This window comes from Bufo bufo, chromosome 3 (genome assembly GCF_905171765.1).
Source record: "Bufo bufo chromosome 3, aBufBuf1.1, whole genome shotgun sequence".
Taxonomy (NCBI): domain Eukaryota; kingdom Metazoa; phylum Chordata; class Amphibia; order Anura; family Bufonidae; genus Bufo; species Bufo bufo.
In genome coordinates this window covers 68,964,041-69,540,756 of record NC_053391.1, presented here as the reverse complement: position 1 = coordinate 69,540,756, position 576,716 = coordinate 68,964,041, and the positions used below count along the sequence as shown (strand labels likewise).

Genomic DNA, 576,716 nt, shown 5'->3' with positions numbered 1-576,716 from the left:
CAGCTCACGATACCTGGATGCGTTGCGCGGGAAGCGGCAATCCCCAAACACCTGGTAATGAGAGAATCCCAGCAACTTTTTTCTTCTGAATTGATATGATTTTATTTCATCCACAAATGATATGGTACAAGAAGCGCTTCGGCCCGTCCATGCAGTTAAGAAAGGCTGGACGGGCCGAAACGCTTCCTGTACCATCTAATTTGTGGATGAAATAAAAGCATATCAATTCAGAAGAAAAAAGTTGCTGGGATTCTCTCATTACCGCAATGATAGTAAGGGCATGTTCACATGGGAAAATCCAACATGCATTTGCCCCAAAATCTGAAGCAGAAATCTAAGGGAACATGCACACGCCAGTTGGTTACGCAAATGCACCAAATCCTCACCAAATGTGCACCAAATAGTTACAAAAACAACTGACATGCCACAGATTTCAAAATCTGCACCATAGGTCAACTTCTGCACTTAAAATTGTTGCACAGATGGCCAATGAGCCACATTCTGACAGATTTGTCTCGTGTGTAAGACCAGCTTGAATGGGTTCTTTAGGACTGAAGTATTAGTAGCCTCCCCTTAGGATACAGCACAGGGTAGCTCACAGTTCAAGTGTATAGGAGCAGCGCTGCAGTAACCAGCCCCTGCCACTACACAGTGAACAGAGCTGTGTAGTTCCAGTGCCTGTTTCTTGTGCCAGACCTCCTGAATAAAACTGATTGATGAGAGTGCCTGGAAGTTGGACCTCCGCCTATCTCATATGAATGACATATAGTAAAGATAGGTCATCACAACTTCATTCCCAGAGAACCCCTTTAAGACTATTTGTTTGCAGAAACGTGTAGACCATCAAACGTTGCATCATTCCCAACTTCTGGAAGATTATATTGTTGGCCAGAGATCACATTTTTGGTAGACCCAATAACAATCTGGAGTCTGTGGGCTCATCCCAACTGTCCCCTGGTTTCTTCTATTAAGGCCTCATGCACACGACCGTTGTGTGCATCCATGGCCGTTGTGCCGTTTTCCGTTTTTTTTCGCGGACCCATTGACTTTCAATGGGTCCGTGGAAAAATCGGAAAATGCACCGTTTTGCAGCCGAGACCGTGATCCGTGTATCCTGTCTGTCAAAAAAATATGACCTGTCCTATTTTTTTGACGGACAACGGTTCACAGACCCATTCAAGTCAATGAGTCCGTGAAAGAACACGGATGCACACAAGATTGGCATCCGTGTCCGTGATCTGTGGCCATAGGTTACTTTAATACAGACGGATCCGAAGATCCGTCTGCATAAAAGCTTTTTCAGAGCTGAGTTTTCACTTCGTGAAAACTCAAATCCGACAGTATATTCTAACACATAGGCGTTCCCATGGTGATGGGGACACTTCAGGTTAGAATATACTAAAAGAACTGAGTACATGACTGCCCCCTGCTGCCTGGCAGGTGCTGCCAGGCAGCAGGGGGCAGCCCCCCCCCTGTAGTTAACACATTGGTGGCCAGTGTGGCCGCCCCCCCCTCCCTCCCCTGTAGTTAACTCATTGGTGGCCAGTGCGGCCGGCCCCCCTTCCTCCCCTGTAGTTAACTCGTTGGTGGCCAGTGCGGCCGGCCCCCCTCCCTCCCCTGTAGTTAACTCATTGGTGGCCAATGGGCCCCCCCCCTCCCCTGTAGTTAACTCGTTGGTGGCCAGTGGGCCCCCCCTCCCTCCCCTGTAGTTAAATCGTTGGTGGCCAGTGGGCCCCCCCTCCCTCCCCTGTAGTTAACTCGTTGGTGGCCAGTGGGCCCTCTCCCCTCCCTCCCCCTCCTAATTAAAATCTCCCCCCCCTATCATTGGTGGCAGTGGAGAGTACCGATCGGAGTCCCAGTTTAATCGCTGGGGCTCCGATCGGTAACCATGGTCGATAACCTCCGAGTTAACTACAGGGGAGGGAGGGGGGGCCCACTGGCCACCAATGAGTTAACTACAGGGGAGGGAGGGGGGCCGGCCGCACTGGCCACCAACGAGTTAACTACAGGGGAGGGAGGGGGGCCCACTGGCCACCAATGAGTTAACTACAGGGGGGGAGGGGGGCCGGCTGCACTGGCCACCAATGTGTTAACTACAGGGGGGGGCTGCCCCTTGCTGCCTGGCAGCACCTGCCAGGCAGCAGGGGCAGTCATGTACACAGTTCTTTTAGTATATTCTAACCTGAAGCGTCCCCATCACCATGGGAACGCCTCTGTGTTAGAATATACTGTCAGATTTGAGTTTCACGATGTAACTCAAATCCGACGGTATATTTTAACATAGAGGCGTTCCCATGGTGATGGGGACGCTTCAAGTTAAAATATACCATCGGATTGGAGAAAACTCCGATCCTATGGTATATTAACTCCTGACTTTACATTGAAAGTCAATGGGGGACGGATCCGTTTGAAATTGCACCATATTGTGTCAACGTCAAACGGATCCGTCCCTATTGACTTGCATTGTAATTCAGGACGGATCCGTTTGGCTCCGCATAGCCAGGCGGACACCAAAACGACTTTTTTTTCATGTCCGTGGATCCTCCAAAAATCAAGGAAGGCCCACGGACGAAAAAACGGTCACGGATCACGGAAAAACGGAACCCGTTTTTGCGGACTGCAAAAAAATACGGTTGTGTGCATGAGGCCTAAGGAAGGCAAGGAGCAAAAAGGATGACACACCAGAAATAATTCTGTATAGAAAGAACAAGCTGTGTGGGCAAGTTAATTGGACATCATTGTCTGAAAATGAAGGAATTCAGCTACATATGTTTTTTATGTTGTTTCTTACCATTTTGAGTCATTTTCTACTCAGTGTCTTCTGCTTATACTGAATATCAGTTGAAAAGGGAACTCAGGCAGTCATAGCTTGTATTTTACAAGAGAATAATCCAAACTTCGCCTGCCATTTTGACTGCAGTGATCACAGCAAACAGGCGGAAGTTCTGGCCACATTACACCGAGCAGAAGGGATTGTTATAAAGCACTTTTCATTGTCCACAGGAAGCTGGAATTCACAGATCCAAGTCTGAGGTATAGAAAAAAGGGACACGAAAGGCTGTAGGCTGTACCTTATGCAGCAACATGCATGTCACAGGCTGTGTGCCAACTCTGTCCCAATGCAGGGAGAGGCAGAGATGCCTAGTTGGCAATAGTCTTACTTCATCTACAGTAAACTGCCATAAGGAAATTCCGAGGCTAAAGTCAAATTTGCAAGGCTCTAAAAATTATCACCCAGTCAGTTTCTGGGTTGTGCTTTGTTCATCTATGGCTTTCACTGGTGTTTGCTTGGGGACTTCTTTTGGTGTCACCTCCACAAGATTATATTAAGGGTACTTTCACACTCGTGGCAGAGGATTCCGGACGCAAACTGATGCCATTTGTCAGATGGATCCGGATGTGGATCAGTCTGACAAATGCATTGAAATAACAGATCCGGTATTCATTTTTTTTTACATTTTTAAAAGGTCTGCGCATGCCGGATTCGTTTTGCCGGAACACTTAATGCCGGATCCGGCACTAATACACTTCAATGTAAATTAATGCCGGACGGCATTCCGGCAAGTGTTCAGTATTTTTGGCCGTAGAGAAAACTGCAGCATGCTGCGGTATTTTCTCCATCCAAAAAAGGGACTGAATTGATGCATGCTGAACGGAATGCTCTTCATTCAGAATGCATTAGGATAAAACGGATCAGTTTTTTTCCGGTATCGAGCTCCTGTGATGGAACTCAGTACCGGAAAACAAAAACACTAGTGTGAAAGTACCCTAATGAAGCATATTTCTGTGGTTATCCAATAAATGTGAAACAATATCATATTGGAAGACTTGTTTGACTTTCTGACATTTCAGTCCTGAGCGGATTCTCGCTATGATGTGGTCCAGCTGTAATAACAAGGACATTGTTCATTATGTGGCCAGCCTCCTTTATCGAAGATCTATAAAGGAGGACATGAAAAATGTCTTCTGTTTAAAATGCCTGTGGATGGATTTGTTGATGCCACAAAACTGTGGGCTTATTATAACAGGCAGTCGACACAAAGTATTGATGTGTGTCAGAGCTGATGTTAATCTATACAATGTCTCAAGTCATCAATAACGTCGCTGGTCATCTGTATCAGTGTGTTTGCCTGGCATGCAGTGGAATAATGTTGTTAAAGCTGAGTTCACATCATATTTTCGCCTTACGTATATGTTAAGTGGATGCCTCTGACCGATGTCATACAATGGCATCTGTCACCATAGTAAAAAAAAACATATACAATGTATGTTTTTAGTGTACTACGCTTTTGTATCTGTTTTCCCCCCAACATATACATTAAATGTAGGGTGAAGACTTGATGTGAACCTAGACTTAGTCTAATGTATTAGGTCTGTAAGAAAAATTGGATCAAATTAATTTCTTATCCTAAAATCTAACATTTCCATTTGTTGAATTTACACTACCTAAAGGCTATGAACACATTCCGGCCAATTTTTTTTTATCCTTTAATTTTACTCATTTTGGGCAAAAAATCTTTTTTTCCTTTAGCCTTTACTTTCAGTTTATTCACAGACTATTGCTTTCTGCTTTACACTGAATCTGAGAGCTGCTCTGATGGCTCGATGTGCAGCCCTTATCTCTGAACTCCTGACAGCTCATAAATACTATTTATAGTTAATTGTTATGAAAATGATCACTGTAGGTCCAGTGGGGACCAGAGCAGTGGGGTCCAGAATGATTAAAGAAGAACTCCCGCAAAAAAATGTATTCTCTGACCTGCTAGAAAGGTACATGATGTAATCTGTGGTGAATGTAATTTTCTCATCAGTGACTGTATTTGTGAGTTATAACCTGCCTTCTGATATGACCAGCACTCTGATCTCCAACTGACACAGGACAGAAAGGAAGTTATTTCTTTATCCATTCCTATGAGACTGACATTAAGGAATACATAGAGAAACTGACTTCCTATCCACACATAAAATGATGTGTTATTTGGAAAGTCTACTGGTCACATGACACAGCTGAGAAGCAGAAGGGAGGTTATAACTCACAATTACAGACACTGGAAAGACGATTACCTTCACTACAGATTACATTGTGTACCTTTCATGCAGGTCAGAGAATAACATTTTTTGCAGGAGTTCTTCTTTAAGGGTTTTTCTATTTATTTTATACACATCCTTGCTCTGTGACCAATGTTTTTTTAAATCTTGGGACTTGGGAAACCTCTTTAAAAAATGAGCAATTTTGCTTTGTTTTTTTTATGGCCACATTCAAAGGGCCATCATTTTTTATTTTTCATTGATATAGTTGCATGAGGCTTTCAAGCCCTCATCTTCTATCAGACTCCTTAGGTACCATGGTAGCAATAGGTTAAGCTTCTGGCATGGTAGCTTTATATGATGCTGGCTATCATCTCAGGAGCATGACTGTCAATCACAACCCAGTTCCCTCGATTAAGCCCTCATATACGTCAAAATACCTTAACCGACGATCTAAAAGGAGTTTTTGTTGAAGAGAGAACCCTTTTAATAAAGAATGTGCAATTATGGCGATTGTCTCTTCTCAAGTTAGCCGTTTGAATTCTCCATATTATGACATAAGAACGTCGCAGAGGGTTCCTCTGCTCAGGACCCCTCTTATGGGGGAGCCAAAGCAGAGAGTATGTAACAATCAGTGCCTCTTAGTCCGATCCTTCTGTGTATTACAAGGATGACCCTTGATTTGATTAGCTGCATGTAATCCTCAATAATTTCTCATCAGAAGCTCTCATAGGGGTTGTCTACAATAAGGATTAGGATTAGAAATAGGATTAATTGAAAATGAAAGAGCAGCTTCATTATTGCGACTGTACACTAAGTACAGGAAGATCCCAGGTTACATAGCATTTCATGAGGATCAATAATCCTTAAACCAAAGCAACTTCCTACAGATTTATCAATCACTAGCCTCAGGTTGGCCATACCTAGTAAAATCAATAATTTGTAAAAACATTTTTGCTTCGCCAAACCCCATTGTGCCTCCAGCATGACAGCACTGCAGGAGTATGATCCCATCATTGTTCTATATGTTTGAAAACCTCCTTGGGTCATATGTAGTGCTTCATGTCATCAGAGTCACTCTATAGGGACCCCATAAATATTGCTATTTTAGTGCTATTACTCTTATATGATCAGCTTTACCATCAGAGTAGGGCAAACTACTCAATTAGTAATGGTTAATGATAGCGTGAATATAACACTGAGCACTTCTTCTAAGATTTATCTCAAAGGAAAACGTGTTAATGATTCCTACTGAGAGCTAATAACTTTCGTGAAAATCACGAGCCTTTTCTGTAGGCAAATTATAAATTCAAACAAAATTTGTTATGTTCCTACATATTGAGTGTAGAATATTGATCATATATGACATGGTGTAGTAGCCCTTACATAATGTTGTATCAAATATTTATATATATACATATATATATATATATATATATATAACTTTACTAAGGAGGATCCTACAAACGTGCTTTAAAATGCAAACAAAAAAAGCTGGTTGGTAGGTGCCTACTACCCCTGTGGGAGACATAGCTAACATGATATATAGCAGGGATCAGCAACCTTCGGCACTCCAGCTGTTGTGAAACTACAATTCCCAGCATGCTTCATTCATTTCTGATATATAGGATCAAACTGTGTTGGGTAGTACGTTTCTGTAGAACAAAACCTATAGAACATTGATCTGTATCATGACAAATTAATATAACGGCATTTAAAAAAAAAAACATTTTTCAAAATGCATTATATATAGCCACATCATTTTGGAATTTTTTTTACGCACAGGGTCCTAAGATTCAGCATGTAAACAAAGCGGTGGTCTTTGACTCCTTCTGGTCTGCCGACTGTCCTGTTCTGCAGACAAACAAGACCAGCATGCCTTGTGCTGATCTCTGCCCCTGATACAGTTCAGTCCCAAACCCTTCCCAGCTTTATTTTAGCCATCATCAACTCTGCAAAGACACCCACGAGTATCCTGAGTCCAACTCTGGTGTGCCCACTATACCTCCCAGTGCCACTGCAATCACTGATCCGCATAGTCTGTCTTTACAGGCACCAAATCTGCCTGTAGGCAGCGAAAATAGGCTCATCACACCATGACCACGGCACACGCTCAGTAATCACATTAACTGTAATGATGAAGCTGACCAGCGCTGCAAGCACAGACAAACTACCAGAAGATGAAGGATCCAATCCAAATTCTGAACACTCCTACAAGCCACCCACAAATCGTCCATGCTGATGTTTTTGGCACTCCCTTAAAAGTGAATTGAGTGTGGTTGCGCTTGCGCAGTGCATCCCCGTCCACTTTGGGGGCCCTGATCTAGAGATAAGTGTGGGTCCCAGAGGTGAGACCTTTGAATTGAGTGTGGTTGCGCTTGCGCAGTGCATCCCCGTCTACTTTGGGGGCCCTGATCTAGAGATAAGTGTGGGTCCCAGAGGTGAGACCTTCACCTATCTGCCATTGGTGGTACGGTATATCCTAGCAATTTGCCACCAACATCTCGGATGAGACAATCCCTTTATCTCAATAATAATGAAAAAATAAATAAAACTTAATACAATAACAAGCTGATAAACTGATGTGCAGTTCAGCGCATTGATAAGAATTATAGAGTAATTATTAATCTGTAAGTACACAGATGGAGTAAAATCCAGTCAACCAGGGTCTATATGATCTGACGTTTACATGTAGAGTTCTTTTTTTTTTTTTTTTAAATATTTTATTGTTATAATACAAAAATTTAAATCCATATTACATACTTGATATTATAAATTCCATAGATCCGCCAATTCTAATCTATAAACATAATTGACACTAATTTCATGCAGATATCCATAATAATGTCAGTATTTGAAAATCAAAGGGAGGTCTCCTACTGGGGAGGGTGACAGGGCTCACCCGACATCCTAGGCTTGATAATGCAAATGGAAAAAGCAACCCACTTAGCCCAGGTTCTCCATTCGCTACAGGGATAGGGGCCCGAAATCCAGACAGCCGCCCGGCAGCGAGCGCCGCTCGCGCACGCCCTCCCCCAGACACGGGCAAGTACGAGCGGAAGGACTGGCACTCATGTGGCCGATCGCTTTATGCTCACATGCTGCCTAAAGGCGAGCTTGCAGCGATCTTTAATCGCAGGCATTTGATAAAGCAAAAACCAGAGAGGGGGGTCCAGCAGTCTTTTACCACAGTGGTAGAAACCCACTCGTATATTTTACTGCCTCATCCCCATGTGATTAAGTCAGCTATCAGTTGCATGGTTCGCCATACTTTGCGTTTATTCGCATTGATATTTCATGCGGCAGAGAACTCGAAACGAGTGTCACTCAGCAATTAAAAAGGATATAAGCAAAAAACAGAGCCAGATACCTGCTCTGTCTCTTTAAATGAGCACATAGTAGCGCGCCCACCGCGTGTGTCACCTCCCTGCCCGCAATCGAGCCTCATGTCTGACGGGAAGAGCCTACATGTAGAGTTCTTAATATAACATCGTCCATAGTTCTCTGATTTATTCATTTCCCTATGGTGGGAGAATCAATGAATGTGGCCAAATTTGACCCCAAAGTTTCCTGCAGTAGCACTTGTGGTAAAATGAAGCATTTCACAATTCTTATAGAAATCAATAGGCTTTACATGTAATGTATGGCCAAGCTGGGTCCTCCAGAACGAGATACACGTTTCTGCAGTTACTTCCTACCCTGGCTAATAGACGAGAGTCCTCAAACGGACTCAATTAAGGGTGGGATCACATTGGTGTTACGGTTATAACAGAGTTATAATGGAATATAATGGAATTCTAGGATGAAATGCAAAGGTGGAAACCTTTAAGAGGCATTCCGTTTTGCTCCATGCTATTACACAGGGGTGGATTGGCCATAGACCTTACAGGGAAATTTTCATGTGGGCCGATGCCTCAGAAGGCCACCCAAGCTCCCTTCTCTGCCGCTGGCTGGGTACATAATGAGCTCTCAGCAGTGATTAATGCAGTGATAATCAAGTACTCATGTACCCATCCAGCGACCACAGATTTCCTCCTGAATTCAACTATGGCCCGCATCTTACTTCCTAAGCCCCCTGCTCCATATCCTAATCAGAGACAACAGGACAGAAAATGGCATCTATTGATGGCCAACACAGAGGGAAAGCTTTTAGGGCAATATATTGTGCTGCACTCTGGTATATGGTATTTTGCGCTATGGTAGAACTGTAAAGAACCAACAAACATATTCTTCACTATATTTTCTATTGCTAAAAAAATACCGGTATGAATATTAAATGGGTAATTAAACTTTCCACATACATTATTGCCTAATCCACGTTATCTGTATAATCAATGCCTATTAAAATAAAACAAATAATGTTTTACAAATAACTTTATGAGAAGATTATTTCAGTAATTACTTCACTGCTGTTTGATTTTTCTCCTATAAAACCTTCCTTTCATAAGCAATTTTGCAAGACCAGCACTATGCTATGCTAACAATTAAGTGATGCTCAGTCATGCACTCTTAATTAAAATTTCCTGATTAGAAAATTGGAAGAATAACATTAGGAATCAATAAGTTCAGTGAAGAGGGGGACGGTTTTGCACAAATACCCTCTGAATTGCAGCTGTAGGACTATGACAAATTACCCTGAACAAAATAAGCATGCAAAAATCTATAGTCACGTAAAACATGTTTATGTACGTCTCAGATCTATTCATGAGTATACAGTGCATTGTTTTTATATGTATGTCCTAGATAGATATAAGATAGATGAGTTTATAAATAAGCAATTTAAGAATAGGCAAATATGAGACAGATAGATAGATAGATAGATAGATAGATAGATAGATAGATAGATAGATAGATAGATAGATAGATTTATAAATAAGCAATTTAAGAATAGATAGATATGAGATAGAAGATAGATAAATAGATAGATATTAGATAGATTCATAGATAGATAGATCATAGATAGATAGAATGGACAGAGACAGACAGACACAGATAGATAGATAAATAGATATGAGATTGATGATAGATAGATCCTTTCTTTTTTTACATTAATTTTGTAATGTTGCAGTTTTGTGCTAAAATAAAAAATATAAAGTTTCTCCCCATCAATCTACACTCAATATCCCGTAATGAGAAAGTGAAAACAGAATTTTAGAAATGTTTGCATATTTATTAAAAAGGAAAAACTAAAACTTGGCATGGGCATAAGTATTCAGAGTTCAGACCTTTTGCTATGACACTTCAAATTTAGCTCTGGGGCTTCCCATTTCTCTTGATCATCTATGAGATATTTCAATGCCTTGACTGGAGTTCACCTGTGGTAAATTCAGATTATTTGAAAAGACACAGGCCTGTCTATATAATGTGTCACAGCTGACAATGCATATCATAGCAAAAACCCAGCCAAGAGGAGGAAAGAACTGTCTGTAAAGTTTGTGTGGAGGCACAGATCTGGAGATGGGTACAAAAAATGTTTGCAGCACTAAAAGTTCCCAAGAGCACAGTAGCTTTCATAATTCTTAGATGGAAGAGGTTTGGAACAACCAGGACTCTTCCTAGAGCTGACTGCCCCACCAAAGTAAGCTATCAGGGGAGAAGGGCCTTGTAAGAAAGGTGACCAAGAACCTAGCTTAGAGAGGCTATTAATGTCACTAACTGGGACAATGTCCTAAAAATAAAAATACAGTCACAAAGTGGGATAATTTTAAACACATCCTAAACACTCATTGTGAGAGGCTTATACCTTATGGGAAAAAGGGTTAGGAACAAGAAAAACAACAACATGTGAATGAATAGAAATGTAAATAAATAAATAAATAAAAATAAAGCATATAAATGGCAAAAAGTTTAAACGTGAAATTGGGGCCAAGAGTGATGAGGGAGGAGTTGTAGAGAGCGAAGAAGAGAAAGCAAATTTCTTAAATATTTTTTTTCTACACTGTATTCACTGAGGAAAATTAACTGTCAGATAAAATGCAGAATGTAAAAGTAAATTCCCTATTAAAAGTGCCCTGTCTTACCCAAGAAGAAGTACAGCGGTGTCTTAAAAAGATTAAAATTGACAAATCGTCAGGACCAGATGGCATACACCACCCGTATCCTAAGTAAATTAAGTAATGTCATAGCCAGACCCTTATTTCTGATATTTAAGGACTCTATACTGACAGGGAGTGTTCCACAGGATTGGTGCATAGCAAATGTGGTGCCAATATTCAAAAAGAGTCCAAAAACAGAGCCCAGAAACTATAGGCCGGTAAGTTTAACATCTGTCCTGGGAAAACTGAAGGTTTTCTAAGAGATGCTATCCTGGAGTATCTTAATGAAAATAAGACCGTATCAACATGGCTTCATGAGGGATCGGTCATGTCAAACTAATTTGATTAGTTTCTATGAGGAGGTAAGTTCTAGACTTGACAGCGGCGAATCAATGGATGTCATATATCTTGACTTCTCCAAAGCATTTGACACTGTACCGCATAAAAGGTTAGTATATAAAATGAGAATGCTTGAACTGGGAGAAAACGTCTGTATGTGGGTAAGTAACTGGCTCAGTAATGGAAAACAGAGGGTGGTTATTAACGGTACACACTCAGATTGGGTCACTGTCACTAGTGGAGTACCTTAGGGGTCAGTATTGGGCCCTATTCTCTTCAATATATTTATTAATGATTTTTGTAGAAGGCTTGCACAGTAAAATATTAATTATTGCTGATGACACTAAACTGTGTAAAGTAATTAACACGGAAGAGGACAGTATACTACTACAGAGGGATCTGGATAGATTGGAGGCTTGGGCAGAGAAGTGACAGATGAGGTTTAACACTGACAAATGTAAGGTTATGCCCATGGGAAGGAATAATGCAAGTCACCCGTACATACTAAATGGTAAAATACTGGATAAAACTAACATGGAAAAGGACTTAGGAATTTTTGTGAACAGCAAACTAAACTGTAGAAACCACTGTCTGGCAGCTGCTGCCAAGGCCAATAAGATAATGGTTTGCATCAAAAGGGGCATAGATGCCGCTGATGAGAACATATTCCTACTACTTTACAAATCGCTAGTCAGACCACACATGGAGTACTGTGTACAGTTCTGGGCTCCTGTGAACAAGGCAGACATAGCAGAGCTGGAGAGGGTTCAGAGGAGGGCAACTAAGGTAATAACTGGAATGGGTGGACTACAGTACCCTGAAAGATTATCAGAATTGGGGTTATTCACTTTAGAAAAAAGACGACTGAGGGGAGATCTAATTACTATGTATAAATATATCAGGGGTCAGTACAGAGATCTATCCCATCATCTATTTATCCCCAGGACTGTGACTGAGACAAGGGGACATCCTCTGCGTCTGGAGGAAAGCAGGTTTGTACACAAACATTTTCACTCAGTTTTCACTCAGCCATTATAGGGTGTTATATGTATATATATTTTTTTATTTAATTTTAGCACAAGGCCGCAACATAACACAATTTGGAAAAAGTGAAATTGTCTGAGAAATTTACAAATGCACTGTATAGATAGATAGATAGATCGATAGTCAGTATGTCTCTTTCACATTCTAAACACCTCCCCCTAGTGGACATTCTACAGTTGCACTGCTTTAGTAGTTCACTTTACTGTATTTAAATCCCTCAGGATAGAAGGAACTACTGCAGCAGTATACGGTATATTCTGCATTCGTAATCGCTATTGTCAGTTTTTCCATTTTCAAATTATATGCAGTTTAGAAAGATTGATGATTATTCAGCTTTCTTTCATTCTCTTCTGCAAAACCAGATTGAGTGCAGCCACCATTAGTGTTGGTTTACAAAGAGAGCAGGCGCTCATTTTAGTTTTCAATGCATCAATTACATATCAAAGTGAAAGTCTGCAGCAGAAAATCATGTACATAATTCACTCTCCAATGTGCATGCTGAGACTTACTGAAATGCACAGTTATGAGGCTGTAATGGAAACATGGGCTATTTACACATATGTATGACATTACTCTTAGGAAGGAAGTGTTTCAGACACATGTGCTTTGGCTTGGAATCTTATTTTTTATGAATTTGGCAGAAAGAAAAAAAAAATGCAGCTGACTGCCCAACGTAAGCCTCAGCCCTTTTATGCTGAAAAGATTCGGACTACTTTGTAACATCAATCTCCATCATGTAATAAAACCATGTACTGAAAGATTAGACTGCGAAAGAAAAATAAAAGTTTTTTTTATTAAACTTTTTTTTTAAACCCATTTCGCAGGATAGTTATGCCAGGCTCTAAAGAAATGTTTCTAAGAAAATAAAGGGGAGAATTTATCATTTGCCGTGGTTTTCGTGGCAGTTTTCAGTCTGTCTTTGCTTTGTGAGGTTGCGCCAAATTTATAAACTGGCGCACAGTAATAATAATATACATTGGTCCCTCAAGTCACAATATTAAGTGGATTTGGGTTGACCATTGTAACTCGAGACTAGTGTAACTTGAGTCCCTTACTTAATGGAAAGCTAATAGTTGATCCTAAAGCCCCAAAATGTTATCTCAAGAAAATAGAAAATAAGATGAAGATTAAAGAAAAATAAGCAGATAACTATGACAGATAAAGCAAGTCTGTGCATATAATAGCCAGTATTAGATGCTGGAAGCTATAAATCACTTTGTACGAGGAGGACAGGGGATTCTTCAGTAAAGCACACAGTGTACCAGAAAGATAAAATGTAGGCACCCTCACCTGACATCCAAGGGAGCAGCTCATCCTGGCACAGATAGAGGGCAGTAGAGAACAAGTAGTACTGCTATGTACTGTAAGGAGGAGCTACTAGACAGCCCGTACAGGTGTCTTACCAAAGAAATGGCCACGTTAATTGGTATGATTGAGGCATTGCATGTTAAGTCTGGTTTCAACTTACGATGGCCCTGAAAAGACCATTTTAAGGGTTCATGCACACCACTGTATGTCGTTTGCGGTCCACAAAAACGGATCCGCAAAAAATACTGATGACACCTGTGTGCATTCCAGAACGGAACAGCTGGCCCCTAATAGAATAGTTTTATCCTTGTCCGTAATGCGGACAATAATAGGACATGTTCCTTTTTTTTTTTTTTGCGGAGCGGATATACGGAAACGGAATTCACATAGAGTAATTTCTGTGTTTTTTTGGGGGGAAACCCATTGATATAAATGGTTCCGCATACGGTCCGCAAAAAAAATGGAACGGATGCGGAAAGAAAATAAGTTTGTGTGCATGAGCCCTTATATTGTATCCTGAAGCCATTGTATCTTGAGAGATTACTGTATTTGGCACAGGTGCAATGTGGTGTAGGCCCATGTCTGTAAAAGTACAACAGGGGGGCGCCAGGCACGGAGATGCAACTTTTTAAAAAGTTGCACATCAGAAATGAAACTTAAAGGAGATTTTATCTGAAATCCTGACGTACTTTTCACTTCATTTCTAACAGTGGCGAGGCTCACCAAATGTCACAAAAATATGCACCAAATGTTGAAGGTGGGCATCACTTGTGACATTTATATACCACAAATCAGGCATAGCATAGTCCCTCATAAAGCCTAACAGAGTACCATAAAATAGTTTTTTTTTAAAGCTAGTAATGTCATGCCACTTATCTTGGGAAATGCAATATAAAAGGTAAATAAGGACACATCTATAAACTGTGGCTGATCCGCCAACTTTAAACTGGTTGCCCCAACTTTTATTGCATATAGCTAGTAGTGTTGAGCGAATCGAAGTCCACAAAGTGGACTTCAATCCGAATTTCAGGGAAAGCCGAATTTCCTCGTGCTTCGTGGTGGCGAAGTGATTTTCCCTGAATGGCAGTAAAAAAAAAAAATCATATTTACCTCATCCATTTGATTGTGAAGAGCCAGCCGCCGCCATCTTGATTGAAGATCTCGCACAAAATCCGTTGCACGGTGACTTATGATGTAACCATGCTGGCCGACACGATGACGTCATCACGGGCCACGCAAGATATTGTGTTCTTCAATCAAGATGGCGGCGGCCGGCTCTTTGCAATCAAATGGAGTAGGTGAGTATGATTTTTATTATTATTTTTTTTTTATATCAGATACCGTGATCAGCTATGAATGCGGCATCGGAGGGGTACAATGATTGGGGACAGGGCAATCACCTCTCCCTGTCATTGCACCCCCTACTTGTGCGTAGTGCCGAAAGTGATTTTTTTTGTCGAATTTGGCGAAGCAGCCAAATAAAATTTTTGAATACTTCACTCATCACTAATTGCTAGGATATACCACAAATGACAGGTGTAGGTGTAGGTCCTCCCTCTAGGACTTGCTTCTATCTCCAGAATGGGTTCCCCAGAGTGAACGAGAGCACCCTGTAAATGTACGGCATCCTCTCCATTCACTGCTATGGGACTTCTAAAAATAGCAAAGCAGAAGCTGCTGCTGTCCCTTATATTCGAGTGCCCTGTTCTGGAGATGGAAACAGGATCCAGAGGAGGAACCAGCTCGTATCTTACATTTGTGACATATCCTAGCAATAGCCCATAAATGTTGAGATGGGACAACCTCTTTCACCTAATGAATATGGACAGCTTAAAGTGTATCTATCATATTTTTTTTATTTGCTAGTTTATTAGAGCTAGACATGTATACCTGGGTTAGGCTGTCAATGATTGTCAAAATATCTGTAATTACCTTATAATAACAGCTTTCATTAATGTCCCCTGTCCCTTTCCACTGGTCCCTTAAAAGACCATTGCTATGGCTTGTCTGTCTTCCCTTTAGTATAAACAGAAGACAGAGGGGCGGTCCTCCACACTGCATGGCTGCATTAGGCTTCAGAGCGAGGAGGCATGTCTCTCAGTAATCTAATCTGATTGGCTGGCAGGGAGCTGCTGGCTACAGCAAGTGTGTATGGGAAGTGAGGGAAAATAATTTTGGCCTCAGAGAACTGGTAGAGGAGCCATCTTGAGAAGGTCCTCATATTGTAAATGTTTAAACAGCCGTAACTAAGGGAAAAACTCAAGGAAAACTGTTGCATGTGAAGAAACTAAAGATTGCTTTATGCATAATGCTGCAGCATTATTAACATAGGGTAAAAGAGATAATTTTTTATTTTTACAGCTACCCTTTAAGTCATCACCTTGCACCAATTTTCCTATCCAACACCTCTGTATTAGAGGCTCGATTATGGCGTACTGTACTTGTATATCCTTCCCATGAAGTCTCAAATTACAGTCCAGCACTACTCTAAATTTGTTCAGAGTCCCTACACTCATACAGCTGCCTCCATCCCTATATGCATTGACATGTGGTTCGTCCATTGCTAGTTGACCATATTTATTGTCACTAATGTGCACACAATTCTGTTGAAAAAACACATCATTTAACTAATGTCCATAAATACATTTTCTAAATTTGAATTCTTGACTTGATTTAATTTGCCCTTAAATAAACTTGCTTCCCGTTTCTGCCAAGCGAATGATTCTTCAAATGCAAGGTGAATATGATTTTAGCTCAATAACATTAAGTTATTCAGCCTGTCATTCCCTGTATATGGCTGAAGGTTCTGTTCTGACTTTCTAGAACGTGTACTCTTTCATTGTGAACCCAGGGGATATTCAAAACCAAAGTCCGCTTACAAGACCTTGAAATGACTGGAACAGGTTTAGCATGATTAAATATTTCAGACGTACTTGTCAGCAGCTGAGTGTACATTAGAATTGCAAAACCATTCATATTACAAAAGAGGAGAGATTTATAAACAGGAATATTTCACCGGCTGCTGTGCGGCTTCAGTATCTACACCGCTTTAAGATGTACAAAAAAATACAAAAATTTATTTTTTTTTTTTTTAAATGATTGTCAGAACGATGTTAAGGAAATGGAAAAGAAAATTACAATTTTGAAAGGGGCTGTGTTACTTGTTTATTTTCATATATGTATTATTGCTTTTCATCTTGGGAGGTATTTTATTTCTTATTTCTGTTGGTTTTTCTGTTGGATTTTATAAAGTTCTTTGAATTTTTGTGTTTACTTTATTTTCTTGTTTTATTTGTCTTTTTTTTACGTTTTGTTTATTTTTCTGCAATGTTTTTAGACCAAGTCTATAAATGCATTATTGTTTCTTCATACGTCTTATCTGTTCTATAACACAGTTTTGTAGCAGGCTATTTTATCTTGTGTGTTGTTTACAATTGTACGTAGTTGCTTTCATTTTGAGGCTTTAGGCTACAGTCGGGGGAATCGGGAATCTTGAGGAATTTAACGCAAAATCCACAAGAGTCAAAAGTGTAGTAAAAATCTGGAAAACATATAAACATTTTATTGGACCTAAAGAATGCAGTAGAATCCAGAACAAGCACTGCAATCCAGAGATTTTGGGAGATTTTTACATTGCACTTGCATTGTACTATACTTTGTTGCATATTTCTGCTGAACATGGCCATATAGCTCTTTGTACTGATATGCAAGGAGAAGCTGTAGGAGATACAAAGGTTGCAATGACACTCAGGTCCTAGAACTTCAATGTGCCAAAAAGTTCCCTTTCCCACAATAAAGGCTACCAGTATTATAAATGGCACACGGAAGGTGGGGGCCCTATGATTTTTCATAGGGACTCAGGAGATCCAGTTTTCACTTCTTAATACATCTTATCACTTCTTGCTGCTTCCAGGGCCGGTGCAAGGATTTTTGCCAACACAAGCGAAGCTACATTTTGGCGCCCCCCTCCCCTTCCTCGCAGCTCACCTGGCCCTGGTCCCGTCTGCAGCAGCTGGCTTCTCCTCTGTGTAGTCCTGGTATCTTCTCTCTGCTTCAGACAATTGCTGGTTTGAGGACCGTATTTTTCGCCCTAGAGGAGGATAATAAGAAAAAAATATTTTCCATTACACCTCAGGTCAGACCAGCAATCAGACCCCCCAATGTTAATCAGACCTCAGCTCACAGCCCCAATCAGACCCCCAATGTTAATCAGACCTCAGATCAGACCCCCAATGCTTTAGATCAGCCCTCCATGTCAGACATCAGCCCCCCATGTCAGACATCAGCCCCCATCCATCAGCCTCCCATGTCAGCCATCTTGCCCCCCATGTCAGCCATCATGCCCCCCCATGTCAGCCATCATCGCAAATAAAAGAAAAAAAATTAACTTACCTCTCCTGCTCCTGGACGCCGCCGCTTCTCACCACCAGCGCTCTCTCTCTTCTTCCTGGTTCTCGGCTGTCAGCTGTGAAGGCTGCGCACAGCGTGAGGTCACATGGTGCGCAGCCCTGCACAGCAGACAGCCGAGCGGAGGACCAGGAAGCGGTGAGTACAGATCCTTCACTGCTTTCCGGATCTCCAAAATGGAAGCGCTTCATTAGTATTTGTCCCATAAGATGCAGGGGCATTCCCCCCCCTCACTTTGGGGGGGAAGAACTGCATCTTATGGGGCGAAAAATACAGGGTATTTAAAAAAAAAAGTTTCATTTTTCCTCCCCCCCCGTCTCTGCACCCTAAGGCAGCCGCTTGGTCTGCCTTATTATAGCACCGGGCCTGGCTGCTTCCAGCACAGCTGCTCCCAGGGGCGTAGCTAAAGGCTCATAGGCCCTGGTGTAAGAGTTCAGTTTGCCCCCCCCCCCCTTACCTCAGTGCTTTGTGGTCAGGGGCAGGGAAGCACATAGCCTTCATGCCCCCTGAGGCAAAATTGAAATAGCACCCCTCCCCCCATTCTAAATTCTTGACATGACCCCTCCCTCCTGCCAGAGGTGTAAGTTGACCAGCATTCACTTTCTATAATACTGGTGTCTTCTTGTGTGGCATAAGGGTCTTTGGGCCCCCTCAGGCTCCTGGGCCCAGTAGCGACTGCTACCTCTGCACCCACTATAGCTACGCCCCTTGCTGTTCCAGTCCTTCCCACTGGAGGAATAAACTCAGGAGTAAAGTTTTTTTTTTTTTCATTTTAGCAGAAGTTCTCATTTGTTCTGCTTTTTGAGTAACTCGCACAACCCCTTTACAGCTATCCTCATAGAGATAGTTTATAGATGGGAGCTCTGTTACAGGTTTATGCTATAGGGTATGGTATATGGCTTTTCCTTCTGTGGTTTCAATACAAATCAATGAATAAATAAAAAGATGTATGGCGATAAAGCTTATCAGTTCCCTAGCACAGGTCTAGAGAAGAACATTTCATTTAGCAAAGTATTGACGGTAAGGTTATAAAATGAGGGTCTAATAAAATTCTTTCTATAAAATGAAGCAGGGATTTGGCTTTGTGTGTAAATGCTGAGCAATAAATTAAAAGCACAAAAGGCCAGCGTTAATACCTAATAAACAACCCTGTGTTAGTTGGAAAGTGGAGCAGAATTATGGATTAATGGCTGACTTTTCACCTTTCAGATCTGAAATTCATCCATTTTTCGGTGGTGACAGTAATGAATCATTTGAATCAATGTGTTGTGGAGATGCTTTAGGCAGATTACTGTGACGACTCTAGCGGGGTGGCCGGTATACTGTGGAAGACTAAATGTCCTATACAGTGCTAACAAAATGTGAAAGAATGCACTTCTGTTTCTAAACCTACAAAATATAGATGACTGCAAATTGCTATTGACATATACAGTAGGTGGTGTAGGGGATCAGCTCTCTTTCGGGGGTCATTCTCACAGATATCTTCAGGACACCAAGTTTAAGATCCAAACACGGTGCTTTATTGCGGCACATTCGCGTGAACATAATCAATAATACAAAATAATAAACACTCGCCCGTCCAGGCTCTAACTAAACAAACAGATCCCTGACTCACCTAAGTCCCTGTTCACACCCTGTGAACACATGTGGCTTTCCGAGCCAATGTCCCACAGCCTCCTGGCTGTACAGAGCACAGTACGCCCACTGTCACCAGTCCAGTGTCTCTTGGGGAATCGTGGTCTCTCAGCCCTCCTGGCTTGGACCACACTGACAGAGCCTCCAGGCCTCTGTCCACAGGTAACACACTCCCCCCTTGCTGACACCCTGGGAGGTGCTTTGTGCCAGCCTGATTACCTCCAGCTGGTCTCGCCTGTGGTGGAATAGGGGTGTGGACTGAACTATCCACCCCTTCCTTGCCTCTAACCTGCGTGAGACCTGTCACTGTCTCACAGTGGGTAGAAGAGAGAAAGAGAGAGATAGAGGGAAAAAAAAGAAAGAAAGAAATGATACGGGATGATACAGCAGGCGATTGTTGGAAAGGAAGCTTTCCTTCCCAGAAATCGTCTGCTCGTCAGTGGAGGAGACCGCTACATTTACCGGCAGCAGTACGTGCTATGTAAACAGCATCCACTGCTGGCAAACGAGTCAGTATGCAATCTCCTCCACAGTATAGGCTGGAAAGATCGCTAATGCCATCGCTCATCCACATACTGACTTGTTTGCCAGCAGTGGATGCTGTTTACATAGCACGATCTGCTGCCGGCAAACAACAATTTTTGTGACCTCATGAATAGAGTTGAGCGGACACCTGGATGCTCGGGTTCGGCAGGTTCGGCCGAACTTGGAAAAAAAAGTTCAGGTTCGGGACCCGAACTTGACCCCGAACCCGAACCCCATTCAAGTCAATGGGGACCCGAACTTTTGGGCACTAAAATGGCTCTAAAATAGTCCTGGAAAGGGCTAGAGGGCTGCAAAAGGCATCAAAATGTGCTTAAGAGCATGACAACTGTTCTGCAAACAAATGTGGATAGGGAAATGACTTAAAATAACATAAAATACCGAAAAATTTAAAATAACAATCTGGATCTAGGAGTAGGAGGTTGAGGAGGCGGTGGATGGGTGTATGTGGCGGTGTAGGTTTACGTGGCGGTGTAGGTGGAAGCGGCGGTGAAGGAGGAATAGGTAGCCAACACTGATTTGTGTTATTATTTTTTAATTGGGGTATCCCCCAAAATATTGGCACATATAACAAAATAAAACTAAGAATAAGTGCACTTGAGTACAAGAATGGATGGTTGAGGCTGGTATAAATGTCTATTCTACACAAGGTACGGACAAGTCCTGGGGGATCCATGCCTGGTTCATTTTAATAAACGTAAGCTTGTCCACATTGGCTGCGGCCTGTGATAATGCTCTCTGCCGTGCTAAACACACGTTCACACTATACACTGGCTGCAGGGCAGGTCAGCACCTCCAAGGCTGACAAAGCTTTTCCACATTTTGGCCATGCTAACCCTGCCTTCTCAGGTGCTGGCGGTGCCCCAGCTGCGTTGGGGACCTCTTCCTCCTCCTCTGCCTTCGCCTTGTGCTTCCACTGTGCCCCCGCTGTCTGGTGGGAATGCCATCAGCAGCGTGCGCTTATAGTCGCGCATCTTCCGATCAGTAACAGATGTTTTCACTAAATTTAGACCCCTGTCAGCAATGCAGAGCAGGGGTTCATTCATGGCAAAAGGGGGTTCATGTCACCCAGCAATAGAACAGAGGATTTTGAGAGATTTAGGCCCCTGTCACCCAGGCACAGCAGGGGTTCTTTTACGGCAAAAGGGGGTTCATGTCACCCAGCAATAGAACAGAGGATTTTGAGAGATTTTGGCCCCTGTCACCAAGGCACAGCAGGGGTTCGCTCACGGCAAAAGGGGGTTCATGTCACCCAGCAATACAACAGAGGATTTTGAGAGATTTAGGCCCCTGTCACCCAGGCACAGCAGGCGTTTGTATACGCCAAAAATGCAAAAATGTCACCCGACAATTGAAAATAAGAATTTTTTCAATTTAGGGCACTAAAATTGCCACTTTTTTAAAATTAAAATGGCTCTAAAATAGTCCTTGAAAAGGCTAGGGATGTAAAAGGCAGTAAAATGTGCTTAAGAGCATGGCAACTGCTCTGCAAACAAATTTGGATAGGGAAATAACTTAAAATGAAATAAAATAACTAAAAATTACAAATTAATAACCTGCAACTCAGAGAAGGAGGTGGATATGGAGTCGGAGGTTGAGGAGGCCCGAAACAATGCCAGAACAGGTCAGAAGCACAGAGGTTAAGAAATGATAAGCTCAGAGTCCTGTCTACAAATGCTCGCAGTTTAGGTATAAAAATTAATGAACTTGGGTCAATAATGGCATCTGAGAATATAGATTTAGTGGCTGTTACGGAGACATGGTTTAATGAAAGAAATGACTGGGACATAACCATACCAGGGTACTCTTTATACAGAAGAGACAGAGAAGGCAAGAAAGGAGGAGGAGTGGCCCTGTATGTGAAAGATAGCATTAAATCTAACCTAATACAAGTTGGTGAGGCCAACATAGAGTCAGTTTAGGTTACGTTGCAGTTTGCTAACCATGCAGTAACTCGTGTAGGTGTGATATATAGACCACCTGGTCAAGTTAAAGAACTAGATGATCTACTAGTTGAAGAAATAGCTAAAATGACAATGAAAGGAGAAGTTATCATTATGGGAGATTTCAATCTTCCAGATATAAACTGGAAAACCAAAATAGCAAGTTCTACCAGGAGTACAGATATTCTAAATTCCCTACTGGGGTTATCTCTACAACAAGTGGTTGAGGAGCCAACCCGGAGGGAGGCCATTTTGGATTTGGTATTCACAAATGGGGATTCGGTATATGATGTCATTGTAGGCGAAACCTTGGGATCTAGTGATCACCAGTCAGTGTGGTTTAATATAAGAACTGTGAAAGAGTCCCACCACACAAAAACAAAAGTTTTAGATTTTAGAAAAACAGACTTTTCAAAAATGAAATTAGTCATAAATGAGTCCTTATCAGACTGGAACGGATTACATGGAGTCCAGGAGAAATGGGACTACTTAAAAGGTGCATTATTGAAGGCAACAGAAAATTGCATTAGACTTGTCAGTAAAAGCAAAAAAAGGAAGAGACCACTGTGGTACTCAGCAGAAGTGGCCCAAATCATTAAAAATAAAAAGCTAGCATTTTGTAATTATAAAAAAACCCAGAGCAATGAAGATAAGGAAATCTACAAGATTAGGCAGAGAGAGGCCAAGCAAGTTATAAGAACTTCTAAAGCGCAGGCAGAAGAAAAACTAGCTCAGTCTATGAAAAAAGGGGATAAGACATTCTTCAGATATATAAATGAAAAAAGGAAATTAAAACAGGGAAACACTAAATTAAAAACAAAGGACGGAAGGTATGTAGAAGAGAATAAAGGGCTAGCCGACTGCCTTAATGAATACTTCTGTTCAGTTTTTACAAAAGAAAAAGAAGGAGAAGGACCTCCACTAGAAAGGATGACTAATAAATCATTTGATGCATGTATCTTTACAGAGGAAGATGTTCTAAGTTTGCTGTCTAAGGTGAAGACAAATAAGTCACAGGGACCTGATGAGATACACCCAAAATTATTAAAGGAGCTTAGTGGTGAGCTGGCAAAACCACTAACAGATTTATTTAACCAATCATTAGTAACAGGAGTCGTCCCGGAAGATTGGAAATTGCCAAATGTCGTGCCCATTCACAAGAAAGGTAGTAGGGAGGAATCGAGCAACTATAGACCAGTGAGTCTGACATCAATAGTAGGCAAATTAATGGAAACCCTATTAAAGGATAGGATTGTGGAACATCTAAAATCCCATGGATTGCAAGATGAAAAACAACATGGGTTTACTTCAGGGAGATCATGTCAAACAAATCTTATAGATTTTTTTGACTGGGTGACTAAAATAATAGACGGTGGAGGTGCAGTAGACATCGCATATCTAGATTTTAGTAAGGCTTTTGACACTGTCCCACATAGAAGACTTATCAATAAACTGCAGTCATTGAGCATGGACTCCCATATTGTTGAGTGGATTAGGCAGTGGCTGAGTGACAGACAGCAGAGGGTTGTAGTCAATGGAGAACATTCAAAACAAGGTCATGTTACCAGTGGGGTTCCACAGGGATCTGTACTGGGACCAATTTTGTTTAATATCTTCATAAGTGATATTGCAAAAGGCCTCGATGGTAAGGTTTGTCTTTTTGCTGATGACACAAAGATATGTAACAGGGTTGATGTTCCTGGAGGGAAACGCCAAATGGAAAAGGATTTAGGAAAACTAGAAGAATGGTCAGAACTCTGGCAACTGAAATTTAATGTGGATAAGTGCAAGATAATGCACCTGGGGCGTAAAAACCCAAGGGCAGAATATAGAATATTTGACACAGTCCTGACCTCAGTATCTGAGGAAAGGGATTTAGGAGTAATTATTTCAGAAAACTTAAAGGTGGGAAGACAATGTAATAGAGCAGCACGAAATGCCAGCAGAATGCTTGGATGTATAGGGAGAGGTATAAGCAGTAGAAAGAGTGAAGTGCTTATGCCGCTGTACAGAACACTGGTGAGACCTCACTTGGAGTATTGTGCGCAGTACTGGAGGCCATATCTCCAGAAGGATATAGATACTCTAGAGAGAGTTCAGAGAAGAGCTACTAAACTAGTACATGGATTGCAGGATAAAACTTACCAGGAAAGGTTAAAGGACCTTAACATGTATAGCTTGGAAGAAAGAAGTGACAGAGGGGATATGATAGAAACTTTTAAATACATAAAGGGAATCAACTCGGTAAAGGAGGAGAGCATATTTAAAAGAAGAAAAACTACCACAAGAGGACACGGTTTTAAATTAGAGGGGCAAAGGTTTAAAAGTAATATAAGGAAGTATTACTTTACTGAGAGAGTAGTGGATGCATGGAATAGCCTTCCTGCAGAAGTGGTAGCTGCAAATACAGTGAAGGGGTTTAAGCATGCATGAGATAGGCATAAGGCTATCCTTCATATAAGATAGGGCCAGGGACTATTATTAATAGGATTCAGATATATTGGGCAGACTAGATGGGCCAAATGGTTCTTATCTGCCGACACATTCTATGTTTCTATGTTTCTATGAATGTGGTGTTGTAGGTGGAGGAGGAACAGGTAGCCAACAATGTTTTTTTTAATTCTTTTATTGGGTAGGTAGCCCCCAAAATATTGGGACAAATAAAAAAAAAAGAAAACAAAGAATCATTGCACTTGACTTGAGTACAAGAATGTATGTTTGATGGTGGTATAAATGTCTATTCTGCACAAGGTACAGACAAGTCTTGTGGGATCCAAGCCAGGTTCATTTTAATGAACGTGAGCTTGTCCACGTTGGCTGTGGACAGGCGGCTGCGTCTGTCTGTAATGACGCCTCCTGCCGTGCTAAATACACGTTCAGAGAGTACACTGGCTGTAGGGCAGGCCAGCACCTCTAAGGCATACAGGGCAAGCTCTGGCCATGTGGACAATTTGGAGACCCAGAAGGGGCAGAACCATCAGTCAGTACGTGTAATCATGTGCACAGGTACTGTTCCACCATGTTGTTCAAATGCTGCCTCCTGCTAACACAATCCATATCAGCAGTTGGGGCCGGTTGTTGCGGCAAGGTGACAAAGCTTTTCCACATGTCGGCCATGCTAACCCTGCCTTCTGAGGTGCTGGCACTGACACAACTGCGTTGGCGACCTCTTCCTCCTCCCCTGCCTTCACCTTGTGCTTCCTCTTGTCCCCCGGCGTCAGTCGGGAATGCTCTCAGGAGCGCGTCTACCAGTGTGTGCCTGTAGTCGCGCATCTTCCGATCACGCTCCAGTGAGGGAATTAAGGACGGCACATTGTCTTTGTAACGGGGATCCAGCAGGATGGCCACCCAGTAGTCAGCACACGTTAAAATGTGGGCAACTCTGCAGTCGTTGCACAGACACTGCAGCATGTTGTCAATCTTGTGTGCAAGGCTGCCCAGAGGTAAGGACAAGATGTCCTCTGTGGGAGGTGTATCGTCTGCATCCTCCGTATCCCCCCAGCCACGCACCAGTGATAGGCCCTAGCTGCGTTGGATGCCACCCCGCTGTGAACATGCTTCATCCCCATCCTCCACCTCCTCCTCGTCCTCCAGTAGTGGGCCCTGGCTGGCCAAATTTGTACTTGGCCTCTGCTGTTGCAAAAATCTTCTTTCTGAGCCACTTCTAAAAGACTGGCCTGAAAGTGTTAGAGATGACCCCTTTTCCTCCTCCTCGTCCTGGGCCACATCCTCTTCCCTCATCGCCCTAAGTGTTTTCTCAAGGAGACATATAAGTGGTATTGTAACGCTGATAACGGAGTCATCGCCACTGGCCATGTTGGTGGAGTACTCGAAACAGCGCAACAGGGCACACAGGTCTCGCATGGAGGCCCAGTCATTGGTGGTGAAGTGGTGCTGTTCCGCAGTGCGACTCACCCGTGCGTGCTGCAGCTGAAACTCCACTATGGCCTGCTGCTGCTCGCACAGTCTCTCCAGCATGTGCAAGGTGGAGTTCCACCTGGTGGGCATGTCGCATATGAGGCGGTGGGCGGGAAGGCCGAAGTTACGCTGCAGCGCTGACAGTCTAGCAGCAGCAGGGTGAGTACGCCGAAAGCGCGCACAGACGGCCCGCACTTTATGCAGCAGCTCAGACATGTCGGGGTAGTTGTGAATGAATTTCTGCACCACCAAATTCAGCACATGCGCCAGGCAAGGGATGTGCATCAAACTGGCTAGTCCCAGAGCTGCAATGAGATTTCGCCCATTATCGCACACCACCAGGCCGGGCTTGAGGCCCACTGGCAGCAACCACTCGTCGGTCTGTTGTTCTATACCCCGCCACATCTCCTGCGCAGTGTGGGGCCTGTCCCCCAAACACATGTTTCAGAACGGCCTGCTGACGTTTACCCCTGGCTGTGCTGAAGTTAGTGGTGAAGGTCTGTCGCTGACTGGATGAGGCGGTGGAAGAAGAGGTGGAGGAAGCCGAGTAGAAAGAGGAGGCAACAGGAGGCAAAGAATGATGCCCTGCGAGCCTTGACGGCGGAAGGACGTGTGCCAAACAGCTCTCCGCCTGGGGCCCAGCCGCCACTACATTTAACCAGTGTGCAGTTAGGGAGATATAGCGTCCCTGGCCGTGCTTACTGGTCCACGTATCTGTGGTTAGGTGGACCTTGCCACAGATGGCGTTGTGCAGTGCACACTTGATTTTATCTAATACTTGGTTGTGCCGGGAGGGCACGGCTCTCCTGGAGAAGTAGTGGCGGCTGGGAATGACGTACTGTGGGACAGCAAGCGACAAGAGCTGTTTGAAGCTGTCCGTCTCCACCAGCCTGAATGACAGTATTTCAAAGGCCAGCAGTTTAGAAATGCTGGCATTCAGGGCCAGGGATCGAGGGTGGCGAGGTGGGAATTTACGCTTTCTCTCAAAGGTTTGTGAGATGGAGAGCTGAACGCTTCCGTGTGACATGGTAGAGATGCTTGGTGACGGAGGTGGTGTTGTTGGTGGCACATCCTCTGTTTGCCGGGCGGCAGGTGCCAATGTTCCTCCAGAGGCGGCGGAAGAGGCCGAGGCAGCAGCAGAAGAGGGAGCAGGAGGGGCCTGAGCCCTTTCTTGGTTTTGAAGGTGCTTACTCCACTGCAGCCCGTGTCTCGCATGTAGATGCCTGGTCATGCAGGTTGTGCTAAAGTTCAGAACGTTAATGCCTCGCTTCAGGCTCTGATAGCACAGCGTGTCGTCAGCACATTGTGTGAAGAAGTGCCATGCCAGGGAACTTCTTGAAGCTGCCTTTGGTGTGCTCGGTCCCTGTTGACGGTGGCCAGTAGCAGGCGAACTGTTTTTGCTACGGCTGCTCTGCTTTTGCACCCTGCTTCCGCTTTTGCTACGCTGTTTGCTCGGTCTCACCTCTGCCTCTTCCTCCGAACTCTGAAAGTCAGTGGCATGACCTTCATTCCATGTGGGGTCTAGGACCTCATCATCCCCTGCATCGTCTTCCACCCAGTCTTCCTCCCTGACCTCCTTTTCGGTCTGCACACTGCAGAAAGACACAGCAGTTGGCAACTGTGTTTCGTCATCATCAGAGAGGTGCTGAGGTGGTATTCCCATTTCCTCATCAGGAAACATAAGTGGTTGTGCGTCAGTGCATTCTATGTCTTCCACCCCTGGGGAAGGGCTAGGTGGATGCCCTTGGGAAACCCTGCCAGCAGAGTCTTCAAACAGCATAAGAGACTGCTGCATGACTTGAGGCTCAGAAAGGTTCACCAATATGCACGGGGGTGATGCGACAGACTGATGGGCATGGGTTTCAGGTGCCACCTGTGCGCTTTCTGCAGAAGACTGGGTGGGAGATAATGTGAACGTGCTGGATCCACTGTCGGCCACCGAATTGACTAGCGCCTGTACTTACTCAGGCCAAACCATCCTTAGAACGGCATTAGGCCCGACCAAATATCGCTGTAGATTCTGGCGGCTACTGGGACCTGAGGTAGTAGGTTCAGTAGGTCTTGTAGCTGTGGCACTAAAAAGTGGTTAAGTATGTTAAAAATAATTAACTGCCAATATAAACCCTGATGTAGGGTTTTGCACTCTATTTTTTTTTTAAACTCTATATGACAGCGGTATTTGTGGCCTAAATGTAACACTCACTTATGCACGTCTTATCCCAGATGTGCAGTATATCAGAGGCTTTTTTCACCCCAGTAACCAAAAAGCCGTATTTCTGGCCTAATTGTGACAGTAACTTATGCACGTCTAATCCTAGATGAGCAAAATATCAGAGGCTTTTTTCACCCCAGTAACCAAAAAGCCATATTTATGGCCTAAATGTGACAGTCACTTATGCTTGTCTAATCCCAGATGTGCAGTATATTAGAGGGTTTTTTCACCCTAACCAAAAAGCTGTATTTCTGTCCTAAATGTGACAGTGACTTATGCACTTGTAATCACAGATGTGCAGTATATGAGAGGCTTTTTTCACCCCAGTATGCCAAAGCCGTATTTATGGCCTAAATGTGACAGTCACTTATGCACGTGTAATCCCAGATGTGCAGTATATTAGAGGGTTTTTTCACCCTAACCAAAAAGCTGTATTTCTGTCCTAAATGTGACAGTCACTTATGCTTGTCTAATCCCAGATGTGCAGTATATTAGAGGGTTTTTTCACCCTAACCAAAAAGCTGTATTTCTGGCCTTAATGTGACAGTGACTTATGCACGTGTAATCCCAGATGTGCAGTATATTAGAGGTTTTTTTCACCCTAACCAAAAAGCTGTATTTCTGTCCTAAATGTGACAGTGACTTATGCACGTGTAATCACAGATGTGCAGTATATGAGAGGCTTTTTTCACCCTAGTATGCCAAAGCCGTATTTATGGCCTAAATGTGACAGTCACTTATGCACGTGTAATCCCAGATGTGCAGTATATTAGAGGGTTTTTTCACCCTAACCAAAAAGCTGTATTTCTGTCCTAAATGTGACAGTGACTTATGCACGTGTAATCCCAGATGTGCAGTATATCAGAGGGTTTTTTCACTTCAGTAAGAAAAAAGCTGTATTTCTGTCCTAAATGTGACAGTGACTTATGCACGTGTAATCACAGATGTGCAGTATATGAGAGGCTTTTTTCACCCCAGTATGCCAAAGCCGTATTTATGGCCTAAATGTGACAGTCACTTATGCACGTGTAATCCCAGATGTGCAGTATATTAGAGGTTTTTTTCACCCTAACCAAAAAGCTGTATTTCTGTCCTAAATGTGACAGTGACTTATGCACGTGTAATCCCAGATGTGCAGTATATCAGAGGGTTTTTTCACTTCAGTAAGAAAAAAGCTGTATTTCTGTCCTAAATGTGACAGTGACTTATGCACGTGTAATCACAGATGTGCAGTATATGAGAGGCTTTTTTCACCCCAGTATGCCAAAGCCGTATTTATGGCCTAAATGTGACAGTCACTTATGCACGTGTAATCCCAGATGTGCAGTATATTAGAGGGTTTTTTCACCCTAACCAAAAAGCTGTATTTCTGTCCTAAATGTGACAGTGACTTATGCACGTGTAATCCCAGATGTGCAGTATATCAGAGGGTTTTTTCACTTCAGTAAGAAAAAAGCTGTATTTCTGTCCTAAATGTGACAGTGACTTATGCACGTGTAATCCCAGATGTGCAGTATATTAGAGGCTTTTTTCACCCTAACCAAAAAGCTGTATTTCTGTCCTAAATGTGACAGTCACTTATGCTTGTCTAATCCCAGATGTGCAGTATATTAGAGGGTTTTTTCACCCCAGTATGCCAAAGCTGTATTTCTGGACTTGCAGATAGCCTATGCTGGTGCACTATCGTTGCATAAAATGGCTGCCGATCAGGTATTGATATTGATGAAATGAAGAAAAAAAAGTTTGTTTTCAGCAGTAGTTGGCTCAGGGCAGGCTTAAAAAAATTGTCCACTGCACCCACAAAACACTTTTTCTGTAGATCGCTGAGTACATAAACCAGTTCTTGATAAGATCGCTCCCTGATCTCTCCCTCACAGCAGCTGCAGCCTCTCCCTACACTAATCCGAGCAGAGTGACAGGCGGCGCTACGTGACTCCAGCTTAAATAGAGGCTGGGTCACATACTGCAGTTGGCCAATCACAGCCATGCCAATATTAAGGACAAGAAAGAAAGAAAGCTAGTCACTAGATAGATAGAGAGATAGATAGATAGATAACAGATAGATAGATATCTGTAGATAGATATGAGATAGATAGATAGATAGATAGATAGATAGATAGATAGATAGATAGATAGATAGATATAAATAAAGGGATGTGGGCAGCGCCACTGTCTGTAAGGTACAATCGGAGTGCCAGCGGCTGAGGAGGCGATCCACCTCCAAAATATAAAAATAAAGAATTCCGCAGCACATCCAGGTAGTAAAGAAGTAGAAAAAAGGCTTTATTAACCAGGCATGCGACGTTTCAATCCTCTCAATGGGATTTTTCTCAAGCAGTGACCACTGCTTGAGAAAAAACCCATTGAGAGGATTGAAACGTTGCATGCCTGGTGAATAAAGCCTTTTTTCTACTTCTTTACTACCTGGATGTGCTGCGGAATTCTTTATTTTTAGATAGATAAATAGATAGATAGATAGATAGATAGATAGATAACAGATAGCTAGATAGATAGACAAATAAATAGATAGATAGACAGACAGATAGATAATAGATAGATAGATAGATAGATAGATAGATAGATAGATAGATAGATAGATAGACAGACAGATAGATAATAGATAGATAGCCATAGAAAGCTATTTACATTTATATTTAATCAAACTGTTATTTCCATTTTCCATCTAATACCTTAAGATATCCAGTAGATACAGATACAGCAAATGCTAACTTGACATGTAACATGTTAAATTCAGACTTTAACTTGATTTTCCTTAATGGCCTCTGTTGTGTAAAGTAACTGTGTATTTAAGTCATTATTTATTTATGTCATAAGGATTTTATTAGTAGATAGGTCGCTGTAAGGACTCCCAGAATCCAGGGAACGGGGAAACCATTCCTGATGAGACACTTCCTATCAGACATTTATGGCATTTAAGTCATTTTTATGTCTGGACTATGGAGAAAATTATGGTGGTCAGCGGTGGAATATTGATCCTCATAGATGCACAAAACCATGGCACTACAATTCATGCAGAAGAGTATCTTTTAATTTTAAGATCAACTGAAATTGGTTCTAGTCACGTTCAGTGCCATAGACTGCAGATGTACCATAAATGAGATGAGAAAACCCTTTCAAGCTTTGTGCTTTGCTTACGTAAGACCAGAAGATGATTTGGATTGTTCAGAAAACAGATGGCAGCTGAAGATTTTTTGTTTTTGTGTTTTAGTTTTTCCTCCCTACCTTCCTGGACCCATTCATATAGCCATATGAGGGCTTGTTTTTTGCAGGACAAGTTGTACTTTCTCATGGCACCACTTATAGGGAAGTCGGAAAAAAATGCAGTTAAGCCACAATTTTACGTGTTTGTCCCTTCGACATTCCCTATGCTATAAAACTGCCGTGTGCCCTTCATTCTCTGTATCAGTATCATTACAGCGATCCCATATTTATATAGTTTTTCTTGTGTTTTAACACTGACAAAAAATTAATTGCCATCTGACCTCCATAACCTTTTTTTATAGATGTGTCTACTGAGCTACTGTTTGTAGGAGCTACATTTTTGCAGGATAATCTGTAGTTTTTATTGACACCATTTTGGAGTGTTTGACTTTTTGATCACATTTTATAAAACATATTTGGGTAAGTGAAGCAATGAAAAAATTGCGAATCTGCCTTTTAGATTTTTTTTTTCGGTTAGTTATTTGCCATAAGGCATTTGGGATGTGACAGTGCACATGATCTTTATGTTTTTAATTTTTTATTTTATTTCTGGGGGAAAGGGCATGATTAAAAGTTTCATATTTTTTATATTTTCGGAACCTTTCAAACTTTTTCTCCTTTCTTTTTTTTTTTTTGTCCCCTTAGGGGACTAGAATTTACTATCTTCTGATTGCTTTGGAACTACAATCTAAGCTGCATTTGCGGTTATCCTATGTAGGCCTGCCACCTGCATACCTCCTCGTGCCCCAGGACATCAGAGAGAAACAGGTCCCTCAATGGCCACACGGGGGAGCCGTTCCTGATCTAGAAGAGAGCGCTTCCGCTTTTTGGGGATTTTGATGCCATGCATTATTGATCTGCTGTGTGAAGCAGGAAAGATCCGGCAGCTATGGCGCCCGCTATAGGGCTCATTAAAACCAGCGTCTAAAATCTTAATAAATGCACCCCTATGTTTCTATGTGGTCTTTCGAGTCTTCTATAGATCCAATCCTATATTTGCCCAAAAATTCTACAAGTGCAATGCACCAATAGTAAAATTCTGACGACAAAAAACTAGGATTCTAGGAACATTGTAAATCTTTGGCAAGTTAAATCTGTTCCTCAATATTTCAGCTGTCACTTCTAAGGACTCATGGCAAAGGAGTGAAAATGTTCTTTGTTTGAAAAATGTGTTCAGTGAGAGAAAATAGAATTCTTTGTACTGTGCTTCAGGGTAAAGATGCCAAAAGGTCTTTGCAATTCTTTTCCTTATGCAAATGAACATGGTGGATTCTTTAATGTAAAACAGTAGTCGTCTGTGCCCTTGTGTGATATGTGTCTACTGATCTCCAAAGGTAAACCCAATGTAATATTGATACTTGTGGAAGATGAGGAATCCAGGTGCAGAATTTGGAGTTTTTGTACTGTATATATCATAGATATATAGATGGCATCTATTTAATAATATACATGTATTTATGTATGTCCATATTAAATGGGTGGAAGATGATGAGTTTTGTAACTCAACATGGAGATGTTAAGGGGGTTATTCATAATCCATATAAAAAATTATATCAGACATCATATAGTACAGGAAAATCTCTTTCTAACAAAGCTATAACCAGCCCTGTACCTCACATGGATCCAGAGATCTCCCCATTCATCGATTCAATTGCTCTACTAGAGGTATTTCAGGTTGGCAGCTTAGGGAGTGTGTCCTTTCTGCTTCAGCTCTCTTCCTATCACATCTCAGGGAGTGCATCCTCCCTGCTGCAGCTCTCTGCCTATTACAGATCAGGGGATGTGTCCTTTCTGCTAAAGTTCTCTCCCTGTAATGTTCACAGCTCAGGGAATGTGTCCTTTCTGCTGCAGCTCTCTTCCTATAACAGCTCAGGGGGTTCATCCTCTCTGCTGCAGCTCTCTCACTGTAACTGTCACAGATTCACAGCTGGTGGCTGTTACAGTATGGAGTTGAGCATGTGTGACCACCTCAAAAATCCTAGGTGAACAGAGAAATAATGAAAAGAACAGCAGGTGGCGCTATACAGACAGATTTTATAACTCAGTGGCTGTGCTAAATTCCTAATTACATGCAATGACAAAAGTATTCAGATTCAGGTGCTGGTTTGGAAAATGTTGAATGTTTTTCATGGGACAACCCCTCTAAGCATCCCAGGTGGATATATAAAGCCGGGTGATAACAATATGAATATTTTGGGTTTATCAAGTTTATGACTATAGGACTGTTACTTGTTATAGTCTTACTATGCTTGATATAAAACGCCATCAGTTGATCATATGCTCTTCAGTGTACATAACATTTACACATCCTAAATATCAGTGACATTCAGTTTAATTTATTTGCGCATACACTTAAAAAACCTGCGCTACTGTATGTGTGACATACTTGCAAGCATATATACCATTTAATATGCAGAAGGAGAGCAGTAAGGGACGGGGAAGTGGCCGTGCTGCTGATGGTGCACCCCGTGGCCCTGGGCGCGGTGAAACTGTGCCTGCTGCCAGAGCACAAGAAACACACTCATCCACGATACCTAGCTTCATGTCCCAGTTTGCAGGGCGGCACAGGACACCACTCTCGAAGTCAGACCAGTGCGACCAGGTGGTCGGTTGGATTGCAGCAGATAATGCTTCCAGTCGGTTAAGCATCACCCTGTCTTCCACAAAGTCCAGTCTCAGTAGCCAAGAGTCTGGTCAACAAAGTCCTCACCCTGATCCTCCTTCCTCCCACCATGGAGAGTCTTGGCAAACAAGTGATCCCACAATCGGATATTCCGAGGAGCTCTTTTCATTGCCATTCCTTGATTTGGGCCTCTTGCCAAGCCCGCTTGAAGAGGGACATGAGGAGATCGTGTGCACTGATGCCCAAACTCTTGAGCATCGACAGTCACTAAAAGATGATGGTGGGGAACGGCAATTAGTTTCTCAAGAGGTTGATGATGAGGATGAGACACAGTTGTCAATAAGTGAGGTTGTTGCTCGATCAACAAATCAGGAGGATGACCAGAGTGAGGAAGTGGAAGAGGAGGTGGCAAGCTGGGCGAGGACAGCAGTACAGAGGGGGAGGGATCTGCAGCATCGCAACAGGCTGGAAGAGGCAGTGGGGTGGCAAAAGGGAGTGTAGCACTGCAGTGGGGAAGCGGAAACAGGCCGTGCTTAAACTAATATGCTTAGGTGACAAACAGCACACCGGCGCAGAGCTGTGGCAGGGTATAAGGAACCAGACTGAGCTGTGGCTCTCGCCATTCAACCTACAACCAGGCATGGTTGTGTCTGATAATGGCAGTAACTTGGTGGCGGCTTTTGAGCTCGGCAAGCTCACACACATACCATGCCTAGCCCACGTGTTCAAAATAGTGGTTCAGCGGTTTCTCAAAACCTACCCCAATTTGCCTGAGCTAATAGTGAAGGTGCGCCACATGTGTGCAATTTCCAAAAGTCATCTACAGCTGCCGCCGGTCTGTCAACGCTTCAGCAGCGCTTGCAATTGCCAGCTCACCGACTGTTGTGCGACTTGAGCACGAGCTGGAACTCCATGTTCCACATGTTGGGCAGGCTTTGTGAGCAGCAGAGGGCAGTAGTGGAATACCAGCTGCAACATGGTCGTCGCCTTTCCAGTCAGCTTCCACTCTGCACAAGTGACGAGTGGGCATGGATGTCTGACATCTGTGAGGTTTTTAGAAACTTAGAGGATCCAACACAGATGGTGAGCGGCGATGCCGCTATTTTCAGAGTAACCATCCCACTTCTGTGCCTACTGAAACGTTCGCTACTCATATGAAGGAGGACACTTTGCATGTGGAAGAGGTGGAAATGGGAAATGGGGGAAGACAGTACACAGGGTGATAGCCAGACCACCCTCTGTTCGTCTTCTCAGCGCAAATTGGATGATGAGGAGGAGGAGGAGGAGCAGGAGACGGTTGCCTATGCTACAGAGGGTAGTACCCACAGCAGGTTAATTCCTTCTGTTCAGCATGGTTGGGCCGAAGAGGAGGAAGAGGATGAGGAGATTGAGAGTCATCCTCCTGATGAGGACAGCAAAGTCTTGTCTGTTGGTACTCTGGTACACATGGCTGACTTTATGTTATGCTGCGTATCCCGTGACCCCTGCACAATATGCATTTTGGCCAACACCGATTACTGGTTATTCACCCTTCTCGAGCCCCGCTACAAAGAGAACTTCTCATCTCTCATTCCAGTGGTAGAGGACTAGCAAAATGGTGCAATACCAGAAGGTCCTTGTGGAAAAATTTCTCCAAAAATTTCCAGCTGACAATGCTGGCAGCAGAGTACGTAGTTCCTTAGGCAACCAAGGAGACGAGACGAGGGGAACACACAGCAGTTCCAACAGAGGCAAGGCAACACTCGCCAAAGCCTGGGACAGTTTTATGACACCTCGCCAGCACCCTCACCCTGATGTGCGGCCTAGTGTCACAATAAGAGAAAAGCTTTGGAAGATGGTGAAGGAGTACGTAGCAGACCGTGTCAGCATCCTCAATGATCCCTCTGTGCCTTACAACTATTGGGTGTCCAAGCTGGACATGTGGCACGAACTGGCACTCTACGCCTTGGAGGTGTTGGCCTGCCCCGACGCCAGCGTTTTGTCAGAGTGGGTATTTAGTGCTGCTGGGGGCATAATAACTGATAAGCGCATCCGACTGTCAACTCAAAATGCTGACAGGTTGACTCTTATCAAAATGAACAAGGCCTGGATTGCCCCTGACTTCTCTACTCCACCAGAGGAAAGCGGCTGAACATAAAGGCACTTTAAATGTGGCTTTTATGGTGTATTGAATACACTGTATTCCCATGCACTCCTTCCACCACAAAAAAGGGTATATGGTTCAATCTTCCTTTTCTCGTCCTCCTCCTCCTCCTCCATCATATCAACAACCTTATTTGGCTGCCCTCGCTCCTAATATTTTAGAGGGTCAGCTCAGCAGCAGGCCCTCAACCATGATTTTTTCGATGATCAGCTCACAAGCAGGCCCTCAACCATAATTTTTTAGATGGTCAGCTCAGCAGCAGACACTCGCCCCAAATATTTTAGAGAGCCAGCTCAGCAGCAGGCCCTCTCCCATAATGCTTTAGATGGTCAGATCAGCAGCAGGCACTTGTCGCTAATGTTTTAGAGAGTCAGCTCAGCAGCAGACCCTCACCCCTAATCTTTTAGATGGCCAGCTTAGCAGCAGACCCTCACCCCTAATGTTTTAGATGGTCAGATCAGCAGAAGGCCCTCGCCCATAATGTTTTAGATGGTGAGCTTAGCAGCAGGCCCTCATCCATAATTTTTTCCATGGTCACCCCTAATGTTTTATATGGTCAGCTCAGCAGCAGACCCTCACCCCTAATTTTTTTAGATGGTCAGATCAGCAGCAGGTCCTCGCCCCTAATGTTTTAGAGGGTCACCAGCAGGTTCTTGCTCATAATGTTTTTGAGGGTCACCAGCAGGCCATCAATCATAATTTTTCAAGGGTGAGTATGATGCCCTCCTTTATGTGATATACAGGTTGTATCGGAGTGCCTCTTCCTTGTAATTTTTGGCAGCACTTGCCCTTTATATACAAGTAAATATACAGGAAAGAATGTTTCCTAACAATTTTTCTTCTAAAATCGATTTGATCTTCGGTTTTGTGTGTATTATTGTCAGTCTGTAAAATTGGCATACTACTCGGACAACATCGTTCCCAGCAGTGATCTGGGAGTCCAAGATGCATCCAGACCTCCTCCTCATGCTGTTACTGAACCATTTCAGTGGTGTTTCCATCAATTTCTGACCTTTTAATGTGAACCAGACACCCTTTCCTCTTCAGAGCAGGGGGTGCCTGGTTTAATGCTTGGGTTCTCCCATTGACTTCCATTGTGCTCGGGTGCTCAGTAGAGCACCCGAGCATCCCAAGGTGTTCTACTCGAGCACCAGAGCACTTTGGTGCTTGATCAACACTAGTAATCATCTCTGATTAGTTAAAAAGGTTATCTGGTCAAGAGAACCTCCTTTGAGATATACTGTAAGTGAAGAGAGGGTCCCATGTTCAGGATTATCATCTATTAGCCATAGTGTTGACTGTAATGATGTCAATGAGAACTATGTAATACTTAAATTCCCCTGTGGAGGCACTGCAGAGAAACTGAACACTTCCTCTACATCTAACTGCTGGATGCACCAGCATCGGGACATCCTTTGGTCAACCTATTTTCTATGGACCCTTGTAACAAAATGAGTGGGATAAGTGGACAACCACTTTAAAGTAACATCTGAATGTTCTGCTAGGAAACATAGAGAGTAGAACCACCTAGTGGATACAAACCTCTAACCTTAGCTACTGGAGAATCAAAAATATTTAATTGCTCCATGTAGGCTCGTTAGACCTATTTTTTGAGCTGTCAATACTCACAGCTTTGGAGTTTGCACAGACTTGCCTTGAAAAAGTTGTTACAATCTATAGTCTGAAGCTTACAGGTTTTTTTTAAAGGACACATTAAAATAGTTAAAATCCCCAAGGCAAAAGGGGAGATTAAGTAGCCTTCTCCCTGAACAGAGACCCTGACAGACAAAGCCTACTATTGTGTATTCAGTACACTATCTCTTTCCAACACTAGACTTTACTTTTAAGCTTGGAGATTCTGGTTCACAAAGTGTTTGGGGGCTCCTTGCATAATGCGTTCTTGGCTCACTACATTGAAGAGCGATAGGAGTGTGGGAAAATGTTTAGAAAAAGGTATCCTGCTTTTAGTTATCATCTTTACGTTCTATAGGAACGTTCCACAACCACCTCGCTCATAGTGCAAGTGGAAAATGTCTATTAACTTCCCCCGCCATGTAAATAGATACCAGGGTATACCTAAATGCTTTAACATTACCAACAGACAAATGGCATTCAGTATTTATTGTCTAGCTGAAAGAAAGAAAAAAGGTTTAAAGTATTTCTTGGATCTCTGTTACGTATCCCAAGGGGAAGATTTATCACAAGATGGAAAGCAATCTTGTATAGGTAGAAACTGGTCAAAGATTTTACAGTAGTTTTAACTGTACATCAAGTCAAATGCCTTTAAACCAGACTTACAATTCCAATGTTCTGCCATCTGATGCCAGATAATCCTGACGGTCATACGAAGAGGGAAACAGGCACACTTCCTTTCTAGTTTTACGGTTTTTAAACACAACTGTATGGCCATGGTTATATTATATTTTTTGTGAGTGTGTGGTGGTAATAGCAAGGGTAAAACATGGAAATTAGCGGGTGCCAATGCAGACTGTCCCCAGCCCCTTTCCCCAATGGGGCAAGCAAAGGGTCCAGTCTGAGCTTTTCTTTGCAACAAGGAACAGGAAAAGGAAGTACAGTTATAGTAAATGGTACCTCAGGTACCAATATGGAGTTGTAATGTGGCTGTGTGGTATAGTGAGTAACACTAGAAGGGTAATCTATGTAGGCCTCCCTTAACCTTTATTATTAGTGTTGAGCAAATCCTTGCATTCTAAGCAGACTTCGGTCCGAAGTTTATGAAAACTTCGATTCACAACAAATCCAAATTTCCTCGCACTTCATAGTAACGAATCAGGTTTTCCTAAAATAGTGTCTGCACGTGTTACAAAGTGAAATTAGGAAGCGCAGGAAAGTGAGATCACCTATAACGACGTGCAGCCAGTCAATCCACAGCCATCCCCTTTGACCTCAGAGCCCTATAAAACCCTCATCCTGCGCGGTATACGCCATTGTCCTGTGAGCTGAGCATAGGGAGAGATGTGGCAAGCGCTCATGCGCTAGGGACAGTGTTGCTAAAAATGACTAATAAAAGAATATTTGAGAGGGAAAGGGAGCGTGCAGGGATACTGCAGGGAGAAGTTAGGGGGAGTGCAGGGAGATAGTAGGGAGAGTGCAGGGAGATAGTAGGGAGGGTGCAGGGAGATAGTAGGGAGGGTGCAGGGAGATCGTAGGGAGACTGTAGGGAGAGTACAAGAAGACTGCAGGGAGTCTTATTCTGTGTCAGTTTTATTTATTTATTTCTACATCAGTAGTAAACTAAGATATGTAATTCAATACCAATAAGATGGAAGCCTTTATTATTCCGGTGCCAGAATGCCAACCAATACTATCCAGTCTGCACCCATTAAAGAAGAACTCCAGCAAAATATTCTATTCTCTGACCTGCTAGAAAGGTACATGATGCAATCTGTATTGAAGATAATCTTCTTACCAGTGTCTGTATTTGTGAGTTATCCCCTCCATCCTGTTTCTCGGCTGTGTCATGTGACCAGCAATCAGACTTTCCAAATAACACAGCATCTTATGTGTGGACAGGAAGCCAGTTTCTCTATGTATTCCTATGGGAGCTTCAATGTTAGTCTCATGGGAATGAATAGAGAAGTAACTGACTTCCTGTCCTGATTCAGTTAAAAATTAGAAGAGAGGGGATAACACACAAATACAGTCACTGATGACAAGATTACATTCACTTTCTAGCAGGTCAGAGAATACAAATTTTGTGGGAGTTCTTCTTTATTGATGAACATCCTCATATTTTCCTGGCTTTACTTCTTCCAAATCACTCTTCTTGGTCTCCATGTCCTAGAAAAGTAAGAAAGATGCAGAGAGAGGAGGAGCTGGATTTTCCTGATGACATATTCTCATCGATATTAGATGATGTGGAAAAGGAGGAAAAGCAGATGGCAGAAGAAGGGCTCCCACCTGTAGGACAGGAGAGCGCTGGGATTGGAGAAGTGGGTATGCCAGAGCTGATTAATATTCTGTGTTTACTGTCAAAAAAGCTGCAGGAGATTGCAGACAAGAACAGCAATAATATCATATTGTGCCCCCACCTAACTAGCCAAACCCCATACCAGCAACAGCCCCTGTTTAAAGGTGCAGCGCAGCCATTAACAATGAAGAAAGACAATACATTCTTAAATGGAGGTCAGCTGCGGGCTAATAGGCTGAACTGTTCTTCACTGCAGCGTGTAGCCGTACGCTAAGGTACAGTTGACTGGGTATAGCCGATTTATAGTGATTCATGATGAATTAATTCGTAACAAATAAAATTTCATGGCTAACTTCTGCGAAGTTGCCGAATCTCATTTTTCAAAACTTTGTTCATCTCATGATACAATTTCAAGATAACATTATGACATGCTAATAAAGACCTTGGTGGGTGAAAATTAATGTCCCAAATACTGTATGGAGAAACATAGACAAATATAGCATATACATCTCTTGAGAGAGTATCTACATATCTAGAGATATGTTACTCCAAGAGGAAAGGTAAGGAAGGACACATCTGCACCTTAATTTCAATAACTGGTAATGACCCTTGTGGAAGCAGAGTAATTGTAGTTCATCCAGCTCAGAAACCTCTCCCTAAATCTAGAAACCCTATGTTATAGTTTGTATACTTTTCATATTAACTCTTTAGTGTATTTTTTCATGTATGGACAGAGCTGGGAGATCCCAAAAATATTATAGGGACATATGGATCAAGTGTTCCAGCCTGATGATCCCAGTGAAGTTGCTTACAAAGGCCCACATATTTTTGCCTTTTGTTCTCCCCAAAGATACTTTTTCGACTGAACTGAACATGTATGTGTATGGGGGAGTCAATTCCGTTGTTGGCCAAACAATTTAAGACCTACATACTGTATCTGGAGTCATTGACCAGTTTATACTTCATCAATCAGCTCAATCGCATTAAGTTTTTCATGTTTTCTTTTTTTTATTTTCGGAAAGATAAAATGAAATGCTAATCCTACTAGAGATCCCTAAAAACAATATATGATGCAGAACAGTGTTATATTTACCTTACCAGCCTTACTTCCACCGATCCCATGTGATGTGTCAAATTATAACATGAGATTGTAGTAAGAATAAGATGAGGTTGAGGGTGTATTATCTATGATATGCTGCATCGTTTCCACACGCAATAAAAGTATGAAACACATCATATTGCATTATTGATGCGGTGGTGGCAGGGTCTCTGCTTTCTTCTATAACACTATGGACTCAGTCTGACAAAATAAATGGTTTGCAATAATGTAAGTGTAAACTGTAAGCCATATACATTCCTCAGGCAAGTTCTCCTTTAGGTGTTCAATCAGTAGAATAATGCGGAGTGTGAGGGAGTCAGGTCATCCGATCTCTCCTAAGACTTCCACTGGATTTCTCTCGCACTCTGTTTGGGTTACCAGTTGTGGGACTGAAAAGACTCTGACCCTGGATGACCTCCATGTCTTTGCAATGATTTGTTTTGTAAAATAAAAGTCTCCATTTACGCAAAAATATATTTTTGCCTGATATAGACTAAAATGTACTTGTTTAACCCCTTCCAGGCTCTAAGAGGCCGAAAACCAAGACAATATATTACGGTATTGTACCATACATATGTTTTATAATTTTATTAAAATTAAATCACAAATGTATAATATAAATCATCTTGGTCATTTGGATGCCCTGGATCTTGATGCAAAAGGTATAATAAATTTGATGGTATCCTAAGATAGAACCATGTAGTATGTGACAGCAAGTTTTATATCCCTTTCCTATGATCCTTATTTCATATATAGACGAACGGACTATGGGCTCCCAAGATGTTGGGGCTAGGAGATGATCACTGAAACATGTTCAAATGTGCCATTGATATTAATATAGACTGTGAGAATTAGCTCTGTAGTGGTAGGCCAAATGGGATGAAATTCAGTCAGAGACAGTGACACAGAAGTTCATTTCAAACAGGGCTTTGCCTGCTCTTTATTTTGTTCCACAAAATAATTGTATTGTACCAGACTAATAAGCACCTATCAACCACTGCTCTGCTGAGCACTAACTAAACATAGAATTTCCCCTGACTATACAAGTGACTTACTACCAACCAATCAAACAAACTTACATTAACATGTGCTACCTAACACCAAGATAAACGAACACTTCGAGCCTAGCAAGTGCAACCTTATTCAGAGTCTCCCCAGATAGGTTCTGCCCCCTCAGATGGCTATCTCTCTCTAGTGCACACATTTCACCTTAATAGCCCAGTAATGAGCTAGACTGTGTTACAAGGAAAACTTGTACAGGCCAGGAAGGCAATGATAGTCCCCCTATACCAGGGATCAGCAACCTGCGGCTCTCCAGATGTTGTGAAACTACAATTCCCAAAATGCCTACTTGCTGTTTTCTTCTCAGAACTCCCATAGAAATAAATGGAGCATGCTGGGAATTGTAGTTTCACAACAGCTAGAGAGCCGCAGGTTGCTGATCCCTGCCCTATACCAACCCACCCATCATTCCATAAAAATAGAGGATCAAAAGACTTACCAAAGCCCATAGCAAACTTTTTGCTGGGGATACTCAGCTTTCCTGGATTCCTTATATCTCATCCAGCTTTCCCTGGATGAGATATACACGTCCTAGATCTTAATACATATGTGAGAAGAATCTCAGGAAAATATAATGATCCCTGATCCCTTTTCCTGTCACTTTCTCACAATGCATTTACAGTATTACAATTTAATACAATCATACCAATATGTATGAATATAAATCCATGGTTCTGATAGGATCCATTAGGTTGTTTTCTAGTAATCGAATTTATTAATAGCCAAGAGGAACATGAGTTTTGGAAAACCAAACAACCCTTATCTAATTTACACTCACCTAAAGAATTATTAGGAACACCATACTAATACGGTGTTGGACCCCCTTTTGCCTTCAGAACTGCCTTCATTCTACGTGGCATTGATTCAACAAGGTGCTGAAAGCATTCTTTAGAAATGTTGGCCCATATTGATAGGATAGCATCTTGCAGTTGATGGAGATTTGAGGGATGCACATCAAGGGCACGAAGCTCCCGTTCCACCACATCCCAAAGATGCTCTATTGGGTTGAGATCTGGTGACTGTGGGGGCCATTTTAGTACAGTGAACTCATTGTCATGTTCAAGAAACCAATTTGAAATGATTCGAGCTTTGTGACATGGTGCATTATCCTGCTGGAAGTAGCCATCAGAGGATGGATACATGTTCTCATTCTGTTTACGCCAAATTCGGACTCTACCATTTGAATGTCTCAACAGAAATCGAGACTCATCAGACCAGGCAACATTTTTCCAGTCTTCAACAGTCCAATTTTGGTGAGCTCGTGCAAATTGTAGCCTCTTTTTCCTATTTGTAGTGGAGATGAGTGGTACCCGGTGGGGTCTTCTGCTGTTGTAGCCCATCCGCCTCAAGGTTGTGTGTGTTGTGGCTTCACAAATGCTTTGCTGCATACCTCGGTTGTAACGAGTGGTTATTTCAGTCAACGTTGCTCTTCTATCAGCTTGAATCAGTCGGCCCATTCTCCTCTGACCTCTAGCATCCACAAGGCATTTTTGCCCACAGGACTGCCGCATACTGGATGTTTTTCCCTTTTCACACCATTCTTTGTAAACCCTAGAAATGGTTGTGCGTGAAAATCCCAGTAACTGAGCAGATTGTGAAATACTCAGACCGGCCCGTCTGGCACCAACAACCATGCCACGCTCAAAATTGCTTAAATCACCTTTCTTTCCCATTCTGACATTCAGTTTGGAGTTCAGGAGATTGTCTTGACCAGGACCACACCCCTAAATGCATTGAAGCAACTGCCATGTGATTGGTTGACTAGATAATTGCATTATTGAGAAATAGAACAGGTGTTCCTAATAATTCTTTAGGTGAGTGTATAAAGCAGAGTGTATGTGTGTGTGTGTATGTCTGCAAAAGGAATCCGCACCATCGCATTTACAATCACGAAATTTGGCACACAGGTACATCAGGTGTCCGGGAAGGTTTTACAACAGGTCTCAGCTCTCTAGGGCGTACCGTTCCTGAGATATTCCCAAAAAATGCATTAGCCAATAGAAGCTTGGTCACATGACCCTTATCAGCCAATAGAAACTCGCAGGTCCTCCAGCCTCTACATACAGTTTTACTCCAGGTTTCCATAACAACCCAGCCATTTATTTTTACTGCTGTAGGAGAGCTTTAAAGGAAATCTGTCACCAGGATAATCGCTATTGAAGTAAAGCCATGGCCTAATAGCACTTAGTACCTTATTTCTAGATGTGCCTTTGTTCCAGCAATAGATGTTTTTATCCTCTGAAAATCCAGATTATTTGGTATGCAAATGAGCCAGTAAGGTGCTCAGAGGTACATCACTCTTGCAGGAAGGAGCCCAGACACGCCCCCTGCCGCAATGTGCCCACCCTCAAAAAACTTAAAACCCCGCCACCAGGTCCAGATAAGCCACGCCCTGATCCAGTAAGCCACACCCACTCCCACTCCTGAGACGACGGGGATTGAAAAAATGAAATTAAAAATCAACTTCTGTCAGCTGCAGTGGTGGGAGGGAGGGTGACTTTCTTCCTGCAGCTCACACTCAGACAGCACAGTGCTGCTTTATGAGAGTTAGCTGTTCAAAACGACATTCTTGTGTCCATCCAGGCCCTACACCAGATGAAGGACAGGGAGTCTGAAAGCTGGACTGTCTGGCCTAAAACTGGACCTCTGGCCACCCTAGGGGCAGAGTGCTGTGGAGGTCACAGTTAAGGGGATGGTCCGCTATGGAGATCAGTGTTAAGGGACAGATTGCTGTAAAGGCCACTGCTAAGGGGGTGGGACCAGGGGAGGTCACTGTCAAGGAGTTGTTATGCTATGAAAGTCACTGTTAAAGGGAAGGCTGCTGTAAAGATCAAAGTTAAAGGGGGTGGGCTGCTGTGGAGGTCCAATTTTAAGGGATAGGGCACTGTGGGGGGAGAGCAGTGTTAAGGGGCAGGGTGCTGTAGAGGGCACTGTTATGGGGAATACTGTCGATATCTTTTAACCACACACAAAGATTAACTGATATACAGTAGATTAAATATACCCGAGCGAAGCCGGGTCCTTCAGCTAGTCTAATATATAAAGTTGAGTGTATGTGTGTATGTCCGCTAAAGGAATCCGCTCTCCTTCATATTTGTAATCACAAAATTTGGCACACAGGAACATCAGGTGTCCGTGAAGGTTTTTGACTGGTTCTCAGCTCTCTAGCACGTACCTACCGTTCCTGAGATATGCCCAAAAAATTCAAATATGGTACATCACATGACCTATATTAGCCAATAGAAACCTGCAGGTCTTTCTCTTCATAGATCACTGCAAATGGTGCACCACAATAGTATGCAACTGATAATACAAGGCTAAACCCTCACACTGATGTTAAAAAAATTAGATTTTAGCCAATATATTCCTGTCAGGAACATATCGGAGCCTGCGCACCCCGCCAAGGTATCTCAGTGTAGCGCGGGACCTACCGCTAACCTACCTACAGTATGTAAACACTGTCCGATAGGTGCTAAGGTCCGAATCACAGCCAAACACCCACTTACCTCCTAAGTAAGATCAGTAATACAATGGGAAGAGGGAGGAGGTTGCGAGCCCCATCTACTGTATAGCAGGCCATGTGACACAGGCTACCAGGTGCACTAGAATGTTACCAACGATAAGCATCCGCACATTCAATACATATCAAGAAAAATCACAGACTAGAGTGCCTAACTGGGAGGAAATGCGCAAAACCCAAATACTGTAGCGTATTGCTAACCGGGTGAGCAGATCCTCCACATGTGATCCGTTGCTAACGGCAATTCCCAGCAAAAATGCATACAATGGAGGATGCTGGCAGCGGACCATATGTACCACAAAAACATCCTACACAAGATGAAATAATGTGTGCATGAAAATTTGTGTTGGGCGAGCATGCTCGGCCGAAAACGAATTTTATTCGAGCATCGCGATGCTCGGCACATCGCGGTGTTCGGCCGAATACCATGAGTGCTCGAGCGCGATGCTCGAGTCTCCTCCCCGCACATTTGTTGGCTGCTACGCAGCCAATCAACGTGCAGGTGAGTACTGAAATTCACTGTAATGCCGTAGCCATGTTGGTTACTGGCATTACAACAATTGGCTGTCCGGAACGCATATAGCACCCGATGACACGTATTCGACTCAGTCTTAGTCAGGGAGAGCTGGAGAGCAGAAGAGAGAGATAGTGTAGGGTGTAAAATAGGAATATTTTAGCTTTTATACTTGTTATAGACCCAAAAGTCCTTTAAGGACTATTGTGTGCAGCAATATATATTTTTAGCGCAACCTGCGCTAAATTGCTAAAACTTGTTAGAGACCCAAAAGTCCTTTTAAGGACTATTGTGTGTGGCAGCAATATATATTTTTTGTGCAACCTGTGCTAAATAGCTTGCAATTGCTTGTCCGCCGCAGACAGCGACATTATCTGCGCTACATCTCCTGTGTAAAGTGTGGGCAGCCTAAAAATAACTGTGAAATCCAGTGTACTTTTTCCGTAGACGGTGTCCGCTGCGGACAGTTACATTACCTGCGCTACATCTCCTGTATAACGTTTGTGTATCCGAAATATCAGTGACATTCAGTCGAATTTTTTTGCTGCTGGTGGCAGCGACATTACCTGCGCTACATCTCCTGTATAAGGTTAGCGCATCCGAAATATTAGTAACATTCAGTGTCATTTTTTTCGCCGCTGGTGACAGCCACATTATCTACACTACATCTCCTGTGTAACGTGTGTGCAGCCTAAAAATATCTGTGACATCCAGTGTACTTTTTCCTTAGACGGTGTCCGCTGCGGACAGTTACATTACCTGCGCTACATCTACTGTATAACGTTTGCATATCCGAAATATCTGTGACATTAATTCAGCGTAATTTTTTATTAGCCACTGGTGACAGCGACATTACTTGCGCTATACCTCCTGTTTAACATGTGCGCATCCTAAATATCAGTGACATTAATTCAGTGTAATTTTTTATTAGGCGGCGGTGACAGCGACATTACTTGTGCTATACCTCCTGTTTAACATGTGCACATCCTAAAAATATCTGTGATATTCTGTGTCCTTTATTTGCACATACACTTACAAAACCTGCGCTACTGTACGTGTGACATACTTGCAAGCATATATACCATTTAATATGCGCAAGGAGCAGTAAGGGATGGGGAAGTGGCCGTGCTGCTGATGGTGCACGCAGAGGCTGTGGCCCTGGGCGCGGTGAAACTGTGCCTGCTGCCAGAGCACAAGAAACACACTCATCCACGATACCTAGCTTCATGTCCCAGTTTGAAGGGCAGCGCAGGACACAACTCTCGAAGTCAGACCAGTGCGACCAGGTAGTCAGTTGGATTGCAGCATATAATGCTTCCAGTCGGTTAAGCACCACCCTGTCTTCCACCAAGTCCAGTCTCAGTAGCGAAGAGTCTGGTCAACAGAATCCTCACCCTGATCCACCTTCCACGAACCATGGAGAGTCTGGCCAAACAAGTGATCCCACACTCTAATATTCCGAGGGCCACTTTTCATCGCCATTACTTGATTTGGCCCTCTCGCCAAATAAAGTAATGGCGAGGATGAGACACAGTTGTCAATAACTGAGGTTGTGCTTAGGACAACAAATCAGGAGAATGATCAGAGTGAAGAAGTGGAAGAGGAGGTGTTGGTCGATGAGGTCACTGATCCAACCTAGGAAGGTGGAAACCCGAGTGAGGACAGCAGTAAAGAGAAGGAGGGATCTGCAGCACAGCAACAGGCTGGAAGAGGCAGTGGGGTGGCAAAAGGGAGAAGGTGGGCCACACCAAACAGGCCCGCAACTGTTCCACGGAGCACCCCCTTGCAGAAATCTCCCTTGCCAAGGGTAGATGTTCCGCAGTATGGCGCTTTTTTGAGGAAAGTGCGGAGGACACTTTTACACTCTGCATTATAACCCCGTCGAGTCCAGCCATTGGACAACATCCGCCTGAGAAGAAAAAAATTTGACAGAATCATTGTATACCACCCTCAATTTGGCTGGAAAAATCATTGAATACTTGATATTGGCAGCAGCTAATCTCTTTTTAACGTCAAGGAAAGATCTCCTTTTGATTTGGGTCTCTCGTGAAAAATCTGGATATATCGATATCAGATTACCGTCGAAATATATATCTGGTACTTCTCTGTTATGCCTAAGTACCCAGTCCCGATCCTTTGAACAGACCAATCTCACCAGAATTGACCTAGGGGGAGCCCCTTGGGGAGGTTTTTTGAAGGGGATTCTGTGGGGCCTTTTCACACAGAAGGTAGTTGCATCATGGTCTGGCCCTAGATTTTCCACTAGCCATTTTTGGATAAAATTTGCAGGATTATCCTGTTCTACCCCTTCTGAGAAACCCACCAATCTCAGATTGTACCTACGAGACCTATCTTCCAGATCTATCACTTTCCTTCTAAGCCAAAGACGATCTTGATCTACCTCTTCTAATCTCTTTTTTAACACACTATTCTCTGATGTAATAGAGATAACTGCTGATTCCAACTCCTTAACCTTCTGTCTTAATTTTGTCATTTCATGTCTAATTATCGTAACATATCCTTGTTCTACTGAAAGGGAGGAGGCCAGTTCTGCAACTGAACTGCTGGTAGAATTAACTACTCCCAGTATATCTGAATGTTTTTTATTGATGCTGTCCAAACCTTCACTCTGGGGTGTACTAGATTTTAAAGTACCCAATTCCAGGTGGTCCATATTCACATCTCCCAGCTCAGCGTGTGGAGCAGATCTTTGCACACCTCCCCTAGTTTTGGGTGGTGGTGACTTCAAAAATCTATCCAATCGAGCCTGGGGGCTACCCCCTATCCCTCCTTTCGGCGAAGGCACCCCTCCAGATTTACGATACTTAGGCGCCATTTTGGGAGACCCCACAAGTATGCACTAAATGTGAAATTCCCCAGTATCAAATCTAGTATTGTTGCAGTCTGGCAGACTAAGTTAGTTCCTATAAATCTACGATAGCTCATTTGGATGATAAATGTAGGAAAATTGGAAAATAATACAGTAATCAAATCCAAGCTACCCGCTTAGTCTACCCTAACGTTTGACTTCAGTTCATATAATTCTTAGTAAGCTTAAACAATAGCTTTAGTGAATATTATATTTTTCTTTCTAATCCAGAAAATTCTTGGGCTTCAAAAAAGTAAAATATAGAATGTCTGGGCTCAATACTTTCTATCTAGAATATCACGGAACCCAAGACGGTGTTGACAGATGTATTACGTTTTAACTTTCAAATACAAGAGCAGAGGAAGAGTGTTTCCTTACCTCCTGTTTCCTGAAACGCTCATAAGACAACATTTATGTTTTCTTAGCTCCTCAAGGCGTTATCATGACTTCTCTGAGAAAGTCATCACGTTTCTGTTCTTTCTTACTTTTCGGCACAATTCTTTTAAGGACTTCTTTGGTATTTCGTTCTTAAACAGAAAAACAAGACCCTTATAAGATATCATGTCTGTAATGAAATCATATATATCACATTACAACCGCATGCCCAACGTGGACCCACATCTAAGACAACAACTGAGTAGCGGCTCCCCTGTTTAGTGTATTATTAGCACATTGCTTACACTAAACCATGACCACTAGAAACAGCACAAATAATATTTTAGCGAGTTTGGTAAATTTTCTTCCAAATGTTTTTTGTCATTTTTTATTTTTATTTTTTTAATTTCTTTTCAACATTCTAACATTCTGGCCACTAAACCTATCATTTTGGTAATAACAATATATTGGGCAAACTGACTGCACATTACATATTCAGCCTCCAATAAAATAAAGTACATATTCAAATTCAGTAATGGAGGGGGGGGGGGGGAAGCTATTTACTATGCACCTCACATAAAAGAGGATATTTACTGAGCTGAATGTAGCAGAATTCTACCTCCATTAGTGCCAAAAATGGGTACATGTGATGTACCCCATTGATTATGAGTTTCAGACACATTCTGTGCCTGAACAGCTAGAAAATGTTAACTGACTTTTCAATGGATTTAAATGGCTTTAGTCATGAGATAACACTGTGCCACATGTTTCAGAGTCAATTCTAGCTTGGCTACATCTGTAAAATTAGTAAACCTTTCTCAATATGTTGTCCAGGGAACAGGATCTAGTCATCATTATAAACCATGGAACACAATAAAGTAACCTTCATCCATTTACAGTAATCATTTCATATTGGACAAAGCTAAGAAGTAAATAATTTTTTTCGACTTGTGCCTTTTTGTAACAAAGAGATTGACAAGTGTCGATCAAATCCCGTGCCACAGTTTTGGCACATGCACAGTAAGCCTCCATTCTTCAGGGCTACCAGAAGAAGGTGTACTGCGCATGAGGGCAACTTGTGACCACACTGCAAGTGCATTATTACAGGGCCAGGAGTGAGGACAAAGATGACACCTGGCCCTTTCGGTCGAGGGAAGACAGAGGTGACAATTCTTGAAAGTGGAGAAGCTAGGCTACACTGCGGGGCTATGACCCATCCCTTAGGCTGGGTTCACACTTGAGCGTTTTACAGCGCGTTCAAACGCGCTGTAAAACGCTCAACACATGAAAACCAATGCTTCCCTATGGCCCTGGTTCTCACTTGAGCGTTTTACAGCGCTGAAAAACACGCTGTAAAACGCCCTACGCTCAAACAAGTACTTGAGCTTCTTTGGGGCGTTTTGACGCGCGTTTGTGGCCATAGGACATTGCAGTCAATCACACAAACGCGCGTCAAACGCGCGTTTACTATTGCAAAAAACGTGCGTCAAAAACGCGCGTTAAACGCGCATATCAAAGACGCTCAGGTCTGAACCCAGCCTTAATGTACTAGAGCCCTTATTTATATTAGGCTCAATTCACACCTGAGCGTTCTGAAAGGAGCGCTCTGTATGCGCGATTGTACGGACGTTTACAAGCGCGCATACAGAGACAAGTGTGCACACAGTGTCGCGCGTTCCCGAAAGTCTATGTACGGGAACGCGCGACAAGCGCCCAAAAAAACGCTCCTGTACTTGTGTGAGCGTCGGGCGTTTTACAGCGCGATCGTACGCGCTGTAAAACGCCCAGGTGAGAACCATTCCCATAGGGAAGCATTGGTTTCTCCTTGTTGAGCGTTTTACAGCGCGTAGGAACGCGCTGTAAAACGCTCAGGTGTGAATTGAGCCTTAACATAAAAACAACCTTCTTCTGAATGGTCCAACAGATTTACACAATAGAGGTATGCTTTTAGCCAGCAGATCAGCCCGGCCAGGCATTATGCCTAGTTTGGATCCTATTGTCAGATGCAATTTAATAATTAAAAAAAAAAAATCAAATATCAAAAAAGCCTATATAAATGTTTATCTCAAAGCTTTTCATTTGAAGCATTTGTTTAGCCTTAAATCCCCCACATGTCTAACTGTGAAAATGTTCACATAACCATAAGGAACACAATAGTAATAGCAGTACATAGAAGACATTTACTAATGGAAAGGAAAGGCTTAGTATAAATAAAGGCTGGCTCTGTATATAACTAGTGGCTTGATGAATTTGACATTCGCTGCCACTGGAATGAGGACTAGCTGGATGAAATGTATGAACATTGTTAAACATTTTGGCTTTGTATCGGTATGTAGGAGCGTAGTGGTGAAATGCGAGACTTTGTAAGCCTTAAATCAAGGCAATGCCTGCTATCCAATAACTAAAACATATATTATGAATTTCCTAAAAATCTCGCTAATTGAGCACTAGTGATGGACGAACATCTGCCGGGACGGTTCGCAAACGCGGGAACGCGATCAAATGTTCGCGAACCGCAATTTCGCAGCGGGTCCCTTTCATTTTAATGGCAGGCGAACCTGAAAAACCTTCAGCTCATATTTGCAGCCAAGAAATAATTACTAGCAGTGCACAAATAGTCCCACAACATAGACAGTGACATACCAGATGTATTATTCGAATTTGCGATCTCCATTCATTATTTTTATAAATGCGAAATATCTGCAATATAATTTTCGCGTACGCGTATGCGCGCACCAGTTCTAATTATTTTTTCCAATACCGTTTGTCACTGTGTGTAGCAGAAGGAACACAGCAAAACAGCAAACAAATGCTGCAGTACCCAAATGCATTATATAGAAAGTATATTATTGATATATAACAACCCGCTTCTATCAGTTTTTTGGGGGGGCAACTGGTATATCACACCAGTTATAATTATTTTTTCCAATACTGTTTGTGACTGTGTGTAGCAGAGGGAACGCAGCAAAACCGCTAAGAAATGCTGCTGTACCCAAATGCACTATATAGAAAGTATATTATTGGTATATAACAGTTATATATCAGTTTTTTGGGGGGGGGACTGGTATATCACACCAGTTATAATTATTTTTTCTAATTGCGTTTGTCACTCTGTGTAGCTGCAGTATTTCTGCAGAACCGCTCACCAGTCACAATGCTGCACAATACAAATCCACTATAATATGCTTTCTATGTTAGAAAGTATATAAGTGTATTACACCTCTCTGTACTGCACACCTATCAATAGCACACCTATACCAGTCTTAAAAAAGGACTTTTGTGGACCAATTTGATAGCTTTTGTCCCTAACAGCCTGTCCCTGCTCCACACAGCAACCTTTCCCTACACTGACAAAACACTGAATGTAAAATGGCGGCCAGATCGGGTCTATTTATAAGGTAGGGGGTATGTCCATGTGCTGAAACGTCTCAATTGGCTATCCTGTACCACCTGATGGATGGGTCAAAGTTCTTCACAATGTAAAATAATATGGCGGGTGCGAATATCGCCATATGTTCGCATGTTCGGCGAATCGCGAACAAGCAAAGTTCGCCGCGAACCGACCGCCGGGCGAACAACAAGGCCATCACTATTGAGGACATTCCAGTTCACATCACTTGAACGTTTTTATTGTTATTATGAGCACAATTTGCCTTTATTTTTTATAAATGTACATTATGCTAAGATTTTCAAATATAGTCTATTTTACTGTACTTGGTTATGCTGGAAACATTTCAAGTTAAGCTTTTTTCCCATTATCTGTGTTTTAAGAGTATTTGATAAGCAATTATTGCCAATTATAAATTGCCAATTGTGATTGTGCATGGTTACGAGCTTGAATGATTTGTCATTTGATAATTTGGCTAGAATGGGGCCATGTATGGATGTGATCATTGGTACACCAATAGTCAGAAGTCATGCCATTGTATATGAATTTGTTTCATTGCTTTTGAAAATCTGTATGTCTCAGATTCAGTCCGTCTTTCATGTACCGCTGGTAACAGCTAAATTATTCTTAAGAAAGTATAATTGATCTGAGACAGTTTTGGGTAGATACATGCCCATTAGACATAAGCAAATTGATTCTACACAATTTCTCAAAAGATTCAAATTTTGAAAAAAATCTGATGTGTGTTATTAAACAAACTGCTTGTTACCACCAGCTACCATCCGTTTAACCATAGCAATATACACTCACCTAAAGAATTATTAGGAACACCTGTTCTATTTCTCATTAATGCAATTATCTAGTCAACCAATCACATGGCAGTTGCTTCAATGCATTTAGGGGGGTGGTCCTGGTCAAGACAATCTCCTGAACTCCAAACTGAATATCAGAATGGGAAAGAAAGGTGATTTAAGCAATTTTGAGCATGGCATGGTTGTTGGTGCCAGACGGGCCGGTCTGAGTATTTCACAATCTGCTCAGTTACTGGGATTTTCAAGCACAACCATTTCTAGGGTTTACAAAGAATGGTGTGAAAAGGGAAAAACATCCAGTATGCGGCAGTCCTGTGGGCAAAAATGCCTTGTGGATGCTAGAGGTCAGAGGAGAATGGGCCGACTGATTCAAGCTGATAGAAGAGCAACGTTGGCTGAAATAACCACTCGTTACAACCGAGGTATGCAGCAAAGCATTTGTGAAGCCACAACACGCACAACCTTGAGGCGGATGGGCTACAACAGCAGAAGACCCCACCGGGTACCACTCATCTCTACTACAAATAGGAAAAAGAGGCTACAATTTGCACGAGCTCGCCAAAATTGGACTGTTGAAGACTGGAAAAATGTTGCCTGGTCTGATGAGTCTCGATTTCTGTTGAGACATTCAAATGGTAGAGTCCGAATTTGGCGTAAACAGAATGAGAACATGTATCCATCCTCTGATGGCTACTTCCAGCCCCCACAGTCACCTAAAATGGCTCCCACAGTCACTAGATCTCAACCCAATAGAGCATCTTTGGGATGTGGTGGAACGGGAGCTTCGTGCCCTGGATGTGCATCCCTCAAATCTCCATCAACTGCAAGATGCTATCCTATCAATATGGGCCAACATTTCTAAAGAATGCTATCAGCACCTTGTGGAATCAATGCCACGTAGAATTAAGGCAGTTCTGAAGGCAAAAGGGGGTCCAACACCGTATTAGTATGGTGTTCCTAATAATTCTTTAGGTGAGTGTATGTGACTGTCGCTTTGTCATTACTAATGCTGTCTTAGCATTAAACAGTTTCAAAGGGGTTAGATACAGGCAAAGGATAGTGTCCTAAATTACTTTTTCAGAGCAATTGGGGCACTTGCAATTCTGGTTGAATTAATATACCAAAGATTTCTATTAAACTGAACAAAAATATAAATTCGGTTTTGCTCCCATTTTGCATGAGCTGAACTCAAAGATCTGAAACATTTTCTACATACACTAAAGACCCATTACTCTCAAATATTGTTCACAAATCTGTCTAAATCTGTGTTAGTGAGCACTTCTCCTTTGCCGAGATAATCCATCCCACCTCACAGGTGTGGCATATCAAGGTGCTGATTAGACAGCATGAATATTGCACAGGTGTGCCTTAGACTGCCCACAATAAAAGTACACTTTGAAATGTGCACAGTTTTGCCTTATGGGGGGGGGGGGGGGGAAAAAAACTGTCAGTATCTGGTGTGGCCACCATTTGCCTCACGCAGTGCAACACATCTCCGTCGCATAGAGTTGATCAGGTTGTTGATTGTGGCCTGTGGAATGTTGGCCCACTCCTCTACAATAGCTGTGCGAAGTTGCAGAATATTGACAGGAACTGGAACACGCTGTCGTATACACCGATCCAGAGAATCCCAAACATGCTCAATGGGTGACATGTCCGGTAAGTATGCTGGCCATGCAAGAACTGGGATGTTTTCAGCTTCCAGGAATTGTGTAGAGATCCTTGCAATATGGGGCCGTGCATTATCATGCTGCAACATAAGGTGATGGTCGTGGATGAATGGCACAACAATGGGCCTCAGTAGGATCTCGTCACGGTATCTCTGTGCATTCAAAATGCCATCTATAAAAAGCACCTGTGTTCATTGTCCATAACATACGCCTGCCCATACCATAACCCCACCGCCACCATGGGCCAATCGATCCACAACGTTGACGTCACCAAACCGCTCACCTACACGAAGCCACACACGCTGTCTGCCATCTGCCCTGAACAGTGAAAACCGGGACTCATCCGTGAACAGAACACCTCTCCAACATGCCAGATGCCATCAAATATGAGCATTTGCCCACTCAAGTCGGTTACGACGACAAACTGAAGTCAGGTCCAGACCCCGATTAGGATGACGAGCATGCAGATGAGCTTCACTGAGACGGTTTCTGACAGTTTATGCAGAAATTCTTTGGTTATGCAAACCGATTGTTGCTGAAGCTGTCTGGGTGGCTAGTTTCAGACGATCATGGAGGTGAACATGCTGGATGTGGAGGTCCTGGGCTGTTGTGGTTACACGTGGTCTGTGGTTGTGAGGCCGGTTGGATGTACTGCCAAATTCTCTGAAACGCCTTTGGAGACAGCTTATGGTAGAGAAATGAACATTCATTACACGGGCAACAGCTCTGGTAGACATTCCTGCAGTCAGCATGCCAATTGCACGCTCCGTCAAACGTTGCGACATCTGTGGCATTGTGCTGTGTGATCAAATTGCACATTTAAGAGTGGCTTTATCTTCCCAAAGGAGAAGTGCTCACTAACACAGCTTTAAACAGATTTGTGAGCAATATTTGAGAGTAATGGGTCTTTTGTGTATGTAGAAAATGTTTCAGATCTTTGAGTTCAACTCATGCAAATGGGAGCAAAACCAAAAGTGTTGCGTTTATATTTTTGTTCAGTGTAGATAGGATTTTCATACCGGGGACCTACTGTATTGGGAAAACAGACCCTTAAAGTGTCTACCAGTTGACTTGGATTCAGTGGAGAGTTGCTTACAGTGTAACTCCTATATATTTCAATGGACATAGTAATGCACATTTGTAGCCACCTTGCAAAAAGCAAGTGTTGGTGGACTCTATCAGTAAACAGTCATTATAGAGGTATAGATATGGCAGTAGATTTGTTATAAATGCTTGACATTGGAATACTTCTTCAATGACTGAGCACCAGTTAGTTTGAGCCGTCATTGTACACTTGGTTAAGCTTAGAAGCAGCCATACATATTCAGTCATCATCTATCGGGGGAAGAGTCGGTAGCTTCACATACACATTAAACTGTTGGCCGAGCCTGCTGTTGATGGCGGATTCAACCAACAACACACTTATGTGTATGGGGCCTTTAGATCAAGGGGAAATATAGTTCTAGGAACAAAAGCAACCACATAATAACTGATTGGTATTGCAAATTTATAAAACTGCAATGCAATGTATATAACAATTATAAAATGGTTTCTCCATGGTAGCATTGAAACATTTTCACTTAACTATAATGTACAATGAATGCAGATCTTACCATCTTAATTCCCACACATACTACAACAATCATCCCAAAAAAAGGAATTTAATGCAGTCCTTTATTTTGGCGAAGCCTATCTAAGACTATATACAGGATTTTATGACCGTACTGCTTTATCATTTTACCTTGGGATATTCACATGCCAGAGGCAAATATTCTAGGATGCAAGAGAATAATAAATACTTTCATAATAAAATACATTATACCTCACACTGAAGCTTAAAATAAATCACACGTGGATGACGCCACCCTTGAAAAGTAACCTGAACTAGATGCTGGGGATTATTTGTCTACTTTCATCTGAGCATTGCATTGTGCCGATGGTTCTTACTTACATCTGAGTAAAAGTGTTGACAACAGTGGGAGCTATCAGGAGATATCAGCAAGATCTCTTTTTAATCTCTATAACCAGAGTAGGAGCTTAATGCACTAGAGTCCACTGAGAACCTCCACTAACTACAACTAGGCTGGCAATTTCAATTATCTCCGAGAAGGGTATCAGTGTCGACAGCGTCAGTGCTGTATATAATATAACAAAGATGTGTTCATTATATGAGAGAAATGTAAGTGAGAGGGAAAGAAACAGCAAGAGACTGAGCGAGGGAAAAGAGTAAGAAGGTGGCCATTCTGAACTGACTACACAAACCTGAGATTGGTTTTCTCTTCTATGGTTTCTCCATAAAAAAATATTTTACTAAGATGGCTTCCGCAAAAATAATCCTCATTTTAACAATGTTTTACTACAGGGGAGAAAAATAGTAATTTAGGTTAGATACTAATCAAGACTTTTACCTTTGTTTGGATCCATCCAGAGGAACGTAGCACTTTTATGCGGTAGCTCTTGTCGAACAAATGTCATCAGTCCCATTTACATTAACCCCATGTATTTCAATAGGGTCCATTGGGTTTTCAACTATCTTTGGTGTCGTGAATAGCATTTCTCTATTCTATCCATTAAAAATAATGAACAGCAAGCAGACTCTATTAACATAAGTATGAACAAAGTCTTAAGGTCTGCATACACATTGTTTTGGCTGACCATCTAATTTATGTGGGGATTGCCCAACCCTGCCAATCCAGAGGTGTCTGGCAGGGACTTTCTCCCCTTGCCCAACTGAATACACTGACATACTTGGCTGAACCAAACGTGGATGTGTATGGGGGAGTGGGAAGAGATAGCTGTCGGCATAAGAGTGTATGACCACCTTTACTGTCTTGAACATGCCCCAGGACAGAAGTTTGGACCCACTATGTCACTATTGGGTTTGGATAATCAGGTAGGTGGAATGAAAGGGATTTTGAAATTTCCACCTTAAAAAATATGACAGCATATATAAGAGTATAACCTTATTCACACATTATTTTTTTATTCTATCTTCTGCCCATGATTGCTGCCATCTTGCCAGAGCTGCTGTAGACAGCATTTAGAGAAATGCTTTACAGAAGCCACGTGGTCCATAAGCACAACAGAGAAATTTTAAGTGCCATGTATGACAACGTTTTCTAGACATGCTCAGTAACCTGTGGCAAGATCATTGTGCAGAGAAGGGGAGTAGATAAGTTGCAATATCACCTATTGTGAATGGTAGATCCTGTGTTATCTACACAGAGGTGCTATTTTTTTCCCTGTAACCATCCCTGTGTTAATGTGATGACTTCTGAGTAGAGTTGAGCGAACACCTGGATGTTCGGGTTCGAGAAGTTCGGCCGAACTTCCCGGAAATGTTCGGGTTCGGGATCCGAACCCGAACCGAACTTCGTCCCGAACCCCATTGAAGTCAATGGGGACCCGAACTTTTGGGCACTAAAAAGGCTGTAAAACAGCCTAGGAAAGAGCTAGAGGGCTGCAAAAGGCAGCAACATGTAGGTAAATCCCCTGCAAACAAATGTGGATAGGGAAATGAATTAAAATAAAAATAAAAAAAATAAAAATGAACCAATATCAATTGGACAGAGGTCCCATAGCAGAGAATCTGGCTTCACTTCAGCAGAGAATCAGTCTCTTCATGCCATAGCAAAGAATATGGCTTCATGTCAGCAGAGAATCAGTCTCTTCATGCCATAGCAGAGAATCTGGCTTCATGTCAGCGCAGAATCAGTCTTCATGTCATAGCAGAGAATCAGGCTTCACGTCACCCACCACTGGAACAGGCCACTGTCACACATTTAGGCCCCGGCACCCAGGCAGAGGAGAGAGGTCCCGTAACAGAGAATCTGGCCTGATGTCAGCACAGAATCTGTCTTCATGTCATAGCAGAGAATCAGGCTTCACGTCACCCACCACTGGAACAGGCCACTGTCACACATCTAGGCCCCGGCACCCAGACAGAGGAGAGCGGTCCCGTAACAGAGAATCTGGCCTTATGTCAGCGCAGAATCTGTCTTCATGTCATAGCAGAGAATCAGGCTTCACGTCACCCACCACTGGAACAGGCCACTGTCACACATTTAGGCCCCGGCACCCAGACAGAGGAGAGCGGTCCCGTAACAGAGAATCTGGCCTTATGTCAGCGCAGAATCTGTCTTCATGTCATAGCAGAGAATCAGGCTTCACGTCACCCACCACTGGAACAGGCCACTGTCAAACATTTAGGCCCCGGCACTCAGACAGAGGAGAGCGGTCCCGTAACAGAGAATCTGGCCTTATGTCAGCGCAGAATCTGTCTTCATGTCATAGCAGAGAATCAGGCTTCACGTCACCCACCACTGGAACAGGCCACTGTCAAACATTTAGGCCCCGGCACCCAGGCAGAAGAGAGAGGTCCCGTAACAGAGAATCTGGCCTGATGTCAGCACAGAATCTGTCTTCATGTCATAGCAGAGAATCAGGCTTCACGTCACCCACCACTGGAACAGGCCACTGTCACACATTTAGGCCCCGGCACCCAGACAGAGGAGAGCGGTCCCGTAACAGAGAATCTGGCCTTATGTCAGCGCAGAATCTGTATTCATGTCATAGCAGAGAATCAGGCTTCACGTCACCCACCACTGGAACAGGCCACTGTCAAACATTTAGGCCCAGGCACCCAGGCAGAGGAGAGAGGTCCCGTAACAGAGAATCTGGCCTTATGTCAGCGCAGATTCTGTCTTCATGTCATAGCAGAGAATCAGACTTCACGTCACCCACCACTGGAACAGGCCACTGTCACACATTTAGGCCCAGGCACCCAGGCAGAGGAGAGAGGTCCCGTAACAGAGAATCTGGCCTTATGTCAGCGCAGAATCTGTCTTCATGTCATAGCAGAGAATCAGGCTTCACGTCACCCACCACTGGAACAGGCCACTGTCACACATTTAGGCCCAGGCACCCAGGCAGAGGAGAGAGGTCCCGTAACAGAGAATCTGGCCTTATGTCAGCGCAGAATCTGTCTTCATGTCATAGCAGAGAATCAGGCTTCACGTCACCCACCACTGGAACAGGCCACTGTCACACATTTAGGCCCTGGCACCCAGACAGAGGAGAGGTTCATTCAACTTTGGGTTGCCCCGCAATATAATGGTAAAATGAAATTAAAAATAGTATTGAATGAGGAAGTGCCCTGGAGTAGAATAATATATTGTTAAGGGGAGGTAGTTAATATCTAATCTGCACAAGGGATGGACAGGTCCTGTGGGATCCATGCCTGGTTCATTTTTATGAACGTCAGCTTGTCCACATTGGCTGTAGACAGGCGGCTGCGTTTGTCTGTAATGACGCCCCCTGCCGTGCTGAATACACGTTCAGACAAAACGCTGGCCGCCGGGCAGGCCAGCACCTCCAAGGCATAAAAGGCTAGCTCTGGCCACGTGGACAATTTGGAGACCCAGAAGTTGAATGGGGCCGAACCATCAGTCAGTACGTGGAGGGGTGTGCACAGGTACTGTTCCACCATGTTAGTGAAATGTTGCCTCCTGCTAACACGTTCCGTATCAGGTGGTGGTGCACTTAGCTGTGGCGTGGTGACAAAACTTTTCCACATCTCTGCCATGCTAACCCTGCCCTCAGAGGAGCTGGCCGTGACACAGCTGCGTTGGCGACCTCTTGCTCCTCCTCTGCCTTCGCCTTGGGCTTCCACTGGTTCCCCTGTGACATTTGGGAATGCTCTCAGTAGCGCGTGCGCTTGTAGTCGCGCATCTTCCTATCACGCTCCAGTGTGGGAAGTAAGGTGGGCATATTGTCTTTGTACCGGGGATCCAGCAGGGTGGCAACCCAGTAGTCCGCACACGTTAAAATGTGGGCAACTCTGCTGTCGTTGCATGTAGTCGCTCATGTGTGCCAGGCTGCCCAGAGGTAAGGACAAGCTGTCCTCTGTGGGAGGCGTATCGTCATCGTCCTGTGTTTCCCCCCAGCCACGCACCAGTGATGGGCCCGAGCTGCTTTGGGTGCCACCCCGCTGTGAACATGCTTCATCCTCATCCTCCTCCACCTCCTCCTCATCCTCGTCCTCCTCGTCCTCCAGTAGTGGGTCCTGTCTGGCCACATTTGTACCTGGCCTCTGGTGTTGCAAAAAACCTCCCTCTGAGTCACTTCGAAGAGACTGGCCTGAAAGTGCTAAAAATGACCCCTCTTCCTCCTCTTCCTCCTGGGCCACCTCCTCTTCCATCATCGCCCTAAGTGTTTTCTCAAGGAGACATAGAAGTGGTATTGTAACGCTGATAACGGCGTCATCGCCACTGGCCATGTTGGTGGAGTACTCGAAACAGCGCAACAGGGCACACAGGTCTCGCATGGAGGCCCAGTCATTGGTGGTGAAGTGTGTCTGATCCGCAGTGCGACTGACCCGTGCGTGCTGCAGCTGAAACTCCACTATGGCCTGCTGCTGCTCGCACAGTCTGTCCAGCATATGCAAGGTGGAGTTCCACCTGGTGGGTACGTCGCATATGAGGCGGTGAGCGGGAAGGCCAAAGTTACGCTGTAGCGCAGACAGGCGAGCGGCGGCAGGGTGTGAACGCCGGAAGCGCGAACAAACGGCCGGCACTTTATGCAGCAGCTCTGACATGTCGGGGTAGTTGCGAATGAACTTCTGCACCACCAAATTCAGCACATGCGCCAGGCAAGGGATGTGCGTCAAACCGGCTAGTCCCAGAGCTGCAACGAGATTTCGCCCATTGTCGCACACCACCAGGCCGGGCTTGAGGCTCACCGGCAGCAACCACTCGTCGGTCTGTTGTTCTATACCCCGCCACAACTCCTGTGCGGTGTGGGGCCTGTCCCCCAAACATATGAGTTTCAGAATGGCCTGCTGACGTTTACCCCGTGCTGTGCTGAAGTTGGTGGTGAAGGTGTGTGGCTGACTGGATGAGCAGGTGGAAGAAGAGGAGGAGGAAGCTGAGTAGGAGGAGGAGGAGACAGGAGGCAAAGAATGTTGCCCTGCGATCCTTGGCGGCGGAAGGACGTGCGCCAAACAGCTCTCCGCCTGGGGCCCAGCCGCCACTACATTTACCCAGTGTTCAGTTAGGGAGATATAGCGTCCCTGGCCGTGCTTACTGGTCCACCTATCTGTGGTTAGGTGGACCTTGCCACAGATGGCGTTGCGCAGTGCACACTTGATTTTATCGGACACTTGTTTGTGCAGGGAAGGCACGGCTCTCTTGGAGAAGTAGTGGCGCTGGGAACAACATACTGTGGGACAGCAAGTGACATGAGCTGTTTGAAGCTGTGTGTGTCCACCAGCCTAAATGACAGCATTTCATAGGCCAGTAGTTTAGAAATGCTGGCATTCAGGGCCAGGGATCGAGGGTGGCTAGGTGGGAATTTACGCTTTCTCTCAAATGTTTGTGAGATGGAGAGCTGAAAGCTGCCGTGTGACATGGTTGAGATGCTTGGTGACGCAGGTGGTGGTGTTGGTGGTACATCCCATGTTTGCTGGGCGGCAGGTGCCAACGTTCCTCCAGAGGCAGAGGAAGAGGCCGAGGCGGCGGCAGCAGCAGAAGAGGCCGAGGTGGCAGCAGCAGGGGGAGCCTGAGTGACTTCCTTGTTTTTAAGGTGTTTACTCCACTGCAGTTCATGCTTTGCATGCAGGTGCCTGGTCATGCAGGTTGTGCTAAGGTTCAGAATGTTAATGCCTCGCTTCAGGCTCTGATGGCACAGCGTGCAAACCACTCGGGTCTTGTCGTCAGCACATTGTTTGAAGAAGTGCCATGCCAGGGAACTCCTTGAAGCTGACTTTGGGGTGCTCGGTCCCAGATGGCGGCGGTCAGTAGCAGGCGGAGTCTCTTGGCGGCGGGTGTTCTGATTTTGCCCACTGCTATCCTCTTTTGCTACGCTGTTGGCTCGGTCTCACCACTGCCTCTTCCTCCGAACTCTGAAAGTCAGTGGCACGACCTTCATTCCATGTGGGGTCTAGGACCTCATCGTCCCCTGCATCGTCTTCCACCCAGTCTTGACCCCTGACCTCCTGTTCAGTCTGCACACTGCAGAAAGACGCAGCAGTTGGCACCTGTGTTTCGTCATCATCAGAGACGTGCTGAGGTGGTATTCCCATGTCCTCATCATCAGGAAACATAAGTGGTTGTGCGTTAGTGCATTCTATCTCTTCCACCCCTGGGGAAGGGCTAGGTGGATGCCCTTGGGAAACCCTGGCAGCAGAGTCTTCAAACAGCATAAGAGACTGCTGCATAACTTGAGGCTCAGACAGTTTCCCTGATATGCATGGGGGTGATGTGACAGACCGATGGGCTTGGTTTTCATGCGCCATCTGTGCGCTTTCTGCAGAAGACTGGGTGGGAGATAATGTGAACGTGCTGGATCCACTGTCGGCCACCCAATTGACTAATGCCTGTACCTGCTCAGGCCTTACCATCCTTAGAACGGCATTGGGCCCCACCAAATATCGCTGTAAATTCTGCTGGCTACTGGGACCTGAGGTAGTTGGTTCACTAGGACGTGTGGCTGTGGCAGAACGGCCACGTCCTCTCCCAGCACCAGAGGGTCCACTAACACCACCACGACCATGTCCACGTCCGCGTCCGCGTCCCTTATTAGATGTTTTCCTCATTGTTCCCGTTCACCACAATTTTGAGAATGGCAAATTTGGGAATAGTTTTTCAACCCAGAAAAAAAAGTGTGCTTTTACGGTCACTACAAATGACTTGACCAGCTAAAACAGTACAGATTTGGTTAAATAGAGATGTGAGGCCTGTTTTTTTTTGCGCTGTGTGACAGGTATAGGTTTAATCACAGAATCAGACTTCTATCAGCACGCTAGCGTGTGTCTTAGGTTTTTCTGAATGACACTATCAGTACCTTCAATGTAAGATATTCTTTTTGGGATAGATTTCAAGTAGGCCTCAAATACCAGAAACTAGTTATTTTGAGAATGGCAAATTTGGGAATGGTTTTTCAACCCAGAAAAAAAAGTGTGCTTTTACGGTCACTACAAATAACTTGACCAGCTAAAACAGTACAGATTTGGTTAAATAGAGATGTGAGGCCTGTTTTTTTTTTCGCTGTGTGACAGGTATAGGTTTAATCACAGAATCAGACTTCTATCAGCACGCTAGCGTGTGTCTTAGGTTTTTCTGAATGACACTATCAGTACCTTCAATGTAAGATATTCTTTTTGGGATAGATTTCAAGTAGGCCTCAAATACCAGAAACTAGTTATTTTAAGAATGGCAAATTTGGGAATGGTTTTTCAACCCAGAAAAAAAAGTGTGCTTTTACGGTCACTACAAATAACTTGACCAGCTAAAACAGTACAGATTTGGTTAAATAGAGATGTGAGGCCTGTTTTTTTTTGCGCTGTGTGACAGGTATAGGTTTAATCACAGAATCAGACTTCTATCAGCACGCTAGCGTGTGTCTTAGGTTTTTCTGAATGACACTATCAGTACCTTCAATGTAAGATATTCTTTTTGGGATAGATTTCAAGTAGGCCTCAAATACCAGAAACTAGTTATTTTGAGAATGGCAAATTTGGGAATGGTTTTTCAACCCAGAAAAAAAAGTGTGCTTTTACGGTCACTACAAATAACTTGACCAGCTAAAACAGTACAGATTTGGTTGAATAGAGATGTGAGACCTGTTTTTTTTTGCGCTGTGTGACAGGTATAGGTTTAATCACAGAATCAGACTTCTATCAGCACGCTAGCGTGTGTCTTAGGTTTTTCTGAATGACACTATCAGTACCTTCAATGTAAGATATTCTTTTTGGGATAGATTTCAAGTAGGCCTCAAATACCAGAAACTAGTTATTTTGAGAATGGCAAATTTGGGAATGATTTTTCAACCCAGAAAAAAAAGTGTGCTTTTACGGTCACTACAAATAACTTGACCAGCTAAAACAGTACAGATTTGGTTAAATAGAGATGTGAGGCCTGTTTTTTTTTTGCGCTGTGTGACAGGTATAGGTTTAATCACAGAATCAGAATTCTATCAGCACGCTAGCGTGTGTCTTAGGTTTTTCTGAATGACACTATCAGTACCTTCAATGTAAGATATTCTTTTTGGGATAGATTTCAAGTAGGCCTCAAATACCAGAAACTAGTTATTTTGAGAATGGCAAATTTGGGAATGGTTTTTCAACCCAGAAAAAAAAGTGTGCTTTTACGGTCACTACAAATAACTTGACCAGCTAAAACAGTGCAGTGTTGGTTGAATAGAGATGTGAGACCTGTTTTTTTTTGCGCTGTGTGACAGGTATAGGTTTAATCACAGAATCAGACTTCTATCAGCACGCTAGCGTGTGTCTTAGGTTTTTCTGAATGACACTATCAGCACCTTCAATGTAAGATATTCTTTTTGGGATAGATTTCAAGTAGGCCTCAAATACCAGAAACTAGTTATTTTGAGAATGGCAAATTTGGGAATAGTTTTTCAACCCAGAAAAAAAAGTGTGCTTTTACGGTCACTACAAATAACTTGACCAGCTAAAACAGTACAGATTTGGTTGAATAGAAATGTCAGGTCTATTTTTTAGGCGCTGGGTGACAGGCTCAACTTGCCCCTGATGTAATATATGGCCAAAAAATAACCACACTGTTGATGGTTAAATGCACTTGGGTGACACAGGCTCAGCCTGCACCAGATGTAGTATATGGCCAAAAAATAATCAGACTGTTGATGGTTAAATGCGCTTGGGTGACACAGGCTCTGCAGCTGATGTAGTATATGGCCAAAAAATAACCAGACTGTTGATGGTTAAATGCACTTCGGTGACACAGGCTCAGCTGATGTAGGATATAGCACAAAATAACCACACTATCGATGGTTAAATACACTTGGTAAAAGCTTGTGCTGGCGCACCACAAGTCACAAAATGGCCGCCGATCACCCCAGAAAAAAAGTGATCTAAAAACGCTCTGGGCAGCCTCAAAAAAGTGAGCAAGTCAATAATAGCACTCCAATGATCCACAGCTGCAGATCGATCACAGAATTAAGTCTTTTGGAGGAGTTAATCTGCCTAATCTCGCCCTAACGTCGCAGCTGCAACCTCTCCCTACACTGATCATAGCAGAGTGACGTGCGGCGCTACGTGACTCCAGCTTAAATAGAGGCTGGGTCACATGCTGCACTGGCCAATCACAGCCATGCCAATAGTAGGCATGGCTGTGATGGCCTCTTGGGCCAAGTAGTATGACGCTTGTTGATTGGCTGCTTTGCAGCCTTTCAAAAAGCGCCATGAAAGCGCCGAACACCGAACCCGAACACGGACTTTTACGAAAATGTTCGGGTCCGTGTCACGGACACCCCAAAATTCGGTACGAACCCGAACTATACAGTTCGGGTTCGCTCATCCCTACTTCTGAGAAGTGATCTCTATAGAACAGGAAATATCAGTCTGTTATTAGGCTTATATTTTTTTTATAATATAATAATTAAAAATCACTAACATTTAGGACAAAAACAGAAACTTACACATAATGTAACAGAGGGGTATTACATAGAAAGTGCAAACCAGAATGAGCATATTTCATATCACCTTCAAAATAGATTATGAAGCAACACCTACAGTTTCTCAGTAAATCAGAAAATGACAAATATATTGAAATTTAAGGATGGTGCCTGTTCAGGCTCTTGAAGAGAACTGTAACGGGGTTCCGAAGGTGCACTCGGTCCCCCATTACCCACAGACCTGTTGCTTAGCTTTGGGAATGAGGATCTGTGTTTGACCTCATTCCCAGGGTGGCGTTACTAGCTGGGTGGCTCCTTGCTCCTAAGTCTGCCTTGAGCGCCGAGCTGATCACTCGGTGCTCGACTGGTTGGTCTGTCGGTCATGTGACGCTGGCCACGTCACATGACCCTCACTCCCCACTATAAATACAGGCAGCCTGCTGGCCACAGGTTGCCTGTTAATTTAGGTTCCACCTGTGATTTGGTCTTTCCTGGCGTACTTACCTCCTGCTGAATTCCTGCTGATCCTCTGCCTGCTCCTTGTGTACTTTGCTGCTCTCCTAGTATTTATGACCCCGGCTTCTCCTGACAATTCTCTGCTTGCTCCCTTTGTACTTTGTAGCTTTCCTGGTATTGACTCGGTCCGTTCACGTCCTGTTGTTTGTCTGTCTGTCATCCCTGCACTTATTCTAAGTTAGGGATTGCCGTCCAGTTGTCCCCTGTCATTAGGACTCGCGAGGCAAGTAGGCAGAGCCAGGGGTAAGGGTGGAGCGCAGTGGTCACTTCCCTTCCCCCTGTGTGTGTGTGTACGCGACCGTTACAAGAACCTTTGCATGGGGTTTCTCCTTTCATTTGATTGTGCAGAGTGGCTGCAGAATTGGAACTTTGCAATCACCTACTGAATCACCGCTGTGACCTAAATGTACAGATTTTTTTGTTGCCAGCATGATTTTCTAATATCTCCTGCTGCCCTCTTCCACATAAAACGTTCCAAATATTTCAGTTCAAAAAATGCAATTAACATAAGAATCAAAAATGTTGTGTCTGTTCTTGATCTTGATTCTTGAAGTTTTTTAGAAAATTTGTAGGGACATGACCGTTTGCTCACCTTGTCCCATAGCTTTGGTGCTTGCTACTGGCATGTTAAGCTTATAAAGAGGGTTTCCCCTTGCAGGGTCCTCTTAAAACTGTTAAAATCAAAATCTACAAGCATGGATTCAGACTTTGGAGTACCACTGATGTCCATCAAACATTATTGGACACCTATTGATTCCAAAGGACATTGAGTAATGCTTAGTTTTTCCTACAATGACACAGTATGACAAATAAGCAATTAAACATCTATTTCCAGTAGCAGTTGATCATAAGGGAGTCGGGTGACCCATGCTCAGCTCATCTGAGGACTTACAACAAGAAAAGGGGTTTGTTTTCTGCTTATATGACTTCCAAACCTCAAATTTATGATATATTTTAGATAAAATTAATTATAAGTATAAAGAAAACTCACCAGTCACACCCATTGAGCAATATTCAGTTTAAAGATGAGATCTCTCTAATGGAATGGTGGATAATATAATAAATGAGGTTGATCATAGTTCTGTTGGCTTGTAGGTTTCCCTCTGCACCTCATCATCTGTTAATCTTGACAAGAGAACCATAAATGAAAGTAAATAGACATCCAGCCAGTATGTGTCGGTGGACTAGTACATTATAGGCCTAGTGCTAATTCTAACATTCTGATGCAGATCTCACACCTATTTTTTGGGGAAATTGTGCAATTTGCTATTGCAAATTAGAGTGTGTATGCTACTACTATAATGCTCACATGAAAAACTATACCAAAGCCAGAAGATCTTAAACCATGAGACACCAGCCATAGTAAAACTAGCAATGGCACCAATGCTTCCTCCTGGTTGAAGGACTAGATTAATGTTGACCGAATCAAAGTATCCAAAGTGGACTTCGATTCAAATTTCAGAAAAACGTTCCTCGAGTTTTGTGGTAATGAATCAATTTTTCCTAAAATGGTGGATAAAAGTAAAAAAAAAAAAATTATATATAAGCTTGAGAAAGGCTCATACTGAGCTGAAACGTTGCCTTGTCACATGGGTGAATAAAGTCTTGCATATTTTTTCGCCTTTATCTTGGAATGCTTCCTGCTTTTTGGATTTTTCATATTGGGTAAGCTGTATCCCGTTTGGGCTGTGCACCCACTTTTTAGTTTTTTTGTTTTACTTTCCGGGTGCTGCCCTCTTTTCATTATATATATATATATACAGTATATATACTCATCTTATCCACTTGCCCATGGCCGTCTGATTCATCACGTTACCGAGCGCGGCCATCATGATCACGTGGTAACTTCATCGCCGCAGGTCCTTTGGTGGGTTTTCTTCAATCAAGACGGGAGCAGAAGACCTCACTTTGAGCAAGTGGATAAGGTGAGTAAAAGAGTAAAAAAAAAAAGTTTAACCCCTGAGCAGCTGAATAAGAGTCACGGATGCCAAGATCAGCGTTCAGCGTGGCAGCTGAGCGGTTAAATGACAAAGGGCAGCACGATCAATACAGTAGAAAGTGATTCACGAAGAAGTAATTTGTGACAAATCTAATTTGACAAATCTGCCAAATCTAATTTTTCTAAACTTTGCTTATCTCCAGACTAGATCCAAGATGGTTTGATGCTGATGGACACATCCATTTTGTCAACCTATGTAAAAATAGCCATGTAAACTACCATATCTGTATAATATGTAGTGTTGATCGAGCACCAAAGTGCTCGGGTGGAACACCTCGGGATGCTCGGGTGCTTGGAGCATTAAACCAGGCAACCCCTGATCTAAAGAGGGGAGGTCGTCTGGTTCATAGGAAAAGGTCAGAAATTGATGGAAACACCAGCGAAATGGCTCGGGAACAGCATGGGAAGGATGTCTGGATGCATCTTGGACTCCCAGGTCGCTGCTGGGAACGATGTTGTCCGAGTAGTACGCCACTTTTACAGACTGACAATAATACGCACAAAACTGAAGATAAAATCAATTTTAGAGGAAAAATTGTTCGGAAACATTGTTTCCTGTATATTTACTTGAATAAAAAGTGCAATTTCTGCCAAAAATTACAAGGAAGAGGCACTCTGATACAACCTGTATATCGCATAATGGAGGGCCTCATTAACATTGTGGTACAATTGTTCAGGTAGTGGGACTCTTACACTCATAAAGCCTATGCACTAGGTGAAAGAGCTGCCAAAAATTACAAGGAACCGGCACTTCAATACACCCTTTATTGCACATAAAGGAGGACATCATACACCCTTGAAAAATTGTGATTGATGGTCTGCTGGTGACACTCAAAAACATTAGAAGCTGATGACCCTCTAAAACATTATGGGTGAGGGCCGGTTGCTGAGCTGACCATCTAAAACATTAGGGGTGAGGGTCTGCTGCAGAACTGACTCTCTAAAACATTAGGGGTGAGTGCCTGCTGCTGATCTGAGCATCAAAAAAATTATGGTTGAGGGTCTTCTGGTGAGCTGACCCTCTAAAAGATTGTAGGCGAGGGCCTGCTGGTGAGATGACCCTGTAAAACATTATGGTTGAGGGCCTGCTGGTGAGCTGACCTTCAGAAACATTATATGTGAGGGCCTGCAAGTGAGCTGACCCTCCAAAAGATTGTAGGGGAGGGCCTGCTGGTGAGCTTACCCTCTAAAACATTACATGCGAGGGCCGGCAGGTGAGCTGACCCTCTAAAAGATTGTAGGTGAGGGCCTGCTGGTAATCTAACCCTCTAAACATTATATGCAAGGGCCTGCAGGTGACCTGACCCTCTAAAAGATTTTAGGTGAGGGCCTGCTGGTGAGCTGACCCTCTAAAACATTATATGCAAGGACCTGCAAGTGAGCTGGCCCTCTAAAAGTTTGTAGGTGAGGGCCAGCTGGTGAGCTGACCATTTAAAACATTATCTGCGATGGCCTGTAGGTGAGCTGACCCTCTACAATATTAGCAGCGGGGGCAGACTAATTAGCATGTTGATATGATGGATGATGAGGAGGAGGAGGACAAGAAAAGGAAGATTGAACCATATCCCCTTTTTTGTGGTGGAAGGGGTGTTGTGGAAGGGGTGCATGGGAATACAGTGTATTCAGTACATTATAAAAAACACATTTAAAGTGCCTTTATGTTTAGCCGCTTTCCTCTGGTGGAGTAGAGAAGTCAGAAAATGCTGACAGGTTGACTCTTATAAAAATGAACAAGGCCTGGATATTTATAAGAGTCAACCTGTCAGCATCTTCGGTTCACAGGCGGATGCGCTTATCAGTTATTATGCCCCCAGCAGCACTAAATACCCGCTCTGACAAAACGCTGGCAGCAGTGCAGGCAAGCACCTCCAAGGCATAGAGCGCCAGTTCGTGCCACGTGTCCAGCTTGGAACCCCAGTAGTTGTAAGGCACAGAGGGATCATTGAGGACGCTGGCATGGTCTGCTACGTACTCCTTCACCATCTTCCAAAATTTTTCCCTCCTTGTGACACTAGGCCACGCATCAGGGTGAGGGTGCTGGCAGGGTGTCAGGAAACTGTCCCAGGCTCTGGAGAGTGTTGCCCTGCCTTTTTTGGAACTGCTGTGTGTTCCCCTCGTCTCGTCTCCTCAGTTGCCCAAGGAACTACAGACTCTGCCGCCAGCGTTGTCAGATGGAAATTTTTGGAGCAATTTTTCCACAAGGACTTTCTGGTATTGCACCATCTTACTCTCTTCTCCACCACAGGAATGAGAGATGATTAGTTTTCTTTGTAGCGGGGGTCGAACAACCAGTAATCAGTGTTGTTCAAAGTGCGTAAAATGCGTGGGTCACAGGAAAGGCAGTCGTACATAAAGTCAGCCATGTGTGCTAGATTCCCAACAGGCAAGACTTCACTGTCATCATCAGGAGGATCACTCTCAATCTCATCATTCTCTTCCTCCTCTTCTGCCCATCCACGCTAAACAGATGGAATTAAACTTCCATGGGTACTACCCTCTGTAGCGAAGGCAACCGTCTCCTGCTCCTCCTCCTCCTTATCATCATCCAATTTGCGCTGAGAAGACGAACTGAGGGTGGTCTGGCTATCACCCTGAGTAATATCTTCCCCCATTTCCTCCTCTTCCACATGCAAAGCGTCGGCCTTTATTGTGAGCAGCGAGCGTTTTAGTAGACACAGAAGTGGGATGGTGACGCTGATAATAGCGTTATCGCAGCTCACCATCTGTCTTGATTCCTCAAAGTTTCTTAAAACATCAGAGGTCAGATATCCATGCCCACTCCTCACTTGTGAAGAGCGGAAGCTGACTGGAAAGGTGACGACCATGTTGCAGCTATTATTCCACTACTGCCCTCTGCTGCTCGCAAAGCCTGGCCAACATGTGGAACGTGGAGTTCCAGCACGTGCTCACATCGCTCAACAGTCGGTGAGCTGGCAATTTCAAGCGCTTCTGCAGCTTTGGCAGACCGGCGGAAGCTGTCGAAGACTTGTGGAAAATGGGCACACACGCGGTGCACCTTCACCAGTAGCTCAGGCAAATTGGGGTAGGTTTTTAGAAACCGCTGAACCACTTAGTTGAAGATATGGGCAAGGCATAGTATGTGTGTGAGCTTGCTGAGCTCCAAAGCCATCACCAAGTTACGGCCATTATCCAACACAACCATGCCTGGTTCTAGGTTGAGTGGTGAGAGCCACAGCTCAGTCTGGTCTCTTACCCCTTGTCACAGCTTTGCGGCAGTGTGCTGTTTGTCACCTAAGCAGATCAGTTTAAGCACAACCTGTTGACGCTTCCCTACTGCAGTGCTACACTGCTTCTAGCTACCGACTGATGACTGACTGGTGGTGCAAGAGGATAATTCTTAGGTGGAAGTGGAGGAGGAGGCAAAGAAGTGGGTGTTGGAGCCACTAACGTAGATGGTGGCGGAAACCCTGATGGAACAAAGGCCCGCAATCCTTGGCATCGGTAGCACCTGTGCCATCCCAGGGTACACCTCCACAACGTTCACCCAGTGTGCCATCAGGGAAATGTAGCGTCCCTGGCTTAAAGCACTTGTCCATGTGTCCGTGGTTAAGTGGACATTCCCAGTAACTGCGTTGGTCAGGGCTCGGGTGATGTTACGGGACACATGCTGGTGTAAGGCGTGCATGGCACACCGTGAAAAATAGTGGAGACTGCATAACGAGGGACGGCTGCCGATATCAGGCTGAGGAAGGCCTCGGTGTCCACAAGCCTAAATGGCAACATTTCCAGGGCCAGCAATTTGGAAAGTTGCGCATTTAGTGCTATGGCCTGTGGGTGGGTGGCTGGGTATTTGCTCTTGTGGTCAAATGCCTGGGGTAAGGACATTTGTACGCTGTGCTTGGACACGGAAGTGGATGTGGTCGCTGATGGTGCTTGCAAAGGTCTAGGTGCAGGGCTGGAGGCATCCGGGCCTGCACCTTCGACAGGGGATTGGCCAGTACGTAACACAGGGGAAGAGGAGGCAGTGGTGTGACCCACAGACACAGATTGTGGACCCAGGCGTTCAGCCCACCTATTACAGTGCTTTAATGCCATGTGGCGGATCATGCTGGTGGTGGTGAGGTTTCTAGTGTTCACGCCCCTACTCATTTTTGTATGCCACAGGTTGCAAATTACAATGCTTTTGTCGTCAGCACTTTTCTCAAAAAAGCGCCAGACTGTGGAACACCTACCCCTTGACAAGGGAGATTTCTGCAAGGCTGTGCTCCGGGGAACAGTTTGCGGGCCTGTTTGGTGTGGCCCTCCTTCTCCCTTTTGTCACCCCACTGCTTCTTCCAGCCTGTTGCGGTGCTGTGGATCCCTCCCCTTCTGTACTGCTGTCCTCGCTCGGCTTGCCACCTTCCCAGGTTGGGTCAGTGACTTCATCGTCCACCACCTACTCTTCCACCTCCTGACTTGTTGACCTAACAACAACCTCAGTTATTGACAACTGTGTCTCATCCTCATCATCAACCTCTTGAGACACTAATTGCCGTTGACTTATTGGCAACTGTGTCTCATCATCATCCACCTCGTAAACACTAATTGCCATTCCCCAACCGTCATCTTCTTGTGACTGTGGATGCTAAAGAGTTTGGGAATCAGGGCACAAGATATCAGGTCCTTCTTCAAGCGGGCTTGTCAAGAGGCCCAAATTAAAGAATGGCGCTGAAAAGAGCTCCTCTGAATATCCGAGTGTGGGATCACTTGTTTGGCAAGACTCTCCATGGTGGGAGGAAGGAGGATCAGGGTGAGGATTGTGTTGACCAGACTCTTGGCTACTGAGACTGGACATGGTGGAAGACAGGGTGGTGCTTAACCGACTGGAAGCATTATCTGCTGCAATCCAACCCACCACCTGGTCGCACTGGTCTGACTTCGAGAGCGTTGTCCTGCGCCGCCCTGCAAACTGGGACATGAATCTAGGTATCGTGGGTGATTGTTTTTCTTCTGCTCTGGCAGCAGGAACAGTTTCACCGCGCCCATGGCCACGGCCTCTGTGTGCACCATCAGCATCAGGGCCACTTCCCTGTCCCTTACTGCTCGCCTTCTTTATATTAAATATGCAGTATTTCACACGTGCAGTAGTGTAGGATTTGTAAGTGTATGCGCAAAATTTTTTTAAAAGGTATTTGTTACAGTATGTGATGAAACACTTTGGATGAGAACATGACCAGGAGATTTGATAAGCATTTAGGTTGCCATATATCATAAAAGGTTGTCACCAGTGTCATGCCTGACCAGAAAAGTACATATATAAGCACAAACCCCAATCTTGTAGTTGATTTAATTAGAAACAGTAGAGCTAATTTACTAATGAAAATACTACTGAAAAATTCTGATGAACAGTTGAGCCAGAATTGTGCCTCACATGCTACACATTATATTGATTGTGTCCACAGCCGACAAGGATTAAATTGAATACCACATGCCAAAATTGTGTAAGCAATTCTGTTAAAAATTCTGGAGTAAAATACACCAACTAATAATGGGCATAGACTTAAAGGGGTTTTCCTAGATTTTTTTTATTTTTCTGGATAGGTCATCAGTATCTGATCAGTTGGGGTCCGACACCTAGGAACCCCGCCGATCAGCTATTTGAGAAGGCACCGGGACTCCTGTGAGTCTCTCTGCTTTTCCTAGGCCAGTGATGACATGCTCATCTGTCATGTGGCCTAAGAGCAGCTCAGCCCCATTCATGTGAATGGAGATGAGCGTGATACCAAGCACAGCCGCTATACAATGTAAAGTTCTGTGCTTGGTAAGCTGCAAGAAGGCAGCGATGCTGACAAGAGCGCCAGTACCTTCTCAAAACAGCTTATCGGTGGGGGTCACAGGTGTCTGATCCCCACTAATCAGATACTGATGACCTACATCAGTATAAAAATCTCAGAGAACCCTTTTAAGGTTGAGATACACTTTAAACAGAAGCTGTTTAACAAACGATTGTCCAGTGAATGACCATTTTGCAGGTACAGCCATACACATTTTAGTCCATTTTAGTCATTTTAGTCATGCAAACTTGTCACACATGTTTAGTGACACCGGAAGATGAACAAACAATCTTTCTTAGAGTGTTTTTTCCAAGAAAGATCTTTAGTCCGACTCTCAGATGAAAAATTCCAATACGGCTATCTTCTTTTCAGATGATGACTGTCTGTCTGTCAATTCATAAATGTCACCCAATAAACAATTGTTTTGTTTGAAATTGTCCATTTACATCAAGTTTAGAGTTGATCTAAATGGATCTATATTAGACTGCACTATTGAGGGCCAGTTATCGGGGATACAAATGCTTGTTCCTGATAACTGGGTCGTATAATCGAGCAGCTGATCAGCCGATGAATGAGAAAACTCTTGTTCATCGGCTGATTCGCATCTTTCATTAGGTTGAAAGATGCAGGTAATCGGCAGCACATCTCCATGTGTAATCAGAGATGTGCTGCCGATCATCTATGGAAGAGAATGAGGAGGATGACTGCAGTAGTAATCATTCTTCTCTAATTCAAAGTATGCATCAACCTGTGTAATCCGGCCAGTGCAAATTAGCACCGATGGGTGAATATCATCCATCAGAGCTCTAACTGCTCGAAGATTGGGCAGTGTAATACCACTCTAAGGGTAGCTTCAGACCAGACAGGCTAAAGATCCGCCAAAATTATCATCCAGCATTAGCCTGGTAAATCTGGTGCACCTTTTAGACTGTCTAGTCTACATTTACACAAAGTATTAGACAGGATTAGTAAATCTCCCCCATTGAGTCTACTCATGAAGAATATGTCATTCTCTGCTTAACTAAAATAAAAAATAAAAACTGTGCTCTGATAATTGAAAACCACAGCTCGTCACATTTCAATGTGGATATAGAAATGTCAAACTATTAAAGTTGAAATTGACCTAAAGCAACTTCTCAGTTCCTTAATTGTTATTACAAACTCTATGTGTCAGTAACTTTTTTGCAGTATCTCATAAATCTGTCAACAACCCTAGGAAAGATTTTATCACATTCCTTTTGTCTTTTCCAGTGTTCCCACCTTTCCCCTATATAATTGAACATTTTCTACAAAAAAAAAAGAGAAAAACACTCATCACGTTTGATGTATCAAAAGTGTTTTAGGTAGACCAAATGCATCACCATACAGTGCACTTATCTTTATATGTGACTAAATAGAGAAACAATGCCCCAGCGTGCTATATTCCTGCATGGTTGTATAGTATAGACTCTGAAAGGAACATTTCTTGCTGCTATAACACAGAGAATGTTTTTCCCAGTAGGGTGGGCCTTTGGGTGAGAAAGACACAGAAGTGAAGTTTTTCAAGAAATCCAGCACAAGGAACTTGAGAGGCAGCTAAAGAAATATAAATCAGTTTTTCTTTCTTTCTCTTAAAATATATAAAAGTCAACAGCAGCTTTAGAGAAGAATGTACAGAGATTAAGGTTCGGATGGTGCACGCCTTTTAAGATTGATATTGCTGGCATCAACTACGAACAAGGGTTGATCTGTACAAGCATTTGGAGACGTCATGCCAGCTTTATTCTCTTTATTCTAGTGATTTTTTATAACTGGAACAAAATTGGATTCTTGGATTTTAGTGTTTAGAGAAGCGATATACACTGCTCAAAATTGAAAATACAACATCAAGAAGGAAAAGTCAGGGGATTATAAAAATCACAGGATGTATAAGCATGTTAATGATATGCAAATGATAAAAAAAATGGATACAAAATATTGAAAACATTTTGATTTATTCAGAATCGAGTATACGCACCACGCAAATAAATATATACAGTTACAGGCCTTGGCATGCTATCAGTGAGTTCTTAATAGCTGTCTAAGAAATGTTCTGCCACACCGAATGAACTTGGGCACAGAAATCATCAAGATCTGCTGCTAGAAGTTCTCTTTCCTGACCAATAACTTCCTAGATGTGCACGATGGCAGACAAGTCTGGAGATGCTCCAGGCCATGGTAGCACATTCAGTTCACTAGCTTGCTCACAGCAGCACAAGCAATATGTAGCCTGGTGTTGTCCTGTTGAAAAATTACTCCTGAGACACTTTGGAGAAATGACTGCACCACTGATTCCACAACCAAATTAATATAATGCTGAGTTGTTAGTGTACCTGAAATGAAGACTTCAGGGGTATAGTTATTGTACATTATGCCACCCCATACCATAATCTTGGGAGTAGGACCAGTCTGACATTCCCTTTTCATGACATTGCCCACATGGTCTCCAGACCAATCTACACACATCACTGCATCTGAGACAAAAGCGAGACTCATCCCTGAAGAAGAAAAACCTCCATTCCAGCCTCCACTGCCATCTTTCTGTGCACCATAATAGCCTTTAAGAGCAGTGGCATGAGGTCAATGGAACAACTGTAACTGGACTGGACAATGTTGTGCAAATGACTTATGATGGTTTGTGTAGATAGTAGGCTTGGGATGTGACATTCATTTTAACTTGCCATACAGAATGGATCACTACGGGCCATTCTTCTAATCAGACAATTCATTGTTCTACCAACCAGCAGGACACGCAACATTGACCAGTGCTGACATCTCAGGCCTTGGCACATAGCTATCTGTTGGAGTGATAAACCAAATTTTTCATCAGTTTAAGGATTCTGTCTCTTTCTGTAACAAGTGGCAATAACTGACATGCCAATGAACAGGAGAACACAATCATCCCACATAACTTCATTGATTTTTTTGGTTTCATGTGGATAAAAAACTTTTCTTTCAATGTGGTATTTATGCCCCTCCCATATGCCACAGATTGTAGATGGGGGTTTGAATATAAGACCATCTGTAGATTATAGTGACACCTGCTAATATTTCAATTTGCATAACATTAACGGTTGTCCTTCTAAGTTTTGCAGTTTCAATGTTGAGAAGTATACAGTCATCAATTTAACAATTCTACATACGCAAATACTTACGTTCAAGGGTGGATAGACGTTGCCCTGGAGTAAACACACTTTCTGTAAAGCACTTAGTCTATGAGCTACACAATGTTAAAAGTTGAGGAAAGCAGTCCATTCCACTATGAACTTGAAGCATAGTCTAACTCTGCACTCTACTGCCTGGATGGTACTAAAAGAGGGCAACAGTCCCCGTCATTTTGTAGGTACTTCAATTTCCCAAACTTTTACTCTACCTCTTCTTGAGACTTACATCTGTCCATCTTATCCTGTATAGCCATTATCCATATGACCCCAAGGAGCTATCAAAATTATATAGATGTAGCCATCTGAGTACAGAAAAATAATTATTGCAAAAATATGGCTTGTATACCAGTTTTCATTATGGTGAGACCAATGCTACAAAGATTTCATTTTAAAAAGCATATTATGGAATGTCAGGGACTACACAGCAGCCTTGACAAAATGATAAAATACTAGCCTTTTCAGATTTTGCATATTATAAAGCTTCACAAAAGAATTTAATTGTGGATGATCTGACTATTGTATGTTTACATACTGCTGACGTCAAAATTGTGTTACCTATGTGAGTTTTCAGATTGCTTTATTGGCTCATTTAGAAAACATGTTTTCAGTATGTCCACTGGAACTATGAGAAAATCTCTATTGAGGTTATTTCATCTTAAAGAGGACCTTTCACCACTCCTTACATTCCTGTTTTAATAGCTCCATACATTCCCCACGTACTAACAATTCTGGAGCATCTATTCTTATGTCTGTATGTTGTGCCATTCCTTTATTACTTGCACTAGAAGTTATGAATGAGATGCTATTAGCCTTCAGTAAGGGTACAGAGGAGTGGTAACCAGTTTGGGGTGTGTACCTGCACAGACTCACTCTATCCAATCAGTGCTCCTAGTTTTAGACTGTGCAGGTACACACCCCCAACTGGTTACCGCCCGTCTGCACCCTTACTGAAGGCTAATAGCAATTCATTCATAACTTCTAGTAGAAATAATGTACATAACTTAATAGGGAGTTAAAGATGTGCCAGAATCTTTTTTTAAAAGATGTTTTAGTGAATATACAGTAACGCTTTTACTTGACAAAACCTACTTATTTTATAAATGACTCAGGTTTCTGGTGGCTCCAGTGGCACTAATTTTATAGTCAAACTCATTGGAAAGAAACATTTAGGTGATCCTTAAATTAATATCTGTATTATTATAATGATCATTTCTCTATTGTGAGGCCAAGTTGAGCTAAAAAATTTTTTTTCCAGATATCAAGAGTGCTAACATCTAGATAGAGATATATTATTGCCACGTTACAAAGCCTTGGGAGAGCCTCATATGAAGTTTGTAGCTCAATTCTGAGCACCAGTCTATTAAAAAAATGCCCTGGAGCTAGAGAAAGTACAAAGAAGAGCAACTAAGCTGATAAAGGGCATGGAAGACTTTATTTAAGAGGAATGATTAATATAACTAAATGTATTTAGTATTAAGAAGAGACATCTAAAGGGGGCACATGATTAATTTATATAAGTATGTCAAATGCCCTCAAAAGATAAGGGGTCACTGCCTCCGTCTGGAGAAGAAAAGGTTGACTCTCCTGAGCCAACAAGTCTTCTTCACCATAGGAACTATGAATCTGTGGAATAGTCACCCCAGGAGGTGGTCACAGTAGGAATGGTTGATGCCTTCAAAAAATTTTTTAGAACAAGAAAAACATTAACACCTATGTAAATGTATAAAATTATTGTATGAATCCTAATTCAGTAAGGGGAATAAGGGGAAACAAAACCCTAAATTTTAGCCTACTCTTCCATTGGCTGCTCTTGATAGATGGATGTTTGTTTGTTTTTTCCAATTTATTTTTATCTATTTTATGCACTTATATAGTGCTGACATATTCCGCAGTGCTTTACAGACATTAGTATCAAGATTTCCTCAATGGGGCTCACTCACAATCTAAGTTCCCTATCAGCATGGGGTATGGTAGGAAACTGGAGTACCAGGAAGAAATCAACACACACACACACACACAGAGAACATACAAACTTCATTCAGATGTTGTCCTTGGTAGGATTCAAACCCAGGACCCCAATGCTGCAAGGAACCAGTGCTAACCATTGAGCCACTGTGCTGCCCAGAAGTAACAGTTAAAGAAGTTGTCCGAGTTGTTTTTTTGTTTTTTTTTAAACTGCTGGGACCCTGATAAAAGAACAAATTGCTCTGTCCTTTCGACTGGACTTAAAAAATATTTGGATAACCTTTTTAATGGTCAAATACCTATAACTCTATAATCATAAATGTTGATAAAGATATCTAAGATAGAAGGTTCATCTACACGATTTCATTTTTATGCATGTATTGTACTCACAATTCAACCACTGAGGAACCCCTAAGAACAGTATAAACCGCATAAGCCGTAGTATCAGCGAGAAAGAGCTGATTAGTTGACAAAATCAATTTTTTGCTTCCAGGGATTGGAAACCATAAAATGATGGATTTAGATAAAGTCTGATGTCTCATTTGTTCTTGTCAGAGAGTGAAGAAGCCAGGAAGGAGACAGTAACCGCCAGGAAGGCTTTTGATAACAGTCTAATCCTTCAGAATTCTTATCAGCTCTTTGGGATTTTTAGTATTGGTATTTTTTTGCAGCTAGCTGGATGTGAATGACTTTTTAAGGGGTCCATATGTTATTTTAGAGGGGGGGGGTTAAATACTGTCAGAGTGTATACCAGTCATTCTAAAGTGTATTATGCTTTAATATTTGCTGAGATGGCTGTTGGTGAGCCTTTGAGGTATTACAGATTGCCTAATTTATAAAATATTTTATGCAGTATCCAGTGATCGTATAGGCCTCATATGGTCACAATAGCAGTATGTTCACATGCGGCAGATTTGATGACTGTGCCAATTACCTTAATGGAATTTGCAGATATCTATGCAACTGTTGCAAAAAACAACTTAAAGGGGTTATCCGAGGCTGAAAATGGCCCCCCATACGCCCGGGCCCCTCACACTGATTCTACGTACCTGGCTCACCGCTTCCTTCACCGCCCCTGGTCCCCGCACTGCTGCAGCTGCTTCTCCCTGTGAGTGTATGAAAACATCCGGTGTTGGGGGGAGCAGCCAATTTCAGTCGGTGACCGGTACGAGCCTCTCTAGCGTCACCACCTGCCATTGGTCCCCCCCCCCCCCCCCGACACTAGATGTTTTCATCCGCGCATGGCGAGAAGCAGCTGTGGCAGTTCGGGGACCAGGAGCGGCGCAGGGAGTAGGGAGCCAAGTAAGTAGAATCAGTGTGAGGGGCCCAGGCAAATGGGGGACCATTTCCAGCCTTTGATAACCCCTTTAATTCATGGTGTATGGGAGTATCCCGACTTTCCCGTTAATTTGAAATGTTGGATTTCAACATTTCCCAGCCTTTGCTTTCATGGTAGATAAGCCATTGCTTCAGGTGTCTGGTGTTCTCTTCTCTTTCAGAACACAGACAAGCTTGCCTATGCTGAGGGGTGTCAGTGGAATATCTATTGGGCAAATGATAGGGCCATCTAATTTAAAGCTCCTTCACTAATAAAGTAATTGGTCATCATCACACTTACAGTCTGTGACATAGAATTATACATCATCGATTGAAGACCAAGCTGCTGTGGTGGGTAATGGGTGGAGTTGCTTGCAGGGTGTAGAGAGTAGAGCAAACTTTGGAAACAAGTAAGTCATTTTTTAAACTGAACACAATATAATATCTATTATATACTCTGAACAAAAATATAAACACAACATTTTCAGTTTTGCTCCCATTTTGCATAAGCTGAACTCAAAGATCTGAAACATTTTCTACATACACAAAAGACCCATTACTCTCAAATATTGTTCACAAATCTTAGTGAGCACTTCTTGCCGAGATAATCCATCCCACCTCACAGGTGTGGCATATCAAGGTGCTGATTATACCGCATGAATATTGCACAAGCATGTCTTAGACTGCCCACAATAAAAGACCACTCTGAAATGTGCAGTTTGCTCACACAGCACAATGCCACAGATGTCGCAACGTTTGAGGGAGTGTGCGATTGGCATGCTGACTGCAGGAATGTCTACCAGAGCTGTTGCCCATGCAATGAATGTTCATTTCTCTACCATAAGCCGTCTCTAAAGGTGTTTCAGATAATTTGGCAGTACATCCAACCGGCCTCACAACCGCAGACCACATGTAACCACACCAGCACAGAACCTGCACATCCAGCATGTTCACCTCCATGATCGTCTGAGACCAGCCACCCGGACAGCAGCAGCAACAATCGGTTTGCACAACCAAAGAATTTCTGCACAAACTGTCAGAAACCTTCTCAGGGAAGCTCATCTGCATGCTCGTCTTCCTCATCGGGGTCTGGACCTGACTGCAGTTCGTCATCGTAACCGACTTGAGTGGGCAAATGCTCACATTCAATGACGTCTGGCACTTTGGAGAGGCATTCTGATCATGGATGAGTCCCAGTTTTCACTATTCAGGGCAAATGGCAGACAGCGTGTGTGGCATCGTGTGGGTTAGCAGTTTGCTGATGTCAACGTTGTGGATCGAGTGGCCCATGGTGGCGGTGGGGTTATGGTATGGGCAGGCGTATGTTGTGAACAACGAACACAGGTGCATTTTATTGATGGCATTTTGAATGCACAGAGATACCGTGACGAGATCCTGAGGCCCCTTGTTGTTCCATTCATCCACGACGATCACCTTATGTTGCAGCATGATAATGCACGGCCCCATATTGCGAGGATCTGTACACAATTCCTGGAAGCTGAAAACATCCCAGTTCTTGCATGGCCAGCATACTCACCGGACATGTCACCCATTGAGCATGTTTGGGATGTTTTGGATCGGCGTATACGACGGCTTGTTCCAGTTCCTGCCAATATTCTGCAACTTCGCACAGCTATTGAAGAGGAGTGGACCAACAATCCACAGGCCACAATCAACAACCTGATCAACTCTATGTGACAGAGATGTGTTGAACTGCGTGAGGCAAATGGTGGCTGGCCAGACCAGATACTGACTGGTTTTCTGCCCCCCCCCCCCCTCTTCCAGTAAGGCATAATTGTGCACATTTCAGAATGCTCTTTTATTGTGGGCAGCAAATTTCTTGAAATTCTATTCAAATTCAATTTGGCTAAATTGGCAGGGGTCTGAATAAATTTAACCTGAATTGAAAGTGTTCCAATTGCCATAACAAGTCATGGATGACATTCTGGTATCTTCTAGGACTGTATGCAACTCATTTCAAGCTTGTTAATAGCTTTTTAGCAGCAAATGTGTGGCGGTGTGTATACAGATACTCTTCCTGAGGTCATTTGATCTTCCTTTTTCATCCTTCCTGTCTTCTGATCTGAAATATGGCTGTTGCCATTTTGAGAAATTATCTGCAGTCTAATGGTCTAAAATCAAGATTCAAAATTGACCAGAATTTTTTTTAAACATTTTTGTGATCAAATTCAATAATTTAGAATCGATTTGCTCATCTTTAATCCTGTATATATGTATAAAATATCTCAGCACAATCTTTGAGACTAAATTTGCAGGAAAGATTAGATTATCTTCTTGAAAGTAATGCTGAATTATGGACAACACTTTTTTTCACATCTTTCTGTAGCTAACTCTGAGTGTATTGGCGCTGTGCCTGTCTGCAGTACAGTATTATTCTGAACCTTTGCTTGTAAATTCCCTTGTTACAATGCTGATCACATACTTTGTTGTGAAAACCATAATCCATTTTCTGTTTTTAAGAAATCCGTTTAAACATATGGGTGTTTTGTGCCTATTAAGAGATTTGAAAATGAATACTGAAATGTACAGCAAACTACAACTGCATCACTAAGGGCTCTTTCACACTTGCGTTCTTTTCTTCCGGCATAGAGTTCCGTCGTCGGGGCTCTATGCCGGAAGAATCCTGATCAGTTTTATCCTAATGCATTCTGAATGGAGAGAAATCCGTTCAGGATGCATCAGGATGTCTTCAGTTCCGGACCGGAACGTTTTTTGGCCGGAGAAAATACCGCAGCATGCTGCGCTTTTTGCTCCGGTCAAAAATCCTGAACACTTGCCGCAAGGCCGGATCCGGAATTAATGCCCATTGAAAGGCATTGATCCGGATCCGGCCTTAAGCTAAACGTCGTTTCGGCGCATTGCCGGATCCGACGTTTAGCTTTTTCAGAGTGGTTACCATGGCTGCCGGGACGCTAAAGTCCTGGCAGCCATGGTAAAGTGTAGTGGGGAGCGGGGGAGCAGCATACTTACCGTCGGTGCGGCTCCCGGGGCGCTCCAGAGTGACGTCAGGGCGCCCCACGTGCATGGATGACGTGTCGCATGGATCACGTCATCCATGCGCATGGGGCGCTCTGACGTCATTCTGGAGCGCCCGTGGAGCCGCACGGACTGTAAGTATACTGCTCCCCCGCTCCCCACTACTACTATGGCAACCAGGACTTTAATAGCGTCCTGGCTGCCATAGTAACACTGAAAGCATTTTGAAGACGGTTCCGTCTTCAAATGCTTTCAGTACACTTGCGTTTTTCCGGATCCGGCGGGCAGCTCCGGCAAATGGAGTACACGACGGATCCGGACAACGCAAGTGTGAAAGGGCCCTAAGGGTAGTGATGTCGCGAACATAAAATTTTCAGTTCGCGAACAGCGAACGCGAACTTCCGCAAATGTTCGCGAACTGGCGAACCGGGCGAACCGCCATAGACTTCAATAGACAGGCGAATTTTAAAACCCACAGGGACTCTTTCTGGCCACAATAGTGATGAGAAAGTTGTTTCAAGGGGTCTAACACCTGGACTGTGGCATGCCGGAGGGGGATCTATGGCAAAACTCCCATGGAAAATTACGTAGTGGACGCAGAGTCGGGTTTTAATCCATAAAGGGCATAAATCAACTAACATTCCTAAATTGTTTGGAATAACGTGCTTTAAAACATCCAGTGTGTGTATACGATCAGGTATGATGTTGTATCGATCAGGTAGTGTAAGGGTTACGCCCGCATCACAGACATTGACAGACCAAACTCCCCTTTTAATGCACCGCAAACAGTTCATTTGCACAACCGCAAACTCCCCATTTGCACAAGGTTGGATACCAAGCTAGCCACGTCCCGGTGATGTCATTGAAGGTTTCTTCCTCCACCCAGCCACGTACAACACCAAGGGTCCCCGAAAGGTCAATTGAATTGATTTTTCGAACGGGGAGATGGTTAAAAAAACGCTGGCTCCCTCCCCTTTGTTTTTATCCACGGTGACTGCGTCTGCGCCGTGCAATTTACTGTCACACCCGATATGAGTGGTATTTTCTGTAGTACTATTCTCATCAGTTTAATCCCTCTAACGTCCCCGACTCCCCAATCTGGGGGCCATTTATTAAACAGATTTTTCGGACGGGGAGATGGTTAAAAAAACGCTGGCTCCCTCCACTCTGTTTTAATCCACGGTGACTGCGTCTGCGCCGTGCAATTTACTGTCACACCCGATATGAGTGGTATTTTCTGTAGTACTATTCTCATCAGTTTAATCCCTCTAACGTCCCCAATCTGGGTGCCATTTATTGAATAGATTTTTCGAACGGGGAGATGGTTAAAAAAAACCTGGCTCCCTCCACTCTGTTTTAAACCACGGTGACTGCGTCTGCGCCGTGCAATTTACTGTCACACCCGATATGAGTGGTATTTTCTGTAGTACTATTCTCATCAGTTTAATCCCTCTAACGTCCCCAATCTGGGTGCCATTTATTGAATAGATTTTTCGAACGGGGAGATGGTTAAAAAAACGCTGGCTCCCTCCACTCTGTTTTAAACCACGGTGACTGCATCTGCGCCGTGCAATTTACTGTCACACCCGATATGAGTGGTATTTTCTGTAGTACTATTCTCATCAGTTTAATCCCTCTAACATCCCCAATCTGGGGGCCATTTATTAAATAGATTTTTTGAACGGGGAGATGGTTAAAAAAACGCTGGCTCCCTCCACCGATATGAGTGGTATTTTCTGTAGTATTATTCTCATCAGTTTAATCCCTGTTACGTCCCATATCAGGAATTGCCTTTTATGAAAAAAAATTTAGGCCGGGTACCTTCGACTGCCTTCACAGTGACAGACCAAACTCTCATACACTAAACTGAATTGATTTCAGGAACCGGGAGATGGAAAAAGCAGCTTGGTCGGTCCTCTTACTCCCAAATTGGGGCACTGCGCGTGCACAGAGCAATGTGCTGTGACACCCTATATGAGTGGTGTCTTAACTAGTACTATTGCTATCAGTTTAATCCCTGTTACGGACCCTATCCGGTCGAATTGATTAACCATTGTCGAATCCCCCATTGACATCCCCCTTATAAGCTGTGTAAAGCATATTTTTTAGTTTGGTTTTGAACTGCTGCATCCTTTCCGACTTTTGGTAATTTGGTAACATTTCTGCCACTTTCTGCTTATACCGGGGGTCTAGTAGCGTGGCCACCCGATCGCTTTTGGTCTGACCATAATGAAGCAACGGCCTTATCATCTGGGGTGTGGCAACATTGCCAACACACTTTTATAGAGGTGATGATGATTGCTTCATTGTGATACGCAAGCCCCTTCACCACAACAAGGTAACGATCACGAAGGGGAATTGACACTTGTATGTGCCTTTTTTTTTTGGTTTGTTTTTGCAGCCACAGTGCTGCACCATAGGACAGAAAAATTAGGCATGTACACATGCCTGAAAAATAATGGCACTGTTGCAGACGCTATTGTAGCAGCGGCCGGAAAAATTTATGTTTTCCAGGCAGAAAAGTGACTAAAACATTACGGCTTGAACCCTAGTTGGTGGTGGAGAATTCACGAAAGTCATCCGGTATGCAGACATTAAATACAGCAGCGTGGGGACCATTTTGAGGCCAAGGCATGTAATCAGGCCTTTTGTTAGTCAAACGTATCCCCCACTGTCAGTCCCTTCGGGATCCATGCCTCATTCATCTTTATGAAGGTGAGGTAATCAACACTTTTTTGACCGAGGCGACTTCTCTTGTCAGTGACAATGCCTCCTGCTGCACTGAAGCTCCTTTCTGACAGGACACTTGAAGCAGGGCAGGCCAGAAGTTCTATCGCAAACTGGGATAGCTCAGGCCACAGGTCAAGCCTGCACACCCAGTAGTGAAGGGGTTCATTGCTCCTCAGAGTGTCGATATCTGCTGTTAAGGCGAGGTAGTCTGCTACCTGTCGGTCGAGTCGTTCTCTAAGGCTGGATCCCGAAGGGCTGTGGCGATGAGTAGGACTGAAAAAGCTCCGCATGTCCTCCATCAACAACACATCTGTAAATCGTCCAGTCCTTGCCGCCGTGGTAGGAGGAGGATTACACTCACCTCTTCCCCTGTTAGATTCCCGTTGTGCTGTGACATCTCCCTTATAAGCTGTGTAAAGCATATTTTTTAGTTTGGTTTTGAACTGCTGCATCCTTTCCGACTTTCGGTAATTTTGTAACATTTCTGCCACTTTCTGCTTATACCGGGGGTCTAGTAGCGTGGTCACCCAGTACAGATCGTTCTCCTTTATCCTTTTTATACGTGGGTCCCTCAACAGACATGACAGCATGAAAGACCCCATTTGAACAAGGTTGGATGCAGAGCTTCTCATTTCCCGTTCCTCGTCCTCACTGATGTCATTGACGGTCTGTTCTTCCCCCCAGCCACGTACAACACCATGGGTCCCAGATAGGTGACAACAACGAGCACCCTGGGGTGCCTGCTGTGGTTGGTCTTCCTCCTCCTCAAAGCCGCCACATTCCTCCTCTGACTCCTCTTCCTCATACTCCTCTTCCAGCGTTGCTGCAGGTCCGGCAAGCGATGATGACAAGGCTGTTTCTGGTGGTGATGGTGACCACAACTCTTCCTCTTCCTCTTCACGCTCATCTACAGCCTGATCCAGAACTCTTCGCAGGGCACGCTCCAGGAAGAAAACAAATGGGATGAGGTCGCTGATGGTGGCTTCGGTGCGACTGACTAGGTTTGTCACCTCCTCAAAAGGACGCATAAGCCTACAGGCATTGCGCATGAGTGTCCAGTAACGTGGCAAAAAGATTCCCAGCTCCGCAGAGGCTGTCCTAGCACCCCGGTCATACAAATACTCGTTGACGGCTTTTTCTTGTTGGAGCAGGCGGTCGAACATTAGGAGTGTTGAATTCCAACGTGTCGGGCTGTCGCATATCAAGCGCCTCACTGGCATGTTGTTTCGCCACTGAATATCGGAAAAGTGCGCCATGGCCGTGTAGGAACGCCTGAAATGGCCACACACCTTCCTGGCCTGCTTGAGGACGTCCTGTAAGCCTGGGTACTTAGACACAAAACGTTGTACGATGAGATTCAACACATGTGCCATGCACGGCACATGTGACAACTTGCCCAAATTTAATGCCGCCAACAGATTGCTTCCATTGTCACACACCACTTTGCCGATCTCCAGTTGGTGCGGGGTCAGCCACTGATCCACCTGTGCGTTCAGGGCGGACAGGAGTGCTGGTCCTGTGTGGCTCTCTGCTTTCAGGCAAGTCAACCCCAAGATAGCGTTACACTGTCGTATCCGGGATGTGGAATAGCCCCTGGGGAGCTGGGGGGAATCAGTTGATGTGCAGCCAGACGCCGCAGCAGAAGAGGACTCAGCCGAGGAGGAAATTAAAGAGGATGGAGTAGGAGTAGAGGAGGTGGCAGTAGGTCTGCCTGCAAGTCGTGGTGGTGTCACCAACTCCGCTGCAGAGCCACGCATTCCATGCTTGTCAGCCGTCAGCAGGTTGACCCAATGCGCAGTATACGTGATATACCTGCCCTGACCGTGCTTTGCAGACCAGGTATCAGTGGTCAGATGGACCCTTGCCCCAACACTGTATGCCAGAGATGCCATGACTTCCTTTTCAATGACATGGTAGAGGTTTGGGATTGCCTTTTTTGAAAAAAAAATTCGTCCGGGTACCTTCCACTGTGGTGTCCCAATAGCGACAAATTTTTTGAAGGCCTCAGACTCTACCAGCTGGTATGGTAAAAGCTGGCGGGCTAAGAGTTCCGTCAAGCCAGCTGTCAGTCGCCGGGCAAGGGGGTGACTTTGTGACATTGGCTTCTTATGCTCAAACATGTCCTTGACAGACACCTGACTGTGGGCAGATGAGCAGGAACTGCTGAAGGTGAGAGATGGAGTGGCGGGTGGTTGAGAGGGGGCAGGGAGGACAGCAGTGGTTGACGTGGCTGAAGATGCAGGACCAGGAGGAGCATGGTGGCTTTGAGTTTGTGTGCTGCTTGTACTCATGTGTTGATCCCATAGGCGTTTGTGATGTGAGATCATGTGCCTTCGCAAAGCAGTTGTACCAAGGTGGGTGTTGGACTTCCCACGACTCAGTTTCTTTTGGCACAGGTTGCAACTGGCATTGCTTTTATCAGAGGCAGACACACAAAAAAAATGCCACACTGCTGAGCTTTGCAATGACGGCATTCTAGTGGTGGCAACAGCATGCGTTGACTGGCGTGCTGTCTGGCTGACCCCAGGTGCCGATACATGCTGTCTGACTGTGCCACTAACTCCTTGCGACGACCTCCCCCTGCTTCCAACTCGTCTCCTCATTCTCTCTGTCTCCCCTTCAGAACTTTCCCCCTCTTCTTCTCTTCGAGCAGGCACCCACGTGGCATCCGTGGACACATCGTCATCATCAACCGCTTCACTTGTATCTGACACCTCAGCAAAGGAAGCAGCAGCGGGTACAACATCATCATCATCACACTGTACGTCCATGTGTGTAATCCTGCCTGACTGAGACATATCCCCGTAATCTACATCATCTGGCAATAATGGTTGCGCATCACTAATTGCATCCAACTGATGTGTAAATAACTCCTCTGACGGATCAAGTGAAGCGGCTGTGGTGGCTGTGGTGGTAGTGGCGACGGGCGGGTGCGTGGTAACTTGAGAGCAGGTGACCGAAGCTGAGTTGGAGGAGGATGGTGCGTCAAGGTTCTTAGCGGAAGCTGTTGAAGATTGGGTGTCCTGTCTAAGCCAGTCAACTACGTCCTCTGAATTTTTCGGGTTCAGGGTACGTGGCCTCTGAAAACTGGGCATTATTCCAGGGACAGTGGAAATCACAGCACCACGACCACGACGGCCCCTGCGGGGTGGCCTGCCTCTGCCTGTCATTTTTTTTTTAGATAAGTGGTACTACGCGTGCTAGGTACTGTGCCACCCGGTATGAGTGGTTGGCACTGGCAGTGGGCACACTACAGTCTGTGGAAGTGGGCCTGACACACACTGGCAGCAGGCAAGCAACTGAATTTAGACTACTGTCTAAAAATTAAATGCCTTATTTATCGGCAAGCTACTGTGCCACCCGGTATCAGTGGTTGGCACTGGCAGTGGGCACACTACAGTCAGTGGAAGAGGGCCTGACACACACTGGCAGCAGGCAAGCAACTGAAATTACACTAAAGTGTAAAAATTAAATGCCTTATTTATCGGCAAGCTACTGTGCCACCCGGTATGAATGGTTGGCACTGGCAGTGGGCACACTACAGTCAGTGGAAGAGGGCCTGACACACACTGGCAGCAGGCAAGCAACTGAATTTAGACTACTGTCTAAAAATTAAATGCCTTATTTATCGGCAAGCTACTGTGCCACCCGGTATCAGTGGTTGGCACTGGCAGTGGGCACACTACAGTCAGTGGAAGCGGGCCTGACACACACTGGCAGCAGGCAAGCAACTGAAATTACACTAAAGTGTAAAAATTAAATGCCTTATTTATCGACAAGCTACTGTGCCACCCGGTATCAGTGGTTGGCACTGGCAGTGGGCACACTACAGTCAGTGGAAGCGGGCCTGACACACACTGCCAGCAGGCAAGCAACTGAATTTAGACTACTGTCTAAAAATTAAATGCCTTATTTATCGGCAAGCTACTGTGCCACCCGGTATCAGTGGTTGGCACTGGCAGTGGGCACACTACAGTCAGTAGAAGCGGGCCTGACACACACTGGCAGCAGGCAAGCAACTGAAATTACACTAAAGTGTAAAAATTAAATGCCTTATTTATCGGCAAGCTACTGTGCCACCCGGTATGAGTGGTTGGCACTGGCAGTGGGCACACTACAGTCAGTAGAAGCGGGCCTGACACACACTGGCAGCAGGCAAGCAACTGAAATTACACTAAAGTGTAAAAATTAAATGCCTTATTTATCGGCAAGCTACTGTGCCACCCGGTATGAGTGGTTGGCACTGGCAGTGGGCACACTACAGTCAGTGGAAGAGGGCCTGACACACTGACTGGCAGCAGGCAAGCAACTGAATTTAGACTACTGTCTAAAAATTAAATGCCTTATTTATCGGCAAGCTACTGTGCCACCCGGTATCAGTGGTTGGCACTGGCAGTGGGCACACTACAGTCAGTGGAAGCGGGCCTGACACACACTGGCAGCAGGCAAGCAACTGAAATTACACTAAAGTGTAAAAATTAAATGCCTTATTTATCGGCAAGCTACTGTGCCACCCGGTATCAGTGGTTGGCACTGGCAGTGGGCACACTACAGTCAGTAGAAGCGGGCCTGACACACACTGGCAGCAGGCAAGCAACTGAAATTACACTAAAGTGTAAAAATTAAATGCCTTATTTATCGGCAAGCTACTGTGCCACCCGGTATGAGTGGTTGGCACTGGCAGTGGGCACACTACAGTCAGTAGAAGCGGGCCTGACACACACTGGCAGCAGGCAAGCAACTGAAATTACACTAAAGTGTAAAAATTAAATGCCTTATTTATCGGCAAGCTACTGTGCCACCCGGTATGAGTGGTTGGCACTGGCAGTGGGCACACTACAGTCAGTGGAAGAGGGCCTGACACACTGACTGGCAGCAGGCAAGCAACTGAATTTAGACTACTGTCTAAAAATTAAATGCCTTATTTATCGGCAAGCTACTGTGCCACCCGGTATCAGTGGTTGGCACTGGCAGTGGGCACACTACAGTCAGTGGAAGCGGGCCTGACACACACTGGCAGCAGGCAAGCAACTGAAATTACACTAAAGTGTAAAAATTAAATGCCTTATTTATCGGCAAGCTACTGTGCCACCCGGTATCAGTGGTTGGCACTGGCAGTGGGCACACTACAGTCAGTAGAAGCGGGCCTGACACACACTGGCAGCAGGCAAGCAACTGAAATTACACTAAAGTGTAAAAATTAAATGCCTTATTTATCGGCAAGCTACTGTGCCACCCGGTATGAGTGGTTGGCACTGGCAGTGGGCACACTACAGTCAGTGGAAGAGGGCCTGACACACTGACTGGCAGCAGGCAAGCAACTGAATTTAGACTACTGTCTAAAAATTAAATGCCTTATTTATCGGCAAGCTACTGTGCCACCCGGTATCAGTGGTTGGCACTGGCAGTGGGCACACTACAGTCAGTGGAAGCGGGCCTGACACACACTGGCAGCAGGCAAGCAACTGAAATTACACTAAAGTGTAAAAATTAAATGCCTTATTTATCGGCAAGCTACTGTGCCACCCGGTATCAGTGGTTGGCACTGGCAGTGGGCACACTACAGTCAGTGGAAGAGGGCCTGACACACACTGGCAGCAGGCAAGCAACTGAATTTAGACTACTGTCTAAAAATTAAATGCCTTATTTATCGGCAAGCTACTGTGCCACCCGGTATGAGTGGTTGGCACTGGCAGTGGGCACACTACAGTCAGTGGAAGCGGGCCTGACACACACTGGCAGCAGGCAAGCAACTGAATTTAGACTACTGTCTAAAAATTAAATGCCTTATTTATCGGCAAGCTACTGTGCCACCCGGTATCAGTGGTTGGCACTGGCAGTGGGCACACTACAGTCAGTTGAAGTCGGCCTGACACACACTAGCAGCAGGCAAGCAGCTGAAATTACACTAAAGTGTAAAAATTAAATGCCTTTTTTATGCAAAGTCCTGTGCCAGCCGGTATGAGTGGTGGGCACTGGCAGTGGGCACACTACAGTCAGTGGAAGTCAGCCTGACACACACTGGCAGGCAACTAACCTTAGATTAAAGTGTAAAAATTAAGTGCCTATTTTTTAAGCAAAGTCCTGTGCCACTCGGTATGACAGGGGTGGGCACTGGCAGTGGGCACACTACAGTCAGTTGAAGTCGGCCTGACACACACTAGCAGCAGGCAAGCAGCTGAAATTACATTAAAGTGTAAAAATTAAATGCCTTTTTTAAGCAAAGTCCTGTGCCAGCCGGTATGAGTGGTGGGCACTGGCAGTGGGCACACTACAGTCAGTGGAAGTCAGCCTGACACACACTGGCAGGCAACTAACCTTAGATTAAAGTGTAAAAATTAAGTGCCTATTTTTTAAGCAAAGTCCTGTGCCACTCGGTATGACAGGGGTGGGCACTGGCAGTGGGCACACTACAGTCAGTTGAAGTCGGCCTGACACACACTAGCAGCAGGCAAGCAGCTGAAATTACACTAAAGTGTAAAAATTAAATGCCTTTTTTATGCAAAGTCCTGTGCCAGCCGGTATGAGTGGTGGGCACTGGCAGTGGGCACACTACAGTCAGTGGAAGTCAGCCTGACACACACTGGCAGGCAACTAACCTTAGATTAAAGTGTAAAAATTAAGTGCCTATTTTTTAAGCAAAGTCCTGTGCCACTCGGTATGACAGGGGTGGGCACTGGCAGTGGGCACACTACAGTCAGTTGAAGTCGGCCTGACACACACTAGCAGCAGGCAAGCAGCTGAAATTACATTAAAGTGTAAAAATTAAATGCCTTTTTTAAGCAAAGTCCTGTGCCAGCCGGTATGAGTGGTGGGCACTGGCAGTGGGCACACTACAGTCAGTGGAAGTCAGCCTGACACACACTGGCAGGCAACTAACCTTAGATTAAAGTGTAAAAATTAAGTGCCTATTTTTTAAGCAAAGTCCTGTGCCACTCGGTATGACAGGGGTGGGCACTGGCAGTGGGCACACTACAGTCAGTTGAAGTCGGCCTGACACACACTAGCAGCAGGCAAGCAGCTGAAATTACATTAAAGTGTAAAAATTAAATGCCTTTTTTAAGCAAAGTCCTGTGCCAGCCGGTATGAGTGGTGGGCACTGGCAGTGGGCACACTACAGTCAGTGGAAGTCAGCCTGACACACACTGGCAGGCAACTAACCTTAGATTAAAGTGTAAAAATTAAGTGCCTATTTTTTAAGCAAAGTCCTGTGCCACTCGGGATGACAGGGGTGGGCACTGGCAGTGGGCACACTACAGTCAGTTGAAGTCGGCCTGACACACACTGGCAGGCAACTAACCTTAGATTAAAGTGTAAAAATGAAGTGCCTTTTTTTTAAGCAAAGTCCTGTGCCACACGGGATGACAGGGGTGGGCACTGGCAGTGGGCACACTACAGTCAGTTGAAGTCGGCCTGACACACACTAGCAGCAGGCAAGCAGCTGAAATTACACTAAAGTGTAAAAATTAAATGCCTTTTTTATGCAAAGTCCTGTGCCAGCCGGTATGAGTGGTGGGCACTGGCAGTGGGCACACTACAGTCAGTGGAAGTCAGCCTGACACACACTGGCAGGCAACTAACCTTAGATTAAAGTGTAAAAATTAAGTGCCTTTTTTTAAGCAAAGTCCTGTGCCACACGGAATGACAGGGGTGAGCACTGGCAGTGGGCACACTACAGTCTGTGGGCCTGCAGCTCCTCACACACAGGCAGGCCAGGCAACTGCAATATGTATATAAAGGGAAAAAAAAAAGCAGACTAATGTTGCAGCCCTAAAAAGGGCTTTTTGGGGTGCTGTCAGGACGCTGTCCTTACAGCAGAGATCAGATGAGTCTTTCAGGACTGGAGTGGACACTGAATTCACTAGCCTAGCTATCGATTTCCCAATTAAATCAGCAGCAGTTACAGTCTCCCTCCTCTCACTAAGACTGCAGCTTCAGAATGAATCTAAAATGGATGCTGTGCAGGAGGTGGGAGGGTCTGGGAGGGAGGGTATGCTGCTGATTGGCTGGAATGTGTCTGCTGACTGTGAGGTACAGGGTCAAAGTTTGCTCAATGATGATGTATAGGGGGCGGACCGAACATCGCATGTGTTCGCCCGGCAGAGGCGAACGCGAACAAGCTATGTTCGCCGGGAACTGTTCGCCGTCGGATAGTTCGGGCCATCTCTACCTAAGGGTACTTTCACACACTAGGAAAAGAACTGATCAGGCATATCCCCATGCATTCTGAATGGAGAGTAATCCGTTCAGGATGCATCAGGATGTTTTCAGTTCAGTCATTTTGACTGATCGGGCAAAAGATAAAACCGCAGCATGCTACGGTTTTATCTCCAGCGAAAAAAACTGAAGGCTTGCATGAATGCAAGACGGATCCGTCTGTCCGCATGACAAGCAGAGAGACGGATCCGTTCTTGCAATGCATTTGTGAGACGGATCGGCATCCGGATGCGTCTCACAAATGCTTTCAGTCACATCCAGATCGGCGGATCCGGCGGGCAGTTCCGACGATGGAACTGCTTGCCGGATCACACTGCCGCAAGTGTGAAGATAGCCTAAGACAATTCTTACTAATACGATTACATGTGCAGAAACATACACAAATGTGACTCTGCCAACACATCTACTGGTGACTATCAAATTACAGATATGTTAGCTATACTTTATGTTTTTTACTTCAAAATATGCAGGGCTATGTTAGTTAAATACATCATTTTTATCAGTCATATTTCTAAAACTCCTTATGGACATGTCCTTCAGGGTACAATATTAAGGCTATGTTCACATCAGCGTTCAGCCTTTCCGTTCTCCTGCTCCGTTATAGGAGCAGGAAAACGGAAAGGACGGATTCGGCTCATAACTGAGCCGAACTGAGCCTACGGACCTCATAGACCCCCATAGACTATAATGGGGTCCGTTAGGTTTCCGCTCAGAAGATGATTTTGGAGCGGAGACAAAAGTCCTGCATGCATCATACAATGTGGGGGCAACTTAAAAGGACATTATACTGTGTTAAAGCCACTTAAATGGGCATAACTTTGTGAGAGGGATTCAAGGGGATATAGTACTGTGTGAGGGAAGAACTTAGAGGACATCACTTTGTGTTGGTACCTGAAAGACCTGCTATATTATAGTCAGACACAGAGTTGTCCATCTTTGGTGAGGTGATGAGCTGGAGGATGCAGCAGCCTCTTTGTTGCAAGAGAGGTGATAAGAAAAAAAACATAGTTAAAAGGAGCCTCTGAAGATGTTGTATAGTGGGTCACCAATGAACCCATTTCGGGAGACCCATTTGTGAGAGGTTTTATTATGATATAGCCTAGTAAAGCTTGGCGAATGTCACTGGAAAGGTCTAGACTAGTACCTAAATAGGGCATTAACTGGGGCCATGAGTCAGTAGGTCCATAAAAACCTTCCTTTCACTGATTACTTAAGTTTTTACTTTAAAGGGGTTGTCTGGTCTCATGATGTTGATGACCTATCCTCAGGATAGGTCACGAATATCAGATGTTTGAAGGGATTACGGCACTCGTGGATGTAGTGTGTTCTGTTCAATATCTATTTGAATGGGAGAAGCAGTTGTAATTACACTTCAACACCACTGCTACAAGGGAGACGGCATACAAGTGAATACTGAAGAGGACACAGTGCTCACACATGCAACGCAGCCTCTTCATACAGCTGATCGGCAGGGGTGTCAGGAGTCAGACCCCTGCCAATCTGATATTGATGACCTATCCTAAGAATAGATCATCAGGCTCATGCAACCAGACAACCCCTTTAAGATCAAATTGGTTCCAAGCTAAGAACCAAGAAAGAGAAAGGAGGCTCAGTATCACTAAATTCACTATTTTACTGTATGTTTGCAACAACATTCAGACTTTGTAACATTAATATAACTGAGGAACTTCTTTAATAAGAAAATGTATATCCTGTTCAGTCAACTGCTTCCTACACTCTTGGAACGCTTTACATTTTCACTTGTTAGTATTAAGAATAACAATAAGATTAAGCCCTGGAATATTCAGCTGAATAACACCTGGAATGTTGAAACTTCCCTACTTCTGGGCTATGATATTTGAGCCTCTAGTCCCAAAAAAATAAAACACGTTACTATCCCAGATGTGGCTTAAAGAGTATCATTTTTTTTTCAATGCTACCTATTCCTTAAATTTTAATTGTACCCTGATGTGTCTTGAAAAGTAAAGAAGGTTTCCTTTGCTCTCCGGTTTAATGAGCCAGCTGTTGTTTTAAAATGGAACTTCCTGTACAGGCAGGTGGTACTTTGTTTCCAGCTATAAACCAATGTAATGTTTTGATAAATGCATTATTGAAGTACGCTTCGCTGGAAATTCGGATACTCCTAGAGCTCCTTGACTTTCTAAGTGTCAGAGGATGAAATTTTTCTAAAAATAAACTTAATAGTTTCCGTAAGAAAATGTAATTCACATGACATGCCTTTTATGAAACACTTATGAAATATGTGCTTATGCTATCTCAGATATGTTTGCTTTGTATCTGAGCCTCAAGGTTTTAAATACATTATAATCTGTGGAATTACATTTTTGAAGGGCAACTACCATGGTGGTTGAAAAGTGCTAACAATATAATTAAAATCAAAACGTTCTCACCATTACCGCTAGGTTTCTGATGTTTTACACATTTAACCTCTCAGATGACGTGGTCAAATGCGATCTGGGAGCGCTAAAACCAGGAGCTGCCCACTTCCTGTACTAGCGATAGACCATTTACTGGTATATTCCAATGAAAGCCTGTAGGTGGCAGCACTGCATTGGAATATGCTGAATTCAGCATCCTGTATTGCATTAATATGCATTGCAGAATACAAAATGCAATCGAATGATTGCATGTTGAAGTCACCTAGGGTGACTTGAACAAAAAAAAATTAAAAAATGTAAAAGTTTTCAAAAATATATAAAAAATATTAAAATTAAAATTAAAATCATCCCCTTTTCCTAGAATAAAAAAAATACATTAAAAACTAAACGTCATGGGCATTACAGTGTCTGAAAACTCCTGTACTATTAAAATATAAAAATATTTATCCCAAACAGCAAACAATATAAGAGGGGGGAAAAAAGGCTGATTTGCCAATTTTTTTGGTCATTTCACCTCCAAAAAAGATTGAAGAAAAAGTGATCAAAAATTGATACACACTCCAAAATGGTATCAATAAAAACTACAGATCATCTCTCAAAATATCCCTTACACAGCTCCATACACATAACAAAAAAAATATACGGTATATATAAATGTGGTATCACCTTAATCATACTGACCTACAGAATGAAGGGAACAGATCACTTTTACCACATATGTAATGTAACAAGAAACCCCATTAAAACTGTAGCAGAGTTGAGTTTTTTTTCCAATACAACCCATTTGGATTTTTTTTACAGCTTCCCACTACATGGTATGCAATAGTTGGTGCCACTGAAAAATTATAACTTTTTTCCACATATGGCTAGGTGAACGGAAAAAAATTCAAAGATATGTGAGGGAGTTAAAAAGGAAAAAATAAATAAAAATAAAAAAACGCAGGGTTTTGAAGGGGTTAACATGGCAAAGAGAATGCTTATTGTGACCATGAGGTCCTCAAGATGAGGAAAGCCAGTTTTAGGAGGTGGCAAACTGAACAATTGTCCCGGATTTTCATCTCCTAGAGTTCCCCATGTGAATGGGGCCCAGAGGAGCAATCTGAATTTCCCATTGATCTCCTTGCTACCCCAAAACCCATGTATGTACTGAAGAGTAACATTATCTGTCCCTAATTTAACAAAACTAAGGTAACCTATATATTTCCTTTGTGCAGAATCACTGTGTGCACTATTATATTGGTGAACCCGATAGTTTGGCCACTGGACAAAATGGCTTTCACAAATGAAGGAAAAGTAATAGACGACAGCAAATACTATATCAACCTACTAAGGGCAACTGCAAGCCACCAGCTATTGGAGAGTTTTAAAGGGGTTATCCCATGACTAATGTAAAAAATGAAAATCAGACATCATATAGTACATTACAACCTTTTTCTAACAAAGCTAGGATCAGCCATGTATCTCATATGGATACAGAGATCTCCACATTTATTGCTCTGCCAGACTTATATCAAGCTGACAGCTCAAGGGGAGTGTCTGTTTTGCTGCAGCTCAAGAGGCGTGTCCATGTTCTCCCTATCACAGGAGACAGTTGAAGGATGAAACTGAGCATGTGCGACCATCTCAGTGAGCAGGTCAAAGAAATAAGAAAAAAACAAAGCAGGTGGCGCTATACAGATACATATTATTGAATTACTCGATGGCCTTGCTAAATTTTGAATTACATGCAATTACAAAAGTGTTCAGAACCAGGTGCTGGTTTGAAAACTTTAGAATATAATTCACGGGACAACCCCTTTAAGGGGGCCATACACTTTTAATAGGTGTTATGCAGCTATTCATCTTGACCTCCCCATAGCTATGAACGCTCGGTGTGGCCAAGCACGCAACTATTCTTAAGTGGGACAGGGAAATAGGTCACTTATTGACTGATGCTTTTTTTTAATATCTGATGAAAAAAACATTGGCTAATCATAAAATAAACATTTGATGGTTGGACAGTGCCATTAAAGTTGGGAGGTCAGACGACATTAGTCTAATGCACAACCTGCGGCCTGGAGGCCACAAGTGGCCCACAATGCCATTCTATATGGCCCCCAAACAGTGTATTAATCAGGTGAACTACAGCTATGTGTCTATGCAAACAGCTGGGTAGAGAGGTCCCTGGTGACAGATTCTCTTTAAATATTTTCTTACAGTCTTTTTTTTGTGTCTACTAAAATGTTTCCATATTTAAAAGGTTGTTCCTGATTTGAACAGGAAAGAGAATCAAGAAAGAACATTTGAGAAGCGCAATGTGATCTCTCCTTGTCTCTTAAAGTTTAGCCAGAATAGATCATCTGAACAAAAGAATTTTACATGGATTGTGTTTTGATTAATAAGCAGATCATTTGTCATCCGTGGTGATGGTCTGCTGAAATATTTAATAAAATTTTCTTTCAAGTTTAATATAACTTGCAATTTCCAATTTTCTATCATTTCATATATAATTACACAGATCGTGATTTCCATTATTTTAATAAAACTTTTTTTGGAAAGTGGTCAACAGAATTTCTGTAAAAATAATATAAGCGCAGATTTGTTTCTCACCCAGAATGACAACCATGTCTAGCCAGATATCAGATAATTATGTGGACTTTTCACTTATCTTATTTTATACCGTACTTTCTTTGCGCTGTAACTAGAATGAGCAAAGTTAATCAAGAACCTATAAGAATGCCTTCCATGTTAAGACTCGTGCAGATCTACGGTGACTACTTTCATGCCTTACACAAGGCTGCCTTCACTACCAACATGTGCAAGGAACAGTAGAAAAGCCACTAATGGGATACAAGCACTCAACATTGTGGCCCTCAAGAGATTTTGATCTTACATCCTGAGGAAGTGCTACCAGTGGAGCAGAAATTTTCAGACGTCCTATACACATTATAGCAATACCAAACATAGCTTAAAACAAATTTCCTCTCAACTTACTGCACCATAAATGGACAGAGAAGAGCTTCCCTTAATGCTCCCCATCATCTTCGACTGGCAATTTACTAACCTCATCTCTAATACTCTTAAAAGAGGTTGCCTGGTTTAGAAAATCCATTTTAAAACATACAGTGAGTGTATCCTGAAGGCTGGTATGACATATGGGGACCCCATGTCTTAGCCAGAGTAGAGAGTCACTACAAAGAGCAGCTCATGGTCTGTAGGACCCAACACATCCATGCAGGGGCGTAACTACAGTAAAGGACCCTGGTGCAAGAGTTCAACCTGGGACCCCCTTCCGTCAGTGCTTTGTGGTCAGGGGCAGGGAAGCGACATAGACTTCATGCTGCCTGAGACAAAAATAGAAACAGCCCCCACCCCCCCAATGCCAAATTTTTGATCTAACCCCTTCTCTCCAGCCAGAGGTTTCTTGACCAGCATGCACTTTCTATAATACTGGTGTTTTCTAATTCGGCCCAAGGGTCTTTGGGCCCCCTCAGGCTCATGAAGCCGGTAGCGACTGCTACTTCTGCACCCCCTATATCTACGCTCCTTCATCCATGCATTATGGGGATAAAGCATTAATTTCAATAGTAATTATATAATACTTCAATGTGATTGTACTATAGGGAAATGGAGCATTTTCTACAGTGTTCACTGTGGAAACAAAATAGTGGGTCCAGCACTCGGGTCTTGCATAAAACCAAACATTTTTTTATTTAGAATATCTTTAAAAACAAAGTGGCACACAGCAGGACATCTCCCCACACCAGTGGATTTGCTTCTCCTAAGAATCCGTGCACCTCAGACTGCCAAAGGCGGTGAGCTGATTGCATTTATTGTTTAAACTTGGTACAATGTTCCCCTACTGGAGATCTATTAGAGGTCCCAATGGAACACCCTATAATCAGCTTATCATGGAGGTGACTATTTTAACAAAAAAAAAAATCTAGATATATTTATTTTATTTTCTATTTATTTCTCATGCTTATATAGTGCCAACGTATTCTTTGAGACATTGTCATGACTCACTGTCCCCAGTGGAGCTCACGATCGGGATTCTCTATTATTAAAGGGAACCTGTCATCAACTTTATGCTGAACTCACCGAGGACTGCATAAAGTAGTGACAGACGCGCTCATTTCAGCGGTGTGTCACTCATAAGCTAAAAGTAAGTGGTTGCCGTGAACCAGCTTCATAATCATTGCAGCCCAGGCCTTCAAAAGATTGAAATCTACCTGAGAAGAGGCAGAGTTGTTCATAAGCTCCTGCTTACCCCACCAATCTTCTGATGATTGACAGTCTTCTGCCTACTTTTCTCCCTAGAAGAGAACTGTCAATCATCAGCAGATGGGTGGGGAGAGCAAGAGTTTATGAATAACTCTGACTTTTCTCAGGTAGATTTGACTAGAAGTGAATAAACCAGTTATTACTTTAGTTGCCCTCCTCTGAACCCTCTCCAGCTCTGCTATGTCTGCCTTGTTCACAGGAGTCCAGAACTGTACACAGTACTCCATGTGTGGTCTGACTAATGATTTGTAAAGTGGCAGGACTATGTTCTCATCACGGGCATCTATGCCCCTTTTGATGCAACCCATTATCTTATTGGCCTTGACAGCAGCTGCCTGACACTGGTTTCTACAGCTTAGTTTGCGGTTCACCAAAATTCCTAGATCCTTTTCCATGTCAGTGTTACCGAGTGTTTTACCATTTAGTATGTACTGATGACTTGCATTATTCCTTCCCATGTGCATAACTTTACATTTGTCAGTGTTAAACCTTTATCTTCCACTTCTCTGACCAAGCCTCTAGCAGTTAAAACTCTGCACTGAAAGGGTCTGCAACAAAGTTAGATAATGTGCCAGAGCATTATGATACTAAATACAAGCCTTCATAAAAAAAAACAACTTAGAGGGGTTTTCCAGTCTCCATGTATTGATGAGCTTCCCACAGGATAGGTTATCAATACAAGATCAATAGAGGCCGACATCTGACATTACCATTCACTTGAATAGGAGCAGAGTTCAGTGCCCTAACATAGCCACTACACTTTTTTGATAAACTGTATGTTCTTACATTATGGATAAAACTGTTATAATTATGCACAATATGCTAATTACCCCCAATAGCCACCTGGGCAGAGCCATTCCTGTGAGAAGCCAGGCGCTCTTGGCAATAATCATGCCCATTGTGGCTGGATTGATAAATCATAGAGGGTTCTACCTTACTAAAAGCTACACTGAAATCCGTTGAGTTTAGGTTCCTGGGCAGTGAAGCAAGGTAGACTTGTGCTGGCTTCATCATTGAACTGTCCATGCCCCAAATCTTCTTTAGGGTCCATTCACGCGTCCGTAAGTGCTTTGCGGAACGCACATGGCCGGCCCTATGATAGAAAGCCCTATTCTTGTCTGCAATTTCAGCCAAAAATAGGACATGTTCTATATTTTTGCAGGGGCGCAAAACGGAACTACGGATGCATATAGCACAGGATGTGCCCCATTGAAATGAACTATGGATGTGGGAATAGACCCTTATTTAGTCTCATAGTTCTTGACATTTGTGCAGCGCACACAAAAATAAAAAAAATTAAAAATAAAATAACCCAGCAATGGTGGTTTAGTGGAGAAAAACCTAGTGGCAGGTTCCCTAACCCTAAAACAATTATAGAAACTACTCCCAACGAAAACAATACAAAATTCAAGGAGGGGGGGTTACATATTTTATCAATATTAATATTCTTTCAAATTCTGTCCTGGGATTACATGATGAATAAAACCTAATTCACACTACCATATTTTCAGTCCACGTCCGATCCACATTTTTTGTGGAATGCACGCTGCCCCATTCATTTCTATGGGGCCACAAAAGACGCAGACATCGCACTGATGTCATCCATGTGCTGTCTGTATCCATGCAGCAAATTCTAGAACATGTCCTATTCTAAAAGAGGCATTTTGACAATGAGGCCTGTGAAAAGTTTGAGACGCACACAGCCAGTATCCGCATTTCGCAGATCCACAGTTTGAAGACTGCAAAACAGATACGGCCATGTAAACGTAGCCTTAGGACATGGGATGTATCGTAGAAACCTGAACCAATAAACTGTTTCTATTGTATGGATTCAAAATAGAAATGTGGTCGCTTGTAAAAGTTTATGGACCCAAGAAAAACATTCTATAAGGAAATCTGGTTTTGTTTCTTGACAGCGGCATTTTTTTCTTTCTGCTCCAGTTGAACCGTATAGCTTTAGCTGTTTTTTATGTCAAAATGGTTGCCAAAAGAAATAAAGTAGCAATGAAGCTGTTATCTACATGGTTTTGCATTTGCTATACGCTCCTTTACTTTTCTGTATAATTCTGCATTTTTGGGGGTTGACATATGAGATTTTATTTGATGCATAAATGTCTGAAGCCTTGACATATCACAATACGACTGTTTAAATATTTTTGGTGCCCCCTTCAAACGACAGGAGAATTTCATATATTATGTCCTGAGTCTAATTGCATTAAAGTATTATTATTCCAAACCCTGGGTAAACATTTCCAAGCTGTAAAAACAAGGTGAGGGCTTGGCGTTACTCTCCGAGTGTCGTTACCATCTGCAAAGTGATTAGGACTTTTCAAATGAGTCTGAATCTAGGATCTACTTCATGTATTAGACTCTGTTCACATCTGCACCAGAGGCTTTCTTAGGAACCACCATTGCGGTTTCTATTATGTTTGATGAGAAATGTAATATTTTCCCGCTCAAATGTCCAACATCATGCTGGAACCCATTAGTAGGCGGCATTCAGAAGATAAAACTCACTGGTGTTCTGTTTGTTAAAAGTTGACCAGATTCCATCGATCAGGCATTCATTTGTCCATTTTACCATCTCTATGTCATCTGTTTTTCACATCTGTCAAAAAAAATATTGAAGAATGTCCACCCATTTATGCCTAGCAACCAACCGTGAAATACGGTCCTCACGTCTACAGCATGTGCATCTCTTTTCATTGACCCATTGACTTGAACGGTCTAACACAAAATAGTGCACATTGCAATTTTCTCTGAATGGGCTGATAATCCTCAACGAAAATCACACATGGGAATAGCCCTATTGATTTTAATGTTTTGGATGTGAAAGTCACTCATCTGAAAGAGCCCTGAGTCAATGGAATCAGGCAGCGGTGGTATCATGTTGTCTTTTGTTGATCACATCACCCACATTTGGAAGTTCACTACTTCTTAAAGTGTTCCTGTACTTTAAGATAAACTTCTGATCTTTTATAGGGACATACCAAAGGTTTTGACCGGTGGAGGTCCGGGTTCTGAGACCCTCACAATCACTAAAAAGAGGAGAAATGATTTCTCACAAAGAGAGCTCTCTCTACTTGCTGCAGAAGGTGGACTCTGAAGAAGGTCTATGATCCCTTCTTGATTCCATATCTTGCAGCGAGGATGGGCTCTGAATGCTTTTTTCTCCTCGTTCTAGTGATCGGTGGGGGTCTCAGCACTTTGATCAAAACCTTTGATATGTCACTTTGGCAGTAAAGGTACACTTAAAATCTTTACTGTCGATGAAGGATACATTTTTGATGACTTTTGAGACGCTCACAACTACTAGAACATAAGGCCCAACAACTGCGATGAAGAGGAATTTGTATGAAATATTGGTCAAGTTTGCATGTCTCCACCCTATGCAGCTCAATAGGGGAGATTTATCAAAACTGGTATATAGGAAAATGGGCTTAGTTGTCCATAGCAGCCAATCAGATTTCACCTTTCATTTTTCAGAGCTCCTTTGGAAAATAATAGGTGGAATCTGATTGGTTGCTCTTGCCAACTAAGCCAGTTTTAATTTACACCAATTTTGCTAAATCTCCATCAATGGGTGCAACCCCTACAACAGCAATGGGGGGGCTCCAAAGACCAAACATCTACTGTATCTCCTATCCCTGGGATAAGTTTAAGAGCTCATGGTGTATGGTCACCATGCCCGTGCTGTGGACCGCACCAGACACCGACTGTTTGAACCCCGTATTGCGGATACGGACCTATTGACTTGAATGTGTCCACGATCTGAAAAATATGGCAAAAGATAGGACATGTGCTATATTTTGCGGTGCGGAGGCATGGACCCGAAAGCCCGTGGAAGCGCTTCTATGTGTTTCCATGAGTTTCCGATCTCTGCCTCCAATCTGCAAATATAGGACATTTCCTATCTTTTGCAGTATCTTGCGGATCGTGGACCCACTCAAGTCAACAGTTCCACATCCGTAGCACGGAGTGCACGCGGCCGGTGCCCGTGTATTGCGGACCCGCTGTTTACGGTCCGCAATACGGGCACAGACGCCTTACGTTTGTGTGAATAGGGCTTAAATGTGTTTTATTGGAAACTCATCTTAATCAAAGCTCCATTAATGTGCTGCCCAGGTTTACCCACTATAGGTTCCACAACTCTAAATATGGAAAGTTACATTTCTGGTAGCCCAGAATTTCAGATTCTCTAGCACCATGGTAACTCCATGAAATGGCTATACTTGTTATGAGATCTGAGTACTTGGAGGGTGGTGAGTCAGGGTGTCATTTATAAATATCAGATTTTCCATTGAAAAAGACTAAATTCAGAGCATTTGACCTGCGGACTGGTTGGTCCATCTGTAATGTGATTCAGAGAGCACACGTAGAAATGTTTATGGTCTGCAGGGGGTGGAATAGGGCAGAGTTTCACTTGTGGGGAAGGAAACAGAATGGCTCTGCATGGTTCCAATTTAAGCATAATCTCGACCCATTTGTAAGCACAGTAGGGTTTAAATATCACATTTTCAGAGAAACAATTTGAACAGTGTTCTCTTAAACGGCACCTACATATGGTGACTGCAGCTTTGATATGCTGGTGGCTATAGGAATTCAGTCTATTGATATAATGACCAATAGAGACATACCGTTGGTTCTGTAAATGAAGAATGCATGAGAAAAATGCCCGGAAATAAGAGTAAGGCCTCTTGCACATGAACGTATGCTGCCCTGTGGCCGTACTGTGGCCCGCATACGGCGGGTCCACAATACACGGGACACTGGCTGTGTGCATCACGGATGCGGAGCCATTCACTTGAATGGGTCTGCAAATCCGGAGATGTGCTGCGGAACGGAACGGAAGCACTATGGAGTGCTTGTCCTATCTTTTTGCGGAACGGACGGATCGCGGACTCCATTCAAGTGAATGGGGTAGCAATCCGCATGCGGCTGGCCCCTCTGAAAGAGGACACGCCCTCTAAACTGATGTCTTGAAATAAATCTAGCAGAACAATTGAAGCAATGAATGGGGAGATCTCTGGATCCATGTGAGGTCCAGGGCTGGTTCTAGGTTTGTCGCCATGTACTAGATTATGTATCATTTCAATTTTTTACATTAATCATGGGATTATTTTAGCCAGAAAACAGTTTAAAAGTATCATTTACAGCGATTTAATAAAAATTTAGAAAAGTGACTTTCCTTGTCATGTTCACAAAATATGCGTCTACTTAGGCTACTTTCACACTTGCGGCAGAGAGATCCGGCAAGCAGTTCCGTCGCCGGAACTGCCTGCCGGATCAGGCAAAATGTATGCTAACTGATGGCATTAGTAAGACTGATCAGGATCCTGATCAGTCTTAAAAATGCCTGATCAGTCGAAAAAATGCATTGAAATGCCGGATCCGTCTTTCCGGTGTCATCCGGCAAAAACGGATCCGGCATTTATTTTTTCACCTTTTTTTCAGTCTGCGCATGCGCATACCGGAAGGACGGATCCGGCATTCCGGTATTCTGAATGCCGGATCCGGCACTAAGGCCTCTTTCACACTTGCGTTGTCCGGATCCGGCGTGCACTCCACTTGCCGGAATTACACTCCGGATCCGGAAAAACGCAAGTGTACTGAAAGCATTTGAAGACGGAACCGTCTTCCAAATGCTTTCAGTGTTACTATGGCACCCAGGACGCTATTAAAGTCCTGGTTGCCATAGTAGTAGTGGGGAGCGGGGGAGCGGTATACTTACAGTCCGTGCGGCTCCCCGGGCGCTCCAGAATGACGTCAGAGCGCCCCATGCGCATGGATGACGTGATCCATGTGATCACATGATCCATGCGCTTGGGGCGCCCTGACGTCACTCTGGAGCGCCCGGGGAGCCGCACGGACGGTAAGTACACTGCTCCCCGCTCCCCACTACACTTTACCATGGCTGCCAGGACTTTAGCGTCCCGGCAGCCATGGTAACCACTCTGAAAAAGCTAAATGTCGGATGCGGCAATGCGCCGAAACGACGTTTAGCTTAAGGCCGGATCCGGATCAATGCCTTTCAATGGGCATTAATTCCGGATCCGGCCTTGCGGCAAGTGTTCCGGATTTTTGGCCGGAGCAAAAAGCGCAGCATGCTGCGGTATTTTCTCCGGCCAAAAAACGTTCCGTTCCGGAACTGAAGACATCCTGATGCATCCTGAACGGATTTCTCTCCATTCAGAATGCATTAGGATAATCCTGATCAGGATTCTTCCGGCATAGAGCCCCGACGACGGAACTCTATGCCGGAAGACAACAACGCAGGTGTGAAAGAGCCCTAATACATTCCTATGGGAAAAAATGCCTTATCCGGCATTCAGGCAAGTCTTCAGTTTTTTTAGCCGGAGATAGAACCGTAGCATGCTACAGTTTTCTCTTTTGCCTGATCAGTCAAAACGACTGAACTGAAGACATCCTGATGCAAACTGAACGGATTACTCTCCATTCAGAATGCATGGGGACATACCTGATCAGTTCTTTTCCGGTATAGAGCCCCTGTGACGGAACTCTATGCCGGAAAAGAACAACGCAAGTGTGAAAGTAGCCTTAAAGGGGTCGTCTCACTTTAGCAAATGGCATTTATCATATAGAGAAAGTTAATACAAGGCACTTACTAATGTATTGTGATTGTCCATATTGCCTCCTTTGCTGGCCGGATTCATTTTTCCATCACATTAAACACTGCTCATTTCCAGGGGTTACGACCACCCTGCAATCCAACAGTGGTGGTCGTGCTTGCACACTACAGGAAAATGTGCAGTGCACTCTAGTGGCCGTGACCATGGGAGCACGCATAAGTACGCCTGCGCAGCTCCCGTCCCAGCCACCTTGTATCTGCACCACAGGGTGGTCGTAACCATGGAATTGAGCCGTGTACAATGTGCTGGAAAAATGAAAGGAGGCAATCGCAATACTTTAGTAAGTGCCTTGTATTAATGTTCTCTACATGATAAATTCCATTGGCTGAAGTGAGACAACCCCTTTAAGTGCCGCCTGCCATGCAGTGAGATACGTGAACCTTACACAGAACATATGTCGCTACAGCTTTCGTTTCTTTGTAGCTTATACAGTAGAACACCATATGGCTCAGTATTCGTAAAGCACGGAGAAGCACCCTGCTTAATTTGTCTAGGATAGACCAGGCTTCGTGGTAGACAAGTGCGGTAAGATCACTCCGAACGCCTCGATCATCAGTGACACTCCAGACTGATATGTATAAAAAGCAATGTCTAGAATGCATCTTCTTAATAGGCTGTGGCTTCTCTGTAGATCCATAAATGCTGGAGAAAATCAAAGGGCCAAGCCTCTGAGAAACGACGTGTCATATGATCTGACGTGAAGCTCTTCCATTTGCATTACTGCTTGCTGTGGAATGACTGGTTATGTTACATAGATCAAGAAAAATGTGGGATTTTCAGCTGCTTGCAGACTCCAAACCGCAAACTTTAAAGAGCGCCTACGCCCTTCAGGAAATAACATTTTGTAAGTGAGCATTTGAAAAAAAAAGAGGACAAGGGAAGGATCCTATCTCACAAGGCGACGATCAGCTGGAAGGCGCAGTGGATCTTTCTGATCAGACTCCTTTAGCAGAGCGGTGTGGAGCTCCCTGTGAATAACATACAGCAGTGGGAGAGCGCAGTCTCCGTACAGCCGGATAGGTGCGCAGAGAATTAAAGTAATGAAAAGTGATATCCCCCATTATGAAATGTGCGGTGTACAGGAGACTACGAAGGTACGGCCACACAGTCAGGTTTTCTGATGCAGGTTTTTGGAAGCCAAAACCAGGAGTGAATTCCAAAAAAGAGTAGAAGTCGTGTCTGTCCTTTATACGTTCTCTCCTTTTATAAGCAGCAATACCCCAGGTGGGGCATCTGCAATTGTTCATTCTATATTGTAATGTCACATTATGCTTTATGTATCTGCTGTAGGCTTCAGGAATGATCAGCATTAGGAATGGAACTTACCATTTTATTCCTCCCCTCTAGTCTACAGTCTAGAACAGGGGTGCACAACCTTTTTTGGTTGGGGGCCACATTGGCAGCCTGAACCAATTCCAAGGTCCAAAAATAAAACTTAAAGGGGTATTACCAACTGAAATGCTATATTTATGGCATATCATTAATGTCTGGTTACACTTCTAGTACTCCCATCTAATGGGAGAATACATGAAAGATACATGTGAGCAGCCACAAGACATAGACCACTGGTCTAGACAGTTTGCTGAAAAGGTCTGGAGTGAGGGAGTACTCCCAGGGTCGGCAAACTGAGCAATGATCGTTTAAGGGGCCCCCTGCTTCAGTCCCGCCCGGCAGATCCCAGAAGGTTGAACAGTTGTGACTCCAGAGGGCCACTCCCTGCTCTGACTCCATGCATATGTCCATATACCAAGTCAGTGTTATGAACCTTCTTCATTAAAGGCAAGAACCTTAACCACTGGGCTATAGAACTCAATGCTCAATGCTAAGTCAGTGCTGAAAAACCTCATATAAGTTTCTCTTGTATAATACAAGAGACACTTTTTTTTTTTCTTTTTGTTAATTCCCCAAGTGGACCACAACTTACAATCATCAGATGTAAATTGCTCCATTATTCTGTGTAGAAATCACTTTATCACAGTTCAGTGCTGCCATCTAGTGGCCTGAACTGGGATATACTAACAATGAGCCTGGAAGCCTAGTACAGGCTGCAACTCATTTTTAGAACAGGGTGCTTTCCCTGATCTCCTGTGGGGAAAAGAGCACCTGGAGAGAAACCCCGCGCTTCCGGTTTTTAACACTCTCAGATGCCGTGAGTAAGGGGAACTAATTGCTGTGAGGGGAAGGGGCATGTGGCGTATTCTGGGGCCATGAGGGTGAAGAACTGTGTGAGGAGCTTCACGGGGTGTAAACCTGTGAGGGAGCGACGGAATAGTCAGAATGTAACTGTGTTGTTAGTACATTATGACAAGATATGGGGCCTCACTTTTGATTTTTCCAAGGACCACATTTTGTCTAAAACCGGCACTGGCCACTCCTAGCGTCTTAGGGGCTGAAGATACAGCTCGACTGTGAGGAACGCTACTCCAAGGAGACTGCAGGGTAGGAGGTCACAGAAGATCTGCGAGCTACAGTGTTTACAGTCAGCAGAGTGATCAGCACTACTGCTATGCAGACTCTGCTGCAGGTGAGGGGATAGCAAGTTAAGACACCCAGTTCAGGACCAGCACATTCAAAAGCCTGCATTTCAAAAGTGGCCACAAGTGCCAGCTTATTGCTGTTAGTGAAGGTAAATCAGAAGAGAGAGAAAGACTACTCTAGAGTGCTATTGTCTGCCATCTTGCCTGCCACCATATTGCATCTGATGGGGATAGAGACATTGCAGCTTATACAGACCACAGCTGGGTGTACTGTAACTCATCCTTTGCACTCACTAAAGAAAAGAGTTTGTTGTTCTACATCTGCCTGATTCCTTATACTACCTTTTCACTGCACCGAACACCAGGAAGCAACGGCCTGATAAAGGAAACTGTGACATAACATCTTATCAGGGCCACTATAACTCCCATCCTCTGTACCGGCTCCTCAGGGGCTCGCTGAAGATCCACTCCTGATTTTGGTTTCTAAAACTGCACCAGGAAACCTGACCAAATGGCCATACCCTAAGTACCTGATAATTACTTGTGATGCATGGATGGATGGTATCACACATATATATTTTTTTTGCATACAGAAATTAGGCTATGTCACCAGAAAGTCTATGGAAATTAATAGGCTCAGTAGAAACATGCATTTTTTTGTGGCAGCGTTTTTTTTTACTTGACTTGTGATGTGTTTTTTGGGTCAGTAATGTTTTTTTTTCTTAAAATCATAGCATGCCCTGTGTGTAGTGTTCTTCCCCTCTGCTGGTGTTTTTGTTCTATAAACATCCATTGTTAGTTCGGCCCTGCTTGAAAAAATCCAAGTTGCGTTGTGTTTTTTAATGGCATTTTTTATGAAGTTAGTGCATGCTGGTTTTTTATTACCAACCTTACAAGAGAGTACTGTGGGGTTTCGCTCTGGTAGATAGGGTAAGCGGGCGCAGTACAGAGGCAAAATACAAGTTCTTAACTCAAAACGTCAGGTTTTTTTTTCACACTTGAGGCAATTGCACAAAACAGCAAGTAACTTTGCAGTCTTGGTGTTAACTCACACACAAGGAAAAGTTCATATAACACAAGTCACCTTGCTGGAAGTTCTGCCTCCAGTAGTCCACAGCAGGCTTTAGGGGGCCTGTTTCCCCAGCATGCGGCTCTCAGCCCTCCAGCAAGGCACAAAGCCTCAGATCCCAAAAACAGAGACCTCTGCTGAGCCCAGCTGCCTATTCAAGGACAGCCAGGTGCTGCCAAAACCCGGACCAGCACTTAAACTCTGGTCCGGTATTTGACCTCACCTGGCTGGAAACCAGCCCAGCCGCACATGCTGGGAGGAAAATACCTGCCTTGCCAGACACAACCACTCACTGTTGTTCAACCCTGAGGAGGTGGACACATGCCAGACAATGCACCCGGGACTGGGCATCCGCGTTCCCCTGCAATCTGCCTGCTCTGTGTTCTACCGAGAACTTAAAGTTCTGCAGAGACAAAAGCCATCTGCTGACCTGGGCATTCCTGTCTTAGGCCTGACTCATCCACTTGAGAGGAGAGTGGTCGGTCACCAGGCGGAACTTTCTCCCCAATAAATAATAGCAGAGAGACTTGAGTGCCCATTTGATAGCCAGGCACTCTCTCTCCACTATACTGTACCTGGTTTTGGCTGGGGTGAGCTTGCAGCTTAGGAAGACAATGGGATGCTCCTCCCCGTTGACTTCCTGAGACAGTACAGCCCCGAGGCCTACTTCAGAGGCATCCGTTTGTACCACGAACTCCCTCTTGAAGTCGGGCGTCACCAAAACAGATGACCCACATAGGGCCGACTTCAAACCGGCAAAAGCCTCTTTCACCCGATCATCCCAGCGAACCATCACAGATTTTCGTCCCTTCAAGAGCCCTGTCAAGGGCGCGGCTAGAGTAGCAAAGTGGGGAACAAACCTCATGTAATAGCCCACCATTAGAGATGTCGCAAAAATAAAATTTTCCGTTCGCGAACGGCGAACGCGAATTTCCGCAAATGTTCACGAACGGGCGAACCGGCCGAACCGCCATAGACTTCAATAGGCAGGCGAATTTTAAAACCCACAGGGACTCTTTCTGGCCACAATAGTGATGGAAAAGTTGTTTCAAGGGGACTAACACCTGGACTGTGGCATGCCGGAGGGGGATCCATGCCAAAACTCCCATGGAAAATTACGTAGTTGAAGCAGAGTCGGGTTTTAATCCATAAAGGGCATAAATCACCTAACATTCCTAAATTGTTTGAAATAACGTGCTTTAAAACATCCAGTGTGTGTATACGATCAGGTATGATGTTGTATCGATCAGGTAGTGTAAGGGTTACGCCCGCTTCACAGTGACAGACCAAACTCCCCGATTAATGCACCGCAAACAACCGCAAACAGTCCATTTGCACAAGTGCAAACTCCCCATTTGCACAAGGTTGGATACCAAGCTAGCCATGTCCCGTCCTTGTCCTCACTGACGTCATTGAAGGTCTCTTCCTCCACCCAGCCACGTACAACACCAAGGGTCCCCGAAAGGTGACAACAAGTCCCCTGGGACGCCTGCTGTGGTTGGTCTTCCACCTCCTCAAAGCCACCTTCTTCCTCTGACTCCTCTTCTTCAGACTCCTCTCTCTGCGTTGCCGTAGGTCCAGCAATCGACGACGACAAGGCTGCTTCTGGTGGTGATGGTGACCATAACTCTTCCTCTGCATGCTCATCTACAGCCTGATCCAGCACTCTTCGCAGGGCACGCTCCAGAACAAACGCATATGGGATGAGGTCGATGATGTTGCCTTGAGTTTGACTGACCAGGTTTGTCACCTCCGCAAAAGGACGCATGAGCCTACACAGGGCCGGTGCAAGGATTTTTGCCGCCCTAGGCAAGATAAAAATTGACGCCCCCCCCCCTTATCATATGATCTGCCCATATCATGTTCCACCCCTTTCTCAGCTTTTAAATGAAAAGAACTGCTATGTTTCCCTTAGGCCCCTTTCACACGGGCGAGTATTCCGCGCGGATGCGATGCGTGAGGTGAACGCATTGCACCCGCACTGAATACCGACCCATTCATTTCTATGGGGCTGTTCACATGAGCGGTGATTTTCATGCATCACTTATGCGTGAAAATCGCAGCATGCTCTATATTCTGCGTTTTTCACGCAACGCAGGCCCCATAGAAGTGAATGGGGTTGCGTGAAAATCGCAAGCATCCGCAAGCAAGTGCGGATGCGGTGCGATTTTCACGCATGGTTGCTAGGAGACGATCGGGCTAGAGACCCGATCATTATTATTTTCCCTTTTAACATGGTTATAAGGGAAAATAATAGAATTCTGAATACAGAATGCATAGTAAAACAGCGCTGGAGGGGTTAAAAAAATAAAAAATCATTTAACTCACCTTAATCCACTTGATCGCGGCCCGGCATCTGCTTCTTTTGTCAAGGACAAATCTGTATTTCTCTCCCAGGTGAGGGAGAAAAAAATAGAGAAGAAGCGCACAATAGGGTAATATTGTTAAAACAACAGATAAAATAGTGGGAATTTATCCACACTCACCTTGTAGGGTTGCGCTTAAATAGGCACAACTCTACTGTAAACTTAGTAGTAATGGAGTCTTCTTGCCAGGATTGCAGCCGCAGATTAGTTTGTTCTTTTTGGAAAGGTGTCCAATCCCCCAAAAAAGAAATAAATTGTAGTAGAAAAACGGAAAAAGAAAAGGTTTCTGCCTCGGCGCAAAATCACTGTCGTAGACGATCTTAATGCAAAAGTTATTCTTGTTTTAATAGAAACAACGCGTTTCGGGGATTAAAAACTCCCCTTCATCAGGTTTCATAATGATACAATACAAAGACAGAAAGGTACATATTTATAGATACAGCATATCAAAAAAAACGCCAAAAAGATGCACCTGGGTGACGCCCCCTAAGGGGAGGGGCCACCCCCAGGTGTCATCCGATGTGCAGCTGTAGTTACTGTATATGCAAACAGTATTGTGGGTGTATGGAGATTCCTAGGGGGTAAGGGCTAAAACCGCTGGTGTATTTATAAAGATCGCTTCTGTCCCCTTTACTGACTAGGACCTGTGGTGAGCATTAATTATAGTTCAAGGACCTGTGGTGAGCATTAATTATAGTTCAAGGACCTGTGATGACGTCACTCCGGTCATCACATGGTAAGTCACATGATCTTTTACCATGGTGAATCACCATGGTAAAAGATCATGTGATGTACCATGTGATGAGCGGAGTGACGTCATCAAAGGTCCTGTTGCTGCACAGAGATCAGATGAAGCCAGAAGGAGATGCCGGGTACGCGATCAAGTGGATTAAGGTGAGTTAAATGATTTTTATTTATTTTTTTAACCCCTCCAGCGCTGTTTTACTATGCATTCTGTATTCAGAATGCCATTATTTTCCCTTATAACCATGTTATAAGGGAAAATAATAATACAATCTACAGAACACCGATCCCAAACCCGAACTTCTGTGAAGAAGTTCGGGTTTGGGTACCAAACACGCGCGATTTTTCTCACGCGAGTGCAAAACGCATTACAATGTTTTGCACTCGTGCGGAAAAATCGCGGGTGTTCCCGCAACGCACCCGCACATTTTCCCGCAACGCCCGTGTGAAAGAGGCCTAAGGGTTAATCCAGCTTCTTGTAGCCGTCTCTTTTTGCGGAACGGAATTGCGGACCCATACATTTCTATCGGATCCGCAATTCCGATCCTGAAAAAAATAGAACATGTCCTATTCTTGTCCGCAATAGTGCCGGCAATGTGCGGTCCGCAAAGTGCGGAACGCACATTGCCGCTGTCTGTGTTTTGTGGATCCGCAAAACACACACAGATGTGTGACTGGACCCTAAATGTGAGGTAAATTAGTTTCCAATGTAGTATTAATAACTAAACAATTACATAATAAACATATTGCATTGTCTACTTACCACCAGGACAATAAGATGATCTGGTCTCTGGCTCTGCGGACTCCCTTGTCACTCTCTTCCCCCCCCCTCCCTCCTTTGTCACTCTCCCCCCCCCCCCCTCCCTTGTCACTCTCATTATTTCCCCCCCCCCCCCTGTCACTCTCATTATTCCCCCCCTCCCTTGTCACTCTCATTATTTCCCCCCCACTCCCTTGTCACTCTCATTATCCCCCCCCTCCCTTGTCACTCTCATTATTTCCCCCCCCCCTCCCTTGTCACTCTCATTATCCCCCCCCTCCCTTGTCACTCTCATTATTTCCCCCCCTCTCCCTTGTCACTCTCATTATTTCCCCCCTCCCTTGTCACTCTCATTATTCCCCCCCTTCCCTTGTCACTCTCATTATTTCCCCCCCTCTCCCTTGTCACTCTCATTATTTCCACCCCCCTCTCTCTTGTCACTCTCATTATTTCCACCCCCCTCTCCCTTGTCACTCTCATTATTTCCCCCCCTCTCCCTTGTCACTCTCATTATTTCCCCCCCTCCCTTGTCACTCTCATTATTCCCCCCCTCCTCTCGCTTGTCACTCTCATTATTTCCCCCCTCCTCTCCCTTGTCACTCTCATTATTCCCCCCTCCTCTCCCTTGTCACTCTCATTATTTCCCCCCCTCTCCCTTGTCACTCTCATTATTTCCACCCCCCTCTCTCTTGTCACTCTCATTATTTCCACCCCCCTCTCCCTTGTCACTCTCATTATTTCCCCCCTCCTCTCCCTTGTCACTCTCATTATTTCCACCCCCCTCCCTTGTCACTCTCATTATTTCCACCCCCCTCCCTTGTCACCCTCATTATTCCCCCCCCTCTCCCTTGTCACTCTCATTATTTCCACCCCCCCCTCCCTTGTCACTCAATATTTCCACCCCCCCTCCCCCCTTGTCACTCATTATTTACACCCCCCCTCCCCCCTTGTCACTCATTATTTACACCCCCCCTCCCCCTTGTCACTCATTATTTCCACCCCCCCTCCCCCCTTGTCACTCATTATTTACACCCCCCCTCCCCCTTGTCACTCATTATTTCCACCCCCCCTCCCCCCTTGTCACTCTCATTCCCCCCCACCTCTAGTGTAGCATGTCCGAGCTCTGTTCGATCCGCGGTACAGGAGCTCTTGTTTCCTATACCCGGCCGGACTGACAGGAAGTGCACACTTAGGCTACTTTCACACTAGCGTTCGGAGCGGGTCCGTCTGATGTTTCATCAGACGTATCCGCTCCGATAATGCAGACGTTTGCATCCGTTCAGAACGGATCCGTCTGCATTATAACTTAGAAAAATTTCTAAGTCTGAAAGTAGCCTGAGCGGATCCGTCCAGACTTTACATTGAAAGTCAATGGGGGACGGATCCGTTTGAAGATTGAGCCATATTGTGTCATCTTCAAACGGATCTGTCCCCATTGACTTACATTGTAAGTCTGGACGGATCCGCTCGCCTCCGCACGCCCAGGGGGACACCAGAACGCTGCAAGCAGCGTTCAGGTGTCCGCTCACTGAGCGGAGCGGAGGCTGAACGCCGCCAGACGGATGCATTCTGAGCGGATCCGCGTCCACTGAGAATGCATTAGAGCTGAACGGCTGCGTTCAGGACCGCTTGTGAGCCCCTTCAAACGGAGCTCACGAGCGGACACCTGAACGCAGGTGTGAAAGTAGCCTAAGTGAGCACTTCCTGTCAGTCCAGCCGGGTACAGGAAACAAAAGCTCCTGTACCGCGGACCGAACAGAGCTCGGCCACGCTACATTAACAACAGCACACAGCAGGCGCAGGCAGGATTCTTTAGAGCGGCCCGCCGCCCGAACTTATATAAGCAACTTTTTTTTTACCGCAACGGGCGCCGGGCGCCCCCTGCTACGTGGCGCCCTAGGCGACTGCCTAAGTCGCCTTACTGGTGGCGCCGGCCCTGAGCCTACAGCCATTGTGCATGAGCGTTCAGTAACGCGGCCAAAAAATACCCAGCTCCGCAGAGGCTGTCCTCTTTTTTTTTTTATTAAAAAAATCTGTTCTTACCAGAATAATCTCAGTTTTGTCCCCTATCAGGGGCCGGTGTATGGAATAGATTTTAGGAACCGGGAGATGGAAAAAGATGGTTGGTCGGTCCTCTTACTTCCAATTTGGGGCACTGCACGTGCGCTGTGCAATGTACTGTGCCACCCTATATGAGTGGTGGGCAGTGGGCACAGTACAGTCTGTGGGTCTGACACTCACTGGCAGGCAACTGCAATTATATTACAGAGAAACAATTTAATGACTTTTTTATCTGCAAGGTACTGTGCCAACCGATATGAGTGGTGGGCACTAGCAGTAGGCACAGTACAGTCTGTGGCCCTGACACACACTGGCAGGCAACTGCAATTATATTAAAGGGTAAAAATTAAATGACTTTTTTATCTGCAAGGTACTGTGCCACCCTATGTGAGTGGTGGGCAGTGGGCACAGCACAGTCAGTGGGCCTGACACTCACTGGCAGGCAACTGCAATTATATTACAGAGGAAAAATTAAATGACTTTTTTTTATCTGCAAGGTACTGTGCCACCCGATATGAGTGGTGTGCACACAGTACAGTCTGTGGGCCTGTGGCCTCTCACACACGGGCAGGCAACTGCAATATATATATATATAAAAAATAAAATAAAAGCAGACTGATGTACCAGCCCTAAAAAGGGCTTTTTGGGGTGCTGTCAGGACGCTGTCCTTACAGCAGATGAGTCTTTGAGGACTGGAGTGGACACAGAACACTGGCCTAGCTAACGATTTCCCTATTAATTCAGCAGTAGCAGCACTCTCCCTGCTCTCACTAACACTGCAGCTTCAGAATGAATCTAAGATGGATGCTGTCCTTGCTTTTGATAGGAGGTGGGATGGTCTGGGAGGGAGGGTATGCTGATTGGCTGGAATGTGTCTGCTGACTGTGAGGTACAGGTTCAAAGTTTGCTCAATGATGAGGTATAGGGGGCGGACCAAACATCGCATATGTTCGTCCGCCGAGGCGAAGGGCGAACAAGCGATGTTCACCGGGAACTGTTCGCCGGCGAATAGTTCGGGACATCTCTACCCACCATTCCCAAGAATTACTTTATTTGCCTAGTGGTGACAGGTCGGGGCCAATTCCGTATCGCCTCTATTTTGTTCACTTGGGGTTTGATGACTCCTCGCCCAATGGCATACCCCAGGTACTTAGTCTCTTTTAACCCTATTGCACATTTTTTGGGGTTAGTAGTTAGGCCAGCTTTCCGAAGGGAGTCCACTACAGCCTGCACTTTGGGTAGGTGACTTTCCCAGTTGGCACTGTGGATGACAATATCGTCCATGTAAGCCGAAGCGTATCGAAGATGTGGACGAAGTACAATGTCCATTAGTCGCTGAAAAGTGTCGTGGGCGTCATGCAGACCAAAGGGTAAGACCTGATGAAGGCAGATTTCTCTTTGGCAGCCACCTGCCAGTACCCTTTTATAAGGTCCAAAACAGAAAAATACCGGGCTTGTCCTAACCTCTCGATGAGCTCATCCACCCGTGGCATAGGATACGCATCGAATTTGGAAACCTAGTTAAGTTTTCGAAAGTCGGTACAAAACTGCAACGTCCCATCCGGCTTGGGTATCAATACTATAGGACTGGCCCACTCACTTTTTGACTCTTCAATGACGTCTAGCTGCAACATTAGCTGCACCTCCTCCGATATGGCTTGCCGCGCAGCCTTGGGTACCCGGTATGATTTTAATCTGACTTTTGCCTGAGGCTGAGGGACAATTTCATGCTGGATTATGGAAGTGCGTCCAGGGAGGTCCGACTAACGAACTCCCTGGCCTCCTGAATCTGTTTAGTGGAGAGGCTGTCAGCAATTTTTACTGTGGCAGCCGCCTCTCTTGCATCAGACAGAGGGGTGGGTACCTCTTCTCCTAGAAAACCCGGCCGTGGGCTGTCTTCTGTACAGGTTTCCCTATCTTTCACTGTTTGAATAAATTCACATAGTAAATCTTCTCTGGCTTTCGCTGCCCTGGATAGTTTACCTTGTAGTTTACATCTCCAATTTTCTTTGGTACCTTGTAGGGCCCCTGCCACCTAGCCAGAAACTTACTGACCACGGTCGGCACCAGAACCAAAACTAGATCACCCGGGTTAAAGATCCGGACCTGAGTCTGCCGATTTTAGACCCAACTCTGGGCTCGCTGAGCTGCCTCCATATGCTCTCTAACAAGAGGCAACACTGTCTCTATCCGATCTTGCATCTGGGTGACGTACTCAATGACACTTTTATGTGGAGTGGGTTGTTGTTCCCAAGCCTCTTTGGCCACGTCTAAGAGACCGTAAGGGTGTCTGCCATATAGCAGTTCGAAGAGCGAGAACCCAGTAGAGGCCTGGGGTACCTCTGGCACTGCGAAAATGAGATAGGGCAGAAGGAGGTCCTAGTCCTTCCCATCCTACCTTTTTCAACATATTTTTTAATATTTGGTTAAACGATTCTACCAGACCATCCATTTGCGGATGGTAAACGGACGTCCGTAGTTGTTTTATGTGCAGCAACTTACAGAGTTCCCTCATCACCTTGGACATAAAAGGGGTCACTTGGTCGGTCAGAACCTCTTTAGGTAGTCCCACTCGGGAAAACATCTCCATTAACTCCTTAGCTATGAGTTTGGCCGAGGTATGTCGCAGTGGCACTGCCTCCGGGTACCGAGTGGCATAGTCTAGAATGATTAAATAATAGCAGCTTGTGATATGGCACTCATATACCTGGAGAGTCTGCTTCAACAATTGTTAATTTATTAATAGATCATATCTCATAACAATAATTAATAAAAGTCATGAATTTCATCCATAAAAAACATACAATAAAATAATGTAATATAACACCACTAAAATGACGTAATTAGGAATCAATATATAAATTTAAGTTTCATAGGACTATCAGCACTAAATAGTGTAGTATCCACCACGATTATCTTAAGTATACCGGGTTTTTCAATTGCAAATGTTACATACTATTGCATCTCATCACATGGCCAGCTTCACGCAGAGACAATGGTGTTGCAAAGTCCAGATTCCTCCCACATGGACTTTGCAACACCATTGTCTCTGCGTACGCTGGAGATCACTTACCTATTTGCCGCCTGCCGATTGGAAAACCGATCCGTCCCCTCGCGAACAACTGCTCCATAGACTACTTGGAGTCTGGCTGATTTACTCCCACTTGACCGGAGCGAGCCAGGACTGGAGCACGAGGGACTCTGAAGCAGCGGAGATCAGAGGAGCAAGCCGCACATCGATTCGGAGGTAAGAGAATAATACAGCTCCAAACAGGTGGGACGCCACCTAGAGCTTAATTCCCCCACTGCTAAGCATCGCAATTGATCTGTGAACTATACCTTACACAGAGATGATAATTACAACATGAACTATTAAAAAGTATGGTGCTGCTCCATCCAATACTTATCACTCAAACTGACTATTTGAACTATGTGAAGCTGGCCATGTGATGGAGATGCAATAGTATGCAACATTTGCAATTGAAAAACCCGGTATACTTGAGATAATCGTGGTGGATACTATTTAGTGCTGATAGTCCTATGACATTTTAAATAATATATTAATTCCTAATTACGTTATTTTTGTGGTGTTATATTACATTATTTTATTGTATGTTTTTTATGGATGAAATTCATGACTTTTATTAATTATTGTTATGATATATGAATTATTAATAAATTAACAATTGTTGAAGCAGACTCTCCAGGTATATGAGTGCTATATCACAAGCTACTATTATTTAATCATTTCTTGGTGTTTGGAGTTAACACCTTCTAGATATTGAGCACCTTCCCATCCTACCTGTAGGTAGAGCCACCTCATTTAACTACTCTCCCATAGTCTAGAATGACTAAGATGTGTTGATGCTCTCTGGCAGACTTCGTTACTGGGCCTATGAGGTCCATAGCTTTTCGGTCAAATGGTACTTCGATAATCGGGAGAGGTACTAGGGGACTACGGAAATGTGGCTGGGGGCTAGTTATCTGGCAGATCGGGCAAGACTTACAAAACTTTTCCACTTCTTTAAATATGCTGGGCCAGTAAAACCGCTGTAGAATACGATCCTGAGTTTTCTGCAGCCCCAGGTGACCCCGGGAACGTGTTGGTGGGCTAGATCTAACACCAGCTTGTGATAAGCCTTGGGGACCACCAACTGTACAATAGGCTCACCCCGTAGTTGGTTTACCCAATACAACATATCTTGATGAACCACAAAACGGGGAAACAATGACTCTGCCCCAGATTGTTGTGGTTCACCATCTACTATTAACACATTTTCCCAGGCGCGGGATAGGGATGGGTCCTGACGTTGGGCGGCACCAAAATTGTCCCCAGAGACATTGAGGTCTGCCAATTCAGGACCCGGCGGCAAGTCTTCTACGTCTCCCACCTAGCAGGGTTGTTTCCCCTCTTCCACCGAAGTGGCGGCCACCTGTACCGCTGGCCCTTCGGTCTCAGGTTCCCAGGGTTCTAGCCTTCCCCCTGAGCAAGGCCACTCTACTAGGGTTACGCCACTCTCAAGGGTATCAGTAACTTTCGTATCAGGCCACAGTGCTGGGAAACCCGGGAAGTCTCTCCAAATTATAAGTTCATAATGTAAATTGGTAGCAACAGCCACCTCGTGGGTCCACCTGCCAGCCACCGTGGACAGAGACACCAGGGAGGTGGGATAGTCCTTTAAGTCTCCATGGATGCACATGACCCCAACTTTTCGGCCGGTATACTCGGCGGGCTGCACCAGGGGAGCTCTTACCAGGGACACCAGACTCCCTGAGCCCAGCAGAGCTACCGCCATAGTGTCTCCCACCTCCACCTGGCACAGGTGGCTATTGTCTATAGTTTCTGGGGTACCTGTTGCACACAGCTTCCTGGCATACAAGGAGTGGTGGTAGCCATAGTTAGTATCCATAGGTTCGCCCCGATGGGGACAGTCGGCCCTTATGTGGCCAGGCTCCTGACACCACCAGCAGACTATCAGAGCTAGGTCTGTAGGGGGAATATCCTGGGCGGGTTTTGCTGACACCAGTCGCCGGGTCTGGGGTGGAGATTTCCTGGGTTTGACTGCCGCCCTCCCAAAAGAACCCCCCTCTAGAGTCCTGGTAGCCTCATAGCGCTCCACCAGGTCGACCATCTCAAGGGCATTACCAGGAGACACCTGGCCGATCCAGTGCTGGAGAGGATACGGCAAAGCCCTCCAGAATACATCAGCCAACAGACGATCCAGCATCGCAGTCGAACTCAACACGTCAGGCTGCAGCCATTTTTGCAACCGGTTTAACAGATCATAATACTGAGGTCTCGCGGGTTCAGCCGGGTTAAACTCCCACTGATGCACCCGCTGAGCCCGGACCAACACATTCACCCCCAGTCTTGTCAGAATCTCACCCTTTATTGTCGTGTAATCCGCCGCTTGATCATCCGGTAAGTCCAAAAACACCTGCTGGGTCCGGATGCCAGGAACGGAGCGACGACCTCAGCCCACTGATCTCGGGGTAGTTTCTCCCTCACGGCCACCTTTTCGAACACCGCCAGATAGGTCTTGACGTCGTCCGAGGGGGTCATCTTAGGGATCGTCGCACGGACCGCTTTTCGGGCATCATGGACGCTCTGAGATGCTCCTGCCGCTTATAAAGCCATCACATGTTGCAATAGCAGCTGGTTGGTTTCCTGCTGCTGCTTATTAGCCTCCCGCTGTTGCAAGTTAGCCTACACGAGGGCTTTCACGACAGCTTCCATTTTGTCGAGAGACACGGGTTGTAATCTTGCTGGTTTGATGTAAGACATACAACCGTGCCCAGAAAAACAAAAATATTCGGCCTTCACGCCAGCCTCACTGCACTTTCCTGCATCCTCCACCAATTGTGGGATTTCGCTCTGGTAGATAGGGTAAGTGGGCGCAGTACAGAGGCAAAATACAAGTTCTTAACTCAAAACATCAGTGTTTATTCACACTTGAGGCAATTGCACAAAACAGCACGTAACTTTGCAGTCTTGGTGTTAATGCACACACAATGGAAAGTTCATATAACACAAGTCACCTTGCTGGCAGTTCTGCCTCCAGTAGTCCACAGCAGGTTTTAGGGGGCCTGTTTCCCCAGCATGCGGCTCTCAGCCCTCCAGCAAGGCACAAAGCCTCAGATCCCAAAAACTGCCAAAACCCAGACCGGCACTTAAAATCCGATCCGGTATTTGACCTCACCTGGCTGGAAGCAAGCCAGCCGCACATGCTGGGAGGAAAATACCTGCCTTGCCAGACACAACCCCTCACTGTGTCACAGTACATATGCATCAAAAAATGCATATGCTCACAATATTAAAGCGGTTGGCCCATCTCACACATTGGTGGCATATCGCTAGGATATACCACCAATGTCAGACAGGTGCGGGTCCCACCTCTGCAACCCATACCTATCTTACAACAGGTCACCTAAAGTGAAGGAGAGCGCATCGTGCACGTGTGGCATGCTCTCCTTTCACTTCTATAGGAGTTCTAAAAAGAGCTAAGTGAGCTATTTCCGTAACTCCCATAGAAGCACCACACAAGCCAGTGCTCTGCTATTTTCGGAGGTACAGTATGGGTACATAGCAGACTGTAGGTGTAACACACAAGCGGAAGTGGAATATAGGTGAAAAAAAATATGACATCCCTTGCAGCATTACAGAGCAGGAGAGTGGCAACAGGGGTACAGAGATAGGAGTTGCACCCCGTCTTGGTGCCATAGCATTTGGGGGTCCTGTTGCACCCATCTTTTACTGGAGGTTCTCTCTACATTTACAGCAGAATACAATGGCAAACAGAGGCACCACAGCGGAGTGCATTGCTCCTATGGGAAACTATTTCTATAATACGGGTTATCCATATCCTTCCTATATCATTACCTATTCTCAGGATAGGTAATCAATATCAGATCGGTGGGTTCCTAAACCCACCAACCCCACCAATCAGTTGTTTCAGGCAACTGCTGGCTCCGGAAAACTATACAGTAGACGGTAGGCTACATCCACTATGTAGTCTCCTGTTCCGGCGTCCTGTACCTTAGCTCCCATTCACTTGAATGGGCGCTGAGTGGCAGTACCCTGGCATGATCACTACACCATGGACTAAGTGTTCTGCTTTATGCTCCATCCACTGGCGCCGGCGCCTTACCAAAACTGCTGATTGTTGAGGGTTCTAGGCAGTGGCGTAGCGTGGGTTGCCATCACCCGGGGCAAGCCATGTATTGCCCCCCCCCAACCTGTGGACACGCCCCTTTTTACCGATAATGTAGTTTATGTCACCTGCAGTCCTATGTAACACTACAGATAACACAGTGATAACTGTCTGAGTACAGATAATGCAGTAGATGGGTGTGAGGCCCCAGAATTCATAGCACACACAGTGTGACCTGAAGTCTGGGGCCAGGATGTGGCAGGGTGGGCCATATTCTCACTCCACCCCCCAACCCTACCGTGAAACAAATATGTGGATGGACATTATTATATACAGTAGAATACAACACCACATACCTCATCCATCCAGTGACATCTCCTGTGATGTAGACTTTGCTCAACGTCTCCATTCGGAGATAAGACCGCCATGATAACTTCTTTCAGCCACGTCTCGTCTCTACAGAGTTTCCCAGAAAACATTTTTAGATTCCTCACTTTACTATCATCCTCTACTATCCTCTACTATCATTATACACAGAGGCCTATTATATATTATGATAATACAGAGGGGCCATTATATATACTAATAATACAGAGGGGCCATTATATATTATAATAATACAGATGGGACCATTATACACTGCCTGTCCGATTTAAATAAACAAATAGTTATGAGCCTCCTATTGGATAATTACTGCATGGGCGATTATCTTTCAGCTGGCAATAAGTTATTTAACCCCAACTGGTGCAATGAGTTGCTTCTCATTTCTTAAACAACCATGTTGAAAGACACATCTCGTGGTCGTGGAAAAGATGTTAGTCTGTTTGAAAAGGGTCAAATCATTGCATCAAGGGTCATGCATCAAGGGTCATGCATCAAGCAGAGAAAACATCTAAGGAGATTGCAGAAACTACTAAAATTGGGTTAAGAATTGCCCAACGCGTTATAAAAAAATTGGAAGGATAGTGGGGACCCATCGTATTCGAGGAAGAAATGTGGCGGGAAAAAATTCCTGAATGATCGTGATCGGCGATCACTTAAACGTTTGATGAAATCAAATCGAAGATAAACAACAGTAGAACTCAGGGCTATGTTTAATAGTGAAAGTAAGAGCATTTCCACACGCACAATGTGAAGGGAACTCAAGGGATTGGGACTGAACAGCTGTGTAGCCGTAAGAAAACCACTAATCAGTGAGGCAAACAAGAAAAAAAGGCTTCAATTTGCTAAGGAGCATAAAGATTGGAGCAATGGAAGAAGGTCATGTGGTCTGATGAGTCCAGATTTACCCACTTCAGAGTGATGGGCTCATCAGGGTAAGAAGAGAGGTAGATGAAGTGATGCACCCATCATGCCTAGTGCCTACTGTACAAGCCTGTGGGGGCAGTGCTATGATCTGGGGTTGCTGCAGTTGGTCAGGTCTAGGTTCAGCAACAGTATGTGCTCCAAGAATGAGGTCAGCTGACTACCTGAACATACTGAATGACCAGGTTATTCCATCAATGGATTGTTCTTCCCTGATGGCACGGGCATATTCCAAGATGACAAGGCCAGGATTCATCGGGCTCAAATTGTGAAAGAGTGGTTCAGGGAGCATGAGACATCATTGTCACACATGGATTGGCCACCACAGAGTCCAGACATTAACCCCATTGAGAATCTTTTTTTTTTTTGTGGCAGGCAGTGAATATACTAATAATACACAGGGGGCCATTATATAAATATATACTAATAATACAGAGGAGCCATTATATATACTTATAATACAGAAGGGCAATTAAATATTATAATAATACAGAGGGGGCTATTATATATACTAATAATATTAGTAATGTAATAATGTGGCCCCTCTGTATAACTTCCTTCTTAGTTTTTTCTTCTATTTAAACTGATAATGCCCCCCACCTCCATAGTGCTCCCAGTATGGCCCGCCTTACGGTACTTACACAAAAAAAATAAACTACTTACCTGTCTTCCTCACTCCATTACCGCTTGTGGCGTCCCGGCGCAGGCGGTCACAAACGCCTCACTGTGCCTTCCCGCGCCACGTCATCACATCATCTCGCAAGACCCGACGTAGGAGGTCATAGTGAGGTAATTGCGATCTCCTGCGCCATTCCACTACCTCATGGGCTTCAGGCCTGGCCTGAAGCCTATGAGGCAGAACGGAGGGGACGGGAGCCATAGGCTCCCATGCCCCTCCGTGAAATGCCTGCTGCCTGGTGCTCCCTGCAATTTAACGCCCCCCCCCCCCGGCCCCCTCCACGCTACGCTACTGGTTCCAGGTGTCAGACCCCCACAATCTGATGATAGGACAGCAGTATCCATGTATCCATGAATCACATACCGTGTTGTTAAATGGTAGATCTGTTCTCCAAGCAGGCTCTCAGTGACAGGCACCTCTCTGTCACCCGCTCTCCCCCTCCTCATCACTATTCAGCATGTGCAAGAATGACCCCCGAAGCTGGACTAACCCATTAGTGATCACATAAAATGCCTCTGATTTTTTTCCTTTATTTTATATAACTGCTGTCACCTGCCTGGGCCACAACCCCCGAAAGAACCGACAGCTCTTAGTCCATACATTATAATAAAATGATGGGTTCTCACAGGGAAATGTGTTCTGCGTAGCCGCCATTTAAATATATTTGTGGCGCGGCTTGCTTGCTGATGGGTTTTAAGTAGTCCTTCCATGATGCATGTGTTTATATCCTGCAGCTCTTATTGATTTTATGAATGACCTCCTAATAGATATAAATGGTGTGTTTCAGATGTGATAGCTAAAATATCTCTTCATTAAAATTGAAGTATAGCGCTACTCTGTGGGTAATCGTATGGAAAATTAAGTGCATGGCGTCTCCAGCTATCTGTAAGCTGCGGGTGAAAGAATCCTCCGAAAGTTGGAATATTATAAAATGATTAAAACCTCGGCCTGAGCTATTCTGGGATTTCTAACATTATTACAACACGAAGATACAGAAATCGTCATCTTCATACTAATACTATTATTCCTACCACTCTACAGCTATTTATCTTTGTTTTCTTGGTTATGTTTAGTACACGTTCATTTATCTCTAATTATTTGTATGGCTTCTAATTAGTTTATTCGTTTGCTTGATTTATTAAGTGTACACTATGGGGGATGGGGGGATTTATCAAAACTGGTGTAAAGGAAAACTGGCTTATCTGCCCATAGCAACCAATCAGATTTCTCCTTTCATTTTCAAAAGGAGCTCTGAAAAATGAAAGGTGGAACCTGATAGGTTGCTATGGGCAACTAAGCCAGTTTTCCTTTACACCAGTTTTGATAAATCCCCCCCATATGTGTCGGACACATGGAGGAGATTTATGAAGCTGTCTAAGAGAAAACCTGCCTCTGTGGCCCATAGCAACCAATCTCTGCACAGCTTTCAAGTCAACTTCAGCTCTTGAAAAGTGAAAGCTGTGCTGTGATTGGTTGCAATGGGCAACACAGACCGATTTTCTTTTAAGACTGTTTCACAAATCTGCCCCAATCATTTTCTTCTGATAGCTTTATTATACATAGGTGTGCAAAAATATAAAGGAAGATTTATCAAAACTGGTGTACAGGGAAATTGGCTTAGTTGCCCATAGCAACCAATCATATTCCACCTTTCATTTTCCAAAGGAGCAAAATGAAAAGGTGCGATGGGATTGGTTGCTATGGGCAACTAAACCAGTTTTACACCAGTTTTGATAAATCTCCCACTTTGTTTCCTCCATTAACTTGAAGAGCTTTCTATTAGGCCTCATGAACACATTGTATGAGCCTTATTGTGACTCACTAGAGATGAATGAATTTCTGTAAATTCAATTCCGGTCAATTTAGAATTGACCCCCCCCCCCCCCCCCCCCAAGAAGACCTAAAAACTCTTATGTGGCCGTTCTGGAGGATTAGAAGGTATGCGTGGGAACACCTGACCAGGGAAACCAATTTCCACCACAAAATTACTCCTGTTACAGTACTACCGTGCATAAACCAACCATGTAGGCGGATTGGCCCTAAATACCGGTTTACTGCAAGGAGTAAAGTGTTTAAGGTCAGTGATTACCATCAGTGATTGGGAGCCAAAGCCAGGATCGGAGCCTCCACAGACATAAGGTATAAGGGAAAGATTTGCACCTGTTCTGTGTTTAGAGCCACACCTGGTTTTGGCTCAAAATCACTGATGGCAATCACTGACCAAACACTGGCTGTGTGACTGAGGCATAAGGGTGAGTTCACATCACTGCCATTTTTCCGTTTTCTTTTTTCCTTGTTTCAGTTATGCACATTTGGCATCTGCTTGAGACATTTCCATTATTTTAAACAGAAAAAAAGTCCTACATAAAGTGTTTTTTTTTCTGTCTAAAATAACGTATCTCAGACGAAAATGACTAAAAGAGATGCATAATGTGCTGCGTAACTGAGCATAACGGATGCTTAAAATACTGAGCAAAACGGATGCTCTTGTTCATTTTTCTGTTGTTCTGACGGATCAGAAAAACGGAAAACTAAATGGTGATGTGAAATTGGCCTTACTTACATAGAGGTGACCGGCAATTCTAGATTCAGCCCATGGGCAAGAGTGGCACGCAGGGGCGTAGCTAATGGCTCATGGGCCCTGGTGCAAGAGTTCAGCTTGGGGCCCCCCTTCCCTCAGTGCTTTGTGGCCAAGGGCAGGAAGCGCATAGCCTTCGTGCTGCCCGAGGCTAAAATTGAAATGGCACCCCTGCCCCCATGCCAAATTTTTGATTTAACCCCCTTCCCTTGAGCCAAAGGTGTAACTTGACCAGCATGGACTTTCTATAATACTGTTGTCTTCTTATGCACCACAAGGGTCTTTGGGCCCCCTCAGGCTCCTGGGCCCGGTAGCGACTGCTACCTCTGCACCCCCTATAGCTACGCCCCTGGTGGCACGGCTTCTGGAACCAGCAGCCAGGTATTTCTAATCTCATGCAACCCCTGTGAAGGGTCCGTCCAAAAACATTTCTGAATGTCTCTGAAACCCTGGACTGAATTCATGTGTTTCCAGTAAACTATATTTGTCTTTATCTGAAAATGAATAAATCTATAGCATTAAAAAACAAGTTATCTAGTTTAATAAATATCAGTGAGTTCCCAAATTAAGACTGATACCATTTTATTTTCATTTAATATGGTCTCAAGCCAGAAACGGTTTGATACGGGTAAATAACATTATTTTCAGACTCATTATCATGACTTCTAGAGCGGGAGAAAGACTAGTCCAGTTATAACCGGGATTAGAAAAGCAAACACAAGTAAACCTATTGCTATAGAAAGCATGAAAGTATATGTGACCTCTGTATTTTAACAGCTGGACCTGGCTTCGCATGAAGCTTTCTCCTACCAGTTGACATGTATCTTTTAATAATAAAGTAAACAGCGCCGAGCTGGTGACATGACACAACATTGTCCGAGCAAACAGGACTCGCCTTGTCGACTAATAAAGCACTTCCAGTCCTTTAGAAGAAATTAATAAAATGTGGCAATTTTCTGCTTCTGTGAAGTTTATTTTTGCCTGTAATACGGGCCCCTCACACTTCTCCTGAGAAACCAAATAAGACTTAGTGCTGTGGTTGATACAGTAGCAAAAAATAACAATATTGGAAGGCAAGGAAAGCAAAAAGGGGTAGTTGTAGTTTTTTTTTTGCGGATAATTAATAATGTTGTACGCCGCGGTATAATATCTTTTTATAACTTGTCCCCTAAGGACCAAAATTCCATTATGGGGTAAAAGAAAAAAAAACTAGAAGGCCTGGTTTCTTTTTGATTCAATTCTAAGATTAGAAAAAATGATCTGCTTTTCGTTTCCAGAAACAGCACCTCTCATGTCCACAATCTCTGCCTGATTGTTACTTACCTCACCCATTTCCAACATCACGTCTCGGCCAGCAGGCACAGCTCCTTCCAATAGTTGTGTCTAGTTGCTGGGCAGCTGGATACTTCTTCTTGGACCACAACTCTCTTACTGAATGGTGCCATCGGGTTCCTAAGGTAACTGCCTCCTGAAAATTATGTCAGACTGAAACTCTATTTAAAAGGGAATTGTCCAGTGATGCCTTATATGCTGATTGTGGTTCACACCCTATTCAGGTGCTTGTTCCTTGTGCAATTGCTTCTAGTTTGACTCTGGATCCTGACTTTGGGCTTGTTCTTGGATTTAGCTCCTGCCTACCATTTACAGTGTTGTCTGATGCTTGTTGCCCTACTTCCAGCTGACCCAAGGCTTTCTTTTGACTATACTCCCATATACAGGGTGGGCCATTTATATGGATACACCTTAATAAAATGGAAATGGTTGGTGATATTAACTTCCTGTTTGTGGCACATTAGTATATGTGAGGGGGGAAACTTTTCAAGATGGGTGGTGACCATGGTGGCCATTTTGAAGTCAGCCATTTTGAATCCAACTTTAGTTTTTTCAATAGGAAGAGGGTCATGTGACACATTAAACTTATTGGGAATTTCACAAGAAAAACAATGGTGTGCTTGGTTTTAACGTAACTTTATTCTTTCATGAGTTATTTACAAGTTTCTAACCACTTATAAAATGTGTTCAATGTGCTGCCCATTGTGTTGGATTGTCAATGCAACCCTCTTCTCCTACTCTTCACACACTGATAGCAACACCGCAGGAGAAATGCTAGCACAGGCTTCCAGTATCCGTAGTTTCAGGTGCTGCACATCTCGTATCTTTACAGCATAGACAATTGCCTTCAGATGACCCCAAAGATAAAAGTCTAAGGGGGTCAGATCGGGAGACCTTGGGGCCATTCAACTGGCCCACGATGACCAATCCACTTTCCAGGAAACTGTTCATCTAGGAATGCTCGGACCTGACACCCATAATGTGGTGGTGCACCATCTTGCTGAAAAAACTCAGGGAACGTGCCAGCTTCAGTGCATAAAGAGGGAAACACATTATCATGTAGCAATTTCGCATATCCAGTGGTCTTTAGGTTTCCATTGATGAAGAATGGCCCCACTATCTTTGTACCCCATATACCACACCATACCATCATTTTTTTTGTTCCAACAGTCTTGGAGGGATCTATCCAATGTGGGTTAGTGTCAGACCAATAGCGGTGGTTTTGTTTGTTAACTTCACCATTCACATAAAAGTTTGTCTCATCACTGAACAAAATCTTCTGCGTAAACTGAGGGTCCTGTTCCAATTTTAGTTTTGCCCATTCTGCAAATTCAGAGTGCCGATCTGGGTCATTGTGAGTAGCTAATATCCCCCGAAGAAATGTTCGACTAATGCCACTCTCCAGTGACATGCGGCGAGTGCTACGCTGTGGGCTCTTGCTGAATGAAGCTAGGACAGCCACTGATGCTTCTTCATTAGAGACAGATTTCATGCGTCCACATTTTGGCAAATCCAAAACTGAACCAGTTTCACGAAACTTAGCAAGCAGTTTGCTAACTGTAGCATGGGAGATGGGTGGTCTCGTAGGGTGTCTTGCATTGAAATCTGCTGCAATGACCCGGTTACTGTGTTCACCAGACATCAACACAATTTCTATCCCCTCCTCACGTGTTAACCTCGGCGACATGTCAATGGCTGTAAACAAAGAGAAACTTGTAAATAACTCATGAAAGAATAAAGTTACGTTAGAACCAAGCACACCATTGTTTTTCGTGTGAAATTCCCAATAAGTTTGATGTGTCACATGACCCTCTTCCTATTGAAAAAACAAAAGTTGGATTCAAAATGGCCAACTTCAAAATGGCCGCTATGGTCACCACCCATCTTGAAAAGTTTCCCCCCTCACATATACTAATGTGCCACAAACAGGAAGTTAATATCACCAACCATTCCCATTTTATTAAGGTGTATCCATATAAATGGCCCAACCAGTAGTTCTCTAGTCTGCTGCATTTTGACTGCTCTTGCATTGACCACCCTTGGCTCCATTTCTGACCATGTTTTCTCCCCATTAACACTCCTGTAAGAAGCACTAACACTTTATAAAGCAAAGTTCATACAGCCTTGTAGCAATTAAATGTTAAGACCCTCAGACTTTGCAACCCAGTCTAGCCATTGCTAAAGGGGTCATGAGTTAGAAAATCTATATTCTGGTTCATACAGTAACTGTGACACTGTTATTGCAGGTCAGTCCTATTCGAGAAAAAGGGACATTGCTAAGAGTTACAATTGCAAGTACAACCCATGATCAAATGTGGAACTGTATACTTATGGACAAAAAGCAACCCTTATATGTAATCTCTGGCAAAATCTTCAACTTTCTCTGTGTTAAAAGAGCATTTTTTATCTTTACAACATCATAATGAAAGGAAATCTTAGAAGGGGAACTGTAACTATTGGTGGACCAAGATGGTTTTATACCAATGCACCATTCTGTAGACAATAATCTGATACGTGTCTGATTCAGTAGCTATGGTATATAAAATATTCTTAAATCTGAAATGATAGAGCTGCCTGTAAATTTTTACCACATATAAGCAGCGGAATATTGTTTATTGTCTATGGACCTTTTTTTTTTAAAAGGGCATTTCCATCCAAATGTTTAACACATGTTAACATGGGCTTTTAGCAGAGCAAACAGTCTCGCTTTAACTCTCCGTAGTCACTCTCCCCTATAGTGACTCAATTAGAGAATCACATATTACATTGACCAGTGCAATGCTCTTCTATGGGCATCTTTATCTAGGTCTATCAAGAGAACATTAGAGTTGTCATACTGTTATTCCCAATTCTACATCTACTATTATCATGTGGATTATCCTTTAGATAACATCGTACGTCTTGTCTTTTTTGTTGACCACTAATTTTCTGTGGCATTGTACTGCCGAAGTGAAAAGAAAATGTGTTTCCTGTGAATATTGAGTTTCAAAAAATACCCCTTCTGATGGAAATGTCCCTTTAATGCATTCTTGGTAAATAACTTATGAGACACAGAATTTATATTCAGACGGTGTGGCAGTTCAGTCCTCTGGTGGCTACTGTCTGGCCAAGAGTGATCCAAGAGATAGATGAGACATGTTTATTAGCATATGGGACATTCACCATGCCCAACCCCTGAGTGTCACTATCCTAATAAATTGGTATGATTTAAATGAGTTACTTTGCATCTATTTCATTCATTTATGCCATCAGGGCTGGTGTCAATACCAGACAAACCTGGGTAGATGCCAAGCCCCACTGTGCTTGAAATGCTCATGGTGAATCTGGATTAAGATTTTAATTGAGTTGGTTTAACTGTCAATGTATTGTACCTTTCTAGGCAGCAATTAACAAGGTGATAAATCAAGTTTTTCAATGTATGTTAAGATTCGATAAAACTGTCCTTATTTTATCTGTTTGATGTTCAACATGCGCCCATAAAGTCTGGTTTGTGCCTATTTTTCCTCAATGCCGCTAAGATATTGATTCCCAGAAAATGGCTAGAAAAGGATCCACCTACACTGAAAGAGTGGTACACAGAGATAAGAGAATTCAAAATTTCGAGAAAATGAGATGGACTTTGGAATTTAACCTAGCAAAGTTTAATACTATCTGGAATAGATGGACAGCTTATCTCACACCTGATGAAATAGCAGTTTTTGCTGTCATTCTAGATTTTTGTTGTTTTCTCTCTTTTTCTTTTACTATTGTGGATTTATGGCCCACTTGGAGGTTAATCTTACTATGTTGATTTGACTGATTTCCCATTCTCCTAATTTCCTTATTTCACTTTCCCTCTTCCTCCCTTCTTTCCCGGTTTTGTCCTCCTTTTTATGTTCTTGTATTATTTGAATATATGCCACATGTGATGTTTAATTACAAATGTGATTTTCTTTATTAGCACACTTGTATTATTATATTTCAATTTGAGTGATGTAACTCAATCATACTATGATTTATTTTGATATTGTTCGCTTGCAAATATTATTATAAATAAACAAAATTTGCAAGATTTTAATTGAGTAAAGAATAACTAGAATAAAATATGTTTAGCTAAAAAAAAAACATAAACTAAATTAAATAACTATGACAATGAAAACTACTTATACTGAAAGGGATTATTTAGGATTAGAAAAACATGGCTGCTTCCATAGACAATACCATAACTGTCCATGTGTTGTGTGTGGTATCGAAGCTCAGCTCCATCCATGGCACAGTTTCTGAACAAAAGCAGCCATTTTTTTTTCTAATCACATACAGTCCCTTTAAAGAAGACCTGTCACCACAAAATTTAATCCAATCTGCAGGCAGAATGTTATAAAGCCGGAGAATCTAAGCAGATGCAGATTGCACTGCATTTTGTGGTCACAGGTTCTCTTTAAAGGGACTGTATGTGATTAGAAGAATAGATCAGGAACAGTGTTAGGCTAAGTTCACATATGTGCCACAATTCCAGCATTCTGTTCCAACGTACACCAATGAAGGTAATGCTCTTCTGTGGGCATCTTTATCTAGATCTATCAAGAAAGCAATAGAGCCGACATTCTGTTATCCCAATACTATACCTCTTATTATCCAGTGAATATCATCTTACCTTCACAGCAGCAGTAACCTGACAATGGATGATATATCTGTATTGGAGGTGAGGATTGTGAACTTAAAGGGGTTCTGCAGTTTGTTTAAACTGATTATCTATCCTCTGGATAGATCATCGGCATCTGATTGGCGGGGGTCTGACACCCGGGACCCCCGCCAATCAGCCGTTTCAGAAGGCAGCGGCGCTCCAGGAGCGCCGCAGCCTTCTCACTGTTTACCGCAGGTCCAGTGACGTCACGACTAGTATCAACTGGCCTGGGCGCGGCTAAGCTCTGTTCACTTGAATGGAGCTTAGCCACGCCCAGGCCAGTTGATACTAGTCGTGACGTCACTGGGCCTGTGGTAAACAGTGAGAAGGCCGCGGCGCTCCTGGAGCGCCGCTGCCTTCTCAAACAGCTGTTCGGCGGGGGTCCCGGGTGCGGGACCCCTGCCAATTAGATGCTGATCTATCCAGAGGATAGATCATCAGTTTAAACAAACTGCAGAACCCCTTTAACCATACTTTTATGCATAGACCATATCAGGTATTGCAGTTTGGCTCCATCCCCCGCCCACACCACCCCCACGTTTTTATACCTGACTTGAGCGGAGAAAAGTCGCAGATTGTGGCGCAAATAACCTTTGCACTGCAATCTGCGCCAGAAATATGCCTAATATAGGTGTATTTCTGGATAGTAAATTACCCCCTACATTTATTGTGCCTCAAAGCTCATCAGATTCTCAAATCCATATCGCTATTACATGATAATGGTTAAAATATAATGATGATCTTATATGATATCCGATAAAAGGAGTTGTATTGCATCACATTGTACTATATCAATAGATCTAATGGTGATCATTAAGAGCACTTACAGATCATATTGTACAAAAAAAAAACTTTCCAAGTTGTCTCATCATGACAATCATTAGGATATCTGGCTATCATGGGATGAGGGGTTCTACTGCTCGGGTTCAGACCACAATGAAGATCCAATAACAATATCTCTCAATCTACTAGGCCCACCTGTTCCATTGATTACATAGTCAGCCATTCATTAACTGGGTGGCATGAAATACTACAACCATTACAGGAAATAGATGGACCTGACTTCTCCCATCTCATTAATATGGGCTTTAAAAGCCTGACCTGTGGTCATCAGCTGATTAGTCTTAAGCAGGGGTGGACTGGCCATGAACCTTACAGGGAAATTTACCAGTGTGAACCCTCCTATTGACGGAGTACATAATGATCTGACACTTTCTGTGTTAATTAATACTAGGAGCATCAGGTAGTTATGTACCTGGCTGGTGGCCTCAGGTGTCCTCCTCAATTTAATTGTATGATTGAATACTGCAGCAGAGCAAAGGAGTCCATGACTCTTTGGCCCACTATTCATCCTCATAGGCCACAGGCCATTATATGAGGCAGTGCACAAATAGTGCAGGGACGTAGGAGTGCAGCTAAGATGGTGGCTTGGAATGGGACACATTTTTCTTTCTTTTCTTGGACACTTGGGGGCACTATAGGGGTCATTACTAGGGGAAATCCAGGCAGAATGCTGAAGGCATGGTTGGGTTGTTGCTATGGCCTAAATCTCCTGACACCTTCTAAGCCCTCTGCTCCATATCTTAATTAGAGACAACCAAAAGAGGAGGATGAAGCTGGTGCAGGCCACCACAGAAGGGCAGCTACTTGGGGCAGTACATTGTGCTGTACTGTGGTATTTGGTTCTGCTGGGGTGGTGTTTTGTGGTGGTATTGATGACCTCACCTACTTGCGTTGGTCCCATCTACTTGTATTGACCTGCATTATGTTAATATGGACCTGCCCACAACACAGGGGAAACTTTTAGTTTTTTCCAGGACTATTTTAAGTTCCCAGTCTGCTCCTAGCCTTAAGGCCTAACTTTTCTGTGTATTCTGTGGGGAGAACAGAGAAAGCCACGGGCCGACACTTCTAGTGCTGGATTATCACTTTGAAGAACAAAAGGTTTGGGCCAAAATATTAGTTTCTCCTAGCCCTTTTCAGGAACGCCCCCCACACACATTAGAATGTTGGCTGAACTCGCCATTCAGGTTAAGCTGACAATAAACTAATGCGTATGAGGTCCTTTATAGAGTTGGTCCAACCATAAAGGCTCTATTACACCTGAAGATGACCTTTCAGATTATCACAAATGAGCATTCGTTAGCAGGTTTAAAAATCCTCGTTTGTCGGCGGCAATCATGCTCTGCTGCTGGCAGTGATTCAATATGGGGATGAGCAATAACACAATCGATCGCTCCTCCCCATACTGAGGAGAAGATCACTGCATGTAATAGCAGCAGTCTCCTCCACTAGTGAGCAGGCAGTCAGGAAGGAACGCTTAAAACCTTAAGATGGATACAGAAGAAGTATCTGATTAGTGGGGATCCAACCATTGGGACCCCCCACCAATCAGAAGAAAGAGATGCTGGACTGCCAAAGATTGCAGAGCGATATACTCAACATTTCTTCGGCAGTCTCATAGAAGTGAAGGGAACTGCAGCGTGCATGTATGATTGCTGCTGTATTCAGTCCGGGAACTCATCCCTGTGATTGATGAGGTCCCAGCAGTCAGACCCCCACCGGCCAGATACTGCTGGCATATAAATTATGGAAAAAAGAAAAAGAAAAATAAAGAAAAATGTGTAATAATAACATTAAACATTTTTACATATTTCTTTTCTATTTTTACTTGTTTTTATTGTAAGGCTAATTAAAACCATTATACGGGGATTATTATGTAGTCATCTGACAGGTGCATAATTAGCATAATATTTGATACCACGATCAGTTATTATTCATCTCTTATAATGCAGACGAAATGTAAAACTCACCGGCAGTACAGCTCCACTGAAAGAATAATGTATAGAGTTTCCACCTGGGTACAAAGGAAAGGACGAGAACCTCACATCAATGTTAAAGTGGATTTTCCCTTTGTTTTTCTTATAAGGAAATAAGAGAATTAATATTTAAAAAACCCAGGAGAGCTCCCTATTGTTTGCAGGTCACTTTCAGACACTGGGGGGAGATGTAACCGGCGCGAGCTGTACATGCAATTTCCTGAATAAACAATCATGACATATACTACACTCTATAGAGTTTGTGTCATCTTTGTGGAAGGTGAATGAGGTTTGATCTAGAATACAATTGTATTTTAATACATTGACTTTGTATGCAGGCTCCATAGCAGCTCCATAGCAGGCATCAAACCAGGGCTATGCACCAGGTCGCAGAAACCTTCTGCCTGTGTTTCAACTCCTAGAAGAACCCTCTCTATGTATTTGCAATAAATCCTTTTCATGGCAGCGATACAGTATACTGTAATAATTGTATTTTGCCTCCTTACAAGGTTCTTTGGCTCCTTCAAATAACGTTTTAAGACGTGATAAGGAAAAAGCTTTTTTTTTATGTTTTAGGAAAACACAGTCGTAATAGACTGGAAAGCGAAGAACGGGTTCTGGGTTCACGTGGGAAGATGTGAGATTGGTCGACTTCCATATACTGTATTAAATGGCTCATTGAGGGGCTTCCTGAGTGGAGGAGGCCCTCTATGACATCCGTTTGAGCTAATAGTGCATTGTAAGACCAGACACACAGGAGCAAGTTCAATACGAGAAACTCAAAACGTGTGGCCTTTGCTCCTCTGATAGGATTGCACAGCAGTATAAAAATCCATAATGCTGCGTGACCCTGAGAGTCCTGGAATATACTGAATTACACTGGCAGTGTAATACAGTCGATTCTAGGTCCCACAGGGACACACACTATCCTGTCAGAGGAACAGAGGCCAGAACGAGACCTCACGCTGACGCACGCTGCGAGTTTCTCGCATTGAACTCGCTTGTGTGCGTCTGGCTTTACAATGCACTGTTAGCTCAAATGGATGTCATAGAAGGGCTCCTCCACTCAGGAAGCCCGTCAGTGGTGGTCATACACACTAGGCTAAGGTCAGCTGCTCTTACCGATTTTGGTGGGACTGGCAAAATATCTAATACCTAATGCATGTCCAAGCCAACGTTTACTCAGGGAAAACAAAGGATGTGGAAATTCACTAGGCCTGGTCCTTTGTTCTCAAGGAAGATAAGCTGCCACCAGAGGTCTCTGGCACTGGCTTAAAGTCCCATTACATGAGATGACAGAGAAGCGTTCCTTCCCGACAATCTGCTCCTCGTTGGTGGAGGAGACTGCTGGATTAAATCCTCATCAACTCCTCAAATGTCTCAAATAATAAAGACGTTAAATGTTAATTGTAGCTTTGAAAAAATGATTGTCAGAAGCAACAATACACTTAATAAATACACAAAAAATTGAACACCGTGGTCTACATCGAGGTACTTCTCATTCTTAGACGGCTAAGTTAGGTTGTGATGTACATTTTTTCCTTTGCATAAGGGACCTAAATAGGTTTTCTAAGTTCTCTATCTTTTTGTTTATTTCATCTCTATTCTCATTATCATAGAAACATAGAATGTGTCGGCAGATAAGAACCCTTTGGCCCATCTAGTCTGCCCAATATACTGAATACTATGGATAGCCCCTGGCCCTATCTTATATGAAGGATGGCCTTATGCCTATCCCATGCATGCTAAAACTCCTTCACTGTATTTGCAGCTACCACTTCTGCAGGAAGGCTATTCCATGCATCCACTACTCTCTCAGTAAAGTAATACTTCCTGATATTACTTTTAAACCTTTGCCCCTCTAATTTAAAACTATTATTATTATTTATTATTAAAGTGCCATTCATTCCATAGCGCTGTACATATGATAAGGGGTGCACATACATAACACAGACAATTGCACTAATCCTAAACAAGACCAGTTACAGAAGGAGAGAGGGCCCTGCCCATGAGGGCTTACAATCTACATATTCTCATCTATCATTTTATATTTTTTCTTCTACACTTTACATACAGTACACAATTCCTTATTTGGCCACACGAAGCAAGCACCAAATAGAAGTAGGATGATGCTTTACATAAAATAAGGAATGTTATCTGAATAATTGTATTATATTGAAACGTATATTCTCCTTTGATTACCTGATTATAATGGAATTCTGCTTGTAAAAAATCTAACTGTAATGTACTTTCTTTAACAGTTCAAAACTAAAAACTTAGGTCACTTTCACATGCCTGCCGGATCCGGAAATCTGTGTGCAAACGGATACCATTTGTTTCCGGATCCGGATCTGTTTGACAAATGCATTGAAATACTAGCTCCGTCTCTCCGGTGTAATCCAGGAAAAAATGGATCCGGTATTTATGTTTTTCACATTTTTAAGGGTATGCACATGTGCAGACCGGAAAACTGGATCCGTTTTTCAAGAACACTTGGTACCAGATCCGGCATTAATACATTTTAATGGAAAATAATGCTGGAATTTTGGCCGGTGAAACTACCGTAGCATGCCGCTGTATTTTCTCCGGCCAAATACCATAAAAGTGACTGAACTGAAGACATCCTGATGCCTACTGAACGGATTGCTATCCATTCAGAATGCATTAGGACAAAACTGAAGTGTTATTTCCGGTATTGAGCCTCTAGGACGGACTTTAACGCTAGTGTGAAAGTACCCTTAATAAAAAACTATTGAAACAGAAAGCGTTGGCCAACATGCTCGATCCTGCTTTTTCCTGACATCTGTCATCACATGACACCATAGGCCAGGCATCCTCAAACTGCGGCCCTCCAGCTGTTGTAAAACTACAACTCCCACCATGCCCTGCTGTAGGCTGATACCTGTAGGCTGTTCGGGCATGCTGGGAGTTGTAGTTTTGCAACAGCTGGAGGGCCGCAGTTTGAGGATGCCTGCCATAGGCTGAGGTGATGTACGGTGAGCAAAGCTCCTAAGGTGCCCAAGGCTTCTGTACCCTACAGACCCTGATGGTCTAGACGTCCATTGCGCAAACTCAAAGCATTTCTGTTCCAGCAAATGCAGCTCAATGTGGGTAAGCTATTAATATTTTTATAACTTTATATTTAATAACAGAGACCTCCGATAAATGCATGAATAATACATCTGGTGCTTAGTAATCTCTCTAAGAATAACTGTTGGTAAATCAGAGACTTCGTTCTAACTTTGATCTCCCTGCGAGATGGAAATCTGGGCGTCCATAAAACCTGCTGGTTGTTTTCAGACTCCCACTTTTTCAAGATGTTGATGTGTTTATCATTGAATTATTCAGGAAGGATGCCCATGGTTGTGGATTCAAACAGAGCTTTTCCTTGATCTCTGCGCGGCATCCTCTGTATATGCTAATTCTTTTTGATACTTGATACATACACACATGTACGCAATCTGGGAGATAAAATCGCTATTAATCTGCAAAACGAAGCACAAAATATCTGTAAAGTCTCCATTTCCATTAGTATCGCGTTTTTAAACCGGAATAATTTGTAAATGTAATATTAACTCTAAAGGGGAATGGTCTCCTGATGGCCAAAGGACATACAGTTTGACATAGTGACATGAAAAAAGAAGCCCATCAAGTTCAACCAAGGACAGGACATTTTACAATGAAAGAGGTTAAAGGGGTTGTATGAGTTTTGCAAACATTGAGTGATTAAAAAAAAATAAAAAATTTTAGAAGCAGTGCCACCCTTCTCAATTGGTTGTATCTGGTATTGCAGCTTATCACCATTCTGTTGAATTATGCTGAACTTCAATACCAAATGCAAACCTATGGACCTAACATAACCCGAGTGGGAAAAAGAGGAAATCCTTGAATTGTCTTGGATCTACAGTCTCCTTCACTTTTCAGTCCTCAAGCTTGGCTTTCTCTCTACCCCAGCTCTCTGCATAGGCTATCTCTCCTAATCAGGGTCCAGTGGGCCACTCTCCACAGGTGATTCTTACAATGGAAAGCTGCCTTGTCTTTTTCGTCCTGACCTACCTTGTCACAAGTCCTCTCAACTCTCACAAGTATAAAAGCAAGGATGGATAATGGTTGGCTTCTAATTCGGTCCCTATGGTGGAAGTTCATCCATATACCAGTGGCTTTGGCTTTCTCTATGCATATTATTATTATTATTATTATTGTTAGGCCCCTTTCACACGGGCGAGTTTTCCGCACGGGTGCAATGCGTGAGTTGAACGCATTGCACCCGCACTGAATCCAGACCCATTCATTTTTATGGGGCTGTGCACACGAGCAGTGATTTTCACGCATCACTTGTGCGTTGCTTGAAAATCGCAGCAAGCTCTATATTGCGTGTTTTTCACGCAACGCAGGCCCCATAGAAGTGAATGGGGCTGCGTGAAAATCGCAAGCATCCGCAAGCAAGTGTGGATGCGGTGCGATTTTCATGCATGGTTGCTAGGAGACGATCGGGATGGGGACCCGATCTTTATTATTTTACCTTATAACATGGTTATAAGGGGAAATAATAGCATTCTATACAGAATGCTTAGTAAAATGTCCATTGAGGGGTTAAAAATGATAAACAAATTTAACTCACCCCATCCACTTGGTCGCGTAGCGGATCTCCTCTTTCTACTTTCTTCAGGACCTGGCTAAAGGACCTTTGATGATGTCACTGCGCTCATCACATGATCGATCCATCACATGGTAATGGACCCTGTGATGGATCATGTGATGAGCGCAGTGACATCATCAAAGGTCCTTTTTCTCCCAGGTCCTGGAAGAAGAAGAAAGAAGACAAGCCGGGCTGCGCGAACAAGTGAATGAGGTGAGTTTAATTTTATTTAGTTTTTTAACCCCTCCATCCCTAATTTTCTTAGCATTCTGTATTAAGAATGATATTATTTTCCCTTATAACCATGTTATAAGGGAAAATAATAAAATCTACACAACACCGATCCCAAACCCGAACTTCTGTGAAGAAGTCCGGGTTCGGGTCTGGGTACCAGACATGCTGATTTTTCTCACGCGGGTGCAAAACGCATTAAAACGCTTTTCACTCGCGCTAAAAAATCGCAATTCCCTCAACGCACCCGCATCTTTTCCTGCAACGCCCGTGTGACCCAGCCTTATTATTATTAATTTGAAAGAAAGCGCCATTAATTCCATGGCATTATACATCCAGCTGGGGTTACAAAAATATAAAAATACAATAAACAAGAAAGTAGGAACAAACAGGTACAGAGGGGTAGAGGATCCTGCCCGCAAAAGCTTATAATCTACAAGGGAAAGGGAGAACACAGTAGGTAAGGGTATAGGGTGCTCTTGTGGCTGTGTGGTGGCAGCATCCTTTTTAAGGTGGTAGGCTTTCCTGAAAAGGTGGGTTTTCAGGTTACTTGACAGTTTGGATGTTGGGGGAGATGTTTTGGTGTAGTGAGTTCCAGAGTAGGGGAGAGGAATATGAGAAATCTTGTAGATGATGGTGTCAGGAACAGATGAGAGGAGAACTGAGGAGGAGGTCCTGTGAGGATCTGAGATTACGTGTGGGGATGTATAGAGAAAGAAGGTCAGAGATGTAACAAGGGGACTTGTTGTGGACAGCCTTATATGTAGTTGTAAGTATTTTAACCTGAATTTGCTTGGCAATGGGGAGCCAGTGAAGGGATTATCAGAGGTGGGAGGCAGAGGAGAAACGAGGTGCATTAACCGTGCAGCAGAGTTGAGAATAGATCGGAGGGGAGCGAGAGTGCTGGATGGGAGGCCACACAGGAGGATGTTGCAGTAGTCCAGGCAGGAGATGACGAGAGCATGCACTAGTATTTTAGTTGACTCAGGGCTGAGGATAGCACAAATACGAGAGATGTTCTTAAGTTGAAAACGTCAGCTGGAGGTGAAGGTTTGGAAGTGTAGCTTAAAGGACAGGGCAGAATCCAATGTTATCCCCAGACAACGGACCTGCGAGACTGGAGAAAGTGTTGTGCTATTAATGGACAGGTCAGGTAGGGGGCTGAGTGACGTGGGGGAAAGACAGTGAATTCAGTTTTCTCCATGTTGAGTTTTAGGAAGCGGGAGGAGAAGAATAAAAATATAGCCGACAGACACGCTGGGATTCTGGATAGTAGGGAAGTGACATCTGGGCCAGAGAGGTAGATTTGAGTGTCGTCAGAATAGAGGAAGCCATGGGACTCTATGAGCTGTACTGATATCTGCTGCATGCGTTTACCCACAAGCTCCTCATGGCATACTTATTTTAGTAATCCTGGACAATTGGAAACCTATAGAATCATCTGGGATTCAAGGGGAGTAGAAACTAGGCTCCACTGACCTACACAGAAGTTCTTCATAGCTTGTCAATTAATTAAAGGGAGAAACTGTATCCTAGGCGTGACCCTCTATGCTGATCATGTGCATGGTCATTAGCCATTTTCTTGAAGGCCCATGTCAAAAGTATACAGTAACTGAACATAGTGCTATCACATTAATAACAGTGCGGTTCTACTCACACACGTCTGCAGGGCCCATCAATATCTTATCTGAGGATATATGGCTCACAAAGGCATTATCCCTGTTACACAGGCCACCTGAACATCACCACGTGCAGGATTTGTCTTCTATCTGGGATCAATACTCATTAACCCACAGCGGTGCATACATAACCATGCTCGCGCCTCACAGCAACATAAGGTATATCAGTCAGTGTATCACACATGAGGTATTAAAGTGTTTTCCATATACATGAGGTAGTATATCCAATAAATATCACATTGCTGGTCACTTAAGAATCCAACAATTCAACACGGGGGTTACTGCCACCATAACAGGGTCAATGGTAACCCATTGCAATGAAACCTAATTGCAAAAGGATACACTTACCGTACTTGTAAGAGGAGGTTTAGGCACCTCCAGCCCTCCTACACATTCCATTAAGACAATCTTAGCTTCATGAAATGGGAAAACCCTAATAAAACCTTAATGTGCATCCCTAGGTCCTACCTGAGAGGTGGCCCGGCCGCTGTCCGTCATTTATCAGATTTTGTCCATTATTTTATTGGTAAACAATTTATCACCATAAATCAATCAATGAACAAATATAGAAGCTTAATCACTGTGACATCTTAAATTGAATGTGCAGTAACTGTCATGGAGCAAGGTCAGATGCCTGAAGGCTAGGCTTCTGTACACCAGCAGGGTTTAATCAGCTTCCACACGGCATCTCTATAGTTTTCATAACATCTAATTATCATCTCTGTAGCAAAACTTTGCTTCTAATATAGTAGTAGACATCAACTATAGGCTTCCACTATAGGATTGCCTCCATCTCATTGGCTCAATGGCACAAAAAAGTGAAGTAGTGATAGTTTCCAAGAAAATTCTGGATGGATTTAGATTTGGATTTAGGACCATAAATCATATTTTGTGGTCAAAACCTACAGGCAATGAAAGAATTACTGATAAAGAAGGAGAGTCAGTGAGTTATTGCTTTGAGGGTCCATATCAGAAGCTCCCAAACATATGTCTTGAGTCTTGACACCAAAACTGAAAGCAATTTTCCAAGGTTGAGATGTTACCTGCATTGGTTTATGGCAGCCACCAACCTCGATAGGGGAGTATTTATGTAACATTTGATTCACATGAAAGATACATTTTGCATCACCCACCCCTATCCCTCGCTGTTTCCACACTGTTCATCAATCCAGTGACCCTGTCATGGATGAAAAAGGCACCTAGAGTGGCTCCTATACAGGATTACCTACAGAATCCACTTCTAAAATTGCAGAGATGTATCTAGCCCATGACAAGTCTCAGCATTCTGATTATCAGCTATAGGTGGCAATAGATGGCCCAAATACAATTATGACAACATGTTGGTGAGATCCTTGATGTTGGTAGCCTTGATCAGGGTTAAATTGGGAGAATCTTCATGCAGTTAAAGAGACATAAACCTCAACAGAACCCCAAAAGAATCCCAGTAATATGAAATAAGGTCTACAGGTCATGGCTTTGATCCTTCATATTACAAAACAGGCACAGCATCATGGCTTCTGTTATAGTTACGCCTAAATAGACATAATTTAAATAACATATCCTTCTTAAATTGTCCCAATTAAATATCTCCAGATTAGGTAGATGTCATACCTCAGCTAGAAGACCTCTGCTCTATTTCACAGATAAATTCACTATTACATTTGCTTGAATTTGGTTAAGGACTCTCACGAAACAAACTCAGTACAATACGGAAACATGTTAGTAAATTCTTATGGCTGTAATGTACTTCATCACCACTGGGTGGCTACATGGTCACACCCATAGCATAGACATCTTGTGACAGAGTACTGAGAGTATTGTGGGTATTTTGGAAAGTATTGCTAAGAGAACATGCAAGGAAGGACACAATCTGTACTTTTATGCTCATGAAGAATCAAATAAAAGTTTTTTGTTTTCTTTTAATTAGTTATTAAGACATCTGTTGGGGTGGTGAACATGCACATCATGCACATCAGTCACCAGTGGGCTCACTGTTCAATTCCCCAATGAAAAAAGCCTCAAGCTAAGGGTTCATTCACATATCAGTGAATCACATCCGTGTGCTGTCCGTGTTCTCCAAAGATAGCACATGGATTCATTGAATTGTATATGCAGACATCCGTGTTTTCCTGTGGACCGATGGTCTTCAGTTTGCACTACTTTGGTCCACTTTGCGCTCCTTCTAATCAATTAGTCAGTAAAAACCAGGCAGCACATGGATGCCATCCGTGTATGGTTAGTTTTTCTCTGGTCCATTGCATAGAAAATTGATAGAAAGTTTGCAAAAATAAAGAAAGAGGGAAGAACCACATTGAAAAATATGGAGATACGTCCTGACCTTGGACCTGAACTTGGATAGAGCATGATAGTGGATAGTGTTATACAATACATGGCTCTTATGGTTTTTTGTGTTGGTCTCTTAGCTCAAGCTTACGGTTTCCCCAATTGACCAATATTTAGACTGTGGTGTTACTGCCACAACATGACGCAATGTATCTGACAGTTGACAATGTTCCACAGCGTATCAACCATCTGATATAAACGCTGTTGGAAACAGATACGGTGTGGGTTGAGGGCAATTATTTAGCAGCAATATGCTACATTTATCTGGGGGCAGAAGACTTTAATACAGATGATTACATATCCAGGAGGGTCATCTGTGAACACCCCTGGAAGAGAGGTGTCTCATCTGAGCCTACAGTGATATCTGCTGGCTTTTTCCCCCCAGTTCTATATGATTATTCTATAATTTTTTTGTTTGTCTTGTATTTTAAGCGTTCTTTTAGGCAATGTTTGTGGATCCAAAACTCAGATGCAAATAGTCTAGACACGGACGTGTGCATAAGCCCTAATACTGTTTCACGCGGCACCCAGTTCTATACTATCCCGCTTTCTGTGCTAGGTTGACCATATATACCCTGAAAGGTCTGCTGATCACAGTGGTTGGACCAAGAAATGTTATTACCTGGGTCATATAAGGATCAGGTCTGATATTTTTTATAATTAGGAATATGTTCATAATTCTCTGTAGATGTAGAGTTCATTAAGCGCTTTCGGGTTTGTGCCTCCACACAGCAAAAAGTAACTTGTGACCCCATTCAAGTCAATGAGTCCGCATCCACAAATGGAGTGCACATGGCTGGTGCCTGTGCAAATAGCGGTCCGCAGCACGGGCACTGGGCCCTTACACTCATGTGCATGAGCCCTAAAACAAAACACAAACTCCGCAACAACAAAAAGCATAAAAATTGCACAAAAAAATTCACCAAACCAGCAATAAAAAGTGCCAATTTATGTGTGTTTTTTGTATGGTTTTGGTTTGAATTTAATGCAGATTTTTTGCATACAAATCTGCACCCTGTGTAGGTATCCTTGAGGGGTGTTTAGACGTAGGATTTTGGACTCAGATTTCAGTGTGGTTTCGGTGCTGAAAACTGAGTTGAATCTTTGCTAACACCACCTGCAATAGTTGGGAAGCCGCCCCACAGTTCACGTGGCCGAGGTTTTTTGCCTTGCATTTTGCAAGACTGTTCCAAAAATGTACAGATCCATTCTTGGCGCTGTAACGGCGCGGAATCCTCATGGGAGCTAAACCTAGAGCGGTTTGTGCCTTGGGATACGAGGAAGATTTTGGCATGGACAACATCCTCCACATGAACCTACCCTTAGGCTACCGTTGAAAATTCGGCTAATGCACCGTTTGTCATCCGCGTCCGTGATCCGTGGTTCCAGTCCGTCAAATAATATGACCTGTCCTATTTTTTTCACGGAAAACGGTTCGCGGACCCATTCAAGTCAATGGGACCATGAAAAAACGCGGAGGCACACAAGATTGTCATCCGCGTCCGTTTTTTTCCTATCATTTGCATGGCAAACTTGACTTAGATTTTTTTTTGCTTTCCTTCATGTCTGGTGGTCCTCCAAAAATAAAGGAAGACACACGGAAACAAAAATGGAAACGGATCATGGAACAACGGAACCCCATTTTGCAGAACGGAACACAACAACGGTCGTGTGCATGAGGCCTTACAGCAGAAAATCTGCACTTGTTACATGCGGTTTTTGGTGCGGAACTCATGGCGATTTTCTGCACTTCCACATAAAGAATCGCACAATCAATTCACATGCTCTGGGATTTCCAAATCTCAATTTGCTGGTACTGTAATACGCTGCGGTTCTTCTACATGAGAATCTGCACAGAAAAAATATGCATAATCTGCAACATGTGCATTGGGTACTGGCAAATGGTGGTCCTTAATGAATAAGCACCATCCGTGTGGCCGGCCCTGATGGATGCGACCCGTCCGCAACGCAAACAAATAGAACATTTTCTATTTTTTTGCGGTGCGGGGGCACGGACCGAAAATGCCATGGAAGGGCTCCATAGTGCTTACATGGCCTTCTGTTCCTCCGCTCCATATCTTCCGGATTGCAGACGCATTCAGTACGCAGGCTACAATACGGGCACGGCTAGCACACATCCGTGCGCATGAGCCCTTAATTGTGTGCATTCACACATCCGTGTTTTTGCATGGAGACATGCCCTATTTTGGCATCCGTGCCGCATTTGTGTTTTTCATGGACCAATAAGAGGAGATGCTCTGAAAATTCATCTTCAGCTGTGCCACCGCTGACCATCTTATCATGGACTTCATCACGGAGACGGAAGTGTAAATAAGGCCTAAAGCATTCACTTAAATGGGTCCGCAATGCGGGAGATGCGGTGCGGTGTGGAACAGAAGCACGGATCGGAAACCTACGGAAGCACTACGGAGTGTTTCCTTGGGCTTTCTGTCCAAAATTCTGGAACAATTGCCGGAATGCCGGATGTGGCATTTTTTCCCATTGACACGCATTAATGCCCCGAGTGTTCCGGCAAAACGGATCCGGCATTGCGGTCTGCGCATGCTCAGACTGCAAACAATTTGAAAAAAAATAAATGCTGGATCCGTTTTTCCGGATGACACCAGAGAGACGGATCCGGCATTACAATGCATTTGTCATATGGATCAGGATCCTGATCCGTCTGACAAATGCCATCAGTTTGCATGCATTGACGGATCCGGCAGGCAGTTACGGCGACTGAACTGCCTGCCGGGATCCTCTGCCGCAAGTGTGAAAGTACCCTTAGGCTACATTCACACGAACGTATTTTGTTTCCGCGTCAGTTCCGTTTTTTTGCGTATTGGATGAGATCCCATTCATTTCAATGGCTCAGCAGAAAATGCGGACAGCAACACCGTGTCCTATTCTAGTCCGTTTTGTGGACAAGGATAGGCATTGTTACAATGGATCCGCATAAAAAACGGATACCATACAGACTTAGGCCCCTTGCACACGAACGTGTGCTTCCCGTTGCGTATCGCGGACCGCATTTGCGGATTCGCAAATACACGGGTGCCGTTCCGTGGGCATTTCCGCATCACGGATGCAGACCCATTCACTTGAATGGGTCCGAAAATCCAGATATGCGGAACGGAAGCACAGAACGGAAACCTACGGAAGCACGATGGAGTTTACACTCTGTTATTACTCAGATGCCGCGATAAGCTATGAACGTGGCATCTGAGGGGTACAATGACGGGGGGAGGCGCAATCACCGCTACCTGTCATTGCGCCCACTACTTACAAAGAAATGCGATTCGAGACAAAGTAATCCGTCATTTTTTTGTAAAATTCGGTGAAGTAGCCGAATCGAATTTTTTTTATAATTCGCTCATCTCTACTAGAAAGCTACCTGTGCATTCACGGCCAGCACGTGCAAGCCTAACATTCTTGAGGGACCTGCAATGCGCTTGCACAAACAGTAGATGGCAGCAACTAGCCTGAAACTCCGGTCCATAGGGCTCTATGTGTATCACAACAAAAGAGCAGGGGATTGTAGGCGGCTCCTTTAAGCGGAGTTGCTTCAGAGCTTCATGCATCGCATGGTTAGAATGGAATGGGGATCTGCTCCGGTGTGAGCAGGAGACGCAGGACCCTACAAAACTTCTCAACAACAAGCCACCTAGGAGCAGGAAGACCAAGTGGCCTCGCAGCATCCCCTAAGATCGTTGCCTCCTCCTGTGGGGCTTCAGAAAGAAGGATCGAGTGGAGAAGGCTTGCAGAGAAGTTGATGCTTGAAGGATCTGTGCAGCTGAGGGATGGGAGAAATGCAAATGTGATGTCCTAGACAGCTTTGGCACACAAAGGGTGGCAGCTAGACCTCAAAGCCAGGAGTTCTTGGCTGTTTGCATGAGCTTCTTGAAGCTGTCTTCCTCCTTGGCTGATGAACTCACGATCTACACAAGAAGTTGGGTCCTCCTGGGAGCTGTGTGAGATCTGAAGCCTCCTTGCTGAGAGTTTTTTGGGGGGGATTATTTCTTGATGAAAACAACTCTTCCTCTAAATCAAGTCAGATTTTTAGTATTTTTTGGAGTTGTGCGCTTGGGAAGTTACCCTTTAACTGCTGAGGAGCCCTCCTATGCTCACCACACTGGGATTTTTTTCATTTTATTTTTATAAAAAAAAGCTTGCTTATATTAAGCTAACTGGATTTACAATTCTTGCACAAGGAATTATTGGGTTTATAAACCACATTTTTGGGGCTTTCCTTGGTATGAGATTAATATCTGAGAGTACTGGACTACAATGATTGCAGCATTTGCTTGCTTTTGCCTGCTGTGTGGATCAATATGCATGTCCTCAGGTATGAATGGGTTGGGGGGGATGTTATGTTTGCCTAGTTTTATTTATTAGAAAAAAGTGGCAATGTTAGTTTTTGCTGGTATCCAATGATGGTCTTCATGGATTCAACTTCAGCCTAACCTATTGGAGGCTTAAAGAGTTTCTGCAGCAGCTATGAGGTTGCACTTGGATTGACTTAATGACTTCCATAGGGTTCCCAGATCATTAAAATCACACCAGAAAGGGAGGGGGGGGAAGAGGACAATTGCCATCCTGAAGCCTCCAAACTTCAGTAAGGTGCTTTGAATGTTCCGTGTCTCATGTTCCCTGGAGCATTCACCTTGGTGTCATAATCCTATAATCAACCCTAATTACCTGCTTAAAACCTTGGTCAGAGAACTGTTAATGAGATCCACTTCAGTCCTGGTGCATTGTCATCTACAGTGGCCAACTTTTCTGCTAGGGGACATGGCTTGCCAAGGGCTTTAGCTGGGGGCAGACCATATATGAAACGGTGCCTTCAAGAAGGATAGGGGCTGAAATATTTCTGGTTTGAGGTCAGATGAGCCCCTTTTCTCTTACACATGTTAGAAATTAGTCTGATTTATTACAGAAGATCAGGTTCAGTTGCGGAGTGGCCGCACGGTCAGGTTTCCTGATGCGATTTTGGAAGCAAAAACCAGGGATGGATCATAAACAGAGAAATAAAGTATAAAAAAAAAAATAGATAAAACTAATTTTTTTTTCTAATTTTTAACAACTCCCAGTTTGGGCTTCCAAAACTGAATCAGGAAACCTGACTATGTGGTTGTACCCTTAGAATAAGCTGTCGCCTCCTCCCCTGACCAGCCTTGTAGGAGAAGTTGAAGGTTTTTGGTGGGATCTGGTAACGAAATGAAAATCACTGGAGGACCTGGACATGTCCCAATGTTGTCCCAGCAGCAGGGACAAATTTTAAGCAACAATTCCTCTGTAGTGTTTGTCGTAGCCCAAGGTTGTAACTAGAGCACATTTGGGGGGGTGAGGGGGGCACAGGAAACCATCCCCCACTCCTAAGTTTACAGACAGATAATACTTGGTGCAGGACTTATAGTAATCCTAGATTGAAAAACAGGAAAGCCAAAGGTGCGTTCCTGATATATAATATCCCCTGGTGGCATACTGATTGACAATATAAACTATATACTATGTGGTATTCCTCGGGGACTCAGGGTAAACTTCAAAGATATTGGAAAAGTTCAGCCTAGTTGGAGTGTTAATATTTTGGAATATTTGAGGAGGACAGAGCATCTTTTTGGACTAAAAGTGATTTTATGATGTGGTTCCTCCAGGCTTAGGCCTCTTGCACACAACCGTGGGCTGCCCGTGCCCATGCTGCAGACCGTGGGCTAGCTGCATCTGTCCGTTCCGCAAAAAGATAGGACGAGTTCTATCTTTTTGCGGAACGGAAGCATGGAACGGAACACCACAGAAGCACTCCGTAGTGCTTCCGTTCCGCACCGCATCGCCGGATTTGTGGACCCATTGAAGTGAATGGGTCTGCATCCGTGTTGCGGAATGCACATAGCCGTTGTCCCGTGTATTGAGGACCCGCCGTACAGCCACGGGGGACACACGGTCGTGTGCAAGAGGCCTTAAAAGAAAAAAAAAAAAAAAAGAATTGGGTACCGGTATTTAAATATGGAAAATGATTGTATTGGGAGTTGGCTTCTTGGTACCTGGTGTAATTCCCAATATTAAATTCTGCATGGTTCTCGATAGATGGATAGATAAAGAGCTGATTAGATAATAGATAGGAGAGAGATATATGATAGATAGATAGATATGAGAGAGGCTACTTTCACATCAGCGCTATAGGATCTCAATACCGGAGGAAAACACTTTCATTATCATCGGGGACAAAACTGAACTGAAGGGAACGGAGTGCACCAGAATGCATTTCGTTCCGTTTGGCTGCGTCCACGTTGCGGACAGAAAAACGCTGCAAGCAGTGTTTCTGAGTGTGTCATGGGATGCGGACCAAGACGGATCCGTCATGACACACAATGTAAGTCAATGGGTGACGGAGCCGTTTTCTCTGACACAAAAGAAAACGGATCCGTCCCCCATTGACTTACAATGGTTTTAGTGCCGGATCTTGGCTATTCTAGCGATAATACAACCAGAGCCATTCGGAACGGATGCAGACGGTTGTATTATAATGACGGAAGCGTCTTTGCTGACCCATGACGGATCCAGCAGATGTGAAAGTAGCCATAGATAGATTTCTTTTTAACCAAAATGAACTTTATGTATCAATTTTGGCATTAATATATCCATGAATGTCTCCTGAATGATCGCTATTATCTATTCTATTATTTGTGATTTTATGTTTTGTATGAATCTATATCAGATAATTAACCACGATGATGTGGTATTGGGTATAAAGGGTGTATTAGCGATCATCTTGCAGTATAATAATGCCACTGATTGCAAACGCTCGTTCATCGGCCAAGATCAGGATTTGCCGGCGGCAGGTCGCCCTGTGTAACTATGATCTGCTGCCAGCAAACCACTATACAGCATGGGGACGAGTGATGGCATAGCGATCGTTCCTCCCCATGTTGCGGAGTAGAAGGCTGCATGTAATAGCAACGGTCTTCTCAGCAAGCGAGCAGACAATTGTCGGGAGGGCAGAGTTCCCTCCCGGCAATCATCTGCATGATCGGGGTGTCTAATACACCCTTAAGAATGACCATTGAATAACCATGCAAACAGCGGGTCCGCAATATGCGGTCACCGGCTGTGGTTCACCCCGCATCACTTGAATGGGTCCCCAATCTGGAAGGAACGGTGATGAACTGAGGCACAGAACCCCAGGGAGGCACTATGGAGTTGTTCTATTTTTTGGCGGTGTGGACGGATCACGAACCCATTCAAGTTGAATGGGTCTGGATCCATCTGCAGAATCCGCACGGATGTTGCCCATGCATCGGGGACCGCAAACTGCGGCCCCCAATGCACGGAACGGCCGTGTGGATGACTCCTTAATAAGAAAGTAAATGAATGAAAATTCGACTTTAGGGTTTGGGGGTCTCCGATATATTGACTCGCCTTGGATATCAACATAATGCCTCATGCACACGGCCATGGGACGACCGTTCCGTGCATTGGGGACCGCAATTTACAGTCGCCAATGCACGGGCAACGTCTGTCCAGACCCATTCAACTTGAATGGGTCTGTGATCCGTCCGCACTGCAAAAAAATAGAAAATGTTTTTTGCTGTGCGGAGGCACAGAGCGAAAACCCCAAGTGAATGGGTTCGCATCCGTGATGTGGGGTGCACGCGACCGGGCAACGGCCGTGTGCATGAGCCCTAAATGGAATAACTAATGATTTGTCTTGTACATTCAGTGCAACTGTTGATTTTCAGTAGAGTACGGTCACCCCTAGTAGGTGGAAGTATAGAGACAATGGGCTTCCATGTGTGGGGATATGTGCAGCTCCATGTGTACTTTCAGCAATGACTCCACTTGTGACACTGAGGACTGAACTTTTTATCTAGAACTTTTAGTCTCGTCCTGGCGGAATGTGCAATTAACTAAGCGAAATAAATAACTTTTTCTTCCTGATATCTCCTGCCCCCTGGCTAATTTATTGCAGTGGATTAGCTTCAAAAGATTTGGATCACTCTCTGCGTTAAAGTTTATTTGCATGTTTAAAGACAATTGTCAGGGTGATGTATGGAGGAAGGGAAGATTAGGGGGCAGATAAGGGACTTAGAGGCCATTAGTTCAGTGTTTGAATTTGGGTTACAGGCTGCTGAATGTTATCAGGACTTTTATGTTTGTGTGGACACAGTTAAAGTTTGCTTTCCACACTCGTAAAAGCCTCAGGTCATTCACTGGGAAAAGGGTGCACGTCAGCTGTGAGGCCACGGATGACGTGGGACTAATAGTATCAGCATGCCTTACCAGCCGAATTACCTAGAAAGGCCCACTTATCTGCGTTTGCAATTCTATGATGAAGGTATGCATATGGCCTCTTAACAAGCCCTGTCTCTGATGCCACCAGATGTAAGGCGACTATCCTATAAGTCAATGTTTGACCTTTTAAATGGGTCTTGAGATACCCTATTCCAAGAATTCCAGAGGAGCATTGCCTGGTCCACAAGACTCCTTGCGCTCTGAATAAGGAGATATAGTATCCCATATATCTGTAAAAAATGAATCAAGGAAACTGGACTTACTGTAGATTTCTTGAAAACGTTTCACTCGTTCTCAAGAAATCTACAGTAAATCCAGTTGCCTTGATTTATTTTTTACAGATATACCATGACCTGGATAAATGAGAACCTTCACAGACATAGTATCCCATAGTTCTATAATGACTTGGTGAAAGGGGTTAGCTGTTGGCCAGTTATGTAAGGTCTATAGCCAATGTAAAGGCCGCCATACACATTAGTGTATTGTCAGCCAAACCCACTGAGAACGGAGGTACATCTGACAACCCAATATGTATAGGATGCTCCCGGCTCTCCACCTTCAGATGATGTCTGGGGAGAGAACGATTGGGAGAAATTTATATTTTTGCCCAATCTTTTTGTCTTTCCAGGATGTAAGATACTTTCTCCTTCCCCCCCCCATTGAGGTATCGCCTAAAAAAGAGAACCATCTCACCATCCCTACCTATCGGAACTGGCCAAGATCCGACTTTCCAACAAGCCTTCCGCCTGTAAATGGATATCTGGCTGGGCTATATTCCCTTGTCATATCCCAAGGCTTGTTGGAATGTGTATGGCCGGCTCACCACAGGTAGATGTGCGCCTATTGAGGAGAAGCTAAGAAACATCTGATATGGTGGATACTTCTGACAAGCACATGGCTACTCTATGGATGGCATAAACTTAGATCGGTGGTCTAGACCTGCAGCAGATTTATCACAGGGGCTCAGGCTGGATGGTACATCTGGTGCATGACTACTGTAGATGCTTTTGTCTAGGTCTACACCAAATACTGCTTGGCTTACTTTGAGACTGAATTGTGGCACAATATTGGCACTAAGGGAGGGGGATAATTAAATAATTTGTGACTTTTAGAGACTCTCGCGGCTTTTCAAAAGAGGTGGGCCTAGTACAGGCCACCAGATTTACTATAACTTACGCCAGAAATTGGCGTAAGTTAGATCCCAAGTCTGCGCCAGCTCCTCACTGGCATAGTCTTTAGTTTATGTCTTCTGACAGGGCAGAGATGCACCTAATTTATTAAGGCATCTGCCTCTTAATAAATTAGTAGCACCTTATTCCAATGTACAGGGGGTCAAGACTGGGATATGGGAACGCCAGTCTTGATAAATCTCCCCCATTTGCGCCACTTTTTAGAGAGATTCTTGGCACAGCTGCAGACACATTAGTTCCTCTAGGCCTACATCCATGGTCCCATATGTCAAGGTCTATGGGTCTGTGACATGGTTACATTGAAACATCCATATTTCCAGGGATTCCTGTGAAGCAGTTAGGATATAATCATGTATGACATGTACATTGCAAAAAAAATCCTATTCACCTGAATGGGGCTTGGAGAATCCATGTACTTCCCACTAAAATAGCCCCATTCAGATATGTGGAACTGATTTTCAGACAAGGAAATTTTTGCAGCAAAATGCCATGTGTGAATATTCCCATAGACAGCCATGTGGATGGAGCTTTAGGCAGAAATAGCGAGGAAAAATAAGAATTTATTGAGTCCTTTTATAGATTTTTTTTTAAGTCGTGGAACTCAATTAATAAATGCTTCGGCTTTGTAAAGGGTGAAATCCTGGGTGCAATAAATTGCAAAAATCTGCACCACATGTCAAGTTATGCATGGATTTTTCAGAAGCGTCTAGATAAGATTTGCTAAGATCTCCCCACTTTGCGGGCAATTTCCCAGTCTCACGTCCACAGTGGTCCCATATCCCGTGTGGATGGGCCCTCAACAATATTTTTGTGCTGGACATTGACATAAACGTAGAACTTCAGATTGCGTCTGATCTCTGCAAACGTTGGTCATGTATGTTCCATTTACGGAGGCACCATCAAAATATGTTTTCTGTCAAATTTATGCATTTATTCTTTTTTCTGTCTCTATTCGGCAAGGCCTTCATTAGGCATGGGGCTTATTGTCTGCTTTCAGTGCCAGCTATTTATACACATGGCTGAAGGACATATAAGAAAAACTTTTTTTTTTTCTCTTGCACAGATGGAATTGTAGCATGGTATGGCATAATTTCAGGAATGTGATATGACTCCGAGGGCAGGTATTGCAGTCTCGCAGAATGCTCGGCTATTTGGAACAAGGTCAACCTTCTCATTTTATCCCGAGATTTATTTATTTTTGATTCAAACCCATTGGGGGCTCTGCAGCTCTCGCACATTTCTAAAGGATTTCAGGATCACGTCCGCCTTTCTTTATATGCATTAGAAGTAGCTAGAACTTGATGGCTAACGCTGCAAGGTACATGAATGCATCCAGCATAATATTAATAAGAACAGTAAGAGAAATCAGGTTTGGTTGAACTTTTTAGATTTTTTTTGCTTCTAACCATCTTTTCTATTTAACACCTTCTATCCCGGGCCAGTTTTCGCCCTCCTGCCCAGGCCATTTTTTGGAAGTCTGACGTGTCGCTTTATATGGTAATAACTTTGGAATACTTTTACTTATCCAAGCCATTCTGGGATTGTTTTCTCAGGACACATTGTACCTCATGATAGTCATAAATTTGAGTCAATATATTTGACCTTTTATTTATGAAAAAATCCCAAATTTAACAAAAATTTTGAAAAATTAGCAATTTTCAAAATTTACATTTCTCTGCTTTTAAAACAAAGTGATATCTCATAAAATATTTATTACTTAACATTCCCCATATGTCTACTTTATGTTGGCATCATTCTGGAAATGTTGTTTTTTTTTTTTTTTTTTTTTTTTTTTAGGATGTTAGAAGGCTTAGAATTTTAGAATCAATTCTTAAAAATTTTAAGAGCATTTTTCAAAACCCATTTTTTAAGGACCAGTTCAGGTCTGAAGTCACTTTGTGGGGCTTACATAGTGGAAACCCCCCATAAATGACCCATTGTAGAAACTACACCACTCAAGTTGCTCAAAACAGATTTTACAAACTCTGTTAACCAAGTGTTCCACAAGAATTAAAGGAAAATGGAGATGAAATTTCTAAATTTTACTTTTTTGGCAGATTTTACATATTAAGATTTTTTTTTTTCTTTAAGGCCTCTTTCACACGAACGATACGGATTAGGTCCGGATGCGTTCAGTAAAACTCACACCATTTTGCAAGCAAGTTCAGTCAGTCTTGTCTGCGATTGCTTTCAGTTGTTCAGTTTTTTCTGCGCGAGTGCAATGCGTTTTGATGCGTTTTTCACGCATGTGATAAAAAACGGAAGGTTTACAAACAACATCTCTTAGCAACCATCAGTGAAAAACACATTGCATCCGTACCTGCTTGCGGATGCAATGCGTTTTTCACCCAGCCCCATTCACTTCTATGGGTCCAGGACTGCATGAAAAATGCAGAATATAGAACATGCTGCGATTTTTACGTAATGCAGAAGTGATGCGTGAAAAACAACGTTCATGTACACAGAGCCATTCAGGATTCAGTGCGTGTGCTATGCGTTCACATCACGCATTGTACCCACACGGAAAACTCGCTCGTGTGAAAGGGGCCTAACACATCGAGGGTTAACAGCCAAACAAAACTCAATATTTATTACCCTGATTCTGCGGTTTACACATATGGTCATAAACTGATGTAAGGGCACACGGCAGGGCGCAGAAGAAAAGGAGCGCCATATGGTTTTTGGAAGACAGATTTTGATGGACTGGTTTTTACATGCCGTGTCCCTTTTGAAGCCCCCCTGATGCACCCTTATAGTAGAAACTCCCAAAAAGTGACCCCGTTTTGGAAACTAGGGGATAAGGTGACAGTTTTATTGGTACTATTTTTTGGTACATATGATTTTTAATCGCTCTATATTACATTCTTTGTGAGGCATGGTAACCAGAAAATGGCTGTTTTGGCACTGTTTTTATTTTTTACAACATTCGTCTGACAGGGTAGATCATGTGCTATTTTTTATACAGCAGGTTGTTACGGACGCGATGATATCAAATATGTCTACTTTCTTTGTTTCATTTTTACATAATAATGTATTTTTGGAAAAAAATAGTTTTTGTGTCCATTTTCTGAACGCCATATTTTTTTATTTATTTTTCTGCCGATTGTCTTGTGCAGGGGCTCATTTTTTGTAGGAAGAGTTGATTTTTTTTATTGGTACCATTTTTGGGTACATACTATTTTTTTTTGATCATCAATTATTACACTATATGGGGCAAAGGGACCAAAAAATTGGTTGTTTTGGCACAGTTTTTATTTATTTATTTTTACAGCATTCACTTGAGGGGTTAGTTCATGTGACATTTTTATAGATCAAATCGTTACGGACGTGGCAATACCTAATATGTATACTTTTTCTTATTTATTTACGTTTTACACAATAATTTTGAAACACAAGAAATGATGTTTTTAGTATCTCCATAGTCTGAGAGCCATAGCTTTTTAATTTTGTGACCGATTGTCTTAGGTAGAGTCCTAGTATTTGTGGGATGAGGTGATGGTTTGATTGGTACTATTTTGGGGGGTATACGCCTTTTTGATCGCTTGGTGTTTCACTTTGTGATGTTAGGTGACAAAAAATGGCTCTTTTTGGCACTGTTTTTATTTTTAAAAGAATTTACGGTGTTCAGCTGAGGGGTTAGGTCATGTGATATTTTTGAATGGCACAAAATAGTGATTATTGGTTATATTAAAACATTTGATGAAAAAAGGGCAAGGTGCTCGGCGGCGACTTATTACCCGCGGCTAGTGAGATGCCCATAATATGGTTGAGAAGCTTTATCCAGTACTCCTTCCAGCAGTCCATACAGTTTATAGACAATCATATGGGTGTGTTATAACTGGTATCACCCGATCGTCTCTGTTTTAAAAGTCCTAGTTAAACTTCCCCTGATGATTTCTGAGATATGAAACGTGCATGTAGGGAGCGGGACTAGATTAGGGTCAAACAGGGCCAGTTCACAGGGAGAGGTTCCTGACGGGGTCACCCTTTTAAGGACGAGTGCCCTGTGGTTAGGCCGCTACCTCTAATTAGTTATTAGGGCAAGCCCCAGACCATACCATAGGGTCAAATTAGGGTTTGTTTCGACCCCGCCACCTCCAGCAGCTGAGCGTCCGGTTTGGAGCCATTTACTCCGTTGTCATAAGGACGCACCCTGCACCCTGGACGTCGAAGACAGAGTGGTAGGAGTACAGTTTTCATCCCAGGTGCCGCCCAGCACCTTGCCCTTTTTTCATCAACTGTTTGGGTGCCGCCGTGCACATTGACCTGTAATACCGCCGCTCTCCTGATTTTATCAAATTTCCATTTAGGGCCTATCTTTTAATTTCAAGAGTAAAAGTTATGTTTTAATATAACCAATAATCACTATTTTGTGCCATTCTAATTGATTAATTTAATAGTGATGTTCATCCACACAAGGAATATTGTCCTCTTTTCAGATTCGTGTGATATTTTTGTAGAGCTGGTTGTTACGGACGTGGCAATACCTGATATGTATACTTTTTTTTATTTTTTTATTTCACTTTAACACAAGCTGAGTGGAAGAGACCTGAGGATCTGGTGCAGAGGGTAGGAGTGGCAGTGGCCCTTATGAAGTGTTCTGTTCCCTGGGGATCGGTGCAGTGGAAATGCAGTTTTGAAAAATGAGGCCAGAAATAAATGTGTAACAGTCTCTTTTACTGAGTACAACGTAGAACTTCAAATTCAATATCAGCAGTTTCCAAGTGAAGTTCTCTGGCACCAGTAAGGATTATGGAGGCAGGTTGGATAGCACTTAATGCTTGTTCACACGAACGTGTGATGCCCGTTGCCGTATTGCGGACCACGTTTGTGGATCCGCAATACACGGGCAACGTTCTGTGGCCATTCCGCATCATGGATGCGGACCCATTCATTTCAATGGGTCCGCAAATCCAGAGATGCAGAACGGAAGTGCTTTCTGGGGTTCCATTCCGTGCACCGCAAAAAGATAGAACTTGCTCTATCTTTTTGCGGAACGGAAGTATCGTGGACCCATTCAAGTGAATGGGTCTGAGATCCCCATGCGTCTGCCCCACGGACGGTACCCGTGCATTGCGGACCGCAATTTGCACAGCACGGGCTTCACACGTTCGTGTGAACGAGCCCTTATATTGTACTGGTCTAGTAGTAGTCTTGGTGATGGGTGTCTTAGCCGTAGTCCTTCACCTTACAGCAGTGTCTTTTATTTGGGTCTTAGCTGTTCACTCTGCTGTCTGATTTCTCTGAAGTATCTGCTTGAGTATCTCTTAAGTTATTTTCTCTGAAGAATCCTTCTTAGGAGCAGGAGCTCTGCAGTGTGCTTCCTTTCCCCTCTCTCTATTTCAACAGGAACTCCCTCTCCTGAAAGGCAGCAGGACCAGCCAACTCCTTCCAAGAAGAAAGGAACAGGATGGTGACCATGCATATCCTTAAAGGGGTTATCTGATAAAAAAAATTTTGATGACCTATCCTCCGGATAAGTCATCGATATTAATCGTCGGAGGTACAACACCCAGGAGCCACGCCGATCAGCTGTTTGAAGAGGATAAGGGCACAGTGAGCACTGCGGCCTCACATGATCTAGTTGTTGCTCAGCCCCATTGAAGTAAATACCAAGCATAGCCACTATACAATGTACAGCGCTGTGCTTGGTAAGTTACCGGGAGCCGTTTGCATGCTGGGACTCGGACCCCTGAAAATCTGATAATGATAACACAAACTATTTGCAATAAAATCGTTTGCAAAATACCCCCAGGTCTGGGGTATTGCACCTGCAGCCAATCCGGTTGGTCACGTCATAGCAGCAGAGACAACAGAATCGGCAGCACGATGAAGGGTAAATACTGAGGAAACTATCTCGCTTCCACAGGCTGCCGGATTTTTATAAAAGCCAAGAGAACTCCTTTAAAGATGCTCCAAATGTATCAAACATTTGACAAATGGTCATAAATTACTACAACTGAAGCAAGAACTGACCTTGTGATAATTTACCTCTCTGATTCATCTCCAAAAACCCATATGAATGGCAGTCTTAGTAAATCTGCCCTGATTTTTTTATTTTTACAGTTGTAATTACAGAAATACATTTACAGAATTAATTTTATCAAATTGTTTTTCAGAGAAGGTTGTAAAAATTCTCTCCCCTTGAGAGCTGCTCCCTTTTTGCGAGATTGCAGTTGCTGTGTATTTTTATACACAGTTGGTATAATAAGGAGCACATACTCTGCTTCCCAAGTGTTCATTAATTTGTAACATTATCTTGTCCCCATGCTTGAACTTCACACTCAAATTGGGTCTATAGCTCATGAAACCACCTGTCAAAACGTCAACTAAAAGAAAAGCTTCCCATAGAATGTGTAAAAATATTTGTCAGCTTATCCTCAAGGTATTTAAGAATCCGAGCGCGAAGTGTTGATTGGTATATTTTTGGGCAGATTTGGTCATTAATCTATCAGCGTTGTTTTTTTCATTAGGAATTTCCAAGCGCTGATCTAATGGTCCGTAGCTAAAAAGTGGAATCGTGGTAAGGATTGGTTCCATACGCTTGTCCATCTGATTTACGCTAGATACACAGGAATGCTTGCATGTGGAGACGTTTCACATGTGACTTCTCCATGCCAGGGGACCTAAAACTATGAATTGATAACTTGCGTAATACATATAGGAGCACTAACTTGGCTGGGGATGCGTGTATTCTGAATGGGAATGGGAAGGTACCACTGGGAACCAAACCCGAGTTTGGGAAATGGTCGATTCGCTCATCCGTAGTTACATTGGGTGAGTTAAATGGTCACTCTGCTTTTAGCAGATATTGCTTAAATCAATAGTACAGGTGAATCTAAGAAACTTTGTAATATATCTTATCAAAGAAAAAAAAACTTTTTCTCCCTCTAGCAGCTCACTCCTTTTCACCCCTGCCCCTTTATAGGCTTCTATGGACAGCATGTCTGTGTGTCTCTCAGCGCTTTCTCTGTCCTCTTCACTCCAACCCCTCTTTAGACTTCTACGGGCAGCATGTCTGTTTGGTGTCTCTACACTTCCTCCCTCCTCCCCTCTACATAGACTTCTATGGGTAGCATGTAATCTGACCTGTCATTGAGCTGACAGTTCACCTCGTCTTTCAAGACCGATTATGTTCAATGGACTAGAAAATGTTTTGATGGAGTTAAGGTGTCCATAGACATACAGTAAAGGCGGGTTTACATGGCCTGAGTGAGCAGGCAGTTATTGGGAAAGGACTGCTCATCGGTGGAGGTGAAGAGCTGCATTTACATGCTGCACTCACCTGCACTGTATGGGGGAGGACGATGGCTCCTACCATTGCTTGTCCTCATTCATCTTCACACAGCAGCACCAGAAATAATTTGATGTGCCGCATCAACGATCGTCAACACCTTTACACGGGCTGATTATCGCGGAAAAGGCATTTGTAGTAAAAATACGGATGACATCCGTGTGCATTCCGTATTTTGCGGAACAGAACAGCTGGCCCTTCATAGGACATAATCTATTTATTTTTTTACGGGACGGAAATGCGGACATACGGAAGTGGAATGCACACGGAGTGAATGGTTCCGCATACGGTCCACAAAAAAACGAACACGGATAGAAAATACATTCGTGTGCAAGAGGCCTAAGGGTACATGCAGACATTGATTTTCTGCACTGATTTCCACGCGGAAATTCTGCAGCGTAATACAGTACCAGCTAAGTAGGTGAGATTTTCAAAATTTCATCTACATGCTGCAAACATTTTCAGTGCGTTTCACCTGCGTTGCAGATTTTTAATTCAGCAGCATCTCGGTTGCTTGTGAGGCTTTTTTTTTTGTGCAAAAGATGAGATCTGGGTAACAAGTAACACGTGCAGATTTTTGAGCAGAAACTAAATGAAAACTGCCCAAAAATCCTCTCTGAAAATCTGCATAAGCCACACTGCCATGTGCATATACCCTGAATGGTCAACTGTAGACAACTGCAGACAATTTATGACAAAATCTCCACTTGCAACATCAAGAATGTTCAAATTACCATCCGTATCTACCAGCATGAGGCTAAAAGACAACAGGTCAGAGTTGGTGGAAGGCAGGAGTGGTAGGAGGTCATCATCTCAATGACAATGTAGTAGCCGCTGCAGCAAAAGCCAATTAGTGCGAGTTTGCAATAGCTGAGATGTAACCCGAAGAGGAAGTGAATTAACACGTGGAGGCACATGACTGTGTATGCACTCGTTATATGCGGAGGTTCATTAGTGATTTACAGTGGATTATCTTGCAGCTTAGCCATCATTTACACCACTTGTGACTACAAGGAGCCATGTCCTCATGGAGTGAATGACTTTTATTTTTTTATAAATTTTTTGGTATTGTTACAATTTAAAGTAATAGTCCAAGGTTCATTTATGGTCCCTATAACGCTCCTCTTATGTTTTGTAATCTAATTTCAGGTTTATTCAGCTTTCATTGTCTGCATGATTTAGGGTACTTTCACACTTGTGTTTTTCTTTTCCGGCATAGAGTTCCATCCTAGGGGATCTATACCGGAAAAGAACTGATCGGGCATATCCCCATGCATTCTGAATGGAGAGCAATCTGTTCAGGATGCATCAGGATGTCTTCAGTTCAGTCTTTTTGACTGATCAGGACGGAGATAATACCGTCCTGATCAGAACCCTTGCCTGAATGCCGGATCCAGCAATTTTTTTTCCATAGGAATGTATTAGTGCCGGATTCGGCATTTAAAAAAAAAAGGTGAAAAAAATTGACACCGGAAAGACGGATCCTGCATTTCAATGCATTTTTCAGACTGATCAGGCATTTTTCAGACTGATCAGAATCCTGATCAGTCTTACAAATGCCATCCGTTGGCATACGTTTGCCAGATCACTCTGCCGCAAGTGTGAAAGTAGCCTTAGGTTCTTCATTGGGTGATCAGCAGCACCTTTACACGGGCAGATTATCGGGAATGAGCGTTCAGACCGACCTTCATTCTTGATAATCTTCCTGACAATTTGGGCTCATGCACTTGGCCGTAGTTTCTGTCTGCATCCGATCCACGTTTTTTGCTGATCGGATGCGGACCCATTCATTTGAATGGAGACTCAAAATATGCGGACAACGCACCGTGTGCTGTCTGCATCCGTACGTCCGTTCCGTGGCCCGGAAATAAAAATGCATGTCCTATTCTTGTCAGTCTTGCAGAAGTTTAAAAATAAATGGCAGCATGTCGTGATCCGTGCTATGCAGATCTGCGATTTTCAGACCGCAAAACACGGCCGTGTGCATTAGCCATTACTCTTATTTTCACTTTCAGAACTCATGCTTGTCAGCCAAACTAATTGTACATGTGAATGGGGAGCAACAGCTGTGGGCGGCCAGCTACTGGGGCCTCATACGCACAGCACAGCTTCTTCTAGGCCACTTATGAGAAATGCTTCAGTTCCTGAGGTTTGGTGGCTCAGTGTATAGGGACCCTGAGACTTGTAGCACCCAATCACATCTTACCTTTTATTTGATGTGTTCTAGAAAAGTTAAAGTCTGGATTCTGATAGGTTTTCCATGACAACCCTTAATACAGAGGGTTTTCATAATGCATAATGACTGATAGCAGTATCATAGACGTGAAATGATTTTGTCTCATAAAGACCCAATTAAAATAGTTACTAGTTAACAGCATCATTATAACAGAATGAATATAGTGTGTTGTGTGTGTGTGTATATATACAGTACAGACCAAAATTTTGGACACACCTTCTCATTCAAAGAGTTTTCTTTATTTTCATGACTATGAAAATTGTAGATTCACACTGAAGGCATCAAAACTATGAATTAACACATGTGGAATTATATACATAACAAACAAGTGTGAAACAACTGAAAATATGTCATATTCTAGGATCTTCAAAGTAGCCACCTTTTGCTTTGATTACTGCTTTGCACACTCTTGGCATTCTCTTGATGAGCTTCAAGAGGTAGTCCCCTGAAATGGTTTTCACTTCACAGGTGTGCCCGGTCAGGTTTAATAAGTGGGATTTCTTGCCTTATAAATGGGGTTGGGACCATCAGTTGCGTTGAGGAGAAGTCAGATGGATACACAGCTGATAGTCCTACTGAATAGACTGTTAGAATTGGTATTACGGCAAGAAAAAAGCAGCTAAGTAAAGAACAACGAGTGGCCATCATTACTTTAAGAAATGAAGGTCAGTCAGTCAGCCGAAAAATTGGGAAAACTTTGAAAGTAAGGGCTATTTGACCATAAAGGAGAGTGATGGGGTGCTGCGCCAGATGACCTGGCCTCCACACTCACTGGACCGGAACCCAATCGAGATGGATTGGGGTGAGCTGGACCTCAGAGTGAAGGCAAAAGGGCCAACAAGTGCTAAGCATCTCTGGGAACTCCTTCAAGACTGTTGGAAGACCATTTCAGGGGACTGCCTCTTGAAGCTCATCAAGAGAATGCCAAGAGTGTGCAAAGCAGTAATCAAAGCAAAAGGTGGCTACTTTGAAGAACCTAGAATATGACATATTTTCAGTTGTTTCACATTTGTTTGTTATGTATATAATTCCACATGTGTTAATTCATAGTTTTGATGCCTTCATAGTGTATATATATATATATATATATATATATATATATATATATATACTGTATATAGGGCTTAATGTGCGCATACACATTATGTGGAACTAGTCGAATATGTTATATGTATAGTGGCCTCCCGACTCTGACCACTAATGTTGGGGGGGGGGGGGGGGGGTGGAAATCGGACAACCTAAATTTCAAAACCGATCATTTTTGTTCTCACAAGACATAAGCCGCCAGTGGAGTTGTCCGATGGCACCTTGCTTCCCTCCACCCATTTAGAACAGGTGCATGCTTGGCTTCACCATGTGTCATGGAGCTGGCAAGAATGGTTGCTGGCTAAGCGATGGGCTATTGAAGTCATATGGCCTCCTTCAGACTGCTGTGTCTGAGGTTGAGTGTCCTCTTGCTTATAGATCCATCCTCATGACAGGGTTGCAATGAAGACCAATTAGAAATAATCCCTTGCGACATCAGGAGATGAAAAACCAAAGCCACATTTCTACAAGACTATTTGAAAGTCTGACAAATAGATTTGTTTCTTTTTTTTCTCAAATGCGTTCCTAGGTTGGTGTCCCTTTTTAAGGGTCCTACGGCCATGTGAATGAATTGACGGCACAGACATGCCGCGTGCATTAGATCAACTTTTTTGAGTTTGACACAAAGTTTAAAAAAAATCTCCACAGGGACTCCTTCATGAAAGGAGAAAATTAAATGTGCAGAAATAATTGTACATGTTCTAGTTCGATGAGAGCTGAGCTGAATATGCCAGGGGTGCATTAAAGAGGAATGCTATTGATTTAATATAAGTGAGGAGAGCCCAGATGAGCAATTATGTTACGGGAATGTAACGCACCTGGTCTGCGGATGAATGAAGTTTGTGAAATCTCCAATTTCATATCGCGCCTGGAGCACTGAATCATGGATCTATCACTTTTTAATGTAACACCCGTCCTCAGAAATCTCCCTGTATGGCTTTTATTGGCTCTACAAAGATGAAAATTGCTAATGTTGAGTAGCAGAAAGCGTTTGAAAGCCGGACGCTCTTGAATGAACAGTGTCATCGGTGTGCGGGGCTTGGCTTTTACATTTCTAGAGCAGTTTTTTTATTCTCTTTGAAAATTTCATTCAACATTTTTGAAGTCATGTGATCCTGCTGTGACTCAAAAAAATGTCTTCCCTGTGAGGTTAACCTTTTCTTATTGGTCAGAGCGTGAAAATGTGCTGCTAGGGTGGAGTCAAACCAACAAGGTTCGGGTTATCTAAGAATTCTGTTATGGATTCTTCTATCACAGACTATAACTTATGGTTCGTGGTAGCGGAATCCATAACTGAATTCCTAGATAACCCGAACCTTGTACGCCAAACTTGAAACCACAAGTTCACTCAACACTAGTCAGGAATAAAGCCTCTTTATACGGGCCATTGCCCGGGGCAATAATCGTACCTAGAAACACCTAGGCTCTTTTCACACGGGTGAGAATTCCGCGCGGGTGCAGTGCGTGAGGTCAATGCATTGCACCCGCATTGAATCCGGATCCATTCACTTCAATGGGGCTGTTCACATGAGCAGTGATTTTCACGCATCACTTGAGCGTTGCGTGAAAATCGCAGCATGCTCTATATTGTGCGTTTTTCACGCAACGCAGGCCCCATAGAAGTGAATGAGGCTGCGTGAAAATTGCAAGCATCCGCAAGCAAGTGCGGATGCGGTGAGATTTTCACGCACGGTTGCTAGGTGACGATCGGGATGGGGACCCGATCATTATTATTTTCCCTTATAATATGGTTATAAGGGAAAATAATAGCATTCTTAATACAGAATTCTTAATTCTTCTTCTTTGATGACTTGGGAAGAAAAGGACCATTGGTGACGTCACTGCGCTCATCACATGGTCAATAACCATGTTATAAGGGAAAATAATAAAATCTACACAACACCGATCCCAAACCCGAACTTCTGTGAAGAAGTCCGGGTTCGGGTCTGGGTACAAACATGCCGATTCTTCTCACGCATGTGCAAAATGCATTGAAACGCTTTGCACTCGCGCAGAAAAATCTTGCATTTTCCCGCAACGCCCGTGTGAACCCAGCCTTATTCCTAATGGTTGCCCCGTGTAATGGTGTAGCCTATAACCAGATGAAGAGAAAACTCAATGATAAGGTAAAGGCATCTCTGGTACGATCACCTAAATCATTGTTTCTGGGCACAAAATCATACGGTGTAAACCGTGACCTACTGCTCAGAAACAGTGATCATTCAGCCCCGTACAGAGGAGATGATTGCTGCATGTGAATGCAGCTCTCACCTCCTCAGACAAGCAGGCAATTATCGGGAAGAAACAGTTTATTCCATATTTTTTCTAAGCAACTTTGGAACCATGTTTCTTTCTGCCATTTTTCCCCTATAGAGGCAATATGAAAACTGCATAAAAAAGCCAAAAGCTTCAGCATGCTACATTTAAAAAAACACCTAATTAACAAAAAACACTAGTAGTGATAAAACGCTGGTGTTTCCTGTGTTTCATAGTTCCCATAGACTTTCAGCTAACATCTGAAGTCAATAAAAATTTCAGAAATGCACCAAAAACTGCACTTCAGCAAGTGGCATTTATCATGTAGAGAAAATGAATACAAGGCACTTACTAATGTATTGTGATTGTCCCTATTGCCTCCTTTGCTGGCCGGATTCATTTTTCCATCACATTATGCACTGCTCGTATCCAGGGGTTATGACCACCCTGCAATCCAGCAGCAGTGGTCGTGCTTGCACACTGTAGGAAAAGACAATGGCATCTCTAGTGGCTGAGACCGCGGCATCACGCATAGGCCGCCGCCTCTTCCTATAGGGTGCAAGCACAACCACCGCTGGCGGATTGCAGGGTGGTCGTAACCCCTGGAAACGAGCAGTGTATATTGTGATGAAAAAATGAATCCAGCCAGCAAAGGAGGCAATATGGACAATCACAATACATTAGTAAGTGTCTTGTATTAACTCTCTGTACGTGATAAATGCCATTTGCTGAAGTGAGACAACCCCTTTAATACCTCAAGAATAAAGAGATTGTGTGTCTTCGATTTCCCCCCCCCCCTTATTATTTATTTATTTGTCTATATTTATTTATGTATTTATTTATTTATTTTGAGTGTGAATGGTGGCCTTAAAGCTACAAGCACCGCTGTTAAATAGAAGCACAGATAACCCATGTCTACCTGGCGGATTGTGTTAGTCCAGGATCAGAGTTGTGTGACTTAGAGGAGATGTCCTTTTGGGCAGATATTTTTCTGTACTTCTGTCTTAGGCCTCTTGCACACAAATGTTGTGTGCCATTGCGGCCCGCAATACACGGGCACAAGCCCGTGTGCACTCCGCATCACGGATGCAGACCCATTCCCTTGAATGGGTCCACAATCACGGAGATGGGGAACGGAAGCACGGATCGGACCCCCCACGGAAGCACTAGGGAGTGCTTCCGTGGTGTTTCTCCGCACCACAAAAAAATAGAACTTGTTCTATTTGTTTGCGCACGGATCCATTTAAGTTGAATGGGTTTCGATCTGGCCGCCGCCCCCGCACGGACGTTGCCCGTGCATTGGGGACCGCAAATTGCGGTTCCCAATGCACGGAACGGATGCACAACATTTGTGTGCAAGAGGCCTCATTCGGGAACATCCTCACACCTGCCTGGTATGGCAGATTACTGGACACAATGAATAGCATCCTTAGGGTAGATTCGCATGTGGCACTGTTGCTGCAAGCGTCCCGTTAATCTGAATGATGCTTGTAGAAATCCATGTACTTGCCGCCTAAACGACCTCCTTCGGATGAACGGAACTGGTTCTTCAACAAATCTGCGACAGCCCGTTTCAGTGACAACCCTCTTTACTGACAAGTGAGAGACTACATGGACCTATTTAGTGAGTTATTTCACATGCACATGTCTGTCCCTGTTCTGTCCACCTTTTGCCCGTATTGACCATATGATGTGATAGAGCCTGTGTGTATTATGTATATTAACATCAAGGTCGTCTAGCCTCAATAATCAGAGAAAGCTCTGCTTGTGAGACCATGATAATCCCATTTAGCACTTACTGAAATTATAATATTGGACAAAACTGTCATTTCAGTAATGGGTTCAAAGCTCAGGCTCACCTAAATGTAAGCAATCAGAAATGCTTGCCGGGAGCATGGCAGTGGGTAAGACGTAGTCTCGTTCCGGAACTTGCCCATAATGACACACACAGTAACCAGCATGACTTTATCCTATACAATGAATAAGCTTAAGAATGGACAACCCCTTTAACCACAGTATGAATGGGGCTTTTATAAATCCCTTTTATTGTCTATGGAAATGCTTTGAGTAAAATTTCACTGTTGGCATGTGGCTCGTGGATTTCAGTAGCATTGTGGAAGGTCCTGACATCAGCCATATCTCATGGGTCCACTTTTTGGTTTCTCCCAATAAATGGGCTAATAATTCAACATTAAAGGAGATGTCTCATCTCGACAACCACTTTTTGAATTGGAGGTGGCCTGGTGATTAGGCCGTCCAATGTGATATACGAATGGTCTGGGTCTGCCAGTAGGGGCGGCTGATGCCTAGCAGCCATCGGCTTTGGCTCATCCATATGCCCGAATATGTATAGAAGTAGTCAAAAGTAGATCATACACTGTGGAAATCTGTCAGCCGTCAGTTATTCCTCCCAATTCCCCCATAGTGGTGCATGCTCGGCCAAGTGTACATGTGTTTTTAATGGGGAACTGGGAATAAGCCGGTGCCAGACTTAAATGTGATGTTTGTGGCACCTTTAGTAAGTAAAGGGGGCCCATATTTATAGGAGTAAAGCTGCCCACAGTAATCGTATAGCTGCATACACATCAAATGGAATAAAACCAGGGACAACAGAACAAGAAAAAGAGACTTTGAGTATTCTGGTTACAAGTAAGCTGATGCCACATCCGGATGTGGGAGGGAAACACCACATTGAACATAGGAGGGAAAGGGGAGAGGGAATAACTCCTGAAAACTAGGGAAAGGAGATGGAGTCCTAGTAAAACCCTAATTAAAGTCCTGACTAACTACCAATATGAACAGACCCCAGAGGTAGGTGAGTACATACACAGGAATACCTACTGTCCTAACTCACCCTATAGGACCCTGGTACTAATGTCAGGACTAAGACCACCTATTCCTCCAAAAGGAAGGATGAACAGGAGTCTCCATCAGGCCTTAATACAAATGACAGGGAAATGCAGCACACAAAATAACCCAAACAAAATACAAAAGGGAAAGAAAACGCTTATCTTCAAGTGGCTATGGCAGCACCAGGAACTCAGCCGGGATCCACACACCAGCTATCCACAACTCAAACTGAAGCTATAAACTGCATAGCATAGTGGGAGAAACAACAACAAATAGAGAAGGTTAAATGACCACAATAGCCACACCTTGGGAAAGAAGGTGCGGCAAGCATCAGAAACAAGACAGACGTCATTTGATCCAAACGGAAAACATGTCAGATCAAACCACGTGTTGTCAGTCTCACCGATCTCCTGCCACCTGTCGCGGGAACGTCCATGACAGCTGAGCTGCAGTACTCAATGTTGGGCAGCAGCTGCAAAAACAAAATCAGTTTTAGGGTTTATAAAAAGACATGATCCTAATGTAATATTACTTTATAAATCCCTCGTAGGGCTGTATCTTAAATATGGGATTTCGTTTTGAGATTCACATTCTATAAAGGATATAGGAGAGCTAGGAAGGATGAGATGACGACCAAATTACATTAAAGGGGTTGTCCGAGTTTATTTTTGTTCTTTGTATGTTTGTAACTAATCAAATGTAGCAGCTTTACCATGCACTTACTTCATCTGTAGTTGCTCCTTTCTCAGATTTCACTGAGGGTCACATGACCTATGATGTCAGCTTCTCTCCCTGCTCTGATGATGTTTTGTGCAGAAGCCTGAGAGAGCAGATATGAGTCTGTACACGAGACGTCACAGTGCTGGCCATGCCCCCTTCACTGGCTAAGCTGCTGCTGTCTGCCCTGTGTCTCCCTCCCACTGGATACTTCAGGAAAGATTAACCCCTTCATGAGCACAGACTCAGGGCTGAAGGCTTTACTGAGTAGCTGCAAGCAGTGAGGAGACAAATGCTGGGCACAAAAGTTGACAAAGTAGTTCTGCAGAGTATTGCATAAGAACAGATAGGGAGAAGATCCTGTGTGTATCAGCAGTGTCATTGTACAGCTGGGACTTGTAGTCCTACACATACAACATGCTGCTGAGTATCCCAGCAGGCAGACGTGTCACTCAGGGAAGCTCTTGTATTCACTCCCTTAGCAGAGCGGGGGGAGGGGCAGAGATTGTTGTTATTGCAGGTAAACAAAGGGCCAGAAGAGAATCAGGGAAATTAGGAAATAGATTTTTTATTTTTTTATTTACCTTAAACTTGCTTAGCTCAGTTATATATTGCTGCCCATCAGATTTACAGTGCTATATATTTTTTTTTCATATCTCGGACAACCCCTTTTAAATGGGATGGAAGGTCTCTTATTATGAGAGGTGATCTCATTTACACATATAGATACATCTGTGGTCAGTACAAAGAACTGGGACATGATTTATTCATTCCAAGAACTTCGGAAAGGAAAGGACCAGAGACATGCATTACGTGGTGATTCCGACATCAATACCGGAAAGGATTCTTTACAGTTAGAGCAGTCAAACTATGGAATATCCTACCCCAAGAAGTACTAATGGCAGACACTATGTCAGAATAAAAAATAAGGGTTAGATGCTTATCTAATAGCACTCCAGCTGCTGTGAAACTACAACTCCCAGCATGTAAACATGCTCGGCTCTTCTTCTAACTCCCATAGAAGTGAATGGAGCACTCTGGGAGTTGTAGTTTCAGAACACCTGGAGTGCCAGAGGTTGCAGATCCCTGTAATAGCAGATTACATTGAGGGTTATCATTAATCCAGTAATTAATGTTGTATAATCGATCGGAAAAAAGGCTGAACTTGATGGACCACTGTCGTGTTTCAGCCTATAGAACTATGTAAGTATAAAGGTGTCCATGTTTATAGGCGTAAAGCTGGCCAAACCCTCTGGACCGACCATCTGTCTTATGTGTATAGGGTAGTGATAAGCGATTAGGCTCTTCCCGCTACAGACGAACATGATTCGTTCAAATTGTCTCTAATTGTATTCTTTCCGACATTGGAATATTAAGATGGCCGCCGGTCTCGCAAGAACATCTCAATCTTGTGCATCCACCATTACTGTGAGTAGCAGTGAATACTCCAATATATTTCATTACGATTTTGAACCTGGGATTTGTGGCATGCGCCACGATCATAAGAAATCCGAATTCACATTTGTAATGAAGTATAGTCGTGCATGTGATGCTAATGAATTCTTGTGAAACTGCTGGCCATCTTAATATGCCCTCATCGGAAGGAATACGTTTTAACGCATCGTTAGAGACAGTCCCTCGGCCATAGTAAAGATAAGATTGTGAACGAAACGGGTTCATCCGTAGGGGGATGAACCGATTCTCTCATCACATAGGATAGGGGTGTGCTGACCCTTCCTCTATGAATGATGTCAGGGGAAAGGAGGATTGGGCCATTGAATTCCAAGAGAGGCATGTACACATGGACGCTTGGCTGAGCATGCATGTGCATGGAGGATTCGAGAGAATGTGTGTTCTGACGACAGCTAATGAAGGTGCATGGGCAGTTAACCTTACTATAGAAACTGTCTCAACCCAAATAAACCGTAGATAAGTGCAGTCTCCTGGTGGGCACCGTTGTATGCCCATATCTGCGTCCGCAGTACGAGTACACCCTCCTATTGCCTGAACCTTTTAGCGAGTAATAGGAAAAACATTTCTTTAGCTTTTAAGTCATAATAATAGCCATACGACTACCTGCGCATTGTCTTCTAGCCTGCTAGGGGCAGCCGGCGGGGGTCACAAAGTGGATATGTTACATAGCTGTGTTGATTTTAAGAAGCAGCCATCCAGATTTAAACGGCATCAGGAATGATTAAACGCTCGTTACAGGCATTTTTCATGCCGTTTTCTGAGATCCTCCAAATAAAGCCCCACATAAAAGCCCCCTTTCTGCACGATAGGGTATGCATTTATTCAGCGAAGTCTTTCATTCTGGCTCAGATTAAAATAAAAGCTTTCAGGCTCTCCGTTCCCCATCCTGATAACAGAAAGGCTTGAAATCCCAGTCTATGGCACTCAAAGCACAAACATTCAGAGGCACTAAACACCAGGGAGCCTGAGCCGGAGAAAAGTCACACTTTACAGGAAACAAAAGTGCAGCCTCCATGAATTCAATCCACAATTCAAAGCAATAATAATAATAATAAAAGATCCCGACACATGAGCTGTAATGATATCCTGATCGCCGGCTCACACTGCTGCACCCCAGATCTTCAGCCGACGGGGACAATGACAGCTGGGGCCACGGCTATACAGCATGCTATGGATCTTTCATCTTATGGTTGTGTCAAGTACAGAAGAAAATAAAAGACTTTACAATTCTGATGTACATAGATCTACCTGTTTATACTCTGCTCAGTGGCGTAACTAGAAATGACTGGCCCCACAGCACATTTTTGAACAGCCCCCCAACAACTTCTTCTCAACCCCCTCCTCCCGTGCAACCCCAACGCCTGTGGCTAGTCAACGTCGCCCTCTCAGACCGGGCCCGGCAGCCGCGCCGTCCTTTTCCTACATGTATATAGTGTATGTCATGTCACTGTGTATACTGTCATTGTATAATACTGTTGAGGGGGGCCCTGACACTCAAATCTTTTGGTCCCACTCCTTAGTGGGCCCCCTTTGAGTTCGGGCCCCAAAGCAGCCGCTTCCCCTATAGCTACACCCCTGACTCTATCTATCTATCTATCTATCTATCTATTTATTTATTTATTTATTTATTTATCTATCTATCAAGCTACAGTTTATAGTCTGTGTATGCTAACATAGTGTATTGATTACTAGATCTATCTAGTTGTTTTTTTAATTTTATTTTCTATTTCATGTTCAATGATTTCATCCACGTATCCATTTGTCTTTGGCTCCATTCCTGGGTTCACCCTGATCACTGGTGACATCTTGGTGCTTCATTGTCACAGATTTAATCTAATTAGGAAGTGCGCTCTGGTCTGGTAGTTCTCTCTGTGGCTATAAGTGTACAGTGGCGTACATGTGCTAAGTCCCCAGCCGGGTCACATTGCAGAATGAAGAAGGGGGGAGAACAGGTTTATGCGCCTAAGAAAACAATGGAGGAGCCTGGATGTTTGGGAGCCTTACTAAGCAAATAAGCAGAAATGCAATATTACTCCAAGTACAATACAAAACCCAGGGGTTTATTTTTACTGCTTTAGGTTTAATGCATTTGCCAGCATTCAGGGGAATGGGTTTTATAGCCCCTGGTTCCTGATAAAGTATCTGGTTGAAGTTGACCCTGCTCTTAAGAGTCAACTTCCTCTTTGTCTATAAAACTGATAGCCTGCAGAGATCAAAAGCCTTCGCCTCCTCCCTTTCCATCTTCTAAAATAATGCCTTGTAAACAAGCATGGAGACTGAAGTGCACTACATGGCGTAAGTGGCACAGTGTCATTTGGCACCTGCATGGTCCCTTTGTCTCCTGCATGACTTCTGAGGGGATGATTTAGGAGCTTTCATTTGCACTATTATCTTTGATGCCTCATTTCCATCAGAGATTATTATCTGCAGGAAGAAAAGCAAATATCGTGTGATTTGAATTTGGTTTTAATGTGTAACTTAGTAAAAAAGACCCAAGGTTTGAAAATTTAAATAAAATAAAAATATTCAACTTCTATTCAGCACATTACAACTGAAAATGATAAAGAAGTGCATCAAAGAGCGTGTCCTAGTAGCATATTTCCAACCGTAATTTCATTTGTAGGGGTTGCTTTTATGGTTCCTTTTGAACTGCTGGGTCTCTTCTCTGAGAACCACTGTCCGCCTGAGCTGCATCCGAAAGGGAATGTGTCATCAGAAAATGACCTATTGTTTTCATATTTAACATATTATACTAAAATTATAATATAATTTTTTTCATTTTCCATGTCAATATCTAACTTTTTACCAAAAACCATAAAATCCTGCAGTTTTCACACTGGCCACTAGGCCTAATAATAGGCGCCACTTCTGGGTCTGTACAGATCACTTTACTGCAGTTATCTGCTTATCTGTCATTCTAAGGCTGGGTTTACATTTGAGTTGTGAACTCTGGTACTGTAATCACTGTATCCAGCAGACAAAAAATACTACACGTACCAATTTTTGTCCAGCCAAAAGTTGGCCTATATGCTGGTAAGTGCAGATTACTGCTGGATCCCATTACATTGAATGGGGATCCGGCGGTGCACGGTGCTATCTGGCTATGTCGTATATGGTGAACTCCAGCAGTCTGTCGGAGTTCACGGCGCAGAGGTGAACCCAGCCTAATCCTGCCTGTAATGATATCACCTCTGTGTATAGATAAGACAGGATCCACCATTCACAATAGGTGATTGTCAGAGCTTCTCCTATTCTTTCCTTGTACAATCTCAGGGCATGCCCAGAAAACTCCCCCATACAAGTCAATGAGGTCCCCCACAGGTCATTGTGTCTATGGACCATGGGGCTGCCGTAAAGCAATTTTCTGACTGCTTTCTAAATGCTGTTAAGAATACATCGGCCAAGATGGCTGCCCCCATAATCATATTCATAAAATAAATAAATCTGCCATCAGAAAATAACACATTTGAAAAAAAGGATATATATTTGGAGTGTGGGAGGAAACCCACACAACTACGGGGAGAACATGCAAACTCCATGCAGATATTGTCTTGGTTGGATTAAAACCTAGGACCTCAGTGCTGCAAGGCACCAGTGCTAACCACTGAGCCACCGTGCTGCCCTATTCCAGAAGACGTCTGGGTAAAGTAGGAATAGGGCTGAAATAATTCATCGATTTTCATCGATCGTATCGAGCCAAAAAAATCCTCAATGCAGTTTCCCTGCATCGAGGATTCGTTTAGATCACATGACCACGGAGCGTGAGTGAAGAGAAGCCTCTCACTCACCGCTCCTTGGCCTCCTGACTTGGCACCGCAATGAACAGCGGGTCCTATAACTACTTCAGAGGCCGCTGAGGTGAACCAAAATGGCCACCGACCACTGTCCCGCCAAACCTGACAGAACAGCAAACCGTGGGCGGAGCCAGTGGGTCACCTGACCCTTACGAGTCACCATGGAGTCCGGCCACTTCAGTTCCTATAGCAACCAGTAAAGCTTTTTCTGGTTTCCAGTTCAGTGTATTTCTCCTGGAAGCAGACCTGGGAGACTGGTGGAGAGGTGAGTGACTGTTTCTGTCCCAGCGTCCTCTTCTGCCTCCCCATCCTCCTATCACTTACTGTATGGGCTCCATATGGTGGTCTGACCTAATACCCCACCCATGTCTCTGATATAGGTATCAGAGGTCTCCACTCTAATGGGGTCTCCCTCTCTGTGACATCCATGTCTTTTTATGGACAGAGGCTGATCTGAGAGGAGGGCCCCTTTAATAGGGCATTCTGGTAAGAAGTTATTTCCTATCCACAGGACAGGGTATTACTATGAGATCAGAGACCAGAGCCTTTCTGGTAAAGAAGCCTTCATTCACCCACAGGGTCTCTTCTATAAAGTTATTTGTATTCATTTATATAGGGATCACATATTCTGTGCACAGAGGTTGTCATTATTATTCCGAATGAACCTCTTTGCATGCTTATGGAAAATGGGAGAAAACTGGAATATCTAGAAATGAAATGCAACCATGGGGAGAACATACAAACTCCATGCAGATGTTGCCCATGGCCACTTTCAAAACCAGGACACTAGTGCTGCAAGGCAACAGTGCTACCCACTGAGCCACCTTACTTTTTCCAATAGAAAAGTGTCTGTTCAAGGGGTTCTCTGCTTAGACCACTCTTTCTCATAGACCTTAGTTGGACATTCTTAAGCAATAGTAGGAGTCTTATTCTTGAAGCTGGACCCATTTAATTGATGATTTTTTCCCCCTTAATTTTGTAGAACTGCCATAGTTATCTTAAGCCTCATTCTTTACCACCATTCATAGTAGGTACTAGCAAGAACTATTACCATATGGACTATGTGTGGTGTGAGTGAAAGGGGCTGATGACTGTACACAACCATATTTGTGAAGCGAAAAGCATGGCTTCTTAATGTTGATCAGTGGAGGTTGAACCTCCACTGACTAATCATACATTGACCATCATCACCACTTCAATGACCACGATTTTGTAGACTATCGCTGAGCCACTTATAATAAAAAAAAAATAAAAAACATTTGAGGCACACGACACAGAGCTTCTCCCAATAATGTAGCATCCTCGGGGGTTGAGGGCCAGGATATGTGCCTGTGTGCAAATATGTTGCAAGGTCTGTTAAGAAACAACACTACTTTAGTTGTTAGCGAGATCCTTCCCCATATCTTTGTTCCTGTCATTCAGATGTGTGACTGCTGTCATAGCTGCTTCCTACTGTGCAGGAGGTCAAGTGGCTCTGCCATGGCCGCGTCTGTCAACAATGCTTCAAATGTTGAAGGAAGACCTGGCCTGCCCGAGTATCACAGCAAGGGTTTGTTTGGTCTTCGGCAGGAAAAAAAAGAACCTTTTGTCTCGATCCAGACTTTTTGTTGAACGTATGAAAACAAACTCTTAGTAATTATTGCAACCTAATGGCCAGTCTTCTAATTCTGCAACTCCGTGACTTTGTAATTCATTTAAATTCATAGAATTAATGTTTGTAGACAGAAATAAAATGATTTAATGCACAGCAATCCGTACATACACGCAGTCAGCTACTTTATGTATAGCAATGTACACATATCAGGCCGGTCCTAGATCTAGGTAGATAGATAAACTGTCTTAGTCCGTTATCAGAAATACAACACAAGTATATACATATACACCGTGTCGGACTGGGGTGTCTAGGGCCCACCAGTAAAATTTATTCTGGAGGTCCACTGTACGAATGCTCGCAAAGACAAATGGCAAGATGTGTCGCTTCTCATACCAACACGGCTGCTGTTGCATCTACCCATTGCGCGGATGAAAAAATCTGGCGTTTGGGGGGGCAGGCTGCGACGGGAATTGACTGCCCTCCCAGACATTCTCCCAACCATATCGCACAGATTAAAACATCCAGCAGCGGCCATGCCGGTATGGGAAATGACGCGGGGGCCGTGGAGTGAAGGAAGTAAAACCTCTGTGAGGGGACCGGGAACTTGGATAACCTCTTTAATTATGGGGTCCCTACAGTGACGTTGAGGAGATAGGTGGGGAAAGAGGATACTGGCTGGAGTGCTTCTGTGCTTTGAACTCTTCTCTGCCACCCGATGCATCTACAATAATAAACTGGGGAGTCTCTGAAATAATCGACTCAGTTTTTTATATGGCTGTTGAGATTCTGTAAGCTGCCTATTTGTATGTCGTGCAGCCACTCTACTGTGTTATGTGCCACTTGTGCAGGGAGTGAGGGACTGGGGGCCCAAACTTGCTCACCTGTTCCCCTGTAGGCCAGTGCGAGCCTGCATATACATCAACGTGATTACAGCCAAGCCTATAGTTATCCAGATAGCATGGGCATAGCTAGGTGGGAGCTGTCAAGGCATGTACACCAGGTGCTGGGCTGGGCATGCCAACAATATTTTCCTTGGGTGAATGAAAACCTAGCCATGGCTCATAGATACAACTTTCTGATAACACATTGAGTCATTGGTAATTATTTGACAACCCAATCTAGAAGGCATATTTGTCAGTAATGTTTATTCTTTATTCTTTGCGGTAAATCCTACACGCTTGTAGCTATTGTAGAGTTGTCATAAAGGTTTACTGTAAATTCTAATGTTTTCTAACCCAGAATGTCATGGAAGAAAGAAGACCTATAGCAAAACTCTACTGTGCTGGCTCATGTTTTCATGACCTACCACTGGAGAACAAGAGAGCCTAGCATGGACACCACTTGCATGAATGTAGACACCCTTGATTCCTAATGTCCTGGCACTTATTTAGAGGAGAAGACCTTCTCTGGTTTACATCACTCATGTGAGAAGGAAGGGGGATGGGACCAACCAGAAGTTAGGCCATAACACTCCTTGTGTCCATTCACTCTTGTCTCACTATCTTACATCTGCGTGGAATACTCAGTATACAGCGATTGTGCTGCGCAATACATTACAGTTACCGTAAATGTTTACAAAAATTATAATTTTATGTACTCATGGGCAAAAGGAACACGCAGTCTGAGTGAAAAGTGTTCATTATATTTGTGGTAAGGAAAAAGGCTGAGAAACTCTGGCAGCCTGCTAATGAATAAAATCTCGACGCGACATCAATTAACCGTCCTGGATTATGTCTTTTAACAGCACGGAGACGTCCATATGACTTCACATGGTTGCAGCTTGTCCTTCTATTTATATTTGTCTGTAGGATTTGGAGACAATTTGCCCAGACCATTAGTTAAAGGTTCTGAGAAGAATTCTTCACATTCTTTGAATTTGCTGAAAGTGACTGGTAGAATATCATGAGGATAAAGAGAAAGAAAAGCTACGATGCGGCAGTGCAGGTCAGAAAACAGTAACGCGATACTTGTTAACTCAAAATTTCGACATTTCAGCATCCGCACAAAAATAACCCCGGCTTCATGTTCATCCTGCCATAAGTATGGGCTGGAAGCCTCTGCTCCTCTGGAATGAAATGTTAATGGGGAAGGTTTGGCAGCACTGACTTCGGAGAGCTGTGGTCCTTGACTTTGGGATTTGCTTTGTAAGTGATGGGAGTGGTGAGAATGTAGACTTTGCTTGGTCCATGATATTGGGTAGTTATTGAACGTTTGGGTTTATTGGCACCATAATGTATGTTATCAGTGTCTATATTAATTTTATTCCTTTTAATAGCGCTTATATATTCTGTAACGCTGTATAGAGATTATCATCACTCACATTGGCCCCTGTCCTCTATTGGGGCTGACAATCTCAATTCTAAATTAACCTATCTGTATATTTTTTGGAGTTTGGTAGAAAATGAAAGGACATGGAGGAAACCCATGTAAACACGAGAAGGATATACAAACTCCATGCAGATGAAGTGTTTAGCACTGGTGCCTTGAAGCACTGGAGTCCTAGGTTCGAACCTGACCACAGAACACATCTGCAGGGAAGTCTGTATGTTCTCCCCGTTTTCGTGTGGGTTTCGTGTGGGTTTCCTCCGGGTTCTCCGGTTTTCTCCCACACATACTGGTAGGGACCTTAGATTGTGAGCCCCACTGGGGACAGCGTGATAATAATGTCTGCAAAGTGCTGTGGAATATGTCAGCGCTGTAAAAGTAAGTAAAATAAAAAAATGTTACCCTTGGTTCCTTGAGCCACCATGCATACATTGGTGTCCTCTACATTACTACATATTTTGCACTGATCTGAGTTACATAATGTATTAAAGGGGTTTTAAAGGAGTTCAGTATTGATAACCTATCCTCAGGATAGGTCATTGATATCAGATTGCTGTGGCCTCTTCACATCTTGCCAAGCAGAGCACCTTGCATTGTACATAGTGGTCGTGCTTGGTACTTGAACTGGACTGAGCTGCCCATAGACCATGTGACTGATGAACGTGACATCAGTGGCCTAGGAAGAGGCTGCAGCCATGACCGGAGAGCCGAGTCCCCGTCTGACAGCTGATCAGCAGGGATGCCGCAAGTTTGACCCACACTGATCAGATTTTGATGATTGTACTCCCCGAAAACCCCTTTAAAGTGGACCTGTCATTACGTCACAAAGCAGAAGCTTGCACAAACCGTTACAGCTGCCTATTCACTGATTTTGGCACGTTTTTTCTTTCTAACCCATCTCATTCACCCACAGTTGGTTCTGTTTCTTCACTTCATATTAGTGAATTGTCGGGTGAACCGTCTGCACTGCCCAATGTCATTAGAACATCTCTTCAGCTATTGGTACTAGGCAGTGGAAGCCACCCACCTGACCGTTCACTATTGTAGGGCTCTAAACTTACGGCACACATTGTGAGTGAACGGGGTAGCCTAGAGGAAGAAGAAAAACTGGTTAGGAGAACTTTTATACAGTGTGATTTCATTGGCAACGCAATCCAACTGAACCGGCTTACTTTGACTCCACTTTTGAGAATCAGTGAAGAGGCAGCCAAAGGAATGGAGCAAGCTGCTGTTGTGCGAGGACAGGAGGGACCGTATTTAAACTTCAGAGCTGCTAGTTGGTGAACTTGAACTTGTACAGACATGACCTATCTATATCTAAATTAGGGGGTCATAAGCAAAAAATTTAATATTTGAGAATGTTGATGGGTTTGGCAGATGCAAAGATCTCAAGCTAGAACTTTTCAGCATACTGGCACCCATTTGAGCAATAAAGTTATGCAGGCAGTGTTGTCCACAAAGGAATCAAAATGGACACATGACTGAGATTTATTATTTAAGTGGTTGTCCGAGATTTTATTTTAACCCCCCGCCACCCCGCTCACCCCAACAGTACCTATGAAGAGATCTATACTTTCCTGTTCCACGCTTATCCCTTACTGCTCTGTGGCTCCTAGGGTGTATCAACTGGACTTCCGGTCCCCTCCTGTCAACTTCTGCACGAACTAGGTCACGTGCATCGCTGCAACCAATGACTAGCCTTAGTGGTGACACGTCTTACTGCTTGGTCATGTACTGCTTAGGGACACGTCACCGTTGAGGCTAGTCTGGCTGCAGCTCTGCCCATGACCCAGTCCATCTGGAAGTTGACAGCCTGGGAAGCCTCTGAGGCAGAATGGAGTAGTAGGAAGCAGGTACGTCAGTATAGATCCCTAAACAGATATTCCTGGGTTGGGGTAGGGGGGAAATAAAAAAACATAGTGCCCAACTTCTTTAGGTCAATGAGAGAAAGAACTGATCTGTTAAGACTTCTCATCTTTTTGGATTCACTTTGGTTTGAACTTCCAAAAACTGCATCAAGAAACCTGTTTGTGTGGCCGTGCCCTTATACCAGTTAAATCCTTTAAAAATGGAGGCAAGGATGCAAATCTGAAAAGAGCCTTACCTTTCCTAGCATTTAAGGGTACTTTCACATTAGCGTTTTTGTTTTCGGGCATTGAGTTCCGTCACATGGGGCTCAATACCGGAATAAAACTGATCAGTTTTAGGCCTCATGCACACGGCCGTTGTTTTGGTCCGCATCGGAGCCGCAGTTTTGACGGCTCGGATGTGGACCCATTCACTTCAGTGGGGCCACAAAAGATGCGGACAGCACTCCGTGTGCTGTCCGCATCCGTTGCTCCGTTCCGTGGCCCCGCAAAAACACGTCCTATTCTTGTCCACGCTTTGCGGACTAGAATAGGCAGTTATTTTAAAGGCTGTCCATGCCGTTCCGCAAATTGCAGAACGCACACGGACGCCATCCGTGTTTTGCGGATCCGCGGTTTGCGGACCACAAAAAACTGAACGGTCGTGTGCATGTAGCCTTATCCCAATGCATTCTGAATGGAGAGCATTCCGTTCAGGATGCCTTAGTTCAGTCCCTCTTATGTTTTTTGGCCGGACAAAATACCGCAGCATGCTGCAGTTTTCTCTCCGGACAAAAATCCTGAACACTTGCCGGAATGCCAGATTTCCATTGAAATGCATTAATGCCGGATCCGGCCCCAAGTGTTCCGGCAAAACAGATCCAGTTTTGCGGTCTGCGCATGCGCAGACCTTTTAAAAATGAGGAAAAAATAAGTACCGGATCCGTTTTTCCGGATGACAAACAGAAAGCTGAATCCGGTATTGCAATGCATTTTCCATGTCACAAATGCATCAGTTTGCGTCAGGATTGCTGGATCCAACAGGCAGTTCCGGCGACGGAACTGCCTGGCGGAATCCTCTGCCGCAAGTGTGAAAGTACCCTAAGATGATTGGCTAAGTGGTCCATACTAAGTGATGTCACCATGTATGTGTGATGACATCACTGGTTTGATCCTGTCAAGTCTGCTGTTTGAGATCAGTGACTCCCAGCATCCTTGCTACTTTCTAGTTTTTTTTTGAAAGTTTTTTTTTACTTTTTGTGACTTGAATCGTCCTGCTGCCTCATTCCAGGGGTTGTGTAATGATGTCACTGTACAGCTGTGGGTGTCGTGCGCCTTCTGAAATTCTATTTGAAGTCTCCATGTTTTAATTGTACCCTGAAATTACACAGTGCCTACATGATTTAAGACCAGTCTTTGAAACATGAAAGAAAGCTGTACTACAAAAAAAAGAATCCTTGAAACGCCATAAAAAAAAAAGCAAGTGGTTATTACCTCTCCGCCTCGGTGCATTCAGCCGTAGATCAGGTGCTAGCCATTTTGTTTATAATGTGTAAGGGTTTAAAGGTGAGATTATTCAGCGGCTCGGCTGGGTGACTCTTACATATTTAACTTGGGTCCCTGCAAACAAAGAATGACTTGTTTCCTAACTTGTCCATTCAATGAGTGTAGAGAGTGTGCACTGCCCATGACTGCAGCAATGTGTGCATTTGCTTGTTTTGCAGTAAATTACAATGGCTGACAACTGTTCATTTACATTTCGCGTTACTAGAATAACCTTTTTTTTGTCGGTCTTTTGTTCCCCTGTTGTAATTATTAACTATTAAGTATATTATGTCTGTCGTTGTGATTTGTATTCTCCAGTTGCTTTGGGAAGTTAATTGGTTTTATAACCAGTAATTATTGCACCTTTTGCAAGTAATACAAGGATCCAGTGTCCATAGCAAACACATTACAATGCATGGAAGAAATGAACTGGAAAAGAAAATATAATATGTTTTGAAAGCTCCGTAATTATCGTTAGCATGATAACATTCAGTGACAGGCTGGAGGCGAGGTTTACAGAAAGTACAGTACATCTACTGGTGCATACGTACAGTGTTTAGTACATTATATTTCTATAAAATATAAGGCAAAGTTTAAAATTTTGCTTTACTGAATGTGTTCTTCTCTGTTCATATGTAAAGCTAAATTTTGGAGTCTTCTGATTCCCTGCTATATACAAACAGTGCATTTTGGGAGCTTAGATGACACTTAGAGGGGTTGGCTCATCTCATACATTGGGGAGCATATCGCTAGGAAATGCCCCCTAATGTCTAAAATGGAGCGTGCAAAGTGAAGGAGAGAGCAGACCGCATACCCTCTATACATTTCAAGGGGAGTGCCGACAATAACAGAGCAGCATGCTCGGCTATTTACAGTCCCATAGAAATGAATCGAGGGTGGCCGCAAATGCGCGGTCCGCTCTCCTTCTCTTTGCAGACTCTGCACCAACGATAGGTGTGGGATCTGCACCTATCAGACATTGGGGGCATATCCTAACAATATGCCACCAATGTAGGAGATGGGGCAACCCCTTTAAGGTGGCAATCCGCATTAGACCATGGTCAACCATCTAATGCTTTAATGGTTGTTTGACCCACATTTGTTTGGTAAGGGGAAAGGATGGGTCATGTAAATGTATGCATGTCCTATCCTTCTCAATGGAAATAAGCCACCATCAGAGGTGTCTGATAGTGGCTTTTTTGCCATTTCCCTCATTGAGAACACATGCAGGAGTGACCAAACCAAGAGCACATATGTATGGGGGAGGTCAGGACAAATAGCTGTAGGCGAAATGAGTGTTCTTCTGAGAGCAATTGAAGGTTTATGGCAAGTCTAAGCTAATATGTCACATGGTAAGTAATAAGCAAGCTATAGAAATGGTTCCAGCATTAGGGTATGGTCCAGCGGTGCAACTGACTGCATGCGGCCAAGCCACATCCAAATGCAGTACACAATTGCCTCACAATTTTACGGCAAGATTGTGTGGCCATTTGTTACTGCAGGTGGACACATCGTTGGACCATACCTTTTTATGCTCACTCATTAAATGTTAAAGGGAACATCAACATTTTGTGTGTTGCAGCATAGTCCTTTTTCATTATCATCTGGAGTCTCCTGCAGTTATAGGGGTTGTCTCAGCAAGACCAACCCTTCTCTGTTTACAACCACCCTACTGGTAAGTGTCAGTCCAGATACTGACACCAGCAATCTGCTATTATTGCCAAGGGTAGTTTCATCCTTACATATATGTCTCCTTCAGGGGCCACTGCTGGTGACAAGAAGTATTACATGCAGTCCATGGTCGGTCTGGGTCCTCCAGAGCAGGAGATGTTTATACAGCCTCCAATAATGCTCTTTATTTCCTGAAATTTTGTATTTTTTTTATATTTAGGATGTTAAGAAAGCTACAATAACATTATCTCAATGAGTTGTGAAGTGGTTGCAGGAGGGCCACTTGTACATTTTCTGCATCCTCTAATAATTGAACGAACCAAGAACCTTTTTCAGCTTCACCTTCATATTGCTTAAATAATGAAACCAGCTGCTCTTCAGCATCACAAAGACGCTCAGTCCTGTCCTTTCATCAGGGAGAAACAAGAAAGGGTGTAATGAACCTCAAGCTCTGAAGGTCTCAGGAAGGTAACAATGTGGAGCAGCTCTAGGGTGCCATTATTCTATGTTACCAGATACAATGGAGAGGGGAATTAATACTTGTCTAAATTTAGACAGCGTCAGAAGAGATGACACAGGCAAAAGCTTTGCCGTATGTACCACATTGGTGCCCGCTGCTTGATAAATTTGCTAGATTAGTTAGGCACTATGGACCACATTTACTAATGTGAGTTCACCAAAACATTGGTGTAAATTTCGCTAAACTGCATTTGTTGCATCTAGTTTTAGAAGATGCCCAGGGATGTAAATTACTTGGAAAGGGGTGTGTTCAGTGTTGGACTGGGGTTTCTTGAGCCCACCAGAGGAAATGATTCTAGGAGTCTAGCCCCTATATCATTAGTAATAGCCAGTAGGTTTTAAATTTAAAAAAAGTAGACCATAGTGGCAAGTGATTATCTTCAAAGCCAGCTCCAAATGTTTTTTCCTTTTTCTCCTGGACCTTTGAAGCCCACTATTGAATCAGAGCCTGGTTTGAGGCCCCATGATCCTCTGGAGGGCCAGTCTGACCATGGATGTGTCTTAGAAGGAAAGGAAGTGTTATTTTGCCCCACAATTGCACCATAGTTGTTTTGTAAAAATCTGTGGCAAGGTAAGCCAACCAGTAGTTGGTATAAAGTTGACAGAAGTCCTTCATGCAGGACTTTTTTTCTTTTTCTCCCATCAAAAATAAATGATCTCTGATGGAACTGACAAAAACGGATCTAAACTGAGCACAACGGATGTCTATTTTTATGTTTCCGTTTTCTGACTGATCAGAAGAACGGAAACCTTGACATAAATGTGAATTCGGCCTTATTTGTGTTTTTTTTTTTTTTCTTATTTGCCTTTTTCAGAGGAATCGCTCTGTAGTATTTCCATTCAGTGTTGCTATCTATCTTGGGATCATTGCTTTAACTTTAGCATCCTACTTGTTCCCAAGACCTGTTTCCATCTTGGATTATCTTTAATAATACTTTGCTTTTCTATAGCGTGGGGACTGGAATTTTATTAATTTGTTTGCGATTGTGTTACAGAGTAATCCGGCTCCACCCGACGTATCACAACAAAACCTCGAGGGGGTAGGCCTCGGCCATTATGTAAGAGCCGACAGGTTGGAGCAGGAAGCGTTGTGTGAGTGGGTTAAAAGTGCAGACATTGTCTCGGTGATAAAAGTGTCACAGGAAAAGATTACTTGTATTTGCTTAGTATATTTGCTCTGTATTGTAGGGTCTTCATCAATTCAGCCAGAAGCTGAACCTTTTCTTCCCTCCTTGTACTCGGCGAACAATTATACAATTATTACATCTTTGTACGCGTCTCCCTCTGCTTACATAAGAACTTCTCGCGAAAATCAATGACAGGCTTGTAGGAAAAAATGGAATATGTACATAATGTTGGAAGCGTGATACCTTTTCCTGAGTAAGCAAATCAATGGGCTATACAATTGCTGAAATAATAGCCCTTCAAGGTTCTCATTTCTTGTAGACCGCAGTCCTGGCTGCCTCATCAGGAAATACTCTGCGGATAATTCATGTGAGATTTAGGACAATAGAGGAATAAACCTCTGGCGGTTTGCAAGCTACAGAAGTTGAGAAGTTGTTTAAAGCTAGAGCATGCAGTCATAATTGTAATATGTGGGTTTTTATGTCTGTAGTGGATTTTTAATATGTATTTTGGCCAACAATTTTTTTTTTAGGGGAACAATACCATAGATGTGTTTTAACCACCTCAGCCCCCAGTGCTTAAACACCCTGAAAGACCAGGCCACTTTTTACACTTCTGACCTACACTACTTTCACCATTTATTGCTCGGTCATGCAACTTACCACCCAAATGAATTTTACCTCCTTTTCTTCTCACTAATAGAGCTTTCATTTGGTGGTATTTCATTGCTGCTGACATTTTTACTTTTTTTGTTATTAATCGAAATTTAACGATTTTTTTGCAAAAAAATGACATTTTTCACTTTCAGTTGTAAAATTTTGCAAAAAAAACGACATCCATATAGAAATTTTGCTCTAAGTTTATAGTTCTACATGTCTTTGATAAAAAAAAAATGTTTGGGTAAAAAAAAAATGGTTTGGGTAAAAGTTATAGCGTTTACAAACTATGGTACAAAAATGTGAATTTCCGCTTTTTGAAGCAGCTCTGACTTTCTGAGCACCTGTCATATTTCCTGAGGTTCTACAATGCCCAGACAGTACAAACACCCCACAAATGACCCCATTTCTGAAAGTACACACCCTAAGGTATTCGCTGATGGGCATAGTGAGTTCATAGAACTTTTTATTTTTTGTCACAAGTTAGCGGAAAATGATGATTTTTTTTTTTTTTTTTTTTTTTCTTACAAAGTCTCATATTCCACTAACTTGTGACAAAAAATAAAAAGTTCTATGAACTCACTATGCCCATCAGCGAATACCTTGGGGTCTCTTCTTTCCAAAATGGGGTCACTTGTGGGGTAGTTATACTGCCCTGGCATTCTAGGGGCCCAAATGTGTGGTAAAGAGTTTGAAATCAAATTCAGTAAAAAATGACGAGTGAAATCCGAAAGGTGCTCTTTGGAATATGGGCCCCTTTGCCCACCTAGGCTGCAAAAAAGTGTCACACATCTGGTATCCCCGTACTCAGGAGAAGTTGAGGAATGTGTTTTGGGGTGTCTTTTTACATATACCCATGCTGGGTGAGATAAATATCTTGGTCAAATGACAACTTTGTATAAAAAAATGGGAAAAGTTGTCTTTTGCCAAGATATTTCTCTCACCCAGCATGGGTATATATAAAATGACACCCCAAAACACATTCCCCACCTTCTCCTGAGTACGGAGATACCAGATGTGTGACACTTTTTTGCAGCCTAGGTGGGCAAAGGGGCCCATATTCCAAAGAGCACCTTTCGGATTTCACTCATCATTTTTTACAGAATTTGATTTCTAACTCCTTACCACACATTTGGGCCCCTAGAATGCCAGGGCAGTATAACTACCCCACAAGTGACCCCATTTTGGAAAGAAGACACCCCAAGCTATTCCGTGAGGGGCATGGCGAGTTCCTAGAATTTTTTATTTTTTGTCACAAGTTAGTGGAAAATGATGATTTTTTTTTTTTTTTTTTTTTTTCATACAAAGTCTCATATTCCACTAACTTGTGACAAAAAATAAAAACTTCCATGAACTCACTATGCCCATCAGCGAATACCTTGGGGTCTCTTCTTTCCAAAATGGGGTCACTTGTGGGGTAGTTATACTGCCCTGGCATTCTAGGGGCCCAAATGTGTGGTAAAGAGTTTGAAATCAAATTCAGTAAAAAATGACGAGTGAAATCCGAAAGGTGCTCTTTGGAATATGGGCCCCTTTGCCCACCTAGGCTGCAAAAAAGTGTCACACATCTGGTATCCCCGTACTCAGGAGAAGTTGAGGAATGTGTTTTGGGGTGTCTTTTTACATATACCCATGCTGGGTGAGATAAATATCTTGGTCAAATGACAACTTTGTATAAAAAAATGGGAAAAGTTGTCTTTTGCCAAGATATTTCTCTCACCCAGCATGGGTATATATAAAATGACACCCCAAAACACATTCCCCACCTTCTCCTGAGTACGGAGATACCAGATGTGTGACACTTTTTTGCAGCCTAGGTGGGCAAAGGGGCCCATATTCCAAAGAGCACCTTTCGGATTTCACTCATCATTTTTTACAGAATTTGATTTCTAACTCCTTACCACACATTTGGGCCCCTAGAATGCCAGGGCAGTATAACTACCCCACAAGTGACCCCATTTTGGAAAGAAGACACCCCAAGCTATTCCGTGAGGGGCATGGCGAGTTCCTAGAATTTTTTATTTTTTGTCACAAGTTAGTGGAAAATGATGATTTTTTTTTTTTTTTTTTTTTTCATACAAAGTCTCATATTCCACTAACTTGTGACAAAAAATAAAAACTTCCATGAACTCACTATGCCCATCAGCGAATACCTTGGGGTCTCTTCTTTCCAAAATGGGGTCACTTGTGGGGTAGTTATACTGCCCTGGCATTCTAGGGGCCCAAATGTGTGGTAAGGAGTTTGAAATCAAATTCTGTAAAAAATGACGAGTGAAATCCGAAAGGTGCTCTTTGGAATATGGGCCCCTTTGCCCACCTAGGCTGCAAAAAAGTGTCACACATCTGGTATCCCCGTACTCAGGAGAAGTTGAGGAATGTGTTTTGGGGTGTCTTTTTACATATACCCATGCTGGGTGAGATAAATATCTTGGTCAAATGACAACTTTGTATAAAAAAATGGGAAAAGTTGTCTTTTGCCAAGATATTTCTCTCACCCAGCATGGGTATATGTAAAATGACACCCCAAAACACATTCCCCACCTTCTCCTGAGTACGGAGATACCAGATGTGTGACACTTTTTTGCAGCCTAGGTGGGCAAAGGGGCCCATATTCCAAAGAGCACCTTTCGGATTTCACTCGTCATTTTTAACAGAATTTGATTTCAAACTCCTTACCACACATTTGGGCCCCTAGAATGCCAGGGCAGTATAACTACCCCACAAGTGACCCCATTTTGGAAAGAAGAGACCCCAAGGTATTCGCTGATGGGCATAGTGAGTTCATGGAAAAAAATTTTTTTTGTCACAAGTTAGTGGAATAGGAGACTTTGTATGAAAAAAAAAAAAAAAAAAAAAAATCATCATTTTCCACTAACTTGTGACAAAAAATAAAAAATTCTAGGAACTTGCCATGCCCCTCACGGAATACCTTGGGGTGTCTTCTTTCCAAAATGGGGTCACTTGTGGGGCAGTTATACTGCCCTGGCATTTTCCAGGGGCCCTAATGTCTGGTAAGTAGGTAAATGACCTGTGAAATCTGAAAGGTGCTCTTTGGAATGTGGGCCCCTTTGCCCAGCTAGGCTGCAAAAAAGTGTCACACATCTGGTATCTCCGTACTCAGAAGAAGGTAAGGAATGTGTTTTGGGGTGTCATTTTACATATACCCATGCTGGGTGAGAGAAATATCTTGGCAAAAGACAACTTTTCCCATTTTTTTTATACAAAGTTGGCATTTGACCAAGATATTTATCTCACCCAGCATGGGTATATGTAAAATGACACCCCAAAACATATTCCCCAACTTCTGCTGAATACGGAGATACCACATGTGTGACACTTTTTTGCAGCCTAGGTGGGCAAAGGGGCCCAAATTCCTTTTAGGAGGGCATTTTTAGACATTTGGATACCAGACTTCTTCTCACGCTTTGGGGCCCCTAAAATGCCAGGGCAGTATAAATACCCCACATGTGACCCCATTTTGGAAAGAAGACACCCCAAGGTATTCAATGAGGGGCATGGCGAGTTCATTGAAAAAAAAAAATTTTGGCACAAGTTAGCGGAAATTGATTTTTTGGATTTTGTTCTCACAAAGTCTCCCTTTCCGCTAACTTGGGACAAAAATTTCAATCTTTCATGGACTCAATATGCCCCTCAGCAAATACCTTGGGGTGTCTTCTTTCCAAAATGGTGTTATTTGTGGGGTGTTTGTACTGCCCTGGCATTTGAGGGTCTCCGCAATCATTACATGTATGCCCAGCATTAGGAGTTTCTGCTATTCTCCTTATATTGAGCATACGGGTAATGAGATTTTTTTTTTCCGTTCAGCCTCTGGGCTGAAAGAAAAAAATGAACGGCACAGATTTCTTCATTCGCATCGATCAATGTGGATGAAAAAATCTCTGCCAAAAAAAGAAAAAGGAGGGGAAAGGCGTCTGCCAGGACATAGGAGCTCCGCCCAACATCCATACCCACTTCAGCTCGTATGCCCTGGCAAACCAGATTTCTCCATTCACATCAATCGATGTGGATGAATAAATCATTGCCGGGATTTTTTTTTTTATATATACAAAGTGTTTGCCAAAGTATATAAACACCGCCACCTCCTCAGCTCATATGCCTCGGCAAACATATCTTTTACTGCAGAGGAGAAATCTCGTCTTGCAGCGCCGCATACACCGACTTGCGTGTAATCTGACAGCAGCACAATGCTTCTGTCCGAATGCACATCAGTGCTGCAGCTGGTCGATCGGTTGGTCCACCTGGAAGGTAAAAAAAACAAAACAAAAAAGAAAAAACCAGGCCGCAAAGCAATAACTTTATTAACTTTAGAACAGAACATATTAACTTTTTTAAACTTTTTAAACTTTTTTACTTACCGGTAATTTTTTTTTTGTTTAGTTTTTTTTACCTTTATAGAACAAACCTCTCCTTCCCCATGGGACAATGTGCAAAGCGCAAATCGCCCAAAGATGTGGCGAAGTACGTTATGCACTTTATCCCAGGTGAAAGGAGAGGTTTGCAGCAGCTGAGAGTAAAAGGGCCCTAATAGCCCTGTGTGCCTGTCCTGTGAGATGCAATCCCTATGCTAGGTGTACCTGTGTGTGGTACTTCCGGAAACACTCTCCATAGCATAGGGCAGGGTGGTCAGCACAGTCAGGACAGAAATAGCGGGTGTCACGCCTTATTCCACTCCTGCTACAGACACGACATCTTTTTCGGGGTGACGGTTGGGTTGAGGTACCAGGAACGACACTGGGGAAATGTCGCTCGTGTAGACGGCTAACTACACTGGGGGATGGGGCCACGGAACCTCCTGGGTAAAGGAGGTTCTCGATGATCTCTTCCTGGAATTTGAGGAAAGATCGTGTTCTCCCAGCCTTACTGTAGAGAACAAAACTATTGTACAGCGCCAATTGAATTAAATATACAGACACCTTCTTATACCAGCGTCTGGTTCTGCGGGAAACTAAATACGGAGACAACATCTGGTCATTGAAGTCCACCCCTCCCATGAGCGCATTATAGTCGTGGACACAGAGGGGCTTTTCAATGACACGGGTTGCTCGCTCAATTTGGATTGTCGTGTCTGCGTGAATGGAGGAGAGCATGTAAACGTCACGCTTGTCTCTCCATTTCACCGCGAGCAGTTCTTCGTTACACAAGGCAGCCCTCTGCCCCCTTGCAAGACGGGTGGTTACAAGCCGTTGGGGGAAGCCCACGCGACTAGTTCGCGCGGTGCCACAGGCGCAAATCCGTTCTAGAAACAAATGCCTAAAGAGGGCCACACTTGTGTAAAAATTGTCCACATAAAGATGGTACCCCTTGCCGAATAAGGGTGACACCAAGTCCCAGACTGTCTTCCCACTGCTCCCCAGGTAGTCAGGGCAACCGACCGGCTCCAGGGTCTGATCTTTTCCCTCATAGACACGAAATTTGTGGGTATAGCCTGTGGCCCTTTCACAGAGCTTATACAATTTGACCCCATACCGGGCACGCTTGCTTGGGATGTACTGTTTGAAGCCAAGGCGCCCGGTAAAATGTATTAGGGACTCGTCTACGCAGATGTTTTGCTCGGGGGTATACAAATCTGCAAATTTCTGGTTGAAATGGTCTATGAGGGGCCGAATTTTGTGGAGCCGGTCAAAAGCTGGGTGGCCTCTGGGACGGGAGGTGGTGTTGTCGCTAAAATGCAGGAAACGGAGGATGGCCTCAAATCGTGCCCTGGACATAGCAGCAGAGAACATGGGCATGTGATGAATCGGGTGCGTTGACCAATATGACCGCAATTCATGCTTTTTTGTCAGGCCCATGTTGAGGAGAAGGCCCAAAAAAATTTTAATTTCGGAAACTTGGACTGGTTTCCACCGGAAAGGCTGGGCATAAAAGCTTCCCGGGTTGGCGGATATAAATTGTGTGGCATACTGGTTGGTCTCTGCCACGACTAAGTCCAAGAGCTCCGCAGTCAAGAACAGCTCAAAAAATCCCAGGGCCGAACCGATTTGAGCCGTCTCAACCCGAACTCCAGACTGGGCGGTGAAAGGGGGAACTACAGGTGCGGCTGAAGTTGGTGACTGCCAATCAGGGTTTGCCAGCACCTCAGGGATTCTAGGGGCTCTACGGGCCTGTCTTTGCGGTGGCTGCGACGGGGTAACTAGTGCACGTGCCACCGTACCAGCTTCAACTGCCCTTCTGGTGCTCGCCACGTCACCATGTTGTACGGCAGTGCTGGTACTAGGTCCAGGGAGGGCTGCGCTGCTGGTGTATGCCTCACCACGTGATCCGGCAGCGACAGCCCCACTCTGCTGCTCTTGAAGCGGATCCTGCATAACCTGTGGTCTAGCGACATGGGGCCGGGTACGCCTGGTGCTGCCAGGGACCTCCACCTCCTCGTCCGAACTTTGGGTCAGAGAGCCACTGCTTTCCACAGGTTCATATTCTGACCCGCTAGATTCATCAGATGAGGGTTCCCACTCCTCATCCGACTGGGTCAGAATCCTGTAGGCCTCTTCAGAAGAATACCCCCTGTTTGACATTTTGGACTACTAAATTTAGGGGTATTCCCTGAGACTACCCAAGAAAAAAAGCAAACCTGTCTTACAAAGGGGAGGCTAGCGAAGTACCGGAGGCCGCTGCGGTTGATAAAAAATATCAAAACTGATTTTTTTATCGCCGCAGTGCGTGTAAAATGAATGTGCAGTGATCAAAAAATATATATTTTTTGTCACTGCGGTGGGGCGGGCGTGGGTGAACGCACGTGTGGGCGACCGATCAGGCCTGATCGGGCAAACACTGCGTTTTGGGTGGAGGGCGAACTAAAGTGACACTAATACTATTATAGATCTGACCGTGATCAGTTTTGATCACTTACAGATACTATAAAAGTACAAATGCTGATTAGCGATACGCTATTCAGCGAATAAAAGTGACTGCGGTGCGGTGGGGTGGGCGCTAACTGACGCTAACTACCTAACCAAGGGGCCTAAACTATCCCTAAAACCTAACAGCCAATACTAGTGAAAAAAAAAAAGTGACAGTTTACACTGATCACTTTTTTTCCTTTCACTGGTGATTGACAGGGGCGATCAAAGGGGTGATCAAAGGGTTAATTGGGGTGCAGGGGGGTGATCTGGGGCTAAGGTGTAGTGTTGGTGCTACTCACAGTTCAGTCTGCTCCTGTGCTGGATCCAACCGACGAAAAGGACCAGCACAGGAGCAGACAAGCCATATAACAGATCATATTTACTAATATGATCTGTTATATGGCTTGTGATTGGATTTTTTAAAAATCGCCAGCCTGCCAGCCAATGATCGTTGCTGGCAGGCTGGTGACTAACTTGTTCTTTAACTTTTGCCGGCCCGCGATGCGCATGCGCGGGCCGGCTTGGAGCGAAATCTCGCGTCTCGCGAGATGACGCGTATATGCGTGACTGTGCGCAGCGCTGCCACCTCCGGAACGCGAATCTGCGTTAGGCGGTCCGGAGGTGGTTAAAGCTCGTCTGTCACCAGGAAATCCACTGTTAAACCAGGCACAATACCTTTTAGGGCTAGCTCAACTGAATGTAGTTATACCTTTCACTTAGTGATCCGTTGCCGGAGAAAAATTGCTGTGCAGGACCCTGGCCCTGTCAATCAAGAAGGAAAGGGAGGGGTTGGCAAAGGAAGCAGGAGGAGCAAGGCTGTACAGAGTGGCTTGGGACCTCCCCCAAGCCTGCTCATTTGCATATGGATTTAAAGTATTTGTTCTCTAGAATAAAGCAACAGATCACTAAGTGAAAGATGTCATTACATTCAGCTGAGCTAGCCCTACAAGGTATTGCGCTTGGTTTAACCCCATTTCCTGACCTCCGAAATGCATGTTTGGCGAAATTCCAGTGTTTAAAGACGACACCCACTTCTAAAAAGAGCCCATAGCCGCCAGTTTCTGCTTTTTCAAACAGCAGACACCCAGAGCTAATGTCTGTGATCGACAATATGCCGATTGCAGACATTTAATCCCTCAGATGCTGTGGTCAGTTGAGACCAAGGCATCTAAGGCGGCTGCTCTTGGGGCCCAAAAAGATCCCCCGCGGGGTGATCTTGGTTGCTGTTTATTACCCATGGTAGCCTCGGTCCCTCTGAAGGATCTGTGGCTACCACAGCATGGCCCCCTAGGAATGTACTGAATAAAGATAACAGGTCCATTTTACTACATAAACAACGCCATAAAAATAAAATCCATTAAACTTTGGCAGAATTTTTTTTTTTAATCCAATTTCACTCCATTTGGATTTTTTTTCCAGCTTCCCACTACATACTATCTAATATTAAATAGTGCCATTGTGCCACAAAAAACACACCCTCATTCTGTTATGTGAAAAAGTTATGGCTCCAGGAAAGCAAAGAGTAAAAAGCAAAAATGCAAACGCAGAAAATCGCGGAGTCTTGAAAGGATTAAAGGGGTATTCCAGTTGGTTAAAGTTATCCCCTATCATGTAGATAAGGAATAACAGATTGGTGGAGGTCCTACCAGTTGGAACCCCACCAATCACGAGAGCTGGGTCCCTGTACCCTCTTCAGCCCCCACCGATCTGATAATTATCTCCTATCAGGAGGATAGGGGATAAGTTTAACCAACCGGAATACCCCTTTAAAATTGAATTTTGTAGTTACAGATTCCCTTTAAGGCCATGTTAATAGTTGGGATTTAGAAGGATATAGTGAAGGATACAGTAAAAAAACAACATTACTCACAATACTTGGGGCATCTGAAGTTATCAAAAAACATGAGGGAACCAAATGATCTCAGCCAAAACCATAACCTTGCTTGACCCTAAAGCATCACTGTTGCCTTATGTCGTTACCTTCGGCTAAAGAGGTTAAATGACTGTAGTGGGAAGATGAATTGGCTTATGTCCAATGTTTAGACATCACTTATAGAGATGGATGACTGCTAAGCATATAGACATTCAGTTAGGCTCATCACAATGGGTAGAAGGTGTGTAACGTGATGGTCTCTTTAGAATGGCAACAACCGGAGGAAAGCTGAAAGAGAATCTGTCACCACTTTTATTCTGCCTTATCTAACAGAGACCCTGTTTCAAAAGAGGGGTCTTACTTTTTTATACCTAGCCCTTTCTTACAATCCCTTATAATCAGCTTTAACCAGATTCAGTCACAGTGCACACACTCAGGGGTCTTCATATTCTTGAATTCCCAGCTACCAATGTCCCACACTCTACTGATTGGTACCTTTCTCCTTATACCCAGAATAGGACAAAAGCTGTCAATCTTCCATGGGAGGGCAGGGGAGTTAATGAATATCAGGACTCCAATGATCAGGTCTTGGTTTAGCTTCTCAATTGTGTTTGAATTAGGGCCCTTGATGCTGTGTACTCCCGTGTGTACGATCAATGCCGCTCCAGGACACATGGCCCGCTCACGGACCGTGTCTTGGAGGGCATACGTTTGTGTGCAAGGGCCCTTAGGGTCTCTCACCAGTTTATGCTGCCCTCAGATAGGACAGCATGAAGCTGACCACAGATTCCCTTTATGATGGCCATACACATTAGATGAATGTTAGATAACTGTTGGCCAAATGACAGCTGTTTCTCCTGAACCTGCTGCCAGACACCTCCTGCAGCCAATTATGAAATATGTATTGTATATTACAGTAGAAGGCACTACAGACAGATGCAGGGTGGGGAACAGAGCTATAGTAGGTCTTGACCCTGAAGACTACGTAGAACCTTCTGCCCCATGTGAGATGGCCTCTGCCATAAATGACAAATGGTAGTTGGGTTCTGTTATCGGTTTTTCATTTTGCACTATCAGTGGGAAAGCTTCCAAGGGTATCACCATTCTCCTATGAGAAAAGGAAGAAAGTAGAAACGCTTGATGTTCTGCAGAAGTATTTTGTAATTTTCTGCGGTCGGATTCAATAGAACTGCCATAATGTTATTCATACGTTTTTTTTGTTTTAATAGCTAGTCACACGGAGTTGACATGCTATACACTTGCTTCAAGCTTTTTAATAATACATTAGCTTTCCCCAACTGATAAAGTTCCTTGCCTGACGTTTTCCGCTGTCTTTACTTTTCGGAAAGTGTAACAGTTTTGCATGCAATAAAAACTCGCCTCGGGCCACTCATCCTTCGATGACTATTGTGGGAAAACCTTTTATTGGGAAGTATTCCCTATTCCCTGACTGAAGTTTAACAAGCTGTCCAGTCAACGTGCAAAACGTGTTATATCCGAAGGTGATGGAAAGGATTTCTTTTTTGGAAACCTGTCAAGTGTAGAAGAAAAATGTTAAGTGACATCATCAAGTATAAGTTTTTGGTATAAATATTCTAATCAAAGTATCTAAAAATAAGGGGACTATACACCTTCTTCAGTCTGTGACAGGCCAACATGATACTATGCATGTATAGAGGGAGAGAGATAAAAAAGAAAAAAATCACCAAATGGCGCCTACCGCTATTCAAATGTAGTAGGTGATACAGTGTAAAATATCTTAAAATGAATATATATAGATGTATGTATACCAGCTGCTATGTATATTAATTAAAAGCCCCTATGGAGCTACAGAGAGCAGCTAGTATATATTTGGTAAAATACATAAAAACATGAAGTAAAAGGTGAATTAACACCGAAACTCACTTCACTAGGGAGGGGTGTAGAGGGATAAAGCTTAAGACACCCAATACAACCACCTCCCTCGCCTGGTTCGTCTGTAGAATAGTTTGAAAATACGGCAGTCCACACCAAGGGTCTTCTGGTATAATCCCTTTAATAGGTAAATAAATCAGGTGGGCTCAACGCGTTTCGGGGTTATATAAACCCCTTCCTCAGGAGCAGAGTAAGTAATAGGCTTATATACGGGTATAAGCCTATTACTTACTCTGCTCCTGAGGAAGGGGTTTATATAACCCCGAAACGCGTTGAGCCCACCTGATTTATTTACCTATTAAAGGGATTATACCAGAAGACCCTTGGTGTGGACTGCCGTATTTTCCAACTATTCTACAGACGAACCAGGCGAGGGAGGTGGTTGTATTGGGTGTCTTAAGCTTTATCCCTCTACACCCCTCCCTAGTGAAGTGAGTTTCGGTGTTAATTCACCTTTTACTTCATGTTTTTATGTATTTTACCAAATATATACTAGCTGCTCTCTGTAGCTCCATAGGGGCTTTTAATTAATATACATAGCAGCTGGTATACATACATCTATATATATTCATTTTAAGATATTTTACACTGTATCACCTACTACATTTGAATAGCGGTAGGCGCCATTTGGTGATTTTTTTTTTTCTTTTTTTATCTCTGTCCTGTTTGACTATACTGCTCTTCTGCAGATAGTTTATCGCCAAGGCTGCCCTGCTTGTTGCACTTTTTTCCTCCCTGTTTAGCAGAACCTATTACTTACTATGCATACATTTTTTTCCCCACTCCACTGTGTCCTATACCTCTGGCGCCCTGTGTGTTCATCCCATATCTCCTATCTTAGGAGTACAGGATTAACCCTCTCTTTTTTTCTCCCTACCTTGATGTATAGAGGGACTCAGTTAAACGACATCTACATGCCTTGTAGCCTGATTAAAAATCTCTGGTATACTATGTGTAAATGGACTCACTCTTGTTCATAGTTTTCGTTTCAGCGAGTACATATCACACACTAGTCAAATAAAGACAGCTTAGTTAGAGCAGGTATTCTCAGTGTTAAAGGTCTCCCTGACGTTTGTACCACCTCCCATTGTTCCTATCAAGTCCACCTGTCTGGGAGAGAGCCATACACTAACACCTAAAACAGTGTGCCACAGTAACTAAGCACAACTGGTCCTAATCCCGCCTAAACATACTATAGAAATATAGTCATGCGCGCTCGCTCAACGCATTTCTGCATGTATATCAACCACGCTTCCACAGGAGTGGTAGGCACTGATGGTCAAAACCAATTGCTGTCAATAATTTACATGGGTGGCCGCACTGTATCGTGCGGGAACCTGCGTTATGATGGCCGTGTGTGACCGAATGAATGCCGGACTGATATAATGTACGCCCCTCCCCCCGGAGGGGTGCGCAGCCGCTCAGAAGAACCAGTCGGGATTGTAAGTGCGTCAGCCGACACATGCCTCCCGTCTGGGCAGAGCAAAGGTATCGCATTGTAGCCCGGGGAAGGTAAGCGCAACACCTCTCTGATATTATTCTCACCCCAGACCAATGATGCCCTGCACTGTACAATGTAGTGCCATATCTTCGGTTCTCCTTGCTGTTGCGCTTATCTCCCGGTCTACAATGCAATACCTTCGCTCTGAGAAGTAACTCTGGCCAAATACACTGTATATCCACTTGGTCAAGATATTTTATTGAATTAGTGGTTTTCTCATCTTTAAACATTTATGTCTGATAGGGATCTCCTGATTCCCCCCTCCCAATTTCCCCCTTTGAGTTGTCAGGCCACAGTGACATGCATTTTTCCGATAGGTTGGTACAAGACGATGTAAAAATCTTAAGGGTGCAAGGGCTAATGTAAATAAGAGATTAAAAAAATAAAGCACCATATTTTAAATGTATTGAATCTTGGAAGCAGATCATGAAAGTTTAAATTCCGTAATTGGGTATTTATTTCTATTATTTATTAAGGCATATTGGTATGGGGGATGTTGTGTAACTTAAGTTAGAGGTATAGAGTTTCTTGCAAAATTGAGTGGTCTACGTTCCCATTTACCAGCTGGATGTAATTTAAGTTTCAAAAGGAGTTGAATGTCTATCTATATTTATCATTAGTGTTGAGCAAAACAAAGTTCACAAAGTGGACTTCGATCTGAATTTCAGAGAAAATTTGATTCGCCGCAAAGCCAAATTTCCTTGTGCCTTGTGGTAACGAATCAATTTTCCTTAAAATGACAGTTAAAAAAACAAACAAACATTCATTTGCACATGAAGAGTCTTCCGTGGCTATCTTGATTGAAGATCCCGTGCAAAATCTCGTGTGCGATGACGTATGACGTCACCATGGAAGATTTCACCCTGGATCTTCAATCGAGATGGCCATGGTGGCCTCTTCGTGATCAAATCGATCAGGTGAGTAATATTTTTTTAACAGATTAACCCCTGACAGCCCTAAATGATCATCTCAGATGCAGCGATCAGCAATGAATACGGCATCTGAGGGGTTCATTGAAGGGAGGTGGCACAATTGCCACTCCCCATCATTGTGCCCACTAATTTTTCACAAAGCGAATTTGCTTGTGAAATTTGGCGAAGCAGGCAAATCAAATTTTTGAGATCTTCGCTCATCTCTATCGATCATCTATTTTTTGTTTTTATAACCCTTCCTTCGTTCTGTCCTTCCTTCCTACCAGTCTATAAAGCTGTGATCTTCAAGCTTTAGACTTGAACTGTTAGTGTGCACTTTCCAGCAAAAATCTATCACTAGGTATTTAGTTAACAGTCTTGAATTATTATTATTTTTTCAATTGCCATAATAGCATCAAATGTGATAAAATAAAACAATATACTAACCATAACTCATTATACTGTTGATTCCTCTATCCCTCCAGCACCATTGCGTCGATGGTCCCCGCCTGTTTAGTCTTTCCTTCATTAATGATGTATATGCCATACATCCACGTGACCACCGCAGCTAATCACCAGCCTCAGCCTGTAGGATACGAGACCAGTGAGGTCAATAATAGGCTGTAGAGGTCATCTGGATGTACATGATGTCATCACTTTAGGACAGGTAAACATAGACCGAGGGAGACCATCGGCTCGTCAGTCTTGTAGTGGCAGGGGTTATGATTACATTTTTAGTACAATTACTGCTTTTAGCATTTTCTTTTTAGAATCCTGAACAGCCCTTTTAAATTATTTAAAAAAAATCGAACATCTAAGGATCTGGGAATACTCCCTGGCAAGTATAAGATTCATGTAGTATAAGTACAGTACAAGGCCTATGTAGGTGATGTGCATAAGTAGTGACTCGTAAGAGATGATACAGCTACTGATTTCCCATTTTGACCCTTGAACAAAATTTCTACTTTGTAACTTCCCATCAGATATCTGCGCCCACATGGAGCTGTGATTTATCATGAAGACAGAGCTGTCATGTCAGATCACATGATATTAGACTACACAGACTGGCGGACTGTAATATCTCCCAAGCTGCTTGTGTATTACTGTGTCGCCATACAGCCATCCCCAGACATTGAGATGTTTCATATGTTTCTTTCATATGAGCTCTTCTTGATCCTCTCATATCTTCACTTTGTTATATCTAATCAGCATCCAAGACGTGTTGTACCTTGCCTGCTTAATACTTATTAATGTTCCTCCAACGTAAGATAACAAGATGTGTGTGATTGAGGAGGTTACACCTGAACACTTTGTAAAAGCGCTGTGTTATCATACAAAGCACCAGCTCAAGCAAAAGAAGACACGTTGACAATTATAACTCTGTATTATATATACTGTGTGTGTGTATATGTATATGTGTGTGTGTGTATATATATATATATATATATATATGTATATGTGTGTGTGTGTGTGTGTATATATATATATATATATATATATATATATATATATATATATATATTATTTTTTTTATTTTTATTTTTATTTTTTCCCCCCACAATAGACCTAGACAAACACACTTGCCATCAGTCTTGATTGTGGTGGGACATTCCTGCAAACAGGACTGAAAAAGAACCAGGGTGCAGATGTTTAGGAGCATTCTCGGACAGTTTGGGGGCTTCCAGGAGACAGGGCTCAAAGAGTCCCTGTACTTTGGGAAAAATTTTGATATGTCATAGTGACGTATCAAAAGTTTTGATTGGTGGAGGTCTGAGCATTGAGACCCTTGAAGATCACTCTGTCTCTTCACTGCAGGTGATGAAGGCGAGATGGACTCAATAGAAAATCTGGAGGCCCATCTCGAAGACTTTTCTTGCAGTGAGAAGAGAGAGCACACTATGCGGGCGCTTCTGTGTCCTCGTTCTAGCGATTGGCGGGCGTCTTAGTGCTCGGACCCCGACTGATCAAAAAATGTGACATAAAAAAAATTCTAAAGTACAAGAAAACTCTTACCTCCAATTTTGGCAACTGAAATGTTAGTCGGTATGTAAATGTCTGATAAGTGGGGGTCCTCCATGTGAGACAACCACTGCATCATGTTTTTGGATTTTCAGCATTATCACACCAACAGTGCCAGTCAGGTACCTTAGCTCTTGCATTTCATGTCTTAAAGAGGACCTTTCACCAAATTTAAAAAAATGTCAACATTTAATGTGACCAAAATAGCACCTCTTTCCAGAGCATGGAATTGTTTATTTTATCCATGTGCCCCCCGATCTCAAGATATGTCTCCCTAAATTTACAGCACGCAATATGCTAATTTGAAGTGGTTAGCCACAAAGGTGGCAACCACTTCCCTTCTCTGCAATTGGAGTTTTTCTTTCCTGGCGGACAGCATCAGAGCGGCCTGCTGGAGCATGATCTCTCAAGCCTATCAGACAGCTATGTATCTGTTTACGTTGCAAATGTATAAAATTCACAGTAACATGCTGTACCTACCTCACTCAACTGCATGCATTCAAAACCAATGGGTTTAACGCTGAATATCAGGCAGAGAAACATGTATGCTTCCCTTATGCCCATGGGGTGAGATATAAATGCAGAACCACTCATGTATAGCACCAATACAAATCCATCTACTGCAGCTTATCCACAGCTGTTCCAAGCCTATAACCTTCAAAAGTGCAGTATATGGAATCAATTGCTTCTGTGTTGTAGAGTCTGAAAAACACACTCACAAGCCGTAAAGACAGGCTGAGTAAGTTTTTAGGGAACAAAATACCTTTTAGGTCTAGATCTGCATATTGGCTCTCCCCATAAGCTACCTCCCAACCCCCCTTTGAGCTTTTTACTCCTGACGAAGGGGTTTTCCTAGAACCCTGAAATGTGTTGAGTTTTGAATAACATCATCTTGATTCTTTCTGATGGAGAAGTGCTGACTACATCCTTGGACCAGAGATCTATTGTTCCTATGCAAACCTGGTGCAAGAGGACGGGTATCAAGTGTTTTGAGCTTATCTTGTTTAACCCCTCTTGATTGGAGTAAGTATATTATATGCTCTATTACATTGTCCCTATATGTTGATGAATTACGAGTGCCTATAGTCTTCTCCTTGCCACCCCATAAGGAAGCCAGACCAAAGACCTCCTGGGTCTCTTTCATATCTAGTAACCTCCAGAGCTGCATCAAATGCATGTCATCCAACCAGCCTGCACACTGCTATACCGACTATAAAAGTTCTTAAAACTAGTTTCGGGTCAAATTCACTTGCTCTCTCAGAATTTAATCTGATTCTGACATTTTTTTGAAAAATGTGGGTTGAATTTTGATTCTAAAGATTCTAACAAGAACCACAAAACACCTTTCTTTTAGAAGGGTCTGTGGTTTAAATAGTATGAAATATAATTTTTCTTTTGGAAGAGAGCACATTTGCATACTATTTTCCCATGAAGCATTGTCCGCAAAAAAAATCTCCAAACATCACCTAAATCGCTTCAATTCGATTTCTGCAAAACCTCCTTGACACTAGTCAATAATAAATCTTTTCCAGTGTTATTTATTGCTCCTCGCCATTACTAGTGTCTCTAACTTGTTAAAACCCTCCAAAAGGTCATGTCTCGTGTTGTCTGATCCCGCTGAGATGACGCACCAGAGTTTTTAGAAGTCATGCAAGTAACACTTTATTGCTCTTTGGATGAGAGTCAGTGGATGTGGATGTCATTTCCCTTTTCAAGGACACCTCTGTACATCCTCTATTCATTGCCTCACTGTCTGGATCCTTACAATATTCCCATAAGATATTTTATGAATGGTAGCTAAGTCTAGGGTTGCGTCCATCCCAGTCGTCACACCGTCCATCGCTGGAAACTGACTTATCCTTTTCAAATAAAATGATCTGTGATAAATGAGTCATCATCGGGATGATTGTTTCGGAGGCTGTAATCGAGCTCTGCTACAGACTACAGATTATACTGTTTGTAGACACACAGATTACTCCAAAAATGTCTTGAGCGATGAAACTTGTGAGTGATTGCTTGAACAGTTATAATTTATTGCTGCTGCTTTTCTCTTAGGAACCTTTGATGATTTGGAAAACAGAACTCTTGCAGGTTTCGAGTTTCTTCATTTCTGTTTTCTTCTTTTCTTCCTTAAAGTAATAACATTTCTGTCTTGCTCCAGTGAGTAGTAGTACAAATTTGAAACCCTGTACTCACCAAGGGGCATGGCTGGAATAATGAAACGGTGTGTGTGTGTGTGTGGGTTTATGGGATATCTGAAGGAGGTTATGTTGTTTAGATAACATGCGTGTTATATGTCATAGAGAGTATAGGTGTGAGGGCCTGTCAGTTTAGCATTAAAGAAACACTATGGATATATTGATGGTGTCTTACGCTTGTGTGGGGCTTTAAGGACTATGCATGGTGTATATTTTTAGTGTTCTTTGAGTCATAAATTGTCCCTTCAAGCCCTACACTAGGTGTAAAACAGCAGTTTTAGCAAGTAGTTGCTAAAACCAACATGTCAGGAGAGGTAACCCTTCTTTTTTTTTTTTTTTTGACACTTTGGCTACTCAACAAGGTTCATGGCAAAAGGCATGTGGCTTCACTGGAAAGGGTTGTGGCTTGGCCAAAGGGAATATGACTTGGCAAAATAGGGAAATGAACCGTGGCTTAAATGTGGTACTGTGTGACAAAATCTTGGTGCTTTGTGCATAAAGTAAAAATTAAAGTTGTAAAGTAGTGTCCTACCTGTGAATAGTGAAGTGGGTGGTCAAGGTCTCAGAGTTGGGGCCCTTGCACACGATCGTATGCCCTCTGAGACATACAATGATGCTGTGCACGTCGGGCCCCCCGCTGTGCTATTGTCCTGCACTCATATGATTTTAAGAGTGCAAGACAATAGCCCCGCGGGTGGCCAGTGCAGTGCAGCAAGGTATAGTGGCCAAGGCTTAATCTACACACCATGCCTATGCTGGGTGCTGCTGGAACTGGCATGCATTCATACATCTCCATTTTTTTTTCACTGTTCCCTGTAATTACATCACTATCGAACCCTATTTTTACCTCTTTTATGCATTTGATACTCATACATACCAACATTTTAGTTTCTAAACTCAGGGTATTAAAGCCCTGCCCCATTCATGTCCCCAAACCCACCTGGGATGGCCCACTTATGGGTAGATTTACTTAAAGTGGTTGTCCGGGTTAAGAGCCAAACCCATACATTTCCCCTTCTTCACTCAGGCAGCCCATCTGATGCTTTACTTTGCCCTGTGCTGAATCTCGCAGGGCAAGGGCTTTTTCTGCAGATCCGGTGATGTACCCAGTCTCTGCTAGGCGGAGGCTTTTGCCTAGCATTGTTCCCAGTGACATCACCGTCACTAATGGGCGGGCTTTAGTGCTGCCTAGCCTGTAAAACATTACTGAGTCATGGCAATGCTGTAATGCTTTCTAGTTCTTAGGCAACTTTCACACCTGCGGTCAGGTTATCTAACTGGCAGGTCGAGCAGACAATGCCGGGAATGGGCCAGACAAAAAATGCTTTTTTTGTCCGGCCAATTCTCAGCCTATTTGCCGAGTAGAAGCTGGATCTCTACCAGACCCTATTATAGCCAATGGGGTCCGATGGGAAGGCACTAGTATCTGGCAGTGCCAGATCCAGAGAACTGTTCTGGTAGAGAACCGCTTGCCGGAGTCCTATGCCGCAGATGGGAAAGCAAGCATAAACACAATAAGTAAGGGTTGTATACATGAATGGGTTAATTAAATCTTTATATGTAAATTACGGCTGTCATGTCATCCCCTCTCCTCCTCCTTTTTCTTTCTTTTAAATTACCTCAAGGGTGACTGACTGCTGACAACAAAAGTGGCAAAAAATGCCAGAGAATGAAAAAATGTCAGAAGGAATTATACGTCTGCATTCATGGCAGTATGTGCTGAAAAGACAGAGTTAACTTATGCTTAGCAGGCATTTGCATGAAAATGTATCTGAGAGCAGCTTTCAAAGAACAGACATAGCAATTAACTTGTACAACACATTTTTAAATGGCGTCATCATTAAGTTGTGTGCAGCGGTGCATCGAGCAAACAGATGTATTCCAGAGTTATACGGGGGAGAATAAATGGTATATGCTGCTACTATGTTCTTCGTATTAAACCTTATATTTATTTTATCTATGTGGTGCTCTGTCTAGATAAGAATAGTATGAATGTATCTTACATAGCTTTCATCATTTCCATATTTCCTCTTAGTGTAAATAATTGGGTTGGGCATGTATCAACCTCAGAACCGAAGTACAGCAATGTTACTTAAATCAACCAACTTTAAGCCCCTGCACCTTACTGAACTTCCTGCATGACTGTGAGGTCAGATTGGTGCCCATAGACTGATGACAACCTGTCTCTAGCCGAAGATGGAGAGGAAGGGAGGAATGAGGCACTTGCCTGACTGCAGAAAATCTCCTAAAACTACCTTCTGTACCAATCTAAAGATATCCAAACAGATAGAGGTAAAGACAAACATGCCTTAGGCGGTACACTTTTCCGGCAGGCTGTTCCAGCAGAGGAATAGCCCGTTAAATCCGTACAACTGTTTGCACATATATGCTGCCGGAAGTCCACCCGGCCCCATTCACTATAATGGGGACCAGCCGGAGCATGGCAAACATGCCGAGAGGCGGATGAACAAAAAACGCAGCATGCAGTACGGATCCGGCAGGTAGCCTTATCAGGTTATGCTTTTTTTATTTCTTGTTTTTAGTATCCTTTTAAATCAGACGCACACATTCAATAGCTCTTGGCTGACAGCTGTCTCTCTCGACTGCCTCCCAAATCCTCCCTACACTTACATGTTTGGTGTGGCCAAATGTATATGTGTATTCACAGTGAGGAGAGTGCAGCTTATCTCCTAGAAGAACAAAAGGATTGGGCGAAAACATTTTTTTTTGCCTGATCCTTCTCTCCCAGACATCATCTGTAAGGGAGAATTGGGAGTTCCCCACACACATTAGGAAGATAATTTTTTTTCCCATCTACTCATTATAAAAATACCCTAATGGTAGACCCTAATGGCCAGTGATTGGCTCCAAAGTCACCTCCAAGTGTTGACTTTTGCTGGACATTTAGGGGGTCATTTACTATTAGAAATATGCCTATATTAGGCGTATTTCATGTGCAGATTGCAGTGGAAAGGTTATTTGCTCCACAATCTGTAACTTTTCCCCTCTCACGCCAGGTTTAATAAAGTGGGCATGGTGTGGGCTGGGAAGGGGACGGGCCGGCAGGCTAGTCTCACCAGTCTCATTCATCATTTTCTATGCCTGTCTTAGGCATAAAAAGTGGTCTAAATGTAATCCAGCAAGGAAAGCATTAGACTGGTGCTGGATACGCCAAAGTTATGTAGAGGCCAGCACCTCGGCGGATCCACCGCCAGCGCAGGGGCTTATTAAGAGCGGCGTCTAAAACTACGTTCTTAACTGACACCCTTAGAGTTCTGTTGTATCAGGGGCCTTTTATTGCTTTGGAGCCTTGGTCTCCAGAGGACTCTATGGAAGTCCGTTGGGTCAGTCTGACACTTTTTTTAGATGTATCCCCAATATCAATGTTGATTATGCCATATTTATGATGTCCTCTTCTCAAAGAACCATGCCTTATGGCAAGGCGAGTCCACTGTTAAAGCCAAGATGAATGATAAACAGTGTGCCGCATGTGTTCTTCCATTGCTAATAGTTTAATGAAAAAAGCTTTGCAGTTGATAAAGTTAATCATTTGTCAGCACTGAGCCTTTCTGTGTCCTTTAAAGCTCAAGTTTTCTGTTTATTGTGCTGGGTTTCCAAAGTCTTTTATAGGACAAGTTAAAATAAAGGACTCCCTGTAGCCCGTAGGACCGGAGAGTAACAAATGAACACAGTCGTGTTTCATTAAAATAGTTCCTTACGAATAGAGTTGAAAGAAGGTACAAAAAAAAAATCAAGAGCCTGTAAAGCTTGTGTTTTTATCCTTTATTTTAAAGATGAAACATTCCCACAGTTACGGGAGCAGATCTGAGATATAATGGTAGGTGCACTATGGTCCACCGGTAACTTGAGATGGAGCTTTACCTTTTTCTTCGAGGTAGGACTTTCTTTTTGAAGGAGGGAAGAATATTTATACAGTTTCTTTTAGTAAGCCTACATTTCAGCAATTGTTCAGTTCACAGCTTTCAGTGCATAGTCTTGGGCTCTTTAGTCGGGAGAAGAACAGCGGGCCGGTAATATGAGTACGGTCCTGTGCATTTTAATTAGTTTAAAAGCCAGTGGTGGATAAAAGGTTGGATTTTTCTTCATTTTTTTTTTTTCACATTGAATGGTTTAAAGATGCCTTTGTCAAGCGATCCGGTTTAACCTAACCTAAGTGACCATCTTTCTATAGACGCCGTATTGCTTAGTCCTGCTTTTAGTGGGGTAAAGGGGATTAGAAAAAGCTAATTAACAAGCAGTGAGATCTTTGAGATGTGGGGAGGGACATTGCATCCATCTGTGAGAGGCAAACCTTCTTTGGAGACCGTTATGCATCTCCACCAATTAATGTTGGAATATTTTAGGCGTCCACTGTGTTACTTTACATTCTGTTCTTCTCCTGGAATACCAGCACTGCCTGTTGTGTACAGCCGGTCTGACAAGTCTGCCCAGTGTTTACGTTTCACAGTGGGTGTATGCATACATATAGAAGATAGGACCATTTATATCCAACAGGAGCGAGCCGTCATCCTTTTTTGGGGTTACAGTTTCTTTGGTAGCAGAATTTATTCTGTTAAAAAAATATTAAAAGTTCCGGAAGCACAATTTCAGGGCTTAATCATTTCACCCTCTGCTTCCAAAAAAGAAGTAAAAAAAATACCCTATTGAAGCCCTATTGGAGAAGATTTCCAGTAGGCATGAGCAAATCGGTTATGAACTGATCAGATTCATTACAAATTTCACAAAAAATCTGCTACCAAATTAATCTGAAGTTTTGGTGATTCGCTTCGGTCGAGTCGCGCCTGTGCCATTTTACTTTGAAAATTACTGGGAAACTGGGCAGCGAGGATGAAGATGGAGGGATCACATGACCCTGGGAGGGGGAAAGGCTTGCCCTGATTGGCTCAGAGGCTGATAATCGGGGGGTAGAATTTTAGCAGATCCTTGAGTCTGTGGGCTCGCTCAGAAACCACAGACGCTATTCTGAGCACAGCTTGTAACATGTGTTTGGATGTGTCTGGCAAAAAGCAATTACAGACACAAGCCAGTATTCTTAGGGTGTTGTACTGACAGAGGGACATATTTAGTAAGGCAGATTGAATCAGTAGGGGAATAAGTCAGGTTTTATCGGACAGGGAAAGCATAGGGTCACTCAGAGTTCTGTGTGTATTTGTTTTATACTGAGGGCCGCTGCTACAAGTGGATGGCCTCACACCACAATAGCTAGAATCCTGCAATGCCTGCGGAAACATTATTTTTTCATCAGCCAGCCTTTATTTAATGCATCCGTTAAATCCAACACATTATACTATTGTGTTAATATGCCAGATAATTTCAACACATTATACTATTGCATTATTATTCCCATTAAATTCAACATATTGGATTAATATAACATTGTAAATTGTCAATACCAGTGTGCAGTGTGTTCATAGAAGGGGAGGAATGTTTAATTGTGCCTCTATCTATTACAAAAAAATCACTTACATGTCTGCTTGATGATCTGTGGCAACCTTAAGACTATTAATTTAGAGGCCTCATAATAAAATGCCTGGTAAACAACCAGAGTGTAAAACAAAAGACCCATGCCTTTGGAAGTGAGATTGTGAGTGGCTGTAGTAGTGCAAACAACAGTAGCAACACTAGTCAGTATTCCAACCAGTAGTAGTAGCAGCAGGCCACAATTCTCCCCGCTTCCTGTAGGCAATACACTTTTATTGAGTACAAAGGAGATGACATTGTGGATTGTATGGCTCATGCCTCCTCTTGGTCACAGCAGGATGATATTGATGTCACCTTTGAGTCTGACACCATGCCTTTTTGCCAGGGACTAGTGCCTTCCTCCTTCTCCTCCTCCTCCTTGTTGGCCCAGATAAGCCTTTTACTTGCATCATTTCTGGCATAAAAGACCTTTCCAGGTAGGGTGACTTCATTTTTCCTAACAAGAGGCAACAACAAACCCATGTGCTATGAAAGATACTTAAGATGGTCTTGAGTTGTATGAAAACAGTCAGGATTTGGACTCCAGTGAAAAGGAGGTTCAGGTGGAGGCCCCAGTGCATAGCTGTATTGGTGATAGTGGCACAGTGGTGGTAGTGGTGGTGGTAGGGGCAGTGGTAGCCATGGGAACAGTGGCACTCAGGACAAATGCAGTATGGAATCGGGAAGGGGGCCACAATGACCTATCACAGTGATGATGATGAATATGTGCTAAACAGGTCCTGGGAGTCTGCCCACAGATAGAAGTGGAGCTTGGTTGCAACAAGAGCAATGGTGACGCCCTCATTGCACCAAAATCTTAATTTAAGTATCATAAATTAGTGTTTCTAAATCAGCTTCTGTATGAATGAATATTACATTTAATGTTGATGCGGATAATGTGTTAACAAAGGATGAATGAGTGTAACGCTGTATGTTCACAGAACTTTGTACCGTCACTCCGTTACCATTAGCTCCTCCTTCTCTGGAGCCATATGTTTCATTATAAGAACATTTGGTTGTGACTTAGTCATAACTACAAGAATAATTAGCATATCACCGCTCTTTTTACATATGGATTGGAATAATAAATATGCTATCATTAGTACAGGGGCCATCGCTGTCACAGTATGACATTGTAGACTCGCTCATAGAAAAACTTAATCATCCTTTTATAATACATACTGAAGAGGAGGCCTCTTTGGCATGCCAGGCAGGATCAAGCTTGAACATTATAAGATGGAAATCCCATCCTTTTTTTTTTATCTGGTCATTTCCAGTTACCACATCACTAATTTGCACCAGTGTAGAAAAAAAGAATTGAGTTTCCTGCATGCATTTTGCAGGAAAGGTAGCGTCATAGAGATAAAAGTCACACAATGTGGAAATTATGATGTAAGGGCCTATTGGACCACAAATCTTTTTGCAAATTATCAGAAACTCTCATTCACGGTTATTGGCTCGTATGATCGAGCTGCCGATGAACAAGCAAAAGCTAATTCATTGGCTGCTGGGCATCTTTCATCAGATGCCGGATTATCGGAAGCACATCTCTCTGTATAAACAATAGAAGGAGGAACGATGGATGTTTTATCGCCCACTGGCGCTCACACAGCCCGAACATCTGGCCGCGTCATAACAGCTTAAAACATTTAAAGACTTGGCTGGCCTTAAAGGTCTGTTTCTTAAAGGGGTTATCCCATCATTGTTGTGAAAAAGGGAAATCAATCATATAGTACATGACAATCTCTTTCTAGCAAACCTAGAACCAGCCCTATACCTCACATAAATCTGGTTGATCTCCAGTTGCTCTGCTAGATTTATTTCAAGATGACGGCTCAGGGAGCATGTCCTTTCTGCTGCAGCTCAGGGTATGTGTCCTTTCTGCTGCTCTTCTCTCTCTATTACAGCTCATGGGTTTGCCCTTTCTTCTGCAGCTCTCTCCCTATCACAGCTCAGGGGGCATGTGCTTTCTGCTGCAGTTCTCTCCCTATCACAGCTCAGGGGGCATGTGCTTTCTGCTGCAGTTCTCTCCCTATCACAGCAGAGGGGGCATGTGCTTTCTGCTGCAGTTCTCTCCCTATCACAGCAGAGGGGGCATGTGCTTTCTGCTGCAGTTCTCTCCCTATCACAGCTCAGGGGGCATGTGTTTTCTTCTGCAGCTCTTTCCATATCACAGTTCATTTTCTGCAACAGCTCTCTCTCTGTAACTATCATAGCTGATATCAGAATATCCAGCTTGTGGCAGTTGAAGGAGGGAACTGAGCATGTGCGTCCACCTCAGCACTGTTATTGACATGGACAGAGAAATAAAGAAAGGAACGAAAATCAGGCGCCAATACAGATGCATTTTATTGAATAACTCAGTGGCTATGTAAAATTTGAATTACAAAAATATTCAGATCCAGGTCATGGTTTAAAAAATATAGTATATTTTTTCAAGGGACGACCCTGTTAGGTGGTTGCACAAGGGTATCACATATACCTTGGTACTATAAGGAACATATATGGCATTTGAGGGTTGTATGATGGCACTGTTACTTGGGCACTGTGCAGTATTATTTTTGCAACGTATAGTGTCAGCAGCCTTCAGGCAACATTATGGAGGTATTTTATGGCCAGTGGAGGACACCGTTATTTGGACACTTATTTGTAGACTATGTGACAGTATATCATATCAGAAGGGTGAAGCACAAGAATGACCTGCTCCGGGCCCATGCAATGTACGGCCAGTCCTCATAAGACGATGCATACCAGCTCCATATAAAGATGAATTCTCACATTTTAGTGACCGTTGGCGTTAGAACTGGGAACTACCCTTCTATAAAACAGTTGCCGCTAATTGTCCTCTGTGCATGAACTATTTTTACAGGTAAAACATATAGACACAAAGTCGCTGAGAAGGCAGAGACTAATTACTATCATTTGCTTCTCGGGCTAGGAGAGTTAGGAAAGGCCTGTCATCAGCCGGGCTAAAGGTTCTAATTAATAGTGAGACAGATGTTGACTGTGCCTACAAAGCCCCAGTGTTTGTACATGAGGCGCTCCTAAGAGTTAATAGACCTCTGAACCTGAATCAGCTTACTGTCAGTAGCTCCTTCACTTGTTTCCCGGATTTGGCCGTACCGCCGAAAGCAAATAGCTCTGACAGTTTTATTTGGGAGCTATTAACGCCAAGAGGCCATTGTTTGCAGCCTGCGTTCTGCATGAAATTAACATGTATGGTCGTAATGATCTTCATGTCCTTTCACAAGAATAATGAGATCGCTAATAATGACTATATTTGGAGGACCCATTTTCCACTATTTTTTTGGGTGAATTTTAAGTAATATGTTAATTAGGAAGCATCAGCCTTCGTCCGGGATAATTAGATATCGAAGATATAATGTTCTGGATGAGAACTCTGACTTGGGCCCCATTTCCAAGACTGTATTTTTGTTTCGCCATCCCATTTTTTTGCAGATCGGCTGCGGAACCATTCATTTCAATGGGGACGCAAAAAATGTCCGCATCCATATGTCCGTTGCGCAGACCCGCAAAAAAGATAGAACAAGTCCTACTCTTCTCCATTGTGCATTGTGTGGGGATTCGCTCTGGTAGACTGGATAAGCGGACGCAGTATTAAGCGGACGCAGTATAGAGGCACCAACCAGTTTTTAAATCAAACCGTTCAGTGTTTATTCACACTCTTGGCAAGTTCATAAACAAAAAGTCACATTCAACACAAAAAGTCACCTTTTTAGTTTTGGTGTTAGTTTACACCCAGCTGGCAGTTCTGCCTCAAAGAGTCCATGAACAGGCTTTAGGCGTTCTGTTTCCCCTCACAGGGGTCTCAGACCTCCAAGCCCAGCACAAGCCTCAGATCCCAATACAGAGATCCTTTCTGCTGAACCCAGCTGTCTTTTAAAGGCAGCTAGGTGTTGTCAAAACCCGGATCGGCACATGAGTCCAGTCCAGTGTTTGACCCCACCTGGCCGCTAATCAGTCCATCAGCACACACTGGGAGGAAAATACCTGCCGTCCCATACAACTCCCTTTACTGTGTCTCAATTGTTACAGTACGTCCGCAAAAAAAACTGATGCAACACGGACGTCACACAGACGTTACCCGTATTTTTTGCGGATCTGCTTTTTGCGGACCACAAAATACATCCGGTCATGGGAATGCACCCCTATATTCAGCTGCTCCATCTCTTTCTGTTCCTGCATAAGCATAATGCTAGAAAATGAAATCTTAAAGGGGTTGTCCAAGGGGCAAGATTCTTTAAAAATGGCTCCAAAGGGATACTCGCACTCACTGATTCCCTGCTGCTCCCATTCCAATGCTTATCGAGCATTACACTAGTCTCTACTTCCTTGTACCGCTTAGCTCACGGGAAATGCCTGCTCAGCCAATCGCTGATTGAGGTGGATCAATGCTATGGGCAGTGATTGGCTGAGCAGGAATCTCTGGGCATTGACTGAATGTTGAATAGGGAACAGGAAGGAGAGACCAGTGGGGACCCGGGAAGCTTCACCAGGTCTACTAAGTACCACACAGCCGATCATCGGGGGGGTTGAGAGTCTGACCCTCAGCAATCTGATACTGATGGCTTATCCTAATGATAGACATGCTTGTCAACTTTTGATGGTCTCACTGATTGGAGGTTGTGGTCCTTGCCAAATTTTCAGACATTGACACGTGCCTTTTGTTAGACCATGTCTTCATGACCATTACTCAGGAGACAACCCCTTTAAGATTAAAACCTACTGACATGTGATTAAACACTTTTGTGAGAAAATCCCTTTAAGGTGTAAAAGAGGTAAAGCAGGAATAAGTACCAGGTAATCAAGGGGATTATCCAGAAGAAAGAATGGAGAAGGGGCCATGGAGCCTGGCGGCTAAGCGCACTGTATAGACAGGCATGTTTTAACAAGGGGGGTGGTAAATCAGCATTCTTTATGTCTTCTCCATTACTGTGGTCTTCTAATCCATTGACGCGACTGTTGTTATTTGTGCTTGCTATAAATTCTATGGCTCTGCTGTGGACGGCATTAACAGGTCCGACCGTCTGCTATGCACAGGCTTTGTGCCTATCTGTTCGATATTCAGGTAGAAAAATGAATCAAATTTCATCAACAGGGGATCCAAATAGTAAAGAAAATGTCATACACTTCTATGATACTGAGACGTTAAACAGGCACAAATCTGCCCCAATTCAGATCAGGATGCAATTTCACAGAGTTGTCAGATAAACATGAGAATGACCATTGATTTGCGCTTTGCTTAGGTGGAAAGTATTGAACAGCACAGCAAACCAGAGTCCCGTGTGAGGCTTCCCATCTGAAGGATGCTAAGAAAAGATGCCTTTAATTGCTCCCCAGCGCTCCTCCCCACCTTGTCACTCGTCTTGGCTTGAGAGGAGATCTCAGGGATGAGTCACAATGGATTTTCCCCATTTTCTTGTTTCACATCCTGTAATGAGGGTTTAGAGTGAGTTCATTTAATCTCCTAATAAAATGGTGACAGTAAAAAGCCTTGTAGACGGCGTTTTAAAGCTTTGTCAGTTCGCATGCTTGTTTTGTCTTCTCACCGTGGGTCATACCAAGGATAAAATATAATTTTGGATTGAGTTCTCAAGAAATGTGTCTATCGGTGCAGGATCTTGTATACATTAGTGCATTTGTACTAAATCCAAGCAAACTGTGGCCCAGATTTACTAACCCTGTAGATGAGATAAGCTCAGACCATCTGTCTAGACCTGCATCAAATTTATTACAGAGGCTCAGGCCGAATGATACATGTAGTTCAGGGATAGACCCTTTTCTATGACTCCATATACCAACTATTGATTTGGCTTACAGATTTTAATTTGTTTGGCCAGAATTGCACCAACAGATTTTTTTTTTGCCAGAATTGCGCCAACATTTTGGTGCAAAATGGGACATCTTTTGCCTTGCCCCTTTCCCATGAAGCCCCACCCATTTCCTGCTAAACTCTATACCCACCTATGTCTGCCGTGCATGTGCACCTCCTGAGTCTCCATCAGTGGCAGATATCAGGCGATAGAAGGATCAAGTGGTTGGATTTCAACATGTCCGTTGCAATTGTTTTCACAGGAGATAAGCTGCCAGCTGAGATGCCTGGCAGCAGTTTATCCCTTTATTAGCAATTCTTTGATTAGTATGTATTAACAGAGTTTACTAGCTGTCGTTATAGTATCTACGACTTATGGGCAGACTCGATTCACCAAAGTACATTCACAGTGTGCGGTACCCCAGACCTGGGGGTATCTGCAAATTGTTTTATTAGTTATGTATTTCATGTTTTTGACCATAAATAGCAGTCAGAGAGGTAATGTTGGCAGGAACAGGGCTAACCACCATTTCTCCCCTCCTGGTAGGATTGGGCTGATCCTGCTTCCTGCCAGGAGGTGGAGTTCCAGAGCAGCCTTGGCGAGGAGAGGAAACATACTGCTGAGCTCCTGCTCCTGTAAGAGATTCTCCAGAGAGATCAACATAATTCAGCCTCAATCAAACACTTGAGAGACAAGACAGTAGTATGAACAGCTGAAAACCGCATTCCAGACTCTGCTGTAAGGTGAGGGACTACGTCTCAGACACCCATCACCAAAGACTACTACTAGACCAGTTAAAGCTAAAGTCTAGAACTGATAGTGGACATCTACACTCACAAGTTGCAGCCATCCAACCTGCCACCATATCTTCTTTAGTGGTGCCAAAAACTGCACTTTGAGTCTGCTGCTATTGAATGTACCTGAAGTTATACTTGGTAAAATCAGATTGTTATACGTTCACTTCTGGCCTCATTCTTCAAATGTAATTTGTACTGCACCAATCCCCAGGAAGCAATCCCCAGGAAGCAACACCTTATCAGAGCCACTACCACTCCCATCTTCTGCATTAGCTCCTCAGGGTCTCGCTGCAAATATATAACACAAAGCTAATATGGGGGGCAGTAGTGGGGAAGTTGAGTTCCTCGTGGCTACTCCATTCCTTTATTATACTGCTAATAGATACTTATTGGAGAATTGCTGATAATGCAGTTCCCTTATATAATGTTTAAAGTGCTTCGTATGTTCACTGTCAGTATGAGATACATCTGGATGTACTACTTAAAATAAAATCCCTGGATATCTTTTTTGCACCTAGGACATAAGTGAGTGACTTGATCACCCCACAGCGGAGTGGTTCTGGTCGGTGGTGATGTGTCATATCTCTTTCTGAGTGTTTTATCTACTATACCGACCACACTAAATTACGTCCTGCAACTAGCACCAGACAGTAAATGTAAACCCAGGGAAGTGCGGGAGATATTTTCCTGGGCAGGAGGCATACGTCTTCCTAATAATGTACCTTCTGCCATTTGGAAGCCGTCCAGGCTCCACAGCCTCTTGAAAGTGTTTATTTTTAGGAACTTCTGTCTTTCCTTCCGATGATCCTAAGAAACCAATATAAAGTGTTACAAGAACATCAAATCTGTGATGGCAGTTTACGGCGGCTGGTGCACACTTCTCTTTGTGCAGTACTATGGATATAAAAGCTAATGAGGAGCAGGAGGGGCAAGAGACTGAAGTTGTACATGAAAAGTTTTTGAAAATTGAAAAAAAAAAGAGTAAAAACTTATTTTCTTTTGCATAGTGCTGCAACTTCTAAAACTTAAGAATTGTCTGACATACAGATGCATCCTTCCTTACTATGCTGGGCTGTGTGGTGCAAGATCATCAGATGTGTGAGACAAACAAACAATAAAAAAAGAACATAATTTTGATATACTGCCTGGAGATGTCTATGTCATATATTTTTCAGGCCACCTAGTGGTTGTAATGTGTATTGAGGCCCGTTGATGGTTTTGCTAGCATGTTGTGATTATATTGCATTTCAATTGCGAGAAATCGGGATTCTAATTCACAAAACGTTACAGGTACAAAAAATTGCCTATTGTTTAAATCACATTTTTATGTTTAACATATTTTTAAAGAATTTTTTATCATTTTTTTAATTTTCCATGTCAATATCTATATTTAAACAAAAAAAAAAAAAACATTAAAATCCTCCCGTTTTCTGACTGGACACTAAGCCTAATAATAGGCACCACTTCTTGGTCTGTACAGATCACTTTACTGCAGTTACCTGCTTATCTGTCATTCTAATCCTGCCTGTAATGACAGCATCTATGTGTATAGATAACATAAGATCCTCCATTCACAATAGGTGATTGTCAAATCTTATCTATTCTTTTCTTGTACAATGACCTCTGCACAGGTCACAGAGCATGCCTAGAGATGCTCCAGACCATAGTGTATATGGCCCATGGTGGCTGCCGTAAAGCAATATTCTTAATGCTTTGTAAATGCTGTTCAGTACAGCTCAGGCAAGATGGCCGCCCCCAGAATTATGTTCTGGAAATAGAATTAAAAAAATCAGAAAATCAGAAAATAAAAACAGATTAGAAAAAAAGAGATATATGTTGCTATCTAGTTTTAACTGTCGAATAACATTTTTGCTGGCACATTTCCTTTATGGATGGACACATCTGCATCATTCAAACATCTGGGGGTCAAATTGATGGGGGGGTGAAATATAGTGCAATTTTCTCTTCATTAAAAATCAGTTCCAAAATAAGCCTGCATTGACTCTGCGTTTTAGCCCTCTGCAAAGCTTGTCATTGGGGATATGCATCGGATTACCTGAAAACGTTAATTAGATTTACACTGTGATTGACTTTAATGGGTTAAACTGAGTGCAACGGATTCATCTTTGGACTCTTGTTTGACCGTATTTCCTCTCCCTTTCAATATTTTTCTCTGGACAGAATAGCACAACCACCTTCCACACTATTCTGTCCCAAAACAGGAACGGAAAGATGAGTCCTACTCATTGCAGTGTACATCTGAATAGCGTTTTTAGGTGTGAATGCAGCCTTATTTGTGGTGAGGACTGTAGGCATTTCATATTAAAATTAAAAATATAAATGTAATTGTTCTATAGGGAATGTCTCCCAAATAAATCCTTTCTAGCTGTTTCCAGATATTCATGATCTGTTACAGAAGACTCAGTTAGGGTGTGACATTAATGGATTTCCACACTCTTGTCTGTCGAGAACCTGTTTTGTTAATAACACTTGTGCTTTGTAACTTGAAGGTCTTGGGTCCCACTGCAAAATCTGTAAAGGGTCGCAAACTTTCAGGCATGATCTATAGTACTGGTTTCCTCTCAATGATCGACTGTCCTCTCTGCAGTAAGTCCTAAGGGCTCACTCAGACAAACGATGTTCCCTTCCTGGTGGTGTCCAAGATGGCCCCCGGAGTGAAGACTTATCCATTAAAGGCTAAGGGGCAATTCACGTGTGTCCGTCAGTGCAGAGAAAATCACATAATGCATCATCCCAGCTCCAAAACACAGTCCAAGAATGAAACCTTTTTGGTGGCAGATGCTTTCTTCTCTGTCTTGTCATCTGCCAAATGATGGCTGCCTGTTTGATAGATTTCATGGCAGACGAATCGCTAAAGTTTTGGATTCACCAAATGTAGAGAAATGTGTGATCAATTTGATTCCTGTAGAATAATTTCACTCCTCTCTAATTACTACATTTTGGCAGTTCAGTGATGTATCTTGTTGGAGATGAAGGTGTTTTTTTTCCAAAGTCCCTTCGACAACTTGTATCTAAGTAGTTTAATTATTATGTTCATCTGCCGGTTATATAGAAAACCATATTATTCTACCGATGTCAGTGTATAGGCTAGCATAAAACATTTAGTAAGTCCATTGGGTAACGGCACACAGCAGCTGCGTGCCTACAGGCCTAACTGCACATAATTAATCCCAGAGAAATCCCTCTACCTTCAAGGAACGTTCACATGGCTTTCAAGACTTGTTTGTGTTGTAGGAACTGCTTATAGTGCCACTTCTAGTCGAGGAGATCTTTGATCCAGAATTATAGGGGTTCTGTTTACACCGGCATCATGGATTCTGTAAAAACTCAGCGATGCTTCCACGGCACAGATTACATATGGCTGTGGCCATCGGCTGACTTATAATGGTGTCCACCGTGGTGTCTATTGTTTTGATGGAAAAAATAGTGCCGTAGGCAAGATTATTCATACTGATACAGACAAGTGTAAACATTGTTTCAGTTTACTGATATAAATTGAATTTGCAACATTGTTTCACACAGTTAACATATTAAAATATTACGAAAAAAACAAACAAACACCTTTGTATGGATCCATATGAAAGATGATGCACATGGAGGTACAGGACAAACTCTATACTTAGTAATCCATAGGTGTCTCTGTATGATCCGGATCCTTTATATGGCTCTGTATATAATAATACGACCACGGTTATTTTTTTACCTGCTGGTACAATTTCTATGTTCGCTCCTAAGTCGTGAAGAACAGAGGGAAGCGAATGGCTGGCCAAATGGTTTCATGATATCTGGACATTTTGAGGAAGTACAGCTCTGAACTGGGCTTTCATTCATACAATAGTTGAGATATCTCCTGCATGTGCCAGATAACACAGTCAAGGGCGCCGCCGCTTGCACTGGGCAGGGGAGGCTGGATGGTGTGTGAGGGGATTGAGTGTCATATCCTGGTGTTCAAGGTACTATTACAAACCTGTTATCAATGGGCACCAGGAATTTGTGCAAACTAGGAAGGGGTTTATTAAATCCAAGCCGTTAGTCCTTCAACGTGCATCTCTCCCTGCCAGACAAAAGCCTGCGATGCAGCTGCTTACGTATTTATAGAAAAGACCCTCATGAAATGTCATCTGTCAGCTCAGGGTGCACATTCAAGCATGGTAAAATTCCAATAATCCAGAACATTGGCGATGACTGATTATTGTAAAAGGAAAAAAATGTTCCTTTTACTTTTGGGGCTTCAAGACTTCTCAGGAGGTCCTCCATGAGTTTTCTGTAGCTCTTCTAAAAGTGTTCTATTACCTTAAACTTCTCATCATAAGTAGAATTTAACCTTACTTTTATGAATATATTAATTTGAATGCGTTTAATAGAATTTATTTTAATATTGCTATTTCATATATAATTTGTATTATTATTCACTTACGTATTTTATTTCTTTGCATCAAAAAGTAGCTTTTAGAAGGTACTGGTTCTTTTTGTGGAGACCCAGTTAGTGTAAGCACTCCAAAACAGTGCTGCCTGTAGATAGCTGTCTCTGGTGTGGATCCGTATTTTGTATGCTTCAAGGATCTTTGATGAGACATTGACTTACAGTGTAGCTACCTATAGGTGTCACAAGAGAGACAGTCTTCTTCCTTCTACAGTTGAGCTAATTTGCTGAATTTTTCCCAGGAGGCATTGCCAGTAAAATTCCCCATACCAACAAGATATCTGCTAGGAGAAACATTACCTTCCAAGGGCTACTTTCTGACATAAAAACTCATGCACTATAGACAGACACTTTCTACACACCTTGGAAAAATTAGATTTCAAATCGGACAGTAAATTTGTTTGGTTGGTGACTCTAATAGAAAGTCTTAGGCCCATATTACAGTGGCTGAGGTTCGGACAAATCATCGATAACAAGCGTTTATACGAACGCTTGTGAGCAATGATCTGCATGTGTAAAATTGCTGCCCAGAGAATGCTGTCAATCACTGATAACACCTCCCCGTGTACAGCAATCAGTTACTGACAGCTATCTCTGTATACACACTTACACAGAAAATGCCATCACTGATAACATCTCCCTGTGTACAAACATCAGTGACTGACAGCTATCTCTGTATACACACTTACACAGACCATGCTATCAATCACTGATAAGACCACCTCGTGTACAGCTATCAGTGACTGACAGATATCTCTGTATACACACTTACACAGAGAATGCTATCAATCATTCATAACACCTCCCCGTGTACAAACATCAGTGACTGACAGCTATCTCTGTATACACACTTACACAGACCATGCTATCAATCACTGATAACACCTCCCCATGTACAGCTATCAGTGACTGACAGCTATCTCTGTATACACACTTACACAGAGAATGCTATCAATCATTGATAACACATCCCCGTGTACAAACATCAGTGACTGACAGCTGTCTGTTTACACACTTACACAGAGAATGCTAGCATGGGTGGGGTTGTCACAGAATTGAGTTAGGTTTCAGCATGCCCGATCCTCTTCAATTATCAAAGTTTACTCATCGCCAGTCTGGCAGTAGTTTATTCGCCAAGCATGAGAACTTATGCGTGCTTGACATGCATGTATGACAGCCATGATGCCACCTGTAGCCAGTATTATATGATCGATCTCGTAACTAAACCTACTTCCCTCACTGAATTAGATTAGTTGGTAAAATGCTGTATTCATTGTTTTCTGAATATTACCAGCCATGAAAGAAAGGAACATTTCTGCTGCCTTGTATGACATGAACCTTGATTGTTATGTTGCAGCATTGTCTAAACTTCTGGTTGTTAGGAATATTATCCTCGATGATTCTCATTCAAGTCCCCGAGCTCTCCACTCAATCAGCAGGAACTCTTCATTCATCACTCTTCTCAATCAGACAGATGTTGTTCATTTCGTCGACAGCTTTCCTTGCGTTTATTGTGTGGGAAATTATATTTTTTTTCTCTCTGTTGCCATTTGTTTCTTTGTCTGCTTTTGATTATATTTCACATCTCGTGATTGAAAATAAAATCATAAGGACAGAAGACGAATGTTACTCTTTCTGCCTTTTAGCACATAATCTTCTCAAGGCCAAGGGCTTCCCTTCTGTGCGGAGAAACGTCATAATAAATATGTATGATGCTACCCAAATATGAATAAATGAAGATCACGGCTCCTTCTCCTTTTATGTGTCTATTTCACATAATCCAGCACACGTTGTCTAGACCTTTGGAAGTTTTTATGCTACTTGATGCTTTTACAGCCCGTACAAATGCATTACATTTGAAACTGACTTTGCTTAAAGGGGTTTTCTGGGTGTTTGATATTGATGACCAAGATAGCTGTGTTGGCCCGTACTGATCAGCTGTTTGAGGAGGTTGTGGTGCTTCGGTGAGCACCGTAACTATGGCTGAAATGATTCATCGATTTTAATTGATGTAATCGAGGCAAAAAAATCCCCAATGCAGTCTTTCTGCATCGAGGATTCGTTTAAATCACATGACCACGGAGCGTGAGTGAAGCTTCTCACTCGCCGCTCCGTGGCCTCCCGTCGGCACCGCACTGCAGGACCTTGCGTTCACACATCGTCAGCGTGCAGGTCCCCAGTACATGCTGGGAGGAAGACTCGTCTCCTGCGGACTCTGTGTCGGTACACTCTGCACTAAAAGGTAAGTATGAAGTTACCAGAGGCGGGGGGGGGGGGGGGTCGGAAATGGTGGCACCTGTCATTTGGCATGGGAAATGGGGGCACCTGTGATTTGGTATGGGGAAATGGGGGCACTTATGATTTGGCATTGGCTGGGGAAAATGGGGGCACCTGAGATTTGGCATGTATAAAGTTGTTGGCGAGGGGCACCTGTGATTTGGCATGTATAACGTTATTGGCGGGGGAGAGGGGTTAATAGGGGCATCTGTGGTTTGGCACATGGAGTGGCTGATCTGGGGGAGTGGGGGACTTGCTGGATGGCATGGAGGCACTGGGGAAGGGGGACATGGCAATCTGGATGGAGGGGCTGATGGCAGTGCCATCATGGGGGCACTGGGGGACATGGCATGGAGGGGCTGCTGATCTGATGACACTGGGGGAATGGGGGACATGGTAGATGGCATGAAGGCACTGGGGAAGGGGGACATCATGGCAATATGGATGGAGGGGCTGATGGCAGTGCCATCATGGGGGCACTGGGGGACATGGCATGGAGGGGCTACTGATCTGATGGCACTGGGGGAGTGGGGACATGGTGTATGGTATAAGAGGCACTGGGAAAGGGGGACATTTTTATAAAGCAATACGTTATTTTAAAAAAGTTTTTCCTATTAGATTACTCGATTAATCGTAAAAAATAATCAATAGAATACTCGATTACTTAAATAATCGTTTACTGCAGCCCTAACAGTAACCTCCTTGAAGGTTGCCAAGCAAAGTGCCAACCATTGGATAGTGGTTGTTCTTGGTATTGCAGCTCAACCACATTCACTTGGCACTTGGGGTGAAGAGGCTCTGGCGCTTACCCGATTTGTTGCTGAGGGTGAAATCTTCATCCATATGAGCATGAATGACATGCAGATTATGCTGTAAATTTGTCCATTGTATAAAATTACACCACATGTGAATCCACCCTAATATGTAGCCACTTCCCTGCCAAAATAAAAAGACTAAGGCCTTCTTGGGGTAGGTTTCTTGGTGGGGTAGTTATCCCAGTAGTTGGATGCTGGCCTTCTTGGGTAGGTTTCTTGGTGGGGTAGGGACCCCAGTGGTTGGATGCTGGCCTTCTTGGGGTAAGTTTCTATGTGGGGTAGGTATCCCAGTAGTTAGATGCTGGCCTTCTTGGGGTAGGTTTCTTGATGGGGTAGGGATCCCAGTGGCGGATGCTGGCCTTTTTTGGGGTAGGTTTCTTGATGGGGTAGGGATCCCAGTAGTTGGATGCTCATTGATCACAAATTTTAGGACCCCCCCTTTAATTTATAGAAATTAACTTTAGATTTCTATCTTTCGGTATCTGAAATGTTAGTTGATATCCTTGATTTAATTTTAACACAGCTTTATTTGAATAATCTTCATGTTTAAATACATGAATAGTATGTATTATTTATTCCAGCAAACGCTCCCCCCCCCCCCCCCTCCCAAGAAGTAATCTACATAGCTAATCTTCTGTCCTGATTTTCAGCATCATTTTCTGGGCATACACTGTGACAATATGATCTATTTTGTCCCAAATTTCAATTCAGCTGTTGGCAGCCCTGCAGACATGACACTTTGGATGCTGCTGTAAGAGATATGTGCTCTCGATAGGCAGAACACCAGTTACTGATTGTTATTGTGCAGCTGCAACATCTTTCAGAAATAGTCCAATTAAAGAGAGAGCTAATTATGAGGAGTATCACCTAATCTGCGGCATTAATTGCAATAAATAAGTGCCACCAACTTTCCAGCTGGATATGCAGATGATAGACAAATGAAGATGAGGTCTCTAATACTCGAAACCCCTGAACTCTCCAATTGTATAGCAACTGGAGTATGATGTAAAGTGTAGCTGTCGTTTCAGTTCATTTTTAATTTAATATAGGGACAGGAATGTTAAACATTTTTAATATATTTATAATATACTTCATTAGGGTAAATGTTTCTAGAAATGTTTGTTACAGAAAACGAGATGTAAAGAGCCTTCTCAGCAAAGCCTTCACAGGGTTACTAAGGAGAATCTGTCTTCAGTCTTCAGCGTTTGACTGAGCGCTGAAGACACCTGTGTGTAACATACAGAGGCTTTCAGTCTGCCCCATATCACTACCCCAGTCTCTGACTTTATACATGTGCCCTATCGCTGCCCATCACCCTGCCTGTCTGCCAAAAAACTATGTAATTAAACATAGACTATATACTAAATAAACTGTTACAGCGCTACTCACTAGCTCTCCAGCTCCTTCATGCCAGAGGTCCAGACCCCCACGTCTTTCCCTCCTTCTTCCCGTCAGGCCGCTGGAGTAACTTCACTTTGACCCGCTTTCTACCACCATTGCTTCTCTATGCCCATAGGGCACATGTGCACACCCCCAGGCTCTGAAAGGGCCAGCAGACACCCTAATCTTCTCCAGCCTTTGACTGTTTACCCATAGACACTTGAGGCACCTTCTCCCATGGGAAGGTGTCTGAGCAATAAGTTCCAGTTGGCTAGTGTCCTGCAAAGGTATGCTGTTTATATGTATAGTAGTATTATCCAGCTCACCTCCTTGGCCTTTGTTCTCCCGTGTGTCCAGAAACCTTTAGGTGTGTCCCAGTATAGCAGAAATAAATGAAAAAAATGGTTTCGGCACTGAAGTTGTAGTCCAATAAAAACTTCTTCTTTATTACAACTTATGTACATCAGCAGACACAACTACGAAGCCTGTGGTAATCATTGACTGGTTTCGGACATTCTGTCCTTAGTCTGTCCGAAACGCGTCAATGATTACCGCATGCTTCGTAGTTGTGTCTGCTGATGTACATAAGTTGTAATAAAGAAGAAGTTTTTATTGGACTACAATTTCAGTGCCGAAACCATTTTTTTCATTTATTATTATTATTATTATTATTATTTATTATTAAAGCGCCATTCATTCTATAGCGCTGCACATATGATAAGCGGTGCACATACATAATACAGACAATTGCACTAATCATAAACAAGACAAGTTACAAACTGGTACAGAAAGAGAGAGGGCCCTGCCCGTGAGGGCTTACAATCTACATGGTATGGGAGAAGGACAGAGTAGGTGCGAGTTAAGTTGGTCATGGCGGTATAGAGGCAGCAGGGTCACTGGTTGTAGGCTTGTCTGAAGAGGTGGGTTTTCAGGTTTCTTTTGAAGGATTCCAATGTAGGTGAGAGTCTGATATGTTGGGGTAGCGAGTTCCAGAGTATGGGGGATGCACGGGAGAAATCTTGGAGTCGATTGTGGGAAGAGGCGATAAGAGGAGAGGAGAGGAGAGAAGGAGGTCTTGTGAGGATCGGAGAGTGCGTGTGGGGATGTATCGGGAAAGTAGCTCAGAGATGTAGGGAGGGGACAGGTTATGGACAGCCTTGTATGTATTTGTTAGTACTTTTGAAGTGAATTCGCTGGGCAATGGGAAGCCAGTGAAGGGATTGGCAGAGGGGAGAGGCAGAGGAGTAACAGGGTGAGAGGTGGATTAGTCGGGCAGCAGAGTTGAGGATAGATTGGAGGGGTACGAGAGTGCTAGATGGAAGGTCACAGAGGAGAATGTTGCAGTAGTCTAGGAGGGAGATAATGAGGGCATGTACAAGAATTTTCGCAGATTCAAAGTTAAGGAAAGCACGGATGCGGGAGATGTTTTTGAGTTGGGGGCGGCAGGTGGTGGAAAGAGCTTGGATTTGTGGTCGGAAGGAAAGTGCAGAATCCAAGGTCACTCCAAGGCAGCGGACTTTGTTGACCGGGGAGAGTGTGCAGCCATTGATCATGATAGATAGGTCTGTTGAGGGGGTTGAACAAGATGGGGGAAAGATTATAAATTCTGTCTTATCCATGTTAAGTTTTAGAAAGCGAGAGGCGAAGAAGGATGATATAGAAGATAGACATTGTGGAATTCTTGATAGTAAGGTGGTGATGTCTGGACCAGAGAGGTAGATTTGTGTGATTTATGTGTGCTGTTATATGTTTGTCTGCCTGTGTACCTACTTCTGGCAGTTTTTTGGATTTGACCCTTTGCTGCCTGACATGACCTCTGCCTGATCTCCATAGTGACCCTTCGCTGCCTGCCAGACTGTCACAAACTACAGTACCCCATGGGTCAGCAGTCACTTAAACAGAGACTTCTCTGAGAGGTAGAAGCCTGGTAGTTCCCCTGCAGCAAAGTCCAGATCCAAGTGTAGGGGTTAAATGGTTAGGAGTAGCCCCACAATAAATCTGTTCAAGTGACACAGTGGGTCCACACTGGCTGCTTAACATGAACTTACATGCCAGCAAATATGATTCCCCCATGTGGGCTCCTGCCACACCTCCTATGTCTATACTCACGTTTCTGCCCTGGTCAGATGTCCTCCTCTTTCAACTAGTCTTTCAATGCAACACCCAAATTAGACAGAAGTGTGCCCTTTCTGAATATCCTATTGATGACCTCTCCGGGTGACAGGTGCTTTTTTTTTAAGTGTCTGGATCTGCGTTTCCTGTGTTTTGGCTGGAGGCATTTCTCCTTTTCTGGTTACATCTTCTTATCGTCTAGTAAATATGACACACCTTGTCACTTATTATTGCTGGGAAGAAATTCAATCCATCATATACGTGCAAGGAAAGAAAAGGACTTAGCCATATAGATTACTATGTATTATTTACCAAGAGGGAACTGTCTAGCCTGCAAATCTGTATCACTTTGATAAAAATACAAAAAAAGAACTAACTTCCCAGTCTCATCTTAAAACACAAATGTAAAGAATATTTTCTCAAAGGATGCGTGAAACGTATTAAATGATGGGTCCAAAAGCAAGATACCTCTGATAATTGATGGGTGCAGAGTTTTTAAACTTGACAAATGTTCTTCAGTGCGTTGCATGTTTGACAAGAAAATGATAGGATTGGTGTTGATTGCAGGATTTATATAATATTCCGGTAATAGATGGTCTCTTGTTCAGCAAAATGCACATTTAATAGGTCTTAAACATCGTGACTCAAATGCATTTAGAATTTTTTTTAATAACTTTTACATAAAGGGGAAGATTATAATTCACTCGTCAAGGTCATTAAATCCCTTAGGGAACTATGTCACTGACATTCCTGCTAATGTGGAGTATCTGCCAATCATGGGAATTTTAGATCCTTTTCATTTTCACCACTTTTCCAAGGTTTGGAATTTGAGGTCATATTACAGATTGTCATTAATGGAAATGCTGTACTTGTTACATTATCTTGTTTGCTTATTTCCTGAGACAGTGAGGAGGTCACAGGCTTGGGCTACTTTCACACTCGCGTTTGGTGCGGATCCGGCATGGATCTGCACAGACGGATCCGCACCGATAATACAACAGCATGCATCTATTCAAAACTGATCCGTTTGTGTTATCTTTAACATTGGCCAAACGGATCCATCTTGAACACCATTAAAAGTCAATGGGGGGGGGGGGGGGGGGGCCGTTTAGCATTGTGTCAGTGAAAACGGATCCGTCCCCATTGACTTACATTGTGTGTCAGGATGGATCCGTTTGCCTCTGCATCGTCAGGCTGCAAGCAGAGTTTTGGTGTCTGCCTCCAAAGCAGAATGGAGACGGATTGGAGGCCAACTGATGCATTCTGAGTGGATCCTTATCTATTTAGAATGCATTAGGGCAAAACTGATCTGTTTTGGACCGTTTATGAGAGCCCTGAACGGATCTCACAAACGGAAAGCCAAAACACCAGTCTGAAAGTAGCCTTAGCTAGAAGCTCCTAGACCCCAGTGCAAGATCTGTTAACAAGGCCCCCATCAACCATGTTCCTTTTACAATATTGATGACCCCTTATGTAGCAAGTATTTTGGATCATGTAAGGTGCCAGGGCTTGGGTGTACTTGCTACCCCTGAGCCCCTTATTGGTACACCCTCGAGGGGAAACTTTATTTAATATTGTTTTCTTCTTGGAAGCTCGACTTGTGTTTTGACCTTGATCTTGACTGTGTTACCATTCAACAGATTCTCGACAGGTCCCACCCTTTTTGTTTGTCATATTTTCCATTCTCTTTTAGCCTACAATCTTTGTCTATCCTCAGATGCTTGATATTGACACACATACTGAAATGTTCACACAATTCTGGGAAGTGTGAGATAGTGATTCATATTCTAAGGCAGAAGATATAGAAAGAGGAGCTCTTGCACTGATTTCTGACTAGAACGTAGAGTGAGTTTTTCTTTCAGTGAAATTGGAGCATGTGACAATAGAAAGAGAGAGATACAATAAAAAATAAAAAAGCCTAGAGACTGTTATACATCAATTTTCAGGGCAATTGGAGCACAGGGATTGCAATGCTATCTTTTGCAATTTTAGAGTTGTTACCTATAAAAAAATGTTAAATGTCTGCTTTCCTTTGTAGGCTCACGTCTTCGCCAAGAAGATTTCCCGCCTCGTATTGTGGAACATCCGTCAGATCTTATAGTCTCAAAAGGTGAACCTGCGACACTAAACTGTAAGGCAGAAGGCCGTCCAGCTCCATCAATTGAGTGGTATAAAGGAGGTGAAAGGGTGGAAACTGATAAAGATGACCCACGCTCTCATCGAATGTTACTGCCGACTGGATCTCTATTTTTTTTACGCATTGTCCATGGACGCAAAAGCAGACCGGATGAAGGGGTCTATGTCTGTGTTGCACGGAATTACTTGGGAGAAGCAGTCAGCCACAATGCGTCTCTTGAAGTAGCCAGTAAGTGAATATATATGAGTTTTCAGTTCCTTCAAGACTTTATTTTTTATTGATCACTCTTATCTAAATTCTTTCTGTGTAGGATGGTGACTTTTTAGGCTGGAGATGGGGAAAAAAGGTTCTCATTTTTATTGACAAATTGAAAATGCAATTTTCCTGTGCCCGTTGTATGTCATACGATGCTAAAGGAAAGTGAATATTACTCATAATAAAGAGTTTTACAGAACCATTTTTAATTGGCTTAAAACAGGAATATTATTAAGTACATATATTGGGTTGCCACCTTATTAATTTAAAGTTGGAGATATAAGCATAAGAACAAAGTTATGTGAATTGTAATACAAAGTGTGCAGGGATGTGGTCTATCGTAAACCCTCTCCAAAAAAGAAAAGGTCTCCACAACCTTTCCCTAAACCCTTTAGCCAGAAGGCCCCACAAGTGTCAACAACTAATGGCAACCCATTGATAAATTTTGAAGAGAGTCTGACACCATGATTTTGGACCAATGCCTACAGTAAAGGCTGATTCTGCAGGCGATTGTCGGGAAGAAAGCAATTGCCTGCTCGCTAGCGGAGTAGACTGCTGCTACAGTATTACATGCAGCGATCACCTCCATAGCATGTGAACGCTCATTAGCGATGATTGGCCCAACAATCACCTGGTGTAAAACAGGCTTTATACATGAGTATTACATGAGATATGAAGCCCAGATCACTGTTTTTCATCTTCCTACTGCCTCTTGGTTCTCCGCTGTCAACGCTCAGAGCTGCATTGAAATACATTGTCAGGACTGCTGTGCATGTACATGAGTCTTTTCCATTATGTTACAACAGTGCAGCAGTCTGAACTGTGTATTTCAGTGCAGCTTTAAGTGCTGACGGGGGAACTGGGGGAAGTAGAAAAAAAAAAAAAAAAAAAAAAAAAAATATATATATATATATATATTTTTTTTTTTACGTTATCTGCAGTACTACTCATGTATTACTGTAGGTAATAGTCCAAAGTCGGGGTGACCGACTCTCTTTAAGGGGATCCGCTTGTGCTTAGTGTCGGCTGTGGCTGCCGCCTAAACATCCCCCAGGGCTCTGTGCACACATAGAATAGTTGAGTAGTAATTTTGCTCAAATGCCTGAGAAGATTTGTTTGTAGATATTAACTACATACCCAGTTATCTTTAAGACTAGGGAAGGAATAAACTTGTGCAGCTGGTCTGAAGAAACAGGATGCAACGTGTATACAATTGTATGATGTAAATCCACCAAGAATGTTACAAAATTTCCATTGTCTTCCAGAGGGAGGGGGGGGGGAGGTGGACTTTTGCCGTAGTGGTCAATTCCCAAGCTCAATGCCACTATCCTCTACTGAGTTCATGACAGATGTTGGGTCCTAATATGCCATACAAGTTTCTATTGAACCCTAGCCTTAGGAAGACTCCAGTTCTAATCATGTCCTCTAAGGGTACTTTCACACTAGCGTTTTTGTTTTCCGGTATTGAGTTCCATCCTAGGGGCTCAATACAGGAATAAAAACTGATCAGTTTTATCCTAATGCATTCTGAATGGAGAGCATTCCATTAAGGATGCATCAGTTCAGTCCCTCTTCTGTTTTTTGGCCGGAGAAAATACCGCAGCATGCTGCAGTTTTCTCTCCGGCCAAAAATCCTGAACACATGCCAAATCCAGCATTAATTTCCATTGAAATGCATTAAAGCCAGATCCGGCCCCAAGTGTTCCAGAAAACGGATTCGGTTTTGCGGACTGCGCATGCGCAGACCTTTTAAAAATTATTTAAAAAATTAAATACCGGATCCGTTTTTCCGGCTGATAACCGGAAAGACTGATCCGGTATTGCAATGCATTTGTGAGACTTATCCGCATCCGGATCTGTCTCACAAATGCATCCGTTTGCGTCCAGATTTCCGGAACTGCCTGCCAAAATCCCCTGCCGCAAGTGTGAAAGTACCCTAACATTCATATGAACTACTTTCTATCCCTAGGGCCTTCTAGTTGAGAAGATATTTATCCACCAACACGCGTAGATTACTCTCTTTAGCTGCTGAGAGAAGTATGCCGGTAGAGAGCAGGTATTAAATAGTTGTTGATGGAAACAGTTTGTTAACCTTCACTGACACCTATTGCATTACTAATTTGAAAGTACCTTCAGCTTAAGGGAGGTCACCAATTCACCAGGGATGAAGATATGTTGATCCTACACAGAGTAATGTGACAGTAACATTACAGGATCTTGAAAGTTACAGAAAAACCATAGGAAATTTTCATGTGTGATCACAACTCTCACAGCTACTTCACCTTGAGGTTGAGTGGTCAGAGAAGGCTTGACTTTGCTGATCATCTGGGAATAGGAAAGCTCCTCAGTGTCTGTAAAACTTTCCATCCACCCTTTCACTGTAATCTTATCAGGATGGCTTGGAACAGAAGCCATTTACACATTTAGAAACTGTCAAGTGAATTTAATAGGTTGATATAATAACTATGACTTTCTCACGAGCCAAGCCAAACTGGACTATTGGCATAATCCACAAATGCAAAAGCTGGACTCGGTCCTTAATTCATGAAATGGTGTATATATTTTATATCTTAAATAAGCAAGACAGTAGTTTTCTAGATTATTATTTTTTTTTTTAATTTAGTTCTTTCCAAGCGTGATTTATGTTACATAATCAGACTACAAAAACACCAGTAGATGAGAACATTAAATTGAAACTTGAACTGATTATGTTCTCAAATTAGCAGTGGTGTGTCGTTACACTGATAGAGGGGTCTGTGTGTGTCTTAGCCGGCCGACAATGTTATTCTTGGGTTTATTATATCAATAACTCTTTAGGGTTGTTATCTGTGTTACGACATAAAACATATTTCACTGCATTCATTGCTAGGGCCTAAACAGAAGAATATCTGTGATTTAATAGTTAAGCGTACACTTAATAGTTTATAGTGGCGAAATGCCCTGACCGCTTGGCCTTAATTTCTGTGGTCAGTATTTGAACTTTTATGCTTTTGTCTTTTTAGAGAATTTGAGTTTTATGGCTGGTGAATTACACTGTGTGGTTTTCCAGACACATTTATTTTTTACAATGGCATAAGAAAACAAAATAACACCTAATGCTGCCGCCTCCCAGGTCCCTACCGGTCTTTGTTCACCCAGCTCCCATCATTTTGACTTATGATATGACCACTGAAGTCAATCACCACGGATGTCACTGCTGTTGCCAGTGATTGGTCATGATGGTCACGTCATGTTGACACATGATTAGCTAAAACAAAGGCCAGTGCAAGACCCAGGAAGTTTTGGCATGGGATTGACAGGGAATTAGTAAGGCACTTATTACTTAAAAATGTGTCTGGATGGCTCCTTCTAATAAACAAAGTAATTCAGTTTTTTATATAAAATAAAGGCTTGTTCTCAATAGGACAACCCCCTGTCTATATGCCTTAGAGTATATAGATGTCATAGAGGGGACTACTCCACAAAGGACCCCGCAAATGATTTGGTTTCTCATTTATTTGAATGGGATTCATGCAATACCACTGTTCTTCTATAGTGGTCACTGCAGGAGAAATGTGTGGACATCTACAACCTTTTTTGGCAATTACAGCTGGTCACAGGTGGGTTTCAACTGATGGAACCAGGACGATCATTTGGTTGTCAGCAGGTCCTCATTTAGAGGTTATTTTGTAGTATTGAGGTGAAACTTCCACCATACAAGACAAATCCAGTCTTGTTTGGACATCCATACATTTTTTTTTCATACATTTTACTGTTGGATTTTCAAATTTTTGGTGATCTCATGAGTTTAACTGCCAAGAAAACTATTATCTCATGCTTTTCCTGTTTTATTCAGACCAACTGGTCTAAAAATACTGCCATATTGTACCTGAAACTTATAATAAGGGTCCATTCACACTTCCACAAGTGTTTTGTGGATCCGCATATTGCGGACAAGAATAGGACATGTTCTATTTTTTTTCTGAGCCGCGCACCGGAAGTTCGGGGCTGCGGAACGGAAGTGCGGATGCAGACATCACACTGTGTACTGTCTGCATCTTTTCCGGCGCGAAAATGAATGGGTCCGCACCCATTCCGCATAATTGCGGAACGGATCCAGTCCAATCATACGAACGTCTGAATGGAGCCTAATAGATTTGCAGTTGAGATGGATCTGGTAGGGGAAGATCGCCCCACATCATAGTAATACAGTTATCTATTGTGTTTCTGTTCTACATGCAGGGTCCTCCATAGACTATTTCTAATTTATCTATTTAGCCTTTCAATAAATGTCTACATTTTTCAAATATTGTTGAAACTCTTGTCCCAGTCATAATTTAATAACCTCACATTCAACATGCCTTTTACATTCCATAATCTCCTCTAGATTTACATCCACTAAGGTTATTTTTTAGTTACGGAAGATATAAGAAACATGAAGAACGTAAGGTTGGAGAGAAACATAAATTAAGTGCATCAAGACCCAGAAATAATATAATTTAAGTCCGAATGTGCTGCTGTTTGCCGTAATAAATCATTTTTAGAGCACGTCCAGATCCTTTCAATAAAACCTGATTAAAGCTCTTTTTCAGGTCCCAGAAATCTTGAATGACTAACATATGTACATAGAGTCATATTATTTCACATATAAATTGTTTATGAAGGTGGACGAGTGATGCAGACTAGAACAAGTCAAGGACTTGCCCCGACAATCACTTTGCCTACATTTTTAGACAAGAAAGTAAAAAAGAAGCAATAGCTCATATAAAAGCTCAATGATGTAAGAGCAATTTAAATGTCACTTACTATGAATAACCTGTTTCTTCAAAGTGCGTATTCTGGTTGTGCAGACAATTACATATAGTTAGAGAGATTGTATTGTGGATTTTTTTTTTTTTCAGGATGGATTTGTGTAAATGTATGTGAAGAAGCAGTCATTTTATTTTAGGAGCATCGAAGGCGTAAAATAGTATTAGTTATTTAAAGAGCAAATAAATGCACAAATAGGAAATGCAATGAAAAAGAAGAAAACACACTCGTCAGCATTGTAAGATTTGCGCTAACTTTATATTATTCTCTGTGCTAAATTTTGTGTAGCAGCTTCAGAGACCCCTGCACTGTACGTGCTTACATGTTCATACAGGCAGCCCTGTAGATGGGGATTTGTGCCATAAGCCCTTAGAGATCTACTCTATCTGTATGCACATTTTCAGGAAGGCAGCGTGTTAAAGAGCAGGAGGAGCTGAGCAGATTGATATATAGTAGAATGGGAAAACACTCAAATGGACTGATTTAATTATTACTTTTAGGTCTCTGCACTTTTTATGCTTAGGAGTCCAGTGGGCGGTTCTACTTCTTGATATTCATGCAGAGATAACTGTCAATCACTGAATAGGAGATCCCACTGGACTCTTAAGACCAGAAGGAGCAGAAATCTAAATGCATTAAATATGTTATACTGAATCTTTAGAAGGTTTTCGCATGAAAGACAATTATAGCATTTCCATTTTCGGGACTACCTATTGGCTAAAAAGGAGACCCCTGTTCCCCCATTTAGCTAGTGAGGCAGATTAAATTAACGAATGATTGCACATGGTGAAGAACCTTCTTGTATTATCTTAAAGGGGTTGTTCATCTTCTGGGAGTCTTTCAGCAGACCCCTCCCCCCCATTTGTGGCTAGACCTGTGGAGAGAAGCATACCTGCTCCCCGCCGCTAGACCTCGTACCCCTCACACCGCCGCTGCCACTGCTGCACTCTGTTCCCCCACTGTCAGCATCTGGTTTGAAGCTCCTGCAGCCAATGACTGGCCACAGCAGTGACCTGGCCCCCTTGCGTCGAGTGACTAATTGATGTGATGTAAGGTGAGCAGGCCACCATTGTGGCAGCAATCATTGGCTGCACCATTGTCACCACCATTGTTGACAGTGTGGGACTCAAGCGCTGCTATGGTGGCAGGGGAGCAAAAGAACTGGGACCCAGTGTCGCATAGCAGGTATTTATGCTTCCATGTGGAGGTCTGGCAGAAAGGCCTCATCAAATGACCAACCTCTTTAATACTGGAGAGCTGCTGCAAAGAACAGCTCTTAATCTGTGGGAGGTACATTTCCGAGGTGGTCCTAATTTCAGGGGGCAAAGTGCAAGAATTTAACTACAATTCAGGAAAAATTATAAGATGCCTATAACGTTCTAGCAGACCTGTCCTTGATAATCTAGTCATGGAGTAACTTTACTTCTTTTATTGGATCCATCAGAACTTGCTAGAATGTACTTGTATCATTTGTACAATTGAAATCAACATGAGCTGCATGGGCGTTTCTTCTACTTTTACCAAAGACTAATGACTTGACTGAGGCAAGAGACTCCATGATGTTCCTTCAAACACCATACACAGACTTCGTTGCATGTCTGTTAATAATATACTTTAACCCCCTCATATGAATATTTCATAAGTGGTAAGTTAGCATAGGTAAATAACATATTTCAGCTAGCTCATTCTGTTCTAGCAGAGATCTCTTCTACTTAACGTCATCAGTTAAGCTGCACACAGTCAGCATATGGAGGCTCCTTTCTCAATTTAAGCCGTTTTCTCCAGAGAAAGGAAAATTCCCCATTGACCTGCCAGGCATCTGCTGGTTTTCTTACCAGCAACACCACAAGGACGGATAATAATATCTTCCCCGTGATTAAAAGAATGGGATCTAAAGAAAGCCCTTGGCCTCTGTCTGATTAATCAGACTGCTCAGCGTACTTGGATTTCCAAACCTTCCAGTGAAACATTTTAGATTTGTTTTGTAGAGATTTCAAAAAATAAAATCTGCCATTTTCATTTAATGGGGCATTTGTAATGTTCCTTCATTATTAGCGTTCGCATAAATCAGTAGAATAATTTTGGTTGACATTGATCATGTGACCTTTATTTTAAGTAAGGCCTCATTCACACGGCCGTTGTTTTGGTCCGCATCCGAGCCGCAGTTTTTGCAGCTCGAATGCAGACCCATTCACTTCAATGGAGCCGAAAAGGTGCAGACAGCACTCCGTGTGCTCTCCACATCCATTGCTCCATTTCGTGGCCCCGCAAATAAGAATAACGTGTCCTATTCTTGTCCGTTTTGCGGACAAGAATAGGCAGTTATATCAATGGCTGTCCGTGCCGTTCCACAAATTGCGGAACGCACACGAACGCCATCCATGTTTTGCGGATCCGCAATGTGCGGACCGCAAAATGCACAACGGTCGTGTGCATGTAGCCTTAAGCTCATTTCCTTCTTAGAGTCCTTACATATAACATAATAGCCATGAAAGGCCCAGAATATTTTAGAAAAAAATAAATTCATGCCTCTTAATTCATCTGTCTAAGGCTGCTTTCATATTGGCGTTTTTAATTCCGCTATTGAGATCCGTCATAGGATCTTAATAGTGGAAGAAAATGCTTTAGTTTTGTCCCTATTCATTCTCAATGGGGACAAAACTGACCTGAACGAAAATGAATGCACCAAAATGCATTCCGTTCTGTTTGATTGCACTCCCATCGCGGACAGAATAACGCTGTAAGGCTCCATTCACGCGTCCGTGGTGTGTTGCGGACTCGCAATTTGCGGATCCGCAACACACCTGCCCGCCACCCCTATAGTAAAGGACAAGAATAGGACATGTTCTATCTTTTGCGGAGCTGCGGACCCTGAAGATCGGGGCCGCGCTCCGCAAATGCGGATGCGGACAGCACACTGTGTGCTGTCCGCATCCATTCCGTCCCCATAGAGAATGAATGGGTCCGCACCCGTTCTGCAAAATTGCGGAACGGATGTGGACCCATTTGCGGACGTGTAAATGGAGCCTAAGCAGCGTTTTTCTGTCCGTGATGTGATGCGGAGCAAAACAGATCAGTCCTGACCATAAAATGTAAGTTAATGGGGACTGCTCCGTTTTATCTGACACAATAGAAAACTGATCCGTCCCCCATTGACTTCCAATGGTGTTCATGACGGATCCGTCATGGCTATAGAAGACATAATACAACCGGATCCGTTCATGACGGATGCATGCAGTTATATTATGGTAACGGAAGCGTTTTTGCAGATACATGACGGATCTACAAAAAAACACTAATGTGAAAGTAGCCTAAAATGTTGTGCTTTTTGGATAAAATTGCCTGGTGCCCAACAATCCCTTCTTTAGCCAAGGGCTTCATAATAGTGGCATGACTTCCACGCTATCATTGGGGAATCTTAGATTTTTGGTTAAATTAGGTATTCCTGACTGGGATATATCAAATGTCCTGACTCCTGACATATTTTTATCATGTACTGTATCAGCATTAGATTCGCCCACAAGAGTACTAGAGAATCCTCCGGTGTGCGCAGACAATACCATAGTGGGCTCCAAAGGTGTAGGAGAAAGAAAAACATTTGGAGCTGCCTTTGATGCCAATCAGTTGCCACTAGGGTCTACTTCTTTGAATCAAAACCTGCTAGACTTTATTGATGATAACTGGGCTGGGTCTCGAGAATAATTTCCTCTTGTGGGCATAGGGAACCGAACTCCGACCCTGTACTTTATGAAGATACCCACACAACACTCAATTCTACTCAATCCTACTTAGTACTCAAGTTTAGGAATGAGCATTAAAGAGTCCTCAACCCCTTTTTATATTGGTGTTGTCGACAAACAGTTGATTTTGCCAGGGAAAGCAGTAGGTAGTCAGGCGTTTACCAAATGACAGATAAATGTAGTTGTTCATGGAGGCCATTCAGATGCATGGCTGTCCAAGTTATATATAGACATATGGACTGAGGTTGTCTTCATGAGATATGCGAAATTAAAGGAGTTGTCCAGGCATTTCAATAAAGAAAAAAAAAAAAAAACACTAAGCTAGAAAATAATAAAAGAAATCGCCTTACTGATCCTATGCTGTACCCCTTCCCTCCTGTCTCTCTATGCTGGCCTCCAGTGATGACATCCCAACTTAGTCATGTGATTACTGCAGCCAATCACTGGCCTCAACTGTGACCTCAGTGGTGTTAGCAGGTCTTTGCTACATCCAGTAATTGGCTGCAGTGGTCACATGTTCATCATCGCTGAAGAGACAAAGATACAAGATACAAAGAGCGGTGAGGTACCTGGGAAGTGATTAAATGAGCGTGGTTTGGTAAGGCGACTATTACCGGCATTACTTTTCTAATTTTTCTCTAGAATTCTCTGTGTTTTTTTTTTTTTTTAATCTTAGGTGGTAGGAGAACCCATTAAATATACATGGAATTAAAAGAGCTGTCTCTGGTTGAGCAATCCCTTCAAATTTATTGAACTAATAATTTTCTAATATATTCTAAGCATTTGCCCATTTTTGAGGGCAACTCAATTCAACACATTGGAAATCCAAGTACAAAAAAAAGACAGTAAAGGCGAAACGAGAATACAAGGAAAAACATGAACCCCTCCTACAGTTACCAATTACCAGACTCCTTTTCATCCATGTTGAGCCTTCGTCTCACCAACTGATTACCATGCTTACACCATTCTGCAGCACATACAATCACATGTCAGGCCCAGGAACAGACTGGGCCCAATGGGATCATATGCACTGAGCCATGAGACAGTCTTATTATCTCTTGGCTGGGAAAGTGAGCCTGTCACGAGCGGGCATCATTGTGGGTATGTGACCTGTATATACTAATTAAATGATGGATCGGAGGCAGAGACTTCATGCTCGCTCAGGCGTCAAAAGATTTGAAGCTTTGTTAAATTGAGGCTGCAGGTGCTTAATGACACCGTGTAGACAGGTCTCTGGAGGGTAAAGAGTATATTTTAATCACATAGAAAATATTATTGCAGTAGACTTAATTTGTCTCTCAACGACGCGCTCCTACAGTATATTTGTGTGGGTTTGTGTGAAATTAAAATGAATTGTCAGATATGTCAACAGTTTTACAGAAGCTGTGATCCTTGGGGGGGGAAATGTCCTACAGAAATGGTAATTCTGCCTTATGTTACAGGTCTAGCCAAAAATATAGAGTATTTCATTAGAATAGCTCATACCTTTTTAAGTGAGTTTGTTGCAATCTCCATTCTAGTCTGGTATTACTAGACCATGCAGCACCTTTAAATGGAAAGATATGGAGTATGTTCAGATACTGGAGGAGCTTTTCTGGCCCAAAAATACTTGGTTATCCAAATCATTACGACTATGTGAATGGTCGTAGGGCTTGCATGAATGTTCTACTGCGCCTTCGTATGACCCAAATTTCATCAGACGATAAGTATGGAGGCTTGTTCCCTGTCCAAACAGTCTCTGTGGTGTTTTGTAGGAACCCTGACACTGTAAAGTTTAATTTCCAGTCCATATGTGCAATTTGGATGAGTAGTGAGATTGTTTGAGGAACATCCCAGTCACCGTCACTTTTGAACCTAAAAGGTTGTCAACTTTTGAAGTGGGAATGGGGTAGTAAATAAATTAACCTAGAAAACGATGATCCAACCGATTTAAAACTTAGCTCCTTAATTAGCAAACATTAAGAGAAAAAAAAAACTGCTAACGCATTTCATGAGGATAAACCTCTTAAGGTGGATTTACATAGGGCAAAGAGCAGCCAATTGTTGGAAAGGAAGCACTTCTTCTCGACAGTTGGCTGTTCATTAAGTGGAGGTGAAGCGCTGCATGTAATCACCTCAACAGTATGAGGATGAGGGATCGCTACGGATATCGCTCACCCACATAGAAAATCATTGCTCCTGGGCAGCAGAAGCTGCTTAGACTGCACAATCTGCTGCCCAAGAATGATGATTGAGATGTCCACACCAGCGATCTTTTAACCCAACAAACGATTGTTTCGGTCATCTGCAGCACCTTTAGAAGGGCAGATTAGCAGGAATGAGTGTTCTCAGGAATTTTCATTCCTGATATTCGGACCTTGTAAAGCCACCTTTAGTCATAGCACAGTCATATCGATATGTCACCATAGAGTAAAACTGGCCACACACAATAAATCCACAGATTTTGGTGGGAACGGCTGACCATCTAATGTGTATGGGTACTTCTCAACAGAATTCAGGATAGAACTATTGGATTTCAAGATGCCTGATCCTCTTGTACTCAGGGTAGATAGGCTGCCTCCAGAAGTGTCTGGCGGCGATTAAAGGTGGATTTAGACGGGCCGACTGAGCGGCCGATTTGTCCGGAAGGAACGTGAGTTGGCAGCTCGCTCAGTAAAGGAGACCGCACATTTACATGCAGTGATCTCCTTCACAGTATGAGGACGGGGGAACACCCTCATCATTATACAGATTCATGGTTTATGAGCAGCAGATCACTGCCCAGAAATAATTGGTGGTGCCTGCACAAGTGACAGAATCACCCAATGAACTAGCGTTTCATTTAGACGGCCAGATGATTGGGAATGACCGTTGACAGGAACGGTTGTACCCAATAATCTGGATGATTATTGGTGCGTCTAAATGCATCTTTACTAGAACAAGAGGTTATGTATTTATCTTGGGGCGCTCAAGAGCAGCCCGGTTGGTGAGCGCTATCCTTGCCAAGTGCTGTGGGGACTGTTAGCTACAGATGGTCATAGCGTTGGTGACAGTACACACAGTACAGTACTTCCATGCTACGGTATGATGTATTATTACAGGACATGCTGCCTCAATGCTTGAAATGTTTGCCCGAGTCATCAGATGTTTTGTAGACAGTGAGTCATTGTGACTTGAAAGGAAGGTTTAGCTGTGGTTTCTGAGATTACAAGATCTTAGGACTTCTAAAACCCTCTATCTATGAGTAACCAATACTAATTCACAGATATTCAAAGGCACAGATTATTCCCATTGGTTCCCGACATCAGCCGATCCAGACAGCATCTCTGCCAAATCACAATTTTGTTAGTCGCGAGGTCCGAACCTCACTGAGATAATTAGTCATTCATCATGGCGATGCGCCAGCGCACTGAAGCTGGTGGTTGTCTATTCCGCCATGTTACTTTTATATGTGCTTTCCATGCGCTTGTCACCCCGCCGTGGGCCTTTAAAAACAGCTCTGGAATGATCTATGCGTATAAATGCATGTATCCGTATGTCAGTGGAGTACTTTCCCACTAGCGTTATTCTTTTCCGGTATTGAAATCCAGTAAAGGGTCTGAATACCGGGAAAAAACGCATCAGTTTTGTCCCAATGCATTCTGAATGGAAAGCAATCCGTTCAGTATGCATCAGGATGTCTTCTGTTCCGTCCCTTGTACGGTATTTGACCGGACAAAATAGCGCAGCATGCTGCAGTATTTTTCCGGCCAAAATCCCGGAACACTACCGCACTTTCCATTGAAATTTATTAATGCTGGATCCGGTACCAAGTGTTCCGGAAATTGCCGTATCGCCGAATCCAGTTTTACATTCTGAGCATGCGCTGTTCTTTCTAGCTTTGAAAAAATGTAATTCCGGATGATACCAAAAAGACAGATCAGGTATTTCAATGCATAAGTCTAACAGATCCGGATCTGGAAAAAAAAGATATCCGTTTGCATATGGATTTCTGGATCCGGCAGGCAGTCCTGGCAACGGAACTGCCTTCCGGATTCTTCTAACGCTAGTGTGAAAGTACCCTTAGTCTGTAATATGTCTCATTTCTCAGAGGAGACAACGTGATTCCACTGACATACCCTGGCCTTATCACTGCTAGACAGTTTTCATTAGAGCTGAGCTTCAGATAAGCCACCTGAGATATCAATGTACATACTTCAAGCCATGTTGTGGCTTCATAAACTGTATAGAAACAGAAAAAGACATAAAACAAAGTAAAATCCCCAAATCGAATTAAGTCTTCTGTTCTTCGCAACCCGCCTTGGTATTAATCCCCCTGCTTGGAGGAGCACACAGGCTAATTACTGTAGTATGGAGGGATCAGTCTATTGATTGCGGTGTTATGTTCCTGTGTGACGTCTTATACTGTGTCTTATGGCTGAGAAGACAATATGGCATATGGGGAATTGGGCCTCGTGCACACACAGTGTCTGTTTTGCAGCCTGCAAAATACAGATGCAGATAATTTGTGTGCTTTCTGCATACCTATGTCTAGTCTCAAAAGGTTAAAACATGTCCTATATTTGGTCATGCTTATGCAACACGGGCGGTATCAGTGTTTTGCGGATTCAAGATTTGCGGAGCGCAGAATAAATGCACTTTGTGCCAGAGTCTTCCTATGATGTAAAATATTAGTATGTGTGCATCTGATTTTTATGGGACACATATGCATGCACACGGTGAGGGGGCCAAAGGTCTGTCCAGTTATCGAGAACGGACATTTTTTCAAACGCTAATTCCCAATAATTGCCAGTGTAAAGCTATTTTAAAGGGCATCTATCAGCAGATTTGTACCCATGACACTGGCTGACCTGTTACTTGTGCACTTGGCAGCTGAAGACATCTGTGTTGGTCCCGTGTTCCTACATTGCTGAGAAAAATGAAGTTTTAATATATGCAAATGAGCCTCTAGGAGCAACAGGGGCGTTGTCATTACACCTAGAGGCTCTGCTCTTTCTGCATCTGCCGCGCCCTCTGCACTTTGACAGTGAAAATATGATCAAGCCTTACTGGCTTACTGTACAGGGTGGGCCATTTATATGGATACACCTTAATAAAATGGGAATGGTTGGTGATATTAACTTCCTGTTTGTGGCACATTAGTATATGTGAGGGGGGAAACTTTTCAAGATGGGTGGTGACTATGGCGGCCATTTTGAAGTCGGCCATTTTGAATCCAACTTTTGTTTTTTCAATAGGAAGAGGGTCATGTGACACATCAAAATTGTTGGGAATTTCACAAGAAAAACAATGGTGTGCTTGGTTTTAGTGTAACTTTATTCTTTCACACACTGATAGCAACACCGCAGGAGAAATGCTAGCACAGGTTTCCAGTATCCGTAGTTTCAGGTGCTGCACATATCGTATCTTCACAGCATAGACAATTGCCTTCAGATGACCCCAAAGATAAAAGTCTAAGGGGGTCACTTGATATGCGAAATTGCTACATGATGATGTGTTTCCCTCTTTATGCACAGAAGCTGGCACGTTCCCTGAGTTTTTCCAGCAAGATGGTGCACCCACCACCACATTATTGGTGTCAGGTACGAGCATTCCTAGTAGAACAGTTTCCTGGAAAGTGGATTGGTTGTCGTGGGCCAGTTGAATGGCCCCCAAGGTCTCCCAATCTGACCCCCTTAGACTTTTATCTTTGGGGTCATCTGAAGGCAATTGTCTATGCTGTGAAGATACGATATGTGCAGCACCTGAAACTACGGATACTGGAAACCTGTGCTAGCATTTCTCCTGTGGTGTTGCTATCAGTGTGTGAAGAGTGGGAGAAGAGGGTTGCATTGACAATCCAACACAATGGGCAGCACATTGAACACATTTTATAAGTGGTCAGAAACTTGTAAATAACTCATGAAAGAATAAAGTTACACTAAAACCAAGCACACCATTGTTTTTCTTGTGAAATTCCCAATTCGTTTGATGTGTCACATGACCCTCTTCCTATTGAAAAAACAAAAGTTGGATTCAAAATGGCCGACTTCAAAATGGCCGCCATGGTCACCACCCATCTTGAAAAGTTTCCCCCCTCACATATACTAATGTGCCACAAACAGGAAGTTAATATCACCAACCATTCCTATTTTATTAAGGTGTATCCATATAAATGGCCCACCCTGCAGATTGTGCAGCAGTTGCAGAGAGAGCAGAGCCTCTAGGTGTAACGGCAACGCCCTTGTTGCTCCTAGAGGCTCATTTGCATATATGAACACATAATTTTTCTCAGCAATGCAGACACATATGAACATGGGACCAACACAGATGCCTTCAGCTGCCAAGCGCACATGTAACAGGTCAGCCAGTGTAATAGGTACAAATCTGCTGACGATGTCACTGGAGATTCAGGCAAGAGCCGTATTGAACCTTCCTGGAATCCCTCAACATAGTAAAGTCCAGCCTCAATCTCTAAACTCCTGTCCACCAGGTCTGTCCTAATCCATAGAGGTATACATTGCACTACATGGAGTAAGTGAGGACGCCTGTTCTGTAAGAGACACACAACATCCAGACAGTAAGGGGCGGTCACATACATGTCAGGATTCTTGGCTTGAGGCAAGAAATTCCGGACCTTTACTCATTCTGATGTAAAATGGACATCTGACATGGACCACATGAAGGGGAGAAGATGCAGACCCTGATCACACATTGCAGCCATCCATAGCATGCTATATATGTGCTGTGGGGCATTCCTGAAACCAGAGAGGGATCTGTGTACTCTCTGAATGTCTGATGGACTGTGGCCGATGGGACTTGTAGCTTCATAGTGTCTGTAAGAATCAGTAAGAAAGAACTATGACGATAGATAGATACACGGAGTGCTGCTGGCTTTTTTGTATTTTCTCCATTGAATGGGACCTTGGTGCCGATTCGTATTGTCCTGATTTTCCACCCGACCAACAGTGTGCTGTATTTTCATTTTCCATTTTAGATAGATAGATAGATTGATTGATAGATAGATAGTTAGGTCCATATATATTTGGACAGAGACAACATTTTTCTCATTTTTGTTCTGTACATTACCACAATGGATTTTGAACAAAACAATTCAGATGTAGTTGAAGTTCAGACTTGCAGCTTTAATTCAGTGGGTTGAACAAAATAATTGCATAAAAATGTGAGGAACTAAAGAATTTTTTTTAACTCAATCCTTTCATTTCAGGGGCTCAAAAGTAATCGGACAAATTAAATAATTGTAAATAAAATGTTAATTTCTAATACTTGGTTGAAAACCCTTTGGTGGCAATGACTGCCTGAAGTCTTGAACTCATGGACCTCACAAGACGCTGTGTTTTCTCCTTTTTAATGCTCTGCCAGGCCTTTACTGCAGAGGTTTTCAGTTGCTGTTTGTTTGTGGCCTTTCTGTCTGAAGTTTAGTCTTTAACAAGTGAAATGCTCTATTGGGTTCAGATCAGGTGACTGGCTTGGCCATTCAAGAATATTCCACCTCTTTGCTTTAATAACCTCCTGGGTTGCTTTAGCTTTATGTTTTGGGTCATTGTCCATCTGTATTATGAAACGCCGACCAATCAGTTTGGCTGGATTTGAACACACAGCATGTCTCCGAAAACACCAGAATTCATCCAGCTGCTTCTGTCTTGTGTAACATCATCAATAAACACTAGGGACCCAGTGCCACTGGCAGCCATGCATGCCCGAACCATCACACTGCCTCCGCCGTGTTTTACAGATGTGGTATGCTTTGGATCATGAGCTGTACCATGCCTTCGCCATACTATTTACTTTCCGCCATTCTGGTAGAGCTTGATCTTGGTTTCATCTGTCCAAAGAATGTTCTTCTAGAAGTGTGCTAGTTTTTTAAGATGATTTTTAGCAAAGTCCAATCTAGCCTTCTTATTATTGAGGCTTATGAGTGGCTTGAACCCTCTGTATTTACTTTCATGCAGTCTTCTCTTTATGGTAGATTTGGATATTGATATGCCTATATTCTGGAGAGTTGTGCACTTGGTTGGCTGTTGTGAAGGGGTTTCTCTACACCATGGTAATTATTCTGCCATAATCCACCATTGTTTTCTTCAGTGGGCGTCCAGGTCTTTTTACAGTGTTGAGGTCACCAGTGCTTTCTTTCTTTCTCAGGATGTACCAAAATGTAGATTTTGCCACTCCTAATAGTGTAGCAATTTCTCGGATGGGTTTTTTCTGTTTTCGCAGATGAAGGATGGCTGGTTTCACCTGCATGGAGAGCTCCTTTGACCGTATGTTTACTTCTCAGCAAAATCTTCAAAATGCAAGCACCACACCTCAAATCAACTCCAGGCCTTTTATGTGCTTAATTGAGAATGAAATAATGAAGGAATTGCTCACACCTGCCCATGAAATAGCCTTTGAGTCAATTGTCCAATTACTTTTGGTCCCTTTAAAAACAGGGTGCCCCATGTAAAGGAGCTGAAACTCCTAAACCCTTCATCCAATTTTAATGTGGATACCCTGAAATGAAAGCTAAAAGTCTGGACTTTATGACTTTGTACATTATATAGCTATAACTTAAATATGTTTTAGTAAACAGGTAAAAAAAAAAAATGTGTCTCAGTGTCCAAATATATATGGACCTAACTATAGATAGATATGAGATAGGCTTTGGATTATGTTATATAGGCTCTTGATTATTGGTTGAATTATATAGTCATAGGCTCTGGATTATATGGTTATAAATTCTGGATTATATGGTTATAGGTTCTGGATTATACAATATAGGCTATGATTTATATGGTTTATAGACTGTGGATTATATGGTTATAGGCTCTGGATTATATGGGTATATGCTCTGGATTATATGGTTATAGGCCCTGGATTATATGGTTATAGGCCCTGGATTATATGAATCTAAAGTCTGGATTAGTCATTGTTGAGTTGGATTTTTTTTCTTGTTTGACAGTGAACATTTCCAGGAAAAAGAATGATGTAATGATAACCCCTATCATCTTCACAAGTCATTTCCTGTTGTGCCCCCTCTGCAGATCTCAGGAGCTGATCCTTTAAAGAAGCCCGCCCCCTTAACTGGTCTTCTTCCTTTTCCCTGTGAATGGAGGTGTTGTGACAGCATTCAATAGACTGCTGTTTGTTTTCCTCTTTTCTTTGCTTGACTGAATGTATGTCATGTGAAAAACGCATTCAGGGCTGGGCCTTATTCTTCTGAGATTATTTCTACAGCCTGTGTGAGCATACCAGTGAGCTGGGTGCAGCGCTGGAGAGGGAGACACTTTACGTGTGAGCGCCACTACATTTATAGGGCACTTTTCACCCATGAAAAATGCCTAAATTTAAGACCAATTCATATGAAGCGGGTGGAGAGGCCACCTGGGGGCGGTAAAGTGTATTGAGTCAAAGCGTGAGCGAGGATACAAGCTACAATTTAGATATAAAAGTGACACGGAAAGATGTAGCAGAGCGGAGATGGTTATTTGTTACATATTTTATGTATTTTATGTATATGTCATTTTGTAAAATTAGCTGTAGTCAGTGATCCTAGTTTATTAGGCACGTAACGATGGCCAGCAAATTAGTACTCCATTTAGTCCATTACTTGTCTGAACCTTTTGTGCCTGGTGAAATATATCTACAGTATTACATTTTGATGAGGGTTGGGGTGAATAATTGGGGTTTCATTTATTTTCAGCCCCCTCCCCCTCTAAATTAAAGGAACCTGTCATCTGTCCTGACATGTTTTAGAAAATAATAGTATTCCACATCAAATAACCATTCTGAAGCATCTTTTCTTATAATGCTGTGTTGTGTCATTCCTCTATTATTCCTGCTAGAAGTTGATGAATAAGTCTAATAACTGGTCATTTTAAATAATGTGGGTATTTAGTCATTTTTACTCTCTTTTGTCCATCTTCCTACAACTCCATGCCCATTATGCAGTACTCTAAGGTGTTCTTCCTAATGTCAAAAATGAGAAAAAACAAAAAATGGAGACAGCACGTCCAAAGAATTGGAATTTATTCCAGATGCAACGTTTCGGCTAAGTGATGGCCTTTGTCAAGGCCATCACTTAGCCGAAACGTCTGGAATAAATTCCAATTCTTTGGACCTGCTGTCTCCATTTTTTGTTTTTTCTCATTTTTGACATTTTCAAGTTATTGTTGGGGGCTTTTTACCACCCCCCTGGAGATGAGCACCCGCTGCATTGTAACTAAGGAGTGCTGTCCTCCCCGTGTTTTTGCTACTAGGTGTTCTTCCTAGTCTTTGACTATAATGCCAAAACTACTGACTGACACGCATGCAAACCTATAGAACAGCAGGAGGAAAGATGAATATAATTCTAGCACATTTATATGCCATGTGTGGTTATGATGAGCTGTGGGACCACTCCTGTGGGTGCTTTAATGACTTCCTCTATTGACATAGGGGCTGAATAGAATATTAAAATAATTCACACAGGACGTTTTACCTAGGGGATATAGAGAGAGCTGATGGTACATTGCCAGGATGTGCCATCACTTCTTGATCATGGGGTCTCACAGCTAAGAGATCCTGACATTGCAAGTGCCACCCTTTAAAGTTTTTGTGCTGCATCCCTTTAAAGGGAGTCTGTCACCACTATATGACGTTATACAGCGCTTACATTGTCCTGTAGCACACCTATACATGAATGTAATGGTACCTTTGTTATTTTCTTTACACTTGCAGAAGCAGGAAAAACTAGGTTTAATTTGTATGCAAATGAGCACTCGCAAGTGCCCGGGGTGGCGTTCACTGTGTAGGTGCCCAGGCTGCTCTGTTTTCTTTCAGCATTACTTCTCCCCAGCCTCTTCCTTTGCCCGCCCTCCTATTCCCTTGTCTCATCCCTAGGTCCGGCGAGATCCCACGCCTGCGCACTGCTTCACCGGGCCGGCGCATGCACACTGCGATGCCCGTTATGGGCACGGCATTGATTCAACTAGTGCGCATGCGCCGGCCCAGTGAAGTAGTGCGCAGGCACAGGATCTCTGCCGGACCTGGGGATGACACAAGGGAATAGGAGGGCGGGCAAAGGAAGAGGCTGGGGAGGAGTAACTCTGAACTAAGGCAGAGCAGCCTGGGCACCTACACACTGAACGCCGCCCCGGGCACTTGCGAGTGCTCATTTGCATATGAACTAAACGTTGTTTTTCCTGCTAATGCAAGTGTAAAGAAAGTAACAAAGGTACCATTACATTCATGTATAGGTGTGCTACAGGACAATGGAAGCGCTGTATAACGTCATATAGTGGTGACAGACTCCCTTTAAGGTTTTTCCTCTACAGATCGAGACTCCTGGTCGCCGGTTCTGCAGGGGCGGTCCTATTCACTAAAATGGAGATGTGCTGCAGTTCCCCACCCTAGCTCCCATTTCCTTTTTAGGATGGTGGAGGTCCCAGAAGTCGGACCACCACTAATCATATCCTAGAATCATATCACTTTCTGTAATGGGATTAACCCTTTAATGAATGGCTGATGCTGTACATGGGACAGAATTTAAAGCATCTTTGACTGTTTACTCATTAGTGAAGCTGTGAAATAAAATAATTCAATAATCTGTGGGGCTTTATATTCACATGTGTTGCCTAATAGTCTTTTTGTTCACTTTTGTACAGAATGATCCCGTGGGGGGCTATCTCTGGAGCCATAAACTCCGTAGCTTTGGTCCAGTGGGTAAAATTACCAATGTAAACAGCCTTAAAATAGATGTATTGTTTAATGATGCCATGGAGATGTGCGCCTGTGTACTATTATAGACTGCTGAGGGCATGTGCCGGGCGCCACCGCAGCCTCAGTATTACTATTATTTCTCTGCAGGTTTTTTTCTGTGGGTTTTATTATAATTTTTTTTTGTGTGTGTATATATATATATATATATAATTATTATTATTATTTTTTTATTTTTCTTGATTCATTAGAACTCCACCTGTATCATCCCGTAACACTTGAGATAGGGAGATTGAGAACTTGTAAAATTGCATTTATTTACTCCTCCACTGAGTTGGATCAGGAAGGGCAGCTATGGCACCCACCCTGGGCTACCATGGTCTCTGACCCTATAGATTAGGCCCCGGGACACTTCCTGGCAGCTACTAAGGGGGTGAGGGGGAAGGAGATGTCCAAGTCATACTGAGTCTCCCATTTCTAAAGATGGATTTAGACGAATTGTCCAGATTATCTGGAACGCTTGTTCCCGATATTCTGGCCATCTAAATATGCCACCGATCACCCAATGAACGAGCAAAACGCTTGTTCATCTTGTGATCCTGTCGTTCATGCAGGCACCACCAATTATCATTTTTGGCCAGCAGATTGTGCTGTCTAAACAGCAATCTGCCACCCAGAAACAATAATACTGTGTGGTGACAAGGGATCGCTATAGCTCGTCTTCATACTGTGAAGGAGATCGCTGCATGTAAATGCAGCTTTCTCCTTCACTGAACAAGCCGCCAACTGTCGTGAAGGAACGCATCCTTCCTGACAAGCGGCCTCTCCATCGGCCCATCTAAACCCTCCTTATAATCTTGTAGTGTTGTGCAGGTAAATTAGGAGTAACAGGGTTAACCTCACATTAAATATTTGTCCATTAAAGCTCATGAATGGCTGCCAGAGTCCTCCAGTGCCACTCATCTTGGCAAAAAAAAAACTCCAACAGGACCATCTTATTCACCAAGTGGATGCTATCAAGATCTAGAAACCACCTGCAACAAAGCTGTAATGTTGGCAGGCAGCTGTATTGTGCCCGGCTGTCCACGCTTGGTGCCATAGGTATTCCTTCTGGAGGCCTGAGTATTTCCCCAAATTGATTGTCCACACCTCCTGGAGGTCTGAGTATTTTCCCATGCGGACTGTCCACATCTGGAGGCCTGAGTATCTTCCCATGCAGACTGTTCACATCTCGTAACTCCTACATAAGTTTTTGAACCCCATCATACAATGGTGACACGTGCACCATGTGTAGCTAGCCCTCCTGACTGTTATTTCAGATGTTGTCCTTTCATATGGACCTATGAATATTCCCTGTACCCAGTTTAATAAATACAGGACTCCCCAGCAAAGAAGACTTGGAGGGATGGTGGAATTATGACAAGCGTGTGCATGTTCTGAGGTTTTCTCTCATGTATACTTGTTATACCTTTTGTGCCTGCATCAGTTTTTTATTTTTTTTAGGAGTTTAAGCTAACTATACTTGACATGAGATGTGTCTGAAGCAATATCTTATTGATCTAAGATCATTCTTGTTGATTTGGAAGAAGCTCAGCGCAGGCAAGACATTTGTTTACTTCTTAAGTCTAGTCTTTAAGGAGTTGATTTAAGTATTGTGTACTGGTGGAATTGTTGCTTCGTGATGAGTGTTTTGATATAAAGCCACTGAATGATCAAATAACATGGTTTGTGTGACTCTTGGTTAAAGGAGTTCTTCGGGAATTTAATATTGATGACTTTAGAATAGATCACCAATATTAGATTGTCAGGGGTCTCACTCCCAGCACCCCTGCTGATCAGCCGTTTTCAGGAGCTCCCTAGGCCAGCACAGATCTGTAGCCTGTGTAGTAGTTATGCCTCAGTATAGAATAAATAGTTACAAGAATAGGTGCACTACTGTGGTGGATGCAAACAGTAACATCTGACTAAACCCTCACACTGATGTTAAAAATGAGACTTTAGCCAGTATATCCTTATATTAAGGACATACCTGAGCCCGCGCACCACGCCAAGGTATCTCAAGTGGCACGGGACCTTACGCTAAACCTACCTGTACCGTATGGGTGGTACCAGGAGCCAGTGGGCAAATTACAGCAGCGTAAGGTCCGACTCGCAGAAAAAAGCTCCTAGTTCCCTCCAGTGTGACTAACGACATATACAATGGGAGGAGGGAGGAGGCTTAGAGTCCCACCCACGGCTGGCTGATATGTTGCAGGCATCACAGGTGCGCCTAAATGCTTCCTATGGATGGTAATCAAGGCGCATTTAGATTGGAGTTCATACACCTCCACATATAAATATACGTGCGGGCTCAGGTATGTCCTTAATATAAGGATATATGGGCTAAAGTCTCATTTTTAACATCAGTGTGAGGGTTTAGTCAGATGTTACTGTTTGCATCCACCACAGTAGTGCACCTATTTTTGTAACTATTTATTCTATATATCATTCCTATCCACACATTTGACAATCTGGTGTAGGATGTCTCTGTGGCACTTGTGGTCTGCTGCGGGCATCCTCCACTGTATGCATTTTTTTGCTGGGGATCGCCCTTAGCAACAGACCACAAGCGCAGTATCTGCTCCCCCCCAGGAATAAAAGCACAACTGCATTTGGGGTTGAGCAATTTCTGCCTTTTGAGACCACTCTTTTTTTTTTATTTATTTTTAAATGCCTGAGTATAAATTTGAGGATATGGATATGGAGATGTGGAGGTCTGGTGCTTGATTCCAGTACACATTAGCTTCTGAAAACAACTAATCAGTGGGTCCAACTCAAATGGCAGCAATACACATTCAATATTTATTTAATAGCTTCCTCCTGGCTCCCATACATGTTCGGCCCAAGTGAACGTTTGCATGCTTCTAATGGGGAGAGGAGAGAAAACTGCTGCCACACACTTCTGGCGTCGGCTTATATTTAGAGAGAACAACAGCATGGGGTGAAAATATTCATTTTGCCCAATTCCTCCACAATATTTATTTTGCTCGAACCACGGGTGCTACTGGGTTTAGCCAAATATATATATATATATATATATATATATATATATATATATATCTTAAATGGCATTTATCGTGTAGAGAAAGTTAATACAGGGAGTGCAGAATTATTAGGCAAGTTGTATTTTTGAGGATTAATTTTATTATTGAACAACAACCATGTTCTCAATGAACCCAAAAAACTCATTAATATCAAAGCTGAATATTTTTGGAGGTAGTTTTTAGTTTGTTTTTAGTTTTAGCTATTTTAGGGGGACATCTGTGTGTGCAGGTGACTATTACTGTGCATAATTATTAGGCAACTTAACAAAAAACAAATATATACCCATTTCAATTATTTATTTTTACCAGTGAAACCAATATAACATCTCAACATTCACAAATATACATTTCTGACATTCAAAAACAAAACAAAAACAAATCAGTGACCAATATAGCCACCTTTCTTTGCAAGGACACTCAAAAGCCTGCCATCCATGGATTCTGTCAGTGTTTTGATCTGTTCACCATGAACATTGCGTGCAGCAGCAACCACAGCCTCCCAGACACTGTTTAGAGAGGTGTACTGTTTTCCCTCCTTGTAAATCTCACATTTGATGATGGACCACAGGTTCTCAATGGGGTTCAGATCAGGTGAACAAGGAGGCCATGTCATTAGATTTTCTTCTTTTATACCCTTTCTTGCCAGCCACGCTGTGGAGTACTTGGACGCGTGTGATGGAGCATTGTCCTGCATGAAAATCATGTTTTTCTTGAAGGATGCAGACTTCTTCCTGTACCACTGCTTGAAGAAGGTGTCTTCCAGAAACTGGCAGTAGGACTGGGAGTTGAGCTTGACTCCATCCTCAACCCGAAAAGGCCCCACAAGCTCATCTTTGATGATACCAGCCCAAACCAGTACTCCACCTCCACCTTGCTGGCGTCTGAGTCGGACTGGAGCTCTCTGCCCTTTACCAATCCAGCCACGGGCCCATCCATCTGGCCCATCAAGACTCACTCTCATTTCATCAGTCCATAAAACCTTAGAAAAATCAGTCTTGAGATATTTCTTGGCCCAGTCTTGACGTTTTAGCTTGTGTGTCTTGTTCAGTGGTGGTCGTCTTTCAGCCTTTCTTACCTTGGCCATGTCTCTGAGTATTGCACACCTTGTGCTTTTGGGCATTCCAGTGATGTTGCAGCTCTGAAATATGGCCAAACTGGTGGCAAGTGGCATCTTGGCAGCTGCACGCTTGACTTTTCTCAGTTCATGGGCAGTTATTTTGCGCCTTGGTTTTTCCACACGCTTCTTGCGACCCTGTTGACTATTTTGAATGAAACGCTTGATTGTTCGATGATCACGCTTCAGAAGCTTTGCAATTTTAAGAGTGCTGCATCCCTCTGCAAGATATCTCACTATTTTTGACTTTTCTGAGCCTATCAAGTCCTTCTTTTGACCCATTTTGCTAAAGGAAAGGAAGTTGCCTAATAATTATGCACTCCTGATATAGGTTGTTGATGTCATTAGACCACACCCCTTCTCATTACAGAGATGCACATCACCTAATATGCTTAATTGGTAGTAGGCTTTCGAGCCTATACAGCTTGGAGTAAGACAACATGCATAAAGAGGATGATGTGGTCAAAATACTCATTTGCCTAATAATTCTGCACGCAGTGTACAAAGCACTTACTAATGTATTCTGATTGTCCATATTGCCTCCTTTGCATTATGCACTGCTCCTTTTCAGGGGTTACGGCCACTGCTGCAGCACAGATACAAGTTGGCTGGGACAGAAACTATTGCACATGCGTGCTTATGCATGTTCCCATGGCCCTGGCCACTAGAGCAAATTTTTTTCCTATGGTGTGCAAGCACGACCACTGCTGCTGGATTGCAGGGTGGTCATAACCCCTGGAAGCTAGCAGTGTATCATGTGATAGAAAAATGTATCCAGCCAGCAAAGGAGGCAATATGGAAAATCACAATACATTAGTAAGTGCCTTGTGTTCACTTTTTCTACTTGATAAATGCCACTTGCTGAAGTGAGACAACCCCTTTAAGGATACGTCATCAGTAAACTCCCAGACAGCCCCTTTAAGTCCATGTATAATTTCACCCTTTAACCTCCCCAGTTCAACCTACACATTCTCAGTTGTATAATTTGCACTGTACTGATCATTAGAAGGACAGCACACACGCAGGTCGATCTCATGGCAACGGTTCGAGCCACTGAGGAGCTTTAATAAGCCAGGAGGATATGAGCTCAGACTAAACTCGCACTTTAATTGTATCAATCTACATGTGTGCTGTCCATCTTCATATGTATTGGATTACTTCTAAGTTTATGACATTGGGACCCCAATAAGACTGGCATCCCCTCTACAACCCAGGTGCGTGCAGCCAACCTTCCACATACTACTGTCAGGATCACTCATCCACAGAAATACTTCTGTACTCCTTGGACTCTTACCCTTGTTTTCAATTGTACAATTTATTACAGTGCCTTCTACAATTCCATTTTACATTTCTTCCTCTCTTCTGTATATTGTAGCTTCTTAAATTTCTCCGTTGACTCGGTTCACATTACTGTAACAACTGATTTTACATCTGATTGTCACGGTCAATAAAAAAAAATGCTCAAAATAACATTTTAAACTGATATCGTATTGTTGTGAACCGTGACACGTTGCCTTTCAAAATGCCCTTTATCAAGCTTTCTCGGGTTAGGGGAAAGGTCAGAGTTGCCGAAGAGTGGTCGTGAAATTTGGTATTTTCTATGGATGTTGATCTGGAAATCCCTAGGTGCCCATTAACATTTCATACCATAAATATTTACTTCTCCGATACAATGTATATAAATAACAATACAGAACTTCCAATAATGGTAACTTTTATAAGTTTCTTAGCAATAAGAATAGTTTATAGACTTGTATTCTTATTGCTGGTCAAAGGATTTTTTTATATCAAATAAATTTATCTTTAAATTGCCACCATATAGGCGCAAGGGCACTTCCATTAGAAGGGGGTATGATTTATTTATTTTAATTTTATTTTAATTTTAGTATTTCTTGAAAACTATTTTTTAAAATAATTTTTGGCTGTTTTTCTTTTTCATCTTGGCAGTACTGTTATTGAACATTAAAGGGACTATGGAAGAATGGGTTTTTTTTTTTGACCACCCCACCACCCCACTTGGCCAGACCTGTAAAGGGAAGCTTACTTGCGTGCTTCCTGGCACCGTCTCCCCGCTCCTTCTCCCTCATTGAAAACATCCAGTTTGATGCCACCTGCAGCCAATGACTGGCCATGCAAGTGACCGGATCCCCGTGCATCATGTGATCATTTGTGATGATGTAAGGAAAGCAAGTCACTGCCGGACTGGACGGAGCAGGGAGCCAGTGCCTGGGAAGCAGCTAAGTAAGCCTTCCTGAACAGGTCCAGCCAAGTGGGTGGGGTTTGCAAAAAAATAAAAAATAAAAATAAAAATAAAAAATCTTTTACAACCCCTTTAAGTGCTAAATCTTGGTCTTCTGTAGCAGCTTGCACAGAGAGATAAAACTCCCAAAGAGATAGGTAACCCATGTTACTACTGCTGCAAGGGAAAGTTATCTGCTAGTATAATAGTGGATGTAGATTTTAGGATGAGAGTATGATAGCTGTATTGGTCTCTGGATAAACGTGCCCTCTAATCCCTGTTATGTATGATGCTGTAATTGAGTCATTATGAGGGGGATGATCTGAGTAGTAGTTGAAACAAAGGAGGAAGTTTAAGAGCCAGGACAGGAAGTTGAATACGTGGAGCACCTTCAAAAAGTTATATCCAGAAAATCATCTACCCCTTTTTTATGTAAAAGTGATTACATTGAATATGCACATATAGGCTGTACGTGCATACGTTTAATAGCACTGGTGGTATGTCCATGAGCAAGATGGGGGAGCAAGACTTCTTTCTTCTTGCTTCTATGAGCAACCTTCTTTACAGACCTTTCATTAAAAAAGTTAAATTCATCCATTCTGAAGAAGCCATAAGTATGTGATACAACCAGTCTTGCCTCTTTAGTCTCACTGCTTGTGCACATTGGCTAGGGTTTCTAGTTCCTGGAATTGCTGCCTTGTGCTATTGCTAAACTGATTTCTTGCTGGTTCCGTGAATTTGGTTCACGACTTTCCTAAATTAATTTGAGTTGCATTTCCCAATGTCCTAGCACTTATATAAAATTAGGTTTTTGACCACGTTGGCTTTCTACGGTCATCGCTGGAGCATGTCACTTCAGGGGATGGATATTTAATCCTCTCGTCTTCACTCTCGAACCATATAAATAACCTTTATTTGTTAGCAATCTGCCGTAATGTCTCCTCCAAGTAATTAGACATTAGAGCTGCAATACAAGCAGTAAAACAAGAAAGCACAAGTTGGCCTTTGTTCTCTGACAGCTTAAAAAACCCCAAAGCGGTGGGATAAACATGGAGGACGTACGGCAACAAATGTTTCGAAAATATTTGCAGATTGACTTTTGCCAAAATTTGTGACATTTCAGTGCATTTTGCCAAATATTTCGAAGATCGCTGCCAATGAGCTTATTTGCACACGGTGTATTTCTCAACTTGCACTTCAACTCATAATCACGTTTGTCTTGTCGAATCTAAACCACAATTTTTTGGTCTCGGTGGTGCTGTTAGGGTAATTGGTATAGGCTGTGGAGCGACAGAAATGGGAAATACGGACCCAGTGGTGAGATCACTCTGATATAACGTAACAATAAGTGTGCCCTTCATAATGATGATATTTGACGGGAAGCAAAATGAACGTTCTCAAGGCGGCTGAACCCGTCCCAGCATCAGGTCACTTTTATTGGTAAGATTGATGAGTTTAAAAGCATTCTCAATCTTTTGTTTAGATAGCCAGGATATACTGCTGCCAAGCTGAGGATTATTACAATAAGCAAATTTTGGCTGCTTTCCCTCTTTTAAGAACACGGCTCTGGGAAGATAGTGGGAGCAGAGTAGCGTTTCTTTCCTTCTGTTTATCTTACCTGCCATTCATTGACATCAAAGTTGTTCTCCAAAAAGTAGAGTCTCACAAAACTTCTTTTGAATGGCTTTTAATAGTAATGTATTGTGTAAAGGATTACAAAAATAACTTTCATGGTCGTGATCCCACTACAGGAGCAGTGAAATACAGTCTGGGCCAGATTTATCATTAGCTCAAGTCAGAATAATGGAGTCAAAAAGTCGCAAAAAAATACGCAAACGCTAAAACTGCGCACAAATTTGCAACTTTTTTCTGCTCTGCACTATGCTCGCCAGTTTTCTGAAAGTCGGCGTGTTTTCTTATGTAAATGAATCTCTAGACAGATTTACTATTGGGACTATTTAAAAAGTCGCAAAAAAGTCGCAAAAAAATGCGCAATTTCACTCCAGTGAGGACCATGCTTATCTTGTGAGACTATTTAATAGAACATGCGACTTTTTCGTAAAGATGTGCGACTTTTGTAAAGCTGCTTACTGACGGATAAACTGCTACCGTCAAACCTCATTTATTACAGTCTTAAAGGGCCGATCATAAATCTGACTTGGCTAAAACTGACTTTAGCCATATGTGAAAGTGGAGTGAGCTGTCAGAGTAATGATAAATCTGGCCCACTAGTGACTCCAGAGTGAATGAAGACTTTGTATTATTCACAGGTCTGAGAATTAAAGGGGTTATCTCATAATTAAAGGGCCCTTCTCGCAAATTGGTGGGGAATTTTTTTTTAAATCAGACGATGTACTGTAGCAGGATATCTAAGGTTTAGAACCAACGTTACATGTTGGGAAATCTTGTTATTTGTTGTGTCTAGTGATGAGCGAAGCGAGCTTTGGATCCTAGATGCGAAGTCGCTTCACTCTAGACTTTGGTTTAATGCTGTACGGGTTCAGTTCCAAGGTACCAGTAGGAACCGAACCCAAGTTCGGATCCAAGTTTTAAACCATAAAAGTTTTAGAAATCAAATACTAAAGTTGTTCACCGAAGTCTCGGCAGACTTTGGGAATAACTCAATTCATCTCTTCGAGGTCATACATTTTAATGCCGTACGGAGAAGGATCTCCGTATAGCATTAAACCGAAGTTGAAGCTCGCTTCGCTCATCCCTAGTTGTCACATGGTTTACTTTTGAGACCTCTCAAATTTTGCCATTGGCAAGATACAGATCTCATAATGTTCTACAACTACATAGAAGCCATTGAGGCCATCAATGTAGACGAGTATTCTTTACTGTAAGAGCACTGAGACTATTGAGTTCTTTTCCACGCCATGCTGTGATGGTTGACTCGTGGAACCAGTTTAAGAAGGGCTTGTAGCTAGTGTAGATTTGATTTACTGGCACATGGAAGTCTAGAGGTGCACCCAATTTACTAAGAGGCCTCCAGCTCAATCAATGACCTGCATCTCAGTTCATTGCAGGCTAGATCAATGACAGGCCAGTCCTGTTAAATTCACTGATGAGTGTTTTTCAGCAAGCTGTCCTTACCCTGTATCTCTGAGATGTCACTTGGTATCATGAAGAGTTGCCTTACCATGAATTTGGTTTATTTTGCTGATTTCCTTTCCTTTACAATGGCCGTGCGGGTTATTTACTAACCGAGTGCAAATGTGAAAAAGCTCTATAGCAACAGATATTTGCTTTCATTATGAGACCTGCATTTGCAGGATGTTTTTTTTTCGTTACTGAACTTAAACAATTTAAAACTTTTTAAGTGTTAAGAGTGAAACGAAGAGATTGAGGATTGTAAATGTAGCACTGGGTGCAGGACATATCAATTCGGTGAAGTCAAATGTTTGAGTACAGTCATTTTTCACTGTCATGTTATGTTTTCCTCACATCATACTTGTACAGACGGTAATGATAACAGTAATCTGAGATGGACGGAGTAATGGGGGTAAGTCCACTCTGATTAATAGCCCAATACATGTTGCTGACAACCACATCAAGGTCACCAAAAACTCTCCGGTGAAATGACAATTCTGATCGGTACGTATTTGTAAGCAGAAGAGCCACATGAAATCTGCACCAAAACCACACGTAAATCTGCACTATTTATCGCGATTTTGGTGAATTTGTTGTGCTTTTTATGCATTTTTGTTGCAGATTAAACCCTTTTGAAATCTATGGGGAAAACCATAAAATATCAGGTGCAGAATCGCACAAACAGTTGGCATGTCTTGGATTTTAAAATCCACGTGGCAGGTCAATTTCTGCTAGTTAAAAGTACGCAAAATGTACATTAGAACTGGCAAATCTGATTCACCTTGCTAATACTGTATTACGTGGTGGTTCTTTTACAAGAAAATCTGTGTGAAAAAATTGCACAGAATCCACAATGTGTGCAGCCAGTTACTCTTGGGGCCCATTCACACGTCCGCAATTCTGTTCCGCATTTTGCGAAACAGAATTGTGTATTTCTATGGGCCCGCACGACCGAGTCCGCAATTCCGTACCCGAAAAAAATAGAACATGTCCTATTCTTGTCCGCAATTGCGGACAAGATTAGGCATATTCTATTATAGTGCCGGCGATGTGCGGTCTGCAAAATGCGGAACACACATTGTCGGTGTCTGTGTTTTGCGGATCCGCAGATCCGTGGATCCGCAAAACACATACGAATGTGTGAATGGACCCTTAGTCCTCTTGCATACGAACGTGTTGTTTTTTTTTACGTTCAATTTTTTTGCGTTCCGTATACGGAACCATTTATTTCAATGGATCTGCAAAAAAAAAGGAAGGTATGCCTACCGTTTCCGTATTTCTGTTTTTCCGTTCCGTTCAAAGATAGAACATGTCCTATTATTGTCCGCATAACGGACAAGGATAGTACTGTTCTATCAGGGGCCAGCTGTCCTGTTCTGCAAAAAACACATCACGTAATTTTTGCGGATCCGTTTTTTGCGGACCGCAAATTACCAAAAAAGCCATACGGTCGTGTGCAAGAGGCCTTATGGGAATGCTGGTGCTGCCAACATTAAGGGTTGTGAAAGTACAATATATGTGTGATATTTCTATGAGGAATATTCCAACAAATGTTCCAAAACTAGGCAGAGACTATAGCTATGTCAAGGCCATGGCTGACCAGAGAGATGATTATTTATTTTTTTTGCCAGTGGATCCTGCCTGCTTCTATAGGTTAATCCATACGTGTCTGGGCATGGGAGGTCCTTGTTGAAATAAATACTCATGCACATATTGTGAGGTTGCCTAAACACAAATTTGGGCAAGATAGCTGCCGACCATACAAGGGTTTGCTTACGGTTATGTTGAGACTGTTTGTTTTCTGTTGGAAGCTACAAACTACCTGCTTACAGGGCTTGACTAAACCTAATGTACTTGTATGTCTGACAGTCCCATACAGATGAATGGAGTAGAAGAACACATACTTGACTGCTGCTCCCTTCATACAGGGAGGCATGCAGGGTCTGACTGAGGTTCCTTGGGCACAATTAGACTTTATTGATGATATGAGTTTTGGGCCCCATGAATAATTTCCTCTAACAGATTTTGATTCAAAGACATAGACCTTAGTGGCAAGTTATGGCTCCAAAAGCCAACTCTGGGTCCACCAAAGGATCCTCCGGACTCTAGTGGGCCTGTCTGACACTGGAGGCTTAAACTTGTTCTTGTGATCAGTGGGTCTCTATGAGAGAGTTGCCCCCTATCCTGGAGATAGGGAATAAGTTTCAATCTGGGAACAGCCATTAGAGTCTAGTGCATAAGCTAGGCCTTCACTGCCTACCAGTTGTAGGAAAGGAGTATGAACGTAAAAACTCTAAAATGAGTGAAATCAGTAATTATGGAATATGCAATTATTAGGATAATCCCCATAGTACCACTTACCCTCCTGTGGTGCTGTGCGCTCATTGTGTATTGCTAATCCTTCTTGGTAATGACGCTAATAGCTCTGTTCTCTTCTCTCTGGCCTCCAAAGTTATAGGGCGAGGCATACTTTCAACTTCTGCAATCCCGATCGATCACCCCTAATCTTATGTGTGTTTTTAGCCCTCACTAAAGAAATCATGTGTCTGCACATTCATTACAATCAAATCACAAAGCGGCCACAAAATACACATTTTCCTCTCACGTTTAGAATTTTGAAAGGTTTCAGTATTTCAAAGGAGTTCTGGCTCTATGTAAAAATAAACAGAATAAATAAAAAAAGCAAAAATCTAACGTGTGATTGTTTGTCGCGGTGTATTTCCTGCAGCAGTCTTTTCTGAGCAAAGTAGCTGTATTTTATGGCCCTTCCGATGTAGTAACCTGGAATAAAAGTAAATGACCACAAATGCTGAAAATGAGAGCGAGGCGTGCAATTGAAATGGGTTCGCGGGTTTAACAGCATCGTGTTAATGCACAATAGCGAACCCTTGAACTCAGGGCAACTGGATTATATGGTTCACTGTATAAACACAAAGCACAATGAGCTGTGACTCCAGTCTTCTCTTCCACTTGTCGCTGTATCGAATATATGGGAACCTTGATATCTTGGAAAATAAGATGAAGGGGAAAAAAGCACATAAATACTCAATAAGTATTTTGATTGCTTATAGATATTATAGTAATGTAATGTGTACATTATTATATATATATATATATTTTGCAGGTAGATTGCATGTGTTCCCCACTTTCCAAAAGTGAAGCGAGAGAATCCAGCATGTTCAGAATATCCAATATTTATTGAAATACTTCATTGTCACACATCCTTATAAAGGTTTTTGACGTGTTCCGACAGACTGTAGCGGACTTAATTGTATGTATATATATATACTGTATATAATCATACATAATAAAAAATTCCATGCTCTTAAGAGATGCCACATGACCTCTTTCTGACTCTCTAAACTTTTGAATTGCTCGGGCACACCATGAATCCTTTCTGTGGTTTGGATCATTAGCTCAAGTGAATGTGCTGGACCTTTTTTTCTGCTGCCCACATTCCTCCTGAAACTAAACAACCCTTTAAAGGGGTTGTCCTATCTTAGACATTGGGGGCCTATCGCTACGATATGCCTGACAATGTCTGATAGGTGCAGATCCCATCTCTGGGACCCGCACCTATACTTAGAGTGGAGCCTGCCAAGTGCCGGAGGGCCGCCCTCCCTTCATTTCTATGGGACTGCTGAAAATAGCTGAATGCTAGCTCAGCTATTTCCATAAGCCCCATAGAAGTGAATGGAGAAGTGGCCGCGCTTACACAGTGCACTTCCCATTTATTTCAATGGGACTTCAGAAAATAGCCTTTCTTCTCTCTCCACCTTGACAACACATGCCAACTTGTCTGAAATTGAGTGTTCATGTGTATGGGAGAATCAGGAGGAATAGCTCTCAGTTGAAGAAGAGTTCGAGCCACAGCTATTGAATGTGTATGGCCGCCTTAAAGGGGTTGTCCTACAAATAATAATCTACATTTTTCAAACCAGCACCTGGATCTGAATAATCTGTACAACGCCACCTGCTGTTTGTTCTTTTTCTTATTTCTCTGTCCAGCTTACTGAGATGACAGCGCATGCTCAGTTCCATCCTTTACCTGCCACCAGCTGCAGCAGACAGGACATGCCCACTGAGAAAGGACTTGCCCCTAAGCTGCCAGCTTGAAATAAATCTAGCAGAACAATTGGAGCAATGAATGGGGAGATCTCTGGATCCATGTGAGGTACAGGGCTGGTTCTAGCTTTGTTTAGAAAGGGGTTGTCATGTGCTAGATAATGTATGATTTTCATTAACATTAATTATGGGATAACTCCTTTAAGTCCTAGTGTACATACAGGAGCAGGGTTCTCGCTATTGGTACCAGTTCACTCCTCCATAATAATCCTTATGAGGGTCTGGAGAGCTTATGTTTTTTTAGGATAAAACAATGGGATTACCCCATTGTGCATACCTCCATGTTTGCTAACATTGCAGTCTCATAATTCCATGGGCCCTTGTACAAGAGTTTAGCTTGGGCCCCCTTCCCTCAAAGCTTTGTGGCCAGGGGCAGGGAAGCACATAGCCTTTGCGTTGTCGGAGGCAAAAAGTGAAACTGCTCCCCCTCCCCATGCCAAGTTCTTGACCTAACCCCTTCCCCCCCCCCAGCCAGCGGTGTAACATGACCAGCATGGACTTTCTATATTACCAGTGTCTTCTTATGTGGCACAAGGGTCTTTTGGCCCCCTCTGGCTTCTGGGCCCGGTAGTGACTGCTACCTCTGCACCACCTATAGCTACACCCCTGTATGGCCTATAAGTCTCCTCATGCCAAACCCCAAATCCAGTGCCTGTATACAGTAATGCCATTTTATTTATTTCCAGGAAAGTTAGAGACCAGGAAAAGACTGGTTTGATTTGGGCCTACCTCTTTATTTGTCCCACCCCTGAGGACTTACCTTTAGTCAGCAGTGAAAACTCTTTATCAGCCCTTAAACGTGAGGAACATGTATTATTTCAGGCACATGTAATACTCATGTAAAGGCAGAAGAGAAGACAGAAGAGGTTCTCTAGCAGCTGCCTGAGCGCCTCAATGGTACGTAAGCCCTTGATGTTTGATGCACATTATAATGACTCCCCACCGACCTTTTACGTTCTCGATAGTTGGATACAGGAGCACTTGTGTGCATTGTCATAGAATAGTGTGGGCTGTGAGAGCCTGGCCGTACATCTGGAAATTAGGCTTTTTCTACTCTCCGGAATCACGTTCTTGCCTATATTACTGCACTTAGCTGGATCCTTAAGACTCCTTAAAATTTCTTTAATGTATTTTAGCAGACTACATTTTTCTTTTTGTGGAAGAGAGAACATGATTAGATACTCATGGAGGTTCATTGATCAAGATCCTTAGCTGTTCTCCTTCACATATGCAGGGGTTCTTGAATGCCTTTTTGTACCTGGGTGTGGCCCGCAGCAAAGAGAGGAGCCTTTTGTGGCTTCTACAAAGGAGCGTGTTTTATACTTTTTACTTAAGCAGCAATAATCCTTTGTTTCTAAAGCATTTACCTCCGTCTCTCACTGAGTTTGCTGTACTTTATGGAATCAGAAGAATGCCCCTAAATGCTTTTTAATGCATTTTCTCTAGTAAATTGTTTCTGCTAATGCTTTACGGAAAACACCTCCGGAGTGAAGAGTCGGGGGGCTTTTTTTTTACTGAGAAATTTAACAGAATGAGAAAATTGGCTTCTTATATTAAAATGTCATAGCCGTAAACCACAAGATATTTATAAAGATAGATAGATAGATATGAGATAGATTTATAGATAGATAGATAGATAGATAGATAGATATGAGATAGATAGATAAATAGATAGATATGAGATAGATAGATAGATAGATAGATACGAGATAGATAGATATGAGATAGATAGATATGAGATAGATATGAGATAGATAGATAGATAGATAGATAGATATGAGATAGATAGATAGATATGAGATAGATAGATAGATAGATAGATAGTTAGGAGATAGTTTTTATTATTGGGTTAGCTTAATGTGAGCTAATGAATCCATAAATAGAAATAATGATTGGGACAGTAGGACTTGGTCGCACTCTCTTGTCCATTGTAGGTAAGGAGGTCTGTGTGACCCTTGGGTTACTCCCCCACCATATTCAGAGAAGCCAGGACTATTCTGTGTCTGTGTAAAGATGGTCACATTCTTATTGAGCTGCTATATGTGCAGCTGCCCCTAAAGCGGATTTCCCCCCTCGGCACCAACTATGGTTCAGCCATGCATTGGCCGAGAAGGACAGGAAGGGCAGGTTGTCACAGGGATTAATGGTTTCTTTGAGAGCAGCGATTGTCATTGGATCAGCAGACGTTTACCTACAATGAACAGAGTTCTATATCCGTCTGTCTGCATCGACCATAGTATTACAGCTAATTACAGATGCCATAGTGTTGTGGATTTGTACGTGCACCCACACCCAGGGACAGTACAATGCAGAGCATTGCTCTATCAATTCCATATTGTTTCCTGTGATAGCTGCGGTTTTGTTCTACTATTACCGGTTAGTCGGGCGGTTAGACCTGTTTTCTTACAGTTGAAACCAAGACGTGTAATATGGTTTCTGTACTGACAAATATCCTTAGTAATTAATACAAGCAATGATTAATATATATATATATATATATATATATATATATATATATATTTAATATTATTATTATTATTATTATTATAATATTTTTTTGCTTCAGTGGCATTTGCTGTTAAGTTCTTTGGGTGTTTGTTTTGCTGGCTGCAGCGGTGACAGTACACTGCTGAGGTCAGTGATTGGCTGCATGGTGACATCATCAGTGCAGCCAGGAACCTGATGTCAGCAGTGGGGAGGACCGGAGCGCATTACTGAAAACAGCAGGGGAGAAGAGGGGGCAGCATTAATTCTTTTCTGATTTTACCACATTTTATAGGTGTTGCCCAAGTTTTTGTTTAAAGGGGAGCAGTCTCCTCTCCTGACATGTCTGTGTTAGTAAATAACCGTATTCCACATGTAATGACAATTCCGTAGTATCTATTCGTCTAACTACTATTGAGCAAAGTTTCCTGGCTGCTTCGCCGAATTTCGCAAAGAAATTTTGCTTTGTGATGAATTATTTTGTCACAAAGCACATTTCTTCGTACGTAGCGGGCACAATGACGGGGAACAGTGACTGCGCCACCCCTCCATCATTGAACTCCTCAGATGCCTCTGATCACAGCATCTGAGATTAAAAATTAGGGCTTTCTGGGGTTATTCAGTAAAAAAAAATACTTAAATTATCCATTTGAGCGCGAAAAGGCTGCCACTGCCATCTTGATGCTGGCCGGTGTGGCGTCATACATCACTGCGCATTAGATTTCACGCAGGATTTTCAATCAAGATGGCTGTGGCGGCCTCTTCGCACTCAAATGGATAAGGTAAGTATTTTTTTGGGATGAGGGGAGTATGTTTTTTGTAAATGAAAATTTAAATGAAAATGTATTAATTACCACGAAGCACGAGAAAATTCTGCTTTGCAGAGAATCTAATTTTCCCTGAAATTCGGATTGAAGTCCACTCCAGATACTTCAGTTCGCTCAACCCTTCTTATGACCCTATGTTGTGCCATTCTTCTTCTATTCTTGCAAAGAGGTTTATGGATAAAGGTACAGATGGGCATTACCAGTTGGGTGTGTGTACCCCTAACTGGTACCACCCATCTGTATCTTTATCTATAGAATTCTAGAAGGAACAAGAGAAGAAAGGCACAACATAGAGTCATAAAAAACAATTCTCTAAAATTGTTATTGCATGGGTAATGCAAGTAGCTACTAAAACAGACACGTTGCTGCTGATGATTTCAGTGGTTTATCCATTTCAGTCACCGCACATTGGATGGAGAGCCAATGTGCTGAGAAAGTAATTTTCCTACGTTGTCCCATAAGCTGATCAAGTCATTAATTACAATATCCTCGGCCAAGAACTGAATGTGTTAATGGTTTCATTATCAAAACGTTAGACCTACGGCAGATGGAATTCTATTAAAAAACACGGATGTGGAAGAATTCTCCCCCCCCCCCCCCCCCCCACACACACACACACAAATGCCAAAACTGATCTGTCCAGTGCATTTAATCATAGGGAGCTGGAGTAATTGAACAGAAGCTCATTTTGTAACCTAATTGAACAAATTTGGAATATTATGATTTGTTTAATAAGTAAATCGGGTTTGCATTGTCCGTAAAGCATCTGCTGCATTCTGCTGCTCTCTGTTTTCATCAATTGAAGAGATTATTTATTTATTTTTTGTTCTTTGTGTTTATTTTTCCCAATTGATTTATCAACTTATTGTAAAGGATCACTTCCCCACTGACATACAAGAAAACAAACAATGTAACATAATAATGTAGACACAAGGCACATATAATGGAGTTTTCTGGCTGCCTGCTCCTTTAAGGGCCTATTTATCTATTAGTAGGGGTTATAACCCTCTTGGGACTCTCCTTTGTTAGATACATTCAATACAATTCATAGCAAAAATCACTAAAACACCATGGTCATCAAATAAAGTGAATCTGAACCTTTTGAGTGGATTTGAAGGATGGTATTATATAGTTTATAATACTATAATATCAAGTTACTTGTGTAGCACAAGAACTTTTCTATAATTCATTGGAGGTCCTTTCAAATTTCCTTCAGGGTCACTCTCTCTGCAAGCCTTCTAGCTCACATTACACTTTTTATTCCTAATCTATGTCAGTAAACTTCTATACACTGTTCGGAGTGCTGATGCTGCTGTAATCACAGGACTCTATTAACTATTAGGGAGGGGTCATAACCATTTTTAGACTCTCCTCAGTTGGATACATTCAATATAATTCATAGCAAAAATCATTAATAACCTCATGGTCGTCAAATAAAGTGACTATGAACTTTTAGAGCAGCTTTACACTGCTAGGATTGTTGGTGCTATAACCACAGGACTCTAGTAACAATACGTTTCCGTCGCAAGATGTACAGCAGCTTACAATTCCCTATTTTGGTAAAACATGCAATTTGTTGTTTCTTTCTTTCTATCTGCTCCTGAAGCTGACATCAACAGGGAGGAAGTAAATGTATGCATGAATGGAGTGGGCAGCCTACAAATCAATATGTCAGATAGCATTAGTGAATCATAAGTGAATCACTGGAGGTGCACGTTACCAAAATGCTAAACATCTCAAAAGACCCTTGCTTCTCCAAACGGTAGCCTAGACACCATCGTGGATCCTCTTTTGCCATAGACACCAGATGCCAGTTAAACTCTTTTTGAGTTCAGTGAAGGTGCATTATTTGTGTCTTCTAGATTGATTGCCGTGTAAGAATGTGGAATATGATATAGGAGTAATCATTAGCTTAAAGGGTTTTTTCCGGCAAAACAATATTGATGCACTATCCTCAGGATAGTTCATCAGTATCTGCTTGGTCTAACTCCTGGCACCTCCACTGATGAGCTGTTTGAAATAGATGCAGTGGTCTGATAAAGCTGCTGCCTCCTGACAGTTTTCCAAGCACAGCGCTATAAATTGTATAATGGCTGTGTTTGGTATTGCAGCCCAAACCTAGAACGGAGCTGCACATGGGCCGTGTGACCAATGAAGGTCACCAGTGTCCAATGAACATCACTGGCCTAGAAACAGGCCGCAGCGCTCAACAGAGCACCGTGGCCTCATCAAACAGCTGATCGGCAGGGTGCCAGGAGTCGGACCCCCACTGATCTGATCTTGATGACTTATCGTGAGGATTGCTCATGCATATTTTACCCCTTTTAAGTTTACTCATTTTAAATGGTCACCACATCTCAGTTGATTGTATGTCGTAGGACTACGGTACCGACTGTAAGAAACGGACAGCGTGCCATGTATTAAGTATTAATAAACAGGACAGGTGGTAATGCGTCCTCTCTGAGCAGAGACAGCTGGTATTTCTGTTTGGCTTCATAAGTGTTGCTCAGTCTCGGCTCTCCTCCCAGCTGATGCTTTGCTTGTTAGCATATTCAAAGGTATAAATTATTCTGTCTACCAATTTCCTGATCGTTTGGGCAGAGACCAATATTTCAGAGTATTGAATATGCATGCTTTCATTAAGCAGGAGAAAAAATACATTATGCTTTGCTCTGCTACATAAATTACAAAAGGGTTTGAGCACCTTCCTTGTTGAATCATTTTTATTCCTATTATTATTGAATAAACCGTGCCATGGATTTTATCTGCTGACATGAAGCAGAGCTATTAGAAAAAGGGTTAACAAAGGGAAAGCTTTTTATGCCTATTTTAACATCAGATTCAAAGTCCATCCCCATTTGTGGAAGTCCGTGCGTATCGCATTTCTAACGCTCACTAAATTGCAATGAAATAGGCAGAATAAAATTGAAGTTCTCTATGAAATAAGCCCTAATACAGAGGCGTTCTCGACTTGGCAGCATTGCCTTTATAAGAGAATACAGTGCCTCCTTCAGGTACCATATGGCAGCACATGGAGGACTGTGGGTCTGTACATAGGCTTCACCATGTGCATGAGCCTTAATTACTATTGTAAAATACACACGTCCTCACTGCTACGTATTTACTATTTGTGTCTATTATCATTTGGCTTTTCTACTATTTGTTTATTGCACTTCTGTTAATTTGTTACATTTGTTTCCTCCTCTTTCTTGTGTCCAAACTGCGAGGCCCCTACACATATTCGGCTGAACCTACCAATGTGAGTGGAGCCAGCTGTCTACCTCTGGTGCGTACAGGGCCTCCTGACTCTCCTCAGGCCTATTGACTCTTCCTTGATAGAGGGCATTGAGGGGAAAAAATATTAGGTACATTGAAAATCCGTGCCCAATCCTTTTGTTTTCAGGGGAGATAATCGCATCTGTCTAGTAGCACCTACCCCACTCTCCAAATGATTTTTTATTTTTTTTAAACATGCACGCTTGGCCAAGCTGAGCATGCATGTGGGGAGTTCAGGAGGGATAGCTGTTGGCTAAGCACTTTGAAGCCATTGAAGGTATTTGAGCACCTTAAATATGCATTACATCTGGACACATTTGATTCATTTGCCCTATTTATGAATATGGACCTCATGTAAGGGGTAGGATAATGTAAGCCTAATATTCCTAAGTATCCAAGCATAGGAAATGTGCCAGGCGATGCACTTGTACAATTGCATTAGTCTAATGACTTGTATATACTTATAGCTGAATGGCTGCAGCGGGTCGATTGGAATGTAGACTCACTATATATATATCCTGCAGCATCGGGGATGGCAGAACCCTATGTGTATTGTCTTTCATCACTGTGGAAATCTGACTACATCAGGCAGGACCTGACACAGTCTCATGTACATTTAACATTCTTTCTGAAGATGCCATGGTCTGACACGTGTGTGTATAATGAGCCCTGCTTTATATCCTGGCTACAGCAGACGCATAGACTTGAATGTAATGTACCTATCTACACGCGGGGTCAGTGAGTGCGATACGGATAGAGTTACAGGGGGTGTTACCTCTCTCTCATTCACTAGATATGCTCAAAGTTGGATTTTTAAGATATAGCATCAAACAGTCATACATCTAAAGAGTTAAAGAGTTTAGAAATAGTGTTGGGCGCAAATATTCGAATCACAAATTTTAATCGCGGATATCACCACTTTGAGAATTCGAGGAGATTTAGAATATAGTGCTGTATATTCGTATTCGCAAATATTCTAGATTTTATTTTTAATCAGAACCCATGATCCCTCCCTGCTTCTTGCTTGTGGACCAATGAGAAGGCTGCAATGTCTTTGTCTGAGCTTAGCAACATCCCTAGCAACCAATAGGAAAGTTGCCTACCCCTTACTATATAAGAACCTCCCCAGCAGCCACTTTCTGCAGTATTTTGCAGTTCTGAGAGATAGACAGCAGTGTCATTGCTGTGCTCTGTGCTTTACTGTTTAATTACATTAGGTAGTTAGTTAATTAGCTTATATATCTAATACAGATAGTTAGTGGGAGATAGTCAGTGTAGGTTAGATAGTGATATAGTGTAGCTGATAGGTTCCAGTGCAGGGTGTTAGGTAGTGTGATAGGAATTACTGTTTCTCTGCTGTCCATACATACATGCTACAGACATAGTGCTGTGATGTCAGAACAATACTTAGTGCACCAATCAGTAATATGTAGTCAGACCTGTTAAAATGTGAAGTTGCACGTATTGCGCCAAAATATGCGCATTATTAATTCCTGATTTGCGCAATCGCGAATATATTGGAGCACTCTATCTGCATATAAAGCTATTGCAATGTTCTCCCGTGCCAACCATTTTCTCCAGTCTCAGGAAACTTCTAGCAGCTTGAAAAATGTAGCTAAAGTGACCCACGCCTGTATTGCGCGTGCAATACGCGCAGATTACATTGTCGATTTTCGCAATCAAGAAAATAATGGCGAATTCTCGAATTCGCTAATTTATGATCAATATTCGCGAAATATTGCAAATTCGAATATTGCCCCTGCCGCTCATCACTATTTAGAAAACCCATTAAAGAATTCAGAGTTAAAGGGGGTATCTGGGAAATAATATTGATGACCGATCCTAGGTCATCAATATCACATTGGCGGGGTTCTGAGTCCTGGCACCCCCACCGATCAGCTGTTTTGGGAACCTGTTGCACTCACTAGTGCTCAGTACAGCACGTACATCATATAGTGGCTGCGCTTGGTATTGCAACTCACCCCTATTGACTTGAATGAGGCTGGGCTGCAACTAGCTTCAAGTCTTCCTAGCTTCTTAATACAAAGCAGGACTCCACGTGCTGCTGTATGGTCTTTGCCATGTATGTGAGGCCTTATGGGAAGTCATTCCACCTACTTCATCCTGTAAAATACCTGATTAGTATTCACCGTGGCCTTCCCTTGTTGTATTTGGAAGCACTTGATCTTCTGCCCTGTTATTATCTGTAGTTTCCAGTAACTTTATTCTGTGATCTGCCTAGTCTGGATGATCATGGAGAACACCAAGCAGTACTGTACTGTATCCGACAAGACATATTGTAGACATACTAGTACAGAGTTTAAAGTGGTATATACAGTGGATATAAAAAGTCTACACACCCCTGTTTTGTGATGTAAAACAATAAGACAAAGATAAATCATTTCAGAACTTTTTCCCCCTTTAATGTGACCTATAAACTGTACTACTCAATTGGAAAAAACCTACTGAAATATTTTAGGTGGAGGGAAGAAAACTAAAAAAACTAAAAGAAATGTTGTTGCATAAGTGTGCACACCCTCTTATAACTGGGGATGTAGCTGTGTTCAGAATTAAGCAATCACATTCAAAATCATGTTAAATAGGAGTCAGAATACACCGGCCATCATGTAAAGTGCCTCTGATTAACCCCAAATAAAGTTCAGCTGCTCTAGTTAGTCTTTCCTGAACTTTTCTTAGTCGCATCCCACAGCAAAAGCCATGGTCCACAGAGAGCTTCCAAAGCATCAGAGTGATCTCATTCTTAAAAGGTATCAGTCAGGAGAATGGTACAAAATAATTTCCAAGGCATTAGATATACCACGGAACACAGTGAAGACAGTCATCATCAAGTGGAGAAAATATGGCACAACAGTGACATTACCAAGAACTGGACGTCCCTCCAAAATTGATGAAAAGACGAGAAGAAAACTGGTCTCGGAGGCTACCAAGAGGCCTACAACAACATTAAAGGAGCTGCAGGAATATCTGGCAAGTACTGGCTGTGTGGTACATGTGACAACAATCTCCCGTATTCTTCATATGTCTGGGCTATGGGGTAAAGTGGCAAGACGAAAGCCTTTTCTTACGAAGAAAAACATCCAAGCCAGGCTACATTTTGCAAAAACGCATCTGAAGTCTCCCAAAAGCATGTGGGAAAAGGTGTTATGGTCTGATGAACCAAGGTTGAACTTCTTGGCCATATTTCCAAAAGATATGTTTGGCGCAAAAACAACACTGCACATCACCAAAAGAACACCATACCCACAGTAAAGCATGGTGGTGGCAGCATCATGCTTTGGGGCTGTTTTTCTTCAGCTGGAACTTGGGCCTTAGTTAAGCTAGAGGGAATTATGAACAGTTCCAAATTCCAGTCTATATTGGCACAAAACCTTCAGGCTTCTGCTAGAAAGCTGAACATGAAGAGGAACTTCATCTTTCAGCATGACAACGACCCAAAGCATACATCCAAATCAACAAAAGAATGGCTTCACCAGAAGAGGATTAAAGTTTTGGAATGGCCCAGCCAGAGCCCAGACCTGAATCTGATTGAAAATCTATGGGGTGATCTGAAGAGGGCTGTGCACAGGAGATGCCCTCGCAATCTGACAGATTTGGAGTGTTTTTGCAAAGAAGAGTGGCCAAATCTTGCCAAGTCAAAATGTGCCATGCTGATAGACTCATACCCAAAAAGACTGAGTGCTGTAATAAAATCAAAAGGTGCTTCAACAAAGTATTAGTTTAAGGGTGTGCACACTTATGCAACCATATTATTTTATTTTTATATTTTTTTCTTCCCTCTACCTAAACGATTTCAGTTTGTTTTTCAATTGAGTTGTACAGTTTATAGGTCACATTAATGGTAGAAAAAAGTTCTGAGTATATATTCTCTGCCACTAATACATTACTAAAAGGGCTATAGAACATATAACTGCACCGCTGAATGGCAAATATATATTTTTTTGCCATTAATACATGCCAAACCACACAACGGCTAATAAGCCCTTTTTTCCCACTAATACAAGCCAAAAAATGTTTTAGAACATATAACTGCACCGCACAAGGGCTAATAAGACGTAGAAATATTTCCTTGTAATAAACCCTCTTAATGGCTGTATCAAACAGCACTTGCACCCCAACAACAAGAATGGTTTGCTGGAATTTGCTGGCAATTTGGATCCCTAGTCAGTGCAGCAAGGTGTAATAGGATTGTTCCTATTACTCAGGCTGTAAACTCCCCTACTGAACCCTGTTCTGCTTCAATACTGTGGAATTATTCCTCCATATCCTTTCCCTGAACTTCTATACAGCAGAATAAAAGTTTTATAGTCTTTCCTAACACTGTCCCTAGTGTCTGCTGACGTCTCTCCCTGCACTAAGTACATTGGAAAATGGCTGAACCCAAGATGGCTGAGGCTATTTATAGAGCTGTGACATCACAGGGCTGGCTGGCTGCTGATTGGCTGCATGCATAGCATTGTGGGTGATCCCTCATTCCCAGAGTTCCTTTCTCGATGTCCAAACACGTGCAGCAGCCATTTTAGGAAAAAATGCGATTCGTTACCACGAATTGTGAGGAAATTCGGATTCACTGCGAATCTAATTTCTCCTGAAATTCGGATTGAATTCCACTTCATCAATTTCGATTCTCTCATCTCTAATAACAAGGTAACACCCCAAGCATAGCCGACATACTATATTATGCCTAGTGCATGGCTGGAGGGGCCGAGCATGAGACAGGATTTTCTTCTGTAATCTTCCAAGAGCCTCAACACAGTTCATCATTTTCCCCAGCGTTTTTCTTTAAAATGTTTCTTTCCTTTAATTTTCTATGAATTCATAGTCTTGCACTTTAATGGCTAAAATAACTTTTTTGAAAGTTATTTCTTTTCATCCAGCAGTCTTCATTGCCTTCAGTACGGCAGTGTGCAGCCATTTCCTCGCTCATCAATGCAGGTTACGAGTCACTGCTTTTCCTACAATGTGGAACCCAGGCTGCATTCTCAAATTCAACTTTTGTCCTTTTATGTATCCTACAAATCAGGAACCACAAATGAGCCATGAACAGACTAAAAACAAGCCGTAATAGAGCGGCACGTAACTGAATGGGCAAAGACGGAATATATATATATACAGGGAGTGCAGAATTATTAGGCAAGTTGTATTTTTGAGGATTAATTTTATTATTGAACAACAACCATGTTCTCAATGAACCCAAAAAACTCATTAATATCAAAGCTGAATATTTTTGGAAGTAGTTTTTAGTTTGTTTTTAGTTTTAGCTATTTTAGGGGGATATCTGTGTGTGCAGGGGACTATTACTGTGCATAATTATTAGGCAACTTAACAAAAAACAAATATATACCCATTTCAATTATTTATTTTTACCAGTGAAACCAATATAACATCTCAACATTCACAAATATACATTTCTGACATTCAAAAACAAAACAAAAACAAATCAGTGACCAATATAGCCACCTTTCTTTGCAAGGACACTCAAAAGCCTGCCATCCATGGATTCTGTCAGTGTTTTGATCTGTTCACCATCAACATTGCGTGCAGCAGCAACCACAGCCTCCCAGACACTGTTCAGAGAGGTGTACTGTTTTCCCTCCTTGTAAATCTCACATTTGATGATGGACCACAGGTTCTCAATGGGGTTCAGATCAGGTGAACAAGGAGGTCATGTCATTAGATTTTCTTCTTTTATACCCTTTCTTGCCAGCCACGCTGTGGAGTACTTGGACGCGTGTAATGGAGCATTGTCCTGCATGAAAATCATGTTTTTCTTGAAGGATGCAGACTTCTTCCTGTACCACTGCTTGAAGAAGGTGTCTTCCAGAAACTGGCAGTAGGACTGGGAGTTGAGCTTGACTCCATCCTCAACCCGAAAAGGTCCACAAGCTCATCTTTGATGATACCAGCCCAAACCAGTACTCCACCTCCACCTTGCTGGCGTCTGAATCGGACTGGAGCTCTCTGCCCTTTACCAATCCAGCCACGGGCCCATCCATCTGGCCCATCAAGACTCACTCTCATTTCATCAGTCCATAAAACCTTAGAAAAATCAGTCTTGAGATATTTCTTGGCCCAGTCTTGACGTTTCAGCTTGTGTGTCTTGTTCAGTGGTGGTCGTCTTTCAGCCTTTCTTACCTTGGCCATGTCTCTGAGTATTGCACACCTTGTGCTTTTGGGCACTCCAGTGATGTTGCAGCTCTGAAATATGGCCAAACTGGTGGCAAGTGGCATCTTGGCAGCTGCACGCTTGACTTTTCTCAGTTCATGGGCAGTTATTTTGCGCCTTGGTTTTTCCACACGCTTCTTGCGACCCTGTTGACTATTTTGAATGAAACGCTTGATTGTTCGATGATCACGCTTCAGAAGCTTTGCAAGTTTAAGAGTGCTGCATCCCTCTGCAAGATATCTCACTATTTTTGACTTTTCTGAGCCTGTCAAGTCCTTCTTTTGACCCATTTTGCCAAAGGAAAGGAAGTTGCCTAATAATTATGCACATTTGATATAGGGTGTTGATGTCATTAGACCACACCCCTTCTCATTACAGAGATGCAAATCACCTAATATGCTTAATTGGTAGTAGGCTTTCGAGCCTATACAGCTTGGAGTAAGACAACATGCATAAAGAGGATGATGTGGTCAAAATACTCATTTGCCTAATAATTCTGTACAGGGTGTGTGTATATATGTGTGTGTGTGTGTGTGTGTGTATATATATATATATATATATATATATATATATATATGTGTTTTGTAATGGCAAAAGTGGCATTGCTTGGATTAATCCCTTAGATTTTCTTCAGTTGCTTTGAAAGAAGAATATGCTCCCCTTGTAATTATTATTATTATTATTATTATTACTACCACATGGTGATGCTAAGTCTGTATGTTATGGATTTCCTTCAAGCTTGCATGTGCATTAAAGGGGTTGTCTGGTCAGTATTTTTTTTAAAGAATTTTATGTTATTTTTTTTTTTTTTTTTTAAAGATCAGAATGTTATAAAAATAAGTGATACGCACCTCCCTGAATCCCCACTGCTACCATTTCGGTGCGTCCTGTACTGCTCATCCAATCACCGGCTGAGGGTTGTCAACTCTTTGGCTAGTGATTGGCGAGAGAGCACTTTTTATGTGTTAAGAGTTAGGCTACTTTCACACTCGCGTTTCGGCTTTCTGTTTGTGAGGATCCGTTCAGGGCTCTCACAATCGGTCCAAAACAGATCAGTTTTGCCCTATCGCATTCTGAATGGAAAAGGATCCGCTCAGAATGCATCAGTTTGCCTCCGTTCCGTCTCCATTCCGCTCTGGAGGCGGACACCAAAACGCTGCCTGCAGTGTTTTGCTGTCCGTTTGACGAATCTGAGCCGTTTTCTCTGACACAATCTGGCACAATAGAAAATGGATCCGTCTCCCTTTTGACTTTCAATGGAGTTCATGACAGATCCGTCTTGGCTAGGTTACAGATAATACAAACGAATCCATTCATGACGGATGCATGCGGTTGTATTATTGTAACGGATCAGTTTTTTGCAGATCCATGACGGATCCGTCCAAAACGCGAGTGTGAAAGTAGCCTTAACAGGAAGAAGAGGCCAGTGAGGCGAGTATCAGTTATTATTATTATTTATGCCACTCTAACCTTTCTAGGCTTTTGGGCTAGTTGTGCTTTTTTTTATTTACTTTTAATATGCCCCTTCTAAAATATATATACCATTAGTATACCCTAAAGGCAATTGGGTGATGTGGGATTTTTGATTGTTTCCCAGTTGTATCCATGTTGATGATGGCGATCTCCATTACAAGAAATGCCCAGGCGGATACACCTAAGGGGAGATTTATCATCTCCCTTGCTTCAGAAAAGTGGCTTCAAAAAGTTGCAAACTGTATGTTTTTAAATGCCACTTTTCAAAAAGGGTAACGTGGGAAGGGCAGGAAAGGGGTGTGACCAACAGCCAAGACAACTTTATCTTCCATTATACCAGTTTTCTGGTGCAAATGAAGTCAGAAATCTATGGCAGGTCTGAGCTGTTGCATTAGGTGCACGGGCTGCCGGAGGATTCTTTTATGGCCCACATTTAAGACCGCTAAATGCATTCAAATATCAAGCTATAGACCTATAATGCTTATAATCTTTATCAATCATTGTATTTTTCCATTTTGCCCATAAAACACATTGGATAAGTTGTCCGGAGAAAAGAAAAATTCATGAATGAAATGATTCCAATAAGTACATTATTCTGTAAAATTACATTTAATCCATCGCCCAGTATTCGAGAAATCCAGCACTTGTTTCTGGCATGTGTAATCAAATGGGAAAGATCAAAAACAGAAGAAAGGCTGCGTTCACATCTCAGTTACTGAACTCCGGTAATCTGTTCCGCCAGACACGGCCGAGCACCACTGGATCCCCATTGACTATAATGAGATCCGGCCACTTTCTGGCATAAATGACCCCTTTTGGATGGACAAAAAGTCTTCCATGCAGGTTTGTGTTCGTACTGCTTATGCAAAGGTAGCAGTCTAAATAGATATAACCAATTACATCATTGGTTATATCATAGTGGCCTATTTGATACTATTTTAATTTGATATGTTTCAAATGGAGATGTTATTTATTTTTATTTTTTTACTTTTTTTAAAATTGCTATTTACGTATTCTGAAACGCTGCTTTTATATGTAGCTTCATTGTAGACCTAGGTATCTGGTAAATGGCTGTGTCTAGATATCTGCTGACCGTGTCTAGGTATCTGGTAAATGGCTGCTTAGTGGCTATAATTACACAATAACATTTTATTTCATATATCAGATAATGAGCAGAAAATTATTTAGTGGAAGAAAAATCGGTCTACAATCGTGTTCTGGTAAATTGCACTTTCTCTGACAGAGTGGAATAAAGAGGATCTATTGAATAAGCCATGCTTTATGATTCTCCTATCCATCACCGGGCCCTAATATATTCAATGTTAATTGTTATCTCATAGTCGGCTGTAATCCAGGGCCGCAGTTTCTGACAGGAATCATCAGTTATCTGTGTTCCATTGTGTAAAAATTGCAAATTCTCTACGTGTTCTTTCTTGAGCCGGGGCTAAGTTTAGCTTCTCATTAGTTCTTCAGCAGCAACTTTCACTCACAAGTTACCGGTAAATATTGGGGGACAAAATAATAGCCTCCATTAATTGCACTGGACTATAGGACTGCCTTAGTCAATGGGAAGTGTATATTAGGTTGAATTCACATGCAGCAGTAGTGCGCCTCGCTGCCTATTTCTGCACTGCTAAACTGCACGCATTCATCTCAGATTGAAGTGACTGCGTTACACTTACTGGCCACGTGGTTTTCGCACAGGTTAAAAAATGTGTTTTTCCATGTCAAAATCAAGAAGGCAAAACAACTGCATCACAATAATCTATAGTTAAACTGGCTGCAAAGCACGCAATGCTACATGTGACCCTAGTCTGAACCTTATGTCCCCTTTCGCCCATTTCAATGGTGAACATTTATAATAATGGGGGCAAAACATTTTTGGGCTAAATCTGGAACGGATCATGGTGACAATTTTTGGAATGCTCTCTTTGTAGCATTTTTACATTCTGGGTTTGTGCCAGCAGTTGGGCAAAATCCCCCTCCTATGCTAAAATAAAGGAAATAAGACAAGTTTACAGATTGATTAAAAAAGAATTTTCTTTTTGTGTATATGCAGTGAACTCCTGAGAAGCCAATGCAGAGGATGGGAGTGGTAGTGGTCCTGATGAAATGTTTTGCGATGGTGTTCTCCCTCAGGATGTTGCTTCCTGGGGTTCTGTTCTGTGCAGTGAAATGTAGATTGAAGAATCGGGCCAGAAGTAAATGTATAAAAGTCTCTCTTTTCTGGTTGTGTAGGAATTTAATGGCATATGCAGTGGATATATACATGTCCTCTGTGTGATACAGGCTTGAAGCTAGTATTGCCCATTGGTTATTCTAGATGATAGATGTTTGACCTGTTTTCCCTCACTGGCAGCAGGGTCTGTGAAACAGATTCTTGCTGGTAACTCTGATGACTTTATCCACTGTAGCTTTTGGGAAAGCAGTATCTTGGCTCTGGCAATCTTCCTGGAATACATGTCTCACAGGAGAAATAGTATCAGGCTGATGGAGTAGGAGCTGAAGAATATGCTTCCTTCCTCCACACTCTCTACTCTACTCTGGAAACTCGCCTCCTGGCAGAAGGTAGGACCAGCCCACTCCGACTAAGATGGGAGGGAGAGGATGGCCAGCCCTGTTCCTGCCAACCATACCTTCCCTCCCTGAAATGCATGGCAGAACATAAAACATAATACACAACATAACCGCAATTGCAGATACCCCCAGGTCTGGGGTACTGAATATACAGCTCCTATGCTGAACTTCATATGAATATCAATGGTTACAAATAAATCCTATGTAGTCTAAATCTTTAGTGATATGCAGTTCCCCCTGCCTTCGTAATATATTTGCAATATGACTACATAGGGTTTGTTTGTAGTCTGTTACTATGGAGACACATTCATCTGCACGAGATCTACAAACATAAAATAAATATTTTCTCGATTTTTGGAGCTGTAAAAAAAGGTTGAAAAGTTGAACATACCCTTTAAAGATTCAAAAATTCGTGCTCTAGGGAGGAACTACGGGGATGGGCAGCACAGCCATGGCTCCGTAATGAGAAACAGTCCTCAGAGTTGTGAGAAAGGAAGCACAAGGTGCTAACCAGCACTAAGAATAGGTCTAGTTGGATGTTGCTTTGGGCACTGTTGTATTAAATTAGCTGATTTTTTTTCTTTGAATTTCCTTTTTTAAATATGGTATATGGACAATGAATTACAAATGTGTTACAGTAAATTACGGAGAACAATGGATGTATTTATTCTTGGTCTCAGCTCTAGTTTGTCGCTTGTTCTGTTTCTGTCCTTTTAAATAGTTTTGCAGTTGGTAGAGATTTAAAACATGTGTTTTGAGGTGTCCGCATGTATAGAGTTACAGACTGCAAAGAAAAGGTAAAAATACTGGTAATCTGCTCAGTTCTGGACATGAAGCGTAAAAAGACATAAAAATATGCTACCATTCTTGGTTTTCATTTCTTTGTCATTGAAAACGGTGCTGAAAAGACAAAGGTAACATTGGATTTGCCTTTATTAATTCGGGGCGGCAATCGTTTTTTCACCTTTGTTTTATGTACAGTTTGGTTTTGGGCAGCATTTTTTTTTTTTTTTGAGGCTTTGAGTTAATAGGGAGCATGGCTAAGAGGTCGAGTCTGTTAATGGAGCTTATAAAACATGTCTGCTTAGCTTTACCTGACACTGTTGAATGGGGTTTTGTACATAGAGGAATGTTTGTCTGCAGACAGCCTCCTTTGACTACACTGACGGCAGACTTGTGATTAGCGCTTCAGTATACGCTTTAATGAGGTTCTGATATTTAAGGCAAGTAGCCTAATAAGAACGGTTTATGATGTGGTGGTTTCCATCAAATCTGTCACAAAAAGGAATCAAAGACTTTGAATGCAGACCTATAAAAAAAATAATAAATTGGTCGTTTGTAGATACAAATTATAGAAAAAAAAAAGTGAGTCAACATGATGCAGAATTACAGTTTGACTGCATAAAGAGATGGGGGATTTTTTTTGAGGGTTGGGGGGATTTTTAAGTGCCAAAATGGCAAAAATAAATAAAACAAAAAGCACTATGGTTCATTCGCAACTCTGGTGAGTACTCCTGTAGTCGGTTCCCGCAGAGGCGCAGACTACCAGAGTACACTTTATGCCGGAAACCCGCCAGATCCCATTGTAGTGAACAGGAGATGTGAATCTAGCCTTACTCACTCTCACAATCCCCCCACCTCTGCTGTTCTGATGCTGCTTCGGTCCCATCTGGTCCCTAGTCCCAGCTCAACATACAGGAAATTCCCACTCAGGCAATTGCTGGCTAAGGCGGTCCACCACTGCGTCCATTGCTTGCATGGGCGGGCCATTCCAGCCATTTCCTGTGTGTCAAGCCAGAACCAGGAAGTGGAGAGCAGCGGGCACCAGAACAGCAGTGTCTGGGAATTGGTGAAGGCGAGTAATGCTTCTTTTTCATTTCTAGCCTATGGTATTCTGGAGCTTTTTTTTCTCCCCCTAGAAAACACCTTTTTAAAATTTTATTTCTTGGGTTTATAGATACTGTATGCCTCTTATATAGTAACACAACTTCAAACTGCTAGACACCAAAGCATAAAATCTGTAACAGACCCCCACTTATCATGTGCTTTTTTAATTTTGGTTTCTTCTCATGTGACAGAGGGAATGTTGGGTGGGTTCTACTGCCACCTCTGCACCCTCTTTAGCTATCCCCTTTGTGCTGTATCTTCTCCTGCATTTTATGGATGTATGACTTAGGGACTTAGGGACCCCCAGCGTCATATCGTTCATATCTCAAACAAATGCATCATTTTCTTAATTTTGTATCTTTACTGTTGGTTGTTTTCAAGAGGTTATCACCAATAATGACTATAGAGGAGGCTCTGGTCCTTTGCTAAGCCTGTCTGTACCGCTACCCTCTAGACGTGTCTGATGTATTTAGTGAAAAATCAATAAATGAACCAATAAATTAGCAAATTATGAGTTAAAGCTTAGTTCATAAAACTATATTATGTATAGTGAGTAGGGCGTAGCCACATGTCCTTTGCCTGTCAACATCCTATGACAGCAGGATGCTGACACATAGCAGTTGGCATGCCAGGCATTAAACAACACAATGATCTTGAGAAATTACAGTAGAAAATGTGAATAAAAATTGGAAGTCATAGGTTGCAACATTTTATATGACAGCCATACTATAAAGTCCACCAAGGTGACTATGACCTTTAATAAAGGTAGAACTTAATTAATTGTTCAAGTCTGATAAAAAAAATACAAACACTGCTTGATGGTCATGGTTAAAGGAGTTGACTGGGCAATCAAAATTATTCTGAAAAGCCTGAGACTTTTTGTAAAATTCCTACTGAACTCTCCAATCTTTGTCCTGTCCGGTTCCAACACTTTCTGGTCCACCCACCCTTACAGCCTGGTGCCTGTTGACAGGCACGAAATGGCTGTTCAGCCAATTACTGGCTGCAGTGGTGACCCCTCTCAGCCGATGATTAGCTGTACAGTCATTTCCTGCATCTCATGAGACACCCGAAAGTAGAGATCGGCAGAACAGGAGCAACAGGGAATCAACGAGTGGGGTCATTTTAAAGATTTTTTTTTTAAGCATTCTGATGCTTTTCAAAATTATTTGATTCCCCAGACAAGCCCTTTAAATTAAATATTAGTTTATTTTTTTATATTAATTTAGCTATCTATGAAAACCTGGCTTTAATCTCCTGTGAATCCATTTTGATGATTCGGGATCATTGTGAGGCCCCCCACAGTCCTGAGCTCACCAAATGAAAACCATCAGTGTTACTTTAGTGTGTGAATTGTGCCCCATAAATGAACAACATGTATTTTTGTAAAAATGAACACACTAGATAGCAGCAGATTATTTGTAACAGCTGTTCTCCTGACATATATAAGCCACCATATTTTTTCTCTTATTTGTATATGTTTTTCATCCAAACGACTTGACTCTCAATGTTTAGACAGTAACGCTCTTTAATGTCTGGACTTCAAGACAACCTTTCCATATTGGCTTCAGCTGGAAGATCATAACACTTCAACTTCATAGAAAGCAAAAGGACTATGGGTATTTTACTACTTGTGGTTTATTAATCCTGACTAGTATGTGTTGTTTCTTTACACATAATAAAAGTGTTAGTGCATGTGGACAACCTTCATTATCAATGAAGACCTGTGGATGTTCAACTGATTGAACCAGGTCTACCAAATGAAACACCCAAATATCAGCTATTATCACTGGCAGAAGCATGGGTGCTGAAAAGGTCCATGTCACCTCTTGGCTTCACATGTTTTTTTCTAGAAAGTTGCATGGGTAGCCATTGACTGTAAAGGACCGTGTGGCCTCCAAAAACGGTGAAATGTCATTGGTGTCTCTACTGAGACCACCTCAAACCAGACCGTAAACTTCTACATGTATTGATGAAGATAATGATAATCGTGAGATAGTAATAACTTCTGTATTATACTTAATGTGTAAGAATACATTACAGGCCGTTACCCGTTTTGACTCATTTTAAAATTGGCACATTTTAGCTCTTCCATGTAAAATACTGATATAACAGGCCATAACGATAATGAACTCCACAGTCAATCTGCCGAACCCTTGCTCATTCTGTCATCAGCATCTACTATTCTTCAAATACCTTCTTCCAGTCTACGAAAACACCCAATCTTCTCCTAACACCAAGTCCAAACATTGAGAACAATGACTAATACATCACCGGTTCAAGGCTGACTATATTTATTATTTTACTAAATATATTGTATATAGCTATGTGTGTCAAGCTCTTCGATGAAATACTGTTTTACTACTAAAATAGTATGTATTACTGTATTTTGTAGCTATTTTCTCACTGGATGTGACCTCGGCTGAAATGAATGGGAAACCTCCATCTTAGAAGGTACAAATGACACAGTGACATGCCTATGAGCAGGCATGGGATTCAGCTGGTTCCCTCCGGTTCTCCAGATCCGGTTGTTAAAATTACAGCCGGATCAGAGAACCATGTTACCGGCTGAGTCCCGATCCGGTGCTCTGGCGGCGGCAGGGCAGTAGGAGTTTAGCTCCTTAGGCTTATTAAAAGTTCAGTGGTATGTGTGTGTAGTGTATATATGGTGTATTTATGTATGTTTACCATGTATATGGTGTATTTATGTGTGTTGCATATATACGGTGTATGTATATGTAAACATGTGTCGTGACGCTTCATGTCCACCGTTGAGTAGGGAACCTGTTGTTAAAAATTGGAATCCCACCCCTGCCTATGAATGTAACAAAGGGGATCTACAAAATTCTGTCAGCAGTTTTGATTCTCAAAACGGCTGCCAGGACTAGATGTGTGACAGTAGTATCCATACCATGGGTCCATACTACTGAACCATAACTGTTCATAGCTGCTGCATAGGTAAGAAGCATATGTTTTGATATGCCCATGCAATGCTTTGCAATTACTCCACAACCAGAAGGTCACCATTTAGGGCAGAGGAGAGAGGTTATGAAGCAGCTCAGTGCTGAAAGTGGAGGACACTTAGGCGTGGAGCACTGCCCAGAGGGCACTTGTGGAGTTGCATATTAAAACGTTTGTTTCTGACCTATACAGCAACTATGAACAGTACTCGAAGTATGGTTTCATTGATTTCCTCCTTGCCCATCTAGTGCTGTCAGCAGTCAAATCTGCTGACTTACTCCCTCTAAAATGATCATGCTTAAATGAAACCCCCTTTTATCACCATTCAAAACCAGTTGTCTGCCCAGGTTTTGGACATAGAAACCATGCAGATGAAAAATGTATTTTAGAACATTTCTCATGATTCTTGTTTATGTTCACATTTGACTGCATTAAATGAGAGAATTCTGTTTGCCCGCCTTGTGGCTTGTTCTTGATCACTGTTATTGTTGTTGTTGCTTTTAGCGTCCTGTAATAAAAATATCACCTGTAAAACAATACGAAAGTAATGACTTCAGGACACATCCAGTGACGTCATCCGCAGCTGTTTGAGAAATAGAAGATAAAACTTAATCCTGGCAGCTGGGAAAATCTCATCTGACACCATCTCGAAAATCTCCAAGTTGATGATTTTGCACCTGGCTTTGGCATTTAGCCTTTGAAAGGGTTACACGGGAACAGAGTGTCCCTGAGTACCTTTCAAGGCAAAAGCAATTGAATGCAAACGTACAACGGGGTAATATGAAAGCTGCCGAAATAGTTTTATCAACTTTCCAAAAGAAAAAAAATTCCAATGAAAGGTCTATGTTCTAAAGGAAAACTCCAAGAAATCCCTTAAGACTGTGGGTTTACACTATGAAAAGGGGAAATTTTTAAAGAAAACTTACTAAATTGGTATCATATATGTATGGAATTTGAACTTGGACTAATATTACTATTAATATGGAACAGAAATGGGGCTTTTGTTTGTCTGCAGCGATCAGCGCTGACACACAGGAACCCAGTGCTGATTGCTGCAGCCTCACTCCTCACTATCTTACCAGTATGTCTCTAGTTAGCACTGGGAATCTAGAGAGAGGAGCAAGGCTTCCGCAATCAGTGCTAACAACATTTTAGATGCCGGTCTTAATAAGGCCCTGTGCTCGCAGTGGATCCGCCAAAGTTAGGTAGAGTCAGTGTTCGGTCAGTGATTTCCATCAGTGATTGTGAGCCAAAATCAGGTGCGACTCTAAACACAGAACAAGTGTAGATCTATGGTTTATGCCTTATCTCTATGGAGGCTCAAATCCTGGTTTTGGCTCACAATTACTGATGGAAATCACTGATCCAAGACTGACTGTGTGAATAAGGCCTTAGTAAGAGCTGATCAGATAGAGGAGAACTGGGCTGCAGCAATCAGTGCTGACACACAGGGACACTGTTCACTTACGGTCAGCACTGATTGCTGCAGAAAGAGGTTTCTTACAGGTACCCTTTTTGAGTATGTATAATCATTGATTAACTCTTATTAACTTTTTGTGGGGAGAAATAGAAAAAAAACACAGCAATATTGCCTTTGACTTCTTACATTGTTAATTTTGTTGCATTCACTTTGCGTCATAAATAACACGCTAACTTTACTGTCAGGGTCACTACGAGTACAGCGTTACTCTACGCACGTAGATTTTTTTTTTTAAGTTTTACTATATTTGCGCAATAAAAACCCCTTTTTGCATCACCGTATCCCAACACCCATAACTCTTTTCATTTTTCTTTCTATGAAGCTCTGTGAAGACTTGATTTATGCAGAACGACTTGTAGTTCTCATTGGTATCATTTTGTTGCAGATTTGCAAAAAACTGTAATTCTGGCCTTTTTTTTTTTTTACAGCGCTCAACATTTTTTTAAAACAAAAAATATAACATTTTATTTAGTTTTTCCATTTTTTGTATAATTTGTTAGTCCCACAAGGGGACTTTCACAGGCAATCCTTTGATCACTCACAAACTACACTGTACTACTTATGTAGTACAGTATACTACGCTGTCAATCTGATACTGACAGGCACTTTATTAGACTGTGCCTCTGGGTTCTTAATTAGGCCCCTAGCTGCTATGTTCAGACATTGGCACCCTCAATGTCATTTGCGGTGGTTCCGATGCCTGACAGAACGAGTCTGCTCCCTCTTCAACCACTTACATGCTGCGGTTGCTATTGACTGTGGCATCTAAGGGGTTAAATGGCTGGGATCAGTGATTATGGCAATCTGGGCCATTACAGCAGGAGCCTGTCATAGAAACATAGAAACATAGAAACATAGAATGTGTCGGCAGATAAGAACCATTTGGCCCATCTAGTCTGCCCAATATACTGAGTACTATGGATAGCCCCCGGTCCTATCTTATATGAAGGATAGCCTTATGCCTATCCCATGCATGCTTAAACTCCTTCACTGTATTTGCAGCTACCACTTCTGCAGGAAGGCTATTCCATGCATCCACTACTCTCTCAGTAAAGTAATACTTCCTTATATTACTTTTAAACCTTTGCCCCTCTAATTTAAAACTGTGTCCTCTTGTGGTAGTTTTTCTTCTTTTAAATATGCTCTCTTCCTTTACCGAGTTGATTCCCTTTATGTATTTAAAAGTTTCTATCATATCCCCTCTGTCTTGTCTTTCTTCCAAGCTATACATATTAAGGTCCTTTAACCTTTCCTGGTAAGTTTCATCCTGCAATCCATGTACTAGTCATTCATGCTGAGCACCTGCTCTCTGCTGCACAAGAGACCCATGCAGGCCTCATCTAGGCCACCATAATAAGACAGTGGCCTAGAATGAGCCTCCTTAATAACTGTTGTAAAAAGGTGTATCTGTGGTTAAATGATAGGAATTTTCCTACTTGCAGCCACCACTAGGGGGAACTTACTGGAGACAGGTCACTCATTGCGTTTAATGGCAGCTGTACATATCCTGTCTTCAGTAAGCTCCCACTAGCGACATCTGTAGGTAGACACAAGTTTACATTTACAACTTTGTGTCCTTGTAAGGGGAGTCAGGAGATTTAGTGCAACACCTATGTGACCTAATATAACAAAAATCTGTTTTGATGTGTTCAGAAAAAATAAAAATCATATGATTTAGGGGAAAAAAATAAAAGCTGGTAGGTATTATACAGTATTTAGTAAAAGCGGCAGTCAGTAGGACAACCCCTTTAAAAATTGTAGCTTAGTCACCACTTCCTTTCCATAATTACATTTTCCCTAGATTTCCCATAAACAGTATTCATTCCATCCCTGGACTTAATTGCTTCCTTAACTTAGAAGTTACACTTCATTACACATTTCTGCATAATTTATGCAGTTTGTATTTAGAAGGCAGAAAAGCGGAGTGAGTCACAAGACAACGTTATCTTTGTGACACAATTAAATAGACTTTTTATCAGTCCTGTGACTATTGTGGAGGTTGACATTCAGAACGACACTTTTTGGAAAGTGTTGGGATTCGTGTTCGCTGTTGTAGTCTCCTATTAACTACAATAAAGAGATGGAGTTGCTTAGGGCAACAACGGAGAAAAGGAATAAAGAAATGGACCGGTGTCCTTCTTAATTAATACAATGCGATGAATTCAAATGTCTAGGACATTGAGTTTCTAAAGACTGAAGACTTCATTGAAGCCCTTTCTCGAGAAAATTTCCATCTGTTGGGAGGCGAGAGAAAAAAGAAAAAAATACAGAAGTTCCTTATATGGAGATTCAGTATTTAGAAGCTCGATGTGTTAATGTTAACACCCGTAGTAGCTACAAAGTACGGTAGTTATTTTACTCGAAAACATCTTCAAATATTTAGGTGACCCAGACATTGTGTTTGTCTTCCGATCCATCACTTTTGCTTTTACGTTTTGTTTCGGAATGTTCTGTCTTAAAAGACACAAGAGATTTTTCAAAAATATTACCCAGAAAGACGTGTTACTTGCGGTTGCTGCACTGGTTTAAGGTGGGATTATACCAGCGTACACTGGATTATACCAGTGTAAACAGAAACCCATTTTAGGAAGTGGCATAAAGCTGGGCTCTGGCCAGGTTCTCAGGCACAAGATGGCTTGTAGACAGCCCAATGATAAATCATGGACGGACTGTAAATAGAAGTTTTTAGGGGCAATCTCTCAACATTAATGATTGTGTACTTTCTGTGACATGGGATTATTTAACAGACATTTGCACATGGAAATGGCCTTGACGGGTCCAGGTGGTGAAACTCACCACAAATCAGATTGTTTCTTTTTATTATATGGACCTTCTAGGAAGTGTTTACAAAATGAGTTACATTGTAAATTTGAAATGTATCCCTATTAATGCTTTGGTAGTATGGATATTCTTTTCCCAAGTCCACAGCTTTACTTACTACTGTGTGTTTTGTTCTTGGGGAACTTAGATGAAGCTGTCAGATATATCGTTAGATAACATCAGTGCTATGCAATATCAAAATATCATTTATGTTTTCTGCCTGTCTGGAAACTTGCCTGGATCTTATAGTCTAGACTGTGTTACGGGTACTGATCCTGATATAAGATTTTACACTAAAGGACCCTTTACATGGGCCGACACGGTAGGTAAATATCAGGAATGAACCGTTTCCTATAATTCCCTGCTCCCAGGCATGAACTGGGAACTTAAAGGGGTTATCCAATAGTACAAATACCCCCTACAATGCCTGGGCCCCTTCTATAGACAAAACTTAGCCGCGATGCTAGGGAGGCTGGTCATCATCACAGCCTGCTATTGGTGACCATTGATGTGTTAATCCGCGCAACAGGGAGATGCAGTGGTGGTCGTGCAGGGATCTGGAGGGACGCGGGTGCCGGAGACTGGGTGAATCTTGTCTATAGGAGGGGCTCGGGCATTGTGGGCGGTACTATTGGATAACCCCTTTAAAAGTGGCCATGGAAAAAAAAAAAACGTGGCCCTATGTTGTAGGCGGGTCCAAATTGACAGAATGCGGGGCAAAACAAGTAGGCAGTGACAACAGTAGTAAGTCTGCAATACCGTAGTGCATCACAAAGTATCGCTCCAGCAGAACCAAATACTACAGTGCAACACAAAATACTGCCGACCACTGCAGTTTTCAACTGTATCATCACCCTGAGCATGGCGATACAGTTAAATTCAGGAGGGCACCTGTAGTCGTAGGCCATGTGCCTATGTGCCTGATGCTCCCAGCATTAATTAATTAATTCTAATAGCATCAGATTGGTATGTAGCTAGCTAGCGGCCATGAGGAGGGCTCAGGCGGCCCTCTGGGCATTGGCCCACCGATAAATTTCCCTGTAAGGTCTATGACCAGTCCGCCCCTGCCTGCTCCTCTCCATACACATTCATGGTTTCTGGGCAGCAGATCACTGTTTACACAGCACAATCTACTGCCCAAAAATGATGATTTTCGGTGTCCACACTAGCGATGCTACCCAATGACTGAGTATTTGCTTTTTCATTGTGTGATCAGCGATACCTTTAGACAGGGCAAGTATCGGAAGGTAGAATTCCAAGTAGTATTTCCCAATAATTGACCCAATCACTGGTCAATTAAAATAAAGTTGGCTTTTGGTGTCCTTTATGAGTAATTCAATCCACTCGATTTAAAACTAGCCCAATCTGCCAGAGATTACTATGTTTAAATTAAATCGGTTTCAACGATATGGCTGTCAGGCTGCTTCTCCTCTTCTCTGCTGTCATTTTTTTTACAGAAATGTCCACCTAGTGATGTGATAGAACCGGCTAAAAAGATGCATTTTTAGGACATGCTTAAAACTGCACATGTCTGGGGTATTTCATTCCAGATAACTGGTGCAGCATGAGAGAAGTCTTGGGAGGAAGTTAGTCTATAGAAGGGATGCTCAACCAGCGACCCTCCAGCTGTTGCAAAACTGCAAATCCCAGCATGCCCTAATGGCTGTAGGCTGTCCAGACATGCTGGGAGTTGTAGTTTTGCAACAGCTGGAAGGCCGCAAGTTGAGCATTCCTGGTCTAAAGGCTATATTACACTGCCAGATAGTCTGCCAGATCATTGCTAACGAGCATCCATAGTAATTCTTGTTAGCGATGATCTGGCAGTGTAATACTGCGGCTGATTACCCAATTAAGGAGTCAACTTCCCTCCTGACAATCGTCAGCCGCATTGTTAAATGTAATACAGCCCTTAGTGATGGAAAGGCCGCGTATCTGCGCAGGTAGAAACCACCACGGATTACAGTACCAGATACAGGAAGAACATTTTTACAGAACACATTCAGATGCTGCAGAATTTTTCTGCATGGAAATCGACATGCAGTATGTCAATTTCAATAGTGTTTTTTTTTGTGTTTTTTTTTACTGCAAATTGCACCCCTTTCAATGTAAGTGGCTGAAATCTGCAATGAAAAAATCACTTTCTGATTCTGCAGTGAATTTACAGCAAAAAAAGAACTCCAAACTCCAGCCATGTGGACCTAGCAGCCTGAGGAAAATTGGTGTAATGTGTCAAGATTCTCAAATGAACGTAACACCATAATTATAGGCATTGAAATTGTCTTTATGGGCTGTTCTTTGAATACATGGGTTTGGCTTTGTTGTTTGCTTTGTTACGTCAGGCCTTTTTTGACCAGATTTGTATTCCTTGCCACTTGTACTAATAGCTTGATTGGGGTTTATAATTATTACATCCCTTTGAAAGACAAATTTCCCATTTGCTCTTTTTGAACAGCGCCGTTCATTACACTTATTTCATATGCTGAACGGCTGCGTACAGTTCCATTGGACTAATGCCAGGTTAAAACAACAGCGCACTGTACAATTACCACATGAATAGAAAACATTTAAAAGTCTAATAGCTTCGTTAAATATTTTGCTGCTCATAAAATGTAGGGCTACCATTACAATAAATGCTTCCTGCTGTAGATCGCTGCGGCGCTTGGTTGTTGATTCTTAGGGATAATAAAAATTAAAAAAAAAAAGAATCTTAGGAACACAATATTAAACATCCAAGCGAATTTATAATGAGGTTGAAAGGAGTTCAGATAGACAGACATCAAAGAGAATTGCAAACCCACAGCTCTGATGACAAGTGCATTGTGGGCTGGGGCAAATCTATACATAATCTGGGAATATTTAGTGCATATGGGGCAGAGATAGGTAGGGTTTAATCTGAAACTTGTAAAAACGTGTACAAAAAAGATGTGGTTGATACAAAAATAACAAATAGAACTTGATAAATGGGCAAAAGGATTTTTTTTTGGTTTTTTTGCAATATCTTTATTGGCCCATTGATTTTAATTGACATGTTAAAGGGGATGTCTGTATGTGCAGCGTCCCCCTGAGTAGCCAGTGTAGAGGATGGGAGTAGTAGTGGCCATGATGATTTATTTATTTTATTTATTTAACGCACTTATATAGCGCTGACATATTTCGCAGCACTTTACAGACATTAGCACCAAGCTGTCCTCAATGGACCTCACAATCTAAGTTCCCTATCAGTATGTCTTTGGAGTGTGGAAGGAAACCGGAGCGTCCGGAGGAAACCCACCCAAGCACGGGGAGAACATACAAACTCCATGCAGATGTTGTCCTTGGTCGAATTCGAACCTAGGACCCCAGTGCTGTACGGCACCCTCACTAACCACTGAGCCTCTGTGATGTTACGTCACAGTGTCTTATCTCAAGCTTTGTTTTAACATACTGAAGAATGGGGCCAGAGCTGAACGTAACAAAGTCTTTTTTTATGGAGTGCAACATAGAACTTGAAATGCAAAACAGCAGCAGTAGGTTTTAAGTGCAATTCTTGGTGGTGACAGTTTGGGTGGCTGCGGTTCTACACTTGGGTGTTACTGGCCTAATGATTGTCTGGTGACAGGGGGCTTGGCTGTTGTTTCTCACCTCACAGCAGTGTCTTCAGTATGATTCTTCAGAGTGTGTGCTCTACGAGCTGCTTCCCAACTCCCCCACTACCAGGAGAGGACCTCTCATGTTACCTCCCTGCCTTGCACACACTCCAAACTCACTAACTCTCCTAGACCTCCACCTCCTGGCAGGAATTTGGTCCAGCTCACTATACCAGGAGAGGTGGAACAGGGTGATTAACCCTGTTACAGCCAACTATTGCTAACTCTTATCTTCCCTGCTGAATGAAATTACATGGTACATGCAAAATCCACAGAGTTACATATAACACATGCAAAAATGTAGCAATTCAAGATCACAATAGTAGTACCCCCAGGTGTGGAGTACTACATATGGTTTTGGCTGATCATATACTCTATTAGGAAAATTTGTTCAGGATCTATGTTTTGTATCAATAAAGAGCATGTCTCTTGGAGGACCTGTCCTGTCCTACAATACTCATACAATCTATTGATCACTGTGTAGTACCTAATTTTCCCTGTGGAGGCACTGCAGAGAAATAATATGCCTACAGCTGGGTTTCCCCACAGATTACAGCTGATCACTGGGGACTCTGTGATCTGCTTATTGTCAATGGACTCTTCTAACAAGTAGAGATTGTCCAAAGCAGAGAATCCCTTTAATAGATATCATATATGTACAGAAGTAATTGAGACAATTAATTGAAACCAAACAGCCCGATATTAGTGATGTCAGGTGGCATCTTATTGACTTTATATGATCACATACGGATGGCAAATAGAAGGAACTGGGAAAATACTGGGACTGCACAGTATTAGTAAGGTTAGTATATTACGTTCTGGTTTATTCCAAATTTTAGCCCTAGTGAAAAAAAATTGTGATCAATTCCCGACTATTGAATTTCCTGAGTGTAGTATTTGCATGAATTGCCAAATTGCTTTAGACAAGGGTCTCTCCAGTTGTTGTGCTGCGGGGGGAGATGTCCTCTCCATAGGCTGGACACACGGTGCATTGCTAAAACCTTTTTTTGCTCCTAAAAGTTTCCGCGTACAGTAGATCAAGGATGTCAAATTTGTGGCCCTCAGCTATCGGGGCATGCTGGGAGTTGTAGTTTTGCAACAGCCGAAGGTCTACACTCTACAAGTTTGACATCCCTGACGTAGATGATGATGTGTGCATTTTCCCACAGTCTGTGCATCTGGGCAGATCAGTAGATATCACATTTGCTTAGCTGTAACATGGAAGAAAACAATCGTCTTGCTTTGTCTTCTAATTATTGGCGAGGATAAAGGACTATTTAATCGCTGTCTGTTTTCCCCACAGGCGTTCACAGTCTGGGTAGCAATGCCGGTTTTGAGTCGTGTCTTGAACTCTGGTTCTTCCAGTCATTTATATAATGTAAGGCCAGGCCATTGACAGGACTGCAGTTTGTTGGAAGCTGTGGTTACGCTGTTTTCTCAGCATCTGTGGATGCTGCTTTGTGTGGAATTTTGGGTGGGAGTGGGGATTCAACCTAAAGCTAAATAGAAGAATGGCACTCTGGGAAATTCCCCAAATGATTGATTACACATTAGTGAGGCCGATTCTCTGCATTTACTATATGATAAATTTAAAGAGGTTTTCCGAAATATTGATACTAATGACCTATAGCGGCTGTGCTTCGCGCTCAGCCCCAGAGTGGCTACTGTCTTTTATGGCCTAACCTGTTTGTCACCTATATATTTATTTCCAGGTCCCTCAACACTGTGCATTTATAATAGTGTTGTGTAACTGTTCGTGTAATTTGCCTGGTTCGCCGGAACGTGGCAGCAAACATGGCAGCTATAGTTAGAATGGAACTCACCATTCCATTCTCCCCTCCTTTGGTCAGAAGTGGGCCAGTCCTGCTTGCTACCAGAAGGAGGTGGGGCAGTTCTGCTTTGTGCTGGTTGAGACTCCATGTTGGAGTTGCCAGAATTCTAACCTATTCCTTGGCTGAAGATAGGTCATACTAAAAAGTGAAGTGCAGCTTAAAGTAAAACCCAAGTTACCAAGTCAGCTTGTCAGTACAGCAGAGTAAGAAAAGGATAGAGCAGAGTTGAGTTTGCCTGCCAATTTAATGCTAAAGCCTGCTAGAACCAAGTCAAAGCCTGTAACTGTTGGAAGAAACGTTTATTCAAGTAAAGCTGCCATTGAACTTCATCTCAAGGTCTGGACTCAAGTTATTCTTTCAAATCCCTCAATTATTCCCCCTATTTATTGCTTCGGAGCCAAAGCCTGGGGTCCAGCCTTATCCAGGTAGGAGCACCGTGACACATAGAAACATTTAGGCCGCACTTCACCACTAGGCATTCCTACCAAACCTGGGGTGCGATATAGAAGGGCTCTGGGGGGGCTGAGCGCGATACCAAGCATAGCCACTATAAAATGTACGGCACTGTGCTTGGTGATCGGTGGGGTATCAAAATCCCGGAAAAACCTTTTAATGTCAAGCTTGCTTCACTTAGAACAGGTTGATTGATGTGTGTCCAAGCCAGGGTTCCCCCTATTTGGTAAGGGGTTCCCCAGAATACAGTAACAACAAGATGGCAAACTAGCTTCACCCTGGTAAATGGTATCTGGCAGGGGGCAAGCAAAGCAGTAAGGGGCTAATGGAGTCTGAAAGAAGTTGATTAATTTCACTATTATAGACTTTCCTATGGTTAGGTATATGTAAACTGTGACCCTCTGCATCCTTCTTCCTGCAGCACATGCTGACTGTTTCTAGCAGCAAAAAGGACAGGAAGTGTGTACCATATGATAACTAAGTCCTTATGGTTGAAGATGACCAGTCACCTCTCTCTTCCTCATGTAATTACAATTCTGGAGCGTCTATTCCTATGACTCTATGTTGTACAATTCCTTTATTATCCCTTCTAGAAGTTACAAATGAATTAGTCTGCAATGAAGGTCCAGATGGGTGTTACCAGTTAGGGGGGGGGGGGGGTTGTCCCTGTCCAGTCTGACACTATCCAATCAGTGCTGCCTCTGTCAGACTCTGCAGGGTCACACCCCAACTGGTAAAACCCATCTGGACCCTTATTACAAACTGCTAGTAATTCATTCATAAATTCTAGAAGGAATAATAAAGGAATAGCACAACATAGAATTATAAGAATAGATGCTCCAGAATTGTTATTACATTGGGAATGCAAGTTTTTACTATAACAGACATGTCAGGAGAGGTGTCAGCTCTTCTATATGCTTACTGATCTGCTTTAAAGGTGTTTTACCTGATCATGATAAAAAGGGTCTGCATTTTTCACCAGAAACCGTGCCCCTTACGCCCATGGGCTATGTCTGGTATTGCAGCTCAGACGCATTGACTTGAATGGAGCGGATTCACAATTCTGGACGCAGCCCATTATCAGAAAGCAGAACTTTCTTGTGTAATCTCATACAATGCCTGTAAATATTTTACAATCCTTTTAAGTCTTTCTTCCATTCATTCCATTCCCTAAAATACTTTGCACGTTCTTTACGTTTATCATTGAAATATTGCACATTTCCATCAAAATATTCTCACCGAGCCTCTGGAATTTGTGTCCATTTGGTTTCCGTGCTTGTCAATCCATACATTGCAGGACTGAGATATTCAATACTCTTAATGTTTCCCATGAATGCCCAGCAATGAGATACAAAGAAACCATAGAAGCGTCAGGATAAAACACTCTCTTTGTTGTGTTCTTTATATGTTAGTTTTTTTTTTTTCCTTATTGCCAGAAATGGAAAAATCTCCAAACGCATTAGAGACTGAGATGTGTGCAGCGTAATCCTCGACTTCCCCTGCACAATCAATAATAATCAATAGGCTTCAAACAGTGTAATCTATTGAGATTTATCAATATGTATTAGAGAGTACATGAGTAGAACAAGTCTGCCCAGGGATGATGTGCAAAGGTGTACGGGGGAGGGGTAGCCTGGTGGAAGATAGCAGTAGAAAGCCATAATAAAGAAACACAATTTTATTTGCATTCTCTAATTTACCATCTCGTTATGCAGTGAGTTTTAATAGTTGTTTCTTTTGCATGTGGTAGGATTTTTAGGGTATCTTTCTCTAGGGATTTTAAAGAGGACCTGTCATCATTTTTTAATTGAAATCTAATATATTTGGTTGTTCTTGTTGGTCTCTGGATTTCAGTATTTAAAAAAAAAAAAAAAAAAATTCAATTGGCCCCTCTGTTCTTTTGCTATGGGCCCCACTCCGATTTGGCGCCCAATGTGTATATCTTCGGTAAAGGTACCTGGAAGAGGAGACCACAGTTCTTCTCAGTGGCCGAATACTTCTCCCTTGCTGTGATGCTGTTCTCAAAAGATTGACCTAATCACGTGAGAATGTAGGCGCACGGCAAGGGGTCCCTTACAGTACATGTTTTTCGTGACGCCAGTTGCAGTGAAGAAACAAGGGCACAGGGCCCCTTTTAGTGATATGGTAGATGGTACCTAGGTGTAGGAATGCCAGAGTGGTGTAGGGTGGACTAAATGTCCCATAATGTTGGTGCGCTATCACGGTGCTCCTACCTGGATATGCTGGGCCCCAGGCGTTGCCTTCCGAAAGCAGAAAAAATAGGGGAAATAATTGAGGAATTTGAAGAAATAACTTGAGTCCAGACCTTGTGATGAAGTTCAATAACTTCAATAAGCTTTACTTGAATAAACGTTTCTCCAACAGTTTACAGATTTTATCTTGGTTCCATCAGACGTCGGCATTAACTGTGGCAGGCAAACTCCTCTCTGCTACATCTGTTGCTCTCTGACACTGCTGTACTGACAGGCTGGCTATAGAACTCCGCTTCTTCTTTATACTGTACTTAACTTTGTAGTCTGGTCTGTCTCTAGATTTGTCCAGGGAAAACTTTCTCCTCCTGGCTCCAAGCTGTGGCCTCAATGTCCAGTAGAGCTGAAGGTGCTCCAGCTGGTCCAGAAAGGGCTTGTCCAACAGGGACATGCTCCTGCTTCCTTCCCCTAGCAGGGGGTTAACCTAGACTAACTCTCACTAGGACTCCACCCTTCCTGCAGCAAGTTGGACACGCCCACCGCACCACAGAGGGGGGTGTTAGAGTGGAAAAGAAGGTTCCATTCTATGTACCTGTAGCTCTGCCATTTACGCTGCCACCTGCTGGTGAATCAGGTATATATTAAACTTGAACAGATATAGATATGCACATTATACGGGAGCTGGAAATAAATACATAGAATGACATTAGGTTAACCATAGGAGATAGTAGCGAGGTGCAGAAGTGGTAATGCCACTCTGGGGCGTTACACGAACAGCCTACGTAAAGTCATTTTGGAGCAGGCGCCATTGTGACCGGAGCTGAAGACGTGGAAGGCAGCAGAGAAAAGGTACTGAAGATCTGGCACACAGAATACAGATATGGCATTGGGGAAGAGGCAGGGGGTGGTTGGTGGTACCAGCAGACAAGGAAGGTGGTGGGGTGGGATAAACCGTTTTTCCCATCGATTCCTTGGCTTATTTGCTCGAATGATAACAATGAACTTCCATTGATTTCTATGTAACGGCAACCTTCTCTGTTCTCTTCTTACTTCTGCTTATAGCTAGATGGCGGTGAGTAGGCTGAACCATTACAATTGATGATATACTCCTTCCTTTAACCGAAAAAAAGCTAATTTAATTTTCCATAGTCATTACTTACTAATGTTTAACATAGCAGAAATCGCTCTACAATTATTCAGATTTTCCCGTTCCTTAATAGAAATCATTTCATACGGATTCATGAAAAGCGATTAGAACAAGCCAAAAAAAAATAAATACAATACAAACTGGAGGTTATTAGTTCTGCTCTAATCTTTGTCCTTTTCTGTCTATGGTGCATTAGACAAGCAGGAGAACAAGAGAAGAGCCCATTTGGAGATAAACCGCTATATTATTCCTTTGTTCCAGCCTTCCCTGTAGGCTCCTATTCACTGTGCTGGGCGTCTGCATCCCGGTGCTCGAAACGCGTTAAAAGCTGTATGTATGTGAATGGGCAGTGCAGCGCGTTCCATTGAGCAGCTGTCGGGTGCTTTATGTTCAAATGTCTCAGCCGTTAATTGAGCAACGCAACTTACGGTAACAGTTTATATTATTTTGCCACCTTGTCTGCAGCGACGCATTTAAGTCCCTGAGACGTCAATGAGAGGGAACATCATAGGCAAAGCTAGCATTATCATTAATATACACATGAAAATGGAGCGACGGGAAGAGCAAAATGCTGTATTTTTTGTCGCTGTGTGCTGCCCTCAGGTGGAACTTGCACAGAGCTGCTCCGCTTTAATTGGGATCATTTATAGCCCGGCATTAAAGGATCGGTGTCTGAAGCTCGGGAATTACAAATGACTGTCAAAAGCCAGAGCCTGAAGCAAGTCATTTTATCTTCTGGTGTCTCATGTCCCATGTCCAAAGCATGGCTGCAAGAGGTGTATTAATGGCTGCTTTTCTTGTGAGGGTGGATTATTTTAGTGAAAAAATATTCATTTAGCCATTGTTTCAGCTGAGTAAATTGAATCTACAAAGGAGCAGTATAAAAGAAGGCTGGTTACATGAAGGAAGATGCTAGGGCGATAGGAGAAGCTGATACTAAAAGGGAAACCGTCAGCTTTAAAAGGGTTTTCCGAGATTTAAATAATGATGACCTATCCTCAGGATAGGCCATCAGTATTTGATTGGTGGGGGCCCACACCTAGGACCCCTCCAATCAGCTGTTTGAGAAGGCACTGGGGCTCCTGTGAGTGCCGCAACCTTCTCGTAGCTCACCAAGCACAGCACCGTATAGCGGCCGTGCTCGGTATCGCAGCTCAGCTTTATTCACTTCAGTGGGGCTGAGCTACGCCTAGGCCACGTGAATGATTAACTCTAGGACCCTCAATTCTCAAGACCCTGGAGTCACCTGCTGAGTGACTCTTTGCACCCGAGAAAAGGTTAAAGGTCACCAGACATGCACGTGGCTCTGTTGCAGGCTCGGCCGTTTCCCTTACTCCTATAGACTTCAGTTGAGAAGGACACATGCATGCACGGCCACCTTTCCTGTATGCAGCTGTAATGGGGGGGGGTCCTATGGGGGTTCCACAGATGGATTGGGGCGTCAACCAAATTGAATGCCCATACCAGATCAAGATGTGGTATGCAGCCACCTAGGGGGAACTAGCAGCATATTGTTTTGTTATTGAGTTCAATATATAACTTGTATGCTGTAAGCTATTGAGCTCCCTCTAATGGTTGCTGCACATAAACATTTTATCATTAAAAAGAATTCTATTTTTTGGGGGGCAGCTAAAATAATTAATACTAAATAAAGGGATTGGCCCACCTCGAACATCTGGCATATTTCTAGGATATACCGTACCTCCACCACTAGGTGGACCTGCACCTATCTCTAGAACAGGGTCCCCAAAGTGAAGGAGAGCGCACCACCTATGTGCCGCCACCTCTCCATTCACTTCTATAGGAGTTCCGAAAAGAGCTGAGCAAGCACTCCTCTATTTTCAGCGCTCCCACAGAAGTGAATGGAGGGTGTCTGTGCTTGTGAAGTGCGCCCTCGTTCACTTTGGGGGCCCTGTTCTAAAGATAGGTGTGGGACCCTCACCTATCAGATATTGGTAGCGTATCCTAGCGATATGCCAACAAGGTGCGAGATGGGCCAACCTCTTTAAACTCCTCTTCTGGCGCCCCCTCCGATCCAGTTTTGCTGCTCCATTTTCTCCACGGGGCTGTAGCTGTGACATATTTTGGCTCTAGCAGTGAATTTCTGTATACCGTACACTGCTGGGGTCTGTGATTGTCAGTAGCGGAATATGGAACAGAGTAGTGATGGTGGGACAGAGGGGGCTCAGGAAGATGTGTTATTAATAAAAATTAATAATAATTATTATTTTTATTTTAACTTCCTCATTGCAGTTTGCAGTCCAAAAACTGGACCTCATACATCCCCTTTATACTAGGACTATGTAAGGGATTTGGAGCTCTGTGTCAAATAAGCAAAGGATATAATGAAATATTAAGATATAGAATTGAAAAAAAAAATATAAAGAAAACAAATGAAATTAAAATAGAAAAAAAATAAATATTTGATTCCTTTGAGAGTAAAGTGGATGACAGGCAAAAAAACAATGGACTTGAGTATATTTCTTCCTCCCGGATGATTATTTGTCTTGTCACCGGCGAGAGGACACATGCTTAGTAAGTACACTCTATCTGTTTGGATAGCAATGCATGATACAGCCTTAGGAAAAAAAACAAGAAAAAAAACAATATTTGACATGAACGCCTTGATTTTAGCCTTCAATATCGGCTGAGGTCTCGCGCACCACTTTATCTTTGATGCCTTCTGTTTATTTTCGGGTTCCTGCGGCTCGTTCTCAGCACCACACCGGCAGCTGTTATAGCAGCGCTTCTCTTCATGAGGTTAGGACGCTGCAGCAAAAACATTTCCGAGGCTCCGCCAGTTATCAGACTTTTTGGGTGGCCTCTTGTTTGTTCTCAAATTAGAGTTACTCTGGTTTCCAAAAAATGCTTAAACTCCTCATTTGAGCAGGTGATAAGCAGATGGGATATTTGCCGTGGTGGCGCTCCATTAGATTCATTTATTAAACTACCTGTCCGCCCCCTAAAAAGCGTGATGTATGTTATTTAGCTTACTGCTGCAGGCTACAGTCTGCTAATAACAGTTTTCAATGGAAAATTCTGCTAGCAGTCACATATGTTGTGGCAGCCATTACAGGCAGGCATTAGACGCATGATTTACGTAGCAAAAATATGTGCGTGATTATTACCTATGTAAAAGGTGCGGCGGGTAAAAAAAATAAATCAGAATTATCAGATTTAAAGCGGTTATTGCAGCAAATGCTTCTACTAGAAGTCTCACAGAGGCGGAGTACTTGTACAAGTAAAGGTGCCCAGGCACTACTTCATCACACAGCTCTTCCTCCTGACTCCCCCATACACATGCATGCTCGGTTTGCCCAAGCATGCGTGTGTTTTCAGTGGCAAGAGTGGAGAAAGCTGCTCCCAGACACCTTAGCTCCTGCTAGAACACAAGGATCTTGCCCGATCCTTCTTTTTCCCTTCCTCTACATTTTTCATGCATAATTTTTTATAGAATCCCTTAAAGGGGTTCTCTCATGACTAATGTAAAAAATTAAAATCAGACATCATATAGTTCATGACAATCTCTTTCTAACAAAGCTAGAACCAGCCCTGGACCTCACATGGATCCAGAGATCTCCCCATTCATTGCTCTTCTAGATTTATATCAAGCTGACATCTCAAGGGGAGTGTCTTTTCTGCTGCTGCTCAGGGGGCGTGTCCATGTTCTCCCCATCACAGCTCAGGGGGCGTGTCTCAGCTCTCCCTATCACAGCTCAGGAGGCAGATGTAGGATGAAACTGAGCATGTGCGGCCTTCTCAGTGAGTAGGGCAAAGAAATAAGAAACAAAAACAAACAGCAGGTGGCGCTATACAGATACATGTTATTGAATAACTCAGTGGCTGTACACAATGTTTAATTACATGCAATTACAAAAGCATTCAGATCCAGGTGCTGGTTTGAAAAATGTAGACTATTTTTCGTGGGACAACCCCTTTGAGTTTGAGTAAAACTACTTGTATGTGCCAATTTGTTGGGGTTGTATTTTTGGTAGGCACAAAAGGCAGCAAATATAGTCAACTGTGACAATCTCCTCTATAACTTTTATTTTCAATGTGTCCTTTTTTTCTTTTCTTTGTTTATCAGGAAAGTCCTTTTATATCCTTCTCTAAAATTGTCTGATAATCCAGAATGTTTGATAATTCAGCATCCTATTAGTGCTGAATTTTAGTTAGTTTTTTTCAGGAAGCTTATTTTAAAACTTCTCTAAAATTGTCTGATGATCCAGCATCCGATTAGTGAATTTTCTTTTTGTTTTGTTTTTGTTTTGTCTTGTTTTTCAGGAAAGTCATTTTATATATTTCTCTTGTCTAATAATCCAGAATGTTTGATAATCCAGCATCCTATTAATGCAGGATAAAAGGAGTCTCCAGAACTATATAGGAGTCTCCAGAACATCCTTTGATGTCTGTCAAAGACAGAAACAATTCTGCAGATTGTATTTTTTCCTATTTAAAACAATGATAGGGGGCGCCAGAGGAGCTATTGTTAGACTTGGAGTGGTAGCTATCAGCCAAGCGTCAACACTTGTTAATATTCTCTTCTGTGAAATATAACCAAAAGAGCATGAGGGTGACCGATCTTTTAGAGGCCTCCTTTCTTCGTTTGTATGATTAATGGATCTTCTTTGCCTTTTAATAAGCAAACCTCCATCTGCTTTGGCCTCCTGACAGTAGTTTATATTGGGCGTTCCAAGGCGTTTTTAAGCTTTGGTTCTCCAGTATCATCTAGTGGATTCCACCATCTGGAAATGCATCCGGAGGTTCTGATTCACATCCTGTAGCACAGAGCTTCTTCTGATGTGGTAGACCCAGGTCATTGGTCTGGGATTTTCCAAACATATTAAGTATTTCTTGAGTTAATCAGTACATGTAATGTTCTTTAGAGGTCTCCTAACCCTATAGGCTAATTTCAATGGGGAAAGGAGAATAAACAGTTATAAGTCCCCTCTTCCGCCTGATTGTTTCCCATGGGAACAAAGGATCAGACATACTGAAATCCAACATGCATAGTCTCTCTGGCATCTGTTGAACCTGACCGGTTTTCTGCCGTCTTTTTTTCACTCCTTACTCCCTGTGTCAGTGTATACTGAAGTTATTGCATGCTATTAATGAGTCAGGAGGAAGCATGCTATAAGCTCTGCTTAGATCAAATCCAATTTCTTAGCACATCACACTGTCCTAGGGTGTATCAGATTAAGTTTAATCCCATAGAGTGTGCAGAGGTCTAAAATAAAGCTCCTGGGCCCAAAATATAAAATCTGCAAAACGTGTCCCATAACAAAAAGTATCGTTAATACCATTGGTAATCCTGTTAATTACTTTTGCAGCAGAGGGACTTTTGGGCCCCCAGATCCAGGGTGTACCTACAACCTTTCCCGCCCCCTGGTGGGGGGTCACTGATGTTTGCAATATTTTTATTTTTTTCAAAATCTTCAGATAAATATATAAAAAAATAAATAAAAAAAAATACCAATAAAATTCTATTTTCACGATGCAAGTGAAGTGGTGCAGTTGAAAATAGTATCAACCAGTCCGTCCAGGGCAAAAACCACATCCTGTTCTTCCTCTGTATGAAGTGTGTAGGACATTATCTCTTGAGGGTATAAACCAGAAATCCTGCTTTAATCAGGACAACACCGTGAACCCGCTCTGCATTAGAACTATCCTGGGTCATGCCACTGGCTTTTTGATGTACGCTATTTTTTTTCATCAGTGTTTCTTCTTTTTTTCTTCTTTTCTGTTTGAGAGGCAGAAATAAAAGTCTTCTCTGCCGGGATTAATTTGCTGCAGACTGCTAAAGCAGCAAGTAGTCACTGGCAGGAGATCGTGCGCTGAGTAAGCAGCGTTTAAGCATCTGTTGACAATATGAAATTGGCACAAAAATAGTTGAGAAGAAGCAAACCAAAAGCCGTCATGACTGAAGGCAAACATTGGATATTAGGTAGTACCTTTGTAGTTTAGCTGTGGTAAAACAATCCTCAATTTCTGGAGGCGAGGAACCTCTATTAAAGGGAATTTGCGGGATAGGCGGTAGGAGGCACAGCTAATGATAAATGATATTATGTGTAGACTTATTGACGAGGGATCTTTTTCTGCTTATTCGTCTCTCAGCCCAGTTCTTCTCGGCTTGGAAAGTATTGACAGATCTGCAGATCAGTATTTCAGTGCAAATAAGGATAGTTAATAAAGTTATTGAAGAGTTAGTAGATAACAGGTCACTGAGATGGCAATATGTCAAGAAATAGTTAATGAATTTCAGAAGATTGGGCTACTTTATGCACATTAGTACAGCTGAGATATTACATTGCAAGGGTCACAAATTAGAGTAAATGGATTCATCTCCCAGGGGTATTGGTTGTCCTTGTGGAGATCCAGCTGGTGTAGGACATCTGGGAAAAAAAGAAAATATGCAAATTAGCTCTCCTCAAGAAGGAAGAACGATCACTTTAGTGCCACCTATAAGTAGCTACCCTGTAAGTGAATGACTACCCACCAAGTCATCTTCCCCAGCCAACCATTGCCCTGCTGCACCCTGGCAAGGAGCAAGAACCCCCACCTGTAGTCAGATGGTTTGGAGGTCTGTGGTGTGGCTGAGATCTCTATAGTCATGTCTCAGGGCACTTCAATGGGTCGGACGTTGACTACCAGGGTGGCACTAGATGTTCCTCCTTGTTTTGGTTTTCTCATTCGTGAAATTGGACAATTCTAGGTTCTCATAAAAGCAGTTTGGGGACCTGGGGAGAACATACAAAATCAATACAGATGTTGCCTTGAGCTGAAGTTGAACCAAAGAACCCATTGCTTCAAGGAAACAGCGCTAAACACTGTGTTATGTCACAGATAAAATAAAGCATTGTGTATACAGTGTTTCCACTAATGACTTTCAAATGTCACAGTTTTTTATGACTTGAATTATAAATTACAGACAGGGTACATGTAATATCCGAAGCAGCATAGCAGAAAAAATAAAAAGACAAAAGTCACATTTTTAATAAATCCAAATTAACTACCAAAGAACACATGTGAACAACACCTTTATACTTAAAGGGGTTGTCTCACTTCAGCAAATGGCATTTATCATGTAGAGAAAGTTAATACAAGGCACTTACTAATGTATTGTGATTGTCCATATTGCCTCCTTTGCTGGCTGGATTCAATTTTCCATCACATAATACACTGCTCCAGGGGCTACGTCCAGCAGCAGTGACCGTGCTGGTACACTATAGGAAAAGGCACCGGTCTATGCGCACTCCCATGGCCTCGGCCACCAGAAAGGCTGCCACTTTTTCCTATAGTTTGCAAGCATGACCACCGCTGCTGGATTTTAGGGTGGTCATAACCCCTGGAGCAGTGTATAATGTGATGGAAAAATTAATGAAGCCAGCAAATGCGGCAATATGGACAATCACAATACATTAGTAAGTGCCTTGTATTCACTTTCTATACATGATAAATGCCATTTGCTGAAGTGAGACAACCCCTTTAGTAGCGTAGACCAGACAGACAGACCAGAATTATCATTCATATAACACAAAAGTTTTCAAATTCTACCATCTAATGTTTGATCGAAGGTTTGTTTAAAGATATAAAATCTTGATTGTACGGATGACAGGTCCACTCCTTACATTCGGCCCTTTTTGTATAAATGATTGAGATCACCTTGAAAGCACCATGTATATTTTTTCTTGGTAATTTTTCCCTAGTCTTCTTTTCCTGGTCAGAGGCATGTGCATAGACATGTGAGCTGAGGAAGCGTCTCCCGGTTTAATCCCCTAATTAGACTGTCCTGCACAGATGGCATTCAGACATATTTCCTTGTAAGGAAGGCGTGTGGTAGTCATATTCATGAATTTTTATAAGGTCTTACGTTTTTCAATTTTCTGTGAGGGATACAAGATTGGAATATGTTTACATCCAGACTTAAATTTCTACTCAGTAATCAAGTTCATAATGAAGGGAAAAGGCTGCCAATTAAAGTCGTTATCACTCTCACTTAAGCTCTTCACTCAAGGCCTTTTTTTATGTCTTATCCAAAAAAAAAAGTTTTGCATAATAACATTCGTATATACAAATTGGGTTCATTGTCCTTTGCTTGCCTTAAGAACGTCTAATTACAGACAGGGAATAGCTCATTACCGTGGACTTCTGTTTACTTTAAGACGGTCGTCATTCCGTTTTATGTTTTTTTCTTACAACATCTGTTTCCCTGCAGAATGTCCTTCGAAACTTTCAGTCCGCTTAGAACCGATTTTGTCGCTGTGAATCCAGGGCGAAAGCAGACAAGAACTTGTTTTGTTGTTAATATTTCTTACAAGGCGGTGTCCATGTTTTGCCGACAGAAAAATTTTGATTTGTTTGCTTCATCCATGAAATTGACTAGGAAATTTAAAAAAGTTCAGGTGACTTGGGTTGCAAGGAGATAAGCTGAAGAAAAAGGGACATTAGTGATTCAACCTTTTACTTTTTGTTCCTTTTTTATCAGGCAGTTGCCAATTAATCCTCAAGTAAAGGTTATATGATTTATCCTGACTCTATGCATGGAGAATCAGTGCTTGGATTAATTAGGTTTATCAAGGTATGTGTATTAGAAGATAGTCGTCTGAAACCATTAATTTCAGCAAATCCGTTCACTATCTAAGCGTGTGAGAGTTCTCAATTCTCCCCCGAAGGCAGAAGTAGGGGGAAGAATTGGGCAAGTTGGATTTCAACATACGATCCTGTGTTCCTACAGGAGATATACCACCACCATCAGTGGTGTCTGGCAGCAGGTTGTAATTTTTTTACCCACAAAGTCCGGTGGAATAGCTGTCAACCAAGCAGGTGCTGGGCCAACAGGCAATAAAGTGTATGGCAACCTTTAAAGGGGTTTTCTGAGAATTTTTAACTGATTGGTAGGGGTCTGACACCTGAGACCCCCGCCAATCAGCTGCTTAAGAAGGCACCAGCACTTGCGGTATGGCTGTGATCTTCTCACAGTGTTCCCTAGGGCTTGTGATGTCACATTCATCTGTCATATGACCTAGGCTCAACTCTGCCCCTTTGAAGTGAATGAGGCTGAGCTTCGATACCAAGCACAGCCCCTATACAATGTATGGTGCTGTGCTTGGTGAGCAGAGAGAAGGCCTCAGCACTAATGCGAGTGTCAGTGCCTTCTCAAACAGCTGATCGGCAGGCGTTCCGATTGTCAGACCCCCACCGATCAGATACTGATGACCTATCTGGAGGATAGGTCATCAGTCAAAAAATCTTGGAAAACCCTTTTAAGGTTATCCTTCCACACATTACAGAGCAGCATCTAGTGGTGCAAGGATGGAACTATGGGTTTGCTGTGCTTTTAGTGAAAAATAACTCCTTGAATCTGGTAGGTCCACCAAGAACTATTAAGGTCAGTACTACTAGAAAAGTACTGCTTGCAGAGAGCTGGGATTGCTAATTGTTTTGCTGATAAGCTGTCAATTCTCCTGTTGTACGGACACAATGCACTGGTGGAATACACTGACAGGACTTCTAGGCTTGCATTCATAATGGAGTGGACTCCTGAGTGCGCACTCAGAAGTCCTGTCATTGTATTCCAGTGCAGATTTGCGATCCAGGCTATTCACATGACAGTGCACCTAATCGCACTTGGTGGAGGTGACAAGCTCACTTCAGAATGGCATTTGAGGCAGCCACAATCTCTTTTTTTTTTTGTTGGATTCATTCAAAATTTCTTTATACATTTTGGGGGAATATGAGGAAGATAGTTATACTTTTTCACAAGCATAGTGAACCACTGTAGGGAAATAATGTGATTGTAATGCACCCTCTCAGGTGAGTTTGGCCCCTTATTTTTATGGGCCCTTGACCATAGAACCACTTGTTCTGTCGTGCTGGCAGTCCTGGGTATGAGTGCTTTTTTGTTGGGACTGAGACCGTCTCTGATGGGGCAAGTTATGTGACTCTTCTTCGGAGGAGATGAATACTTCTCTGGTCGGGTTGAGTACTCTCAAACTACGTAGTTTAGGAGTATGACCTAAGATGTCCTTTTTGGACACATTCCTTAGATTACTTATATACATCTTATATACATGCTGTTTTTAAAACCTGGAGTAATTGTATTGTCTGGAGAAGATTGAATGTACAGCAATTTCTTACGCTGTTTACTTTACGATTGCCAATGCTTCGATAATTCAGCAAGATAATTACTTAAAACTGAAGGCATCCAAGATCTGCTAAATGTTTCTGTCTTACCATTTGTTCAGCTTGTAGCATAATTTACAGTTCTTCCTTGCTATAGCTTGCTTGGAAATATATGATATATTTCAATAATTTTAATTGCAGGACAGCTGAAAAGTCAAACAATCATCTTCGTCAGAGGAGGGGAAGCCATCTTGAAGAGGTTTTAGAATAACGGCAGCAATAATACTTTGATTAAAAATGTGTCACATCAGTGTTCTTTCAGATAGTAATACAGACAGTCGTGACTGTACCAAGTGACCAACAGCATCCAAATGTTTGCATGGAGAAATGTATGAAAAGATTGCTTATTAGAAGTCATATATCTGAAACCAATAAGACTTGTCCCATTCCTTGCTACTTATGTTTTATGGGTCTTGTATTTGCTAAAAAAAAAAAGATAATGGAAATTGGTTAAAGAGTTTTTCTGGTCTCACACACATATCCACAGAATATGACATAAATGTTCAATAGATGCAGACTCTGACTCTTGGACCTGCGCCTATGTCAGGAATATGAATCCCCGGTGTCCTACTCATATGTGTGGCCACTAGAGATGAGAAAATTTATTGAAAATTGTTTTGGGTCCAATTTTCCAAATTTTTTTAAACGTTTGATTCAGGTACGAATCGACTGTATCCGAATCAAATATGCTCCAATTGCCCTGAAACTTGGTATATAGCACTCTCTGGTCTCTTAGGGCTGATATTTTTTTCTGGAAAGACTGAAGGGAGAGAGAGAGAGAGAGTACTCTGGGTTTTTGGAAAATATATATAGATGTGTATTCTAGCGGGTACTCTTTTTATTATTATGGCGAGTGTCTAGTATGCATAGTATGTCTGTGGAATATTATAGTCCAGGCAATGCCCCTCTGGGTTTCTGGGACAGATATCCAAATGCTTTCTCATTATGGAGGGTACCAAGTATGCACAAGGAATATCGTAAGCCAGTCAATTCTCCTCTGGGTTTTCTGGGGGAGATATCTGAAAATTAGCACATCTTAAATCTGCTGGCGCCTCTCATCTCTCTACTAATCACAAAAATGTTAGTTTGTTACATTTGATTCACTCATCCTTATTGGCCATCTATCCTTTCATTCACTGCCTGGATGTGGCATCTATTGGTTACTTCATCTGGTGGAACAAGAGTTAGGTACGTTTGATAGGTTAATATTATTTTTCTGTCATTTTCCTGGGTTTCAGGGAAGTAGTGACTGATATACATATGAAACCTGAGCACCAGAAACTGGATCTAGTTGACATTCCCATCAGCATTAGCAGTTTTCATTGATCTTCTCTGTTAGAGAAACTTAACAATAAAAATAACGGAAGTGTCAGATTTGGCACATAACTCAAGTGAACGGAGCCAAAGAGACCTCATTGACTATAATGGGGTCCTTTCAGTTAACGTTCTGGTGTCCTCTTATTAGTCCTGCATGCATTACTTTTTTGTCCACTGTCTTTGGCAGAATGTGTAATGGAAGCTCCAAATGCAGCCACCAACACAGATGTGAACAAGCCCTTACACTGACGATTTTTGTCCTGACAGATTCCATTTGTATGTATTTTCTCATAAATAGTAAAATACATAAGATGGTTGCCCCGACTAGCTAAATAGGTTTGTAAAATACAAGACATTCTCCAATTTTATTCTATCTCCTGATAAACTCAGAGTGAATATAGTAATCATTTCGTACCTTTCAAATAACATGCATTAAATTGGCTGGGAGCAATTGAAAACAGACATTACCAGAAAGTGCACCGTTTTCCTTAAGTACCTGCACATTAGGCCTGGAAAGTAATGGTTGGTTTCAAATTTTATAATTTGACATTTATTTTTGATGTGTAGATGTAATGCAGGAACAAAGCATAAAACTGCCAGCGGCATCATTACAACTCTCCGCTCTTTCACAAAGTCATTAAGGAATTTCAGTGACAAATTTTAAAGTGCCAAGCTTCTACGGTTGTTGCCTGCTTTCAGGAAAATACTCTAAATTTAAGGAATGTTTCATCCCGACACTTTATACTAAAGCCACCTAAGTAGCGCTAGGGTCTCGGCTCAGAGGCCAAGTAAAAATATCCACCGCATACTTATAGGAATGTCATAATATTGCATGCTGCTTAGCAACCCCAAAAGAATTCTTTCTGTCAGCAGGGAGTTCCAAAATACTCAGAAGTCGGGGAATCATTCCCCTGATCCAAATCTCTGAAACAAATATCTGCCCCAGCAGAGTTCCGTTAATGAGGGCTCAGATTTTGCCTGCTCGTTGGGAAATAATTAACAGCAGGTTGTACAAATTTGCTGATACTGTTTATCATGGCTTCATTTCATATGTTAAAGGTGAACTTGGAAACATATAGACTACAAAAATTCTTTTGTTTAAAGAGTTGTGAACCTGAAAATCAAAAAGAACAGAGAGTGAGTGTTTACCCTTCCATACTCCCAGGCAGCGTTGTGGCTCTTATTCCGTCACCACCTCATTACCTTCATAAAGCACATCATCTACACCGGTCCGAACACTTTTTCATGTTCTAAACAAATAGTGCCGTAGCCTGCCACCTGCTTGCCCAGACTGAAATAATGCAGGCACAATGTGTTAGAGATATGTATACTTAGTTGCCAACAGTCCTTATTCCAGATATTATAGCTGATTTACACCTGATTCATCCAATTGTCAATTCATCTTCCAAGAGTTTTGAGATATAGCAAGGCTATTTAGTAAGTAGGTGAAATGAAACGTAGTAACGATCCCATGCAAGACGTGAGGTACACCATGTTCTCTAGAATTCACATTGGGGAAGATTTATTAATTCTGTAGATGGTGTAATCTAAAGGTTGTGTAGACATGCACCAGATTTATCAGTGGCTGGATGATACATATGTTGCATATGTCTGACTTTATACCAAATGTTGGTTCCTAGGTTGAGACAGAATTTTACACCAGACTTCTGGCACAGTTTTGGTGCTTTGTTAGGTCATGCACCTCCTGGTAAATCATGCCCCCTTGGTGAGCAAGGTGCAGAGGGTTTCTCATGCTCTAGATGAGCCAAATTGGCCCAAAAATTTGGAGATTGCACCAATTTGCAAAAAATTGCTTCATATTTTGGCACAGTTCCCAATAGTGTCTGAAGGTGCATTTACTCTGGACTACTATTAGAACGATTTTCGGAAACAAGGGTTCGTATGGACGCTCGTTCTCCATAATTGGCCCATATAAAGGTATTGCTGATGACTTAATAAACAGGCAAATGCTCATTCATCGGCTGAAGTGATCTTTTATGCAGTTATTTTTTATGGGCCGCAGTGAAGATCACTCATTCCCATACAGTGGAGGAGATTGGTGAATGTGAATCTCCACTGATGAGCAGGCAATTATGGGGATTACCACTGTAATCAGTATGCTTCTACCTTCATTTGTCAAGTGAATCGGGTATAAAACTTTTAAATTCTAGTAGACCAAGGCCTTATGAATGCAAGTCATGATTTTCACCTTCTATCTGGCCGTGCCACGATCCAATCACAGCGGAGAGTGTCACAGCAAGGGAGAAAAAAAAACTTACCTTGGTCCTGATTGGACCGCGGCATGGCCAGAGAGAAGGAGACGCCTATTGAGAAACCTTGGTGTCTCCTCCTCCCTGTACCGATGCTCAGTATTAACATACTGACTGGGAAAACTACAGGGGGCACAGCTGGGCGCAGGAGCGATATTTTAAAAAAAACAGGCAAGGTGGCAGCATCAGCGGGGGTACCCCCAAATAAAGGTATTTATCTAGAATAAATAAAAACCATGAAAGGTCCTCTTTAAACTTGATAATATTTGGGTGATACATAGATTGTTATATTATGAGCTGAATCACTTTGCAGTGAGGTTCCACCTTTTACATAAATGAAGTAGTTTGCTCAGACATTGTCCCTTTATTTGAAAGTATTAGAATTCCATACCTCTGTGATTAATACAATGTTAGCTGCTTTCACACTTGCGCTAAAGCAATCTGGCAGGCTGTTCCGGCAGAAGAACATCCTAAGGGAGTTCTCCAGATCTGGCCTAGTTAGTTATGGCATTTTACCACTGGAGCCCATAGACTATAAAGGTAACTGGCCACTCCCCGTCATAAATGCTGAGATTCAACCAGACGAAAACTGTTGCATGCAGGGATTTTGGTTCAGTCAAATTCCTGACAGAAACCAGTATAGTCTGTGGGGTTTGGCGGGCACGCACCACTATCTCGCTTTAGCGCTAGAGTGAAAATAGCCTAACCCAGTATATTGGCCCCACACCAAACACAATTTAAGTGCTAGAGGTGTCCTTTAGAAACGTTTCCTTCAGTATACAGAATATTTGATGTCTGAGGAGCCTGGGATGTAAGAAATCAGGCGCGTTATATATCTGTCTGAAAATGCTCATGTTGAAATGAAATAGTGGCCAGTCCATACCAGCTATCACCATGTCGTAAATTTTAAATGGATAGGAATGCTTTACTTTCCCAAAATTACCCGACTTGTGAATTGTCTCTGAACATGAAAGTGTTCCCGTGTGGAATTAGTTGAAGTTGAGGAAGAAAGACTTCTTTAAGGAGAGCAGTCAGATGATCTGAGGTATGATGAGCACTTCAGACTGAATAATCATGTCTACCAAGGTCAAGGGGATATTTAAGGGTCACCGGGTGTCAGAGAACTTGAAAATGTTTGAGATTTCTGTGTCTCTTGAGTGCTAGGATACTTTAGACAACTGACCTTGAACTTTATACGCCCTTTACCTTTTGCTTTATGTATTGTAATGAGGAACTCAAGAAGTAAAGAGAAACTGAAGATGCAATGAGGTACTCCAGAAGTAATGAGGAAATCACAAGATAAGTATTTTATCTAAATCATTTATTTCATAGATACTAAAGTACGTAGTGCATAGGTGGCTATAAACTTTAAACATACTTTAGCTGAACTCTCCGATTTTGGCAGGATCTGCCAACCGTCTAATGTGTATGAAATGTCTGATGTTCGTTAAGCATTTGGCAGGGGGAAAATATACCCAATCCTGTGTTTTCAAGGAAGATAAGATGCAGTCTGACCGCAGAATATTTCCCTTTTTCCATTGGAAAAAAAAAACATGTACTCTTGGCATGCCCATTTGGGATTTTTATTTGGCCAACAGCTATTATGTGTTTGGCTACCTTGAGGCGTCAAGGGGCTTTCCAGGCTCCTGATATTGATGACCTGTTCTCAGCATAATACCCGATTTAATAAGAGTCTGACACCCCACACCCCCACCCATCGGCTGGTCCCTGCAGCATAGCTTTGTTCAAAGCTTGAATGCAGCATAGCTTTGTTCAAAGTGTAGTAGCCACAATGCACTTCTGCAGCTTAGCACCCATTTGAGTGAATGGGAGCTGAGCTACAGTAACCCGGCTTGGCCACTACACTTTGAACGGAATATGTGGTTCCTGTTCCATTCAAGGTGCTAGTTCCAGTGCAGCATGGACAACTGATTAAGGGTATGTAAGGTGTTGGGTACCCGCTAATTGGGTATTGATGGCCAATCCTGTAGAACCGTCATCAGTATTAGGAGCCTAGGAAACCACTTTAATTTTTAAGCCTGATTCAATAATATATGTGAATTGAGTTGGGTATGTCATATATCAAATACTTTCAACTATGGGCTGATATAGGTAACAGAGATTCTCAAAAATATAGAAAACCCTTCTCTTTGCTTAAATACTTTGACCCAATATATGCAAAGATGGCAAAATCAAGTAAATTGTAGTTGGCAGATCCAGTCCATTTTGTTTTGTCACAATGCTCTTCATACTATAATCTTCCAGCCTCCATCATTTAAAAGTTGTCAGGGCATGGTGGGAGTCATAGTTTCCATTAGCATTAATGAGACATCTGCTTGTGTATAGCCATTCTCAGTTATACTGAGCTCATGCAGGATACGCATAGGAAAAAATAACATGCTTTACAGCGAAGGATATCTTTAGATTTTGTTTAGATATTTTCTGTCAGATATTCAATTCCATTTTGCGATTTCAAATTTTTAGACATTGGTTCAACCACAGAATGTCTGGCTTTCTTCGGGAGATGCAATGGGTGCACTTTATGGTGTCCAATGTCTCTTTGAACAGATAAGATAATTAAACATTCATAAGGAGGAGATGTACAACTCAGTCTTTGTAAGCAACGATCAGAAATTATAAAAGAAAGAAACAACTCTCCCCATAGCAAAACAATTCACAGAAGAAATTAATATTATATTGATCTTATGTTCTGTTAAGATGGGAAAAACGAAGAACATGGAGAAATAAACATATTGGTTCTTTGATAAGAAATATTAGCATCAAAGCACAAAAGAAACGGCAAAAATTAATTAAATCTTGTTTTGTGCGTTAAAGCAAAACTAATAAAGCTTGAAAGGCGCCATATTAAATGATATCAACAAGATAACTTTCTTGGAGTGGTGGAAAGTAATTAAAACCTGGTAATTCCTTTATCTAGTTCCATTTTGTCCTTTTTGTCTTCTATGAACACTCGTGGGATGCCAGCAAAGTATAAAAGGAATACTATTATCACTTAATGAGCAAAATCAGAACCTCGACTCATAATGGAGGCAAAGCTTTTGCTTGAATCACAGAACTATTGGTCAGTTTAATTAAATTACATATTTCACTTTGTCAGGATATTGTACATGTGTTTTCATGAGCTTGTCCTGGTCAGATCACAGGGTATTGCTGCTTTGGACCTCCAGTAATCAGCTGTTATCTTCAAGGACACCTTGAGATGTATGCAGCACCACCTCAGGTGTAATAAAACACTACACAGATCCCTCTGAAACCAGTAGGCTCCTCACGTAATGTATGGACCTGCTAGATCCTCCAAAGCCTAAAATTAAAAAGTTTTGAGCTTTTTCACATAATTAAAGTAGCTTTAAGCCATACCAACCAGACGTATTCATCCACCGGTGATGCATGAAGTATGCTGGCCTAAGGCTACTTTCACACTAGCGTTTTTACTGGATCCGGCAGGGTTCAGCAAAACCGCTTCCGTTACGGATAATACAACCATCTGCATCCGTCCTTTTTTCTCCGTGCCTCTGCACCGCAAAAAAAATAGTTCAAGTTGATTAAGTTAAATAGGTCTGGATCCGTCTGCGGAATCCACACTGATGTTGCCTGTGCATTTGGGCCTGCAAATTGCGGTCCCCAATGAATGGAATGGCCGAGCAACAGCCATGTTCATGAGCCTTAATGGGAAGCGAAGAGTAAGCAGCTGCCAGACAACCTTTGGTGGCTTGTCTCCCTTGAGAATATATGGATCGTGCATGTTGAAATCCAACTACCTGATCCTTTTCCACCACCTCTCAGGATAGAGACAAAATTGGCGGGTTCCGCTAACCATAAAGGGGTTGTCCTGCCATATATATTGATGACCTATGATCAGGATAGGTCATCAGTATGTGATCAGCCGGAGTTAAACACTCAACACTCCCGCCGATCAGTTTGAAGAGGAGGCGGCGCTCTATGCAAACACTGCTTCCTGGTCATTACACTACGAGTTGTCTCCCGTGGAGCGGTGGTGTAGTGTAATTACAAGCACTTGCTCCATTCATCACACTGCACTACTGAAACTTCAGAGACAACGAGCAGTATAATGAGCAAGAAGCAGCCTCCTTGCCGGGTGTCGGACCCCCGCTGATCAGATATTGATGACCTATCCTGACGATAGGCCATCAATATATATGGCAGGACATCCCCTTTAATCTAATGCAGGCATCCTCAAACTGCGGCCCTCCAGCTGTTGCAAAACTACAACTCCCAGAATGCCCGAACAGCCTACAGGTATCAGCCTACAGCAGGGCATTGTGCGAGTTGTAGTTTTACAACAGCTGGAGGGCCGCAGTTTGAGGATGCCTGATCTAATGTATATGGCCAGCTTGATGTGAGTCAGATGCATAGGAAAGTTCCAGCTTAGTCCTAGACACAGAATGTTTCATTGAATTAATATATTTTAGGAATAGCCAGCTGAAGCATCTGAGGCGGTTTGTAAAATTTCCGTCCTGACGGTAGCGTTTGATTTTACCCTACAGTGAATCAATTGCTGCAGAAACACATTATCATTCATAATTTAGAATGCCGTTAACAAATCTTGTGTGAGGAAACATTATGTAAGCTGCAAAAAATATCTGCAAAAGCAAACCACAGGGGAGAAAAAAAGTGAAACTCATTTGCAGATATAAAAAAAAAAGAATCTTTCTTTGATTTATGACTTGTGTGCAGCATGTAAAGTGACAGGAGGAAATAGTTTACTAGATGAAGTGATGGAGGAAAGGGAACTAATGGGCTCCAGCGTGTTAAAACCAGGAATTCCGCATGGTGATATGCTCTCTCCTTCTTGCAATGCACTTTGGGACCGTTACTGGCAAACACGGACCAAATAGTAAAAAATAAATAAAAATAAAATGCAATAAAGCTAAAGAAAATAATAAAAGTAAATGGAAATATATTTAATCATGGTAAATACAGTAAACCAATATATTAGTAAATTTATTAAGTACAATAAGCCAATACAACATTAGTTAGTAATATTAAATACTACATACAAATATAATATTAGAAATATTAAATAAAATAAACCAATGTAATAGTAGTAATGTTAAAATAAACCAATATAATATTAGTATTATTCAATACTATAAGTCAATATGTTAGTAAAATTGCATTCAAATAACCAATATGATATTAGTTAGTAATATTAAGTACAATAAACCAATATAATGGTAAAAATACATACAATAAACCAATATAATATACTTAGTAATAAATACAATAAACCAATATTATATTAGTAATATTAAATACACCAAACTTATATTAGTAATCTTAAGTACAATAAACCATTAGTAAAATTGCATACAATAAAGCAACATCATATTAGTAATATTACTTACAATAAATCAATATATTAGTGATATTAAATATAATAAACTACTATTTACAAACTGTCTCCAACAAAATGTTAGATTATTTCTTACTATCAAATAATTTTTTTTTTTTTTTTTTTTATAAAGGGTGGCGGGGATCTAAATTTCCTTGCACTTCATATGTCCAAAGTGAAAAAAAACAACAACAGTGTGAATGTGAAGGAATGTCTGTCAGATGGACTTTGTGGCATTCTGGTAAATCATCCACACTTAATCAAAGTGCTTCAAAGCAGCCTTGTATGGAGTGATTAGGTGGGAAGTATAAAACTAGTGATGCCACACCCCGTTATGTCTGCTCAGCTCATTGCTCAGGATTGCGTGTCATTCCACAGCAAGGTTTAATTGAAATGAAAGCTATTTTGAAGAAATTAAACGTATGCTGATACTATCTTTATTTTGCATGTGACTGTGATCTGCCCCTCCTGTGTCTACGCCATAGGGTGTGCAGGACATTGCACCGCTTACCGACTCTTTCTACTAGTACCTGTGTGACCTGCACTTCAGACAGTGTCCTATAGATGGCGTAACCATAGGCTGGCTGTCTAGATCTGCACCGGATTTATCACCGTGGCTCCGGCTGGATGATGCATGTGGTGCAGGGGCAGACCCTTTTCTCTGAATCTATACCGACTATTCTAAGAATGACCTTTACGCCAGAATTGTGGAGCAATTTTGGCACAGAATAGTGCAGCTTCAGCCCCACCATTTTCCGATAAACGCCGCTCCCTCGTCAAGCATGTTAGAAAAAGTGTAGAAACACTAGATGCGCCTAATGTCTTCACTTTTTTGGACAGATTTTTGGTGTAGACACATTAGTAATCTGGGCCAGTGTGTTTAACAAAAAGTTTTTGTTGTCCTACTTCAACGAAAATCAGGACTATGGGAACCTTAGAGCATCAAATATGAAGGTTTACCTGCCATGGAAGCAGACAGTGCAGCTGCTGGGATCCTCAAAGAGAGTTAGCCTAGTCATGGCTGAATGGTGAGGACCTGTGCAGAACCCCCCTATAGAGAAAAAGGTTTGGGGAGAGCCATTGGCCCAAAGCTTATGGAATAAGTGAAAGGGGGTAAAAACAGACCCCTGTTTTCTGAGTGTTGTAACTCAATGGTATAATCAACGTGCTCATTTTTTCATCTTTGATGGGACCTTCTCTCTTATGTATACTTCGGTTGGTAGGGGTCTACCCTCTAAGAACCTCAGCAGTCCTGAGAATTAAGGAGCATGGCACGGATTTAGTGCTACAGCCCCTATCTTTTCCTGCCACAGTGGTGCCTCAGATATCTTCTTTGCACTAATGTGATTGGATCTGTAATGTAGAATCTTGAACCGTCAATGTGTGAACAAGGCTGTGAACGGGATGCAGCACTAAATATGCACTGCTACCCCTTAATTCTCAAGATTTCCGGGGTCCCAGAGGTTAGAACTGATGGTGTTTGTAGACATTTTATGCGGTCACTGATAGTGTCATGAACAAAAAGGACCTGTCACCTCCACTGACATTTTTCTTTAAGTACATACTTCCATTCTCTATTTAATATTGTTTCTGGGACATTTTCTAGATCATTCTATCTTCTGTTATTAATACTAGAGGTTTATAAATGAATTTCCAGCAGTCAGCAATAAAGGTCCAGTTGTGGATGTATCCAGCTATTATCAGTGATGCCAATGTCAAATTTGCAGGGAAACGCCCCCAAAACCCACTTAAATCTGCTGCCAATTCGTTCATTGACTTCCATAAGGAGTAATAGATGAATGGTGCAGCATAGAGTCAGTAGAATAGATGCTCCAGAATTGTTATTGCATGGGGAACACAAGTAGACACTAAAATAGGCATGTACGGAGAGGAGACGGGTCCTCTTTAAAGGTGTCGTCCGAGACAAAAAAATGTCCCCGATATGCCCGGGCCCCTCACACTGAATCTACTTCCCTGGCGCCCCGCGCTGCTCCTGGTCCCCGCATGGCCACCACTGCTGCTGCTTCTCCCCAGAAAACATAAAACATCTGGTGTTGGGGGGGGGGGGGGGGTTGCAGCCAATGGCAGACGGTGACAGGACGAGCCCCCCTAGCATCGTGGGTGACGCTTGGGAGGCTTTTCCCCATCACCACCTGCCATTTGCTGCCCCCCCCCCCCCCCCGACGCCTGATGTTTTCATCCGCGTGACAGGGAGAAGCAGCGGCGGTGCGTGGACTAGGAGCGGAGTGTGGAGCCAGGTAATAGGTAGATTCAGTGTGAGGGCATATAGGGGACATTTTAGGGGACATATAGGGGACATTATAGGGGACATTTTTTAGTCTCGGATAACCCCTTTAAGGCCTCTTTCACACGGGCGAGATTTCCGCGCGGGTGCAATGCGTAAGGTGAACGCTTTGCACCTGCACTGAATCCGGACCCATTCATTTCTATGGGGCTATGCACATGAGCGGTGATTTTCACTGTGAAAATCGCAGCATGCTTTATTTTGTGCGTTTTTCACGCAACGCCGGCCCCATAGAAGTAAGCAAGTGCAGATGCGGTGCGATTTTCACGCATGGTTGCTAGGGGATGATCGGGATGGGGACCCGATCATTATTATTTTCCCTTATAACATAGTTATAAGGGAAAATAATAGCATTCTTAATACAGAATGCTTAGTAAAATAGGGCTGGAGGGGTTAAATTTTTTTTATTTAACTCCCCTTAATCCACTTGTTCACGCAGCCTGGCTTCTCTTCTGTGTTCTTCTTTGCTGTCCAGTAGGAAAAGGACCTGTGGTGACGTCACTGCACTCATCACATGGTCCATCACATGATCCATCACCATGGTGATGGACCATGTGATGTGCGCATTGACATCATCAAAGGTCCTTTTCATCAAAGAAGAAGAAAGAAGAGAAGCCGGGCTGTGCGAACAAGTGGATTAAGGTGAGTTAAATTATTTTTTATTTATTTTTTAACCCCTCCATCACTATTTTACTTAGCATTCTGTATTAATAATGCTATTATTTTCCCTTATAACCATGTTATAAGGGAAAATAATAAAATCTACACAACACCTATCCCAAACCCAAACTTTTGTGAAGAAGTCCGGGTTTGGGTACCAAACATGCCGATTTTTCTTGCGCATTTTCCCACGACGCACCCGCATCCTATCCGGCCCAAATCCATGACGCCCGTGTGAAAGAGGCCTAAGTCTTGCATCCTGGGACGCCCATGGCATAGACCTGTGATGGTTAACCTGCGGCACTCCACCTGTGGCAAAACTACAACTCCCAAAATGCACACTCACTTGGCTGTGCTCAGAACTCTATAGAAATGAACGGAGAATGCTGGGAGTTGTAGTTACACCACAGCTGGAATGCCGGAGGTTAGCCATCATTAGACTCTTCTATATGATACTGTGGATGTGATCAGAATGACTAGGGTTTCCCAACTGTACCCACCAACTTACTTGCACACACCTACCTGTACCAGCCAGGGTATACTTCATAGCCCTGGAATTCTTTGGCAGCAGACAACATGATTCAGCCTAATCTTCCTTTACCACCAGAATTTATATTCAGTCGGAATCTGTTTGTTCTTGACCTTTGTGTCTATAAAAGACTTGGCTGCCTGCTGCCGTCTCTCATCTGTCGTTCTATTATCGCCAATCTAAGCTGTCATTTTCATCAGCAAATGGCATATGACGAAAATGTTTTTTCCCCTTAATGCTCCCTCATGCTACCCGTAGCCATAATTCACGGGCACATGATGTATAGGGATTGCTCTGTGTGAACGGATTTATAATGTTGCAAGAGGGCTGCATCGAAGGGAGATTAATATTTAGTGTCTTCTGGAAATGAATGGCACTGTATGTCCTACACGCAAATAGCACGCAGACAAATGTTTATTTGGAAGCTGAAAAGCAGCCCATGTTCACGGCTGACCAGTAATGACCTGCTGAAAAACAGAATGATCCATCTGCTAGGCTTCTAACCCATAGCGTGTGCATCAACAGGGGATTATTAACACCCAGCAATGGGCGACGGACTAATATTGTGTATGGGATGTATTTCACCTATCATTAACTGCTGAAATAATAAGCGTTCTCCTCTAGCAAAAAAGAGATGATGTCTGTGTCAAGAGTTTTCCATTGTGAAAGATAAAGTTTTGGAGCAGCCCCTATCAAGAGGAGCGATGCGAGGGGGAAGGATTTCATTTTTCAGCAACTTATTAGGAGAATAGTCCTGATGTATTGAGACATAAAGGCAGCAAACGGAGCATGCGACCTCATAGCCAGAAAAGTGTAAGGCTAATGAGGCGGTCACTTTGCCACAATGGATTCTTATCCATTTCCATGACTAATTCTGTACATACAGTAAGAACCTAATATAAAAGATGCCGTAAATTTACAACGAGGGCTGTGAAGATATGAAAAAGTACGGACAAAGCAGGGGCGTAGACGGATATCACAGGGCCCCATAGCAAAACTTAGTATGACCAACAGTTTCCAAGTTGATGTGCGTCAAATACTCTCAGACGATGCGAAACGATGCGGAGTGCTTCAGATTTGTGATGATTTTACGTTGTAGGTGCTTCCGCTGACCACCTTATTTCCCAGCTGACATAATTACATTGATAAATCTCTGCATACAGAGCTATGTCTGTGCTTTCTTCATTCTATTATAAAACTTTCTGCCTGTAGTCACCACCAGGGGGAGCCCAGTGCATAGGAATTTATGCAGTTACCATTGACAGCAATAAAAGTAATCTTTGAACTGAACTTGCCCTAGTGTTTAAGGAACAGAAGAAGTTCAGCACCGGTCCTCCCCCACCACTACCCCTTTCCTACAGGTCCTATAGCAGTTGACCCCACTGAGGACACACCATGGGAATAAAGACTGGGTTGTGCAAGAACGTTTTTTTTTCTTAGTATTCTAGATAATCAAAAAATTGCCCAATCTGGACACTAAAAAATACTAATATTCACTACTAAATGACTTTGTGGCTGGTAGACCCCAATTTTGACGGTATGGAGCCCAAGGGAATGGGGTCCAGCTCAGGCTTTCCCCTATGAGTGGAGGGACATAATGGAGTTCCCCTCAAATCAGCTGTTTGAAGAGGCTACAGTCGCCTCTTCAAATATTTAATCGCCAGGGTTACAGGGAGTCGAACAGCCACCGATTTAGATATTGATGACCTGTCCTGAGGATAGGCCATCAGTATTAAACATTTGGACAACCCCTTTAAAATGTTTTCTAAAATATGGAATTCGGAATAGATATGGTTAATAAAAATATATAAAAGAAAATATAGAAATACCAATAAAAATTTATAGATTGACAGCTGGATAAAAACTATAAATTTATGTCATAAGTTTATTAAGTCATCTATATGGCCATCCATGTTGCCACTATTGGGGTTGTCACCCAAGTTTTCAATCCTCCATTCAAGTGGTTAGGTTGTATGGTATGTTGTATTTCGTTTAATGCTTTTGTATGCCTATCTATGTTGTTTCTTATTGTTTTTACCGCTGCTAAGACTGAAATGCATTGGCGGTATATAAGGAATCTGAAATCCTCAGTTCATAAAAGTACCAATTTAGCTTTTCCTACATAGAGTACACAACTGTACAGATTTTACATCCATAGAACTTGGATTGTAGGTATCCCTGATTTGCCTGAGTTTTCATTGCGGTATGTCACTAAGTGTGTGTTAACCATTAGAGACTTTTACCCATCATAAAGGAATTCCTAACACCATCAGCACTGAATGCCACAGGAATGTAAACACGTCCCTGGCATCCTCTGAGCATAAACACATTTTATAGCCCATTTTACAATGTTTGTTGCATGGAGAGAGTACATTGTGGTAAAGATATAAAAATGTACCCCCCCTCGGAAATGGAGGTTTTAGCTTCAAAAACTATATAGACACCATAATTACTGAAGTACAGCACGTGCAGAGCAAAGTTTAACAATATACACATGCTAAAGTGCAATATGGTGCATCGGGTGTCTATAAAGTAGTGGTAAGAATGATTCTTCCTAAAATTCCTTCTTATGGTCATGAAATCAGTGTTCCTGTTGCTTGTAGCAAATCTTAGAATTTCCAGTTTCTTTTAATCTAAAGGGTTTTCCAGAATTTTTATATTGATGGCCTATCTACAGGATAAACCATTAATATCAGATTGTGTTGCACCCCTGACAATTAGCTGTTTGGGAGTAGACGCTGAGGAAAGCCATCAATATAAAAAAATATATATGATGTTTAGCAAGAGTATACACTAGAGATGAGCAAATAAATTCCATGGGTGTAAAATTCATACTAAATTTCTTGAGATTTATTTTGGTGAATGAGAGAGAAGCCAACGCGGAATTCTCACATTACAAGAAATGTGCAAATCAACTTTCTTTCTAAAACACTAGCAGATGTAACATAGCTATCCAAAGTCAATGCTTAGCTAAGTTAGTATCTCATCTGCAAATAGCTATTTCTGGGTGATTACTCAATAAAATCGCAAATAAAATGGCTTAGCTAGCTGAGCGGCAGAGGGTACTATTTATTTATTTTATTTATTTTTTTAATTATGGAAAGCACCTAGTATACATGATGAGTATTGTAGGCCAGGCAACACTACTTTGGGTTTCTGGGAAAAAATATATGCAAATTAGCATATCTTCTGCTAAATTGAAAATCATTCCTAGAAACTCACATATGTTCAAATTAGCTTTACTTCCAAAAGAAAAATAAGCATCTCTTATGTCAACAGAAGTAAGCTATGCTAATTTACATATATATTTTTCCCAGAAACCCAGGGCAGTGTTGTCTGGCCTAAAATACTCCTCACACACACTAGTTGCCCTCCATAATAAGAAATAATACCCCCCAGACCCTGACGAAGGCCACTTAACTAGCTAAGCCAATTTTCTCTGCTCTGATAAAGGATAATCACCCAGAAAGAGCTATTGCAGATGAGATACTAACTTAGCCATTAAGCAAAGTTGTGCTTTACATCCCATTTAAAGGCTAAACTTTGATTTGTGTAGCTGTGATACATCTGCTGGTGTGAAATACTCAGTTTTCTTGTTCTTTTGGAAAGAAAACAGATTTGTATGCTTCTTTTCTAGAGAAGTGTTACATGAGGACACTCCATTTGTTCCCCCTTTTAGAAGGAAAACTGGTTTGCATGTTTCTTTTAAAGCAAGTGTTGGCCTCTCTCTCTGACGTAAAATCAAATTGGGTCGAAATCAATTTTTTTTAAAAATCTGGTGAATTGGATCTAAAATATATTTCAAGAAATTCGCTCATCTCTAATATACACATTATATAGAAGAAGATGGAGGTTATACAACTGTTGAACAAACACAGACTGGCCACACATGTTTATTGAAATACGGCGAGGGACAAACAATATTTCTCAAAATGATTGTCCATCTATTATCTGAAAATTTCAAACATGGTCAACTTCTTTTCAGACAATGATGGTATGTCGTCGTCTGCTAAAACAATTGTTTGTTGCAAAATTTCACCCAGTGAACAATCATTTTGGTTGAAGTTGCCCATTTTGATCAATGTCAGACTAATGTGCATGTGTAAGGAATATGGATAACCACCAAAGTCATCTCAAATTGGATCATTGCCATTAATTGTAGTGGGTCCAGGGGTTTCACTCACACCTGGAGGGCCCATATGACCAACGCTATTAATAATCAGGGCTAGTTAGGGGTCCCTGTAACAGATTCTACATTGGTTCCCAGGACATTTACATTGCCTGTATGTAGATGTAGGATCAAGAAACATCTCATTGGCTTACCTTACAGTAGGGGGTCTAATTATCTTCAGTTTTATCAGATACATATAAACATATACTTGTCTGTGTGTGACAAAGTTTATGTTGTGAAAAATTTGCATCCATACTTGTCATACTTGTGAACACATGCTGAATTTTACAGTATTGACATAAAATTAGATGCTGACGTTTGTGCCATCGCTCTCCAGGAGTTGAAGGGTGATGCTTTGTTATAAGAGGCCACATTCAAGCCTGCACTAAAGTATCATTGTCTATTCTGGGAAAGGTTTCATGTATACATTTTTCAGACCGAGGGGCAAAGCACATTATCGCCTTCTCCATCATTGTTGGACATGTTAAGATCTGAGGCGGCCAGCTGGAGCAGCTGTGTTTCCCCTTGGATCACGAAGCTCCCAAACTTTCATCTCTGTTGCTGTCTCAGCTGCTTGTCTCGGGCAGAGGCTATCCCATAATTCAAACTCATTTCAAAGAAGTTTAAATAAAAGATCCCTCACTGAATTCCTCCAGTAGAATCTTTTCTTCTCAAAAGATTTTCATGCATGTATTTCTGGCATGTAGTCATAAAGAAATGATGATAATGCATTAGTATAATTTATTCTTATTTATTCTTTTTTTATTTAGCTTTTTTGACTATTTTTTTAAAAACATATCACATAAAATGTTATGTTATATTTTTGTTAAAGGGGTTATCCCATGACTAATGTAAAAAATGAAAATCAGACATCATATAGTACATGACAATCTCTTTCTAGCAAAGCTAGAACCAGCCTTGTACCTCACATGGATCCAGAGATCTCCACATTCATTGTTCTGCTAGATTTATATCAAGCTGACAGCTCAGGGGAGGGTCTTTTCTGCTGCAGCTCAGGGGGCGTGTCTCAGCTCTCCCTATCACAGCTCAGGAGGCAGTTGAAGGATGAAACTGAGCATGTGCGTCCTTCTCAATGAGCAGGCCAAAGAAATAAGAAAAAACAAACTGTAGGTGGCGCTATACAGATACATTTTATTGAATAACACAGAGGATGTGCTAATTTTTTATTAAATGCAATTACAAAAGTATTCAGATCCAGGTGCTGCTTTGAAAACTGTTTAATATTTTTCGCGGGACAACCCCTTAAAATGTTTAGTCTTATGAGTGAGAATATGTTTAAGGCACATTTTTCATCTCCTTGTGAAACAGTCTTAGTCATTCATTACATTGTAAACAATTTCACCTCGACCCATAGGAATAATGATTTGGTCAACGGTGACTGTTGTGGTATAAATATTATTTATAAACTCTGATCCCCTGACCCAGCGTTACATCAGAATCTATTGAAGATGGGTTAGCAAATATATTTTACCCTGTTCAGGTCAAAAATGCTTTTCATTGCAGTTAGTTAGTCAATAAACTGGTCAAAGGTTGTCCATGGGAAGTTGCACAAGCTTTCAATTTAATGACAAGTCTACTGCGGGTCCGGAGCTCTGAATGAAGCTTTTTTTTATAGTAACTTAACCTCATGCAAATATCTGAGTCTTATTATTTATCGGAGGGAGCGTTCATGGTCTATTTAAAAGGGTTTTCCGAGAGTTTTGAACTACAGGTCATCAGTGTGTAACCGGGGGGGTCTAACACCCGGGACCCCTGCTGATCAGCTGTTTGATGTACACACAACCAATTTCAGCAATGGTCACTGCTAAGATAGCTGAGGGTAACCCAAATTCAGAATGCACTACACTATTTAAATCTCACGGGTTTGGGTCTGTATGACCATGTACTGAATACAATATAAATCCAGGATTGGGGCGATCGACCATTGCCAACCTGGATGTGAGTAATCAAATGTGATATTTTGCGTCTTTACAATGAGGCACTTATGAATTGATAAGTCCCCTGATGAGTTGGCTTGTAACTAACGAAACGCGTGGTATTGACATTTGTGTCCCCTACCTACCTATGTAGTTGGAACAATCTGTGGACAATTATTTGTATTGACATGTGTGTCCCTTACTTACCTATGTACTAGGGACTTATTGCGTACAACCCATCATTGTTTAACATTAGGTTCCCTCCCTTAGCAGTTGACGAAGCTGGGCAGTCACTCTCGCAGCGCAGGGACAAGGAGGGACAGTTAGCTAGCATGGGACACTAGGTTTGGTAGGGCAAAATAGATGTAAGAGACCCAGTATCATAGCCCCCCATCCCTAGTCTCTAGTGGCGCTGCGGATTAATGTGGTTTTGCACAATTTTATTATTGACACCTACTAATAGGGCAATTTTATTTAAACTGTAATTAAAAGTTATGTATTAAGTAAGGTACCCGTGAAATTTAAATAGTGTAGTGATCAGCTGTTTGATAAGGTACCGGCCCCCACAATGGTGCTGCGGCCTTCTCCAGCTTTGCCTTGGCTGTTTGACTTCACATTCATTAGTTACATGGCCTACGCGCAGCTCAGTCCCATTTACGTGAATCGGGCTGAGCTGCGATACCAGGCATAGCCGCTATACACTGTGCTTGGTGAGCCGAGAGAAGGCCACATCTCTACTGCGAGCATCGGTGCCTTCTCAAACAGCTAATTGGCTGGGGTCCCGAGTATCAGACCCCTCCATTCAGACACCAATGATCTGTCCAGAGGATAAGTCATCATTCCAAAACCCCTTTAAGGCTACTTTCACACTAGCGTTTTGGCTTTCCGTTTCTGAGATCCATCATGGGCCCCTCACAAGCGGTCCAAAAACAGTTTTGCCCTAATGCATTCTGAATGGAAAAGGATCCGCTCAGAATTCATCAGTTTGCCTCCGTTCCGTCTCCATTCAGCTCTGGAGGCGGACACCAAAATACTGCCTGCAGCGTTTTTCTGTCCGTCTTGGGATGCGGAGCGAGACGGATCCGTCCTGACACACAATGGAGACGGATCAGTTTTCTCTGACACAATAGAAAACAGATCCGTCCCCCGTTGACTTTCAATGGAGTTCATGATGGATCCGTCATGGCTATTGAAGACATAATACAACTGGATCCGTTCATGACGGATGCATGCGGTTGTATTATTGTAATGGAAGCGTTACGCTAATGTGAAAGTAGCCGAAGTTCTTTACTAGACAATGACTGTTTTATACGATTTCCTTGTATTTAGGTTTGGCCAAATGCTCGTTTGACCAGCAGCTATTTCCTCCCAGCTTCCCCATACACATGCACCCTCAGTTTGACCAAGTGTACATGTGTTGTCCATGAGGAGAGGAGAGTAAGCCTTACTTTATCTGCTGTTAGAACAAAGGACTGGGCATACTCAAATGGAACAAGCCTGATCCTTCTTTACCCCAACATCATCTATTGGGTGAGAATCGGCACAGCCCCATACACATAAGATAGTCAGCTGGTCCAACTGAAGTCTTCAGATTTGGCCAAGTAACTTTACTTTTAGGCCATCAAAGAGTCTGGTACTGCAGCTCATTCTCATTTACTTGGTATTAGATAATATTGGCTATAAACATTTAGACATTGTTCTATTAGTTCGGTCTACATCAAGCATTGTGCTGATTTTGGGGCCATAATTGCAGGGCCTATCCAGTGTAAAATGTAATGCATATTATAAGTAATATCTTTGCAAGATTGGTTATAGACAGATATAAAAAAAAAAAAAAAAATGTTCTATGTTCACAATCATAATTATATATATATCAGTATTAAAAATAACATCTTAAGATCTCTTCTTAGTACGTCTATCTGCAATTAATTAGCATTTTGTGTATGTAGAAGGCAGCATTTAGAAAGCTGTTATTACTTCCACTTATAGGATGTAACCATTAAGTAATGGTTACCGCTACTTCAAAGAGGCACATGTAAAGATTTTTTTTTTAAACCCTTTAGAAGAAGTGCATTTGTGTGGTCATCTGAGCTTTACATCCATTTTAAGATGTTCTCAGTAATGATCTTGAAGTTGAAATTAGTGGCTGTGACCAGAGGGAGTTCTCCCTAGAACTGATATAGTCAGAAACCGGGCCTTCAAAGAGAAATGTTACACGTGGTCCTACATCTCCCGTCCTCGATCTGCTGTTCCAAAGTAATAGAAAATTGAGGATGACGAAGGATCTGCCCACGTTTCATTTTTACATCAGGTTTAGGATATATACTTCTGGGACTCGCTAGATCTCTAGAAGTGGATCCTTGAAGTGAGCGGAAAGTGGCCACTGTGTTGACCGATATGGGAGTTCTGAAAATACCTTACCAACTACAGAATGGTGCCTTCAAAGTGAAGAAGAGCTCACCAAGCTCATTCATTGTTGGCGGAGTTTCAAAAATAACTGAGCGAGCGCACTTGGGAAGCCTGGTTGTCTTTGTTCAGTTTCCCTGCAGCTCCACCACCGAAGAAACTAAGCATCACACATTGCCCATTCAAGTTCATGGGGTGTCTGTCTATTACAGGACAGGTCCTCCAGAAAGGGAGACACTCTTTCTAGAAACTCTCCACCTTGGCAGGAGAAGAAGACTCCTCTGTATCAACTCACGCTTCCCTAATAGGGTAAATAATAATGAATTATGGAAGGTGGACAACCTCTTTAAACACAAGCCGATTTCACTGCCTGTATGTTTTTGGAGGTACTCAAGTGCAAGGACTGAAATTGGTGGTCACCCGAACAGGAAGACGTGGTTGCTAAGCGACATGAACTCACATACCCCTCAGAAAACACTAAAGGGTGGCTCAAAGATTAGAAGTAAAGATAGATTCTGTGAAACGTTGATACCAGGGTTACAGTATGGGGTGATGCTAGCCTTTAAAAGAAAGAGGTCACCAAAAATGGTATCTTCCAGTTGAAACCAGATAGCAGCACATCTTATATATATATTTATTTCTAATCTGTTTCTAATTGCAGATTTACTTATATTTCCTGAACATGATTATGGGGGGGCGGCCATCTTGTCTGAGCTTTTCTTAACAACATTTAGGAAGCATTAAGAAAATTGCTTTACAGCCTCCTCATGGACCATAGACACAATGGTCAGGAGGGAGAGTTCTCTAGGCATGCCCTGTGACATGTGCAGAGGTCATTGTACAAGGAGAGAATAGATAAGCTCAGATAATTACCTATTGTGAATGGTGGATCCTGTCTTATCTATACACAGAGGTGATACCACTACATGCAGGATTAGAATGGCAGATAAGCAGACAACTGTGGTGAAGTGATCAGTACAGACCAAGAAGTGACACCAATTATTAGGTTTAGTGGCCAGTGCAAAAACTGCAGGGTTTTATGTTTTTTGTTGGTACATTGGAAAATTTAGAAATAACATGATCAAAAATTCTTTAAAACTATGTTAAACATAAAAACGTGATTTAAACAATAGATCATTTTCTGATGACATTCCCCCTACGGGTCAGTGACATCGGCATCATGGCTGAAGCCGAGGAGAGACATACAGAATCACTACGTAATACCGTTTTGGCAACATAACCGTTCCGACATCTTCTTCATCACGGTCCTGTTTCTTTCAAAGGCACGTTCTTCCAAACATCAGCCCCGAAAGCCGCGGCATGGTATTGAAAACATATCTGAAATATCTTGATTAAAGACAGCAGCATTGGGTTTTTGCCATTAGAATAGAAAGGCTGGATTGTTAGTGAAATCCCATGGAGTGAAGGACTCTGGTATTTGTGGTGAAAGGAAATTGAAGAGAAACAGAACATTCGGATTCATATTTCATGAAATAATGTGTGTGACAGAATAGAAAGGCAGACTGGGCAAAAATTGACATAATTTTTGTCCCCCCCCCCTTCGACTGGAGAAGGACAGATAAATATGTCAGCATTAACAAATGCGCCATTGTGCTGCACGTATAATGCATTCCTTTTACTGTGTCAAAAAATGAAGGTACCCGAGGAAGGCGAAGGTGGGCCCTCCATGTGCTTCTAATAGGAGAAGGCTGGTTGTTTGTATAAAACACACATAAACAGCTAATAAAACAAACAGCGGCAGCGGCCAGTGCTCTCTCCAGATGTAATATGCCTTCAGTTTACAGGCGAGTCCCAATCAGCAATACAGATTAGAATGTATGGCCAGATGTTCGGAATTTTCACCGGCAATCACACATCGCATGGGAAATGCCTTCTACAAATATTGCTTTTCACGAAAAGGATTGAACAATGTTAAAATACCAACCCCGAGTCTGATGACCCTGGAAGCACGCCTCATAGCCTCTCCACAAGAACGCCCTCTTTTTACTTACTTCTCTACAAGGTGGTTTTATGCTATAGATTTCAATACAGATCCACACGGAAGCCTACGAGTAGCCATAGGAAAGGGAGCAACATTAGAGGGGTTATCCAGCAATTTATGTTAATAATATCAGATCTGCGGGGGTCTGATGCCCAGGACCCCCGCCGAGCGTTCCATGAGTGCTGCGACCTCTTCCTAAGCCAGTGACGTCACCGTGCGTCGGTCACATGGCCTAGTTGTGGCTAACTCGAAGGGGCTGAGCTGCAGTACCGAGCACTGCCACTATGCAATGCACGGCGCTCTGCTCGGGAAGCTGCCGGTAGCCCGCAGTGCTCCCTAAAACAGCTGATCAGCGGGGGTGCCGGGATTCAGACTCCTGCCGATGTGATAATGATGCCCTGTTCTGAGGATAGGTTTTCATTATCTTTTCCAGGATAACCCCTTTAAAGAGGACTCGTCTTCTTGCCGGACACATCTGTTTTAGCAAATTCTTTACAATCCCCAGGCAGTAACAAATCTGGAGCATCATTTCATAGGGTTGTAGCTTGGGATGTTTCTCTGTTATTCCTACTAGAAGTTCATAAATAAATAGCCAACTTGGTGTTACCATTCTCCATGTCAGAGCGGGCATGTCCCTGCACAGTTTGCCTATGCCAGCACTGATTAGACAGGGCGTGGACGCACTCAAAATGCCCAGTTGTTAATTTACTTGTAAACTTCTAGTAGGAATAATAGAGTTATAACACAACATAGAGCCAGGATTGTTGTTTAATGAAAAACAGTTATTTGCTAAACAGACATGTCTTCTTTAAAGAGGGCCTGTCAGCACTCCTGAAGAACAACTTATTTACCATAGAGGGTATATTTTCTAATAAACTCAATGTGCCATTCTCCTCTTATTCCTACTAGAAATGGATCAATAAATTGACAGCTGACTGTTACCAGTTTGGGGTGTGTCCCTGCACACTCTGAAATTTATCCGATCAATCTCGACTCTGTAGAGACACACCCTTTATTCTAGTAATAGTAATAGAGGAGGGACACAACATAGAGTCATGAGAATAGATGCTCCAGAACTGGAAATACAGTGATTTACTAAAATAGACACGTCGGGAGAGGTGATATGTCTTCTTTTAAGAGGGCCTTTCAGCTTTCCGGACATGCTTGATTTGGTAAAACAATTGACTTCACATAGCGCATCTCTTCTTATGAACTCTTTGGTATGCCATTCCTCTGTTATACCTACTAGAAATGTAAGAATATATGGACAGCTGGGTGTTACCACTTAGAAGTGTGTGCCTGTGCAATCGGAAACCATCCAGTCGAAGGTGACTTCATGGAGACACATGCCTCTGACAGGGAGAATGAAAATGTTCAGTTGGCAATTTATTCATACATGTCCAGGAGGAATAACAGAGGAACTGCTGCACATCACAGAGTTCCTGGAAAACATGCTTCAGAATAGTCATCCCATACACAAGAGACAGGTGGGGGGGTTTGGCCGGCAGTGCATGGACTGGATTTCTTCATATGGATCAATGTATTGGCTGTCTCTAGGTCAGCGCTGTCTTTTGCTTGCACACATTGATATGTTCCAGTAAAAACGTATCGCTGTAAGGCCTCATGCACACGACCGTTGTTTTGGTCCGCATCAGAGCTGCAGTTTTTGCGGCTTGGATAAGGACCAATTCACTTCAATAGGGCCGCAAAAGATGCGGGCGGCACTCCGTGTGCTGTCCGCATCCGTTGCTCCGTTCCGTGGTGCGCAAAAAAAAAAATATAACCTGTCCTATTCTTGTCCGTCCGTTATATCAATGGCTGTGCGTGACGTTCCGCAAATTGCGGAACTCGCACAAGGACGCCATCCGTGTTTTGCGGATCCGCAATTTGCAAAACGCACAAGGGTTGTGTGCATGAGGCCTAAAGGATACATAATCCAAGGCCGGATGCTGCGTGGAGTCTGCGGAGCTTGGAGCAGCAGTATTGACATGGTAGCTGCTGGTTCATCTCCTACAGTAGGTAGTTTTGCTTGTTGACACTTTCTTAAGGCTTTTTGTGCCTGTGCCAGCCTTACAGAGCAGGGCCCTTTGGCATTGCAGAGCCGCGTGGAGGAATTGACATCATGTCTTCCGCCTGAGCTACTTGCGATGTATAAATGTTACAGAAATGGCCTAAGTCTAAATATGAAATCAGCCCGCAAGTATTTTATGGTAATTAGAGCCTTGAACAATCCTTCTGTGTTCAGATACAGATGCAGCATAGCTGTGTTTGTCATGTACCTGTGTCAGTACTGTTACCTCTGGGGTGGAATGGCGCTTTATTACTGTTATGATGGTGGAATGCCTCAATTCATATCCTCATTTGTAGAATTGAAAGCCCCCATATAAATGTCGGCTGATCTCACTGACCGTCCGACTGTCTTGCGGTTCTCCCTCAACAAGGGATGTCGGGAGAAGGAGGGATCTGGCGTGTTGAGTTTGAATGCCCACTAGCAGACATGTCTCCGTCTGAGAACACATGCACACTTTGCTGAGCCCGGCATGCATGTGTGCGGGAGATTGGGCAAAAATAGATGTTGGGCGAATGATCATTTGGTTGATTGAAGCTTTATGTCTGCTACATTCAATACAAACTGAATAGTACCACGTCCCCGGACATGTCTGTTTCAGTAATGACTTGCACCCCTTGTAATAACAGTCCTGGAGCATCTATTGTTAGGACTCTGTGTTGTGCCGTCCCTTTATTATTCCTGCTAGAAGTTAGGCAGTACTAGCAGTTTGTGATGAAGGTCCATCTCATTGTTACCAGTTGGAGGTGTGACACTGGCAGTACTGATTGGATAGTGTCTGACTGTGCAGGGACACCCAGCTGGACCTTCATTGCAAACGGCTAGGAATTCATTCACAGCTTCAAGCAGGAATATGGTAGGCACTACATATTGTGCTGCTAGGGATACTGTGTTCTCCTTGTCCCTCAACAGTATGGATAGTCTCTCTTCCTCCTCCATGGAGGTAAAGTCTGGGCAGAGATCAGACAGTCTCCTGAGTGGGTTTCCTTGCTGACTATTTGAGGCACCGCAGCAGGAAGTGGGTCTCATCCTCTTCGGCCTCCCGGTTGCACCGCTGGCACAGTCTGCTCTCAGTGCCATCTGGATTCGATGAGCAGGCTGTGGGCGCTCAGTCTGTACCAGCTCAAGATCTGACCGTCTCTGGGGTTGGGTAGTTTCTCCAGATGGGGCCAGTTTGTACTCCCTCTGCAGGCTCTGGTATACTGTCAGCTGCCTGGATGCTCTTATGTCGTTACTCCAGACGCTAATATACTTCTCTTTGCTCTTGTATATCGTCCTCTGGATTTCCCTCTTTGTCAGGCTGTACTGGTTGGTGGCATGGTCAGGCTGGGTTTGGGTGACTTGTTGCAGGGTGCTTAGTTTTTCTGTGGCTTCTTGGTGCAGCAAGGGTTTGTGGTGGTAGAAGCTGGGACTGCTGCTATGTAGATGGACTCTGAATGATACAACCGGGTATAGTGGGAATCTGCCCAGCTCTGCTCAACTGTGCTGTTAGAAGTTCTCCGATGGACCTAGAGAAGGTGTGTGCAGAATCTATCTATCTACTTACCTCATAACTATCTCTCTATCTCATATCTATATATCTACCTTCTATCTATCTATCTATCTATCTATCTCCTATCTATCATCTATCTATCTATCTATCTATCTATCTATCTATCTATCTATCTATCTCCTATCTATCATCTATCTATCTATCTATCCCTATCTATCTATCTATCCCTATCTATCTATCTATCTATCTTCTATCTATCTATTATCTATCTATCTATCTATCTATCTATCTATCTATCTATCTATCTATCTATCTATCTATCTATCTATCATCTATATATCATCTATATATCATCTATCTATCATCTATCTATCTATCTATCTATCTTCTATCTATTATCTATCTACAGTATCTATCTATTATCTATCTACAGTATCTATCTATTATCTATCATCTATCTATCTATTATCTATCTATCTATCTTCTATCTATTATCTATCTACAGTATCTATCTATTATCTATCATCTATCTATCTATTATCTATCTATCTATCTTCTATCTATTATCTATCTATCTATCATCTATCTATCTACCTATTTCTCTATTTATTTATTTATTTATTTATGTTTTATTTAGTCTTTATCTAAAACAAAGCTAGACGTTCCATTCCTTTATTTTTCTCGGACTGAACTTCTTGCTGCTTCCACTTTCCTAACTCGGTGTGAAAGTGGCTGCGGCAGGAGAAATTACCGAGTGACATCTTCCTGTTCCACAAGACTCTTTTCGAGACGGCCTCAATCTGTGCATCAATTCCATATCCCGTGCAATTGAATCACTTCAAAAGCATATTTACAGTCCATCCACGCTCCATTATGTCGGTGGCATGACATTTTTTCAACAAGACTTGAAGCGGAAACATTATTGGCAACATATGTAATCATTCCCCATATTGGAAACACATTTATTTTCATTATCCTCTAATAAGGGCTGCAATTACCTATGTCAATGTGCCGCTATCAGAGCTGAGATTGGAATATTATTATACAGAATGACTAGGAGATAGCAATTGAGTTAGAAGATAAAAATAGCTTCCCCGCGTGAGAATGATAAGAGCCGTGTACTGGAAGAGCGATCCAACACCGGGTCCAACGCAAGCAATGAAAGAGACTGTACAGCAGACACTTTGTGCCTAGAAATAAAATAAAAAAAACATTAAATGTGTTATTCCATGATTAATGTAAAAATGTATATCAGACATCATATAGCACATGACAATCTCTTTCTAACAAAGCCTGAACCAGCCCTGTACCTCACATGGATCCAGAGATCTCCCCATTCATTGCTCTGCTAGATTTATATCAAGCTGACAGTCTAGGGTCCATTCACACGTCCGTGTGCGTTTTGCGGATCCACAAAACATGGACATCAGCGATGTACGTTCCGCATTTTGCGGACCGCACATCGCCGGCACTTAATAGAAAATGCCTATTCTTGTCCGCAATTGTGGACAAGAACAGGACATGTTCTATTTTTTTTCGGGAACGGAATTGCGGACCCGGGAAGTGCGGATCCGCAATTCCGGATCCAGGCAGCACATCGTGCGGCCCCATAGTATTGAATGGGTCCGCAATTCCGTTCCGCAAAGTGCGGAACAGAATTGCGGATGTGTGAATGGACCCTTAGGGTGTGTGTCCTTTCTCAGAGGTGTGTCCTTTCTGCTGCAGGTAATGGCAGTTGAAGGATGTTGCTGAGCATGTGCTTCTGTCTCAGTGAGCAGGACGGAGAAATTAGAAAAAGAGCAAACAGCAGGTGGCGCTATACAGATAGATTTCATTGAATAACTCAGTAGCTATACTAAAGTATTCAGATCCAGGGGCTGGTTTGAAAACTGTAGAATATTTTTTGTGGGACAACCCCTTTAAATTCAGCATAAAATATAGATGTGTAGTATAATATGTGTACATGTACTGTATGGGTTACTGGTTCCACATGTACAAAGGGTTTTGTCAAGTAGGGAATGATAAAATCTGCTTATGAATGGCCAACTGGAGCTGCTCTGTAAAAGCATTGACGGCCATTTATCTGATTGGCCTCGTGAAACGCCACATTTCCCCCTGCAGCTCTGCTACATCCGTACATTTCTGGGTGTAGTTTCATCCTATCTAATCACCGGTTTTCTACAATGTTAAATGGACCGACAACAAGATACGTTATCATGTTTACCGCTCCCCAGCCTTTCCCTAGTATAATGGCTCGCAAACCCGCCACCTATTATGTGAACCCGAAGAGGTGTCCAAAAAGCCTTGTTAATCCACCATGCGCAAATAGAATACCTCCCTGTTTAGCTATGGTCTGGGCCTTAAACTAATTAGCAAATATGTGCGGCTGATAGTCGGCTTTATGAAATGACTATGCGCGGCTTTTACAGAGGCGAGCCCGGCACTGGAAGGCGATGTGTTTGGTCCGGCTCCTGCTGATAAGGCTATCTCCTGATTAATGGCCTGTATTCACACTGTTCAGAAGAATTAGGAGCTGCGCCAGATAAGGAGATGTGAATAGCTGTGTGGTCCAGATTAGGCGCCCCTTGAGTGGGATCTCCAGGGGGTATCTTGGTAGCAAAGAAATGGGAGATAAGACACTTACCGATCAGGTAGTTTGTTTTCACTTAAGGCTACTTTCACACTGGCGTGTTGGCTTTCCGTTTGTGAGATCCGTTCAGGGCTCTCAGAAGCGGTCTAAAACGGATCAGTTTTGCCCTAATGCATTCTGAATGGAAAAGGATCCGCTCAGAATGCATCAGTTTGCCTCCGATCAGTCTCCATTCCGCTTTGGAGGAGGACTGCCTGCAGCATTTTGGTGTCCGTCTGACGAAACTGAGCCAAACGGATCCGTTCTGACACACAATGTAAGTCAATGGGGACGGATCCGTTTTCTATGACACAATCTGGCACAATAGAAAACGGATCCGTCCTCCATTAACTTTCAATGGTGTTCAAGACGGATCCGTCTTGGCTATGTTAGAGATAATACAAACGGATCCGTTCTGAACGGATGCAGACGGTTGTATTATCTGAACGGATCCGTCTGTGCAGATCCATGACGGATCCGCACCAAACGCGAGTGTGAAAGTAGCCTTACCTGCCACATTATATTATACCAAGTCCTAAAACCAGGGGTGATAAGTGTAGGGAAAAAAGACCGGTCTTCAGCTGACCAAAGAAATAAGGCTACTTTCACACTTGCGTTTTACTTTTCCGGTATTGAGATCCGGCAGAGGATCTCAATACCGTAGAAAAACGCTTCTGTTTTGTTCCCATTCATTGTCCATTGGGATAAAATGTAACTGAACAGAGAACGGAGCGCTCCAAAATGCATTCTGTTCCGTTTGGTTGCGTTCCCATACCGTAGAGCAAACCGCTGCAAGCTGCTGTTTTCTGTCCGGCATGGGATGCGGAGCAAAATGGATCTGGCATGACACACAATAGAAGTCAATGGTGCCTGATCCGTTTTCTCAGACACAATAGAAAACGGATCCGTCCCCCTTGACTTTCGATGGAGTTCATGACGGATCCGTCTTGGCTATGTTAATGATAATACAACCGGATCCGTTCATAACGGATGTAGCCGGTTGTATTATCAGTAACTGAAGCATTTTTAGCTGATCCCTGCCGGATCCTGCAAAAACGCTAGTGTGAAAGTATCCCAATCTGGATTACACCGTAAAGGCTGGGTTCACATATGCGCTATCAACTCAGGCAGTGTGTTACTGTGGAGAAGCATACTGCCAGATACCACCGTGCACTGCCGGATGCCCATTCACTGTAATTCTGTCAGACAAAAATGTTGTGTGTAGTATTTAGTTTTTTCTCTGGCCGAATGCCGCGATATATACCGGATACATTGAATTTTGGCAGTCTGTTTCTCCACCGGCGCATATGTGAACTCGGCCTTAATGTATTGCGATCAATAGTGCCACCAGTTATTCTCCAAATTCTACATAAAATGATTGAGGGGGTTGAGACTACCCAAACCGTAACCGTAACCAGCCCACCACAGATGTTATGGAGGCATTTTACATTCTCCATCTGGACACACTTGTGATCTGCTGATCAACTCAAATCCAGCAGAGGTAAGCTGTGAGTGGCCACTGCAGGAAATATGTGGTACTACAAGCTGCCCATTCAAAGGAATGGGTGACCATGTAATTAGAGGGGTTTTCTGCTAGGTCATCAATATCAGATTGGCGGGGTGAGCACCGCGGCCACCTCACAGCTAACCAGGCACACATGAATGGCACTGAGCTGCTCCTAGGCCGTGTGACTGATGAACATGACGTCACAGGCCTAGAAAGAGGCCACAGCACTCACCAGAGTGCCTTGGCCTCTTCAAAAAGATGGTTGGTGGAGGTCTGACTAACGACAATCTGATATTGATGGCCTATCCTGGGAGCAAGCAATATGAAAATCTTGGACAACCGATCAATGGTCATGTTGAGTCCTCCAAAGTTGAGCCACTCTCTGGTCTGGCAAAAGGTGACTATATACCTTAGATTCTTCTGACCTATGGAGGTGGCTGATCTCCCTTGAGAACAGAAGGATGGTTAATGTCAAACTCTAACATGCCCAAACCTTCATCATGTGTCAGGTTGGATCACCACCATATGAATTATATAGTTGGGTGTCCTTGACGTAAGAGAGTATGGGCCACCTTAACAGAAGAACATATTAATGACATCCATATGGCACATGGACAGGTTATGAGTCTTTCGGTTTAATTTCTGAGATAATATTAAGAATATATCATCTATAGCTTAAAGAGGACCTGTCGCCACTCCTGACATGTTTGTTTTAATAGCTTCATGCATTTCCTATGTAATAACACTTTTGGAACATCTATTCTTATGGCTCTATGTTGTGCCATTCCTTTATTATTTCTATTAGAAGTTCTGAATGAATTGCTAGCAGTCTGCAGTAAGGGTACAGAGGGGCGGTAACCAGTTGGGGGGGTGTCCCTGCACAGACTCACTCTATCCAATCAGTGCTGCCATTGTCAGACTGTGCAGGTACACCCTCCCAACTGGTTACCTCCCCTCTGTACCCTTACTGCAGACTGCTAGCAATTCATTCATAACTTCTAGTAGAAATAATAAAGGCAAGGTACAACATAGAGCCATAAGAATAGATGATCTGGAATTGTTATTACATGGGAAATGCATGAAGCTATTAAAACAGGCATGTCAGGAGAGGGGAGAGGTCCTTTTTAAAGCAGAAATGTAAAGCGCCCATAGTGGGGTCAGGGGCCATGGCGATTAGGAGACTGTATGGAAATACATATCTCAAAGTCTCAGCGCCCCTGTATGTGCTTCATATGGAATTGCATATATAGTAATTCCCTGATGTAATATTATCAGAATTACCCCCAGTGGGACAGTTTAATAGGACCATGCATTTCCACCAGGAATTTCACGTTCTCCGTATAGACTTATTAGTAGACTGCATTTCTAGCAGCCTGTAGACTTTCAATGGACCATAGAATTTAAAGCCACCGCTAGCCCCCTGCGTCTAATAGTATCATTATGTCAGGGTATTGCCATTCTTGCCATTTCCTATTATAATCATTAATAGGGATCTTAATAGTTTTAGAGTGTGGTGGATATTTATGACGCTCGATACAGGTCACACTCCTTCGAGTATGAAGTTCAGCACCGTAATTGGAAATGCCACCTCATAATCGCATTAGACAGGATGAATCATTTTGGTTTCACATCCTGAGGAACAAGGAATGAGTCCGATGACGGTGATTACACATATCTGATTAGAAGGGCTCTCGTCATTTGTATTGTTTAGTATGCCTAATGATTTAAGCATGTCTCTGCGCCGTTGCGATAACTTTGGCTGGCAGCTGATCACAAGAGACGCAATGAGATCCTGTTTGATCCCCTCTTTCGCTGAACACATCTGTGGAGGTTCATCCGGCCATCGACATGTGGTAGCAATTTTAGTTTTGGTGTCTGCTGATACTACGAAGATGTGTCTGAGGATTGTGAACACATCTGCAGGTTCCTTGTGGACTTCTTCTTACATACCATTATGACGTGCATACGGTTTTACCTTGAAAGGACCTCTTATTGCCTACAGGCAAAATCCACCTTCACAAATTTTCATTGTAGTAATGTATTCAGAGATGAACAAGTTTCTTAAAATGTCTTCAGGGTCCAAATCATCAAATTGATTTGGGTAGAAATTGTTTCTAGCTGAATCAAAAGTATTTTGAATGCCTTTACAAAGGTCTCTCAGAGTTTTTCCCAAAATTTGGGTCGGATTTTAATTCTAAAGAATCGATTTGCTCATTTCTAAAGTGAAAAAATGACGCAACTTTGCAATAGGTCATATTTAGGGTGCATTCACATGACGTAGGTCTGCAAAAAATACGGATAACGTCCATGTGACATCCGTGTTGCATTGTTTTTTTTTTTTTTTTTGCCGATCCATTGTACTAATGTCTATCTTTGTCCACAAAACGGGCAAGAATAGAACATGTTCTATCTACGGAATGGACATATGGATACGGACATCGCACAGACCCATTGAAATGGGTCTGCATCCTATCCAAGACGCTAAAAATGAACACAATAAATCTTTATTAGTTATAGGGATAAAAAAGGGGGGGTAACACCTGGTTACAGGCCTCAATTGTAATGCTCCCGACACCGCAAACCGCAACAGGTAAATATGTGGTTGTACAAACCGGGAGACTAATGTGCTAGAGTTAAGCACCAAATGTAGCGATAACTCATACCATGTGCTTGAGAGTAATAAAGCTTAGGTATGGAATTGGGAGTCCTATTACAACATAGGCTGTTGGGTTACCAGATGGAGTATAGGTGTATTAATTTACAAACACCACTTCAACACCTTTAGGAGCCTTAAATATAAATGACCCCCACTGCCTAATCTAGCACCCGTCCTCGGCTAACGTCTGCAATAGACTACATCTACTACGGACCGTGCTAACACTTTACTGTATGTATCCCCACCCCAGAGCTGCGTGCCCGCCTGATGCTGCAGCGCACACACAGTGAGATAGGATTTGTAATAGTTAACGGCTCTACGCGTTTCAACTTATGAGTATCATCAGGCGCCCATACCTAAGCTTTATTACTCTCAAGCACATGGTAGGAGTTATCGTGACATTTGGTGCTTAACTCTAGCACATTAGTCTCCCGGTTTGTACATCCACATATTTACAGGTTATGGTTTGCGGTGTCGGGAGCATTACAATTGAGGCCTGTAACCGGGTGTTACCCCCCTTTTTTATCCCTATAACAAATAAAGATTTATTGTGTTCATTTTTAGCGTCCTACACAGGCAGCGACACATCTATAGAAATAGACGCACACCCGTATATTTTACTTCCGTGAATTGTGTCTGCATCCTATCCACAAAAAATGCGGACCAAAAATACAGACATGTGAATGTACCCCTAGAAATCTCCTTTCCTTTTGTTTCTACAGCTCCCATTCAGACCTATATGTCTCCATGGTAACAGACAACAAATAAACTCTGTATCTGATCCTCTAGTCATACTCCCTTCTATCTCCCCTTTACGGGAACAAAAAAATCAAAAACGGAAACATGACTGCAGGATTAGCGTATACAAGTTTTGTTTTGTAGTCTGTTACCGTGGAGACGCATAGAAACAAAGTGATTAATTGCAAAGTTCCCAATTTAGAGGCACTCGATTGAACTCGGTGATAAACCAATGGAGGCCATGTTGGCTGCTTTCCCAGAATAAGTAGAAGAGAAAAGGATGACTCAATGACTCATATCTACAGGGGATTCCTTTATTTTGGGGAGAAGTAATATCCACCAGAGATCATCTTGAGAAGAGGCAGATCTAGACGTAGAAGCAGTGACCTCAGTGAGGTATGGGGTGTTTGGTTCCTCTTGTCATTTATCCTATGGAAGTCGTGGGCTGTGACGTCGTTAAGATTCCGAATTGATGAAGACATCAGCATCGGTCTTATCAGTCCAGACAAATGTTTCACAAAAATGGCAAAGCTGTATTGTCTACACTGATAGCGATAGGATTGTAGGGTTTTTATCTTTGCCCAGTATTTGTCCTTTATGGTATGTTTTGACTGCTTGGTACCTGGAATGAAGCTGTGACCTGCATGAAGGTGTCTTTTGTTAAAACATGTCATATAATTTATGTCTTTCAGAAGTATAGTAATGTAAATTGAACGTTTTACTATTCATATTATTCTCTATATCTTTTCGTCTATGGCCAGCTTAAAGGGGTATTCCCATTAGGATGTTGAAGGCATATCACTAGGGTATGCCATCAGTGTCAGATAGGTGAGGGTCCCATCTCTGGAACCAGCTCCTATCTCGGGCATGGACGCGTACTGTCCATTCACTGCTATGGGATATCCGAAAACAGTTGCTCGGCTATTTTCGGAACTCCTATAGCCGTTTCCACTTCAGGGACCCTGTTTTGGAGAACTTCTGGGACACGCACCTATATGACATTGATGGCATATCTTAGCGATATGCCATCAATGGGCCAGGCTCTTTTACATGGCTGATATTCATCACAATGAGGCCTCATTTGAACACTTGTTCCCGATCCTTACCCTAAGGCCCCTTTCACACGGGCGAGTTTTCCACGCGGGTGCAATGTATGAGGCTGTGCACATGAGCGGTGATTTTCACGCATCACTTGTACGTTGCGTGAAAATCGCAGCATGCTCTATTTTGTGCATTTTTCACGCAACGCAGGCCCCATAGAAGTGATTGGGGCTGCGTGAAAATTGCAAGCATCCGCAAGCAAGTGCAGATGTGGTGCGATTTTCACACACGGTTGCTAGGAGACGATCGGGATGGAGACCCAATCATTATTATTTTCCCTTATAACATGGTTGTAAGGGAAAATAATAGCATTCTGAATACAGAATGCATAGTACAATAGGGCTTGAGGGGTTAAAAAAAAATTATTTAACTCACCTTAATCCACTTGTTTGCGCAGCCGGCATCTCTTCTGTCTTGTTCTGTGAGGAATAGGACCTTTGATGACGTCACTACGTTCATCACATGGTCCGTCACATGATCCATCACCATGGTAAAAGATCATGTGACGGACCATGTGATGAGCGTAGTGACGTCATCAAAGGTCCTATTCCTCACAGAACAAGACAGAAGAGATGCCGGCTGTGCGAACAAGTGGATTAAGGTGAGTTACATTTATTTTTATTTTTTTTTAACCCTATTTTTTTAACCCTATTTTTAACCCTATTTAACCCTATTTTTTAAGCCCTATTGTACTATGCATTCTGTATTCAGAATGCTATTACTTTCCCTTATAACCATGTTATAAGGGAAAATAATACAATCTACACAACCTTGAACCCAAACCTGAACTTCTGTGAAGAAGTTCGGGTCTGGGTACCACATTCAGTTTTTTGTTTGTGTTTTTAATTTTTTCATATTAACAATTTTTTATTTTTTGTTTCTTGAAGGATACACACATTCAGTTTTTTATCACCCGCGCGCAAAATGCATTGCACCCGCGCGTTAAAAACTGAACAACGGAACGCAATCGCAGTCCAAACTGACTGCAATTGCGTACCTATTTGCGCGGGTTTGCCGCAACGCATCCGGACCTTATCCGGACACGCTCGTGTAAAAGAGGCCTGAGTAAACAGTAGTAGCGATCGGCTAAAAGGCCAGACATCATATTTACACTGCCTGGGCCTGTCCATCAAAGTGGAGAATTTGTGGCTGATGCAGAGAGAGCAGAGCCTCTAGGTGTAATGACAACGCCCCCGTTGCTCCTAGAGTCTGATTTGCATATATTAAAACATCATTTTTCTCAGTAATGCAGACACATATGAACATGGGGCCAAAACAGACGCCTTTAGCTGCTAAGCGCACATGTAACAGGTCAGACAGTGTCATAGGCACAAATCTGCTGACAGATGCCCTTTAATAAACTTCTCATAGCAAGAAATGAGTAACATCATATCATACATTTATGTAAAAAGATGCCCCAGAATTATTATTACATGGATAATACAAGGTGTTACTAAAACAGGCATGGCGTGAGGGGTGACAGGTCTTATTTACAGAGGAGCTGTCCCCTCTCCTGACATGTCTGTTTTAGGAACTACGTGTAGCCCCCATTGCAATGACCGTTCTGGAGCATCTATACTTACGACTCTGTTATGTGGCATTCCTTTATTATTCCTACTAAAAGTTATTAATCAGTTGCTAGTAGTTTGCAATGAAGGTCCAGATGGTTGTTACCAGTTTGGGGGGTGGGGTCTCTGCATAGTCTAACACTATCCAATGAGTGCTGCCAGTGTCGCACCCCCCAACTGGTAAAACCCAGCCTCAACCCATGTTGCAAATTATTAGCAATTCATTCATAACTTCTGGCAGCAATAATAGAGGAATGGCACAAGAATAGATATTCCATAATTGCTATTACACGGGGAATGCAAGTAGTTACTAATACAGACCTGTCAGGAGAGGTGCGAGGTCCACTTTAAGAGGCATGTGACATGTAAGCTGATTATAGTAACATGGACATAACTCTGATTTATCACCAGACAAGAAAAACATGGATCTTTTCATATTTATATTTGTGGTCAAGTCTAGGGGCCTGTAATTAGTTCTCATTCTGTTAATCAATAGTCATTCAGAAGTGTAAGACCATGGCCTTCATGAGCTGAACCTGTTAGAGAATTGATGGAGCAGTTAGTTTTACGTTCTGCATACATTCTTATCTTTATTGTGTCTGCTCAGCGGTTACAGACCAGAAAATCAGCTCAGGGAATGAATGGGCACGCTGCATGTGGCCCTGGCACCGGCCGTCAGGTGATGGATTACTGCCCCACTGCATGTTACCTCCTTTTGTTGAGGGTCCTCATGAAATGCAATGAGGACTTCATAGTCTACAGGTGGATGGATGGCACAGAAGGGGATCTGTACAGTTTTATTAGAAATACATTTATTATCTAAATCGGGGATGCTCAACCTGCAGCCCTCCAGCGGTTGCAAAACTACAACTCCCAACATGTCCTAATAGCTGTAGGCTGTCCAGGCATGCTGGAAATTGTAGTTTTGCAACAGCTGGAGGGCCGCATGTTGGGCATCCCTAATCTACAGTAACTAATGAGCAGCATTGTAGAAATAAGGGTCTTTTACCCCGAGCAATGATTGCCTGGGGACTTGGGTTCCTCGGGTCCAACCCAAGATATGCCCAACCCATATATCATCAATAGTGATGAGCAAAGTATTCAAAATTTGATTTGGCTGCTTCTTCGTAAGTAGTCAATGCAATGACAGGGAAGGGCGGTTGCACCGCCCCCGTCATTGTATCCCTCAAATGCCTCATTCATAGCTGATCGCAGCATCTCACTTTTTAATAGTACAGTGTAACATAAAAAAAAAAAATATGTAAAATAAATCATACTTGCCTCGTCCATTTGATCGCGAAGAGCCAGCCATCGACATCTTGATTGAAGATCTAGCACAAAATCTCACGTGGCCCGTGATGTCATCACGTCGGCCGGAGTCACCGCGCACAGGATTTTGTGTGGGATCTTCAATCAAGATGGTGGCGGACGGTTCTTCGCACTCAAATGGATGCGGTAAGTATGATTTAAAAAAAAATTCTTACCACCATTGAGAAAATTGATTCGCTACCACAAGCACAATGTAATTCAGCTCTATGGCTAATCCAATCTTCACAGAAATTCGCATCAAATTCCACTTTGTCCCGATCCATTCATTCAACACTAATCATCAATATATTTGAATAGATATAGACCCTTGTGGCAAATGATTGGCTCTTAAGGCAGCCAAATGGGATTTTTCTCCTGGATCTTTGGGGCCCATTATGGTATCAGACTCCCCCCCCCCCCCCCCCCCCCCACCACACACACACACACACTTCCGCTAGGGTCCTCTGATACTCCAGTGGGCCAGTCCAAACATGATCACCCGATTGATCATTTGTATGAATATCGTCTCTGATCATGGCCACATTAAAATGTCTGACGATTGAATGACGCGCCATCATTTGTTTGTTGCGGATGACTTTTTTAGGATGACCTAAACATAACTTTTTGAAGGCAGCCGATCTCCTCACATAAACAGGGGGTTTTGCTGGAAACAATTATGTGAATGATCATTTATATGAATCCCCTATAAATGTGTTAATGGACACCATCCCTTAGGAATAAAATAAAGCATCCCCTCAAAGGCCATAAAAGATCTGCGGTATCTCACATTATAAACAATGGACACCTCAAGGGCAGATAGTGGGTGCACCTCTATTTTACGCCAAAGACTCCCCATGCATTATGCAAAAGAGAGCAAGGAACCCCCCCCCCCATGTCCATTACTGGCCAAGTGGACTCACATGAGGATTCCTTCTTCAATCATTTATTTTTGAGTTCCCTTGGCCCAAAATGGACGTTGTGAGGGCCCACCTGCTCTCATTTGCAAACCACATGGGGAGCCTTTCAGCCCCTCAGTAGTGCACCCACCATCTTGCCTAGAGCATGGTAGTTTAAAGGGTTTGGACCCACAGCACATGCTTGGATTTCTGCCATCTCCATTCAGATGAATGGAACAGGCTCAGAAAGGTAAGCTAAAGTGTGGTGTGGCCCTCAAATTGTTAAGACTCTGGTTGTCTTTTCGTTCATTTCTTTAATGTTTCACAGAAGCACAAGCAAGTCTGCGTGTAAGTAGCGTGTCTTCTTGATATGACAGCCTGCGTGAGAAGACGCAGATACAGCCTCGACAGTCCTGGTCACCGTTAGACATAAGGCAGACCGACACAGATGTGTGCGGCTAACAAGATGCCAAATGTTTGCTTGTCAATCCAAGGCTTTGCATGTTCTGTGCGATCTCATAAGCCTAGCCATATGCATTATATGATTCATTCAGGATGATGCACATTAAGTCCTTGAAAAGGCTCATAGACATAAGTGTAACATGAAGCTCCAACATTTGTAAGAGCTCCCACCTGTCATGTGCCGATTACATCACCGCAATGACAACTGCCCCCCTTGGGCTCCAGGGTCGATTGTGACTGTTACCTCTTCACCCCCTGTAGCTATGGCACTGCCCCTATGGAAGCTTCTCTTGCAAGGATACAAATAGGTTCCATAGCAAAATCTAAACTAAGGGGGCCATTTATTAAGCTGAAATATGCTTATATTAGGTGGATTTCAGGCTCATTTTGCAGCATAACAGCTAGTTGTGCCGCAATCTGCGACTTCTCCCCGCTCACACCAGGTCTAAAAAACTGGGCATGGAATGGGCGGGGAAGGTGACGGGCCAGGAGGCCCGTCTCATTTACCATTTTCTATGCCTGTATTAGGTGTAGAAAAAGATCTAAATGTAAGACCGCATCCTAGCTGTCTTACATTTAGGAGCAGAGGTGGTTCCACCGAAGTTATGACAAGGCCGGCGCCTCTACATAACTCGAGCGGATCCACTCCCATCTTAGGGCTTTATTAAGACCGGGGTCTAAAACTCCTGTCTTAATAAATGTGCCCCCCTGGTCTCTTTACCAGATGAACCAATATGTGCCACGCGTTTCAAATCTTCCCCAACAGCCCTGGAAAAAGACATCAGAGGGGATTTAGGTATAGGAAATGGACAATTGGTGGAGACTCGATTTAAAGGGGTTGTCCAAGATTAGACAAACATGTCTGCTTTCTTCCAAAAACATTGCCGTACCAGTTCATAGGTTGCGTGTAGCGTTGGACTCCAGCCCCATTTACTGCAGAACCAGACACAACCCAAGGACAGGTGGAAGAGATCAGCCATGTTTTCCCAGCCCAATAGCGCTATCATAACCTCCCTTTATGGCAAGTGCAGAACTGTATCGAAGTAAAATAACATAAAATACTGAAAATAATAAATAAATATATAGAATTGGTGGCTTGCCTAGCAGCACTTGGCTGTTCTTTCTATGACACATATGCCACGTGTTACTCTTTCCATCGTTCTCTTTTGCATTCACATTAATGTGCCCCAGAAATACAAGCATCCTCGACTTTTACTCACAGCTCTAACAAATGGACTGGAGCTCAGCACTTTACCTTCAAGTACTCAAGTATTTCTTCCCCAGTAGATATTATCCTGACGTTTCCCCGACTTAAATGTCACGTACGAGATTTATTTCAGAAGACTTGAGGAAATTAGAACGTAGGGTAGGAGACAGAAATTACATATCCAGGCCTGTGGTCAAATTTTGTTTGATCGTATGTTTCAATTTCTCGCATTCGAATACAAAATAGCTTTTTCCCATTGTTTGGGAACTTAGTCTTTCGAGGCTCTCCGAGCTATGAACTTTTTTTTTTTTTTCTTTTTCTTTTTATTCTTTTGCACTTCCTTTGGGAAATAATTATGTCAAGTTCCTGCAGTGTTAAAAATGCCACAAGTTTGAATGTGCTTCATTTTATTTATGTCTTGTGGCACTGATCCCTTGCTACCAATAGCGTGTGGTTGGGGGAGGCTTGTTTTCCTGCTTTCTGTTATCTGAAAAAATGTTAATAAGAGGAAGCGGCAGAATTGTTCTTTTTTTTTTTTTTTTCTTTGTCCATGACTTGGATGGTGCAGGCAGACGAAAGCATAGTAATTTAGATTTGCTATGCTAAATCAACCTGACTTTTTGCCTCCAGGATTGTGCGCGTTCACTTTGTTAGCGGCCTTCTAATTGGAACAAATGTTTTTTATTAGGAAAAAAGACAGCTGCGACGGTAAGGAAACATATTAGCTGAGCCCCTCCAATAATAAAACATTGTTAGGGAGACACTTCTTACCAGTAGCTGAGACCTGAATTTAGTAGTCAGGAGTCAGATAAATTGGCGGTATTATGGAGGCAATTGAAAACACTCATGATTTATTTATTTTGCTTTTCTTCTACTTTTCTTCTTAGACGACTGCAGAAATTGACTTTATGCTTTTACTGTATTCTGAGAAAAGGGATCCTGTCGCAGATAATCATATTTTGGTTAACACAGAGATTTTACATATTAGATGGGATTGGTTTTATGGTCTGGGTGTCTGCAACATCAGCTTAAATGAAATCTTACCTCCTACAATTTTGTGGTATTTTATTTTTATCTTTTTTTTTTTTCTTTCTTTTTTTTAGCTGAAGATGTGCATTCACTTCATTGGTTGAAGGAGTTTTCTTCTTGTCAGACTTTAAAGTAAATAATTTATGAAGGTTACTGTAATTTTGTAATGTTTCTTTTATCTTTATTGTTCTTTTCTTATATGCTGGGCTGTGGTCACATGACAATGTAACCAGCTGGGTGGGAGGAGCTATACATTAGCTGGGTGGTGATAGGGCCGGGGCTGAAGCTGTGACAAAGGAAGGAGAAGTGAATCATGGGTTTGGTTGGATGCAGGAACAGGAAGTGCTACCTACAGGATGGAAACAAACCAGAGTTAGTGGTTTACTTGGTGAAAATGGGTCAGGAGAGTCCAATTTGAAAGAAAAGCATGGGGAGGATGTACATTAGGTAAGCAGCTACATGATCATGTGTTAAAAACCAGAGTAAGATTATTTCTCTACTAACTGATTCTAGTTATGAAGCAAAATGCTTTTTCATCAAGTGTTAGGGGCGGTGCTGGAGCTGTTGCAGAGAAAGGATCATCATTAATGCGGACACCTAAATCTATTCTCCTGGGCAGATCATCCTGCATAAATGCTGCAGCCCTGAAACTATGAATCTGTATGAGGACGAACCATTGCAGTAGCCATCTCTTGTCCCCATACAGAGGAGGCCCGAGGTTCCTTCCTGATAATTGCCTGCTCATTGGCACATGTAAATGATCCTTAAAGGGGTTGTGTCAGGAAGCATATTCTACATTTTTCAAACTAACGCCTGGATACTTTTGTAAATGCATGTATAGCGCCACCTGTTGTTTGTTCTTTTCCTTCTTTTTTATCTGTCTCAATAAGCTGGTCGAACATGCTCAGTAAAAGTCTTCATCTGCCACCAGCCATATGTTCTGAAAGGACATGGCCCCCCTGAGCTGCCAGGCTGAAGAGGATCTAGCAGAGTGATTGGAGCAGTGAATGTGGAGATCTCAGGACCCATGTGCGTTACAGGGCTGGCTGTAGCTTTGTTAGAAAGGCATCATTATGTACTATGTGACGTCAGATTTTTATTTTTTACATCAACCATGCCACAACCCTTTTAAACAGCTGTAGAAGTAGATGAAGTAATTAAGAGCATTTCTGGGACCATAGACTTTATATAATAAGTTCTTCTAATCAATAAGGGGTTGTCCAAAGTGACTGATTGTAATAAAAAAAAGAGCCCACTGAAGGATCCCCTGATAAGCAGACCAGAAGTTGTCCCACTACTGGTATCCAATAAAGCAGCTGTAAAGAGTGTCCGACGGTAAGTGTTTAATTCCCCTGCAGTGCCACCACAGGGCAAATGAAGAATTACACAGTGCCCATTTAAATCAAATGTGAAGCAGCTCTTTTTGGGTGTTCCTATGGCCTGAAACAGAATTTTCTCCAATAGGTTCTGCAATAGTAATCAGATTTCTGTCATTTGAAATTAGTTGAAAAATCTTTCAAAGCAGATTTAATTAGTTGTGGGGCTTACCCCAACTAATTAAATCTGCTTTGAATGTCTTCTTTATTTCTTTTTATTCACTGCACACACGTACAAATAAAGCTGAAGTCATTACTTCCTCTTTACATAGTCCACCAGTTCATCCGAGGCAAACATCTTGTGAGCATACATGTCTTGGAGTGTGTGTCTTTTATATGCATACTTGTAAATCTAATGGCATTTTTCATACAAATGTTTACTCAACGACCTTGGAACAAAACTGATTTCAGTACTGTGTACATGGCTTTTATTATGTGCGTGGAGGACACCCACTGACAGTAAATAACAGACTGTCTTTAATGATGCTAGCTTTCTTTGCTACTCAAGTAAATTATATATCTTGTCAAAATCTCCCTTGATTACCTAGTTATTTCTGAAATGTTCAGTCCTGAGCCCATATTCAGCTTTTAGTTTATTCCTTGTAATTTTATTTATTTTTTTAAAGCTGTTAGGAAAAGTTTTATATGCATAATTATTAGCATTAGAATTCTTAAGAAAACCATTTCCATTACAGATTCTATGTAACTACTCATTTAGACAAAGTGCTGGTAATGAATGGGCAACTTAGCATCCTATAAGTTTAGAATAATTTAGAAAGACTAAAACCGTATTAATTTAATGTCGATTACATCATAACTTTAGTTTGCGCATTATTCATCAAAGAAAACATTTGGCAGGTAAGTTGACACTTAATAAAGTCTAAACACAGAAAGATTGCCGCCAGCACCGATGGTGGGAGAGACATCTGACTGTACTATGAACCCTTATGCTCTATCAATAATCTCCCTTTTTATAACTCAACGTGAAAAACATTTTACTTCTCCATGATTAGTTACACCCGTACCCATCAGAAGCCGAAATGGTGGATCGAGTCACAACACCTACAAATTGAACTTTTGACTGAAATTTGGTATTGCTTTGTGAAGGCCTCTGAACACATTGGTTTATTGTTGGATGAACCTACTGAGATTGCTTGGTTCATCCGACAATCTATTTATGTATGGGGAGTTCCTGACTCTCCCTTGATGGCTTGGCTAATATTGGAGGAGAGGAGGATCAGGCAAGGTGATCCTTTGGATCAACTTAAGGCAACCATACACATTATTTTATTGTAGGCTAAACCCTCTGAGAATGGTGGGTTTGGCAGACAGTCTAATTTGTGTGGGGAGCTCCCGACTCTCCCTTGACGGCTAATGTAGGGGGAGAGGAGGATATGGCAGGTGATCCTTTGGATCAACTTAAGGCCCCCATAAACATTATTTTATTGTAGGCTAAACCCTCTGAAAACAGCGGCTATGGCAGACAGTCTAATGTGTGTGGGGAGCTCCCAACTCTCCCCCGACAGATGATGGAAAAGAGAGGAATTGGGCAAAACAGATATTTTCACCTGATCTCCAAGGAGATAAGCCACCACCTAAAGTGTCTGGTAGCGGCTTTCTCCCCTCTTCCCATTGAATATACATACATGTTTGTGTATGAGTAAGGGGGAGTGGGAGTCAGGAGATATAGCTGTCGGCCGAATGTTGGACTGACAGCCATTGGATGTGTATGACTGCCTTTAGAACATGTTTAAGTGAAGAGACCTAATAGACAATACAGGAATCATGAAGACACATGGACAAACTTGTGAATTTAAGGACAAATATTTAAGAATCTTAACTTTTTACACATACCCTAAGTTTCTAGGGTCTGTTGTAGTCATGTGGCCTTAATCACCACAATGGTCATGAATAAAACTTAAATAAAGTTAAGGTGTGTAGTATATTCCTATAAAATTTGTGAAATATTAATGTTCTTTCATAGGAAGCACCTTTTACGTGATATTTTAAAGGGGTTTTCTCCTAAATAGACTTGTGAGTCTGTTTAAATTAATATTGTTTCGTTCCTGATGAACTGGTTCCCCTACTGATTTTATTTGCCATGTCTGATATTTAATAAAAATATTTTATTTTAATTTTTTTTATAAATACCTTGCTTGATACCGTATATAACCACTATTCAGTGTGGATCAATGAGTATCCAATATGGGCAATAAAGTTGGTGGGGTTAACCTGCTTCATTACATTAACACAATTCAGTAATTACCTATTATTATCATTGTCTGCCTCAATTAAAGGAGACATTCTAAAGCCTTAAATTTCCAGGGAGGACTATTAAGAAAGTTTCCCAGGCTGAGAACAGGAAAAAGGGATCTTCCAATTAAACAATTTAGTCTCAAGGTAAATCAATAGTTACATTCTTACTGGTCCATAATGGATCCAGTTTTAGGCAAGTGGCTTCAGGGTATGTGGCCTGTGGTGGCCTTACAATTTCAGGGCTTATTTGCTGTGATAATAGTAAGATTGGTTACATCCTGACGTTAGTTTAATGATCCAAGATTAACTTGTGATTTCATATCCATGAATAAAATTGTCTAATGTTGGTTTGGTTGCCCTTGAACCCGAGGCCAAATGCTGAAAGAAGTAAATAAATAAAAAAAATATATATTGTGTAATAGTAATTGGAAAGAAAAATGCGGAAGCAAAACATTAATAACCCTCTATTGTCTAGGCAGCCATTATCTTGATCTTCTACGCTGTGTACAGATGCTGGGTGACCACATAATTTCCCTTCTACAGGGCTTATTTCTTACCTTTTACCAAAATATGCAAAACGGATGAACTGCGTTATGCCTAGTATTGGTCTGAGGGGTGGTGCTTGATACAGGAATTCTCTTTTTGGTGGTCTTTGAACCCCTGTGTCTTGTACCACCTCTCAAGGCCCCTTTACACTGCCCAATGTTAGGGCAGGTTATAAGCGTTCGTACGAATGCTCATTAGCGATAATCTGCCGGTGTAAAGGTGCTACCAATTGCTCCATAAACGATTGAACATGGACACCTAAATCATTGCTTGCCGACAGAAGATCATGGTGTCTAAAAGGCCTCTGCTGCCGGCAAACAATAATTCAGTATGGGGACGAGCGAGGGCATTAGCAATCTCTCCTCCGCATGCTGTGGAGGAGATCGCTGCATGTAAATACAAAGTACACCTCCACTAATGAGCAAGTGATTGTCAAGAAGGAACACTTCCTTCCTGGCAATTGCTTGCTACATCAGACCACGTAAAGGGGTCTTCACAAACAGCACTACTTTTCACTTCAATGGGAGCAAGTGCATGGGCTCCTAAATAAATGTACCTTTACACAAGGAGATTATTGTGTAAACTATCGTTAAATCGAGCAAATTTGTAAGAATATGGAACAGTGTAAAAACAATGGACGATAAAAGCAACAACTGACGATCGGCAGGTTTCTTATTGGTTCGATCATTTGTGTGGGCGCAAAAATCATTGTTAGATGTTAACGATTTCATACATTTAAACAGGAATCGTTCACTGCGTGAGATTACAGACGATTACACCGTGGGTGTGTTTAAGCATGCCACTCAAGTTATCGATTTGTGTAAATGCAACTGTCTACTTTACAAACGATGGGATATGCAATCGAAATTACGAGTTTGTGAATGATAATTGGTGCGAGATGTGGGTAGGATGTTATAGAGCAGGAGAAGCTGAGCAGCTTGATATATATAGTTCTGTGGGAATCAGGGGTGCATCACCAATGAGGCCATGTGAGGCGATCACCAGGTAGGGGCAAGACAGGGGCAGCTGAAGGGCCATGGGCTAAAGAGAAGGGGTTAGGTTAAGAAATTGGCATTGGGGAGGGAGGGGCGCCATTTCAGTTTTCGCCTCAGGCAGCATGGTGAGAATATATTCATTTCTGTAAATCTCTGCTCATTCTGGGCTTAGGAGTCCAGTGGGTGGTCTTATCAATATCATAGCACCTGTATGAGTGTAGAGTGGTAGCTGTCAATCAGTGATAGGACTCCTAATCCCAGAATGAGAAGAAATTAAAATAAACCTCAAAACTATGTAGCAATCTGCTCAGCTCCTCCTGCTCTATAACTTGCTACCCACAAACTGCATGTTCAATGTGATAGGTTTCCTTTAAGTATTACTTTTCTGAATTGTAAAGATGGAGAACTATTTCGTTTGTGACTGAAGCTGAATTCTGGTGGTTGAAAAGCCTTTATCTACATAATAACTGTATAGTTAATAGAGTTTTTTACATTTTTTTTTTTTATGTGTTCTTATACTTCTGTATAAAAAATCAGCGTCACCCATTGAGGTGTCATTAATTACATCCTTTGATACTCTGGCGTGTTAGAATAAAAGCCATTTTTCCTTTCTTAACTTAAAAAGGGTTATATTTTTGAAGCTCTCGGCTTTCAGTTGGATGGTTTATCTCCTGTCATTTAATATTGAGAAAAGAAATATTTTACTTCCAGACTAAGCTGCAATTTTCCACCCTAACGATCATCCACCTGAGTGGAAGATTAGTTGCTGTTTTAGATGGAAAGACATAATTGTGAAATATTGTATTATTTATTTTTTTTGTAAATTTTTACCTATTATTATTATTTTTTTTTTATAGGTGTAATTTAGTGGAAAGGGTTTGATTCGCACAGGTTTGCCATTGGGTAGTGAAAATAGAAAATGTATTCTGTAACCTACCTGTAATTTATCTTTCACTTTCTGCCTGGTAGACTCTTGGAATTGCATTGATAAAAATAAATTCATATTAAATGTTTTAAAACTGATTGCACTAGAACAAAAAAGCATAAAAACGGTATAAAACAGAAATGAGCTTAGCTGCAACGGAAAGCTAACATTTCAAGATCACATGCATTTGGCCTTTAGAATGGAACTTGGAACTTTACTAAATCATTATTTTTAGCATAAAGTTTGTAATTTGCAAATTATGATGTTTATGTACGAACATATCATTTTTATGGCCATGTTGCTAACCAGAAATGATTGTGCTCATACCATGACAGGAGTGTGGGCTTGCCGAGGCAAGACAAATCAAACAATAGAAAAAGAAGTAGGCAAGAGCATAGGGGGACAATTATCGTGCTATCTATGCCACTATTCTGTTAAAAAGTAGCAATTTATGTTACAATCGATTTTTGCAGCATAACTTATGACTTTTCTAATGATGCAAAGGAGACATGGCGAGGGTGGGAAGTGGTGTGGCCAGTAGGGCGGGCACATTTATCCTCATTCGCGCCAGTTTTCTTCGTTTCACACCAGTATTCTGGCATGAATTAAGAAAGAAATCTACGACAGCTAGGAGGCTGCCGTAGATTTTAGTCTGTCATACAGCCTGCGGGAGGATGCGCCAAATCTATGCCGAGCCCTGTGCCACACCCCAACTTTGCCGTATTGTCCGGCTGCACAGGGGGTATTACAGCCTGTATTACACCAGGCGATTGTCAGGCCAATCATCGCTAATGAGCGTTCGTATGAAAGCTCGTTAGTGATGATCTGGCAGTGTAATACTGCCGCCCATTATCCGATGATTATTCATCGTTTGATCAATCGGGCAATCCAAATCTTTTGACATAGTGGTGTCTAAGCATGACCACGATCTGCTGCAGGCAAAAAACTGGACAGCATGGAGACGAGCGATGGTATAAGGATTGCTCCTCCCCATGCTGAGGCGGAGATCGCTGCATTTAGTAGCATATAATAGGTTTTTGCCTGTTGTGTTATTTTTTTTTTTATTTCTTTTCATATTGTGTTACCATTTAGGTTGTTTGCTTAAATTCTTTTTTCAAATATTCTGTTTTCCATTATTTATTGTCCATGGAGCTATCTCTCAGGGAAAGAGAACAGTGTTGCTAGTGTCACATTTTGGAAGTGTCTTCCAATGAGTCCAACTGTGATGCCTTAGAGCCAGCTAAACCTCAAAGCCACTGGAACCATAAAAGTAATAATAAATTAGGTTTAACTGAAAAGAGAAACGCGATGCAAAATTAGCAAATAATTAATGCTAACCACTCGTAATGAGTCGGTTAAACATTCCAATACCTTGGGATTCACGTTTACTCGGACGCATTTAATAGGCATTAACACAGCTTGTACACACAGATGCTGGATACATTGAGTACCATCTGTTTTAAAACTTTTCCTAGACTCAGTGGTGTGCCTAGGGTGTTTGACACCCGGGGTGGGTCCTTTCTCTGGCACCCCCCCTCCCGAAATACTTTAAAAAAATCTTACCTCCTCACAGTAGTTTTGCCCTCATTGTACAACCTTCACAGTAGTTTTGTACAGATGTGTGCCCGCTCACAGTAGTTATGCCCACATTGTGCCCCCCTCACAGTAGTTATGCCCACATTGTGCCTCCTTCACAGTAGTTATGCCTTCTCTGTGCCCCTTTTACAGTTGTAATGCCCTCTTTGTGCCCCATTCACAGTAATAATCCCCATTGTGCCCCCTTCATAGTAATAATCCTCATTGTGCCTCCTTCATAGTAATGATCCCCATTGTGCCCCATTCATAGTAATAATCCCCATTGTGTCCCCTTCATAGTAATAATCCCCATTGTGCCCCCTTTATAGTAATAATGCCCACTGTGCCCCTTTATAGTAAAAATGCCCATTGTGCCCCTTCACAGTAATAGTGCCCTCTGTGCCCCTTCACTGTAGTAATGCCCTCTGGCTCTGTGCCCCCTCCATAGTAGAAATGCCCATAGTGCCCCGTTTACATTAGTAATGTTCTCTGTGCCCTCTCCATAGCAGTAATGCCCTCTGTGCCCCCTCCATAGTAATAAAGCCCTCTGTGCCCCCTCTGTATTTAAAAAAAAACTAACAAGAAAACACAGTAACTACTCACCTTGTCCCGCTCCTGAAGCTCATAGTCCTCTCTTCCCTGCAGGCATAGATCGCTCTGCAGCGCTATTTGGGGGCGGAGCTTATGCAGATTTCCGGGCTGCAGACTCCGTCCACACAGGTCGGCAGCGTGATCTGTGCCTGCAGGCTGAATGGTGGAGGGAGGAGAAGTCTTCCTGCTTCACCATTCTGTGCGCCGCCGGCCTGAAGGAGGGGAGGAGCGCGGGGAGCTGAGCGGTGAGTGACAGGACCGCAGCTCACCGTGCTCCAGTAATGAGCGCTTCCATCTGTATTGATGGAATCACTCATTGCTTCTGGCACCCCCGTGAGAGCCATCACCCATTTATTCCCACCTGTTGGCGTGTATATTTGGCCTAATCTGGACTGTGGGAATTTCAGATTTTGTCTATTTGCAAGAACATTGAGCGAAAAAACTTGCATTCAAAACTGTATTGTGTGCCTTTTGAATGTGAAGAGCTTCAATGGTACTGTTTCTAAGGGTAGGTTCACATCAGCGATAGTGGATTCTAGTAGTCTGTCCCGGCAGAGGAAAAGATACTAGTTACCACATAGCACCGCACACTGATGGACACAGCTGCATCCCCGTTGACTATAATGGGATCTGACTGGGATTCAGTGGTTTTCCGGCATAAATGGCCGTTTTCTGCTGGACAAATACCACTGCATGCAGCCAGCATTTGTGCCGGAAACCCACCAGATCCCTGTTGGATCACAGAAACTTTGGTAGTCTGTTTCTCTGCCAGACTACTGGATTTATGTGCCAGAGATGTGAACTTAGCCTTAGGTTACATTCACACGACCGTATGTATTTTGCGGTCCGCAAAATACGGATCCTCAAAAAATAAGGATGACGTCCGTTTGGCATCCGTATTGCATAGTTTTTTTTTTGGCAGATCCATTGTAGCAATGCCTATCCTTGTCCGCAAAACGAACAAGAATAGGACATGTTCTATCTTTATTGCGGGGCTACGGAATGGACATGCGGATGCGGATTTTTTGCAGAGCCATTGAAATGAATGGGTCCTCATCCTATCTGCAAAAAAACGGAATGGACGTGGAAACGAAATACGTTTGTGAGCATGAGGCCTTAGATTGTAGCTAATCCTTTATAAGGTGGATTTAGACGACAGGCAGATTATTGGGAATGACCATTTCTGCGAATGCTTGTTCCTGACAGTCTGCCCATCAAAAGGTACAGCAGATCACCCTATGAGCGAGCGAAACACTCGTTCATCGGGGGATCCCGTCGTTGTGCAGGCAACTGAATAATTGTTTCTGGGCAGCAGATCGTGCGGTCTAAACAACGACCTGCTGCCCAGAAACAATGCAGCTGTATAGGGATGAGCGATCACAATAGCGATCCCCCGTCCTTATACTGTGGAGGTGATCGCATCACCTCCACTGAACGAGCAGCCGACTGTTGGGAGGGAACATTTCCTTCCCGACCATCTGCTGCTCGTCGGCCCGTGTAAATCCACCTTTACAATTATTTTTCACTGATCATTTTTGCTTTTAAATTTACTTCCACTGACAGATAATAATGAGCCTTATATGTAGGGTAGCCACTAAAGAAGAAGACCGTGTCTACGCCTGGCCTGGGGGTGACAGTGGTATAGATTTGGGATATTGTGTCAGATCATGTAATAATCACAGACCAGGCAGTGCTTTTCCAGAGAAGGCTAACCATACATATCAGCAGTGCGTCCAATGAAAAATGCCTTCACTGTGTAGCCTTCCTGCCATCTGCACATTCTTACCGCTAATGGATAACTTCAGTAGGAGATACCGTAGATAATAAACGGTAATCATATCCACCACTCCAGGCTAATCAAGAAGCAGAGGCCATAGAAGGTCTGCAGGAGAAGCAAACGATAAGGTTACCATGGTGATAGCATTTTTAGTCCAACTTTTAAAGGGGTTTTCTGGGTCTTCTTTAAAGAGAACCTGTCACGTTGACAATGGAGTCTGCAGGCAGCATGTTATAGAGCAGGGGGCGCTAAGAAGATTCATATATAGTTGTGTGGGGGGAAAAATTCAGTGTCCATTTAAATTCCTGCTTATTCTGGGCTTGAAAGTCCAGGAGGCGGTCTTATCAGTGATTGACAGCTCTCTCTGTACACACAGTCCTAGAGGGAAGGCTGTCAATCACTGATAGGACCGCCTCCTGGACTTCAAGGCCCAGGAGGAGCAGGAATTTAAGTGAATAATATACGTTCATGTTTTTCTCCTCCTGCTTTATACCATGGTGCTGGGCAGGTTAAACTGCATTTGCATGGTGGAAGGTTCCCTTTAAAGAAGAACGCTTGCAAAAAAAAGGAAAGGTGCATGATGCAAACTGTAGTTAGGATAATCTTCTCCTCTCCCTTCTGATCCTCAGCTGTATTATGTGGCCAACAATCAGACTTTCCAAATAAGACAGCATCTATACTATAGAAGTCAGTTTCTCTATGTTTTCCTATGGGAGCCTCAATGTCTCATAGGAATAAATAGAGAAGTAACTGACTTCCTGCCCTGTGTCAGTTGGAGATCAGAGTGTTGGTAACATGACACAGCTGAGGATCAGAAGGGAGGTTATAACTCACAAATACAGTCACTGATGAGAAGATTACCTTTAATACAGATTGCATCATGCACCTTTCTAAGAGAATAAAACATTTTTTGCGGGAGTTCTACTTTAAGTCTTCCCCATTGACTTTATCTTTCACATACACTCAGTAAAACAACTTGGTACAAATTTTACCCATTTGTCCAGTCTGGATTTCCTACTCTACTCTTCGTTGCACAAATTGACAGAATTGAAAGTCCTATGCCCTTCATTAGTGTTCCCCAAGCAGTGTTAGATTGAGGTTCCTTAGGCCCACCAGAGGAAATTATTCTCTGGCCCAAACCCCACATCATCTAGATTCTAATAGGTTTTAAGTCAAAGTAACAGACTCTAGTGGCAAGTGATTGGCTCCATAGGAAGCTCCAATTAGTTTTTTCTCATGGACCTTCAGGGTCCACTATGGGATCAGAGTCGGCCCCACCAGAGGATCCTCCGATTTTCTAGTGGGACAATCCAACCCTATCCACGCCGAGCACTGACAAACTCTAGAACATTACAGGCATTGTAGGTGTCAAACCTTATCTATTGCATTTTGTTTACAGGCGTATAAATGCCATGTTCAATACTCTGCCACCGGCTTGTCATCTGGAAGTTATAACTTTATCGATCTCAAGGCAGCATTTTTTTTTTTTTTTACTCCCTGTCAAATTATTTACTAACATTTACTAACCTGATGGTGACATTTTCCATTGACGTGTCACAGTGATGGTTTATCTATCGGTAACGTGAGCCGCAGTGACTACGCACCAGATTTCTGGAATTGTGAGAGGCTCCTAATCTGCTTGCGAGACGCATAATATGATACCGTGATGGTTGATACGAGCAGTCAGGTCGTGTCTCGCTTTATCAGATTTGCACAAGACAAGAGATGAAATGTATGAAATTGTTAAATAATAAAGTATTGCATTGTTTTTATGGTTTGGGAATGAGGAAGGAGGTTACGGTGAAGTATTTTTTTTTTATTGTTTATGAACTTGTTGCACTCTTGGTTTGGAGCACTGTTGCTATAGCAACAATCAACATTTCTAAAGCTCCCGTAGGGTTATGTCTCATCTCTGCATCCTGTTTTTATTTTTCAAAAAATGTAAACCGTGTTGGAATGAAGGTACAGCCGAAAATGTGACTCTACTTGCTGCAGATGTTATAATGCTGTATTCAATTTTTTAAAAAAAATTTAAGTGCATTTTTTCCAAAAGTACGAAGATTTTGTTTTTAATATACTATAGTGACTCCCAATGATCGCTAGAATGAAGGGGCAGTAGGACCATTAGAGCGCAGTCCCATTCTGTCTCAACTTTTTCCAGAGGCCGCGTGGTTATATTATATTATATTCAGCACTACTTTATTCTAGTTATCAGCTGGAGTCACACCAGTCATCCCCTCGTGAAACTTAGTATTCATAATATTCATTAATAATAATCAAATGTTACCACAATAGTCAGGTTCAAGTATGGAGGCCTCCTGCCTTTGCTGTGGAGTGACACACTGTCCCAACTGCAGATGTGATTATCTGGGAGTCATTGCATATGATAGTCGGTCACCCCTCTTAGGCATTCCGTTTTGATCCTTCATAATACAAGTCTATGGGCAGCATAACGGATCCATTATGCAGGAGTCCAGTCCTGCATAACGGGAACCAGGATGGATCCGTTATGAGGCCCATAGACTTATATTATGACGGAATGCAAAACGGAAGCCTTAAAAAGGCATTCCGTTTTGAATCAGTCTGGTTCCCGTTATGCAGAACGGACAAAAAAGTCCTGTCGACAGGACTTTGTTTTCCGTCTTGCATAACGGGAACCATACAGATCCTTTATGATTCCCAAAGACTTCTATTATGACAGATCAAAACGGAATGCCTTTTAAAAGCTTCCGTTTTGACTTCCATCTTCTGGATTCCGTTATTTTCCATTATAACCATGTTATAACGGAAAGCCATAACGGAATACATTACACTGATGTGAACCCACCCTTAGTGATATGAGGAACACTAACAGCTCAACGATATGTGCAGGACATCCTGAGGCCACGTGCGTTCCTCTCATGGCAGGGCTTCCAACTGGTATTTTTCAGCAAGACAACGGTCACCCGCACAAGGGTTTCACAAGGATGTTGCCACCAGATTGTAACGCTTTCTTGGCTTCCCGGTCACCAGATTTATCACCAATGACGCATTTATGGGACCAGCATGGAAGCCAATTTCGACAGACAACCTACTAGTCTGCAGGAACTACAGGCCCAGCTGTGACATCTCTGGGCAAATGTGCTGCTGGGTATCATACAGAATTTGTATGCCTCCATGTCCAGTCGTATCTCATCTTGTATCCAGTCCATGTATAGAAAAAGGCAGCATCCCACAAATTGAAGAAAATTGTGCTTTTAATCCAAAGTAAGGTAAGTACAAGTACAATCAACCTAGAAGTGCGACGGTTTGGTTATTCCTTAGCCTTCCTCAACATGCTTTTGGTGGGTGCTGTATTTATTTTTCTTTAATACTCTTGTATCCAGGCTAGGGGCTGTATTTAATCTTGTATCCAGGCTTGAGGCCGTATGTCATCTTGCATCCAGACTAGAGGCCGTGTCTCTTCTTTTATCAAGGCTAGAGGCCATATCTCATCTTGTAACCAGACTTCAGGCCATATGTCATTTTGTATCCATTCTAGAGACCATATGTCTTATTGTATCCAGACTAGAGGCCATATCTCATCTTGTATCCAGGCTAGAGACCATATCTCATCTTGTATCCAGGCTAGAGACCATATCTCATCTTGTATCCAGACTAGAGGCCATATCTCATCTTGTATCCAGGCTAGAGACTGTATGTCATCTTGTATCCAGGCTAGAGGCCATATCTCATCTTGTATCCAGCAGGTTCCTAGAGCCTGCTTTCAATTGTACAGTTTTTTTCCCCAATAAACATTTCCTTTCGCGCTAATATTGCAATCATTTACATATAACATCATTACAATCCATAGAAAGTTTCATTCTAATCCAACAAATCCTTCAACAAATCCTTTGATTCACTATTTTTATTTTTATTGAGTTTATATGTATCATCATTGAGTTTTCACATCACGTCTTCAATGAACTCTTCTAGCTGCACACTTTGCAGCCACATTTTCCGTGACTTACAGCCAGTCTTGGTATCATTTTGTTGGTAGAAGTACATTCCCGCCCACCTGACAAAACGCTGCTACCGACTAATGCCATCCACTGAATGGGAGAGGCTAGAAGATTAAAATGGAGTCATGGAGAATGCAGCCAGTAGGGGGTTTATAATGACAGCTTGGTAAGGCTAGTTTCACACTTCTCGGCATGTTTGCCGTACTGTCACCGGAACTCCGGCCAGCCCCCATTATAGTCAATCGGGCCGGAGTGGTAGTCAGGGGGCGCGCGTGCAGTAGCGGCAGCGCGGATCTGACAGGCTGTTCACCCGCCACAACAGCCTGCCGGAGTTCCTTGCTGCTAGTGTGAAAGTACCCTAAGTCTGACAAGCCAAGTGAACATCCCATGTGCTGGCAGGAGCATGCTAACTACAGCCCATCCATGTTGCAGAATCAAACTCAAATGTCTGTATATCATGTCATGCAAATCACATGGAGAAAACAATGGAGAATTATAATTACTGCCATTTGCAAGATTTCTTAAAGACGAGAAGCTCAAATGGCCAAAAAAGTTAAAATGGAGTTCATTATAATTTTAACTGTACATTTCCTGTTGTCCTGGTAGCCTTCTTTATATCAGACTATCATAAATGTGCTCGCATGTCAAACAAGTTTAATAATATGAATCAAAGCGGCTGTGTGCTTCCTGTCTGGAGCAAACTCTGTACAGATAATTGAATACATTTGTTTCTGGTTAGGAGTGTGTGTCTCCAAGGCAAATTGGCATTTTCTCTTTGTGAGACAACAGACAGTCATTAAGTGAGTTTTGATTCTATATGTAGATAGTTATTTTCTTTTCGTAGCTTGAAATACTAGGCTTGGATTATGAATCTCATTTTTCTTTTTTTAATGTGCTTTCGACATTTTATTGTAGGCTTCATTCATATATAAATATGCTGGAGCCTTTCTTGTTCTCTACTCTGTACTTTAGACTCTTGCTTAAAATTTAAATTACAGCCCAAGATGATCCAAACCTCAGTGTTTTTTTGCTTCTTTCTTTTTTCCAGTTGGTTGCAGTCAAATTCATAATCTTGTATAAAAGTAGGACAAATGTTCTGCCGTCGTTTCGATGGATTTCATTTACATGAACAAACGACCTAAATTTGAAAATGTAAACAATTGTGGAAAATGTAATGGGAAAAGGTATTTTTTTTTTGTTTTTTTTAGAGGAATCCTTCAAAGGGTTGTGATTACAAAAATTAGGCTAAGAATAATTCACCATATGCTTCCTATCCCTTTTCTTCATCGCTCCAGAGTGGCAGCACGATTCAACCATGAAAAGGGCTGCGCTGCACATTTAGGGGACATGGGGTGGAAAATGTAATGGGAAAAGTATTTTTTTATTTTTTAGAGGAATCCTTAAAAGGGTTGTGATTACAAAAATTAGGCTAAGAATAATTCACCATATGCTTCCTATGCCTATTCTTCATCGCTCCAGAGTGGCAGCACGATTCGACCATGAAAAGGGCTGTGCTGCACATTTAGGGGACATGGGGTGGTGGCATCACCGTTCACTTCCCCAGCAAATTAACCTCCTAAAGTGGGCTTGGGTCCCCCAACTTACACACGGGACCCCCATCAATGAAAGAGTAGCAGGAATTTCTTCAACATATCTGTTGTCATTGTGACCTAACGGGTTTAGTATTGCAATGTTTGTATCTTTTGGTGGGTTGTCCGTTATTTCATATTTGTCCTGAAACTTTCTGGAGTGAACTTGTCTCTATTGGAAGTTTGTAAAGAGCATTTTGTGCACACGCAGAGTTCGTTATGGCTGCTGCTTTAACTGTGATCACAACTCTAATGTTAATGACATGCAGTGAGGTTTTTTGCTCAGGTAGGTATTTCAAGTTCGCAATCTCTTCATTAGGCTGCAGGTTTCTTCCTAAGTTCTTCTGTATTAGCAGTTAATTAATGAACAGACTAACGCAAGTTGTCAGCAATTTGGAGGAATGAAATATGAAGCAGAGTGGAGCATATTTGGCAGCGGCTGTTGGCTTCAATGTTTTCTCTACAATATATCTTGGATACATGCGCAGAATAAGTTAATCGATGTTCTAATTAAGCAGTTTTAGAGAATTACATTCTGTGTATTACTTCAAGGTGATTTTGGTATATTGCGCTGGAAATGGCATTAACACTTAAAGGGGTTTTTCCATCACATACAATGGGGGCATATCGCTAGGATATGCCCCCATTATCTGATAGGTGCGGGTCCCACAACGAGAACGGAGCGGGGAAATGAATGGAGGGCGCAATGCGCATTCGCAGCCACCCTACATTCATATCAGTGGTGCCACCGAAAATAATCGTCTGCCACATAGAAATGAATGGGAGCAGCGCTTGGTGGTGGACGGACCCCGGGAAACCCGGGGTCCTCCAGCCACCACTCTCCCCGTTCCGTTCTCCTTGTAGGTGCAGGTCCCTGAGGTGAGACCCGCACCTATCAGACAATGGGGCCATATCCTAACAATATGCCCTTATTGTAGGTGATGGGAATACTGCTTTAAAGCGTTAGACCCATCTCAGACAACGATGGCATGTTGCTAGGATCAATGTCAGATATTTGCATGTTCCACCTCTGGGATCTCCAGAACGGGAGTGAAGGAGAGTGCACTACACATGTTCAGCGTGGTCTCCATTCACTGCTATGAGAGTACCAAAAATAGCCAAGCAAGAATGCTTTGCAGTCCCATAGTGTTGAATGGAGACATGGCTGTTCATGCGCGGTGGGCTCTACGTTCACCGCTATGGGTTTGCTGGAAATAGGTGAGCCAGCGCTCGGCTATTTTTGGAACTTCCATAGCAGTCAATGGAGGCCCTATTCTGGGGATGGAAGCAGGTCCCAGAGGTGAGACCCACACCAGTATGACATTGATGGCATGTCCTAGTGATATGCCATCAATGTCTGCGTTTGGAATACCCCTGTAAGGCTTAGGTTTACTAAACAATTATTTATTGCCCAATATTTGCATAATGCCAACATGTTTCAGAGGGTTATACAATGGCAGTCAGTCTAAATTTATTTTCTCAGACACATTAGGCATAGTTGAGCTGAGCATGTGAGTGAGAAAATGTATGTGACCATAGAAATGACAAGCAAACTTCATCTCCGGCACTCCAGCTGTTGTGAAACTATGACTCTCAGCATGCTCCATTCATTTGTGTGGAGTTCTGAGAACAGCCAAGCAAGTGTGCATCTTGGGAGTTGTAGTTTTACCACAGCTGGAGTTCCAGATGTTACCCATCACAGATCTAGGTGGTAGAAAGGGAAAGAAGAAGCCATGTTCTACATTCCCTACTCCACATCTAGCATTTTTCATCTTCCATGTGCAGACCAGCAGTTTCTGTAATTAAAGAGTGCTATACAAATTTTCTCCATTCACAAGACAGATGGTTTTATGAGGTTCTTAGTGTAGGTTTTATGACTGTATGTTCTCTTTTTAAGACATAAGAGGATATGTACAGATGTACAAATATGGGGTCTACTAGATGTATAGATTATATAGTGCCCATGCACCTTCAAAAGCTGTTGATCGAACCACTACTCTCCTATACATGTACAGTATATGTTCTCAGTGGGGAAGGAGGAGTAAGCAACGGCTTACCTTCCCTGAGGTTAAGACTGGAGGAGTTCTCTCCTCTGTACTCTTCTGCTGGCTCTGAGGAAGTGTCTGCAGAACATTACACAAGAACAGATAGGGGAAGATCCTGTGTGTATCATCAATCTCATTGTACTGTATAACCGGGACTCAAAGTCACATACAACATGAGTATCCCAGCAGTCAGACTGCAGGCAGGGCAGCCATTTTTTTTTACTCAGTTTGCAGAGCAGGTGGAGGGGAAAGGAAGTCTTTGACACCCTCAGAGATTGTTACACGCCCCCACAGCTCTGCCACTGCACGTCAACAAAGGGGCCAGAACACAACTAGATAAATAAGTAAATATATTTATATATTTTTTTGCCTAAAACTTGCTTAGTTTATGTATTTATTGCTGACCATCATATTTACAGTGCCTTATATTTTTTTTTTTTTATATAACTTGGACAACCCTTTTAAGGTTATTTGTCTTATTTTTTTTTTTAACAGTTCTGAGAGACGACTTCAGACAGAACCCTTCAGATGTCATGGTGGCTGTTGGAGAACCTGCCGTGATGGAATGCCAACCTCCTCGAGGTCACCCAGAACCCACAATATCTTGGAGGAAAGATGGGACATCAATAGATGACAGAGATGAGCGAATCACGGTAAGTGGTGTGGTGGTTTCCCTGCTTTTATGTGACAGAAATGGGTTAGCGTTCAGCTGGAGTTTTTTAAGTGTCACATCAATCTCAAACCTGTTGCTAAACGCAAATTGGCATGGGATCCCATATTATCTCCCCTACTTCATGATGGTTACACTTCCAAGTCTTTCCTAAGCCCCCATCTCATTTATTGTCTATGACCTTTGCAGATTTAGTCTTTGTGGTGACTGCGACAGGAAGTGATGTCATTTCATTGACAGGATGCAGACAGGATGACATCATTTGAGGCAGAAGTGGTCATCTCCCAGGAAAAAAAAGACTGCACCCATTTTACATATGTTGTTTTGTCACCAAACAATTAAGACTAGGTTTACATGTTATACTCTACTAGGCCACATGGGTCTCCATGTCTTGCCGGATCCAGAACAGCCTGCCAGATAGCTTTAGCGCATATGTAAAAGTAGCCTTAATGGATTTTCCAGCACTGGGAGCTTTCGTACTGTCAACCCCAGCCTGTACTCTCCAGTAGTCCTTCCAGTCCCTGTCCTGTAAACTGCCAGGCAGACGGGGTCACATGCGCCGCTGCAGCCAATGACTGGCCTCAGCAGTGATGTGTCTCCAAGCGGCAGGTGACCCAGCAATAACATGCCGCTTGGAGAAACATCACTTCTGAAGCCAGTCACTGGTTGCATCAGTGGATGTGACCCCGTCAATCTGGAAGTTTACAAGATTAGAACTGGAAGACCACCAAAGGGAGCCTGGGCACCGAAACGGACAGCAGGGGAGTGGGTGCCTATGAGTTTTTCAACAGGCACAATCGGTGAGGTTGACAATTAAGCAGTTAAAGAATTCAAAAAAGCTAGACAACTCCTTTAAAGGGGTTTCTGGGAATACAATATTGAGGTCCTATCCTGAGGATAGGGGTCATCAATATTTTATTTCTGGAAACCCCCTTTAAAGATCATGGTGGCCTGGTTTAAACAAGATTAAAAAATAATGCAGAAATTTAAGTCAGAGTACTTTAGTAAGTTACATACATATATCTTCTTATATTACACAATTTTTATCATTTAGTCCTGAAGCCTCCAACCCCTTTAAGGCGACTGACTAGCGAATCTTCACACGACCTACAGTATAATTGCATTTGAAATTTGGTGCTAAATTTCATTGGAAAGCAGACACCACGGGCACATTTAAATGCATTGCTGTGTGTGATTGCTATTCATTTTAGATATTTCCTTGTGGTTTGACAAATTGTTTAGAGTCTTAATATAATTTGTCCTGTCGGGGAAACAAATGGACTCCTCATTGCCTAGGACTTCTTACCAAATTTAAAGAGACAGTCCATCAATCAGCATTTCCAATGAATGAGCGGTACGACTTCCTTGCCAGACTTTACTCCAAGTAATAAGAATTCCATTGGAAATCTGACATCATTTCTCCCGGGGGCGTCTTACGTTACCTATTTTGGTGCCAAATTTTATTTTTCCAACTATATCTCACTACAGTTAATTCTAAAAATGTATAACTCTGCTGATTGTTGATAAGTATTTTTGATTATACCAAAACAGTGGAACAAGATGTTAATCCATATGCTTAGGAAGCGGCAGGCTCTATCTAATACAGTTTTTTTTTTTTTTTCCCCGCTTCTGCCATCTGTTCCAGAATTATTTGGTCGTGCTGATAAAGGACGAGTAAATGATTTGTAGTCTCTCAATCATTTTAATTAAAATATGCGCAGTTTTGGGGAATCCTGGGACATGTACCTTTGTATGTATCATTGCAGGAGACGTGCCTTATAAATGCACAGAGTCTCTACACTTAGGCCGCTTTCAGACGATCGTATTTGCAATGCGTATATAGTCCGGATTTTATGTTCCGGAATCCACTGCTAATGTTAATGAAAAGAGCTATTCACATGGGCGTATCATTAAAATCCGCAGCATGTCCGAGTTTTGTGCGGATTTGTTTCCAAATGCGCACATTACAGTCTGTGCAGTGCATAAATTATGGTCAATGATCCCTATGGCACCAGTGTCTTGTTCGCATATGATTACAAAGAAAATTAGAACGCGCTGAGGGCAAAAAGATGAACGGTAGAATTTGAGGTAAACATTCATGTCAATGTACAAAGTCCTTGTCACCACCTCTGACATGTCTGGTTTAGTAAATAGTTATATTTCCCATGATATGCCAATTGTGTTCCATTCCTCTGTTATTCCTACTATAAATGTATGAATAAATTGCTAACTGGGTGTTATCAGGTGGAGGCATGTCCCCGCAGACTCTCACACCGTCCAGTCACACTCCTTTTAGTAATGGAAAGTAGATTATAGGAAGAAAAGCAGAGGAACGGCACAACGCAGAGTTACAAGAAAATGACCCCCATAATTGCTAGTTTATGCAGAAGACTTTACTAAGGCTACTTTCACACTTGCGGCAGTGGGATCCGACAAGCAGTTCTGTCGTCGGAACTGCCCGTCGGATCCGCCGATCTGGATGTGACTGAAAGCATTTGTGAGACGCATCCGGATGCCCATCCGTCTCACAAATGCATTGCAAGAACGGATCCGTCTCTCCGCTTGTCAGGCGGACAGACGGATCCGTCTTGTAAATTTTTACACATTTTTACCGGTCTGCGCATGCGCAGGCCGGAAAGACGGATCCGGCATTCCGGTATTTTGAATGCCGGATCCGGCGCTAATGCATTCCTATGGGGAAAAATGCCGGATCCGGCATTCAGGCAAGTCTTCAGTTTTTTTCGCCGGAGATAAAACCGTAGCATGCTACGGTTTTATCTTTTGCCTGATCAGTCAAAACAACTGAACTGAAGACATCCTGATGCATCCTGAACGGATTACTCTCCATTCAGAATGCATGGGGCTATGCCTGATCAGTTATTTTCCGGTATAGAGCCCCTTTGACGGAACTCTAAGGGCTCTTTCACACCTGCGTTCTTTTCTTCCGGCATAGAGTTCCGTCGTCGGGGCTCTATGCCGGAAGAATCCTGATCAGGATTATCCTAATGCATTCTGAATAGAGTGAAATCCGTTCAGGATGCATCAGGATGTCTTCAGTTCCAGAACGGAACGTTTTTTGGCCGGAGAAAATACCGCAGCATGCTGCGCTTTTTGCTCTGGCCAAAAATCCGGAAGACTTGCCGCAAGGCCGAATCCGGAATTAATGCCCATTGAAAGGCATTGATCCGGATCCGGACTTAAGCTAAACGTCGTTTCGGCGCATTGCCGGAGCCGACGTTTAGCTTTTTCTGAATGGTTATCATGGCTGCCGGGACGCTAAAGTCCTGGCAACCATGGTAAAGTGTAGCGGGGAGCGGGGGAGCAGCGTACTTACCGTCCGTGCGGCTCCCGGGGCGCTCCAGAGTGACGTCAGGGCGCCCCAAGCGCATGGATCACGTGATCGCATTGGACACGTCATCCATGCGCATGGGGCGCTCTGACGTCATTCTGGAGCGCCCCGGGAGCCGCACGGACTGTAAGTATACCGCTCCCCCGCTCCCCGCTCCTACTATGGCAACCAGGACCTTAATAGCGTCCTGGGTGCCATAGTAACACTGAAAGCATTTGAAGACGGATCAGTCTTCAAATGCTTTCAGTACACTTGCGTTTTTCCGGATCCGGAGTGTAATTCCGGCAAGTGGAGTACATGCCGGATCCGGACAGCGCAAGTGTGAAAGAGGCCTAAGCCGGAAAAGAAAAACGCCAGTGTGAAAGTACCCTAAAACAGACATATGAGGAAGGGTGACAGACTCTCTAACAGGATTATCTAATATTCTGGATTATCTTGTTGGCATAGAGCAGTGCTTTGCAGTTTTCTTGTCTTCGCTCTGCACATCTGCTACGTGTTTAAATGTTGGAGTTCCTTTGGCCCTCTGTGAGAGGAAGGGGAAGAAAGTTCCTTGTTCTTTCGATCACGGGAGTTGTAGTAACTAACCCCCCACCGATGTAACACATATCATCACTCCAGTAGATTACTGATATCCATATGAATAATCCTTAAGAGGAGTTGTCGGCTGTCGTGGCAGGTCTGGTGTAGTTAGTAAGTAATTGAATTTAGTAAATATTGTCTAATATAGCAATTGTGAAGCTGTTCCTCTGTTATTCCTCTTAGAAATGTATACATAAATTATCAAATGGGTGTTACTCATTGGAGACATGTCCTTACAGAGTCTGTCCAATCAATGCTGAGAGTGCAGGGACATACCCCTTTCTCTAAGGGAATGGTTACATCCAGTTCTATACTTATTCATACATTTCCAATAAGAATAACAGAGGAACGATGAAGCTGATTTCTAAGAGATTTTGCCCTTTTTAATCCTGTATTAGAGACAATTCAGTAATTTAACATTCTGTTCAGCTTTCTTGTCATTAGCAATGGGAACAGTTCAGCATCTTTCCTCAGAACTATGGGGACGTTTGGCAGAATGCAGGCTGCTGACTATGGAGCCTGTATTCTGATAATGTGATGCCTACTAGAGCGCAGCGCAGCCGCGGGGAATGGGAAATTCTCTGCATTCACGCATCACATTGGATCAACCCCGTCCCTATAGGGATGATGCTGACCAAATGTTCTGCAACTACTTAATATCTACTTAGTAGATCCAAAGATGAAGATTTCCTTCTAAAGCAAAGTAAGAAAATCCCTGCACAAAAGGCAAAAGATTCTGCTTTAAAGCATATAAATAAATCGAGCTGCTCCATCTCGGCTTTAATGTGGTTTGGTGTCTCTGCCGTAATGACGTTTTTCCCACCTGCTAGAACAAAGGCACAAGTCAGATCAAAGGCAGACATGTTCTTCTCAACACCTGAAGGGTTACAATGTGGGCTTATACCGCTGCCCTCTAACCTTTAAGTAGTCTTGCTTGAAACTTGGGGTTGTATTTGCTATGTGATAAGAAGTGGGGCAGAAATGCCCAGGTAGGAAGGGTTAAATCAATAGAGCAGGAGATTACTACTGAAACTTGGTAAGTAAACTCTAGAGCATTGGCTTTGTGTGCCCAGCGAGAGCAAATATTCTGTGCTGGTGTTTGCCTAATAGGTCGAGTGGAAACAATAGATTTTTGTACTGTGGGTTGGGTCTCATTTTAAGTTTTTGATAAGTCGTGTAATACCAATTCCCGAGCATTTATTCTCATCACTCTGTGTTGTGCCATCCCTCTTTTATTCCTGCTAGAATTTTAGGATTCAACTGCCAAAAATGTTCAATAAAGGTTCAAATGGGGATTCACCAGTTGAGGGGTGTGTTTCTATGCCATCTGCCACTACCCAATCAGTGCTGCCAGTGTTAGACTCTGCAGAGACCCCCCCCCCTTCCCCCAAATAGTAACGACTAGGTAGTTGCTTAGTGCAGACGTCTTGCAGTTGATTCATAAACTTTTTGTAGCAATAATAGACTTTTTACTGAAGGTTGAGGACCATTAAAATAGGGGCAGTGCTTGGACAGTGAAAGGTAATGCACGTTTGTGGCTGTAGGCTTAACTGCACGTGGTTTGGGTTATATTCCTTCTGGCGCCTGCCACACTAAGGAGATAGACTGACCATCCATTTGAAGGACTGCACCCTGCAGTTGGGCATTGCAAGCATTTCTTAAGAGAAATTGCACACCTTTGGCCAATACTCTGGAGGACAAAGTATGCACCACTTATACACAGCCTTTGGGAAGGGTCTGCTTTCTGATATACCTAAGAAATGTGCCTACTACCTGTATTTGCACTGTTCCACCCATCATCTCCAAGAAAAGTGACTGTTATTTACTGTTTCTAAGCTGGCCTAGTCATTGCCTCCCGGCAACCCGGCAGGCCTGGCCCCATCCGCCTTCCTGTCTTGTTTCCCAATACACATCCACCCAGCATCCATGGCAGCCCAGCCACCACCAGGCAGGGTGTGCCCTGAAGGAAAGAATTAGGGTTATGTCCCTCCCTTCACTGCACGCGTGGCCCAGCAAGTGCTGGAGCAAGGATTAGTCACCGTGAGGGCTACCACCACCCTCAGCATCTCCACCACCACTCCCGTTCCTCCTTCTCCACCTCACACTTCCCCGGTGGGCTGCCGCACTGCAAGAGCATTTAGTTCTAAAATGTAGCTGCCAATGTGGCATAATCTTCTATTAAATTTTTGCGATTCTGGAAAAGCTGAGTGACTACCGATATTTCCACCTTTACCGCCCTCAAATATGTTTTGGTCTTCCCAACTTCCCAACAATTATTACTAGTATCTGATTTAATAGTCTGTGACAATTATGTGTCCCTTGAAATCATCATATATATCCGAGAGAGTCCTAATTACCTGACCTACACACAAGATGATTGACCCTGTATCAGTGTGTGTAGAGCAGGCTGTCAGTCATCCTGCATGGCGGGGTAATCAGGACTCTTACTGTCTTTTCTAGGAGTCCTGTCAGGATGTACTGGCTTTTTACTAAGTAATTCTGCTCCAAATCATATAAACCTATATATTACACAGCTGAGCATCTTTCCCTCTGTCATATCATGCTCTCAGATAGGGCAGCTGACAGGTTCCCTTTAAGAGAGATTTAGCTACTGATGGTTATTTGGTAACTTCTTGTGAATTTCTGATAATTGTAGAGGTTTATTTTTCTCTACCCAAGACTCAGATTTTGATGTTATAGGCGATATAAGCTGTGGAGGAGCAGGACATTCCTGGCTGGAGAGGGTGGCACATGATTGAATGCCAATGTCATATGATGTTCTCCTCGGGCAGAAGCTTCTGTGTCTTCTTGTTTGACACAGTGCTGCACTTTATTTTGCCAGTCTTTGTGAATACACAGAATTTTGCTTAGCGTGGTTTGATACAGAAAAAAATAGTTTACAATTTCTCTCATAGATTTTTTGTGATCTGTTTTGCTATTGATATGGCCACCTGCATGAGGTCCAAGGGAAGGAACATCCCTGTGTAAGGAGAAGCAGAGGCTACCAGGTCTAGGAGCCTTGGAACTATTTTGGCCTCTATTGCTTGTTTTCGGGAACAAAATTTATTATGTTTATCAAAAAGTTGTCTGAAAACCAATATGGCTGCTTTTACAGCCTCTATGGTCATCAGCTTTTCTAGAGCCCCGAAGAGAAGATCTCAATATAAGTGCACTGGGGTATGGGAAAGCATCACTAGATGGGTAGAAAAGATGCAGATCAGGGTTGCCAACCAGTCCATGAAAAGAAAAAAAATAGATGTGTTCGTGATTTTTTTGGACACTGAACTACATTATTTTGATGGTAATTATCATAATTGTATAGCTTGTGGTAAATGCTGGTAATGAGTTTTTATCAGTACATTGAGCTGTAGACGTGGATGACTTATAATCTTTATCTTTAATTAAAGTTTTCCAATTTCTCCACTAAAAAATGTTGACTGTCCGCGTGATCTTGGGATAGGTTGTCCAGAGAAAAAGAAACATTCTGGTTGGCAACCCTGTTGCAGATCATGGTACAGCATCATATTTCAGCAACAAATTAGCACATTTTCTTGACATTCACCAGCACAAATGTGTGGTGCTATATTCGGTAAAGGATTTGAGTCATGGAAAATATTCAGCATTTTACAGTTTAGTACCTGGATATGAATACTATTGCAATCACATGCAAGTACAAATTTATTATATCCATTGTATTATTCAATAAAATCTATCTGATAGCGCCACCTGTTGTATGTTCTTTTTCATTATTCCTCTGCTCATTTAGTAATATCACTGAGGAGGACGCACATGCCCAGCTTTATTCTCTAACCGCCACCAGCCATATCTACTGTAAAAAGCTGTAACCGTTACAGGGAGAGAGCTGCAGCAGAAAGGACATGCCCTGTGAACTGTCATAGGGAGAGAGCTACAGCAGTAAGGATATACCCTATGAGCTATGGTAGGGAGAGAGCTGCAGCAGTAAGGATATTCCCTGTGATCTGTGGTAGGGAGAGAGCTGCAGCAGTAAGGATATTCCCTGTGATCTGTGGTAGGGAGAGAGCTACAGCAGTAAGGATATACCCTATGAGCTATGGTAGGGAGAGAGCTGCAGCAGTAAGGATATTCCCTGTGATCTGTGGTAGGGAGAGAGCTGCAGCAGTAAGGATATTCCCTGTGATCTGTGGTAGGGAGAGAGCTACAGCAGTAAGGATATACCCTATGAGCTATGGTAGGGAGAGAGCTGCAGCAGTAAGGATATACCGTATGATCTGTGGTAGGGAGAGAGCTGCAGCAGTAAGGATATTCCCTGTGATCTGTGGTAGGGAGAGAGCTGCAGCAGTAAGGATATTCCCCGTGAGCTGTGGTAGGGAGAGAGCTGCAGCAGTACGGATATACCCCGTGAGCTGTGATAGGGAGAAAGATGCAGCAGTAAGGGTATGCCCTGTGGTAGGGAGAGAGCTGCAGCAGTAAGGATATACCCCGTGAGCTGTGATAGGGAGAGAGCTGCAGCAGTAAGGGTATGCCCTGTGATCTGTGGTAGGGAGAGAGCTGCAGCAGTAAGGATATACCCCGTGAGCTGTGATAGGGAGAGAGCTGCAGCAGTACGGATATTCCCTGTGATCTGTGATAGGGAGAGAGCTGCAGCAGTAAGGATATTCCCTGTGATCTGTCGTAGGGAGAGAGCTGCAGCAGTACGGATATTCCCTGTGAGCTGTGATAGGGAGAGAGCTGCAGCAGTAAGGATATACCCCGTGAGCTGTGATAGGGAGAAAGATGCAGCAGTAAGGGTATGCCCTGTGATCTGTGGTAGGGAGAGCGCTGCAGCAGTAAGGATATACCCCGTGAGCTGTGATAGGGAGAGAGCTGCAGCAGTACGGATATGACCTGTGACAATTACAGGGAGAAAGCTGCAGCAGTAAGGACGTGCCATTTCAGCTGTGGTATGGAGACAGCTGCAGCAATAAGTGCATGCCCCCTGAGCTGTGATAGTGAGAGAGCTGCAGCAGAAAGAACATGCGCCCAGAGCTGTCATAAGGAAAAAACTTCAGAAGAAAGGACATACAACCTGAGAAAGGAGACGCCGCTAGCAGAGTAATTGTATCAATGATTGAGGGTATTTTTGGATCGATGTGAGGTACAAGGCTGGTTCTAACTTAGATTGTCATGTGCTTTATGATGTCTGATTTTAATTTTTTTACATTAATCATGGGATAGCTCTTTTAAGAGACATTCACCTTTAATAAATTTGGTGCAATTAGCCCCATTGAACATTTGTTTAAGACTAATGAATAAAACGCCAGGATTAATAAATATGAGAATTCGGCCTCTTGCACACGAACGCTGTGCAATTTGCGGTCCCCAATGCACGGGCAAGGTCCTGCGGTGGCTGGGACGGATCGAGACCTATTCAACTTCAATGGGTCCGTGATCCGTCCGCATTGCAAAAAAATAGAACAAGTTCTATTTTTTTGCGGTGCGGAGGCACGGACAGAAACACCACGGAAGTACTCCCTAGTGCTTCCGTGGGGTTCCAATCCGTGCTTCCATTCCGCATCTCCGTGATTGCGGACCCATTCAAGTGAATGAGTCCGCATCCGTGATGCGGAGTGCACACGGGCCGGTGCCCGTGTATTGCGGACCCGCCGTATGCGGGCCACAATACGGCCACACAACTTTTGTGTGCAAGAGGCCTTAGTATTTAGTCTGGAAAATAATTGGTGATAAACAACTCCTGTGGGTGCTGTAATAATAGCAGCATTTGATTTTCTCCAAAAAATTCTAATTTTCGGTTATAGAATTAGTGGGGAGCTCTATGTTAAAGGGGGTCATTCCATAAACTACTTATCACTCTAGCTCCAATTCCTGCTTTTTTTTTTTTTTTTTTCTTTCAAATTTACCTAATTTGCCGTTTTCTCTTATCCCCCACGTTTGAATCCTACTTCCAGGTTTTTGATATGTCTGCTTGTGTTCTACATTATAAGGCTCCACTGCAGGACACAACCTACAGCAACTGAATATGAACACAGATTTGCCACAGGATGCAGTGGTAGGATAATATCTTTAGAATAAGACAACTTATAAATAGTGGTATTTGGGGAAAATGATAGAATAGTGATGTCTGTTGGGCGGATACATTTATATTAGTGGCACAATAAGGATCCTTCTGTTTTAGCAAGAATAGAATGTGATGCCAAGAGAATCTTTCTCTCTGGCCCTCTGATTTTAGTAGGTGCCATGCAATGCCTGATTTCTCCTGCAGAGGCGCTTTAGAGTAATTGAACACTTGCTCCCTGGTTCTCTCAAGGATTAGAGCTCCTCATTAGGTAACGCTCCTAACAAAAAGTAAATTTTCCAAATGAGGACAACCATTAAATAATCATAATTACTGGTATAAACAGTGGGGGTCATTTATTAAGACAGACCTTCCCATACCCCAGTCTTAATGAAGATGTGGCAGATACCTTTTAATAAATGAGGTGCATCTTTGGCACTTTGTGCGCCAGAAACTGAAGTTCGACTGCCGTAGACTTGAGCTATTACTTACACCAGTTTATGGCGCAAGTTATATTGCTAGGATATGCCCCCATTGTCTGATAGGTGCGGGTCCCACCTCTGGGACCTGCACCTACAACAAGAACGGAGAGGGGAAATGAATGGAGGGCGCACTGCGCATGCGCAGCCACCCTCCATTTCTATGGGGCCGCTGAAAATAGCTGAGCGCTGGCTCGACTATTTCTGTCTGCCCCATAGAAATGAATGGGAGCAGGGGCTGCGCGTGCGCGGTGTGCTCCCATTCACTTGTATGGGAGCAGTGCTTGGTGGTGGACGGACCCTGGGAAACCCGGGGTTCTCCAGCCACCACTCTCCCTGCTCCATTCTCCTTGTAGGTGCTGGTCCCAGAGGTGGGACCCGCACCTATCAGACAATGAGGGGGGGGGGCTAAAAAGTAACTAATAATGATACATGGCATATTTACACCATAATTGGTGACCTTTTGAGCTTCTCAACACTTTTCTGGAGTGTCGAGAAAAGGGGTGGGGTTTAGAAGGGGGTGGGGCCTATAGCAGCTCATCAGACTTAAAGGGGCATTCCCATCACATACAATGGGGGCATATCGCTAGGATATGCCCCCATTGTATGTGATGGGAATGCCCCTTTAAGTCTGATGAGCTGCTATAGGCCCCACCCCCTTCTAAACCCCACCCCTTTTCTCGACACTCCAGAAAAGTGTTGAGAAGCTCAAAAGGTCACCAATTATGGTGTAAATATGCCATGTATCATTATTAGTTACTTTTTAGCCCCCCCCCCTCATTGTCTGATAGGTGCGGGTCCCACCTCTGGGACCTGCACCTACAACAAGAACGGAGAGGGGAAATGAATGGAGGGCGCACTGCGCATGCGCAGCCACCCTCCATTTCTATGGGGCCGCTGAAAATAGCTGAGCGCTGGCTCGACTATTTCTGTCTGCCCCATAGAAATGAATGGGAGCAGGGGCTGCGCGTGCGCGGTGTGCTCCCATTCACTTGTATGGGAGCAGTGCTTGGTGGTGGACGGACCCTGGGAAACCCGGGGTTCTCCAGCCACCACTCTCCCTGCTCCATTCTCCTTGTAGGTGCTGGTCCCAGAAAAGTGTTGAGAAGCTCAAAAGGTCACCAATTATGGTGTAAATATGCCATGTATCATTATTAGTTACTTTTTAGCCAAAATACTGGCGCTGGGTTGCCAACCGTCCAGAAATTTCTGGACAGTCTGTAAAAATAAGCTACTTTTTTCCTCTGTCCATGAAGAAAAACAGATGTGTCTGTGATTTTTTTTGAGGCTGGTGGTACTTGACCAGATAATTCTCATCATTTTACAGCTCACAGTAAATGCTGGTAATGAGTTCTTATCAGTATATTGAGATATAGACGTGTATTACTTATCATCTTTATCATTCATTATGGTTTTCCAATGTATCCATAAAAAATGTTGGCTGTCCATGATTTTGGCTAAAGTTGTCCATAAAAAAGAACTGGTTGGCATCCCTGTAGTGGCGTCAAAGATGCCCCCATTATTTTAGAAGTTTCTACCCTGCCAGATTTCTATTCTTCATGTCAAGATCTTCATTGTACATAGCCTCCTGGTTGTGTATTCTAAAGCCCTTGATCTTACATCAAACCTTCCTTATCTAGGAGAATCTCCCATAATTTGGTGCTAAAACAAATGCCCTGGTGAAGCATTTAGATGGTCCTCAAGAGCAGACTGCCGGCACATTCCTATAAACCAGCACACTTCGCCAGGGAAGAGGTTTTATTCCCATGGTTTCCCAGTCACCAGTCTCCGGTTCCCTCCACACACTGGTGAAATCTTTGATCTGGTCTTATGATGCCTATCTCATGCTAATAGCTCCCATCACGCTTTACATCTAACTGCTTTTGAATTGGATCACAACCTGTACAAAGCAAATATCAGCCTTAGAAGACTCTCCGCCGCTCTTTTCATAGCTTTCTTCCACGCTCCCACCTTCTGATCGCAGACTGGCCTGTCTCCAGGACAAAAAACCATTAGCATCTGAATAACTCGCTTTCTGGACTGTCTCAGGAGACAGTAGGAACGTTTTAGGGAAATGAAGCCTTTTTTTCTGATTTTAGAACTTCATCGCTCCTCATGGTAATAATTTGATAGATCTCAGCTCTAAAATGTGAGAAAACTGTAAAAGCATCCCCCTAATATAAAGGGTAAGACTGTGGTTCTTTAGGACAGAACAATGTTCCTCTAAACCTCCAAACCGTCTTCCCCTGCACACATATACCTAAAACTCTTGGCCACCACAGTTGCTGCCACTAGGTGGCAGATCTGTGTATCTTTCCTGTTCAGCTCATTGGCAGCCATATGCTGCTGTGTACAAATTAGCCCCCTAGTGGTGGCAACTGGCAGACATGTTTTTTTATAATCACAGGGTACCTTCACCAGTGTTAAACATAACGATTACTGATGATCATTAAAAATCACCCAGATTAGGCCCATAAAAAGCAATTGGCAATAAGGCTGAGCGGGACAAGGAAAGGAAAAATATCTAACCTTCACACTTGCCCTATCAAATTACAAGCCCTGCCTATCAAAAACAGAATGGCCGCCCCGATAGGGGTGTTCCCATCTCAGGAACCTCCTGATGGGCCCTATATGTCCCTGACAAAGTTAGAATTCCTGGGACATATGGTATGTGCTCCTTTTTTTCCACTGGTGATCATATTTGGATGCCACTGGTTTATTTGGGAGCATATATGTATTATTCGCGATTATTTATCTATGTTGTAACGTTATTATTTTCTGATACATGCATTGACCAATGACATTACTGTTCGACTGTAGTCATTGTAGGTCTCTACTCGGGTGGCGGTATCTATCCCTTGTCAGGGACATATAGGGCTCATTTGAGCCAATACATTCTAATACTGTACGGAGCTCCTGCTCCGTACAGTATTGAAACAAAGTTTTATGCGAATCGACTTGATTTGCTCATCCCTAGTGATTATATTATAACACTAGTGACTACCTGACATCTCCCATAACTATAAAAACTTGTCTTTATCACAGTTCTGATAGATAAAGACAAGTTTTTATAGTTATGGGAAAATAGTTGAATGGTGGTTGTGCCAAAGGAACTGGGGCCGTATCAAGTATACTAGGGACATGCCAAATCCTGTATGCTTCAAAAATGCTAAAGTAGGTAAGACTCTGGCAATTAAGCATGTCTAGGAATGGAGATCCAAATTTTGTCAAATTTTGAACAGATTTTTTTCCATTTCCAATATCGCCCCAAGTCATGTGAAAGCCGAGTATCTAGGTGTAACGGTAACGCCCCCGTTGCTCCTAGAGTCTCATTTGCATATGTTAAAACTTCATTTTTCTCAGTAATGTGGGCACATATGGGACCAACACAGGTGTCTTCAGCTGCCAAGTGCACATCTAACAGGTCAGCCAGTGTCATAGGTACAAATCTGCTGACAGATGCCCTTTAAAGGGTAGCATCAAGGATGCCTGGAGCAACCACTAGGTGGAGTCCAGAAGTTTTTTTTAATATATTGTCTTTGTGTTATGCAGATGATTTGGCGCTGTGCTTCCGAAAAATGAATCTAGGACCACAATAAAGTAATGTAAAAAGTTGAACAATTCATATAAAATTTAAAAAAAAATTATTCAAGTGTGGACATTAACTTTAAAGGGGCATTCCATCTTTTTTATATTGATGATCTATCCCAACATCAGATTGGTAGGGGTCCGACAACCCACCCCCCACGATCAGCTCTTTTAAGTGACCGGGAGTTGAGCTGCAGGACGCTGCCATGGCCACTACTCAATGGATGGCCATGGCCACTACTCAACTTCTTCTTCCGGCTCCGTTTCTGGTTTTGATGACTTGTCTGCAGTATAGGTCATCCGTATTAAACAGCTGGATTGCCCCTTTAAGCCTTATGCACACAAGTACACTATATGCAGTACATGCCATAGTGTGGGGCATGTGCCCATTCTCTCCACCAGGGTTCCACTGAACTAAACCAGGTCACACTACCATAGAACCCTACTTTAATTTTTATTCAGTTCACCTGAATATTGGTATCTTTTAGCCCTGGAACTGTATTAGGGCAGACACAGTCTGTATAAGTGGTGGCGGTCATACAATGCAGCCTTTTATGTCCCCTCGTACAAGTACAGAATAGATTCAGATTTCAAAGTCTTACTAAAACAACATTAATAGAATGAATAAAAGCAGATTCTATGTGCTTTATTCTACTTAATGCCGCACAAATACAATATATGAAACATTTTACAGCCAAACAGCTTTAATGGTGTCATCAAAGGACACCTGACAACAAGATCTTTTATATCAGAGCCCCAAACAGAGGAGCAGATCTAGGACACGGATTGTGAGGAACCACCGTTCATCAAACAGCGAGGGTTTAAAGAAGGGCCGTCGCCTCTCCTGACATGTCCGTTGTAGAATCTACTTTCATTCCCCATGTAATTACAATTCTGGGGCATCTGTTCTTATGACTCTATGCTGTACCATTCCTTCATTGTTCCTGCTAGAAGTTATACATGAATTGCTAGCACTTTGCAATGAAGGTCCAGATGGGTGTTACCAGTTAGGGGTGTGTCCCTGCGCAGTCTTACACTATCCTATCAGTGCTGCCTCTGTCAGACTGTGCAGGGACACACCCTCAACTGGTGACACCCCACTGGACCTTCATTACAAACTGTTAGGCCCCTTTCACACGGGCGAGTTTTCCGTACGGGGGCAGTGCGTGAGTTGAACGCATTGCACCCGCACTGAATCCGGACCCATTCATTTCTATGGGGCTGTTCACATGAGTGGTGATTTTCACGCATCACTTGTGCGTTGCATGAAAATCGCAGCATGCTCCTCTTTGTGCGTTTTTCACGCAACGCAGGCCCTATAGAAATGAATGGGGCTGCGTGAAAATCGCAAGCAAGTGCGGATGCGGTGCAATTTTCACGCACGGTTGCTAGGAGACGATCGGGGTGGGGACCCGATCTTTATTATTTTCCCTTTATAACATGGTTATAAGAGAAAATAATAGCATTCTTAATACAGAAGATGCCGGCTGCGCGAACAAGTGGATTAAGGTGAGTTAAATATTTTTATTTATTTTTTTAACCCCTCCAGCCCTATTTTACTATGCATTCTGCGTCACATAAACCCCATCAGATACCAGGTGCCGGCAAAGTACATTAGACACACGGTTAATAGAAGCCGCTGTTGTGACCATAGTGTCTACTGTCATCTAATGATCTGTTTGTGTCAGTCTGCACTGCATTCCTAAGATTATCTTCGTGAACCTGGAAGATCTGAATTCAGAATACACATCATCCATACCATAATGGTTTATGAATAAAACACCAGAAATGCAGGTCTGAGAGCTTTCTTGTCCTGTCCTAGTGTTGACTCCTTTCCATTTTCTATTCTGCAATTGTAGTTTCTCAGGCTGGAAATGCGCGCGCAGTTTATATGGCAGTTTTGATGGGGTTTTCGATCCTTCCAGTAGGAAGGAAAAATATCAGTTTTCCCCTTTTTTGAACCCACTTCTGGCTTTGGCTCAAAAAACGCTGGGTGACGACCTGACATAACCGCTTTCCATAAGGCTGTATTACACCTCAGGTGGCATGACCTAAAGAGAGGTTGGGGCGGTGGCAGGGCCGTGGGAAATGAGCGCTCATCTCTCTATAGTCAACTGTATCACAGTGTTCCTTTAACAGTAGGTCTGGTGGGGGGAGGGCATTTCAGTTTTCGCCTCAGGCAGCAGAAAGGCGAGGTGCACCCTGATTACAGCGCCAATTGTCAGGCAGATCGGTGTTTGCATGAACGCTGGTTAGCGATGATCTGGCCGTGTAATACTGCCGCCGATTACCCGATGAGCGACTAAACGCTCGTTCTTCGACCAATCGCCGGTTTAAAAATCATTGTTTGCTAGCAAACGATTGTTCACAGTAGTTTGCGTTTAAGCAGGAGACGTAACCTTTTATGATCGCGATCTGCTGCCGTCAAACAGTGTGCAATGACATAGTGATCACTCCTCCCCATACTGAGGAGGAGATGGCAGCATGTAATAGCAGCGGTCTCCTCCACTACCGATTCCTTCCCGACAATCGCCTGCAAATCTTCAGGTCTAATACGGCCTATAGACTCTAAATAACCAACCTCCATACAGGCCCGGTGCTATAATAAGGCAGACCAAGCGGCCGCCTTAGGGCGCTGAGAAGGAGGGGGGGGCGGAAAAATAGAACTTTTTTTTTTTCATTAATCACTTGCATGCCGCCGGCCTCCAGCGGCTGTTCTCCTTTGTGTGGTGGTCCTCATATCTTCTATCTGGGATCCCGAGTCCTGACAAGTTGTTTGAGAACCTTTCCCAATCAGTGGCCGCAGCTGTGTCACGTGTCAAGGCAGTGATTTCCTGCTGAGCCAATCACTGGTCTGACACATGACACAGCTGCAGCCACTGATTGGCTGAGTGGGATAGGTCCTCAAAGTCTTGTCGGGAGCACAGCGAGAAGATACCAGAGGAGAAGGGGAGCTGCTGCAGACAACCAGGGCCAGATGAGGAGCATAATGTTTATTTTTACACAACATTAATAGAGGGGGGAAATGTGACATGGAGGGGGTTGAAATGTGACATGGAGGGGGAGAAATGTGACATGGGGAGAAATGTGACACAAAGGGGTGATGTAAAAAGCAGGGGGTGATGTGACATGGAGGGGGGAGAAATGTGCCATGGAGGGGGTTGAAATGTGACATGGAGGGGGAGAAATGTGACATGGGGGAGAAATGTGACACAAAGGGGTGATGTAAAAAGCAGGAGGTGATGTGACATAGAGGGGGGAGAAATGTGACATGGAGGGGGAGAAATGTGACATTTCTCCCCCTCCATGTCACATTTCTCCCCCCTCCATGTCACATTTCTCATCCTCCTCCATGTCACATTTCTCATCCTCCTCCATGTCACATTTCTCATCCCCCTCCTTGTCACATTTCTCATCCCCCTCCATGTCACATTTCAACCCCCTCCATGTCACATTTCAACCCCCTCCATGTCACATTTCTCCCCCCTCCATGTCACATTTCTCCCCCCTCCATGTCACATTTCTCCCCCCTCCATGTCACATTTCTCCCCCCTCCATGTCACATTTCAACCCCCTCCATGTCACATTTCAACCCCCTCCATGTCACATTTCTCCCCCCTCCATGTCACATCACGCCCTCCTTTTTACATCACCCCCACCGTGTTGTGGGGGGGGGGGGGCAGGGGCAAAATGTAGCTTTGCTTGTGTGTGCAAAAATCCTTGCACCGGCCCTGCCTCCATACCCTTCTGCTCTCTTCCATTTGCCTAGTGCCAGTCTGCACTGTCTCTTTGGCATTCCATTCAAGAACGTGAGGATGAACAGTAGATCTCACTGAGATAGATGTTTAAAACTTTCCATGACGTTAAAACGTGACTACTATCCGCAAGCAATGCTTTGTGTAAACTAAAGCCACATGTCGCTCTGGTCATTAGTATTCTCCTAGAGAATCCTCTAACAGACATTTAATCAGACAAGCGTCTGCCATTCACCTCTTACGAGCCGCGCGCTGATTAAACGCTTCCCCCCCATGTTTGCATTAGGAAGAATGGGTGGGATGAGGCCGCCGGTGTCACGGAAGTTCCCGTTACGCTGCGCGTGCGGCGGGGCTGAGTGCTCTGGGGAGGTAACCTCAGAGGTGCAGAAATACAGGGGAGCCGAATGATTCCGGCGTATCCAATCGCTTCCATCAAATGACGTGCTCAAGGGCAGAGAAAAGCAGAGCTGTCAGCCGGCAGGTTCAGTGCGAGTTCACCCACTACTGATCATGAGATGGCCAACTTCAAAGGACGATTGTTCACAGTAGTTTGCGTTTAAGCAGGAGACGTAACCTTTTATTTCTCTTCGCCGAGACTTGTCCACGTGTTACAGTTTATCTTTTCAGAATCCTCTTCTTTTTTTTTTTTTCTCCCATGTTTCTCCAGAGGACGCGTCTGAAAAGGTTTCCATCTGAGCTTCACGTGGAAACCATTTAGAAATGATTGAACATTGTGCCCCGTCTTCCGCCATTCATCCATAAATGTAACATGGAAATGTCAGCAGAAGCTTGTCTTCAGATGTAGCAGAGCTGAATCTGTCATTTGTAATAACTCCTCCACAGCAGTGCGTTGCTGCACTGTGATTGTCACCAAGGACGGACATGTGAGGGAGGGGGATAAAACTGGAGAGTAATACCGCAATAATACTCTGTGTCACTAATATACTATATTACCTAACAGAGTCAAAATTAGAGATGAGCGAAGTATTAAAAAAAATTGATATGGCTGCTTCGCCAAATTTTACCCAAAAAATCTATTCGCTGCGAATTTAATTTCCCCTGAAATTTCGGATCAAATTCCACTTTGTGGAGTTCGATTCGCTCAACACTGGTCAAAATATTACTGCCATGTGGGGCACTTATAATAGTGACAGTACCAAAGTAACAAATTGACATAGAATACAAAGAATAACTTTGTAAAGTTCTTTAAAAGAATGTTCTACCATTAAAAGGGTGTTCCAAAACTTTACAACTCAGGATAGATCTTCAGTATCTGAACGGTGAGGGTCCGACACCCGGGACCCCCGCCAATCAGCTTTTTGAGAAGGCATCGGCAATCCTGTGAGCACCGCGGCCTTCTCTGTGCTCACCAAGCACAGCGCCATACACTGTATAGAGTCTGTGTTTGGTATCGCAGCTCAGCCCCATTCACTTCTATAGAGCCGAGCTGCGCCTAGGCCGCATGAGTGATGAATGTGTCGTCACTGGCCTAGGAAAAGCGAGCGCCGCTGCCTTCTCAAACAGCTGATCAGCGGGGGGTCCCAGGTGTTGGACCACCACTGATCACATAATGATGATCAGCAGTATTAAAGTCTTGGAAAACCCCTTTAAAAATCATATGTATAGTTCATAAAAAGAACCTTATTTCCCAGCTATATGCTGTTAAAAATGATCAGGAGTACTTAAATAGTATAGCACCTGGTGTTTAAAGTGTATAGCAATGTGCACAGGAGCTGCCAGAGGGGGGAGGAGATTGACTGAGAGCTCATCCCATGCAGCACAGGTTAACAGCTGCACCAAGGAAGGCAAAAGAAAACAAAAGATGATAAAAAGGGTATCTGCATTTCAGGACTATTGGTATCGCATCTGATTCTTAAGACAACATAGTGTAGCACCACCTGGTGATTAAAGTGTATAGTATTGTGCACTTCCACCTTATGAGCTAGTGGACTTGCATGTTCAGTGACTCTCCCCAAAGCCAGGTCTCTACATGGTAATCCTCACTGCAGAGCAGCCAATAGAAGTAGCTTTCTGCCCTGCTTGTCAGGGAATGAACAAAGCCTTTGCAGCAGGGAAGTAAGAAGGGAGCTGCCAGAGGGGGGAGGAGACTGACTTAGCCCCGAGCCCACCCCAGGAGCAGAGGTTAGCAGCTGCACAAAGGGAGGAAAAAAAAAGCATGAAAAGGATATCTGCCTTTCAGGGCTTTTGGTATCACAACTGATTCGTAGGACAATGACTTTAAATGGATTCTTTCATTTGACTTGCCAGAAACTGATATAGCAAAGCAACTGGATAGAAGCTTCTTTCGTTATGACAGATGAATAACACTCAAGGACTTATATTTGCTGGATATGTTTTTGTGAAGGTAGAAATTATACACAAGGACTTATATTTGCTGACTATTTTTTTGTGAAGGTAGAAATGTTCTTCAAAATCACTTTCCCAGCATGGAGCACTTGAGCAGTATCAGACTGGGGTGTCTCCAGCCCATGAAAAGAGAAATTTGCTCACCAAAAATGTATGCAGAACATGTACATGAAAAGTGCATAAATGTATTCAATCCATAAGACACTATAGTGGCAGACGTTTTGACTCCAAATGAGCTTGTGGTCTATGGGGGTCCATTATTTTGTCAAAGACTTGGTACATCAGTAGATCTTCTAGTATTCTTGTTACCCAGTCTAAACCTGCACCCTTTCATCTTCCTCCCTGGGCCCATCAAGTCTTCACTTTTGGGAGACAGAGTTGGAGATCTCCCGAAGGATGTGAAGATACCCTGCTGTCACACCCTTTGCATCACTTCTGTTGCTATATAAGGGACAGCTATCCCCACCGGCTCCCACATACACGTTCAGTTAGACCGAATGTGTATGTGTATTCAATACATGGAGAAATCCACTTCCAGACACTTCTGGGAGGAATTATCTCCCGGGAGAAAAATATTCACTTTACCCTATCCTTCTCGTCCCTTCCATCATTTGTCAACGGAGAATTGAGAACTCCCCATACACATTAGACCATCAGATTTGGGGGGCCTTAAGGCTAGATTCACATTTACATCAAAACCTTCATCGAAGATTTCATCATATTTGCCAGAAAAAAGTTCAACATTTAGTTCTGTATTTCTGGAAAAGAAATTCCGGCAATATGACAGAACCCCGATGAACCTCATTATAAGTCAGTAGGGGCAGTCAGGCACCACTGGTGACGGGTCTGTTATGGAATTCATAATGCAGATGTGAACTCACTCTTCCAAGCCGGGGGACCTCAGATGGGTAATTGCACTACATACAAGAATGCCATTATAAGTTATTACTTTGAATCAGTCATGTTCAACTTGCGGCCCTCCAGCTGTTGCAAAACTACAACTCCCATCATTCCCAGACAGCCTACAGCTATCAGCCTGCAGAAGGGCATGGTGGGAGTTGTAGTTTTACAACAGCTGGAGGGCCGCTGGTTGAGCATCCCTGCTTTAAATGAAAGGACCTTGATCCATCATCTCATAAGATTTCACGTCAAGGTAAATTTGGACAGCTCTCTATGTAATAAAAATGGCTGCCACACAGAGAGTGTAAATAACAGTATGCGGGGCTTCAGTGCGATCTGTAGACTCTGCTCAATTACCTTTTTCCATAATTTATGATAAGCTGAGACCTTTGTCAATGATTTATTGAAAACACACCTTGCTTATCACCAGAAGGAATTGTAATGAAGAAAGGAATCCGTTGTGGTTTGCGTGTTGTTTTTTATCCTGTATGGGAAGACAGCTCATCATCTCCAGCATGGAGGCCATTATTCATATCCTCACCATCTCTTGTTCATTGATTCATAACATTTTAAATACCTTGTTAACGAAACGCCTGATTCCCAGGGGGTTGCTGTATAATTAGATAGCATAACTACACACAGTGTATGCTTATTAGGTTTCTCTATGTTATTTGTAAAATGGAATATTAAAGGGATGTTCTGGTTATTTCAAGTTATCCCTTGTCCACTATCCTCCATGGGACTGCTGGAGATAATCAAGTACAGTGCTGAATGAATGAAGAGGCAGAACACATGTTCTATTAATCTCGGGGGCCCTTTTCTCTTGACCAGTTGAAATAACCAGAATACCCCTTTAAAATCATCAATATCTGAGTTGTAGACTGTAGCTTTATAGATTTTGCTGTTGGTAGGACCACCCTAGATTTAAGATAAGCAAGAGTATGCTTACTCTAGAGTTATGGTGCCCATACAGCTTCAATAGCTGTCTGATATCTTTTCTTCCTGAGCCTTCCTATACGCATGGCCACTTGGCTTGACTAAGCAAGTGTGTGTTCTCCATGGGTAAGCTTATCTACCTGAATTCAACATGCTTGATTCTTCTTTGATGATGATGTTGGGGAGAATTGGAAGTTCCTCATGCCTCAGCAAGTTAGTCACCGTTAGACACTGGCAGCTTAGGCTGCTTAGGCTGTGGAGAACCTGTCCTTTACACACCACCCTATCCTTCTGCAAATGGTTATCCCTACCAGAGGCAGACCTGGCAGAAAGGTGCTTCAAATCAAAATGGACCGTGGTGTTTGTTTCCACGGGACCCAAACCCATGGGACGATTCCTCACCTCCCTGTTTTCAGTTCTGTGCAAGTCCTCTCCACCCAATGGAAGAGAACTACCGGAACTAGGTCTAATCTCTGCAAGAGCCCCATAGCAACTACTTGGGCTACCTCTTTAGTATGTACACTATCAGTCTCTACTCTTCTGAGATAAAGGACTGTGGAGGTGCGAGCCAACACCAGAAGGAAAGCCTCTATTTTAAATGTAATGGCTTGGAAGATATGGATCAAGCAAGCATCCATCTCTCTATCCTGAAAAGAAGTTAAGAATTTGTATGACTCCCTTGAAACCATAGTGCTAATTCTAATTTTGTTCATTTTCTTAACGTATGTGATTTGTTTGTTTGAAGAACAGATTAAAATGTATTATGTTCACGTCTTCTAGATCAAAGTTTTAGACTGAGTAAATTGATCTCTTTAGTCAACGCCATTACATAAGCAGATTGAGGGGAAGCATTCAACAAGATCCTATGACATGATTTATGAAAGTCAGTGCAAAATAATAAACGAGGATCTGATGAACCCCACACAAGATATTCAATTCATGATGTGCTTACACCAAATTTTCAATGTGAAACTCACAAAGCAAGAACAAGAGCTGATATCGAACACCTGCTCTTCACAGTCACAGAGACCATCATGAATACCGCTCTGTGCAAACAATTCAAGTTATTACAAGTGCCTCAAATATTTGCAGCTTCCACAGAGATTCAACTCTGACGAACAGTGGAAGCCTTTGAAAGCATCAATTAAAATAATAACTTACAGATGGTTAAAATATGTCAGATGGGCTTTAGTCTACACTGTGGGAACAGCCTACTTCTCCAGCTTTCTCCTGACCCTAGTGTTAAACTGGACTGTACCTGTACCCTACAGATGTGATAGACGGTAATTATGAAGTTAATATTTAAAGCAAACCTGTCATGTTGTACATACAGAGCAATCTGCAGGCTGTAGGTTATAGAGCAGGAGGAGCTGAGAAGATTGATGTATAGTTTTATGGGAAACAATTCAGTATAACTTGCGTTTTATGCTTTCAAACTACTGCTCTTTCTATGCTAAGGAGTCCAGTGGGCGGTCCTACTCATTTGAAAGCTTAACCTGCCTGAGTGTGCATACACAGACAACTGTCAGAGTAGGACCTCCCACTGGACTCCTCAGCGGAGAAAGAGCAGAGACATAAATGAATGAAATGCAAGTTGTATTAAAGCTTTTCCCCACAAATCTGGTTAGTCATTAATGTTGCCTGCAGATTAGATGCCATAAGAGGTTCCCTTTAAGAGATGCAAGTTTTCAGTATAGCCAAAGTCCAATGGAAATATGTTTGGTTTTAACCAGTGATCTAGAAGAAATTGAGTTTTTACCACATTGCTTTACCAGCAACTAATTTTCTTCTAGCCCCAGAGAGGTTCAAATTTAAGAAGGTGCAAGAGCTTCCTTTCTTTCCAAATGTGTGGCTACCTTAGCTCTTTTGTATCTGAGCAGACCATGAATGAGTTTCTCACTGGCTTCCCATAATGAATGATAAGTAAAACCAACTATGAATGTTTTTTTAATGTATTTTACTTGAGAGTATTTAGGTTGGGAATTCCTAACCAGACTTTGACTCATTCATTTCTTGCTGTAGTATCTTTCTAGTTGAGGTTTTGAGTAGCATGGACAATCCACCATATTTTTTTCAAAGATGATCCGCGACTGCAACTTAAAGGGATGTGTCACCTATAATTATTTTTCTGCTAGTTTAAACTGGCACATATCCATTATTTTTAACCTTTTTTGTAATGATTAGAGGAGCAGCCATCTTGCCTGAGCTGCTGTTAACAGCATTTAGAGATATTCTTCACAGCGGTCACCATGGACCATATACCCAATGGGCAGGAGAGGACCTCACTGACTTATCTGGGATAGTTTTATATGCATGCTCATGCAGGGGTAATTTTACAAGGATAGACTAGATAAGTTTTGACAATCACCTATTGTCAATGTTGGATCCTGTTTTATCTATTTACAGGTGATAACTGGCATTCCAGTTATGCCTACCATGATAATGAGATGACTGCTGGATTACTGGCTATTGCAAAAAGTGCCAGATTGTAGATTTTTTTTTAAACTAAAGTGACATAAAATTAAAACTTTCCAAAATTCTCTAAAATATTTTAATCTAAAAACTTAATTTAAATAATAGGTCAGAATAGGCTGCAGAATACCTAATGATCCACCTACAGAGGTTAAAAGAGCTTTTTTGAAAAGCATTCTTGTTGATAGTAGCTCCATTCCCCTGAAGAAGCCACATTTAGTGGTGAAACATGTTGGGGGAGCTTTTGTCTTAGATTTTAGATTAGGTTCAGGCAGGACCAAGTCACGGTGAGGAGTAACTGCAGACTCCTCTGAGCCCTGACAATAAGTGGTGGAGAGTCGCGCTAAAGATATATAGATACGGAAAGCAAATGATCCAAAGCGACTGAATAGGCGACCTCCTAACATAAGTTCCATCAAGGTGAACAAAGTGTATCGCTAAACGGAAAGCAAAAGGCGGATGGACGCGTGTTATGGAGGCAGAATATATGGGTGGAGTAACCCCTATCTCTGCCCCTAGAGTCCTGCAGCACCTAGAATTTTAAAGTTTTCTTTTGTTCTCCCGCATTATATTATTCTTAATAAACAAAATAAATGTTAAGTTTTAAGTTGACCTGAAACTGGAGTTTATTAGTCTAGGAAACATTAAATAATAGGTCATTTACTGATGCATTCATTTGAATTTTTTTTTTTTTTTACATTTTTTTTTCTAAAATGATGAACAGATTGTCAACTTTCATCAGAATAGAAACAAGACCTGTTATAACTTTTAGCCAGGCTAGTCAAAAATACAACCTTAAATTTTCATGTGCGATAGATTAGTTGTTTTATCTTAAATCTAAAAAGTAGTATTTATTATGGAGAGGGTAAGGGATAAAACATAAATTAGTCTCTCAATGGTAAGAAGCTGATGATTTTTGGCTGAAATCTTCTTGAAATGGCAGAGTGTTTTATCATCTTTACTGTTAGTTGGTATCTCATTATTTCAGTCTCATGGAATCCAGCCTGTAAACCACATGCTTTACAGCTCATTCACATATGTGATCCTCATACAGTATCAACATCCATCTTGATTTCCCCCATATGGACAATTTTCTCTATCTTTTCAACTGGGATAAAAAGAAAACTTGAAACATTTGTTGTACATGGCAACATGCAGGCTGAATATTTTTTTTTGTAGAATTTCCCATTTGTTAATGATGTTTTGCGTGTAGCAGAATACATTTCAAAGCTGTATATTTCAGCCTACACAATCTTTAGATATTTAATTTGTAATTCAGATGAAGGGACTGTACCCCACTTGACACATGTTAACATTTTAAATGCTGCTTGGTGTTTTAATTACTGAATGTATAAGAGCATTTAGAAAATTCCCTGGTGCTTAATTAACATATGTCTTTGAAATTGTTTTTGTCAAAATTGGGTTCAGTTAATACTTGGAGTATTCCCCATGGGTTCAAAATGTAGTCCTGTAGACACTCTAATAAGTGGCACATTTTCTATGCTTTGTTGTAAGTCTTCTCTCGTATTCAAGAGGTTGGGTTCCCTTGTGTTCTTTCTTGGTTCACCAGAAGTATTTCATATATACTTAAGTTTTATTTAGGTTTTAAACTACATATGGGCAATTAGTAGAACTGAGACCCCTTCGATGGGTCATTAATTTGACCTTACACATGTAGAAACCCAGCAAAGCACTAAGTTAAACATCTGCCATAGGAGTGGGGCTTCTGCCTGGGAAATCAGAGCGTATTGTAGTTCAATTCCTTGTAGGGAGAGGTAAAGGACTGTTATGACTATCACCAATGCCGTATTACCCAATTTCCTGGCACTAAAGACCACTTTTAGGTTTCTTCATCTACTTATGTTATATCTTTGTTTCATAAACCTCAGCCTCATACATATTGATGTCTGTGGCTATTCCCTTCTGCTGTTGTGGAGCCTGATAATATATGGAAGTATCATCTACCATTTTCAGTAATAATAAGTCAGAGCAACTGGACTTGTAGTGTTTTATCTTGAAGATGTTTCACTAGTAATCTAACTGGCTTTCCCAATAAGAATACATTTTATGAAACCTCTCCAAAATTACATACTGGGGACTCTTTCTTCAGTCTTGGAGGTAAAGTGTTGATTGCATTTGCATGACTGAAGCCATTAGGTGTGGTCAAACTGCCTTGGGAGGGTGTTAGAGCCGCATTGTAAGTGGCAGGCAAGTGATGCTGCACCCCTCCACCTCTATTCAAGTTTGGTTTCTCCAGAATAGCATAAAGATCTTCTTTCACACCACTTTTTTAAAATGTAGGTGCACTGCTGAGTCCTGACCACAGGTGTTGGCTCTTCTATGCTGGGCCATACACTGGTGTAGCTGCTATGTTTGAAAGCCATTCAGCTGACTAGCAAAATGTCTTCAAGAAAAAATACAAGTCCTGTTGCTCTGACTTACTAGTGATATACCATGACCTGGATGAATGAGAACCTTCACAGACACATACTCTAGCATTGTGTATATGGTTACTCTAGTTCAGTGATGGCTAACCTCTGGCACTCCAGCTGTTGTGAAACTACAACACCCAGCAACTCCCAGTCAAACAAGTGTGCATCTTGGGAATTGTAGTTTTACCACAGCTGGAATGCCGGAGGTTATCCATCACAGCTCTAGTTTCTCCACTCACTAGAAGAGCAGTTTGAGCATCTAATTGACAAATGCATACATACAATCTGTGTATGGATACACATTATTCATATATGTTTTTATATGTAAGTTTTCCATCCATTTCCCCAGGCCTGCCTGTAAGCATGTCTCTACTGTGCCTACAGGCACATCTGGTCCTGAGCTTCATCCAAGGTGACAAAATTGCAGAGTGGGTAACACAAGGTGGTGCAGAAGGGGGCAGTGTTGTAGGCAATAAAATCCTGGGCACACTCTTGGTATTCAGGACAGTTACCCGCAGAGACTGCATGTACTGATGATGCAGATCAGGCAGGATGAATATCAGTTAACGATGGAATTGCCCCTTAGCAATAACATGTGGCTTTACATCATGTGGCATCAACACAGTCTGGTACACAGTGCAGAGTTACAGAGCTTGGATTTGCACGTGATCTCCTCTTCCTTCCTAGCGCCATTCTGTCCGTCAGGATAGACCAAATCCTTGGTTTTTCAGCTTCCCCAGATGTTCCTGTGTGCATTAACACATGCTACATTTCAACCGTAAGACCCAGTGTAAAAGATACAAGGGATATTTTGTCCCAGTGCTTTTTTTATTTGCTGTACACAAAGTTAACGATGTGCACTCAAAAGATTTTGGTGTATTAGAGTGTCAGAGTTATCCATTTGAAACGGTGATGAACAAGCCACTCCAAAGATCCCAAAAGACCCAACATTCAATTATGTGAAACTCTATACTTTTTCTCTACCTGAACACTTAATCTTACGCCACTCAGTCACGTCACTATGAATCTTATTTAGTGCTACTGAATGGAAGGATTGCATGGTCCCTTAATGAGACTACCACGAGTTGGTGTCTTCTCCCTTCTGCTGGATAGCTTCTTTGGTGTTTCTGGTCTGCAGACACACTGTATATTCTAATACATATATGAAAAGGGTATAAAGATGATTATTGTTGTTATTATTATAGATCGTGATAAAAGACTGTACAGCTACTAGAAAATATCCCTAAAAATACTAAGATTCAATTCGCAATTCTTTTTCAGATACGAGGTGGAAAACTTATGATCACCTATACAAGAAAAAGTGATGCAGGGAAATATGTTTGTGTCGGTACAAATATGGTGGGTGAACGGGAAAGTGAAGTAGCAGAACTAACAGTATTAGGTAAGTTTACTCCAGTTTTTTTTCTTTTAATGTAATGTGTATAGTTAGATTTAAAGGGGTTGTACCATCTCAGACATTGGGGGCATATCGCTAGGACCCGCACTTAGAACGGAGTCGGCAAAGTCCCGAAGGCCACACCACTCGGCCATTTCCATCAGCCCCATAGAAATGAATAGAGCGGTGACAGTGGTGTACCTCCCTTTTATTTCAAGGGGACATTTCGGCACTCCCGTAGGAATGAAAGGAGGGTGACAGTGCGTGCGCAGTGCGCCCTTTGGGACTTTTCCATCTCCATTCTAAGTATAGCGATGTGACCCAATGTCTGGGATGGTACAACCCCTTTAATGAGGCGGTCACTATCAGAGCAGAGAGCTGAGTTCCCGCTCATGTGGACTCAATATGAGTGAAATAGTTAGCTGTTTGACTGTCCATCATGTAAAGGTGTATATATATATATATATATATATATATATATATATATATATATATATAGTAGGGCTGCCTACAGCCGGCGTTCCAAGAGTTTAACCAATGGCGATAATCCATCATTGTAAAAGAAGTTGTCTACATGAAACTAGTAAGAGTGGAGTTGTCATGGAGGTTCAAATCAAAAATAATTAAGTCACTGTATAACTCAAAAAGATGGCCATGTGTATCAGGGTGTGCTAACTCTCCCCGATGGCAGATGTTGGGGGGGAAAGAAAGATCAACATGTTGGATTTCAACATGATCAATCATTTGTTCCCACTAGAGATACCTCTGACCCCACCGTACATGCATTCATTCTTGGTCCAGCTAAGTGTGCATGTGGGTGGGGGGGCCAGTATGTACAGCTGTTGGCTGAGGTTGGAATTTTCAGTGCTGGTCATACAAGATCTATGTCCGCCAACCTGATTTCAGCAGGTTCAGATGAACATCAAATGTGTATAGGTACTCCTAATTGTCACTAATGGCTGATTTCAGGGGAGATAAGGATTGGGCATGTTGGACTTCAATGCACTCACTCAATCCTTTTGTTTTCTAGCGGAAGCTTTCTTCCATACCACATATGCTAGGCTGAGCATGCATATGTATGGGAGGATTTGGAGAGATAGCTTTCACCTACAGTTATCTGCAGATACATAATTCATCTATATGACTACTTTAACTCTTTTACTATGCCAGTATCCTGTAAAATTCTGTGGTATATCCATAATATAAAAAAAGCTAAGAAAAAAGATAAAAAAATTACCTTTAACCATTTTTCTACTGTATCAAATTTCATTTCTTAAAGTAAAAAAAATTAGAAATGTATTTGCTAAATTACTTACTAAACTATTTAGCTTCAAAATTGCACCATTTTAATTCCAATTTGCCCAAACTTCTAATTCCATCATCTAGGTGAAAAAATATAAATAAATGAGACTCTTATTTAAAGGGGTTGTCCGGGATCACATTTTTTTTCACTATTAACAGCTGACTTAAGGTACCCCCATATGTTTTTAGGCATTTTCCCAATTTCTACATGGCTCCGACTGTCCCCCATGCATTGTTTACATTTATGTTTATTTTTTTCCTACCTTCCTGCCGCACTGCACTGTGGTTCCCAGTGCAGCGTGGCATCATGTAGTTTCAAATGACTATCATCTCCGCCGTGACTCCGCCCCCTCATTAATATTCCATGCGCTGCCTCCTTGATTCATAATAAAGCGCCCTGCCCGATGATGTCACCGGACCAGAGGGGCGTGGCTTAGCGCGGCTGGTTGCCGCATGGTTACCGCCCATCCAGGCACTTTGAATAATTCATGTGGCTGAGGGTGACGTCACCGGGCTCTCTGCGAAGCAGAAGAAGAGGCTTCGCTCGGCAGAAAGGGACCCGGTACGTCACTAAGTCTTGGAAACACAGCACTTCTGGCTGAGAGTTGGAGATTTGAAAACTGGGCATTAGAAATGTCGGGTAAAGGTAGGACAGGCACAATTGTAACATTTAGGGCATTGTTGTACAAATACTCCAATCTTCCCAATCCTGGACAACCCCTTTATCAGACGTTGAAGACATTGTAGATGACTTCAAACCATCAACAGCAGATAAACAATGTTAGCTTTTTCACAAATCATCTAGCTTTAATCTAATTAGTTTATTCTGCGTTATAGCGGCAAAGAAAAAAGTCCCATAGGACAAAATTGCTCTTGTTGAAACAGGTGCTGTTTGTTATTTTTGGCTGTAATAAGTGAGAGAGAACATTTTAGTGATTGCCTGTCATTATAATTATATCTTCTGGAGAAGTGTATTAAAGAGTACTACTAATCCTGGAAAGAAAGTAATCATCATTTTTCGCATTCTCTTCATGGTGATAGTAAAAGTAGCTAAGGTGGCTGCAATTATATATTTAAAAATAACAGTATTTAAGCTCATGGAGTTATTACATTCTGATTTGTCGCAGCTTCCGAAAGTTTCACGTTGCATAGTTTGATGAAAGCGTAAAACATGTCCTTAGGAGTAATTATTAGTATCTTCAGGCCAGGATTAGGCAGGAGGAACATAAGCAATTGCTTAACTTTTTGGCAAGTGATGGCTTTATCTTATTCACGGTTATATTCACAAGGCTGTAGGCTTCCTGATTAATGACCAAACTTTTTTTCCATGAAATATACATGTGATAGCAAAAAGCGCTTGAACAACTGTGGAACAGGTAGTGTTCTTGTAATTGAAACTAGACACTGCCTTTATGAATAAGTAAACCTTCACATTTTTTGTCCTTATTACCAGGAATGCTAAGTCTTGGTTTCACACCTTGACTTTCATCAAGACCATAAAACACAATTTTTCAAAAGTTTCTAAAATTAGAGGTGAATTGTTGGTTATCCCAGGAACACCAAATTTGGCATCTTCTCCAATATTGATCTTCATACCATCTTGAAAAGATGCTGCTCAGTAGGCAAACTAATGTAACAATATATATATTTGCTTTGAATTTGTGAGTTTTTGTATGGGATGTTCATATAGGTGAGGAAATAAAAAAGCAACATTAAAATGGGCCTGATGTTGGTAAAGTAATCACAACCTACTGTCCAGTGATTGCTCATCAGCTCTTCCAGTCTCCTCTGGAAGAGAAAGATGACATGACCTTCAACCCACTTCTTAAAATACTTTGCTGCTGGACAGAAGTCTGTGCTAAAGCTGGCCATAAGCTGGTGAACTGAATGTTATTGCTCCCAACTTCCCCACCCATAAACGTGCATGCTCAGCTTAACTAAGCATGCATATGTTCTCAGTATGAAGATTGAATTAAGTCTCTGACACAGACTTTATGTCCCTGGAGAACAAGTAGATTGGGCATTTTGGAATCCAACATACCCAACCTTTCTGAGAAAAGTGGGCCACCACCAAACACATTAGATGGTTGGCCCGGTGCTACTAAAATTAGGGGGTTTGGACAACATTGATCTAATATATAGTCACTCTAATTGGATGAACCTGAATGGTAACATTATATGGCCCTTGCAACCTTAGGTATGATGTACATCATATTTACATCAGCATTGGTTTCAATCATTCTCAGACATTTGCCATATGACATTTCTCACTGAGATGCCTTGGGTCATAATATCATTTGTGAGTGATGAAGTCTTGGTCCATTGAATTAAAAAGTCTTACAAACTGTAAATCCTAAGTGTGACAGATGTCAATTTACTTATATAACTTTGTTCTTTCTTACAGAAAGACCATCCTTCGTAAGGAGGCCAAGTAACATGGCAGTCACAGTAGATGACAGTGTTGAGTTTAAATGTGAAGCTCGAGGTGATCCCGTTCCTACTGTTCGTTGGAGGAAAGATGATGGTGATCTTCCAAAAACAAGGTTCTTTAGGTTTTATTTTATTCCAGTGTTGGGCACATAAATGAATGGCTGATTTGTGGATATGTTTTCCAAGAATATATTTTTACATCTAATTTTATAAAATTAAAAAGCCACATATTAGTTGGTGTATTGTTTACTTTTTAAGTATTTTATATAAGGTAGCCAAAGACAATCTGAAAAGTAGACCATTGTGACCCAGGACCATTGTCTGTTCCTTCTGCCTACCAGAGGAAATTATTCTTTATGTCATCAATAAAGTCTAGTAGGTTTTGAATCAACAAATTAGACCCTGGTGGCAAATAACTAGCTCCCTAATATGAGTCTGTTGCCCACCTGATGATCCTCTGGTACTATGGTGGGCCAGTCCAAACATGTCCAGGACAGTCATTCTAAATCAGTGGACCCCAAGCTAAGGCTCAGCAGTCACGTGTGGCTCTCAAACATGCTATAGCTGGTATCTGTAGATATTGCAGTATTGTGCAGTAAAGGGGGCCACCATACACCTTTCATAACTGTCAGTTGACAGCAATTCCTCCTGACCCCCACACACACTTCACGCTTGTGTTCTCAATGAGAATAGTAGAAAAAGCTAATCTAGACACCAATGGCATTGGTATATCTCACTTGAGATCAAGCATGAAATCTAACATGCCCGACCCTTTATTGCTGCCATTAGATGGGTGCCCATTCCTACCAAACTAGATGGGTTTGACTGATGTTTTCCTAATGTGTGTGGCCACCTTAAAGGTTCCAGAGATGTTGTACTCTTGTTCTACCTAATTGAAATAATTTTTCTACTATCTGTACATTTCTCCAATGTGGAAAATATACTAAACATGGATGTGATATAAAAAAGAATCATCCAATTCTGGCCAAAGCCTCGTCCCTGGACACTTCCACATAACATTTCTGATTTGCAATGTTTTGATGCTTCGAAGGTATGAAATCAGGGATGACCACACACTCAGGATTCGCAAAGTAATAGCTGGGGATATGGGAACGTACACGTGCATCGCAGAAAACATGGTTGGCAAAACAGAAGCATCAGCTATCCTCACTGTCCAAGGTATGGCTCTACCGTCACCAGTCTGGTCTACGTTTCCAAGATATCAGATACAATTAAGTCATTAGTAATTTATTTTTCCTCATAATTCATATTTCCTTTGTCAGAATAATGTAAAATTGATGGATATGTTTTTTCCTGTGACTTTTGAATTTAGGTCACATTTTCATCCCATTTAGAAGCTATATATGTCACTCTCTGTTGGATGCTTGCACAAAGCCAATAATTCATCTTGCAGGGCTCTTGATTTGCATAGAGACTCATTTATGTTGGTTACTGCAGCATATAGAACCAGCATTATATAGATATTCACAGTAAAGACAAACATAGCATTTTGACTTTATCATTGGTCCAGGGGTGTAGCTATAGGGGGTGCAGAGGTAGCAGTCGCTACCGGGCCCAAATACCCTTATGTCACATAAGAAGACACTGGTATTATAGAAAGTGAATGCTGGTCAAGTTACACCTCTGGCTAGAGGGAAGGGGTTAGGTCAAGAATTTGGCATGGGGGGGGGGGTGCCATTTGAATTTTTGGCTCAGGTAGCAGGCTGGCTGGCCACAAAGCACTGAGGGAAGGGGGGCCCAAGCTGAACTCTTGCATCAGGGACCATGAGCCTTTAGCTATGCCCCTACATAGGTCTATCTAAAGATACAGATCTATGGGCCTTCAGATGATGATGCCTCATATTTCACGATACATTGGAAAATTGCAGATAAAATAGAGGCTAAAGCTGCCAGTGTTTTGCTGATAGCTATGCCTCGTGACCCCTAAATTCACATGCAAGCTCTGCTCAGCTGAGTGTGCATGTGTGTTAAATAGGGATAAAGCTGCTGCCAGATAGCTGTTGAAGTGGCTTATCTCTCTTGAGAACAATGTGTAAAGATGTATCTCCCAAGGGCAAAGAACCATTTCGCTAGCGCCATCTTGTCGAAGTGACTCCTTATTGGGGCAAAATCTGACTTTTTAGCAAGCTTTAGGACATGATACGGGACAATAGCCAAGCCAAATATCCATTCATATGTTACTTGGCAATTTTCTTTTGTCATGTCCCAAGGCTTGTTAAAAAGTCGAATTTTGACTCATAGGAAGACACTTCTACAAGGTGGCACTAGTGAGATGTTCTATTTCCTTGGGACATACCTATTTGCATGTTGTTTTCCAGTGAAGCATTACCAAAAAAGTCTCCATACTATGGAACACTTCCAGGAAGTCTCCATACAGGGATGGCCTCTTTAAAGAGAGCCAGTACCCTACCTAGGCTCCCTTTAAAACCAAAGTATCAGGCATGATGAAATCTAACAGCCCAATCTTAGTGATTGATGTGAAGCTCCCTTTTTAAGAGGTCCTGCCTCAGGTTGTGCAATGTTACTTATTAATGTAAATTCATACGCAACAGATTTGTTGCAGAAATGTTTGCGACTGTTGCATTCATGGGAATGGAGCTTGCAAAAGTCCATGTGCATGCTACCAAAAATAAAGCCCATTCAGATGTTTGTAACACATTTTCGTACCTACCCAGATTTTAGTTGGTAAATTCATGGCATGTAAGCCATATGTTTAGAATGCCAAATCTGCTCGGAAACACTCTCTTATGGGCAGGGTTTGCGTAAGCCCCACTTATTTTTGGTCAGGTACAGCCCTAATTTTTAGGAACTGTCTCTAACAAATTAGGGACAGTCGCTGCGAATCTGGGATTGATGGTTACTGTGCATTTTCAAAACTTCTGAAAAAAAAAATTGCTGCTTGTGAATTCATCCTTATCCTACCTGCTGCAGGGTCTTTTTAGGAATTGAGAGGGATGATTGCAGGATGGAATTTTCGAGAAAAAGGCCTGTTTTTTTTTTCCCCTAGAAAAATGGTGACTGCTACCCATTAACCATATCTGGTATTGGCCCATTCATAAACCGTTTTTTTTTTATATAGTACTGTATATTTGAAGCCACCAATATAAACTGGGATTATAACAAACAAACCTATGAGGATGTCCTAGGTAAACTGGGGGCCTTTGACATGCTGATCATGTTACAGTTAGTATTGGGGTTCAATGAATACGTTGTAGGTTTCCCTGTGTAGGAGAAGCGCACATCACCATACACTATACAATACATGGGCACAGTAATCCCTTTGTGGGAAGAAGCCATCTGCGTGTTTACAGACTAGATTATTTGCTCTGAACTTCCGACTGTAATCTGAAGGTTTTCTTCAAAGGAGGTTAAGAGCGATGTATCTTTGAGGGTTAGTGTTTAGCGGGATTTAAACTTTCATCACTTTTAACCATGTTTACCTTTTGTATTGATTCTCTATGATAAAAGGGCAATGAAAAGAAGTACATTCCTGGCCTGGATATACACGGCCTTCACATATCACCGCTACCACTCATCTCTCCTTTCATTCTATAGAAGCAAACATGTCACTTACAGGGGAGTAATTGTACAGCATAGTGCAAAGAAAAAGCAAACTCTAACAAGCGCAGCCCACCTAAATCTAGATGTGCGTTTTAATGATACGCTTCAAACAGTGTATATTTTAGTAGTTATTCAGAGAGATTTAAAGGGATTTTCAATCTTCGGGGGTCTTTTGGGCCTGCAGAAGGAAGTATACTTACTTCCTCCCCGCAGCTGGGTTCCGGCTCCTTTCCCCATGTGTCAGTATTATGTTTGATGATTGACACATCCCCCTTGCATCACATGATACATTAATTGGATGCAAAATGGACACTTCACCTCTGTGACCATTGATTGGCTGCAGCGGCCATCAAACTGGATGTTGACATGTGGGGAATAGAGTGCTGCAGTGGTGGAGAGGGATCAGCGGTGGGGAGCAGGTAAGTATGCTTCCCTCCGGGAGTCTGACCATGTGGACGGGGTCTACCCTAAAGGCCCTTGAAGATCAAAACCCCATTTTAAAGAAAATTGTCTTCTGACATTGATTTTAATAACTTTACAAGAACCACTGGTAGAATCGGGAGCTTGCGCTGTTGGGTCTAACCTCTCCCTTCCGATATTAGTCAGGTTTTCCTAAAAAAAAAAAAAAACACCTGTGTCTATATGAATTCATAGTCTGGATGAGCTTCTGAGCATAGTGAGTTGCTTGTCACTTAGGAAGTGCACATATTTTTGCAAAACAAAATATACAAAGCATTTTGGGGGTTATAATCTCCCTGCACCTGATTTTGTTTTTTACTTTTTGTTTTTTCCACCTGATTTCTGCCATAAAATTGCCACAAGTCTTGTGTTTGTGACTTTTTAAACTCCATTGCATCAAAGTGTTGTCAAAAGTGGCCTTTGCACCACCCTCACCACTTTTCCGATAAAGGGCATGGCCAGTGCGGGGAGGGTGTGTGGCCAGCGGCCACGGCAAATTTATCTTCATTTACACCAGTTTTCTGGTGCAAATGAAGCCAGAAATCTACAGCAGCTCCAAGTTCCTTTTATATTTATATTTAGGTGCATGTACTGTGCATAATACAATAACAAGGCCTCATCATAAATTAGGAGCATCCTCTGGCAGCACAGGGGATATCAAGACCGGCACAGAAAGCGTGTGTCTTGATAACTCTCTCCCTTAGTGCATAGCATTAGTAAAGATGTCCCCCGGTATGTATGTATGTATGTGTATTAAGTTACGTTTACCCACGTTTGAAAAATGATATAGGCAGTCCGATTGGCCAGCAAAATCAAAGCATTCGTATGTACTCTGTATGTCCCCCAATGTCCGTATCCAAAAGCAAGTTACTAAAGGGACTTTATGAGACACAGTTGTCAGTTTGAAAGATAAAAAAAAGTTCTGAAATGTGCTGTTTGCACAAGTCGTCAGACCGCACACATTGAAGAAGACTTGTGTCAACTGATATTATGTTTATTACATTTCTTGCAGCATACCTTTCCTGAAACTATGGTAAAGCTGTGCTTGTATATTATCCTAATTTATTGGAATTATTACTTCTATTAGGCCCTATGCACACGGCCTTACTACAGCTCTGTGTCAATGGTGTATATATTGAGCCCCAAAATAAGGTTGGATACCCCATGAGAATACATACCGCCCCCCCCCTCCTGATTTTAGGGATACATTTACAGGCACTATAATATGGCCATGTGAATGCTATTTTCAGTTATAGGTCTGGTAATGTGAATTTCCTTCAGTTAGTGTTCAGATCTACAAAAAGCTGGAGTAACTTGCCTTGTATAATTGAATGAGTGCTGTACCCAAAGTGTATTCACTGAGGCTCATGATTGCATAACCTTAAGGTGGCCTCACACCTTGAATGGTCATTAACCGCACACTCATGCCTTCAAATTGAGAGAGGGAAGTAAGCTGCTGCCATACACCTCTTGCAGAGGATTCTGGTATCTTTCTTGATATCAAAAGGATCGGGCATGTAAAGTCAACATGCCTCATCCTTCTTACCCCTGACAACTTCCATCGGGGCAGAATCGGCACACCCCCATAAACATCACTTGGCCCACCCTGCAGGTTTAGCTGATGTTATTTTAATGTGTATGGGCGCCTTTAGACAAATTGAGGTCTATTGCATGGACAGCTGTCTATATAGTTTTTGTGCCTAGGAAGAGTCTAGCAGGGAAGGAGACCAAACTCCATGCTAATGTTGTCCTTGGATAGGCAACCATGTTGACCAATGAGCCACCAAACTGCCTGAATTCAGGACAATGCCGGGAAATTTGTCTGTTTTAATTTTTCACAATTTGTTGTCATCAAGCCTAGCATGTTGGATCAAATGCCGTGAAGAAAAGCTGATAACATATGTTAGAACATTATAAGGATGTGTTCTCCCGGAATATCCTGCACTTGTGTCTGTATGTTGCAGTGAACAGCTGGGAAACATATACAAACGTTAATATGTTAAGCATGATGTGATGGGAATTTTCGTGTCCCGGGGACGTCGGTTTTAATTTTTGTCCTTGGCACATTTTCTGTAGTGCTGTAGATATTTTACAGTTTTTCATTAGATGTATGACACAATAGTCTCTGTTGTGCGTTATCCTCTAGCTGGGTAGATGACCTTTGTACGTCAATGTCTTAAAGATCCATTATCCTAAACATACTCATATTGCAGATGTGAGTCAGTGTACATTCTAGGCAACAAGAATAAATATTTTTATACCATGCCCCCAAAACAGATTATGGTGGCTGCAAAATCAAAGGCAAATCAGTTTTTCCAATATGTGTTATAAGACTCTTTTTCTCTTTGTTAAATGTCTAAGAGGGTTCACAGAGGAGCTTAGAAAAGTTCAAGAAAAAGATTTACATTAAAGGGGTTTTCAGATTTTTCCCCCCCTCAGGTTCGGTCATCAGTATATGATCTGTGGGGGTCCAGTGAGCATTGCGGCCTTTTGGATATTGGATTGACTTGAGTGGGACTGAGCTGTGCCTAGACCATGTGACCAATGAACATGACGTCACTGATCTAGAGTAAGTGACAAGAAAGCCTCAGCACTCACTGGACAGCGGCCTCCTCAACCAGCTGATTGGTGGGGATCCCGGGTCTCTGACCTCCACTGGTCAGATACTGATGACCTATCATGAGGATAAAAGAGTCGGAAAACCCCTTTAACTAGTGTACAAACAGAACACTTACCTGGTGACTTATTTTTCATCTTTTTAGTTGCAAATCTGATATACACTGGAGGTTAGTAGCCCAAGACACTGGCTTGGCCAGCCCTGTTCTTGGACTGGCCAGGACTGTTCACACGAGCAGTGATGGTCAATCAAAGGGCAGTGGTAAGTGTCTTGGGCTAACAAATGCACAGTATGCATCAGCCAGTCTGGGAAGCAGTGCAGCCATCTTGGATAGCAGAAGAGGAGTTTGATGGATCTGAAGGCATATAATATGAAAAGGAGGGCACTCTATAAATGTTCTGTTTGCTGCTCAGTTAATGGGAGCGGGCTGCAGTAACCTGTCTCGTCCACTGCACAGCCGATGGAGCTGTGTAGTTAGCTAATGCAGAACAGCTGATTGGTGCAGGTTGTTGGACCTTTCGACAGTAAAGGGTTGGACAACCCCTTTAAGCCCTTTTTAAGCCCCCTGATGATTACATTGGGTGACTTTTTAATGGAAGCTTGATTGTATATTCTGTGGATTCTCTAGTATTAAGGAGCACTGCTCTGGTGATGGGTGTAGTAGTAATGGGTGTAATAATATGTATATATATATATATATATATATATATATATTCGTTCAGTGCCCCCTTACTTATATAATTTACGTAAAATAAATATATACTGTATACCTCAGTAGAATTGGAATCTTATGTCAATATATTGCCGCTGTGTCCGCCATTTAAGGTAGATCTTGATCTAATGAGGATCATAATGAGTATCCATTCCTGGTAAAGGTTTATTCTACCTAAATTCATTTTAGGGCAGACCATGAGAATTTTCCAAGCAGCTTTGTAAATGAAATAATGCAAAAGTGTCATAACAACGGAATATGGACTTTATATTTTACATGGATGTAATTGTGGACATTTTATTAAAGTTTAATTTGGGCTCAAATTAAAACCAGCATTTTATATTTACCCTCATACGTCGGGAACCTTAACCAATTCTAGTGAGACCTACTGTACAACGGGGGTCCATGTTGTGAAGATGATAAGTAAAAAATATCATTGTGAAGTAAAGTTGAGACAACATTTTATCATCGTTATAATTTTGACATTTAATTAATTTTCTTTTGTCATTTTATTTCCTTGTTTGGCTTTTCTGCTAATTTTGTTGTTGTTTTTTTTGCATTTTCATTTAATTTCACACATTTTCTTTTTATTTCTTTTTATTTTTTAGTTGTTTCTGGTAAGTTGGAATTTTATTATTCATCATTTAAAATCCATTATATCATGGCTGGAATACCACCCCATCCTCTTCCTCATCACTCCACCAACCAGTCAACCTCTAGCTTTCATTTGTCAAGGGCAAACCAGAAATAACGGTAGGAATTACGTCTGCCTGAAAGTAATGGTGACAAAGGTATAAGGTAATATGCACCTCTCTGAACTTTAGGCTAATTTCACACGAGCGAGTTTTCCGTCCGGATGCAATCCGCGTTGTGAATGGACAACATCTGGATTGAATCCTGACTCATTCATTTCAATGGGTCTGTGCACGTGAGCGTTGTTTATCACTGATCATCACAGCATCTTCTATATCGTTCGTTTTCCACGCAGTCCTGGCCACATATAAATAAATGGGGCTGAGTTGGAAACGGAAGGCATCCGGATGCAATGTGTTTTTCATTGATGGTTGCTGGTTATTCTTTAGTTTTTCTTCACAAAAACAGATGTAATCTATACAGAAAAACGAAAACACTGAGGGCAGTCGCAGATGAATCGGATTCTACTTGTGTGCAAAATCATCAGTTTTTCACTGAACAGACCCTGACACAGTCCATATCGCTCGTGTAAAAGAGGCCTTTAGAGTTGCCCATTTTCAAAAAATGCAATCAAATGTCATAATTATGTTAATTAACCTAGGGCTATGGCTTAAAGGGACCCGCTTCTTTTTCTGTCTTCTAATAAACGTCAATTAACAAACTCACGATAGAGTGCTTTAAGTGGTATTGCAAATAATGAATCTGGTGACATCATTGTGGAATTTCAGGGTGCCTTGTATTGTGGAAGCAGACATTTTGAGCTGAGAAACACTTTTTTTTTTTTTTTTTAACATACCCTCATTTCAGTCCTGGGAAGTGGCAGCAGTATTGGCCATCTCTCTACTGCTAGACTGGAAGTCCTTTTGCGATTTAAAATTAGTTTCCAACGTATATCATTGATATGGTTGTCTGTGTTACTATGCACTGGCCAAGACATGTTTAAATTAAATGGTTATACATTAGGAAATCCAAAGGACTTTTCAAATAATTACATTTGGGAAACTCAGAAAGCAACGAGATTCATTAGTAAGTCTGGGACTCCCTTTGATCAAGAGGATATGCAGTCTCTGTGGGTGCCATAGAACGTCAACTCATTTTGATCCCATTTTCTTCCACCATTGGTTGTTTAAACCTGCTCATGGATCCTACAGGCCCTGGACTATTGGCAAGCAAGGAAGGGGTACCATAAAATTATCCAAGTTTCACACCATGTACCTTTGGATGAAGCTGGTTACTGCAGCACAGTTCCCTTTGAAATGAATGTGAGAAGCGCTGCAATTACCAGTACCATCCACTACAGAATGCACAGAGCTGTGTAGGTCTGGCACTGGGGCTACTCAGGAATAGCTGACTGGCAATAGTGTGAAATTTCAAACCCCCACCAATCAGATATTGATGTCAGGGGATAGCCGGGAGCTCCCCGCACACATTAGTGTCGGCCGAGGCGGTCTTGGTGGATTTGGCCAACTGAAGACTAATGTGTATGACCAGCCTTAGCACTACCATTCCAGAATGGGGGGAGTAACACAGTGACTATCCAATCCTGGAATATAATTTTTTGCTATGGTGGCCGCTCTTTTCTGTTTGTGTTCCTGACTATGCAGAGATCATTGATTAAAACACAATTTGTTAGAATATTTACTCTGATTCCTTAATGTAGAGTGATACAGGAGGATTTCTAGTTCAGGCTGTATATACAGGACATTGTTACCTCTATATACTGCTATCACATTTTGCATTTGTATAAACCAGGATGAGATTTTGAAAAGAAAACTTAGAAAATTTAACTCAGAATTTTGCTCTTGCCCAGAGACTTTAGATATTGCAGCATAAACAGAATTTAATTTGCTGACTGCAAATTATATGGCACAAAGGCAAATAATTCCACACGGGTGGGCATCAAAGCTAATTTAATTTAAAAAAAAATCTGTGGTCGTCAAAACAGCCAGAACAGTCCTATGGCTTTGACTAAGTCATTCTGGCTTGTTCCTTATTCCACTGCATTGCTCTCATTTTCCATAACTCATCTTTTTAGTGTGTGAATCCTTTTCTTTTGCTTATGAAATGAATTTTCCGCTCCTATTCTGTCATAAACCTCCTTAGCTATTACTAAGTGGTTAAAGTGTAAGTTAACATTTATAAGTGGAGGGATTTCTGTGAATTTCAAGTGCCAAATGACAACATATTCAAACTCCAGTATGTAAGTAAATGTAGAACATCCCAAAAAAATCCAAGGGTTCAGAAAAAAATGGGAACTATACCGTGCATAAGACCATGTTCCTGCTCTATGGAAGGTTGGTGGTACATGACCAGAGAGCATTAGTCAACCCCGTGAAGTAGGATAAATGTCTTAATTGGATATTATATGTAAAGGGTGATGAGCTTTCTGTAGGCAGGTGATCACATACACAGTCCAACAGCTTCCAAAGTGGCCTTCTTCAACCCCATATATGCAAATTATTCATAGACCCCTTCAGTTATTGAGCCCATGAAGACATGAGGTAGTCAGTAAGTGTAGGTTCAAGGCTATGGGTTGAAGTTAGATCAAAGAATGCAATGAAAATGTTTTGGAAGGGAATGGATCATCCTGTACTCAGAATAGTATTGAAGTAGATATAGACCATGATATTGTGCTAAGACTTGTGGAAATTGGGGGAGCTAACTGATTCCACAAGCTGTAATTTCAAATCCTATTATAACAGGGCTTAAGTGGGTCCCAGTTTGGGTTCTATCTCTATTGCCGCTCTGGTTTGAAAAAGAGGGCTCATTTTGATTTCCCCAGGGGTCCACCTCAGCTGAACTCTCATCACACCAATTCCTCATACACATGTAGGCCCAGCCAAAGGTTCATCTGTTTTATGTGGGAAGAGGAGAGTAAGCCACTGTAAGACACCTGTGGTGGCATCTTAGCTCCTTTTAAGAACAGAAGGATTGGCAGTTTAAGTTCAACATGCTCCATCCTTCTTTCATCATCTGTCATGGGAAAGTCAGGGAAACCCAATACACATTAGATGGTGGACACCTCTAGTTCTGTGTTTTATAGGCAAAACTATGTTGCTGCATAGTACAGTGAAAACTAGCAATACTATATGGATGAAAGGATGACTTCATGACTCATAATCCACAAATGTCTGATCACTAGAGATGAGCAGATCGATTTGTACAAATCTAATTTGTTTAAAAAAAAAATCAGCCTCCTTGAGCAGTGAGGGGCTAGCCCCACTGGAAAAGAAACTTCTCCTCTCCCTTTATTGACAAGGCCAGTCATCACACCTGGCCCTGTCCGTCCTGTGCCATTGCTCAGATTAGTAGCACAAGCGCAGAAGCTCGGCTGCTTCCACCTGAGTAGCGCAGATGCCAGCTGTGCATGCACCGCCATACTTCCGGGTGTACCCGCACATGAGCGGCGCATGCACAGTCAGCATCTACACTGCTCAGGTAGCAGCAGCAGAGCCACAAGATTGATAGAGCTAGGTCAGACGTCTGGCCCTGTCAATCAAAGGCTAGGAGTCTGTTGAGTGGTGGGGCCAGCCCTCACTGCTCAAGGAAGGATGATGGTTAAGTGAATTTGATTACGAATCAATTTGCTCGTCATTACCTATCACAAACACGAGACAATCACTATGTGTAACAAAACTGCATCTTTCTCTTTTTAAGTGCAGATTTTTCAGTTTCTTCCCCAGGTGCAAAGTCATATTTTTTCCTCTAACATAAATAGTCATTAATGTAACACAAGTCACATATGGTTTTTACACATCCTGTTTATTACCAGCTGAAGTGACCGTATGAACTGTATAAACCAAGCAAAAAAGAAACAAACTGCTTGAGATTGCCCTTGCGGCAAATGCAGATGTGTACTTTTCAATTTTCAGTTTCTGCAACGTAATGGAGTAAAATGTGTTGACCTCGGTTTAAACAGTCAGAATACATTGAAATACTGTAGCTTTGACTTCCGGAAATCGACTGAACTGTGATCTGTTAGGGTAGGTCAGCAGGTCAGGATATTGGGGTACTCATTTTCACAGCATTTTGAAATGTAGTTCTCGGGGGCCTGTTTCACTGATATGTATATATATTTTTCAGAACCTCCAAACTTTGTGGTGAAGCCACGTGATCAGGTGGTCGCTTTGGGACGTACAGTCACATTTCAATGCGAAGCAACAGGAAATCCTCAACCAGCTATCTTTTGGCAGAAGGAGGGCAGCCAGGTAATAGATTTTAATAGATTAACAATACCCATGAAATTAAATTGATATGCGTCTAATCGCCATTAACTCTTACTCGTAAAGACTTTGCATGCCTAAGTGTGAAAGCAGTATTAAATTACGGTAAGCACCTTTACACATTGCTGCAATTGATTTGCCGCTGATGATGAGCGTGCTGCTAAATTTGGATATCAAAATGGCTGTCATTGAGCTAAAGAAGGCGCATACATCATTAACTGCAGCAGATCCATAAATGAACTGACAGGTACAATTTATTTCACGTTAGACGGGTATTATTCCGAGATAAACAAGGGTTTGATTACATCAGTTAAAGGTCATCCATTTATCAAGCAGCAAGCAAAGATTTCTCATTACACCGCCGAGTGTCATGTCGTTTCATGCCTATGATACGGCTTTTAAAATAGATATCTTAGTCTCATATGGCAAAAGAAAACATGGCAAGGGGTTTGTAGAGAGTATAATATTAGAAATGTATATCAAATATCTAATAAGGCAGTATATCCCTAAAATTGAATACCATAAAAATATACATAAATAAAATAAACAGAATACGTATGTAAGGCTTTAAAAAAAATAAAAATAAAAATAAAGCCTTGATGCAGTTCTGGATCCATTGCACAATGGACACCACCAATGCCCAGTGGACAGTGGGGTCTTTTAGGTTGTAAAATATAAAAGGAATCTGTAACAGAGTCTCCTAAATAATCAGGTGCAAAGTACTAACAAAGTACCGTATAATGAAAATAGATGTATTTAATATTTTTTGTTCAATAGAATTAAAGGGGTTATCCAACCCCTATAATGTGCTCCCTAAAGCCCAGTCCCCTCATATAGGTTATACTTACCCTGCTACCCGGCACCCGCGTAGCTGCTGATGCCCGCACCTGCATCTTCCCATCGCATAGATCAAAACATCCAGTGACAAGGAGAGCAGCCAATAGCCGGCTGTGACAGGGACGAATCTCCCTAGCATCGCGGGTGATGCTAAGTAGACTTGTTCCCGTCGCAGCCTGCTATTGGCTGCCCCCATCAACCCTCTCCCCCCCCCCCATCACCCCTCGGCGCCGGATGGTTTGATCCACGGAATGGGGAGATGCAGCAGTGGCCGCACATCCGGAGCGACGCGGGTGCCGGGGAGCAGCAGGGTAAGTATAACCTATATGAGGGGTCTGGGCATTAGGGGAGACATTATAGGGGTTGGATTACCCCTTTAAAATCCCATAAAAATTCTCAAAATATAAATTGTTGTGTAATTGTATGGAGCCTAGCAAGGACATTTTCGAGGGCATAAGTGATGCATAAATAAATATTAATAAAAAAAATTAAAACTGACACTAAATGATATAAATATGGTAGTATAAAAAATTAAAACACTGGATCTAAAATAAAAAAAAATATATAAATGAGATATCGGTGAGTAATTTGACACACAAATTGTAAAATATTTTTAAAAATCAAATAAAAATTAGATTTATTGTGTATAATAAATGTTAGTTCCTCAGCATATTGTAGAATAGGATTAGCAGTCATCACCTGTTGGCTAAAATAAAATTATATATTTTTGTCTGAATAGTAACCGAATTCTTTCACCTTAAGAGATAAGCGACCAGGTATACTTAATGGAATGATAATTCAGCTGTAGCGGCAGAGCCTAATGACATCCTACATGTGTATTTTTTGATATGTTGCAGAACGTATTGAACTGTGAATAGTTTTGCATATAATTAAAATGGGGGATGTGCTGTAGGAAGGAGATATTTGGTTGTGCCTATTGCTCATGAACACAACATGCCTATCTCTGCCTCTACAATGTGTATGACTCTGTCCCTAGGGAACAGTGAAATGAACTGGGATTAAAATCAGTTTTAAATTCAGAATTTTTAAAATCTATTTAACATTAACATGGGGAAAATCTAAAAATCTACTTATATGCCCGGTATTGTTTTAAATTGTAGATGAAAAATGGGATTTGTATTCAGAAACGCTATCTATATTACAGATCTCTCTTCACCTTAAATATGTGTTTTTCCTCTCGTATTTGCATATAAATAGGTAAGCAGAGGAAAGAAACAGAAAAAGTGGTGCAGACAAAATGAGGTTTTATTGGCTTTTACTCTATGATGAGGCTTTTTCCCCCAGCACTGTCAGGCCTCATGCACACGTCAATAGTTGTGGTCCATATCTGTTCTGCAATTTTTTGGAGAATCATACGTAGACTTTTTCATTTTGCATCCGTGTGGCCATTCAGCAAATCCTAGAACATTTCCTAGTAGAACATCTACTAGAAAAATGCTGCATGCACACGCCTGGTATCTGTAGTTTACAGATTTGTGTTTTGGAGGATGGGGATACCGTTGTGTGCATGAGGCCTTATTCATTGGTATATTTAGGTAGCCTATGAGGCTCATGATCAGGTGGGTCTTCAGCTAAGGGTTATGCCTATTCCCCATGGGCTGTGAAGAGGTGTAACTTAAAACTCTTGCATCTCAATAGAAAATCAGTTCCCCCCTGTTACAAGTCCCCCCTCTTTGGGGCCCTTCAGGCAACATGGCTGTGCACCGCCTATAGTTACAATTCTGGTGCTGTTCAAACCTTAGCGGGGCTCACCCTCTCCACACCAGATGTTCTTATTGCCCTTTCCTCCTACAAATGTTTGAGGATTGGATTTTCAAAGGGATCATATTTGTTTGTAAAAGTGTCTAAACACCATATTGGTGGCCACCAGGCTACTATGAGGGCCTTGGAGAGCAGCATCCCAGCCTTGGTTGGTTCTTTTTTACTATTGGCTGGTGACTATCTGTGATGGACCAACTCTTCAAAGGATCTGCATTGTTACTAAACAGGAGGGTGGAGAATTGGACAAAGGGTCACAGAAAACCTGTTCTTGAGGAGCAAAACTGGCATCATAATGGGAGGCTTGGTTTGATCTTTGCTATGGGGCCCCTTCTCTTCTATATACTCCAGAGAGCTTGTATGACTAAGTGACTAATTTATGCTATGACTGAATCACAATATTAGGGTCCATTCACACGTCCGTTGTTTCTTTCCTGATCTGTTCCGTTTTTTGCGGAACAGATCTGGACCAGTTCTGTACCCATTTATTTTCAATGGGTCCTGAAAAAAATCGGACAGCTCAATGTCTGATTTTTTTTCAGGACCCATTGAAAATGAATGGGTACAGAACTGGTCCAGATCTGTTCCGCAAAAAACGGAACAGATCAGGAAAGAAACAACGGACGTGTGAATGGACACTAATAGAATATAATAGAATATAAAAAAAAGAACGTAAACAGAATCTGTATTCTACCCAGAATTTACACCGTTTTTTGTTGTTGTGTTCTTATTTTAGAACCTGCTCTTTTCCTACCAACCTCCTCAGTTATCCAGCCGCTTCTCAGTGTCTCAAACCGGTGACCTCACGATCATTAATGTCCAGAAATCTGACGTTGGCTATTATATCTGCCAGACTCTAAATGTGGCGGGCAGCATTACAACAAAGGCTTATTTAGAGGTTACTGATGGTAAAGTACAAACAGTTTTTAATTCAAAAGCTTTCAAGGACACAGAGAATTCCCTTAACTTTGTAATCGGTTCTCCTATAAGAGGCATCTTTCCAAGCATCTCTCTGTTTTACAACTTTCTGCGTCGAGCATGCTTTTAATTAGTGCTGTTTGGGTTTTATAATTGGCTGTCAGTGCCAGGAGCGGAATCTGTGGCTCCCCGATGTGCGTAGTTTGAGCGCAGTGTGTGACTTTTGTGTAGCCATAATGCTAATATTTTAGCAATATTATCTCTGGAACAAATTTAGCTTTATGATAAAATAGTTTATTGATCTTACAAGAAATATAGTTGGGATTGACTGGCACATGGCTGACACTCCAAGTCCAAGACTCGTTTGTAAAAGTCACACTGCGGTTTTAGCATTGCTAAATTAAAGATGGAATGGTTATAGTAAAGGAAAACAGGCCTACGGGCAGGATTTACTAAACCATGGGGACACGCTTAGTGGTACAACCTGTGTTTAAGTTCACATGCTATCGGAGCGGCCAAAAAGGATCCGTGCCAGGATAAAAGCTTGCAGATACAGCTGACTGCCTATAGAGGGGTAGCTCATGGAAAATACTTTCAGTGTCTGGGATGAACAACCTGCGTCCCTCCAGCTGTTGCAAAACTATAATTACCAGCATCCCTGGACAGCCTAAAGGCATGCTGTGAGTTGTAGTTTTGCAACCGCTGGAGGGACGCAGGTTGAGCATCCCTGGTTTAGTGAAATCAGGGATATTTGAAATCAGATGTAAGGCTACGGACAGAAAAAGGTTTCCACTATGTCCCTTATATTAAAGGGTTGTGCAAGCTGTTTGTACAGGATAAGTCATCAATATCTGATCAGCTGGGGTCTGCCCCCCCCCCCCCCCCCTTGCTGATCAGCTAATCATTTCCTTCTCTTCTACCCTTCCTTCTTTTTCTTTGTTAGTCTTCTTCCTTCTTTCCTCTATACTTCCCTTCCTTCCTTTTGTATGTTTCCCATTTTGGCCTCATGCACACGACCGTTGTTTTGGTCCACACTGCGGCTCAGGTGCGGACCTATTCACTTCAATGGGGCCGCAAAAGATGCGGACAGAACTCCGTGTGCTGTCCGCAACCGTTGCACCGTTACATGGCCCTGCAAAAAAACAAACATGTCCTATTCTTGTCCGTTTTGCAGACAAGAGTAGGCATTTCTACAATGGGCCGCCCGTTCTGTTCTGCAAATTGCGGAAGGCAAAGGGGCGGCTTCCGTTTTTTGCGGATCCGCGGTTTGTGGACCGCAAAAAACAGAACGGTAGTGTGCATGTAGCCTCTTTCCTTCAGTAATTCCTTCCTTTCTTCTTTCCTCACTCCCTTCTTTTTTTTTTCTTCCATATATTTCTGATTTCCGTCTTTTCTTACTTTCCTTCATCCCTTCCTCCTGCCCTATTCTCTTATTTCCTCACCTTCCTTCCTTCTCTCTCTTTTTCCTTAATTGTTTATTTCTTTTTTTGTATAGTTATTTCTTCCTTTCTCCCCTTTACCTCCCTCCTTCTTTTCCTCCTTCCCTCCCTCCCTCCCTCCTTCCTTGCTTTCTTCCCTACTTTTCTTCGTTCATTCCATCCTTCCTCCCTCCCTCTTTATGCATTTGAATTTGTTGAATAGTTATGTCATTAAGAAATGCTGGTGTGAACATCGCGTTCTACAAGGAGCCTCATGTATGTCACCCGTTTCAGTACAAAATCTCACTTTGCTTTACCTCTCAGGCCTAATGATGGCCATAAGTGATTTTACACTTTACCCTAAATGAAACATTTAAAGGGGTCGTGTCACTTCAGCAAATGGCATTTATCATGTAGAGGAAGTTAATACAAGACACTTACTAATGTATTGTGATTGTCCATATTGCCTGCTTTGCTGACTTGATTTATTTTTCCATCACATTATACACTGTTTGTTTTCATGGTTACACCCATCCTGCAATCCAGCAGCGGTGGTCGCGCTGGCACAGTATAGGAAAAAGCGCCGACCTCTCTGGTGGCCGGGACTGTGTTAGTTCACGTAGGCACCATGCGCAGCAGCTTCCGTGTCCCGGCCATCTTGTATCTGCTCTGCAGCGGTGGTCGTAGTCCCTGGATACAAGCCGTGTATAATGTGATGGAAAAATGACTCCGGCCAGCAAAGGAGGCAATAGGGACAATCACAATACATTAGTAAGTGCCTTGTATTAACTTTCTCTACATGATAAATGCCATCTGCTGTAGTGAAACGACCCCTTTAAGAAAACTGAGAAGTTTTTCTAGAACTGCTTCGATGTTAAAAACGCCACTTGTAGAACTGAGATCTCTGCATGAAGCCCGTACATGAGAAGTGCATTGATGTTCACTTCTTGCGTGTCATCCAAACATCTGTTTTTGTATTAGCGTAAAAGCCGAGAAATGGATCGTTTTGTGATGAACTAATGTTTTTCTTTCACCCCTCTGTGTCATTTTTGTGGATGAGAGCGGTGAAACTCTATATTTTGCCACTCAGCACTTCATGCTATTAAGTCATTGGAAGTGAATTGAAAATTCCTGTTTCATTTCTGGGTTTTTTTTTGTTTTTTTTTCACATAATGCTTGGAAAAGGGCAGCAAGTTGTGCCCATCTTTTCCTTCAGACGAGATAGTGTTTCAGTATTCTGTGTCTTGCTTATCATGAAAACTCTCCCTGAATAATGCATGATTCCTACTTTAATTACTTGCTTAATTACCTTTAGCTTGTTTCAAAGCCTACAGCAACTACTGTCGCTTGATTGATTAGAAAATTGCTCCCAGTTGCAGACATGTATTTCCTGTTGCTTTCTTTGGCAGTGGTCGCTGACCGTCCCCCGCCAGTCATCCGACAAGGTCCTCAGAATCAAACAGTAGCGGTCGATGGCACTTTACTCTTAAACTGTGTAGCTACAGGAAATCCAGTTCCCACAATTCTTTGGAGGAAGGATGGCAACCTTATCAACACCCAGGAGTCTCGGACCAAGCAGCTGGACGCGGGAGCCCTGCAGATCAGATATGCCAAGGTGCGGAGAAAGTCGGCCTGCGTTGTGATAACCCAGCTGTGTCTCGTTCCTATCTTTACAGTATTGTACCATCTCTTTATTGTCGAAAAAGTTTTATTTATTTATTTATTTTTTGCATATAAATCATATAATAAATAAGCTAAATAATAACTAAAAGTACGGTAAATAAATTTTCAAAAATGCGGTAAATATCACCCGTATAAATAGGTGTTTGGCGAGTTGCGCAGTGAAGAGGGTTAATTGCTGCTTAGATCGGGTTCGCATATTTTTATGCTTTTTTCAGTATATTGTAGTTGAATGGTAAAAAAAAAGTTTCTATTCAAATGCGGCAGATTTGTTGTAGAAATTTCTGCACCCGAAAACTAATTCTATTCATCTAATTGGGGTTGTTTCTGCAGAAAGCAGATGGTTGTCTGCACGCTCCATTCAGAATAATAGGATCGTTTCACAATTTTGTTCATGTGAATATAAGCTAAAAGTGAGATCCAAAACCATTTCAATGTTAGGGGGCAATTCACAAGAGTGTCTTCCGGATGTAGTATATGTCTGACTGTATTACTCGTCTGTGTCACTGCCTGAATGACCTGAATGGACAGCATCATAGATCTCTGGCGCCAGAGGGAAGAAGTCACTTTAAAGAGGACCTTTCACCTGGAAAAACATTGTGAACTAAGTATCCCGACATATACAGCGGCGCCCAGGGATCTCACTGCACTTACTATTATCCCCGGGCGCCGCTCCATTCTCCCGCTATCCCCTCCGGTACCTTTGCTCTGTAAGTTATAGTAGGCGGTGTCTTCCCTTGTCCTGTGGGCGTCTCCCCCTCCTAGGCTGCAGCGCTGGCCAATCGCAGCGCACAGCTCACAGCCTGGGAGGGTTTTTTCTCCCAGGCTGTGAGCTGTGCGCTGCGATTGGCCAGCGCTACAGCCTAGGAGAAGGAGACGCCCGCAACACCATAGACTATCTTTATAAAAATTGTCGCGAGACACATGTAGCAGTGTAGTTGTGCCCTATGTGTCGTGCGACTTATTGTCGTCGTGTAGCCCTAGCCTAAAGCTGACCTACAGCAGTGAAGAAAAATGGCTGGGTTGTTATGGAAACCTGGAGTAAAACTGTGTGTATGTGGAGACTAAGGGCCTGCAAGCTTCTATTGGCTGGTAAGGGTCATGTGACCGTGTGTTTGGCAGCTGGGATATGAAGTGAAAGACTTGCAGGCTTGTGTTGGCTAATGCAGGTAATTTTTTTGGGAATATCTCAGGAACGGTACGTCCTAGAGAGCTGTGACCCCCAGAAGATTTCTTTACCAGGTAGCGAGGGATGTGTACATCAAGTTTCATTGAAATCGATGGTTGCGTTTTTGAGTGATCGCGGAACATACACACATATATATGTCCTTCTTTATATATACACTGCGTGCAGAATTATTAGGCAAATGAGTATTTTGACCACATCATCCTCTTTATGCATGTTGTCTTACTCCAAGCTGTATAGGCTCGAAAGCCTACTACCAATTAAGCATATTAGGTGATGTGCATCTCTGTAATGAGAAGGGGTGTGGTCTAATGACATCAACACCCTATATTAGGTGTGCATAATATGGCAAAATGGGTCAAAAGAAGGACTTGACAGGCTCAGAAAAGTCAAAAATAGTAAGATATCTTGCAGAGGGATGCAGCACTCTTAAAATTGCAAAGCTTCTAAAGCGTGATCATCGAACAATCAAGCGTTTCATTCAAAATAGTCAACAGGGTCGCAAGAAGCGTGTGGAAAAACCAAGGCGCAAAATAACTGCCCATGAACTGAGAAAAGTCAAGCGTGCAGCTGCCAAGATGCCACTTGCCACCAGTTTGGCCATATTTCAGAGCTGCAACATCACTGGAGTGCCCAAAAGCACAAGGTGTGCAATACTCAGAGACATGGCCAAGGTAAGAAAGGCTGAAAGACGACCACCACTGAACAAGACACACAAGCTCAAACGTCAAGACTGGGCCAAGAAATATCTCAAGACTGATTTTTCTAAGGTTTTATGGACTGATGAAATGAGAGTGAGTCTTGATGGGCCAGATGGATGGGCCCGTGGCTGGATTGGTAAAGGGCAGAGAGCTCCAGTCCGACTCAGACGCCAGCAAGGTGGAGGTGGAGTACTGGTTTGGGCTGGAATCATCAAAGATGAGCTTGTGGGGCCTTTTCGGGTTGAGGATGGAGTCAAGCTCAACTCCCAGTCCTACTGCCAGTTTCTGGAAGACACCTTCTTCAAGCAGTGGTACAGGAAGAAGTCTGCATCCTTCAAAAAAAACATGATTTTCATGCAGGACAATGCTCCATCACACGCGTCCAAGTACTCCACAGTGTGGCTGGCAAGAAAGGGTATAAAAGAAGAAAATCTAATGACATGGCCTCCTTGTTCACCTGATCTGAACCCCATTGAGAACCTGTGGTCCATCATCAAATGTGAGATTTACAAGGAGGGAAAACAGTACACCGCTCTGAACAGTGTCTGGGAGGCTGTGGTTGCTGTTGCACGCAATGTTGATGGTGAACAGATCAAAACACTGACAGAATCCATGGATGGCAGGCTTTTGAGTGTCCTTGCAAAGAAAGGTGGCTATATTGGTCACTGATTTGTTTTTGTTTTGTTTTTGAATGTCAGAAATGTATATTTGTGAATGTTGAGATGTTATATTGGTTTCACTGGTAAAAATAAATAATTGAAATGGGTATATATTTGTTTTTTGTTAAGTTGCCTAATAATTATGCACAGTAATAGTCACCTGCACACACAGATATCCCCCTAAAATAGCTAAAACTAAAAACAAACTAAAAACTACTTCCAAAAATATTCAGCTTTGATATTAATGAGTTTTTTGGGTTCATTGAGAACATGGTTGTTGTTCAATAATAAAATTAATCCTCAAAAATACAACTTGCCTAATAATTCTGCACTCCCTGTATATATAGATTTGCCATTACAAAATTACGTTTCTTCTACGGTTTGACTATTTCTGCCGTGAACGCACCAGTTTAAACGCCTGTGAACAATGGTCCTAATCCAGCACTCGTCTCCGCTCATGTCCTTTGACATGAATTTGCATGTGTGATTGTGTAATTAGACTGATAAAGGTTATTCTTCATTTCTGCTTTACAAATAAAGTTGTGTATTTTGCCACTTCTTTGAAGCCATGAGACAGAACTGGCTGCCTGGAACCGCTAATAGCTCTCCATCCGGAGCCAAACGCATCCTCGGTAATTGCTTTTCCATCCCACTGCCTTTCTGATCGGCCCAAATACTAATTTCTGGCTTTCTTTTCAGCTAAGTGACACGGGCCGGTATACCTGCACAGTATCCACGCCGAGCGGAGAAGCCAGCTGGACCGCATACATCGAAGTCCAAGGTAACTGCCTCCACAATGTCACTGGTATTGTCATGCAGGGTATAGATTTAGTTGATGGCCGTGGCATATAATGTATCTATTTTTGATGGCTCTGTAAAATAGTAACTAGCATTGCTGTATATGAATGTAGCTGAGCCGAGTTTGTTACTTAGCACTTCTGGTGGTATCACGATGACAAAGGACTGCAGGTCCGCTATCTACAATATGATATCATTAGAACTAGGAGGAACCTTCCCTTCCCAACCCTGTATCTTGGTACTTTGACTAAAGTGTATTGCCTGGGAGTAGCTCCAGGGGGTTCATAGGCCCCCAGCCTTGGTGGATTAGGGAGCCCTAAGGCCACATAAGAAGGTTTTATTATAATAAGGCCTCATGCTCCCGACCGTTGTGTGTTTTGCGGTCCGCAAATTGCGGATCCGCAAAACACGGATGGCGTCCGTGTGCCTTCCGCAATTTGTGGAACGGCACGGACAGCCATTGATATAACTGCTATTTTTTTTTGTGGACCACGGAACGGGGCAACGGATGCGGACAGCACACGGAGTGCTGTCCGCATCCTTTGCAGCCCCATAGAAGTGAATGGGTCCGCATCTGAGTCGCAAAAACTGCGGCTCGGATGCGGACCAAAACAACGGTCATGTGCATGAGGCCTAAACAGCACATGGTAGGTATGTGTGTGTGTGGGGGGTCTGTTACAGATTTTGCTTTTGGGCCCATTGTTGGCACCCCCCACAACACTTAAAACCCAGGGCACCTACCCTCCAGACTTCTTTGGCTATGCCTCTTCTCAGAGAGGATCCACGGTGCATATGCAATGCAGTCCTAGACCTCATGCACACATGTATTTTGCGATCGACAAATAGCATATCCGCAAAATCCGGATACCATCCATGTTCCATTCGCATTTTTTGCAGACCAACTGATTTCAGTGGTCCACCTTTTGCATCCAAGTATATGACTCCTTTGTGTAACGGACATACGGATGAGGAAAGTGTGGCTCTGCATCCATGTGTCTGTTCCACAAAAAGAAAATATCTGAAAAATGTGGAACATGGACCCATTGAAGTCAATGGGTCCACAAAAAAAATGCTGAGGGCACGCGGACCGCAGACCTATTTTGAGGATCTGCCATTTGCGGACCGCAAGATGGATGCAGTCACGCGCTTGAGGCCTTAAGGAATTGCTAACTCAACTGACATTGCACAAAAGTGTTTGTGTTTACAACAATTGCCATACCGTATCTTCTAAGGGTATAGGCAGGGTCAATATCAGAGGAGTAACAAACATATTACCGCCAAGACACTGTGACATAACATCACGGAGGCTCAGTGGTTAGCGCTGGTGCCTTGCAGCGCTGGGGTCCTGGGTTCGAAACCGACCAAGGACAACATCTGCATGGAGTTTGTATGTTCTCCCCGTGTTTGCCTGGGTTTCCTCCGGGTACTCAGGTTTCCTTCCACACTCCAAAGACATACTGATAGGGACCTTAGACTGTGAGCCCCACTGGGGACAGTTGGATACTAACGTCTGTAAAGCGTTGCGGAATATAGTAGCGTTATATAAGTTCATAAAATAAATAAATGTCACCCATGATCGCTCACACAATTATTGACCCGATTGCCCCTTTCCAGCTGCTGTACCCTATACCAGTCAGAATATTTTCTAAACTAGATACTCTGATGGCTGCACTATACTGTACTGTACAATACTCTGTATGTAGTAGTATCCTTCCCAATGTATGGCAATTGATAATCTTCCATAGAATTCGGAGTTCCCGTACAACCTCCACGAGCCACAGATCCTAATCTTATCCCAAGCGCTCCTTTAAAGCCTGAAGTCACCGATGTCAGCAAGAATACAGTGACCTTATCCTGGCAGCCAAACCTGAATTCTGGTGCAACTCCGACATCGTACATCATAGAAGCCTTCAGGTACTGGATGGGGTGGCACCTGGAGTACATTTCATTGTCTTCAAGTACCATTGCTTCTATGTGATTTTAAATCTCTGTTTTCCAGCCATGCTTCTGGGAGTAGTTGGCACACGGTGGCCGAAAATGTCAAGACTGAATCTTTTGCTGTCAAGGGCCTGAGACCCAACGCAATCTACCTCTTCCTGGTGAGAGCAGCTAATGCATATGGACTGAGCGACCCAAGTCAGATATCCGACCCTGTAAAGACACAAGGTAGGAAAATCCTAAATTTAACCAGTTTGTAATTTATCAACAGAGATAAGGGCGACCTTCAGGGATTATAGACTGTCTGCAGGTCCGGGACCACTAGGGGGCGTTTACTGCATACAGATCTATACAGCTCCCGTTGATTTCAGTACCAGTTGTATAGATCCTCGTGTTCTCCTTATGCAGCCATAAATATATAGTTTATCAAGGCAGGAAAACAGAACACCCCGCAGATATAATAGGAAACGAGCAGAATAATGGACTTTTGGGGGAGATTTATATAAGTACGGCACTTTCTTGTCTCGGCTGTTGGTCACACCCTTTCTCATCCTTGCCATGCCCACTTTTGGAAAAGTGTCGAGGATGGTGTAAAAAGAAGCAATTGTGACTTTTTATTTTTTCAAAAAGTTGCATTTAAAATTTTCCAAACACACAGCTTAAAGCCACTTCTCTGGCGCAATGGAGATAAATCTCTCCCTGTATATTTAATAATGCTTGTATGATTATCTACCTATCTATCTCTCTATCCCTCAATTATCATCATTAATCCAATATAATTAAGGGATGTTCACATGTTCACAAATTTAGCCGCTGTAAATATCCGTGGACTCTCTTACAGTTTAGCACCACCGAATGGAGCAAAACTGCGAGTGGACACCGGCCACAGCTCCGAGCTGCATCTGACTCCACACCATGTCCAGAAGGGACGTGGCCCTTGTTGGTGCAGTCACAGCTTTAAAGCCCCAATTGAAGGAAGACGACACATTGCCGCAGTCAGAATTCTGCTGGCATTAACTGCCATGAGCACATCCCCTGAATATATATATATAATAATCCATAGTGATCGGTCTGCAGGAAGGTTGCAGAACTCTGTGGAGCTCTGTAGGAATTATTCTGCATCTTTAGTAAGTTCCCCCTAAAAGTGACCTATTCAGATATAGTGAGATATAGGATTCCCGTCACCCTCACCACTTCTCTGAATGAGTCAGAGTCCAGCTGTGGATTATGTCACTGACACACTCATTTCTATTAAATGCTGACCGCTGGCAAATGGAAATGGATTTCTTCTTATTAAAGGAGTTGTCCATCTCTAGATGACCTCATCCAGTTGGCTTCTAGATGACCTCCATGTACAGTAGATGGTTCTGTTTGTTTTGGATATGAATGGTATTTCAACTCATTTTTGACGCGATCCCTTGACTTCATTGACTGTAGTTCATTTACATATGATGTGCCGCTGAAGGGCATACCTTCAGCTTCCTGAGATATGTTTGAGATGTCTCAAAAATACCATGTATCCGAATATTCAGTCCTGATGTATGTAACACCTTATTGATTTCAGATGTTCCTCCTACAAGTCAAGGCGTAGATCACAAACAAGTCCAGAGAGAATTGGGGGATGTGGTTCTGCACCTTCATAATCCAACCATCCTCTCGTCCTCTTCAATTGAAGTACATTGGACAGTAAGTAGATAATTAAATCGCCATCAATGGCAGAGGTCCTCCAGGGCCATAGCCGGACCTAGCCAGAATAAACTGGTAATCACAGGTACCAGATAAGGATGAAGACTTTTTTCACTTTTCCCATTAGCATTTAGATTGTTCCTGTCTGAAATGTTTGTATCTGGATTGTACACATTGAATTAGAAATGGGGCTGTTAACATAAGACATACTTTCCACCTTTCGTGCAGGTTGACCAACAGTCTCAGTACATTCAGGGCTACAAGATCCTCTACAGGCCGAGTCCAGAGAATCGCCTGGAATCTGCTTGGTCCATATTTGAAGTCCGAACTCCAGCAAAAAACAGTGCAGTGATCCCTGAGCTTAAAAAAGGGGTGAACTATGAAATCAAAGCCCGGCCTTTCTTTAACGAGTTCCAAGGAGCTGACAGTGAAGTGCGTTTTGCCAAGACCCTGGAAGAAGGTAACTGCCCCCCTCCCCCCGTACGTGGATCAAGGTTAGGCTGATTACTCCGTAATGTTTGTTTCTCTTTCTTTCACATTTTGGAAGGTACTCATTTTACTGATTGGAGATTATCCATTTTTAAACAGAAGTCTGATCAGATCCTTCGCTGGGATTTGTTTGTATGTTCACAATATTCTGTTTAATGGAAACAGAGATTAGAGTGATTGGGGAAAGCGGATTTTAGGTGACTAAATCTAGATCTGATCACAAGGATGAAATACTCAGCCATACGTGTTATAAAGGCATGGCGTAGCCACAGTATATGGCGGAAATGTCTGAGAGGTGCAGGTACCGCAACTGGAACATAAAAATGGCCCTGAAAAAAAAAATCTAAGTTGTAGACGAGTTTAGATTGACAGAAGGTAGGGACAACAGAAGTAAATGGGGACCATCAGTAACTTAGTGCAGCATAAAATACCTCCCCATCAGAACCAAATACCACAGCACAATATCCTGCCACCCCACTGCAGTATTTAACTATCACACCAGCCTGATGACGGTGATACAGCTGAATTCAGAGGGGCACCGGCGGCCATTGGCCAGATGCATAAGTACCTGATAGTTCCTAGCATTAATAACTGCTGAGCATCAGAGCATTATGTACCTGGCTGGCAGCTGTGAGGAGGGCTCGGGCAGCCCCCTAGTTATCGACTCACCAGGAAATTTTCCTGTAAGGTCTATGGCCAGTCCGCCCCTGATCTAACAGGTGCTGTAAATGGAATGGTGGCTGCGCATGCGCTCCTCTCTCCAGTCACTTCTCTGGGAGTTCAAAAAATTGCTGAGTAAGCATGCTCAGCTCTGTAAAAGTATCTATCTATCTATCTATCTATCTATCTATCCATCTGTCAATCTGTCTATCTATTATATATCTGTCTCCATTATCTATGGACCTATTTATTTTTCTATTTCATATACTTCTGTTTGTCTATTCTTCTGTCTCTCTGTGTATTTATTATATATCTATTTTTCTATCTGTCTATCTATCAGTTATTGTATTAATTATTGACTAATTCTATTCTTTACCGTGCAGCACCCAGCGCCCCACCTCAGAGTGTCACTATTACCAAAAATGATGGCAATGGGACTGCAATTATAGTCGCCTGGCAACCACCTCCTGAAGAAAACCAAAACGGTTTGGTCCAAGAATACAAGGTAATTCAGCTGGATAAACCATTTGTTTGACCATTTACATTGCTAGCATACATCTTAATTAGCATGCTAGGAGAAGTCAGGCGCCCCCCGTCACTGCTGTGATACTGAGAGATCTCCCTGACGCCAGCACTGTGTTGGACTCGCTCAAGAAATTGAGGAGAGCAAAATAAAATGACATTTTAGAACCATAAATATCTTTTGTTAGTAAGCACCTCGCCTGACATTTCATTTTTAATTTAGCCAAAGCCTTTGTTTTCCTGACACATTAAATGAGCCTTCAACTGCAATTTTTCATGGTCCTATTTCAAGTTTTCTTCCTTACCGAGTAACTGTTTGCATGCTCTGCTGATTGCCTATGGGAGGGGAGACTATAGTCCAACCAATCACTGCATTTTAATTTGAGAAAACTTTTATATCATTTATTACAAACTTAAAAAGTTACGACCAAGTTAAATGTGAAGTATTTAAAAATTCTGTAACAAGTAGAAAGCTAATTGGAACCAAATGTAGTAATGAGAAGTGTATGGATATTTGTCTCCATCTAGTGGTGAAACACAAAACTTCAGGGCAATAAAATGTACATGAAATAAGATACTAAAAATTCCTTAAAAATTAAGATGAAAATTAAGATTTACTTACTGTGACTATATAATTATAGCCTCAACTCAAAAAACATTTAGGCACTAAACATTGAGGCAGTTGATGAAAATAAAATTCAATTTAGCTATTTATATTTTATTCATATTTTATTTTTATTTTTTTAGGATTTATTTATATAAATTATAGAAGATTATTTCTGTTTTTATTTTGTGGATAATTAGCAAAAAGGGTTACAATCATAGAGATAGATATGATAGAGATGTAACGGTAGCTATACATTAGATAGATAGAGGATACTATAGATAGATAGATAATAGATAAATATTTAGATAGGATAGAGATATAAAGGTAGCTATACAATATATAGATAGATATTAGAGAGATAGATAAATGATAGATATTAGATAGATAGATATGAGATAAATAGATAGATAGATATTAGATAGATAGATACATAGATAGATAGATATTAGATAGATAGATAGATAGATAGATAGATAGATAGATAGATAGATAGATAGATAGATAGATAGATAATAGATAGATAGAAGATAGATAGATAGATAAATAGATAGATAGATAGATAATATATAGATACATAGATAATAGATAGATAGATAGATAATAGATAGATAGATAATAGATAATAGATAGATACTGTATAATAAATGTTACCCAGTGTGTCTATAAGAAAGAAAGGAATGTAAAGAGGAGATGCTGCCGCCATCCAATCCCTCAGGGCTATACCGGCGCTCTGGCGGAGTGTATACTCTTCTGATGACTGAATATCGATTGTTTTTCTTGCTTTCTAGGTTTGGTGTCTTGGGAATGAAAGCCGATATCATATTAACAAGACAGTGGATGGCTCCTCTCTCTCTGTGGTCATCCCATATCTAGTACCAGGCATCAAGTACAGTGTGGAGGTGGCAGCGAGCACTGGAGCTGGGCCGGGGGTGAAAAGTGAGCCACAGTTGATCCAGTTGGGTGAGTTGTAACTCCATCCCCATCATCTATTCTACAGTACATGCCTTCAATGTATCAGCCTGGAGTATGTGACCCCTGGTCCATGGGAATGATATAGGTCTACCCCAAGTGTATTCTTCTTATCAGTGTTGTAATTATGAATTATTTTAAGACAAATCACTGAGTGCACGTTACATTATTTTCCTATTAAACCAAGGAAAGAAGCAAACTGCAAACCACTGGGTGTATATAGATAGAAGGTGAATAAAGAACAGTCATATTGAACACCTGATACCCCTCCTCCCTAAAAAAAAGAAAAGTTGTTTGGGTCCTGTGTCCCTAATGCACACTATATAGATAGACTCGGCCTTGTTCTGTCTTATGTGTACGAACCTCTTAAATGAGCTGTCCAGGGTGTATATATATCTTAAAACAGGGGATGCATTAAATAAAAAATAAAAAACACCCTTTGATACCCCTTGATCCAGCACCACCAATCTGATGGTCCTGGCTGGTCTCCATTGAGCTGATCACTTGCCGTCTGACCATGGGACCACTGCAGCCATAACTGGCCTGAGCTGAGATGACTGAGGACACTGATTGGCTGCAGCAGTCACATGGTTAAATGCCATACGATTAGCTGCACAAAGTATATAGAAGCTGGTGAGGACTATGAAATTGGTAGCGCTGGAGTGGATCTCATTTCTATCTATCTGCAATCTAGCTGTCCATCCAATGGTGTACCACCAATGGAGGCAGACCACACAGTCGCTTTGAGGTCCATAAGGTTTGGGGCTCAGCTGGGCTGAAGTCCCCTCCCTCACACCTATTGTAAAGTGGAGCCTTCCCTTCCTACTGGCTCCCTGTCTGTCGAGGAGCTGCTCTGCTGCTGGCTCTGCTTATTGGCCAGCTGAATTTCGGCATCACCACCTCTGGGCTTTGGCGTGGCGGAGGCGCGTCTCATTCCGGCTTCCAGCTCCATTGCAGGGAGGTGAGGAGGGGGCCCGTAGTTAGTGTTGAGCAAACTTGTGTTTTCAAGTTAGGCGTACAAGGTTCGGGTTTGGGTTATCTAAGAATTTTGTTATGGATAAGTTATGGTCCGTGATAGCGGAGTCCATAACAGAATTCTTAGAATAACCCGAACCTTGTACGCCGAACTTGAAAACACAAGTTCGCTCGTCCCTACCTGTAGTTCTTGAAGACATACCTGTGCTGGAAAAAGTCAGACTCCAAGTGTGACTGCTGTGGCCACACCAGCCGACGCCCTGACCGGCCAGTCAGTGACCTCAGTGAGGAGAGGCTGCAGCAGTCAACACATTGTGTGTGAATGAACACCTACTATTAGTGGAGGCCACACAGCAACCCTTCTACACTCAGCACCCCCCATAGACATATGCTTCAAGCTCTGAGGAGGGTTCGGTCTCTGCTCTTTATTGCCCCATTACTAATAACCTGTTACTAATAGGGCAGTGACTTGACCCTCCTCAGAACTTGAAGCATTTGTCTATAGGGGGTGCTGTGTGGCCTGCACTAATAGTAATATTTAGTTATAAAGTTTTATATATATACAACTACAGTAATTGGTTCCAAAGCCCCAAAATGTCATCCAAGATCAGAGAAAATGAAGATTTAAGAAAAATAAGCAGATAACTAAGACAGATAAAACAAGTCCTTACATCTAACAGTCAGGAATAGATGCTAAACAGAGAAGTTGGATCTCAGTCTGAGACATCGTATGTTGAAAATAATATTTCCTGACGGAGCACTTTTTATTTGGGGGGGGGGGCGCAATTCTAAAGATAATTGTTCAGATGAACGCCCGTTAGCGATGATCTGGCTGTGTAATACCTCGTTCATCGGGTGATTGGAATCAGCAGGTTTGCCTGGTGGCAGGTCGTGCCGTGTAATCACAATCTGCTGCCGGCAAACCATGATTCAGTATGGGGATGAGTGATGGCATTAGCGATCGCTCTTCACCATACTGAGGAGGAGATTCTGCTCATTTGCATGTCTTTCCCATATGCCCATGTTTATGCAAAGGAGTTTTTAAATAACAAAACTGTATAGAAAGGTTATTGAATATTATGTTAGGACAATCAGAAAACTTTTTGTCACCCTAATGATATTGATCTAGGTGCGCAGGTCCACCCAAGCCATCCAACAGATCTGAAGTAACTTTGAGGCTTACTGGCTCTCAGTCAGATGAGAGCTGGTTTGGAATGTCTCATAGTGCACAAGGCTGCCATTGTAAGGTATGCTGGCTGTTATATGTCTCCTGGATAGATTGTTGGCTTCCACATACCTGGCTTTTGTCTTATAGCCTTTGTGTGGTTGTCTATTGTATGTCATAGATAATAGGAGTCCAAGACGCATCCAGCCATCCTGTTAATGCTGATTCCAATCCATTTTGATGGGGTTTCCATCAATTTCTAACCTTTTTTTGTGAACCAGACAGCCTCTCTTCTTCAGAGCCGGGGGTGCCTGGTTTCATGTTCGGGTCTTTCATTGTATTAAATTGTACTCAAGCACCCACAGTATTCGGCCGAGCACTCCGATGTGCCAAGCATAGCGATGCTCGAGCCGAACAGCAGTTCGGCCGAGCATGCTCGCTCGACACTTGTATCCGTATCCTATCTATCTATCTATCTTTTGTGGCAGTTTTTGATGCAGTTTTTATAGACTTGGATCCAGCAGGAAGGAGACGTATAAGTGTTTGCTTTGTATTTCTCATTTCACTTCTCAAATTCAGTTTTTTGGAGTGAAAAAAACACATCAAAACTGTCGCAAAACGGCAGCATTCCAAAAAAAAAAGTAATGTGTGAAATCACTCTTAAATAGAATAGTGTATACCTTTCCCATTCACACCCATCAACCTTCTCCTGGACTCAGTGAGACGCGTTTCCTGCTGCAGAGATGAGATTAGTTAATAGTAGATTGAGGACCCAGTTAATAAGAAATGATTCAGGACTTTGAAGCTCATTTGGCCCCCAATTATTAACAGTCCTGATGTTACAGTGAAGTGCGCCCCTGTGTAACAAACTTCATTTTATATTCAACTACTTTGATTTTCTGTCACATAAATCAACAGAAACATGTTAAGCTTCAAATATTCAAGAGAAAAAAAGAAAAGAATTGCCCTGCAGCTATTGTTAAAGGGACACATCCATCAGAGAAGGTTTTTAGACTTTTTGGCCACTTTTCTTTAGTCATTTCTGAAAATGAAATAAAATTTTTCTTTCTGTAGCAATCAGCACAAATAATTGACCTCCTTTGGGGCCCTTGCACACGACCGTTTGCCCTCCGAGATATACGGTCTGTGAGCGGGCCATATGTCCCGGAGCGCCATTGATCGTGCGCACGGGAGCACACAGCATAGTTTACAATGATGCTGTGCATGTTGGGCCGCCTGCGAGACTATTGTCCCGCACTCATAAGATCGTATGGGTGCGGAACAATAGCCCCGCGGGCGGCCCGACGTCCACAGCATCATTGTAATCTATGATGCTGTGTGCTCCCGTGCGCACGATCAATGCCGCTCCGGGACATATGGCCCGCTCACAGACCGTATATCTCGGAGGGCAAACGGTCGTGTCCAAGTGCCCTTAAGGTCACTAATCCATCTTCTGGGTACTACTGCTGTGTGGTGAAGATGATATCTGCGAGGTAATCCTTGTGATAATAGTGGGGAGTGGAGTGGAAATGACAGTATGACAGCTCTATTGTTCTCTTGATAAGACTAAATAAAATTCCCACAGAAGAGCATTGCACTTATCAGTGTAATGTGTGATTCTCTGATTGAGTCACTCATCCCCCTGATAACAGTGATGGATTGTCTGAAAAAGTTAATCAAGGTTCTTTGCCGTGCTAAAAGTCCAAAGAAAGGTGGAAGTTAAAGAGCCAGGACAGGACGTAAAATTCATGGAGTGACTTAAAAATTTAAACCAGAAAACCATTAAACCATTTTTTTTAAAAATGACAGAATAGACACATATAGGCTGTTAATATGTGATTAAAACATTTTGATGGATGTGCCTCTTTAATGCCTTGATTGCACCGCTACAAAAATACTGCTGCAGAAATAAAGGTTTTCCACTGCAGTTCTATTTTTGGCCACTGGGTGGCAGAGGATCACTGATACATTGTGCTTATTCTCTTCATTGTAAGAAGTATTGTACATGTTGCATTTATTTTTTGCCATTTATACTAACTACAGGGACGTAGTTATAGGGGAAGCAGGGGAACTTGCTGCTTTGGGGTCCGAACTCGGAAAGGGCCCACCCAGGAGGAGGACAAAAAGATTATAAAATTACATTATGTACAGAAACACAGTTTCTGTATATCTGAAAGGGAGCGATCTTGACTATCCACAAGAGTGGGGGTTGCATGGGAGAATGGGGGTTGTGAAGAAGTTTCTGGGGGCGTTTAAAAATTTACTGTGGGTCCCAGTCATTTTTAGTTACGTCACTGTAACATAGTAACATAGTACATAAGGCCGAAAAAAGACATTTGTCCATCCAGTTCGGCCTGTCATCCTGCAGGTTGATCCAGAGGAAGTAAAAAAATACCCTGTGAGGTAGAAGCCAATTTTCCCTCATTAAGGGGGAAAAAATTCCTTCCCGACTCCAATCAGGCAGTCAGAATAACTCCCTGGATCAACGACCCCTCTCTAGTAGCCATAGCCTGTAATATTATTACACTCCAGAAATACGTCCAGGCCCCTCTTGAATTCCTTTATTGTACTCACCATCACCACCTCCTCAGGCAGAGAGCTCCATAGTCTCACTGCTCTTACCGTAAAGAACCCTTTTCTATGTTTGTGTACAAACCTTCTTTCCTCCAGACGCAGAGGATGTCCCCTCGTCACAGTCACAGTCCTGGGGATAAATAGATGATGGGATAGATCTCTGTACTGACCCCTGATATATTTATACATAGTAATTAGATCTCCCCTCAGTCGTCTTTTTTCTAAAGTGAATAACCCTAATGTTGATAATCTTTCAGGGTACTGTAGTCCCCCCATTCCAGTTATTACTTTAGTTGCCATCATCTGCGAAAATTGATACTTTACTATGCAAGCCTTCTACAAGATCATTAATAAATATATTGAAGAGAATAGGGCCCAATACTGTACTACTACTACTATGAATAATAATAGTGCAATATAATAACATTTCATACAAATCCACTTTACCCCTTCACGACCTCCGCCGTATATGTATGGCCGCTGGGTTTCTGCTGTTTCAAACACCAGAGACCCGCGGCAGACGTATGCATTCAGCCATAAGGCTAGTTGCATACATTTGACCCCTTAGATGCCATGGTCAAATGTGACCACTGCATCTGAGTTGTCCGGAAGCAGGAGCCGCATGCTCGAGTAACAGCGTTCCCGGCTAAGATCGGGGAACCTGTTACACTGCTGTAATAGCCCGAAGCCTCAAGCAGGCTTCTGCAGCTATTACAGGAATATACCAATACAGGCCACTTGGTGGCAGCACTGTATTGTTTTATTGAAAATGAAGTGTTCAATGATGGCTTTATAGCCATCAACAAACACAATGGGCAATCTAATGATTACCAGTTAGAGTCACCCAGGGTGACTTAAAAAAAAGTTTTAAAAAATATAAAAAAAGAATAAAAAAATATAAAAGTTCAAATCCTTTTCCCAAAATTAAAATAAAGATACTTAACCAGTAAAAAAAAATAAACATCATGGGCATCGCTGCGTGCAAAAACGCCTGTACTATTAAAATATAACAATATTAATCCCATACTGTGAATTGGGTAATTCAGCATTTTTTGTCACTTCAACTCCCCCAAATTTTTTTTATAGGAAGTGATTAAAAAGTCATACACACTTCAAAATGGTATCACTGAAAAAACAGATCGCCCCTCAAAAAATGAACCCTGAAACAGCTTTGTAAGCATAACTACAAAAATATGGTGATTGAAAAAAAAAAAAATTCAAGGTTTTTACTTTTTTTAAAATTTTAAAACACAAGAAAAACTATACAAGTGTGGTATTGTTGTAATTGACTGACCTGGAGAATGAAGTTAACAGGTACATTTTACCGCATAGTGAACGCCGTTAAAAGAAAAAAACTGTGGCAGAATTGCGTCCCCCCCCCTCATTCCACCCCATTTGGATTTTTTTCCCCACTTCCCACTACATTGTATGCAACTGTAAATGGTGCCATTTGAAAGTACAACTTGTCCCCCATAAAATAAGCCCTCATAAGGCTATGTGAACAAAAAAATTTAAAGTTATGACTCTGTTAATGCAGGGAGTGAAAAATAAAAAACGCAAAAACGGGAAATCGCCCAGTCCTCTAAAGGTTAAGGATTTGATAGTCCCATGGGGAAATTCACATATGAATTCACAAATGTGGTATGTGAAGCAATGGCAGCTTTTTTATATATATATATATATATATATATATATATTCAAGGAATTGATTGTCCACAGCAGCTCTTGAAATACTTGTTTTAATTTTTCTATAAAAACTACGACCACATTGGTTTCTATAAGGAAGTTTACCACTTTACCTTTTGTATACTTGTTTTGATAACTGTAGTCGAATAGGTTTACCAGTAATAGATAATACTGGACATGAACACTAGAGGGCTCCCTTTTCTCAAAAATTCCATATAAGTGTTCAAGCACTATGGGGGGAATTTATCACGAGGAGAACATTTGAAGTCCGTTTTGCTTCAGTCTGTGTTGGAGCACTTTGTGCCACAATTATCAAATGTTGCTTGTTGTTTGGTAAATTTGGCTTGTCCTTAAACCTAACACTTCTGTCTAGAGAAGCTACTCCAGTTTTTCTACTCCACCCTGCTCCTGAAGTGAGATTGCGACTTATTTGCGACTTAAAAAAAAAAAGTCTCAATGATAAATCTGGAGTGAAACTCATTAACGTAGCTCACCAGGCCCACTTTTCCACCCACATTACAAAACTGGAGTGAGCGGTGTACACATGCAAAAAGTCGCTAAATTTTGCACGACTGTAAAAAAAAGCTGAAAAAGCCCTATTTTGCGACTTTTTGATGCCAGAATTCTGGAGTGAAGGTATGATACATCAGGGCCTATCTCTTTATCTATCTACATCAGCTACATGCTTCTAACAGAACCGGATGACACCAACAGAGTTGTCACCGGACTTTCCCAGGCTTCTGAATGGCAATTCCATCTAACTATAAGAAGTGGAGACTGTATGAATGTAGGACTAGGCAGAGTTACCGCTCAGCAGCCTAGTAGATAGGTTAATAACCAGTTTGGAAGTGTGGATAACCAGTGTGATTGTGGATGTATTGGCTGGCACCCAGCTTTCCCAAGCTCCTGAGTAGCAAATCGGACTCGTTTTTGAATCGAGCGGTGGAGTATGTTATCCAGCTTTCCAAGAAACAGATACCCTATAAGAAATGTAAAATGCATAGATTTTCTACCATCTTTAAGAGGCTGGGGTATTTCAGTTTCAGCTTAGCCTTTGCACAATGAAAAGTTATACAGTTTTCAACTATACTGAGTTTACAGATTCATCACTGTTTTCAAGACCTCTGCTTGCCAGGAACCTTCAATGTTTACACGCAGTGGAAAAAATGTGCATTGTTCATAGTGAAATTTCAACAACTTAAAGTCTATAAAGCCATCGGAATTAAGGAGTAAATTCTGTTGTCTTACTAGTAAAAACCCGCAGTTTCAGCCGTGCTCGGGAGAAGTAAGAGATACGGAGTGGCGGTCTAAATCCATTAGTCACAGTACATTTTATACCGTTAAGCCCAGCTGGCATGATACTGGAACCTAAACTGGCCGCCCCCATAAAACCTGATCCACCTCCACAACCACCTCTCACAAATAGCTGTGAAATCAGTAAACCGGGGAGATGCAGCCGGGGTATTAGACCGCAGAGCGCTGACCTGTTTCATGGACTGTGAGTATCTGGACTGCTCGCAGGATCATAGACGTAAGACTCTCAGTCATCAGAGCAGGTAATTCCAAACGTGGACCTATCCAGATAAGAAATTTCATGGTTTCAAAAAGCAAGAGGCTGCACAGAGTAAAATAAAATGTGTCCAATATCACCGCAGAATGGCTGCAGTTACCTGTATACGTGTGGAGCACCACCGGTCCCTGCTACGTACAGATGTGTCCACCCTCCTAGAATTTTATTATAGGGGCTTTCCAGTGCACAGAAAACTTTGTCCATGGTGAAACTAAGTAAAAGAACGTATACCCCATGCACACGACCGTATAAGTTTTGTGGTATTCAAATCACGGATCCACAAAATACGCATGCGCTCCGTGTGCTTTCGGCATTTTATTTGCAGATCCATGGGCTTTCAGCATCCATATGTCCATTCCGCAAAGCGATAGAACATGTCCTATACTTGTCCACAAAAGGCGGACTGCCGACCTATTGAAGTCAATGGCTTCACAAAAATGCGGATCAGCACGAACCACAGCCATATTTTGCGCATTCGCAATTTGCACAATGCATACGGTTGTGTGCATGAGGCCTAACTAGCCCATTCCCCGCTGCTGCACTTCCTACTGCCATCTTGACACAGCAGGAAATGGCAGTGAATGCAGCTCAACCAATCACTGGCCTCAGCAATCCCAGGAGCAGGATGTGGAGAGCAGTGCGAACCCTGGCACCATTGGAGTGACAGCAGCAAGGGATGGGCGAGGTAATCTTTCATTTGTTCACCATGTGAAGCCTGGGGAAAATGTTTTCTATGTGCTGGAATGCCCCTTTAAGGACTCCAGTTTTGTAATTCAATACATTATGGTGACATGCTAGCAAAACCCTTGGTAGATTGCAATTCACATTGCAACCATTAGGTGGCTGCAAATAAAAGCATTTTATTGTAAGCATCTTCTGACAGAGTTTCGGAAAATCATATTTTTTCAAAGCTGGTTATCTCATACCACACATCTCAAAATATGCCGATCCGAGAGGAGATGTAAGGAAGGGCCTTTACCAGAGTACCGGTGCACACTACTATGGTCCCTCCAGCCATCCAATGTACCAATGCTCCTCTAACCATCTTATGCACCAATGATCATCCAACCATTCTATATACCAATGATCCTCCAGCCGTCCTATGTACCAATGATCCTCCAACTATCCTAGGCACCAATGATCCTTCAGCCGTTCTATGTACCAATGATCCTCCAGCTATCCTAGGCACCAATGATCCTCCAACCATACTATATACCAGTGATCATCCAACTATCCTATATACTAATGATCATCCAACCGTCCTATATACAAGTGATCATCCAGCCTTCCTATATACAAATGATCCTCCAACCATCCTATATACAAATGATCCTCCAACCATCCAGATTACCCACCAGATTCTCTCCAACCATCCTATATACAACATCTCCTCCAGCCATCATCTATACCATGATCGCTCCAACTCTTCTATGTGCCAGAATGTACAGCCATCCTATGTACTAGAAACATTCCAAGCATATATCAGGGTCACGCCAACCATCATATGCACAAGGTCTTCTCCAACTAACCTACAGTATGTACACTACCAGGGTTCCTTGAACCATTCTATGTACCAGTCTCACTCCAGCTATCCTAGGTCTCATGAATGATCCCATGTACAAGGATAACACCGACCATTCTGTGTACCAGGATTCCTCCAGTCATCCTAAGTATAAGAGCCCCTGCAACCATCTTACCTACCAGGTTCTCTCCAACAATCCTACATACCAGGATCCCTTCTACTATCCTTTGTATCAGGATATCGCCAACCACCCTATATACTCCTGTCCCCCCTACCCCAACCATCCCATGAATTAGGGACCCACAACCCACTTTATGAGCTAGTCACCCAACTACCCTTACTGTTAACATCAATCCAGATCTCATTTTTGGCAGAGGGGTCTGTGTCTGATTCTCAATGCAGCCCTAGCACTCCCGTCCCTCCAAATGGCCACTTTACTGCAGTACTGCTGTTTCCAGCAGCAGACTGGTTTTATGAAGTGACTGGGACATTGTACTGGATCTTCTAGTACATTGTTGTCACAAATATGTACCATTTAATAGAAAAAGGAGCAGATTTGTTTCTGTTTAATGAGAATTTATAAATAAAAAAAACTCAACGTAGGGCTCAAAATAAGACAGAAATGTCCCACCAACGCCTCATTGCATCCTTGTCACTTGGAGGACATGACGGCAGAAGACCCTGGCAGCTCTACACAGTGGAGGGCATTGACAACATGCATGCTACTGGAGGTTTTTTGTGTAGGCATTTGACGCTAGATGGAGCAAAGTACTGATAAATGAGACTCCATATTTTGTGATGCATTTACTATGCTTTACAGCTCCACCGCCACTTGTAAAGACTAAGTCCATCAGCCGGTACACTTGTTTCCAAATACATTTGCTGCCATTGCTTACCTTTAATGCATGGTTTCACCACTCTTGCCAAGTGTTAAGTGCTCGTAGGAAGCTGTAATATGCACAGCAGGATTTACAAGCACTTATTTTTATTGTTTCAAGGTACCCAGGACAAGGGTTATTGTGCCTCATCAGTCAATCACAAGGTATTAAGGGAGATTGGAAGGTTGATTCATTGCTCATTAAATTTATTTACTTACTTTTAAAGCCGTGAAGGAATGCATTTTGTATCCTTCACAGCACAGATGTAAGATGGTCTTAAAAAAGGCTCTAAACTATGAAACTGAATGAAAAAAAATATATATTGGTCGGCCTACAAGACTTTCTGCAAGCTCCGGAAATATTCTCAGTGCTAATTCACACTACCATGATCGGTGTGTTGGCTTCATCTTCTGGACGGACCAGAACTGACTGCATCATAATGTTTTATGATACAGTCAGTTCCTATCTGATTGTGGGTCTATTGCACTGTACTCATATCCTCATGTAAGTACACCACAATAGACCCATCAGATATGCACTGGCTGTATCATAAAACACTATGGTGCAGACAGTTCGGGTCAGGGGGGAAACGCAGTCGATCTGGGAGATGCGGTCAACACACTGACCATGTTTCTCGTATCAAACACGGCCGTGTGAATCAGTTCCTAAGGAAATTAAACTGCAAAGGGGCAATCCCACTCCTACTGGTCCACTACTTTGGCAGAGGTCTGGTTTATTGCTTGGTCTGCACTTAGGGGGCAAAGCTTTCTGCTGTGGCAAGCTGCCTCACAGCTTGTTAGAAACAGCCTAAAGGTAGCCATACACCTTCGAGAACGGTCAGTGAACTCTCGATATTCTTTTTGGTCTATAGACTTGATAGCATGCAAGTGTTCTCTATAGGGAGAGGGGAATTAACCACTGACAAATACCTCATGCAGCGTCTTATCTCCTTTAAGAACAAAAATATAGAGCCTTTTCAAGTCCAACATGCCCGATCTGCCAAAGGGGGGAGTCAGGACACCTCCATGCACAGTAGCTGGTGGGCTGGTTCCATCAAAATCAGCAGGTCTGGCCAAAATGTATGTAACACTGTAGCTAAATGTAGAGGACAAATTGACCTCCAAGGGAATGTACATTTTTTTTATTCTATTTTTTATTTTTGTGTGTGTGTGTGTCCTTTTAACTTCCTATCAAACAGCATGAGAGAGATTCATGTATGGTGGCCAAGGCAACTTGGCATCAGTTCAAACAATCATAGCGTCATATATTCTTTGTGCTCAAAGGCCTTGCTTTTATGCCTTAACATATGTTTAGTTCTAAGCAATGAAATTGACTGAACTCTGAGCAGAGGCTTTGGAAGTGAATAGTGTGTGGATGTTGACGAGGACAAGGCTGTGTTTGCAATGTAGCAAACTTCATGGTGCTGGACCTAAGGGTTTAGGGGTTAAAGGAGTTCCCAGGAATAGATAACACTTGATATAAGATCTCCAGGTAGGTTAAGGTCCGCAAGCATTGAGGCTGTGGCTAGTTCTTACCAGAACAGGTAGGGTCACATAAGACACAGCTTTAGTGCACCCACCTGGCTCTCCAATAAAGCTGCTATAGGCATAACGTGAATATCATATCTAAGGAGGGTTTGGTAATATGAACATCTCTGGAGGATAACATGAGGAGCAGATGGTGCCAAAGGTGATATATCTGTTGCCACAAATTATATTTTGTATCTACTGGTAATAAATACGACACAACTGTCTTTTTTTTCCATAGATTCCTTTGGAAACCCCGTGCCTCCTGGTGACCAAGTAAGCCTTGCCCAGCAGATATCAGATGTGGTCAAGCAACCAGCCTTCATTGCAGGGATTGGTGCTGCCTGCTGGATCATCCTGATGGTGTTTAGCATCTGGTTGTACCGTCATCGCAAGAAACGCAGCGGACTTACCAGCACCTATGCTGGCATCAGGAAAGGTATCCAGAGCCTGTGCACAATGATAAGAATAGACTGTAGCCTATGGCCTCCTTAAAGGCAATCTCCAAATATACCTCTGACTCACAGGTTATATTAGGGAATTGCATGAGTAGCAATATGCAAATATAACACATTTATTGGAATTTACAATCGTCCTGACATGTCAATTTTAGTAAATAATTGTATTCCTCATATCAGTGCCTTGTTCAGTTCATCTGTTATTCCTGTTAGAAGGGTATGAATAAGTTGACAGCTGGATGTTACCAGTTGGGGGAGTGTCAAGGGCGTAGCTATAGGAGAAGCGGCTGCTTTGGGGCCCTGACCCAGAAGGGGCCCATCCAGGAGGAGGAGAACTAAAAGATTTTGTCAGGGCCCCCTCAACAGTATTACACAATTAAATTATATACAGTGACTGTATAGACAGTGTAGAAAACGGATGGAACAGCTGCCGGGCCTGGCCTGAGAGAGCGATCTTTACTAGCCACAGGAATGGGCGCGGCGTGAAAGGAAGGGGCTGCAAAAAAGTGACTGGGGGAGGCGGGCCCCATTCAAAAATTTACTGTGGGGCCCAGTCATTTCCAGCTACGCCACTGGGGAGTGTCCTTACACCCTGACACTGTTTAGGGGGCACTGACAGTGTCAGACTTTGTAGGGACACACCCAGTTTTCAATTTGATCATAAATTTCTAGCAGTTATATCAGAGGAGCAGGACGAGGCCGAGATATATGAAAAGGTTGTGGGGAATGCAGAGACTGACATGTCGGGAGTGTTGAAATGTCATTAGACATATTCAGAGAATTTCCTGCGTAGTCTAAACTACACATTGCAGTAATTTCGACATTCATTTCCATAGCAGCCCTTCATTCCACTTGTTTTTAAACCCTAAAGATATTATTTCCATATTGCAGTTAAAGGGGTTTTCTGAGAGTTTTTTTTTTACTGATGACCTATCTTTTGGATAGGCCATCAGTATCTGATCGGTGGGGGTCTGACAGCATTCACTTCAGTGGGACTGAGCTATGCCTAGGCCACGTGACCAATGAATGCAATGTAAGGAAAGCTGCAGAAGGCCATGGCGCTACTGCGAGTACTAGATTCTTCTCGAACAGCTGATCGGCGGGGGTCCCAGTTTTTGGACTCCCACTGGTCAGATACTGATGACCTATCCAAAAGATAGGTCGTTAGTAAAAAAAAACCTCTTGGAAAACCCGTTATGCTGTCTGTGGAACCAGATTTAAATGACTTTTTTGGCAAGTAAGCCAGTGCTTGAAGGATTCGTAGGACTCACGTCTGCACCTTCTCAGATCCTAGAACGTGTCCTATTCTGGTCCGTATTGTGCATGAGAATAATCCTCTCTATCGATGAGAGTGAGAAAAATGCAGAATGTACACAGAATGTATCCGTATTTTGTGGATCGAAATACAGACACGGCCGTGTGCATGAAGCCTTATGGGTACTGTCTCTACATAAGGCTGGACAAGGCCAGAACACATCCTGATTTACTATGTGACTTAAAGGGCCCTGACTTTGTTTTTATAACCGACTCTCAAAAGTTGGTTGTGGGTTGTAGTTAGTAGTCAGTGCTGCTGTGGCTCCATCACATACAACCATTAATGGAGAAGGACATTTAAGACAAGGGCGATGATATGAATGATTTGTCTATGGATGCTTAAAATTGCTGATATGTCATATCACCCACCGCATCTGATACAAGACCCTCATTCATAAAAACTACAGCGAGAATATATGATGAACTCAGCTGCTATGTGACCCCGTTCCCCTGATTGCTGTTCATTAATTTTTCAGCTCTTACTATATTTATGTTATTAGGTCAACTAAAACAATGTCATGATTCCAATCTTTTATGTTCCCCGACACGCCACATACTTGCGATTTAAAATTAATGTTCTCAACTCTTCATTCTTCTTTGAATAGCCCCTATTTATGATGGCTTGCTACCAGGGGGGCTGTTGGGGGGGAGTTGTTTTATAATATTTTATTTTCTGGACCTTGCCAAATTGTATTGCCGTTGTGAAAAGTATTCGGAAAATGGAAAATGTGAATAAGGGAGCAGATTGTTAGAGATCAAGGCCAGGGGGACAAAACCAGGGCTTGAATGGGATGAACAGACAGAGCTTGAATAGGACGCATCTTGAGGTGTATTCATAAGAAGGATAAAGGTGGTGATAGCTGAGGAGGTCAGCCATGTCGTTTTTACATAAGCGAATGTGCTGTTTCTAGGTTTACATAGGACTGCAGGTAATAGTGAGCCATTACATTATGATAAAATCTGCTGTGCTCTTCCTTATATGGTATATACAGTACAGATCAAAAGTTTAGACACACCTTCTCATTCAAAGAGTTTTCTTTATTTTCATGACTATGAAAATTGTAGATTCACACTGAAGGCATCAAAACTATGAATTAACACATGTGGAATTATATACATAAAAAACAAGTGTGAAACAACTGAAAATATGTCATATTCTAGGTTCTTCAAAGTAGCCACCTTTTGCTTTGATTACTGCTTTGCACACTCTTGGCATTCTCTTCATGAGCTTCAAGAGGTAGTCCCCTGAAATGGTTTTCACTTCACAGGTGTGCCCTGTCAGGTTTAATAAGTGGGATTTCTTGCCTTATAAATGGGGTTGGGACCATCAGTTGCGTTGAGGAGAAGTCAGGTGGATACACAGCTGATAGTCCTACTGAATAGACATTTAGAATTTGTATTATGGCAAGAAAAAAGCAGCTAAGTAAAGAAAAACGAGTGGCCATCATTACTTTAAGAAATGAAGGTCAGTCAGTCAGCCGAAAAATTGGGAAAACTTTGAAAGTAAGGGCTATTTGACCATGAAGGAGAGTGATGGGGTGCTGCGCCAGATGACCTGGCCTCCACAGTCACCGGACCTGAACCCAATCGAGATGGTTTGGGGTGAGCTGGACCGCAGAGTGAAGGCAAAAGGGCCAACAAGTGCTAAGCATCTCTGGGAACTCCTTCAAGACTGTTGGAAGACCATTTCAGGGGACTACCTCTTGAAGCTCATCAAGAGAATGCCAAGAGTGTGCAAAGCAGTAATCAAAGCAAAAGGTGGCTACTTTGAAGAACCTAGAATATGACATATTTTCAGTTGTTTCACACTTGTTTGTTATGTATATAATTCCACATGTGTTAATTCATAGTTTTGATGCCTTCATAGTCATGAAAATAAAGAAAACTCTTTGAATGAGAAGGTGTGTCCAAACTTTTGGTCTGTACTGTACATGTGTCCATCATCCTCATCATCTGAGGAGCATGTGTTAGATTTCTTATTTCAAAGCTGCTTATGAGTAAAATATGGGTTATAATAATATGAATTAATGTATTTGCCAGGAAATTTACTGATAAACCAGGCCTAATGGGGGAGATTTATGAAAACTGCTGTCAAGGAAAACTGGCTTAGTTGCCCATAGCAACCAATCAGATTCCATCTTTCATTTTTCAGAGCTTCTTTGGAAAATGAAAGGTTGAATCTGATTGGTTGCTAGGGACGACTAAACCAGTTTTGATAAATCTCCCCCATTAGGCCTGGTTTATCAGTGAATTTCTTGGTGACAGACTCTTAGGAGTTGCCTTTTTCTTGCATTCCAGTGATTTTGGATGGAGCATTCCATTAATTTTTGATGAGTGAGGTGTTGGTTCGGTTTCAGACAGATTGTAGTCATTAGAAAGTCTGATACATACAGAACCTCATGCAGGAGGGTGTATGGCGGCACTATACCTCTACCTCCATATAGTGCTCTGTGCAGTGCCGCCAGAGGAAACTGCTGTATAAAATGAGCCTATAACGGCTCTGTACAACCCTGAGGTTATATTTTTACAGGTACATAGGGAGGCTCTATGTGCATTTTATCCACCTGTAGTACGGACTATTCCTAGTTAATATTGACGGTGTGCTGACAAATGCAAATGACTAACGGTTGTCAAAGCATGGCTTAGCAGTAACCAGATGGCACGCCTAATACCACTGCATATGTTTTCTGAATTAAACATCACAACCCTGAACATGAGATGACTAACACAGCGTTAGACCCTCACAAAACTATAGCAATAAGGTTATAGCGATGTACAAAAGTTGCACAGATGAGTTTGCCATCCCGCACTTTTCAGCACCACACCACAGTGGAGGAAATGTGTTAAAGGAAAACTGGCTTAGTTGCCCATAGCAACCAATCAGATTCCACCTTTCATTTTCCAAAGAAGCTCTGCAAAATAAAAGGTGAAATCTGATTGGTTGCTAAGGGCAACACAGCCAGATTTGATAAATCTCCCCCATAGTGTTCTTTATGATTTTACATGGATCTGTTTCCTTTTTATGAATAAAGTATGGAATTCCCTAGTACATTGGCGATTTATCAAAACCTGTGCAAATGCCCTTAGCAACCAATAATGTTGACCCTTACATTTTCCAAAGGCGCTCTGAAAAATGAAAGGTGGGATCTGATTGGTTGCTATGAGCAGGTAAGCCCATTGGACTTAATTGCCCATAGCAACCTATCTGCTTCTACATTTCAAAGCTCCTATGGAAAATGTAAGGATCAGGCTGATTGGTTGCTATGGGTAACCAAGTCAGTTTTCCTTTGCATCTCTTTTGATAAATCTCCTCCACTGTGAATTCAGATTGGCCATATTCAAGATCTCTGCTTGCTGGTAGTGAATTGAAACATTGTTTTAGAAACTGGACAATACTGTACATCAAAACCTGCTAAAATTGTATGCAGTCTAGGCAGTTTTCTGTCAGTGACATACATCATCAGCACAGCTCTCCTGTGTTGGTGAGCATGGCCTAGACATGACACCTGTAAGGCCTATTCACACATCTGTGTCTGTTTTGCGAGTGTTTTGCATCCGCAAAGGTCCGTTTTCAGGACACGTGTCAGTTTTTTTTTTCTCTGTGGTTCATCCTCTTTTTTTTTTGTGTCTATACAGTGGATCAGTGGAAAAACGTACCATACACAGATAGCATCCGTGTTCTGTCCCCGGTTTTTCATGGATCTATTGAATAGAATTCTGTCTGAAAAATGGACCAAAGTCATAGATGCAAACTGTCTCGAATTTGCCAGTATTGTCCTTGATTTTCAGAGACTGTCCTGGAAAATTTGGGTTTTCCCGGACCAAAAATGGGTGGGGGTTAATGCATCCATTTTATCAACTGAAACGTTGGTAAGAATGCCAGAGTAGGGCATGCTCCTTTGTTTTCCTGGCAGCCAGCAGTTTGCAGAAAATCGGAATGTATCAAATGTAATGGACACAAATAACAGAAATGTGAAAAGTGTAAAGAAAAGTTCTCATTCCCTGACAGCAAGCAGACATCTTAAAACTGTGAGAAATTGAAGACACAAAGGCCCAGATTTACTCATTTGTCTGTGTCAAAAAAGTGGCGCAATTTGGTGCGTTGAGGGGTGCTACACTTTTTTCTGACATGCTCAACCGGGGGGTGGGTCTTAGAGGAAAGTGGGTGGAGATTTTCAGGAAAAAGGATGAGGCCTAAGAACATTTTGCGTCAATCCTGGCATAAAAATCTATCTCAAAGTAAGCCAACCAATAGAGAAAGGCGTTTATGGCTGCGCTCCCATCTCCAATTCGGAGATCACCGCCGGACCAGTCAATGGTAATTACAGGATCCGGCAGGCTGGAACCGCTTGCTGGATCTCCTAAGGCCCCTTTCACACAAGCGAGTTTTCCGCGTGGGTGCGATGCGTGAAGTGAACGCATAGCACCCGCACTGAATCCTGACCCATTCATTTCAATGGCTCTGTGTACATGAGCGTTTTTTTTTTTTTCACGCATCATTTCTGCGTTGCGTGGGAATCGCAGCATGTTCTATATTCTGCGTTTTTCATGCAGCCCGCGCCCCATAGAAGTAAATGAGGCTTCAGTGAAAAACGCATTGCATCCGGTCAGGATTCAGTGCGATCAATTCACGCATTGCACCATTACGGAAAACTCGCTTGTGTGAAAGAGGCCTAACAGAGGTGTGAATGAAGCATATCCCTGCACCACATGTATCACTCGGCCTGAGCCCCTAAATCTGGTGCACATCTAGACAGCTGGTCTATGGTTACGTCCTCTTTAGTAAATCTGGACCACAGTATATTAGAAGTTGCATAACTTTTCAGTTCTAGAGTGAGATGGCGGTAAGATTTCTGTCCGTATCCGAATTCCTGCATTGTCTTTTCCCTCATATGGAGATCAGCGGCATACAGAGAAGCGGATATTTCTGTGCACCCCTGGCTTTATATACTGAGGCTGCGGACTATCAGTGATGTATCTACTAGCTGTAATTGAGTATATGCACTGAGCAGGAGCCTATTCACCGTTATTTATCCGGTGCCCAGACATGGCTGCCCTCTCCCGCAGTGCAGCTGCTCCAGTCCTTATCGATCAGGATAAGATTTATAACTACCACAAACAACCCTCTTAAGCAGCATCTTGGCTCCATTATTCAAATAAGAAATAAAAATTGAACTAACAATTAATTGCCGGCGGGGCTCACGTACTTTGAAAAGCACTCCGACTGCAATCACTGTGCCGCACGTGTCATCCACCTGGCTGCTTGCCTACCACTGATTTACCGTTTGTGGCTGGATATGTACTAATTTGAGATGTGCACTTTCTTCCTTCAGCTTAATAACTTTATTTTTTATTTTTTTTATTTTTGATTTTGATTTTTCAGTCCCGTCTTTTACCTTCACGCCAACAGGTATACACAGTATTTGCACTTTCTTTCTTTTTTGTCTGTCTTGCATGTGCTCTATATGATATGCCTGTACTTCTATTCTAGAATATTCTGGGGTTGGCTGCACTGGAAATGCAAGGAGCGTTGGGGTAGAATCTGTAATGCGTTCAAAGGGTTAATGCCCCGGGGCTCAACAGGTCTGAAGGTTCATAGGCCACCATTTTGATCCATACATTTTGATTCCCCCACCCCGCCCGATTAGCTCCCTAATGATAGTGGGTGCCTTACCAGAAACGATCCCAAGCCTTTCAATGAGTAGACATTTTGGTGCACAATATGGAGGTCAACCTGCTCAGAGGCCTAACTTGAAGCTTTGAAATCTGTTAAACTATCAAGTTTTATTTATTGCACTGATAGACCAAAGGGGTTTTTTTGGGCTCCCCTTAGGTTCCAGAGCTTGGGTGCAACTACAACTCTGAACCTCCTAGATTTACCACCATGGACTCTCTCCCTCCCAGGAGGCGCCAGGTGTAACCTTTATTGGTGCATCTTGTTGGAGAGGGCTTGGGCTGGTTACTTTACATATGACATTTAGACATCTTGATCTCCCTCAAATGGGTTGTCCAGTGCCGAAAACTGCTGATCAGGTGTCTGACCTTCACCAGTCTGATACTGGGTCACCAATTTCTAAAAGCTGGAACTTCTGGTATCCTCTTATAGACTCCCTAAAGCTCTAACGTTGGCCATATATCTTCAATATCTGTCTGTCACATGCAATCATCTGACTTCCCGTTCCCATACACAGGCACACTTGGGTTGATCCAGTGTACTTGTGTTCTCAAAAGGTTGAGAGGATGAAGCTGCTTCACCTGAAATCTGCTCAACTAATGTAAGGACAACATAACCTAATACACGTTAGATGGTTGACCAGTCCCACCAAAATCCATCGGTTCTCCTGATTTTATTCTTATATGTTTAGCCGCTCTTATTGTAGCTTAGGAACATGTCCATACTATGGATCCATGCCGCACAATTCTGTTACACAGTACCCATAGTCTTCTGTAGGCCCATATTTTGCTCCATGCTGCCTACAGGTCCATCAGGCCTCTAGGTGTCACTTTACTGGCTCTGCGCTCACGGCCAGTTGGGTAAATTTGTCCCAGGATTTCAAAAATATTGCGTTTTTATATGACCATGTCCATAAATACTGGAGATTACCAGAGTAGGGAACGGCCTTCCAACTACGGTGCTCATTCTCCTAAAGAAATCTGATTGCACTGTACTTGGCATATGGGTGCACCTGTATTTATGAAGGAAATTGCAAATTTCAGTCAGGTATTTAGAAAAATTTGACTTTTTTTTTTTCTGACAAGACTGCATTTTGTGATTGCGGCCTACCGTCACTGGTGGCAGAGCCGCACGTGGTTGCCAATGCCTCGGTGACAGATTTAACACTGGCTCTTAAGTTTTAATCCTGTTATTGTAATCACTGCGAGCAGTTATCTCGGCTTTGCAGGCTGCCAGCTTGGAATTCTTCTAAAGGGCCCCCGATCTGACGTCTTTCAAACATATTCCTGGTCAGAAGACGCATAGCTGTAGACTCCATCAGCATTTTCCATGCAGCTAATCCCTTTTAACTCTTTCATGGAATGGATTGCCTAAAAATAGCCATTTTCTAATATCTGACAAGCTTTTGGGAATGGGGCCACTGCATGCAATAACACTATGAATTGTACTATTCTTAGGAGAAAACGTAAAAATGATGTAAAAGTAATTCCGATTTATTAAGTGCAAAGGTTTAATTCATTTAAAAATATCTGCAATTGGTACACGTGAAGTAAATTAATTTGAGTTTTACGTTTGTTTTATGGGAAATCCAGGAATTGATTGCAGGAATCACTATAGAATCACTGGGTGTTAATCCGGCTTGATTCAGATGATTCCTATATCGTAGTCACATTATTTTTTTCCGCGCCACCGAGCTGCTTTGTCAGCAACGTCTTAATCTTCATGGATTCCTAATGGATCCATTTTGAGGATATCCTCCTGTTCAGCCCTAAAGACTGGGATATGGTTGCCATTCCCGTTTGAGGACTTACGCACATGACTGTATTTTTGGTCCTTGTCTGATCTGTTATTTTTGAAATTTGTATGAGGACCCATTCATTTCGATGGGACCGCAAAAAATGCTGTCCACATCCGTGTTTCTGTCCGGCAAATTATGGAACATGATCTATTCCTGTCTGTTTTGCGGAATAAGCATTTCTACTATTGGGCCTGCAAAAAATGCAGCATGCATATTTTGTGGATCCGCGGTTTGGGGACCGCAAGATGCATACAATTGTATGTTTGAGGCCTAATATGAAGAGCTGAAGAAGGTCTAGCCAGGGGAGACATGCTGCTTTGCATGCATGGAAATATCTCCAGGGTACAATGACTCGCCTCTTTTTTTGGAGCATGAAAATGTAGAGTCAGCCATGTACCCACCTGTAACACTTCGGTGAACCCCGGAATCTGCAAGAGTAATGTATCCCTGTAGTTGTCTTTACATCTGGACCTATAGACTAATATTCAGTTTTACTCCTAAAAATGGACATCGTTAGTCCAGGTCTGACCAGCATTTGCATGGCTGGTGGCTAACGTGCATACAGTGGTAACCATGGCTTAAGGCTTCAAGCTTTTTCTGAACAATTATAAAAACCTGTGTATATTTAAAGGGGTTGTCTCATGATGGAGTCTATGGAGAGGGACAGCTCCTGCTCCATCTGCTCTTCAGCCAAGCCCAGAGACTAAGGGTCACTCGTCTCACTAAGTCCCAAAGGTCGGAGCCTTACCAATCTCATTGGCAGGTTGTAGAGATACAAAACCTGGGACATCCTTTTTAGTTCATATTGGCCTGTCTGGCTACAGTGAATATACATGAGCTTTTGGCTCATATGTTAAACAGGCCAATTGCCCCCAACCCCCCATTATATCGATGAAAGCCAAAAGAGTGTTCCTGTGGCCTCTACTGGGTGAATATCTGTGGAGGTTTCCATTTATTTTTTTATACTGTATGGAATATACCACATGGTACATAGTTTTTTTTCTATTTTTTATTTAACATGGCCGCCTATGGAGGATGGATGCTGTAAGGAACGAGTGCACAAAGTTTCTGTCAGGAAATCTTCCTAATGGAAGCCTTGGGCTCACACTGTGTAACAGTCCGAAAAGTACCTAAGTATGTATTTTTAATAAGAATAGCGCCTTATATTTCTACAAAATAATATTTGAAAGACAGTAATCGAAGAAGATTTATGAAACCATCTAAATGATGAATTGTCTCTGTTACCCATAGCAACCAATCACAGCGCAGCTCTCATTCCGTACAGTGCTCTTGAAAAATGAAAGCTGCGCTGTGATTGGTTGCCATGGGCAACACAGACAGTATCTCTTTTCAGGCAGTTTCATACATCTCTCTCTAGGCCTTAATTTAACATTCGAGTTCTTCTTTTTTTTTTTTTTTTTATTCGAATAGATTCTTGACAATTTTCCAAGCAGTCCTTGGGCAGAACAAGCCTTCCGTTCTGCTAAAAATGACACCCTAGAATCCTAGCGATCAATCTCGCATCAAAACAAGTTGTCACATCCCCTGGTCGAGCCTTTCGTCTTTAAGATTTATCGCTCCTGTTCTCAGGTGCCCGGGAAAGAACAGATTTCGGAGGGGAAATAACACGCTAAATATCATAAAGGCATTGTACATTAGCATCTGATGATTGACCAAACGCCATGAGTAATATATCTGAAGACTTAGTTTTTGTGAAATCATTGATGAATTTTAGTGATTTTTATTATAATTTTTTTTCTTTTAGTGGCATACCAGCGAGGCGGGGAAGCTGTAAGCAGTGCGGGAAGGTGAGAGAACATATATTTCCTGACACAAATGTACATATCTTCTGTCGTTTCTTTTTTTTTTTTATAGTGAACAATGAGCTGTAGGCATTGTTTTTTACCGAGGCGCGTAAATCTTCTATGTCCCCTTTGAAGATTTGTCCTGCATGGGGCTAGCTCATATATTATTCATTCTATTTTTCAGCATATAGGTAGCATAATTAAGTGATGCAAGCAGCATGTTGCCGATTGTATCTGTCAGCAAACATATGTTTATATAGTAGAATATGCGCCCGTAATTATGAGAACACTTGTATTGTGCAATTTCCTAGTAATACTATGTGCTACCACCAGAGGGAGCCCTAAAGCCAGGAAAAAAATGGATGCTATCAAGTTGAAGATTTTTCAAAACCTGTGAATTTATATAGGAAACCAAAAAAATCTGTATAAAGTATTAAAATATATTGTGTAAAATATTTATATTTTTAAATAAAAATATTAGATCTGTGAAATCATTTTTAAATTATACATTTTATTTTCCATTAACTGTAGGCGAAAAACATTATTAAAGGGCAAAGCCCCTGGCGTTTCTATGTCCTCTTCACCTATCTTCCCTCAGCTATTCCTTCATATTTCATTGTGATTGAAGCTATATGATTTATGCCCTTTGGTAGAACATTTTACAGACAAATGTTACCTGAGCCGTTATATAAAAAAAAGCGATATTGATGTGAGGGGAGTGGAGTTGTACACATCAAAAAAGCCTTTCGGAATCAAGGATATTGTCAGATATTCAGACTATGTAGCTCACATTTTTCTTTATGCAAATTTTTGAAATTGGATGCATTGTGATATATGTGATATATGTTTGAAAGATATAGAAACCATTAAATCTGGTAAAATAAAATCCAGAAAATTGAATTATATAAAAAAAATTATGTAAACAAAAATCCCAAAAAGTTCATGTAAATTGTCCTCATGTTTGTGACAAGGACAAAGTGTAATAAAAATCCTACCCTAAATGTTCTACAGACAGAAGAATGAAAGACTATATTCTGCCATCTGCTGTCCATAAGGGTGACTGCAGTAGGTTTTACTGTAATTTCATGATGTAGTACAGAATTTGCCTAAAAGTATGAATTGCTTATGTATTAATACTCACGCTTGGAATTTCATTTATTTTCAGGGATTGGCTTTAAATATGAATGCTATTTAGGTATTTATGTTTATTATTTTTTTTTATTGCAGGCCCGGTCTCTTAAATATTTCAGAGCCTGCGACTCAGCCTTGGCTTGCAGATACCTGGCCAAACACAGGTAGCAATCACAATGAATGTCCTATTAACTGCTGCACATCTGGGAATGGAAGCAGTGACAACAATCTGGCTACTTATAGCCGACCCGGTAAGACACAGAAATTTAAATGGTCACTGCAGTTTCAGCAAACATTGCATATCAACGGTACAGGTGAAAATAAAAATCTATTATATCTTATTAGAGAAAAATGCCTCTTTCTCCTCCATCCTAAACTAATATTGTCTACTGAATCAGTCCCGAGCCACAAGACACAGAGACAGACATCTCACAGAAGGAACGGATCACATTCTTCCAATAGAAGTCTCTGCACTTCCTACCTCTTCCTCTATCCTTCCCTCTCCATAGAATTCTATGGGCAGCATGTCTTTGTGAATCTCTGTGCACTTCCTACCTCCTCCTCTACCCTTCCCTCTACATAGAATTCTATGGGCAGCATGTCTTTGTGAGTCTCTGTGCACTCACAAAGACATGCTGCCCAGGAGAAAGAGTCATTTTTCATAGAATTCTATGGAGAGGGAAGGGTAGAGGAGGAGGTACGAAGTGCAGAGAGACTAACACAGACATGCTGCCCATAGAATTCTATAGAGAGGGAAGGGTAGAGGAGGAGGTAGGAAGTGCAGAGAGACTCACAAAGACATGCTGCCCATAGAATTCTATGGAGAGGGAAGGGTAGAGGAGGAGGTAGGAAGTGCAGAGAGACTCACACAGACATGCTGCCCATAGAATTCTATGGAGAGGGAAGGGTAGAGGAGGAGGTAGGAAGTGCAGAGAGACTCACAAAGACATGCTGCCCATAGAATTCTATGGAGAGGGAAGGGTAGAGGAGGAGGTAGGAAGTGCACAGAGACTCCCAAAGACATGCTGTTCATAGAATTCTATGGAGATGGAAGGGTAGAGGAGGAGGTAGGAAGTGCAGAGAGACGCACAAAGACATGCTGCCCATAGAATTCTATGGAGAGGGAAGGGTAGAGGAGGAGGTAGGAAGTGCAGAGAGACTCACACAGACATGCTGCCCATAGAATTCTATGGAGAGGGAAGGGTAGAGGAGGAGGTAGGAAGTGCAGAGAGACGTACAAAGACATGGTGCCCATAGAATTCTATGGAGAGGGAAGGGTAGAGGAGGAGGAAGTGCAGAGAGACTCACACAGACATGCTGCCCATAGAATTCTATGGAGAGGGAAGAGTAGAAGAGGAGGTAGGAAGTGCAGAGAGACTCACACAGACATGCTGCCCATAGAATTATTTGGAAATAGATAGGGGAGATGGAGTGAGGAAATACACAGACATGCTGTTCATAGAAGTATATGGAGAGGGGAGAGAGGAAAGCAGAGAGACACAGACAGACATGCTGCCTATAGAACTTTATGGAGAAGGAAGGTGGAGGCGGAGTGGGGAAGTGCAGACAGACACACACACACACACTGCCCATAGATTTATGTGGAGAGGGAAGGTAGAGAAGGATTAAGAAAGTGCACAGAGACACACACACAGACATACTGCCTATAGGAGTATATAGAGAGGTGAGCTGCTAGGAAGAACAAGGTATTTTCTATGATATTTTACAAAGTTTCTTAGATTCACCTGTACTATTGCTTTATGTAAAGATTGTTGAAAGTATCGTGACCATTTATCTATTTAGGAACATAGTAGGTTCAACTGAAGGATCTCTGTTCAGACAGTCCTTGCTACATTCCAGTAAATATCACTTCAGATTAACACAGGAGACCTGATCTGTTGGAATATTAATATTTTTTTGTTTCTTAGTTATATACAGTATGCTTCTGGGAAAGCTGGAAGGCCATCACAATGTTGTAGATGTAAGGAGTGCCAAGGTAGCAGTCACACCCATTGGCCCCTTTGCCATTTGAGGCCCTGTTACACATTTGTATTGGGTCCAGATGCTTTAAGTTACACCTCTGACACTCAGACTTTCATATATTATACTGCTCAGGTCTTGATTTACCTGATTAGATTTAGATGGTACTTGCACCCTGAACTAATAAAGTCTACCATGATAATCCACATGTACAGATGATCCCAGCCCTAACTTTCTGCAAATTATGATAAGGACTCCAACTTCCGGGGCATCTGTCAGCCATGATGAACTCTATGAAACCAGGCATACAGCCTGGTAGGCTTGATCATGCTGATAAAAAGAAGATATTCTCATTATGACTATCCATGGCACCCTTACTGAGAAAATAGATTTTTTTGTATATGCAAATGATCTAACTGGAACACCAAGGGGCTGGCCAGGGCCCTCGGAGCACAAGTTTGTTGTTACACTTGGTTCAGCTTCAGTCTCTCCTCCCATTCCCCTGGATTGACAGGACTAGTCTTCTAGTGCCTGCCGCTCTCCCAGCACCGAGACCCATATCTTCTGTTCTCAACGCTTGCACAGTGTATCTCCAAGCAGCGCAGATTCACACTGAGAAAGCGCTCACACCTGTCATCTAGCGCCTGTACTGTATCTTCAATCTGCGCTGCTTGGAACGTAGCAGGAGAAACACTGGGCTAGCTCTGAGACCAGAGGATACTGGTCAAGCAGAATACAGGTCTAAGAGAGCAACCGAGATCCCCTTGGTATTACGTTCTTTTCACTGGTGGTCACAGTCTGGGTACAGTAGTTTTAGAAATAACGTAATGGTTGTAGCTTTTCCAATAGTATATAACATTTATAGCAAAAAATAAGTTTAATGTTACGTAAATTTGGTATTTTAGGTAACTGTTATTTCACTCAAATCCCTGGTGTTTACGAATTGTCCAGAGCTGCAAATTAAATGTCATTTGCTATATTTCAGCCCAGTCGTTCTCAACATGTTGTTTGGATTAAACATTTAGAAAGGAGACATTCAGACAGTGTTAAATCCTGACGCCTATTCCCAGAAGTGGCTACTCATACAGCAAAATAGCTCATTCACATGTTGTCACTGTGAAGTGGTTTACAAGCATTCATTGTTTTAGTAAGCATGTCTTTCTAATGCCTCCCATGCTGAGCTCAATCCTCTATCCTTCTCTGATAAGCCTTAATCAGGACAAGGCCGATTTCTTGTAGGTAGAATTCTAGTTTATACCTTGCTGTGTGAAAGCACAGTGGGTAAGTTATTATATACAGTATATTTTTTTTGTAAATCCATATACTGATGTGTCCTTCATTATCTTTGCTCTCGGCGTGATATATCCCAACATATGAGATAATCAGCTTAGAAAAAAAAGGATTTTGTGATATTCTCTCACGAGATGTCTATGCTGTATTTGTCTATGTGTGGCCTCCCAGTGGTTGTGATGTGCAGTGCAGCCTTTTTAAGGGTTTTATTAGCGTGTTGTGGTTTTGGAGCCTTTAACAAAACGTGAGCAAAGTTAAGGATAAACATCTGTATATAGGGAATTATTTGTAAAAATTATCAGCAATATCTATAGTTAGTAATATCTATAAGCTCTAAAAAAAAACTGATTTTGTCCCGATAGGACCCTCAGGATACTGTAGCAAAAACAAATGCGGTCAGCTGACCAAACAGTCCTTTTAGGGGTCCTATATATATGTTAAAATTACAATCTTTATTAGTAACTTTTAAAATCGGAGAAGACAAGACTAACAAGGTGATATAAAACTATCAGGTCACAGTTGCAAGCTTAGTAATATACTATGCATCTTATAATATGGTCGCTGTCACCTGCTGTGCACTCTATTTGTGAGGTTATTGGCCTCACAGATACTTTATAGCCGTTGCTGGCACTCTGTTAGATGTCAAGTGCGCGATATTTTGATGCCACTGAAATAGTGAGGGTGCTACTCCCTGAAGGGATATGTGATAGCACCTCAGCTCACCAAGTGGTGTGCTCTCAATGGTGGGATTGGATGTCCCTTAGGGCCCTTGGTATAGGGGCTCCTTTTAGACGTGGATGTATTGTATCCTTATATTCCTATATCCCAGGCATCCATCATTCATTCACACCATCTGACATACTAGGAGACTAGAGCTTGTTTGCCTCCAACCATTCACTCAGTATCTACAGAGCTGGACAGAACTTGCGACCTAAATAACTGTAAATTGCCGCCCTACACTGTGGCCTGCCTAAAATACACGAACCAACGCTACCCCACCCGACATGTTTCGCCGCGAGGCGGCTTCGTCAGGAGAGTTGGGGTAATAGCCAGATGTCTTCACTGCCTTAACCTGTCAGTCAAAGCAGTGGGGTGCAGACATCAAGGCAATTGAGCAGAGCGTCTGGGTGCGAGCTGCAACACCAATGCCCTTGTTGCACCCAGGGGCTAATTTGCATAAGAATAAAAGGCTTATTTCTTCACACTGGGGAAATATATGGAGGTTAGACCAAGAGCATTAGAATGTGGTGAGTAGCGCACATCTCCCATGGCAGATGGATTTATATCAAGGTATCTGACAGATTCTATTTAAGCAATATATAGTAAGCTTCTGAGCTCCCCCTAGTGGTGCCTGCAGACCTGCAGAATTTTATAATTTAACTGTGGCTATTCACAGATTTTTTTTACTTTGTACCTGAAAAATGGAGCTCTGAGCTCTGAAAGGCATGTAAAGAAACGCATCTGCACCAAATATTGAACATAAATCAACATGGTGGTAAAAAGTGGACATTCACTTTAAAAACAAATTCTTCCATGTGCTGTTACATGTCAGAAGCTGTTAGGCAGTGGCGTACATAGAGAAGTAAGGGCCCCGTAGCAAGCATCAAACCAGGCCCCCCAAACAGGACAGAAGGGTTTCCACCTAAATCCCTTTCAATGACCCTTGGGCCATTATTCCACTGTCTAATTTGCTAAAAGTTGTTCCTTTAGACGGTAGAGTCCTGACCAAGTTTTCACCCCTAGTAGAAGAGGAGGTAATCCCAACTAAGACTGAGCCCCCTCTTGCCCTGGGTCCTATAGCAGTCGCATGGTCTGCCGCTATAATAGTTACGCCCCTGCTGTTAGGCGACTTTCACAAAGTCAGAGTTTGATCCAGTGATGTTCGTCAGTGAGCCATAACCAGGAGTGGAGGCTACATACAGATAAGGTATGATGGAAAGATTTGCACCTGTTCTGTTTTTTTTTTTAACCTGCACCTGGTTTTGACTCACAATTCCTGATAGATTCACTGATCAAACACTGACAAAGCAGCCCTATGCAGTGGTTGCACTCCATTTATATATGTTGTGTTAGAACTGCTCCTCCACGTGCACTAGCTTTCATTACAGGGGTTTTCCAGGACCCATCAACCCACCCTAATCATATCTTGCCCCCCCAAAAAGTTTTCAATACATTTACTGTGTTGAAGTTGCATGGATCGGCTACTCCGGAACCTGGGCACGTGCCCTCTGGCGGAAAATCCTACATCCACCAATTTCACATCCCTTATCCGGTTTCCAGTGTGCTCTATGGACTGGAATTTTACTTCCGTAGCCCAGGACAGTTCGATAAATAGGGCTATATCTATTCATCTCCCTGGTGCATGTGCAGATGAGGTGGACCTGTCCAGAGCTGTGGAAGTGACGTCCACGTCCATAGAGCAGACTGGAAATCTGGTAAAGGATGTGACATTGGCAGGGTATGGAAGTCTATAGAAATTATCTAACAAAAGAGCATCCATTGAACTTTATGGTAAAAATAAATATCAAGCTATGTATATCACAAGAAGTTTGCATGATGACACTCAGTTCATGGCGGTCATCAGATGGCACAAGTTGTTGTCTAGCCCTAACTAATGACAAGATGTCTCACTATATACAATATCTTCCTGTTACATTATAGTATCCATAGTCTTTCAGTTTTCGCCTGAAATCCTTGGTTTAATAAAGCTTCCCGTATACTTTGATTTTTCACAGTGAATGTCCCCTTAAGCGGTATTGTATTCGAAAATGATGCTGGTGCCAGAAATTGTAAATGCACAGCCCAGCGTTTATGGAGGCACATAATATTTTACGTGTACCACCGCTGGAAAAATGACATGAAAGAATGTTAATCGGCATCAGACATATTAAAGTACATTTTATAGCACATGCCGAGATTTAATTGTATCTAATCAACGAGAAGGTACCAACATTTCCAGGTTCTATATTTCCAAGGCCAAACCTGTCTATGATTAGGATCTGGATGCCATGAACCTGCCACGTCTGGTATCGGTTTAGGCGGTAGTAAAAGTCAGTCTTATAAGTCTCTTCATAGCTCCAGGTTTCATATTTACAATGATATTGGAGTCTATGTGTTAACGCTAATTACTGTTTAAAACCAGTTGTTTTCTCCTAATAGATCTCAGAGTCTATAAATCACGTATGCTACGTCAGGGAAACTCTATTATTGACCCTTTTACAATTCCCAGAATCCTTTCTCAATAACTTACCACTCGGTTAGATGTAATGAACTAAATCTCATCTTGAATAATGTAAAATGTGTTGTCCTACAGTAATAAATGATCACTTATCCACAGGATAGATAAGTGTGCTGTGGGACCCCCTCCAAAAGAATGGTTGTCTTATGTCCACGTCTGAAAAGAGCTATGTATTCACCTGCTTTCGGCCTCCCATCTAATCTCTATGGAACTCAATGGAGTACTTGAGACTGTCAATCCATTCAAATGGGGGACATGGACCACCACTTTTGTGATTGTTGGAGGTCCCATTGGTTGGACCCCTAGTAATCAGTTGCTGTGGGTCAACCCATTTAAGGGCACAGTGGATAAAAAAAGACTACACACCCCTGTTAAAATGTCAGGTTTCTGTGCTGTAAAAAAAAATGAGACAAAGATAAATCATTTCACAACTTTTTCCACCTTTAATGTGACCTATAAACTGTACCACTCAATTGAAAAACAAACTGAAATATTTTAGGTGGAGGGAGGAAAACAAAAAAACTAAAATAATGTGGTTGCATAAGTGTGCACACCCTCTTATAACTGGGGATGTAGCTGTGTTCAGAATTAAGCAATCACATTCAAAATCATGTTAAATAGGAGTCAGCATACACCTGCCATCATTTTAAGTGCCTCTGATTAACCCAAAATAAAGTTTTGCTGCTCTAGTTGGTCTTTCCTGAAATGTTCTTAGTCGCATCCCACAGCAAAAGCCATGGTCCACAGAGAACTTACAAAGCATCAGAGGGATCTCATTGTTAAAAGGTATCAGTCAGGAGAAGAGTACAAAAGAATTTCCAAGGCATTAGATATACCACGGAACACAGTGAAGACAGTCATCATCATGTGGAGAAAATATGTCAAAACAGTGACATTACCAAGAACTGGACGTCCCTCCAAAATTGATGAAAAGAGAAGAAAACTGGTCTGGGAGGCTACCAAGAGGCTTACAGCAACATTAAAGGAGCTGCAGGAATATCTGGCAAGTACTGGCTGTGTGGTACACGTGACAACAATCTCCCGTATTCTTCATATGTCTTGGCTATGGGGTAGAGTGGCAAGACGAAAGCCTTTTCTTACAAAGAAAAACATCCAAGCCAGGCTACATTTTGCAAAAACACATCTGAAGTCTCCCAAAAGCATGTGTGAAAAGGTGTTATGGTCTGATGAAACCAAGGTTGAACTTTTTGGCCATAATTCCAAAAGATATGTTTGGCACAAAAACAACACTGCACATCACCAAAAGAACACCATACCCACAGTGAAGCATGCTGGTGGCAGCATCATGCTTTGGGGCTGTTTTTCTTCAGCTGGAACTGGGGGCCTTAGTTAAGCTAGAGGGAATTATGAACAGTTCCAAATACTAGTCAATATTGGCACAAAACCTTCAGGCTTCTGCTAGAAAGCTGAACATGAAGAAGAACTTCATCTTTCAGTATGACAACGACCCAAAGCATACATCCAAATCAGCAAAGGAATGGTTTCACCAGAAGAAGATTAAAGTTTTGGAATGGCCCAGCCAGAGCCCAGATCTGAATCCGATTGAAAATCTGTGGGGTGATCCGAAGAGGGCTGTGCACAGGAGATGCCCTCGCAATCTGACAGATTTGGAGTGTTTTTGCAAAGAAGAGGGGGCAAATCTTGCCAAGTCAAATGTGCCATGCTGATAGACTCATACCCAGAAAGACTGAGTGCTGTAATAAAATAAAAAGATGCTTCAACAAAGTATTACCGTAGTTTAAGGGTGTGCACACTTATGCAACCATATTATTTTTTTTAAATATTTTTTCTTCGCTCTACCTACAAGATTTCAGTTTGTTTTTCAATTGAGTTGTACAGTTTATAGGTCACATTAAAGGTGGAAAAAGTTCTGAAATGAATTATCTTTGTCTCATTTTTTTACAACACAGAAACCTGACATTTTAACAGGGGTGTGTAGACTTTTTATATCCACTGTATATCGTAAAAGCCAACCCATGAGCAGAGAGGACCATTGGATATTGGTTTTGTCTCCATTTAAAGAGTAGATGTGGTGTCAGGCAGCAGCTAACAAGGGTCTTTATTTTTACCTTTTTTCCAGTAGTGCAACACCTTTGATCCTCAGATATATGTTTTATTCATATATTTTATCTTTCTCTTGTCTCCTATCAAGCTGATTGCATAGCGAACTACAACAACCAGTTGGACAACAAACAGACGAACCTGATGGTACCCGAGTCTGGAGTTTACAGTGATGTGGATTTAAGCAACAAAATCAATGAGATGAAAACCTTCAATAGCCCAAATCTTAAGGATGGTCGATTTGTCACGGCGGCCGGCCAACCCACCCCTTACGCCACCACTCAGCTTATCCAGTCCAGTATCAGCAACAACATCAACTCGTCTAGCGTGGACGTGGATGAGAAGCACTGGAAGCCGTCTGCTCAGCACAAACCAGATGTCGCCCCCATGCAGTACAACATCATGGAGCAAAATAAAATCAACAAAGGTGATAAAAACTTTCCTCTACCACACTCGGCAAGACCTAACTACAGTTAAAGAGGCAGTAGAACATTGTGTCAGGAGTTAGCTTCCATTAACTCATTTATAGTCTGTATTGTACCACTTTTATCTAGAATGACCCCCATTTCTTAGATCTATTGTTTGTATGTATAATGGTGTGCAGCCATCTTGTTTTTTTGGATATGCACCTGTGATTCTGAAGGTTCTAGTCTAAATTTTCTTGTAGTACTTCAGGAGAAGGATCATATTTTTCCTGTCATTTGTAGATAAATTTGCTTCAAGAAGGAGAAAGTTTAAAGTATATTTCTTCCAATTGTACCCAGGGCATTAGTGATACATGGGCACTGGGGGCTTCTACATCAAAAAGGACAAGCAATAGAGTTAGCCCAAAAAAATATTCAGGCTGATCTAGTTGCTGAAATGACCATATTCTGTAACACACCATACCAGGGGTTGAAGGGCCTGTCAAAGATTCTAAAAGGGTATTCCCATCTTGGACATTGGGGGTATATCGATTATAGAGATAGGGACCTGCACCTATACTTAGAACAGCTACCCTCAATTCATTTCTGTGGGACTGCCGAAAATAGCTGAGCGGCGTGCTTTGCTATTTTTCGGCAGTCCCGTAGAAATTAATGGACAGAATTGTGTAGTTCCAGAGATGGTGGAACTCTGAAACATCGGTGAGGATTTTTACAATCCTGAAATATGCCTTTAAATAAAAAAAATAAAGTGGGGATTTTGCCCATAGCAACCACATTCTTTTGAACAGAGTAGTTAAAATACACTTGTTAGAGGGTATGCAAATCAGCTCTTAAAAAGCTCTGCCTCTAATGCCGCCATATGTAAGGTAGCTTTCCTATAAGTCAATGTTCAACCTTTTAAAAGGCAGTCAAACATTGACTTATAGGATATATACCTTACATCTGGTGGTAAATTAGCTTTTTAACAGCTCATTTGCATACACTCTTACCAGAATTCCAGAGGAGCATTGCCTGGCCTATAGGACTCCTACTGCCGTTCAAAGGGGTTCATAGGGAATGAAAAAGTTGAAAATGCTTAAATACCATATACCTCCCAAATACCGTTCATAAGTTTCATTAGTTGATTAGGCTCATTTTGTCTAGGAAGTAAAGAAATAAAATGGCCACCGTCCTATTAGTACACACAATCCCGCTGTAGGACAAGTTACTTCAAAACACTGAGGTAAAAAGCTACCTTATCCTCCTCTCTGCTCTGTTTGTCAGGGATCATGATCCTGAATACAGTGTAATATGATCTTCAGTTGAATCTCTGCAGGAATGGAGTTCATGAGGAGACATGAAGTACAGAGAGTACACACAGACTGTGGTAATGTGGAACTGTGGTAATGGAGACTGCATACAAGAGCTGCTTTTCATTAGTCACATCCCCACCCTCCTCTCTGTACTTTGTCTCCTCATGAACTCCATTCCTACAGATATTCAGTTGAAGATCATATTACACTGTATTTAGGAACATAATCCCAGAGCAGAGAGGAGGATGAGGCAGCTCTTTACCTCAGTGCTCTGAAGTAACTTGTCCTGCTGTGTGATTAGGACAGGTTTTGTGTGTACTAATAGGATGGCAGCCATCTTATTTCTCCTGATTGCTCCTTAGACCAAGCAAGCCATAATAACTAATGAAAGGTATTTAGGAATATATTTATAATAAAGTAAAATTTAAGTATTTTCAGTTATTTTATTTTCTTGATTCTCAAAGAACCCCTTTAAGGAAAATCTAATTATTAGGTTAATATTATGGGGAACACGTCATATTTTCAGTACATACAGTAGGGATGTCTAAAGATAATTGAATCAGTGGAGCTTGTGAGTGGAAAATTCCAGTTATTGAATTGGAGTTTGGCTATTTACTCTTTGTAGATTGCATTTCAGAAGTTGAAAAATGGAAAATTCCTTTCATTTCAATTAGGAAAATGTGATCACCCTTTAATTTATTGTAAATTTATATGACTTCCGTGTAATGACTGAGTTGAATGTCCTTTAGGAATTGTTATAGGGGTCATTGATATACATAGTTATTTTGATTTACATCAGTCACCCGCTATGAGTTTAAATCATTGTAAAAAGCAATGGAGGGTGGAGTAAGCAGTGCACGAGCACAGACAGTCTATGAGTCCACACTTCTCACTCCACTCTCCAAGGAGCGCCAAATACAGCTGAAGGTCAGTGGGAGTCTTGGCACCCTGCTCCCCGATGATTAAAGCTTCTTACATATCATTATTACATGTCAGTTTTTTTAATGAATGAAATGATTACACACTTAAAGGGGTTTTCCAGTTTGAGTAACATCCTTTAAAATAATCATTTATGAAGGTCGCTGTAATTTTGTAATGCATTTCTTTTCTCTTTATTGCTCCTATCTTCTATTCTGGCCTGTGGTCACATGACCATGTCCATGCTACTCTTTCCTACTTCCTCTGACACTATGTCCATGGGCGGGGCAGTGATAGGGGAGTGTCTATGTAACTAGCTGGGTGGGAGGAGCTTTAAACTAGCTGGGCTTTGTTAGGGGCGGTGCTGGAGCTGTGGCAGAGAAAGGAGAAGTGCATCATGGGTTTGGTTGGAAGTAGGAACAAGAAGTGCTACATACAGGATGGAAACAAACCAGAAGGATTTTGTTCATAGGGTAAAAATGGGTCAGGAGAAGGAAAAGAATGGGAAAGATGCACATTAGGAAAGTAACGACATGAGCATATCTCATTAACATAATAATCCTTAAAAACCTCTTTTAAGTGTTGCGAGGCTAAGAAATGTGTCATGTTAAAACTTGAATCTCTACCCCCCCAAAAAAATATAAAAAATTATAAATAGCAGGGCTCTCCTATTACCCTTGGAGCCCTCTTTAGCTATGTCTTGGAAGCAACCAATCAAATTCCAGCATACTTTAAATAAATTGACATTTGCTATTGTTCGGTATCTTATCTCATTACTTATCCTGGAAGACTTGTGATGTCACTAGTTCTATATGAACTCATAAACCTTGTACTTTATAAGCCAAGGGCACAGTGCAGATGCTTCTTTTTTATCTGTTTTTCTATATTTAACGCGGTGCTCCTGGGGTTCTTCATCCTAGAGAAACTTTACATTCCCCTCGGCAGGGCTGGAGAACTCTACATTTGCCACTTCTTATTATTACTTTTATTGGAAGGTGAAGTCTTCTGGGGATCTTGGGCTTAGATCTTTTTTAATAAGAAGCACAGCTTTTCTCAGTCTCCTACAACTCGAGCAGAACCATCAAACTACTATACATGTAAATGTAGAAGATCGACATTAACAGTGTCAAAATGTTAATTAGCACGCAGCTAACCTTTGCAACCAAATTTAGTGCTGCAAATAATAAACCACGGATGAAATAAAATCAAATAAAGGAAAATTAATATGGTAAGATTTGATCTAAATGTTATAGTGGGCGGGGGACTGTGTGAGCAACGGGAGATATTTAATTCATGAGGATGATTCTGTACAGTCGCTGCATGGTGAACCACTGATTAAACACAGATCACTATCTGACTCCTCATGTCCTTTACATGTGTAATTGTGGAGACACCAACAACACGGCTCAATATTATTATTAAGTACATAGAAATCTGTCTACAATATTCTCTGTATGCTATAATGAGGTCAGCAGGATGAGATCTTACAATATAAATGAGATAGATATTAGATAGATAGATTATAAATAGATATGAGATACATGGATGGATGAATGAATGGATGGATAAAGATATTAGATAGATAGATACAGGTGAAACTCGAAAAATTAGAATATCGTGCAATATCTATCTCATATCTATCTATCTATCTATCTATCTATCCATTATCTATCTAATATCTATATCCATCCATCTATCTCATATCTTTCTATCTACAGGTGAAACTTGAAAAATTAGAATTTCGTGCAAAAGTTCATTTATTTCAGTAATGCAACTAAAAAGGTGAAAGTAACATATGTAATAAACTCATTACATGCAAAGTGAGATATTTCAAGCCTTTATTTGTTATAATTTGGATGATTATGGCTTACAGCTTATGAAACCCCAAAGTCACAATCTCAGGTCCCCTTTGCTCAGGGGGTATGGATTAATTAGCGGACTAGAGTGTGACACTTTGAGCCTAGAATATTGAACCTTTTCACAAAATTCTAATTTTAAGTTACATTACTGAAATAAATGAACTTTTGCACGATATTCTAATTTTTCAAGTTTCACCTGTAGATAGAAAGATATGAGATAGATGGATGGATATAGATATTAGATATATAATAAATAGATAGATATGAGATAGATGGATGGATATAGATATTAGATGGATAATTACAAGTAGAGGTATACTTAGTTGAATCTGTGTAAACAGTTATTTCCTGTAGAGTTGCTACATGTTCGGATTTGTGTCTCCTGTAAGAAGTAAATTGATATCAGAAGTGATATGAACCCTCGGATGTTCTCTGCTCCTTTCTTCAGGGCACGTTTCACTAATGTAATATGTAGAGGTAAAGGAAAAAAAAATCCGTATGTCATTTTTTCCCCCAGGGCTTTAGGCTACAGTACCGTGCAATCCGCTTTAATGAGATGATTTGCAGCAGTGCTGTCCCTAGGATCCCGATCAGTGGCAGCTTTGAACTATTAAACATATCTCGGTGTCTCACCACCTCATACAATTGAAGGTTCCCCAGTAAAAGGCTGCATCCGATCACAGCTGCCTACTTCATGGTACACGACCTGCTTTGCCTGCACCACACAGGCAGACCCTTATGTCAGCACGGGTCATGATATTTGGGGCTACCTGCGTTTCTGCTCTTCACAATGCATTCCTTTGGATCTATTTGTGGAGGCAGCAATGGAAGGTGATTACAAATAATTGACGTTCGCCGCTCTATGATCGTTACCGTGCTGAATTTTATTACATCCAGCTTATTACAGCAAATTGCAAAATGAGAGGATTGCACATCTGTAAATGACCATTTCCAAATGATTTTTCTATCCGTTTCATATGTTTCTATTTTTTTCTTGAGCCCCTAAAAGCTGAAATGTTAACACAGCTGCTGTTGTATTATTTATCCTGCTCATATACATGACGGACATTGACTGGGAAATCAAACACACACAGCAGCGAGGCCTGCGGCACTACAATACCGGTTTTATGAGTGTGGGCTTTATTTATTTCTAATAATTTGGCGCAAATTGAAAGAGCAGATTACCAGATGCAGATGAGTCTGAGGGGCTATTTTCAGCCTCTGTGAATGGTGATCAGATGTTACATTATTCCATCTGTAGATTCTGTGTGGAAAGATGGATCAGGCTAATATTCAAGGGAACAGCTTGCAAAAGCAGTCTTTTTTTTTTTTAAATACGGGGTCTCCATACTCAAACATCAAACTGGTCCTATCAAGGGTGCGCCACCAATGAGGTGAGGAGATTACCTCAGGAAGTACCAGGTAGGGGCAAGATGGGGGCAGCAGAAGGGGGATTATCTGTTTCTGCAGTATAGTATTGGGAATCACAGTGGGCACAGTAACGCTTTATGTAATGTTTTCCAAGTATGTCTTTAACAGTAGGGCTGGAGGGAAGGGGTTAGGTTAAGAAATTGGCTTTGGGGGGTTAGAGCGCCATTTCAGTTTTTGCCTCAGGCAGCAGAAAGGCTTTCTGCACCCCTGGGTCCTACTCAGGCTAGGACTGGCCCACAGGGGAACAGAGGATTCCCCCGGTGGGCCCCTGAGAAAGGTGGACCCCCAGGCCACCAGCACAGCATCTCAAATAACCTATATCATTATAAAAAAAAAAAACTTGGTAGACTATCCAGTTTATTATTATAGACGTATCAGAGGTTAAGATGGCCTCTAGGAATAGTCAGTCCAGCCAGTGTCCTCTCTTCCCTGAGACCCACTTTTTGAAGTTGTTGCAGAGACCCCCATAATCAATCATCTTGTAGCATCTTGCTGCTGCCTGCCTCTGAGTGGGCAGGTAATATTTGCATGTCCCTATACAGTGGGCCCCAGAATGAATTTTACTTGTGGGCCCTAGGCACCTCAGTCCGATACTGGTCCTACTGCTGCTATGGTGTCCTCAAGCCGTAGTCTCTCGTCTTCCTTCCTTCTTAAAGATGTCCTGTTTGCCCTCTGATTTGTCTGCTTTAGTGAATTCTTGCATTCCAGACAAATAAACGTTCTTCTATTAGAACTCTATTAAGTGACAGCTGTCACAGGGTTGTGTCCCTGCGTAGTCTGTCACTGTCGACACTGATGGGACTATCTCAGACTGTGTAGAGATACCCCTTTAGCTGGTTGCACCTACTTGTTAATGGCTTGATACATGGATACATACAGAAATGGCACAGTGCAGAAAGATGATACAGAATTATGATATTATGGGGTATACAGAGATGTCAGCAGAGCGACAGGTCTTCTTCAGCATTGACCGTGCTGTTCAGGACATATTGCAGGTTCCGCCATATGTGTGCATGCATGTGATTGAAAACCAGTGGGCCACCCAAGAATCAGTAGTGGTCAGCACTATTTTTTGGTCCTGGCACTTAGTGTTGAGCGAATCAAAGTTCACAAAGTGAATTCTTTTAGAGAGAATTTGTTTCGCTGTGAAGACAAATTCTCTTGTGCTTCGTGGTAACGAAGAATTGTGGAATCAGTTTTCCTTAAAATGACGGTAAAATAAACCCTGATAACTTGCCTCATCCATTTGTACTTGAAGAGTCCGCCGCAGCCATCTTGATTGAAGATCCCGCGCAAAATCTCATGCTCGGTGATGTATGACGTCACTACACACAGAACGAGATTTCTCTCTGGATTTTCAATCAAGATGGCCGCGGCGGACTCTTTTCGATCAAATGGATAAGGTGAGTATTTTTTATATTTTTTTTAACAGATTAACCCCTGACAGCCTTCAATGGTCATCTCAGTTGCTGCGGTCAGCAATGAATGCGGCATCTGAGGGGTTAATGAAGGAGGGCGGCGCAATCACCGTTCCCCATCATTGCGCCCGCTACTCGCAAAGAAATGTGCTTTGTGATGAAGTAATTCATTACAAAGTGAATTTCTTTGTGAAATTCGGCGAAGCAGCCGAATCTTATTTTTGAGAACTTCGCTAATGGCACTTTAAAGTTTGTGTGCAACTGTGGAAACAAACTAGGATGATAGTAAGGATTCATTTTATTAGGTGGACATACCTTTTAGTTTTTAGTGTTTTTATGCTTTTATTGTGTGGTATGCAGCAAAAATTATATAATGGGTTGTATGTACGGTAGTTTTTGTAAATAAAAATAATATTGGGGACATAAATGGCATATTTACACCATAATTTGCAACTTTTTAAGCTTCTCGACACTTTCCAGAAGTGCTGAAAAAGAGGCGTGGCTTAACAGAGAGGCAGGGCTTAGCGCAACCCACTGCATTTACTATACTTGCATAAGCTATAGCTCAAGTCTACGCATAGATTTGAGTTGCTAGTGCATGGAGGGCCAGGGATTTGACTCCTAATGAATTAGGCGCATCTCACTCCTGCACAGGGTGTTCAAGATTTATGTGTGGGAATGCTAGTCTTGATAAATCTCCACTTATCTGTTTAGTAAAGAAATGCTTATGGGTGTCCACATTGATAGGGGTGTCCCTTATCAGCCTATATAACCTGCCTTTTTCAGATACAAATGTGTCTGTTATTGTACACTGACATATTCTCACAAGGGCATTTTCAAAATTTTGGACTCAGTGATTGGGTAATTGGACAGTATCAGAGGGTCGACTAACTGAGAGGTTCCCATGTCACAGAACTTTGAGGTTGACCCTAGATGGAATGGATTAATTTCCACTGGGAGACACTGGCTGAGTAGATGACCATCATGTACCATAGTTAGTGATGACACCAAGTAGGGGAAGATGATTGCCTTGTGTACCATCACAGCCTGGACCTACAAAAGTAGCTTGTGCCCCAGTAGACCATCCCAACACCATTATTATTTCAATTTTGTTGACCCGGGCTGCTTCAGGCTACCCCTCTAAACAAAAACAAAAATCAATGCTATTTCTTCATTATGTAATTGAAAATTAATATCTTCTTCTGTCCCATTCTAATATTTTTTTTTAAGAAACCGAAAATCAATGTCCTCCTAAAATCCCCTTAACATGGTTGTGTATCTTATGTGTTAGCTCCATACATGAAAAAGAACATTGAATGAGTAAATACTTCAAGGATCCTGGAACCCACCATTCATTAGAGCTATGGCCCATTGAAAAGAGCTGCTTGTTGCTATAGATTAACCCCCTGCTGCACACTGCTTTGCACAAAGGCTTGAGCATATGCTGTGAAGTGAATGGAGGAAAGCAGGCTCCGGTAATGACACAATAAAAGGGAGCTATGGACGTACCTTGTGACCTCCGCGTGATGTCATTATAAGTGCAACCCAAAGACCCCATCTGTTGTCCTGCCCCTCCATCACTCCGAGGAAGCAATAATCTTGCTTGTGTACCTTGCATTAATAACTGTCGCTCTCACAAGCTCGTCTCTTAATGAATACTTGTTGACAATACACTTATGCCCCATTGTCAAATAACCTTTTCACATCCTTCGCTCTGTTCCTTCAATCTCTAATTAAGGTGCACCACAAAGCCTGTTTTCTTCCTTCTGAAGTCATTGTGCTTAGAGAAAGCCAAGATCCTTATGATTTTTCTTTAATCTCCAGTAAATGGTTATTTTTACACGACATTCGCTGTGGGACTCAAGAAATACAGTCAAAAAGAGAATAAAACCAGTGACCTGGAGGAATACTGCAGCCCTTCAGATGATCCAGGTCTACTGGACTGAGTATTATTTTATACTGGAGGAATATACATTATTAATGCTTTTATTATATTGTATTTATTTGCTCATATTCATGCCAATGTTAGTTGATACTATTACAGTACAAAGGGGTTGTACTAGTGTAGTGTCCTCTGTATAGGTCATCAGTATCTGATCAGTGGGGGTCCAATTCCTAGCACCCCTACCGATCAGCTGTTTAAAGAGACGGAGTCACTCCGGTGAGCGTTGTGGCCTCTTTTTAGGCCATATATGCAGAGGTTTGGCAGCACTACTGAACCCAAAAATAGGGACGACCATGAATAAATACCTTATAGGTAATGGTGGTGCAGGCAGATGGGGATCTTGGCAAATGGTCCCGGCGTCAAATCAATGTAAAAAAATCTGCAGCACTCGCCAGTATGAAAAAATCCAATAGTGGTTTTATTCCATAAACATCAGGTAAATGCAACGTTTCGACCTTCCTTGGTCTTTTTCAAGCAATGAATGCTTGAAAAAGACCAAGGAAGGTCGAAACGTTGCATTTACCTGATGTTTTTGGAATAAAACCACTATTGGATTTTTTCATACTGGCGAGTGCTGCAGATTTCTTTACATCTCTTTTTAGGCCAGTGATGTCATGTTGATCATTTAAATGGTCTATATGCAGCTCAGTGCCATTCCAGTGAATGGGGCTGAGCTGCAATAACAAGCACAGCCGTTATCTGGTGAATGGCACTGCGCGGCGAGTAGGGCCTCTTTAAGCAGTTGATTGGCAGGGGTGCAGGGAGTCAGACCGATCATATACTGATGACCTATCCTAATGCTGACTCATCAGTATTAATCCCTCTGAAAACCCCATTAAGGAGGACCTGTCTGTTTTTAGAAGATAATTGTATAAACACGTATGATTCTGACTTTGCGTTGTGCCGTTCCTCTAGTATTCAAGCTTGAAATTTATAACTAAAGGTACAACTGGGTGTTACCAGTTGGGTGCCTATCCTCCACACTGGCAGCACTCATCGAATAGTGTCAGACTGTGCAGGGACACACCACCTAATTGGTAACAGCCAGCTGCTTCTTTATTCATAAACATCTAGCAGGAATAATAGAGGAATGGCACAACATAGACTTACAAGAAGACATGCCCTACTATATTTTTTTTATGTGGGATACAGCTTTCTACTAAAACAGACATGTCAGGAGAGGTGACGGGTCACCTTTAAGGCTCTGTGCACATGGGCTATTATATGCTCGGAGCTATAATACAATGCCCATAGACTTTTATGGCCCATACCACATATGGAGGCAGAGTTTTTTCTAATGGGTCCCATATTTTGAAGATTTTCATTCCTATGAGCATTGCTTCCTACATATCCGTAATGTGGAGCCATGTGAAGGTACTCCATTTGCTGCCATACAGCCCCTATGTACCACTTTTATGCATATGTGAGGCTTAAACTGTTGGAGTTTATTTTGTGATTTTATTTATTTAAATATTTGTTTATTAATGTGATTTAATTTGTATTTTAGACTATCGTGCTGCAGATACTATGCCGGCTACTATCCCTTACAACCAGTCCCATGATCAGAACACGGGTGGATCATATAACAGTTCAGATCGAGGAAGTAGCACATCAGGTAATTGATATTTTTAAAGAAATCATTTCTAGCAATGTAAAAATGTTAAAATCTTTTTTTTTTTTTAACCTCATTTTCCCCTATAGGACTTTACAAGAAATAGTTTTTCAAATTAGCCTTTCTTCAGAATATTTATTTTTGTATGTCTAAACCCAATGGTCTAGATTTTCTGATGAAAGAAAATTCTAGAATTTATAGAATTCTTTTTATAAATGGGCTTTTGGGTATGCTTTTTGTTTTTATTACAACTTGTGTATTACAACTGAAATAATTTAATTTAGCCTAAAACAATTTTTTGACAATACAGATGATGTATATTCAATGACTTAATGCAACAGAAAAACGTTAATAGATTATATCAAGATCATTTTGTATTTTTAGGTTGCAGCAATTAAAAGGTAAAAAAAAATCAGTTTAGAAAATATGTCCACAGCTCATTTAGTTTAGCTGATGATCTATAATGCAATTAATTGCTTGAGGAAGATCACTCTAAATGGTGTTGCTTGTAAATTTCATTTGTGTCTTTATTCCATTTTATGTATTTATTAGCTATTAGTGTAATGGATGAAATTTATTGTAGTTTCTCCATGAAGGAGGAATATATTTTGCAGATTTAAGCATTATCCTTATTTATTAAGTGACCTTCATACTGTTGCAGGGAGTCAAGGTCATAAAAAGGGAACTCGAGCTCCAAAAGGATCTAAGCAGGCTGGTATGAACTGGGCTGATCTTTTGCCACCACCACCGACTCATCCACCACCACATGGAGCCAGTGAAGACTATACCCTGTCAGCAGATCACGGGTAAGGCCATATGTTTACACCTCCGTTTGATCTTTGTGAATGAGGACTTCTGCTGGTCAGCTTCTGCACTGCTATAGGAGAGCAAAATGATTGTAGGCCTTTCTATAAATACCAGAACGTATCTGGCAGATGGACATTGCTCTAGTCCAGTACCATGGTCCTAAGTTAACTCGAATATTGATTCTAATAAGTGTTTATTATGACTTCATTTTCAGCTACAATTCAACTGCAATCTATGTAAAGTCGCAGAAAAACCTGAGCTTCCACAAGAACCACAGGAGGATATATTAAGCAATTTATATTGCACATTTTGGAAATGTCCTATAATACCCTGTTATGTTGCTGCCAATCATTTTGTAAGACCCACATTTGTATTAGTGAGACATCCATTGTGATGTAGACCACCTAGTAATGATCTGACTGCTGGTTTCTTAGGTTTCTACATCGTATCACTACCAGGTACATCACAAGTGTTTTCCCACCATAGTGTCTGATGGTATATTTCTAGCATATGGCAGCACTATCTGATAGTTGGTGTCCAACCTCTGGAACCACCTGATCTAAATCTGAGAAGTACCGGTGCCCACTGGAATTTTCCTCAGGTCCATTGTAATCTGGATAAATATGTGTTACATGTAAGTTAGTCAAGCCAAAAATTGGGTAAACAGGTCACGCTGACTCTATAGGGAAATTAAGCACCTGGGGCTGACCCTTGGGTTCTTACTGAATCCTACAATGATTGTGTCGCAGTTCATTAGCAATTTTCCATCACATACAATGTTGGAAAGACTCACAAGTTAAATAATATGAAGGGTTTCTCCCTTGAATCAGGATGCAATTCACCCTAAGATGCTTTAGATGTATAAAAGGCAATAAATGATTCCCTATACTGATGTGTCGACCTTTTGAATTTCATTAAGGACTCCAGTTTCTCATGATTCATGGCATTATCAGCTAGCAAAACCCTCGACAGGCTGCAATGCACATCACAAGCACTGAGTGGCCACGTACAGAAATGTAGTATAGACATATCCTGACAGAGTACTGCAAAATTGATTTATTTTTTAAAGGGAACCTGTCACCAGTTTTATGGTGTCCTAACTAAGGCTACTTTCACACTAGCGTTCGGGGCTCCGCTTGTGAGTTCCGTTTGAAGGCTCTCACAAGCGGCCCCGAACGGATCCGTCCAGCCCTAATGCAATCTGAATGGATGCGGATCCGCTCAGAATGCATCAGTCTGGCTCCGTTTGTCCTCCGCTCCGCTCAGCAGGCGGACACCTGAACGCAGCTTGCAGCGTTCAGGTGTCCGCCTGGCCGTGCGGAGGCAAACGGATCCGTCCAGACTTACAATGTAAGTCAATGGGGACGGATCCGTTTGAAGTTGACACAGTATGGCTCAATTTTCAAACGGATCCGTCTCCCATTGACTTTCAGTGTAAAGTCAAAACGGATCCGTTTGCATTATCATGAACAAAAAAAAATAAAATTTTTTTTTTTTTTTTTGTTCATGGTAATGCAAACGGATCCGTTCTGAACGGATCTAAACGTTTGCATTATAGGTGCGGATCCGTCTGGGCACATACCAGACGGATCTGACCTAAACGCAGGTGTGAAAGTAGCCTTAGGGCAACATAAATAAGTGACTGATTCTCTTTGCAAAATGCTGGGTCACTTTCTTTAATTGACCCAGTCAATCTGCCAACATCTTGTATTGAAAAGCTCCAGCTCATAATGATGAGTCCTGAATATTCATGAGCTCCTGACTCTTCCCGCCTACCTGCTGCTGATTGACAGTTTTTTTTCCATATGAATCAGCAGCAGGTGGGCAGGGGAGTGGCTAAAGCTCTGAATTAAAAAAAACGCTGGACTCACTGACATCACGCTGGACTCAAATCAGCTCATTAGCATGTGGCATCTTTGTGTGTACATTATGAGGTAACCATCTGTCACACCAGTAAGTGAATACATCTAAGGTACTTTTTAGTAGTCAATGATTGTATATAATTAGTTAGATTATAATCAAATATCCACATAACAGGTTCCCTTTAAGCTACTCATCTTGCTTCATGCATCTTAGGAATAATGTATGTTAAGCCAATAGGAAAAGTAGGAAAGGACACATCTGTACATGTGTTCTGTCTTCATACACGTTCAGACAGTGTGCAGTCTGATATTCAGTATAAACCATTCCTGTCTTCCAAATAAGAGGACTGTTTTCTGTAGTCTAACTTGTTTATTGGCAAAACAGGAGTATTGATGTGTAATCAATTGTTTGGTAAAACTATAAGAATACAAATAGCTTGTATAAGTATAAAGCATACAAGATAGCATGTACAGCAGAAAGCATAGAACAATATGTACTACAACATTACATTAACTCTGAGCACATGTCCAAAATGGCTGTCGATACATAGGATTGCATATCTAATATCTAACAGCTACAACATGTTCCCTGAGTAACACTACCTCAAGCTAAACATCACTGCATAACATAATATCCCTGAAACAAGGTAGATCTCACTCACCAGATATACTTGCACAAAGATGGTGGATGTCCTGCTGATGTCCTGTAAAATGAAGACTGGGATTCTCTTTCCCAGAATGCCTTGCACTACCCACAATGCTTAGCACCTCCCAACAATACAATAATCTTTATAAATAAGAAACACAAGTGTAATACATTTTTGCCACCGCTAGATGGTGCTGTTACCTAACTAATAACAGGAATAGCAAACTGAAAGCAGAATTAATCTGTAATGATACTGAAATGAATCTCCCAGTGCTGGGACAGAACAACATGACTTCTTTGTATGTGAACCCTCGTTTTTGTCTTTGGCATTGTTAGGTATGACAGAGATCTACCATGTCCAATGCCACCAACAAGAATGTATCTCCAGCAAGATGAGTTGGAAGAAGAAGATGAACGAGGTCCTACACCACCAATACGAGGAGCTGCTTCGTCTCCAGCTGCTGTTTCCTATAGTCACCAGTCCACAGCTACTCTTACTCCATCACCTCAAGAGGAGCTTCAGCCAATGCTTCAGGACTGTCAGGAGGATGTAGTTCTAGCTCCGCATCAGCTTGAGAGAAGGTAATATCAGCAACATGGCTCCACTAATAACCATAGTGCATAGTATATAACAATCCTAAATACTGCTAAATTTTAGCTATTAAAACTAACTATTAATTATTTTAACTGTAGCTGGTACTTCAATGATTGCAAAAATGACTATTAAAGGGTTATTTTGGTTGTGACAAGTTATCCACTATCCAAAGGATAGTGGACCCCACTGATCTGATAGTTATCTCCTATTCTTGTTGCAACAGGAATACCTTTTTAAAGGGGTTGTCCAACAAATAAAACAAATAGTAATTTACTCTGTTAATACCTTCAAAGTTTTCATTCATAATCATCAAAAAAAAACTTCTGTCTAGATATTGGTGGACATCTTTGGTGGACGTTCTGAGAGGGAGTAAAAATAACCTCCAGGGGGCACCATAAAAAAGTATGTACCAGCAATATCTAAGCAAAGGGGTATGTAAAAAAAAATTATTCCTATTGTTTTGGGTTATTTGAGAGAACAAATTAATATTTACGCATAGGAAAACGCTTTAAATTGGAGCAGGGACCAGAAAACACAGGGTAGGGATGCATTCACACGACCGTATTTATGCGTCCGCATTAGTTTCACAATTTTGCGGAACAGAGGTGTACCCTTTCATTTCTATGGGGCTGCCCGCGTCTATAGTTCCGTTCCGAGGCCCTGCGAAAAAAGACAGAACATCTCCTATTCTTTCTGCAATTGCGAACAAGAATAGGCATTTCTATCATAACACTGGCTGTGTGGCTTCCGCAAATTACGGAACACAAACGGCCAGTGTGTCCGTGTTTTGCGGATCTGCAATTTGTGGACGGTCGTGTGAATGTACCCTAAGTCATAGACATGATGAAAATGTAGATTATAAGTAGTGTGGAAGGCAAATTGAGTCCACAATCAGATTTTTAACTTTTTTTGCACTTCATTCTTATCATTTGCTACAAATGATGTGATATTATGTCACCCACGGGTCTCGACTCTCGATAGTATAAACCTACTACATTATCAGATCCCAGGATGCGATGTACAAAGGGACAAATTCATCTCTGCTTACATCCACATGGTCTAGAAGCTTTATACATGAAAGTAATTTCTGGAGAGTCACAATTGCCTGATGTTTTTGAGAATTGGGTTTAAAGTTATCGCTAATGGCTAATGCTATAAGGGTGAAATGAGGGTTTTTAATGTAAAGAACTTTCTGGCAAATATCAAATTAAATATTTCTGGCATAAAGTGCTTTGTAATCAGTAAAATGACTCTATTGTGTATTTAATGGCACATGTTCAGCACATGTTCTGAAGAATTGGTTCATTTTTTATTCTTTCATAACATTACCAAAGAAAATGTTAATGGTTGAGTGTGTGAGGATATGCTTGGAATGGGCTTTCTGGACAGTTCATATTTTTGTTGTCATGTGGCTTGTGTGATCATCATGCATCGACATCTGGTAACACAGGAACAGTACATGTGCACGTTGAAAAGCTTTTGACTGCTACATTTCTAATTATTGTCTAAAAGTACAAAATTAGGCTCACTGTGACATGAGATTCTCTTTATTTAACCCGCAGACGACATCAGATAAGTCCTCCTCCTCCACCCAGACCCATATCTCCACCTCATACATATGGGTACATTTCTGGACCAATAGTGTCCGATATGGATACAGATGTCCCAGAAGAAGAAGGGGATGAAATGGATATGGAGGTGACAAAGATGCAAAGCCGCAGACTTCTGTTACGCGGCTTAGGGCAAACACCCGCCTCTAGCGTTGGAGACCTAGAAAGTTCTGTCACCGGCTCAATGATCAATGGATGGGGTTCTGCCTCCGAGGAGGACAATGTCTCTAGCGGGAGGTCTAGTGTCAGCTCTTCGGACGGCTCGTTTTTCACAGATGCTGATTTTGCACAGGCTGTTGCAGCTGCTGCAGAATATGCAGGACTGAAAGTAGCAAGACACCAAATGCAAGAAGCAGCAGGTGGTAAGTTTTATACAGAAATACATATCTACAGTATGTGCCCCTCTAATTGAAGTCTGTACGCTTATTAAAGGGAACCTGTCACCAGGAATATGCAATGTAAGCTCCAGGCGAATAGGACCGCCTCCTGGACGTCAAAGCCCAGAATGAGCAGGAGTTTAAATGAATAAAATACACGTTTTACTGAATCTTTTCCTATAAAACTATATACCAATCTGCTCAGCTCCTCCTGCTCTAAAACATGCTGCAGATTAATCAGCATTTTCACAGGTGACAGGTTCTCTTTAAAGGGGCTTCATGTAAGATTTCAGAGGGTGGTTCAAAAAAGTGAAGTTTGCATTTGTCTAAAGAGATTATTCATCTTTGTCGTGTTCCACTACGTTTGCCTTTTTTTCTAGTTACAGAATAAGTTTGACCTATAGATTAGATGACAGTTTTAAAAAATGACCTAAAATGTGTTTATGGCCCCTAAGGGCCCAATTACTTGTAGGATTACTTAGATATTTATCTGAATTACCGAGTAACAACAGGCACGACACAACGTTAACGGTGATATTTGTTTTTATGTGTTTTTATGTTATTTTCAGTCTGTCTGAGTCGCTAAATTTACATAACTTGAAATGTGACCAATTTCCCCACTATATAAACCGTGCGACACTTCAGGCATATACGTACCTGGCAGCTAGGATAGGAAATTTACTTAATGATGTCAAAAACATACATATAGGATTTATTAAGCGATACTTTTCTCATCTCTGCTTTTAAGCGCTTAGTGTGTATTTTGTCTTATCTGCACACTTGTCTGTGTAGGCGTTCAGTGTTCATGTTATTTAACTAAAACTAAGCATTTCTTAGGAATTATTGGCTTATTTTTCTAGTTGTTTCAGATCCTGAATTATTAATAATATACAATATTATTTGATATATGTGATATCATAATGTTGTACTTAGTGTTGTTTCGGGTATCGAGTTTTCGATACCCAATCAATACTTTTAGCCCGGTATCGATACGATACCGGGATTTTTCCTTTTATCGATACTAGGCTGTGCTACTGCACAGCCCAGTATCAGAGAACATGGATCGCGCTGCTCTCAGTGCAGCCATGTTCCCTCAGCAGCATGGGGAGAAGGAAGCAGTCTCTCCCTCTCCCCTGTGCCGCTGCTGCCACCAATGAGGATGAAGAGGAGGGGAGGGCACACTGCGCCACCAATGATGACTAACGTTTAATACATTACAAATACAGGCGGCAGAAACACATTGCCGGCACCTGGCCTCTGACAGGGCGCTGTGATCCGCGGCAATTAACCCCTCAGGTGCTGCACCTGAGAGGTTCACTGCCGCTGATCGCAGATCCCTGTCAGAGGTCAGGTGCCGGCAATGTGTTACTGCCGCCGGCTGTATTTGTATTAAACGTTAATTATCATTGGTGGCGTAGTGCACCCCCCCAGTATTAAAAACATTAGTGGCGCAGTGTGCCCTCCTCTTCCCCCTCCCCAGTATTAAAATCATTGGTGGCAGTGGCCACAGGCTCCCCTCCCCTCCTCCTCATTGGTGGCAGTGGCAGCTTCTGATCGGAGCCCCAGCAGTGTAATTGCGGGGCTCCGATCGGTTACCATGGGAGCCAGGACGATACTAAAGCCCTGGCTGCCATGGTGAGCTCCCTGCTGCTGTGTAAGATCCTATTCACCTTAACAGAGCTCTATCAGGGTGAATAGGACAAGGGATTAAAATATCCCAGGTTCTAGCCCCTAAGGAGGGAAATAGTTATTAAATAAAAAGTAAAAATAAATAAAAAAAAGTAAAAAAAAAAAAAAAAAACACACCAAAATATTAAGTATAAATCACCCCCATTCCCAATTTTACATATAAAATCTATAAACAATAAATAAATAAACATATTACATATCATCACGTCTGAAAAGTCCAAACTATTAAAATATTTTTAAAATCTCATATGCGGTGAACGCCGTAAAAGAAAAAATTCAAAAGAAAAACCGCGCAATTCCCCATTTTTTTTTAGTCACCTTGTCCTCCCAAAAAATAGAAAAGGACTGTTCGATTATGGGCCGGATGTTCCATAAAATGCGGAATGCACGTGGCTTTTTTTGGCATTTTCTTTTTTTTCGGTGGTATCGAGTATCGCAATATTTTTTTATGGTATCGAAACCAAATAAAAATTTTGGTATCGAAACAACCCTAGTTGTACTATAATGTACTATGGATGCCATGGTAACACAAGAACACATAAAGGCGTTTTCAGGGATTACAATACCAGTGATCTATCCTTAGGATATCTCATCCATATCAGATCAGTGGGGGTTTGACTTGGACTAGTGCTGCGTCCTCCTCACTCACATCAAGCACAGTGCCGTACATAGTGGCTGTGCTTGGTATTGCAGCCCAGGCCCATGTGACTGATGAAGGTGATGTCACAGGTCTAGAAAGAGGCCGCCAGGCTGACATTGATAACCTGTCCTGAGGATAGGTCATCAATATTTTACTGTCAGAAACTCCCTTTACAGCAATCCGTTCACATGTGTTGTCTTCAGGTATCATGATATAGAGCAGGAGAAGCTGAGCAGATTGATATATATCGATTTATGGGACAAGATTCAGTATAAGTTGAAATGTATTAATCAAAATTTCTGCTCATTCTATGCTTAGGAGTCCAGTGGGCTTTCCTAATCAGTGATTGACAGCTTCCTCTGTGGGAGCATGCATTTAGAGGTAGCTGTCTATCACTTATAGGACCGCCCACTGGACTCTTAAGAAAATATAGCTATATATTTCATATATGTTGTAGTTGGTAGAGACTGCATTGTAAATTTGAATGAGGGTATAACAGTACACAGTCATTTCTCTACAATACTGCATGGAAAATGGGAAATTCTATGTATATTAAAGTATCTGTAGTACCTAAAAAGGTGATAGAAGTGTGTAGAGAAGAGTGTGTGGTGGAGTCGGAACTGAAGGGTTGGGGACCATCTGTGGTCATTGAAGAAGCTGACTTAGGCGAGAGAATAATATTTTACAATAAAATATAATAAGTAAGTGATAAGCCACACTGTATTTGATCCTAGTGCTCCATGGCTTTGGCAGAATCCTTGCAGTCATAGCTGAATATGCAGCATAACAGTTACCGTACTTACAGGTTCATGTTCTCATTCCTTAGGACGAAGACATTTCCACTGTCCCAGACCTACAAGCCCGGTGTCGACGGATAGTAGCATGAGCGCTGCCATCATGCAGAAAAGCCGCCCAGCCAAAAGACAGAAACACCAGCAAGGACATTTACGGAAAGATGTCTACACAGATGGTGAGACTCATTTAAATACAAGACAATTAGGCTTTTATTACACTTCTGTCATTTCAATGCATATGGCATGATTGTAACCGTTCTCCTTTTTTTCCAAGTTTCTTGTTTTTTGAGGTCTAATTTATTTTTAATGTCTCTTCGAACTTTTTATGATGTTAATGAATCATTTTAAGCTGTCAGTGTGTGGCACCACTTTGCAGTATTACGCTCTTGAGACTAAATAAGTCTTTCTCTTATATTAGTAGTGATATCATAAAGGAAAGGTGTAGCACCTTATTTCTGCTTCTCCCAGGCATTTTCCAATGTAAGACACACACGTTTTTAGCATATAGGGATCATGATTTGTTTGCGTGTAAACCTTACCAGAAATAATGCTGATCTACAGAATTCCTTCAATTAATTCAAGGAAATGAGAGCTAAAACATTTATAACCGATTCTTCCCCACTTACGGCTAGTACTGGGGTCCCAAGTCTCCTTTTCCTTCTCATTTATTACTATGGAGCATTGGTTGAGCATTTACACTGCCGCTTCATACAACCCTGTGGAGTTACAGCTCTTTATATCTGGGGGGTGGTTTTAAGGGAAGAAAACTGGGAAGTTACCAAAATGATGTCTCCCCCCCCCCCCCCTTCCCATCCCTCAAGAGCAACCAGAATTTACTATTGACTCCTTTACTGCTCTACACCATCATAGAATGTAAAGTGAACCCCTTTACTACCTTAAACTATGTGTGAATTAACAATTAAGCCTTTACTTACTCAAGTCCACCAGGAATTGCCTTAAACTGTCTGTCTAAAAAGGTTCAGTTTGGAAGTGTGTGTGTAGGGGGAAGGGGGGGGGGGGTTACTTTGCCTTTTTGCTTAAGGGCCATTATCATTTTATTCAATTACATGGTGCAGATATGTTAAACAGCACTGGACAGAGATTCTAATTATTCACATGAGTCTCTGTCCACACTGGGGCCACCATACACGTTCTAAATGACCCTATTTTATTGGGGTGTGGGAGAAACCAGAATACCATAGTCAGAGGAAACCCTATAGACACAGGGAGAACATACAAACTGTGCAGTAGCGGTTGTGGTAGTGTTGATGGTAGTAGTAGTAGTAGTGGTAATAGTAGTAGATGTGGTGGTAATGGTTGTGGTAAAAGTAGTTGTAGTAGTAGTAGTAGTAGTAGATGTAGTGGTAATAGTAGTGGTAATGATAGTGATAAAAGTAGTTGTAGTAGTGGTAGTAGTAGATGTAATGGTTATAGTAGTGGTAATGGTAGTAGTAGTGGTAATAGTAGTAGTAGTTGTGGTAGTAGTGCTAGTGGTAATGGTAGTAGTGGTGGTGGTAGTAGTAGTAGAGGATGTAGTGGTAATAGTAGTGGTAATGGTAGTAGTCGTGGTGATAGTAGTATTAGTGGTGGTAGTAGTGGTAGTGCTAGTGGTAATGGTAGTAGTGGTGGTGGTAGTAGTAGTAGAGGATGTAGTGGTAATAGTAGTGGTAATGGTAGTAGTCGTGGTGATAGTAGTATTAGTGGTGGTAGTAGTGGTAGTGCTAGTGGTAATGGTAGTAGTGGTGGTGATAGTAGTAGTAGAGGATGTAGTGGTAATAGTAGTGGTAATGGTAGTAGTCGTAATGGGAGTAGTAGTGGTGATAGTAGTATTAGTGGTGGTAGTAGTAGTGGAATACAGCCATTTATATTTGCTTATAGCAAACTTGATGGACTAGATTAGAATGGACTGGATTAGAATTGCCTTTATTGGTGTACCATTATTTTGTTTTCTTATCAAAAACACCTCATTCCTTCCAGATGAAGTGGGAGGCATTAAGCCATCTTATTTATTCTATTATTCATGCTGTTCAAGATATTCACTAGTGGTAAAAGTAGTTGTAGTAGTGTTGGTAGTAGTAGTAATAGATGTAGTGGTAATAGTAGTGGTAATGATAGTGATAAAAGTAGTTGTAGTAGTAGTAGATGTAGTGGTAATAGTAGTAGTGGTTGTGGTAATAGTAGTAGTGGTTGTGGTAATAATAGTAGAAGATGGACTGGATTAGAATTGCCTTTATTGGTGTACCATTATTATATTCTTATCAAAAACACCTCATTCCTTCCAGATGAAGTGGGAGGCATTAAGCTCTCTTATTTATTCTATTATTCATGCTGTTGAAGATATTCACTAGAAAACTGTGCAATGGGACAGTTATGAGAATTGCCTGTGGATTATGCTTATATCCTTACTGGAGAAATGAGTCCATTATCTAGTATTGATGCCAGCTTTAGAATGCATACATTATAAAAAAAATCTATCTATGGATTACATAATGATGAATTATTTTAATTTTGCAAATGATGGACGGCTTCTATGAGCCACAATAGTTTCAAAAGGGCTCTTATTGGCAATCAATGCACTTTAGTTGCTGACACTTAATATCCCTTCTATTGATTCCGGAATCTAAAGGAAATTATTTGGAAATATTCCATTTGCTGAGCTGAAACAAATATATTTGTTTTGAGATTACTTTAACGCATTTGCGACATCTGCCATATATATACGGCAGATGTCAGCACTTTAAAAAGGTGCCAGCTCCAGAGCGGATCAGGCACCATAGCCACCGGGTTTCTGCTGTTTTACACAGCGGACACCCGGGGCTAATGTCTGCGATTAGCGATAATGCCTTGTGTGATCGGATCTTACAGTTGTGTTAATTTCCTCCATCTTCCTCGGCTGTCGAATGACAGAAATTGGTAGAAAAGAGAGCGGAGTAACACATGATACATGATTAGACTACATATGGCTTCTTTGTAGTCTGGGAACATAAACACCTAGGCCTACATAGGAGCTATAGACCAAAACCATTGATTTTTAATTATGGATATTTGCATATTTTTATATGATATGCACTGTAGCAGTAATAAATGTGACATACAATAAGTGTACATACCCTTTAGCCTAAAGGAACTTCCTTTTCTTGGCAACTGGATTATTCAATTATTTGTAATTAACAGGTGAGTAATGTACAATTGAATATATACAGTAGTTCCTTAAAGGGGTTGTTTATCCCTGGGGACCTTTCCTGCAGACCCCACAACTTAGCTGAACCCACAGTAGGACTCATTCTTACCTGATCCCCACTGCTGGGTTCCGGCTCTGTCACTCTCCTTTGGGTGCCACAGGTGTTGGGTCTCCCCACATCAACATCCGGTTTGACATGGATCACATGGCCACTGCAGCCAATAACATGCCAAAACGGTGACGTGTCACGTGACTCAATGACACGATGCACGGATGACACGTCACCGCTGTGGCCATCCATTGGCTGCAGTGGCCACATGACTTTGATCAAACCAGATGTTAATGCTGGAAGACCCAAGAACTGAAGCGCCCGAGGGGGAATGATGGAGCAGTGGAGATCAGGTAAGTATGATTCCCACCACAAGTCCAGCTATTCTGGGGGGGGGATCTGCAGAAAAGGCCCCCAGAGCTGAATGTGATGCCATTAGTAAAGCCATTAGGACTCACCTGTATTATAAGAAATCAATGTCATTCTTAAGAAACATAATATTTTGAAATATAAGGAGCTCATGAGGCCATATAACATACTGTACTTTTTTTTTAGCAATTCTAATTTTAGCAAATCATTTTTTCTTAGGTTTTCTTCCGTTTATGGAAACATCCCTTATTTTTCACCATGTTAATTTCCTGATCTACAGCTGCGATACAAACCCTCCTACAAGTCGATTTAATATTTATAGCCAAACAGATAAAATGGCACATTTGAATAGAAATAGTTGTACACATGACATTTTGAGAAAAAAAAAAAAGCTGAAAAAATGCCATGGGTTTATTGAAACCTTTATTACTGGAGATAATCTGCTTACTGTAGCCTACTGCTTTTGCATCTTGATGCGATAAATGCGGCTCTGTCATGTCCTATTGAATAATAATGGCATAAATGCTGTAGCAGGGCTGAATTTGTCATTCAAGTATCGGATGAAAGTCATAATTTGTACCAAAGCCAGCCCTGCTACACCGTCACTTGCTGCTCCGCTCTGAAAGATGTAGAATCCTTTAGTCCAATCCAACGTATATGGTGCAGGTCAAGATTTCACTTGACATAATGAGATCCAGCCTCACATCTAAAGTGTTGTTTCAAGAAAATTTTGTGCAAATAAACTTGCAGCCTCTAATCATCTCTCTTCATGCCTTCACACACAATATCGACCTCGGCTGAAAAGGTAATTCTTGTATTCCCAAAAGGGCATTGGAGGAAATGCAAACAGTAGGCTAATGTTTGAAGAAGAAAGCCCTTAATGAAACCGCCTCAGGTGGCGCACCTAGTTTTTATTAAACCTCTACATTTCTGCCTCTTCTCCCCTTCAAAATAAGAGCAATGAGGCAGCTCGACTGGAAATTTATGTTTGGTACATTTTCCTATTTTTTGTCATCTTGTCAGCCTTAGTAAATCTGCTGAAGGGGAAGCGCGTCTCCTGCATCTCGCCTCGCCGCTTGCCTCTTAGCAACAACAATCTGATTAGGAATTTCATTACCAGTCAGCAATTTTTCAAAGAGGGGCATCATTTTCCATTATCATATGAAAGCTTAATATTATAGATCCGTATCAGTGGCTACACAAGCAGTTTTTTTGTGTTTTTCTCTCTTTGAGAGACTTAGACACTTGATGGACAAAAAAACAATACCAAAAAAAGATGACAAAGTGCCCAGCATGATGAGCGCAAGTCATTTTGGAAGGAGTCATTGACCGGTATTATCAGTACTTTACCCTGAGTATATAGAGACCATGTATTTGAGATTAGACTACATTTAACAGAGACATGACAGTACACCTGGACAGTGCGGCTCCTCACCAGATTGGGACTGTCAGTAGGGCTGAGATGTTGGAAATTTATCTGATTTCTCAAGGTTATTGCGGCCGGGATAACTTAGTAACAGGAGCTTGCTGTGTACCTTAAGAAAAGAAATGCACTCCATCAAAATGATAAAAAAAAAGCAGAAAACTAAAAGCTTGTCTCAGTATAACAAAGAGCTGTGCTTAGGTCCCATATCTCAAGGCCAGTTTTTATACAAATAGGATGTCATATTGGTAGAAGTCACAGTTGGAGACATAAATGATGAGTCCTAAAAGGTTGAAATGAGCAAGTTTCTTGAAATTTCTTTGCACAAAATTTAGTTTTTCTTTTTTGCTGTACAAATAAATTTTTAAATAAAAAAAAACATGGTTTCTGACCTGTAAAATGATGGCCTCCATTTTAACGGATTTTTCCAAAATGAATCACAAAAGTTGCAGTAGAATCCAATTTTTGGGGGAAATTCATAAATAACTTTATTCATTTACAATAAATGTTCTCATCCCTACTTAATGGTCCTTGTACATAGGCTGATCAGGGCTATTATTGGAAATATGTGATTGTACGGATGTTTGCCACTGACCACCAATGAGATGCTCATTCAGTAGTCAACTTTTATGCAAGACACATAAGACCATCACTCTGTGTAAACCCCTTCTCAGCGATCATACAGTTATCAGGAGTGGTTTGTTCCCAGTGATTGCCTGTGCATCAGCCCATGTAAATGGGCCATAAAGGGTAACTTTAATGAGTAGGAGGTTTGAAGGAATGTCTATTGCAGTTGTTGACTAGCTAGACAACCAGACCACCTGATCTTTCTCAATCACCTGCAGTAATGGTTAAACTTTAAAGAGGACCTGTCACCACAAAATGCAATACAGTCTGACACTACCATGTTATAGAGCAGGAAAAGCTGAGCTTAAGTAGTTGATATGGACATGATGAGATGTGACCATGTAATATAATGATGCATTGAGCATCTTACAAGTTTAAGGGAACAATAATAACAGCAGTCTATATTGTAGTTGCTATGTGACAATGGGAAATTCTACCTCCCTGGAGCTTACCAGGTTATTACTGGACCATTTGTAAGAGAGTGACCATAATGTTATGTTTGGGCAATAGTGTCCAACCTGTGGCTCTCCTAGATGTTGTGAGTACAGCCCTTAAAGATCATTTCACACTAGCGCTTTTAGATCCGGCAGCTTGCCGGATATCTCTGTATTTCAGCATCGCCGCCTGGCCCCATTCACTATAATGGGGACTGGCAGAGATTCTGGGCATGCTTTCCGGGTAGCAGCCAGATTTCCACTGGTCCCCATTATAGTAAATGGGGCCGGCGGGTGTCGGGTAACGTCCGGCAGTGCCGGATCCAGACATCTCCCGCCGGCTGCTCCCTCCGGAATGGCCTGCCGGAAATGTCTAATGCTAGTGTGAAACTAGCCTAACATGCCCTAAAGCAACACGCTATAAAGACTATACAGTACCCCAACTAAGGCTACTTTCACACTTGCGGTAGCCTTTTCCGGCAGGCTGTTCCCCCTCCGGAACAGCATGACGGAAAAGGCTACCGCAAGTGTGAAAGTAGCCTTAAAGGTAGTGATGTTTATATGATCTTAAGACCACCCCTACACTTTTGCTTTAAAGGGACACTACCATCAACATATTTTTTTTATCACATACTAACAGTCTGTATGTGAATATTCTATGGAAATAAAAAAAATAAAAAAAATGTTGATGGTTTTCAGGATATAATTTTTTTTTAAAGGGGTTGTGCCACTAGTATAAATGGATCCCGCCCAACAGATATCGTTATTATATCACTTTCCCCAAATATCACTATTTATCTGCCTTATTCTAAAGTTATTCTACCACTGCTTCCTGTGGCAAATCTGTTTTGATAGTCAGTTGCTGTAGGGCAGTGATAGCTAACCTTGGCACTCCAGCTGTGGTAAAACTACGACTCCCAAGATGCCCCCCTTGCTTGGCTGCTCTCAGAACTCGGTAGAAATAAATGGAGCATGCTGGGAGTCGTAGTTTCACCACAGCTGGAGTGCCAAGGTTAGCCATCACTGCTGTAGGGTAACATCTTGTATTGGAGCCTTGCAATGTAAGACACACACTCGTCATTGGTAAGAACAAGGGGTGTGGTTAGTGTCACATGTCCTATTGATCTCAGGACTCAGGACACCTTCCAGTGCCCCAAGGCATGATGGGACAGCAGACACATGACAAACCAGGAAGTAATATTCAAACATGGGGGAAAATAGAAAACTGCAAATGAGGTAAATAAAAAAAAAAAAAGAATCCAAGAAGAAATAGGAGCTAGAGTAAGTGAAAGTAAATGTAAACGTGAAAAGTAGTTAATGACACAACCCCTTTAAGTCACTCCATGTATTCTACCTGCTAGCCTGGTTCTTTAACTTTCTCCTTTGTTTGGACTTTTAGCATTGAAAACATTTTCACTTGACTTTCTCATTCGGACCATTTACTCCGACCAGAGAGGGAAGGGGGATGCATGACTCAATTAGAGCATCACACATTACACTAATAAGTGCAGTACTTTTCTGTGGGCATCTTAATCATCAATAGAGCTGTTGTACTGTTATCCTAGTTTTACTAATCTACTATTATGCTAACAGATCATCATCTTTCTTATACTGCAGCTCTATGCTAACTGCTGCAAAACGGATTTGTATTTCATTTTCAATGGTATAGTACTGCTGAAATGAAATATAAAAACGGACAAAAATTCCTAAATTTGTTATCTATGAATATTGGGTAAAACTAATGTAAAGAAAAATGTGCTTAGTTGCAACCAATCAGATTCCACCTTTGATTTTCTAAAGATGCTGTGAAAAATGAAAGGTGGAATCTGGTTGCAATGGGCAGCTAAGCCAGTTTTCCTTTACACCAGTTTGATAATTCTCCCCCATTGAGTTAAAAAATAACTCTTTCTGATGACTGTATCCCTTTCAGGAAACCATAGAAAAGTTGATGTTAATGGTTTAACTGCTAATTCTACATGCAAAGTCAATTTACCATGTATGGGTTTCTATAGAAATGTGCACTGAATACAATAGGTATTGTTTACATAGCCCATATACATATTTATCATTCATTCATATTACTAAGTATTCTCATTATTTCTCTACAGATTTACCACCTCCACCATTGCCACCTCCCGCAATTAAATCCCCAACTGGACCATCCAAAGCACAACTAGACATGCGTTCTGGCATGCCACAAAAGTATACAACTGCCGATCAAAGATTAGATAGACTGGCAGAGAGAAAAGGGGTCAACTACAGAGGAAGAGATGGAGGGGATGGCAGACAGCATGCAGAGGTCCGGACAAATTCAGGAGAGAGGAGGGAATCTGTAGATCACTTAGATGGAAAGATGAAAAGAGCAAAGCCATCCAAAAGAGATGGCACATCAACAAAAACACAAGGTATTGTATAGACAGTATGAGGGATAAAAAAACAAAAAAAACTATCAGTTGTAGGGACCAATCCGGTTACCTCACTGCAATCAGAATAAATTGTGCTTCGTGGTAGCGAATCGATTTAACCTGAAATACTGCAAAAAAAAACAAAAAAAAAACATACCTGCTCCATTTACTTGTGATAGGCCGGCTGCTGCCATCTTGCTTGAAGATCTCGGCTGAAATCCCATGCGCGGTGATGTATGACATCTCAGGCCGTGCCAGATTTTGTGCCAGATCTTCAAGCAAGATGGAGGCGACTGATCCGTTGCGAGCAAATGGATCAGGTAAGTATAATTTTTTAAAAATAATTTTACACTGTGTTATGTATATCAGATGCCTCGATCATCTATGAGCACTGCATCTGAGGGGTACAATGACGGGGGGTGAGGGGATTTGCAATCTTCGCTCCCTGTTATTGCACCACTGCTTACAAAGAAATGAGCTTTGTGACCAAGTAATTCGTCACAAAGCAAATTTTTTTTGTAAAATTCGCCAAATCAGCTAAATCGAATTTCCCAAAACTTCGCTTATCTCTAATTATAACTGTAATCTGCTTGTGACAAGTACTGATATTTTTATTGCCATTATATCATATCCTCAGTCTTGACATTTCTTCTGAATGTTTTGCTTAATTTATGTTTTTTGCAGAGGACATCTTACCGTATTGTAAGCCAACATTCCCTAGTTCAAATCCCCCTAGAGATCCCAGCTCCTCCAGTTCGATGTCTTCAAGGGGATCTGGTGGAAGACGGAGAACAGATCAGGCAGCAGGACGTAGGAATGCAGCAGAAATGCAGCTCTTAGGGACATATGAAAGAACCTTTGATGAAGATGAAATTGAGGTAAGTTACTCTAGACCCTAGACTGTAATTAGCACAAACATGTCTAAATTTAAAGAAACGCATAACTTAAAAATTGTTCTACTTACGGCTTTTGGGTTTCAGATATTTGTGTTTCTGAACCATTAGAAAATGCTAAATGAGACACTCTTCAAATATTTGGCATCATTGGACATAGCAGGAACTTCCACTCCATGCTATAATTTTCTTGTACAGAAATTCATGGCTTCGTGTATTATCAATAACATTAGTTAGTCCTGGTGGTAGCCATGGTTATATATGATCCTTTTGTCTTTGATAGGTCAAGAGGACAATCGGGAAGGGAGGTAGATGAGTTGATAAATGCTCTACATAGACATGACACATTGTTAGTAAAAGGACAAATTTGGAAATTTAACAGTGAAATGTAGAACAGCATTTGCTGGTGCCAACTGTAACTGTGCCTACTCTAATATATGATCACTTGAAATTATGTTCTCACAGTTGCAGTTTTATGAAACTTTGAAGTAATTACATAAAAAATGTTTTGCTTTGTGTGACCCCAAGTGAACTCATTTAAATAGATGTTTTAATATGATACAATGATTGTCAGTAGATGGTCAGAAACTCTTTTTTTTTTGTATTAGAGATAAAAACTTGCCCAAAGCGGATTCCTTCCTCATCTTGTATCAGTCCGTATGGTTTAGCTTAAATGATAGATTATCGCTGATTAAGACCACTACAGTGATTTCAGATCACATCTTCGGTTGCCGCCACCGTGAACGCAACAGAAAGAACAGCTAGCGTCTCTTTCAAATAATGTCTTTAGACTTGTGCAATTTAATTTCCTGCTTTTAAACGTTTCTCCCACTGTTCTTAATTGTAGGCATAACAGAAACCGCAGCTTAACTTCATAAATCATACCATGCAAACAGAGATCTTATCGTTTTTGCTTCATTACAAAAATGAATCGAGTATCCATGGGAATTGAATTATGTTGTTTTTGCACGGGCATTAAAAAGACTCATGGGAAATTGATAGAGAACATTGGCTGGAGAGAAATATACATTCAGACCATTTGTGTAATTTTTTTTAAAATATTTTTTTCTGTTTTTCAGGAAACGGAAAGTTGAAGGCAAAAGATGGAGATGATGGAAATGCTATCAGATAGTAAATCCTTCAAGATGCCTCAAGACGAATGACGTTATGCCAGAGATGCTGTTCAGTGCAATCAGATTATACATGCTCTTTCATTTTATACCCATGATAAAGGCTGAACACATTTTTGCTTCATTTGTTTACACTCTCTTTGTATAAGACCACCTTGACATTTACCTCTACCCCAACAAGCAGCACTTACCCCTGGCATCTTCTTACCGCTCAGCCAAAATGGCTTTTATCGTGTCCCAAGGGGTATTGGCCAAGAATGCTGCTTTAAAAAAAAAAACAGCCAGCAGAAGGTGCCAAGACTGGAATCTAAAGCTTGTTGCCTATCAAGCCGCTCACATCCGTTGCCTATGAAACCCTATGATGAAGTGGCGCAGAGCGTTGCTTCTGAACCACCAAAGCACCGACGTCCAACTGTAGTTTAAAACAACTGTTCAGACAATGGAAAACCATGCACAAATGTCAATCATTTTCGCGACTCAGCATTGGGGCGCATCAAGTGAAAATGCATTTAACCAAGGATGCTTTCATTGTAGACTTGAAATTACTGTTCAGCAGTATTGACCTTCATCCATCTAGATATAAAAAAAAACTGTATGGAGGTGATTTCATTGTAAATATGTACTTTTTTTTTTTCATATGTTCCTGTGGTACTTCCCCCCCCCCCCCATGTCCATCATTAAAAGTATCTTTGGTATTACATCCTATTGATTATGTGGAAGTCATGCCAGCAAAATAACTGGTGGTCTTGGGATACATAAAAATAAAATCTTACAGAAAAAAAATCATTTATTTTTCCATTCAACAACATTTGTAGGAAAAAAAAGAAGAAAAAAAAACGAAAAGTGTAACATTTGTAATAAACACCGAGTAAGAAACTGCTAGTGATATTTGGTTATTATTGATTGACACGTCTTTACAGAGTCAATCCATTTAAAAAAAAAAAAAAAGTGCCACTTCAGGAGATTTGGTTTGATATGGTTATTTTGTAATGCACTGTTTTGTTGGTTTTAAAAGCACAATCACTAAACTTTATTTTTAAACCATTGCAACTATTAACCTTTTTTTGTCTTATTGAAAACTGTTGAAAAATCATTATTATTATTATTATTATTATTTTTTTATGGGTTTTTGTTAATGCCGGAATTTATTGTTGGGCCGTTTCAAACGTTACCAGGATGAAACGGATTTTGGGTTTATCTATGTCTCAAACTTTAAGCTGTGTCATGTTTTCAATCATAACTGCCTGAGGGAAACCTAGAATTATTTTTCTCTAAAATTCCTATTGCACATCTTCTGCCTATTTGTACCATATAGGGGCACTTAATACACTGTATTCTGACTTGGCTGTTAAAAAAAAAGTAGCATCTAAGTAGTACAAGGGCTTTAGTAAAGTAACCACAAGTTAATTTTGTCACTGATGGTGAATAGGTCTGTGCTGGATTTCAACAAATTACACCTTTCAAAATATGAGTAAACATCGCTATGCTCGGCACATCTCAGAGTTCGGCCAAACACTGCGTGTGCTCGAGCGCGATGCTCGAATCTGTGTATTTAAATGTAATTTAGCATCTATTTCTGAAAAGTTTCTGCCAGGATTTGAACTCCCAACCCCCTTGTACATTAGAGGCAAGGTCCTTATCCACTCATCTATAAAGCTGAATGCTAAGCTGTGTCAAAAAAAACTTATAGAAGTTTCTGATGTAGTGAGTATTCCTATTCAGCAGAATACTTATTTAATATTTCTGTGCCGGTTAACATGTAGCTCTATAGTGTAGTGGTTAATGTCCTTGCCTCTAATGTACAAGGTTGGGAGTTCGAATCCTGGCAGAAACATTTATTTTTATATATATATATATATATATATATATATATATATATATATATATAATGTATTTAGCCATACTATATTTACATATATTATTATATATTTATAATATATGTAAATATATTATGGCTAAAAACATCATTAGTAGTTTCCCACATATTATACATAGAGATATATATATATATATATATATATATACATATATATATATATATATATATATATATATATATATATATCAGAAGCATCAGAAAATTATATGAGGTTTTTCTGACACAGTTTAGCATCCAGCTTTATAGCTGGGTGGATAAGGTCCTTGTCTCTAATGTAGAAGGGGTTGGGAGTTCAAATACAAAAATACAAAAAGGTTAAGTTAAATAAGAAAAAAAATGAAACTACAAGAAGGTAATACCTCTGCTCCAATTCCAGTGCTTACTGGGTCTCCTGGGAGTCTCTGTATGCTGGCATCCAGCAGTGATGTTACCACACAGACCATCTGACTATTGCAGCCAATGACCAACTGTAGCAGTGACCTACCAACACCACTGAGGTCAGTTCTGCAGCAAATGATTAGTTGCAGTGGTCACATGTCTACGTTGGGACATCATCACTGGACACCAGGATAAAGAGACCAGCAAGCTGGCCATTACTTCTTTTATTATTTTCTAGTATTCTAACAAAGATTTTAGAACAAATAATACCTATTTTTAAAGGGCTTATCCAAGACGTGCCGCAATCCCATGGGGACATCGCTTCCGGGATCACGTGCCCAATGTACTGTGGTTACAGCCTGCAACTCAAGCTTGAGTCTCATTTTCTCGTCAAAGTGCTTGTGAAAGATTCAGACTGTGGTACATCTCGCATAACCCCTTTAAGTATTTCCACACATTGGGCACTTGGGTAATCGGGCACAAGAAGTTTGAAAAATTTTACATTTGGTTACATACAATTTATTATTGGAAAGTCAGCAAGACTGGTCTTTTTGATAAGAATATTTTTGAGATTTGATACTGATGATTATGTAGCCAGTTTTGTTGACAGCATGCATGCATATTCAGCAGCCTGTTTTTTTATTTTTTTATTCTTGGTATTTTTTTATATTTCAATATGCAAAATTAATGCAAACGTTTCACAAAGTGTTTTTGTTGAATTCCAGTACAGCAAAAACATCAAAGCTTTTTTTATTCTTGGTATTTTTTTTATATTTCAATATGCAAAATTAATGCAAACGTTTCACAAAGTGTTTTTGTTGAATTCCAGTACAGCAAAAACATCAAAGCTTTAGCTAGATTCAAAGAAGATGACTGTGTTGTTTTTCATGTAACTGGAATGTTAATAGACTTGCAAATTGAATTAGTTCAAGTTGAATTCAAGGCAGAGAAGTTTAGTCTAGTGTCAAAACTTTCTCTAGTTCTAAAAGTTTTTAGTAAGTACCTACATAAGATGAGTTCTGAATCATCTACCACAGTGTTTTACAAACCCATCTAGTATGTTAGTTAATATATTTCATTACAGCCTAGCTAAAAATCAAGTGACCCCCATCCCCAGTGCCCCTATGGTATAAATAAGTCAGTTTTCAAATAATTGTTTCTAGGTACAAAGTATAAACTAGATAAATTGAAATAAAAATTGAAGAAAATAGTTGGACAAAAAGTTGACTTCTGGATTAGCTTCAGATGGTGTCTTAATCCTGATGGGAAATTTTTTACTCTATAACTAGTTTATATTATGTACTTTGTCATTGGTGCTAATGCATAATTGTAATTTTTTTCAACATGGCGGCCTTAAGGTCTCAACAATCTAGATATAACATATTATAGTTATTTTGTTCTGTACGTGAAACAAGAAAGCAAGACCCCGAAAGACTGACAGTTGTAAGGGATCAAACCATGTGATTAATGCTTTTGTTATTCTTCATTTAAGAAAACATCTTATTTTAGCCATAATTTTTGCATACTGAGGATCAGATAATCCAAAACATAATTTTTTTTGTCACATTATTTATTAAAACTGTTCTCAAGTATGTTCTTTGTGTACCGTTGTTTTCTTTCTTCCTTTTACCATGAAATGTGGCCTGGTTATTACACAGCTGTTTTACACAAAGGTTTTGCTTTGGTTGTTAACCTCTCAATAAATCCTAATGACGTTCTGCTTATCTGTGTGTGGGAATATCCGCTTATTGAAAAGAAATAAATATATTGTACTTGGGAATATTGTTTTAACGGGTAGCAGTTACAAGATCATTAAGATATGTGAACTGTATTGCAAATAGACAACCAAGTAACCTGGTCTACCATAGCAAAGCCTATTACCAAGGCTTCACATCACTGGGAAAGAAGGAATGTTAATTTAAAGGCTGCAGAGCTGTACAAGTACATATTGAACAATAAACTACAACCCTTTACAGCAAATGTCTAAACATAGTGAGGATCAGGGCTGGCCTTAGGACTGTGAGACCTGTGCAACTCCTGAATGGGGCGCAAGACAGTCCCCTTTCCTGGGCACACGGTCACCAGATCGATTCATCTGGTTTCCGGGCACCTCTGCAATCAATTGTATCTGCATCCACAGGCCACAAATTTAATTGAGCAGTAGGTTCAGGGCCAGTTTAGCTGTCCAGAGAAGATACGAAATTGAGAAGGACCCTGAATGATATTATCATTGTGTGACCAGTGTAGGACTAGAGAGCTCAACAGTGCCGAGAAGTGGTGACGGACCTGAGTGATATCATCATCAGGGGCGTAGCTATAGGGGAAACAGGGCAAGCGGCTGAAAGGCGGGCTAAAATATTTTATTATCGGGGCCCCTCAACAGTATTATACATTGACATTATATACAGAGACACTGTAGAAAACGGACAGAAAAGCTGCTGGGCCTGGTCTAAGAGAGTGATCTTGACTAGCACAGGGGGTTGCACAGGAGGAGGGGTTGCAAAGAAGTTGCTTAGGAGATGGGGGGCTGGGGGGAAGCTGCAAGAATTTGCTGTGGGGCCAGCCATTTCTAGTTACGCCACTAGTCATCATCAGGGGCGGACTGGAAACTTAAAATGGCCCTGGAAAAAACTAAAAGTGGCCCCATTTTTTGTAGTGAATTGATGGAAGGCAGGGCCAGCAATACCACATTGTGGCACATTATACCACCCCAACAAAGCCAAATACCACAGTCCATCACAAAATACTGTCAACAGCACAAAATACATCCCCAAAAACTTCCACTGGCTGGTCATGAGGAGGGCTCAGGCGGCCCCCCTGGGCATTGGTCCACCGGGAAATTTCCCTGTAAGAACTGTGGCCAGTCTGCCCCTGGTCATCATCATGTGACCAGTGCAGAGAAGTGGTGGAGGGCCTGAGTGATGTCACAACCGTGTGTGGAGGGGAGAGTAGTGGTTTCACTTCCATTATAAGTTGTCAATTACCAGTTTGTAGTTCTTTTCTTATACTCAATCCTTGTAATGCCCTCAGCTCATAATAACATCCTAGAAATGCTGGGAGTTGTAGATCTTATTATGCCCCTCTCCATGTCATGTCTACTGATGCCTTATAGTAACAGTCTGGGCATACTGGGAGCTGTAGTTTTCTTATATGCCTCTCCCTATAATGTCCACTGATGCCCCATAATAACAACCTGGACATGCTGTAAGTTGTACTTCTTTCCTCTTTTACCTCCTCCCTGTATTTCCCCTGATTTCCAATAAAAATATCTAGTCATGATTAGACTTGTAGTTCTCTCGTAACTCATAAATGTTTTGCAACATCTGGGATGTGTATTAGGCTTTGTTTACATCTGCGTTTGTGACTTTTGCTGTTCTGCTCTGCATTAGGAGTACAATGAAAATCCCGGTAGTCCTTGATCTGCCACATTACGGACGACAACACCTGATGGATCCCACTATTATTCTGCAGGCTGCAAAATGTTGTCCATCATTAATGACCTAATCTGCCACTGAGGCCCCAACACAGATGTGATCAAAGCCTTATGTGTTCTGCAGCAACTGAGATGTGTATTAGGAGGTTCTTCAGCAGCTTAGGTGTGTATTAGGAGGTTCTTCAGCAGCTGAGGTGTGTATTATGAGATTCCCCAGCAGGTGAAGTTTGTAGTATGAGGTTCTGCAGCAGCTAAGGTGTGTATTATGAAGTTCTGCTACAGCTGAGATGTGTATAGTGATGATCTGCAGCAGTTGAGGTGTGTATTATAAGGTTCTGCAGCAGTTGAGGTGTGTATTATGAGGTTCTGCAGAAGCGGAGGTGTGTATTATGAGGTTCTGCAACTGATGAGGTGTGTATTATTAGATTCTTCAGCAGCTGTTTTTGCTCCAATGCAAAACCCCAAGGTACGATTACAATACTGGTGTCTTGTTATATGGTGGAGAGGTCTTTGTTCCCATAGGCCCAGATGTGACTTCTACCTCTTAACCTACTATAGCTATGTCACTGGCCAAGGAGACTCTGCAATCTTCATCCTTTCATGGCTCTTGCGTGAATGGGGGGGGGGGGAGGAAAAGGTCCAGGGACATCAGCTGTGGTGGGATTAAATACTTTATTATTCTGTGTCTATACCTTGTAAAATGTCTTAAAATTATTTTAATAACAAGTAAGGTAGTTTTTATTAATTCTACAAAGGGACGTCTTTTGCCTAATCTGCATAGGGCACCAAAATACCTTGTCCTGTTCCGATTTAAACTCTATCTAGGCCTTGATGATGTAGATACTGTTGAATTCTATGGTGAAGCATGGAGCTGTCTGCTTCACCAGCCGTAGCTCTTCCCAGCAGAAGGCACGATGCGGTGATGCCATCATGCCTGCTGAACTGGGAGGAGGACTTAAACATAAATCCAGGGGTGGCCACACATGTGCCGCTTGCTCTCCATTTACTTTGGGGTCCAGTTCTTGATAAAAGAGCAGCTCCCAGAGGTGGGCCTTGCACCATTGGACATTTATGGCATATCCTATAGATATGCCATAAATGTGCCAGATTGGAATACCCCTTTAACTCTTTCCCGACGATATCAGGTCTGTAAAGATGGTGCCTACTACAGCGCACCATGGCCACCAGATGCCTGCTGTTTCAAAAAGTCATACACACCCCAAAATGATATTAGCAAAAACTACAGATCGTCCCGCAAAAAATGAGCCCTCAAACATCTTGATAGACATAATAAGTTTTGTGGTGGGGGGGGGGGGGGGGGTGGGGGTTAGAATATGGTGATTAGAGATAAGTGAATTAAAAAAAATATATATTTGCCAGATCGTTGGATTTTTTGGGGAAAATTCAGTTCGATCTGAATTTATTCACGGTGAATTACGGTAAAAAACTGCTATTTCCTGGCTGCTGAGAGCCTTTATAGTGGTGTAGAACACTGTGCCTTGCAGTAACACACATAGGGAGTCTGCTTTGGTAGTGAAATAGTACTGCGAGTCCGTATGATATGCAGATGACAGGCGTCACACATAAAATCACTGAACACTTCACTTATTAGGGCAGTCATGGGGCCAAAACTGACCAAATGACCAAAAGTATCAACTCCGCCTTCACTCGGTCAGCATCTGGTCAGTAATCCATCAGTATTGCTAATGCCAAAAAAAAACAGGAGTGGATCCAAAACAGAGATGACCGAGTCAACCATTCAAGAACCGCTGGGTTGCTGGTCAAGACACGACCGCTAGATGACACCAGGAGCTCAGGCCTCTCGCTGCGACCCCTGCTTACACGGCCCTTTTCTCTGCTGCAACCTGTGCCTGCGCCAGGGCCTGGCACTTCTCTGTCTGACATACTGTTAGATCAAATAAATAAATAAAAAGAAAATTAAAACACCCCAAAAAAACTCTGTAATTTTCTCTCTTCAGCACACAACGGCTAATAAGCCCTTTTTTTTTTTTTTTACCACTAATACACGCCAAAAAGGGCTGTAATATTCTCACTTCACCACACAACGGCAAATACTTTTTTGTGCCACTAATACATGCCAAAAAGGGCTTTAGAACATTAACTGCACCGCTGACCGGTAAATATATTTTTTCTTTTTCCACTAATACATGCCACAAAAGGCTTTACAACAGATAACTGCACCGCTGTACGGAAAATATATATTTTCTATTTCCACTAATACATGCCACAAAAGGCTTTACAACAGATAACTTCACCGCTGACCGGCAAATATATTTTTTCTTTTTCCACTAATACACTCCACAAAAGGATTTACAACCGATAAGTGCACCGCTGTACGGCAATTACCGTATTTCTCGCCCTATAAGACGCACTTTCCCCCCCCCCAAAAGTGGGGGAAAAATAGCAGTGCGACTTATGGGGCGAATGCTGCTGATTTTGCTGAAATTTCAATGATACACCCGCCGCGATGCCGCGCGGCGGGTGTATCAGCTGTGAGGGAGGAGGGGCTAGGGGCCGGCATCTGCTTTTATAATGACAGTGGGGCCCGTGCAGTGACTGTATTCTACTACACGGCCACGCTCACTAATCTGTGGGTGGCTCTTATTGGGGTCTCTGGATGGCACTGTTATGGGGATATGTGTATGACAGTTATGGAGGGGATCTATGGATGACACATAGCATAAGATGCTATATATGTGTCATCCACAGATCCCCCCCATAACTGTCATACACAGATCCCGATAACAGTGCCATCCAGAGACCCCAATAAGAGCCACCCACAGATCCCCCATAAGTGTCACCCACAGATCCCCCATAACAGTGCGTCACCCACAGATCCCCTATAACAGTGCGTAACCCACAGATCCGCCATAACAATGCGCCATCCACAGACCACAATTAGTTCAAAACCCACCAAAAGCACACCTTTTGGTTCAAATTTTTTTTTTCTTATTTTCCTCCTCAAAAACCTAGGTGCGTCTTATGGGCCGGTGCGTCTTATAGGGTGAAAAATACGGTATATTTTTATTTTGCTACTAATACACAAAAGGCTTCAAAACGGATAACTGCACCACTGACCAGCAAATATATTTTTTCTTTTTCCACTAATATACGCCACAAAAGGCTTTACAACAGATAACTGCACCGCTGTGCGGCAAATATATTTTTATTTTGCCACTAATACATGCCACAAAAGGCTTTTAATAAGATAATTGCACAACTGACCAGCAAATATATTTTTTATTTTTCCACTAATACACACCACAAAAGGCTTTAGAACAGATAACTGCACCGCCGAGCGGCAAATATATATTTTCTTTTTCCACTAATACACGCCACAAAATACTTTACAACAGCAAATATATTTTTTATTTTTCCACTAATACATGCCACAAAAGGCTTTACAACATATCTTTTTTTTTTTTTAAATTCCACCCTATTTGTAATTTTCCCACAAAATTGTATGCAATATTAAATAGTGGTATTAGAAAGAACAACTTGTCTCACAAAAAACAAGCCCTCATATGGCTATGTGAATGGAAAAATAAAAAAGTTATGGCTCCGGGAAGGCAAGGAGTGAAAAACAAAAGCAGAAAATCACTCTGTCAGGAAAGGGTTAAGCATTAGCTGTACATTATTTTTTCCATAAAATGTAGTTCCATTTTGAAAAATTGATGCTACAAATTTTGCGTATTTAATACCCCATAATGGTTGCAGAGGTGGGGGTGGGGCAAAAAGACCTCTTGCACAGGGTGCTGTGTAACCCAAGGCCAGGCTTGATGAGGATACTCCAAATATGCATGTTTGCAGTAATTTACCTCCCAAACTTAGAGAATTTCCACTGAGGTTCTCATCCTTGTGTTATGGTTGCCATAGATAGGCTGCTTGACAGCTACAACCTTTAAAATAGGGTTGTCATGCTGCATTCCCCGGCAAACTAACCTCATGCCTTTAGCTCTAAAACTGACGGTGAGGTAAAGGCAGATATTTGTGAAAATATGTAAAGTTATGTAAAAAGTCACGGTTATAGTGTTTATATGATCTAGAAAATTGCACTAATGGTTCACTGTTCTGAATGCTCTGGTAAAGCCGGTTCAGTGTTCTGTCTTCATACACGTTCACACAGTGTGCAGACTGCCATTCAGTATAAACCATTTCTGTCTTCCAAATAAGAGGACTATTCTCTGTAGTCTTGTTTATTGGCAAAACAGGAGTATTGATGAGGTAAAACTATAAGAACACAAATAGCTTGTATAAGTATTAAGCATACAAGATAGCATGTACGGCAGGAAGCTTAGAACAGCATGTACTACAACATTACATTAACTCTGAGCATATGTCCCAAAATGGCTGCCTGTACATAGGATTGCATAGCTAACATCTAACAGCTACATCATGTTCTTAGAGTAACACTACAGCTAACTAAACATCACTGCATAACATAATATCCCTGAGACAAGGTAGATCTCACTAACTAGATAAACTTGCACAAAGATGGTGGAGTTTAAGAAGGAGGAATACAGGAGACAGCACTGCTGATGTCCTGTAACATGGAGACTGAAGACTGGGCTTCTCCTTCCCAGCATGCATTACACACCCACAAATACAATAATCTTTATTAACAAGAAACACAAGTGTAATACATTTTTACCACCGCTAGATGGTGCTGTTACCTAACTAATAACTACAGAATACAGCAGATGTGATCTGTAATGATACTGAAATGAATCTCCCAGTGCTGGGACAGAACACTCCCTGTCTGGTGTCAACAGACGCCACCACTAAATCCTTCTTAGCAACCTATTTTGGTCAAAAGTGGGACCAAGCTTTTCCAAAGTGTTGTCTTTGGAGACTGTTTGACTTTTGCTGAGGTAGTCTAGCTATTTAGCATAACATTTACATTGTATAGTGGGAATTATTATGTTTTTAACCTTGCCAGATTAGGGGCGGTAAAGGCGTGTTTGCAGTGATGCCAACCTTTGCAGGGCTTCTGGCTCACAGGTAATGTCTGAGCTGTATGGACTACACAAGCTATAGCACAAAAGAGCAACATCCAGTTGGAGAGCCTGACAAAGCGATGGGATTTAAGATGGTGGTCAAAAGTCATTGTACGTAGAGTAGACACTCCAGGTCGGATTTCGTCATCTGTATCTGGGTCTACCAATTCGAATGTGTCAGAACCGATGTTGCAAGACTTTAAACGCTACAGGAATGCAGGACCCATAAACCATGTGGTATCCTTAAGGTGGCTTGGTGTGACAGATCTAGTCGCGGGGTCCGCAGGATTATGCTGTGTGGGCAAGTAGTGCCACTGTTTAGGACAAGTGGATCTCCTGATCCTTAGCACCAGATTGCAGACATAGACGTATAAGCAGATATATTCTAGGACTACTTTTCTATCTGTATAAAACGCGACTTCTTCAATTTCTAGGTTCATTCCTGAAGTTCAGCCAACTCCACTGCAAGCACAGCAGCGCAGAGCTCTAGTCTTGGAATCGTGTGTTCGCAGAGTGGCGCCAGTTTGATCCCGCTCATGAAAAATCCTATATGGCATTGCAGGGGCGTACACAGAAATCACTGGGCCCCATAGCAAGAGTCTGAATTGGGCCCCCAACCCCGCCCATTACCCACCCCTGGCCCATCCCACCTCCTGGCTCCTCCCCTGCCACACCCCCATTTGCCAATAAAAAAATATGTATACATGTTCTACTGAAACCGTTAGAAACCTTTAAGAAATAGGTGCTGAATTCAGGTGCTTATAGCAATTTATAATCCATACTCTCTCTGTATGGGAGTAAGGATCTCAGCCATGTACAGCACACATCACTGCTCCTGCCTGTCTGCTTTGGTAAAGTCGGGCATAAATTGGCGATGTCAGGCTTTAGCAGAGCGGGCACAGGGCGCCATATGTATGCGAGCACAACTGAACGAGTGCAGGGAAGGAGCCCGCATATATATCACTCCTCCTGCCTGTGCCCACTGCGGTAAAGCGGTACCAGCGCCATTTTTTCATCACTTCTCTCACCCCAAAAAATGTAATAAAATGTGATTTAAAAAGTCACACACACTCCAAAAGGGTATCAATAAAAACTACAGTTCATCCCGCATAAAATGAGCCCCCACACAACATAGTAGATCATATAACTATAAAAAAGTTATGGGGGTCAGAATATGGTGATGTAAAAAAGTAATTTTTTTTATTTTTTATTAAAGTGTTAATATATTTTTACACTATTTAGACATAAAAAAACCTATACATATGTGGTATCGTTGTAATCATACTGTCCCAGAGAATGAAGGGAACAGGTCAGTTTTGCCACAAAGGTAAAGCTGCAGGAACAAAACCTCTAAAAAGGTGGAAAGATTGTGGGGTTTTCCCACAAAAAAATGTTATGGCTCAAGGAAGATAGGGAAGGAAAAATAAAATGCAAAAATGAAAAAACCTCTGGTATCCTAAGGGTTAAAGGGGCTATCTAATCCCTATTATGCCCCCCAAATTGCCCAGGCAGCGCATACAGTTAATACTTATGCCCAATGGGGGGGTGCAGACCATAGCAGGCTGCGTCGGAAATGAGCCTCCCTAGCGTCACCCGCGATGCTAGGGAGGCTCCTTCCCATTGTGGCCTGTTATTGGCTGCTAGCCTGCTCCCCCCTATGTCGCTGAATGTATTAATCTGCGTGACGGGAGGGAGGCAGTGGCGGCTGTGTGGGCATCAGGAGCAATGCGGGTGCTGGGGAATGAGGTAAGTAAGGTGCCTGGCCCCGAGCATTTTGGGGGGCATTATAGGGGTTGGATAACCCCTTTAACTCATTGCTGCTGATGCTAAGTGTGCACATAGCCTCCAATCATATTCTCCCCCCGCCCCTGCAAGGTGACTGATATGCTGGGGGGCCCTGTAGGATCATAGAGGACTCAGGAGGACAGTGTGCTTCCACCCTCTTCTCCCCGGGGAGTGAGGGGGGGGGAGTAGGAGGAAAGCACACTGTCCTCCTGAGTCCTCTATGATCCTACAGGGCCCCCTTCCCCCCCAAACCCCACTGCTTGCTGCTGCCCTCCCCCTATCAAGAATACCCATATCCAACCAATACCATATATGAGCTTTATATTAAGTCTGCTGCTGTCCTCTTACTGTGGCACACTTCTGTGTTCACTGACCAGTCCTTCAGTATGGGCCAGGGGTGTGGGGCACTCACTGGCTGATGACTGTCTTGAGGGCGGGCGGCAGATGGCGGGCAGCACGTGAGCGCAGAGGATAACTCTGCCACGCCGGGTGCACTCCTCTATTAGGGTGACCAGACGTCCGTTTTTAGACTCCTGGTCCTCCGTCCAGAACAAGGCCAGGACGGACAACCAGAAGTCCTCCTTTTTTGTGGTCATCAGCGACTCTAGACTCGACGAGTACGGGGCACTTTAAGGATCACTCACATCATGGCGTAGAGCGCACCGACATCAGTCGCACGTCCGGCAGCTCCTGCATCGCGCCAGTCAATTCTGGTTTGTGCAGGCGCGGCCACGCAGGAAGTGGAGGAACAGACTCTGCGCTGAGGTACTCCCTGGTCTGTGCTGTGGGCCGTCGGGGATTGCTCAAAGGGGGGAAGGGCAGGCGCTGGTAATTTTGAAAGGGGTTAATAATACCTACTGTGTGGGTCCTGGGAACAGCTGAAAGGGGGAAATAAATAAGTGTGAAGAGGGGACTGAAAGGGGTTAATAAATACTGTGAATGAGGGACTGCTGAAAAGGGTTAATGTGAAGGCCCTTCACACTTTCACAGTATTTATTAACCCCTTTCAGTAGTTCCCCATTCACAGTATTTATTAAGCCCTCAGGGGACTGCTGAAAAGGGTTAATAAATACTGTGAATAGGGTACTGCTGAAAGGGGTTACCGTTAATAACTACTACTGTCCCTCCAGGACACCCATGACCCCTCCACAAGTTCTTACCTCTCCTCCACCCTGTTCCCGGCAGGCGATGGGGGCGTGGCTTCGCAAAGGTGGGCGTGGTGTGTAAGTTTTGGGGGCGTGGCCGGTGAGATCCATGAAGCCAGTGGCCACCCTAGTCTCTATGTATGCCTGGCTGCGCTGCTCCTGCTGCCTGATACACTGGCCAATCAGCAGCAGCAGGATCCTTGCCTGGGAGGGAGATGCAGCCCGAACAATGGGTGGGGTTGGAGCCGGAGGGAGAAGTTCAAGAATGCCGCCTGAAAAACTATGAATAAACTGTCACTGTCTTGTTGTGCAGAGTAGGGGGCGGAGCCTTTCATGCGCTCCGGGCCCCCCTGTGCCGCGGGCCCCATAGCAACGGCGTGGTCTGCCTATATTGGCAGTACGCCACTGTGGCATTGTTCTATGACGTAAATGGTCTGTAGGTATGCTATGGCAGCAATTGCCTTGACTGAAGCATTGCAGAAGATATGCAGTCTTTGCATCTTAACTTCAGTAGATGGCACAGAAGCATATGGTCGTGCCACATGAAGGCTGGTCAAAGCTTTAAGAGACTTCTTCCAACCTGTCCACAGGTCCTTTTTCTTGGTAGGAAGCGGATCATCCCAATCAGACATCTCTGTGGTGAAGTCCCTTACCATCCAAGGTAAAATGATGTTAATAGCCGCTACAAATCCAAGAGGATCATATAAGCTGTTTATGGTGGACAGAACTCCTCTGCGTGTGAAGGGCTTTTATTCCTTACTAATTTGGTAGGTGAATGTGTCTGCCTTTAAATCCCAGAGCAAACCGAGGCTCCGCTGCATGGGAAGGGAGTCCGTGCTAAGATCCAAGTCCTTTAGATCACTTGAATGGTCTTGGGGTGAGAAGGCTTCCATTAACTCACGGCTGTTGGAGGCGATTTTGTGCAACCTCAAGTTAGATAGAGCAAGCATCTCTTGAGCCCTTTTTAGGATACTGATTGCGGTCTCCTGCGTGGGTGTGGATTTCAAGCAGTCGTACATGTAGAAATCTTTTTCCACAAAGGATCTGACATCTGACCCATACTTTGCTTCACCCTCTCGGGCTGAATGTCTGGGACCTTAGATAGTGACTGCAGGGGAAGGACTGTTTCCAAAGATGTGCACTCTCATTCGGTACCCTATAATGTTTTCATTGGGGTCGTTGTTGCGGTACCAGAAGAACCTCAAGTAGTTTCTATGTTCTTCCTTGACGAGGAAGCAGTGAAACATCTGTTGTATATCGGCCATAAATGCTACAGATTCTCTGCGGAAGTGTAGAAAGTACCTCTAGAAGTCTGTTGTTGCGGTCTGGACCAGACAGTAAGACATCATTCAGCGAAATGCCTTCGCACCTGGCACTCGAGTCGAATACTACAAGTATCTCCCCTGTTTTTTTAGGATGATACACAGAGTCTTGGAGAGTGGGTGCCATTTCTGCATGATTGTTCTGGAATATTCTTTCCATGAAAGTAAAGAAACGTTCTCTCGTCTCTGGTGTCCTCTGAAGTTTATGTTTGAGGGAGATGAATCGACCGTAGACAAGTTCTTTGTTGTTAGGTAAGCTCTGTCTCCGGGGTTTAAACTGTAGAGGTGCGACCCAGCTTTTTGACTGGTCTTTTACTATTCCTTTATTCATGATATCCAAGAACTGTCTTCTATGGACATTGCGACCCTGTTGTCTTCTCTTATCCTGTGGAAAACTGTGCACCCTAAGTGATCTTGCTCACCATCGCAGGTGTGGTCTTCACAGGAGGGATCCATGAAAGGACAAGGCACAGGAGCTCTGTGTGGCAATTCTTTTATTAGGAAACTGCTGTGACATGGCTGGAATAGGGAAGGACATCCATTTTCCAGTGTGTTGGTGAGCATATTATTGACTGAGGTTGGCTTGTGTGCTCCTCCTAGACAGACCTATGGGGGGCCTATGATTACCCATCCTAGGTCAAGTCTCTGGGCGTATGGAGCGTTTTGGGGACCGTTAATCAGTCCTCTAACCTTATGAACTCGTAGTATGTCTCTTCCAAGGAGTAAGACTATCGGGGCTTTTGGGTCCAATTCTGGTATCAGATGAGCTATACTCCTCAGGTGGGGGTGGTATGCCACTACCTCTGGTGTAGGTATCTCAGACCAGTTGTCAGGAATATGGTTGCACTCCAGTACGGTTGGCAGGGACAAGCAGGTCTGACCATCTATGGATTCTACCTTGTACATAGTTGCTTTCCTCCCCGCCGTTTCAACGGTACCTGCACATGTCCTTAAGGAGTAGGGAGAACTGGGCCCTATGATGTTGAAGGTGTCGAAGAAAATGGATTTAGCTAAAGACTGATTGCTTTGATCATCCAAGATTGCATATACTTTGAACGCCTTATCTCGGTGACCACCCGGATAAACTCTGACAAGGCAGATTTTTGAGCAGGACTTTCCTCCCGTAAGTGCTTTACAAATCTCAGTACTGTGAGAAGTGACTACTGCGGTGTCTACGTCAGTGTCTATCTGCTTCCCGTCATGCTCCTCTGCTTGGGTGATACCTGAGAGGGTGGTCCAGGGTGTAAAGCCGTGTTGTGTTCTGTGCTACCGCATTCTGTGCATGTCACACTGACCTTACAGTTCCTGGTGAAGTGCGATGTTGTAGTGGAGCACCTGAAGCAGATGTTGTTTTCTTTCAGGAAATCCTTGCGGTCCTCTAAAGACTTCTCCCTGAAGGCTCTGCACTTTAGTAGAGAATGTGGTTTCTTGTGCTGGGGGCATTCTTTGGTAAGATCTTTGTGTTGTTCTCTTCTTGAGAAGACTTAAACGGCCTGTAAGGAGAACCTGTGGAGGCAATGTTAGTTTTATGGACTGCCACTGGTGTTTTATGATGTTTGACACCAGGGGTAGTGGGGAATGACGATGTAAAATCAAAACTGGGATAGTTTCTGATCCTTGCCTGTTGAGTAACAAAGTCTACAAACACCACGAAGGGGGAAAATGGTACATTATGAAACTGTTTATAATGGGAACCATGCGTGATCCACTTCTCTTGTAGATTATAAGGGAGTTTTCGGACAATCGGATTGACACCTCTGGCGGTGTCCAGGAATGCTAAGCCTGGCAGATCTTCTTCTGCCTGAGCAACCTGTACCTCTATTAACAAGTCACTAAGTTCCCTGAGCTTCTGGTGACCCCTATCTACTACAGTATTTTGGGGAAATTATCAATTCTCTCAAATAAAGCATTTTCTGTAGCTTCTATTGACCCATAACACTCATCTAGTTTTTCCAACACCATCTTTAGGCCTTTGCCAGGATAGTTTATGTTAAAGTCTCTGATTCTTTTGCCGTGTTCTGCAGACTCGCTTTTAAGCCACTTTACCAAGAGATCTAACTCCTCATCATAGGAAAGCTCTAAGTCTCTTATGGCGTTCTGGAAGGAGGCTCGCCATGCCCTGTAGTTCTCGAGACAATCAGTGAACTTTATAAGTCCTTTGGTAACCAGCTCCCATTTAGCAAAGAACTTAGCGAAGTCCATGGCGGCCTGGTTATTGCCAATACTACCCGGTGTGTTGTTTTTATGCTGTATGTGTGGTGTATCACCATACCTTTTAGGGGTTTCTGGCTTAGATCAGTCTGTATAATACTGTTCTGACGCGAAAGGTGTCCCTTTAAGTCAAAGGTTGTAGCTTTTGTAGGGCAGTAGTTGTGGTCAGCATCGCCTTGTTGCATAACTTCCTGCTTAATGTACTGTGGTTCAAGGTAGGATCCTTGGCACTCTGTATAAGCAGGCTGATATACTGGATCACAGTTGTCATCTGTTTTGGGATATTCTGAGACACGCTGTGCTGGATCTTGTTGATCTAGGTCTGGTCCAAGTACTTCGCTGTGTTTCTTGGATTCGGGGAACTCCAAAGCTTTTAGGAACTCTGCTTTGGCTACGGTGTCTGCTGCTTCTTTCTCTGCGGCGAGTTTCTCCAGTGACACTTGCAGGAGTACTCTCTCCTTCTTCATTAACGCTTGACAGCGTACTCTCTCTTCTTCTAGTAACGCTCTCTCTTTTTCCATTGATGCTTGCATGCATGCTCTTTCTGTTTCCATTGACGCTTGCATGCATGCTCTTTCTGTTTCTTGATCTGCTTGCTTTAGCTTTAGTTGCATCTCTTGTGTGGCAAAGGAAGACCTTACTTTTGCTAATTCAGCTTCTGCACGTGCGAGAGCAGCCTTTTCTATTATTAAGGATTTGCTAGAGCAGCTTGCTCGTGACCTGGTCCTGAATGATGATGCCCGGCTAGCGGACATTATGTGCCTGTTTGCTAGCTGCTTAATGTCTCTATATTAGGTATCGCCTCATCCGTATCAACCGGCTCTATAAAAATATCACATTACCTAACCCCTCAGATAAACACCGTAAAAAATTTAAAATAAAAACTGTGCTAAATTAATCATTTTTTGTCACCTTACATCACAAAAAGTGTAATAGCAAGCGATCAAAAAGTCACATGCACCCCAAAATAGTGAAAAAAAACCATCATCTCATCCCGCAAAAATCATACCCTACCCAAGGTAATCGCCCAAAAACTGAAAAAATTATGGCTCTCAGACTATGGAAATACTAAAACATGATTTTTTTTGCTTTAAAAATGAAATCATTGTGTAAAACTTACATAAATAAAAAAAAAGTATACATATTAGGTATCGCCGCATCCGTGACAACCTGGTCTATAAAAATACCACATGATCTAACCTGTCAGATGAATGTTGTAAATAACAAAAAATAAAAATGGTGCCAAAACAGCTATTTCTTGTTATCTTGCCTCACAAAAAGTGTAATATAGAGCAACCAAAAATCATATGTACCCTAAACTAGTACCAACAAAACTTCCACCCTATCCCGTAGTTTCTAAAATGGGATCACTTTTTTGGAGTTTCTACTCTAGGGGTGCATCAGGGGGGCTTCAAATGGGACATGGTGTAAAAAAAAAAAACAGTCCAGCAAAATCTGCCTTCCAAAAACCGTATGGTATTTCTTTCCTTCTGCACCCTGCCGTGTGCCCGTACAGCAGTTTACGACCACATATGGGGTGTTTCTGTAAACTACAGAATCAGGGCCATAAATATTGAGTTTTGTTTGGCTGTTAATTCTTGCTTTGTTACTGGAAAAAAATGGATAAAAATGGAAAATTTGTCAAAAAATTGAAATTCTGAAATTTCATCTCCATTTGCCAATAACTCTTGTGGAACACCTAAAGGGTTAACGACATTTGCAAAATCAGTTTTGAATACCTTGAGGGGTGTAGTTTAGATGGGGTCACTTTTATGGAGTTTATACTATAGGGGTGCATCAGGGGGCTTCAAATGGGACATGGTGTCAAAAAAAACAGTCCAGCAAAATCTGCCTTCCAAAAACCATATGGCATTCCTTTCCTTCTGCGCCCTACCGTGTGCCCGTACAGTAGTTTACGACCACATATGAGGTGTTTCTGTAAACTACAGAATCAGGGCCATAAATATTGAGTTTTGTTTGGCTGTTAATCCTTGCTTTGTTACTGGAAAAAATGGATTAAAATGGAAAATTTGCCAAAAAATTGAAATTCTGAAATTTCATCTCCATTTGCCAATAACTCTTGTGGAACACCTAAAGGGTTAACGACGTTTGTAAAATCAATTTTGAATACCTTGAGGGGTGTAGTTTCTTAGATGGGGTACATTTATGGAGTTTCTACTCTAGGGTTGCATCAGGGGGGCTTCAAATGGGACATGGTGTAAAAAAAAACAGTCCAGCAAAACCTGCCTTCCAAAAACCATATGGCATTCCTTTTCTTTTGCACCCTGCCGTGTGCCCGTACAGCAGTTTACGACCACATATGGGGTGTTTCTGTAAACTACAGAATCAGAGCTATAAATATTGAGTTTGGTTTGGCTGTTAACCCTTGCTTTGTAACTGAAAAAAAATTATTAAAATGGAAAATCTGCCAAAAAAGTGAAATTTTGAAATTGTATCTCTATTTTCCATTAATTCTTGTGTAACACCTAAAGGGTTAACAAAGTTTGCAAAATCTGTTTTAAATACCTTGAGGGGTGTAGTTTCTAGAATGGGGTCATTTTTGGGTGGTTTCTATTATGTAAGCCTCGCAAAGTGACTTCAGACCTGAACTGGTCCCTAAAAATTGGGTTTTTGAAGATTTGCTTCTCAACTTCTAAGCCTTGTAACATCCCCAAAAAATAAAATATCATTCCCAAAATGATCCAAACATGAAGTAGACATATGGGCAATGTAAAGTAATAACTATTTTTGGAGGTATTACTATGTATTATAGAAGTAGAGAAATTGAAACTTGGAAATTTGCAATTTTTTACAAATTTTTGCTAAATTTGGTATTAAAAAATAAAATAAAATATTTTTTTACTTCATTTTACCAGTGTCATGAAGTACAATATGTGACGAAAAAACATTCTCAGAATGGCCTGGATAAGTCAAAGCGTTTTAAAGTTATCACCACTTAAAGTGACACTGGTCAGATTAGCAAAAAATGGACTGGTCCTTAAGGTGAAATAAGGCTGTGTCCTTAAGGAGTTAAGATACCACATCTGTTGGCAATAACTTTTAAAACAATACATTGCATGCCAGTGACTTTCCGTACCAGTTAAACTTATCCTGACCTTTTCTGGCTTATTCCAACAGAGATTTTGGCCTCTTAAAGGTAATGTGAATCTCCATTTTGGTTCTAATATTGTCAGACCTTAATATGCAGATATAAATATGCCCGACACATTGGTCATATTATCACAGTGTTTTCCCAACCAGGATGCCTCCAACTGTTGCAAAACTACAACTCTCAGCATGCTCAGTGTTTTACCACGCCCTTTGACACGCCCTTTTTTGTTGGCCACTTATTTAATGATTGTTGCATGCAACATTTTACTTGACCAGCTATTTTAGATATTCTACGGCAGTCCTGTTACAATCCCCCCCCCCTTCCAATGAGCCTCTCGACCAAATAATACAAATATTTATAAAATCTCACCCATATGCTGCAAAAAAAAGAAAAAATCTGCAATGTAAAATCGATAATAAAGATCAACTACAAACAAACATATTTCACATGAAAACTTACAGTTACTTGGCTTGGCCCTTGGGGATCTCGGACACCACTTCACCACTTTGGTCGGGGGCTCGGTGGAGCTGATGTGTTTTATCCTAATGAGAAAGATTTCATAATAAGGATTTGGAGAATGGGCAGAGGGATAGCAGAGCAGAGAGAGGCCAATGCTGCTACTAGGGGGTCATACCATGGGGGAGTAATAAAGCCCACCATAATGCCCCCCCCAGTAGTAATAATTCTCCTTATAATGTGCAAAACATACCCCCTTGTAATGCCCCCAGTTGAGCTAATATTCCCATAATGTGCCAATATAAAATACCCCTTCTCAGTGCCCCCGTAGATGACCCCATAGTGCTCCTCCCCCCCTTCCCCATAGTACCCACCATAATGTGCCCCAGTATAAAATGCCCCTGTACTGAGCCTTCCATATAAAATACCCCTTCTTTTTAGCCTCAGTAGATGCCCCAATAGATGCCCCCAATCATGTGCCAGTAAGATGTGCCCCCATAGATGCCCCCCAATCATGTGCCAGTAATACGAGCCCCCCCACCATCATGTGCCAGCAGCCAGAGACCCCCCACCACCATGTGCCAGTAGCCAGAGTGCCCCCCCTATCATGTGCCAGTAGCCCCCCTTATTATGTGCCAGTAGTCCTCCTTATGTGCCAGTAGCCGCCCTCATGTGCCAGTAGCCCCCTTATGTGCCAGTAGCCCCCCTTATGTGCCAGTAGCTGCCCCTTATGATGTGCCAGTAGCCCCGCTTATGTGCCAGTAGCCCCCTTATCATATGCCAATTGCCCCCCCATGTGCCAGCAGCCCCCTTATGTGCCAGTAGCCCCCCTTATGTGCCGGTAGCCCCCATATCATGTGCCAATAGCCCCTTATGTGCCAGTAGCCCCCTTATCATGTGCCAATAGCCCCCCATGTGCCAGCAGCCCCCATCATGTGCCAGTAGCCCCATCATGTGCCAGTAGTCATCCTTATGTGCCAGTAGCCCCCTCTTATCATGTTCCAGTAGCCCCCATCATGTGCCAGTAGCCCCCCTTATGTGCCAGTAGTCATCCTTATGTGCCAGTAGTCCCCCCTTATCATGTTCCAGTAGCCCCCCATCATTATCCAGTATTGTACCTATATATATATGTAAAAAAAACAAAACACTTATACTTACCTCCAGCGATGCGATGCAGGCCTCTTCCGGCCTGTGTCCCTCGCTATACGGCTCAGGTGACGCGATGACATCATTGCGCCGCCTGCACCGGCCTCTGATAGGCTGCCGGCCTAGTGCTGGCAGCCTATCAGAGGAACAGGAGGGGACACACCTCTTCCTCCCCTGCCGTAGCATAGACATCTGTATCGCTGACATCTGGACGGCGATGCAGATGACTATGGAGATGAGCGCTTCTTGCCCTGCCGCCGGCCGCCCCCACTTGTCACCAGGGCCGCGGCCTTGCGGCACTCAGGCCTGCCGGCCTAACGGGAAATTTCCCGGTGTCCCGGCAGGCCAGTCCGGCCCTGCTCACTTCTTGTGACTGTATGGCAACCGCTGAAATCTTGTACGCAGGACCACGTGTGTGATGGCGGCTCCGTATAGTCAGATCCACTATCGCTGGTGGGTAGCATCTGTCTTACTGTTCTGTTTTCATACACGTTCACACAGTGTGCAGTCTGACATTCAGTATAAAACATTCCTGTCTTCCAAATAAGAGGACTGTTCTCTGTAGTCTAACTTGTTTATTGGTAAAACAGGAGTATTGATGTGGTAAAACTATAAGAATACAAATAGATTTTATAAGTATAAAGCATACAAGATAGCATGTACAGCAGGAAGCATAGAACAGCATGTACTACAACATTACATTAAGGCTACTTTAACACTCGCGTTTGGTGCGGATCCGTCATGGATCTGCACAGACGAATCCGTTCAGATAATACAACCGTCTGCATCCGTTCAGAACGGACCTGTTTGTATTATCTTTAACATAGCCAAGATGGATCTGTCTTGAACCCGTTGAAAGTCAATGGAGGACGGATCCGTTTTCTATTGTGCCAGATTGTGTCATAGAAAATGGATCTGTCCTCATTGACTTACATTGTGTGTCAGAACGGATCCGTTTGGTTACATTTCGTCAGACAGACACCAAAACGCTGCAAGGTGTCCGCCTCCAAAGCGGAATGGAGACGGAACAGAGGCAAACTGAGGCAAACTGATGCCTTCTGAGCGGATCCTTTTCCATTCAGAATGAAAGGGGCTGTGCCAGTATAGGCATTTGCTCCTCATGGTGTCAATTGAGACTTATATATATTAGGTTGTCTTGGTGGATTTGTCTCTCTCCCCCTATCCCCCCTTCTTTCCCTCCTTTTCCCGCCATTATTTCTCCTCAGGTGAATCAAAGGTCAGCCGGCAACTAAAGGTGATTGGCAAAAAATGGTTGCTGACCGGTTGCTGGACAAAGGGCTAATTTTAGCTGAAGTTATGGATTGGTCAAGTGCAAGTTTCAGCGGGAAGTGAAGGTGTATTTATTGGGAGCTCTGTCAGCGGCTGGAAAAAGAAGAGGAAAGATCGTGTCCCGCCCGCCCTCCCAATGTTTTTAGTCGCAGTCTTTGAAAAGGGGGGAGTGTAAAAGGGGGGGGAGGGGTAGTCGCTCAGCCTTACTGGGTGGACTCTGGATGAGTAGTGCACTAATGGACTTGAGTTAATATTGGAAAAGTTTAATGGCTTAATAATTTATGGAATGTTATTATTTATGGTTACCCACCTTCCCCCTCCCCCAGTTAATAAAGACCGCAGCCATTTTTTTATCCACAATGGTAGTCGTGTTTTATTTATTATATTATAAGGTAAAATTGTCGAATATGGCACCATGCATTAGGGCAAAACTGATCTGTTTTGGACGGAGTCATGAATGGATCTCACAAACGTAAAGCCAAAACACCAGTGTGAAAGTAGCCTAACTCTGAACCTATGTCCCAAAATGGCTGCCTGTACATAGGATTGCATAGCTAACATCTAACAGCTACATCATGTTCCCAGAGTAATACTACAGCTAACTAAACATCACTGCATAACATAATATCCCTGAGACAAGGTAGATCTCACTAACTAGATATACTTGCACAAAGATGGTGGAGTTTAAGAAGGAGGAATACAGGAGACAGCACTGCTGATGTCCTGTAACATGGAGACTGAAGACTGGGCTTCTCCTTCCCAGTATGCATTACACTCCCACGAATACAATAATCTTTATTAACAAGAAGCACAAGTGTAATACATTTTTACCACCGCTAGATGGTGCTGTTACCTAACTAATAACTACAGAATACAGCAGATGTGATCTGTAATGATACTGAAATGAATCTCCCAGTGCTGGGACAGAACACTCAGACAGTGGCTACATGATGCACGTGCATGGGGCAGCAGTTTGAATTGTTTTTAAATGCCAAAAGTGGTGCATGTGACACAAACAATCAAAAACAGCGCTTTGATTTATGTGGATGTGTGTAGACTGTATAATATATTTTTTTTAAATGCTGAAAAAGTGCCGCTCCCAATACTATGTAGTTTTATGGGAAAATATTCAGAAAACTTTATAATTTAATAAAATGATTGCTTTTCCCTGGTCTTAGTAGCCAAGTGGGTGGTCTTATCAATGACCGATACCTATCTGTGTATACATACTTACACAGGGAATAGTGAGATCAAAAAGAGCAGAGATTTATATTAATGTTACTTGTTATACTGAGTCTTCTCCTACAATACTGTACATTGATCCGCTCAGCTCCTTCTGCTCTACAACATGCTGCCTGCTGACTGCACCACATTTTTATGGTGACTGTTCCTCTTTAAGCATTCCTTGTGCTCTCACCACCAGGCCCCCATACTTGAAGCCAACCGTTGTTGGATCTAAAACTGAACCAGGATTTGTTGCTAAAGACAATTTGGTTCCAGTCTGTAGCAGTCCAGATTTCTCGTTCATGACACCACTGCAAACAAAGGCATTGGTGACTGGCTGTCGATGACAGGAAACGCAATTGGCACTGTGACAGTAAATTTCTTTCTGCTGAGTGCTTGGAAATGGTCCGGGCAGGGACAGAGGTGTGTAATGAAGGCACCACCTGTGTCTGGATGGTGAAGAGCGAAATTGTGGGAGCTGCTCATGCTTGGCGGATCAAACAATCCTCTCTACTGGTGGTTTGTCTGGGCTGGCCGTAGCCTGTCCACCATATGTGTGTGCCCTCACCCAGGGGAGCACCCAGGAATTTTGTCTAGGGGGAGTCCGAAAGGCAAAAAAATGTGGCATGTGTAGTGCAGGGGTGTGGCTGTAGTGTGTTGCGCTGATTCTTTTACTTGGCCATTTCTAAAAGCTCTGCAGGAATGGAACAATGCGGCGCGCCATTTTTTAGCCCTGCCCATTATTCAGAGCCCCTCCTACTTATAATAGGCCACGCCCAACAAACACTGTACAGCTGAAATTCTATTGTTGAGGCCTGTCTACACATCATACGGAGATGGAAGGGTCTGTCCTGGCTTCACTGCCTGCTTATACAACAAGCTACAGCCAGGAATCTCCTCCTCTCTCCTCCCTCCCCAGATCCTGCTCAAGGCCTGTGGTTCCCCCCACCATCTGCCACCCGCCCGTGGCCTGCTGCCCCCCTTGACCGTCCTCACCCAGCTCTGAATCCTCCTTCTGCAAATGGCAAGGAGAGGAGCCGGAGCATCTCCTCTCCTACATAGCGCCCCATACCTCTTACATCCAGTGATGTCACCTTTGTTGTAGACGTTCTCTTTCTTTATCTTCTCCATTCAGACCAGACCGCCATGATGATTTTTCAGCCATCTCCCGTCTCTGCAGAGATTAAGAAACAGACATTAGTTTCCCACATTTCCATCATCTTCACATCTTCTGAACACCCTTTCCTGCCACCCCAATACTATACTGCAGAGAAAGTCCCCCTGGAAATACTACTACATAGTGCTCCTCTCCCCCTTGGTGCCCCCCCCATAATGTGCCAGTAAAAAAATGCCCCCTTAGTGCCACCAGATGCCATAATGCCCCCCATAATGTGCCAATAAGAAAAAAAGTCCCCTTTAGAACCCGCACTTCCCGCATAGTGCCCCCAAATAATGCCCCTATAGTGCCACCAGATACCCCATAGTGCCGTTCTCTCCTATAGTGCCTCCCATAATGTGTCAATAAAAAAAAAGCCCCTTTAGAGCCCCCAGATGCCCCCCCATAGTGCTCCTCTCCCCCCATAATGTGCCAGTAAGAAATGCACCCAGAGTGCCACCCCCAAAAAAAATTGGGCTGTAAGAATTGTCAGATGCCCCCATAGTGCCAGCTCCCCCCCCCCTCTCCAAAAAAAAATAAATAGAAAACACTGATACTTACCTCCATCAGCAGCGATGTGATGCAGGTCTCTTCCGGCCTGTGTCCCTGCTGTGTGCTGCCCGGCTCAGGCGGCGCGATGATGATGTCATCGCGCCGCCTGAACCGGCCTCTAATAGGCTGCAGGCATTAGTGCCTGCGGCCTATCAGAAGAAAAGGGGAGGGACACGCCTCTCCATCCCCTGCCGCAGCACAGGCATCTGTATCGCTGTCCTGAGGACAGCGATACAGATGGATATGGAGATGAACGCTTCCACAATGGAAGCGCTCATCTCCTACTGCCCGCCGCCACCACCACCGCAATAACATCCAGGGCCTGTGGTGATCGGCGGTGCGGCCCTGAGGGATAAAAAAATATATATTGTCTGGTTGTTCTAGGGGGGGTCCAGACCCGCTGGACCCCCCCTGTAGGTGCGCCACTGCCCTCACCCAACCACTGCTCACAACACCTCCAAACAGCTAGGTCAGAATTGCCTAGATGGTGGGCAAATTTTCTAAACAGACATCCTGCTTCTCTCAGTCCAATGCCTCTCTTAATGTCTAGGCAAAATGTGTTTGAGCGCATTGTAGAGGCATGTCAATGATGTGTCACCAAGAGGTACACTAACCAAAAGTAAGCTCTGAGAGCTTTTATAAAGGACAGCAGGGGAAACACTTCTACACCCTCGTGCGACAAGACCCAGTGTCTAATCGGACCACACCTGAAATCATTTACATACTGTATCTGCATGCCCAGATTTTCAGCAATCCAACATTTCTATCTGGGTGTGCTATTTTTTTTGTCAATAAGCGTAGGTATTGCATGCATTTTATTATCCCTTTTATATTTGTGTAATATTATATTTGTGAGGTGTTTGGGAACATTTCTGGTCTGTAAATAAATGCAAGAAATAGTAATAAACAGACAGAGAGCCTATCTGAGCCTAACTGAGAATGAGTGCCTGGAAGGCAAATTAAAATAGATATCCCTGATGTATTGCCCTACAAATGTATGCCAACATTATACAAATACTGTACATTAGTACATATTAGTGTATAAGGGATGTTTGAATTGTGGGTGAAATTTCAGGATTTGGAAGTATTTTCCGATATGTTCCTTTTGACGTGTCCATATGGACCTATGCACCCAGCGTGTGCCAGAAGAATGTTTACAGACATTAAAATCACTCTCTGTCCCCAGTGGAGCTCACAATCTAAATAACCTATCAGTACATACACCATACACTACTCACAAAAAGTTAAGGATATTTGGCTTTCGGGTGCTATTTATGGAAAACTTTTGGAACTCATTCTGCATGAATCACTTAAATTGGCAACCGCCATTTTACAGATCAGAAGGCAGAGAAGAAGGATCACATGACTTTAGGTTGTGGCTTCCCCATAATGCCCCATGGACAGCCCTCTCCCTGGCATAGCTAATCATGAGGGACTGGAGGTTTGAGTCACTGATGACTCAGTAGTAGAGATGTCCCGAATAATTCGCCGGCGAATAGTTCCCGGCGAACATAGCTTGTTCGCGTTCGCCGCGGCGGGCGAACATATGCGATGTTCGGTCCGCCCCCTATACATCATCATTGAGTAAACTTTGACCCTGTACCTCACAATCAGCAGACACATTCCAGCCAATCAGCAGCAGACCCTCCCTCCCAGACCCTCCCACCTCCTGGACAGCATCCATTTTAGATTCATTCGGAAGCTGCATTCTTAGTGAGAGAAGGGACAGTGCTGCTGCTGCTAATTTAATAGGGAAATCGATAGCTAGGCCAGTGTATTCAGTGTCCACTCCAGTCCTGAAAGACTCATCTGATCTCTGCTGTAAGGACAGCGTCCTGACAGCACCCCAAAAAGCCCTTTTTAGGGCTAGAACATCATTCTTCTTTTTTTTCCCCTGTGTAATCTAATTGCAGTTGCCTGCCTGCCAGCGTGTGTGTCAGGCTCACAGCGTATACAGTGCCCACTTGCCCAGTGCCACCACTCATAACTGGTGTCACAATAGCTTGCATTTAAAAAAAAATACATTTTTGACTGTAATAATCAGTCTGCTTTTTTCCCCCCTGTGTAATCTAATTGCAGTTACCTGCCTGCCAGCGTGTGTGTCAGGCTCACAGCGTATACAGTGCCCACTTGCCAAGTGCCACCACTCATATCTGGTGTCACAATAGCTTGCATTTAAAAAAAAAAACAGGGGGAAAGTTCAGATGGGGAGACAGAGAGGAGGAGGAGACGAGTTGGAAGCAGGGGGAGGTTGTCGCAAGGAGCTAGTGGCACAGTCAGACAGCATGCATCGGCACCCGGGGTCAGCCAGACAGCTCGCCAATCAACGCATGCTGTTGCCACCCAGGGCTGGGACAAGGCCATTTGGTGCCCAGGGCGAAGATGGCAAACTGCGCCCCCCCCCCGTTTTTAAGAAAGAATCAATGTTGTTTCAAAACAAGAATATACTTAAAGCAATAGAACAAAGGACTGTGGGACTTTGAAAGTCACAGACACTATAAAGTTCCCCCCCATCATCATGTGCCAGTATAAAGTCCCCCCCATCATCATGTGCCAGTTTTGTAATAAGCCCCCCCAATGTGCCAGTAACACTATTGTAAAAAAAAACAAAAAAAAAACACTTATACTTACCTAAGTGTCAGCGATGCGATGCAGCCTCTTCCTGTGTCCCACGCTGTAATGTAAGGCTCAGGCGGCACGATGACGTCATTGCGCCGGCCTCTGATAGGCTGCCGGCCTAGTGCCTGCAGCCAGGGGCATACATAAAAATCACTGGGCCCCATAGCAGGAATCTAAATTGGGCCCCCATTCCCCTTTTATAGCCCCTCCCTTTGTTCCATGAACTATTCTTGCTGCTGCGTTTTATAATTTATGCCATCAGGGCCGGAATGGGATTACAAAACAGCCCTGGCACACAAAAGAGGTATAATAGATGCAGATGTATATTATATACAGCAGTGTACAGTTATGTGAGGTACGCGGTATAATAGATGCAGTGTGTACAGGTATATAGTATATACAGCAGTGTACTGATATGTGAGGTACGGGGTATAATATATGCAGTGTATACAGGTATATAGTATATACAGCAGTGTACTGATATGTGAGGTACGGGGTATAATATATGCAGTGTATACAGTATATACAGTAGTGTAATATGTGAGGTACGAGGTATAATAGATGCAGTGTGTACAGGTATATAGTAAATACAGCAGTGTATTGACACCTCGTACCTCACATATCAGTACACTGCTGTATATACTATATATCTGTACACACTGCATCTATTATACCTCGTACCTCACATATATAGTATATACAGAAGTGTACTGATATCTGTACACACAGCATCTATTATACCTCATACCTCACATATCAGTGCACTGCGGTATATACTATATATCTGTACATATTGCATGTATAATACTGTGTAATATATGCAGTGTGTGTGCATGTATGTGTGTGTATATATATATATATATATATATATATATACAGAGCAGTGTATTGATGTGACACATAGAAGGTATAATACTGTAGATGCAGTGTTTATAGAAATATGTGGTCAGTTATGCATTATAGTCACTGTGAGGTACATGAGGTAGTGGTAACTGTCTGAAGTAGTATATATGAGTGAGCAATGAGTAAAAACAGGGCATGGAGAGGGGGGGGGGTAAATGATGAAAAGTGGAGGACCTCCTCTTACCTCTCCATTCCAGTCTGTATGGATCAATACAGAGCTGCTTGTGAACTTTTAATACTTGCTGTTAGGGGTTGAAGGACCTGTGATGATGTCATCACAGGTCCTGGCAGATGTACCTTTGAAACCTAGGAACTACACCATTTTTGGTGCAGTTCCTTTGCTAGATTCTGCAGGACCTGTGATGTTGAAGATGATGTCATCACAGGTCCTGGCAGATGCACTGTTCTAACCTGGGAACTACACTTTACACTGTGCAGTTCCCTTACAGGACCTGTGATGACATCATCAAAGGTCCTTTAGCTTTAGAAAGGTAAACAGGAGTAATTAGGGGGCGGGGCCTCTCCTCCACTTCGGTGCCTGCCTGCAGCCTATCAGAGGAAAGGGAAGGGACACGCCTCTCCCTCCCCTGCACCTCCGCTGGCACAGACAGTTTACAATGGAGATGAGCGCAATGGAAGCGCTCATCTCCCTGTGCCCGGCGGCGGCTGCTCACTTGGGGGGGGGGTCATTTTAGTTGGGGGGGCACATGGGGGGGCACAGCATGATGTAGGGGGGGCCGTGGCTGGCACTTCACCTGCGCCCCCCTCCTGTCCGCAAATGGTAGCGCCCAGGGCACCCGCTCCTTCGGCCCCTGCCTTGTACCGGCCCTGTTGCCACCACCAGAATGCCGTCATTGCAGAGCTCAGCAGTGTGGCATTTTTTTTGTGTGTCTGCCTGTGACAACAGCGATGCCATTTGCAACCTGTGCCAAAAGAAACTGAGTCGTGGGAAGTCCAACACCCACCTAGGTACAACTGCTATGCGAACATGATCGCACATCACAAACGCCTATGGGATGAACACATGAGTACAAGCAGCACACAAACTCAAAGCCGCCATCCTCCTCCTGGTCCAGCATCTTCAGCCACGTCAACCACTGCTGTCCTCCTTGCCCCCTCTCAACCATCCGCCACTCCGTCTCTCGCCTTGAGTGAAATGTTACCGAATTACCGCAAGTCGGAAAGGATGCAGCAGTTCCAAAATAAATTAAAAAGTATGCTTTACACAGCGTATAAGGGTGATGTCACAGCACAACGGGAATCTAACAGGGGAAGAGGTGAAAGTAATCCTCCTCCTCCCACGACCACGCCGACAAGGACAGGACGCTTTACAGATGTGTTGTTGATGGAGGACATACGGAGCTTTTTAAGTCCTACACATCGCCACAGCCCTTCGGGGTCCACCATCAGAGAACGACTCGACCGACAGGTAGCAGACTACCTCGCCTTAACTGCAAATATCGACACTCTGAGGAGCGATGAACCCCTTGACTACTGGGTGTGCAGGCTTGACCTGTGGCCTGAGCTATCCCAATTTGCGATAGAACTTCTGGCCTGCCCCGCTTCAAGTGTCCTGTCAGAAAGGACCATCAGTGCAGCAGGAGGTATTGTCACTGAGAAGAGAAGTAGCCTAGGTCAAAAAAGTCTAGATTACCTCACCTTTATTAAGATGAATGAGGGATGGATCCCAAAGGGACTGACAGTGGGCGATACATTCGACTAAAAAAGGCCTGATGAGATGAGCTGCCTTGGGCTAAAAATGGTCCACACGCTGCTGTATTTTATCTCTGAATGCCGGATGACTTGCGTCACTTATTCGCCACCAACTAGGGTTCAAGCCGCAATGTTTTAGGGCACTTTCTGCCTGAGAAACAAACATCAATTTTTCTGGCATGTGTACATGCCTAATTTTTCTGGCTTCTGGCACATACATGTGTCAATTCCCCTTCGTGATCGTTACCTTGTTGTGGTGAAGGGGCTTGCGTATCACAATGAAGCGACCACCTCTATGAGTGTGTTGGCAATGGCAATGTTGGCACACCCCAGATGATAAGGTCGTTGCTTCATTGTGAACAGACCAAAAGCGATCGGCTGGATAATTTTGCATAGAAAAAACATTAATTTTCTTTGTGATCATCTAAGGTGATCATTAAAGCCTACTAGGCCAACAATGGGCCCACACTGCAGAATCATTGTTTTCTGGGTCACTTAACTGTCACTGAACTACCTCAGCACGACCATAGACTTTGTAAAAACCCCATCGCCTGCAATCTCCCAAACGTGCGCACGAGCACAGTCATAACTACACCAAGATTGACGCATAGAGGTATAAAATTTATGTCATGAGTGTGTCAACTATTGACAACTCTTTGCGGTTGTCTAAAATCTATTCCATACACGTCCCCTGATAGGGGACGTAACAGGGATTAAACTGATAAGAATAGAACAACATAACACACCACAACTATCTGTTGGCACATTAGATTGCACGCACAGTGCCCCAAATTTAAAGTAGGAGGACCGCCCAAGCATCTTTTTCCATCTCCTCGTTCCTAAAATCAATGCCATGTACACGTCCCCTGATAGGGGACGTAACAGGGATTAAACTGATCAGAATAGAACAACATAACACACCACAACTATCTGGCAGCACATTAGATTGCACGCGCAGTGCCCCAAATTTGAAGTAGGAGGACCGACCAAGCATCTTTTTCCATCTCCTCGTTCCTAAAATCGATGCCATATACACGTCCCCTGATAGGGGACGTAACAGGGATTAAACTGATAAGAATAGAACAACATAACACACCACAACTATCTGGTGGCACATTAGATTGCACGCGCAGTGCCCCAAATTTGAAGTAGGAGGACCTACCAAGCATATTTTTCAATCTCCCCGTTCCTAAAATCAATGCCATATACACGTCCCCTGATAGGGGACGTAACAGGGATTAAACTGATAAGAATAGAACAACATAACACACCACAACTATCTGGCGGCACATTAGATTGCACGCGCAGTGCCCCAAATTTGAAGTAGGAGGACCGACCAAGCATCTTTTTCCATCTCCCCATTCCTAAAATCGATGCCATATAAACGTCCCCTTATAGGGGACGTAACAGGGATTAAACTGATAAGAATAGAACATAACACACCATAACTATCTGGCGGCACATTAGATTGCACCCGCAGTGCCCCAAATTTGAAGTAGGAGGACTGCCCAAGCATCTTTTTCCATCTCCCCGTTCCTAAAATCTATGCCATATACACGTCCCGTGATAGGGGACGTAACAGGGATTAAACTGATAAGAATAGAACGACATAACACACCACAACTATCTGGCGGCACATTAGATTGCACGCGCAGTGCCCCAAATTTGAAGTAGGAGGACCGACCAAGCATCTTTTTCCATCTCCCCGTTCATAAAATCTATGCCATATACACGTCCCCTGATAGGGGACGTAACAGGGATTAAACTGATAAGAATAGAACAACATAACACACCACAACTATCTGGCGGCACATTAGATTGCACGCGCAGTGCCCCAAATTTGAAGTAGGAGGACCGACCAAGCATATTTTTCCATCTCCCCGTTCCTAAAATCAATGCCATATACACGTCCCCTGATAGGGGACGTAACAGGGATTAAACTGATAAGAATAGAACAACATAACATACCACAACTATCTGGCGGCACATTAGATTGCACGCGCAGTGCCCCAAATTTGAAGTAGGAGGACCGACCAAGCATCTTTTTCCATCTCCCCATTCCTAAAATCGATGCCATATAAACGTCCCCTGATAGGGGACGTAACAGGGATTAAACTGATAAGAATAGAACATAACACACCATAACTATCTGGCGGCACATTAGATTGCACATGCAGTGCCCCAAATTTGAAGTAGGAGGACCGCCCAAGCATCTTTTTCCATCTCCCCGTTCCTAAAATCTATGCCATATACACGTCCCCTGATAGGGGACGTAACAGGGATTAAACTGCTAAGAATAGAACAACATAACACACCACAACTATCTGGCGGCACATTAGATTGCACGCGCAGTGCCCCAAATTTGAAGTAGGAGGACCGACCAAGCATCTTTTTCCATCTCCCCTTTCCTAAAATCGATGCCATATACACGTCCCCTGATAGGGGACGTAACAGGGATTAAACTGATAAGAATAGAACATAACACACCACAACTATCTGGCGGCACATTAGATTGCACGCGCAGTGCCCCAAATTTGAAGTAGGAGGACCGACCAAGCATCTTTTTCCATCTCCCCGTTCCTAAAATCGATGCCATATACACGTCCCCTGATAGGGGACGTAACAGGGATTAAACTGATAAGAATAGAACAACATAACACACCACAACTATCTGGCGGCACATTAGATTGCACGCGCAGTGCCCTAAATTTGAAGTAGGAGGACCGACCAAGCATCTTTTTCCATCTCCCCATTCCTAAAATCGATGCCATATAAACGTCTCCTGATAGGGGACGTAACAGGGATTAAACTGATAAGAATAGAACAACATAACACACCACAACTATCTGGCAGCACATTAGATTGCACGCGCAGTGCCCCAAATTTGAAGTAGGAGGACCGACCAAGCATCATTTTCCATCTCCCCGTTCCTAAAATCGGTGCCATTTACACGTCCCCTGATAGGGGACGTAACAGGGATTAAACTGATAAGAATAGAACAACATAACACACCACAACTATCTGGAGGCACATTAGATTGCACGCGCAGTGCCCCAAATTTGAAGTAGGAGGACCGCCCAAGCATCTTTTTCCATCTCCCCATTCCTAAAATCGATGCCATATACACGTCCCCTGATAGGGGACGTAACAGGGATTAAACTGATAAGAATAGAACAACATAACACACCACAACTATCTGGCGGCACATTAGATTGCACGCGCAGTGCCCCAAATTTGAAGTAGGAGGACCAACCAAGCATCTTGGTGTTAAAAAGAGTTTGAAAGGAGCTGGATACAGTCCTAGGAAACCTCAGAGTGTCATCATTGATTTTCAGGGTAATTGGGTCACTACTGATTCGGACCAAATTGAATTTGATAGACCTGAAATAAATTTTGAGAAAATCGCTTATCTGTAATATATATTTTTCCTGCAATAACTTTTTCTTAAAGGGGTTTCCCAAGACATTTATACTGATGACCTAATCCTCTGGTGATGTTTATACTGATGACCTAATCCTCTGGTGATGTTTATACTGATGACCTACCCGGGACCCCCTCTGATCAGCTGTTTGAGAAGGCTCCGTAATTCGCAGTAGAGCCATGGCCTTCTCTCCGCTAACCAAGCACAGCGCCCTACAAAGTATAGCGGATGTGCTCGGTATTATAGGTCAGCCCCATTCACTTCAATGAGGATAAGCTGCGCCTAGGCTGTGTGACTGATAAATGTGACCTCACATGGCACTGGTGACCTCTGCAGAGGATAGGTCATCAGTGTCAAAGTCTTGGAACACTCCTATAAAATCAGATCCGTACATATGTGAATCTGAAAACACACATACAGATGTACATACAATCCTCGGGACCTTGTCTTGGGGACAAAACTTTTAACATAGATATTTCACTGCTTTGAAGTCTGAACTTAATCCATTGATCGCTGTTAACCCCTTCAATGGTTAGCATAAGGCCCCTTCCACACGGGCAAGTATTCTGCGCGGATGCGATGCGTGAGTTGAACTCATTGCACCCGCACTGAATCCCGACCCATTCATTTCTATGGGGCTGTTCACATGAGCGGTGATTTTCACGCATCACTTGTGCGTTGCGTGAAAATCACGTTCTGCGTTTTTCACGCAACGCAGGCCCCATAGAAGTGAATGGGGTTGCGTGAAAACCTGTGGTGACGTCACTCCGGTCATCACATGGTCCATCACATGATCCATCACTATGGTAAAAGATCATGTGATGGATCATGTGATGACCGGAGTGACGTCACCACAGGTCCTGTTGCTCCACACAGCTAAGATGAAGACAGAAGGAGATGCCGGCTCCGCGATCAAGTGGATTAAGGTGAGTTAAATTATTTTTAAAAAAAATTTAACCCCTCCAGCGCTATTTTACTATGCATTCTGTATTCAGAATGCTATTATTTTCCCTTATAACCATGTTATAAGGGAAAATAATGCAATCTACAGAACACCGATCCCAAGCCCGAACTTCTGTGAAGAAGTTCGGGTTTGGGTACCAAACATGCGCGATTTTTCTCACGCGAGTGCAAAACGCATTACAATGTTTTGCACTCGCGTGGAAAAATCGTGCATGTTCCCGCAACGCACCCGCACATTTTCCCGCAACGCCCGTGTGAAAGAGGCCTAAGACGTTCCATTGAAATGATGGCGCTCCACTCTAAAAACAATATCATAATCCTTCCATAAAAACAGTAAAGTAACAACGTTAAGCAAGCATTCCCCCTCACACCGTGTGATGATAAAATGAAGAAACCACTTAGACAAATACAGTCACCCCCGGCGCAAACGTACGAGGAGTGTTCTATAGTAAAATGACTATCTGCTGCATACATTCAGCAATTTTCTTGTCTTATTTCCATGACTTTTACACAGTGAAAATAGCTTTAGCATTTTCCTGGATACATTTTTAAGTACACAATTAACTTGCATCGTACTTATGTTTCAAGAAAAGTGCTAAAAGTGACTTTAAGTATAAGAACGGTTTTCCCAAAGGACGCTTATAATCAGTATTCTGTGCCGCGCAGGCCTTCATAATACAAGACGCGCACTTGCACATAGCATGCAAATGAAATTCTGCTGGTAGCGTCGTAGGAAAAGTTAAAGTGCTGAAAAACGACAAAGCTTTTAAGAGAAATGATAAACAAGGCATTACTGTAATTCTCCAGCATCGCCTCGACGATTCCACTCTCGGTATGTTTACTACTGGAGGCTGATATGCATGGACCTAATGCTCGCCAGTAGCAATATATACTGTAGAATGAAAGGGGCTTCCGTTTTTATGCAAAATACAGTGTGTAACATATTTTGGGCTTCAATTCCACATCAATTTCAAGATATGTTTGCTGTCAGTGAATTGTATCCACCCTAGGCAATGTTCTGCGAAGTAAACACATTGGCAGCAGCTGCACAAACCTCCATGATAGTTTGTTACAATGTGTCAGTTTGTCGCCCGGGCTGTTTAGCTCACTGAGCTTTGAAACAAATGATTTTTTAAATAAGGTATATTAGTGGTTGCCTTGATTTTTCAAATGTTGAAAACTTTGGGGGGTCATTTATTACACTGAAATGCACCTAAATTAGGCGTATTACAGATGCAGGTGGCGGCACAACGGTTGCGCTGCTGTCTGCGACTTTGCCTCAACCATGGCAGGTCTAAAATTGTGGGTGTGGTGTGGGCGGGGAAGGCGACAGGACAGCAGGGGAACAGGTGAATCCCCAGGTAGGTCCCTGACAATGTTGGGCCCCCCCAGTCCTTCACCCCCTTCACAAGTGGCACATGGCACAGTAGATTGACCGCACCACATACAAATAGGCAGCGTACAGAATTTTAACCAGCCTAAGTCCATATAAAAAACTGGGTCAATTATTTAAGAGACTACGAAGTTTATTATAATAGATGCAGATCAGGTGATGGAGAAGACTTGGAGGCACAGAGGCACTCCAGCCAGAATCCTCAAAGTCGCCCCATAATCAATCATCTTGATCATGTAGCTGTAAAGTGGGCTACAATAGAGGGCTCTAGGCAGCCCGGACCGACACTTTGTGGATGTTTCCAGTAATGCATGCTCGATCTGTGAGTCCAGGATGCTACTGTCTTCACTACCTCTCACATAGTAGCCCAGCTTAATTCCAGAACTGATTTCTTCCTCTACAGACCATAATGGCTCTCTTCTCTTCTATGCTGACAAACTGATGCTGAGAACTGTGTGAACCCCCCTGCCCTCCTGAACAGTCTGCTATCAGCCCTTTCCTCTCGTATACTTGTACAGTCTGTTCCAGTTGTGAGATACTCTCTTTACTTTGTTGAGTACCTTGGTGTTTATTCTGTATAGTAATATACATGTCTGTCTACTGAGGTGGCCGTGCATGCCCGGTTCCATCCTTCAACTGCCACCAACTGTCTACAGTTAGAAGCTATGACAGATACAGGGAGAGAGCTGCAGCAGAAAGGACACATCCCTGAGAAAAGACATGCCCCCTGGGCCATGAACTGCCAGGCTGAAGCAGAGCAAAGAATGGGGAGATCTCTGGATCCGTGTGAGGTACAGGGCTGGTTCTAGCTTTGTTAGATAGCACAGAGGATCGGATCGGCATGGAGCAGGTGAGTATGAATCTTCTTTCAGGGGGGCAGGGTGCAGTCACTTGAACAATACTTATCACCAGAAAACCCCTTTAAAGGGGTTGTCCGGGCTCAGAGCTGAACCTGAACATCTCTCTCCTTCTTCACCCAGGAAGCCCCTCTCCCTTGCCTTGTGCTGCATCACGCAGGATAAGGGCTGTTTTCTTTTCAAAATCTGTTTGTGGTCTTCAAAGTAAGTTAGAATAAACAGCTCAACAGAGGAAATAAACTCATGGTGTCAGTGCGTAAGGTCATCACGGCAGAATAAAGCGGAAAATAATGCAAATCGGTACATGAATTAATTGTTACAATGCTCAATTAAAGTAAGCAGAGTTACGAAAATCTCGTCGTGACAGGTCTCAACACTCTAGAACTAGTAGAACACTAGAAACAAGTAACTAGAGAGAGTAGGGAAGGAAGGGATAAGAGACTTGAGGGGCGGGGGTGTTATATTTTTACACTGCTAGGTGGAGTCTTCTGCCTAGCAGTGTTCCCGGTGACTAATAGGTGGGCTTTAGTGCTGTCCTAGCCTAGACTAAAGCCCGCCCATTAGTGCCGGTGACATCATCGGGCTCACTGCTAGGCAGGAGCCTCCACCTAGCATTCCCATGGGGTGGGCTTTAGTGCTGTCCTAGCCTAGACTAAAGCCCGCCCATTAGTGCCGGTGACATCATCGGGCTCACTGCTAGGCAGGAGCCTCCACCTAGCATTCCCATGCTGAGACCTGGTACGTCACCAGATCTGCTGAAAAAGCCAATTCCCTGAAATTCGGTGCAGGACAAGGGATGGGATCGGAGCATGAAATGCTCTGCTGCCCAACTCAGAGGGGCTACCTAAGTGAAGAAGCGGATATGTCCGGTATCAGCTCTGGACCTGGACAACCTCTTTAACCACCTCAGCCCCCAGTGCTTAAACACCCTGAAAGACCAGGCCACTTTTTACACTTCTGACCTACACTACTTTCACCATTTATTGCTCGGTCATGCAACTTACCACCCAAATGAATTTTACCTCCTTTTCTTCTCACTAATAGAGCTTTCATTTGGTGGTATTTCATTGCTGCTGACATTTTTACTTTTTTTGTTATTAATCGAAATTTAACGATTTTTTTGCAAAAAAATGACATTTTTCACTTTCAGTTGTAAAATTTTGCAAAAAAAAACGACATCCATATAGAAATTTTGCTCTAAATTTATAGTTCTACATGTCTTTGATAAAAAAAAAATGTTTGGGTAAAAAAAAAATGGTTTGGGTAAAAGTTATAGCGTTTACAAACTATGGTACAAAAATGTGAATTTCCGCTTTTTGAAGCAGCTCTGACTTTCTGAGCACCTGTCATGTTTCCTGAGGTTCTATAATGCCCAGACAGTACAAACACCCCACAAATGACCCCATTTCTGAAAGTACACACCCTAAGGTATTCGCTGATGGGCATAGTGAGTTCATAGAACTTTTTATTTTTTGTCACAAGTTAGCGGAAAAAGATGATTTTTTTTTTTTTTTTTTTTTTTCTTACAAAGTCTCATATTCCACTAACTTGTTAAAAAAAATAAAAAATTCTATTAACTCACTATGCCCATCAGCGAATACCTTGGGGTCTCTTCTTTCCAAAATGGGGTCACTTGTGGGGTAGTTCTACTGCCCTGGCATTCTAGGGGCCCAAATGTGTGGTAAGGAGTTTGAAATCAAATTCTGTAAAAAATGACCTGTGAAATCCGAAAGGTGCTCTTTGGAATATGGGCCCCTTTGCCCACCTAGGCTGCAAAAAAGTGTCACACATCTGGTATCTCCGTACTCAGGAGAAGGTGGGGAATGTGTTTTGGGGTGTCATTTTATATATACCCATGCTGGGTGAGAGAAATATCTTGGCAAAAGACAACTTTTCCCATTTTTTTATACAAAGTTGTCATTTGACCAAGATATTTATCTCACCCAGCATGGGTATATGTAAAAAGACACCCCAAAACACATTCCTCAACTTCTCCTGAGTACGGGGATACCAGATGTGTGACACTTTTTTGCAGCCTAGGTGGGCAAAGGGGCCCATATTCCAAAGAGCACCTTTCGGATTTCACTCCTCATTTTTTCCTGAATTTGATTTCAAACTCCTTACCACACATTTGGGCCCCTAGAATACCAGGGCAGTATAACTACCCCACAAGTGACCCCATTTTGGAAAGAAGACACCCCAAGGTATTCCGTGAGGGGCATGGCGAGTTCCTAGAATTTTTTATTTTTTGTCACAAGTTAGTGGAAAATGATGATTTTTTTTTTTTTTTTTTTTTCATACAAAGTCTCATATTCCACAAACTTGTGACAAAAAATAAAAACTTCCATGAACTCACTATGCCCATCAGCGAATACCTTGGGGTCTCTTCTTTCCAAAATGGGGTCACTTGTGGGGTAGTTATACTGCCCTGGCATTCAAGGGGCCCAAATGTGTGGTAAGTAGGTAAATGACCTGTGAAATCCGAAAGGTGCTCTTTGGAATGTGGGCCCCTTTGCCCACCTAGGCTGCAAAAAAGTGTCACACATCTGGTATCTCTGTATTCAGGAGAAGTTGAGGAATTTGTTTTCGGGTGTCTTTTTACATATACCCATGCTGGGTGAGATAAATATCTTGGTCAAATGCCAACTTTGTATAAAAAAATGGGAAAAGTTGTCTTTTGCCAAGATATTTCTCTCACCCAGCATGGGTATATGTAAAATGACACCCCAAAACACATTCCCCAACTTCTCCCGATTACGGAGATACCAGATGTGTGACACTTTTTTGCAGCCGAGGTGGGCAAAGGGGCCCATATTCAAAAGAGCACCTTTCGGATTTCACAGGTCATTTTTTACAGAATTTGATTTCAAACTCCTTACCACACATTTGGGCCCCTAGAATGCCAGGGCAGTATAACTACCCCACAAGTGACCCCATTTTGGAAAGAAGAGACCCCAAGGTATTCGCTGATGGGCATAGTGAGTTCATGGAAGTTTTTATTTTTTGTCACAAGTTAGTGGAATATGAGACTTTGTATGAAAAAAAAAAAAAAAAAAAATAAGCATTTTCCACTAACTTGTGACAAAAAATAAAAAATTCTAGGAACTCGCCATGCCCCTCACGGAATAACTTGGGGTGTCTTCTTTCCAAAATGGGGTCACTTGTGGGGTAGTTATACTGCCCTGGCATTTTCCAGGGGCCCTAATGTGTGGTAAGTAGGTAAATGACCTGTGAAATCCTAAAGGTGCTCTTTGGAATATGGGCCCCTTTGCCCACCTAGGCTGCAAAAAAGTGTCACACATGTGGTATCGCCGTATTCAGGAGAAGTTGGGGAATGTGTTTTGGGGTGTCATTTTACATATACCCATGCTGGGTGAGAGAAATATCTTGGCAAAAGACAACTTTTCCCATTTTTTTATACAAAGTTGGCATTTGACCAAGATATTTCTCTCACCCAGCATGGGTATATGTAAAATGACACCCCAAAACACATTCCCCAACTTCTCCTGAGTACGGCGATACCAGATGTGTGACACTTTTTTGCAGCCTAGATGCGCAAAGGTGCCCAAATTCCTTTTAGGAGGGCATTTTTAGACATTTGGATACCAGACTTCTTCTCACGCTTTGGGGCCCCTAGAATGCCAGGGCAGTATAAATACCCCACATGTGACCCCATTTTGGAAAGAAGACACCCCAAGGTATTCAATGAGGGGCATGGCGAGTTCATAGAATTTTTTTTTTTTGGCACAAGTTAGCGGAAATTGATATTTTTAATTTTTTTCTCACAAAGTCTCCCGTTCCGCTAACTTGGGACAAAAATTTCAATCTTTCATGGACTCAATATGCCCCTCACGGAATACCTGGGGGTGTCTTCTTTCCGAAATGGGGTCACATGTGGGGTATTTATACTGCCCTGGCATTCTAGGGGCCCTAAAGCGTGAGAAGAAGTCTGGAATATAAATGTCTAAAAAATTTTACGCATTTGGATTCCGTGAGGGGTATGGGGAGTTCATGTGAGATTTTATTTTTTGACACAAGTTAGTGGAATATGAGACTTTGTAAGAAAAAAAAAAAAAATTCTGCTAACTTGGGCCAAAAAAATGTCTGAATGGAGCCTTACAGGGGGGTGATCAATGACAGGGGGGTGATCAATGACAGGGGGGTGATCAGGGAGTCTATATGGGGTGATAACCACAGTCATTGATCACTCCCGTGTAAGGCTTCATTCAGACGTCCGGATGCGTTTTGCGGATCCGATCCATCTATCAGTGCATCCGTAAAAATCATGCGGACATCTGAATGGAGCTTTACAGGGGGGTAATCAATGACAGGGGGGTAATCAGGGAGTCTATATGGGGTGATCACCACAGTCATTGATCACGCCCCTGTAAGGCTTCATTCAGACGTCCGGATGCGTTTTGCGGATCCGATCCATCTATCAGTGCATCCGTAAAAATCATGCGGACATCTGAATGGAGCTTTACAGGGGGGTAATCAATGACAGGGGGGTAATCAATGACAGGGGGGTGATCAGGGAGTCTATATGGGGTGATCACCACAGTCATTGATCACGCCCCTGTAAGGCTTCATTCAGACGTCCGGATGCGTTTTGCGGATCCGATCCATCTATCAGTGCATCCGTAAAAATCATGCGGACATCTGAATGGAGCTTTACAGGGGGGAAATCAATGACAGGGGGGTGATCACCACAGTCATTGATCATGCCCCTGTAAGGCTTCATTCAGACGACCGGATGCGTTTTGCGGATCCGATCCATGTATCAGTGCATCCGTAAAAATCATGCGGACATCTGAATGGAGCTTTACAGGGGGGTAATCAATGACAGGGGGGTAATCAATGACAGGGGGGTGATCAGGGAGTCTATATGGGGTGATCACCACAGTCATTGATCACGCCCCTGTAAGGCTTCATTCAGACGTCCGGATGCGTTTTGCGGATCCGATCCATCTATCAGTGGATCCGTAAAAATCATGCGGACGTCTGAATGGAGCTTTACAGGGGGTTGATCAATGACAGGGGGGTGATCAATGACAGGGGGGTGATCAGGGAGTCTATATGGGGTGATCAGGGGTGATTAGGGGTGATCAGGGGCTAATAAGGGGTTAATAAGTGACGGGGGGGGGTGTAGTGTAGTGTAGTGGTGCTTGGTGCTACTTTACTGAGCTACCTGTGTCCTCTGGTGGTCGATCTAAACAAAGGGGACCACCAGAGGACCAGGTAGCAGGTATATTAGACGCTGTTATCAAAACAGCGTCTAATATACCTGTTAGGGGTTAAAAAAAACACATCTCCAGCCTGCCAGCGAACGATCGCCGCTGGCAGGCTGGAGATCAACTCTCTTACCTTCCGTTCCTGTGAGCGCGCGCGCCTGTGTGCGCGCGTTCACAGGAAGTCTCGCGTCTCGCGTTAGGCGGTCCGGAGGTGGTTAAGATCATTTTTTTGCTGCACAGAATTAATGTTGCAGTCTATAGTAGTCAACAATTAGAGTAATACAGAACAAATAGTTACTACTGGAAAAAAAAAAATTGTTTGTGTGTGAAAATATGCCCATGTATTCATAGTCAGCTTCACTCTCCTTGTAAAAATCATATTAATGTCTCCATGAAAATCGTTTTGTGAATAGTAATTCTGAACCAAAGCTTTGTAAATGAATGTTTTTGGGAAATGACATTGGTGACCACTAGATGGCAGACATGAGTTTCAGGTAAGTGATGGAAGTTCATTAATGTGTAGTTTTAATGTGTAGGGTTATTAGACTGTTGAAAGCACTGCAAATAGATATAATCGGTAGCTCAACCCTTTTCTATTATTATTTGAGCTTTTCTTTCTCATTTATTTTTACTTAGCTTCCAATTAGTTGTACTTGTGGTTCTTAAAACCAGTTCTAGTCTATGCTATATGTGCTTTTGTAGTTATTTTTAACTAACTGTATGTATGCATGTAGACTCGGCGTGTGGAAGGAGAATACAAATCATTGTGATGCATAAGGTATGAGCATTACGGATGTTATTTCAGCTGGAATGAGAAAGAAACAATGGCGGCCAATCATCATCCATAGTGTGTAGGAGTTAATGTTTTAACTACTTCAGTGCTGGAGTATTTTGTGCCATATGAGAACAGTGTTTGCAGCAAAATGTCCCATTTTTGGAATAACATCTCCTGAGGCAATGTTCAAAGTGACGGACAATGCAGCCGAACCCGACAGGCCCCATTTTAAAGGCTTTGTCCCAAGAATAATCATCTACAGCACCTGGATCTGGAGACTTTTGTAATTGCATGGAATTAAAAATTTAGTATAGCCGCTGGTTATTCAGTGAAATCTATCTGTACGGCGCCACCTGCTGTTTGCTCTTTTTCTAATTTCTCTGTCCTGCTCACTGAGATGGAAGCACATGCTCAGTTCCATCCTTCAACTGCATTAGCTGCAGCAGAAAGGACACACCCTTTCAGTAAGGACACCCCTTCTTCCCCCCCTAAGTTGACAGTGCAAACCCAAGCAGTTTGTATAGATTCTAAAGGGGCAATTTATCGCACCCTACATGCCAGACGTGTGGCTTCAAAAAGTCGCTTGTAGGCACTGTGTGATTTTTCTGGGGGGTCACTTGCGCAAAAATATTGTGACTTTAAAAGCACTGCACCTTTCAGCGCAACCACCTACAGACTTGGAGGGAAAATTTGGTCAAGATTTCAGAGTATATCCCTTTTGTGTCTCATTTTACGAAGTGAGACTGGTTTATAAAGTCACAAAAATGTACAACTCCCTGGCAGGCATACTTTTATTGAAATAGGCACAATCACATTGCACTTGCGCCAAATTCATTATTACTGGGCACCATTGGAGTTGTTTATCAAACTGATGTCAAATAGAAATGGCTTAGCTGACCATAGCAACCAATCAGATTCCACCTTTCATTTTCCAAAGGAGATGTAAAAAATGAAAGGTGGAATCTGATTGGCTGCTATGGTCAGCTAAGCCATTTCTACTTTACACCAGTTTGATCACTGACCCCACAAGTTCATAAATTTGCCGCGAGTGCGCTTGACAACTCAAGTCTAAAAGCTAACCTCAAATAAACCTAGAATGATAAATTCTCCCCTAAGGCCTTATGCACATGACCATTTTTTGCGGCTTGGATGCGGGCTCATTCATTTCAATGGGGCCACAAAAGATGCGTACAGCACACCGTGTACTGTCCGCATCCATACGTCCATTGCGTAGTCTCGGCAAAAAAGACAGAACATGTCCTATTTTTGTCCACTTGCACACGGCCCAGCATCCACGTTTTGCAATCCGGAATTGGCGGACCGCAAAACGGATAGAGTTGTGTGCATAAGGCCTAAGCCTTTGATCCTCTTAGGGCTCATGCACATGACCACTGGCTGTTTTGTGGTCTGCAAATTGTAGATCCGCAAAACACTGACACCGGCCGTGTGCATTTCGCTGGCTCCTAATAGAACAGTCCTATCCTTGTCCGTAATACAGACAAGAATAGGAAATGTTTTGTGGATAGCACGGAACCCGACCTCTTGCCATTACGCCTTGTCCGTGAACACTATAGCTTGTGACTGACTGCAGCGGTCAAATGGGATGAGACATCATCACAGGAGGATGGGTTCCACACAGACCGGCATAGGAACAGCCAAGGGAATTGTAGGGGAGGTGAGTATTTTTTAATTTAAAAAGTGTGTGTTTTTTTTCTATTTGGACAACTCATCAAATCCACATGAAAATCTGCATCAAAACTTAATGAACATTTGGTGGTCAGTGGGGAATATCTGCATCAAATCTGTGACAGATCTGCAATAGAAAATTGTCATCCAGCGGATGCTAAAATCCACCCCAGAAGTCAATTTATACATTGACTTTGCTGCCACTGTATTACACTGCAGATCTGTACAGAAAACTCAGCTTTTGAAATCCACGTGTAATATGCAGAATGTGCATTTAGCCGTTATGTCTTCACAGTATGTGTATGTGTTCTTTGTACTTTCAATATAGCTTTTTTATATGTTTTATACATAATGTTATGTGCAGATGTAGCAGGGGTAACACACACACTCTTAGGCTGGGTTCACACTTGAGCGTTTTACAGCGCATTCAAACGCGCTGTAAAACTCTCAACACATGAAAACCAATGCTTCCCTATGGCCCTGGTTCTCACTTGAGCGTTTTACAGCGCGTTTGAACGCGCTGAAAAACGCCCTACGCTCAAACAAGTTCTTGAGCTTCTTTGGGGCGTTTTGTCGCGCGTTTGCAGCCATAGGACACTGCTGTTAATCACACAAACGCGCGTAATACGCGCGTTGACTATGGACAAAAACGCGCGACAAAAACGCGCGACAAATACGCGCGTTAAATGTGCATATCAAATATGCTCAGGTCTGAACCCAGCCTTAAGCCTAATTTCTTAACTCATTGTGTTATCTTGAAACAAAAACTATTGAAAAGCAATTGCCTAACGCATTTAGTTTTGATAACATATCTCATAAAGAATGTGTATTAACCCTGCTACATCCATATTTCTCATGTACCATGTAATTTTGTCAAGCAGGGGAGGTAATGGTTGGCAATGGCTGGCTGTAACAGGGTTAACCACCCTTTTTTACCCCTCCTCGTAGAGTGGGCTCATCTAACGTCCTGCCAGGAGGGGGGAAGTTTTGAAGAGATAGTCAGTCTGAGGGGAGTGCAAGGCGGAGAGGGGACAGGAGAGGTCTTGTCCTGAGAGTTTGGGAGTAGGGAAGTAGTTCGTTGAGCACCAACTCTCAAGAACTGTATCGAAGTTCAAGATCTGGATATCCCTCTTTTCCCAGAGATTTGGAAAGTAGCTGGTAGAGCACCAACTGGAGGGAAGTTCAGTAACCAGATCTCTCTCTTCTGCCAGACCAACAGTTGAGGATAGACTTATGTGAAGCTTTAAAATTCCAGACAGAAGAGTGAACTGTTGCATCAGCATCTACAGACACGGCTGTGAGGTGAGGGACTACAGCCAAGCCACCCATCACCAGAAAATAATAGGCCAGTATAATTTAAGTGCAGGACTTCAGCCATCCAACCTGCCCTCATATTTCCGCAGCTGGTGCCAGAGCAGAATTGCACTAAAGCCTGCTGATAATTAATGTATTCCAAGTTCTACATTGCACTTAATAAAAAAGACTTTGTACCATTCAACTCTGGCCTCATTCTTCATTAAAATTGTTTTCACCTCAACGGACCCGAGGGAGGGACGGCCTGAGGTAGTATACTACAGCGTCACATCAGGGCCACTACTCCTTCCATCCTCTACACGAGCTCCCACGGGGCTCACTGCATATGTGAAGTATCTATCTTTATAGTTGTTCTCCTTATTTAGGCTTTATACTTTAAGGATGGACTATCATTATCCTATTAGACTTACACTAACAACCGTTTTGTCCAGTGATGTAACTAGAAATGACCGGGCCCCAGAGCAAATTTTTGAATGGTGCCTCCAGCAAATTCTTTGCAATTCCCGACTCCTGTGCAACCCCCACTCCTAAGACTAGTCAAGATCTTGCTCTCAGACAAGGCCTGGCAGCCGTTCTGTTAGTTTCGTACAGTGTCACTGTACATAATCTCATTGTATAATACTGTTGAGTGAGTCCTGACATTAAAATCTTTTAGTCCACCTCCTGGGTGGGCCCCTTTTGAGTTGGGGCCCCAAAGCAGCCACTTCCCCTGCTTCCTCTGTAGCTACGCTCCTGGTTTTATTGCTAATGGCCTTTGTTGTTTGGATCAGCCTCTCAGGAGCCCAGTCACATAACATTCCTCTTCCAGCTTTTACTCCTACATTCTTTACCGGGTTTCCAGCCTGGACAAGACGTCACTTCCACTGTGGACATTGCACAAACGACACAGGAGCGCAGGCATCTCAGGCTGCAGGCAGGAAGAGGTCTGTGGCCTGCACTGCAGATGCTATGGCTGAGCCCGCCTACTTGTGTTGCTCCAACCTTCTGTAAATTTGATTGAGCCACTCTTAATTTTTTCTGGGGAATTTTAAGTTGACAGTCCGCCCCTGCCTACAATGATAAATTCCCCCCCAATGTACTGTGGCAGAAAACCTTTTGCAACCCTCTTATGCACTGATTTCAATGGAATTTATGAGGTTTCTGTTTTGTTTTAGTTTTTTACTCTGTAAAATAGTTTTGCTGACAATTTTTATTTGACCCATCAATAGCAGCAGAAATTCCACTAAAATCCCATTAAAATTGATTGGGTAGTTACACAAAATGTTCAATACGTTTTTCCCATAAATATTATCTAACACTAGTGTAAAGTTACATAAAGGTAACTACTGTACTACACACAAAACAGAGTGTTTCTTAGAAATCATAAAATGTAATACATGTCTTACTGTATTTATTATGTGCTGTTTTGTCAAATAGACCTATTGACACTACTGTTTTTAGTCTCATACACATGGCAGTAGCATGCATGGTGCCTACAGCATCAAATGGAACCACAGAGGCTCCATACGATGCTCTAATGTACACAGGTCTGCCAAAAAGGACTAAATGTTGTAGAAAATACCTCAATCATATGCGACATTTGTAAGCCAAAAAACGGACATATCTGATTTGATAAATGTCCCCCAAAGTATCTGTCTCCTTTTAGAATCCAATTCTGATTTTGGTTTCAAAAACTGCATGAAAAACTGAATGTGTGGCCGCACCCTAAACAATGCTGAAGATTTTCTTCTTCACGTTCATCCCATATTCATCAACACTTACATTCTTCGCTTAGAAATTCATTATCACATCTATAAAAATATCATCTGTCACTGGGCAAATGTATAAAGTGTATCGAGCTGAAAAACATCATGGTGGCAATAATAGAAAAGTGCGGGAACACGCAGTACAATGCAGCTTGAGTGTAGCCACAGACCGGTCAGAGCTGAGCTGTCATAGATTTCTGGTTAGGCACATGGACTTGAGAGAGGATGCATACACCTCGTCATAAATTAGGAACATCCTCAGCCAGCGCAGGGGATATCAAGACACGTGCAGAAAGCTCCAGTCTTGGTATATCTTCCCCTTTATTTTTCATCATCTTGACAGCAGGGTCCGTGTGCGTTGCTTACCTAGGAAAGAGATGGATGCCAGGATGCACTATGGATAAAAGGCAAGTCATTGCTGTGGGCAATGTTCTTCTGGGAAAATGTGGGTCCTGGCATTCATGTGGATGTTTACATGTACCCCTACCTAAACATTATACAGACCAAGTACGCCCCTTCATCTCAGTGGTATTTCCTTATGGCAGTGTCCTCTTTCAGTGCGTTGCCACCCTGCAAAAAATGCTCAGAAATGGTTTGAGGGACAGGACAAAGAGTCCAAAGTATTGACTTGGCTTCCAATTTTCAGACATGACAAAGAGTTTAAGGTGTTGACTTGGCCTCCAAATTCCCCAGGTATCAATCCGATTGAGCATCTGTAACACAATGGGAACCTACACGGTTATTGTCTATTAAGCCCTCCCCTCCAAAAAATACATTACAATGTTAAATCTAGTGTAAAGCAAGCCGATGCCAGTAGAGACAAGCCAACATATTAAAGAGAAGTGATGCATTCAAAATGAATTGTTACAAAGTGGATGTCAAGAAATGAGGTGGTGCCCAAAATCCCAGCCCTAGAGCACAACACAATGCTCCTTTTATAAAAATACAATCATTTCACAATTTCTACAAAGCCAAAATGTTTGACACATACTAACTTTCATGAGATTAGAGATCAGAGATGTTCAAGTACACATTTCAGGGATCAATTAATACGTCTATAACTAAATAATATGTAATTACACGAGTATAACAAAGGGAAATTATGTTTTACTGGGAAACGCAGGAAGACAAGACTCAGCCTGTGTGGAGATGGGACGTGAGTCATTGAACAAGTCATCTTGTGTGCTCCATTTATTCATACATTTTCCCGACACCTACACGTTTCAATGCAGTTTTAATTGAATTATCTTTGATTTTGCTCGTGTGCATTGCTATGTCATTTGCTGTGGCAGCTAGTGGAAAATTATTGTAATGATACAGGTTATACAATGTATACTTCAGTCTTGAGAACAAAGTGAGTATCCTTTTCTTTTGAACTGTCATATACTGCATTTCCAGTTAAAGGTTGTGATTGAATTCTGGCAGGTGCACAAATACTGTATATTGCATGGTATTTTGTAAAATGTCTTGGCATGATATAGAAGATTTCATACCCATTCAGTTATGTTTTTATAAATAAATAGTTTATGTAAAAGTAATAACCTTTGTATAATATCTTGTTAAATAGTGGTCTCTCCACTGATCGCATGCTTCTACCCAGGGGTGCACCACCAATGAGGCGAGGTGAGGCGATTGCCTCAGGCATCACCAGGTAGGGGCAAGAGGGGGCAGCTGAAGGGAGATTATCTGTTTCTACAGTATAGTACAGTGATCCCTCGACTTACGAAGTACTCGACAAGCGATGGTTTCAACTTACGCTGGCCTCTCCTAGGCCATCGTAAGTTGAATACAGACTCAGCAGACGATACCTTAGGGCAGTAGTGTGACTGAGCAGCAGCACTTGGAAGCCTACGGAAAACGGGGCGCAACAATAGAGAACACTTGTACATGCTGATTGGCTGTAATAGTCAGCCAATCGGTGTTTCAGCTTAAGGTTACCAATTGCGTGTCTCCAGGCATCACTTTAAGTCTGTGGCAATTAGAGGCACACGCCGATAGGCTGGAGTTCAGCCAATCGGTGTATGTATTTCATAACAGTAAAGTACCACCCCTCAACTGTTACGTCACACTTTACAGTGCGAAGTTCTGTGAACGCTGATTGGCTGAATGCAGTGTGGTCTGTAGGACTGCGTCGTGAGCATCGAGTGGAGAGTGACACAGAAGCTGCTGGCTGAACAGTTAATCTACAGTAAAACGGTGAGCCTCTAAAACGATGAGCCTCTAAAACGGTGAGCCTCTAAAACGGTGAGCCTCTAAAACGGTGAGCCTCTACACAAGCACACTGTACATATATTTTACTATAAAATACCCCAGAATCAGGCTGAACAGTAAAGCCCCCATCCCCCCCTCCCCTCATACACACGCATTTAGTTGTGGAATTAGCACCATAGAGGATTCTTTTTAACAGGGGCAATTTTTTTTTTTCCTATATAGCACCTAAAGTGTGAAGGGACATAATGCCTCCAAAACAGGCAAAAAATAAAATTCCTATAAAAACAAAACAGGAAATTATAAAAAAAAATCACGACAATGGCGTGAAGATAAGTGAGTTAGTGCAACAGTATGGTTTCTCACAATCAACCATTTCTACAATTGTGAAGAAGAGAGACACACTTAACAGCATTACAGTGATGGACAAAGCAACCACAGTGCACAAAGGCAGAGATCTTATTGTTGAGATGGAGAGGTGGCTGTATTTATGGATTAAGGAAAAGCAAATGAGAGGGGACACTATTCCAGTAAAACTTTATCTAAACGTGCAAAATGCATTTTTGAAGAACTGAAAGCAAAGGCCGAGTCAAGTGATGATGCCTCTGGTACAAGTTATGAAGAGTTTAGAGCCAGCAAAGGTTGGTTTGAACGTTTCAAGCAAAGATGTGAGGTGAAGAGTGTGATACGACATGGAGAGGCAGCGAGCTCAAACCGCTAAGCAGCTGATTTTTTTAAGCTAGAATTTCAGTGTCCTATGGATGATGAAGGCTACCTTCCACAACAAGTTTTCAATTGTGATGAAACTGGCTTATTCTGGAAGAAAATGCCCAAGCGAACATACATCACCAGAGAAGAAGCTAGTCTTCCTGGACATAAGCCTATGAAAGACTGACTAACCCTCCTGCTGAGTGCTAATGCATGAGGGGATTTTAACCACTTCACATCCGGGCCATTTCCCCCTTCCTGGCAGAGCCTAATTTTGCAAATCTGACATGTGTCACGTTATGTGGTAATAACTTTGGAACACTTTTACTTATCCAAGCCATTCTGAGATTGTTTTTTTGTGACACATTGTACTTCATGACAGTGGTAAATTTGAGTCTATATATTTCACCTTTATTTATAAAATAATCCAAAATTCACAAAAAATTTTGAATAATTTGCAATTTTCGAAATTTCAATTTCTCTGCCTTTAAAACAGAAAGTGATACCTCATAAAATATTTATTACTTAACATTCCCCATATGTCTACTTTATGTTGGCATCATTTTGGAAATGTCATATTATTTTTTTTAGGACATTAGAAGGCTTAGAATTGTAGAAGCAATTATAAAAATCTTAAGAAAATTTCCTAAACCCACTTTTTAAGGACCAGTTCAGTACTGAAGTCACTTTGTGGGGCTTACATAGTGGAAACCCCCCATAAATGACCCCATTGTAGAAACTACACTCCTCAAGTTACTCAAAACTGATTTTACAAACTTTGTTTATCCTTTAGGTGTTGCACAAGAATTAAAGGAAAATGGAGATGACATTTCTAAATTTCACTTTTTTGGCAGATTTTCCATTTTAATACATTTTTTTCTTAACACATTGAGGGTTAACAGCCAAACAAAACTCAATATTTATTACCCTGATTCTGCGGTTTACAGAAACACCCCACGTTTGTTTGTAAACTGATGCAAGGGCACACGGCAGGGCACAGAAGGAAATGAGTGCCGTATGGTTTTTGGAAGGCAGATTTACCTGAACTGGTTTTTAGATGCCATGTCCTATTTGAAGGTCTCCTGATGCACCCTTACAGTAGAAACTCCCAAAAAGTGGTAATACCTAATATGTCTACTTTTTTTTTATTTATATCGCTTTAACACAATATTAACAGTTTTGAAGAAAAAAAAAACATATTTTAGTGTCTCCATTTTCTGAGAGTCATAGTATTTTTTGTTTTTTGACCGATTGTCTTAGGTAGGGTCAATTTTTTTTGCAGGATGAGGTGACGATTTGATTGGTACTATTTTGGGGGGCATACGCCTTTTTGATCACTTGTAGTTGCACTTTTTGTGATGAAAGGTGAAAAAAAGGCTTTTTTTGACAGTTTTTATTTTATGTTTTATGGTGCTTATCGGACAGGGTGGATCATGTGATATATTTATAGAGCTGGTCGTTACAGATGCGGCAATACCAAATATGTCTATTTTATTTTTTTTTATAAAAAAAATATGTAATTACATGTGAAAACTTTTTTTTTTAAACACTTTATTGTTTTATTTTTTATTTTACACTTTGCATCCCCCATAAGGTCATAGAAGACCTCTGGGGGACATTTACCTTTACCTTTTTCACTATTGATTTCTCCTGTAACAGGGGCAATAGACCCCCCAGAGAGGCTGTACAGCAGAATATAGCACTGTATCACATGACCACCGGGCCGGGACAGGAGGAGCAAAGCCCTTCCAGATCTGTATACACAGCGCTCATTGAGCGCTGTGTATACAGCGATCTAGAAGGCAGGGACACCTGGGAACTTCTAGAGCGTGCAGCTGCCATCTCTGAATGGACATTCCAGAACGTCCATTCAGAGCTAAACATCCACCCATAGGAGGTTTATATCCTAATGGGCGGCTGTGAAGTGGTTAAGCTAAAACCAATGTTGGTTTATCATTCTGATACCCCTAGTGTTTTCAAACAGAAGGAAATCATTAAAGCCAATTTAGGAGTGTTCTGGCGCTGCAATCGGAAGGCCTGGGTGACCAGACATGTGTTTACTGAATGGGCAACAGAAGTCTTTTGTCCTTCAGTGAAATCATACCTGGAGAAAAATAGACTGCCGCTAAAAGCACTGCTGCTGTTAGACAACGCCCCTGTTCATGACCCAGCACTGGCAGAATCATTGGAGGCCCAATTTAATGTCATCACAATTAAATTTCTACCTCCAAACACCGCTCCTCTTCTTCAACCTATGGATCAACAGGTCATCTCAAACTTTAAGAAACTGTACACCAAGAAGATGTTTGCGAAATGCTTTGAAGCCACTGAGACAGACAAAAACTTTGGAGTTTTGGAAAACAAGGTTTAACATCTTGGACTGTGTGAGGCTAATTGTTAGTGCATGGAATGATGTTTTTATTAATGTCCTTAATTCTGCTTGGAGACCTTTATGGCCCTCTGTCTTGCATGAAGCCACTGTTTCAGTGGTTGATACAGAAAATAAGATTGAGCAGGAGATTGTCAATTTAGCCCAGTCTATGGGTCTGGAAGTTGATAAAGATAATGTAAAAGAGCTCATTCAAGACCATGAGAGCGAACTGACTACAGAAGAGTTACTTGAGCTTGACAAGTCAACAGAGCATGACAGTGGAGAAGAGGAGTGTTGTGAAGATGACCGTGTTATCATAGCTCAAGAGATTAAGAATCAGTTTTCTTCCTGGGAAGTTGTGAAGAGTGTTGTCCGAAAACACCCAGACATCGCTCTTGCTGAGCTTAAAACCTGTGATTATGAAGACAAGGTGCTGAACTACTTCAAGAATCTTCAGAAAAAACTCCAGAAACAAGTTACGTTGGACGTTTTTTTCAGCAGTACCAAAAAGGCCATGAACCTGCTTTATTTTGTATTAATTTTGCGCTTAATGTGCCTCAATCCTCCGTTTTTTCTTATTCCGGATTGACATTTTAGAGGTTTGGAACCAATTACCCATTTTTTATAGACTTATGGTTTCAACATACAATGGTTTCAACATACAATGGTCGTCGCAGAACCAATTAATATTGTATGTTGAGGGATCACTGTATTGGGAAGAACAGTGGGCATAGTATGTGGCGCTGTATTACCCTGTATGTTTTGTAACGCTGTATGTAATGTTTTACAAGAATGTCTTTAACAGTAGAGCTGGAAGGAAGGGGTTAGGTTAAGAAATTGACATTGGTGGTTGGAGGTGCCATTTCAGTTTTTGCTTCAGGCAGCTGAAAGGCTAGGTGCACCCCTGCTTCTACCTTGTATACCTCTCTACCGAAGGGTATGCGACTGTTCAGAAACTCTGTACTCATTGAAAAACAACATCATGGGTTGGGGCTGTCTATACACACTGTTCTCCTGATGAACAAATTACCTTCTGGTAGTATTATACCATTTTGATATTATTACCAGTTTGATACCATTTTTTTTACTGCAAGCAAAAGTGTCTAGGGATTTCAGTGTGAAATGTCATTGTCTGGAGGACAGGGTGCAGTGCACCTATCACGGCACATTACTATTCCTTCTGGAGCTGTGGTCCAAAGCTGAAAATAAGAGATGGATTGTTCAGAGTGGGAAAACTGTTGAAAAAAAACTTATACTGTACAACATATATTAGAGAAATGGTGTCATTACACCATTGCACACACAGCTAATTCCGATAATTTACCTTATCCACTTAACTATAATGGCTTATCAATCAGACAATTCATAAAAGACAGTGGCATCTAGTCATGCACAAAAGCCCAGTGCTCCATGATGATTTTAGGCACTACTTTGAAATTGTGGTATATTGCTTGTCATCACTAATAATGTTAACCTATGGGTGTCACGTGAAATTGAATATGTACACACAGTTTTATTAGCCTGTTGAATGTGACCTAATAGAATTTGCTGCTCAGTAGAATGTTTGCTGCTGGATGAAAGATACGTCCTGTCCCTTCCTATAACAGCTGCTCCTTGAGTCCATGGTGGCATGCACCTTGATGGACAGCCACAATTGCAAGGAGTGGCCTACATTCTCTGACACATAACAATACAAGGTAGGGATGTCAATTTTTTTTTTTTTAAATAATGGCAGCTAGGTATCTTCCAGTAAGGCTGAGTACATGTCATCAGTTCCCTAAAGGCAGCAAAATCTATGAAGTGGTACAGCAGTGACTGTACTGGCAGCAACTTGGCCTGGCGGAAGTTGGGGCTGTATTAGATTAAACGATCTAGCAAACGATTGTCGGGAGAGAAGCATTCCTTCCCGGCAGTCGCCTGCTCGCTAGCAGAGGAGAGCACTGCTATTATATGCAGCGATCTCCTCCACAGTATGGGGAGGAATGATTGTTATGCCAGCATTCGTCCCCATACAGACTAGTTGTTTGCCAGCAGCAGATCGTGATTAGAAGCATGATGCTTAAAAATCTGGTTTGCCTAATGAAAAAGCATTTGCTTGTTTATTGGGTAATCGGCAGCAGTATTACACTGCCAGACCATTGCTAACGAGTGTTTCTGCGAACGCTCGTTAACAATTAACTGTCCGATTGTATAATACTGGCTTTAAACTATTACTGGACACGTAGAGTTGTCCTGGGCACCAGGGGCATTGCTAGGTTAAAACATTCAGGGCCTGGGCACCTGATGTTTTGTCCCAGGCCCCGAATGTACTGCCTGCCAGTATAGCAATACTATTGAATCTAATGCCTTGCAAGAGCTGAAGGACCTGTGATGACATCACAGTCCATGTGCTCAGTTCTAAATGCAGTAGCTGAAAAGGACCTGCGATGATGTCAACATCATGTGACCAGTGCAGGAGAGGCCGGCTCAGCAGTGAAGAGAAGTTCTGGGAAGAATCTGTGGTGAGGTCTGCTACATGAGGAGAGGTAAGTGAAGGGAGAGGCAGAGCAATGTTGGGAGTTGTAGTTATTTAACTGTGACTGTATGTTAGGGCTGAAGTTATTTACGTGGGACAGTGGGGTGGAGTGATGTTATTTGAATGGGACAGAATATTGAGGGGTGATGTTATTTAGATGGGACTGTATGTTGAAGGTGGCTGGGGAAGGGGTGATGTTATTTACTTGGGACTGTATTTTGGAGGGGGCTGTAGATAGAGAGGGATGTTATTTACATGGGACTGTATATTGGAGGGGGCTAGAGATATAGTGTGATGGTATTTACATGGGACTCTATGGCGGAGGAGGGACATAATATTATTTACATGGGACTGTATGGTGGAGGGGCTATGGAATGTTAATTTCTGAGGACAGTAAAGGGAGGAATATAACTACAGGGGGCACTGCAGGGGGCATTATAAATACTGGGGGCGCTTCAAGGCGAACATTATGGGGCAATATAAATACTGGGGGCCCTGTATGGGCATTATAACAGTAGGGGGCGATATAAATACTGGGGCACTTCAGGGTGAGCATTATAACAGTAGGGGGTATTATAAATACTGGGGGCACTGTAGGTACATTTTAAATCCAGGGGACATTAAGCGTTCTTATTACTACTGGGGGCTCTATAGGAGGGACTTATATATCCACATTATTTCTATTAAGAGCATTATGGAGGGCCTTGTTACTACTGAGGGGTCTGTAGAGAGCTTTATTACCACTGGGATAACAATAGGGGGCCTTATTTCTCCTAGGGGCTGTGTAAGGACATTATTAATACCGGAGGGCTCTTCTACTAATGGAGGCACTCTTGGGGAGCACTATCACTGTTGGGGGCACTGTAGGGGGCAGTATTACTAATGAGGGCATTCTAGAAGGGAATTACTATTGTTGGGACTATGAGGAGTACTATTACTATGGTGGGCTCTCATTTTTCTTCAGGATAGTATTTGAGGTTAGAGAAAAGTGAGGAAGCTAAGATCTCTGTGTTTCACAGTCTGCAGAGACGAGGCGCGGCCGAAAGAAGTTGTCCGGACCAAATGAAGACGATCAAAGGAGACGTCACCTGGGAGGCACTGGATGTGAAAGGTACTGCTGTATAGCAAGTACAGTAAAATGTCTTCAGTGCTAGTGTTTGCATGGGGAGGGGTTGCGGGGGCGATTGGTTGACTTTGAGAATTGGGCAATATTCATTGGGGATTGGGCCCCGGATCTTTTCAGACCCTAGCAACGCCCTTACTGGCCACACATTACTTTATCTATGGCTGATGAGGACTAGAGTAGGAGGAGTCTGAGCAGGAAAAGCAGTAACTTACGATAACGAAGACAGGGACACCGTTCAGTTCCGAGCGGCTTCCGTTTTTTGCGGATCCGCAGTTTGTGGACAGCAAAAAACTGAACGGTCATGTGCATGAGGCCTTACCCTGACAGCCTGTATCTGCCACTCCACTCGCTATGTGTCTGTCTGTCCGGTGTTTATGTGTGAACAGTAGCTCAGTTTAGTGTTTCTCACGTCAGGGTTATCCCTGCAGGGGTTACACTCTTTCTCTCCTTGCTCTGTGTGTTGCTGTCTAGCTGCTGAGTAACTAGCTGATCAGCTCCCCTACAAATACATGCTTGTTTCTCTCATCCCTTTTCTGATCAATACAGGTCCTGCTACTCTGCTCTACCTTGCAATCTGAGCTATAATCCATCTGCCAGTAGGTATAGTGACAGTTGCCTTGCTGGACTTTGACCTCGGTCTGTTCCTGACTATGAGTTAGCCTGATTCCTCTGGTGCTCTGCTCCAATGGCGCTGCTCCCCATGGGTCAGCAACCTACCACTTCTGAGTGGTTGGGATGGTGGATTCACATACACAGATCTTAACAGGCACCTATCGAAAGCCAGGGAGAACGGTTGCCTAGTACGACTACTGGCCAGATGGCTGGTCTTTTTACTGCTGTTTACACTACTGCCCACCTTCTGACCTCAGATGACGAGGTCTTTAGTTTTGCACTCTTCTATTTACCAGACATTTTATCATGAGGCCTATAAATGAATAAATCAGCAATCTTTAATGTGAGTTCACATGTGCATGGATAGCCTGGAGACAACCATGGTACCAATGAAAGAAAGGAATACATCACCAGCATTTATTCAACAGAAATACTAAAATCCAACTGAATACCTTGCGGCATTGCAATAAATTTGAACAGAGAAATTGTGTTTCCCCACAAATTACACATGGGACATTTTGCGATCAGCTTATTATAAAGATACCTTGGAAAATCCCTTTTAAAGTAAAACTTGAAGGAAATTCATGTGGACCTATGATGGTGGCCATTTTGGCTATTATTCATGTGGGCCTATGACCTATGACGGTGGCCATTTTGGCTGCTACTCAAATCTCCCAAAGACAATTATAACTAATGAATAGCCAAATAGAACTACTCAATGACATACTGTATATTAATAATTAATATTAAAACATCAATGACATTTATAGTTGCAAGATACTTGGATTTCTGCATCGAATGCTTATATAATGTGGTCTGTAAGTCACAATTATAGACAAACACAATATAAGGAAACTAATAACACACAAACGGTTGCATTGTTCATCTTTTATTGATCACATTCAGTAAACTCCCACTGTTTAGGGAGGATAAGTAAGTGAAACCTTGAATTTAATAACCTGAAGGTTCTCATTTAGTAGCAGTCACCTCCACCAAACATACAATATCCTGAAGTTACCAATAAAATGTGGACAACGTTGAGGAGGAATTTTCGACCAAAGCATTCAACAGATATGTTTCTGTTTATTAATATTTCTGAAAAGTCTTGTGTGCAAGGCCCCCTTCAGGTCATTCCACAGCATCTCCATAGGGATAAGATCAAGACTCTGATTTGGCCATTCCAAAACACAAATCTAATTATTTTTCAACTATTTACTTGTGAGTTCCGGTCATTGTCATGTTGCATCACCTAATACCTCTTAAGCTTGAGGGTCACTTATTTTTCTTGCAACTGTATACTGCTGATAAAAATTATTTTTTCATTCCTTAGTCCTATTGGATTTTTGAGTTCTTCAGCAACTTTTGATCTCAATCCAGATTTACTTGTGCACCTGCATATTCCCTGCTCCCTGTACATTATGACCATTCTTAGTAATAGTCTTCTTTGTTAAAAGATTACGACTTGAATGCAATTGATTATGGTTCGAAGCCCAGTCCATCACTTTCTGCCAGCAGTTATCCAAAGCTGAAATAAGACAAGGAAGAAAGCATACTGCATCAGTAAAATGCCAAATGTTTGTTTTCTCAATAAAATGACAAGAGACCATTCCATTAGGGCCTGGCAGAGATTTGTGTCTTCAAAACATTTCCTGCTTTATTCTAATTGTTTCTCTATTGCCAGTGTTCTGATGATTGAGCAGTGGGAGAGAAACACATTAATCACTCATAAAACATTTAGATTAATCAGATACACTCATTAACTACAAAACCAATCACAAGGAAGATAATTTGTCTTTCTTCATGTGAAAAATACATTTATTTTCTAAATGATGCAAGATACTTTATGATGTGTTTAAGAAGATACCTATTGTTGGCTAATATTTCATTATTTTATAGAAACTTCAGACATGTCTCCTCCGGTGAGCAGCGATTTTATCCTAGTGTAATAAAATGTAGCAATAGTGGTCGTTGTGTATCAGAATTTACTTTCTGTGGTACCATGGGATGTTGAATTCAGAGCTGTGGAAGAAACTGAAAATTCAACTTTTGACAAGAATAGAATAGCCTTATCCTTCCAAAGTTTTACATACTGTACCTAAACAGCACCGTTCCAGATCACTGAGTGACCTCTACAAGGCTCAAGATGAAGCCTTTGCTGGAAACTGTTTGACAAGCATGCAGTATCCCCTGCAGATCCATGAGCCCCTCCTTCAGGACATATTCTTGAGAGTGTAACTCTCATTTCAGTTTATTTCTGATACAGTATAGTGACAAGTATTTTATGCATTTTGTATTATTAGGGAAAGGTGTTTATTTTTTACTAGAAAAAAGTTTGTAAAGAGTCTTCATAGCGACGCTCTAATTCAGCATTGCTAAAGAGAGTCCATCTTCAGTGTTCTACTGAGCGCTGAAGAATATTGTGTGGAACATAGAAAAGCAGGCTTCTCAGCCTGCCTCTTATCTCACTACCACAGCCCATGGCTTCCTCTATGTGCTTCTCTGCCTATGTGCACGCTTATCTGACTTGCTCCTAGCACTAACCACTGGGAGCTCTGTACTGTATATTTCTCTCTTCCCTGAGTTTCACTTTTAGATACTGAGAGTAGTGAAGAGAGAAGAACAGATCTGCCAGCACTTACTGCTGACAGTAAGTGCACAATGTCCTTGCATAACTACTGCCAGAGCTAATTGCTGGCAGTCTCTTTCTTCTTTCTCTTCCCTCTGCTCACTGAAAAGAGAAAGGAGAACAAAACTGTAAGCACTTTGTTCTCAGTAGGTATGTAGGCACATGGTACGCTTACCAACATCCTAAGTGCAACTAATAAGTGCTCAACAGGAATTATACCAGTAATTGGACTTCATGTAATACGTATCATGAAATATCCATTTTATCACTGCCTTCCCATCTCGTATCCCATTGATCTCATCCATAGGTATGTTTCTGTACCATATGGCATCACTGGTCTCAGCAGGTCTGTCTCAACAACACTGATTTGATCAACATTCACACCTTCTGTCTTTCTGGTTTGTCTGCATATCCCTGCTGTGTACTGAGGCAAGTTGTACATACAGTATGTCTGTATTTCCTTGCATCTCTCTGTTCTGACTAGGCCACATTCTCCTCCTCCCAACTTGCATTAGCAATTCTAAGTTGTATAAATGTAAGATACAAAGTCATTTATGTGCAACATCCTAAGTGCAGCTAATAAGAGCACGACAGGCATTACACCAGGGATTGAACCAGAAGTGAACAGAAGATAAGACCCAAACCCATACACATCCTGTCATCTTTTTACATTTTAAACAACTATTTATGCTTCCTTTTGTAATCACATCCAGTTTACTATTTGTTTCTTCATCCTTTCTATCATCTTATCTGGCTTCATCCAGTGACCTCCTTCTAAGCACCAAAACCTCCAAACACACTCAGCCACCTCACGTCATATTCTGCTCACACCTGCTATCCCTCTTTCTACTTCTTCTTACTGCTGGCGACTGTCTTTGAAACACCCCTTAAACCCATACCCATGCACTTGACCCCTGCTCCCTCAGTTTCTCTATCCATAGCATTATGTAACTCACACTCCATTTACAATAAGCTTTCCTACATCCATGACCTCTTCGTTTCTCAAAAACGTACTGTCCTTGGTCTTAGGAAAAAAATGGCTGACTCCCTCCTACACAGCTTCCCCTGCCACAATATCCTATGGAAAACTCCACACTCTCTGTCCAGGCAGACATTGTGGTGATGTTGGCCTCCTGCTAACTGCTCCTTCAACCCATCTCCACCCTTACTCAGCCTTCCTTCTTTTGAAATTCTCCCCGCATTTACTCTCCCTCCAAACTTCCAAGTAACCATCATCTACCAGCCACCAGGCCCTGCTATTGCCTTTTTGACCATTTCATTACCAGGCTCCTACACTTCTTCTCAGCTAACAGCCCCACAATCATCATGGGGGATTTCAACATCGCCATTGACACAATGCAACTTTGGCCTCACACAATGTTTCACCACAACGACCCACAGAGACTGATACACACTAGCCTAGAGATTGGACACTTTTAAAATGTAGCTTTTATTGGTTCAATTAAAAAACTGAATATATCACCCTATGATAACTGGGTGACCGAAAATATATATATCAGGACAGGATATCGGCCAGCTACCTTTGTGAATTGGTGAAAATAATAAATAAGATGTAAATAGTGCAAATTCCACAAGGGCACTTATGACATTAATGAGAGGTGTGGGTTTTGGGGAAAGGTTGGGGCACTTTTGATGGGTGCTGGGGACGATTATTTCCCTGTACCCGCCCTAGGTTAACCCTTTGCCCAGGGAATGATCCCTGATGGTGGGATCGCCCTGTCCCTGTACCTACCCTGTCTGGCCCTGTAGTCAATGGGCCAGTAAAAAAAAAATACTGAGCAAAATACTGGCCAGGTGGCTAACCTAGCTACTCTCCTAGGCTGGAGCCAGACTAACTTGGCTGATACAATCCAGCTACACAGCTCCCCCTCAGAGAAGGTCGGGAAAACCTCCCTTCTGCTGAGTTAGGGCATAATTAGGTTAATAGTGCTACATATATACAGAGTTTTGGATCACACATGGAGCATAACAAAAACCATTAACTCTTTTCAAACCAAATTAGCCTTTTAGCAGTGATCTTGGTCACTGGAGCTCCACATAGGGGTCTTCATCATTCAGTAGATGCTGAAGACTGACTCTCCTTAGCAGAGGGTTACTACGGAGACTCTTCACACTCTATTTTCTAACGAAAATAAGCACCATTCCTAATAAAGCATATTACAAAAATGTTTTACCTCCCTGTCCCTACCTGAAATTTAAAATAAACTGAAATGACAGTTACACAAAGAAAACATTGGAACGAGGAGTGAAACTCTCCCAAATTCACAAACAAGGTTTACATTATTATCCACTGTGCCATTTAACATTGAAAAGACACAACAGCCTGTCATGTAAATTGAGGTTTGTAGTCTGGTTCAGATTCCTCTATAAATACCAGAAACAAGTATTAAAACAATGGAGCAATAGGGGGTCTAGTGCACATAAAGCCCAGATTTGTAAAGCCTTAAAGGAGTTGTTCATCTTTTTGTACATGCCCCTCCACCTGAGTCCACCTGAGTCTGAGCATACTTTACTCCTCACCACTTGGTTCCAGGTCGTTCTGTCCATTGCTACATTCAATGTGCTCTTGTCCTTGCCTATAAAGTTCTAGCATGGACAAGGGTCACTTTTACCATTGCAACCAATGACTGGCCACAGCAGTGATTTGTCCTCCCAGCAGCTTGTTACTGGGTCACAAGATGTTTGAGGGAACTGTTGTGGACAGCTGCATTAAAATAAAGAGCCTATCCAGAAATGAAAACTTGAAGTTGCTCCTGCATTCATATGTGTGGAAACCTTCTGCATTCTTTCTCTTGTAAGCTCAGCTGTTTGTGGTCTAGACTTTTCCTAGCGTCTAAATAGGAAGTGGCAATCTGACAGCTACCACCTCCTTGCCTCAGTTCTTCCTGGCATTAAAACACTTCTTTAAACACTTCTTTAAGTCTGTAGAGCAGGGGTCAGCAACCTTCAGCACTCCAGCTGCTGTGAAACTACAACTCCCAGCATGGACTTTGCTCAGCTGTTCTTGTAACTCCCATAGAAGTAAAAGGAAGATTCTGGGAGTTCTAGTTTCAGAACAGCTGGAGTGCTGGAGGTTGCTGATCATTGCTGTAGACTGCGAAGTAAACTGGAATTACTAACCAAATCTTTACTTCCCTATTAGAGCTATCTCAGAAAAGCCAAAGATTTCAACATAATATCTAATAATTAAAGGTTAGCGAATTGAAGTCAAACGAATTGACTTTGGTCAGAATTTGTGGTAACCAATCTATTTTTCCTGACATGGCAAATGAAAAAAACATACTCACCTCATCCATTTGCTTGCAGAGAAGCTGTTGTGACTATCTTGATTGAAGAAACTGCGCAAAAATGATGACGTCACCATGCCTGGCCAGTGTGATGACAGAATCTTGTCACCGCGCAACATTTCACGTGGTTCCTTCAATCAAGATGGCCGCAACGGCCTCTCCGCGAGCAAATGGATAAGGTGAGAAATGTATTTCTTTTTTATCCAGATTAACACATAAAAAGGCCACAATTTTAATGTCTGATGTCGCAATCAGCAATTAATGCGGGATATGTGGGGTTCAGTGATGGGGGGGCATGTCGTGATTGCCATTCCCTGTCATTGTGCCAGCTACATACAATGGAATGTGATTAGTGACATAGTAATTCGTAATGAATCAAATTTCTTTGTGAAATTTGGCGGAGCAGCCAAATTGAATTTTTGATAACTTCACTTATCACTACTAATAATGTTGCAAAGTAGAGATGAGCAAAAATTTTAAAATTCAATTTGTGTCCAATTTGTCAAATCTTTCAAAACACTAGATTTTAGTCAGAATCTATTTCTACCCAAATCAAAGATATTCCAGTTGCCCTAAAAATTGGTATTTTTATCAGATATTTGATGTCATTATAAGCTCTGTTCCCTGCTTCATAATTCCCTCCTCTTTATTTGTCCTTAGTGCCATTGTCGCTGCCACTTTCTACAAGTGCCACTTGTCTACTACACCAACACAGCTATGCATGGAGTCATTTGCCTCTACCTTGATCTCCTCCTCATGACAATCCAAACACTGACTGTTCTCACACAAGTCATCATCAGGAAAACTCTCCTGATTATCTTCCATAGCACATAGGGTGCCCCACTAGGAGGGGGCAGTGAAGACAGAGGATGTAACTGAAAGGCCTCTCTGGGGCTACAAGAGCACCAAGGAATGGTGTCAGACTCAGAAGTGACCTCAACATCATCCTGCTGTGACCGAAAGGAGAAGTGAGTCATCCAGTCCACAGTCTCATCCTCTTTATCCTCAATAATAATGTGGAACCCATCGGAAGCCAGGGAGAACTGTGGCCTGCTACTACTTCTACTACTACTACTACTACTACATCTACTGGCCGGATAGATGGTGCTGCTACTGCTGTTTGCACTACTACAGCCACCCACATCTGACTCTCAGATGATGAGGCGAGGCATGGGTCTTTCATTTTCCACTCTTCTGTCTACCAGACATTTTATTATGAGGCCTATAAATATAAGTCACAGATTTGGTCCATAGATTACAATACAAGAAAAATTGTAAGTGTTTTTTTTCTGTCACAGACAGAGACACAATTGAAAATATCGCCCCTTCTACAAACACACTGCACACTGGTATTGACAATTTAAAATGATGATACTATATGTGGAAAATTTGATTATTGCAGGACCATTTCAGAATTTGTAGCGCAAAACAAACTTCTCAGACTTCCCTTTCTCCTTTGCTTCCTCTGATGAAAACCTGATCTACCTAATTAATTATGTCTCTATACTCTTCCTACCACACTTAGATTCCAGTCTTGTGTCTGTAATTCCTTCTTTGTCAGACACAGCCAACACATATGCTCTCAGCAAGCTGTGCTAAGAATGGTGTCTCTTCAGCCCAGAGGTCAAAGGACCTTCCAAAATCCTGTCCCTGAGCTCTCTGTCAGCCTCTGAGCCAATCAGGACAAGACCCCACCCTCCCATGGTAATATAATATAAAAAAGGAGAAAAATAAGGCAATTTGGGAAAAGATACAAAGAAAAGCGAGGGGCAAAACCTCACTGAATAGCCACGTCCACCATATGCCCCACAATATGATATACTAATGTCAAATGTATAGCTATATTAAAATCCCTATATGAATCATGGGTGGTACAGAGAATCATTAATCTTCTACTGAACAGAGAGGGCAATACGTCTCTACTGAACATAATGATTCTTGCAAAAAACAGACAATATAGGTTTGATGCAAGAAACAAAAGACACTGACCATACATAGACCAGGGGTACACCATAGAGTGCAAATGTTATGTTGGAAAATAGAAAGACACCGACCTCAAAGGAAAAACCAAGGTAGGTATAGACACTATGGAATAAATAGGTATGTCCACAGTCCAGTCATACAATGAACCTACCCTGGGACATGGTTGAAGCAGTAGAGGTATAGAGCCCCACGCGCAAAATCTCGACGCACATTCCACCCTGAAGGCTTCGTCAGGAGGTAGAGAAAGTTTAAAAATCTAGGGTATATTTAGGAAGAGTCACCTGCGTCCACACCATGATGGGCGTAATGCCTCCATGATGGTCGGCACCATCCGTCAGCGCATCCCAGCCGCACCACTGTGCATGACGGCCACAGAGCACGTCGGGATGGTGCCAGACAGCGCATGCGTAGGACCCATTGGAACGCCTGTTACATGCAAAACACCCAGTCTATAGGTAAGAGAGCAACTCCATGAAGCATAGAGTTGCCAGTGCCTAAACCGAGAAGGGATATCAATCATGAGCCAATAGAAAGTCCCATACAACAGATGATAGACCCGCTGCATAATCCAGATAAAGTGCATTTAGTGTATATATTATAAAAATTATAATAAATACTTAAAAATACCAGAATTAATCTTATCATACATAATTAGTATTTTATTGTATTTTATTAATTGTGATGCAATCACATTTTTATATATGTATCAAAACTATGTAATATAGACACAATTATGTATGATAAGAATAATTCTGGAATTTATAAGTATTTATTATAATTTTTATAATATATACACTAAATGCACTTTATCTGGATTATGCAGCGGGTCTATCATCTGTTGTATGGCACTTTCTCTTGGCTCATGATTGGTATCCCTTCTTGGTTTAGGCACTGGCAACTCTATGTTTCATGGAGTTGCTCTCTTACCTATAGACTGGGTGTTTTGCTTGTAACATGCGTTCCACTGGGTCGCGGACCTACGCATGCGCTGTCCGGCCCCATCCTGATGTGCTCTGTGGCTGTCATCTCGTAAGCGCGCATGCACAGTGGTGCGGCTGAGACACGCTGACGGATGGCGCCGGCCATCATGGAGGCTTCGCGCCCATCATGTTGTGAACGCAGGTGACTCTATTTTCCCATATTCTCCTCTCTCTATATACCCTAGATTTTTAAACTTTCTCTACCTCTGTTTTTTGCAAGAATTATTTATTTTGACTCCTTATTTGGTAGTCTGATTTATCTTTTTTGTTCAGTAGAGACATATTGCACTCTCTGTTCAGTAGAAGCTTAATGATTCTCTGGACCATCCATGATTCATATAGGGATTTTAATATAGCTATACGTTTGGCATTATTATATCATATTGTGGGGCATATGGTGGACGTGAGGTTTTGCCCCTTGCTTTTCTTTGTATCTTTTTCCAACTTGCCTTATTTTTCTCCTGATCTTTATATACTGTATGTACTACTTAATAAAGTTATTGATATATGGTTCCACCGGTTGTTTCTGTTATGATATTTGGATTTTCCTTTTTTTCGGTGAGCTTGGTTTTAGTCTGTGTTAGGCCTCATGCACACGACCAGGTTTTTTTACGGTCCGCAAAAACGGGGTCCGTAGGTCCGTGATCCGTGACCGTTTTTTCGTCCGTGGGTCTTCCTTGATTTTTGGAGGATCCACGGACATGAAAAAAAAGTCGTTTTGGTGTCCGCCAGGCCGTGCGGAGCCAAACGGATCCATCCTGAATTACAATGCAAGTCAATGGGGACGGATCCGTTTGACGTTGACTCAATATGGTGCAATTGCAAACGGATCCGTCCCCCATTGACTTTCAATGTAAAGTCAGGAGTCCCTTTTATACCATCGGATCGGAGTTTTCTCCAATCCGATGGTATATTTTAACTTGAAGCGTCCCCATCACCATGGGAACGCCTCTATGTTAGAATATACTGTCGGTTATGAGTTAGATCGTGAAACTCAAATCCGACAGTATATTCTAACACAGAGGCGTTCCCATGGTGATGGGGACGCTTCAGGTTAGAATATACTAAAAGAACTGTGTACATGACTGCCCCCTGCTGCCTGGCAGGTGCTGCCAGGCAGCAGGGGGCAGATCCCCCCCCTGTTTTTAACTCATTGGTGGCCAGTGCGGCCGGCCCCCCCTTCCCCCCCTTGTAGCATGGGCGTCCGCAGAAAGGGGCAAGGGGGGGGCAAGTGCCCCCCCCTGGGGCCATCAGAAGTGGGGGGGGGGGTGGCGGCGTGGCACAGGGAGATGAACGCTTCCATTGTGAAAGCGTTCATCTCCATAGTCATCTGTATCGCCGTCCTCAAGACAGTGCTACAGATGGCTGTGCTGAGGCAGGGGAGGGAGAGGCGTGTCCCTTTCCCTTCCTCTGATAGGCTGCCGGCCTAGTGCCTGCAGCCTATCAGAGGCCGGCGTCATCATGACGTCATCGTGCCGCCTGAGCCGTACAGCGCGGGACACAGGCCTGAAGAGGCCTGCATCGCATCGCTGCCAAGGAGGTAAGTATAAGTGTTTTTTTTTTTTTGTGTACAATACTGGTGGCTACTGGCACATAATGGGGGTCTCTGGCTACTGGCACATAATGGAGGTCTCTGGCTACTGGCACATAATGGGGGTCTCTGGCTACTGGCACATAATGAGGGTCTCTGGCTACTGGCACATAATGGGGATCTCTGGCTACTGGCACATAATGGGGGGCTCTGGCTACTGGCATATAATGGGGGTCTCTGGCTACTGGCACATAATGGGGGGGGGCTGTAATTACTGGCACATAATGGGGGCTGTCATTACTGGCACATAATGGGGGGCTGTCATTACTGGCACATAATGGGGGGGCTGTCATTACTGGCACATAATGGGGGCTGTCATTACTGGCACATAATGGGGGGGCCTGTCATTACTGGCAAATAATGGGGGCTGTCATTACTGGCACATAATGGGGGGGGGCTGTCATTACTGGCACATAATGGGGGGGGCTGTCATTACTGGCACATAATGGGGGGGCTGTCATTACTGGCACATAATGGGGGGCTTTCATTACTGGCACATAATGGGGGGCTGTCATTACTGGCACATAATGGGGGCTGTCATTACTGGCACAAGGGGGAGCTGTCATTACTGGCACATGATGGGGGGATGTTATTACTGGCACATGATGGGGAGGCTGTTATTACTGGCACATTATTGGGGGCACTATAGGGGCATCTACTGAGGCCACAAAGAAGGGGTGTTTTATATGGGGGGCTCTGTACAGTAGAATTATATACTGGGACACATTATGGTGGGTACTATGAGAAAGGGGGGGGAGAGGAGTACTATGGGGGGCACTAAGAAGGGGTATTTTATACTTGCAAATTATGGGGGACACTGAGGGCATCTACTGGGGCATTTTATACTGGTACATTATGGGGGGCACTAGGAGGAAGGGGGGAGAGGAGCACTATGGAGGCATTTACTGGGGGCACTATATAGGGGTATTTTATACTGGCACATTATGGGGACATTAGCTCAACTGGGGACATTACAAGGGGGTATTTTTTGCACTGTCACATTATAAGGAGAATTATTTCTACTGGGGGGGGCATTATGGTGGGCTTTATTACTCCCCCATAGTATGACCCCCTAGTAGCAGCACCAGCCTCTCCCTGCTCTGCTATCCCTCTGCCCCTTCTCCAAATCCTTATTATGAAATCTTTCTCATTAGGATAAAACACATCAGCTCCACCGAGCCCCCCAGCCAAGTGTTGAAGTGGTGTCCGAGATCCCAGAGGGCCAAGCCAAGTAATTGTAAGTTTTCATGTGAAATATGTTTATGTTATACACATATAGCCTACACTGTGCCACACAATATACAGTATACCGCTACACTGTGTAGTCTGTTCTATAAGCACCTTTGTTTTGTGGCGGCGGACAGAAAATAATCTGGAAGTGCCCCTCCCGAGACCAGGCTCTGGATCCGCCACTGCACAGCTCATGCGTTATTATACTTTGTGATCATGAATATGCCCCTCCCCTTCATTACATTCTCAGAAACAAGCAGAGCATGGATGTCAATAAAATTATGCCCCCCCCCTGGAAAAATTTCTGCGGATGCCCATGCCCTGTAGTTAACTCTTTGTTGTCCAGTGTGGCCGGCCCCCCTCCCTCCCCTGTAGTTAACTCATTGGTGGCCAGTGTGCCCCCCTCCCTCCTTTGTAGTTAACTCATTGGTGGCCAGTGGGCCCCCCTCCCTCCCCTGTAGTTAACTCTTTGTTGTCCAGTGCGGCCGGCCCCCCCCTCCCTCCACTGTAGTTAACTCATTGGTGGCCAGTGGGCCCCCCCTCCCTCCCCTGTAGTTAACTCGTTGGTGGCCAGTGGGCCCTCCCTCCCCCTCCTAATTAAAATCTCCCCCCCCCATCATTGGTGGCAGCAGAGAGTACCGATCGGAGTCCCAGTTTAATCGCTGGGGCTCCGATCGGTAACCATGGCAACCAGGACGCTACTGCAGTCCCGGTTGCCATGGTTACTTAGCAATTTGTAGAAGCATTATACTTACCTGCGAGGCTGCGATGTCAGTGTCCGGCCGGGAGCTCCTCCTACTGGTAAGTGACAGATCATTAAGCAATGCGCCGCACAGACCTGTCACTTACCAGTAGGAGGTGCGCCCGGCCGGACACAGACATCGCAGCCTCGCAGGTAAGTATAATGCTTCTACAAATTGCTAAGTAACCATGGCAACCGGGACTGCAGTAGCGTCCTGGTTGCCATGGTTACCGATCGGAGCCCCAGCGATTAAACTGGGACTCCGATCGGTACTCTCCGCTGCCACCAATGATAGGGGGGGGAGATTTTAATTAGGAGGGGGAGGGAGGGCCCACTGGCCACCAACGAGTTAACTACAGGGGAGGGAGGGGGGGCCGGCCGCATTGGACAACAAAGAGTTAACTACAGGGGAGGGAGGGTGGAGGGCCCACTGGCCACCAACGAGTTAACTATAGGGGAGGGAGGGGGGCCAGCCGCACTGGACAACAAAGAGTTAACTACAGGGGAGGGAGGGGGGCCCACTGGCCACCAACGAGTTAACTACAGGGGAGGGAGGGGGGGGGACGGCCGCACTGGACAACAAAGAGTTAACTACAGGGGAGGGAGGGGGGGCCAGCCGCACTGGACAACAAAGAGTTAACTACAGGGGAGGGAGGGGGACCCACTGGCCACCAACGATTTAACTACAGGGGAGGGAGGGGGGGGCCGGCCACACTGGACAACAAAGAGTTAACTACAGGGGAGGGAGGGGGGCCCACTGGCCACCAATGAGTTAACTACAGGGGACAGAGGGGGGGCGGGCGGCCGCACTGGCCACCAATGTGTTAACTACAGGGGGGGGCCTGCCCCCTGCTGCCTGGCAGCACCTGCCAGGCAGCAGGGGGCAGTCATGTACACAGTTCTCAGTATATTCTAACTAGAAGCGTCCACATCACTATGGGAACGCCTCTGTGTTAGAATATACTGTCGGATTTGAGTTTTCACGAAGTGAAAACTCATCTCTGAAAAAGCTTTTATGCAGACGGATGTTCGGATCCGTCTGTATGAAAGTAACCTACGGCCACGGATCACGGACGCAGATGCCAATCTTGTGTGCATCCGTGTTCTTTCACGGACCCATTGACTTGAATGGGTCCGTGAACCGTTGTCCGTCAAAAAAATAGGACAGGTCATATTTTTTTGACGGACAGGAAACACGGATCACGGATGCGGCTGCAAAACGGTGCATCTTCCGATTTTTCCACGGACCCATTGAAAGTCAATGGGTCCGCGAAAAAAAACGGAAAACGGCACAACGGCCACGGATGCACACAATGGTCGTGTGCATGAGGCCTTAGACAGAGAGGTTTTTTGTAGGTTGTTTATTTTTTTTTTGCAATTTTAATGTCCCCTATATCAACCCCAGTAGCTACACTACCCCCATAGCGCCTTCAGTTATTTACTCCCAGTAGTGTATATTTTCCCCAATAATGCTTTTGCCCCCAGTACAGCCTATTACCCCCAGTAAAGCTTATTGCCCCAGTAGAGCCTATTGCCCTTAGTAGTGCCTATTTCTCCCAGCCGAGTCTATTGTCCTCAATAGTGCCTTTAGCCTCCAATAGTGACAAAAAAAACATATATAGACTCCCGCTGTCTATAATACAGGCCAGTTCCTGATGCAGGCAGTGGCAATTACGTCTTTGTGCTCGTCTGTGCCGATGTACTGCCTAATAGGCTTCAGGCCTAGAGGCTTGTTGCCTATGTTGGCACTGGCTCCCATATCACCCTATATTATTGAAACGCAGGGCACTGGCAAAAGATCCAGGGCCCAAGCCACGGATGTTTGCCCAGGAATACTGAATTTTGCGCAACCATGGACCCCCAGCAGCATCAGACTCGGGGCAGCCGCCCCAAATTTCCCTTTTGTAATCCGCCATTGCTGTTCCCAATAAAACCCAAACAGGTTAAATATACAGTAGTGACAGCCAGGCAGTTACTGCCAGCCAGGCCTAATTGGCACATGGTGTCGTTGAGGGCCCCATTACAGATATTAAATTGGAGCTCAAGACCTTCACGTTATACCTCCGCCAGATGTAGAACGGATGACATGCTGGCACACTGTACCTGTAATACATCATGTTCTTATGTTTAGCTTTATAAGCAGGATATTAGTTTTCCATATTCAGCAGATGTGCATAAGGTCACAGGAAACCGACCTTCGCTGTGATATGTGTATACATTCTGTCCTCTATAGGAGGGTTATAAGATTTCAGTAAAACGCTGTTGATTTCATACTAATTGAGTAGAATGGTAAACATTTGTCACAGTGTACGCGTAGTGGGGCATAGTTAAGAGGCGCAGATAATGGATAGCATATTAATGCATCCTGCCTTGTGTATTTCTGCGGTTGGATTGGAGAGTCCTACCTTCACCCTATGTAGTTTACATGCTGCCTCTGACAGCTTTATCTCTCTATTCGCAAAAGAGATTGACAATCCAATTAAATTACATCTGCTAGAGGTGAGTGAAGAGGTGCCCGTCATCCAGTCTGCGTTCTCGTCACGTCGTTCCCCACAGTGCTTCACTGCCACTATTTCTCAACGACATGTGAGCAGCCTTGGAAATGTTTACAATGCACAAGCATCATAGGAGTGATTATTCCTTTTCATCACTATATACATTATGTAGCACATTTGTCACTCAACGTATCTACTCCAATAGGTGAGAGGTAGGAGAGCTGCAGGTGGCGCCATATATTATTGCCAGGTGTAGATGTTGTGGGCTGAATTTGTTGTTTAACGCTTAGTTGTTATACAAACCTATGGGGGATTGTGGGGTAAAACTCCTTTGTGTCCAGAGTTTGTGTTCTACTTTCCAGGCTTTGTGTCTCTAAACAGTGACAGCAATCATGGTAGACATTGCAGTTTATTTGTATGTATGCTCAAATGCACACACATGCCAGGACCGAGTTTTATTAGTTAAGTGGCTGTGTTGTTAAAGGGCATCAGGGCATCGGTCAGAAGATTTGTACCTATGACACTGGCTGACCTGTTACATGTGCACTTGGCAGCTGACGCCCTCTGTGTTGGTCCCATGTTCATATGTGCCCGCATTGCTGAGAAAAATGATATTTTAATATATGCAAATGAGCCTCTAGGAGCATTAGGGGAGTTACCATTACACCTAGGGGCTCTGCTCTCTCTGCTCTCTCTGTAACTGCCGCGTCCTCTACGCTTTGTTTGACAGGGACAGATGTGCCTGGTCTTGTTAATAAAAGTGCAGAGGGCGCAGCAGTTACAGAGAGAGCAGATCCTTTAGGTGTAATGGTAACTCCCCCGTTGCTCCTAGAGGCTCATTTGCATATATTAAATCATAATTTTTCTCAGTATTCCGGGCACATATGAACATGGGACCAACATGGATGCCTTCAGCTGCCAAGCGCACATGCAACAGGGTTGCCAGTGTCATAGGGACAAATCTGCTGGAGATGCCTGTCAGCGAGATCAACCCTATTAAATCAGCCATAATGCCTGAGAGGGCTGACTGCTAATTAAAAACATACCTTTCTTCCCCTGAGCTGTTGCTGCATTTAGGAGAAATAAGTGTTCTTTAAAATATGCAAAATGTGGGTGGGCCCCAGGGGAGTAGCTATAAGGGGTGCAGAGGTAGCAGTCGCTACTGGGTTTAGGACCCTAAGGGGGCTAAAAGACCCTTGTGTCACATAAGAAGACACCAATATTATAGAAAGTGCATGCAGGTCAAGTTATACCTCTGGCAGGAGGGAAGGGGTTAGGTCAAGAATTTGGCATGGGGGGGTGCCATTTCAATTTTTGCCCCAGGCAACACGATGGCTATGTGCTTCACTGCCCCTGGCCATAAAGCATGGGGGAAAGGGGGGCCCATGAGCCTTTAGCTACGTCCCTGGTAGACCCTAGCTACTCTATGTGCTCAACTTCCCTGGACACTCCTCCCTCAACCTGGACACCTGAACCTGTTAATCAAGTCGGGGGAGGGGAATGTCCAGGGAAGCAGACCAGAGGAGCTAAGGTGCACTGAGTGGCTACAACATGCCCTCAGTGCACATAAGCCCTAATCTGCATATAAAAAAAGAACATTTATTTCTCCTAAATGCAGAAACAGAACATAATACCTATCCTGACATTTTTCTGATATAGCAATATGTCATTAACCCAATACGGTGTCATACTGTACCTGTAAATTCGTGCAAAAGTCTTGTGGCTGTGGTATGACTATGTGCACTATTGCAGAGCTGTTAAAATTCAATTGTACATACTGTATAATACTATATATATATATATATATATATATATATATATATATACACAGTTGCAATAAAAAGTATGTGAACCCTTTGGAATGATAAGGATTTCTGCACAAATTGGTCATAAAATGTGATCTGATCTTCATCTAAGTCACAACAATAGACAATCACAGTCTGCTTAAACTAATAACACACAAAGAATTAAATGTTACCATGTTTTTATTGAACACATCATGTATACATTCAAAGTGCAGGTGGAAAAAGTATGTGAACCCTTGGATTTAATAACTGGTTGAACCTCCTTTGGCAGCAATAACATCAACCAAACGTTTCCTGTAGTTGCAGATCAGACGTGCACAACGGTCAGGGGTAATTCTTGACCATTCCTCTTTACAGAACTGTTTCAGTTCAGCAATATTCTTGGGATGTCTGGTGTGAATCGCTTTCTTGAGGTCATGCAGCATCTCAATCGGGTTGAGGTCAGGACTCTGACTGGGTCACTCCAGAAGGCGTATTTTCTTCTGTTTAAGCCATTCTGTTGTTGATTTACTTCTATGCTTTGGGTCGTTGTCCTGTTGCAACACCCATCTTCTGTTGAGCTTCAGCTGGTGGGCAGATGGCCTTAAGTTCTCCTGCAAAATGTCTTGATAAACTTGGGAATTTATTTTTCCTTCGATGATAGCAATCCGTCCAGGCCCTGATGCAGAAAAGCAGCCCCAAACCATGATGCCCCCACCACCATACATCACAGTTGGGATGAGGTTTTGATGTTGGTGTGCTGTGCCTCTTTTTCTCCACACATAGTGTTGTGTGTTTCTTCCAAACAACTCAAGTTTGGTTTCATCTGTCCACAGAATATTTTGCCAGTACTGCTGTGGAACTTCCAGGTGCTCTTGTGCAAACTGTAAACGTGGAGCAATGTTTTTTTTGGACAGCAGTGGCTTCCTCTGTGGTATCCTCCCATGAAATCCATTCTTGTTTAGTGTTTTACGTATTGTAGATTCACTAACAGGGATGTTAGTATATGCCAGAGACTTTTGTAAGTCTTTAGCTGACACTCTAGGATTCTTCTTCACCTCATTGAGCAGTCTGCGCTGTGCTCTTGCATTCATCTTTACAGGACGGCCACTCCTAGGGAGAGTAGCAGCAGTGCTGAACTTTATCCATTTATAGACAATTTGTCCTACCGTGGACTGATGAACAGCAACGTTTTTGGAGATACTTTTATAACCCTTTCCAGCTTTATGCAAGTCAACAATTCTTAATCGTAGGTCTTCTGAGAGCTCTTTTATGTGAGGCATCATTCACATCAGGCAATGCTTCTTGTGAAAATCAAACCCAGAACTGGTGTGTGTTTTTTATAGGGCAGGGCAGCTGTAACCAACACCTCCAATCTCATCTTATTGATTGGACTCCAGTTGGCTACACCTCACTCCAATTAGCTCTTGGAGATGTCATTAGTCTAGGGGTTCACATACTTTTTCCATCTGCACTGTAAAGGTTTACATGGTGTGTTCAATAAAAACATGGTAACATTTAATTCTTTGTGTGTTATTAGTTTAAGCAGACTGTGATTGTCTATTGTTGTGACTTAGATGAAGATCAGATCACATTTTATGACCAATTTGTGCAGAAATCCATATCATTCCAAAGGGTTCACATACTTTTTTTTGCAACTGTATATTAGGCGACCTAAGGGTACCACACTGAGTGAGGGACACTAATATGGTAAATATATCTATTGGCTTGCACATGGTCTTATTTTTTTAGTTTTATGGTTGGACAAGTGTTAGGACTTTTTTGCATTTGGGCCTACTTTGTAGTGGGTATATATCATCATGTTACTATATGGGGTTTGCTTTTTTCCAATGTGGATGTAATTCTTGCTAACCTTTTTCCCAGTGATCCCTCACTCATGTATTTTACCCATGTTTTGTGGACTCTCGCTTATATGTTTTTAATGTGATCATGAAATAAAGTAATTAGCTAAATCTTTTATGATTATTTTGGGATTTTGAGTGATTCGTGGGCATAGATACTTTTGCTGTAGGAGTTATATATATCCAAACACATACATACACTGTATATACCAACCAAGCATAAAATTTGTTTTTAAAGGGAACCTGTCACCGGGATTTTGTGTATAGAGCTGAGGACATGGGTTGATAGATGGCCGCTAGCACAACTGCAATACCCAGTCCCCATAGCTCTGTGTGCTTTTATTGTGGAAAAAAAATGATTTGATACATATGCAAATTAACCTGAGATGAGTCCTAACGGTCATCTAGCAACCCATGTCCTCAGCTCTATACCCAAAATCCTGGTGACAGGTTCCCTTTAAGGGAAATAAGTACATGCTGTCAGGTCTTAAAGTCTGTAAACTTCAAGGGGACTGGTGACAGCATGACCATGTTATGGATGTCAGAAGACAAGCTGAAGTTTGCATTCTTCATTGCAGTCTATGTACAATATGTGTCCTTGTTTTACTGCGTGTGTTGTAAATTCAGCTGAACTCAGGCTTTTACTGTCTCGTGCAGTCTGTCGAGTCCTCTGAGATTCCCCTCACAGATAAGCAGTTGGTTAAATCTCTTACCTTGGTTACTGGTCTAATTCTTCCCAGATCAATAAAGTCTAAAATGAATTACTGTTGAAAGGATATTGCACCTGTAAAGCAAGTTAATAGTGGAATCACGCCGTGCCTCCCCCAGTGGATGAGCAGTCTCAGGAATCCATGGCTTGCTCATACTGTAATGTCTATTGACTAGGGTTTTATAGATTAGAAAATGGAGAAAAAGCCCTTTCACAAGGATAAAATAGAAATGCATTTGTTTCCTTTGCAAAGTCAGGTTTCGTTTTTATGGGTCAGTTGGTGAAGAAACCTTGTAGCATCTAGATGTGCTCGGGGTTACACATAATGTACACCACGTGGGTAACTACATTTAATATAAATATCTAATATATAAAGCTGAGTGTATGTATGTGTGTGTATGTATGTGTGTATGTATGTGTGTATGTATGTATGTGTGTATGTATGTATTTATGTGTGTATGTATGTACAGTATGTGTGTATGTATGTACAGTATGTGTGTACAGTATATGTATGTATGTATGTACAGTATGTGTGTATGTATGTATGTATGTACAGTATGTGTGTATGTATGTATGTACAGTATGTGTGTATGTATGTGTGTGAATGCATGTGTGTATGTATGTATGTGTGTGTATGTACAGTATGTGTGTGTATGTATGTATGTATGTATGTGTGTGTGTGTGTGTGTGAATGTATGTGTGTATGTATGTGTGTATGTATGTACAGTACAGACCAAAAGTTTGGTCACACCTTCTCATTCCAAGAGTTTTCTTTATTTTCATGACTATGAAGGCATCAAAACTATGAATTAACACATGTGGAATTATATACATAACAAACAAGTGTGAAACAACTGAAAATATGTCATATTCTAGGTTCTTCAAAGTAGCCACCTTTTGCTTTGATTACTGCTTTGCACACTCTTGGCATTCTCTTGATGAGCTTCAAGAGGTAGTCCCCTGAAATTTCTTAAAGTAATAATGGCCACTAGTTTTTCTTTACTTAGCTGCTTTTTTGTTGCCATAATACAAATTCTAACAGTCTATTCAGTAGGACTGGGGAAAAATAAACGAACCAGCACCTCCACAATAAGTGAATATGAGAACGCAGGTGCACGCTACCTTGGCTAAAACACACTTGGATTAGTAGAACTACAGGTAACAGCACTCTGCTAGTCAATTGCACAAAGATATAAGAAAACACTGAAAGAATAAATGCTTGGCGGTCATACTTACTGCAAATGCAGCTAGAAGCTCTTTGCGAATATAATTGATCAAAAATATTTCGGGCCCATCTACCGGTCGTCAAGGTAGCTTCTAATCAGATGGGTCCTACTCTAACATGCCTCTCAGCATGTTAGAGTAGGACCCATCTGATTAGAAGCTACCTTGACGACCGGTAGATGGGCCCGAAGCTACCTTGATGACCGCCAAGCATTTATTCTTTCAGTGTTTGCTTATATCTTTGTGCAATTGACTAGCAGAGTGCTGTTACCTGTAGTTCTACTATTCAGTAGGACTATCAGCTGTGTATCCACCTGACTTCTCCTCAACGCCACTGAGGGTCCCAACCCCATTTATAAGGCAAGAAATCCCACTTATTAAACCTGACAGGGCACACCTGTGAAGTGAAAACCATTTCAGGGGACTACCTCTTGAAGCTCATCAAGAGAATGCCAAGAGTGTGCAAAGCAGTAATCAAAGCAAAAGGTGGCTACTTTGAAGAACCTAGAATATGACATATTTTCAGTTGTTTCACACTTGTTTGTTATGTATATAATTCCACATGTGTTAATTCATAGTTTTGATGCCTTCAGTGTGAATCTACAATTTTCATAGTCATGAAAATAAAGAAAACTCTTTGAATGAGAAGGTGTGTCCAAACTTTTGGTCTGTACTGTATATATATATATATATATATATATATATATAATACTTTAAGGGGCACATTTATTAAGACTGGCTTTTTGGACACCGATCCTAATAAGTCCTATACCTGGCGGTGGATCCGCTGGAGTTATGAAAAGGCGGCGGCTAATTTAATCTAAAGTATTTCTGTTTAATAAATGACCCCCTATGTGGTTTTATTTTTGTGGCCTAAATTGGGTTTTTGTAAGTACTAAAACAAGACCAGTAGCTTTAGCATCCAGTTTCCTCAGAATTACATGAACCAAAGCAGTAGAAAAAGAAAAACAATCACTTTCTGTCACTTTCGTAGGCTCATACTGACAAAATGCCAGCCCAATATATAGAGGCATATAGTGAGATTTAACAGTGGTGGACGTATATACGGTATGCATCCAGCCAGTGCAATGCAAAATAACAAAATCATCATACAACATAAAAAGTTAATTTTGTGGTGATTGATTCTCTTTAACACTAAGTTGTAAAAATGTGGTTTTCACCACAAAGTGAAGACATTTCAAT

The 576,716-nt window shown here is 42.5% G+C and overlaps 1 protein-coding gene and 1 long non-coding RNA gene across 6 annotated transcripts; both read left to right on the top strand.

Annotated features, from left to right (window-relative positions):
• Positions 1 to 151,563: 151,563 nt before the first annotated feature.
• Positions 151,564 to 497,535, top strand: ROBO1 (roundabout guidance receptor 1). Of its 5 annotated transcripts, none has more exons than XM_040423238.1 (30): positions 151,564 to 152,320; positions 232,897 to 233,223; positions 372,289 to 372,446; positions 400,636 to 400,756; positions 404,457 to 404,595; positions 405,534 to 405,661; positions 412,461 to 412,469; positions 416,629 to 416,753; positions 420,121 to 420,292; positions 423,130 to 423,335; positions 426,646 to 426,727; positions 428,490 to 428,658; positions 428,744 to 428,910; positions 430,247 to 430,368; positions 430,597 to 430,828; positions 431,901 to 432,022; positions 433,435 to 433,606; positions 445,753 to 445,950; positions 452,667 to 452,693; positions 456,521 to 456,563; positions 457,788 to 457,855; positions 466,373 to 466,708; positions 477,077 to 477,184; positions 477,843 to 477,987; positions 480,833 to 481,078; positions 482,654 to 483,063; positions 486,234 to 486,377; positions 494,393 to 494,689; positions 495,374 to 495,567; positions 496,662 to 497,535. In XM_040423238.1, the coding sequence occupies exons 1-30, from the start codon at positions 152,263 to 152,265 to the stop codon at positions 496,674 to 496,676; spliced, it is 4,740 nt and encodes a 1,579-aa protein (XP_040279172.1). In that variant the 5' UTR covers positions 151,564 to 152,262; the 3' UTR covers positions 496,677 to 497,535. The 5 variants fall into 5 exon arrangements, with proteins under 5 accessions (XP_040279172.1, XP_040279170.1, XP_040279173.1 ...); XM_040423236.1 differs by having other exon boundaries at positions 457,788 to 457,942; XM_040423239.1 differs by lacking the exon at positions 452,667 to 452,693.
• Positions 497,536 to 517,004: 19,469 nt separating this feature from the next.
• Positions 517,005 to 526,386, top strand: LOC120995111. Its single transcript, XR_005777527.1, has 3 exons — positions 517,005 to 517,114; positions 523,758 to 523,762; positions 526,375 to 526,386. It is a non-coding gene; the product is annotated as an uncharacterized LOC120995111 (long non-coding RNA).
• Positions 526,387 to 576,716: the final 50,330 nt, after the last annotated feature.

Excerpts from the sequence above, each read along its gene's own strand:
- ROBO1 (XM_040423236.1), top strand. The coding sequence starts at position 152,263 with ATGATTGCAGCATTTGCTTGCTTTTGCCTGCTGTGTGGATCAATATGC. Across the intron at positions 426,728-428,489 it reads CGCATACATCGAAGTCCAAG|AATTCGGAGTTCCCGTACAA; the intron begins GTAACTGCCTCC and ends AATCTTCCATAG. Across the intron at positions 477,988-480,832 it reads ACCCTGTCAGCAGATCACGG|GTATGACAGAGATCTACCAT; the intron begins GTAAGGCCATAT and ends TGGCATTGTTAG.